Below are 524,210 nucleotides of genomic sequence, written 5' to 3' on the forward strand. Positions count from 1 at the left end.
GTGGGCATCCCAGTCTCAGACTTCCCAGCTTCCAGAATTGTAAGAAACAAATGTTTGTTGTTTAAGCCACCCTGTCTGTGGTATTCTTATTAAGGCACCCCAACTTTGACAAATAGCCACAATGTCAGTGGACATTGGCATGTGTTGCGGGGTAGAGAGGGACCTCAATATTCATGTTACTGAAAACCGCCTTAGCTTTGGGTTTTCTACCCTACACGTGCACACTCCCCCATCCATCCCTCATCCTCAGAGCCTGGAGAGTTCCAGCTCCAAAGGCAGAATGAGATGGGAAAGGTGGTATATTTACATTATCTTTTAGCACTGCAGAACTCTCTAGAGCAGAAAGGAACTCCCTTGAATAGTAATGAGTGTCCTGTCCCTGGAGGTATTCAAGCAGAGGTTGACTGACCAGTTGGTAAGGATCCGCACAGGGGATCCTTTTCATCTTTGCGATTCTCTGGATCCATAACTAGGTAAGTAATGTTCAGTGGTTAGGTAACAATCTCATAATGGATTCACATATTTAACTTGCCTTCCTTTTGTCCTCATCTGACTCTCCCCTCCCCAAATCTTTTTTTTCCACATGAGTTCCCCACAGCTGTTCCTCCCATGTGAGCTAGCAATAAAGACATCTGGAGATGTCCACATTCATAATGGTCTTGGAGAAGTTCTATATCTTTGTTTGGTTTTTAAATTAAAACAAGCACTGTGTTTTCTTTATGGAAAAAAACTATTTTAAATGGTGGTTAAGACCTCAAGTCTTATTAGCCCCAGACACATTGAAAGTTAACCCCAGTGTGTTGGCTGAACAGGGGACCTAAGAACAGTGCACTCGGGCATTTCTACGGGAAAATGTTTCCTAAGATCTGAACCTGTCTTGGATGGACTAAAGTGTAGGAAGGTAGGAATTGTCTTATATAGAGTTAGGCACAGATTTCAGGTCAAGGTCATGAGTTCTGGGCTGGAATGGCTCAGTTCACTTCCCTCTTCCCCAAAGTCATAGGAAGCACCTATTATTAGAGGTCTAATCTAGACCTCTAATCCAGAGTCTTCCCAAACTTGGGTGTTAGGTCCCAGTGGGGCCCATGTGGACCAGAGTGAGTGGTTTAGCTCATCCTATGTATCTGTGTTTTGTCCCACGCCAGCCTGGCTCACCTTATCTTACGTCTACAGAAACCACTGTGAGCACCATTTCTCCCAGGAGACACCTCGTCCCACTGACCAGTGTGAGCTGGACTCGCACTCACTCTTAAAGTCAAAGATCTGCTTGAATCTCCATCCCCTCTCCCCAGGGTGCTTGCAAGTGCTTTCTTGGTCCTGGTCTCCACTTGTCATCTCATAAGATTTCCTGTCGCTCTGCCCTGGCCTTGATCCCAACGTGGGACACTACCCTTTTCCCTGGAATCCTTAATAAACTACCATTCACTGGGTGACACAGATGTTTACAGTGTATTGAGGGTATGTCAAGAGGAAGCCTGAAGTTGACTTTGCTATTTTAAAGTTCTTCAGTCATTTCCATGAACTTGGGCTCTATCATCCTGCCCCCTTCGCGAAGGTGATTGGCCGCCCCCTTCTCCTCTGTGTTTCTGCTCATCTTTCGACTTTGTCCCCATCTATCCATCTCCTGCAGCTTCCACCCCAAAGTGGTCAATCCCAGGGTTTTCCTGATCGAGGGTAGCTCCTCCCTCCCTAAGAGCAGCTCTGGTACAAGCTGGTGAAACAAGTTGCTTCTCTCTCTACAATACCATCTTTGTCTGTGAAGAACAGTACATAGTAATCACACATTTATTGGTATCACTCTGGCTTCTGGGACAGCAGATAAAATTGGATCTCTGCCCCCCGCTGATTGGCCAAGTGCCCCCTGGAAACATGGTTCATTGCCATGCCAGCAACCACCGAGAAACCAAAGGACGCCCAGTGGTCCACGGTGCCCCTTTCATTAGTCCAGCCAAGAACAAATACCCTGAATGAGGGATTAGAATAGAAAATTCATTCCCTTGGGGTTGTGGCTGCAGTTTTCTGAGTATCGATTCCAGACACACAAATACCCAATTAAGATGCCACAGTAAAGGATATGGGGACTGATGAGTCATGTGATTTCCTTTCTTAGTAATCTAACAAGTTATTAGTTTCATCCCAATTAAGGAACCATGATTTCTTGAAACCCAAGTATGCAGCAAGTCTCAGCCAGTTCTCCCCAGTGACTGGCTGGGCTCTCTGTCCACCGTGTTACCTGTTCGTCCAGAGGCTCTGTGGGTCACCCACATGGCCGCCTTTTCCCCTGACCACATGGAGGCTTGTCTTTCATCATCAATCCCCAGTCTTCGCCCTCAGCGTCTGTGCCCAGGCCTGCTGTCTTCATCTGCCGTTTTCACCAATATCTCTTTCATCGTAGGAGGGCACCGGGAAGGGAAGAGGAATTAAACTGGTTTCCTCCAAACCAAGGCCATGAGTAGACAGCCACTATCCTATAGGTAATGGGGAACCAGTGGAAGCCATTTGATTTGTGTAGTAAGGGGATCCCATCGGTGGGGATGGAAAGGAGGGACTGGATTGGGACTATCACTAGAGATAGAAAGGCCCACAGATATATCATAGGATTAGAGTAAGCTGTAAAAAAAAACACAAATAAGGGGCGCCTGGGTGGCTCAGTGGGTTAAAGCCTCTGCCTTCGGCTCGGGTCGTGATCTCAGAGTCCTGGGATCGAGCCCGCGGGGAGCCTGCTTCCTCCTCTCTCTCTCTCTGCCTACTTATGCTCTCTGTCTGTCAAAAAGAAAAAAAAAATCTTAAAAAACAAAAGCCAAAATAATGGTAGTTGAACAAAACAGAATTCTATTTCCCTCTCATGTTCAAGCAGTATGGAGTGACTTGTGTGGTTTGTATGGCCCTCGTCGTGTCAGAGGCACACGCTCCTTCTATCTTGTTCTTCCAGAAGTGGCTTCCATTCCCATCACTTTCCAGGGTCCAAAATGGCTGCTGGAGTTCCAAGCATCGCATCTACATTCCAGTTAGGAAGAAGAAGGAGAGGGAAAAGGAAATACACGCTCTCCCTTTAAGGACAGCTCCTGAATGTTACATATGCCACTTTTTTTTTTTTTTAAGATTTTTTATTTATTTATTTGACAGAGAGAGAGATCACAAGTAGACAGAGAGGCAGGCAGAGAGAGAGAGAGGGAAGCAGGCTTGCCGCTGAGCAGAAAGCCCGATGTGGGGCTCGATCCCAGGACCCTGAGATCATGACCCGAGCCGAAGGCAGCGGCTTAACCCACTGAGCCACCCAGGCGCCCCACATATGCCACTTCTGCTTACATCCTTTTGGCTGGAAATTAGCCACCTGGATTTCACCTTGCCGGCTAGGAAATGTAGACTTCATTCAAGGCAGTCATCTGTCGGGCTAAACATCAAGGGTTCCGTGACTACGGCAGAAGGGAAGGGGAACAGACCTGGCCGCCCCTGGGAGTGGCTTCTTTGCATTCTGTCACCTTGACCAAAAGGCAGCCACAGGGACACATGACCTTCTCTCTCCACACACACAGGAGTCTGGAGAATCCTCTGTCGTCCCTTTGCGTGTTGGGTGCTGCAGGGGAGGCAAGAGAAGCCTAAGACCCTCGAGGGTTTCGCTTGTTCGCTCCTGGATCCCTTGCTCAATGTTTGCTTTCATTTCTAAGGACTCTTTTTTTTTTTTTTTTTTTTTTTTAAGAGCAATTTTAGGTTCACAGCAAAGTTAAGAGGAAGGTACGTTGAGTGCAACAAAACTTACTCTGGCAAACATCTTTCAAGAACACCCGTGGGAAAGATACTGGGAACATGGGATATTTTCTGGCGGCTGGAGAAGCTTAGGTTTCTCTGTCCTTTTCCCGCTGCATGGATGTCTTAGCCTCCTTGCCCGCCCAACCAAATGCCTGCTCATTCTCGAAGGTCCAACCTGAGCATCTCCTCCACTGTGACCCACTCATGGAGCTCCGACGACCCCCTCCGGGGTCCCCGAGGTGCCCAGTTATGGTGTGGGAGCACCTAAGCCCCCGAGTTGCTCCCGCGCATTGGACGGGGAGCTCACTGAGGCCGGGCCTGCAGCGCCTTCTTTCTGGCTGCCCAGGGTCTGGGACAGGGTCCGGCACACAGTAGGTGCTTTCGCTCACCCGTGGAAGTGATTTGTGCTCATCCTGGAATGAAGCCGCCTCACGGTTCCCCTTGTGTCTTTCTGGAGAGGGGCAGGGCTGAGGGGGTTCGTGGGGTGAGGGGATGGGGAGAGCCCCCCCCCCGGGGGCGGGCCTGGGGCCCGGAGCTGCAGACAGGTGTGTGGCAGGGGAGAGGGAGGGTGTGGGGGATGCAGGGTCTGTGCTCCTGCACCGCTGTCTGTGTGGAGGGAAGAGGTGTGTACGCCCTTCATTTGTGCGAGGGGGAGGGGTGTGGGGGGGGGGCAGAAGCAGCAGCAGCTGGGGAGAGCAGGAGAGATCAGAAAGAGGAGAGAGAATGCACGTGAGATTCAGAGTCTGGGCATCCCGCAGTGACTCAGGGCCTGCAGAGAGTGTAGGTGACTTTTCTTAAAGGGAAAACAGTTGGGTTTTGGGGGCGATGTGGGGCTGGCTGAGGACAGCCTCTTGGCTGTCTTGGAGGTAGATTCCAGACTCTTGTTAGGCTGTGTACAAAGGGCACTTTCCCTGCTGCCTCCTGGGCCTGGGAGCAGGGGCCTGCAGGGATGGCTGCAAGCAGGAGGGCTGGTTCCCCTCCAGGTCCCTCCCAGTCCCTCCAGGTCCCTACCAGTGCCTGGCTCAGCGAGCAGTATTCCGTGGGACACAGGCTCCCTCTCGTGGGCCGTTGGGCCAGTGGGAGCAGAGGCAGTGGCAGGGGTGTGGGGAACAGGGGCTCTCACCCCAGCCCTGCCCCAGGGTCCCCTCCAGCCCCTGGGGTGCGGGGTGTGTGTGCCCAGCAGAGTCTGAGGTTGCAATGCCTTGCAGAAGGCTCTTCCAAGCGCTCCCTTTGGAAAAGCAGCTCTCTGGCTGCCCTTTGACCCCTCGTCCCAGCCAGCCAGGAGAGGTCTGGAACTATCAGACCAGCAGTCTGGGTCAGCAACACCTGCGAGTTTCTTAGAAATGCGGAATCTCACCTCCGCCCCAGACCTCCTGAATCAGAACTTCTGGAGGCAGCAGGGGTCCAGCAGTTGGTTCAGTCAGCTTCCTGGGCAATTCTGGAGCAGGCTAAGGTTTGCAAAGCACTGTTCTAGATTGCCTAATGGAAGCACAGTTGCCTGAAGGAAATCGCCCATGATTTCACTCACACACTCATTCACTCACTAGAGGTTATATTGAGTGCCTAAGATCTGCCAGGCACTGGTCTAGGTCCTGGGGATACATCAGTGGATTAAAATCCCCACCCTTGGGGGCACCTGGGTGGCTCAGTGGGTTAAGCCTCTGCCTTCAGCTCAGGTCATGATCCCAGTGTCCTGGGATCGAGCCCCGCATCGGGCTCTCTGCTCGGCAGGGAGCCTGCTTCCCTTCCTCTCTCTCTCTCTCTCTCTCTCTCTGACTGCCTCTCTGCCTACTTGTGATCTCTGTCTGTCCAATAAATAAAAAGTTTTAAAAAAAATCTTAAAAAAAAACCCCACCCTCATGAGCTTATATTGAATAGCTCAATGTATAGAAACTTAGAGAGAAAGTGCTTAGTGAGCAAAAAGATGGAGCTAACGAGACTAAAGAGGGGAGATTCCAAGCATCCAGGCTGTAAGCAAAGTAAAGTAAAGACTCGAAGAAGTGAGAAGAAGCAGCATGCTAGGCAGGTGTTGGTGGGAAAGGAAGCAGTTGGAGCAAACGCCCTGGGGCAGGAATGTTGAGAGCTAGCATGGCTGGGAGGCATAAGAGGGAGATCGTGGAGGTGCAGGTGCAGACTTAGGACTGGCTCATATCTTCCCTTTGCCTGTGTCTTACTCAGATGCTGGGCTTGTATGCCTGGGAGCTGCCTGGCAGGGGTGGAGCCCTGATGTCACAAGGCCACCATGACCCAGAGAGAGATGGGAGCCACAGGAGGGCTCAGAGGAGAGGGGCAGAATGACCCAGGTGCACTGAGGTCCTCGAGCTGCAGGGCGGAGACCAGTCTGAAAAGGGACCAGGCTGAAGCAGGAGGCCACAGCAATAATTCAGGAAAGAGAACTCAGGGGCTCGGACCTGGGTGGCAGCCATCAAATGGGCAAGAATTCATCAGATTCTGGGTGTTTCTTTTCTCTTCTTTTTAAACTGTTAACTGTGGTAAAATACCCATAATGTGAAGTTCAACCTCTTACCCATGTTCAAGTGTACAGTTCAGTGGCATTAAGTACATTTGCTGGGCAGCACTCACCACCATCCATTCACAGAACCCTTGTCGTCTCGCAAAACTGAAAGTCTGCATCACGTCCTCAAGGTCCATCCCCGCGGTGGCAGGTGTCAGATGTCCTTCCTTTTCAGAGCTGAATTCCATCCGTTGCATGGTCGACCCCATGTCCATCCATCCCGCTGTCGACGGACACAGATGCTTTTTTTTTTTTAAAGATTTTATTTATTTATTTATTTGACAGATGGACAAACAGGCAGAGAGGCAGGCAGAGAGAGAGGAGGAAGCAGGCTCCCCGCTAAGCAGAGAGCCCGATGCAGAGCTTGATCCCAGGACCCTGAGATCATGACCTGAGCCAAAGGCAGAGGCTTTAACCCACTGAGCCACCCACGCGCCCCTGGACACAGATTCTGATGTATTTTGTAGAGTCGGACGATTGGGTTAGGGGAGGATGAGGATGGATGGGAGGAGAAAGAGAAGAGCTGAAAATGACACCAGAATTTTGGTCTCAGCGCTGGAAGGATGGCCTTGATGTGACCAAGGTGGGGGAGACCTAAGGGGAGTTGCTTTTGGTGGGGGGAGGTGGGAAATTCAGGTCCGGACGGCTCAATGGGGGATGTTCTCTAGCTCGTCTGCGGGGCGTGGGGGCCTGGCACTCAGGAGGGAGGTCCTTCACTGGGGGACACCTGTTTGGAGACGCCAGCATGTATATGGATGTGGTGTATAAATCCATGAGACTTGGGGAGCGGGGTCGCGAGGAACAAGTACAAAGAAGAAGGGTCTGAGAACTGAGCCGTGGGACGCTATGGTGTTTGGAGTTCTGGACACGAAGAAGAATCCACAAGGGAGCTGTAGACGGAGTGGCCAGGAAAGGTGTCCCCAAGGCCAGTTGACGACATCTCTGGAGGAGGAAGAAGTGATCAGCTCATCCGACGCAGATGGGCCCCTCGCGTCCTGGGTGCGGAGCACTGGGTTAGCAGCGTGGAAGCCCATCGGTGACCTTGGCAGGGACCGTGTGGGGATAGTGGCTCGGGGTCAAGTGTGATGGAGTGGAGCAGAGAGGGAACCAGAGGGAAGGGTGGGGAGGCAGCAAGTCACAGCTGGCGGTGGCCGGAGGAGGCTAAGGGGCCGGGAAAGTTTTGTGTCTTGTTTTGTTCTGTTTTGAAGCTTCGAGAGCCAGAGAGAGGGAGAGCGGCTGGAACCGTAGCCGTGAGTGGGGACCAGGATCTGTGGTGCAGGAAGGGGGACACTGGACAGGCCACCCACAGTGACACGAGGGACAGCAGCATGGGAGGGCACGGATGTAACAGAGGCGGGAAGGACAGCCGGCAGCTGGGCACTGGGGGCGAGGGAGGGGAAGTGTTAGGATTCGGGGCAAGAAGAGAAAAGCCTGAAATTGTCACCCAGAGGGGTGGAGACAGAAGGCTCGGGAATTCCTTCCAACAGAGGTGGGCCTGGGACCCCATGGAGGTTCCTGGCTATGAGTTCCCCAGGACTGGAGTTCCTCCAGGTGAGCGCTGAAGGGAGAGGCGGCAAGGAAGCCAAGTGTGGCCCAAAGAGAGGGGATCTGGGTATGGACCAGGCAAGGGTCAGGGCAGAGCTGAGAAGCCAGGGCTCTCTGCTCCCACCCCTGGGAATTATGGGGAACCAGGTTAAGCTGCATCTCTGTGGTTTGACACAGGAGACCCCATCCTCCACCCACAAGTGTCCAGGGAAAGACACGACCCACACCACAGTTTGGGTTCTCTCCTACTCCCTCTGGCTTGTGACAGGCTTGGTGCAAACATCCTGAATTCTGGGGCCTTGACATGTAGCCAGGGGATGCCGTGGGCGGTCCCATCTCCCACAAAGAGCTTGACCCACCGTGGCTGTGCAATTATGTAAGCGGTGTTTGTCGAATGAATAACAAACGCACTCATTTCTGGCCTTAACGTTTTCAGTGTACACCAGGGATTTTCCACCTGTTGTCTCTGTAGCAGTTCTGAATATGAAACTTTAGGTGGAATCCCTACTTGAAGGGATTAAGAATTTGTCTGAATCTCACTAGGTAAATGAGCAATATTTACAACATGGTCCCTAGCGCCATTGGGCTGTGTCTCAGGGTGTCACTGAAAGTCCTCACAAATTATGGCATCGTTCATTTTTGTCGCCCCCAGGGCTGTGAGAGACAGTTTTCCTTTTTCTCTCTCGCTCTGCAGAGTTAACCCTTTCTTCTGGGTCAGGTCCCAAAGTCACCATCTGAGGAGAAAATACAGTCTAATAAAAAATTACCTTTGGAAGTGGTTGACTGTGCCTAATAAGTATAAAATTCCTGTTTTTCTCACACAAACCTCAGTCCTGACACTGCTTGGTAACGTGTCATATACAATGACATCCTTTTATGCAAAAAGCACTTACAGTGTTTTTGATAGAATCAAAGGACAAAAAGTCAGGGTTTACTTAAATACTTAAATCAGCATATTTACAAGGCAAAATGCTCACCTTTCCTGCCAAAGTCAAAATTTCTCTCTCCCCGGCCTCAGGTCACATTTTGGCATGAGGTATGTAGCCCTCCCTGGCAGTGGGGCAGGACCCACTCCCCTCAATTATTGGTTCATTCAGGCGATAGGGGCAGGTGTGTGTGTGTGGGGGGGGGGGGGTGGAAATGGACACTGAGCCCCGGGTCACTGGGTGGAAACACTTTAGGTCCCGTGAATCCAAAGCAATTGCTTCATCTGGAATTTGGGAGCCACAAACCGAGAATTTAGAAAAGAGACTATTAAACGAAAATATTAACCAGGGGGCACCTGGGTGGCTCAGTGGGTTAAAGCCTCTGCCTTCGGCTCAGGTCATGATCCCAGGATCCTGGGATCGAGCCCCACATCGGGCTCTCTGCTCAGTGGGGAGCCTGCTTCCCTTCCTCTCTCTGCCTGCCTCTCTGTCTACTTGTCATCTCTGTTAAATAAATAAATAAAATCTTTAAAAAAAATAAATAAAATATTAGCCAGTACTGCAAATGGGGTACAGAGTCTCTGTCCCCCCCCAGGCCCCCTAGAGTGCAGGTGCTCTTTTCACACTGGCCTAAAGCAGAGGTTCCCAAGTGCCTGATCGCAGACCCCGGCGGGACGGCAACTGACTGTCAGGGTCTCAAAGTCCACGTGGAAAAGCAGCTCTGGCTGCAGAGTAAACACCTTGCCTCCTGCGTAGACGGAGACTGATCTACTGCGTAGATGGCTGTTGTTTGAAACTGTATATACATAGATATTGTTGTGATGAATCGGCCACAGATTTATCCCAAAGCCTTGTGGACTTCACTGTAACTTTCCGTGGGTTTTGTACCTTCTCAGTCAGCATATCCCAGCCATGCACCTGCTCTGGGCAAATGAGGCCAGCACCTTCCAAACCCAGGAAGCCCCGGTCTGAAAGCTGCAAAAAAAGTGAGTTCTCCCAAGGCCTCCTCTGCTCTCCTCTTCCATCAGAAAGTCGAAGCCCTTGGTCTTTTTAGATTCTGAATTTTTGGAACGGGGTTTGTCGGACCGGAGAGCGGATGGAGGCAGGGCGATGTGGCAAGCTTGCTGTCTGGGCTGGAAAATGCTGACTTCGGTTGTCTCCCATGCTGGGGATGCAGGAGGGGTGGGAAAGAGTCCCTCTCATTCTTGCTGTGTCCCCACACTCAGAAAAGCCTTGCGGTGGTGGATGTACAATCCTCTTCCTTCAGCCTTTAGAACCTCAGCTTTGGCGGGTTCTGCTCTTCCTGCTCTTACTCCCAGTCCCATTTCTATAAGCACGTCCTTCGCTTCTGGAAACGTAGCATCTGGGCCAGGAATGGGAACTGGCAGGTGACTGGCGAGGGGCATCTGACAGGGGCAGCATGTCGGTACCCGAGGAACAGAAAGATACCTATTTCCGTAGACGAATCAGGAACAAGGCTGTGAAGGGGATTTTGAGGAACTGTTGCACCAAACAACATTTTTGCAAACTTTACTTTGAAGTTTATATTTAAACCTAGAATTGCCCCCCAAAAATAGTCTATGAATTTTTAAAAATTGAAAATTTAAAAAATGCAAAAAACTGGTATCGAGAGAATAATTTCTTTTATTTTCCCCTTGGCTGCTAAATCCTAATGCAGGAATTTACTAGAAAGTACTGGAAGAATCGTAGGTATCAGTCAAATTTGGCTTCAAGCGGCTTCCAGTGATTGAAACAGTTGTATCGAAGAGGATTTGGTCATACCCCATGGATCCCGAGAAAGCACACTGGAGCGTCGGTCAGGAGACCGAGGCTGAACCAGGCTTGTCTCACCTTGTGCGATCTTGCTCAGGTCCGTGAGCCGCCCAGAGCCTGGGCAGGGACAGGAGGTTGGTTTAGAGCCATTGGAAACATTTCCAGGTTTCCTTATGAAGATTCCGTTCTTGGGCAAGTAAAGACACACAGCCATGGGGTTTTGGAGTCCCTTGGGCAGTGCACCCAGAATTTTATGTGGAGCAAGAGCAGAACTTTATTTTTTTTTTAAGATTTTATTTATTTATTTGACAGAGACAGAGAGAGAATGAGCACAGCAGGGGGAGTGGGAGAGAGGGAAGCAGGCTTCCCACTGAGCAGGGAACCCTATGTGAGGCTCGATCCCAGGACCCTGAGATCATGACTTGAGCCAAAGGCAGATGCTTAAGGACTGAGCCACCCAGGCGCCCCCTCCATGGGTTTATCTTGATGGCCATTTCCTACTTCTGTGCACGATATTGGATTTCCATTTATTCTGTGAGGTTGGCAAAGATCTTTCTTTTAAGTGAAACGTATTTAAGTGAACAAGTGAGTTGGTTTATAGGGGAAAAAATGTTAATATTAATGCTACAAGTGGAACCTAGACGTGGCAAAAAAAAAAAAAATTGGCATGTGCCCACAAACACAGGTATACGTGAGGTTTGGAGATTTTTGTTTACGTATTTAGGGGATTACTATTTATTTTTTTGTTTATTATTAGTTACTTGTTTGTTTCCTTATTTAGGGCTTAAGAATACCCATTGTCCTGTCTCTGAATCGCAGGGCAGTTTTAAAGGATTGGGTCTCTCCCACCTGTGAATGTCAAAGTCACTTGAGTTCTGGGCGTCTCTCTGGCTCAATCCCTTCAGTTGCTGCCTCTGGCCACTAGATGGGGCTTCTCCCTCGGTGTCTGGTTAATGGATGCTTTTTCTCTCTCTGAAAGGCCACCATTTTCTGAGCTTAATCCAATCCTTCTGGATTAATAGAGTCCACACATGTTCCCTTCCATTCAGGCCTCACGTCTACTGTCCCCTCCTCAGGGAGCCCTCCCGCTCCCCTCCACCTGAGCCTGTGTTATCACTGACATTGTACTTGAACCTGAGTTTTAGGTATGTGCTAAGTGGTTCTGTGGTGTTCCCTCCCCAGACCTGCCCACTGGAAGGTGAATTCCTTGAGGACAGGGGCTCAGGCCAGCACAGCCCCTGGCATGTAGTAGGCATTCGGCGCCTATGGTTCAACGGCTGAGCGAGGGACCCTCCCGGGGAACTCAGCCAAGGTGGCAGGTGACCATGAAGGATGACCGGTGTTAAGAGTCAGGCGAACTTGAGTTCAAATGTCAGGCTCTTCGCCCGCGGGTGGGTGGTTTGGGGCAAGTAATTTGGATTCTCCAAGGCTCCACCTTCCCGTGTGTGCAGTGGGGAAGAATGGGTCACGTTCACTGGGTCATTCTGAGGGCTGAGTGGGAGGTCATGTCCATCAAGTGGCCGACCCGGCACCCGGCACGAGGTGAGAAGTGCACAGATCTGGGTGGTTTCCCTCTCCCGGGCAGAAGTTTTGACTTGACTTTCTGTTTTCATGGAAAGTGATCCTGTAAAATGCTTCTCCCCACCCTTCCAAAAATACCAGCTGATGCGCACCTCATAATCTGGACCCTCATCCCAACCCTAACCTCCATCCCTTATGCCCCTCCAGCCTCCTGCCTATCGTCTTGGGCTCCTCTCAGCTTCTGTAACTCACCTCAGAGCCTTTCTACCTGCTGGTCCCCCAGCCTGAAAACATCTGCCTGAGGCCTTTCCCTGGGGAACTCTCACTCATTCTTCAGGGCTGGATTTAAACGCCACCTCCCCCAGGAAGCCCTCCCTGATCACACACTCCACTGGGTCAGCCACCCCGCTAAGTCTCCGCTGTTCAAACTTGCGTTTACTTCCCCAATGTCTAGCTTTCCCATTATTTGTTGACTTACAACTTGTTCGTGGACAATACCTGAAAGTTGAAGTGGTTTGGTTTTTGACTACAGGTAGAGAATCTGTGGCAGCAAGAGGACAGCCTCAGAGCAGTGGGGCTGACAAGCTCTGCCCAGAATATGCCAGATCCTGCAGGAGCCTGCATCTGTGCACTGGGCCTGGGTGAGGAGCTCTTGCTTCCCTAAACCGCCCCCAGGTGAATTACGGATGTGGCTCTATTAAGGCAAGAAACTTATTTGAAAGTTACGGTTTGTGAATTCGTAGAACGGGATCTCTGCGGCTGAGAGATCCATTCCCAAGGACAGAAAGGCAGTCGGAAGTGGGTAGTGCGTTCCCAGATCCCAGCTGGGAGCCGTAACATGTGGAACCCTGCCGCATTTTCCCCGACTCCCAGCCTCCCTCTTCCCTGCCTCAGATGCGTGGGCTCCAGCCCTGCTGTCCGGGGCTGCTCTCTCCCTGCCCCTCCTTCTGTCTCAGCCCTTCCCTGCCCTCTTCCCCTATCCCAGAGTCCATAGGCGGTGAAAGCTTTTGGAGGTAATTGCTAGATTCTGCACACATTTTTTTTTCTTCTTGGCGAGAGACGGTGGGATTTCAGAGCAATCTGCCATGTTCTCTGGCCAAGGAAGTGTCTCTGCTACGTGTTTGCAGCTTAATTATCAGCCTCCTGATTGCAGCGTCCTCCCAGCGGGACACACCTGTTCTGCCTTTGGAAGCTTGGCGTTTGGAGTGTATGCGCCTGTGTGTGTGTGTGTGTGTGTGTGTGTGTGTGTGTTTTGCAGGGTTGTTCCCCCCCCCCCCCTTGAAAAAAAAAATTCTGTTTGTCCAGGTAAATGTGTTTCACCTATGATGGACTTTTGGTGGTTCTTCTTTTGAAGAAACTAATTTTATTTGTCTTTGCACTGCTTTCCCAAAGGACGTCTCCTTCTCTCATCAAGAATGTGTGCCGGGGGGCGCCTGGGTGGCTCAGTGGGTTAAGCCTCTGCCTTCGGCTCAGGTCATGATCTCAGGGTCCTGGGATCGAGCCCCGCGTGGGGCTTTCTGCTCAGTGGGGAGCCTACTTTCTCCTGTCTCTCTGCCTGCCTCTCTGCCTACTTGTGATCTCTCTCTCTGTCAAATGAATGAATAAAATCTTAAAAAAAAAAAAAAAAGAATGTGTGCCGAGGGTTACAACGGAGAAGGGCTCTGGGAATGGCTTCCCTTTCTATCGTGACGTCTTCTCTGCACCGGGGCACATGAGCAGACAGACTGGATGGTGTCTTCTCCTCTCCCCAGGCTCCCCAGTGATACACCCTCTGAGTCTGAGCCCCAGGCCTCTCTCTGCCCCTTTGAGAACACTAGGAATCCATGGCAGGAGACTTCTGTGCTCCGATGCCCGATGCTGTCCCTTTCTCGTCCCACAGCACGTCTGTCCACCAACCTCTCAGACTCCGCCCACACCCTCTGTCCTGTCTGGGCCCCCCTACCCCACCCCTGGGCCACCCGCGGCCTCCCCTTAGTCTCCGCCTCCCGGCCCAGCCCCTGGAGTCAAAGCATCTGTTGACCACTCTGCTGGGATCTGGACACCAGCCTCATTTCTGGAGTCTTCCTCCCCCTTAATTCTTCATTCTGCAGCCTGGTGACTCCCTCAGCCCCTTCCGCATCTCCATCCCGAGTTCCTAGAGCCCAGCCCTTGCCTGAATCCACGTCCTAGTTCTTCAAAACATACTAGTTAAACAAACTGTTGCTCCCTAGGTTGGTCTATGATGAAAAGTGGCTCTTGCGTTGGCTACAGATCTTTCCAGAAGTAGGACGACCATCGCTAGCATGTACTGTACCTTACTCTGTGCGGATCCTGGCAGAGAGCCCTGTTCAGGTGTCTTCATTAGTCCCCATGGCAACCCACCAAGTGATTCCTGCTATCATTTTACTGTGTGAGGAGGGGAGGGCAGAGTGGAGCCTGGAAACAAACACAAGCCATCCAACTTCAGAGCTTCCAGAATTAACTAAGATGTTGTGCCCTGTCCTGAGAGCTGATCTCGAGGCTATTTCCGGCAGGTTCTCAAATTCGCCTTTAGCTGGGTCTGTTTTGAGATCCTTACGCGAAGTTTGTGTGGGGAGTGTCTTCTGTTGTGATTGGACAAGGTGGGGGACTGGGCTTCATCCTCAGGGTCAGCGTTGGGAAGAGGAGTCTGCAAGACCCACCCCCCCCCCATCTTCAGGGAGGCACCCCTCCATCCCTGCCAAACCCAGCCAGTCGGCTCCTTCTGGACCAGCGGACAACCTCCCTCCGGCTCCTCCTCACCCCCCTGAGCTGTGGCCCAGGAGGCTCTTGTCAAAAGTGAGTCTGGCATGCCTTACCCCACGGCTTCCAAAATGAAGTTCAAAATCCTTAGTCTGGAGTTCAGGGGCTAAGTCTCTGGCCCCAACCTATGTCTGCAGGCTCTGGCTCCGGCTCCAGGCTCCAGGGTCAGCGAACTCACCATTTGCAAACACACCAAGCTCCCCCACAGGTGTGCTACAGGACATAGAACGCCCCCCTTCTCATTCACCCTTCACCTTCACGAAAATTCCCATTAGCCCTCTTGGTCATTGCCTTCTTTGGTTCACTGTGACCTTCTAAACTGACGCCCCACAGTGGCACTTGGCCGGTAGAGATGCAACAACGTTAATTCCCAATGGCGACGATTGCCTTGGGCCGTGTAGGGCAATGCCCGCCTTTGCAGGAAATACACACTAAGAATTCAAGGTGATGGGCCATCAAGCCAGCGACTTACTGGTCTCAGGGCCATGGTTCCAACAGAGCCACTGTTCATCAACCCACATGTCTACCCCACCGGGGACCCGGCACAAGCGCAGAGCAAGGCACGTGCAGCTCCAGACAGGGCGATGAACAAGATTATAGAAACCTGGCTTCATAGAGGGAGCTACTGGCTACTTCTTTTGCCCTGAGAGCACCAGAAATCATGCCTGGAACCCCAAGGGTGCCGCTTACATGAAAGTTTGGGAACCGCTAGTTTAGAAATTTTTGTTGTTGTTATTGTTGTTGTTCGGATTTGCAAGTTTCTGTAAATTTCAGATTGTTTCAAAATATGAAGCACTGAGGTCTCGGTGGAGGCTTTTTGGGGACAGAAGTCTCTCCTGCCTCCCAGGGCAACAACACACTGTCACGCTTTGCAGAAAGCTGCCAAAAACCAGGACAGCGGCACATGGGGGTAGACAAGCCTCAGAAACTGTGGTCACCAGCCACATGGTGACAGGTTTTTCTGCATTTCTGCAGGCAGGCCTGCGTTATTCAGAAGAAGGCAACATCAAAACCATGAAGGGACTCAGCTTGTTCCATTCTATACCAAGGACGTCCATTAAAGAGGAAAATAATAAATTGGCCAGAAGAGGGCAGAGTTGTTAGCCGTTGTTAGCTTTTGTTTTGTTTTGTTTTGTTTTGTTTTTCCTTACAAAGCTGCAGAAACATTCAAAATTTGGGGAAAAAAAAACCCCACACTTCTTTACATGTGCGAATTCTCTGTTGAAGGGCTAAGCGCATAATTTGGTAAAGAGAGGAGGTACATGTAAGATACTGACTTTGGACTCCAAAAACCGATTTTCTGGGTGAAGCCTGGTAAAGACCAGTTTAAGGACTGCTGGCTTGGAAAAGCGCCTGAGGTTACAGATTTATGCCATTTTCTCAACGCGCAGACAGGTACGCAATGCCGACGTTGAGGAAAGTGGTGGTGTCTAGCATTTGGTGCTGGAGCTTTGAATCCGTTTGGGAAATCACATTTAAAAGAGACACTGCCGGGGTGCCTGGGTGGCTCAGTGGTTTAAGCCGCTGCCTTCGGCTCAGGTCATGATCTCAGGGTCCTGGGATCGAGTCTCACATCGGGCTCTCTGCTCGGCGGGGAGCCTGCTTCCCTCTCTCACTCTCTCTGCCTGCCTCTCTGCCTACTTGTGATCTCTCTCTGTCAAATAAATACATAAAATCTTTAAAAAAAAAAAAAAAGAGAGAGAGAGACACTGCCATCTAGAGGGTCTACAGAGGGCAGTGACCAGGAAGACAGAATGTTCCAGGATCCCAGCTCTTCCAGATTGGGACATAGTTCACCGGAAGAAGAGGTGACCAATCAGTGGGGACTTAGAACTGCTCTCAGCTGTGAAACTGCAAAGCATGGTTTCTTTGCTGTGGTTCCTGTGGGCAGAGCACAGCCAGGAGGTTCAAGGGGCTGGAGGCAGAGATTCCCTGTGCGGGAAAGAGCCTCACTGGTGGGGTTGGCCAGCCCTGGAGCCAGCTCTGCGGAGGAGAGTCAACACGATGCCAGGGGCATCACCTGAGATGACTGCACAGGGCAAGGGGGTGGGGGCATCTGCCCGGGTTGTGAAATGGGTGCAGAAGTGAGCTGCCTTCCCTGAAAGGAGGTGGGCACGGGTGCTCCCCACCGTAGCTCTTCCAGCATGAAGGTGCGTGATTGGCCCAGCTCAAGTCCTTGGCCAAAAGGGGAGTGGGTCCCTTGGGCAGAGGAAGGCATGAGATGCTCTCCACGACGAGTTCTTGCAGCTGTCTGTGAATCCGGTCAGCTAGCCTCACCTGGAGCAGCCCTGGGAGATTTTATCAGCGATTACATAATCAGCGATGTCCTGTTGCAGGTGCCTCGGGAAGCAGACCGGGAGAAAGAGCTGGCGAGGTGGCGATTGTCCTCCATCTGGCGCGGGACCGAGCAGAGGAGCGGCCCAGCTGCCACGTGGCCTCCCGCCCCTAGAAAGTGCTGGAGGCAGACCAGCTGAGTCGGCCCTGGGGGGAGCCAGTCCCAAATGGAGCGGCGGTGGGAGGTCATCAGCCAAGGCCACAAGCTGAGGGTCTGCCCACAGTCCTGCTGGTTGTAGGGATGACAAGTCCTTCCCCGAAGGCGGGTCTGAGTTTAATAGCTGTCATTGTCATCAGCAGCAGCAGCAGCATCTGCTCACCTGTGAGCTCCTCGAGAACAAAGGGACAAGATCCCTTTGACCCCTGCTGTCTTCATCCCCAGGTCCAATGCAGAGCGTGGCTCTTGGGAAGGCGCTCAGTGGCCACGGGCTCCCCTTCTCTACATAGTCTTTGTACACACGTGATGTTTATAACGTGGGACGTAGAGGCAGCTGTCAGTGCTTTCAGTGAAGGTTCTGAGAGGTAAAGCCATCTGTCTGACGTGGACCAGGCTACCACCGTGAGGACCAGCCCCGCAGGCTGCCGTGCACCTGCTCCCTCCCTTGCTGCAGCCACCTTCGAGGGACAAGTTGGCCTGATGACCGGCGCTGGGCTTGGGCCCCACTCTCTGAGCCTCTGGCCTCCCCGCCATGACCTCGTGTCCTCGTGCCAACTTGCCAGGAAGGCAGCCTCTGCCTGGGCCCCAGCTATCCCCCTCTGCTCTCCTGCACGGGACCCTGGCTCAAGCCTCGTCCCGGGGCTGACCCAGTGCAGTGGACAGGCCACGAGCAAGGCCACCTGCAGCTCACTTGGAACAGAGCCAACTCGAAAGCCATGGTGCTGCGGGCAGGTGCTCTGATGGGAGGCGTCCGTAGAGAGGTGGAGGAGGAGGTTGGGGAGATGTGGGTCAGAGGAACAGCGGAGCAGCAAGGGCAAGGGTGAAGGTTCCGGGGTTGGTCAATCCTGGACTCTCATATCTACAAGCCAGTGGCCTTTAGGGAAGTGACATGACCTCTCTCGGACTGTTTGCAAATCTGTCTGATGGGAGTTCCTTCCTTTAGACTGTTCTGAGGATTAAGTGGTTTTCCACGTGTAAAGGGCACAGAGCAGGTGCTGAGGAAACCTTCCTCCCACCCCTCTCTTCTTTCCCAGGGAAACAAAGAGGCTCTGGAAGCTTGTGGGGGCGGGGCCTCTTTCCTCTGTGAAGTCTTGGAGAGGGGGAAGGAGGAAGAACCAGAGGAGCAGGAGTAACGACAGCCCTGTGTTTAGGGGGGCCCAGAAACGCACCGAAAGCTCCAAATGGAGCTACTGTATGGGGATAATTATGGCTGCTATTTCTGTGCATTGGTTTAATAACGTTAATTTGGCGACAGTCTGATATTATAACACCCTCTCCCACACAGAGGTGACTTTAGCTCCCTGTTCTCCAGAATCCATTAGCATTTTTCCGGTTGGGTTTGGGGCTTGGGAGCTGATGACTCCTAGTGGGAGGGGCCTCCAGGAAAGTCCCTTCTCCACAAGGGGGCAGGAGCTCCTGGCAGTGTCATCCGGTGATGACAGTGACAGACGAACCACCCACCCTCCCTGGAAATGGCCCTGCAGCCTTGCCCTGGGTCTCTCTGAAAGCTGACAAGGAAGTGGTCACTCTTGAGCCATTTAATCAGGTCAGACTTCTCAAGATTTTTAAAAAATTGGGCGCCTGGGTGGCTCAGATGGTTAAGCGTCTGCCTTCTGCTTAGGTCATGATCCCAGGATTCTGGGATCGAGCCCCTGGTGCCTGGTGGGTAGGGATTAGGAATGTAGGATAGTAAGTTTCCTACAATGCACACAACAAATCTTACCCAGGCCAAACTGTCAATGATGTTGAGGTTGAAGAATGCTGGGCTGTTTCAGTGGGGATGGGGATTTGGGGCATTCGTGTTTGCCTGTGGGACTATAAAGTGGGGCTTCCATTCTGAAAAGCAGGAAGGCAGGATTTGGTCAAATTAAGTGCCCACGTATCCTGGGATGCATACATTCCGCTCCTCGGTATTCCAAGGAAATGGTCACAGCGGTCTGTAAGGAGAGACGGTGACCATATTTTAGCAGTGCTGTTTGAGTGGTGGGAAGTTGGAGGCAACGTGACCCACACGAAGACTGGAGGATTTGGGGTCAGATCTGGGGGACAAGCTCTCCAGCACTCTAGGAACCCACGCCTATTTAATCTCATTTTCCCAGTGTCTGTCACTGGGATGGTCCCTGGGAGCTAGGGAAAAGGCAGTGATGGGAAGCCATGGAGTGCATGTTCATGGAGAAAAACAGAAGCATCATAAAAGCAGTGTTAATGGAAAAGCGAGAAAGAGAACAACATATGTAACGCAGAACCATTTATTCAAGTTCAAGTTAACATGCAAAAACCAACAATACACATCAAAGGAGCACATATAAACAAAAAGATACGAAACACATTTGAGTGGTTGCTCCTGGGACGAGAGAAGAAAAGGAAAAAATGCATGCATGAATGGAAAACCAAGAGCCAAGCCTTTGTGGGTCAGTGATGGCCATGCACCATGAACAGGAAAGTGTGTTTAACTCAACTCTGCTCTAGGATTTGGAATAAATACAAAAGAATGAAATCATGTAGGACAAACTGCCAAGGATAGAAGCTGGCTTATAGTAGTTACTAAATAAATGGTAACAATAGTCGAGATAACATGTTAGTACTAATTTAATTATTAATAGGCTAACAGGGTAAATTACTAAGAATGCTTTGGTCATCTCCTCATCTCTTTTTTTCCTCCCCCAACCCTGATAAGAGAATCCACCACTGTTTCTAAGGACCCACTGAGGGAGAATAGAGTGTCTTTTCAAGGGGATAGGTTGGAAGGAAGTCCTTGGAAGATGGTCGGAGAGAACGCCAACCCTGGGGACAGTCCCCGTCCTGGGAAGGAAGTGAGCCAGGAAGTGTAATGGGTGGGATCCTAGAGTGACTGGGACCAGAGACCCTCAGAGGGTCCAAGATGGGTGGTGGAGTGAGGACACTGGACACCAGGTGTGGATGTCCAACTATCCAATAACCTCCACCATGCCCTTCCCATTGGATTCCTGGGAAACCCTGGGAGACATGGAATTTCCCATCATCCAGTTGAATGGGGGCTCAACGTCAGACTTAATGTGATTGAGAAAAACAAGGGGATCTTTGTCACATTTAAGTGTGTTGAAGTAAAACTCATTTGTGCTACACTTTTTTCTTTGCACTCACGTAGCCAGCAGCATGGGAGTGCACGCATATGGTGTTTCAGGAAACATTTTGTTGAGCAAACGGAAATATTCCCTCCTCCTCTCCAGCTGGTGGACTTCAGACTGTCAAGGTCTCCCTTCCCATGCACTTATACTGGCTCTATGTTTCATAGTGTCCTGGGATTCAGCCTGGAAAAGGGGACCTGGAGGCTGGAGTCCACCCAAAACTTGTGTCCAGGATCTGAGCCTGACTCCCCAGCCCTTCATGGATCTGGTTGTTGGATGTGCCAGATGACCCTGGTCATACTCTCAAGGGTCAGACCAAGCACGCACTGTGAGCCCTCCTCCAGGAGCTGGCAAGCAGGGAGAGTGCAGTGAGGGGTTAGTATGCAGGAGAATCTGGAGTTGTGCAACCATTTCCAACATGGGTCATGTGAAATAGTAGAAAAATCCACATGTTGGTCCCTGCTCTGGTTCCTGGAACAGAGCTCCTAAATCCTTTGGAATTTCAGTGGTGATGAGAGACTCTTTTGTTCTCAAGAGGCAACTCTGGGTGGGCTCCTGGATAGCTTCAAGAGGAGGGCTGGTCACCAGGAAGATCGAGGTATGATTAGATCGAACTCGCAGCCCTACCCCCTATCCTTCAGGAAGGGGAAAGGGGCTGGAAATTGGGCTAATGATTGATCATGCCTACATGATGAAGACTCCATAAAAATCCATGTTGGTGAACACACACATGTGCCCAGAGGAGGGTCATACTCCCATTCCACAGGGATAGAGAAGTTCCTGCCTTCAGGACACTTTCGGACCTCACCCCCTGTACCTCTTCATCTGGCTCATCTGTATCCTTATCATAAACTTTATTATATAATAAACTGGTAAGTGTGTTTCCCTGACCTCTGTGAGCTGCTCTAGCAAGTGATGGGATCCAAGAAGGGAAGTTGTAAGAACCTCCAATTTGAGCCGAGTTGGACAGAAGCTGCAGGTAACCCGGAGACCATCCTGTGGTTAGCACTGGAAGAGGGGGTCGGTCTCATGGGATTAAGTCCTTAACCTGTGGGGCTGTGCTAACTCTGGTGAGTTTCAGTGTTGAACTGAACTGTAGGACACACAGCGTGGTGTGAGGAAGAATTGCCTGGTGTGGGGAAACCACACACACCCGGTGTCATCAGTGGTGTGAGGGTAAAGGAAGACGTGGTGAGATTTTCCTGCATGGGTGGGCATCATGAGTAGAGATGGGATTAGCAAACAGAGAGCCTTCAGGAGAACGACACCTCACCATTCTTTCCCACTTACTGAGACTCTTTCTTCTCATCCATCTTTGAATGGGACGGTGGACTTTTATCTGATTAAGGAGGTGGGTGCTGCGGCCATGCTGGGCATAAAAACTGCAGACACCAACCGTTTGAAAACCTCACTTGCAGAGCATGGCCCTTATTATGATCTTGTGGTTGTGAGCCTACCCCTGACCCTCTATAAGGCCCTGTGTTCTTCCACGTACAAGATCAAGAGGACCAAGTGAAGTAATGTTCTCAAAAACACCTAGGACGTGCCAGGCACTCCGGATGCTTCACCGTTGATGGTGATGTCTGGGGATGACATAGTCATCCTCGGTGGAAGTCATAGTGTCTTGGACTGCTATTCACAAGAAACACACTGTGTCATAATTCAAGATGGTGAATCCACTTTCCCCAAACCTGCGATGGACCTTGTAGGACCCCATCCAGCCTTGATCATCTAGGGCACCGAGACCAGCTTTGGATTTAATATGGGGTACTCACCTGGAGCCTCTTGTAGGCTTCCTTTCACTTAGTCTCTTTGTCATGTTGTTAAGAAAAATCATCTGAGGAGGACTTTACATTTTAAATACATAGCTGTTGTCTTTTTAAAAATAGACTCCTTGGTATTTTTGCAGGAATTCCATTGTATCTGGTATGGGTGGAGGAGGAGGTGGATGTGTGGGTGTGGATGGGTTTAATACAACAATTGACCTAAGTCCGTTCTGCTGAGAAGACTGTGATACATGGTCTCTTCACTGCCTGATCAGAAACCTCCAAAGCCCTCAGGCCTTGCTCTTTTTATGATTGCTCAGTGTAAAATGAATTATTCAAAAGCCAGTGATGAAGATTAGTTTAAACTCTGCATTGGAGCCCTGAGACTTTAAGGTCATTTCTGAGCATCTATCAGGCATACTCAGGGCCAGAAGTCCATCCCTTGGCCCTGAGAGTGGGGCAGAGAGCACACTGGCTCCAGAATGCTGAGTGCTGTTGTTCTTTTTCTCAAGGGCAGGCCCTTCCTGCATCCCAATGAATACCAGCTCAACGGAGAAAGGGCCCAGGGGCAGAGAGGCTGGGCATGAGCCCATGGACTTGACATCTTGCCCACGGTACAGCCTTATTTAAAGAGGCAGGGCCTCTTGGTTTGGGAGGGAACAAGGATGATGCCTGGGCCCTGCTTGGTTGCCCACCGAGGACCATCTCTTCTTCTTTTCCTGTATTTTGTTTGGGAAGCAGTACTCCCCGACCAGATTCAAGAGAAGGGCTTTATCCTCAGTTTGAAGGGAAAATCCTGGTAGATCCAACCAGTGGTTATCAACCCTGCTTTCACTCTAGAACTACCTAGGGAGTTTTAATAAGTTCATGTGCCCGGAAGTCAGTACCGAGAGCCCGAAGCATGGCACAGTTTTGACATCACCTGGAAACTGTCAGAGAAACAGAGTCTCAGTGCCCAGCTCAGAACAAAATCAGGATCTCTGTTCTGGGAGAACAACAGTCAGAGACAATCGTGGTATCACAGATTGTGTTTTCCAAAGATGGTTGCCCCAACAGATCTCTTGCTCATGACCCTATCTTCACAATGGGACTTTGACACTCTTCCCATCTCAGACTGGCAGGATCTATGTTCTTTGTCCTTTCATGATCTGGTGATTATGATGGAAGTGATACCAGGTGACAGCTGAGGCTACTTCAAAGAAAGGTAAGACTGCTTGTGTCTTGGGATGTTCAATCTTAGCTCCCAGCTCTAAGGAAGACCTGTTGTTATGAAGAGACTGTATGGAGGTGTCCAGCCAATGGCTTGGCTGAGGTCCCAAGTGGACCTGATTGCCAGACAAGTGAGCAAAGAAGCCTTGGAGATGATAGTCACAGACTCCAACCCCTGGGAGATCCTGAGTGAGGATCATCTCGTTGAGCCCACTCAAACCCCCAAATTATCAGACGTAATAATGATGTCATTGTGACTAAGATATTCAGGTTTGGGCTGATTTGTGATATATCAACAGATGACTGGAGCATGTGGGCACCCCTTCCCCTTGCCAGGTGGTGGTTCAGGACTGGGCACGTGATCCCAGAGGTAGATTCTTAGGGGTCTTTTTTCCTAAGAAAGCCACAGAAGAAGAGATAGTCCTTCTCTTCCTTCTGATATTGTTGCATCTTGATATGACCCTTGGGACTGCTGCCACCATCTTGATACTGACCTGAGGATAAAGTCAACCCCGAAGACAGCAAAACCAAGAGATGGAAAGAACTTGGGTTCTTGATGGCATCATTGAGCCCTGAATTAGCCAGTCCTTGAACCCGCACCCACTCCAGTCCTTCCCTGATGGGAAGATAAGAAATATTTCTATTGTTTAAAGAAGTTTGAATCTGATTGTTACTAGTTGTTGAAATGTCTTATTTGTTGCGCTGCATAAGCCAGGATCCAATCTCCACCAGCTTTGAAAAGGGGGGTCTCAAGGCCAAAGTCAGTGAGCAATGGGAGTTTTCAGATATGCTTCCCCAAACTGCTTCTTGCTGGTGAGGAGAGAGCAAGAGAGGTGGGAAGAAAGCCCTAGCCCTAGGCTAAGTGCATGGTGAGGGACTGGAGAGGGGCAGGGCTGGGGTGACATGACAATTAGCTCAGCTTGGGGCCATAGAGATGTTGCTTCTGAGGCTCAGCCCCCGAGCCAGCACATCTGCTCCGCTGGGCACCACCAGGACTCTCATCTGTATTCTCACTCAGGCTCACTCCTTTCCAGAGAATAGAGACTGAGGGGGCTGTCCATCTTGTGGGTGGAGAAACTGAGGCCCGAAATGTGCCACTGGCTTGCCCAGAGGGAGTAGCTGGAGGCTCGAAGTTCAGCTTCGAGATCCTTCTTCTGGCCTTTGGAAGGATGGCTTGGGACTCAACAAAGGAAGCTACATGTCCTATCCCTGAACCCTCAGCCCACTGGGGTAACCAGCCACCACCTCGTCTGCTAATCAAGGCCACAGCTGAACTTCTGACACCATTTCTAGGATGAGATCTTCCAGGGAACTGTCAGTTCCCTTCCCTCACCCAACTCCCACCTGGAAACTTTCATCTCTTGATAGACACAATTACATTTTGGGTGTCTTTCACCTGGGAAGGGTCTTTCTTGCTTTTCCTTTTGCATGAAAGTCGTGCCCCTTGACCTTGAACTTGCTCTTGAACCCCTGGAGTTGGCTCAATAGGGCCTCACCTCCCAAAGTGCTGTCCAGGGGGAGCAGACATTGGTTTGAGAAGGTCCCCTGCCTCTTGTCCCCTACAGCTAAGAGGAAGGAAGGGAGCAGCCGAGTTCTGTCTCTGAAATCTCTGTCCCCTCCTCCTTCTGCTACTCTGGGTCCTGCCATGTGCACTACATTACACACAATCTTGTTCTTCTTTAGGGTTCCCCCAAAATCCACTCTCTAATATAAATTCTGCACTCCTTGGGGTGTCATCTAGGTGTCCCCAGCAGAAGGCAGAGGCCAGGGGATTCCATCATTTGAGCTCGGTTGGGTTTTGCCTATAAAACTTAGTCTTTTGGGGAGCCTGGGTGGCTCAGTCATTAAGCGTCTGCCTTTGGCTCAGATCATGATCCCAGGATCCTGGGATCAAGTCTCACATCTGGCTCCCTGCTCAGCAGGGAGTCCACTTCTCTCTCTCCCATTCCCCCTGCTTGTGTTCCCTCTCTCCCTCTCTCTTGCTCTCTGTCAAATAAATAAATAAAATCTTAAAAAATATATTTTAAAAAATCTTACAGCCTTTTGAGCTGGAGACAGAGCCTGCAGACAGAGCCTGAAATGATTTTACACCCTCTCCCCACCATTATATGAATGAAAAACACACGTTCCCATGCTGCTGACCAGGCACAGAAGGTGGAGCAGTGCCCGGCAGGGTACTCAGTCCCACTGCCTCCCTGGAACCAGCAGAACAGAGGCCTCTGTGTGTGCAGATACCCAAGGACATGCTCCCCCAGCAGAAAACTTTCGCTCAGAAGTGGACAGCGAGATTAGACTTTAGTACACACCAGAAAGTCAAGGCAGGCCCTGGGAGGGTGAGACCTGTCCAAGGTCCTAGAACAGAGGTCTAGGATCCCAGCGCTGTTGTAGGTGGGAATCCAGAGACCAGAGTTCTGCGCCGGTCCTAGGTCCTGAGGGGCTATGGCCCAACTACGGCTCACGACCCTCCCCCGCCTGTGGGAAGTGTTAGGACGGCCCACGGCAGCCACCAAGGCTTGCTGTCATGGCCGAGCTCACACCTGCGGTGCCTGCTGGGGCCTGGCATGTCTGGCACATTCAGTGGAATCCTTTTACCTGGACCCACTCAGAAGCTGGAGCATTCGTGTTCCAGAGGCTAATCAACCTCTCCTGAGCTGTATTCGCATGCAGGCACGTATTCACGGAGTGTGGGATACCGGTCAAGACTGGGGGGACTGCCAACCAGCTCTGTGCACTCGTCAGAAAGATGGGCTCAGCTGGAGGGGCCGCCTGCCAAGGGAAAGAGCCGGGGCCTGGCTGGGCTGACTCCCTCCACCCCCACATCCCCCAACCTGCCTTGCAGTTCTTAAGATGCAATGCCATTTCCCCTGCTCTCCTCTGCCCTTTATCCACTTGGGATGGTTAATTCACTGTGTCAGCTCAGCTGGGCCATGGGGCCCAGATATTATTCTGGCAGTTTCTGTGAAGGTGGGCTTTGGATGAGATTGACATTGAACGAGTGGACTTTGAGTAATGCAGATCACTCTTTAGAACATGCTGGGCCTCGTCCAATCAGTTGAAGTCTTAACTAGAAAAAAGACGGACCCATCCTGAGCAAGAAGAAGCAAGAACACACCACCAGACTGCCTTCAGACTCACACTGCAACTCCCACCTGAGTCTGCGGGCTGCTGGCCTCCTCCATCTGACTTTGCATTTGCTCAGCCTCCACCACCATGGACACCAATTCTTTAAAATAAACCTCCCCATGTATATCCCATTGGTTCCATTTCTCTGGAGAACTCTACTCTATGGCTTTTGTTCAGGAAAGGAGAGTTACCCAAACATGAAGGAGGGGGCTGAGAAGCCCGTGACATTTATGGATTTGTCCCCAGTGCCTTCCCATCGACTCCGTCCACAGCCCTGGTAACAGACCATTCCTCTGAAGGTCATCTGGTGGGGCAGACAGAAGGAGGCTGGGGAGTTCCACGGGGCAGGGAACTGGCAGTTTCGGAATTGTTCCTGCATGACCACTGGTTGAGCGCTTTTATTCCAGAATATATCAGACTTCAGTGTGTTACCCTCCCTCTCCAAGTTTTTGAAGGTGAGAAAAAAATCTCAGTGTGTTTTCTTCAAGTGCTTGAGGAAATCAGCAAGTGCATTGGGAAAGGGCCCTAATTATAATTTCCGAGTTTATACACTTTAATATTTGATTAAAGCCTTTGATTGTGGAGAGATGCTGCAAATAGGCCCCCCGGTTCTGAGACCAACAAAGAGACGGAAAGGAAACTGTAATAGTTGTGCTATGATTCATCTATCCCCCATCCCTTGTGAGGGAGTACAATGACCCAGAACCTGACCCTAAGATAAGCATCAACTACACCTTCCCGAGGCACGAGGTGCTTGACTTAGCAGCGCAGGCTCCAGGCCAATCAAGGCTCATCCTAATGACATCATAGTCAACAATCAGCTCATGTTCTCGAGTGGGTTCTATTTTTTCCATGTGCACACACAAGCCTGGCACAGTGACAGAGAAAGGGAGCCTAAGGGACAGAAAAGTACATTTTAGGAGGGTAGTTACATTGACCAAAATGGGAGAAAAGCACATCTAAACAACCGTCCAGTTTGGAAATGCTGCCCACTGGTCTGCACGTACACTACCTGATTCTTTTCCTGCAGAGGAGAACGCAGTTTCCGTCTGGGTTTACGGTCGCTCTCAGTTTCCAGGCAAGGCTCGAAAAGTCACATTGGATGGCAATCTGGAGCTTTCTACGCAAACTGGATCACTGGAGTTGGGGGCAGGTGTGTAGAAGAGGGTGGTTGGGGTTCATTTGGACCAAGCCCCTCAGAGCAGACCGGGTTGCCCAAGGATCCATGTTCAGATGGTGGCTGAACGGGGACCGCAATTGTCTTCTCGAATCTTCCCCTCTACTGTGCTGTGAGCAAGTGGAACAGTCCAACTACAAAGTGACCTGCCTATACCTGCTAGTTGCATGCCTGTCCCCCCACCCCCAAGTTCTATGTTGAGCCCCTCTTCTCCAGAACTTGGGAATGTGACCATGTTTGGAGACAGGGCCTTTAAACAGGGGATGAAGGTCAAATGAGTCTCTGAGGACAGGCTCTAATTCAATCTCACTGGTGTCCTGCTGAGAGGGAATGTGGACACCAGGGGTGGGCACACAAGCACAGAAAAGACCGGGAAGACATGTTGAGAAGACAGCCGCCATCTGCAAGCCAAGGAGAGGTATCAGAAGAGAGCCAATCTGCTGCCATCCTGATCTTGGACTTCTGGTCTCCCACACTGTGAAAGTCCGACCTTGTTTTGCTACTCACAACCTCAACACCAGAAATGCACACACTGAGAGGATGCCTGGAGAACTGGGGCGGGGTGAGGGGGTTCCCTGGGCCTTCCACTGATCCCTCCACCCCTGGCCCCTGTGGACTTCATGCAAGGTGCTTGGTACCTCCCAGCTCAAGTTTGCTACTAGGAAAATGGGCATCACTCTGCCTCACCTTCTGGAAGGATGTGGCTGCCTCCATATGTCCCCAGTCCGGGAAGCGGATAGTGCCCTGTGTTAGGATTAAATGACAACCCCCATATATTCATGGGCACCACAGGAGAGCAGCTGGATCTTTCCAAGGCTGGCTTTTTTTGACTCAAAATGCACCAAGTGTCGGCAAATCTAGCTCCAAATCCCAGGCAGCCTCTTTAAAAGCTGCCTTCTACTTACGTGGTATAGATGTGTATCCACATGGTCAGAGTTTAGGGCCTTGGACCGGAAATACTGCCCATGTGAGCAGGGACAGTATCCCTAGGGGCTCATAATACTAACAGTGCCTGATAATACTAACAGGGACCAGCCATAGTCTGACGTTCTCCCATAGTTTGACGTTCTCCTTGTCAGAGTCACTTCTCGGGTTAAGGCATTAAGGACCCCTGTTAAGTATGTTATAGGGGCCATACATATTAAGACATCATCAGCCATTAACACCTCTTTGTGACTTGTCAGAGTGGCCTCAGACCCACTCTTAGGCCCTTAGGGACCAAGGCCCCAGGCAGCTGAGTCCTGGTGGAAAGAAAGGAGGGAAGATTCAGAGCCTATCGGGCAGAGGAGGAGATGGAGAGCACAGAAAGGTGTGCTGTGAGGACTGGGGTGGGTAACGAAAAAAGATAAAGGATTTCACAAGGAACGCTGCTTGGCAATTCTGAACCAGCTGGACCTGAGTCCCCTTTTGGCCTGATGGCCCAGATCATGAACAGGAAGGCCAGGCTAGTTGGTAGGCATACAAGTCCCGCTGGGTGTGTGTAGGGAACTTGGCCTGCGGCCATGAAGTTGGGCGCTTAGGGACAATTACACAGCTGGAACGGCCGCCTCTCCCGGGACAGGAGAGAGCAGTGGGAGTGATTGGCACTCAGGAGGCGGGGCTACACCCACGCTCTCGGCCAATCAGCTTGCCCGCTGGCTCCGGACTCCGACACCCAGCCTGGGTCAGTTGGAGCTACTCTGGGGGGAAGATGTGGAGACAACGTGGGTCGTGACAACAGCGAAGCGTGGGGGCAGCCTGGGCCTGTCAGCCAAGGCCCCGGGGCTGCCAGGCCATCAGGGGAGCACGGCAAGGGCTCTCTGGCTGTCCACGGTCCAGGGAGGGAGGCGGCGAGGCTCAGCAGGGGGACGAGGACATCTGGTCGTAGTCGGGGCACTTGAGCAGGGCTGGGTAGCTGCTGTTCATCTGCAGGGAGGCGTCGCTGGAGATGTCAGAGGGGCTGCGGCCGCGGACCCAGGCGTCCGGGTGTAGGAACTGGCCTGAGTAATCGGAGCAGTTGCTCAGACGAGGCCGGTAGAAGCCGGGGTGCGGCCGGTACATGTCCTCGGCGGTGTACCGCTTCATGAACAGGTACACGGACATCACTCCGGCGCTCTGCCGGGAGGAGGGGGCAGAGCGCTCACTGCTGGGGGCCTGGCCTTGCTCTCCGGCTGGGGCTGGGGTCTGCATGGGTGGGGGGGGGCACCAGAGCCGCTGGAGCGGGGTGGGGACGTGGACAGGGGTGGGGGGACAGAGTAGGGGTGCCCGGGAGGAGTCCCCCTCCTACCACCCCCTCCCCACCCTGGGAAGGTGGGAGAGTGACACCTTGTGGGGAGGAAAAAGGGCAGCAGCGGGGGGTACGGGCCCGGGGTGCTTCTCCGGACCCTGCTCCCCCTGGGCAGTGCCCTGCCGCCACCGCGCCTGTGGGGAGGTTTACCTCGGTCAAAAGGAAAGAGATGGCTGCAAAGGCAAACGACCAGCCATACTTGTAGTTGAAATAGGTCTCTGCATCCTTGGTCCTGTTGAGCATCTCATCGTTGATGCTGGAGATGTAGAGCACCAGGCCCACCACCAGAGAGAGGCCTGTGACAAGGCAAAGGGGTGCTTGGTGAGCATGCCCCCCGGGGTTTGCTGATGGAGCACCCACCTCCCCTTGGGGTTCAGGCAATAAGGCTCTCATTTGGGGCTTGAAGGAGAGCAGGTACTGTCCTCCTAAAGACCTTGTTTGGACCATTACTCCCTGAAAGCAGAGAGCTGCGGGGAAGAAAGCCCCCTGTCCGGCCACCTTCTGAGCCACGGAAGTCCACGGCTCTCACCTCATCTGCCCACGGGAATCCCCTGTCTGATATACTTGCCTGAGCCCCACGCCGGACCTTCTGGGTCACTTGGCCTGGGCGGGGGCCCTGACACTACCATCCTCAAAGCTCCCAGCTGATGCTAAGGGGCGCTAAGGATGCATCCACTGAGCCAGCAAGTGGCTTTTGCTAAACTGAGGAATAAGACAGGCTCCCCTGACAGAGGCAGCCAGGGTCTCCAATCGCTAGCTCCCTAACATCCTTGTGGAGACTCAGTGGCCCATGATCTTCACAGCCCTGCCAATGCCGGCAGTGACACAATGAGATCCTGAGGCAGGAGGGGTAAAAAGCGAGTTTGTCCAGATCTTGGCAAGCGATAAATCAAGAGGCCAGTGGGGAACAAACTTCTGCTCCATTGTGCAAGGGACCGCCTCAGGCACCGGACCCTCGGTTAGTTACTGTCACGGAATCAGGACATAATTAATTACTCTGTTTTGAGCTTCTCAGGCTTAATTCCACTCACATGATTAAACTAGGGCATCTTGAAGGAGGAACATTAAAGGAAAGGAGATGTGATTCGGGCCTTCCTTGGCCCTTAACTCAGGCTGGAATCACTGCTGGCTCAAGGGAACCTTCTCTGTTGTTATTAAAACAACTTCCCATGACCCCATTCATTCAGAGACTTCTGAGCGTGTTGCCCTCTGCTGGAAAAGCCTCAGGGGTCTCAAAGCTACTATAGGGCCTTGACTCTTGTGAAGCTCATAGAAAGATAAAGGAAAAGTTTAACCCCTGGGTCTGTATGTCTTGGACTAGGTGAAAATATCACCATGCAGAAGAGAGGTTGAGGACCCTGCAGGTGCCCAATAAATATTTGTTGGACTGATGGACGGAAGGGGGATGAGCGGATTAATAGATGGAAGAGAGGGGGGAAGAGGGGTGGGTCGGTTGAAAAAAAGATGGACAGGATGAAGGGAAGAAAGGATGGAGAAAGAAGTTAAGAAAGGGAAAAAAGAAAGAAGGGAAGGAAAGAACGGAGGAAGGGAAGGGAAGGGAAGGGAGGGGAAAGGAGGAAGGAAGGAGGGAAGGAGGAGGCTATACTGATAAGAAAATGTTGAGAAAAGGAACCTGAACTGTCTTGGGAGTCAGACGGCAATCAGAATACCTGGTGACAAGAGCTCTTTTACTCCCTTCCCTCCCTCGCTTTCTTTCTTCCTCTATCCATCCACCCACTCACCATCCATCCATCCATCCATCCATCCGTCTACTCATCCATCCATCCATCCACCCAAATATCCCTCCACCACCCATCCATCCACCCACCCAACCATCCCTCCACCATCCATCCATCCATCCAACCATCCATCCACCCACCCAACCATCCCTCCACCATCCATCCATCCATCCACCCATCCATTCACCCACCCAACCACCCATCCACCATCCATCCATCCATCCACCCAACCACCCATCCATCCATCCATCCATCCGTCTACCCACCCATCCATCCACTCCCCCAACCATCCATCCATCTACCCATCCATCCATCTATTATTCAAGCCATCCACCTACCCATCTTCCATCTGAACATCTACTCCTGAGGCCCTCCCTTGTCTGAAGTACTATCTCCAAAAGGTCCTCGTGAAAATGTACAGGTCACCTTAAAGGAGAGAAAGAGCCTACCTTTCTTTCCCACATCCTCTTGCCTTCTCACTTGGAGGACTCCCTGTGAGTAACCACATCCTTACCCATGGTTCCCTCTCCTACTCCCCAAGTGGTTAGCTCCTAATCTCTATTTTGGGTTCAGGCCCCTTCCATGAACCTCTGACCCCTAGCAGCCTTTGGGACTCCTCCTCCTAGATGTTACATGGACACCTAAAACCCAGCATTTCCCACACTAAACTCATGAACTTGGCCCAAATTTGCTGCATCTCCTGTGCTCTCTAGATCAAGCATGGATATGCCATCCACCCACTGCCCAAGCAAGAACTTGGCACCATCCTTGGCTCTTCTAGTGAAAGCCTAGTCCTTGTCCCATTGAGTTGATTTCCAAATGTCACCCTGAATCCTGTCATTTCTCTCTCCTGTCATCCCCATAATGCTGGCCATCATCCCCTCTTTCCTGTGCATTGAAATAGCTCCACACCTGCTCTCCCTGCCCCTGTCTTGCTCCCATCCTTCCCTCCATTCCCCAGAGTGGTCATTCTAAAATCCCCAAATATGACCATATTGTCATCCCTCAACTCAAAATGCTTCTGAGCTTTCTCACAATGTCCAAAATCCATAAGGCATCATTAGATGTCTTCCCGTCTCCCCTCCTGCTACATTCCACCTTCCACTCCCGCCATAATGAGCAATGAACTCCCCAATGCTTTAGCCCCCTTTCTTCCAGGATCCCCTTCCAAATGCACCCACAACCTCATTCCTTTACCTATTTCTTAGTCATCCTTCAGCTCCCCTTCTGGTGGTCATCCCTGAACAACCCTTGATCTGAGTTTCAGTCACTGCTCTCAGCCCCCATAGCAGTCCTGGCTTGTCCTGCTGTGTTCATATTTCTGTCTACTTGTTTATATCTCTCACTCTGCTGACCTTTTGTGGGCAGTGATGCCAGCAATCAGAATAAGAAGCCCTGGTAGAAAGAAAGAAAAAAGAAAGAGGAAAGAGGAGAAAGAAAGAAAGAAAAGGGGGGAAAGAAAAGAAAAGAGAAAAGAAAAAACAAGACAAGACAGACAAGCTGGTGTCTCTCCAGGAAGAGAGATCCGTGTTTAAGGGACCTGGGTATGGACATTGACTGGAAAGTGAAAGTGGATAGTACGAGTCTCCTGATGACAGCTGAGGTCTGGGAGTGAAGGGGCCATGATTCCAAAGGCAGATTGTACCTACCTTTCCTGCAAAATCAGGAAGAAATAGCCCCTTCAAAAATAAGAATGCTCATTATTGGTGGAACTAAGAAGTCAGAGGTGGCAACTATGGGCAGTGAGGAGAGAGCCCCAGGTTGAAATCGCAGCTCTGCCCCAGGTGAGCCTGGCAGGTCTCTCCTCCTCCAGGGGTCATGGATGGGCTTGAGGTCATCAGAGGTCCCCCTCACTGACCCAGTTCTGCCCGAGGCTCTGACTCAGCCACCCTGGTGCCAGGGTCTGAGCCACAGCTGTGATCACACTTCCCAGAGCAGAGCCACGGGGGAGTCAAACGTCGGGAGTTGTGAGTGCACGGAAGAAAACAGTACGACTTACCTGAGAGGATGAAAAAGATGCCGGAGACAAAGGCGAGTATTGTCCTGTGGGGACGGATGTGTCCGATGTTGCTCAGGATAAACCCAATGAACATGAAGAAGAGGCTGACCAGGGGGAACGGTGTGGCCGAGCGAATCATTTCTGATTAAGGGGACAAGAGGACACCGTTGGCCTCCCATGGCCTTACCTACTTACCTCCCCTCCCAGGTGTTCCTGACAGTGTCTGCTATCTGGTCCCCCAATCTCCCTGGCCAGCATGAGTTCTCTGGGTTCCCTCCCCTTCTTGAGTGGCCCAGGGATCTCTCAGTACTGGCAGGGCTTGTGTCCCTGAGGCAGGGCTGGGAGGTCTGACTTCAAGGGCCAACATGCTTCTGTCTTCTCTTCCAGTGCAAAATGCTCCCTCCAGGGCATCCAATATGGCAGCCGTAGAAGGGCTGGTCACGTGTCTCACTTCCTCTCTTGGGGGCATGAACCCTTGCCATGCACACAGGCCTCTCTCTCTGAGGGTCATAAGAGACAGTTCCTGGCCTCTGTTGTCTTCAACTTATAATTACTTGGGGAACGGTCTGCATAATTGTATCTTGTCTTTGTCCTCCCTGCAGTTTCCCAAGTGAGAAGAGTGTCCTCGATATTCATGGTGGGCCCCTCGACTACACCAGAGATTTTTCCAATCAACTGACTCAGGACGGGGCCTGGAAAGACCAACCATGTGATGAGAAGGTGGGGTTTCAAGCCATGTGATCCAGGCCTGACTCTGGGAAGAGGATGGGATCTGGAGACTGTGTTTGGTCATGGGCTCACTCGATCACGCCTCCGTAATGAAACCCAGTTAAAAACTCGGCAGCAAAGCCTGGCTGGGGTTCCTGGTTAATGAACACATCCATGTGTCAGGGTGGCGACCGTCCTGATTCCATGGGGAGAAGACATGGAGGCTCAACCCTCAGGGCCCTCCCAGATCTGGCCCTATGTGCCTCTTCATCTGAGCTCTTGCTAGTAAAACTGTGATGAGAAGTATAGTGTTTTTCTGAGTTCTGTGACTTATTCTAGCCATGTTTTGAACCTGAGGGCAATCACAGGAACCTTGCTTCTTCCCTCTGACCCGCTCTGCTCTGTCTAGCCAGGGAGCCAGGTCAGAAAGTCTGAGACACCTACTTAGAACATTGACGGTAGACTCCGACGTCAGCTGGGAGTTCATGGGCATCACGTATTCTATGGTGAAGCAGCGTCCCCGCTCTTCCCCTGGGAAGACAAGCATCATTTCCATTTCCACATGATTCTTGAATGTGGATTTTAAGTTAATACGTTCAAATGGTATTCCCAAATGCTCCGAGGAATCTCTGCCCGACTGGGTTTGCACCTGGGCTGGATCTAAACCCAGGGGACCCCATCCCTGGCTAGTGACCTTCAGTAGGGGTAGGGGCGCCTCCTGACTTCACATCTTTCCTAGAGGAGCACCCCCATGAAAGTGGACCCAAGCACCAAGAGTCACACGAAACGCAGTCTGCGCTGCAAACTTGAGGTTGAGGGACACATCTGACGGCCATCTTGTTGCTCTGGGGCAGACTCAGCTGATGACGGCGCATGACGGGCTTTGATGGACCAGACCCCCCCAAAGCCTTGTCAATCATTTCGGAAGTCAGTTCCTAGTGACTTCAAATTCTCCTTCAGACTTAAGTGGAGACTGGTGCCACATAGTTTAGGGCCATGGGAGGTGAGGTCAAGGTCAGATGTCATTTCCAACATAGACCAACGAGTCACCAGGAGGTCAGGCCTTGAGGTGTGCTCCCTGCCCAATACCGCTAGGCACCAATCCCCATCCTCATTCTCCAAAGCCCCACTATAAAGCTGGGAGGATCACAGGTTCCCTCTGCCCTGTGTGCATGGAAGGTGACAGGGCCTTTCTAGAAAGGCTCAGTGATCACCCTGGCGGGGGGGGGGGGGGGGTTCCAGCCAGCTGAGGCTGGCAACTAGTCCTTCAGGGTATGGAGATGTTCGTCTTGTACAGGCTGGTTCTGGGCCATGATAAAGGGATAAAGACAAAGTGTTTAGAATAGTGCAACTCAAGGGTTCTAGAGAAGTCCTCGAGAGCTGGAGGGAGGCCCAGATAGGCGGGAGCAAAACCCGAACCAGCTGTGGATTTGGAAGGACCTGCATCTGGGTTTTCTCCTCATTTCACGGACTTGGAACAGGGAAACTGTCCGGCATTTCCCATTCTGTAAACCAGTGGACCTGTGACGTCAAGTCAGGGAGACTTGCTGGGTCTTCATTTATTTGTGAAGTAGAAATAAGTTCTGCCTTAGAGTTTTGTGGGGAAGCACTGGGATCGATAATTCCACGAGCTGAGGCACGCCAAGGGCAGTCCCAGACCTGTGGGAGGCCAGGCCCGTTCAGCCTGGGAGGCAGAGTGTGGGGGAGGGTGGGGAAGACGTGGCTACATTCATCTCTCAGGTCAGGCGCTGGGGACGCAGGTCCCAGGGGATGACAGGACCTGTTCCAGTGGACACTGTGACTCAGGGCTTGAGTTTGGAAAGGACCCTGGTCACTGCAGGGAGCCCCACCCGGAATTCACGAAGTCCGTACCTGGGGAACTTCCCTCTCCCAGTGGGCATCTCTTCCCAGCGGTGGGAGGAGTGGGGGCCAGGGGGGGGCTCTTGGGCAGGTTTTCCTGGGGCGGAGGCAGGGGCTGCTCCTCTCTCTGGGGCACGGCCGTCCCACTCTGGGGTGCCCTTACCTGCAAGGAAGCAGACACGCCACAGGCCCGAGTGCAGGGACATCTTGATCTCCATGCTCTGGTTCTGGGGCAGGACCACGCCCTCCTCTAGGTAAAGCCAGTAGTCGGTGCTGACGGCGATGCCCAGGAGCCCCAGGCCACAGACGGCAAAGACGCTGCTCAGCAGGGTCAGGGCCTTCCTCCCGCAGCCACTCATCTTCCCAGAGGTTGCCGGGCGGCCTGCGGCCAAGGAAGCGGGCTCTGGAAGCAGGAGAGACGGGGAGCTGACCGTAGCAGCCACAGCTTTGAGGAGGTCAAGATGTGGGGGAGGAAACTCAAGTCAACCCTGTCTGGGTAACCGGACGAACAAAGACCCACAGGCCACTAAGGGGTGCTTCCTCTCTCCCCCTCAGGAATTCACAGCTTCCTGCGCAGGCTACTTCAGGGGTCTCCCTTTCCTCTCTGGGAGCGCTCGTTCACCTGCAGCAACGTGCTCCATCCACACGGAAGACAAGAGAAGCAACACTCTCCTTGCCCTCGAAGGGTTCCCATTAGAAGAACAAGGTACCGCCGGCACAACTGAAAAATGCAGTTGAGATCTCCCCGAGAGCCTGAGGAGAAACGGGGGCATGAACTCTGCTGGGGCAGTCTTCTCTGTGTTAAGAAGGACTCTGAGGTTCAAACGCACCTCGACAGAGAGCATCAGGATCCAGAAGGGGAGGCAGCGGCAGCCTGAAGCAAAGAGAGAGGGGCAGAGAAGGCCCCTTGGAAAGGTGTCTCCCTCACAGACTCCAATCAGTTCTGGGTCAGCCCCAGCCAAGAAGCCACACCACAGTCCAAACCCACGGGGCCTCTAGAACCATCAGACTTGGCCGGCTCGGCTGAGGGATTCTGGGGCAGCTGGCCTCCCGGGGTGGGGGGGGCGGGCGGTAGGGGTAGCCTGCAGGTGCTCTCCGTGCGGCCCACCTGGAGAACGACTGATCTTCGCTCCTCCAAGTGTGACCCATGGACTGGTGGCATCGGCCTCACCCCAGAGCTTGTCAGAAAGGCAGAATCCAGGACCTTCTGCCTTTCTAAACCAGAACCTGCGTTTTAACAACATCCAGGTGAGCTGCGGATCTGCGGAAGTCTGCGAGGCTCCGTGCCAAGCCAAGAAGCAGCACGCTACAGTGCAGTAAGGGTCACGATGGGGGAAAGCTGGGATGTGACGGGCGCCCCGGAGAGGGTCACCTAGGGAGCTGCAGGGGGCAGGCAGAGCCATTTCTAGAAAGGAAGGTGGGCGGGCACGGCCAGTCATGCCTGCAAACTGCCAGGCCACCATCATCTCTGATGGACCCTTTTGCCGTCCTCCAAAGTCAGAAATTCTGCCATGTTAATGGTCAGGAAAGAGTCAAGTCCCACAGCGCCTGTGAGCGGATGTGGGGTCACCAACCTCCGGGCCCTGTCTGAAGCCTTCAGTCCTAGCCCAGCTGAGATGCAGGGACCTCCCCGGCTGAGCCCGCTGAAAGGGGACAGAAGCCGCGCTCAGGTCAGGAGGCTTGACTTGTCCAGGGAAGTCTGCGCCCGCTGTGGGAGCAGGGCGAAGGAAGAAGGGGTGGAGAATGGGTGCTCTTGGCCCCAAGGGGGGATGAACTGAGCCCAGCTCCTTAGCCCCGGCCCTGCCCTAGCAGCTGACTGTGGGGGAGTTGACCCGGCTACGGAATGAGCCCCACGCTGCTTTCCTGGAGGCCTGGGTGAGAACCTGGGAGCAGGGCTCCCGTCCCTGAGGCTGGAGAGCATCGTCCTTCCTAAATCGACTTTGACAAAGGAGGGAAGAATAAAATGCCAAACAACCAGCCCCACCAGCAAGCCAAGTTGTTGTCCGCGCCGTGGGGTGGGGGACGGAGCAGGACGGCTCGGCTCCTGACTGGGTTACAGGCGCCTAATAAAGCACCTGTTCTGTGTAGGAGGCCCTGTGTTTCTGTGCTCGGTGCTGCGGACAAGACAGAGGAAACAGGGACTGTGGCTTGCAGAGTTTATGAGCTGGAAAAGGAGGAAACAGCAGCGTCATGACTAGGACCCCAGGGAAGGGGCTGGGCAGGACTGCCGGGATGGGTGGTGACAAGGTAATACACTTTGTGGTCCTTGCACTCACTTTGGAGGCTCATAAAACCCCATCTGCCGGAGGGAAGGGAATTAGAAGCCGGGGTGGTTGGGGGGTAAGGGAAGGAGAGGAGAACAAAGGGATTCGATCCCCAATGAGAACAAGAGCTCTGTGCATTGCGAGGAGCCTTGAAGTGAGAGGTGGGCTGCCTGGTGACTAACTAGCCGTGTCGTGCTGAAACAGTAACCTTTCAGAGGGCCATTTTTTCCCTCTAAGAGAATAACAATAAAAGCCAAAGTGTACTGACTGTTCTTCATTGTTAGGTACTCTGCTAAGCACTTGACTCTCTCTTTTAATCCTTATAGCTGTGTTACCGTCCCCATTTTATAGGTGAGCAAACTGAGGATCAGAGAGGTTAAGAAACTTGCCTGAGATCGCTCAGCTAGCAAGTGGTGGTGCCTGCCTTTACACTTCACCTTGCCTCATTCCCGAGACCTTTCCTGTGCCACTGCTAGGAGTGTTTTCCAAAGTGGGTTCCGTGGAGCATTATTCCAGTAAAAAAGACTCCAGTGGGGAAAATAGCGTGGGAAGCACCGCACCTAGGTCTGGAAGAATCACGCTGCCTGTTAATGTTACAGGACTGAAAAGCTTGTGCCATTTTGCTCATTGTGGTGTTTTCCAAACTCCTGTGTCCACAAAATGGCATCTGTTTCCATGGCACCCACTTTGGGAACACTGCTGCCCCCCGTGAAGAACGCTAAGTTCTCACCCCATCACTCCACGAAATTGCTGGGGGATTAAACTCAGCACAGACGCGGTGTGCTTTGCAAGGAATTAGCATCACACGGCAGTGGGGTAACCAGCCCCCATCCTTGCAGGGGGCACAGATCAGGGCTTCAGAAACATGATAGCCAGCGCCTTGCTGGGGCTGAATGGCCAATTTTAACAGTAAGCTTGGCAGAGAGACAAAAAAAGATTCAGATCTGAGAGATCTAGGAAGCGGAGGGTAGAGAGGAGGTTGGAGCTGAAGCCCTTCATGCAGGAGAGAAAGGAAGAGGCAGAGGCTGACCCACCCGCCGCACTGCAGGAGCAGATCGCAAAGCCCGGGGTGAGCTTGGGCAAAGGGACAAGACCCTTCGAGAGTGTGTAGCAAATCCACGCAACGTGGCACAGAGCAAGAAACAGTCCTCTCATCACACAGTTGTATTTGCGCTTCTGTTACGAGATCATATTTATGTACAAATAAATACCATGGGCTAAGGACTGAAAAGCCCTTTGTGTATAGTACTTCATTGGGACCTCATGACAACCCCATGAGTAGTAGGTGGCATATGCCCCCATTTCATGGATGGGGAAACTAAGGCTCAGACATGTAATGCAGTCTACAGGACTTCACAGGTGGGTGACACCTGTGACCTGAGATTGATTTAAATTTAGGTCTAATTCCCAAGTCTAGGCTCTGGCTACATCATCTCCCTGCTGCAGGAATAAACAGGTTCAAGAAACTTGGGGTGTGGGCGCCTGGATGGCTCAGTGGGTTAAGCCTCTGCTTTCGGCTAGGGTCATCATCTCAGGGTCCTGGGATCCAGCCCCACATCGGGCTCTCTGCTCAGCAGGGAACCTGCTTCCTCCTCTCTCCCTACTTGTAATCTCTCTCTCTCTGTCAAATAAGTAAATAAAATCTTAAAAAAATAAAAAAGAAACTTGGGGTGAAGATCTAGAAATCTAGAAATGCACACGCCACAGTGTCTCGGAAGTTTGTCTTTGGAAATAGCCAAACGTTACATGAAGGCTGACACTCCTGGGTGTCCTTTGGGGGAGTCAGCGGGCATATCTGCTCATACTGAGAGGCGAACTCTCACCCAGCATTTCTGATTCCCAAAAGCCTTTCAGGGCGGGAAGACTAACGCTTCCCTCAAAGCACGCTTAAGAAAACCAGGGTCCAGAGGAGACATTTACCTGAGACCGCACGGCCCGTTCCGTGGAGGGACAAGAGTGTGAACTGGAAATCTGAGTGCTGATGCAGTGCTTTTCTCTCCGTGCTGTACGGGTCGGACTCGTGCACTCGCCCGTTCTGCAAGCACCAGCTGCGATCGGTCCCGTCTCAGTTCCGAGCTGGTCTCGCGTGCGACTGCGCGTGCGCACAACTTCCAGCCAGGGTCTTCAGTGGGCGGGGCAGCGGTCCCCCCACGACTCTCCGGTCCGGAATGAATTCCCGGTTCCCGCACGATCTTTGCTTTTCTGCGGCTGTTTCTCCTTCTCACGAATCCTCTCCCTCGGCTGCAACATCCAGTTGATTTTTCTCCTGGTGGGGGGGGGGGCAGACCTTTTTTTTGGTAAGTTGCTACCACCAGACAAGACATTTATGTTATGATATTAAATGAATAAAGCTGGAGGCGAAACCCCGCGTTTGCCAGGAGATCAACTCTGAAACAAATTCATAGGCTGGGAAGGAATAAACCAAAACGTTGATGGTGGATATTTCCAGGTCCCAAGGTTATGTGTATTGGATTTTCTTTATGCTGTTCTGTGCTTGACAAAGCTTCTAAAAAACCAAAAAGACAAAACAAAACAAAACAAAAAAACCACTCATATATTCAGAGAAGAAAACTAAAGATCCGTCATCAATGGTCTGATCACTGCCCTTGTAAACAGCAATGGAAGCACCCCAGTTAATTTCTGGGCTACAGATGCCAAAATGCAGTGTCTTCCCTTGGAGCGCGGGGCCCAGAAGCACAGCAGCTTCGAGTCTTTTAAGATGATTGTCCTGGTGCCATTACCTCTAAGAATTAGCTTGTTAATTATCAGGAATTAACAGTCGCTAATTATCATCTGTGACTAGCAATTAGGGAGAAATGTCTCGTGGAGATTAAATCAGTAGTAGCACATCTCTCTGCCCAAGCCGATAGCGAAGTGCTCAGGTGCTCAGAGACAGGTGAGCTTACCGGCACGAGTGAGAGCCCAGCTGGAGAACTGGGAGTGTGTCCGGCAGGGTGGACAGGGGAGGAGAAAAAACGGGGAAGGAGACTCCAATGCAGACATCCTGATCTCAGTTTCCCACGAATGCAAAGAAAACCCAGTAGTGCTTGATGAAGGGTTGGGGGTGTGGGGGTTCTGGACAGGGCTTCCGGGCAGTTACAGCAGCTGCTCCTGTGGGTGGGGCTGGGTGGCTCAGCGTCAGCTTGGCCCACACCCAGCAGAATGAGCTGGTGACCCGGGGACAGCCCCCAGTGGCCCTGTGGCTCTGCTTTCTTCCCCTCGTACTGATCCCCATTACATTCTATGGTGGCGAAAAAGCGACCACAAATTCTTTGACACTTCTCCCACTGGGAGGTGGGACACATAGCCCTGTCCTCCCCTCAAGTCTAGGCAGGTCTGTGATGACTTGGGCCGACAGAGTCCATGGAATTGACGTCATAAGGCTGGGTCACAGGAGGAGATGCAGTTTCTGCCCGGTTCTCTGGGGAGCCCATGCAGGGGGAAGCCAGTCCCCAGGTGAGAAGTCTGAGTCCCCCAAGATTGCCAGGCTTTGGAGCAGAGTTTCTCAACCTTGGCCCTGTTGACATTTTGGGTTGGATGCATCCTTGTGGTAGGGAGCTGGGATGTGCACGGCACGGTGGTCAGCAGCATCCTTGGCCGCCACCCGCCAGAGGCTACTGCACCTGTTGTACTAGACAGAGATGCCCCTGGGTGGCACAGTCACCCCTGGCTGAGAACCACTGCCTTGGAGACCCTGAAGAGGCGTTCTGATTGGCAGCCTGAGCTGAGCTCCCAGCCACGGGATTGGGCCACAGTGGATGCCCCGCCCAGTTGAGCTTTCAGATCACTGCAGCCCCCGCCCAGCCTGACAGCATCTGCCGGACAGACTCCAAACAAGAACAGCCTAGCTGAGCACTTCTCAAATTCCTGACCCACAAAATCATGAGCAAAATATGGTCGTTGTTTTTTGTTTTGTTTTGTTTTGTTTTTCAGGGGCCTGAACTCACAACCCTGAGACCAAGATCCAAGCTGAGATCAAGAGTCAGATGCTTAACCTACTGAGCCACCCAGGAGCCCCTGGTACTGCTGTCTTATACAATTGCATCCTGAGGTAATATGTTCTACGGCAGAAGTTACTAAAATAACTATTACTCATTTAATTAGCATCTCCTTCTCACTGCCTAAGTAAGACAGAAATCTCAGGTGACCTGAGGGTCATAGTTTAATCCTAGAATTTACAGCTATGTTGGGGAGTGAATGGCACATGGACTTTGGGATCTGACAGGTCTGAGCTGGAATGCCAGTTCTCCCATGTCACGTCCCGGGTAAATCACATGACCACTCTGAACCTCGGTATCTTCATCTGTAAAACAGGGAAAGCTTCAGAAGGATTGTTGTGAGGATTTACACAAGTGTAACCAAATAAGGCTCGGCCACCTCAGGCCATCTCTGTACAATGCTGCAGTCAGGAAGTCCCACCGCCTGACTCCCAAAGAGCAGTGTGCAACAAGGCAGAATTAATAAGGTACATCTGTCCCTGAAAAGGGTCAAAGTGTCCCAGACTTTTTCATCTCCATCCAGTTCTCCAATTTCCCTCTTATCATGACAATTGCTGCCTGCAGAATTGCCTTCATTTCTATCTCTGCCAAATACCAACCCTATCTTACCTCCCTATCATCTAAGGCATTTGGATGGGAGAGATTTTAGGATCTTCACACTCAAAGAGCTAAAGTGCTCTGAATGGTCATGTAAAGGGTGTTTTCCTGGTGGGCACCATGGTGTTTCTGTAGACACAGATAATACATATAACATTAGCAAATGTGTATGGAATATTTAAGGGTCAAGCACATTAGAGGCTCAGCATCAGAAGGAAGTGGGTCAAGTGAAGACTTGAGACATCTAGGCATTGAAATAAACAGGTAGACACGTAATAACATATAAAAACCAATAGCTATAATACAGTTGGAAAATATAACGCTGTCTATGTAGCAACAAAATGGTAAACTCTAGGGGAATAAACTTAAGTTATGTGTTAGTGCTGTATAAAGAAAACCTCCAAGCTATCAATAAACATAAAAGACAACTCATAAATAAAATAATATATCATGTTTTTAGGTAGGGAGACAATGTCATAAAAATGTCAACTCTCTCTAAATTAATTGATGAATTCAATGCAATGAGTTCTCTTTAGAAAAATGACATATGGGTCTGGGGTTAGAATTATAAAAAGCACTGGAGAGGAGACTTAGAGCTTTTTTGTTCTGTTTTGATATTTTTTTTTGTTTGTTTTTTGTTTAGAGAAGGAGAGAAGGAGAGAGTGAGTGGGGAGAGAGAAAGAGAATCGTAAGAGGCTCCATGTCCCACACAGAGCCTAATTAAGTGCTCGATCTCAGAACCCTGAGATCATGACCTGTGCCAAAATCAAGAGGCAGATTTTTTTAAATATTTTATTTATTTATTTGACAGACAGAGATCACAAGTAGGCAGAGAGGCAGGCAGAGAGAGAGGGGGGAGCAGGCTCCCCGCTGAGCAGAGAGCCCGATGTGGGGCTTGATCCCAGGACCCTGGGATCATGACCTGAGCCAAAGGCAGAGGCTTTAACCCACTGAGCCACCCAGGCGCCCCAAGAGGCAGATGTTTAACTGACTGAGCCATACAGGCCCTCCTGAAAAATCCTTTTACAAATAAAGATAGGGGCGCCTCGGTGGCTCAGTGGGTTAAAGCCTCTGCCTTCAGCTCAGGTCATGATCTCAGGGTCCTGGGATTAAACTCCACATTGGGCTCTCTGTTCAGCGGGGAGCCTGCTTCCCCCCCATCTCTGTCTGCCTCTCTGCCTACTTGTGATCTCTCTCTGTCAAATAAATAAATAAATAATCTTTAAAAAAAAATGAAAAAATAAAAATAAAGATAGGGGTGCGTGGGTGGCTCATTGGGTTGGGCCTCTGCATTCGGCTTGGGTCATGGTCTTAGGGTCCTGGGATCAAGTCCCACATTGGGCTCTCTGCTCAGCAGGGAGCCTGCTTCCCCTCTCTCTCTTTGCCTGCTTCTCTGCCTGCTTGTGATCTCTCTCTGTCAAATAAATAAATAAAATCTTTAAAAAAAAATAAAGATAGATGAATGGGATCTGCCAGATATTTATGCTTGCTGTGTAGCTACAATAATTAAAACAGACTGCTATCGATGAAAAAATAAAATAAAACAAATCATTAAATGAGAGTAAAAAGAGATTTTTAGACTTCCAATTCTGGCTATGATGAACTAGCTTGTATTAGACCAAACTTCCTGTGAAAATAACTAGAACAGCTTTGTAAAATGAAAAATATCTATTTGAACACATTGTAGAGGAATCAGAGAAACCAAGATTTTAGAGGTTGAGACCTGAAGATAAAGGAAATGCATTGACATAAGCCCAACATGTTGCACAACTTTTCCACTTGAAGCATGTGTCAGTTCATACAGAATATGGGTCTGAGAGGCTGAGAAAAAGGCTATGAGGATCTTACAGCAGACACGTGATGCTACAAGAGTCAATAATCAGTGTTCAGGCATCACCAAGTAGGGCAGACCTGATAAATAGCCCAATCTTTCAAACAGAGGACCTGGGACAGCTTACACTGCAGGTGAACAAGAGATCAGCTTCCACAAGACTGAAGCTTATTTCAAATCAGCTCAATTCATGATTGGATGTAGGCAATCTTCTCTGATTTAACAGACTGCTAAAAAAAAAAAAAAGTAAATCCTATTTGGGGGATGATAACACTCTTAAGAACTTCTAGAATTTTCCATTAAAATGTGTTGTGTTCAATCAAAAATTACAAGACACATCAAGAGGCAAGACTTTGACAAAACAAAAGAGACATTAGAAATAGCAATGATGCGATGTTATATCACTATATATAGTGATATATATAGTGATATAACATGATGACACTTTTAAAAGTGCTTTAAGAAAGCAGTTGTCAACCTAGAATTTCATACCCAGCAGAAATATCTTTCAAGGTGAAATAAAAAATTTTTTTTCAGAAAAATAAAAACCAAGGAAATCTGTCATCAGCAAATTTGCATCAAAATAAATACTTGGGGCACCTGGGTGGCTGGTGGATTAAGCATTTGTCTTTGGCTCAGGTTGTAATCTCAGGGTCCTGGGATTGAGCCCCATGTTGGGCTGCTCAGTGGGGAGTCTGCTTCCTCTCTCCCTCTGCCCTTTCCCCTACTCATTTTCTCTCTCTCTCTCTCCCTCTCTCAAATAAATAAATACATCTTTAAAAAGTACTCAAGAGATTCTTCAAGCAGAATGATCTGGTATCAAAGCACAGAAATGAGGAAAGGAGAAAGAATGAAAAGGGTAATTATGTGTGTAAATCTAAATAAAATAGTGTAAAAAGGAAAAATAAACTATCTTGTGGATTTAAAAATGTATGTAGAATTACTCTGATACTAATGTGCCTTTCTTTTCCCTCTAATTTTAAGATTTTCTCTTTGTTGAACTGAAAAATGATGAAAATATGACATCAAAATTTGTGGCACAAAGCAAAGTTAGGCTAGATGGAAAATTACAGCCTTAAGAGCATGTATTAGAAAAAAAAAGAAAAACGGGGGCACCTGGGTGGCTCAGTGGGTTGGGTGTCTACCTTTAGCTCAGGTCATGAGCTCAGGGTCCTGGGATTGAGCCCTGCATTGGGCTCTCTGCTCAGCAGGGAGCCTGCTTCCCCCTCTCTCTCTGCCTGCCTCTCTGCCTACTTGTGATCTCTCTTTCTCTGTCAAATAAATAAATAAATAATCTTAAAAAAAAAAGAAAAAGAAAAACTGAAAGTAAATGATTTAGTTATCTATCTCAAGAAGATAGAAAAAAATGCAAATACATCTCCACTCCAAATAGGACGAAGAAAACAATAAGAAATTAATGAAAAGAAAACAAGCCTCTAATAAAAAAAAAAATCCACTAGTGTAATTGGCAAACTCCCAGCAAGACAGAGAGATAGAGACAGAGATGAAGAGAAAGGATGAATGAATGGATGAATGAATGAATATCCAGGTCTAGCAAGGTTGTGAGACACACACATATGCACTTGGTGAAGGTGAATCTATTTGAGGACGCAGATCTATTTGAGGACACACATGAAGATTAAAAAATATAATTACTGCATGATTTAATAATTCTGCCAGGAATGTACTCTATGGATATATTCACAACACTATACAAAGTTGTATGTGCAAGGATATCTCTGCAGTGCTCAACGTTCAACAAGCAACTTAAATGACCAATGTGGGAGCTGGTTAAATAAATTAGGATTCAGCCCTGTAAGAGAATGAATCCTCTGTAGCCATTAAGTATAAGGCAGCTCTGTATGTTCAACAAGGAGAGCTCTCCAAGATTAATTATTAAGTGATAAATGCAAAAAAATGCTAGGACATTGTGTATAGTATAATACTCTTGGGTAAAAAAATAATCGTATGTACTATGTAAATATTTTATATATATATAAATATCTTTTATATTTTACTATATTTATATATACATATTTATATAGTATATATGTATATTTCGGTATATCTATGAATTACATGTATATATGGAGAGAAAGAGTCAGAAAAAGAGAGAGAGAGTGCACGAAATCCCCAAGATAGTAGGTACTGTATTTCCAAACTGTGAGCAGGGCACCCTAGACTTAGAGCAGTGGGGTGATGAGGCACTGACTCTTAAAGTTCTCACCCACACTGACAGTGAAACCGTTGGCTGAGTTGAAGATATGAGAGATTTGGGAAGAAGAATGGGTGAAAGGGTTACAGAAGTGCCTCTCATTGTTAACCATACCTTATCCCAGAGAAAGCAGGAGGATGGGAAATCCCTGCCCCAAACCTCAGGTTTAGTGAGAGGATTCAGTATATGCTGGGAGTCCAGTGGCCTGGTGGGTGAATCTGACCTAGAAAATATCAAAGGAGAGAGATGTTGGCTACTTGTCGTGGTGGTAGGAGGGAAGGAGAGGTCACTGCTGCTCTGTCCTTGGTTTGTGCTGCCTGAGTTTGTGGGAGCAAGTGGTGTAGAAGCATTTCCATAGACTAGTGGGCCAAGCCCGAGAGCACAGCAGTAGCACGGAAGGGACTAGGGTCCCGCTCAAGATGGCTGTCATCCAAGATGGCTGCCAGGACGCGGGAAGCAGCTTCAGCAGAGAGAAGCTGGGGTGGGGAGGGGGAACTTCTGCATTCCCAAGAGTTTGAGGAAGGAACCATGAGAGACGTAAAACCCACAAAAGGAGAACTACAAATTAGAAGGCACTGGGGATGGGAGGGTGTGTGTGTGTCTCTGAAGAACCCAAGGAAAGGACAGTGGTCAAAAACTCAGGCTTGAACATTCGCAAACCCAGAGAGTCTATGCCATGTCATGACTACCCGTCAGGTAAGACTCCTACCTCTCCTGCCTCCTCTTCCTGTCCACCATCTCACCCCCTGAGCCTGCAGCATGAGGGAGGGGTGCCGCAAAGAAGAAAAGAGGCCAGCTGTACCCTTCTGCAGGGCTTTGAAAGGCTTCCCACCATGGCATAGCTGAGCTGAGGGTGGGCATTTGCTGTCATTTTGCCTCAGGTTGGAAGGTTTGGCTGTATTTGGGATGGAACAGTTGAGTTACTGGCTGGGGGGGGGCGGGGGCTGCACATTCCTGAGAGACCAGAAGAGCCATGCAGGTTGCCTCAGTGTTCACCCCGAGCCAAGGGAAGAACCTGAGTCAGTGTAAACAAGGGAGGAGGGCTGCCTTGTTGCTAAATCCCACAGGTACATGGGCAGTGGCTTTAGGTTAAAAACCAGCAACTCCCACTTAAGGCAATGTTTTGAGGAGGAAGAGAACGAGGTCAGTGCCCTTTCCTCTTCCTCCACTTGGTCAGGTCCCACCCCCACCCCCACCACCAACCCATGTTGATCCACCGCCCAATGGGGCAGAAATGAAAACATGACAATGGTTTGTCATGGAGTGTGAGTCGTCTGGAGGCTGGGGTCCCACCTTCGTCTGGAGGCTGGGGTCCCACCGTCCGGCCAGCTTGAAGAGTAGAGGAGCAGGACTGAGCCATTGGGAGGCGACGTCATGCCTGCATCGGCAAAGGGTCCAGCAGAGGTGCAGGGACATAGGGGTGGGCTGTGACTCTCCTCTAAGTCGGTGATGCCACTCCCTCTTGGTGGCTCTCCACCTCTGCCCATTTGCTGAGCCCCCCCCCTCCCCACGGGGACCTGGGTGGGACAAGAGCTCCATTTCCTCTATCCCCTTTTGCTAGCCCTCCACCCCTTCTGTGGCTCAATGAATCCGAGTTTCAGATCCAGTTCCTGGCTGGAGAGAGACCCACTGGTGGTAGGCTGCCTGAGGGTTTCTCTGAATGATTCCCATAAAGACTTACTCGGATGGCTTCCCTGCCTGTAGAAGGGGATTATGATACTGCTTCCTTGCAGGGGGGCTTGGGGGACTAGTAAACCGACACGGGCTAAGGCATTCACAATGCGAGCTCAGTAAAGGGCGTGTAGGGCACGCATCACCGTGGCGGATTACTAGGTAAAGGAGACGATTATTTTCATTCCACATGCCCGCATTACGAGTGCTTGCCAGACCCATGGAATGTGAGAGCATCAGAACGGGACAAACAAGGACGACGATGACGAAGCGGTGATGACAGTTTGCCACTGATGGGGCGCGTTCATCTACTGAGCCTCCATAATCTCGCCCTGAGATCTACCCTGCCAAGTTGCATTATTATTCGTTCTTTACATAGATGAACTTGAAGTTGAAGACATAGGGTCACTGAGCTTGTTAAGTACAGAGACTAGATTCAAACTTTGGTGTGTCTGGCCCCTAAGCCCAGGGTCTGGGCAGTTCTCCCCCATGCGGTGATGGGGACCAGCCTCTTTCCATTTAACCCATGATGTAAAGAACTTACTGTCTTCAACCACACAGAGGTGGGTTCTTGAGTGAATGTGTGGGTACCTCGGAGCTCTCAGTCCTGCCACTACCATGAGCCACAGACACACCCTCCCCTCTGTCCTGCCCAGTCACACCCTCACTGGGTGACCCATGGGGGACCCGGGCAGCGGAGGAGACGTACCAGCCCTCCAGCGGACGTCCCGGCCAGCCTTCACACTACCCCCACGTGGAAATGCCACCCCCCTAACTCCCACCCCAACAGAAATGGATTCATGTTTTGCAGGATTTGTGGAAGCTCAAATCCCCTTTAGAAAAGACAGGAAAGAGAGGGTTGCATACTTCCTTCTTTTAGATTCCACTTAAACAGGCGATGCGGGCTGCAAATGACACCATTCAGTGGCACGAAGTCTTCACTGTTGACAATTAGAAGCCTACTCGTGGGGCCACCCCCTCACCATTCACACCGCCCTCAGTGCCAGCCGAGCCGTAACGACCCTGCCCCCACAGCCATCGGGTGCAATAAAAGTCATGAAGAAATGAAAAACAACTCCGTACCCCGTGTCTTAATATGTGTAGACAGGAAAAATGTTCAGGCTTGATCTAATTTTGGCGACACTGGCCATCTATCAGACCCAGTCTGCAAAAGCTTGCAGGGAGAGCTGGGCCCGGAGTTTTCTCCTGTCCTCAGCTTCCCTGATTTGGGGTCTGCTGGCTTCTCTCACCTGTGCATGCTTCTGCCTCCCCGATTCCGGCAGGCTGACCCAGACACGGCTCTAGGCAATTTACACGGGTTAATTCATTTCACCCTGGCAACAACCCCCTTGCGATAGGCACGGTTATTAAAATAAGGATAATACTAGTAGAACCTTCTTCATAGGCTAATGAGGATTAAATGAGCTCCTTTAAATGCATCTAGTTTAAAATAAGAATAGTGGCTGGGCGCCTAGTAAGTGCACACAGCTCAGCTTAACCCTGGTCTTTAGCCCCACTTGATAGCTGGGAGGTTGGTGGTTAAGGCATCTGCCTGAAGTCACCAGCCAGATAGCAGAGGAGTTGGGACTTGACCTGAGCTCCCTGGCCTCATCCTCTGCTATGCCGGACTGCCTCCTGTTTGTCCCTACGGACGGGTTCTCAGAGAGAGGCCCTGCTGAGTTTCCCACAGAGCACTTAGCTCACCACCTTGGAAACTCGATTCCAGAAAGCGGAGGAGATTCCTGGCTGACTGTCAAGTGCAAACTTGGTTCTGATTTTTCTCAACATGACCAGCCTCTTGCTGAAGATGAAAAGAGCTGAAGGTTTCGAGCCCTTCGGTCTCTGGTCTTTGCATCACTCAGGCGGATGGCCAAGCCAGCGGTTTTCCTTATAAAAAGCCGTGATACAGGTCGTGATCACGGAGGAGCAGAAAGAGAGGCGGAAGCGCAGAAAAAAGCCATGGAGTGTTTCCTGCTGGACACTCGGAGCTATTCTTGGCCACGTCCAGCCCCCTCCGTGCTTGGAGTAGTCTCTGAGAGCGGCTTCTGCTGCTGCCGAGTCTTTTTTCTGGGAGAAGGGAAGGGGGAGGACAGCCCAGGGAAGAAAACCCACTCTGGCTTTGGAGAAGCTGCCTGGACAGCACTGGGGCCCAGAGGCCGGCTGGGAGCCTGGCAAAGGGCATGCCTCCTCCCGAGGTCCACACTGCTTCTCGAGGCCTCTCGCAAGACAGTCGACGGGGCCTGGCCAGGTTCCAAAGCCCCCCCACCACTCCGGTGCACGCAGGGCTATAAATACCTCCCACCAAGCACTGGTTCCTAGCCCCCCACACCGCATGTTTTCCCATAACTCAGGATTCTTCGAGTATGTGGCATGCAGTGTCGCGTCTCGCCTCGCTCCACTGTCCCATCTCCTGCCGCTGTCCACGCGCCCGGCCCTGCCCCACTGAGTCCCAAGCCCGAGGTCACACAGAGAGCCAGCCAGGTTGCTGTGGACCCAGGAACGACAGCCCCAAGCCCGGATTTCCAGCACTCCTGAACCTTAGCGCCGACAGGAAGACCAAGTACCAGCCGTGGCAGGGCGACAGGCTGGAACGAGACGGGCAAGGAGAGAAAAGTGTAGAAGGGGGTGACGTGTTTCTCTGAGGTGTCAGTTCTCAGCGGGAGGCTTTCTGCTCCCCTCCCCGTGACTTGAGACGAAACAATGCCAGGGCCAACCTAAGGTCTCCGGATGGCCTGGTTGGGAGCGTGGCCCTCCCTGTGAGTCAGGAGGCCCATAGCCCCATGTGGGACGTGGAATGAAGTCCGTGGGCTCTCTCCATCCTGGGAGGTGGGCCAGTGGTCCCTGGAAGGTCCTTGGGAGTCTCTGCCTCAGCAGATGCCTCATGACCTTCGACAGATGAAGTCAAAGTGCTTCCAGAGTTTTTAAACAGATTTTAATATTTCCGGACTGGATGATGAAGTAAAAACCTGGGGAGGGAACTGAGGGCCAACAGGAGTCGGGGGGGGGGTGCTCTCACCTTTCCCTGGGCCTGGGATGGTTAGCAATAAGGTGGGGAGGCAAGGGCTGCTTTCCCTCCTTCTCAGCCAGTGACCTCCCTCACACACCCGAGAGCCATCAGCGGTGGAGGAGCCCTGGTCTGAAAAAAGAGGGACAAGGCAGGACGGGCCTGAACCTCAGCCTGGTTCCGGCTGCTCGCTTTATCATGCCGGGGGCCCATTAGTTCGAGGCTGGCCCAGAAGCGCAGTGCGGGCCCTGGGGCCTTGGGCAACTCGCGGAGCCTCTCTGAGTCTCATGAATAATACAGGAATGATCACTTCTTTATAGAGTGGCTGCGAGGATTCCGTGACATAAAGTAGGTCATGGGCTCTCCATTAGGGTTCATCTTTATTCCCTGATCCCGAAAAAGGAAGCAAGACTGGCCACCAAGGAGGCTGATCCCAGTGGGGAAAACACTCAAGGTAACAAGATGGCGCCAGTGGGCTGGGAGCAATGGGTGAGGAAGCGTGTGCGCATCTCCCGGGAAAACTAGCCTCGGTAACGGTCTCCAGCTGAATAAGGCAGAGACCGGGGTGCGTCTGTGCGGGCTGGGAGGCACAGAAACCTTCAGGAACTGCTTCTGAGGGAAGCACCAGCTCTCTAAGAAGTCAGGTCAGGTACTGAGACAAGAAAAGAGAATGGCATCCTCAGGGCCAGACAGGATTGGACCGGATATAACCTCAAGCCCTTATACCAGTCGATCTTAATTCCTGCTACCTGTTAGTGTCACTTGGGGAGTTTAAAAGAAATCCCACTGCTGGGTTGTTTCCAAGGCCAATTATATCTGACTCTCTGGTTGGGTGGGGGTGGGGTGAGGCATCAAGACTAAAAAAATTCCAGATGGCTCCAAGGTTCGGCCAAGGTTGGGAGGCCCCCTTGTGGGGACCCTCACAAGCCTGGGGATGTACAGACCCCACGCTCATGGTTTTTGGTTTCATCTGGACTAAAGCAGAGCTATTCAATATGGCAGCCACTAGCCACAGGTGGCTCTTGATCACTTGGAAAAAAAATATATTTTATTTATTTATTTTGAAAGAGAGAGTGAGAGAGAGCACGAGCAGAGGGAGGGGCAGCGGGAGAGGGAGAAGCAGACACCCCGCTGATCAGGGAACCCCATGCAGGACTCGATCCCAAGACCCTGGGATCATGACCTGAGCTGAAGGCAGACGCTTAACCCACTGAGCCACCCAGGTGCCCTCCGCAATGCTTTGGAAAGTGGCCAGTCCAAACTGGGATGTGCCATCAGCAGAGAACACGCATGTGTTTTCTAAGACTTACTACAGAGACAGAATGTAAAAAATCTCATTGGTGGTTTTTAGAACATCGATTACACGTTGAGATGGCATATTGAGCTACATAAAATATATTAATTTTACTCTATCTTTATACTCTTTTAATGAGGCTGTAGAAAATTTTAAACGACATCACATGGCTCACGTTCTATTTCTGCAGGACAGTGCTGGCCTGGAGAGTAGCCGATTCAAAACTGTTTTGTTTAGGTCTCCTGTTTGTAATCTCGTCTCATCTGTTCTTTGACAATAACTCTCTCTAAAACTTTGCCTCGTGATTCCACTTACGTAAGATTCTTTTTTTTTTTTAAAGATTTTATTTATTTATTTGACAGAGAGAGAGATCACAAGTAGGCAGAGAGGCAGGCAGAGAGAGAGGAGGAAGCAGGCTCCCCGCTGAGCAGAGGGCCCCACGCGGGGCTCAATCCCAGGACCCTGGGATCATGACCTGAGCCGAAGGCAAGAGGCTTTTAACCCACTGAGCCACCCACGCACCCCTACGTAAGATTCTTGACATGACAAAAATGAAGACATGGAGAACAGATCGGTGGTTGCTGGGATCAGAGCCCAGAGTGAGGGGGGGAAGGCCGGGGCAACAGGGGGGGCCCCTGTGGTGTGGAAATGTGCTGCATCTCGACTGCATTCATGTCAAGATTCTGGTTGTGGTGCTTTGGGATGTGATGTTGGGGACGTTACCATTAGGGGAAACCAGGTAAAAGGTACATGGGATCTCTCTGTGTGATTTCTTACCATTGCATGCGATTCTACAGTGATTTCAAAAGAAAAAGCTCTGGGCGCCTGGGTGGCTCAGTGGGTTAAAGCCTCTGCCTTCGGCTCGGGTCATGATCTCAGGGTCCTGGGATCGAGCCCCGCCTTGGGCTCTCTGCTCAGCAGGGAGCCTGCTTCCTCCTCTCTCTCTGCCTGCCTCTCTGCCTACTTGTGATCTCTGTCAAATAAATAAATGAAATCTTTAAAAAAAAAAAAAGAAACAACAACTTCCCCTCTGAAACCATAACTCTCACACTCCGCTGGGGACTGAGTGAAGTGGGGTTTCCCCCTCTGGAAAGCCACTGGGCAACATGCTTCCAGCCTTACATATGTTCACTACCTTTGGTCCCCAAAATTCAACTTCTGGGAATGACTGATACAGAAATGGACACAGATAGAAGCACGAAAATACAAAGGTGTTTACTCATTATTGCTTATAGGAGCGAAATGCTCGGAACCACCAACATGCCTTTCTGAAAGGGAAGGGTTAGATAAACTACGGCTTTATCCTCTCAGGGGACAATTCCTGGACAGTCCCTGTCCTCGGTGACCATGTTGTCATTGAAGGAAATGCTGGTAAGACAATGTTAAAAAAAAAAAAAAGTGGGATGCAAAATAGCGATAATTTGCCAATTTGTAGATCAAGAATCTGGAATGACAAATAGAACAATGTTAAAAGAGAGCTGTTTTGAGAGCAAGATGATGAATATGTTTATTCTTCCTACTTGACTATTTTCCCCATTTTTGTTTAATAAATATGCACCGCATTTTTTTTAAAGATGTTATTTATTTATTTGACAGACAGAGACCACAGTAGGCAGAGAGGCAGGCAGAGAGAGAGGAGGAAGCAGGCTCCCTGCTGAGTAGAGAGCCTGATGCGGGACTCAATCCCAGGACCCTGGGATCATGACCCGAGCCGAAGGCAGAGGCTTTAACCCACTGAGCCACCCAGGCTCCCCTATGCACCGCATTTTTAAAGTAACATAATGATCTTTTCCCCCCTTTTTAGAATTGGTTGTCTTCCTGGAACTAAGACTAGTTAAGAAGGCTGGTGGCTGACTTACCCCCTGCTGGCTGATTGTGGTGGTGCAGCCTGAGCCCAAGGCTCCCCCCCCCCACACCTTTCTTTCCTGGGTATCCGAGATCTCTAACACCCCAACCCAGAAACATGGAGTCGGGGAGAGGAGGGAAGACTAGCTCTCTCTACTTTTCTGATTTTCCCAACGTGCTATAGAAGAAGCACGTATTTTCTCCGCTTGGGACGCATGCGTGTATATGTATATATGAACGATAAGTTAAAAATTAACAAAAGAGTGCTCGCTTCGGCAGCACATATACTAAAAAAAAAAAAAAATTAACAAAAGATGACCTATATAAAAAGAAAAATCTGTATTTTAAACCAGAGCAGCTTCGTGGCAGAGGGAGGCTGACAGTGAATTCCCTTCCCTCTCCCTGGAATGGCCTTCTCTGCTTCTTCCTGGGGCATAAGCCAGCCTGCCCCAGGCTCTTGCAATGTTCTATTTTTATTTTCATTATTTAACTGTGTCCCATATATAACTGCTAAGTGGAGTGTTCAGTTCCATAGCTTAATGGACGAGTGACCTCCGTCTGCAATGCCCAAGTCACATGGAACTCCGCAGGCCATTAATGAGGTCCTCAGTCCCCCTCCCCCTGTCAATTTCAGTCCCTGGCTGAGAGCGCAGGCATGGGGTTACCACAGGGAAGGAGGGGGCAAACAAGGAGGGAATGAAGGAGCCCACACCAGCAGGGGAGTGCTGGGGAGCTGTGCAGACCCGTGGATGGTATTTGCTCGCGGCCTGTTCTCAGGAGCTCAGCAGCTCACGGGGTTGGAGACAGGATGACTACTGACTTGCCTTCTCACCTCCACTGGCTTCTGATGATTGACTGAGCTCAGCCCCTGGCCACCTCCTAGAGAAAGAAGGGGTTTTAGTTCCTCTGCTTCCTCATCTTTCTCGGCTATTGAATTCTACCCCTTTGCAGTGCTCTAAACCTTGTTGTCCGGCTCATCCCACAATGCTATACACTCAGGGACCGGGGGTCAGTCATCAGGCAAACAGAGAGAAACCACATGGCACAGAAGGGTTTGTGGATCTACTGCATTGACCTTGACCCTCAGCATCAATGATGTTTTATGAAATACTTTCATACCGGTTTGTGACCTCCCTGGATCCTCCCATCACGTCTAGGAAGATGGTGCTATGGATGGCATGACTCACTCTGCAGGCAAGAAATCCAAGGTTGAGAGAGGTGTTCCACCCAGGGAGGACGTGAAGTTGCATCCTCTGGGCTGCAGTCCTCTGCCTGTGTTCACCCCGTTCTCCCCACAAAGAGGTGGGGTGCTTTCCCAGGTAGACCCCAGGACAGAGCCCAGGAAGTGCAACCCCCAGAACTTGGGCATCAGGAGTCTCCTGGACGGACCCTTGCTGGATCTTCCCCTCCCCAGGGCAGGAACTGGGCCCAGTGGGCGGCTCCTGCTTCCCTCCCTTGGCTAACTTCTCTCCCCTCCACAGCCTCTCCTGCCCCGTGCAGTGACTCTGCGCCCCGCACATGCTGAGTCCTCCTCATCCTTCCCACAACAACACATTCATCAGGAGGGAGACAGATGATTTGCTCCGGAGGGAAGGAGGAAGGAGTGGAAGAAATCAATAGCGTAGAATGATGTCTCTATATTGTGCCTCCCAAGTTTTATTTCCCTTCACAGAAGCGCGGTGGAAAACAAATGTCGGCTCTGGTTTTGATATGAATTGATCTTGAAGCCGGGTGAGCCCAGGAGTGCTCCCTTAATGGCTGGCCATCGCCTGCCGGCACTTGGGTTGATGAGTTCTCAGTCAATGCACAAGGGCCACCTACTTATCTGATTTGGATGTCCTGGCTCGTCTCTGCTCGCAGCACTGGGGACTGTCAGCAGGGCCTGAAATTGGTCACCAGCTGGGTGGGGTGATAAGGGAGAAGCTGAAAGGAAGGAAGTGGGGCCTCTACCATAGCCCCAAACCCATCTCTCTTGCAGAGAAAAATTCCTACCTGCCTTGGGCTCAAATGCCTTCAAGTGAGTTGAAATCCAACTGGCGCAAATAGCATCATCAGCCAGTAACACTTTAGTTTGAATTTGCAGAGCCTTGTTCTTAACGGAGGCGGTCACAACACATGTCTTAGGGCATAGTGAGTAGTGCCTTAAATGACTCACACCCAGGGCCCAGCCCACGGTCATCAACCAAACTCTGGCCGTGAACCCCCCACCCCCAACTTGGGTGGCATACTGTGTGTTCTCATCTGGACATTTTGGTCAACCTGTTAGGCCCTCCATCTTCTCAACTAGGAATGTACGATAATGCTTCCTTGTACAAGTACTAAGAGGATGAAATACAGTAGGGTATGTGGGGCTGGGCACAGCTCCTGGCACTCGGCAGCTGCTCCCCCCTCAAGCTTCTAGAAATTTCTTGTGGGAGTAGGATGAAAGAAAGGCATGGGGGGTGCTGCCTGGAAATCTGGAGCAATGTCCCACTGAAGATTTCAGAGAGGGACAGCTCGTGGCAGCCAAGGACACAGAGGGCCAAGTGGGGGCTCCCACCTTGGAACCCTTTCTGTTGTGTCAAGGGGCAACTGGTGCCCCCAGAGCAAAGGGAGCATGAGAGGTGGAAGGACCTACCCACTGCCAAGTTCATACCTGGGGCTGTATCCCAAGAAGTTACGAAGGTCAAGAGTCCTTCATTCAAATTTGCTCTGGGTTCAAATCCCCGCTGCCTCACTTATCAGCTCTGTGGCCCTGGGCTGGTGGCCCCCCTCTCCATACCTCAGCTTCCGCATCTGTGTAGGGAAGGAGAACACGGAATCCCTGGGATGACAGTTACATCGAGGTTCTCCCGACAGGCACCATTATTGTGGCTCGGGCTGGGCACAGGAGCTCCCCATACGGACTTCCGCATCTGAAGGGGGGTTGGGATTCCCACCACAAATGCTCTAGGCTGTTGAAGTCCAGAAGCACTCTGGCCACCCCACCCATCACTTCTATAGCTGACAAGGACTCCCCTGGGAACTAGGGCCTCAGGAAGCTAGTGTTTGTGAATTCCTGCCTCGATCAGGCAGCGTTCCAGCTGTTTCTCTACACAGCGATCCTCACCCAGTCCCCGTGATGACTCTAGGAGTGCCACATGGACGTTGCCCATTCACGTAGGAACTGAGATGACCCTCCACTGACCTGAGGTCACCCAGACACTGAGAAGTAGGCATGGGCTCTGCGCCTGGCTTCTGAGACCACAGAACCCTAGTGGCCCAATAGTACCAAACAGGAGTCATATGCTGGTGGGGGGCGGGGGGATAGTCAGGCTGCAGGGTCCAGGCTGTCAGGGTTAAGATCCAGGAGTAAGGCCAAGACGACTGCTATGGGGCCGTAGGTGGTCTCACGGTAGGGCTGGAGTTGAAGGTGGGTGGGGAGAGTGATCAGGCTATCCTGATAGGGAAAGTTTAAAAAAAAAAAAAAAAAGGGCATTTTCTATGCACAGAGCAAATCCTGTCTACCTTCTCCAGAAGACAGCTTCCTCTCCAGGAAATAGCGGCGGCCCTCCTGACCCATCACTCACAGCCCACCCTCTGTACTCCGTCACGGAGATGCCTCGCGTCTGGAAGCATGGAGCCGGCCTTGGCCCCAGGCATTTACGAGCCCCTGAGCTCCTTCGGAAGAGCAAGGAGAGGGTGACCAAGGTATCTCAGGTCTCCAGGATGGAGAGGTGTAAGCCAAGGTCACCCGCCAGGGAACAGTCTCCTATTTTGAGACCAAGTGAGATTTACGCAGGGAGTCGCCTGCCTCCTAAGGCGATGGCCGGGGGTGGGTGGTGTCTGAATGTGTTATCCATGGGGGAAGGCGCTGCTTCCTGGATGCCAACGCTTCCTGTTCTTGGCTGCCAGGGTGATGCTCCCAGCACCGCATTCGGTGGGACCTCTTTGGAGGGCAAGCTGTGCTAGGCGGGGGAAGGCCAAGTGCAGAGGCAGGAGCCAGGAACAGAGTGAAATTCCTATGGACCTCCCGCCTAGGACCCCGGCCTTGTGGGAGTCCTGGAACAGAAGAGGTTGACGATCAAGAGTGCAGAGTACCTGAGCTCCAGTTCAGGCTCTGCCAGCAGATGGCTGTGTGGCCTTGGACAACTTACTGAACTGGTCTGAGCTCCCACATGCTTAGAAAATAGGGGTAACCATACTTTAAAAGATTTTCAGGGAAACAACAAGTTTCAGTGAGGATGGGGGGCACCTGGAACCCTCAAAGATTTGCTGGTAGAAACATAAAATGGTGAGGGGCCCTTGGGTGGCTCAGTGGGTTAAGCGTCCGACTCTTGATTTTGGCTGAGGTCATGATCTCAGGGTCGTGAGATCGAGCCCCAAGTTGGGCTCTGGGCTGGGTGTGGAGTCTGCTTAAGATTGTCTCGTCTCCCTCTGCCCCTCTCCCCTGCTCCATGCATGTTCCCTCTCTAAAAGAAAGAAAGAAAAGAAAAGAAAAACGAAACATACGGTACAATCATGTAGAAAACAGCTTGGTGATGCCTAAAAAAATTGAACACAGAATTACCATCTGACCCAGGAATTACCCTCCTGGGGATGTATGCAAAAGAGCTGAAAACAGGTGTTCAGACACATATTTGTACATGAATATTCAGAACAGCATTATTCCTGATAGCCAAAGGGTAGACAGATGCCTATCAGTGAATCAATGGAGGCACAAAATGTAGTCTATTCACACAGCGGAATATTATTCAGTTGTAAAAAGGGATGAGGCATTGACATAGCACGGATGGACCTGGGAAACACGGTACTGAGTGAAAGAAGCCAGACCCAAAAGGTCCCATGTTGTGTAATTCCATTTATGTGAAATGTCCAAAATAGGTAAATGCATGGGGACAGAAGGCAGATCAGTGGTTGCTGGGACTTGGCAGAGGCAGGCATGGGGAATGACTGCGTAGTGGGTGGGTGGGTTTCCCTTGGGGGTGACAAAAATGTTCCAGAATTAGAAGGTGGTGATGGTTATACAATGCTTGAAAGTGCTAAGTGCCACTGAATTGTACACGTTAAGATGGTTAAAATGGTAGATTTCAGGTTATGTGTATTTTACCACCGTCAACCCCCCTAAAGATTGCATCTGTTTATGCCAAAGCACACGATTCAGCACAATTAAAGGAGAGTATACTGGAAAGGTCCATACAAGCACTTGTCTGCGGGGGGGGGGGGGGGGGAGGAGGTCCACTGAGTGGATTAGAGGAGGACCAGGCACGACGCGCTGGGCACAGAACCTGCACAAGTACCAGCTCAGGGAAGCCCAGCCTCCCTCCTGGTTCTCCCTCCCGTGTAAGAGAACTCAGCCTCTGTCGGCCACACCTTTCACACACCACTTGGCCCTCCCCCTGAGGGGCAGGTAGGACATGTTTTCTTTTTCTTTTTTAAGATTTTATTCATTGAAAGAGAGGGAGACAGAGAGAGAGAGCACAAGCCAGGGGAGGGGCAGAGGGAGAGGGAGAAGCAGATTCCCTTCTGAGCAGGGAGCCCGACACTAGACTAGATCCCAGGACCCCAGGATCATGACCTGAGCCAAAGGCAGACGCCCAACCCACTGAGCCACCCAACATGTTTTTAAGATCTTGTTGCGGCACGTCAAGATCCAGGAGCTCCACTGCCTCCAGGAGCAGCCAGAGACCTCATGCCCTGTACTCTAGAGACAGAAGTCTTGAACTTGCCTTTAACACCCGGAAACTGACACCTGGGAGATGTCATGATTACGACTGGTGAACACGAGCTTTGCGAGCGGAGGGCAGAACTACAAAGGGCAAAAGAAACACTGGGGACTGATTTCTGTAACCAGAGAGAGTGAATGTCATTAAGCAAGCAGGTAGCAGGCACCCCTTGGCAAGGCCCTGGCCCAGTGGGCAGGGGGGGAAGGAGCGGATACTGGCAGTGCTGGGGGCAAGTGGGTTGACGGAGGTGTGCCGGGGATGCTGCAGAAGCACAAAGATGGGCCCGTAACTAAGGAGCATCTGGGAAGGCTTCCGGGAAGAGGAGACTTCTAAGCTGAGTCCTTTGTTCCTGTCTGGTGAGGAGTTTTTGCTTTACATGAAGGACGGAGAAGAGGATTTTGGAAGAGTCAGACCCTGCGCCCAGCAACTTGGTTACATTTTCCTTTTTACAGATTCCGAGGGTCTCAGAAAGGCCACTGGGATCCTTGGGTTTAAATTCTGACTCTACCACTTATGATCTGGCTGACTTTGGGCAAGTTACTTGAACTCTCTGTGCCTTAGTTTCTTCACCTATAAAATATGGTTAATGATGATGACCTCAAAGCATTGCCTGACAGTTAGATAAGCTGGGGAGACCCAGATTAGGGGATAGGTATGGGAGTAATCATCATTTTTTTAAAAAGATTTTTATTTATTTATTTGACAGACAGAGATCACAAGTAGGCAGAGAGGCAGGCAGAGAGAGAGGAAGGGAAGCAGGCATCCCTCTGAGCAGAGAGCCCGATGCGGGGCTCGATCCCAGGACCCTGGGATCATGACCTGAGCTGAAGGCAGAGGCTTAAACCCACTGAGCCACCCAGGTGCCCCGGGAGTAATCATCATTCTAATCACTGCCTTTGCACTTGACCATGGCTTTGGGGCCAGGGTCCCTGACAAAGTGTCTATAAGGATCCACTGGCCTCAGAATTCAGTAGAACCTCTTTGGGACATCATGGAGAGGGGGACAGACTCCATGTCCACAGAGCCAGGAAGACAAAGCAAGTAGCTCCCACATATCCAGCATATTTTGTTGTTTGATGTCTGATGTCTGTCGTCTCCCTTTTGATTTGATCATCACCCCACTCCTGGGTGGTAATGCCTTCCCCCTTCACTTCACAACTCAGGAAACTCGGACGCAAAGAGGCAAGAACGTGGAATGGTGGAACTCCATCCATTCCCTGTCCAGTCGGGAGACTCCTGATTGGGAGCCTATCTTTTGGGTAGGATTTGGGAGCCAACGCTTCCCAGCCAAGCCTGATTCCTGGTCTGCAAAATGGACACGACAATAAGGTATGTCTCCTAAGGACTGGCCAGCAGGAAGCTTACACGAGACTTGACGCATGAGAAGCACCCAGGAGATGCTAGCTTCTACTCCTCTGTCGTCCCTGCTGTCTCCTCTTAGTGGGAGGACTACACAGGGACCCATGCTCCCAAGGGATGGACAGCACAGATCTGCTGGGGCTCATCCTCTCAGGTCCCCAGAATGTGTGGATGTCCCCCTCCCCGACCCAGGCTCTCCCACTTGAGCCAGGATCATCCTTCCCACCCAGCCACGACCCCCATGCCCAGCTGCTAGTGCAGCTGCTGCGTTTTGCTCAAGAATCCCCACTGGGAGGGCACCCGCCAATAAGCCAGGAATACTGGCTTACTCTAGGGGTTCTGGCCTCCCTCACCCAGGGCCAGCGGGCAGCTGGCTGCTTTCCAGGATTCCAGGCAAGTGCATCCTCCCCTATCCAACCCCTACCAGCCTGGGCCAGCTGCCTCAGTTTCTGCCTTGGGCGAGTGTCTGAGCCGATGGCATGCTGTCTCCCTCCAGGAAGGGCTCATGCATGTCCAGACTCCTGGAGCAGGAATGCTTCCTGCACCTTCCTTGCTGGGAAGAGGGCCCGGCAACGTGGCCTTGAACTCTGGGGAGGTGAGGAACCCCACACTGGACAGCAATGCCAAGGGCACAGAAGTTTGCCTGAGGCTTCACCAAGGCAACTCCTGGCAACTTCTTTTTCACGCCAATCCAGATTCTACTGTCTGGAATTACACGCAATGAGTCTCCTTTCCCAATTGTTTTGCCGTAACAGGAATTACTTCAATCCCAAGAAAATAGAGACGGTCAACGAGGAGGCTCATCAAAACTCAATGACCTCCTTCCAAAATGTAGCTCTTGAAATGTCCCGTCCCTCCTTCCCCTCCTAGACTTCTCTCTCCCCGCGTCACACCTGCACCTCCGTGGCTGGGGGCTGAGAGAGGCACGGCAAATTCTCGCCCCCTAGAGCACTGAGTAGACCTGCATGCCATCCCGGCTTTGCCACTTACCAGCCTTGTGATTTTAGGCTGGTGACTTTATGTCTCGGGTTCCTGCTCCTCAGCCCTTGGAGAGGGAGGGGGAGAGCGAGCGGGAGGGTTTAACTTCCCTTGACCTCAGGAGATACTGGCCTCGACCTCACCAGATGGCCTTGCTGCAGCTCAGTGAGTAGAGGCAACTGTCCAGAACAAGGGCCCAGGGAGAGGGGAGGCGCTGCCTGGCTTCTGGCTTCCTGCTGGCGCGCGGGCACAGAGAGCGGGGGAGCCCGGGAGCTGGCCCGGGCCGTGTGCTGGGGTTGGGGATGAAGGACAATGTACGCGTCCCTGCAAAAGCCGGGGATGACAGACATTCTGGGACTAGTCCAAGGCCACACACAGCTACCAAGCGACTAAGCTGGGATCTGAACTCACCCCTGCGTGGCCCCGAAGCCGAGTTTCAGTGTCAGATAGTAGAACACGAACAGCTCCAGTTTGTGTCCCAAACTGTACCACCCACATTCTGGGCCTTGAAACATGAGGCAAGGATATCACACGCGCCAGTGTGAATCGGTGTGAGAGAACACTTGGGATGGGGTTGGCACCCGGCAGACAGTGGGCATGCAGCTCTCCTTTACCCTGGAGAGAAGGCAGAAATCCTCAAGGCTCCCTCATGACCCCAACAGGATCGGGCCCCCTTGGGGAGCCCGGCCCACTGCTGCCTGCCCAGCCACCTGTGTCCCTCTCGCTCCCTCACTTTCTCTTCCTGCTGCTTGCAAGGCAAGATCTCTTGCCCAGATCTCTGCTTCACTCGCTCCTTCCCTTCCTCCCGGCCCCTGGTCACGCGGCAGGTGCCCCCTTTGAAAATGACACCCCCACCCCCGAAGCCGCTAGCCCTGCCTTGTCTTTCTCTCAAGCATTCTCCCAGACAGCCTCCTCTACAGTCTCCCTCATGAGCGTATCTGCTGCTCGTCTCCCTCTTTAGAAAGCTTGCTCCTAAGGGAACGGGATTGAATTTTGTCTGTTCTGTTCATAGCTGTATCCCCAGTGGTTCTCAGCAGCGGGTGAGTCTGTGCCCCAGGGGACATTTGGCGATGTCTGGAGATGTTTGCAGTTGTCACGGTGGGAGGAGGGGAGCTACGGGCTGGTGGGAGGTTTAGTGGGTGGGAGGTCAGGGACACCGCCGAACATCGTGCAACACACAGGACACCCCCTCCCCCCTCCACAAAAGAATAATCTGACCCCAAATGCCAACAGTGCCACAGCTGTAGCCCCATCACAGAACAGTTGCCAGCATGTATACAGCAGGCGCTCAATAAAGGATGATGGAGAAGAAGGAAGAGGTGCTTCATTCATCATCATTATTTGAGAACGGATTTCATTGTAAACAATCTTCAAGGATGCTCCTGGCATTAGATAATGTTAAATGTCAATGACATCTCCATTTTTAAGAAGTGGTTGTCATTTGGGAGTTCACGGCCAGAAGCTCATCCGGTGACCAGTAACTTCTGTCTGGAGCCCTGCTCTCAGCTGTGTCCAGATGGGCTGCCGACGGCTTGCTGCCACCCCGTCCTGAGCCGAGACCAGAACATATTTCAGGCTCTGTGAGAGGGCCTGGGTAACGCTGGGCTGCCTCTCCCCGAATCCATGGGCCCATGGACCCCCCTCTGAGAGTTCCCCCCAGGAACTCTCAGTTCTCAGCCCTGCGTCTCCTAAAACTTGCCCCCACACTCACCACGTGTCTGCCTGGGCAAGGAACCACCTCCAGGCGAGCCGGCGCTCCCAGGCCTCTCGCAGCCCAGGAGACTAGTGGGTCTGAGCGAATTATGTGGTTTTTGGTCTTTCTGGGGAAGGACGTGGGATGTTCAGGGAATCATGGGAGTTGAAAACTCCCCCTGGCCCCGCTCAGTCCAGGCCTTTTGCAGACCTAACAAATCACCACTGACAGCTTTAAACAGGTGGTGTGATGATCCCAGGTTCTCCAAAATGCAGAGAACACCACCCAAGAATATATTAACTGCCACGTGGCCATGGGCTAAGGAGAAGATGGAGCAGCAGAAAAGGAAGGATGCTTTTGTCTTGGGCCTAGTTGCCCTCCAGATACCTTTTCCCTCCCCTGCGATTCCCGCCTTCTCTTTTCTTCTCTCTTCCTCTGCTTTCTCCCTCTCTCCTTGCACAAAGGTCCTGAAAGCTTTTTTCCTTTTAAAAACATTGTATTTATTTATTTCAGAGAAAACACAGGCGCTCATGAGCACAAGCAGGGGGAGGGACCAGGGAGCCCGACACGGGGCTCAGTCTTAGGACCAGGGGATCATGACCTGAGCCGAAGGCAGATGCTTAACTGACTGAGCCACCCAGGTGCCCCACAAAAGCTTTTAAATAAAGTTTCGTGGCTGACAAATGGGTACAAGGCATGAGCCAAAGGAACTAGTCTCTAATGGTGGAATATTAGACAGCAGGCAGCTAGGTCTGTGGAACCAGGGTATTTGGTAGGCAGGGGTTTCCTTGGTGCCTCTGAAGTCACATGTAGCTGGCCCCAATTCTGCCAGGGAGGAAGGCTGACCCCAATCCAGAAATGGAATGAAAGACCAGGCACATGCCCAGTGACCACCTAGGAATGAGCCTGCAGGCTCCGTGGGGCAGGCTAGGACACTGATGGCTGGAAGCCTGAGGCAAAAGCATTAGCTCCCCCTGGAGGCAGGGCTTGGTGGAGCCTGGCTTCCAACTCTTGCCTGCTTGCTTTCCGGGGCTCAGAGTTCAATCTCTGAGCTACCCTGATACAAAAACTCACACCACTTGCCCGGCGCTGAGGATGGCATGAGGGGTCCTAGCAGCATGGTCCCCTCCCTCAAGGCCAATGGCTGAGAGTCAGATGGGGCCTGGAAGAAGCAGAGACAAGCAGCCCCGAACACCTCCAGTGAGCCCGACGCTGACATCTGGGACCTTGCTTTACACAACAGCCCTTGGCCCCAACCCACAGAAGGGGAAACTGAGCCTCCAAGTGGTTCTGTGACTTGGCCAATGTCACAGAGTCAGTGACCCAGCTGGAGCCCATGTATTCCACAACTACACAGGGCCTGTGTCCTCCAGCCAAGTGGGAACAATTCAATCAACCTCCCCTCTGTACTCCCCTCTCCCACCCCAAGTCCTGGAAGCCCCATAGCCTGAGAATGGTTGAGCTCTCACAGGCCTGCTGCCAGGATGCCCGGCATCTCACCAATTGGATGAGTGTGGACAGGGCAGCCCTGGCTCTGCCCCTCAGGGTGTCCACGGCCTTGCACACGTAAAATGGAGGTCAAAGTCCTGGATAGGGACATCCGAGGCTCAGTTACAAACTGTATCTTTTGTAGCCGCGCTGGGGACCTGGCCCCAGGTGGAATGCCCCCAGCCATCTCCAGCGGCCACATTAGCAGAGAAGTGGAGAGGGAGGGCTTCTCAGGCAGGCAGAAGACGCTGGGGGCCTGGCTGGGGTGTCAGCAGAGAGGCATGACCAGTCACCAGGATGCCTCTGGTCCTGAGATGTCCTGAAGCCAGAACAGCAGATCGAAGCCAAAGTCCCCACACCCTCCCTGTCCAACCTGGGCTGTGAATTCGTCAAGCCCTGGGCTTTAATGAGATGAGGGAATGGCATGAGGTGGCCAGGAAGCAAGTCTCATCTTTTGTTCTTGGTGGCTTGGAGTAGGAGCCAGCAAGGTGACAGCTGGACTGTGATGTCTGTCTCCCACCTGGGGACCCAGTCCTGGGTCCTGCGCTTGTCGAGTCACTGATAATCCCACAAAGGGGGTGAATCCCTTCCCTTCCTAGAACAAGAGCTTCGTCAACCCTAAAAGGGGACAGGGAGGTAGATGGCAAGTTCTAGGGGGCAGGTGAGAGCCCAAGGCTGCAGGAGCGCCCCCAGGAGCCCACACCCAGGCCAGCACTGGAGGGGCTCACAACAGGATCCTCCTCTTTCCTCCCCAGCCAGGTTCCAGGAATTACCTCTTTAAAGCCCTTTCAGTCCCAAGAAGTGATAAATTGACTTCACTTTGAAAATTTTAACGAACTGCATCTTCACGGGTTGCCCAATTAGGATGAGGGCAAAGACAGCTCACCTAATTAAAATGGGGAGGAGGGAGGCTTTGGAGGGATGGAGGAAATTGGCTGGTGTGGGCCTGGTGGGTGGGAATCTCACCCTCAGCCTAGGCCCGCGGCTCCCCCTCCCCGCCCACCCTCTTCTCTCCCCTGCCTGTCCAGCTCGGCTCCCCCGCATCTGGCGGCGACCCTTCCTCCTCCCAGACGGACCTGGGCATCCTCGCTGCCCCCGCGGTCAGGAGGGAGAGGCGGGGAATTCGAGGCATGGGCGGACAGCCCCGCTCAACAGGTGGCGGTGGGCTTTCGCTCCGCGTTATCCGGATAATTTCTGCCAGCCCCACTCAAGCCCGTCGTGGGAGTGTGGCCCCAGCTTTGGGGTGGGCAACCAGAGCTGCCCAGCAGCGCCGGCAAAGAGGGGGCGGCGGCTCCATCCCCGCACATTCCCGACACGCACAGGCGCGCACACACACGGACACACGCGCACACACGGGCGTGTACACGCGCACCCCCCACCACGCTGCCCCTTCCTTCCCCGCGCCGGGCCGGGACGCGCGCCCGCGGTGGCCCCTGCCCCTGGCTCCGCGGTGACCCGAGGCAGCCCCGCGCCGCGGCCAAGGCGCCGGCGGGAGATCGTCCCCCCGCGCCCCCCGGATGGGAGAGCCGGTCTCCCCGCCGGCTTCCCGGCTCCTACCTCACCGGAGCGGCCGCGGCCCCTGACCCCGGTCCGAGGTCCCTCAGTGGCTCGGCGCGCCGGGCGGGAGGTTCGGCGCCAGGTTCTCGGGCGCTCGCCCCGTCGCGTCCGGCCGAACCGCTCAGCGCTGGAGACGGAGCCGCAGCCGCAGCGGCCGCCGGAGCCGCGAACTCGGAGAGGGAGGAGCAGGCCGGGGGCGGGGCCGGAGCCGGGGCGGGGCCGGGGCGGGGCTTCCTTGCCCCTGTGCGACGGGCTGTGGGACCCTGCGGGCGCTGGGCTCCACGGCTGCGGGGGAGCTCGTGGGCGGGAAGCACCTTCGTGGGGTCTGCGGGTGGAAAGTAGGGGCCTGGGGTGGGGGAGGAGAAGCTTCCGGGGCCGCTTAGGGGTTGCCCGAGACCCCCTGACTTTGGTCAGACTTCCTTTCAAATGCCAACTTGATCGCTTCCTGCGGGCCATGGACTGTTCTGAGCTTCTGAGCGCTTTGTCTGCATGAAGTTATTTAAAGCCTTCCCAACAACCCCATTTTACGGCGGAGAAAACTGAGGCACAGAGACTTGAAGTGAAGTGCCCGAGGACACACGGCTGAAATATGAGAGAGCCAGGATTGCAGCCCAGCTCTGTCCGGCTCCAGGACCCGTGCTCTCAAAGCCTCGCTCCGCTTGCTTTCTGTAGCATCAAGCAAATTGCGTGCCTCTTTGGCAAATGGCAATGGAAATGGATGTACAATAAACAGTAGTAACCAACATTTTTAAATTTCTTCCTTCTTCAGCCTCTATGTCTCCTGTATTCTCTGGGCCCGTGACACTCAGTAGGAGCTCAATAATTATTGGTTCATTGATGACTAATTTGAAAGCTGCAGCTGGGAGCCAGGGTGGCCCTGTTCGGTCACATTGGAGGTTGGCACTGAAGGGTCACCCTTTCTGGCTTGAATACTTGCCCATTCCTCTGTAATGGCAACCTGGCCTGACCAATAGCCTTGTCCAACGTGTGTGTGTGCGCGTGCGCACGCGTGTGGCTTGCTCACAGACCGTTAGCTTCAGCCCTCTGCTCTAAGCACAAGGCGCCTCCCTGCAAAGAAGGGTCTCCAAGATATAAGCTTGGCCAGTCAGGGAATAGGGAGGTTCTGCTAGACGGTCAATAAAATTCCTGTAGACCATGAAATGGAAGAAGACATGGAGTATATATTTATATGTTTGGGGACAAAAGCAGGTTAACAGTAACAAGACATCGGCAATCTACATATTTGTGAAAGACTGTAAGGCAGGGGCTCCAAGAGAAGCCCTTTTGGGGCTGAGATCTGACCTGGGCATCATAGGAAAACATTGTCACATGGGAGTGGGGCCCTGTGGAGTTAGGACAACTGGAAGTTTTTAGGAAGGGTGCCCTAAGTTTCCATTTGTGGCATTTTGGCCCCAAAAATGCCCCAGCTTTTTCTGTCTTCTCCTACTTCTCTAAGAGTGCTCCTTGCCACCCCCTTGAATTCCCTAAGGAGGAGAGGCCTCTCACCCCTTGGACAGGTGGGCACGTCTCTCAAACCCTCCATGCCCACAAGCTCCAAACTTTCACATGTGCTCATCCCTTCTGCCTTACTTGCCCTCTCCTCCACTTGGAAAACTCCTACAAATCCTCCAAGGCCTTACTCAGTTTGCTCTTTCTGACCCAATAATTAATTTCTCCTTCCCGCATCTGGGTCCAGGAGCCTCTCCTCCAGCTCTCACCAGTTTAGCAATGGTGAGTTTACTATCAGTTTCCCCAGCTGTGCTTGTGACCTCCTCGAAGGCGCAAGTCCCGGCATACAGTAGGTGCTGAATGAATGCATATCGGTAAGAAGGATTTCCCCAGGACTCAAGCTGTTAAGAGGAAAATCACCTAAGAAAACCACTGGTGGAGCTGGGTCCGTGCTGTGAAAAGATGAAAAATGGAAAATGTACCTTTCTCAAGGTCTGCATCTAGTATTCCCAGCAAAGGCCAGAGACGCTGCCCTGGGAATCCGAGTTTTATAGGTTCACCTCTGCTGGGCAGCAGCCATGTCCTCAGGCAACCGAAGAGGGAAAGTTATGAGGATATGAGGGTGGGTATGGCAGGGGGGATGGACTCCTTTGTGGGTCAGTTGAAGATTACAAAAATGCCATCGCTTCCCAGATCAGTTGCCTCTTCGATCCATGTGAGGCTTTTCCCCAGATCATCTTGATACGCCCATGATGAAGGAACAGACCCCTTGTCTGCAGAAGGCACCCTTTAAAAGGAAAACCAGGAGGCTCACAGACTCCTCCCCCACCGTTCTGCCTGAGGCAAGTGAGGATAGCTCAGGAGGTGGGTGGCTGAGGGAAAAGGGATTTAGATTAGATGGAACGAGGTCTTCAGCCTCCTTCTGCCCCTAACTAGCTCTGTGACCTTGGACGTGTTACTTGACTTCTCTGGGCTTTGGTTTACTTCTCAATAACCAGGGCTGATTCCTTGGCCTTGCAATGTGTGCAGTCATGCAGACCCTGCTCACTCTTTGAAATGCTCTGTGCCTGGTTTTGAGATCTGCTTTTATCATCTCAGAATTTCGGTTGGGAACAAGGGGCTGCATTTTCATTTTGCAGTGGACCCCACAAATTATGTAGCTGGTGCTAGTGTTAACACCCACCTTCCTGGGTGGTTGTGACACCTCACTGAGTTAGTGTTGCCACCAACGTCTAACACATGGGCTCGCAACAGAAGTTAGTCGTCCTTCCTCTGATTTGGTCTTAAAGATGAATAGAAAGAAGTTCACCTGGTAGCCAAAGGCACAGGAAGGCAGTTTCAGACAGAGGGGCTGACATAGGCAAAGGTATGAGAATACGGAATTACATTCAGGGCAAGGTGAACGGTCTGGGGTCGGGAAGGGGAAGCAAATGGAGGGAGAGAAACCCGGAGAGACACACTGAGGTCAGAGTGGAAGCCTGCTTCTTTTAAGGACTTGGATCTCAGGCCTGGAGGCCTGTGATCAGAAAGCCCCAGGAAGAGAGGGTAGATGGGTTGTACATATCAACAATCCTAGCCCACAGTTCAGTGGCGGACTGGCTCAGATCATGAGACAGGCAGTGGAGGGCGTGGGTGGGAACCCTGCTTGGAGCCTGCCAATATGGCATATTTGAAACGCTCACTGTTGACATAATGGGAAAATGCTGTAGGTGTCAAAGCCAGCAGTGGCGCTCCGGGACCTGGGGACTCTGGGCCTGATGAATAATGGAGCAGCCCTTCCTCCCTGGTCTTTTATTTCCAGCCTTTCAATAATTCATGCATTCTCCATTGGTTGAGGAGTTTCATAAAACCTCAGCTTTTTCTGAATCCTGGGGCAATCTGAGCATATCTGGTGGCTTCATCCTTTAGGTCTTAATTAGAAACATACACACACAGAACTGCATTCAGTTTTGCAAAATGTGCCTTGTATTCACGTCAGGGAAAATGCCCAATGATGTCTCAGGGGAGGAAACATCCAGCCAGGTCCCTTGGAAGTGGAGATGGGAGCTGGGTGCCCTGGGAGGGCTGGACAGGTTGGGAGGGGACCCACATGGTGTGCATTCTCCAGTAGGAGGCTATATATTTTGGTGTTCGGTGTCCCATCCCCCCCACCCCCCGCCCCATGAATAGAGTTTCCTTCGTTGTCCTTTTGAAGTCATACTTGGAGAGAGGGCCTGTTTTGGCCAATGAAATATGAGCAGAAGTGACATGTGTCATTTCAGGTGGAAGCCTCAGGAGCCCCTGAGTGCTTTGCCATCCTATTTTCCCTGCCTTTGGGATTGTGGAGACATAGTCAAGATGAAGCTGCTGTCACTCGAAATGTCACTCTGAAGTGATCACAAGAACTTCCTCGCTCATCTCAGCTAGACACTGCACAAGCAAGGGCGCGGGGAGAAAAGGGTTGTTTGAAGCCACTGGATTTGGAGAGTTATTTGTTACTACTACAGAATGCAGCCTAACCTGATTCATCTCTCCTTCCCTCCTTCCCTTTCTTACACCTTCTGGTACCTACGCCTGACTCATTCATGCAGAACCATATGGGCTATACTTTGGCATAATGGGGAGATGGGTTGGGGACTCCAAGCCTAAGTGGCCATCAATAAGGATGGGGGCTGAGCAGTAAGAGAGATGAAGGTACCTTCGATAGTGTTGGGATGGAGAAGATCTGAGTTTCTCAGCAGATCCAGATCGAGTTTGAAATGGGCATGACCTCAAGACATGTGGGGGTGTGTATTTGGGTGTGTCAACCGGGTGGAGGGGAGGGAAGAGGACCCAGTGAAGAAGTCAGGGTTGTGGGAGGCAGAACTGGGTAAAACCAGGGCAAGAATTGAGGCTGATATAGAGTTGCCCTTATCGAAGCTTGGCTAATAATATTAGTACCTATTACAACTAATATCAATTACATGCCACACTCGGCTAAGTGCTTTCTATGTGCTAACACATTTGGTTCTTAGAACAATCCGATGAGCTAGGACATTACTATCCCTTATTTCCAGATGAAGAAATAGAGGCTTAAAGAAGTAATTTGCCCTAGAAGTGGCCAAATTATAGTGCTCAAAGGAGAATGGCTTGTTCAGGCTCTATCTGTGTCAGCATCACCCAAGCCGCGAGCGGGCACAGCAGCCATAATCTCGAGGCCAGCTGTCAGGGCCCAGGCCTGCAGGATCTGCTCTTGGTAGGGGAACCCAGGAGCTGTTTTGGGGCCACGTATTCTGGGTGCCTGGGCAAATGGGGATGGCTAGGATGACAGGCCCACTGGCCCTGAGAATATTCAGGGCTCAAGAACTACTGGACTTTAAGAAACAAGAGACTGGTTCCTTGTTCTTCCTCAAGAGAGAGGCTGGGTCAGGAAATGATGCTTCCTGACAAGCTGATTGGTGGGGAACCTGGAAGGCGGGGTTGTGCTAAACCTCCAGGTGAGATTGTTTTCTCACGGGCTCTTCCTTGTTCACAGACTCATTCCTAAGTTACCTGCTTTTCCTCCTGTAGTTGACTTTGTTGGTGGAGGAGGTGCCTATGGGGACATTGCCACTACGGCACCCTTCCCCCATTCGGACCCCACCACACACCTCCTTCTGTTGTCTCTGAGCAGTTTTCCATGACCCCAGGGAACGCCCCTCTCCTCTCCACAACCCACTAAAGTGCCTGGTCAGGCCCCCCAGCATGGCCTGCTGAAAACGGATTTCTTTTCTTCCGTTAGAATGTGCTTTCTCCCCCTCTTGATGCAGCAGAGTGCGAAACCTGGGAGTGCTCACGCAGCCGCTCATGTCTCTGCCGGGTGACCGAGCAAGCCGCTCGTATTCCCTCTGGCCCTTCTCCAAGCTGCTTTCCCTGTACCCCAAGACCAGCTGTTCAGCCTCTGCTCTCGTAACTTGTCCCCTTGGCAACTAGATTGTTGCTTATAAAACAGTTCCAAGGGCAGGGAACCCATCATCAAAATGAAGACTCCTCTCCATTTTGACCACTGAAAAAGTTGCAGGCTGTTAAAGGAAGTGACACCAGAATGGAGGCCATAGATGGGGCTGAATGCTGCAGGGCAGGGAAGAGAAAGACCCAGGCGGTCAGGGGGAGGTCTGCAGGTGGCCCTGAAGACGGCGCTCAAACAGGTCAGCACCTGGACAGCTCCCCGCAGGGTTGAGAAACCAGCTCGTTGGGGAAGGATCTTTGTAGAAGCTGCTTGTAGCCTTGCAGTCCTAGAGTCCTAGACTTTTTCTGGTTTTCTGCTAAATTCTATAAAAACTCTCTGCCCTGACTCATGCCCTTGGGCCTCAGGGAGACACTGATTTCATCTGATAAGCGAATCCGTGTCTCCGACAGCACGCATTCTCGTGAGCTAGGGTGTTGCATAGGTCAGGTGACTTAAGCACAGTTCAAGAACCTCCAGAGGTTGGTGCCTGAGAAGAAGAGAGACGGCAGTGGTTGGAAGCCCAGCAAACTTGTTGACAAAGTGATGTGTGTGTGTGTGTGTGTGTGTGTGTGTGTGTGTGTGTGTGTAGGGGGAAGGGGGAAAGGTAGCTCGGCTCACCTCTGATGCAGTCTGGTGACTAGCTGCCTCCCTGGGGCAAACAAACTTCAGGGTAGAAATCAGTGGCCTGGGAGGGATGGGCACCCAGAACAAAGGGCCCAAACCCCTGGAGGGTGAGAGGAGAAAGGGAGGCCAGGAAATGAGAACACTGTATTTCAGAACAAAGAAAGCAGGGGCAGGCTCCAGCCACCTCCTCCATTACCTGGCTCCTGCGAGGACAGAAAATAGCATCTTTAGTAAGCTTTTCCCAGCTTTGAAGTTAACAACTGCAGCAAAAAGCTTTGAAAGCTATGAGTGAGAGTGGTTTTCTAAGCGGGCAGTGTCTGGGAAGGAAACCGTATGTGCCACCGAGGAGCTGGGCAGCCCGTGCGGGGGGGGGGGGGGCAGGTGTGCAGTGTGGAGCAGACCCACAGAAACCTTGAAACTGACTGTATCATTTAGGATTGTTTTGGTTACAAATGAGAGAAAACTAGGAGAGGGAATTAATTGAATCATGTAACTAGCATCTGGACTGAGAGAGTGTGGGGGAAACAGGTGCTCAGAGTTAAAACTAGAACAGATACTGGGAGAAGAGATTGTTTGCCAAATCATCGGATGCTTTGGCACATAGAGTTTAAGGAAGAAGACTCTTATAATGCATCAGCCTGGTTTCCGTCTCCAGGCTGGTATAAGCATGACACTAATTTTTTTTTAATTAAGAGTTCTTTTTTAATTGAAGTGAAATTCACGCAAGATAAAATTAACCATTTTAGAGTGAACAGTCCAGTAGCATTTAGTACATTCACAACATTGTGCAACTGCCGCCTCTATCTAGTTCCAAAACACGTTCATTTCCCTAAAAGGAAACCTTATACCCATAAGCAACTGCTTGCCATTCTCCTTCTCTCCGACCCCTGGGTACTACCTGTTTGCTTTCTGTGTCTATGCAATTTCTTATTCTGCATATTTCATACTAATGGAATCCTCCAATATATAACCTTTGTGTCTGGCTTGTTACACTTAACACGATGTTTTCAAGGCTACATTGTAGCATGTGCGATGCTATTATGTAGCATCGTAGCACACATCAGTACTTTATTGCTTTTTATGACAAATATTCCATGATATGTATTCCACAATTTATTCATTCATTTATCTGCTGATGGATGTTTGAGCCGTTCCACCTTTTAGTTACTGGGAATAGCGCTATTATGAACATGTGCCCTTGTATTTTCTTGAACACTCATTTTCAGTTCTATTGGGTATATATCTCGGAGTGGAATTGCTAGATCATATGGTAAGGCTATATTTAATTTTTTGAGGAACTGACAGACTGTTTTCCATGGCAGCTGAGCAGCATTACATCCCCACCAGCAAGTTCCAATTTCTCCATGTCCTTGCCAGCACTTGTTGTTTTCCATTTTTTAATCAGCCCTCCCAGTGGGTGCGAAGTGTACGACACTGATTTAGCAGGGCAAGGAGTCTGAGGAGATGGTTACTAACAGTGAGAGTCGGGGTGGGGCATCTGCAGAGCTGGTCCCCCGAATCAGAGCAATGTTGCTTTCCCTATGGCTCTGGCTCCTCTTTCAGAGCAAGCAAAGCATCATCTGGGCTTGGTTCCTGGAAGTGGGACCTCCCCATCAGCACAAGTTGGCCTCTTGAAAAAACAGACCACCTAAAGTTTTCTGGAAGCTTCTGGAAATTTTGATTAAGAACGACACATCTCAGGGGCACCTGGGTGGCTCAGTCATTGAGCGTCTACCTTCAGCTCAGGTCATGATCCCGGGATCCTGGGATCGAGTCCCACATCAGGCTCCCTGCTCAGCGGGGAGCCTGCTTCTCCCACTCATACTCCCCCTGCTTGTGTCCCCCGCCCCCCCCCCCACTCTGTCAAATAAATAAAATCTTTTAAAAAATGACACATTTCCTACCATTAGCTTGTTAAGGTCATGGATTCTGTTCCCACAAGGGGATAGAAAAGATCTTCCTATTTCCCTTGATCATTGCCATCTATTGGTAAATGTCTAAAATTTCCTGATGGACCTCCTATCCATTTATAGGAAAAAGTTTGGCTCAGACTCTTTCCCACCCATCTCCAAAACCATGATAATTGCAGGTGGCCCACTGGGGTAAGGGGACCCGTCTTCTTGCAGCTGGGGGTGACAGACTCAGGGACTCCAGTGGCTCCAGAGGGCGTATCCCCCATACCGACCCCCATACAGGTCATCTATGAGCATGCCCTCTGCGGGAAGTTGTGTCTGAGGTCGGATCTATCTCTGCCACTGACCAGCTAAGTGATTCGGGTCAATTACTTGATCCCTCCAAGTTTTGGTTTCATCATTTGAAAAGTGGGTAGAATGCCCATAACACAACCTGGAGGTTTTGTTGGGAGAATAAAGGAGACGATGTATTCAAAATGTGTCACACAGGGGTCTGGCAAACAGTAGCAAATGTAACTGTCATTATTTAGGTTTTCGTGTTCAATTATAAATCCCTATGGGAGGGTAGTGTTTCTAGAAGGTTCTCAGTCCTCGGCCAAACAGCGCCAGGCACTTTCTGGGAGCAGGTGTTGGCAGCATGAGAGCACAGGAGAGGCAGGGAGGGAATCAAAGGTGGGACTGTCTTCTGGGCACCGTTGGTGTCCCTGGCAGTGAGTAATCTGTCTGGGCCAGGACCCCCGCTAAGAGAATGGGTGGTGGGAAAGTAGGGGCTACTCTGCCTGGAAGGGAAGACTGGGGATACTACCTAGGATTGAGCTACTCTCTCTCCTGCTTGGGTGTCTTCTGTGTCTGTTGACGTCCCTCAGTGCCAGCCACCTGTGGCCATAGTCAGAAAGATCCTGACTCAGGTCAGGACCATCTGGTCCTTTTGTCAACCTCATAAATGCTGGTCTGTGTTGGGGTGGGTGGTTAAGCAATTTTCCCACTGATAGGTCAGGACAACCTCAGAGGACAGAGATACAATCTCTAACACTTCCTTTATTCTTATGTGCTCTGGGGAGGGCAGAGACTCCCAGCCTTCCCCAGGAGAAGACAACCCCGAGTTCCCCAGAACGTAGGAGAAACCTGGTGCCTTGGGCTTATGAGGGTTCCTGAACCTTGGCACTGTTCATATGTGGTTGGTGGGGGCAGGAGCTGCCCTGTGCATTGTGGGTTATTGAGCAGCATCTCTGGCCTCTATACCACTAGATGCCTATAGCCGTACACCTCCATTTGTGATAGAATAAACTAGAGGGTCTCAGCTCATCGGGCACCACCACACCACTATAAGGCATGTAGATGTTCTTTATTATTTAAATGAGCAAGTGAAGGCTCAGAAGGACTAAATGCTCTCATCCATGCTCACTCGGTAAGTTTAAGATGGAACTGGGGTTCATTCATTCATTCAATATGGCTGGCCCTCCCTGATGGGATGTGGGTGGTCTGGCTGCAAAGCTGCCCATTGTGGGAGCAACAGGTTTCTGGTCAACGGACTGTCCTTGACTGGCTCTCCAGAGGCACGGGCGCCATTTTGGTTGGGAGACTCAGATAATCTTCCACCCAGATCCCAGCTCCTGTATGTCATAGAAGTTTCCCAAACAGGAGTGGAAAGGAAGGAGCATATTTCTCCTTCTCTCTGGGGTGTCCTTCATGTGCCTTGCTGCGCCCACCCCAGTAACGGCTGCTTGCCCCGTCCAGTGACTCACACTCTTTAGGCCCTGATATTATTTTTTACTTTTTTAGAGAGAAGGGGAGGGGAAGGGCAGAGGAAGAGGGAGAGAGAGAGAATCCCAAGCAATGCCCCAATATTTTTTTTTCTTTTGCTGTTTTTTTCTTAACTTAAATTTTAGGTACTTATCATACAGTGCAATATTGGTTTCTGGAGTAGAATTCAGTGATTCCTCATTTTCCTACAACACCCAGTGCTCCTCACACCAAGTGCCCTCCTTAATGCCCATCCCCTTCGAGCCCATCCCCCAACCACCTCCCTCCAACGGTCCTCAGTTTGTTCTCTGTCATTAAGAGTCTCTTACGGCTTATTTCCCTCCTTCCCCCCCTCCTTTCCATATGTTCATCTCTTTCATTTCTTAAATTCCACATATGAGTGAAATCATATGGTATTTGTCTTTCTCTGACTTATTCCACTCAGCACAATGCACTCTAGCCCCATCCATGTCATTGCAAATGTCAAGATTTCAACTTTTTTGATAGCTGAGCAATATTTCATCACACACACACGCATCTTCTTTATCCATTTATCAGTCAGTGGACATTTGGAAGGCCCTGATACTATAAGACTTGTTAACTGTAGATAAACTTAAACCCTTAAGCACACCCTGGCCCTGAAGTCCTTCCTCAAAACAGTGAATAGATGTGCCTAGAACAGCGACTGTTCACTGGGACAGTTTTGTTCCTCAGAGAACACTTGACAATGTCCGGAGACATTTTTGGTTGTCACAACTTGAGGAGGGGGTAGTTATAGGCACAGGTAGAGGCCAGGGATGTAAGACAGGACAGTCCCCCGCAAGAAGAAATAATGAGCCCCAAAATGTCATCGTGCCAAGCATGAGAAATCCTGAAATAAGTAAACGGTCAGATTCACGTGCAGCGACCAAAAGGTGAGGTAGGGCGGGGTGGCGGGGAGCTGGTGGCAGCTCTCACCAGAATCGGGCAGATCGCTGGGTGACCCTCCAGCCCAGGTAGCTTTGGATGGTCTGGTTTATGTCTGCAGCCCCAGCAGAATGAACAGATCTCTGTTTTACTCTCAGGCATGTCCTGGCTTGGACAAGGAGCTGCATAGTTACTCAATTAATGCGCACAAACCACAGTCACACCCTATGAAGGCAAAAGCCCCCAGACAAGGGCACAGAATTCTGCTTCTTTTGAATCCCAGCAAAGCCCACAGACGGTGGCCGGTGGGGGGACTGGAACCTTCACAGAGACACGGAAATCGCTCTGGGCCTTTGGAACAAAATGACCTTCCTAACTCACAAAACGATTACTGTGTTTTCAAGCTAATAAAATTTCTTGGCATCTCCTCTCTGGCCTTTAATCTTTTCTTCAGAGTTAGTTTCTTGGGTTTTGCTCTGTTTTGTTCTGTTATGGACCGTTCTTGCCGCAGCAAGTGGTTGAGGGCCAGGGAATCCTGGTTAAAGGGCTTTTGGAAGAACCACTGAGAAAGATGCTCTTTCCTACGTGAGAGTTCTTTGATGATGAGTTCTTCTCTCCTGAGCCTGCCCCCAGTCGGGTGATTCTCACGGCCTTCTGGAGGCTCTCCGAGATGCTTCATGGGAAGAGGCCTCACTCAGGTCTCACTGTGTCCCATGCTCTTGCCTGAACCAACCATTGCCAAGGAGAATGGGATTTCCGGTATTGGCTTGTGCCAATAAGCATCCAACCTCTGGAGCCTCTAAGGACCCAGGGAGAACGCGTTCACCCCAAGTTGGTCCCAAAGTGGAGTCCATTAGCAAGGTGGAACACAGCGCTGGCCATCAGGTGGGCCACAGACACTTAGGCTTGTTTCCATGGAATTGTGAGGGAGATACGCCAGTTAAAGCCCCTGCATGCTTCTCAGAGAGAACCCTTTGCTTGTCTCTTTGATGCTGGGCTGGGCCGAGGTGGCCATCTTTCATGTCAGCTGGCCACTTCCCTGGGCCACAGATGACTGGACTAGAAATGGGAACTTGACACCCCGACAGCCAATCCATGGGCTTGTCAGTGAACAACAACGAGGGCTGATGTGGGCTGACTCTGTGACCCCCCCCCAGTCCCTCCCCCCCCAGGGGGAAATACCACAGAGAACCCCTTAGGCTGTGGAGGGACCAGGGTCAGGGTCAATCGAAGTTTTGCGAAAAGCTGAGGAAGCAGAGGTGCACCCAGAGGGTTCTATCACGTGGGCTTCCATTCATATCACACTCTTGAAATGACAGAATTACAGCCGTGGAGGAAGATCAGAGGTTGCTCCGGGCCCTGCAGGGGGAGGCGTGACTATCAAGGAACAGCAGGAGTGAGAGTCTTTCTGGATAAAACACTCCTTGATCTGAATATGGTGGCGGTTCGGTGACTATATGCATGTGGTAAGGTCATAGGGCTACGTGCACGCGCACGCACGCAGCATTCAAAACCTGTTGAGCTCTGAATACGGTCTGCAGTTCAGTGAGTAGTATTTTACTAGATCCCAGTCTCGGATTTGATAATGTACTGGTTATGTAATGTATTGTCATTGAGAAAAGCTGGATGATGGATCCGTGGCAACTCTCTCCATTATTTTGCAAATTCTTTCGAGCCTTAAATTATTTCAAAGTGAAAAGTCTTAAAAAGAAAAAAAAAAAAAAAGAAGCTGACATGCTAACATGAGTGACAGAAAAAGTTCCAGCTCTCAGAGCTGCCCCAGATGGAGACATTTCTAGCCCCTGGGTGGGTCGGCCCATCTGTGTTTATTACAAAGCAAGAAGCCTGAGCAGAAGATGCTCCTTGTACATAAGTCTTTGTATGCATATTTTGTTATTTCCTTAGGGGGAAAAAAGTCCCTTGCAGCAGAATTGCTGTGTATAAGCACATTTTTAAGACTTTTGTTACTTCATGCCAAATTGCCCTCCAGAAAAATCTTAATGGATATTCCCACCCACAGTGTATGAGAGGGCTGGCTTCCCCATCTCTTGCCAAAATTGGGTTTTAATCTTTAAAGATAGCATCATCTTGGCCAAGTTGATAGATAAAACATTGTATCTTATTGTTCTCTTCCAGGAATTCTAAATTATTTTCTTGGGCCAAGCTGGACCAAAAAATTGACTACTTACCTGGAGGCTTGGGTTTTGCTTTTCACTTGGTCACTTTCATGAAGTTGCGTTTTAACTTTATGCCTGTGACTTGATAAAGATTAGTACAGAAGGGTCATGTGAAATTTGCTACTGCACTGACTGTTTTCAAAAACCCCAGATGTTGTTGAGGACCTCACATCTTATATTGCTCGGTCTCTCTTTGATGTAATAAAATCAGACCCAAGAAATTTCCTTTAGAATTCAGTGCTAGGAAAGGCTTTCATCCCCAGAGGAACACACAAGCTACCTCTTTTCCAGCTATGAGAACCCTAGAGCTGTCACGGTCCTCACTTTTTTTTTCCTGCGAGGAAACACAGAACCAAGTTTAAGAATCAATGACAGCAGTTTTGTTAACTCTTGTGGGAAATATATTTATGTTTTTATTGCCTTTAGTGCTGACCTTCAATGTTTATTTTATTATTCACTTAACGTGTTTTAGTTGCAAGCCATTCCAAATCTCGTGAAAAGAGGCAAAAGCCAAAATTTCTCAATTAGGAGCTCTGGTAATCATTGCATCCCTGGTACGTTGCCCAGTTCTGGGATATAACTTAGCGCTCACATAAATATTTGTCGAATGAATGAATGAACAAATGAATGAAAACCTTTGACAACAAACCAAGAACAGCACTGACGATGACTGAAGAGGAATACTAGTTCCTAGTTGATCCAAATGTAAGAAAATGTTATCATGGAAAGCAGGGCTTCCAGAAGCTTGGCAGGAAAAAAAGTACCAATCGTCTCAAAAATGCTCATTCATATTTCTGGGAACACAGCTGAGAAAATGATCCTAAATTCTTCAAAATTTTAGGAACAAAGATGTTCATCACTGAGTTGTTCAAAATCATTAAAAAAAAAAAACCAACTAGAAACAACCTCAAAGTCCAATCACAAGGGAATTAATAAGAAAATCATGGTGATCTGTGTAATCGAAATTGATAGTTCTTTCACATACTCAGCGCAAAGCGTTCTTTATGACTTAAAGAAAAATAAGAGCAGAACATGGAATTATATAATCCTTAACTTCTCCACAGTGTAAGGAAATGCACATAGAAGAGAAGAAATAAATGAAAAATGTCATCAGTGGTTGTCTCCAGCTTGCGTGACAATGGATAGATTTCATTATTTTATCTTGACTTTTCTGTAGTTTCCAAGTTTTCAACAATAAGCATGCATTTTATAAGAGAATAGGCTTCCTTAAAAATAGAAAAGAAAAAAAAAGATACAACGCAAGTAAGCCTCATTGAAATGCATTTTGGGACCAAAAAAATTTTTTTTTCTTCTCTTTCTGACAACAGTCAGTCCCCTGGAAGGCTCACCTACCTATGGTATGGGGTTTTTTAAAATATATTCCCAAATTCAAGGTTGAGTTCGGTGCCTCTCCCCTTGAGTCACTAAGGAGTGACCTCCTTCCTATAGAAGCTGGTGGTCGTGCTGCCTTCCATAAGTAGATTGCAAAAGGCATCGCTTCTTCCTTGCTATCTCTTGGATCATTTCCTTTGTGGGGGAGCCGGCTGCCATGTTGTGAGGATATCTCTGCAAAGATGGCCCAGTGGGGAGGAACTGAGGCCTCATGGCAAATGACTATGAGAATGAGCCTTCTTTGAAGCAGGTGCTCCAGACCCAGTCAACCCTCCGGCTGAAGACAACTCTGGTGACCCTTTCACTACAGCCTCATGAGAGATCCCGTGTCAGCCCACCCGGATGAGCCACTGCCGAATTCCTGATCCACAGTGAGATAATCATTTGTTTTGAGTTGCTAAGTTTGGGAGTAATTTGATACACAGTAACTGATAACTAATACACAAGGCAACTGTTAGCTCTGCGGCAAGGGTACATATGTGTGTGCATATAAAACTTGTGACTCGGTTAAAAATTAGCAGTCACTGTTTCTTCTTTCTTTATTTTTTTAAAGATTTTTAATTAATTAATTTATTTATCAGAGAGAGCACAAGTCCAAGCAAGGGGAAAGGCAGGCAGGTAAAGGGAGAAGCAGGCACCCCACCGAGCAAGGAGCCCGATGAGGGACTCGATCTCAGGATCCTGGGATCATGACCTGAGCTGAATGCAGATGCTCAACCAACAGAACCACCCAGGCGTCCCTGTTTCTTCTGTTTCTGAGTGCATTTTGACAATGTGTATCAAAAGCCCTAAAATGGTTTATAGCCGCTGGCCAAGAGTCCTACATTTTGGAATTTATTCTAAGGGCATGAAAAGCTCCTGTAAGGACGCAATTCACAAGAGCAGGGAATTTTGTTGGCTTTACTTACTGCTGTATCCCCAACACCTAGGACAGTACACGATACCTAGTAGGGGCTCAGAACATACATTTTTTTGAATGAATGAATGAATGAATGAAATAACTGGTCAAGTGTGCGAAGACATAAAGATCAGAATATCATAGTGTCGTTTATGATAGTAAAAAAAATTGAGAACCACTTAAATGTTAGGACATGCAAACCAAAAATAAAAGATGATTTAGGATGAATTATAACCTGTACAAAATGGAATACTATGCAGCTATTAAGAATATTTGGAAAGACCTATATTTTGCAGTGGAATCTGTCTTAGTTGATGTTCACTGAATGACCTATTAGATTAACCAACATTTTTTCCTCTTCAAAAAACTAATTTAAAATTTTTTCTTAAAAATTAAAAAAAAACTAATTAAGTCCCATCACATGCTGAATATTTTCTTTTCCCCCAATTCCTATTTTCTCAAATTTCTGTGCAGTTTTTTTCCCACTGTGACTTGCCATGAGTCAATTTATTCTCCCAACTTTTGATGTCTGCCCTATTGTTTCGTGGTTAATTTAAACAAACCACACATAAGCTGATAAAACACAAGTGCAACTAATAGAATTATTTTAATAAACAAAATAGAATGTTTAAGAAAGATAATAGACATGAGTTTTTAAAAAATGGCTCTCAAGCTACTCGTGGACAAGGTAACGCCTCAAGACTGGAAAATATTGCAAAAATCGAGGACTTCGCAGTCGGGTGGCTTGGTGACTATTTTGCTTTTCTTTAAATAAACTCAAATTGGAAATTTTAAGTCAAGCATATGGGTGTAGTTTATGCAAGAAAGAAACCCCACACTTAGAAGTCATCTTTTCTGAATGGCTGTGCATTTATAAGCTTTAAGTTACAATAGCATTTGTAAAGGGCGTGCATGTCAGCATCTGCGATTCCGGCTCTGGATGGCGGGCTTTGAGTTCCAGTGCAGTCTGAGAAGAGGGCTTCGCTGTCCTTCCATGAAAAGGCAACGCAGTCAGTAATATTAATGGAATGAAGTGAGCAAGTTAGCAAGCCTTTAAGTATGACAGTGGTTATCATAGGATAGTGGGGGGTTCTTTTCCTATCTGTATTAGCTACAAGAATTAGGGGTTATTTTTATAAATTTTCTAAAAAGTAAAGGCATTCCTATGGCATTCTGCCCAACTGAGCCTTCCCTCCCCAGGCTGCCCACTGCCGATGAAATCAGCTGTGACTTTGACACATTCGCTAGCTAGCTTTTAACTCTGCCCAGACTCCCTGGGATTCCCCTGCACTCAGAGTTCCAACTGTTTTTGCCCCCCAGGGAGGGGAGTCTTCACGCCAGGGCTGTCCCGAGGTGGGTGGGTGAGCCCCCCAGGCCAGCCAGCCCTCCCCCCAGCTTGCTTCCTCTTCCGGGGCCTCTCCAGGCGAGTTAGCCAGGTGGGGGCGGCTGCGAAGGTACCTGCCAGGTTCTGAGAATGGCAGTGCTATTTTCCTCTCTCCACCCACACCCAGGCAGCTCAGAGAGAAAAAAAAAAAGGAAGAAAAAAAGTTAGGGGAAGAGGGGAAAGTGGGAGAGAGGCTTCTAGAAACAGCTACGGAAGGGCATCTAGTCTCCTAGGCACCAGAGTAAGCCGAGAGATAGACACTCCCCCTTGATGATGGGATGGGCTTTGAAGAAAGCCATTGGGGGCAGACGGGCCCAGGAAGGCTCTGTACTCCCCACCCAGGCTGCCTCTTTGGGGGCCTGAGCACGACAAGGCCAGAGACCTTGTGCCCAGCCTCTCGGCACCGCTCAGGGCCTCAGTTTTCCCATCTGTAAGATGGGAACAATGACTTCTCTGCAGAGGTGCCACAAGGATTGCATGACATGATTCTGCTGACGTTGCTCAGAGGGTTTCCGGTAGGAGTTAGCCCTTCCCTTCCACCTGTTCGCTGGTTTCTGTGTGCTTGGGATCTCCCCTTTCCTTCTCAACCTCTGTCACTGCCCTCCTCCTCCAGGAAGGCCCTGGCACTGCTCCTGTCTCCCATCTGGCAGTCGGCTCTGTTTGTCTGGTGTTGCTCACCCTGGAGACTGTTCTTTAACCTCTCTGGACTTCCCTTCCTTTCTGTAAAATGGGCACAGCACATTTGTGGTCCCTGTGGTCCCTGGCTTTAAAGAAATGCATGTGCAGTGGGGCGCCTGGGTGGCTTAGTTGGTTAGGGAACTGCCTTCAGCTCAGGTCATGATCTCGGAGTCCTTGGATCGAGTCCCACATCAGGCTCCCAGCTCCATGGGGAGTCTGCTTCTTCCTCTGACTTTCTCCCCTCATGCTCTCTCACTCTGTCTCTCTCTCAAATAAATAAAATTAAAAAAAAAAAAAAAAAAAAAAAAGGAAACGCACGTACGGTAGTAACAGGAACAGTGCCTGGCGTCCGTGTGATGCCGGCTCGGTGCGCGCGAGGGCGTACGTGCGTGCGCGTGCTTGGCCTGTGTGCGCATGCGTGTTTCCAATCTGCATTGTTTTTTTTTTGTTTTGTTTCGTTTTGCCATTTTCACCTGTTTCTGTTGAGGCCTGGAGCCCACTGCCAGCTCTTTCATTTCTTCAGATCCATATTGTAACTTTCCCCTCTTATGCCTAGAATAGGCCTCTCTGCAATATATTTACTGAATTAGCTTTTTACAAAAAGAATCTGGGAGAGACATCCAGTTCTGCTTTCTTGGAGCCAGAAACGCTTCTTGCACATTCCCTGCAGGCACCGCCTTGCTCCCTGCGATGCGCACTCTCAGGGGACAGAGGGTGAAAACAGATGGCCTTTGCTTTGCCCATGTGCACTAGCATTTTAGCTGAACTGTAATTCACCACCCCCCACCCCCCACCCCCACAGGGTGCTCAGGCGGTGGGAGAAAAAGCCCAGGGCTTGGACCACTCACTCCAGTGTCTCTGTCGGTAGCCTTTGCCTCCAGCTGCCAGGCCGATGGACAGACTCCGAACATGGGTTTCCTGGGCGTGAGCTCGTGAGAAGTTTTGGAAAGTAATTTAAGTAATACGCGCACGTGTGCGCACGTGTGTGTGTGTACATCTCATCTCCTTAATTAGTTGCTGGATACCACAGCCAAACACAGCAATGGTTTGCTAGACCCGGAGCAGTCTTGGGTCCATTCATTCATTCACTCCTTCAGTGCACACTGTTCCCAGCCCCCACTCTGTGCCAAGCTGCACCCTCAGTGCTGGGATCCAGCAGCGGACACGGTGGATACGCCTGTCCCTCTCACAGAGTTTACATTCTGTTGGGCTGGGACCCACACACAGCCCGATACACAGGCCGGCCCTTTTCGGAGCTCGCCTCCCAAGCACCCAGCCGGTGTGCCTCGATCCAGATGGCGTGAGGCTGCTAGGCCATGGGAATGTTGGGGTTTTGTGTTAAGGGTGATGGGAAGCCATCGGAGGGCTTGAACCAGGAAAGGTATTTGCTGGGACCAGGTCACCCCAAGGGCTGTGCAGAGAGGGTCATGGGGGATCGAGGGTGAGCTCAAGGAGACCGCGGAGAGAACAGAGCATGTGGAGAGTATGTTCTAGAACAGGGCTTTCCATAGCAGCGCCACTAACACTTGGGGCCGATCTCTCTGGGGGCGGGGGGCACTGTCTCATGCATCACCGCATTCCTGGCCTTTGAGCTTTACCTTCTACATGCCAATAGCTCTTCCCTCCAGCTGTGACAACCAGGAATGCCTTCGGATATTGCAAAACTGCCCTCTTCCCGTGGAGAACCATGGCTGTCCAGGAGACCCTCCAAGACTTGCTGATGGGTTGAAGAGAAGTGGGCAGGTATAGACATGGGATGGTGAGGCCAGTCCAGATGGAGGACTGGTTTTGACCATCCCACTCTGGGCTATAAACTGTATTACTCCCCAGAAGGGCAAATGCAAGCACAGCCCAGCCTGACACCTGATTTCAAAAAGGAAGCTGGTAAGGCCAGCAATCAAATATTCCCACAAAGAAGTAGAAAATGGCAGCATGATAAGTACAACAAAGAAGGGATGTAGGTGCTAAGCAAGTGTAGGAGGGTTTGGGAGGAGAATAGACCAGCCTGGGAGGAAAGAGAAGGCTTCTGCAAGAATGAATAATTCAGGGTAAGGTGGCATTAACTGGGCTCAGAGAAGGATGTTTCAGGCAGAGGGCACAGCAGGTGCAAAGGCCCTGTGGTTGGAAACATCACAGCTAATTTGAGGAATTGAAGGAAAGCCAGAGAGTCAAGAGAATGTGGGGCCGGATGGGGGCAGATGATGCCAGCATGGGGAGAGTTTGCACAGGGCTTCACAGCTGTGTTAGGGGGCTTGGTCTTTCTCAAGGGCAATGGGATGTCCTTGGGGTGTTTGATGTGGCAACATAGGGTTTCATTCTGCCTGCAGGGAGGAGGCAGACAGGAGAGGCTGAGTGAAGCTGTAGACAGGAGACTCCTGCTGGAGTCAGGGTGAGCCCTAGGCAGGGACTTGGACCCAACAGGTTGGGTGTCACTGTGTGGTGCATGGGGGAGGCATAGGCGCAGAAAGATGGACATGAGCAAGTCTGGCTGAAGCTGGGATCCTACGGCTGAAGTGCCTATTCCAGGCCTGACCCCGCGTTCCCTACACTGTATCCTAGCCACGGGCCTGCCCCTCGGGGAGCTCCCACTCAACACCCACACCAGGGGGCGCTGCCCAGAGTTTCTGGGCGGGGACAAGGAGGTAGGAGTCTGCCGGTTGGGGGACCCAGGCTTGAATTCCTCCATGTGTTAGACGTGGACTCCCCTTCCTTCAACAGACGCTCAGTGCACAGCTGCCTGGAGCCAGGTGTGGAGCTCCCGGGCCACTGCCGCGCCGCCTGGGGCTGTCCCCGTAGCTCATCACTCTCCAGGGGCCTTCTCGCTGCCCCCAAAACAGCCGGGGGGCGGGGGAGGTGGCTTGGCCGCAGCCAGGGAGCACAGTTGTCCCCGTGGGGGCCACAAGCTGAGCCCTGGCAGCGCTCCCCCATCTCCCTCCTCCGCAGTTCAGCTGCTCCTCTCCCTGAATACTGGGTTCCCGTTTACAGAGCAGCAGCCCTTCAGGCCTGCCAGGTGGGAGGTGCCCACACGCCTGCAGGCAGCCCTGGCCCTGGACTCTCTTCCAACCGGAATCCCCTAATCAGCTGATTCATGGCCCCTTTCTCAGAAAGGACTAAAAGAAAGAAAACCCTCGGGGCGCCTGGATGGCTCAGTGGGTTAAACCCTCTGCCGTCAGCTCAGGTCATGATCCCAGGGTCCTGGGATTGAGCCCCCCCTCCCCCCCCCCCATTGCATCGGGCTCTCTGCTGGGCGGGGAGCCTGCTTCCTCCTCTCTCCCTGCCTGCCTCTCTGCCTACGTGTGGTCTCTGTCTGTCAAATAAATAAATAAATAACATCTTTAAAAAGGAAGAAAGAAAGAAAGAAAGAAAGAAAGAAAGAAAAAGAAAGAAAGAACGAAAGAAAGAAAGAAAACCCTCAAGGCCATTCTCCTGCCCTTGGATCACCCCAGGCTCAGTGGACCACCCCAGGCTCAGTCTCAGCAAAACCCAGGGCTGTGGCTTCCCTCCCACAGCTCCTACTTCCTTCATGGGACACTCTTAATGCTTCCCTGGGACTCACTCTTACCCCTGTGGCCCACTGGGGCAGGTGCCATCCTCATTTCCTTATACAGATGGGGAAACCGAGGCATGGGGAGGTCCAGATCACTCGCCCTTCTCGAAGGGGGGAAGGGGGATGGCAGGCAGCGGCTGCCGACTTTGCCCCCAGTGGCCACTTAGGCTGCCCCTCTAGAGTCGGATGCAAAAGGGGGAGAGGCAGGGGTCCGGGGTCAGCAGATGCAAATAGGGTCTGACACACGGAGGCGGCCAGGATCTGGGCACGGGGAGAAGGTTGTAAGGGCAGGAACCACGTCGGGCTGAATGAGCCTCCGAGCTGACTTGCTGACCAGCTGCCCGCCCAGCCGGAGGCTCCCTGGTGTCCCTAGTACCAGGTGCGGGGAGTGGGGTGAGGCGGGGTGAGGGGTGATCCTCAAGGACGGGTTCTGCTGTCCTGCCAGGTCCCCCTGCTGCTCGCTCAGGCCGTCCCGGGCTCCATGGGGCTGGGGGGGGGGGGCGGCCTCGATCCTGGGGGGCCGCTGGGATCACCCTGCACGGGTACCTCATGGTGGGCTGCTTGGGCCCTGTGGGTCACTGGCTGCTGCCGAGGACGCCGCTCATCGCATGGTGACCCAGGGCACACCCCTCTGCGTTGCGGTCAAGGGAATGCAAGACAACACTGTGCTGAACCAGATGCACGGACGCTAAGGCAGCCACCCGGGGGGAAGCTGAAGGCATCCTCTCTGCCCGCCGCCATCCTGCGAGGCAGTGTGAGCACGAGGCAGGAGCTGCATGGATGTGTAAAAGTGACCAGCCCAGAGTGAAGTTCAAGACCAGCCCAGGGGCCAGCCACCGCACACTCACTGCCCCGAGGGCCCCTCGTTCTCCCTCAGTAATGGTCCCACCCGTGCTCCCATTGGCAGCCAAAGCCACTTAACTTTGGGAGGTCCAGGTGAGAGCAGGGGCAGGCCGGGGCGGGGACCTTAAACCCAGAGGACAGGAGCGCTCGGGACCCCACTCAGTGGGCTGGGAGTGAGGTCTGGAGGAAAGAGAACCAGGACAACAAGTGTGGATACGCTGGGAGGGGACATGTGGGCAGCTGCGGGACAAAGCAAGCCCTGAGCCAGCGGGAAGAGCAGCCCCTCCAGAAGGAGGCGGGGAAGCGAGAAAGGCGAACTTTGCCAAGGCTGATCCTCACCTTTTAGATGTAGGGTTATGGTGGCTCTCTTTTTTTTTTTTCCTCTTTTTTTAAAAGATCAATTTATTTTATTTTTCAACTAACATCTTTTTTGTTTTGCTTTTAAAATCAATTAATTAACATATAGTGATGTAAGGGCCTATAGCCAGAGCAGCTCCATCCTGGCCCTGCCCCCGCCCCCACCAGCCAGGAATTACTTAAAAACAAGTCCCGGAAACCAGTTCCAGGTAACAAAGCCCAAACACAAGGGCGGGGCAGGCCAGGTGGAGGTATTCAATCGGTGGGTGAGCATACTGTCTCCCTAGCTGCTAAGGAGTGTGCGCCCCACCCTTTGGGCACCAATTCTGACCAAGGTGATAGGCCAGTTCGAATGTCTACTATAGGGTAAATTGTAATTCAATTGGTCACTTATGTGTGACCTAGCAGGACTGTGCAGCTTTCTCTGTGTTATAATCTCATTGGTCACCTGTGTGTGGCCAGGCCCAACCGCATGGCCTTTGCCCTTAAAACCTAGTCTGTAAGGCAGAGAGTCGTCGCCTCTTTGCGAGAGATGGCCCTGGCCGGTCAGTTTGATTCTTGATGCTTGGCATGAAATAAAGCTTTGCTTGACCTTCGCTTTGTATCAGTCTCGTTCGGTTGACCATGGACCCAACAGTATATTAGTTTCCGAGGTAGAGGTCAGTGATTCGTCAGTCGCATATAACGCCCAGTGCTCCCTCCATCACGTGGCCTCCTTAATGCCCGTCAACTGGTTACCTGGTCCCCCCCACCCACTTCCCCTCCAGCACGCCCCCAATTTGTTTCCTGTGATTGAGAGTCTCTGATGGTTTGCCTCACTCTCTGATTTTGCCTTATTTTTCCTTCCCTCCCCCTGTGTTCATCTGTTTTGTTTCTTAAATTCCACATCTGAGTGAAATTTGTTTGTCTCTCTGACTTGTTTCACTCAACATAATACCCTCTGGTTTCATCCACGTTGTTGCAAATGGCAAGGTTTCATTCTTTTTAGTGGCTGCGTAATATTCCATTGTGAGTGTGTATACACAGACACGCACACACACCCCCCACCTCTTCTTTATCCAGCTGATGGGACTTCTGGGTTCTTTCCATATTTTGGCTATTGTGGATATTTCTTTTAAAGGGTGGGGAGAGCATGGGGAGGGGCAGAGGGAAAGGGTGAGAATCTCAAGCAGATTTCCTGCTGAGCACAGAGCCCGATGTGGGGCTTGATCTCATGACCAGGCGATCATGACCTGAGCTGAGATCAAGAGCTCGATGCTCAACCAGCAGAGCCACCCGGGTGCCCCATCTTGTATTCTCTTTTGAGGCTTAGAGTGCTGAGTGTTGAGACTCTGGATGTTTTGGGATATTCCCTACCTATTTCACATTCAAAAATTACTCCCTGTTTTTCACCTATGAATAAAATAAATCCAGAATGAAGGTTGTTGATGCCAAGAGCAGTGGCCGTCCCGAAGCCAGGTGCACAGCGTGGCCAACGGGATGGACAACGCCCTTGTCAGTTGCTGTGTGTCCCCCACCATTTGGGAGTGAAGAGCGGAAGCTCCCAGCGGGCAGGCCCCCAACACCCCCCACCCTGCCGGTGTCCTGCTCCCCTCTCCAGCACATTCCTGGCACCTGTGCCCACCTCCCAACTCCCAGCAGGCGCTCTGCCAAGGGCTGATACGTGAATGAGGGAGTGACCCGCTGCTCCTTCATCCCAGTGACTGCTGGGGTCTCAAGTCAAAGCACAAAGCATTTTAAGAAAATCCAGCATGAACTTAAACAGAGAGGCCTGCATGGACAGGAGAAGGCCCAGGGTGGAATTCTGGCTGCACACGGACTGAACCATAACTGTGATGCCACAAAGGGACCAGGCAAATGAGACCGAGGACGCTGAGGAATGGTCATTATATTTATTCGTACACACTTGCTTCCAAACTACAATGAATGTATCTAACAAAGCATATCATGCAAACAAAGATCAGAGGTTATACAAATTGAGGAAAGCAGCAGGAGTAACTTACACATCCATCTTGCCTGCTTTAAACCAAATGTTGCTGGACAGTTGAATGGCCTCTACATTTTGTCAGAAGGTGATTATACAGAAGCAAAAAACCTCAACCTCCAGTCTCTTCGTCTTCCTCCTCCGTACAGATTTGGGGTCTTATACGATGTTTCCCAATGAATGATTTGAACATGACATGTCCTTCACACACACACACACACACACACACACACATTCCCTCTCTCTCTCTCTCATGGGGCAAAAGCAATGATTTCAAGTGTCTCTGACCATCTATAAAAGATATTCTGAAAGACCCTGCTGGAAGGGATAGGAGGTGAATTTTCAGACCATTTACACTCAAAAGTGTAACTGCTTCACGGATGATTTTGAATCGTTCACTAATCCCCTTAAGGATTCCATTCTTCCAGGAAGAATATCAACAAAAATCTATGAACAATCACAAGAATAAATACTCCTAAAGTTAAGCAGAGGAGACAAAGACACAGTTATTTAACCGGAAAATGCAAAGCCACCTTTTGTCTTATTTTAGAAAAAAAAAAAAAGGTTCCTCTAAAGTAGACTGGAGAGTTTCTGAAAAGTAGGGTTCTGTCTACTCACATAGGAGAGAATTCGGAGACAGAGGCCCTTGGGAGTGTTTGCTGCCGCCTCTTCTTTCTCGGGGATATTGAAGTATATATGAATTGCTCACTGGACAAAATCCTTCCAGGGCACCTCTGAATTTTCACTGAGTGTGAGCCTTGCAGACTCGTGGGGACTAGAGACAGAGCCGAGGACGCGCCCAGTCCCCAAACCAAAAGGTGGTCACAGACCCTCACAGAGCAAAGAAAGAGATCTCAGGGACCCCAGGGGAATGTTATCCTAGGGCTGCATCTGGAAGGGGGCAATAAAACCATCATTCCTATGGTCCAAAGGTTTCCAGACCTCAGGTGGCTGTCCTCAGTGTGCATCAAAAACATGGAGGGCATCAGTCTGCCAACACATTCCACCTGAATTTCCAGCCATCCTGATGTGGACATCATACGCCACTGGCGTGGGAAAAATCCTGCAGTGGGAGTGCAGGTCAGGGGTGCTCTAGCTGACCCCAGCTGAGTCCTCCTCCAGGCCCCATAGGATTGGAATCTTATCAAATTGTCAGTAGTTTTATTTTAAAAACTTATTTTAAAAGAAGAATTGAGTTATTAAAGTTCTCTATAAAAAAGTACAAATAGCCCAGTATACTGTTGTTCTATTAGAATTAACTAATTTCTTCCTTCAGGTTTAAAAAAAAGTCTTTGGAACTTGTGGGCCTTAGTGTAGGGTCCTTGTAAGGCTGTTTGATGACTGATTTGACCTACACAATTATCACCTGACTCCTGATCACAGATCAGAGGCATGGGGTCCTAGTCACACGTGATTTTAACCCTCCCAAAGAGTCCCTGACGTTAGAAAATTAACAGGATTGTGGCTGACACCATTTCTAGATGCCTTCACTCACTGTAGCTCAGGTAACCTTTTCCAAGTTTCTGCATCTTCCTCAGCAGAAATATAAAATATACAGCATTCCCTAGATGTTGTCTCATCGACCTCAATGGGAAATGACAGACATGTTTAGAGTCTGGTGTATTCCACGAGATGTAATCCAAGCAACTCAAGGAAATGGTTTCCAAAAATAGTTTCCCACCTGTCCCATTAGCGTGTGGCCACTAAGAACCAGAGTGCCCTTTCCCATCACTGGAATGAACCGTCCTGGCACCGTCGCTCCTGTAACTCTTAACGACCGACCATCACCATCGTCCTTTGGTCCCCAGCCGCCTCCTTCCTGCTGATGACAAGTGTGCTAGTCACAGGGGTGTAGGGGGGATTAGGCACTCCCGCCCCGATGGGCTTAAAGAGATAGGAAATGGTGTGATATGCACACACAAGAAACAGGTGACTTTGTAGAGTGAGAAAGTGACTGTCAGTTGGTGTTGCCTTTCAGAGGCATTTAAAAATATCAGACTCTCACTTTCCCCCCCTCTTCAATCCTGAGAACATGAATCCCAGCAGAAAGTGAGATTTCTCCCGCTAAGGGCAATCACATGGGGACGGGAGTGTTCCTTCGTGTTGCCCCTTCTCCCTCCGTCCCCGGTCCTTCAGGATGCTGCAGCGGAAGTAAGCTGGGTGGGGACCCCCTGTCTCCCAGGGCGAGCCGAATGGTGTGGCCCTGCCCAGAGAACCGTGAGCCACCTCGAGGCAGGCAGGGGCAGCAGCTTCCCATGGCTGCTGCGGACACGACCGGCATTCAGGGGATGCTTTCTGAGGACCAGACTGCGTTCCTGGCAACGAACCTGTGCTCGGGGACCGGCAGGGGGTAGCTATCGAATGCACCAACAACCCACAACACAAAGCCACTGGAAATGGCAGCAGCTTCCTTCCCAAGATGGCCTCTCCTTGCACAGCCTCCTGCCTTCCTCCTCTCACAAGCATCCTTCGGATACACTCAGTCCCTGCTGTTCTCTAAATGCCTTATGGACCTCAGCCTCCACTGACCTCCCCCCTCTCTGCACGTCAGCGGTGGCAGCGGTGGGTCCATGCCTTGCTCTGCTGAGGACGGCAGCTCAGAGAGGCGTCCCCACCGTCCTTGGCTGGTTGTGTCAGCTGTGGTCTTTCATCACCCTGCAACCGGCCACATCAGGTCAAGTTTCTGAAGTGCCCTAAATGCTCCAATTTTCTGCCAGAATTCCTGATAACAGAGCCTGACACATCTCCTACGACCAGACGGACAGGGATTCTGCCTTCGCTGGCACCAGCTCACGGGGATCAAAGAGAAGCAGAGGGGCTGGAGAGCAGCCACTGCCTTTTGAATGAATGAACTGCCTTTAGGGAGCCTCCCATTCACGTCCGAGGGCTACACCTGGCCTCACACTCCAGAAACTTCCATCGAAACCAAGCATCTAGCGTCTTTAGACAAGGTGCCAAGACACAGGGGCTGCTGGCCCACTGGCCTGCAGCCTCAGAACCCAGATCTGCTGCTGAGTCAGACACCGTCCAAGGGAGAAGGCAAGGCGATGCGAATGGCCCCTCAGAGTCATGGGCCGAGGGGTCTGGCGGGGAAGCCGACTGTGCTAGGTTCTGCCCAGGGTCCTGGACTTCCACAGGCCCCATGATACAGGCAACGCTCAGGTCCTGAACTCCAAGAGTTCAAGTGCTCTCCTCATTCCAGCTGCCAGCTTCCCTGCATTTTCACATGATGCCACCACATGGGACAACACCATAGAACCACAGAGATCGCTGCTTTTATGAGCTGGTCTGACGGCTGGTCTCAGTCACTCACAAGGTTTCTTCCTTCAGAAATCACGGTCTGGGGCTGCTCAGACCCTTAACATATTAGCCTTTATCTGGATTCGGTACCAAGCCATGCACCAGTCAGGGCACATCACGGTGACCCATCGGTAGGCCCTGAGGTTTATGGTCTCCCCTCAAGTTTGGCCTCCAGCCTCCTGTCCCCATGCGGGGGGGGGTGGGGCCGCCAGATTTTCTTTTAAAACTCTGCCACACATTCTGAAAGAATATAAGCCAGCTGAGATGCTGAATACATTTCCTGGAGAATTATGAATAATTTGGAAACATGCTGGCTCGGTGAGGGAAAGCCCGAGACTGTTGTGGGCTCAGAAACAAGCAGGTGCCATGGGGCTCGGGAGCCAGCGCCCCCGAATCCCTCATGGGTTCCTTTCTGAAACCTTCCTCACTGCCTGGGGCTTGGCTGGGAGCCCGTCCCACTGCTGCTCCATCCTGAGGCAGGGTGACCGGCTGTTTTGTCTCTAAGGCTCATTCTATACACTGCCCCTTTCCTACCCAACCGAAGGAGGTGTGCCCGGCGAGGCAGTGTCCCCCAGATGTGCACTGACCAGCAGGACTGCAGCTCTGGGTGCGCTCGGGCCTTTTCTGGGTTCTGCCGTCTACAGCCCATAGAAGATGACAGAGGAAGCGGCTCCTTCCGGGGCTGACGCACTGTCTGCCCTACCTCTTCCTCCAATCAAGGGTTCCCAGGATGGACCAGATCGTCCCGTGGTCGTGTGTCACATGAATTTCAGGGAAACAGCCAGAGATGCGTTTGGGGGTCAACGGGAAAGAGAGCGGCGCCGTAAGACCTGATAACTGCTTTCCGTGTTGGATGTTCTTTCTGTCGCAGGAGGCTGGCTTCTCCGAGGGCCTCGCGTCAGCGCAGTGTCTCACCGCAGAGGCGCTCATCACAAGACCGGGAAGGCTGGTTCCAGCAACAGGTGAAGAAAATATGCAGCTTCTGAAGAATCTGCGGATAGTGCCAGGGGGTGGCTGTGCCCAGGGGGGCTGCTGGACTGGACAGTCGTCTCATGAAGCGTGGATGCACTGGAGCAAAGGGCAGATCGTTCCGGGGGCAGCAGGATGGACAGCGCGCTTCTGGTGTGTCCACTCACGCACCCAGCAGGAAGGCCATCTTCCTGCCCCTCCCACCCCGAGTCGCTAACAGTAACAAGGCTGAAAAGGAAAAACCAAACAGTCCAGCCGGGGACTGAGACAACATCACGCCTACGCAGACATACTAGGTAGACTGGAGTCAAACGCTTCCTGATGTCCCCAAGAGGAAGAGCGGCACAGGAGTGGCAAATGGCGCTGGGGAGCGAGGAGAGAATGTCATCTCGGAAATAATCCCCGAAAACAAAAACTTTTGTTTGCAGGTAGAATCAAATATTTATATATATATTTATATAATATATATATATGTATATAAGCCTAATTGATCATGTAAAATAGCCATTCATTTCAAAATTAGATCTACGATAAAAAATTATTATATCCGATACAGGGCCAGTGTGCAGGGTACGCGAGGAGTGGGGGCCGGGGGAAAGGAAGCACGCAGCTAAGAATTAAGCGAAAACTTAATCATAAAAGCAGATTAGAAACAAGAGCCTTCACAAATATAGCACAATTGTGTCTTATAAAATTATTATAATACTCTCTTTATACTTGATACGATTATATCAATAATATAGATTCACTTGTTATTAGGGTTTCTTAGAAACATGCAAAATTCATTGCATGATGCATCTGCAAAACATATGAAAATCCTTCTAGCAATAAGACATCTTCGAGCTGATATGCACCCAGGTTTTCCTGACTCTACAGCTTCGGGTGTGTCATTCAACATGACCTGGACGTGGGGGCCCAGACTGTATTGGTTTTCATCCCTTAGCGGATGTCAAGGGCTGGAGATGGGAGGGAGATCGATCAATGGAGACTTATGCTCTAGTCGACACTCTGTTAAGTTACTGTACACCGTACTCTCGTGGACGACACTGCAGCCTAGTAAATAAATAAGTACAAAAGGGGTTTGGGGGCGTACGTATCAGCTTCTGAGGACGTAGGTAGCAAAATACTGGTTGGAGGTTGGGGGTTGGCTAACAACACTCGCGAGTAGTGGCATGATTGCTGATGGCACCCTGGATCAGAGTAATCTCCCAGAGATTAAAATGAACACACACACACACACAGACACACTGGTTTGTCCTTGATCTGAAATGATTTCACATGCTCTTTTAGCAAAGTCTTTAGAAGATTTGGCCTCTTAAAAAGAAATGCAAGTATCAAGATAATTTATCAACCAAACAGGGGGGCTGACAGGTTCACCCGACGCTCATCTGAGGTTCGCTCGCTCTCTCTCCTTTTGAAGACCAGTAACCACTAGACCGTGATTGGGTTAAGACTGTCAACCCCTGGTAACAGTGAGCTTGCAAATGACTCACCGGCGGGGACATGATTCATCTCGGTCTCTCGAATTCTAGGGACTGTTTCCACTGAGGCAGAGAAAAGAAGCAGCGGGTATTCCAAAGCCTTCCCCAGCCCCCAATCCCACCTGGCTCACATTCTGGGCTCCCCCATTCTTTCGTTCCAAAGACGTCTCAGGTGGATAGTCACTGGCCCGGGGACAGGTTCATTTTAACATCTCTGGTTGGGGGGATCCCAATGGTGGAAATTGACAGAGGGGCAAGGAAAATATATCAAATCGTACCAAAAAAGCGGGGGGGAGAGCTTGTTTGCTTTCTAGGAAGGGTTAACCTACAGCCAGACAGGACTTTGACATAATTCAACTGGACACTGTACATTATACCATCTTTCACTAAGATAATGTTCTTGGTTGTTAGAGAGAGACCCTGAACAGTTACTCACATTTGGACTAATAACCCTAAAATTTTCAGGCCCCCCCCCACCAATCTGGAACAAGAGAAAAGGCCATGGCCTTAAAATTTTAGGGTTAAGGATCATTTCCCACTGTGGGGGGCCTGGGGGCTGGGGAGGCGTTGGTTCTCGGCGGCGGGTTTCATACTGCGCTCTGTAAGATGGGGTGCACAAACTGGGGGTTGACATACGAGAACCCCTCGAAATCAGACTGGTCTATGTTAGCAATGACCAGCTGATCGGGTGGTGTCAAGACAGGCTGCCCTCGCGTGAAGAACTTGTCAAAGTTTTCTGCGCCTTTGCCACACTGCGAAGAGAGAAAAAGAAGGAAAGGTCAGTCATTATTGCAAAACACAGGGGGTGGCTCTCTGAGAGGCCTCTGCAGGGACGACCGTGGCCAGGGGGCATTGGGACTGGATGAGGCAGTTAGAATTCTGGAGAACCTGCGCACCTACTGGGTTCCAAAGTCAGCCACAGCAAGCAACAACGCAGAGTCACTGGGCTGTAAACCTTCAATTACCCTTGGAACTGAACCCCTCCAGGGAAAGGCACTGCTGATTGTAAAGGCAGCAGCAAGGACACGGCCCGTGTTTTCACCTCCATTTGATAGAGCCAAGTGGGCTATGAGCATGATGCGACACGCATGGGGCCACGAGTCACAGTCCACGCTGAAAGGCCAGGATTTCGGGTGGGAATGCAGATAGCGACCTCTGAGCCAAGACGCTGAGATTTCGGTCCCACACGTGGTTCTTTGCAACCACAATTGTAATAAAGTAAGAGCTGTGTTATTCATGCAACCCCAGTCCCCAGTCTTCAAGTGGCACTGAGGTATACTTCAATTGGGGCCCAGCTGGGCTTCAGCGTATCTAGATCTATCGGGTCAACTGCAGGTCGATACGGAGTTCCTTCATGGGTGGTCTTGGGTTGGAGGGGTTTTGCTTGGGTGCCCTGAGCAGGGGGAGCAGAGTCTCCTCTCTGTCTTGGCTATTCCTCCCCTCCAGGGTCCACTGGGGCACCCAACCCAGACAGGGTTGCAGGCACTGCCTGCAAATCGGACCCCAAATCAGGGGAAGAGATGTCTTCACTCTCTCAGCTGCTCAGGAGGGTTGTGGCACGTTGAAGTCCCCAGGACCCCAGAATGACTCTGAGACACGGGTGATACAAATCATGGCATTGCCTATGCTGCAAATGACCACCCTCCCACCTGCTGGTACCATGGGGTGACAGGAATCATTGCTGAGTTAGCACAGTTTTGCACAGAGGACAGCTCTAGTTACACTGTGAAGGGGGGAGCCGGGAGGGGGAGACATCCCACTCCGGCCAGCCTAGAGCGGCCAGAAGAGCCACGCCCCCCTCCCTGGGCTGCCATGGAGGTTAAGGGCACAGTGTTTCGCAAGGACCCCAGCATGCGGTGAGAGCACAAGGGTTGCTGTTATTTTTGTAAGGCTGGTTTAGTCTCGCAGACCGAATTCCCACTTCCTCTTCTACATCTTCCCCATCTTCTAGAAGGTTTCCTTGAGAATCTAGCTTCATTAGGCTTTGTCCACCCCGCTCCTGAGGCACGTTATGAGTTCAAGTGAGGTCTTTCACAACGGACGGTTTTCCTTTCGGAGGGTGTTTTCGTGTTCACGAGCGACCACCCATTCCCAACCGGGGAGAGTCTATACCAGGGGACTGTATGGGGTGCTGGTGGCCTCCCCGTGGAGGCCGTGCTGTTGGGCCTGCTCATCCCGCGGGCCCTGCCCCCCGCACGAGAGATGGTACTGTGCTAGAGGAGGATGCCCTTTGGGAACTTGGTTAATCGACACCCAGTACTGTAGATGCTCCCAGCGGCTGGGACTCGTGCTCCCTTAAAGACATCATTCGCATTTCTTTTGCTAGTCACTAACCACACAAAAATGCCAAGAAGGAACTTCTAGGAAAAGTGAGAGGTGAAGTCTCTAAAAGGAAGAGGAAGGCGAGCCAAGGCAAAACCTGTCTCCAGCCATCCAAGCTGGGATTTGCTGATCTGTTCTGTGAAAAGACGGCACAGGTCTGACCTTTCCTTTGGGTACCATCATTAGGGTGTTCACAGGTCATCTTCTAATGGGAGGTTCCAAAAGCCATGGCTTAACTGCCAAATAATTCAACAAAAAACTAGAAGAAGAGTCCCCAAGGTCTAAAAAGATGACCATGTATACATTAGCACCGAGAAGCCCGGGGATGGGGACGGATGCTTAAGGACGTGAGATTCTAGAACTGCTGTCCTGGGGATGGTCACTCCTAAGGGCTGCCACAGCTCGTGAAGTGAAGTGTGGTAACACACGGGACAGAAACACTTGCTGCTTCAGGCCTCGTGCTTTGTGGGCTGCTGGGCCACAGCTAAGGCGGCTTGCAGAGACCAGGCCAGCCCAATCCCAGCTCGGTGATCACACTGCATGGGAGGAGGACCGATGGTCTCAGAACTGCTCACCACCAGACGCCTCTTCCTTTTCCTTCCCACTCTAACCTGCTCTGGAATGTTTCCTGGTCCTAAGAGAGAAATCACACTCCAGCAAAGGAAAGTCTTGCTTAAAACCTATTCACTGAGCTGAAAGGACAGGCTGAAGGCAAAGAATAAAAACTCAGCTTGAGTGAGTGGATCTCAGCAAGCCACGGGCAGGAAAGCCCTGGAAACGCTGCAGGCTGCATCTGAGGGTCAGATGAGACCCAAAACTCAGGTAGACCTCTTGTTCCAAGGGAGTTCCCACCAGATGGATGCCGCTTTCCCCCCTCTCAAAGAGCAGAGATTTTAATCACAGGTTTGGTACTATGAGAAATAGTACCAAATAGTACCAAATAGTACTTATTTTTCCACCACGGAGGGTCTCTTAATGCGTTAAAAAATGAGCCCTCCATAACTCAGTGAAATTAGCCCAGAGACAGACAATCTTCTTTAGGCCAAACAAGAGAAGATCTTGACCTGCTCATTTTTCAAGATGTTTATGTAGGAAACTGTGACTACCCTCCCATCTCTACCACCAATGACTAGAAAGGATAATGAAAATCAGTACACTTTGCATCTTCAGGGAAAAGATAAAGCCTTCAACAAGCTGTTGTATTTTAAACACCGAAGATTCCTCCTGCCGTCTATGGGCCAACCCTACTCATAACCATCGTCTTGTGAGCAGCAGGACTCAGGCGCCATCTTGGATGTGGGAGGGATCAAGAAGATGCCCAGAGAATGGAGGGTTCAGGGGCGCTGGGTGATACCTGGGAAAGACTGAGTGAGCGACAGTGGGGGTGAAGAATGAGGCTGGTCAGACTACAGACATCCTCTCAACCTTCCTCAGAGATGGTGCAAGAAGGTTATTACCATGGCCACCGGAAGAGCAGCCTCTGCTACAGTGTGTGACAACAGGCAGGCTGGGGTTGGCCATGGCCTCAGAGCTCGAGGCCACCCGCAGCTGTACGCAGGATTTGCTACCTGGGAGCAAAATCCCCTGGCGGGATGTTTATTTCCTTCACCTCCAAAGGCCACCCACACCTGTCACCAGTGGAGGATTTTGCCATCTGGGATGCAAAGCCCCACACAACTGGTGTGGGACAAAGATGGAGGAGAGGAGGGCAGCAGAAGGCAGCCCAAACGTGGCTGGGCCAGTGTGTGAGCCCAGACAGTTCCTCTGTTTCTCCCCAAGAGCAGAGATGGTGTTTGACACCCGAAAATGGGAGGTACAGTGGGGAGAAGGACCCACAAGAGGTCAAAAGCCCATGGTACAGCTTTTGGAAACTCACCCCACTTCTTTGTAAAGATAAAAGGGGGATGTGAGGGGCGCCTGGGTGGCTCAGTGGTTTAAGCCGCTGCCTTCGGCTCAGGTCATGATCTCAGGGTCCTGGGATCGAGTTCCGCATCAGGCTCTCTGCTTGGCAGGGAGCCTGCTTCCCTCTCACTCTCTCTGCCTGCCTCTCTCTGCCTACTTGTGATCTCTCTCTGTCAAATAAATACATAAAATCTTTAAAAAAAAGGGGGGGGGATGTGAACGTCCACCTTCCAAGGATATTGTGGGGATCAAAGGACCGAGAATGTGTGCAATCCCTTCTCACCATCAGGCATGCTAAGATTTAAGGCACAGCACATACCCAGCATGTAAAAGGCATGGGGTTCATACGTGAGGGATGAAGGAACACCATTAATAATCTACCCGCCTTACTTAGCTCTGGACTCGGGACATATCTCCTTTGTTGTTCTGACATTCCTGCCTATTTGGTGAACTCATCAGTTAATAAAATGAACCCAGGAGAAATCAGGCACAGTAAAGATGGGACAAAGCATGGGAAGATGCTGACTCCAGGCGAACTTTGGGATCACAGCGCTCCCCATCCACGGCCCTGGGCGGCGCATGGTCCACTCACCACCTGGCGCACCCTGGCGCCGCGGGGAGAGAGAGCCTGCCACGCGCAAGTCGGCTTCTCATGATTCTTACCTGGGAGAGGCCACCGAGAATGCACAATACATGTGTTGGTCTCATTCCTGTCCTTTACCTTGGTGTCTCAGTCATGTAGATTATAACCCCACGGTCACTGGTATGGGAATTAGGGTGAGTATGAGTAGCTCGAAAACACTGCCATTACAAAGCAAAACCAAACCAAACCCAGAGGAGCAGGCAGAGCGCGGAACCAAGCGAGAGGAAAGGCGTGTTGCGAGAGGAAGGAGAAAGGAAACTTATCGAGGTGGGGAATGTCTCTGGCTATTGCCAGATGTAGCAGGGTCTGCTTCATTTTAGGGGATCCCGTGTTTCAGTTCCACTGTGTGGTGGTCCTTGTGCAGCGTTAGTAGGAACCCTGCTGACGTCTGTGCATGGCTTTCTGACTCGCGGTTGTGAGCGGACTTCATTTAGTTACATAACCGACAGCAGACATGAACGGGAACATTCTGCTTTGAGCCTCCCGGGAGGTCATGTCCACACCATGGGACCATCCCGTGGGGGGGCCTGAGGCCCCAGGCAGCAGCCCTTTCTAAGATCAGCATGCTCAGGGAACGGTCTTCCGTGCATGACCCAACACAAGCAGGAGCACACGCTTGGGGTTAAAAAGTGGGGTTAGTTTCTCATTTAGTCACTCAAGGATCTGGAAACGTGCTCACCGAAGGCCTGGATGCCCACTGCAGCCAGTGCATTTTGGTACAGAAAGTCTGGAGAATAAGAACGGACAGAGGAGAGTATTTGGAACAAAGAGTCAGTGCCTGGCCCGTGTAAAGGACAACACAGACCCACATGCACTCACGCGTGAACATCTCCCAGATATATCACTGGGTGAAAGGTCCAAGGTGAACAACAGAACACGTGGTACAACCTTGCCGTGGGTATGATCACACACGCTCACAGCTTTCCAGAAGCTTATGGAAGAGATAGTCATTAGTGGGACCTGCATTTGGGGTGGGGGAGATAGCGTCTTGTCATTTTGTATCCGTCTTTACTTGCTTACCTATCTTGCCACAGTGAGCTAATGTTTGAATAACGATTTCTTAGAAAGGGATTAGGACCTCCTTCACCTCCTGCCAATACCACCTGTGGTGACAGACCCAAGGTTTTCGTTTCTCAGACGAAATCAAATGGTGCTCAGTCATCTGTTGCCTCGGAGCACATGTCAGGAATCCGCGAGTCGTCCTCGGGCAGGGGCCAGGCTAAATCTTCTCTGGAGCGTTCCAACTGTAACACACGTGCTGCCCAGGCGAGCACTAGAGCGCACCTCCGGAAGGGCCAGCGCTGGGCCAGGGCGAGCCGGCTCTTTCGGTGGGTTTGTTGACAGACTCGGGCTATAAGCCACACATGAGCTGAGCGGATTCTTGTAGGTTGTCAGAGCCACGCGTCTGTGAGGGGACAGTCCTGGTTCCTCCCGGGCCGTATTCTGTGGAACAGGAATGCACACTCCATTCGGCCTGGCTTTATGCCGGCGGCCAGCTTGGGAGGATTCAAGGCTCCTTTCCCAAAACAGGTTGTGGGGATGACCGTCGGGGTCGGAGACTGTCACTTCAGACAACGGGAGGCCGTCCGTTCACACGCCATGAGACGCACGGGCTGTGCAAGGACCCTGTCCCTCACCACCGAAGCTCCCCGAGGCTGGTGACAGAGAGACCTGCGTATCTGGATTGTTACTTTAAACGTCTCACAGCTCCCCATTTCTCTTCTGAGCAGAAGAGCACTCGGGGGCGCATGGGCGGCTCAGTCAACTAAGCCTCTGCCTTCGGCTCAGGTCATGATCCCAGGGTCCTGGGATCAAGTCCTGTGTCGGGCTCCCTGCTCAGCAGGGAGCCTGCTTCTCCCTCTCCCTCTGTCCCTCCTCCCTGCTCGTGCACACATGCTCTCTCTCGCAAATAAATAAACAAAATCTTTTTTTTTTTTTTTTTTTTAAAAAAGAGCACTGGGGAGGGTAGTTATCAAAGAATAGGCAGACTCCTTGCCTCTCATCAGCCCAATGGAAGCTGGCTTAGGCTGGTCTAAGGCACAAATCTCACCGAGGGCACCATGAGGCAGCAAACTCCCGTCTCAGGAGGCTGGTTAGGGTTCACGTATTGGTGGAGCTCCCAAAGTCTTGAGAATCTCTCACTTTTCCAGGGCATCACAGTTCCCGGCGCCACTGTACGGTAGGAGAATGCACCTACCTACTACCCAGGAGGACGAATGCACACAGCCCAAGGCTGCCTACGGCACTGCGCGCTCGGACCAGCGCTCCAGGTCCCTCCTTCTGCTGCGATGGCTGCCACTCTGCAGAATGACCTTTTCCGAGGGATCCTTAAGAAGAGCGGTACCACCACATGGCCTTGGTTTGAGGCAAGACACGTGGAACACGTAGATGTAAGGAGGCATCACATTTGCAACTTACTCTCAAATGGTTCAAAAAAAAACCCAACCAAAACAAACCCGCCCATGTGTGTGTCTGCACACACGCACACTCAGCGACGTAGGGAAAGAATGATTAAACAAATGTGCTAAAATGTTAACATTTAGGGAATCTGGGTGAAGCCAGTGGACCAGTTCTGTGCGCTATTTTTACAACTCTTCTGCAACACTGAAATGAGATGCTACTTCAACATTAATTATTTTCAAAAATTAAAAAGGAAAAAAAAATTAAAAAGGCACACTGCACTGACTCTGAGAATTAAACCGGCATCAAACTTTCCAGACAAGCTAATGGCACCATGAAACGCCTTGTTTCACTGCACTCCACAGACCCTGTGTTTTTGGTAAATCGGAAGTCTGTGGCAGTCTGGGATCCAGCAAGGCTACTGGCACGACTGTTTCCAATTGCATTTGCTCACTTCTTGTCTCTAGGCCACATTTTGGTAATTCTCAGAATATTTCAAACATCTTCGTTATTATATTTGTTATGGGGATCTGTGATCAGTGACAGACCTCTCTAAAAGCTCTGGTGATGGTTAGCACTCTTTAGCAACAAAGTATTTTTAAATGAAGATACATGCGTTGTTTTCTCTTCTTAAGATACAATGCTATAGTGCACACTTGTGGACCAAAGGATGGTGTCAACCTAACTTTTAGATGCACCAGGAAACCCCCAAATTCATTGCCTCGCTTTACTGTGTCAGGTGCTTCATCACATCGTGGCCATCTGGAACCAAACCCACGGGCACCCCAAGATACACCTGTAAAGGATTTCGGGGTGACTGGGAAAATGAACTTGACTGTGCAATCTCACCACCACGGCCCCCACATTTGTACCCACTGTTCCTATTCTCTCTGGCTCTTGCCGCAAGGATGACAGCGTCCTGAAAAGTTATATTTTTCCCCCCTTTTTTTTTTTTTTTTTTGGATAAAATAAGGACAGTAATCTCCCCAGAAAGGCTCTCCATGACAGACAAGACTATTTCCAAAGGGCTCTGCTCATCTATCAACTCAGGAATATATTTCGCGGTGTTAACTTTATAGATTAATCTCTCTTTCTCTAATCACCACTTAAGTATCGTGAAGGCTTTTGGCTCGCCTGTGAACTAGCTATTCTGCTCCTAGGTGCCAATGGATAGAATTCAAAAAAGGAAAAAAAAAATCAATTAACTTTCCGATTCTGATATTTGTATAAACTGTTATTTATCACGGGCAGGATGAATGGGAACTTGAAGGCTGTTCTCGGGCATTTTATTCACATGAATAACAAATCAGGGTGAAAGCCTACAAAATTCCAAGAGACACTGGGTCAGAGTCTTGGGCTCATGTGTGCCTCGAAGGGCACATGCTCAGCCTTTGATTTTTCAAACAAAGCAGAAAGGATGCGCTCTCCTTCCCTCCACGGGTTCTCAGGATGCGGCGCCAAGTGGGCTTGGCTGTGGCATCTTTTCCCCTGGAAACCTCCTCTCGCATCTGATGTCATGGGAGGCAGCCTGATCCCTCGCTTTTCTCCCTCAGCAACTGAACATTGACCTTTTCAGGAGTGACATCTTCTTGGAACTTAAAAATTAAAAAAAAAAAATACTTTCTTACGTGGACTCTTCTGAACATTAATAAGCCTCTATGAGGACTCAGGCTTGTTCAGAACATCAGCCAAGTGCTGAGCGGATGGACCTTGATCTGTGGATCGGAGGCTCTTCCGCTGTTGTGTTTTCTTTCAGAGAAAAAGAAAACCGGTTCGCTGTGTGCTTTTTTCCCATAAAGAAGGAGCGTTATGGGGCGCCTGGGTGGCTCAGTGGGTTAAGCCTCTGCCTTCAGCTCAGGTCATGATCTCAGGGTCCTGGGATCGAGCCCCACATCGGGCTCTCTGCTCAGCGGGGAGTCTGCTTCCCTCTCTCTCTCTGTCTGCCTCTCTGCCTCCTTGTGATCTCTGTCAAGTAAATAAATAAAATCTTAAAAAAAAAGAAAAGGAGTTATGAGAGAGAGATAGTACGCTCACCTCTAGGAGAGTGTAACACCCTGTTTTTCTTTTTGCTTTTGTTTGACATAATCAACCAGTACATAAGGGATGGCCGCATCTTCTAGAAAACTGTCTTCATCTTCACAGCTGCACACAGCAGGATTTGGGGACGTGGCTCTACCAGACTGGACTCCCCTCCCCCGCACCGGCTTCCCCGGGGGCAGGCTGTTCCATGGCTCTGCCGCTTGTGTGCCTGGGATATGCAGCTCTGAGCCCCCAGCCTTGCCGCCGTCCAGGGCGATGGCCACAGTCCCACACACCTGACGCCGGCCAGGTTCCTCTTTCTGCTTTGAACGTGAGTGACTTCAAACCGAATCCAGAACACGGCTGCACGGTAGGGACTGACCTCCCCGTCCCCGCGAGGTGGGAAGTTCTGTGCAGAGCGTCCTGATGGATTTATGCATCACAAAGGCTTGATTTCGTGGGAGCCAGGAGGGACTGGCCCCTTAACCCCCTAAATCTCAGGGAAATTGGTTCACGGCCACTGCTGAACAAGCAAAAGCATCAAGCAAACTTCATGAAGGCAGACCAACTTCGCCCGCTGGGGCTCTTGACTCCGCTTGGAGGGGAGATGCTCCCCAGGAGGGGTTCGGCACACATAAGGTCCAAGTGTCAGTCACCTGGCAGCAGGGGACGGCGAGGATGTCTTGCTCCGTCTCCCTTTGAAAGGACAAAACTGCCCATTGGAGAATACTGGGCTCAAGAGTTGATCTGTCTCCTCTTGGCTTTTTCATTAGCCCTGGGTCAGGGAGCTACATTTTTCACCGAGGACGCGGGGACACATCACGGAGCCCCTTGAATGTGCCAGTAGCTCTCCTCGGAGGCTGTGACCCCAGCATGCCGTGTGCGGCCTCTGCTTTTGCACTGTTAGAAATGTCCTTTCCCACCGCCCAGACCGTCCTTGGCGTGTGCTGTCTCCACTCCAGCGTGGCACCTTGGGAACAGAATGACGTCCCGGAGGCGGCGGAGATGCCCCTTGGGATTAGGGGCCAAACTCTGCTGCTGTGCATGTGGTGTGGTGGAGGCGCTGGGAGCTCTCCCGGGAGCCCCAACTTTCTGGTCGACCTCTGTGTCCTTGACACTCTTCGACCCCGGTATAGAAAGTCTGCCGCTCACTCCCCCCGCGGCTTGCTCCTGACCCCGGCACGATTTGCGTTCCCTGCTGCCCCCTCCCCTGCCCGTGAGTACGTTTTCCAGCATCTTCCTTTCCTGTGTACAGTTCTCCAGCCAGACACAGGCTCTGGCCTGGGAAAGCTCCCTGTGAGCAGGGGCCGTCCCTCCTTCTGCTCTGACCAGAGCCCTCAGCAAGCAGGTCTTTGGCACGTGGTTTTGGCTTCTGTATTGGAGTTCAAGGGCTGCTGTGAAGGAGGCCCTCTCTTCTTTCCTTTTATGTTAGCTAGTGTTCAGCTAAAAACACAAACAGCAGTACTCCAGGAATAAACACACACACACACTCTACTGCTCGTGGCTCAATTGCCCACAGCGGTTGGGACTCTGCTTCTGGTGATTTCCATGGCCCGCGGGGAACAGCGCAGTCAGATTCTGGGCTCCTGGACCCGAGTCACCCTCTTGTCCCCCAATATCTGAATTTAAGGCCCCAGTGTCCACAGAAAGCAGGCGACCATGCAAACAGACAACGTCTTCTGAGGCTGAGGTGGGGATACATAGAAGGAGATGTGTCTTACGGTTGACTTTGCTCCCTGTTGTCCCTTTCTGGAAAGGGACTGACAAATGGCTGTATTTTGCTTTACACCTACAGCAGGGTGAGTGTGTTCTCTCCGCTGTTCCTATACAGAAACTGAGCTATGTGTATGAGGCTACTGTGTGCCTTTCATATTTTAAGGAGGCTAAACAAATACGAAGGGAAAAGAAGAAAATCCCTATCGGAATGTTCTGAGACCGTGGGCAGCATTCCTTATCGCGCCTTCACACCCCAGCCCCCACTAAGCCAGGCTTTGTACACTGAGGGGAAGGGCCCCTGAAAACCCCCTGGGACCCGCTAAGAGAAGGTGGGGAGCAGACCTGCTGGACACGATGATTCAGGAGGGAGTCAACTGACCTGACTCATTTTAGTTTTGCTTTAGTTGGTGCTAAGAATATCTTGGAAAAGTAGAAGTGGGCTCCCCACCAGCAGTTTTATTCTTAGAGGACACACAAGCATACTTGACGGGAGGTCGCTGCTCTAAGAACAAAGCCTGTGCCGACCAGCCAGTCACTCAGCCACCCCAGGAGGGTCCCTTTTCCCTGCTCATGAGCACCTGCTGGGGGAGACAGGTGTGGGAGCTTCTCAAGCAGACCGTGGGCCAGACCTGCTCTCACTGCAGCCTCGGGGGCAGGGGCAGCACGGGGATGCCCCAGAGATGGCGGCCGAGCTGGAAGACACTGTCCATTGGTCCCCAGAGATGGGATGTGGGGGAAAGCAGAGTCCCTGGGAAGCACCGTGAAGTGGCAGGTGGCGTGAGTTGGGAGCCTGATGTCTTAAAGACCCCAAGGTTACTGCCAGAGAGAGAAACGTCAAGAAAGGCCATGGCTGGTTGCCACCGACAGTCATTAGATGGGCAGACGGCTGTCCCTGAGATGGCGCGATGGTGTCATGGGGTAGGGACACAGATCCCAGGGCCAGAACACCACCTATCAGCTGTGTGTCTTCAGGCAAGTTACTCAGCCTCTCTGTGCCTTGATTTACCCACGGAGCAGGGTTGTTGAGAGGGTTATTGGGCCAATTTGTAGAGAACAGGGCCTGATGCATAGTGTTTGCAGAGTAAATGGGAAAAATGGGGGTCCCATGGGAGGAGTGTCAATGAAGGCGGCAAAGCCAGAATGGGGGTGACTTGCACTCCTGGCAGCAGGGGCCCCGGCCAGCATGGGAAGTGCAGCCGGGGCCTGCGGAAGAGCTGGCTGGGACGAGTCATGCTTTAGTAGCAAAGCAAACCCTGGAGAGCGGGACGCAGGTGAAATGTCCTATCACCGTCCCAGAGCAGAGATCACATCCTGCTGGGCGTGTGAATCCGTGCAGCCCGATTGCCAAAGCTGAGGTGCCCCAGCTCCCTCTCAGTTCTTGGGGGGACACTCTGCAGCCCCCTGACTGGTGGGCACAGGCTCCCATCCCTGCGTGGTCTATGCTGACTCAGAGCCCAGATAGAAGTTGAGGCTGTGTCTGTGTTCTCACCCCGCAGAGGCCAGGAGCCACCAGCCTCCTCTCTCCAGAGAAAGGGTGGGTGGAACCCCTCTGGGACTCAGGAACAAGGGGCTCAGGGGCAGGCCACGTCCTCTACTCACCACTTTGGGCTTGAAGGGTGGCTGGATCTCCCTGTTCTCGAGTTTCTCCCAGTCGATCCTCCGGAAGAAGGCATGCTCCCGCACGTCCCTCTCCCCCTCTGGCCCGCAACCCAGCCGCTTGCCTGGGTGTTTGGTCATCAGCTAGAAAATAGCAGAGAGAGGGCACGATGCGTGGCGTGGTGACGAGAGGTGGTGACACAGTACTGTGTAGCCGAGATACGCTGGGAGAGAAGAACTTCAGTATTCTCTCCCCAAAAGACAAGAAGGTAATTGTGTGAGGTGATGGGTGTGACTTCTTGATTGCGGAAAATCTCCCCCAGTGCACATGCGTGTCGAACCACCATGGGACATGTTTTCAACACGCTGCAATTTTATTTGTCAGTTACACCTCAATAACGCTGGAAGAGAGAGAAAAAGACCCTCCCTCCCCCGCCACACACACTGAAATTAGGAGAAAAAGAGAAGGCTGCACGATAGCACTTTCCCTTTGCCAGCTCTGCTACGAGCCTGACGGCGTGGACGCCCAGGGAGCACCCCGAGAAATCGGTGGCTTGCACAGAGTGACCCCAACTCACAAATACGGTATTGACAGTATGAGTCTTTCTATAGCGATTTTTTAGGATAAAGGACACCGGGAAGTGATGTGGCCCCAGAGCCAAGCATAAGAATTTAATCAGGTGTCTTCGTACACTACCTGCATGAGCGCTGCCATTCTGTAGGTCTCTAAAAAATATGTATGCGCAAAGGGAGGCAATCACTAAAAACCGTGTGTGTGCTGATAACAGGCATCATATACCTGCTTACTGCCTGGACCAAAGTGTGTTAATCAAAGACTCATGGGCTGGGAAAAATAAATGCTATGACCGGCAGGTGTTAATTCCCACGCATCTGCTGCGGAAGACAGAGGCGAACACGGGTTATAAGCTCTGGGGCACGGCCCGGCTCTCCCTGTTCAGACACATTAACAGTGCCCTGCCCTTGGAAGACGCCTGATAACTACGTCCTATGTGATCCCGATCAAACGCTCCAGAAAATGTTAGGAGTGTGTTACGTTCTATTCCAAAAATGTTAGGAGTGTGTTACGTTCTATTCCACCAAGTCTGATGATAATTTTGTGGTGTAAAGCCTTTCAGTGAAAAACTAACCAGGTCAGGACCCGGTAATTCTATTCTCGGTCTCTCCTCTGCAGAAAGGAGCTCCTAGGCTCCCCAAAACACAAAACCTAGAAGTTTCAGGGCAGTTCTATTTGTAGCAGCCCCAAACCAAAGTGGAAACAACCCAAACCCGTGCCCCTCCCCGCTGCTGTAGCATGAATAAGTAAACTGTGGTGTGACCACACAATGGAATGTTCCGTGGGTGGATGGAAGACGGAAGACGGCGTCCACGCGGGGATCTGGAGAAATGCCGCAATCACCATGTGGGGTGAAAGACGCCAGACCTGGGGAGCGTCTGCCGTAGGAGTGCATTTGTGCCAAGTTCAAAACAGACAAGGCTAATCCCTGCAGGGTCGAGCAGGGACGCTGCTTATCTGGAGGGGTGGTGAGTCACTGCAGGACAGGAAGGGAGGGGTGTCTAGGGTGTCAGAAACCTTCCCTTTCCTGACCTGTGTGCAGTCACCTGGGTGTGTTTGTTTTGTGAAAATTCACTGATTTGCACACCCACGACTCGGGCCCATTTACACATGCATGTTCGATCTCAAAAAAGAATCGAATGAAGAACTGACCCAAGGCACACCAGGTCAGGCAAGGGAAGAGACCGAACATTTTCTGAGGACCCGAGGTTATTTCTGGTAACTCATGGCACACTTCCATGAGGTGGATGAGAAACTAAAGCCCAATGTGATTAGCTGCCGGGGCCAGAGCTCCAGGCAAACTGGGGATCAGAACCTCCTTTCCAGGCCGCCATGTTTCTCACGGCTTCCTGCAGGTCACCAAGCGGTGGCCCATGGTGGGGGAAGCAGGGGCATGGGTTTGTGGGCTCTCTGCCGCCTCTCTCAGAAGCAGAACTACAGGAAAGAGATCTCCCCCATTCATCCTCTCGGTCCGTGACTATGAAAGGAATGCAGGTCTACTTACTCCTTTGCAGATGGAAACGGCCTCCTTGGATAAGGATTTGGGATAAGAGACGTTATGCTCCATTATGGACTGAAATAGCTCGTCTTCGTCTTCACCGTCAAAGGGAGGCTGTTCCGGAAAACAGGGGAAAACAGGCAGGATGATTCAGTAGCGTGGTGCCTGGAGAGTCCCGTCGGTGCCAAGACACACACCGGGCTGCTGGGCACCCCACTGGCTGTAGACTTCGCTCAGCGAAGTTGCTGGTTTATTTGGGTTATCTTTCATTAGGCTGGTGGTTGTGTGTTTTTCACTCTTTTCCCTCTCTTTAGTTATCCTGCCTTGGGCAACCCAAAACAATCTTTAGGGAAAACGTTCTTGAGTCATGCTTTTAATGCTTTGCAAATAAATTGTAATTAATCCATTAATCTTGCAATTTTGTGTTAAAAATTTAATTATGATCAAGTTAGGTTACAGATGGCTCTGTGTGTGGAGTGGGGGCGGGGGAAAATGATGGTGTCTTTGGCTTCTAAGCGTGAGGTGTTGGGGCCATCAGGACATGGGCTGAAAGGGCTTCCCCAGGTCCAGAGATTCACCCCAGGGCCCTTCTGACCCAACAGGGAGCTGCTTTGTAGAGAGCCTCGCACCTGCGTGGTAGCAGTGACGGAAGTCAGTGTCCACTAGACACTCCCCTCTCCTCCTCTGCTGCGTTTACCCTCCCCACAGGGCGAGCAGGAGGCATGGCGTGCTGTGGGCGCTCATGGCGTGTCCAGAGGCAAGCGACCTCCCTAAGATAGAGTTTTCCAGTTTGTATAATGGGGTTCCCTGGTGAGTCTGCAAAACCCTCCATAGTCTGTCCCATGCCCAGCAGGTGCCTGCTGCAGGGTGCCTAGTGGTACTGGTGTTTTATTGAAGAGGATGGACTGTCTTAGAACGGGCTGCTAGAATCCTCGGGAGAGCTCAAGGCGTCCTTCCAACTTTCTCCTCCAGCACGTCTTTAATCCTGAGAGGTCCGGCAAATTACCTGTCACTCTGGAGGGACAGCGCATGGGATAAGTGGGTTTATGGGGAATTTCTTAATGTTCCCTTTAGGCTTAGCTAATCTTGGGTTTAGCGAAAGAAAGGCAGACCAGGGGGCAGCTGTCATAGCCAAGACAATACCCGCATGTTTCATTTCGTCGCATCATCCTTCTCACAGAAAAGAGGTGTCTCTGTCACTCTGACGGACATGGTTAGGGCTCTGCTAATGCCCAGAGTCCAGCTTAAATGTCAATGCCCTCACGGAACAAAACAGCTGTGCCGTCATCAGCGGGACAGCCCTTCTTACCAAACGTCTCCCTCCCAGTGAGAGAGAGCAATGGGCCCAAGCAGACCGCTCCCCCGGAAAACACCCCTTGTGTCATTCCAACCTGCTCATCTGACCCCCAACCTTAGTCTCTGCCCCCAGGCCTGGAAAGGAGTTGGGTGTGGGGTCAGCCCGCGGGAGTCATACCTACTCAAGGGAAAGATGCTAAGTCTATGAGGAACCCTACCTTGGGACCAGGTCAGGGAGAATGGGGGGTTGGGATGGGTGCCACTGTGTTGCTGGGTATTATTATTACTATTGCTGTTGTTATTATTATTTAGTCTAGAAATATAAATAAATAGGGCTCTTTTTTGGTCATAAGTCCTGGTGTAAAGGATGTTTAATTTGGTCAATGCATGCAGGTGGGTGAGGAGAACTAAAAATCAGCCGCTTGGGGCCCCTGGGGGGCTCAGTCGGTTAAGCATCCGACTCTTGCTTTCGGCTCAGGTCCTGATCTCGGTGTTGTGAGATCGAGCCCCGCGTCAGACTCTATGCTCAGCGTGGAGTTGGCTTGAGATTCTCTCCCTCTCCCTCTGTCCCTCCTGCTCATGCTCTTTCTCTAAAATAAATAAATAAATCTTAAAAAAAAATCACCTTGTCCGTGAATGACTCCAAGCAGAGCCGTAATGGGCCAGCACAGTGAGTTTCCCTGGGCAGAAGTACCATGGTGCCTGGGAGGCCCAGGGGAAAGGATGCTGGGCGCGAACACGCCCCAGCGAGTGCAGGTGGTCACCCGGGGCAGCCGGGAGGGCTGCTACTTCCATCTAGGGACACGGAGCAGGACAGCCCAAGGCTGGCCAAGAGCTACTGTGGAGGCCAGTCCTGCGGACCATCCCACCACCTCTCCTCTGCCTGACATCACGCAACCTACTTCTTCTGGACCCTGTGGTAGGACACCCACAAAAATCCCCTTTTCCCTAATAAGGGATCCATACATGTGGCTGAGTTGGGGCCACGAGATCTTTATAACTGAAGCCGACATGGCAGGGTTTCTGATCAGGGCTGTGAACCGCACACCTCCAGGGGCCCCCACTCTCTCTGAATTTACTCTGTGTTCGTACTCTACAATGTCACAGTGCTCAGCTTGTGAGCAGGGCATGGGTACTGCTCCTGGTGACCCATCGACACCCCTCCATGTGTCCCTTAGGGCCACTGGTCAGGAGAAACGATGTCACTATAGAGCATTAAATCCGCTGCAAAGGGCCCCTGGAGCTTGGGCCCTGCGGTGACAGAGGCAGTAGGGAGACCCCACTGGCCCCTCCGGTGCGGCTCAAGCAACAGCCACAAGCATACTATGGGGGTTGAGGCACGGACCATCCTAGCCAAAGACTTAAGAACATTTTTTCTCCAAAGAGAAACTCAGACAAATCATCCCAGGAATCCTTGTCAGGGGAGGCGGCAAGAACCTCTGCATTTGAAGACAGGTCAATGCAGATCCCCCCCACCCCCTGGCCCAGCCCCAGGCTGATGTGGAAGACGGAATTTGGCAGGGGGAGCCTTCTGCGCAGGTCACTGGCCTATTGCACCTGCTTCATTGTCTCCTGGTATGGGAACCACCTCGGCCCAGGTGAGCTGTGCCTACTACTGCTCCGGAAGCAGCTGACCATGAAGTCCCCTCTGTGTTCCCTCTGAGAGCAGGACACCTGGCTCCTGACACACCCCAGAGAGCATTCCTTAGAACTACAGGGTATGAATCCTACAGGATACTCCTGGGTCAGAGTTTGCACCCTTTCCCCACTTTCTGGAGATCTGCGGTGACATTTACATTTTAAAGGGTCTAAGAAGTCCTGCGGTTAAGAGAGCTGTTTAATCCAAGGTGAATCATCCAGGCGGGGGATGGCAGGAATCTCCAAGGCCCCTTAGGCTCCGCTGTTGTGATAAGATTCCTAAGCTATGGGCACCTGGGTGGCTCAGTGGGTTAAGCCGCTGCCTTCGGCTCAGGTCATGATCTCAGGGTCCTGGGATTGAGTCCCGCATCGGGCTCTCTGCTCAGCAGGGAGCCTGCTTCCCTCTCTCTCTCTCTCTTCTGCCTGCCTCTCCATCTACTTGTGATCTCTCTCTGTCAAATAAATAAATAAAATCTTAAAAAAAAAAAAAAAAGATTCCTAAGCTATGACAAAGGCCGCAGGACCAGGTGTCCTTGAGGCAGAGCCCTGGGCTTTCACCCCGTGTACCATCCCCACGTGGCCCTGCCTCTACCCCCGACATTTTATCACCCTCCGGAGTCTACACTGCCTGACGAAGGATGGCCACTGTTTGGGAGTGAACAGCGGTAAGGATGGTGGCAGTAACAAGCGCTTTTCAGGCTCTGTCTACGCGGTGGGCACCGTGTGGACTGCTTCTCTAGGTGTTGCTCCCTCAGTGTTCAAAACCACCATATGATGGACGTACACACTAGTGATCTCACTTTACAGTTGAGCTCATTGAGGTCCCATTATGAAGTGCTTTGACTGGACATACAGAGCTGGATGTGGAAGAACCGGGATTCAAACCCAGCAAAAATGAACTGTTGGGACTTCATCAAGATCAAAAGCTTTTGCACAGCAAAGGAAACAGTCAACAAAACCAAGAGACAACTGACAGAATGGGAGAAGATATTTGCAAATGACATATCAGATAAAGGGCTAGTATCCAAAATCCATAAAGAACTTATCAAACTCAACACCCAAAGAACAAATAATCCAATCAAGAAATGGGCAGAGGACATGAACAGACATTTCTGCAAAGAAGACATCCAGATGGCCAACAGACACATGAAAAAGTGCTCCAGATCACTCGGCATCAGGGAAATACAAATCAAAACCACAATGAGATATCACCTCACACCAGCCAGAATGGCTAAAATTAACAAGTCAGGAAATGACAGATGCTGGCAGGGATATGGAGAAAGGGGAACCCTCCTAAGCTGTTGGTGGGAATGCAAGCTGGTGCAGCCACTCTGGAACACAGCATGGAGGTTCCTCAAAAGGTTGAAAATAGAGCCACCCTACGACCCAGGATTCGCACTACTGGGTATTTACCCTAAAGATACAAATGTAGTGATCCGAAGGGGCATATGCACCTGAATGTTTATAGAACCAATGTCCACAATAGTCAAACTATGGAAAGAACCTAGATGTCCATCAACAGATGAATGGATAAAGAACATATGGTATATATATATATACAATGGAATACTATACAGCCATAAAACTGAAATCCTGCCATTTGCAATGATGTGGATGGAACTAGAGGGTATTATGTTGAGTCAATCAGAGAAAGACAATTATCATATGATCTCCCTGATATGAAGAAGTTGAGAGGGAGGGCAGGGGGTTGTGGGGGTAGGGAGGGAAAAAATGAAACAAGATGGGACTGGGGAGGGAGACAAACCATAACAAAGTCTTAATATCAGGAAACAAACCAAGGGTTGCTGGAGAGGGGGAGGGGGAAGGATAGGGTGGCTGGATTAGGGACACTGGGGAGGGTATGTGCTATGGTGAGTGCTGTGAATTGTGTAAGACTGATGATTCACAGACCTGTACCCTGAAGCAAATGACACATTATATGTTTAAAAAAAAAAAAAAAAGACTCGGGGCACCTGGGTGGCTCAGTGGATTAAGCCGCTGCCTTCAGCTCAGGTCATGATCTCAGAGTCCTGAGATCGAGCCCCATATTGGGCTCTCTGCTCCTCAGGGAGCCTGCTTCCTCCTCTCTCTCTGCCTGCCTCTCTGCCTACTTGTGATCTCTCTCCTGTCAAATAAATAAATAAAATCTTAAAAAAAAAAAAAAATAAGACTCAAGCCCAGACATCTAACTGCAGAGCTTGGGCTCTGGGCCATTCTGGGTACTGCCAATCCCTCACACTTGCTCTGGCAGGTAGATGGGGAGGGATGGTTCCCCGGCGCTGCTGCTGGCAGGGTTGGGTGGGAGGTGCTCAGCTGCTGGTCCACCCACACCTAAAGAGAGCTCGACTGGGGCAGGCACGTGGGGAGGCCATTTTGGTATCCGGCACGATGAATACTGGGGTCTAGAAAGACCGAGGGGCAGTTACTATGGCCAGAGACATTTCAAGTCACTGTGTAGAGGGACTGTCTCTAGATTAGAGACCTGGCGTGACTTCCCAGCCCTGACTTTGTTTGCTTATCTCTTGCTTATGCCACACGTCCACTGTCAGTGAGCAGAGGCCACCAAGGACTGAAACTGATGGTGCAGCCGCCATCTTGGTCTTGCTGCAGGGGACCAGGGACAGGCGCTCTGGGGTGTCCGCCCTGGAGCACGTCCCCTCAGATCTCACGGTTCAGAATGAGCCATACGCTCTACCCCACCACAAGCGAGCTTGGAGGTACAATCCCACCACGTGCCAGAAGGGAGGAGAACCCCAGCTACCTGGTAGGCAGCGATAATGATCACCAGACAGGGGAAAGCTCCCCGGGGACTGCTATTAAATTAAGATCACGTGTTCTTCGGGGGAGTGGGGTCCAGGAAGGCACATCCACATTCCTCTCACCTCACCACAAAAAACTGCTCTTACTGTATTGTGAACTCTTAGGCTTATTGTATTATTTTCAAACAAGGATGCATAATTTGGAGTTTCTTATTTTTCCCTGACTTTTGCAAACATCTCTCTGTGGCTACCAGTATTCTCAGGCAGACGAACCCTGTGGGGCAGATCCCTCATCCATCTGAGATGGGCTCATTGGTCCGTGGGCATGTTCAGAATTGCTGCCGAGGCTTCCTTCTGATAACTAAAGCTATCAGAAACGTCTCTGTGCATGTCATTTTTCTCTTCACCGAATTACTTCCTAAGAAAAATGTCCCAGGTGTGGGCTTATGCCGTCGAAGGATGGGAGCATTTTTATGGCTCTTGTTAAGTCTCTCCAGATCACCCCGGGCGCATTCGTACAGGTAATTGCTGCTCAGGCCTTGCTGCTGAAGGCAGGTCAAGAGTGAAATTATAATTATATTCAGTCTTCTTCCCAGTCAGCTACTGAGCCTGGGGAGGACAGGAGGGGAATGTGTTGCTGAGGAGTAAGTGCGTGACCATTTTGGATTTGCTTCTCTCCCCTCTTTCCCACATTCCCATGATTATTTTTAAATTTCTACAGATCGGGGCTTAGTGTCTCTAGCTAAGCTGCATGTCAGATACGGTTCTCCGCTGGGTGTGAAAATGTTCCAAGCCAGAGGTGTTCTCCTTAGCAATATGCAATTTGTGAATTTTAGACAGAGGAAGGGTGATGGTTCACTCTTCCTAAAATGATTTCTAAGTCACCTCCTGGTTCCTGGATGCTGGGGCCCTGCCATGGTTGTCTGTAGATCACGGATGACCAGCGGAGGTGGGGGGTGGCGCATACCCAAAGACATTTCAGGTGAAAGTGCTGGGGGAAAGCACCCATTACCGATGCATCAGGAAAGAAGATGAAGCGTAGACTGCCCTGGCAAAAGGGGACATAAAGAGGAGAGCACTGGTCCCTTTATGATGGAGACCCGTGAGCGCTTAGAACCACAACACGCTTATTACAGTGCTGGGTAAATACTGTTTACGCCCCAAAGTAATCATACTTGTCAAGCAGTCCAGGAACTGAAGAAAGACTCAGGCTGTTTCTACTTAACTGTCCCCTTGGCTGCTGACAATAAATATACCAAATGAGAAGAAAATTGCAATAAACTCTCTTTTCTGTTCATCGTCAGCCCTCTGTGATTAAAGAGGATAAATTTAGACCATAACCCCATCAACAGCTTTATAATTAATCTTACTTTTCAATAACTGCGTCTCTTCCCTCTGCTGGGTCTGGAGGCTGCTGCAGCTTCTGGGGGGCTGTGGGTAAAGTCTCAGAGCCTTCATTATCCTTTCTGGGCTGACTCACGGCCCAGAAATACACTGAAATTTGCATTGAGTCACAGGGAAGACGAAGAAGTGGGTACCGAAATGAAAACACTGTGTTGGATTTAGACGAGTAATGGCTGAGTCCACCACGGTGCCCAAATGTGGGCCGCCTTTAAGATGTCACATCTAAAGAGCATCACCATTGTCCACAGGGATCATGGAAACTGGAAGGGGTCCTATCGGGCAGGCTAACAGGAGTCTGAGAAGCAGGATGGGAAAGGGAAATGTGCCAGAATGTTTACGGAAGCACTGCGCGTGCGGCGGGCGTCTGCAGATGGGGGCCTCAGGGATAATGGGCAAGAGAGGCAGGATTTTTAAGATGCACCCGAAGGGGACTTCCCTTGCAGGAGGGCAGCATTGTCTGAGCTTTCCTCTAGGGAAGGAAGTCCCCGGGCTTGGGGAGGAAGGAAGATGGGGGTAGGAGTGTGGCGTGGGGGGCGGGGCACAGGACTTCTGAAGTCCTAGTCTCCTGCTCACCAATGAAGAGTCAGCTCATCTGATCTCTTGGAAAGTGCCCTTGGAAGTGACACAGATCCTGTTTCCGCCCAACCAATTTCTTGTTGGCATATGCAAATGGGACTCAGTGAAAGCAGTGTTTGTTTCTGGACTCAAGAGTCAGAACATGCAAGTGGGACCAAGAAGGGGAACTCAGTTTTCTGTGCCTTCGTGAACAGCCTGGCTCTCAAGGGGCCCATAATTCAGTCAAATTTTATGGTCAAAATTCTAAAGACAGGAAATCCCCTCAAGGGACAGGCAGCCACTCTTGGCTCACTGATTGTGGTTCTGATGACCTGCCTTTCCATGCTTACAAATGGGGGTATTTGGCCTGAGATGAACATTTTATTGGGGTTAAAAACCTAAATGAATCATCACCAACCATTTTACTATCAATCAAGTCATAACATCACTTCTCAGTTAACAACCCAATGTAGGCTGGTACCCTGTGTCTTTGAATCTCTAAGAGACTACTTTAGTATCTAAAAGATGTAAGACAATGAAAGACCCATAAAGGAGAGCTCACCAATGGCCTCCCACCCCAGAGAGAAAGCCAAGGGTCTGTGATGACTTCCATGCTCACAAGACCTAGGGCTCCCCTTCCCCCTCTGACCTCAGGCCTCTCACTCACTCTCTAATCCACTCTGCTCTGGCCAGACTGGTGGCTTCCTATCCCTTTCTTAAACACGGCCATACATTTCTACCCCAGGGCCTTTGCACTTGCTGTTTCCCCTGCCCAGAATGCTTTCATCCCACATATGTACTTGGCATTCTCTTTTTGCTGGTCTTTACTTCAGCTCTCCGTGAGTCCCTCCCTGCCCATCCTTGCTCCAATTTCGGCCTTCCTCCCGCACTACATTTTCTTTCTGCTTTATTACTTTTTCTCTTAGCTTATTGCTCTTCTCTCTATCTCTCTCTACCTTATAAGCCTCAAGAAGGTGAGGGTGTTTGTTTTGTTTCTGGTGGTCACCTTGCAGAGAGTAAACCATCAACTGGTATATGCTGAATGGATAAATGAAGGAGTTGCTGAATGTCGTATGTCAGAAAGGGTGACTCTTCTCCCCCTCCAGGGACAAAGATCCAAAGATTTCCTTGGGGGTGGCTGTTCAACATGCGTATTTCTTTCCACTTTCTCTTACTAAACTTTTGGCTATGGAGGGTCCAACTCCTTGACACCAGTGCTCAACTGCTGGGAATTTTAAAAAGCTGCCCACAACAGACTTGTTTTTAGGTAAAATGGCAGAGATCGGGTAGATGTTCACCCAACCTTCCAGGGCTCACAGGTGCACTATATCTCCCCCTCCCCCACTGCCCCTTCATGTCCCAGTGGGACCATGTGGCCAGTGGGCTTAGGAAGGAGTGACGTATGCCACCTCTAGGCTTCTCCCCCACCCCCCGCCAGGCGGTGCCAAGAATATCAAATAAAGTCGTGTGCCGTGTTAAACCACTGAGGTTTTGGGGGGTTGCTTGTTACAGCAGTACGTGTGACTTGCCCCAACCCTACAGATATTAAGGCCACATATTAAGAAAATGTCAGCTTCGTCATTGTTCCCCGCTTATCTGATACACACTGCATTCCTCTGAGAAACCTAATCTGTCCTTTTATAACTGGAGGTTCAGCCTCATTGGATTTTTGTGAAAATTGCAACAAACTGCCAATGGTGAGATAAGGAGAAATGGGAATAAGCTACGAAGGCATTTCTTCAAGTTCCACTGTCTTCTTCCTCTGCTAATCATTCCAACTCTACACTTGGGCAGCAGCTGGGGGGAGTCTGTGCAGACAAGCTTACAAGGAACCATAACCCAACCCCAGTTCTGAGATTCTGAAAACCTACAGAGGTTGTCCTCAACGTGCAGGGACTTCTGTGTTTAATAGGAAAGCGACGCTGTTGATGCTCTGGGTCTCAGCTCTCAGTTTGGGGTTTTTATGACCAGAGATCATTGCTGTGCCTACTGAAGAGAATCCACTTTTAAGGGCAGGGGGTGGATTTCTCCCTCTTTTCACCTGGGTCAGGGAAGTCGGGGCAGCACCGGCTGCTGGGTCCCACTGTCCTGGCCTGAGCAGAGCCGAAAGCATTCACTTTATCCAACAACAAACAAGTATAGAAACGTACGTTACCTGCCCGGCTAGCATTTCATATAATAGGACGCCGTAGGCCCACCAGTCCACGGATTTTCCATACGGCTGATACGCGATTATCTGTGTGGAAACACATACAGCTTACAGTTAGTAAGGCAAATCAAAGAGCCTGTGTTTGAACAGACAAGTCAAACATGTAGGCCTTTCTGCACCGAGGGGAGAGGGAACCTCAAATCCCACTCCCCAGGAACCACCTTCCCAGGACTAGATGTCTGAAATCTGCATGGGGGCTGTTCTTCAGTCCACCCAGAGACACCACGGTGTAGATTTCATTATCCTTTTTTTTTTTTTTTTTTGAAAAAGCCAGAGGTCCTTCAGACCACAGGTCTGAGAAATAAGATAACCAAACTATGTAACAGAATTTGGCTGAAAGTAAGGAAGACGGAGGTGGGGAAGAGGAATCTGCTGAGATTTCAGAACAGTTTGAAAGAGACGTGATTTTACCAAATGTTGCATTTGAACCCTATCTGAATCTTGATCCAAACCAAAGCTACTATAAAACAGAAATCAGGAGCAACTAAAATGTCTTGATAGGAGATGATATGAAGAGGTTACCCTTAATTTTGTGTGGCAGGAAGACGGTACGGTGCTTTGTTGAAAAGTATGATGAGTGTATTAACGGGTGAAATGCACAAGAGATGACGTATTTACAGGTGAAGTGACGCAACAGCTCAGATTTGCTTTAAATATGTGAGCAAACTAGGAAGGGGGTCGGAACACGTGAAATGAGTTGGCAGAATGCAGGGAGCTGGTGAAGCTGGGTGATGGTCCCCGGAGACCCCGACTGCCCCCTCTAATACCCCTGTGGCTCCCAGAAGTACTGGAATAATTCTAGGACCTGCCCTTGCGGAAGAGGGTAAAACTGACTTGAATTGTTAAGCATGACATGGGTTATTAAAACACTGGTGTTTTGTCAAGGACACAATCCCCCAACCCATGGATCAGGCCCCAGGATTCAAGGTGAAGACATCCGGACAGGTTCTGCATGACCATTCTGCCATTCTGCATACACACATGTGACTCTGAAATGTGCTGGGGTATTTTTTTTTTTAATGGCCCACGATGTCTAATGGAATGTCCTGGGACATAAACAAACCAGCATGTCCCTTCTTCTCCATTTCTTTAATGTATTACTAATATTTCTCCTTGCAGAATGAGAAATACAGCTCCTGTGGCTTGCCTCAATGTGGTACACGTTGGGATTGGACAGCTCTAGAGCTCATTTTCTTGTCAAGGATGTGATAACCAGAGGAAGTTACAAGGAGGCCTTCCTTTCTTTTTAAAGGAAGAACAAACTGCATTTGTTCTTTTTTTGAAAACTTGGAAGGTACACACAAAGAACAAAAAACCCTACCATAATGAGCCTCTGTGTGTTACCTGATGGTGTGAAATGAGGCTTGCCATTCTGATTCCAAGACAGGAAATGACTGAGTCAAAGTCTGTCTTGACCAAGTAGAACAACAGGAATTCTCTTGGGGAGAGAAAGAAAGTGCACTTGCTAAGCACCTACTATATATACAACGTGCTGAGCACATTCTGTAGAATCCTGTGAGGCAGGAATAATTGCTCTCCCATTTTACAGGTGGGAAAGCTGACGTAGCAAGAAGTTTCAGAGACCCGCCTGGGGGCCAAGCAGCTCATAAGTGGTGCTCTGGATAGTGACACTTTTCTTTTAAAAACACAGGTTAGGACGGCCAAATATATGTAATCACTCACACCGAGATTAATGAAATATTAATCAAAGGACTTTGAAGATGAAAGAGGTTTAAAACCACCATTTCAGTTGTCGTAGTTGTATTTCAGAAGCCCTTGAATAAAATTTGTTCTTTTAACGATATTAAAACCAGTCCTGGCAATCTATTTTCATTAGTCAGTGTTTTAGTTACTCCGTTGTTAACACAGGCAGAGCTGGGGCGCCGTGTTGCTGCGGGAATTATCAGGCTGTGGCGCGGAGGGCGCTGAACGAGGGAAGTCCCACTGTATTCCGTATCCTTTATTCTGCAAGCGTCTGAGCAGTCTTACCAATCAGACTCCTCTACTCGGGCAGTTGGAAAGATCGGAAAGCTGTCAGAGGTCAAGGGTAAGGAATTGTCTGTCTCTGGTCAGAATGATTCACAAATCCTAAAAGCCAGGGCCACCTGAAGATTGTTTTTTTTTTTTTTTTCTTGACTCTTTATCAACTTTGGTCCAACTTGGTTTTTATTTCCTACTTGTACAGCATCAAACTCTCATGACTCCTGGTGATAACACCCTCTCCTTCCTCCAAGGCTTTACCAAAGTAGAATGCCAAGTGACAACATCTCGTTTTTCTTGGCGACAGCATTTGGCGATCCCTCCAGCCCGCCAGCCCAGCTCCTGGGCCGAGATGACAAAGTCGTGTGGAACACTGCTGTGTTCTCAACGGTCACAACCGGATGGGATTTGGAGTTCAGCTGGGGCATCTCTTCTTGGAGAAGCTCACGACGTGTCGCCCCTGGCTTACGCGCCAGATGAAACGGGAAGTTCCGAAGATCCAAGTTACAAGGTCTAGGGATGCAAGCTTACCATTGCAAATTCACTGTTAGCACGAAGCATGCTTTCCCCTCAATGATGAGCTGCTACTAATACATATTTTGATAAAAAATTCAAAAATCTCATTGCAGAAGGGCAAGTGTGTTAGAGAGCCCCATTTGAAGGGAAACATTTAGATACACATGATTTAGGATGTGGGTTGCGCTGTCCCTTGTGAGCTGTCCAGACCCGCCTGTCCAGTACGAAGCCACCAGCCACGTGTGGCTACCGATCACTGGAAAAGTGGCTGGTATGAACTGATGGGCTCTAGGTGGGAAAGACACATCAGATTCTGGAGACCCAGTTCCCCAACCACAAAATATCTCATTCATATTTTCGATCTATTGGGTTAAATAAAATACCATTAGGCTTAATTTCACCTGTTTTTTTAACTTTTAAAAAAATGTGGTTGCTGGGGGGGGGGGCGACTGGCGCTCAGTCAGTAGGGCATGTGACTCTTGATCTTGGGGTGGTGAGTTCGAGTCCCATGTCGGGTGTAGAGATTCCTTAAATCAGTCAGTCAGACAGTCAATCTTCAGGAAAAACCCCCACACATACACAAAACTGGGGCTGCGAGATGCCCTTTGGCCTGTATTTTGTTTCTACTCGATGGTGCTGGTCCATACCCTCTCACAGGCTCCTACAACTCACTCTGGTTCCTGGGTTCCTGTTGGCCTGGGGAGCTAGCTTTGGGCTGAGGACCAGGCTTAGAGGCCCCAGAACGGATGGTGAGTTTCTCTTGTTTCTGTTCCCACTGGGGACAGAAGCAGGTGTCTTTGGGACTCGCGGGCCAACGGTGGCGTGCAGCCAAGCCTGGGGGGCTGCAACGGCAATTTGGTCTCCCCCAGCCAGGACCTCACAAAAGAGAGGCAGACTTGGCAAGAAGGGCTCCAGTTGGCGGACCTTCCTGCCGCACATGGGGGTTGAACTTCAGCTTCAAAGACAGACCCCCAACAGGGCCACTGTCATTCAGCTTTCCTGCTATTTGTCATTATGATCATTATGATTATATTCACATGAGCCAACGGCTTGGGGGAGATGTCAGGATGTTTCAAATGGCTGCCTGTCTTGTCAAAGTAAGATATGAATGAGCTTTCTCCCAGCCTGGGCACAGGACCAGGAATGAAAGGGGCCGGAGGGCAGCTTCTCATCTCCTGGCAGGCCAGTGGCCACAGTGGCTGGAAGGACACCGCTCTGAAACTACCCACCTTTCCACCCTCTGCCAGGGCTACATACTCAAAGGCCTCCCAAAGAGGGCGGGGCTCCAGAAGCTTTCCGGGGGGCGGCGCAGTAAGGTTTTAGATGCTACTGGCAATAGCCCAAATGACTATAAGCTACGTCACCATTGCAACACTCACTATGCCCCAGGCTCCTTAGTTCCGCTAGCTCGCTTAGCCCTCGTGAGACTTTTATGAGTAGGAGTGCCCCATTTCCAAGATGAAGAAATGAGACACAGAAAGGTTAGGTAGCTTGCCCGAGGTCACACAGCGAGTAAGTAGCAATACTGGGATTTGAACCCTGGTCACCTGGACTTGGCGTCCACACTTCTGACCATTTTCCTAAACTGAAGATTCATCGGCTATGGTGGGAACCGGCCCCAAAAGGGGCTCAAATGCTTACCAGGATCAAAGCTACCAAGGTAGCCACTTTGCTCGGAAACTTGGGCCCTGGAGACTTTGTCTTAAGGGGACACGTGTGTGTCCCACGGGAACGCAACATCTGTGCGAGGAGACCCGCTCGCGCATTCCTGGCTGTACCTTAACTAGTTTCCACTCTTCACTTTCACGTGACGTTTACTCGCTACCTGCCCTCCCGGAACCCACCCGAATAAATGGCCCGACCACAGAAGGACCTTCCCAGGCTGCTATTACAGACAAACACTGGCCTTTATGCATAAAACATGCCCCAGTCCTTTTGCTGTCTTAAGGAAACAAAAATTGCCCTTCCTTTGATCAAAAAATAGAACTATTTTACTTTAATGAAAAAATCACGGTTGTTTTGAAAAACATCCTAAGTTTCCAGCAATAGAGCACGGGCCACAAGGCCTTCTTTATGTGCCTGGTTAAGAACCCTGACACGTCAAAATGGTACCATTCAGGAAAAAAGAGGGAGAGCTGCAGAGTCGTCTGGGTATTCCGTCCTGGCAGCGGGGACCGTGAGCTCATGAACTGTCTCCTCCATTCTTTCTTCTGGGGCCGACAGACCTTGGCCTCCTCGCAGCTCCTACGACCTTTGTCGCATCACACTGAGACTGCTTATCTGCCCTCACGTGACTCCAGACTCCTCCCCAGCGGGGCCGGGACAGCCCCCTGCACCCCCAGCACCGGAACCACGCCCCAGCAGCTGGTGCGGGAGAGTCATGCGGGAGTGGATCTCGCCAAGCCCCAGTGGTGGGCACCACCACCTCTTAAGTCCAATGTCAACTTGCTGGATTGCTGAGGCTGGAGGGTGGCCCTTACAGGTGCTTTACAAAGTGTCCTCAGGATTCTGGAAAGGAACCTAAAGTTCAGAGGAGCTAAGTGCATTGCTTGAAGGTCACTGGGCTGGTTCACGACAAGGTCTCCTGTGCCCCCTTTCCTGCAGCACCAGGCTTGGACCAAAGTTCGAGCAACAGGAAAGCTTCATGGTGGGTAAGGGTGAGGCACCTCACCTCTCAGCCCAAGAGGCTTCCCAGTCAAAAACGCTTTGGGTGGTGAATCCAAGCCCAGAACACCAGTAGCCACCACGCGGGAGGCACCCTGCGATGGGAATGCTCTGAACCTGACTTCTGGGGACCGGCTCTGCCATGGGAGAGCTGTGTGACCTTGAGCAAGTTGCTGAGCCTCTCTGAGTCTCCATTTCCTCATCTGGGATGCAGAATTCCAGCACCCACCTGGTAGGAACACGGCAGGGGCTAGAACAGCATTTCATATAATAAAATGTATTTATTGCAGCTGAGTTGAATATACGATACGACTCTGTACTTCCTAACACCAGAAGTAAGAACCGGCCCCCGGGCACGGCAGGCAGGCGAAAATGAGTCCAGGCAGTGAAGGTACAGGTGGCTCACAGGAGGACAAAGAAGACACTCTGCTTGGAGACACTACATGCGCAATACGTACTAAACACCCTGACGTGACAGTTGGCACCTGGCAACTCTCATCAATGCTGAACTTTCCATTCATTCTTTCAGCAAGTATTAGCTTCCTACATGCTGGACACCGCTCTAGGCGGGGGGTATGCAAAGTCATAAAACAGATTTTTAAAATCCCCCTCTTGTGCAATTATATGAATTTTTACCCAAGCAGCAAAACTTCAGGGTTTCCTTTTTTCATCGACACGCCCTCCCCATTTCCTCCTTTCCTCACCTCCACTGTTTATGGCTAACTGCATGCGTCTTCGGGCTGGGCCCTCTGTGAGGCACAGGGATTGTGACTCTAACTAAGGAGACAGACAGGAAAATGGATAAATAAAACGGAAATGTAATGCCCTACATCAGGGATCTTCGTACACTACATGAGAAAACTCTGCAGTATTTGAAGTCTTTGGACAAAAGGCAGGATAGAAGTATAAAGAAAACTGCCACAAGGTGAAAATGGAAAGTCTGGAGTCCAGAGTATATATTTTCTGTTTAGACAGATATTGTGGCTCTATCCAGGACTGGAGAGAACAGGAAATGACTGCTCTAATGGCAATAAAAGTGCTTTACAATCTCTTCATACTACCTACCTCTTCTACTCCCTGGTTGTTCCTTGTACTCCAGGAGCACAGAAAGCAAACAGCAGAATAACCTAAGTCCTGCTCCCCCAAAACGTCAGGAGAGGAACGGCGAGTACAAGAATAGTTTGTAATGATTAACATTGGCTTTACAGACAAAGGGAAAAAAAGAAGAAAGGAAGGAAAGAGGGAGGGACGGAGACAGAAGCAAAGCTCAGAGTCTGGTGATTACAGACCCCATTCCCAGTGCCATCCCAGATTTTCATGTAGCACAGAAAGGGCCAGAGGCTGTATATGTACATGTATATATATATTTTTTTTTATTTAAAGATTTTTATTTATTTGACAGACAGAGATCACAAGTAGGCAGAGAGGCAGGCAAAGAGAGAGTGGGGGAAGCAGGCTCCCTGCTGAGCAGAGAGCCCGATGCGGGGCTTGATCCCAGGACCCTGAGACCATGACCTGAGTCACCCAGGTGCCCCATGTATATATATTTTTGAGTGAGAGAGACAGAGTGAGCAAGAGTGAGAGAGCACAGGGGTGGGGAGAGGCAGAGGAGAGGGAGAATCCCAAGCAGGCTCCAAACCCAGCATGGAGCCAGACACGGGGCTCGATCTCACGACCCTGAGATCATGACTCTCTGAGCTGAAATCAAGAGTTGGGACATTTAACCAACTGAGCCACTCAGGTGACCCTATATGTTTTTTAATAAAGTTTTTTAAAGAGAAGTTTTAGGTTCACAGCACAACTGAGTGGAACGTGCAGAGCTCCCGTGTGCCCTGTCCCCACCAGTACAATCTCCCCTGCTACGTACATCCCTCACCAGACGGGGATGTTGGTCACAAGTGATGAACTACGTTGTTACACCATTATTACCTTGGTGCTTTACAGTCTGTGGGGTTTTTTTTTTTTAAGATTTTATTTATTTAATTGACAGACAGAGATCACAAGTAGGCAGAGAAGCAGGCAGAGAGAGGAGGAAGCAGGCTTCCCTGCTGAGCAGAAAGCCTGATGTGGGACTCGATCCCAGAACCCTGAGACCATGACCTGAGCCGAAGGCAGAGGCTTTAACCCACTGAGCCACCCAGGTGCCCACAGTCTGTGGGTTTTTGCAAATATATCATGACATGTCTCGACCACAGTGGTGCGGTACAGAGCTTCACTGCCCTCAGCGTCCTCTGTTCTGCCTAGCTTCCCCTCCCTCTGCACTGCTCCGTGGCGGCTACTAATCTTTTTTATTGTCTCCCCTCGTTCTGCCTTTCCCGTGACGCTGCGGGCAGAAGCATGCGGCACTCAGCCCTTCCTGGTTGCCTTCTGTCATGTAGCATTATGGACTTACGGTGCCTCCGGGTCTTTTCGTGGCTTGGCAGTTCGTTTCTGTTCAGTGCAGAATAATGCTCCATCGTGCGGCTGTATCACGGCGGATGCAGTCATTCACCTGCTCAAGGACACCTTGGTTGCTCCTGAGTTTGGGCAAATTATGAACAAAGCTGCTATAGACATCCGTGTGCAGGTATTTTTTTTTTTTTTTTTTTTTTGTGCAAACGTAAGTTTTCCAATTCAGTTAGGGGCACGGCTACTGGGTCGCACAGCGAAGACTATGTTTAGCTTCGTAAGAAACCGCCAAACTGTCTTCTAAAGTGGCAGTGCGACTTCTGAGGGAGCTGTGAGTGAAGTTCAGAAAGCCGCACCTGCCTTTCCAGGCTGCGGAGAGCCACCCCTGCGCCCGGCGCTCCTCGAACTCCGGGCTGTGCGCTGCGGAGTCGTGGGACGTGGTCTTCGGTGGCCCTCGGAGCAGGCATTAGCACCGAGGTCCACGTGGGGAAGTGTTCCTGTTTCAAGTCCTTGTGGTTCTCCCAAGGAGGCGCTAATCTCCTGCTTGGGCTCATCTCTCTCCAGCTCCTGGGTAACATGTGCTGATCGCGGAAGAAATCAGGGCGGTGACCATGAGACGGGGCTGGGAGAACGTCCTCCTAATGGACTTACCACTACCACGTCACCCGACCTCTTCAGCACGACTTCGGTGATCCCCCATTACGCGGAAGAAACCAAACACCTCTTTAGACGCTCTCCTCCCAACCTGAGGTTTTCGAGAACCTCCGCCATGGGGAGATACACTGGGATACCAGCAGGAACAGAGGTCACATTTGCCTCTGAGCTACCGCTGAGTGCAGTTTCTGGGCTGCACTGTGCTGGGCACCACTTCTGGTGACCACTGGGGAAGTCAAGGCACAAGCAAGCGCCCGTGCAGTCATGCGCAGCAGGAGCACAGCAGAGCCAGGGCTCAACCTGGCCCTTGTCTTCCCGCCCTCCCAGTGCCCACTCTGCAAGCAGGAGCTGGGGCTGGAACCAGGGCCTCGGAGAGATCGCCTCTTGCCTCTGACCTTGAGACTCATTTACCGCTCCTTCCTGTTCCGCGTGATGAGAGACGATGGTGTTGACCGTGAAAATGTCTTGGTTTACAACATAATTTGCACCTAGCCTAAATGTGGAGTCTGTCCTGGTCTAGGACAGGTCCATCTCTAACATTTGGGGGGGTGTGTGTGTGACAGGGGACATTGGAACAAGAGTGACCGAGGCCCACATACCAGATGTCTGAACACACATTACTGATCGAGCTAACCAACTGTTAAATGTTCTCTTCCACCACCGTGACCAATATACCCTCCTGTATGAGTCAGCTCACGTGGCCAGAACAGAGTACCACAGACTGAGCGGCTTAAACTGTATTCATTCATGTTCTCAGGGGCCTGGAGGCCGGGAGCCAAGATCAAGGTACCCACTGGCAGGGCTGGTTTCTGACAGGCTTCTCTTCTGGGCTACAGAGGCTCCTTCCCCATGGGACTCTCCCACCTTTCTTCTGTGAGGGGCCCTCGGGCTATCTCCTGGCCCTCTTGTAAGGACACCAGTCCTACCGGATCAGGGCCCCATCTAATGACCTCATTTGACCTTCTACACTTCCCTAATGGCCCTATAGCTCTACATACAGTCATATGGAGGGTTAGGGAGTGACATGAATTTGGAGGGGACATAAAGTCAGTCCATAATACTTCTCAACAACCTGGAGGGGGAGGTTGACTATAGAATTCATGGACCCCTCAGATTCCACTCTAGTACTGGGATACCTGGCCCACTCCCCATTCCTTCTCAGTCCTTCCTCACATTTATGAAGACCCTGTGTGCTCCGGCCTGTGCATCCAAACTCTATCCTGCTGTGCCCTGCGAACAGCCACCCTTGGCCTCTCCATCAGACATGCAGTCAGGGTGGTGTCCCTAGCAAGGATGGATCGTAGGAAGAGGCCCACGTGGGTCATGGAAGGGAATTCTCCGGCCCCAAAGGGTGTGTTGCTCCAGCCCTAGAAGGCGGGCTAAGCCTGGCAGAGGGCCAGGGGGAAATAGTCTAAAGTTGGGGACGGCCTGCAGGCCAAGTTCCACCCGCCTCCCATTTGTGTACGAGCTGCTTGAGAGCACACGTACAATGAAAACAACGTGAAAAAGACTATCAGCCTTTTGGCAGGAACAGTTGCTCAATTTTGCCTCTTGGTAAAATCTAAAATTTAGATTAGCACAAAGTCTCAAATATTTACTCTCCAGCCCTTAGCAGAAGGGGTCTGCTGATCCTAGCTCCAAAACACAGGGCGGGGGCCCCTCTCGCCTGGGTCCTCAGCAACTTAGAGATCTGCCCTCTCTGGGCCTATGGGTTGAGAAGCCTCCCATGGGCCAGCACAGAGCTCAAAACAAGCTGCCCCCAAAACTGGGCCCAGTGACCCCTCCTATCCCGTATGTCCTCCTGCGTGGTGACCAGGCCACTCCCCCCAGCACACCCCACCCCCATCTCTGCAAACATAATTTCTATAGCCTCCCTTGGAGTTGGGCTGGCTCTGGGACCTGCTCTGACTCACGTAATGTGGTCCAAGTGACACAGTGAAGTTCCAGGTGTGGCTCACGGGGGCCTGTGGCTTCCGTTCTTGCCCTCTTGGGAGCCAACCACTGGGCTGAGAAGCTCTGGGTAGACTACAGAGTGGGGACAGACCTCATGGAGACAGACCACACAGAGGTGGACCCATGGGGCCTCAGCCGATAGCCAACAGCCAGAGGCCATCTTGGATCCCCCAACACAGCAGGGCCCCAGCAGCCAACACCCCCACCAGCCGTCAGGGGTCAGCGCCGCCGCGTCCCGGGAGAAGTTCTGCCGCACAGAATCAGAGCTGTAACGTGGTTGTTGTTTTAAGCCATGAAGCTTGGCGGCCATTACGCAGCAGCAAACTGAAGCAATGGTCAAGCCACGGACGGAAGTGGGCGGACGGAGCGCTTCCTCTGAGGTGGCCGCGGGGACGCTCACCTCACCTTCAAAGCCGTGCTTTGAGGATGGTCCTGTGAGTGTCCCCATCTTACAGATGTCACCCCAGGTTCTTAAAAGAGCAGAACTACAGCCGCAGTTCTCTATACAGTGATGAAGAAAAAGCCACCTGAAGTCAGGCGGGAAGTTTCCCTTCAGGGGTGGGGCCTCTGGTCTGCCTGGGACCAGCACAGGGTCAGACGGGGGCAGTGCAGAAGCAGACGTACTGTCGTAGCCCGCTAGTCCCCCTTCCAGTGGCTCTCGAACTCCGCCACCGCCCCCTCGTTACTGGTCTCTCACAGGGTGGCGGGTGGGGGTGGTTGGTGCCAGGGGAGGGGAAAAGAGCCACAGCATGGTTGGGGGCGCCTGGGTGGCTCAGTGGGCTAAAGCCTCTGCCTTCGGCTCAGGTCATGATCCCAGGGTCCTGGGATCGAGCCCCGCATCAGGCTCTCTGCTCAGCAGGGAGCCTGCTTCCCTTCCTCTCTCTGCCTGCCTCTCTACTTGTGATCTCTGTCTGTCAAATAAATATAATCTAAAAAAAAAAAATAAAAAAAAAAATAGCCACAGCGTGGTGCCCGCCAGAGACCCTCCTCACCTCAGGCCTCCAGACGTTCACTGTGCAGCTGAACAAGGCAACTGCTTGTGCAGTAAAGCAATGAGCCAGGAGTGAGGAATAAATCTTGCGCCTGTGGGAGCTCGGTCCGCTGGAACAAAAGATCTTCCAGAATCTGGGGCCTCATAGCCCGGTGGTCTTTCCAGATGTGTTTGGTAAAGGGCTGTAAGTGATAGCCTGAGGCGGGGGGGGGGGGGGCCTGGCCTCTGGCGACATGAGGGCCACAGACCTGCACTTTGGAGCCCGGGTCCCTGCCCTGTCACTTGCTGTCCATGAGCCTCAGACAGGGCGCCTGTCCTCTCCATGTCTCCTTTTCCTTGCCTGTAAAACTCACCTCAGAGGACTATCGGCGGGTTTCCACGAGACGGACAGATGCAGGCGCGTGATGTGGGCTAGGAAACGAGTAAGTGCTGTCATTGCTCGCCCCTCCCCCCCAACGGCAGAGTAAAAGGTGAAATAAGATTTCAGAAATCTCTGACCCATTTTTACAGGATTTAAACAAATCCCCAAACAAAAGGCCGGTGAATGCAGCCCCAGCACACCGGGAGAAAGCTCAGGGCATTCGCGGGGCTCTGCAAACAAGAGAGGGAGCCAGGAGGATAGCGGGAGCGAGGCCCACTCAGGGTACCCCTGGCCTGACACCTGCAGTCCCCTCCCTCCTCCGCCGCGAGAAGCAGACGGGCCCTGGGTTCAAGGCCCAGCTCTGTCCTGAACCGGGGCTGTGGGAAAAATGACTCTCTTTGCACCTTGGGTTTGCCCTTTGGAAAACAGAGTGTTGGACACCAGCTTTGCGGAGCTGCTCTGATAAGTAAAGTAAACCAAGTCAGCGAGGCCTCCGCCCCGGGTCCCACTCGCCCACCAGGAGCCACTATCTCTGGAGGAAGAACGGGAAGGAAGTCAGGAAAAAGGACGGGGTCACAGATGCCTCATGACCTCAACGTCCCAGAGGGGGCACAGGAGCTCCGGAGAACAGGGCGACGCGGACAAACCAGGGCCAGCTGGGCTGGGAGCTGCGGGCAGACCCTAGCAGAGATGAGTAGAACCAACGTAATTCCTAGAAAAGATCTGAGGAGAGTTACACAATTTAAGGAAGAACCCAAGGGAAAGCCTGGCCTTGGCTCTTTAAATATTTCTTGGAGGGAAGACAGTGGCTTTGTTTTCTCTTGTGAAGCCGGAGGCATCAGACGGTGACCTCACACAGAGGGAAACTGGCCTCTGAAAGCAAGCAAGCCACCTTCGGCATATCATTCTCCGTCTTTAATCAAGGGCTTTCTTAGCTCCACTGGCGCTTCAGAAGCGCTGATCCCGGGGGAGCCCCGGCTGCTCTCCCTCTCATCTCCCCCTTTCTTCTCAGCTGTGCAAGTGCTAATTTACTGCCTGGCTGCGTGCATCTCGAGTGTTCTTTTCTCATTTAACTTTCAGATCTCTTTTATTCTCCATCCTTCTCTACACCCTCTTCCCCAAAGGCCAGGAACCGTCTCTGGGGGGGGGGGGGCGTCCATGTGCTGGCACTTTGGGGTCTTTGGAGGACCCAGGCTGATGCCCCACGCCTTCAGACACTCCGGACCCCCAGCGTGCACACCAGCTCTTGTGGGTCACTGGCGTGAGGCACGGGGCAGTCCCCTGACGGTGGCAGCCTTGGGGATCATCAGTCCAATCCCTGCCCGAGTTCCTGACCCCTCAATTCCCCAGCCTTCTGCTCTGTTCAGTTGCCAGCCCTCTCCTCCATCCGGCACCTGATTGTCCCAGACCCACCCTGCCTGCTGGGCCCTGCTCCAGAGCCTGGGCGAGGGGCTCTGTAGGAAACCAAAGACAAAGGCCCTGCCGTGGGGGGCCGAGTGGGCTAGAGAGACACACACGTGAGAGCACGATGACGTGTTCTGTCAGAGGGTGATGAGCGCCGTGGAAGGAGAGTGGGGCGGGGACACAGGGCTGCAGGTTTGAACAGAGTCACCAGGAAAGATGGCCTCCTTGAGGGGGCATCCAAGCTGAGATGCAGGAGGAACCCCCGCTGCTGGGGAAGGATGTCCCAGGTGGAGGGGAGGGGAAGAGCAAAGGCCCTGGGGATGGGAGAGTCTGGCAAATTTGGGGAACGGTAAGGAAGTCGGTGCAGGGGTGGGTTTGGAGAGACAGAGGTGAGGGGTGGGGGGCGAGCGGAGAGATGAGGTTAGGGAGGAGAAGAGGGGGGCAGACAGTAAAGGGTCCCGAGCTTCTCCAAGATGCTTAATTCAGAAACGAACTCCCTCCTCAGCTCTTGTGGCAATGTACTGCCCTTCTGGCCCTGTCCTCCCCCACCCCTTCTCCCCTCCCCGCACTGAACCTAGTCTCAATATTCTTTAGGATTCACCTGTTCTGACAGACACTCAGCCCCGCTCTCCCCTTGCTCCCTGGCTCCCACTCCCTGCTCAGGCACTTCCAGGAGCCTCGTGCCTGTCGCCCCCTGTGGACATGGAGCACCCTCCCACCCCCGGGCCCCCGCTCCACACGTCTTGGCCTTGCCCTTGGCAAAGGCCAGACAGCCAGTATGATTTCAGCTTTCTTCCTTCCTCCTGCTTCCCTATCCCGTTCCCTCCTGGCCTGTGCTATTCCCTCTCCCTCTCTGTATCTTCTCTTTCCCCCTCTCTGAGCGTTTTCCCATGGGCCTAGAGATAAGCCAAGGTCTTCCCAGCCTTGTTGATGCTCCCTTCATCTTGCTTCCCTAGGAGTGACCATGCCCCTTGCCCTGTCCATCTACCATCCCTCCCCCCAAGACATGGTCCCCGCCGGGCTGCTGGCGCTCACAATCAGCTCCTGCCACGACGGTACCGCCTGCTCTTCGGGATGGCTGGTTCCCTGTGGCCGGATTCCCTCCCCCTCCCCACTCCCAGCTCCTTGACCTGCACAGTCCCCAGCCATCTCTGAGTTCACGAGCACTCACCGTCCTTGGTATCCAAGACTATTGCTCCCTAGTTCTCCCACCTCTCTAGACACCCCCTGGTCTCCCTTTTTCCTCCCATTCCTAAAATGTGGTTCCCTCCAGCCGTGACCCCTGACCCCCTCCAGAAAAGGTCACAGTTGGTGGCCCACTGGCTGAATCTTACCGACATACATTTCTCTTACTCTGAACAAGTAGGCAAGTTTTATGTACAAATGCAATCTTCTGGAGGCGATCAGAGGCAAGACTGGGCTGCCCCTCCAATAGGGATGGAAGGAGAAGCCACAGCCCCCTAGGGCAGGCCTCCAGCTCTCTGAAGCCATCCAGCTCCCAGAACCTCCCAGGAGCCTGTCCATCTGCGCACGGCCAGCTGGCTGTGGGAACAGCATGCGTGCCCACAGACCATTCCCTCAGCCGTGTTGGGGCACCATCTGTTCCTGCCAAGGGGAATCATCCCCGTCTCTGTCTGCGGCTCTCCTGGGCAGCAGTGGCCCATTCTGAACCGCCTCCAGCCTCAGGCCCCCTCGCAGGTCCCCGCTGGGCTCTGTCCTCCTGCTGGGCATGCCAGGCCCTTGGCAGGTGCAATGAGTATCTGGCTGATTGCTGCCTCGTGTGGGAGAGCTTTGCTGTTGGTGGTCGGCCGTGACTTCTAAGGGTCCCACCCAGTAGTACCAGCAGGGATCCAGGCCCGCGTCGTGGACTGCGGTGAAGACGTCTGTGACTCAGGTCCCTGACTCCAGGTGAGCTGGATGAGATCCTGGAAGACGTCGCCCGTGTTGTACAATATCTCAGTGCTCGTTCGCTTGCACAGTTTTCTCTTCTCTCTGGAGTTGGGGCAGTAAGTGGCCAGAATGTACGTTTGGAAGCTGGGGCCGGAACGTCTCAGGTCCAAATCCCACCGCTGCCTGTTACCAGCCATGTGACTTTGAGCGAGTCACTTAAACTCCGTGCGCAGATGCAACGTGACAAGCCAGATGTGCTTGGCGGGCTTGGTACAGAGTGGACAGTCCCCACGTCATGGTTGTGATCTACCGTGCCCCGCCCCCGCCCCACCACCGCAAAGACTCCACACGGCACATTTTCCAAAGGCTTTGCTCCCACCATGCCAGGAGGGACTCAGAGCGAGCCCATCCCTGCTGCGTCTCCCCTTCTCCCAGGAACAAGGGGGCCACACTGGGATTTGGAGCCTGGTGCTCGGCTGCCGGGAGGGACCTGATCCGCACACTCCCCACATTGCTTTTGGATGGGGGAGTAACCCCAAGGAAGTTTCTGTGTGTCCTTCTCAGGGACTTGCACTGACCCCCAAGAATTCTCTCTGTGTGAAAGCACGGCGTAGGTCATAGGCTGTGAGGTCGGGTCCGGGAATTAAATTCTGACGAGCGCCCCCTTTGCAGGTGTCCAGACAATTCCAGAATCCCGTCTCTTAGCAACGCTTTCTGCCTTAGCGCCTCTCCCTGGTTAAGGAGATGCCACAATATTAATCCGTTTCAAGGCTTTTAAACAAACAGTCATAAATATTTAAGCCTCTGCTTTGCCTATTAGGGAAAATACCAGCTAAGATAATTATTTTTGCCTCTGCCTGACAGAAAGATTTACACAGAGGACAGGATTATGTTAACCTCTGAGCAAATTCGGAAGCTCGGAACCGGGATGGTCTTCTTCACCTCAATTATTCCTGCGGCCACACAGGCCACATTCCCGGATCTGTACGGGGAAAACGCAGGCAGAAGGTAAAAAGAGCCTGAGTCACTGACCGAGTTCCCAAAGTGGTGCAGCTTGCCATGAAAGTCAACCGAAACCGAAACGCGGATTCGGGCTTCTGCTCACCTGAGTGTTAGGTTGTCCGCACTGTGAAGTGTGTCGGGGGCCGGGTCCTGGTGGAGACTGTCCCAGCGGCACCCTATCGGGCACAGTGAGTCTCGGGACGCACGAGTCACTTAGGAGCAGAGCAGGGGTTTTGTGGGGCGGGCAGTCCCCATGTCTGCTGGGGGCCTGAGTCTAGCAGGGAAACCTGGTTGTGGGTTTCTCAGGAACGTGGTCTTGGGCCATTCCTCACTGCCTTGGGTACCTCTTCCATGTCGTGCTGTGGGGACCATGAGGGGGGCTGCAGCAGAAGACCGCAAGAGACCCCCACACTGTGCGGCAAACGGGTCAAGATAGAACAACACCCACGGCAGAGCCACCTTGCCTAGGGCTCGGCGATACTCCAAGTCACAGAGAGCAACCTTATGGGGTAGACGTTATCATCCCCACTTTACAGGGGAGGAAACTGAGGCACGGGATGTTTAAGTAAGTCCACCACCTGCCCAGGGGGTGGACGTGCACTCCCATAGGATGACTAGAAAGTTCTAGAAAGTGCTCAGACGAGAAAGCCAATCTCGAAGGGTTAGGTACCATATGACTCCATTGTACGCCATTCTTGAAACGACAAAGTTATAGAACAGAAAATAGGTGAGTGGTTGCTGGGGGCCAGGGATGGGGACAGGAGGGAGTCTGGGGGAGGTAGGTGTGGCTCTAAAAGGCCAAGAGAAGGGATGGAACCGTACTGTTTCTTGACGGTGGCGTTGGGAGACGCGAATCTACACTTGTGGTTGAAGTGCACAGAACTCAACAAACATACACACAAATGAGTACAATTTAAAAAAAAGGCCCAAAGTTACCCAGATATGTTAGAAGTGTGTCTAGGTGTCCTTGGAGGAGGGGGCTGGGAGGGTATCAAATATGGTCACGTGGGACACCATTATGAGTGTGACAGGATGGGCCGTGGCCCTTTCCCCAAAGATGTGTGTGCCCTAGTCAGGGAATCTGTGCCTGTGGTAATTTTATCTGGTAAAAAGGACTTGGTAGGTGTGACTAAGGATCCTGGGACAGAGCGACCAGCCCGGGTTATCTGGGTGGGTCCCATGTAATCACGATGGTTCTATGAGAGGGAGGCTGTGCAGGTGGGATCATAAAAGTCAGAAATGGCAACATGTTATGCCACGAACGGTAGCCACACGGAGGCCGGAAAAGGCAAGGTGATGGGACTCCCCCAGAGCTCCTGGAGGGGGCCCAGCCCTGCCGATAGCGTGACTTCGACCCAGTGTGATGGATTTTGGACGTCGAAACCCCAGAGCTGTAAGATAATAAATTTGTATTTTTTTAGTCCCCAAACTGTATGGTTACTTGTTGTAGCAATAGGAAACTGATACAATGAAGAACATAAGGGGAAAAAAAAAGACAAGAGACGTCCATTATTTGGAACAATTTCGTCTATGTGGGATGCCCTTGTCCCTGGTGACGTCACATGGCTGGAGTGTTACTGAACCCAGGAAGCTGTCTGTTTGATCTCGGAGACCGGTCTTACTGGAGAGAAGTTAAACCTTTATTCCTAAAAACGCTGCCTTCCCTGTCACCACACATTTATAGCATCTGGTGGGTGTTACACGGAGAAGACGAAGCTCATAATCGCAGTCGGCTTAATGCATGTCAGCCGGCAGAGGCGTCAGAATAAATCCTGCATCAGGAAGCTGTATTTTTACTGTACGCTCTCCCCATTCTTCATGTCTGAGAACTACTTCAGCTCACGTTATGCCTGGAGACAGTGATATGTGAGTTCTCTGGGGGGACAAAACCCCCCAAAGGTATAGATCAAGATACCATGTCACCTTTGGCCACATCATTGAGAATTTAAGTTTCTAAGTAAATATTCAAAGTCCGTGTTTCCACACTGTCTGGGCAGATAAGAAACAAAACAAGGAACCTCTTAACAATGGGAAAAAATATTAAACTTCCCTTGTGGACCACTGGCTACCATGGAGGGTAGCACTAGGTGCAAAACACTGGATTTGGCATTTCTGTCCTCTGAGCAATTCTACAAGCCTCCGTGTATCATCTCGAACTTGCCATTGTGGATGTGGGAGCTGAGAGGCTAAGTCACTTGCCTGAGTTCCCACAGCCTGTGAAGAAAAGTCAGAGCTAAAGGACACGTTGGTCTGACTCCTAAGCTCATGTCATACCTACTGCCTCTAAGACAAACGCGTGGGGCAACAGGTTAAAAATACGCGGCATGAGCTGCCAACTGCAAACACAAGAGCTGTCCAAAGAGGGAAGGTTGGGGTAACTTTGTATCTGTTAGCTTGGACCATGCTGGAGCTCAGCTGGGAAGACCCTGTTTCATCCACCCGGCTGTGTGTGCATGGAAAGTTGGCTACACGGTGACCCAGGGTTATAACCCACCCAGTCACCGGCATGTAGGTAGGCTCGCAATAGGATGAAAATCACTCAAACTGTGTCATAACAGGGGTGCCCGGGTGGCTCAGTCGGTTACCTGCCTGACTCTTGATTTCGGCTCAGGTCATGATCTCGGGGTTGTGGGATCGAGCCCCAGGTCGGGCTCCATCTCTCCTTTCCCTCTGCCCTTCCCCCGCTAGCTCACTTGTGCTCTCTCTCTCAAATAAACAAATAAGTCTTCAAAAACAAAAAGATTGTAACCAAGACGAAGCAATATGGCCACTGCTGTGATCACACATCTTGAAACCACTCCCCTTACAACCACACTGGAATATTCTTCCTAGATCAAACACCCTGATCAATTCCAGTGGGTCATTTAGGGCACTGATCACTCTGCTTTTCCAAAAAAGCCACCATCAGACCCACCTTTTGACGCAGTTTTCCCAAGCAGAGCATTTTTACAAGCAGTATCCCCCCATCTCTGCCCCACAGTGTAGCTTAAATTGTCTTGATGATGACCATGTAAGAGACACAATCTACCATACACCCAGCTTACAAAGCAAAGTCCCACAGAATGAGACATTCCCTTATCATGCACTGAGCTCTCACACTTGTTTCTTATTTTGCTCTATTTAGTTTAGCCTATTTTGTGGTCACTGTCTTGCTGCTCTGCTTGGGGATTCCCCTAGGAAGGGGACTGTATTTGTGATGTGAAAGGTCTGGTTTGGAAACCAAGGAAAATCAGGGTCCCTACCTCTGGGGCGATGTAATCTGGCGTTCCGCAGAAGGTCCTGGTGGTGACCCCATCCATCATGTGTTCCTTGCACATCCCAAAATCGGCAATCTTGATATGCCCTTCCGAATCCAGCATGACATTATCTAACTTCAAATCCCTGCAAGGAAGCAGGAGAGCATCAGCGTCCTTCCCGCAACATCGCACGGTTGGTTCCAGAGCTAGCGAGACACAAGGATCTTTGACTAGTTGCCACCTCAACGGTGTATTAACTACGAGTCCTAGGAGAGCTGGGACCAGAAAGGACTGGGTTTTGTTTTTTAGTTTCTGAAATCTCCAGAGCCTACCGTTGTGCCTGGAACACAGTAGGTACATAATAAATGCACACCAAATAAATGACTACATGGTTGGACTAGTGATCCCCAACCTTGGCCGAGCATGTGAATCACCACATTCTAATATAGCAGGTCTGGGGCAGCTCCCAGCCATTTGATTTACTAGGATCCCAGACTCGGCGGGGTGCGGGGGCTGGTACCCAACCGGGTTTGCCAAATCCCAGGTTCAGGACAACCTTGCTGGGTCACATATGTGTGTCCCTTGCATTCTGGCTGGTTCCATAGATCCTTTTACTCTTCAGTTAAACCTGGAAGACGTTCTCCTTTCTTCCGCATCAGACTTTGACTGTTGCCAATTCTACTTGAAGAATTTAACTCAGTTGTTCCCCCGCCCCGCCCCCCCCCCCCCCCGCCTCTCCCCAGCTCCCTGGTGTTCTTCTCCTGCGCAGCCTCTATAACAGAAATTCAGTTTCTGCTGCTCCCTGACCTCCATTCCAAAAAAAAAAAAAAAAAAAAAAAAGGCAGAGGAAGGAGCTGTCGGTAAAGAGAAAAGCATGTTTTCTTGGGGGAAGCAGAAATGAGATACCAAATCTTTTGAGGCCCAGAGATCAGAGAGTCAGAGAGTGGCTCTGATTTGCCTTCAGGCTGCAGACAAAGGTGGGTGCTGGCAGGTCTTTGTCACCTCGAGGGTCCTCAACAACATGCCTTAAGTCCCTGCCAACAGAATCACACGCACGCGGGGGTCCAGAGGTCCGGGAGAACTCCCGGGTGCCCTGCTGGCAACGGACCTTCAACACGCACCTGTATATGATTCCTCTTTTATGAAGAAAGAACAATCCAATGGAAATCTCTGCCGCATAAAATCTGCAAAAGAAAATGTTCATCAAGCCTGCCGGCTAGCTCTCCAGATTCCTGAATATTCTGTTCCCTCCAGTTCAGCCATCAAAGAAGCAAAAGAATGTAGGACCCCGGGACGGTTCAGAAATCAGCATCAGCCTATGGATGACAAACCCTTAGCCCTTCCTTTGGCTATTTTATCATTCCCACCTCCCCGAGGAACTTCGCAGTTAATAAGTCAGAGAGACAGGTTTATTACCTGTCTAGAAACAAGCGCTTCTTGTCTGAGGCCTGTGGACAGTTAATTTACTGCTTACAAGAATTCTCCAATACAATCTCTTAAAGACTGGCCGCTAGACTATTCTGTGTCAGGACTGGGGAAGAGTGGAGAAAAGGTCCCTTTTCCTATTCCTGGACAGAATGCATTAATGTTTGAAAGGGCGGCGATCCCCTGGGAGGGGGAGAAGCACACAATGTGCTCGCAATGTGCTCCATATAGCAGGTGTCCTCACCACCCCCCCACCCCCCGTCCCCATCCCAAGCGCTCGGATAAATGGGACACATGCCATGATTCATGCTCAAGTTTACCCTTTTAAATCATTCATAATAAACTCAGAGTAAATGCTAAAAGAGGTTTTCAAATGTGCATAGGATTTAGGAATCTTTGAAGTCTGAGAATTCACAATGTTGTCTGTGCCAACATCACACCTGGGAGGCTTGAAATCCGTGCAACATCTACACGGGCAGAGAACAACCTCTAGTGATGCGGATCAAACTCTGATGGGGAGGGGTGAGGGGGCACCCCTGAGGGCCAGCAGGGGAGGGACAGGATGTCATCAAGCTTTACTTTACAACCCGAGCATTTTGATGCTTTCTAACTAACAGAGTTAAGACATGGGATAAAGATAGGCATTCCTGAAAACTGAGAAGTAAAAATCTAAATAGAAAAAAAAAAATCCCCCTTCGACAATAACAAAAATCTGATAGGCATTCATGTGTTTGATGAATAAGGGAATCTGAGAATGAAGAAAAAAAAAGAAAAAAAAATCCCCTTTTGCATTTTTTTTTCAACTTGCTACCAAAACATGCCACCTTCTGGCTTCAGTCAATCTTCCCTAAGATGGGTCAAGCCACCCAGCCCGAAAGTTATTTAGCTTTGTCTTTCACAATGAACATCAGCCAGGATCCAATTAACGTTTGCTGACTTGATTAATCCGGGTCATGCCCAATGAGGCATACTCCCCAAGGGAAATGAAATAGCTGTTCCCCCCACAAAAGATTTTTTATTTATCCATCTGAGGGAGCTAGAGAGCACAAGTAGGAGAGCGGCAGGAGGGAGAGAGAGAAGCTTTCCGCCAACCAGCCTCCATGCAGGGCTCCATCCCCAGACCCAAAGACAGCCGCTTAACTGACTAAGCCACCCAGGTCCGCCAACCAGCCCCCATGCAGGGCTCCATCCCCAGACCCAAAGACAGTCGCTTAACTGACTAAGCCACCCAGGCGGCCCCGAAATAGCTGTTTGTATATGTCTGCCTCTGCTGTGTGTCCTGTGACCTCATGGCCCCTGGAAAACAGGGTGACTTTTCAGGTACGGAGGTCCTCCCTTCGAAGGGCTGTGTCTCTCCCCTCTGCTGCTGACTCCTGCATCCCCATGGAACTCTCCACACCAAGCTCAGGATTCTCCTCCATATCGTCTCCTCCTTGGCGGCTGCCCCCTCCCAAACCTAAAATGAGGTGTCACCGGAAGAAGTTTCTCTGTTCTACACTGAGTTCTGCTTTTCTTCCTCTAGAACATTTCTCAAAGACCCTTCCTCTTCTTTGGCTCCAAGGTCAAGACCTGACGAAGGTTCCATTGTTTCTCGTCTATATAGACTTTCACCCACCCCGCTGCACCAGTCCCTACTTTTCCTTCCCCTCTCAGTCATGGGGCTCTGTGAAAACTGAGCCCGACGCTGTGAGGCCCCCTGAAGCCCTCCCCAGCCTTCCGTGGGCCTCAGCCAGGTCCTCCATCAGGCTCAACACCCAGAGCCACCGCACCCCCAATCCCAAACCACCTTCCTCCTTTGTTGACTCGGGCATTTCCCAAGGAGGTTCTCCCCCGACTCCCCTCTTCTCCAGGGCTCGCGTGCTACCCCTAACATTACGGGTACACGGTACGACTGGCGTGTGGCTTCTCCTACCCCAGGTCAGGTGCTGAGCTCCCGGAGGGCAGAGCCTTTCCCACCCCCAGCGCCCGGGGTGTCGTGACTGTGCAGTAATCACTTTTTTAATAACGAGTGGCCGAGTCCGTCAGTGAGGGGGGAATGGGTGACAGAATGGGTGACGGGATACACCAGCGTCTCCAACCAACCGGATGTAGAATGAACCTCCCTTCGGAAGTGGTGACGGACCCAAACCAAGAAGTCTGTCCCCTGGGAGGAGATGGTGCTCGGCCCCGAGGTGGGCAAACCCCACTCCCGTATTTCACCCAGCAGCGGTCCCCATGGCCTGTCTAAATTAAGGGACTTTAAAAAAAATACTCACACTGCTTGTGGTTCCTTAAATTTTCCCACTTGCTGAATGTGGTACATGAGGTCCCCGCCATTGACGTATTCCATGACGAAATACAGCCGGTCCTGAAGACGAAGGTTCAACACGTGAGGCAGGCTTGGCCACTGGCCAAGAAGCTTCCCTCACTCTTTCTAGACTGTGTTTTGCTTTCTCATTAGCTAGTCAACCGTGGGCCATGCTGGCAGGTCTGCTCGGTGGAGCCCTGCAAAATTTTTCTTCCTGGATAAGACCCAAGTAATAAACCCTATTGCAAGAGGGTCCTGGGATGTATAAAATCATTAACGCAACAGTGAAATAATGGCTTTCTGTCCACATGGCGATCCCCTTCCGGTTCCGGGCGTGGTGTGAAGAACCCAAATGGGCCAATTATTTACTTTTTTTTTTTTTTTAAAGATTTTATTTACTTATTTGACACAGAGAGATCACAAGTAGGCAGAGAGACAGGCAGAGAGAGAGGAGGAAGCAAGCTCCCTGCTGAGCAGAGAGCCCGATGCGGGACTTGATCCCAGGACCCTGAGATCATGACCTGAGCCGAAGGCAGAGGCTTTAACCCACTGAGCCACCCAGGTGCCCTACTTTTAACGAGTGTTGCTGGTTTGCAACACTCAGTGGTGTAGTAGTCATGTGTTTCCACTGGAAGCTTCTGGAAACAAGTATCGTGAGTCAGGCTGGGCTCCTAAATTATAAACCCTTGATGGTATTTACTGTGGGGGAGGGGACTATACAGAGAGAGGCTAATGCAATGTGCTTCTGCATAATAGGCCCAAATGTTGTTTTTTTTATTTTCTCCGTCACTGGTGTGCTCAATGCTGGCCCCACGGAGGGCGTTGCTCATGGACCCCAATAAAGCTGCCTATTTATGAGGACATTGCAGTGGGGTAGATGGGGAACGATGGGGTTGAAGAGCCAAGCGGCTCACAGCACAGCACACCCAGGTGAAAGCCGATCTCTGCTCGCTTCTAGGCAACGTCACCATTTCGCGGAAGTTATTAAACATGAAAGTGTCGCACGGGGAGGGAAACAAAAATGATGAGGCTGTTGCTAGCATCCAGGAAACAGCTCCCGGAGCTTCCATCACCAGCGTTCCTGCGATGAATTTTAATTCCATCTTTATTTCTGTGTTTTGCTGCTTCCCGGAGCTTCATCAGTGTAGCCGGGGGATGGGCTCTGGGCTGGGATTCGCAGACACGGCTCCCTGCCTGGATACTGCGCTTCCCTCCCGGGCGCTACTTAGGCGCTACTGGGAGAAGGGGCTGGCGGTGCCATCCGCACCTGGATGACACGCAGTGGCCCACGCCTTGCTCTGCAGACCATCATCCGCCCCCGACACCGTGCGGTTCCACGGTCAGGGTCATGCGGAGATTCTAAAATCCAAGCGCACTGAGGGGGGCCTCCCAGGAGATTTTTAAAGAGAGATGGAAAACAGAAAGTCATTTTCTGGCCAGCAGAAAGTTGAAAATAATTATAATCGTAACAGTAATAATTATAGCTACTGAATATTGAGTCTCATCCTAAAAAGGGGAGCTGCCGAGGGGTGGAGGGCCTGTCCTTGGGCATGCCTGACAATGGTACCCTTGAAATGTTTATATTTCTCGTGGGCCACCAGCAAGCTCCATGCCAGGGCCCTGGCCCACAAAGGGGCTGATCAGTGCTTTGGAACTCTCTTGTCCTCTTTTCCATTATACTGTAAGACGGGACTCGGCAGACTTTCTGTGAAGGGCTAGACAGTAAATACTTTAGGCTTTGGGTGTGTCTTGCCGCGATTCAACTCTGCCTGCGCAACAGGAGAGCCACTCTGGATGACAGGAAAATGAAGGAGCCTGGCCGTGTTCTAAGAAAATGATTCACGGACCCTGAAAAGTCAATTTCATCTAATTTACATGTCACAAAATATCATTCTTTTTTTTTTTTTCCTTCTCTAAACTTTCTTAGAGCTCATGGGCTGTACAAAACAGGCCAGGCTGCCAAGCCTGCTGTGTGCAGTGCATAAGGACATACTCTTTTAGGAGATCAAGTTTCCCTGGGTTCTAAGGCAATGCTTGGCAACGGGATCCATGGTCTTCAAAAGCCAGGACTCTGGGTTCTTTTATTGGTGGTGTAACCTCAAGTCTTAGCACATGGCCCGGTAGATGGAAAACCTCTGGTACACGTTTGCTGAATTACATAGAATTAGTGCCAAGCCTCTAAGTAGGGCACATCCCAGAGAGAGGACTCCCTAAGTTTACCAATGGCATAAGAGTGAGAGGCTTTCTGGAGCCTTCTCCACCAGAAGAAGGTTGATTCAGATGCTTACAACGCTGGCTCAGGGGTGACCCCTGAGAGCACGCCGTGTGCTGAGCCACGGAGACGGTGCAGCCCCGGGGACTCACCACGGTCTGGAAGCAGGAGTGTAGCTGTGTCAGGAACGGGGGCTTGTCCAGCAGAGCTAGGACTCGCTTCTCCACCATGGTGCACTCCACGTCGTCATCTTGAATCACCACATCCTTCTTCAGGATTTTGATGGCATACAGTTCCTCTGTGCCCTTCCGGTCAGCGAGCATCACCTGGGGGCAGATGAAAGGCAACCTGAAAGCTTCGAAGCAGACCTCTGGAAGCTGGGGGTGTGGTGGGGGGACCTGGTCAGGCGGCCATTCGGTTGGTGCACATTTGTAAACACGGGCTATGCACATATTCATCAAGTTCCGCTTCGTGGGCCAATTCTGAAATCTCTCATGGCAGCGCACAGAAAATGCCACCCCCACTGGACAGACAGTTCAGAAGCTGTCCGGGTCTGTGCGCTGCACAGGCTCTGGCCACATGGTGGCGCTATGGCGGCTGCGGGAAGGAATAGGCGTGGTCCTCAGCATTGGCCTGAGTAGGCATGTTTTTCAGGAGCATCCTCTGGGCAAAAATGTGACTTTTTTTTTTTTTTTTTTTTTAAGATTTATTTGTCAGAGAGAGAGAGGGAGAACACAAGCAGGCAGAGTGGCAGGCAGAGGCAGAGAGAGAGAAGCAGGCTCCCTGCTGAGCAAGGAGTCCCATGCGGGACTCAATTCCAGGACCCTGGGATCATGACCTAAGCCCAAGGCAACAGTTTAACCGACTGAGCCACCAAGGCGTCCCGTGACTGACTTTTATAAGCTGCTCAAGACAAAGAGACAGGATTGGAAATCACTTCCTGGATCTATCGTGAGATTTGGGGCCAGAGAAGCCAAATGCAGACAAATAGGTTCGTGACTGAAGAAACTCTGTTCAGCATCTCTCAGCTATTATATTCGCTCACAACGAATCGACTTTTAATTTTTTTACTTTTTAGATTTTTAAAATTTATTTGTTTTGATTAAGAGAAGCGAGAGAGAGCATGAGTGGGGGAAGGGAGAGGGAGAAACAGACTCCCCAATGGGTAGCTTGATGTGGGGCTCGATCCCGGAACCCTGGAATCACGACCTGAGCCGAAAGCAGATGCTTAACTGACTGAGCCATCCAGGCGCTCCACAAATTAACTTCTAATATTTAGTTGTGAAAATTATTGATTCAAATGATCGATTCAACCTACATTTCAGAGCACATGCTCTGTTCTCAACATGGAAATAGGGGCACACAGTGAACCCTCTGTAGCTTTCTGGGTACAGTTGTTTTTAATGAAATGAAGTGGTGGGTAGGGCATCTGAGAAAAGAGTACAGAGAATGGGGAAACCCCAAGGACAGCTCTGGAAACCTCAGGGAGCACAGACCTGATCCCATTTTCTGCAAATCCCCCCTGCCCCTCCCCTCACCCCTTCCTCCGCCCCCAAACAACAATCCACTTACCTTTCCGAAACTCCCCTTCCCCAGCACCATGAGGAAATTGAAGTCGGTGAGTTTCACTCTGTCCAGGTTGTTGGAAGTTTGTCTCCTGTCTTCTGAAGGACTGATTACTTTGTTACCAGCAGGGCCAAGCTTGGCTTTCTAAACAAAAAGCACACACAGGAAATCGATGGGTCATTTTTCCCAGGAAAAACAGTGATAGAAAGCATTTAACTAAGCTTGAAGGCAGCTGGGAGGTGGGAGGTAGGATGGGGGCAAGAAAAGAAATCACAGGGCAATGAAATACTTATTCAAAAGTCAGTGGTTATATATACCCTAGGGGTAACATTTGCAAAGTAGCAGAAAAAAAAAAATTGCCCTTACCTATCAAGAGACAACCCTTTACATTGTTTACCAAGTCATGGGACTCTGTCAAAGGCAGGCTGATTCTCATTCTGGGACTTAGAAGTTAACTTCCAGGGGAAGACGGTGCTTCACGATGGTTAGCATAATAAAAGAAATAAACTGTGCACTGATGCTCTTCTAATTTGTAGATTTTTCCACTTTAAGATTCATTTGCATAAAGGAGAGTTGTATCCTAGCAAAAAGGGGTTTCCTGGAGAGGAACCTCTTAACCGGCAAGCTGTGGAAATGATTTATTGCTACTTTAAAAGGCACAGTAAGAACATAGGGTTTGTTGTGGTTATTGTTGTTTTAAGTCAAGAGTTGAACTAGGGAAAGTGGTGACGGGCAGGAGAACCTGCATTCACACCAAACTCCCAGCACCCTCTGAACCTGAAGCATCCTTGATCAGTGACCCGTCAGTTACCAAAAGGCGTTTTTTTTTATAAGCCAGGTTCCTGCTACACACAGGTGCTGGAGAAACTACACCTTCATTGTTTTGGTTGAAGAGTTAGAGTCTCGGATTAAAGGTCAAGGAGAGCAAGAAGGTTCAGCCAAAAAGGAAAGGCTAATGGCATCACTTGGGCAGGTCTCAACGCTCAGCAAAGGAGCCCACAGAGAATCTCCTCCCAACTCTGCCTGGAGAACATCTGCTTGATGGTGAGGGCACGAGCTGCGGGACATGTCAGCTGCTAAAAAGGCCAGGTCCTGAGGCGTGGCTCAACTGTCACTGCCCTGGGCCCGAGGGCATAGACTGTGATTTTTGGATACATTCTAAATGTTCTAAATGATAGGGTAATGCCTGCACCCCCCACACACCCCCACAGCAGACCTAAGTGTGGCTTTGAGTTTCCGAGCAGGGACCAGGACATCACTCAAGTCTGCGTGGTTATGAAAAAGAACGTACACGATATAAAGAAGGCATTCTGGGCTTTGCTTTGTGACCAGAGCTCTCTCTTGTGGGAAGACGGGAGATCTGACATGTTTTCCTTAACAGCAGAGGCGGCTTTTGAGGAATCACCCATATTCCCTCAGAGCAGCATCGGCCCGTCATCCCTGAGTTCCTGTGCAGGCACCTTGTACCAGGCTCTGGGGAAGAGGCTTTGCATTAGCGGGTCGGGCCATCTCCGGATCCCCAGGCCTCACACAGGGCTCGGCACAGGGCGTGCGCTCTACTTTCCGGCTGAATGAGGAAATGAAGCTTGAGTGTGTTTGTCAGAGGCTGTGCTGTTAGGGGATGCTTTCCTGTGATAAAAGCAACACGTTTGTGTAAAGATCAAACCTCACGGCTGGACGCATGCTTGAACTGAGCACACCCATGTGTGCAGAGACATTAAGACACGGGGGAAAGATGGCCCCCACTTTTTTTTGCAGAGACCTTAAGACGCGGGGGAAAGATGGCCCAAACATTTTTGCTTCGGGTCTGAAAGCATTTATACAGCTGTGCTAGATTCCTCTGCCCGCAGTGCCTGGAGGGACACACGCGCGCACCTGGGCATCGTTGGAAACACTGACACTCTTTGAAGACAAAGAACTGAACTATACTAATACGTAAATGGGCCTCCCCTTGGACAGAGGATGGAAGGAAGGTCTAGACAGACTTGTGAGAAAGAGCTAAGACATAACCACTAGTGTTACATCAGGACCCCCCTCAACCGCGGGACCAGCTCCGTCCCCTGGAAGCCAGGAAGCAGGAATGCAGGAGCACCTGGCTCCGGGGGTCCCAGACAGACCAGGTTCGACCACTTGCCACTGACAAAGTCCAAAGGCAAACAAAAGGAGGGCTGGTGAACTGAGAAAGTAATTTATTTCAGGGAGGCCGGCAGCTTGAAGACAGTGGACTAGTGTCTCAGAGACTGTCTCCAAAGTGCTGAAAGCACCCCCAGGACTATGTAAGGGAAATGCGGGGCAGAGACCGGTGGGTGCATGCATGCAGCTGGGCAGTGAAGGTCAAGTTGATCACTGTCTTGGGAGTCAATCACACGGGGGTCTTGCTGGCACAGGGTACTCCTCATTGCAGGAGAGGGTAGTTTCGGCCCCCATCACGGGATGCTTTGCCCAGATGGTCTCATGCCTGTTTAGAGAGAAGCTGGAAAGGAGAACTCAATCATTTAGAAGGCAGAGACCGGGATCAAAACGGAGGTGGTGGATAGCGGAATTCCTCTTTCACTCCAAACATCTGCTGCAGGAATGATTCCAAGTTGATAAACTTTCTGGTGTGCGTCGTCGACACTGCAGTGAACAATCAGGAAGTTCAAGTGTGAGATGAGAAAAATCAACGATGCCACTCAATTCTGTTCTTTTGATTTTTAAAAAGAAACGTTATCCAAAAGAGGCATGAGGAGATTCATTTTGTTTTGTCAGGAACTTCGCAGTAAATTCTGAAAAGGCCCCCACATGACGGACTCAGTGCTCGGAGGTGCTTGAAACAGTCGAAGAGCGTCTTCACCTGGGTGAGGTTGTGATGTGCCTGGCTGTGCAGGGACACCCAGCTTCCATCTGAAGCGCGGGGTTCCTCACCAGAGGTTTCACTCCTGTGAATTCCTAGAGTCCCCGCTCCTTCCTCCTTTGACACTTCAGCACCACAGACAGCGAAAGAGGGATGGTGGGCCGCTGTAATGACGGACCTCCGCAGCAGACACTGCCCTCACTATGGGCCATAACCCAGCAAAGGAGGTTTGCGCTGTGACCTTAGTCCAGTTACAGGGAAAAGATTTTCCCCAAAGGGATGTAAATGCAAGGAAAGCATTTTTGCATTTGAGTATTTCTGAATATGACTGCAGCAGGATCTTAGATTCCGCTCTGAAATCAATCCGTATGTTTGGGGAGGAATGTAGACGAAGGAGTCTCCTGCTCCTGGGAGGGAAAGCTGGAGGGAGGAAGGACACTGGCTTCTTCCCCTGCTCTGGGCAGATTTCATTTTCGTGTTTCTGCAGCTAGAAGCAGAGCTGGGTTCCACGTGGCTGGCAGAGAAGGGGGATGGTTTGGGAGGAGGCGGGCCTGGCTGCCACACTGGGTGCATTCTCCAGCAGGGGGGCAGGCTAGAAAGTGACCTGGCCCAGAGGACCAGACGGATTTCTACCCAGCTCCTGGCAGCCCTGAGATAAGAAAAGTTAAGGGGGCTTCGTGCAGAGAGACATGGCTTCCACACTTCCCTACTGAAGCTTCTTCTGGAGTCATTTCCATGCTGCCACGGGCAGGTCTGGCTGCAGGACGGCACGGAGCCTTTGCCCACGCGGAGTTTGCAAAAGCAACTCTTCTGAGGCAGTCAATTCTATGAGACCAAAACTGTAGTGGTCTGGGCCTGACTTCGGCAAGTCCCTCGCTCAACCTGGGTCTAATCACTGGCACAGCAGGAGGAGACAGCCAGGGGCTACGCTAGCAGAGGCGCAGCTGGGACCTGGTGGGGAGCAGACGACCCCCAGGAGGGTGCTCCACACAGCCTCCACCTCCGGTCTACATTCAGGTAGTCTCTGGCCAAGCACCCCCCTCGCTGCCTCTCCCCCCTGCCTCTCCTCACCCTCCGCCGCCCCATGCTGTGGGTGTGCAGTCCCCCACCCCTTCCCAGGCTGACTTCTCCCCACCTGCGGGCTCTAGCGTGACTGTAATCTCTTCAGAGGATCCCTCCCCAAAGACCGGTTGCCATTGTCCCTCCCGCAGCCCTGCTCTCAACAGTGCAGAGGGCGACTCGGGAATATTCATGGTGTCTTTGTTTGACGCCTCTTCCAATCACACTGTACAGCTCATCTATTAGCAGGTTGTGCCAAATCAACTAGCAGATTAGGTCCAGAATCTGGCCTCTTCTCAGGGCCTCCTTCACCACCTCTCCATCAAGGCGGCCTGGCCTCTAGGGTCCCCCCTTTTAGTATATTCCCCGGAGGGACCCTGTATTGCTTCCCTGGCTTCTCATCTGCTGGACAAAAAAAGGCCGAGTTGTCACAAAGGATGAGGAAAAGCCCCTTGGCTGTCAGCTCTGTCTCTGACCTCGGTCCCACGACCCTCTGGCCCCTTTGTTCCAGCCTCCAGTCTTGGTCGCTCTTCCCGCAAGGGCCTGGCTATCTTGCTCATCCACCAAACCCAGCTCACGCACCAACTCTCTGTCTTCTTGATGCCTCCTTCCTCCTGGGATTTCCCACCTGGGGAGACATGGCCTATGACCAGCCCACATCCCCGGAGCTTTCGGCTCTGCACCCCCGTGCACATCAGAGGCTGTCTGCGGGTTCTGTTGGGGCCACACCTGCAGGGCAGCCTGAAATACCCACGCTGGCACCCCAGGAAGTCACGGCCTCGACTGGTGCACAAGGAAGTGGGTCCCATGCCGTCTCCCTTGCTCCCCAGCAATACTGGGCTCCAGCCTGTCCCCCATGTTATGACCCGGATAACTACCATGCCCTTACCTTAGCTGGCTTCCTCCCTTCCCTGGATCCTATCCCTGCTCTTCCTGCCCCCCCCCCCCGCCCCAGGTCTCTTGGGATCACTTCCCAAATGAACTCCTTGCTCTTAAAACCCTGTGGCAGAGCTGACCCATCGGGGGAACCTAAACAAACAGATGAAACTTTTCTGAGGATTTGCTGATCTTTCTCATCAGACTGTGAGGTCCCGGAAGACACGGACCATCTTACTCATCTATGTGTCTTTAGGCCAGGCACTGTGCTGGGCACAAAACTGCACATTCGCTGACTATCTCACTGATTGGTTGGTTGATTGATTGATTCATTCAAAATCATACATCTTCACTGAGTCCTACAACAGAATTTGAAGAGGCCAAGTCATTGGCTGGTAGCCAACACTGGGCAGCCATCCGCCAGACGTTCATACGGGAAAGCAGGTCTTACCGGGTTCGTCACTTCATAAGGTGGCCCCTGGACACTGCATTTAGATGTTCAAGTACAATGGGGACTCCTTCCCTCAAGCGGTCACCACTCATGCTGGCACAGCCACAGACAAAAGGCTGTGAGGGCACCTCTGCCTTTAGGGAGGTCGGCCACCCGGTGATGCTCCCCAAAGGCCACACAAGACACGTTAGCTGGGCCAGCAAGCCAAAACCATGCCCTCGGAAGCTTCTCTGAAGGGACATTCCTCCAGTGACAAGTGCTGATGGCCCTGGAGTTCGCTGGGATCCGAGGGAAGACCAACACTGAGCCTCTGGGCTGACGGTTCCTTTCTTTGAGCTTTCGAGTGGGTTGTCTGGCGACTAGTCTCCCGGCAGGACAGAGACCGCTGCTTCTCAGCTTGTGTACTGTCGGCATAACCCGTTGTCATGAATGTAATTCAGACTTCACCAGGAGTGCAAATAAAATCACTGTATGTCCAGGGATAAAGCTGAAGCCGATGGCCTAAGTGCAGAGATTTCAGCAGACCCAGGGAGGCCTCAGAATAAGCGGGCCAACATCCTTTCCTGCAGCAGCGCAAACACACCCTGCATGGCCAAACGCCCTGCTGGGCTGTGTGTGCAAACGGGGATTCACACCCCAAAAGGAGAGGCAGAATGTCTCCTGAAGCCCGGCATCCAGAGGAGGGGCAGGGCATCGACTGGGGCTGAGATGGGAAGCACCCGTGAGCCCACTGATCATGCTCCTTGCTGATCAATTCCAAATCCCGAGTTCCTGCCCAGGAAACATTTTGATTCAATTCATGGGTCCTTGTTGGTGAACTGAGAACATTCCACTATTTATTCCACAAGTATCTGTGTGTCTGTCATGCCCCAGACAGGGGGCCAGATGCTAGGGAAATCAGAGCAGTATGATGTAGACTTTCCTCCAGGGAACCTGCAGTGCAAAGGTACTGTGGCTAGCTCCCCGTTACTCAACGTGCGGTCTGTAGATCAGCGATGCCAGCGCTGCCGGAAGGCTGGTCGGGAAAGCAGATGCCTGGGCCCCACCCCAGACCCACAGAATCGGAACATGCAGGTTTGACAAGACCCTCAAGTGAGTCCTCTGCACGTGTCAGATGTGCTCGTCTAAGACAGTCAGAATGTTTCTCCCAGTTTGAAGTCCCTTCAGAATCCCTGGGACCCTTTCTACCTGCAACAATCTTCAGTTATCATATAAAATCAATGGCTAAATTCTGGAAAGAGCCCCGGACTTCGATTCCAAAGTTCAGATCGCATCCTGACTTTACCTGTTTGGGCTGTGTGACTCTGTGCAGATGGTACGGCCTCTCTGGGTGCCAGACTGCTCAGCTGTCATACAGTTGTGCTAAGACCTCTGTATCCCTGGGCTATGCTGAAGCTGAAATTAAGAATCCTTTGCAAAAGCACACAACGCAGAGCCTCCCATCACATCCCTCACCGCGGTCCTCTTTCCTTTGCCCTGGGAAGGAGAAGCTGCATTTCCCTCGGGCTCCCCGCTTCCACCTGTGTCCTGCCTGTGAGCAGAGGCAAGTGACCAGGGACAGGGTTCTGCTGGGCTGACTCATGGCCCAGACACCCTGTGATTACGGGTATGTGTCAAGGCTGCAGACAGTCTCAGGAGGAGCTCAGGACCTGTCGGGAGGCCGTGGCAGGTTCCTGTGGGCTTCTCTGCTTCTGTGCCCCCCGCCCCCCGCTGGGGTAGGAGAGGAACTGGGTCTCACCCCCAGCTGCTCTCCGCTTTCGGGAGCATCTTCTATAGCTCCCTCAGAGGCTACAACCATGCAGGAAGAGACCGTGACTTAGCGTGCTCTCCTCCTTGGACAATTTCCTAATAATCGACACGCATCTCGTTTTATGCACCAGATACATTCACCGAGAGTCCTAACAGCCTGCAGTCATCGAAAGTGTTCACAGATCTCAAGGACCCCTACGGTGAGTTTCTGTAAAGCACATCCTACAAAGTGAAACTGACCACCGCAAATCCAAATTCTCCCAGGCTGGGGTTGAAGTGTGGATGCGTGTGAAACCCCTTTGTCTGAAGAGCTGTCTGTGTGTGTGGTCAGGGGCTCTCCATATGCAGCTTGTTGGGGGGGGCGGTTTAAGTGAAAGTTGGGAGCTGGATCTGCGGAACTGCGGCACCGGGAGTCTACGAGAGACAGGAATGCACTCAACGTCAACTCTGTTAGGCTGGACCATGTACCACCGCGGAACTGGGACGGTCTGACCTAGGGGACTGCCAATTCCAATCGGTTTAACATAATACCACAGACAGTCTGCAATTTGTGAATTCTGTATAATGACGATGCACTAGCTTTGCTATGTGGGAAAACAGACAGACAAAAGAGTCACGGGGACGTGTACAGTCCTAAACTGCCAGCCCCCAAGTATGATCACACCCAGACTACCAGTCCTTCCGGGAGGTGCTAACTTATCCTCAGTAGGAAGCCAAGCCCAAAGCCAAGAGTTAACCCTAATTCTGAGTCTCCTGGTGGGTTTATTCTAGAATTGTGGAGCCTCTGGGTAACCCTCTGAGGCACACCATCATGCTTTTACCACATTCTGTTGTAAATGTGTCCATTTGTACCTATTTTGTGAATGCGTCTTCAATAACTTTATATGTCCTGGCAGAAAGAAAAATGTGGCTTTGATGAATATATTTACCAAAGATGCTTTCCAAAGTGTAGAGACAGGAATGTGACAATAGAAGGTTCTACTTCTAAGATTCCAAGGGCAGACAGACCAACAATGACCAACTATAGGGACAAATGAATAACTGGGTTTCTTCCGTAATCTTCTCCCTAAACGAATATGCCCTGTATTCAGAGCTTACCCGAACAATTCTGACAATGTAAGACTGATGGCATTTTGGTGCTGCTCCAAAAACACGTGTCTCTGCCATATAGAACCAAGGACCTCAGCATCGCGTCTCAGCCCTAAGGTGACATATTCATCTGCACCCATTGCAACATTTGTTAAATTAAGTGGTTACAGAAGAAGAAAACCACAAGGGGACCGAAGGCTTTTTCAATGATACTGTTAACGGAATATGGCCGGGGTATTTCTAAGAGCCATGAGTCACATCTACTACTCCCTACACTGTCACCAGGCAACGGGTTAGGATGAGGGTACCTCATGGGCACTACAGCCTTCTGGGTAACACGGCATCACTAAAATGCCCTCTGTTCTCCAGATGAATTATTTTTCCTCTTCTGGAACATGCCAAGCATGCTTGCCGCCTGAGGACCTTTGCACTCTCTGCTCCCTCTGACCCAGACAGCAACAAGACCGCCTCCCCTCTCTGCTCGCGAGATGCTCCAACAATGAAGCTTCGGTAGGACACCCCACCTTCTCCTTCCCGTGGCGTGGATTCTATCTATTGTCCCTTTCCCTTTCTCCTTCCCCTGCAAGGACTGTTCTGCTCACTGATGTATCTCCAGGGCCCAGGAGAGAGTCTGGGACATGGTGCTCCTTGAATCCTTTTACAACGTATGGATGCACGTGTGTACTGGGAAAGATGATCACTTCTCAGGCAAGCTTTTTTTTTTAAAGGCAGAGTTACTGCCTTTAAAGAATTTCTAAAACAGTGCTGCTTCTCGTGAGCATAGTAGTGCTGGTTCGTTTAAGAACATTTCGCAGGCATGGATAAAGAAAGAAAGAAAGAAGATAACCTAAACTAGCCATAGTTTTATCACCCAGAGAGAATCATTGTTGCCATTTTGATGTATATCCTTCTAAATCTTTCCATGCTTTCTTCTTTGACATAAACAGAATTATATCATTTGCAACCTGCTTTTGTACGGTGTGAACTTTTTCTTTGGCAGCATTCTTTTGCACCGGATTTTATTTTATTTTATTTATTTATTTTTTAAAGATTTTATTTATTTATTTGACAGAGAGAGATCACAAGTAGGCAGAGAGGCAGGCAGAGAGAGTGAGAGGGAAGCAGGCTCCCTGCAGAGCAGAGAGCCCGATGTGGGACTCGATCCCAGGACCCTGAGATCATGACCTGAGCCGAAGGCAGCGGCTCAAACCACTGAGCCACCCAGGCGCCCCTTGCACCGGATTTTAGTGACTGCATCACACCAGCTGTGTGGCTCTACCAGTATCCCCTATTGCTGGACAGCTACATTGTTTCCAATAACACACAGATGAACAATTTTGTATTTTAAATCTCCGTGCACATCCCCAGTCTCTGTAGGCTGGATTCCTGACGTGGAACTGGCCAGGTCCAGAGGACACGGCAAAGGCCGGTGCCCAAGGCCAGGCACTTTAATCTGACCATGAAATGTCGTACAGAAAAGCAGGAATCCAAAGAGACAAGGCAACTTGATTCCTCCTCTTGGTTTCTTTTGGGTCTTGTGTCTAATTTCATCTAATCGTCCTTTTCGAACTCCCTTTTAGATCTGGTAATCCAACAACAACTGTAAGCTGCTGGCATGCGTCCCTGTGTTCCTCCCGTACAAGCACGCCAACACCCGCTGGCTGGAATCTTCTCCTGGCGCTGGGGATCACAGGTGGCCGGCAAATCACAGGTGGGCATCATTCATTCATCTCAGGCCCATTCATTCTCAGGCCCAGGGACGGTCAGTCGCAGAAGGGTCCCTGAAAGGTCTGCCCTGCCTTTGGGCAGGTGCAGACACTGGGGTGTAGAGAGCTAACTCCACTCCCCAGGGCTACGGAGCCCTTGAGGCAGTACTGGGGGCAGGGGCCGGTGGGGGAGAAACAAGGATGTTTCCTTCCTCTATACCGGTCCTTGAAACCGGATCCCCAGGGGATCATTCCCCCGAGATGTAATGTTGGACCAACGGCATAAGGGTGACAGAACTTTTAGAATTTGGAAGGAAGCTGGAGATACGCTAACCCCCGTCACCCACGTTACAGACGTGGCGACGGGCTAAGTAATGAGGCTCACTTTGTCTTCGTCTCCCGGCTCCGAATCCAGACCTCTGAGCTTTGAATTCAGTGCTCGTCCTCCCATAGCAAGGGTAGGCTGAGGTCTTCCGTGAAGGGGACATTATTGTGGTAATGAAAACATGTGGCTCCGTCAGCCAAAGACCGTCTCTGTTTCAACAACCCAGTCCTGCCATTGTCGTGTGAGAGCCACACGAGTGAGGGGTCCGCGAACACCCGCACAGGCCACATTTTGGCCCGTGGGCTGCCGTTGACCTACCCTTGCCCTGTATCACTGCCGTTAGACGGAGACAGCACGCCCGTGTCTCCTTGTTAACCCAGCACAGCCGCCACGGTGAAGACCTCTTACTGGAACTACCCGCTCGCTCTTCTGCGGCGCCCGATGTGCTGACCTCCCCGGGGTGGGACCGCGCCGCGTGCAGCCACCCCATGTGCAGAGAGAAGGGCTGAGTCAGTAGGGCAGAAACAGAAGGAAACCACATTAAGTCATTTTCTTAATAAGAAATATTTTTGTGGACACATCCACTTAGGCTGTCGCCACTGCTGAACAAATTCACAGGGAGCCGGTGGGCCTGTTGTCACGGCAACCAAGCCACAGTCTCCAGAGAAACATGGGGACCCGCCCCCCGGACACACCTGCGCCCTGCCCAACGTGGACAACGCAAAGTGCTTGGTTCTCTCTGTCCTGAGCGTCACACACCTCTAGTAGCTTCCTGTGCTGTTCCCTGCGCAGCCAACCTCCTTCTCCAGCATTTCCCAGCTCTGTCCCTTCACTGTCCTCTGGGCTGGCTGCCCCCCGGGGGCATCAGGCTATAGGACTGGTCATCCTGATAAACCAATCCTGGGAAGGCTGTTGCCCTCAGCCCTCCCCCGCTGCTGAGACTCCAGACCTGGGTCAGGATCCGAGGGCCAAAAACTCGCCCTCAGTTTTTCCCTTTGCAATAAGATGGGGTCTCTGGCCCGGTGCGGAGAGGGGGTGCACATTCCAGAAGGTGCCGTGTGAGGGCATGTGGTCGAGGCACAGTTCTGTCAGAGCACGTCTGGTACTCAGTACTTCTGGGAAACCTCTAACCCTTCTGCTGCCAGGAACATTCCCCTTTGGGGTTAACGATGCTCGGATTTCCGAGTCTGCTGTGGCAGGGTCCGGAGCCCGGGAACTCCTGGAAGTTATCAGGGTCAACGGTTCAGACAGGACAGACATTCAGCACTGCTGCTTCCGGACGGTCAGCAACTCTGCTGCTGAGAAAGCAGACTGGATGTGACCGGGTTAGGGCCCAGGCAGGCCAGGCCAGGCCACGGGAGTCCCTCAGACCTACAGAAAGCCTGGACTTCCTGCCTTCGCGGCACCTTGTCTTACCATAAAATCGAGGAACAACTGGGAGCATAACGTGGTGATCCCAGCTTCAGGTCCGACAAAAAAGTAAAGAGCTAGAGTCATGAATTCCTAGGGATCTTAGGTGTGCAACTTTTCCTGGGATCTTCTGTTTGCAAGTCTTGACTGCCCTCTTGTGGTGTTTTCCTTTCTGGAGCCCTTGCGCTGGGGCTGGGATCTTAGTAGAAATGTGCCTAAAGTTCTCGGGCTGCCCTGCAGAGGTAAAACTCCTACAAATGCTCAAAGGAGACACAGATTGTATCTTTCCAGCTCTACCTTTACAGAAGATGGTTCTAAATCTCAAACGTGCAAACCAGGCCTCTGAGAAATGCCCACGGTCCGGGCCGGAAGTGTGTTTTAGTCTCTTCATGCTTCCGGTCTTGAAAACAACATCTCTATGGTTCTAGACCTAGGATTCCTGAATCTCCCCTCCACCCCAACCCCAGCCCTTCAACTGAGCTCAGACTTTGCAAGAAGCAGGGAAAAGGGGGCAGGGAGGGCTGTGAGGGAACAGGAGTGGCCCGGGGGAGCCTCTGTGTTTATCTGAAAGGTAGAAGCACAGAATAATCTGGGAAATTCAATGAAAAAGCCCACGGGGGAAATGCAACAGAAGCTAAATGATACAGAATAGCAGCTCCTGAAATCAACTGAAAACCAAAATAAAAAACCCTCAACACCAATAAGCCTACAGCCCTGGGGAAAGTTCCAGACGCTGCCTTCCACCCGTGTCCAGCTGCTGCTGGAGAGGTGAGCAGGCGTGGTCCCCTAGCAGAGGAGGCCTGACCCAGCATCCTCACAGAAGTCAACATAAACAAATAAACAAAAGGATCCTTCCCCCCCAATACTAGATATGTTTGCTCAATTACTCAATTTTTTTTTTATTATTATAAAACATCTCTGACAGCCGCAAACATTTTGAAAGTGGGGTCGAATGCAATTTAATTCAGCACACAATTTCCACCAACCATTGATTTCACCCTATCTTCACTGGGCGTTTAAAAACCACACCAGTTTCTGGCTCAGGTCATGATCTCAGGGTCCTGGGATCTAGTCCCACATCCGGCTCTCTGCTCTGCAGGGTGTCTGCTTCCCCCTCTCTCTCTGTCTGTCTCTCTGCCTGCTTGTGATCTCTGTCTGTCAAATAAATGAATAAAATATTTAAAAAAATAAAAAATAAGAACCACACCAGTTTTTGGGGAACCTGGGTGGTTCAGTGGGTTAAAGCCTCTGTCTTCGGCTCGGGTCATGATCTCAGGGCCCTGGGATCGAGCCCCGCATCGGGCTCTCTGCTCAGTGGGGAGCCTGTTTCCCCTTCTCTCTCTCTGCCTGCCTATCTGCCTGCTTGTGATCTCTGTCAAATAAATAAATAAAATCTTAAAAAAAAACCAACCCACACCAGTTTTTAAAACCGGAGAGACTTAATTATAACTCAGTGGGACACAGCTGCTTCCCAGGCTGGCAGCCACTGCACTGCTCTGGGCTGCTGTGGTCTCCCCTGCCCCCCAACCGCCCCAGGGCAACCGGCTGACAGGGAAGCAAATGGCAAGGAGCATGTCCACCAGATGTGGACTGGAATGCCCGTTATGGCTGTTGATTTCTCCGAGGCCTCAGCTGCTTCATCTGTAAAATGGACCAACACTGCCTCCCTCCTGCTGAGTGGGGAGACCTCCCTTCCTATAGGGACGGTGGCATCACAAGAGCTCAGGAGCTGCGGCCACACCAGAAGAGAGATTCTTCCAACAGGAGGCAAGCAGAGAGGGGCAGAGATGAAACAAAGGGACATACATGAGATGGGAGAGGGGTCCCCACGGCCCTTGGGGGCCATGGCCAAGCAGTCCATGTGTGTTTGCTGTAAGGGCTGGTCTCCAGGGCAGGAGGGGCCCTCGGAGGAGGAGCTTTGGGGAGGGTGTGTATGGCTCAGGTGGGGCTCAGACGCCTGGAGGTAGATGGTGGTGGTGGTGGGGTCTTGTGTCAATAAGCCGGGAAAGGCCAGTAAAGTTTAAATTCTTTCCATTGCTGTGATCCCACTGGTAGCTACAGGCTGCTGGGGCTCGGGGTCAATGTGGGTTACACAAGGATGAGCCCATGGCGGCAGCTCCAGCCACCATCTGTGCAGACGCGGCTGCCCACCCACAGCCACTAGCCAGAGTCACGGACTGTCCTGCCTGCCTGCCTCCTCCCAACGTGTCAACACAGAGAAACAGCCCCCGGGGGAAATCCACGGACTGAGGACTGACAGGTCTATTTTCAGAAAAAGCCACAAGGTGAGGATTAGTTCCTGAGCAAGCAAGCGAGGCTACTCTGGAAAGAGGTGTGAGCGACGGCGTTCCGTTATCACTGCCTGGGCCGGGGCGGATTTCCCACAGACAGGTGACATTTTCAGGGAGCACCATCTGTGCTTCTTGTCCTGGGACCCGTGACAGAAGACCAGGAAACAAGAAGTGTGCACCAACGCGAAGACAAGAGGCTTCACTGACATCTCCCGACCCTTCTCGTCAATGACCTTCATTGCTGGAAGGGGGAGGGGGTTGCTAAGCCTCCAATGCACAACTGGGTCTCCCAACCCTGGGGCGCAAGAGGAGGGGGCGGGGGGGGGGGGCGCTCAGAAAACATGACAAAGCATTCGTTTTAACTTGGCGATGGCTTCTCAGGCAACAGCCATGTTTCTTCTCTCCATGGGGAAGACGCCTGGTTCGTAAGAGCTGGGGGAGGGCAGGGGGAGGATGTGGACTGTGACAGCAGCAGCAACGCCAGCCGACAACCCAGCGCTCTCCTGGCCACTGTCATACTGCCTCGTTCAGTCCTCCCAGCAATCTAGGAGGCTGGTGATTTTATTGCCCCCATTTTAGAGATGGAGAAACTGAGGTACGAGAGGTGAGCTAAGTGGCCCACGGCCTTACAGACAGGAGGCTGAGCTGGGACTTGAACCCAGGCAGCCTGGAGCTTAACCCGGCCACTGGGCTGCTTCCCTGCAGGGACAAGAAGGGAGCCTTGCTGCCCAGTGGGCGGGAGGGACGGCAGGCCTTAAGAGGGGACAGCTGATCACTGCAGCAGGGAGGGGCCGGAGTTTACCTGCCAGGAGGGGACCCGGGAGGTGAAGGCTTCCTCCCAGCTTTTTCTTCTTCTTTTCTCTTGCCCTTCATTTCCCTTTCCAGCCACATCTGAGCTCTGCGGCTGTGCCCCAGCCCTTCCTATACGTGGTGAAATAGAGCCCGCTACACGGATTATTTCTCCCCGGGATGACAGACTTGCCAGCCTCATCACAAAGACGGAAATACACCACATGGGCAAGGGACATCTGGGCTCCAGGAAGGACCCGAATCCCCAGGTGTGAACCCATTTCATCAGAGTAGAGCTGTCCTCTGAGATAATGGGGCAGGACAGGTGATTCATTTGCTTTTACAAAGGAACCATCTCCACATCCTGGAATGATCGGGAGAGGCTGGTCACTCTGACAGGGGACATCGCCAGGTGGCTCAGTGTGTCGGGCGCGGCCAGCTTCTGAAGAGGTTTCTCCAAAGTGGACACACAGCATCACGTGACAGCGTTTCAAAAGACAAACAACGGGAGGGCGGCGACGAGAGAAATGGTGACAGATGCATGTTTTCACACACTCTGTAAGACTTGTGAAACCTCAGAGAATGTATTTTTTTTTTCTTCCCCATTTCCCATAACTCTGGGTCACTAATTTCTGGTGGCCTGAGGGCACATACCTGTAGTACCAGATACAAGTTCTACAGAAAGAAACTTGAAAAACATTATTTACTAGATGTTTTCCTTAGTTCGGTGTTTTAAAAAGTCTTTCCTAAGTTGATTCTAGCTTAGGCTCGGGGGCGGGATTTCCCCCTTGCAAATTCTTCACCCAAGTCTTTGAATGTTTAGATATCTCAGATGGTTCCAGTATGAATATGGTGTAATGATCCAGAGTGGATTTCAATTATTAACAAAGGCAAGACATTGAAAACACAGCTGGTACACGGCTCTAACCAGCTTCCCGGAAGAGACTGGTGTTGTCAGAAAAGATTATAGATAAGATTTTTGAAATAATTTACATGCACATTGCAAAGTTCCATTTGACAGTGTGGGTGGGGCGGGTAGAATGGTTGATTAGGTTATGAACAATTCATTTGGGGAAACAAATGAAAAAAAATGGAAAAAGGAATGAAATACAGTGAGAAGCATTAAGCCAGGCATTAAGAACATCAGAAAAATCTGATGATTTCAGCCCATGATATATTACACTACGCCTTCTGCAGAAAGGCCCACATGTAGTGTAAGTACACCATATTGTTTGCATGCTCATGTAGATGTCTACATAAAATTGAAAATGAGTCTTAGTATGTGGTTGGGGATATATACTGGCAGGAGGAGAGGAAAATGTGTGCTGTCGATTTAAAGATGCACTCTTTCTGTTCATTCGATGTGTTAAAAACAGACTGGAACTTATCTTGAATCACTGATCGGAGATTTCAATTATTTCCTAGTTCATATAATCTTAAACGGACTTGATCTGGAGATGGGGAGGACAGGTATGCTCTCTGGGTGACACGTAAGGAGCGTTTTCTCCCTCACTGGAGGGTCGTGGCCATTTGGAGGGGAGCGCACCGACGGGGACACCAGTAGGCGGAAGGTTCGAGCCACCAGAACACACAGTGCATCCTTAAGAGCGGAGAGCACGGCTGGGGGATACTCAGGCTTGGCAGCCACAAAAACGTTTTTGTGGCAGGGAAGGTGGAAGAGGACAGAGTGGAGGAAGAACTACCTTTAAGAAGCGGACATGACATCCCTGTAAGAGACAGGAGAAAGGGGAAAACTGTGAGGTTAGTAGGGAGGACGCGACAGACACTGGAAAACAATCAGCACCAAGAGAAAAAGGAAACTCGAGTACAACACAGCAGAGGTTTCATTTCCAGGGCAGACAGAAGGCACGGGGAGGGGCAGCCCAGGAGGCAGTGCGAGGCTCCAGCAGAGAAGGGGGGCACTGCCCGGAGGCTCGAGAGAGGCAGGTCTGACTTGGTCCTCGGAGGGGTGGGAATGGACCCTTTCTTGTTGTTTGCATAACGAGCAGACTCGTGTCAGACCACACAGAGCCACGGCCCTTCTCGTTCTTTCTCATGGCTCTGATGTGGCCACGCGTGACATCCCATCACACAGCCCCATGACGATCATGATGCTTCCTTTGCTTAGGGCCGATCCAGATGGTGGAGTAATGGTTCCCCTGATTCGTCAGCTGTCTCAGGTAGCCCACAGCTAGTTACCCGTGAGCTTTACACACAGAGGCCGCCGCTCCTCAGTAAGTCAGAAGAGAACCAAACCCACTTACCATGAAAACTACCCGTAACAAGATTAATTTTTCCCTTGATAATTCAGAAGACTCTTTGGAATCTTGAAGAGCCAAAGACCACTGGTAAAACATAGGCGGGACAGCTCGTTAACCGCATTCTGGTTGCCTGAACACTAGGGTGACCAGGTTTGGCTCCCCAGGCTTATTTCTTTTGATGTTTCAACTTCTGTCTAAAACAAAACAAAAAACCCCACAAAAAAAAAAAAAACAAAAAACAAAAAAAACAACCCTCCTGACTGGGTAACTTTACTTTCGAAAGAGCTAACGTGAGAAGAATAAATTGAAACCATCTTAACAGAGAACTTTGTACAAGGAGTCATGAGACGAATCCTGCGAGTTCATACAGAGTATGAGTGTGGGGGAGAAAATTTGAGAAGGAGGCTGGTTTTCCAAACCCAAAATTCCACAGCCTGAAAAGGTCACCGTATCCCCGAGCCTGAACGGAGAGGAGATGAGAGACAAACAGATTATATTTTGTGCTTGGAAGGTTTTGTCTACTAAAATAGGAAGCTGGTCAAATAATGAATTTTACATCTCTTTGAACAGGTACGGAGAGATTAGCCTTGGTTACATCTTCTAATTATGGTCCTTTAAATCTGTAATCATGAATCTATTTATAATTGTTCTCAAAATAGGCCATTTTATTCTAATCCCCAAAGGTCTATTTTAGGCCAGAGATCTTAATCCACATCAAGATTAAAGGCAACTAACAATAGCAACAAAAACATCCTTATTGAAATGTTGGTGCTGTTTCCAAGAACCTTAGAGGAAATTTAGTTGACATTTCTCCTGCACCTTTCGGACAGAGCTGCCCAATCTTTGCCTTAATACCTCTAGGGAGAGAGGACTTGAGGTGGGCTGAGATGCCCTGAAACGTACATGGGATGGCTTCAGAAGGTCCTACCTCCCACTTCCATCTGCAATAGGTCACCTTCTGCAGAGCCTACAAAATCCTCCAACGGACACTTCCATATGGGCAGTTTCCCAGCCTTCCCCCAACCGCTGGGCTCTCGGACTCGACTGGACCTAGAAAGACCCCTAAGCCATTTCATGCTTGGACATGGCAAACGAACCCAAATCTTTTTTTGGAAAAATAAAAAGTCAGGGGTGCCTGGGTGACTCAGTTTGGTTAAGCATCTGCCTTTGGCTCAGGTCATGATCACAGGGTCCTGGGATTGAGCCCTGTGTCGGGCTCCCTGCTCAGTGGGAAGACTGTTTCTCCCTCTCCCTCTGCCCCTCCCCACCGCTTGTGCTCTCTCTCTGTCTCTCGAATAAATAAAATCTTTAAAAAAAAAAAATCAAGGAAAGGTTAATGGAGGGAATCAGCCAGACTCCCGCAGACCCTCTCCTTCCACACATCCGTGAGCACTCTGAGGGAACACAGGTTGACCCCACACTTCGACGTCGGCTGGGAGATGAGGAAGTAGTTCCTCTGTGCAGAGGCAAGATAGCAAATGTCTAAGAGCTGCCTCAGTGTTAACTACCTCGTTTTCCATAATGGACATGAGAGACACGGAACTCATCGGGGTCCTGGGCATGGCTGGCTGGTTGGCTTGATGAGGCAGGGAGAGCTACAATGCTTCGCACACTAGGGCAATGGTCTTAAAGGCCAGAGACCTGATCCATGAAAACAAAATCCATCAATAAAACCAAAATAAAACATCCACGAACACCCCAGCCAGCTCCTGGGCCTCTTGCATCGGGAGCTGCCATTTTGAGTTCCTGAGGTCACTGCGGTCTCACGTTAATGCCACATCACGTCACATCACGAGAGCCACCGTCTTCTCAGCAGTGAGGCTCGACTGGAGTCTCAAGAACTGGAGATACGGGTACTTGGACAAAGAACTGACCTGTGGCCCGAGTCAGACACCTGCTCATTCTGTTTACTGGGTTCAGGCTGGAAAGAAAGTCCAGCCGCTCCTTTACTGTGAGGGTCAGGAATATTACACATAGAGCGGAGCAAAGTAAAACTTGTCACATCCCCTGTTCCTACTCAGTAATGTTCTTAAGACATGCCATTCACCAGTCGGAAATTTCCCAAACTACTTATTTCTGGAACCACACGAAGTATGGGAAAGAAGCAGGTCCGTCTCTGGGCGTGACCATATTCCCTGCACCCGTGGTGTTGCCCGAGGCTAAAGGGATTTAGGTGTGAAGGAGGGAGACTCTCTGGGCTGCAGAACGGCCTCTCCCCGGAAGGCCTCCATCAGCTTCCTAGACACACAGGCTCAGACACCCTCCCCCAGGCTGTCGAGGAAAGCTGAACAGGGCCTGATGTTTAAGATCCGAGGCCTCCAGGGCAGGGCTGGCCATTCGCACTGTGGACACATGAAGGTGCAAATTCAACAGGTGTGTCCCACAGGTGAGCCGTCCTCCTCTGCACAAGGAAATCTCAGACCAGTTTAAAAGGCTTGAGAAGCATGTCAGAATGGGTAGGCTTTGGAAAGCTAGACACAGAGGGGAAGGGAGGGTCTTTGCAAGGGAATGCCAAGTACTAAGGTATGAACCACAGCATGGTGTGTGTGTAAGGGGCATGTCCCAGGGAGGATGACCGAGAAGAGACAGGAGGTCTGGCTCCTGCTACAAACCAGCTCAAGGAAGCCCCTTCTGTGCTTTTGTTTTCTCTCCATGGCGGTAATTTTGCACGTCGCCCCCCCTTTCTGATATGCTACTACTGCATTATAAACTTCCCCTGGGAGGACCAGACAGCACATATTTTGGGCTTTGGAGGCCACAGAGCCTCTATTCCAGGGACGCAGCTCTTGTGGCTGGAAAGCAGCCACTGACAATAAACGGACAAGCGTGGTCGTATTAGTAAAGTCTTTGGATGCTGAAGTATGAAGTTCATCTAATTTTCAAGTGTCGCGAACACTATCCTTAAAAAAAATCACTGAAAATATTCAAACCATTCTTTGCTCAGGAGCTGCATGGGAGCAGGTGGCTGGGGGTCCATCCCTGTGCCACTGGATTTGGATACTGAGTGTAATGGGAGTCAGTCATCACCTCCACAACCACGGAGGACACAAGTTTGTTCGCCCATTATTCGACAGGTCACACCCTCCCCATCAGCGTTTCTCAAACTTTAAAGGAGACAGGAACCCCCTGGGCATCTTGTGAAAATGCAGATTCTGACTCAGGATAAGTCTAGGATGGGATCTGAGAATCTGCATTTTATAAGTAGGCTCCATGTCCGGTGTGGAGTCCAAAGTTGGGCTTGGGCTCACGACCCTGAGATCAAAACCTAAGCTGAGATCAAAAGTCAAGTGCTTAGCCGACGAGCCACCTAGGTGTGCCCTGCATTTCTGATAAGCTCCCAGATGATGCTCTGGCTGCTGGTCCATGTGTCATACCCGGAGTTGCAAGGATCGGAAGCACAAGTGGTCACTTTTTTTTTTTTTTCCAGGCTACTCAGGGAGTTCAGAATCCTTGGGAATGACCTCCCTAGATCCCGAATTCTAATTCGGGATCAGCAGCAAACAGAATTATGGTGGGGGGTGGGGTGTTACACTTATTCTAGGCTTTTCTGTTTTAAGGGATTTTGACTTCTTTTTTTGGTGCGTGGGCTAGAACCATAGGGACCGGTATCAGTGCTTAGGTACCATATCTCTGTTCATGCCAAGGGACACTGGTTCTTCCTTCCTTCCAGTTCCTGACCTGCTAACTCCCTGTGGTGCCAGGCCCTGGGTGCACAAGGATGGCTGCTTTTAACATTTACTGTAGGCTTGCCCTGTTTATTGAACCAGCAACATCCACCCATAAGGCCCTCCCACCCTCCCGGGCTCCACCCACAGCTCCAAACACAAGGCTGTTTATGTCAATTCAGGAGTCCATTAGGATGGAACAGATAACTGGAATGTACAATCTTTTTCTGGTTTCCCACCAAAGTCATTTCCATAAGAGAAATTAAGCTGAAAGCATGTTGCCAATGCTAGGCTATAAATGCATTTACCCTCCCTTACGGACTGATCAGAAATGCTGTGCAGTTGCTTTTGGAAGCTTTCTTTGAGCCTGCTCAATTGAGTGGTGGTGCTAACCTCTGCTGACAAGGATCTAATGAAAGTGTGACAATGATTTCAAACATTGAACTTTGTCCTGTTTCAGCTTAAGAGTTTGCTTCTAAGACAGAGCTGAAATACAAAGAATAAAATATCTTTCAGCTGATGTGCATTTTATAGACTTTCCCCCCCTTAATAGCACACAGTTCAGAAAGTAATTAATTAAGCTATTTAGGGACCAGAATGAATAAATTAAAAAAAAAAAAGGCAGAATCTATATTGGGGCACACAGATTTTGTGTTTTGGGTCCAAAAGGTCACTGGAAAGTACTCAGGTTTCCATAGTAACAGTAGCAGGCCTCATCAGATCAACAAATAGCTACAATTTATCTGAGGGTCTCCAGTGAACTATTTTCTTTTTTCTCATCCAGAGAAGAACACTCTGAATTAGATAAAGTCTTCAAAGACAATGGAGGGCTTCTGGAAAATCCAATTTCGGCAACAGTAAACAGGAAAATGTTTGCCAGTTCTTTCCTCACATAACCTAGCAACAGAGTCTCATCAATGTTGACTTAAATACTTTAATAGTAAGTGGATCACATTAATTTGTTAATCAGTAATAGGGATAATCTCAAAATGCTTCCCCGGAATAAATAAAAGTAGATACATGTGTGTTCTTCAGGAAATCTGCAGTCTCCAGGGTGCTGCTTCTTTCTAGCAGTTTCTGGACCTCTATCATGAGCCCCACAAAGCAGCTCGTTCTCATGGAACACGCATCAATTTCATTTTGGCTTCTTTCGCTTTAGACCCTGCTATGATTCTGAATGGCCAAAAAGGCAAAAACTGGGAGGACACAGACCTCATGGAAGCCACGGCTAATCCTGCCTCAGGGTCTGACCAAGGGACATTCTGTAGAATCTTTCCAAAAAAGTCTTTCAAATCAAACATCTGAGCCATGGAAAGTTAGCGTCCCTTTGTTTCCAAAATATCTGATAAAACGAATGTAGCTCATGAGTGCACAGCCCTTAGGTAAATACATTTAGTATAGTCCCCGAGGTAAAGCAACTTTGTTTCTAAAATGGAGGGCTGGGTGAGAGCTCTGACCCTCTGCTCACAGCTTTCCAAATAACCAGACATTCTCAATACATTTCAGTGGGACTTTTGGGACGACTTTGAGAATTTTGTATTATTAAATTATTAAGTAACTCAAATATTGTCCCAGCTTTGTTACATCCTTCTAATAGTTACTTGGTCACGCCAAACACACACACACACACAGACACACACACACACACATCTGGGTCCAGCAACATGCCCAGAATCCTGAGAGAGGCCACTTCCTGAAATCCAGTTCTCTTGGATACAGATGATGTATAAGCCCAGGAAAAATATATTAGAAAGTCACTGGTTTTGCATTTCTGTCACCACCCCATGACAAACTATTTCTCTTGGGAGGAAATGTTTAGCCCTGTCTGATAGAAATACCGTGTGAGTTCCATATATAAATTTAAATTTCCTACCAACCTCATTAAAAATATAACCGACAGGTGAAACTGATTTCATAATATCTAATACTGACATATAAAAGTGTATAACAGATTTGTTAAATGTAGTGTTAACCCAATGTATCCAAATATTATTTTAATATAGAATCTGTATACAGATGATTATTAATAAGGTATTTTACACTTTTAAAAATTTTTGCTGAGTCTTTGAAATCCTGTGTGTATTTCATACTGAGAGTGCATCTCAATTCAGACTGGCCACATTTTTAAGTGCTTGGCGGACTCCTATGCCTGATGGCTACTGAATCAAACCGTACCACCCTAGAGGATTTTCAAGGTAAGGGAAAATGCAGCTATTCACTCTGGAATTTAGGATTATGTGATTATGTAGCTGATGATACATTCAAACCACTAACGATGAACAGGCTTGGCTCCTATGGGCTGACCCTACCCAATGGGTCAAACAATCTCTGGTGTTCCTCGACCATCTGAAGATAAAGGCTGGGCATGAAGTCAGTTGGAGAGGGTGATGATGGTCTGTAAGTGGGGAGAATGAGAATTATTGTGAGGGCATCAATTGAGGTCCTGGGGCTGAGCACAGATGACCCACGGGTAGGGGTTGGGCTGATTGTAGCACCAGCAAAGCTGCCCATTGGGTAAACATTCAAGTTCAAACTACCCTGAAATGTTGCCTGTATAGGAAACTGAGCCAAAGCAGAGCCGGGTCAGGCAGCCTGCCGCTGAATGTATGAGAGAGAATTGGAGTTTTAACTTCAGGCTCTAGAACGTGGTGAGTGTTGGGACAATCAAGCTCCTGGTCTGTTCTCAGGAATGATTCCCTGACCGAACTTCTCCAAGCAGCGTTCTCAGATGCTCATGCCTCTCTGTAGCACCTCTTTGCACATCCAGGTGTAGGGTCAGAGTTTCTAAGTTTTCATAAACGTCAGTCTAAACCAAATCTGAGTAAGTCCATATTATATAATCAGCTATGATGAAAGCAACAAACAAACAAAAAAACCAAAACCCCCCAAACCCAAAAAAAAAACCCCAAAACCCCAACAGTCCTGGCTAAGCTTTATTGAGCACCTACTATATGCCAGGTAAGGCTAGGCAACTTACACAAATGGGCTCCTTTAACCCCCACAGCACTGCTCTGCAGTAGACACTACCATTATCCCCAATTCACAAAGAAAGGCCAAATGAAAGATGAGAGAATTTAAGCATCTTATGGAAGGTTACTGCTAGTAAGTGGGATAGTCAGGATGTGAAACCATGACTATTTCCACTTGTGTCCTCTTTCTAGACTACCATGTTGGAACATGGAGTAATGTGCCCAAGTTCGTGCACTTGGAATGTGGACAAGCCAGGGTCTGAGCCCCAGCGGCAGGACCCCTGGGCTGGGGTTCGTGCCAGGATGCAGAACCACCCCTCAAATGCGAGTCAGAGTGCTCAGCACAGAAACTGCCTGGAGCTTACTGGTCCCTCACTGTGCTCCCTGCTCTCCTCCTCTTCGTCCCCCTCCGCTCCCGAGAAGGGGTGGGATGGGAGGTCAAACCGTTGCCGCAAGAGCGACTGCCACCCTTCACACTCGATCATAAGCTTCTCTCTTTAGAGACCTCTGCAAGGAGGTTTCTGTAGAGAGCTCACAAGCAACACCACCATTGAAAAGCGTTCGTCTTGTTCTCTTGCATCCTGACACTCCGTAGAGCTGTCTAGGGTGAGTCGCCTGCCAGCTCTCTAATGGGACATTGCTTTCCATGACTTTCTGACAACAGAAATATTCCATGCGGACAAAGCCCAAAGCGCACTGCCTCTTAGTGATCTTAATTCTGCTATAAATGTGTCTGTTTTGCATTTAACTTTTTTTTTTTTGATGTTAGATGTTAATTTACCCAGGAGTAGAGCAGCCGTGGAAGGCAAGGACAGAAAAAGACTCGGGTGCTTTCAGCTTCTTACTCTGCTCTACTTTGATTCTCTAAAACAGATGATGAAGACAACGAAAAGTCTCGACCCTCGGGCAGAAGACCATGGTGTGGCCTCTTTTAAGGAGAGCTGCTTGGCTTTTTTTTTTTTTTTTAAAGAATTTATTTATTTATTTGACAGAGAGAGAGATCACAAGTAGGCAGAGAGGCAGGCAGAGAGAGGGGAAGCAGGCTCCCCGCTGAGCAGAGAGCCCGATGCGGGGCTCCATTCCAGGACCCTGAGATCATGACCTGAGCCGAAGGCAGAGGCTTAAACCACTGAGCCACCCAGGCGTCCCGTGCTTGGCTTTCTTTTTTTTTTACAGCAGCATGTCCAGTGACGGCAAACAACATGTGGGGGAGATCAGCAACCCCAGTGGCAGGGAGGAGTTCATGTAAACTCCATTTGTAGCTAAAAGTCATCACGACACAAATCGGAGACAGTGTCTGGGATACGGGAGCACAGGGAGAGAGTTCGGGTTCGACTGTTGGAAACACTGACATGAGACATGTGAAGAGGGGGTGGGGTTTCCGGGACTCCTGCGCCTGTACTCGGGTGCGGTGAGCCCGAGGAACCTGGTCTGGGGCTCGGGTCATCAGCCCTAGGGCTCCATTTCTCCATGGGGAGGATTGGGGAAGAAGGTCTTGGTTAGAAAGAAATCACTCCAAGGGAGAGCGGCCAAGCCTTAGGAGAAAGGCACTGCCTCTGAGAGGAAGGGGAGGGGAGTGAGGGGGTGTGTGAGCGGGTGGGGGTTGGGGGGAATAGGTCCCTGGCAGGAAGTGGCTGGCTCCAAAGGAAGGGCCGGATCGTGGTCTCACAATGGGCCTCTCCTTTTCTTCTCCCCTAAACCTCCTCCCTTGTTCTTATTTATTTTAAAAAGAATTTTATTTATGTGACAGAGAGAGTGAGCACAAGCAGAGGGAGAGGAAGAAGCAGACTCCCCGCTGAGCAGGGAGCCCGATGTGGGGTTTGATCCCAGTGAAGAAGGAAAGGGTTACGGTATAGACAGGGAGAGATGGGGGGCCCCTGGCTGGGCTCTGGGACTACTCCCCGGAGGCAGAAGCCCTAAGCCAGAGTGAACCAGAGATAAGGGCACAGACACCTGGATCTCAATGCTGGGGACCAATTTTCTTCGGTGGCTACAGTGTATCATGGAAAATGACCAGACCTCAAAGAAGTAAGTCATTAAGGGTGTTATCAGTAGTCTGTGCTCCAACCAAGTCGGCACATGAATCTCAAGGCCACAAGATTCCCAGGGAGTTCTCCATAAGAGACAGCCCCGAGAAGCCCTCCGGGCAACCCATTTGGGACCCCTCTCACCCCAGGGAGCCGCTTCCGTCCTTTCTGCTCTCACCTTCACTGAATAAACTTTCACTTCACTTTCCCTTTTGTGTCTGTGAGATTCACCTTTAACTCTGTGAGACAAGAACCCCAGGATCCTGTAACACCAGGACCCCGGGATCCTGACCCCGCTTTGCCGACTGAGCCACCCAGGCGCCCCTCCTTTGTTCTTGATTCTAGAACATTCCCAGCTCTGGGGGTAGACGTGGCCCAAGTCGCTCAGGGGAAGAATCAACCAGACCGATGAAACAACACAGAGATGCTCAAGCTCACGAATAACCATGGAGATGGATAATGACCAGAAGATTTTCTGAAACGGTTGTGAATGAGGAAAAGATGTGCTCAGAAGATGCTTTTCTTCTAACTGGCCAGTTGAATGCGAGGCATAACTCCCTGGGCAGAGCTCAAGAGGGGAAGGATTCAAATCCCAGATTGGTGAAAGATCAGAGGGTGTCAAGACACCGACAGAAATGCCGGAGTTTCCAGGGAGCGCCATCGCCGGCAAACCAACAGCGCCATTCCTGGGGTGAATGGGACGTACCAGAAGCTGCTGCTACACTTAGGGTCCTACGTGGGATTGTTCTCGGTGTGGTTCATGGACAGGCTCACTTTCAAGTCTTTGCTCAGGACCTTCTGCCAAACGACCGGGTTGAGAAACATCAGTGCGGACAGTCTCCTCAGGCTGAGACTCCTTTGTCCCCCTGGAACTTTGCTTCACCCAGAGATGGCCTGACCCACTGCCAGTTACACCAAGTTCCCAATCCACCGACACGCTGTGTTCCAGAAACCCATCTAAATGTATGTGAAGATCTATTTCCCCATAAAAACGATGTTATAAATGGTGATTGGGTTTCATCAATACCCTTCTATTTTACTGTATGGCTGGACCACAAGACACAGAACATACCCACCATTAAGAACATGATTTCAACATTAAAAAAAATTTTTTTCCCCAGAAAGCTCCAGAAGTTTAAAAAAAAAAAAGTGCTCTCTTGAACCCAGTCTCTGCAATGAACCATATTGAGGAAGATGATAAAATACTCGTATGAAAGTCTGCTTTTAGGAAATTTCTAATGACAACCTAATTTCCTCTTTAAAACAACACCATTAAGGGGCACGGGGGTGGCTCAGTGGGTTAAGCCTCTGCATTTGGCTCAGGTCATGATCTCAGGGTCCTGGGATTGAGCCCTGCATTGGGCTCTCTGCTCAGCAGGGAGCCCGCTTCCTCCTCTCTCTCTCTGCCTGCCTCTCTGCCTACTTGTGATCTCTCTCTCTCTGTCAAATAAATAAATAGTCTTAAAAAAACCCCACAACACCATTAAGTAAATACTATTATTATTCCTATTTACAGTGAAGGACATGACCCGGGAAGGCACGTGGTTGATACGTGGCAGAGCCAGGATCCGACGCTGCATATAGTCCGTGGGTTGAACCAGGGGTTAAACCATGGCTCACACGCCAAATCTGGTCTGTCACTTGTTTTTATAAATACTGTTTTATTAGCACACAACTGTGCCCCTTTGCTTACACCTTGTCTGTGGCTGCTTTGGTGGCACAAAGGCATAGCTGAGTGGTTGTGACAGGAACCTAGAGGCCTGCAAAGCCTAAACTATTTATTACGTGACGCTTTACAGAAAGTGTGCGGGGCAAGGGCAAACCAACCATTCTCTGGGCCATGTGTCTCTCCAGCGCTGGCCATGAGCCTCATCGCAAGGGACAGGGGCCCAGAAGCAGGAGAAAGGAACAGGAATCCAGAATCTTCTCAATTGTGAGGGGACATCCTGGGGAAATCACTGACCAGCACAGGGGGTTATAAAAAGCTTCTTTCTCAAGAAGCTTCCTGCCTTGTTCCCAAAAAGATCTGAAGCAAGGTCCAAAGGTACAGACAGGAGCTCCATGGACAGGAGGAAGCTGTTTGCTCTATTCATTGCCGGAGCCTTAGTACTGGACAAATGAACAAATACATAAGCTGTGTTTGTGCATCAGGAACTACGTGTGCTTTCCTTGAAGATGAATGGGGAACAGACGCACTGTCCACGAACACTGCGCTCATGGTTCTGATTTGTTTTGTCTTTTAGGCAGATAAACTGCTCAAGGCGGACAGTGCATTAGGGAGTCAGGTCATTTCCAACCATCTTGCGATTTCCTTGCCTCTTAAGAGCTTTACTCACTGATCATTCTGTTTGCCGGGCTCTAGAATCAAATGATAAATTTGAACCCCCCCCCCCCATGTTATCAAGACAAATGCTAATGCAGAGGTATAGCTGTCAATGCTCACTTGTTTGGATTTTTCTTCCGTCGGATTGAGTGACTTTCGATTTCTGGAAGAAGATTTGAAAACCACAACCTGGCTATTAACTCTTTCTAGAAACCAGAGCTGGACACAGAATAATCCTGTAGACTTCAGCTGGCGTACAACACCCTGAGTAATGCCCGTTCCTAAAAGGACTAGTCAGAATGCTGTATTTCATCCAGACATGAGTCACCACGGCCCTTTAAATTAAAAATGTCAGCGGAATCATACTGTTACCAGAGGGCGGTAAAGTCCTTCTGGAAGAGCAGGTGGGGGAGAGAAGGACTCGGATGACGGAAGGTAAGTCAGGATGACAAGTATACGGAGAGATGTGGACAGAGAGGCGAGTCTGCAGACTCGGGGAAGCAGTCATACCGTGGCTGGGGACGGAGAGGGAGGAAACGGGGCGGATGTTGGAGAAACTTCTCCAAAGTGCACCCTGGTGCCAGGCGGCACCCTGTTTGGGAAGGCTGGCTATGACCCAGAACTGCTCAAACGTGGACACAGCCTTTGTGCCCAGGCACGCTGCTTCTCGACACTGGGACGCTGGGGAAAAACGACAAGTTTCACGTTTACAGACCTCAACAGAACACTGCTCCATGGTTAAGTCCTGCCTGAAATCAGATCTGAATGTTCCCTTTCAAATACACCACGACAGCTGTGGGAAAATTCTCAGCATCTCCTTGACCCCGCCATCAAGGGGCTTTCGGCCTGGTCTCCTGCAATGTTAAGGAAAGGAACCACTGCAATTCCAGTAAAATCGAAGGATCTGCACGAGGTTTAAACCAAAAGCCGGGATGTAGTTCAGGCAGGTGTTCTGAGCACAGAAACCGGAAGCCGGACAGCAGAGGCTCATGGGCCTCGCTGCACTTGCCCCTGGGCCGGTAGAACTCCATCCAAAGCACATGGCCAGGAGGGAGCACCACCCACGAGGCCTCTAAGGAGCCTCTAGAGAGAAATGCAATTCTGGCCTCAAGCCCTCTGACCTAGGGCTATGCACCTATGCACCGCCCGCCCCCCTTTTTTTGAATTTGGAGCTCTGACCTTTACAAAAGCTAGACTCACTGCCCAGAAAAACAGGAAGGTTACTCACCAGGAAGCCATGGAAATGAGGCACAAAAAGTGGGTCAATATTTCGCCATCAGCAAAGCAAAGTCTCAGACGTTTCCAGGAGTGGCCTCCATTGTGATGCCCCAGTGCAGACCCTCCCTCGACTGGGTTCTATACCAGCAGTTCCTGACCCGCTGGTTTTTGCTAATGGCCTACAACTACGGCAGGAAATTCAGCGAGGCTCTGTTTAACTTCTAGGCAATCTCTCCTGCCTGGGACATGGGAGTAGTGCTGGAACTTGGGGTCCCAGAACGCTCTGGAAAGGGTCATCCTTCACAGAAGTGGTGTGACGACAGGGTGGGGCTCCCGTCCTGAGCTCTGAGGGGGAGGTGGGCATAGACAAGGGAGGAAGTGAAGGAAAAAATAAGGAGAGAAACAGCCTTGCCGGATGCCGGATGTCGACACTGGAAGGTACCCCAGACCGTAACACATCTTTGCCCTTCAATGCCCTAAATCCTAGCAGGCCCCTTTGGAAAGAACTTCACTTTATACATAAATGCATTTTTTCCTCCTATATTTTTTTTAGGAACAGAGATTGCCAGCTGATTTCTACTGGCTGAAATTTACCTGTGTCTACAGCAACAGAGTGCTTGTCCTATACCAAGCTCTGAGTTTTAACTAGCTGCCAATATTAAAGGGAGTCAGAAGATGTCAGATTTAAATTTTTTTTTTTTTTTTTAATTTGACAGAGAGAGATCGCAAGTAGACAGAGAGGCAGGCAGAGAGAGAGAGGGAAGCAGGCTCGCCGCCGAGCAGAGAGCCCGATGCGGGACTCGATCCCAGGACCCTGAGATCATGACCTGAGCCAAAGGCAGCGGCTTAACCCACTGAGCCACCCAGGCGCCCCAGAAGATGTCAGATTTAAAAAAAAAATTGGCTTTTGGCTTCTTTTGAAGAACCAGGAGATCTGGCGGCACAGGACCCTCCTCTGGGCACGGCAATAACCAACTGGCACCAAGGAGCAGTGGCGGCCCCTGGCCCCCACCCCGCTGTCACCAGTCCTGAGGCCTGCTGCTCGCTGCCATTTACTTACATGATCTGTGACTCATTTATGCTCCCTGGGGCACCCAGGCTCATAGCCCTGACCTTAAGCGTTTGCCATCAACATCCACTTCCACCAAGTATCAGCCTGCCAAAAGGCACTTTGAACGTTTTTATGTTTTACAGCCTTAAGAATTCATTCCACCTTGATATGTTCTATATGTTTCTTTGGGACAAACCTTCATTTCGGAGAGGGAAACAACAGAGAGAGGAAAAACAAAGCCACGGGAATCTCATTAGTGTCGACATTTCAGCCACAGTTCAGTATCTCTGTGCACAGGCGTGTGTGTGCACGTGCGTGTGTGTGTGTGGACCTATTTCTTTAGGGGATGGGAATTCCCGCGAATCCTAATTCGCCCAAGGAACAGAAAGATTCCAAAAGGACTAACCGGTTACACAGACTGTGATGGCTACCGTATGACTCCCTCGAGCCGCCAAAATGCAGGTGGTTAGAGAAACAGAAAAGAAATGAAAAACGGTGGCCTGGAGCATAAGGCAAGTGCTTGGAGAAAAGAGTCTGGTGAGCGGAGACAAGCGTGGATAGAGCAAAGACAACGAGGGAGGTAGGGAGGGCAGAGGCGGAGGGAGAAAGAAGACAGAGGAACCTGGGACGGAAGGCAAACACCGACACTCGACGGGAAGGAGACAGAGTGCTGGCCTTTTCTCCAGATCTGGAGCAGAAATGAAGATGCCGGCCCGAGAGCTTAATTACACCCAAACCACCTCCTGAGTTAATGCCAAAATGTCCTCCTGCCATTTGGAGAAGCGCAGCTCTTCTTTCTAATGAGAATCCCGCACTTGGAACCTGGCCTGTCTCCCCGCTGACGTGCCAGCCAATTTCTTATGCAGAAACCAACCAGGCTTATTTCTGGGATGGCTCTAGTCCCTGTTTGCACCACGATCATAGGCCTAGCATGTCAACGCAGCTTGCAAAGGGAGGGGATTGTGCAGCGCTTCTGTTTTTAAATAAAGAGGAAAGTGAACACTTAAATTCTGTCCTCCAGCACGTGTGACCACAAGACTCGGGCCCAGCCTGAGGCCAAGCTTCCCAAAGGAAAGGCGGTTCCGTAATTTCGCGGACGTTCTCACCTCGAACTTCTGCCTGAGCTCCACGTTGCCTTCTTCATCCCCTTCTGGAATGGGCACATTGTAGTACTCACCTTCCTCTTGGTTAAGCAGCTTGTACCTTTGGGGGACACGGAGGGGGAGGAGAGTTAGGAACGCTGGGATTGTACCACAGATACAGCAACTCACACCTTTAACCTCTGGACTGGCTGTTTCTGAAATGGGTCTGGAGGGGACATTATAGCCAGATAACCTCACAGTCAATGGTCATTTTGGATGGAAGCCGGTTTGTCTGCTGAATCACCAAGGGCTCTAACGTTTTTGAGAATATCAACCTTTGGTTGACACGTACATACTCAACTTTGGGCAGCCTTACCATCCGCTGGCCGGCATCTTCATCAGCTCCGAGACTCCAAAGGAAAGGGAGCCCATGAAATCATTCCTTGTTGTTCGATCCCAGTCCCAGATTTCTACGGACAGCCGTCGGTCTTTATCCGAAGGTTTTAATTTGCTACAAAAGAGAAAGAGTGTGCGGGCGCACACACACGTGGTTATGTAGACCATGGTTTCTTGGGAGCCAAACCCCAAGGTCATGATAGCAGTCCGAGATGAAAAAAACCAATAGTATATTCAATTCACTTCCTGGGGCTCCCCACTGCTGACACAGTACCAGCCCCCAGGAGCCAAAGCTCTAGACTAGCGGTTGGCAAACCAACACCCACAGGCCAAATCTGGCCTGCCGCTTGTTTTTGTAAATAAAGTTTCACAGGAACACAGCCCTGGGATCTTGTTTATGTACGGTCTATGACTGCTTTGATTCCAGAACGGCACAGTTGTGTGGCTGCAGCACAGACTGTATGACCCAGAAAGTCCAAAGTATTTACTAACCGGCCCTCTTCTAAACTTGCCTATGTCTGTTCTCTGCAAAAGAACTACGTTGCTGGTCATCCACGGAGAAACCACTTCCCGTGTTCTCGTCTGCAAGGAGGACCACTGGCTTGTGCTCAGTCACAGGCAGTCCCTTCTTACCCCCTGGGGGTTTTCTGCCACTCCCTCCCCTCTCATGGCCTCCTTCCTGCTGTCTCTTCTACCCTCTCTGCCTCTGAAATCCTGGCACTCCTTTAACCCCCATTTTAAATGCCACCTCCTCCAGGAAGTCCTCCCTGCTTAAAGGTGAGGATGATTGTCCCATTTCGGGGGCAACATCATGTGACTGCTGTATTCCTTGTTTTACAAATTATTATTCACATTTTTACCTTCCTTCTCCTAGAACGCTCAAAAGAACTCAAGTCCACCAAGAAGTGGGACACGCTTTATACATTTTGACATCATCTTCAACATAAATGCCATTTTTGGTACACAGCAGGTATTGATAATAACTTGGGGCCTGCACTGGGTACTTGGTCACCATCCACCGAAGCACGTGACAACAGCGGGGAGCCTTAGCAGTGGTCTGGAGAAGTCTGAGGAATGAAGTGATGTTTAAAGACACTTCCAACAGGCCTGCCTCATTATCTCTCCGGGGGAGGTGGGCAGGTTTGTGATGTGTGGGGGAGGGAATTCGACCGGGAAGAGAAGACAAAACTTACAACGTAAAAGACTCATTCCACTGGGGGTTTAATGTGGAGCGGATAGTTTTGGTTTTCTGTTTGCTTTCATTCTTGGGATCAGGAATAAGTTTCAGCTTCACATAAGGATCTGAAAGCCCGTTTGGATCCATAGGAATTAGATTTTTTGCATCGCGTACTGTGAAGAGAAAAGGAAAGAAGATCAAGTGTTATAAAGAGAGAACTGACCTGGGTTGTCAAGTGGCCTGTGTCAAGACCAAGCTGGATGACAGAGACGTCAAGATGGTGTTTAAAGGGAGAGGAGGTGACGACCCAAAGCCTCTGATCTTCGATAGGAGAAAAGCTGCCTGCTGTCATTGCTGCCCAGATAACGGGCCCCATGCGGGCCCTGGGGTCAAGCCTTGAGACACTGTGTTGGCCTGGACACCTCAGATTAGAAATGCCAAAGCCTGGGTCCCTCCCCAAAGCTGCCACAACAGAATCTGGAAACAAGAACCCCGGGTGCTGCTTGCAGCCCTTCTCCAGAACTGGTCGTGTGCCTCCCGCCCTCCCCCACCCTCCCAGCAACCAGCCAGCCTAGTCCAAGGCACTGCATCACCGGGGCTTCTGAAAGGATCCATCTCTTTTCTTTGCGAGGGCCAGTGACTTCCAGTCTGGATGTACACTGGAGTCTCTCGGGAGGGGGTTTAAAAATCCCAGCGCTGGGACGCCTGGGTGGCTCAGTTGGTTAAGTGTCCACTTTCAGCTCAGGTCATGGTCCCAGGGTCCTGGGATTGAGTCCCACATCAGGCTCCTTACTCAGTGGGGAGCCTGCTTCTCCCTCCCCCTGCTTGTGTGCATGCTCTCTCTCTCTCTCTCTCTCTCAGACGAATAAGTAAAATCTTAAAAAAAAAAATCCTAGTGCTCATGGGGCACCTGGGTGATGCAGTTAGTTAAGTGTCCAACTCTTGGTTTTGCCTCAGGTTGCAAACTCAAGGAGATAGAACTCCAAATGGGGATCTGCTCTCGGCGGGGAGCCTGCTTGTGACTCTCTCTCCCTCTGCCCCTCCCCCTGGTCTCCCTCTCTCAAATGAATCAATAAATCTAAAAAAAAAAAATGTGCAGGGCCCACAACTGATTGAGAACCCCTGAGGGGTGTGGCCCACGTCCTTAAAAGCTCCCCAGGTGGGCGCCTGGGTGCCTCAGTGGGTTAAGCTGCTGCCTTCGGCTCAGGTCATGATCTTGGGGTCTTGGGATCGAGTCCCGCATAGGGCTCTCTGCTGAGCAGAGCCTGCTTCCCTCTCTCTCTCTCTGCGGCCTCTCTATCTACTTGTGATCTCTCTCTGTCAAATAAATAAATAAAATCTTTAAAAAAAAAAAAAAAAGCTCCCCAGGTGACCCCATGGGCCGCAGGAGCCATCAGCACATACAGCTGTAACCCAGAATATATCCCACCGCTGGGCTAGGCCCTGTTCTACGACGTGCACACGTGTCCCCAGACCAGCGGCACCTGGGACATCAGCTCTGCACTCATCAACGTGGGGAATCACAGGCCCCACCCCAAAATTACAAACTCAGCATTCTCATTTTAACCAGACCCCCAGATGATTCCAACGCACACCCTAGACCGAGACGCACTCAGACAGGAATCCAAAATGAGGAGGATTCAACCCGCTTCAACAACAGAGGGTGGCGTGCTCAGAGATGCAGCCAACAGGGTCTTGTTGCCTCCGTGGGAGCGGGTGACGCCACTGCACGGAAATGAGATAAGTCATTCTCTATCACCCGGATAAGAAGGGACAAAAGCCTGAGTCTGCCTACCCCAAATGTCTTCCTCACCATCTTCCGATGGCATCTTCCCCAACATGGCTGACGCTTCCCATCACCCGGGTCCCTAATTAGCCAGACGCCATGAGTACGCATCTAAGGGTTCTCCCCGTATAGCCCCTGGACCAGCAGCGCCGGCACCACACTGACTGGGTCCGAACTCTAAGGGCAGCCGCCATGGTCTGTGTTACCAAGCCTGACTCTGATGCATGGGGGTGGAGTTGGGGACACACTCCTCAAGCCTCTCAGTAGAGATCATCAGTTTAGGGTGATTGTGAGATGACGTCCTTAGAAGGTGCTGGGGTTGGCAGTGGGCAGAGACAGAGGAGGGGATGGAAGGATGTGAAAGAGACTGGGTCCCTGGACATTGCCCTAAGAGAAGTCACAGACCAGCACTACCCATTACATCCTGGGGACACATGGAGTGTCCACACTTGCTGGCGAATGGCCTTACACCCTCCTTGTCTGGAAGCCTTAGCGCAGGCAGGTGACAGAGAGGACCGTATCCAAATGGTCTGAGTGGGGACTGGGCTGGCTCACATCAACTAGCCATGGAGAAGCCACGGCTCTGTTCCTCATAGTCACTTACGCTTTCCAAGGACTTTTCCCCCCGATAATATCTAACCTCATCCAACTGGGAAAGGGTAGAACACAAGCAAGCATGCTGGGTTTTGCAGGTCAGCACACCTGCTTTCAAATCCTGCCCCCCTCACGTACTCCCAAGCAATGGGAAATGTAAGTTCCCGAGCCTCTGTTTCTTCCCTTAGAAAAGGGAAGAGGGGCCCATTCCCAGCTACAGGATTGCTGGGGTAAGCAAATGAAATAATTCTGCAGAACGTGCTTTAGACAGTGAGTGGACTGGAAAACGGAGGGGGAAAGGATGCCATGACGTGAGTGCTTACTCTGCAGAGTCCCCCACTGCCCACAATGTCAAAATCTTTGCAGGGAGTTGAAAGTCTCCCAGGGACCTGGCTGCCTGAGAATTCCTTCAAGCTCATGCAGAAGGTTTCCCAGTACAATGCAGAAGATCCAGTCTCCTAAAACAGCAACCCAAGTACCGCAAAAGATGAAAAGTTTGAGCATAAAAATAGAGGGCTCCCACGAGGAATGGGAAGGGGCCAGAGGTCTCTTTCCAATTAAGCCCTGGAATGAGAATCAGATCCTTTGTCAAAGGCAGAAAAAGCCTGGAATGTCTACCAGGGAGGCCACAGCCCAGATAAACTAATGGGGAAGCAGACAGGGCCGTGAAGAGTGTTGCCAGTTACAGCATGATTGTGGGTGCTGGCTTTTTCATCCTCAATTTCTGGTCCTGACAGCCGGCACACACAACATCATTTAAGGCTGATCTCTTCTGAATGGTGATGAGTTACAGTCTTGATGGGACTTAAAGCTGTGGGCTTCCTACGGAGCGATAATGATTGAAGTGGAAAATAAAAAGAGTTATCAATTCCAAATGTCACTGAAGTAGACAGTGGGTCCAAATTGCAATTTCCCAGTGCAGCCGAGAACAGCCTGCCCGATGAGTGACGGACTCATCACATGCCAGGGCGCGGCGGACTTGGGGGCCCCAATCAGCTCAGATCGTGGGCTCTGGGGCCAGACTGCCTGTGCCTGAATTCCGGCTCTGTCACTCCGTGGTGCCAAAACCCTGGTGCAAGAACCGTAACGGCCCGGTGCCTCGGTTTCTGCCTCTGAGAAATGGTACCTCCCTGGGAGGATTCTGTATGTTCATTCGTGTAAAGTGAGAGGACAGGGGAGGCACACACGGAGAGCCCAGTAATGGTTATTCTCACTGTCGTTGCTACAGGTCGCTGGCACAGAGCACAACCGTGCAGGCTGAGATGCTCAGAAACTGGACTGACAGTCGGCAAGCAAATTTCACAAAGAACACCATGACGTGGAAATTTTCTAACATGGTTGTAGCTGCGTGGGACTGGCGGGGTCATTAACCTGAGCCGCAGTCCTGGAGGGCGTCACTAACAGGGGGAGTGCGGGGAAGCTCAGGCAGAGAAAAGAAGAGCCAGACACGTGTGGTGGTGGATGGGAAGGGTGAGAGGCAGGAGAGGGGAGAGAATGCAATGGGACGGAGGGTCGGCGGGCGGGGTGGTGGTGATGGCCACTGGGTCCACTGGGGAAACTGTGCATGAGCAGCGGTCCAGGACGGAAGTCTGTAGCCCCACGGGGTCTGATGTCATCGGTCCAGGTGGAGGCCCAGGCACGAGCATCTTCGAAGCCTCTCAGGTGAGCAGTACAGGACCCCTGCCATCCAGTGCACCTGGCCATCGTTCTCGAAGTGTGGTCCTTCCCCCTGCCTCACTGGCATCTCTTAAGGACTCAGGACATTAGTCACCCCCCGCCAAATTCACCCACTTTTTAACACTCAACATTTATGTGGGTTTTTAAAAATTTCTTTGAGAGAGAGAGAGAAAGGGCAGAGGGAGAGAGCCCCAAGCAGACCCTGCACCCAGCATCAGCCCGATGTGGGGCTCCATCCCACGACCCTGAGATCAAGACTGGAGCTGAGGGGCGCCTGGGTGGCTCAGTGGATTAAGCCGCTGCCTTCGGCTCGGGTCATGATCTCAGGGTCCTGGGATCGAGCCCCGCATCGGGCTCTCTGCTCCGCAGGGAGCCTGCTTCCTCCTCTCTCTCTGCCTGCCTCTCTGCCTACTTGTGATCCCTCTCTCTGTCAAATAAATAAATAAAATCTTTAAAAAAAAAAAAAAAAAAAAAAAAAAAAAAAAAAAAAAAAAGACTGGAGCTGAAATCTATCAGACGCTCAACTGACTGAGCCACCCAGGCACCCCTGACACTCAACATTTAAAAAGGAAATGTTGGGTGCCTGGGTGGCTCAGTGGGTTAAAGCCTCTGCCTTTGGCTCAGGTCAGGATCCCAGGGTCCTGGGATCAAGCCCCGCATCAGGCTCTCTGCTCAGCGGGGAGCCTACTTCCTCCTCTCTCTCTCTGCCTGCCTCTCTGCCTACTTGTGATCTCTGTCAAATAAATAAATGAAATCTTTAAAAAAATAAATAAAAATAATGTGAGAAAATAAGTCAAGCAGAGAGAGTCAATTATCATGTGGTTTCACTTATTTGTGGAGCATAAGAAATAATACGGAGGACATGGGGAGATGGAGAGGAGAAGGGAGTTGAGGGAAATCGGAGGGGGAGATGAACCATGAGAGACTATGGACTCTGAAAAACAACCTGAGGGTTTTGAAGGGGCAGAGGGTGGATGGGAGGTTGGGTGAGCCTGGTGGTGGGTATTTTGGAGGGCACGGATTGCATGGAGCACTGGGTGTGGTGCATAAACAATGAATTCTGGTATACTGAGAAGTAATTTAAAAAATAAAAAATTAAAAAAAAATAAAAGAAATAAAAAGGAGATGTGTCCCTCTGATAAATGGAAAACAAGACTGTCTGCTCTAAGGAGAAAGGAACCATAAAAATAGAGACGGTGAGCATCTAACAGGTCCTTCCTTCCAGCGGACACTCTTGCCTGAGGCCGGCTCTTCTCCACCACAAAGGGGAGACGAAAGCAGGCCGAGTGTTAAGGACATTCTGGCCCCCCGTGGAGTCCCTCTCTCCACTACAACCAATGAAGGAAAACTGGGAAGGGAGTATCTTTCTCACCACGTCATGGAACGCTTTCTAACGTCAGCTCAGGACCCGCAGGAAGCCTTGGAGCAGGAGTGGGGTCCTCGCCGTCATCTCCTGCCCCTCGTGGGAAGCCTGGGCCGAGTCGGAGGCACAGAGGAAGGTGACCATTGCATCGCGGGTCTGAGAACAGACCTGGGACCTGGCACGGGTCCCACGGCTCACCGCTTCCCATCTTCTGCGAGAGCCGCATGCTTGGACCCACAGACTCAAGACAGGAGAAACCTCGGCTGCTGTGCAACCTCTTGAGGATGGGACTCCTTTGGGGAAAAGCCCTATGATGTGGGCTGGAGATCGGAGAGGCCGATGGTCTCTAAACACAGCGGGGGCAGCGGGGGAGCACCACCGAGTCCCTGCCCACTCCACTGCCCGGCACGAAGCCCCACGGGCGAGCTGACTCCCCCGGAGCCCGGAGGCGGCCTTACCCAGCCCAGGAGTCCACAGCAGGGACGCCTTCTGGTGGACGGCACAGCCAACAGAGGCCTGAACCAGGGATTTTGCCCCAGGACTGCTGGATGGGGAAGGGTAGCGGTGATCGCCATGCCTTCTCAGGGAGAGGCGAGCCATCCCCACAAAGACTGTCCAGTGACGGTCTGGTGTGTGTCTGAGGACACACAGTGACAGTCAGGCTCACTCCACTTGGACAGAAGCTGCAGATGGCGGCCAACGTCTTCTCAAGGGGCCAGTCTAACAACGGCTGACAGCGTGGGCCGCTGGGTTCGGATCCTTGTTCTACCACTTTTCAGCTGTGTGACCTCAGACAAGTTAGCCCACTCGTCAGTCTGTTGATCTGTAAGATGGGAACAACACGAGGGCCTATCTCGCAGGGCTGTGGTGAAGATGAAGTGAGTCAGTATTTGTAAAGGTTTTCGAAGGTGATCTGGAACGAACGGAGTGTTACGGAAGCATTTGCCGCCATTACTAATGATCACATTAATATGTGTTTGCTGTCTTTATCATCCTCATCCAGGCCTCCTGTCTGGTCTGGGGGAGAGGGGCAAGGCACTTTCCTCAGGGTAAAGAAATCTGGTATGTTAAAAGGCTAGTTCGTATAGTACTGGAATTTCCAGACCTCAGGGTTAGGCCAGAGTTCAATAGTCAGTTCCTAATTGTTCCAAAATAGCTTGGGATTTAAAAAAAAAAAAAAGAAAAGAAAAAGAAAAAAAAAAATCAGTGCAATCCTTGATCCATGCAGAGAATGGTCTCCTGATCCAGGGGATGTATGTGGCATAAGTTATGTTGTATAATAATAAACACCCAGAGCTCGCCACCTAACATAAACGCTAGATCAGGGCCCACAGAGCTGAAGTCATCCACTGTATCCTCCCCACCAACTCCCCGCCTCCCTGTAGATCCTCAGCCTCACTCTGAGGCCGCCTTAGGGCACTCTGGCGAGGCCCCGAGCTTGCAGAGGCTCTGAAGGATTCATGCACGACACACACGAAAAGCTTCGTTGCGGACCCCGCTGTAAGCCCTCTGCCCGCAGACTGGACTTGTCTTTGCTGACCCGTAGTAACCCTGCCCGTCAGAGTTCAAATCTGTATGGGAACATTGTTCAACGGTGCACACAAAAGTCGAGTGCCTCCGCATTCAAGGACAACATGGCCCTTCAAATAACGTGTTCTGCTTTAGAAAATAATTCTCTATTTTTAGTGCCCTTCCCCGCTCTCTGCAAGCATCCTTGTTCATGGCTTCTGCTTCACAGGCCAACAACAAGGACAGAGGCTCCAAACAAAGGCTCGCTGTAAAAGCCAGGATTGTTCAGCATGTGCCGACCCTGTGGCCCTCCCCACCACCTCCACCCTGCCTCTACGGCAGAAACAAGAATAAACAAAATTCTCTAATCCCACCCCACCCCATATCATGCAGGAGCAAAAAAATTACATTTTCTGACACTACAGTAAAACAAAACCATACAGACTCTTCTTTGTGTGAAGTTACCAATAGCAAAAGAAATGGGAGTGCAAAAATGCTGGAGGACAGGCGAGTGCAGACAATGAGCGGGGGGGCGAGGGGGTAGGGCCTGGGGTCCGAGGAAGCTGGTGTCATTTAGTATCAGGCAAACAGAGTGACAGGAGTTCCCCAAATCCACGAGTGGTATCTTCAAGCAAACCCGGAGAATTCTGATGTATTATTAGACAGCCATAGCACCGTCCTCCAGAGAATTGAAGACTCACAACTTCTTAGAAAGATATGATCACCTGTGGATAGAAAGATCTCCTCCTCCTCCTCCTCCATTCATTCATTCAGAATCGTCTCCCCATCTCAGGATTCTGTGCTATGTCACATCTACAAAGGCCCTTTTCCCCAAAGAAGCTCATGTGTAGAGACAACTTGGTTGGGACCTGATGTCTTTGCATGGTCACTATCCAGCCCAGCATAGATAGGTACCATTTAGGAGCTTTTGCTGGGATGATGACAACGATCTAGAATTAGTGGGGATGTTTGCACAATCCTGTAAAGATGCTGAAAACCTCTAAATCGGATACTTTAAAACGGTGAACTTTACAGCATGTGAATTATATCTCAATGAAAATAGGTTTATTGACAGATTTCCATGTGCCTTACAACACCTGCTCACGTAAGCTTTACAACACCCCTGTGAAATAATGACTCAGATGCCCATTTTCCCAATGAGGAAACTGAGGCACTGGGTTGTTAAATAACTTGCTCAAGGTCAGGCATTTAGTGAATGAGGGAGGCAAGAGTGCAAAGAGGGGTGTCTGGGTGGTGCAGTCAGTTAGACGTCCGACTCTTGGATTTGGCTCAGGTCATGATCTCAGGGTCCTGGGATCAAGTCTCACATCAGGTCATGATCTCAGGATCCAGGATTTCAGGATCTCAGGATCAGGGCATGCTCTCAGGGTCCTGGGATCAAGGCTTCCTGCTCAGCACAGAGTCTGGTTAAGACTCTCTCTCTGTCCCTCTCCCTCTGTCCCTCCCCACTGCTCTCTCTCTCTCTCTCAAATAAATGAATAAATCTTAAAAAAAAAAAAAAAAGAAAGAAAGAAAAAGAAAGAGTGCAAAGGAGTCCTGACTCTGGGGCCTGAGCATTGCCCTCCACTCGGTCCTCCCCGGGCAGCTTCTGCATTCAGGTGCAGCGGTCAGTGCAGAGCAGGGGAACAAACATTTGTAAAGGCACAGATCGTAAATACTCAGGGCTCTGCAGGCCACAAAGCCTCCATCCCCACTACCGTAGCCTGAGGGTACAGAGCAAAAGGAGCCAGAGACAACAGGTAGACTAATGATCACCGTGTGTTCCAATAAAACTTGATTTAAAAACCGCAGGCTGAGGGCCACTTCTGGTCCTCGAGCCATAATTTACTGATCCCTGATGCAGAGTCGACAGACCGTCTCACCACTTCTACAACAGGCTGGGGAGAATGTGACATGGAAAAGGAGCCTCTACTTCCCAGTGAAGGCTGTGCTTCCTTCTGGTTCCTTCTGCTTTAATCTGAGCCTCTTCAGCTTGGATTTTGTCCTACAGCTTGGGTGGGGGCCTGGACTGGAGCAGAGGAGCGGGTGTGTCATCTACAGGAACTAGACCTGCCACTGTCCACGGCTCTGCAGAACCTCTGGGAGCCATCATCTCTTAGGCGGACTTGCTTTCTTTTCCCCCAGGCACATGAAGCTTTTCTAGCGCAGTCGTCTGCCCTCCTACACAAACCTGACTCGCAGCCTCCCGCCGGGAGCCTCTGATCTGACCATGTCCGGCAGTAAATGGCCAGCTCCACCTTGTTCATGCCCCTCCAGCCTGTTCCACACCCCGGCTCCTCCCCAGGACCAAGTGCAAACAGGGAGCACAATAAAACATCAGGGGGGCCATTCTTTATGCAACAGCTGCTGGGAAATTGGAATTTTAGAGGAATGTGGGACTGCAGAGAGGCTTGTCTGTTTAAGGACAGCCTGGCACGGGAGAGACCCCTCTCCTTGGTCAACCCAGCTGTAGCTAAGGGCCTGTCCCAATGAGTCACCCCCCTGACAACAGCCTCGGTGCTCAGTTCAGGAGCACTTTAAGGGCCAGACGGGCTGGATCGGGTAGAAAAAGGGGGACAAACCCTCATCCCACCAGCTCAGAACGATGTTCCACATCACCAAGTCCTGAGGTTTCCTCTAGATTACACTTCCCTGGTCACATTACCAGGAAGAACACCCTGTTCTCATGGCTTGTTTTCGCCTTCACTTGGGGCCTCTTCTGACGACGTGACAAGGAGAAAACCGTGTCGGAGAGGCTGCCAGTCTCCTCACGTCGCTACAAGCCAGTTCTGCACCAGCAGCCAGAACGGCTTGGCAAATCTTGAAGGGAAGCTGGTGGGGTGACAGCTTGCTTCCGGAACAGGACTTGCAGAGTGCCCCTCCCGCGAGATGTTTTGGGGATGGCCAAGCTGTCTAGCAGTAGGCAAGGTTCTGAGCTCAGGGGACCGGAGTTGGAGCCTCTGAGAGAGGCGGTGGCACAGGTGTGGCGTGTCCCAGGTGACAGTGGGCAGGCCAGCACGGGTCCCGTCAGGCCGGCCAAGAAGGATCACCACAGAGCAAGGGACCAAGGTGGCCTCGGAGGGGAGCGTCTTCCAAGTCACGTTCCTGCTGTGCACGACTTTTCGCTGAGTGACAGACGGGTCCAACCTAACACTTGGGCTAGACAACCTTTATTCTCTTGAAGCCATAAACCCCGCTGGCCTGCCATGACAGCTTTTATGACGAGCGTAGGGCATCCACGGGCCTGGGTGGGGGACCTCTGCATGCCTTAAGGGCTTTGTTCTGCAAGGACTGAGGGATCTCCCTCCTGTCTCCACACTCTTCCAGAACTTGTGTGCACGGGACAGGCAGCATTTCTCTCCGTGGATTCCTGCACTGGCCGGGGATTTGGAAGAGGTCTGGGAACTGGGAGAGGTGCTGGCAATGGGGATGAAAACTGGCTGGAAGCTACTCTTAGAGGGGAGTGTAGGTCAGGTGGTCCGTCCAAGGTCATGGCAGCTACGGCTGCCACACGCTTCTCCACCGGCCGGAACGTGCGTGCGGAATCCTGGGTGCCCACTGGCTGTCGAGCTCAGTCTGGTGGGAGGAGCAAACTTTAAAGTCAGCAGCCAAGATCGGATAGGCTCGATGGGAGCTGATCATGGCGGGCAGGCCCTAGTGTCACCACTCAGACTGAGTCAACAGAATCGCTGAGATGGGAGAGATAAAACGTCCCATTTTTCTACCGACAAAATGGAGCTGAGAGATATTCAATTGTGTGATGTTGAATTTTTGAAGCTCCCAATACAGAGAACAAGGCTGATAGCCTGTATTCTCTGTAATTTCTTTTAACATTTCTATCCAAATTTTAGAGACGCTCTATACTCTGACGCTTATCCCCTTTGTGCCTGGTGGTAGGACTCAGGAGCTAGTTATCTGTTCTGACCAGTTAACTAACCCACCCACCCGATCACATCTAGTACTTGTATAACCCAAAAGACCCATTCCACACCAGTGAGGCCATTGACTTCGCTCCTAGTCATTTTAACCCTCTCCTGCCTTGCCTAGCACCTGGTCTGCACTCGGTAAGTATTCGCTAAGTACACGAACCTCCACGCAACCCTTCCCCCATGCTTCTGGGCTCCTGCTGCCCCATCCTTGGGCCCCCGGAGCACACACCTCCATCCACACCGGGGCTACGGGCCCCTATCTTGGCACAAGACTCATCTTCTGGGAACTTCTACTCTGCAGCCAGCCCAGGCCACTGAGTTTCATCTTTATAGACCGAGAGCAACTTGCAGGCAGGGGTGGATCTTACCCTACTGGGTGTCTCCCCTCACCCTCCTCCACCCCTGCCCCAGGGTCAGCAGAGGGCAAGGCAACACCTACCAGGGCCCAGTGGGTTCTTGTTCTTTGGCTGAAAAGCTAAAGCAAGATAGGAATGCTCGCACGTATTTTCTGGTTGCAGTACAGAAAGTGTCCATTTGGAGGGACTCTCAGACAAGGAAAAACCCAGCAGGCTCGAAGGAGTCACGCACTTTTAAACAAAAATGTTAGATGCTCTCAAGAAAGCGTCATCAAGCATTTAAAGGGCATGTAAAGCAGCTCCAACTTCCCGGGATAACATACCTGAAAGGGCTGTTTATGCTTGGGGAAAAGGGACCACGCAGAACCTCTCAAGATTTCAGAAATGAAACGCAAATGTGTCACCAACAACAGGGAACGACTGAACAACGATGGACTGCGATTCTGTGGACAAAATGGGAGTCTTGGAGCTGCTCAGCAGGGATCCCTTTGTACTAATTATGCCATGTCCAGTCTCCTTATGCCCTCTGTGCTGAATCCCACCAAATCTTGAATTTGATCTCTTCCATGTTAAGAAGATAGGACCCAGGGCACCTGGGTGGCTCAGTGGGTTAAATCCTCTGCCTTCCGCTCAGGTCATGATCCCAGGGTCCAGGCATCATGCCCCTCATCGGGCTCTCTGCTCAGCGGGGATCCTGTTCTCCCCCCCCATCCCCCGCCTGCCTCTCTGCTTACTTTTGATCACTGTCTGTCAAATAAATAAATAATATCTTTAAAGAAGAAGAAGAAGAAGATAGGACCCGTTCATTTTGTATTACTTGTTCCTTTGCTGACAAAGACAAAAAGGAAAGAGATGCACCAAAAGTACACCTGCTCAGTACCCCTGTCCTACTTCCCAGAGCCCATACAGAAACCTGGATTTGGGGACATAAGTCAGCTCCCATTTTAGGACCCGTTTCCTGAATGTTCTGTTTCGTTGCTGAGACTCACTGTGTGGTGATAAGGATGTAATTTCTGTCCCTGTAAAGCCAGTGGCCATTTATACCCATGTGTCAGCAACTTTTCAAAGTGCCCCTGGGAAAAAACTTAGCAGAGAGAATCTGGAGGCTTATGGTCTGAGATGAGGAAGCAACATCTGGTCCTTGGAAAAAGACCATAAATATTTCACTATTTTTTCTCTTGTAGTTAGTGGACAATAAATACTTCTGTTAAAGTTCTATAACCTTGATGTTCTGAAAGGAAATGGGATGTGGTTGTGAGAAAAATAGTATTTTCCAAGTAATGGGAGACTGAAATGATTCTGATAAACACAGTAAGATTTTAAGAAATACTAATTTTTCCCCCATGTGAGTAATAGATACACTCATCACACAAAAATTTAAATACATAAAAGTATAAAGAGGAAAATTTAAATAATCTGTACTTCTCTTGTAAGAGGGAAGCACTGTTGGTAATATTGGTCTATTTACTGCCAGGCCCTTTGCTCTGTGTGGAGCTCTACTGAAATATTTATTTGTATAGAATTCATATCTGTGAATCCAGTTCTAGATCCTGTCTTTATAAAATAACAAGGCATGCCTTGAAAACATTTTAAAGGCCCAACGTCCTGCTTTATATCATAATTTCTTCAACAAATCCCTTGCTTGGGGCTGTCTGTGTAGTGTAAAATTTTTCACCTCCATAAGTAACATAGCAACTGATTACCTTCCTGCACAAACATTCGTCTGCATTTCTGATTTTTTTTTCCCCCTGTGGACACACTCTTAGAAGTGAATCAAAGAATGCAAGATCATTCAAGACTCTCGACATATGTTGCCTAATTATTCCCTCCAAAGTCCTACCCAAGTCTTGCCAAGGGTGTGATTGAAAAATGCAAAAAATAACATTGTAATTCTGTCTGGCTTGTTTTTCAGGTCGAACTTCTTGTTTTCCCGTACGGTTATTTTGGTCATTGGTATTTCTTTTTCTTTGACTTTAGCTCCTTGTTCAAGTTTCCTATGAGGTGCCAAAGAATTTTCTTACCAGGTCAGAGGAGCTCCTTAGACGTCAATGACTGGTAAATAGCCCTTGTCCTATTTGCCGCAAACTGCATTTAGATCTCATTCACAATGCTTCTAGAAACACACAAGTTCAACTTTTAAACAGTTCCATCTGTCAGACCTTTCCTTTATGTTTTCCATTTCTTTTATGTTGAGAAAATTCTTACCCTGACATTAGCTAAATATTCACTTATGTTTTCTTTTATTATTTCGTTCTTTTTGATGGGTAACTTTTAAATTCATTTGAAGTTTATTTTGGTATGCCGTGTGAGGCACGGTCTAATTAATATTTTTTCTTCCGAGTCTTTACGCAACTTTCCCAGTGACATTGGTGGAAGGAGGCCTGTCTTCTCCACGGGATCACGTGGCTTCGGCTGGTTTGTATTAGGCCGTTTTCTTCATCATATTAGACTTTGGGTTTTTTTTTTTAATTTTTTTAAGATTTTATTTATTTGACAGACAGCAATCACAAGTAGGCAGAGAGGCAGGCAGAGAGAGAGAGGAGGAAGTAGGCTCCCTGCTGAGCAGAGAGCCCGATGCGGGGCTCTGATCCCAGGACACTGGGATCGTGACCTGAGCTGAAGGCAGAGGCTTTAGAGCACTGAGCCACCAGGCGCCCCTAAATGTGTATATATTTTTTCTTGTTAATCTATCTTTTGTTAATAGAGCCCCAGCTAAGAACCTGGAAAGGTAGAAAAATATTTTTTTCTTCTCCTACAAAGTATACATCTTTTTAATATAGCTGAAGTTTTATTAAAAAAACAAAAAACAAAACAAAACAAAACAAAAAAAACCAAACCAAAACAAAACAAAAAACCCAACAACCCAATCTGAAACCTACGGACAGTTTAAAGCTGTTACTTGATCCCCAATATTTGTAAGCACAGGTATGTGCCTGAGGAAATGCCTAGAACTTTGAACACATTAACTAATCCCTATAATAACCCAACTTGGTATCCAGTTTATCGATGGGGAAGCTGAGGTTTGGAGGGGTGAAGGGGTACCTACCACAAGGTGACCCAGCTTCGGGGGAGGGGCCAGAACACAGGTAGCCAGATTCTAGTATTTATTTATTTATTTATTTAAAAGTAGGTTCCACGCCCAACCCGGGGCCTGAACTCATGACCCCAAGATTAAGAGTCACACACTCTACTGACTGAGCCAGGCAGGTGCCCAAGCTTCCAGGATATTCCTAACCTCCACGCTGAAATGCTGGCTTGTCATTTGCTTTCAGTCTTTTGTTACATTGTGTTTTGTTTGCATTCCTCTTTTTCTTTTTTTTTTTTTTTTTAAGATTTTATTTATTTGACAGACAGAGATCACAAGTAGACAGAGAGGCAGGCAGAGAGAGAGAGAGAGAGAAGGAAGCAGGCTCCCTGCTGAGCAGAGAGCCCGATGCGGGACTCGATCCCAGGACCCTGGGATCATGACCTGAGCCGAAGGCAGATTGTAGTGTATGACGGACAGTTGTCAAACATTATTTTCGACAATTGTATGCTCAATGGATTTTAATCTTTACTACTTGTCCCCATGTTATTAGGACTATCCCATTCCTGAACTTTTAATTTTATGTTATCTTGCAGTCCTCTTTAGCTTGCCTTTAAATGACTTTCCAGAAAGGCACGCGGGGGACGTATGTTTTGAGACCTTACATATCTGAGAATGGGCTGTGTGAATGGCAGTTTGGCTGGGTTAGAAATTCTAGGACAACAAACTTTGTTTCTCCAAGCTTTATAAAGTGATGCTTCCTTTCCTCTTCAAATTTTGTTCTGCATACAATAAGAAGTCTAATGGCAACCTGATTATTGTTTTCTTAATACGTAACCTATACATCCTGAAGGAAAGGTGTTTGTTTGCTTTGTGATAAGAATGTTCTAGAATGAGGGGTGCCTGGGTGGCTCAGTGGGTTAAAGCCTCTGCCTTTGGCTTGGGTCATAATCCCAGAGTCCTGGGATCGAGCCCCTCGTTGGGCTCCCTGCTCAGTGGGGAGCCTGCTTCCCCTTCTCTCTCTGCCTACTTGTGATCTCTTTCTGGCAAATAAACAAATAAATAAAATCTTAAAAAAAAATGTTCTAGAATGAAAAAAAAAAAAGAATTTTCTAGAGTGGATGAATCACTAAATTCTACACCTGAAACTAATATTACACTCTATGTTCACTAACTGGAATGTAAATAAAAACTTGAAGGGGAAAAAAAGGAATGTTCCAGAACATTCCTTCTTTCCATTAATTATTCTGGGATAGGGTAGTTTGAATGCTCCATAAATTTGTTCCTATTGTATGGAATTACTGCTTCCCGTTTCAATTTTTCTTCTTTCATCCCTGGGACAACACTATGATTCTCCAATCGTCTGTTCTGTCTTCCATTTTATTATCCCATCTCTCATTCATTTCGTTCTTTTGCTTGCATTCTGGAAGAGCTCCTCAGGATTCTTTCACAGTACTGATTTGATTTTCTACAATGCCACCTCTGCTCTTGACTCTTCCATGATTATTTTAATCATGTTAGTACAATTTAAGTTTGTTTGCGGGCATTTCTTACTTGCCCACTTCCCTTCATCTTATCTAGCTCTTTGTATATATCCCCGCCATTGAAAAAAAAAAAGTCTCATCTTCCTTGCGTCTCAACCTATTTGTCCGAATGGCTTCCCGTTCTTGTTTTCTGGAGATGCTGTACTGCGTTTGACAGAAGGTTCTACACAGCTTTCTGAAATGCTTTGTAGTCCTTGTCCCCTCAGCAATTACCTTTATTTATTTACTTATTTATTTATTTAGCAATTTACCTTTAAATATGTTCTCCATAATACTCCCTTTTCTTTATTCCTCAATATATATTTTATTAAATTAAAAAAAAAATTTTAAGTGATCTCTACACCCAGTGTGGGGCTCAAACTCACAACCCTGAGATCAAGAGTCATACGCTCCACCGACGGAGCCAGCCGGGTGCCCCCTCAATATACAGTTTGCATGGGTTACATGTTATGTGTATGTTTTCTTTCCTTACTCACTTTCAGTGGTTGAAGCTATATTCAGAGGGATCTATGAAGAAAGCTATATCCGGACCTGGTGTTTGCCAACAGACACTATGTTTGGATCCCCATCGGTTCTGCCCACTGTCTACTTGGATACTGGTGAGCTCTCTTCCGTCCAAACCAACCCAGCACTCAGACAGATGTGGCCTGGCTCCCAACCCGTGTCATTGTGTCTGTGCTGGGCCCAGGGGACGTCACGTCCCTTTCACAGTGCGTGGTACTCACTCATGCACTGAGGCGATGGCGTCCATTTAAAGTGAAAATCCCACGGACGCTGGGGTTCTTCATACTTGCCCACCCAAACGCTAGGCCTCACACACGGGGCTCAGGAGCCTCGTGACAGAATCCAGCAAGATCAGTCCCTTCCTACGGCCAACCCTCTCTTCTTTTGGAAGCTACCCTATGTGGGATGATGAGAGAGAACCGGATTTTGGCTCCTTGAAATCAAAGGGCTGCCTCCCAGGTTTTTTTTTTTTTTTTTTTTTTGGGCTGTTGAAGACCCTGCTTCTCTGAGCAAAGGGAAACATAAAGAATCTGCCTGTTTTCCTTCAGGTGCATGGGGCTTTGCTGTATATCGTGCACCAAGTATGGCCAGACCATTAATAGTTTTTTTGTTTTGTTTTGTTTTTTGGTTTTTTTTTTTTTGAATGCAGACCCATCAGGCTAATAGTCCATAGAAACTTCTCTAAGACTGAAGCAGTTTGTCAGTCTCAGCTGTGGGTTTCTGTCTTTTCCTAGGCCTTCCTAATGTTCCAGAGGGACACAAAAGAGACTGCGTTTCAGCAGGGCACCTTAACGCACGGGAGAAATCTACTGATTCCTTTAAGCAGATCCTGCAATGTCACTGTTCCTAGAAAGCCTGGTTAATGGCAAGAGGGGTAAATTCCTCTGGGCTTCTCTGGGTTTGAATCTAAGCTGCTCACCATCCTTTCTCCTGGCAAACACTCTACTCCAGCTTCCATGCTGTCCCCTGTCGCTCCGTGGGGAGCTTTTCCATGGGCTTGCCCCACTGGGGTCTGTCCTTTGCACGCCGCGGTTGGAGCTGTTGAACTCAGTTCTACATCATCTTCTTGGCCATTTCACCTCCAGCTCTGATGTTAACTAAACCTTTAGATGCTCCAGCAGAACCTGAAGGACAGCGGAGGCCGGGGTCGGAGGAGCACAGGGGAAAAAGAGCCCGTCTCCAGCCTGCTCTGCCCACAGCTCACTTTCCTGGGCAGTCTCCAGTGGAGCATGTAATCTGTCTGGAAAGCGATGGGATTGGTTGGCCTAGGAAATCTTGAAGATTCCTTCCACCTCAAACGTCAGCTGCCTGCAAACCGATTTTTCATAGCACATATTTATATGCCTTTGTTTTCCTGGTATCACTTTTGTCCCAAGTTCTAGGTTCCTGGCCTGGATATGGCACAGGGAGTGAAAGGTCCTGCGTACTGCCCTTCATCCTAGAATTCCTAAATACGGGGGATCTCAGGACGTGTTGGAGATGATGGCTGTGGCCTCCCTCCCTCCCAGTAGATAGATACAAAATTCTGCCTGTGATCCCCCTCCAGAGCTGGTGTGGGGCTGGGGAGCAGCCACACACTGGAGGCTAAGAACCTGCTCTAAGATAAACGCGGCTCCTGTGCTGGGGTTACTTCGGACAGATCATCTGAAAGGGAATCAGATCCCAGGGAAGGCATTTTTGTAAAGGATGAAGGTAAAGGGACTTGTTAAAATGTGGAGCCATAATGAAGGGATTCCCCTCCCTCGGGGACAAAGCCATGAGGGAAGCAAGAGTCTTCTCTGGTAATGAACCAACACCGGGCCCTTAACACTGGCTCCCGGCAGGGCTTGGGACATCTGCTCAAGGAGACGGAGGATTCCTAGACTGATGAGACCAGCCTGTATCCCGCAGGACTAAATTCAAGTAAGAGAGCGGGAGCAGAGGCACCAAGGCGGCCCTCAGGAGTGTCTGTGAGACCGGTCCAGGGACCAGCGTCTGGGTGTTGAACCTCCAGCACTTCTGGCCCCAGAAGCACAGCTGCCTCTGTCTTGAGAGACATGTGAAATCTCAGCCTGGTGACTTGAAACATTTATCTAACTCCATTATGATTCTATGTTCACTGGGCAGAGTTCTGGGTCCCCTGAGGACTGTTTACGGGGAAAGGGGGCGTTCCCCCAGTGGATTTCTGCCAAGTGTGGTCTACGGGACAGTATTTCACATGCAGAATCTACAGAACGGGTTCATTGTGATTTGCCTTCATGGGGGTCTTAACCGGACCATAGGGGCTGCTCTGATCAAGCCAACAGATGCAAGGACAGTTTTATTTCTCCCTATAAATTAACAAGCTGATGTCTTGGTGCCCTGTAGTGAGAAGCCTGCATTGGATCTGGTCTCTGGGGGGTCTGGCTGCCTCTGACTGGTACCACGAGGGAATCTTGGGGCTTTCAGAATGGAAGGCCAGAATTAGCTGCCTCCTCTCCCCTGCCCCGAGATGCTACCCCATTTCCACATGCACATCTCTTTCGGGTAATGCGGTGCTCTGGTTTTGATGACTTATCCCCAACGCCATTCCAAACATACAGATACTGGTTTTGGTTTTTAAGTAAATCTAACCTCCTACAAGATTAGAACTTGAAATACCCACAGCTGTAGTTCTCAAAAGTTACGATGCATGCGAATCACCTGGGAAAAGTCATTCACAACAGAGATTTGCAGGTTTCACAGCTGGAGAATTGGGTTCAGGAGGCCTGCGGTGGGAGCAGTAATCCGTGGACGGAAAAGCGTCATGCTTGGAGAAAACTGGCAAGGGGAAGCACTTATGGGCCCACTGGGCTGACTTCAATGAGTCACGGAGGGTACCTGGCTCACCAGAGACACCCCCTTCCCCACCTCTTGCCATTCCTACTATACCCAACCCCAAACCAGGCAATGCTAACTCTCAGGGCATCTCCACTCTGCAAGCCATGGATGGCAGGATCCAAACCAACCTTCCCACTAGGGATCCATCAGTCATCACCCGAATCTTTCGGTCCTGTTCTCATGGAAACTCCCAGGACACAGAATGGAAATACTCCCGGGACTCAAGTTCCAGCTCTACCTTGTCACCGGCCAAGTCCCCGAACCCCCTAAGCCATTTCCTCATCCATAAACTCGAGAGAAGGAGAATGGCGCTCCCTAGGAACTGTAATATTGATTGGGCTTGTGCAGGTAAAGCTATTGGCATGAGGCTTGGCACAAAATAAGGAGTAACTGAATTCTTGTCTATCACCAGCGTCATCCGGGATAAAACCCACCATCCTGTGGACGCTCACTGAGACTTACTATGTGCCAGGCACCCTTGCAAGTGTAGGGATTCTGCAAGGTAAATCAATTAAACACATAAATGAGTGAACATAAAGGCCTTGGGGGCTTGGGAGCAACACTGCGGTGGGGAGAGAAATTTCCATCTCCAGGGATAGCACATAAAACTGGGCTAGGTCTCTCTTGCTCTCGGATCACTGCTGGTACCAAACCAGAGGCACACCTTCAGGGCCCCCCTGGGGCAGGGATGATGGGGTGGCCTTGGGGAGGCGGCTCCTGGGCTCATGGCTGGCACGCAAGCTCGAGGTCTTGACACATCTGGTTCGGGGTCTCGCTGAGGGGGAGCTTTTGGCTACTGTACTGACCTTTAGAAAACCGCCCATCTGGGAGACCCCAGACTCCTGCCTCCCCAACTCCCAAACCCAGGGCATCAAAGCGCCCTAGAGAGGAAGAGCTGTAAGGGCACCATGACAGTTGCGGTTTGCTCAGAGGAGTAGGGGCGGGCCAGGGGAAGGTGCCACTACTCGCTTCTCTCCTGACGCTAGACAAGACGGCTTCATCTGTGCTTCTGGTTGCATAATTATCACCGCCCCCTGGCCCTGCCCCAGCCAAGTTGATGCTTTCTCTGAGGAACAAGGCAACACCAGAGATGAAGAGGGTAAGAATGAGAAGTTGGTCGGGCTGACTGTCTCCACCACGCCATTTCTCTCCAGCGGGGTTAAGCTTGAGTAAGTAGGGAGGGGAACGGAAGGTACCCCCTGCCCCTCCCTCCTCCGCCCCCTCCGTCTGATTACTTCCCCTTCATCCGTGCTTAAAATAGACTGAGCTGAACTGAAAATAACCTAGGAGATTAAATTAAATTAAATCAGGCCTGGCTCCAAGGCAGCTGCTAATAAAATCATAAGCATTCACATCAGTGTGGCGGATGTACCCCCAAAGTAGCTGCCTCTTCAAGAGACAAAACCAAGTGAAATCAGCCTTCTATCCCCTTTACACAAGGAGCTGGGTGCAGAAACCTTTGAGGCTGGGGACGCGCAGGAATTTGTTCCTGCTAGAAGCCTGAGAGAGCCCCATCTCCTGGAGGCCTTTGCCGGCCTGCCCTGCCAGGAATGCGTGGGCTCAGCATCGCGCAGGACATCTGGGCAGCCGGCAACAGCCCGACTTCTTCCATCAGCCACTTGGAAGGGAACGGACAGTCCCATCCCAGGGCTCTTCCCACCCCGCTGCAGGAGCAATGATCCTCCCAGACATTCGTGATCACCAAGAAAGGGGTCAGAGCTGATTCTGAGGGATGTATTTCCAGGGAGCTCTCGGGGGTTCATGGAGACAACAGTCCATTAGCCTTTGCCTCTGGAGGCTTTGGAGAGGGAGCTAAAATATACTAAACCACTGCCCCCCTGCCCCCGGTCTACTCGCTGTATCACTGCAGTCTTTAATCTGAAAATACAAAGCTGCACACAAACGTTAATTAAACTTGTGATGTCAGGGCTAAGAGTTTTTCACCTGGAAAAGCTAGACGTTCTTATTACCACGGGGATCTCTCTGACCGGGTCCATCTGTCCAGGGTGACCACCCCAATGTCACCATATGTATCAAACCTAGCAAGGGACTAAATTATTTCTGAAAAAGACTGGGGCTGAGTCTGTCGGGTGTTAGGCTTTTCATCCAGTAAAATAACCAAGCGGCCTGTGTAACTGGAGAGCCACGGGGTTACGGCAGCCACGGAGCAGGAAAGACCGCCAGCGGGAGATTCAGCAGGAAGGCAGTCAGCATTGTGGGGCTCCTGGGTCAAAGACGAGCCACGGGATGAAGATGCCAGGAGGGCCTCAAGAGGTGGGCGTTTGAGATCCAAGAGCTTTGGGGAGGACAGAGTAGAGGGGGGACCTGTCATTCTGAGCATAATCACTACAGCCGAAAAACCACGCAGGAGACACACCAATCTGCCAACCGTGGGAGAGATGAATGGCAGTGATTCATGGATAAAATGTACCTTGCTTTGTCTCTCCCCTGCTGAATGGAAGGTAACCTGGCTTCCCCCACCGGGAGAGGCTGAGAATCCAGAGGCATTGTTAGCATACTGCCAACTAGTTCGTTCTCACAGTTGGAAATGCTCCTGAAAGCAAGGCCCTGGGGGTGGCAGGCCCAGAGCCCCCGGGACTAAGCACGCCGCGCAGCCTGCAGAAAAGCTGCCCCGGGGGGGAGTCATTCCGGGCCACATGGTTCACGGTGCAGGCTGGAGAGTTTTGTCCAGGTCCCAGGCCCTCATCAACTGTCCCCACCTTCCTGGCACCTGTTTCTGCCTCCTAACGGGGGCCACGTTCAAAGAACGCTGCTTCCTGGGGGTGCCATCCCGAGGCCTCTCCCCCAGCAGCGCCACTCGCACGGGGCACTGGACGGCTGTTTCACGGCTTCCGCGTGAAAGGGGTGATTCAGGGGCTGGGCGGCTGGACCCGACCAACCGAGCCAAATCCACTTTTCCTTTCTCCTTGGCTGTTTCTGGAAACCGGCCAGGTCAGGAATCCGTTCTGTTCAAAAGGGACTTGTGAGTCACACCCAACATTTGTACAGACGTGGAGACACCGAGGTAGCTCTTCAGTCTTCCGTCACCCGTGGCCGAGCAGCGTGGCTGAAGGGAAGAGGGAACGACGCGGAAGGCGGGAGCCTGGCCCCTGTTCCTACTCCCAGACAACTTTCTGCATGACCCTGGCGGCCCCCGTATGGTCTTACTGCGTCGCCTGTCACCCTCTCTGCTCCGTACCGCCTCCTGGTCCAGCTAACTGCCCTTCCCCCACTGCGGTCCACCCCTATCTGTGACCCTGTGCTGCAGCCACGGTCTAGATATGAGCACACGACCCGCAGTGAGCCGACGGATCCCTTCCCTGGGACTTAGGGTTGTGCCTGACGTGGTAGGAGACACGAAGCCGTAAGAGGGAAAGCTGGAGGACCGTCCGGGGCCATGTCTTCTGCAATTCGGGGAGAGCCCAGCTGGCCATGAATGGGATGAAAGACAGTAGTTCACAGATAGAAGAGGGGATACAAGCAAGCTCATCTCTCCTGCTCGTTGCTTCCGGGGTCTCACAGCCTTCCCACCCTTGAGTTCTAGCGGATAGCCCAGACTTTTCAGTGACAATTCCTTCTCCATGAGTGGGCTGAAGTTTGGTTTGGTCCCTTCCAATCCCGCACAGCCTACACCCCGCAGTCATGTTCCCTTGTTTTTTTTTCACCTCTAGAACGAAGAGCTTGGGCCACACTGGTGGTTTGGAAACTGCCCCCCATTCTCCTCGTGGGCTGAGGAGGAGGAGGGACGTGGGGGACACATCTGCTTTCCCTTTACCCAGAGGAGCTCTGTTGAATGGGACTATCACTGCCAGTAAGAGGTCCCTGGAAGGCGCCTGCATTCCGACTTGTCTGAGAGTCACCACGCCCAACGCTTCGCAATCCTCATCCAGTTGCAGACTTGCTGGAGCCCCCAGTTCGGTCAGTTCCTCAAGAGGGAACACACTGGTTGGCCTCAGCAATCAGCTCTTTCTCTATGAAACGGAGCTGAAACGGAGCAGAAACGCAGCAGAACGCCAGCGCTGCGGGGGCCCTCGGAGTTGGTACAATGAAGTGCCTTCGTATGAATCTGCATACGGGGAAAACAAACCTGAGCGAGCTGAGCACAAGGTGTTAGAATCTTTAGGGTTAATATTCTCAGCTTCACATACAACCGTTCCCTTCCCAGAGCTCTTTCCATTCTCAGAGCACAGGTTCCAGGGCATTCCTGGGTCCTGCTTGGTAGGCAAAGTAAAGGAAAGGCAAATGACAGGTAGGGTTAGGTTTTCCTGGCTGCGACCGGAGTCCTCCAGTGGTTCTAGTTACATCACGAACAAGTCCCTACAGAAAGAGTTAATGTGTCAATAAATGACGTACGCTGGTTCATCACACTGTGTAACTTCAGTGTGGCCACAACAAAAGTCTTCCCAGAGAAACAATCCCTAAGGTTTACGGAGCATTAGCGGCGGAGCTGGGAGTTGGTCCCAATCGATGTGACCATAAAGCCAAGAGCACAGTGTCCTCTAAAAACCTTTCCTTATCTTCTGAATGCAGGCCCCCTGGTACTCCTTCTTCATGGAGAGAGGGTCATTGAATGGGTGCTGAGATTTTTTTCAAAATTATAACGGGCATCCTTCAGAACTTCAAGGTTTTAAGGATATTGGAGTTCCTGCTCTCACGGGGGACTGAAATGGGCTTCAGGGTCATCCAGAGTAGTGGGGAATTAGACCGATGAGGCTGCGCTACACTGGTTAGAAAGTGTGGTGCACACGCGTTCCGCCCTCGAGGGGAGATGCCCACCCACAGAGTCTTCCGTGGGTGCTCACCCACGCAGCCCATGGACCGAGACTGGCAATACACAGTAAGAACCAGGTCCTGCCCACCCTTCGTTCTGGCCATGGCTGGCTGCAGGCAGCGCGACTTAAGGGGAAGGAGATGTCAGTGTGGTATTTTCCAGAACAAGAGTCCTCCTCCCGCCACCTTCCCGCGGGGTGTTCGGCGAAGCAGACATTGCTTTTGATTACGTCCCCTGCCTCCAGTGGGTGGAAGCTGGTGAGGCGAGCAACACTTTCTGCAATGCGACGTCCCCCAAGTTCAGCACCCCCACCTGGAACGCTTTTGTAGGAAGTTTGCCGCGCATCTGTTCCTGCTTCATTATTCCAGGAAAAAAGGCTTGACTTGGTTTTAAAAGGGACCCTGACTGTCTTTAATTAACCACAAAACTTGCATTAATTACCAAGGAAAATGGGTGGTAACGTACAGCTACTGTTCTGCTCAGTAAAGAGGGTCCCCGTAGGGAGACACTCTGGAGCAGGATTCCACAGGTGGCCATTCTGCCATTCCCTAACTTATTCAAACAGGATATTTTAGAAAAACCCCCAGGAGCTAACTTAACTCCTGTTTTCTCAGGAAATTTGCATTTTTCCCAAATGGAAATGCCTAGAAGCTGAGATGAACATAGTCTGCTGTTTCTCAGCACCATTTTGGTGCTAATAACCAGAGCAAGGGTATACGTGAACTGGAGATTCAAGATATTTGAAAAAGAACGTTTGTGGGACATTGGAGCAGCTGTGTTGGAAGGAACCAAAAGGCAGCATCTGCCTTTTCTAGCTGTTCAGTGAACCACTCTTATCCGCCCGTGAAGAGGAAATGGATCAAAGGAGGAAAAATCTCTGCATTTATTTTGGGACATTTCTACTGGTGAACCAAATGAACACTGAACATTCACATTTTCCAAACTTTTGGTGGGGTGGGGTGGGGGGAGGAATCCAAAGGGGGCATTTATCTGCTCTCCTCTGATTCCCTTAACATCTCCTCTCCCCTGAAAGAGTTAAGAAATAGTTTCCGTGATGTGATTAAAAAGACATCATTTGCAAGCTTCTGATTCTTCACTTGGCGAACACATTTACTTTCTAGAAGAAGATCAAGTTCCTTGCAATAATTTCATGGCAATTAATCTTGTGCTTAAATGATAATCCTATAATTAGAAGCAATTAAAATCCTGCACAAGAATGACCCGCTCAGTCAAGGTCAATGTCCCTGTATGCTAATGGCGTCATCTTGAAAGAGGCCCCAGAAATGTTTCTCTCCCCTCCGTCTCCCCTTTCCAGGAATGCAGGCGTTCAAAGCCCAGCTTTAAGAATGCACTTTCACGGCAGGAACCACGGATGCCAAAGTGGTTGGATGACTGAGGGCCCTGTCCAGGATCCAGGGGCTTAAGATCATCTTAAGCAGGAGACACAGAAGCCGTGTCACTTTGAGCTTGATACCAGGGTATTTTAAGACAAAGGCACACACCTCATTAAGAAAATGCCACATGGGTTTTGCCCTTTGTCCCAGTCTTGCACCACCCACAGACATCCAGTGACTAAGCAGCCAGCGGGGAAAGCTGTGTCTGAGTCGCTGCGCAGAGAACTGGGCAAGAGAGCTGGGCGCTAGTTAGTACACACTTGACATTGAGCTCGGCCACAGATGGGCCAGGAGGAGCTACCCCCGTCAGGATGTAAATAATGACATGTTTCCTTGGAGAGGATGAACCTCCTTCTTGGCTGATACGTGTTTCTCTGAAGGATCTCAGAAGTCACGTGGCTTCACGAATTGGGCTAAAACAGCATTATTTTAACTTGATCCAGATATGTGGCCAAAATGGGAAGAGTTGCTTGGATTGGATACAAGAATACACAGTATAAAACCAAGTGAGTTTCTAAATTCTGTGCCTCCTGGAGACGTCTATCATTGTCATCTGCTCAACAAACACATCAGGGCACAAATGGGAGGCTCTGGGCTGGGTATGAGACGTAAGACACCATCCCTGTCCTGGAAGGGCTAACGGTCTGTGAGAGGGAGATTAACGTGCAGATAAACACAAGTGAAATCACAGTATAGACGTCACAAAGGGTACGGGAGAAGAGTGGTCAATTTTACACAAGCTATAAGACAAGAGGAGAGGCTTTGACAAGGTACCCAGAGCGGAGTGTTAAAAGGGTGTTCCCGAGGGAGTGGGGGATGCGGCATCAACATGGGGGTGGAGGTGGGAAAGAGCCTGCCCACTGGGAAAACAGCGCAGCCTTCTTTAGAGTTGGAACACAGAGTGTCGGGGCACAGGAGGCATCAGGAATAAGGACTAAGCCAGGCAGGGTACTGTCTGCTGAAGGGGAGACACGCAGACACGGGGCATCTGATGTTTAGAAGTATACCATCAAGAAAGGAGACAGAGTAGATAAATCCCTTGAAAACATGCCAAGAAGCCATCGCCTAGACACCACCCACCACTGAAATGGGGCAGCCGGTGGGCACTCTTCCTTACAAGCTACTACTCCTCGTCAGCTCAGAGATCGTGCCTGTTGTCTTTTGCAAACTCATCTGCAAACGTTCAGCACCAGCAAACAGAAGGCTCGTGACTGCCGGAGACGGGTTCTTCCAAGACTGTGGGAATGGGAGAGCAAGGACGGGTCTGCAACGGGAAAGAACCAGGGCCAGGAGGGAAATGCCAGGGATGGCAGGGTGAGAAAGGGCGGGGCGGGACCCATGTCTGGCCGACTTGTGCACCATCAGGACACATCCCGAGTGGGTGTCCGTTTCCACCCTTCTTTGCCCATGTTAATTCTTTCTCAGCCAGCTTCCCTGCTGCCATTGTCTAAGCCCTGGGGGATGGACGCTGTGGGAAAGGATGACAGACCCTCCCTCGCAAGGGTGCCCATGGCCCCATAGTAATGACAGCATAGAGCAGTCTCACCTGGGAACTGCAGGATGGAAACAGGAAGTTGCAAACACGTGGGCACCAGAAAGGGCCACATCTCCGCTAGCACACAGTCTTCCCTCAGCAGGGCCAGGGGCCGGCTGTGAGGAGGGAGTGGGAGGCACATGCCTGGAAGCTGGGGTGGGGTGTTCTCCACTTAGCAGCTGTGTGACCTTGGGCAGGCCCGGGAGTTCGACCCGCCTGCTTCCTGTTACAAAATGACCATAATGATCGCCCTTTTCTCAAAGCGTTGCTGTGATGAATACACACATACATTCCTCACAACATTAATGCATAGAAAGGCTTCCAGTCAGGGCCTGGGATGTGGAAGGTACTTAAATGGATGTTGGTTTCTCTTCTCACAGGACCCAGGCACTCAAGAAAGACCAGCGGCTTCTCTGGCTTGCTCTCATGTCTCCTTTTCCACATTTGCTGCTTGTGTTCTGACTGGCTGGCAGTCCAATAGCATCCCCATCGGGAGCTCTGATGTGGGCTCACCTGTGGGCTTCCTTCCGGCCGAGAGCGATCTCTATAGGCAGCAACGAAAAGTTCCAACTTATCATTGCCTGACATTCTGGAGGTTTGGTGTGAACAATTTCAAACCACCAGTGGAGTTTAAAGAACAGCACATCGAACACCTTATATACCCTTCACCTAAATTCTCTGTCTCTCCGTCCGTTTATCCATCTCTCTCTCCGTCCATCTGTCTATCAAGCCATCCAACTATTTTAGATTCGTTAATTAGGATTTCGACACAGCTTTCTGCACATACATACCTACACATATTTCCAGCTTTTTGTGTTTTTTTTTTTTTTCTGTTTGTTTGTTTTTACCAAACCATCCATTTGCAGGCAATTGGCAGACATCAGCACTACCCTTCCTAACCGCATCACCACTATCATCCAGAAATTTCACACTGGATTATCTAAAACATTATCTAAAACACTGTTCAAGTTCACATTCTCCCGCTCCCCACCACTGTTATCCAAAGCCCTTTATAGCTGTTTTCTTAGGTCCAAGATCCAATCCTGTGTCACCCAGGTTTCATCTGGTTACCACGTCTCCACATTCCTTAACTCAAGAACCATCCCTGACTCTTTTTGTTTCTTGGGACGGTGGCACTTCTGAAAAGTTGAGAGTGGTTAATGCACACAGAATTTCCCAATACCTGGATTTCTCTGCTCCCCTCTCCTCCACTCTCATGATTAGATTCAGGTTATAAGATTTTGGCAAAAATACTTGATAGGCAATCCCCTGTTCCTTCTGTTACATCACGTGAGGAGGTCCAGCCTTTTAGCCTGTCGTACGGGGGAAGTCGAGTTTGGTCACTCAGTTACAGTGGCAAATGTCAAATGGGGACCAGAACGGCACAGGAAAACCTCCAATCTGTGTGACGGTATTTTGACTAGTTAGCCTTAGTGGGATATCACCTAAGGATTTATAAAACCTGCAATAAAATCGTGGACTTTATGGAGCAGATTTATTCTCAGAGTTCATGGTATCTGAATTCTGAAATTCTGCTGCGTGTAATGTGGGGCAGAGAAAATAAGTAAACTCCCTGATGGCATCAGGACCCAGAGATCCAGAGGGCGGGGGAGGAATGAACGAGGACTGGGGAAGGGAAAGGAAGAGCCCCAAGCTATGACCAGAACAGGAAGCACAAGTGTGGAGTCATTACTTCTGTCTGCTGCATGAGCGGAGACAGAGTGACACCCCAGAAGCCGTGAGCACCCAAGCACCCAGAACTTGGGTTCTTATTTCTCAGTTAAAAAAAAATGCCCAGGGGTACCTGGAGATATTAAGTGCAAGGTGGGCTCTTCCATTCCAGAAAGAAAGGAAGTACTAAATCAATCAATCAATCAATCAATCAATCATAAAACAAACCTGCCAGGTTATGTCAAAAGGACACAGAGTGAGTTTGAAGGAGCACCCAGTGGCTATATATTGAACAATCTGAACATAAAAAGTGAGTGGTTTGAAAGAACTCATGAGCCCAAATTGCTATTTTAAAAAATGCAGGGGAGGGGCGTCTAGGTGGTTCAGTCAGGTAAGCATCCAACTTTTTGATTTCAGCTTAGGTCTTGAAGTCAGGATCGTGAGTTCGAGCCCTACTGGGCTCCACACTCCACACATTTAAAAAAATGTAGTCAAGGGCGCCTGGGTGGCTCAGTGGATTAAAGCCTCTGCCTTTGGCTAAGGTCATGATCTCAGGGTCCTGGGATTAAGCCCCCATTGGGCTCTCTGCTCCGCGGGGAGCCTGCTTCCCTTCCTCTCTCTCTGCCTGCCTCTCTGCCTACTTGTGATCTCTGTCTGTCAAATAAGTAAATAAAATCTTTTTTAAAAATGAAGGGGAGAGTTAAAGGAAACGCTTTTCTTTCAGGTGAGTGCAATGATCGTAGAAGGAACTACAGATCTGGACCATCACCATTGTGCAACCATCAGTGTGATAATTAGTTCCAGATCACCCACGGATGCTAAAGCCACTGGGTGGCAGGTTGCTGGTCTCCAAGTATGACACCCAGATTCCTTATTATTCATAAACGGAAAAGGGTACCTTTGTAGTGGGGGCCTCTGAAGAAAATACCTGAACTAGGTGGTCAAGTGAGGTATCACCAGTAACAGGCTGTCTAGAGATACTCGAGGGTAAGCAGCTTCTTGCTGACCTCCTCTTTCTATCCCAGCCCACAGACCAGCTCCACCAGCTGCATCACTTCCCATGTGCCTGAGAGCTGGGTCCAAATCCCACAGCCAACATTTTATTTCATAGGAATTACCTCTGAGTAATACCTTTCCTTTTAAGCAAGCAGCTCGGTCCAGCTCCTTGCTGGCAGCCCCACGCAGCCTGTTTGCCACTGGGAAAAAGCATCCCTATAAAGCTTTTAGGTAACCAGTGGGCTACCCACTCTGCCCCCTTTCCCAGCACTGACAAAGAAAAGTCAAGGCTCACTGTGAACCTCAGGGTGAGGTCTGGGTTTCAGGCTAAAGACGGATGCCCTATCTTTGCAAACACAGCCACCTGGAACTGAAAATCCCTGTTTGAAAAAGAAATATTTAACTTAGAGCCCATATGACATGACCCCTAAGAATCGTACAACCTGTAAACTGGGAGGACTGTAGCCTTGATCCCTTGAAAATGGAAAGGAATTTCCCTCCAGCTCTCTCCACCTCACGCTCCAAATTCCCCAAGTCCTGGACTGTGTGTTTTCCGAACACAGCAGTGCCCTCCCACGGCTCTGCATCTTTATCTGAAATGTCCTCCCAGCATCCCGGTCCCTGGCTGAGCGGAGGTCTCAGCAGCTTCCCCGCGTGGCAGGTGAGGCTCTGCTCTCCCCAATGCCCGCCGCACTTAAAGGCACCTGGCATGCCGCCCGGTGGTCCCTTTTTTATGTCTTAATCCATCCCCTCCCCCGCCCCCCTTCAAAGACCACACATTCCACGATAAGGGCCATGTCTTAATTATCTTTGCTTCCTTGGCACCTTGAAAGAGTTGAACACATGCTCAATAAATGTATAATGAAGGGGTGATCAAAAAAATCAATGATCGTGACCCAAAGCTGAGTCTCACTGCCGTGACTCTGTAGGCTCTACGAGATGGAACCAGGACACACAGAGGCACTATTACCGCATCATCGCAATGCCATGATGAACGACAAGTGTCGATGGCTGGGGAGGTAAGACACAGGCACCGAGGGGCAAACTGCCCTAGAAGGCAGACCCACTGAGGAGGATGTGACCCGTCTGCTGCAAGGAGCCTCAGATCCTGCCCCAAGCCCTCCCCTCCCCCACAGGACCCGCTGGAGAACTTCGAGCTCTGCGCTAAATAAACCACCCAGAGTATTTGAGAAAAATGAGACTCTTCTGCAGAATAATCTATTTGTGGGAGACATGTGCTCCTGGAGCAGCTGTAAACCACGATATTTTTTCCATTTACTTACAACATTAAATTGAAAATTTGTTCCCATGAGGGAATTTTTTTTACCACTCCTCCAAAAACCAAATAAAAAGCACACAAGAATGTAGAAAACCTATTAAAATCGCATATTGAGAGAAATAAAAATGACACTGTTCAGATAACATCAGCACCACTGCCCAGAGGCGAAAAATAAAAATATACTGCGAAAGCGGAGGCCTTTCCCACAAATACCACGTCAATCTAGAAAGGAAATTCATCTCTGATTTCAAAAGGCTGATTTCTGTCCCAAAGCAGGAGTCTGTTGGGAGTTTGATTTTACTTTGGGAATTATGGTCCGTGGGAGCGATTCTGCACAGGTAAAATGAAGCTGAGCTAACCTAACCATCAACACAGCCGTGCAGGGGTAAGACGCATTCTCCAAGGTACCACTTGCATTTGGACATAAGCTTGGCTAACCATGGCTCATTCTTTATACCTGCACCCTCATTAAAGCCAGGCTGCTTCTGCCATTCCATCTGGGCTCTTCACGGCAACACTCCTCCCCCTGCCTCTCAGATCTCTGTGGTTCTCAGCCCCCTTCTCCATGACGCATCGTGCAGCACGCACATAATCGAACGTTTAACTTCACATGCACTTGGCTTGTCCATTAATTCCTTCATGAGTTACTTTTTTGCTCCCTTGGTTTTAATCTCACATTGGGACTTTCTGGACCCCCAGAGAACCTGTGGAGTGCCGAACAGGGGTTTGGTGACTATTTATGGGTTTGCTATTATTCGAAAGGAGAGTCTTTAATTAATACGAGAGAGCTGGGGGGGTTCACAGCCTTGGGGCTGAAAGCCAGGGGTTGGGAGACGGACATGGACTCAAGCTCCAGCACTGTTGTTTTCTACCTTATAACTCAGAACAATTTCTTCCTTTCTCTCAGCTCATTTGCACGTCTCAAAATTGAGGATAATAATAGCACTTTAGGGTACTATTGGAGGGGTCAGTGAAACAAGGAATAGAAAGCACTTCGCACAAAGAAAGGTCCCGTCTCATGAGGCAGTAAGTACACACCAAGTACTCAGTGCATGTTAGCTATTGTTGTTGAAAACACGTGTCAAGACAAATTTGTGCCGAACTGTTGGGTTAGGAGGCTGGGCAGGGCATGCAGGAGGTGGGGGCCGTCACCAGCAGCTTCTGCTCCAAAGGGACTTGGCTTTGTATCCCTGATAGTCTTTTCATACTGGAATAAGAGAAGTCTGATGTCTTCTCTTTGGCTCTTTAAAGTAATTTCTAGTAACTGTAAGTACATAGGTACCTATATTTTTGGTTTTTTTTACAAATTTAAAATGTATCTACTTTGAGGGGCGCCTGCGTGGCTCAGTTGGTTAAGCATCTGCCGTCAGCTCAGGTCAGGATCCTGGGATCTAGCCCTGCATCAGGGCTGTGGGGAGTCTGCCCCTTTTCTTAACTCATGTTCTCTCTCTCTCTCTACTCCAAAAACTTTAAAAAAGAAAATAAGAAATAAAAATGTATCTACTTTGATACTTACCCTATGGTTATTGAGGAATATTAATTCTGGGAGGCAGGAGGACTAGGTGAAGGGGACCCTGTACTACTTCTGAAATTTTTTTTTTAAAGATTTTATTTATTTATTTGAAAGAGAAAGCGAGAGAGCACAAGCAGGCAGAGCAGCAGTGGGAGAGGGAGAAGCAGGCTCTCCACTGAGCAGGGAGCCCGATGCGGGGCTCGATCCCAGGACTCTGGGATCATGACCTGAGCCGAAGGCAGACACTTAATGACTGAGCCACCCAGGTGCCCCATGAAATTTTTTTAAAAATTTGGACCATGAGCTCCATCTGTTATGGCTTATTATTTATATTTGTGTTCTCACTACATCAAAGTTAATTCTGATTTTGATAACCTACAATTACTCTTAATTAAAAGTTTTAGACAAATCATTACCTATTAGTTACTTCCTTGAGCTTGGGTTTCCATACTTAGGATTAGACTTCCTTCGCACAAATTACAACCATATTTTAAACATAGATTTGCTATGGACTGAATTATGTGTCCTCCCAGAATTAATATGTTGAACCCCTAACCCTTAACCTTTAGTGGGAATCCTGGGCCCCTTGAATATGGGGCCTTTGGGAAATAATTATGTCCCAACAGTGGGACCCTCTTGATGGGATCAGTGTTCTTACAAGAAGACACACCAAAGCGCTTGCCTCCTCTCTCTTTCCATCCCCAAGTGAGGACACAGCTAGACAATCATCTACGAACCAGAAAGGACAGTCCTCACCGGAAACCAAATTAGCAGCTCCTTGATCTTGGACTTTCCAGCTTCCACAACTGTGACCAATGAATGTTTGTGTTTAAGCCACCCGGTCCATGGTATTTATGACAACAGCCAGAATAAAGACAATGTTACAGTTCTTATTGATACTATCATTGAAATATATTATCTCTGCTTGTAGCAATTAAATATCCAAGTATTAAATGTACCACCTGCTTGACTTTGGGCCAGTCATGTAAGTTCTTGATGCCTCCATCTCTAAAGTCAGGATAACCAAGTAAACGACCACTTAGGTTTACAGAAGTTAACTACATGTCCTGCTCAGAAAGTGCCCCTTTTGTGGGGACCACTTGTGTTGGCTGGTGTTGCTGCTGTTATTAACATCTTGCTGGATTCACATTCATAGTGCAGAGCTCGATCTATGCAAAGCATTTTAGACAGATTCTCAAGACCCTTGACCTAGACTGCTGCTCTAAGTTAGACTCGTTGGCTTTTGAGTGTGGAAAACCTATGTCTAACTCAGTGAAGGGTGCTGTCTCCTAAGATGATCCTGCAGAATCATGAACAAAGTTCAGCTCTTGGCCACGACGGGATAATGAGGACCATACTCGCTGTGCCTGTGTGATGGGACCTGTCCTTCCTCTTCTGTGTACCATGTGCCCCCGCTCCAGCTGGGGCATCTGGGACAGCTGAGCTTCTGGAGGTTCAGAGAAGACCATGGAAAGCTCAAAGCAACAAAGCAGCCCCATACGGCTGCTGCTTTTATTACAGGAGAAGGCACGGGGCCGGTCCAGCGTGCGGCGTGCTCTGCTGTGTTCAGAAACAACACACATGAGGGCTGACTGTTCAGACATTCTTGCCAGGGCATTCTTGCCTCTCAGTGGGCTCTGCCCCTCACCGTGAAGCTCTGACTGGTCCCCCGCGAAGTCTATTGTACTGCCCACAGCAGTGGCTTTATAAAGTGTTGGAAAAACAGGGAAACGTTTAGCCAACAGGCATCTAACTTTCTGCTTCCAAATCCCTTGGCACATACTGCTTTCTGGTCATTTTCTCTTAAGCTGTGTTTTCCGCATGACCCCCCCAGCCCCACCCCGGACTCTGACAAGGTGGGAGCCTCCGCAGAGAACGAGTGTCAGGCTGGGGCACTGGTGGCCCCAAGAGGGGCCCTGGCTGCCAGCCTGGAGGACAGAGCGGTCCCCACCGACAGCATGGCAGGGGTGCAGGAGCGGAGGTCTGAGGAAATGAACTTCCCTGACATTCTCTACTGTGACATGCTTCAGCCCCGAGCCGAACACGGGGGAAGCATAACCAGAGAACCTGACGGCGGTTTATCATTGGTGTTACCCTCAGCTTGGGCTGAGCAGGTGGCCGCAGCCCAATGCCATGACACGCCTGGGCTACCCGTCTGTCTCCCCCCTGCTTCCCTGTCCCCCCTGGCACCAGGGGACAACACACTGACCAGGTGTCAGAGTTCCCCAACCCAAACGGCAGTTAGGACTCAGGATGGCCCCTGAGTAGCTGGGTGGGCAAGGCGGATGGCGTGGTCTCCAGGGGACGTGTTCGTGGGAAATCCGGGGCTCTGCATCTGACCATCTCTGAGGCAATGGCGCACCCGACCTTGACCCAAACGCCCGCAGAGGAGATGCGAGCCCCACCCCTCGGCGGGCACATCTTACCGGTGACGTGGAGCTTCTCGTCGGTGACCTCGGCCTTCAGGTAGATGCGGCCCCGCTTCTCCGTGTGGTCCATCCCGCAGAGGCTGGGCACGTTGATCACGCACTGCTTGTGCACGTTCATGTCACAGGCTGCGAATCGGGACAGCGGAGGGTGAGGCTGGCAGATGGGCTCACGTCAGTGTTGTGGTGTGCGAGCGCAAGTGCTGGGGAACTACCCTCTAACTCGAGACTTTGCTATAATGTTTTCGGTGACACGGAGAACTGTTAGCAGATGTCCCTTACAACACAGGCTTCATGTGAATAACAATATCCTTAAAATACCCGTGCCGTATTTGTCCAGTCTTAACCGAAGCAAAATCCCCTGGCCTGCTCGTCCATGCTTCAAATATTTAACACCAGGCAAAATTCACACAGGTAAATGCATACAAAGCCCAGGCCAATTAATATTGCATGTATGCAGAGGTGAATTATATGCAAATTTTACACAGAGGATATTTGTTGCCAAAGAATATATTCCGCCCATCTGAGCTTACCGTTCGGGAAGGGTAAGACTCTGTGGAGCGAGTACAGGAAAGTCATAAAATTTCTTTCCTTAGTTAACTCTGTATTTTCAAGAAGGCTTAAGTACCTTGCTTTTTTTTTTTTTTTTAAGAACTTGTATTTGAGATTTTAAACCTGTCTGCAAATATTTAAATATTATTCTAAGTAAAACAAATACACGTCTGGCATGATAAGCCATTCCCTACCAGCTGACATTACGTGGGTGAGCCAGGGAGGAATGAAAAGATCAGTCCCTGCACAGTGAACCAAGGAAACCTCGAAAAGAATCCTGTGTATCGTCCCTGTTCCTCCAGGCTTCCCAGAAGAGTCAGGGCCACTGGAATCCTCACACGCCCTCAACAGGGCAGGACAAGGTTCTTCCGTAACCTTCAAGGTGGAGCCTGCATGCTCGTTTCCTTTTCAGTGTTTAACGTGGTGAAGCAGATTGCCAAAAGCATCGCAAATAATGCATATTTGCTAGGATTCGATATGGGAAGCAGGATAACGCACACAACGAGGAAAGAACCATCCTTGTCTTCACCAGTGTGGATCCTGCTTACGTTTCTATTCCCAAACTGTGCCCCACCTCCTCGCTGCCGATAGAAAGGGACATCTGCTGTGCTGTAAGGGACATCTGCTTCTTGACAAGGTGGGCTATTGACGGGACCTGTGTTCACCAACTCCTAGCTTCAAGTGCCGGGGCAGAATGGCAACAAAAGAAATTAATGCCAGCCTCTCCGAGAGGGAGAAGCGCCTCGGGGAGGGGAGCCGGGGAGGTGGGAGCGCCCTGGGTTGCATTCTTGTCTTGGCTCCACCGTGAGTGGCTTTTCGATCTTGGGAAGTCCAAGTGCTCATTTTGATCCTGTTACCTGCCCTGCAAACTAAGAGGCTGGTATGAACAAGGGGTAGCTCCTGTTTTTGCCCTGCTAAGCAGAGTTGTATATGGCATTCTGACCCTGCAACGTGTGAAGGCAGAGGGAACGGTTTCTTGTCTGCAGAAGTGAAGGGAGGGGCTGGGCTCCTGGTACCCATCTGCTTCTCGGCCTCCCTTGAGGAAGGAGCACAGGCAGCAGCCCCAGAGGCCCTATGACTCCAAGGACAAGAGTTTAAAACCAAAGAGGACAAAACAAAAAACACTGGTCCAGGTCAGTGGTTTTCAACATTTTTTTTTTTTTAGTAATGGAACCCATTTTTCAAATAAAATCTTAAGCAGAGTCCTAACACATAAACCAGATCAGTGTTAACTTCATCAGCAAAAAGTCAGTAGATCAATGCAAATGATACATTTATTACAAAGACACTCATCGATCACCAATAAAGCCCTCGGATCCAAACAGAATTTTAAAACCAGCGGTCTCAGCCCTGCATTCACTTCTGCTCTCTCTCAGCGCTGTCCAGCTCCGTAGCAGGAGAGTACCCAGAAAGGCTAAACACTGCCCAGCAACGTGCAGGCTGGTGGACTCCCCGGGGAAGTGGGCATGGTGGGAGAAAATGGTTACACATTCTGCTCGACCAGTGAAGCTGGCAACAGTGTTTCCACCGTCTCCTCCAACTAGTCAAGCTCCAGTGGGTCACACATTCAAGAATTCACTTGTGTCCCGTGGTTTTAAAAGAGTTAAAAGTAGATTTACAAATGCACTTAGGATTCGCACTCGCAGAACCCCTGAAAACCACGTCTTTGGAGCACGAGGGCTTCTCAAATCACAGAAAACGACTGGCCTGGATCATCACAAAGGTTTTATTTAGGCTGTAAAATCTGAGAGCTTTCTAAGGTAAAGGACCCCTGTGTGCTGAGAAACTATTCATCTGCTTTATAATGTTCCTTTAATCTTGATTTTTATATACACGCTGTCTTTGCCCCATGTAGCATATGCCTAGAAAGCTTTGGCCATAATAGAAGGAATTAATGAACGGTAACATATTGATATTTCCATAACACTTCCCTGTCGACTAGAAATGCAGGTTCAGTAATTACTTATTTTCGTCCTGAAAGTATACATTTTTATTTAAACACGTAAACGGCCTGGGGAATCTTGTAAGAATTATCAAAGTGCAGAGTTTCCAGGGTTGCCTTCCTTTTTACCTGGTGCTTGAGGATGATACATACAGAACAGAAAGGGAGGAACGGAGAGGCTGATGCCGTCCTTGTCCGTGGCCTTCGGTGGTTCCCTCTCTGACTGGACGGATAGAAATCTGGTCTGTCCGCGAACGTGCAGGAGGGCGAGTGAAATTCGGAGGTCTGGTTTTCATTTTCATCGTAGTTTCCGTTTTAAGGAGAGCCTACTGGATTTTTCCACAGTCCACCCACTAATTAGAGGCACAGGAATATAATGACTATGGTTGCTGAGCTTATTTTGAAGCCGAACCAAATGTGGAATCTGGAGGTGGGGATTCTTCTTTCAACACATGGCATTTGCTTTGGGGTTTGACTCTCCTGCATTTTACAGTGACTGAAGATTTCTACCACAAAAAATCCCCGCGACAGCACTAACTTCGTTTATAAATCGGGTGGGCCTTTTTTTTGTTGTTGTTGTTTGTTTGTTTGTTCGTTTGTTTTTGGTTTTGGTTCACAATTAGGCAAGTAAGGATTTTAATAGATGAGTGTTTTGACGGTGGAGGGGTCCTACAATTTTTTTTGGTGTGGTACATATTTGAACGAGTTCTTTGACTGATGAGTGGACGTGGAAAATGTCCGGAGGCTGAGGTGCTCTGAAAACCCTGGGTATCAGCTGCAGAGCCTCCGTATCTGCGGAAAAGAAAACTTACTTACTGTCACATTTCATCCCTTGATGGATAAGTCCATACAGCAAGGAGCCACAGTGATCGCAGAAGGTGGGGCTTCCATAGGTGTGGATTTTGAACTTGTGCTTGCTCCTGGGGTCCTGGTGGGGGGAGAAGAAGCACACTGTTTATTCCATCATCAAAGAAACACGTTTTTGGACAAAGCCAAGGTCAGGTCCCACCATTTCCTCCTTGTCCCATGTCCAAGGTTCAGTATGAGACTGGATGCTCTTCTCTGGGACAAAAGAGTGGGAGGTGGGACAGGGGAGACTTCGCCACATCATGTTTTAATAGGCTGCCCATTTTGGACCATAGAGTAAATACCCGTGTTTCCTTTCTTTACAGGGTGTAAGTGCACACACCAGGGTTTCCAGCGCTGTTGCCGCTGTGGGACCTAAAGTCGTAAAAGTGCCTGCGGGCAGGCAGGGGGTTTTAGATGTCGTGGTAGCGTGGTATCTGGTGCCCAGCACGGGCTGCAGCACACGGTGGACACAAAGATCAGGGTGTATTTGTGAACTGAGTGACCCTGGATCCGCTCAGTGGTGCTGGGGTGATCTCCTTTTGGGCAAGTTTTCTCGAAATACAGCATTAAGACCAGATATGCAGCCAAACCAACAGAGACCTCTTCCTGCTTCTGCACGATTTCCAAAGCATTATACGCATTTGCATGGGCAAACTCCAGGAAAATGAGGTGAAAATTGGAAACTGCACTGAAAGCACACTTTCTCCTAGCCCCCTGCTGCAATTTCATTACCTTCCCTAGCATGGCATACAAATTACTGAAGGTACGAGACAGCTTTCTCTCAAGTAGCCTTTTTGTTCCTCAGTTCGCAGACAGAGTACAGATAAAGAAATCAACATTATACACAGCTGAGTGTCGTAACCAAAGAGCACGGACTCTGCAGTCAGACTGCCTGGGTTCCATCCCATGGCTACTACCTCCCAGAAGCACGACCTTGGACAAACAACTTATCCTTTCTGCCTCATCTGTAGACTGGGAAATTAACAGCGCTTATCTTACGGGGCTGTTACGAGGACAAAATAAGTCAGTCTTATTAAACGCAAAGATGGGTCCATCTATTTTGATCGGTGCCTCTACACGTCTTGGACCTCCGTGGACTGACATGCAGAAGCGGAGGGTTGAGCCAAAAGGTCTTTAGGTCCTGCCTGAAATATAAAACAATTTCATCCTCAAGTCCATATCAGGATACTTCCTTACTAAATTCCTCCTCCTGAATCATTCTTTGCGGCCCAATCGGCAGCAAATATAGAGTGGCCATTAACTGAATTTTAAGGAAGACAACAGAGGAGAAGGGTTTGGGGGAAGGGCAGGCTCCTCTGCAGACCCGGTGAGCCCGACTTCTCCTTCATGTGCCAAGATACACAAAGAAAGCTGCTCCAAGCTTCCCACCTTCTAAGAGCCTAGGTGCTGGTGGTTTGAGAGTGTTTCAAAGGGGATTTTGATTTTGTAAGGTGATTCGTCTTTTGGTTGACTTTGAAATCTAAAATCCAAGCCACATATGCCAATGAATTATACAGCTGACCCCTGAACAATGTGGGGGTTAAAGGCATCAACACCCACTCCCACAGTTGAAAATCCATGTATCACTTTGACTCCCTCCCCAACTTGTTGGCTGGAAGCCTGACCAAGAACATGAAACAGTCGATTCACACATATTTTGTATGCCATATGTAGTATATGCTGTAGTCTTACAATGAAGTAAGCGAGAGAAAAAATATTAAGAAAAACATAAAATACATCTAAAGTACTATAGAAAATCCGTGTGTGTGTGTATCCATGCAGTTCAAATCTATGTTGTTCAAGGGTCAACTGTAATTACTTTTTAAAAGTCATGAGTTTGAAAATCCTGGAATATTTCAATCATGCACGATAGTATAAAGAACATTAAATGAAACATGTTAAGTATCACTCAGACCTGAGAAATTGTATGATTATCTTCTTCTCTACAGAGACATTAGTGACCTTCAAAGTCACGTGGGCAGTGAATAATAGAGCTAGGATTTGACCAATGTTTGCATCTTTAACACTGATTCTCATCCAAGAGCTCAAAAAAAAAAAAAAAAAATCCACGCAGAATGAAGATTTGGCTCTTAACACTTTTTTTTAAAACAAAGTTTTAGATTTTCAACACAACATTTCAAAAAGATTTTATTTATTTACTTGAGAGACAGAGAGTTTGCGAGAGAGAGAGCATAAGCGAGTGGGAGGGGCAGAGGGAGAGGGAGAAGCAAACTCCCCTCTGAGCATGGACACCACCCCCCGGGAGGCTCCATCTCAGGACCCCAGGATCATGACCTGAGCCAAAGGCAGACAACCTACTGAGTCACCCAGGTGCCCAAATATAACATTTTTTAAAACAAGTCTACCACCTGTTTTATAAATGAAGTTTTACTGGAACGCATCTATGCTCATTCATTTATATATTTTCTGTGGCTACAAGGCACAGTTGAGAAGTAATGACAGAGCCCACAAAGCCTAAAATATGGCTGCAAAGCCTAAAATTATTAGCAATCTGGCCCTTACAGAAAACTCCACCAATCTCCTCTGGACCATGGTTTTCTCTACATGGCACCAGCATGACCCGAAACGTGTCTGAAGTTATTTAGCTCCTCCCCAGACCAACTGGATCAGAAACCCTGTGCAGCCTCAAGCTTCATGTTTCAACAAGCCCTTCGGGTGATCCTAATACTGGCAGGTACGCTAAGGACTGAGAGCCATTGCTGGAGGTGGTTACTTGACAAATATCTAGTAAGTGCCTCCTGGACGCCAGGCGCAGACGTGTGTGGGTGATTGGCAATACTGAGTCAGGTCATCAGTTTCCTTCCTAAATGTCCCTTAGGGTGTGAAAAATCAACGCCATCCTTGGGAGATTATCGTCCTTATCAAGGAGTAGCTGTGAGCATGGTCTCAAGCCTGGGTTGAGCCTCCGTGAGAGCATTGCACCAATTTCCAGACGTTCGGCAGAATGTTGAGGGCACAGAACGGTGTCAGTATCCATTAACAGTCCTTATGTTGACAGCAAAGGTTACATCCTACCACGTGGAGTGCAAAGAGGATGCTGGGGAAAGGAAGCAGCCAGCTTTCCCTGCAGAAGCAAGGCACCGACAACAGGCCCTAGGTAAAGAACACGCGGTGGCTCGCGCTCAGCCCTCTGGAGCCTGCGCGTGCCAGGCGGCTCCGGGGCGGCTGTCCTGCCAGTGGGCTGTCACACAGATCTCTACTGATGTGGCACACAGGCGACTTGCTTCACTTTTCAGGAAAATCTAAGTCTTACTCCTCCGATCCCCAGATGGCATCTTCAGGCCCCAACCGTGTGGAGGTGTAGGAAGAGAGGAAACCACCGCTTCCACCTCCTGAGGAAGTCTGGAGAATGACCAAGTCCTGGAGTCCTCACGCTCCAAAATCATGAGCGGCCAAGGATCATGCCTATGCTAATGAGAATAATAGTAACACAATAATAGGAACACCTGTTTGCTGATCTTCTCGGGTGTGCAGGTGCTTTAAAATGGACAGGACCTCTCCTACAAAAAGAGCTTCTACCGGGATTCTGGAGGCCTGGGGTTGGACTCTAGTCCTGATACAAACTCAGCAATTTTGGACAAGTCACGTCACTTATTCACAAAGCAGAAATATACCTATGTCATAGCCTGGGGGTGGGGCCCATCTTTGGGAACGTGTGAAACAGGGCTTTGCAATCCCTAAATCCCTAAGTAAATATAAGATTATTACAATTACATTATCCTTGGAAGTAAAGTCCAAGATGCTCAAGGTTTTCCAACAATACTTTAGGGACTTGGATCAGAACAGGAAGCAAGAGGAAAAATGATCAACTTTGGGGCCCACGGTGGCTGGAGCAGAGGCCCAGTTGGCAAGGAGGCAGGGGACTTCCTCTGGGGTCCTGAGTTCCCGTTCTCTGCCCTGGAGTGGCCTTCCCAGGCGAGTGCCCTCCGCTGGGTGGTGACCTGTGAACACAGAGCCTGTCGAGCCAACCCGCCTGTGTACTGCTCCCACCATCAGGACAGCTCATCTCTGTCTCCGCGGAAATGGAATGCAGGAGCGCAGACACTCATTTCCAGTTGAATTAATCTCACCTTGTCTGACAAAAGAAACCACCGTGTTAGCTAAAAGAGCTAGGACTTATGATGATTTACAGAAGCAACTGTCCTGAAAAGCTCCAGGCTCTTCCTGTTCCTATCCATAGCTGCTGGCTAGTGGCACGCTTTACTTCTCCGGGCCCTGATTTCCTCATCGGGAATCCAAAGGGACTGGGTCAGCACTTTCAAAGGGGCAGAGTTCCCAGGGCCCACCAGCTGTCAGGAGTGCCCATGGGCTGCTGGGGGCATGGGAGGGAGGCCAGTGCTAAAATACCAGCGTGCAAACAACCAGATGAGACGATCCCTTTGATTCTTGCTTTGAAGACGAAGACAAACTTTTAATTTTTATCCCGCTGTATTTTAAGACTCCCAGCAGTTTGTAAAAATAGTACGGACTGTTCCTATATATGCTCCAGCCGGCCTTCCCCAGGGATAACATCTCACATCACCACAGCACATCGGCAAAACCAGGACCTGACACCGCGACAAAGCCATTAACCACCCACTTCGGGTTTCACCAGATCCCGCACATGTAATTCCCACGCGTGTATTCTTACCGGACAGCTCACAAACCACATAAACTCTTTACCAAACAGGGAATACGCTAATATTTGCTGGCTAAACACTACGAATTCTAGCAGACCACCCAAGGAATGTATTTATCAAATACACAATCCACTGACCAGTTTTTCAAAACCAAATGATTTCAGGGCACAGGCTGGGCGAGGGCTCACCCAAGTGACGGTGCCAGCCAGGGGGTGTGGCCATCAAAGGTGTGTAAGTCACACGTTTCCAATGGTTGCTGGTAACCCAGGCTTCTCTCGTGTGGCTCTGGCCCTTCCCTCCACCTGGCCCAAACATCTTACGCCAAGAGCCCAAGTGCGGAAACACCGAACACGGTACTAACAAAGCTGCTTCCTCCTCCCAGAAGCCTCTCCAGACTCTCCAGCACCAGCCACAATTTTCCTCTTTCGTCTGGCCTTCCAAGACACGTGGCTTCTGCCTCTCCTACGCCACCTCCACATCCTACTACTTAGAAGGTTATTACCGTCTACCTCCTCTTTCCGGTTTGCCTGCTTGACCACACACTCGTGCGCGTCACAGACACACACCTACAGGCCACGCCCCGGAGGCAAAGGGATGGTCCTAAAGCTCCCGCTGAGTTTGCAGCTGGACCAGAACCAAGGCTAGAATGAAGGGTAGGTAGTAACCGTCTCTCCAAGCTTCCTGGAAACTGGAGCAAAAAGGGAAAAGAAACACACCGGAGTCGTCTAGGACTGCAAAGCCACCTGGATGCCACAGACAAGCATCTGTCTTGTTTTCCTCTAAAACCATTTGTCTCCCACATGGTGAGCCTTCAGTGAACGTGTACGAAGTCTTCAACAAAGCCTATTTTTACCACTGTTCACCTGAGGATTCTAGGTAAAGTGATCCCACATCTTAGCTATGGTAAGTCTGGCCTCACTTCAGTGCCACACACACACACACACACGCACACACACACACACACACACACACACACACGGCTGGTCTACCCCAAGCCTTCAGTATTACCAAGTTAGCAACACCTCCCCATTTCATGCAATACATGTAAATCTGACTTTTTTCTTTTTTTTTTAAGAACGTCCCTAGACACTGGCAGCCTCTCATTAAGTGGAGTATGAAACCTACTGTCACAAGTCACAAGCCTGACATATTACAATGAAAGGGGGAGCCACTCAGCTCCGATGTTTCTGTCATAGATGCGGTTGGGGGGCGTAAAAGAAGTTTCTGACTCAACCGATTTTCATAGGCACGAACGAAGCCTAACCCACAAATCTAAATCTAGACCTCTCAGAGGAAAGGAACAAATGAAAATTTCAAGTTCTACCGAAAGCATCTGCCGGTCTGTTTCTCGTATCTTAGTTTTAGACTACGGCAACTTAATTAGCTTTCCTTGGAGACACTGCTCTACATTTCCACCAGGACTTGTCAGTCTTTTGTCAAAATCATCCCAGCCACCATCATTATGCGATGTGTTAAAAATAAACCCATGGGTCTATGCTGCACAAAATTTTGGTACTTTAAATGGCCTAGATGCCTTCTTGTCATGTTATCTATAACTATCTGGAAGGTGTTCTCCAGGTACAATTTCAATGGTGGCCTTCAAGGTTGGCGTCCACCAATACCTGATGTGAAATCTCCAGAGGGTTAAACTCCCCACACACCCAAAGGCTGGCAATCAGTGGTGCCTTTTGATGTTTACATTTGAACAGACATCATTTCAAATGCCCTTTTCATCTGATGAGTAAAATAATGGCAGGCTTTGGGCTGGAGGTCAGCCTGTGTTGAATTTCCCACCCGTATCTGAATGCCTCTGAAATGCCCCCACAGGTTTCTCACAGAGCACCGAAATGGCTGTCACTAAGGGCCAGAGTCCAGGCTTTAAGATGTTCTGGAAAAGACTCTGTTTTTCACTGAGGGAAGCCTGCAGGGTGGCTGCCTTCATTGCCCAGAGCAGTGTGGTTCCTTCAAGCTGCTCCTTCTAAACACCAAAGAAAATTCTCCACTTTCACCATCTGGTGTGTTCTCATGAATCATTCTTGAAAGCCAAGCCCGGGTCTAAATGTCACCCGCATGCTGATTAACAAGCAACACCAAAAACATTGCTCCAAGGGTGAATCTGGCATCGTTTCTGAGATCTTGAATTTCTTGGGAAGCAGCGTTGTTGTTGTTTTTTTCTTTTTTCAATAATTTTTAAAATTCCTATTTAAATTCTTTTATGTTACCATGAGAGAGTACTACCAAAAACCAGATCACACGAGCAGGGAGATTTTATGTAACTTGAATATCATTCATAATTATTACATCAGACACCATGTACTGAGCAAGCCCTCCACATCCCTTCTCCGGCTGCGGTATCAGCCTGGTCAACTGTATTTGGGTGTAGGGAATGCACCTGGCCTTTGATTACACTGGTCTTGTTGAATGTTGCCTGTCTTAAGGAAGAACCAAGGAACTTCCATTTCTGGTGAATTTTTGATCTTAATGTAGCCTACATTATTCTGATAAATAACATTCATCTTTACAGTCGAACTAACTTGCCAAGCCAGGATTTGCTAGTAGAAGGGTTCCTATGGGCCCTTCGCCCAGTTGTGCAACATGCTGTAATCATCAAATACCAAGTGGCAAACTCTTTAAAAAAGATGCTACATAAATCTCTACCTGCAAGACAATGGCTAAATAAACCATAATATATTTATACTGTGGGATACTATGTAGCAGTTAAACCAAAGGAGCTAGATCTTTCGGTAACAATGTGGACAGATCTCCACGGAAGATTGTCTAGTGCAAAGAGCGAGCTGTGGAATGGAACATAAAAAAAGACATTTATGTAGAAGGCAGAATGAAAGACAACCCCAGATATAGAACAATAATACAGCTTTTCTCTAGATAGATATATAAATAAAATGCCTCTGGGAAAGAGTGGTGACAGACTAGATTCAGAAACAACGGTGAGAGGAGACCTTATGCTACCTGAAAAGATTTAAGTTGAAAAGAATGAATTCATCCATTATCTATGCAAGCCAAATTACCCTGAATCCCAGCTGAATGTATTTGGTTATATTTCCACTGGATCATGAGATGCCATTAGAGGGACGGCCCGGACATGTCGAAGAAACTGGGGCTTGACTGCTCTAACTGGTGATGAACGGACTGTATTTGTGGCTTTCCCAGCATTCTGCTGAGAAGGTGGCTGAACGAACTCACTCTGCAGATATCCGGCACCACTAGCCTTCGATAAAATGGAAATCTTAATTAAAAACTATAACATAACCATCTTCTCCCTCCGTAATCAATTCTATACGTTGCCATCATCTCAGGACAAAAACTTGACATAGAGTCATGTCCTGTCACTTATGGCTTTCTACTTCCGAAAGAATCTTTGATGGTTTAGTATGAAAGTCTGGCATTAAAATCAGATGTTGAAAATGTGCAAATATTCAAACCACGAAGCTTAACTATTCTTCATTTAGAAATGTGGGCTCTCCTACTCAGCTTTCAATTTCTTCATGTCACCTAAGAAATTATGTACCGGACACGTGATGGTGTACCACATGGTACAACCACGGTGGCAAAGATTCTGGGTGTGGCTCAGATCCCGTCTTGTTTGGGAGAGGCAGAGTTACACTGCATTAACAAATCACGAACTTTCTAACAAATTGCTCCTAATTTTCAAGTGGCTCAATACAACAAGCATTTATTTCTCACTCTTTCCCCTGGACCCAAGCTAGAGGGCGGCCCCCAACTGGGACGTGGCCAGTCTAATGGCAAAGGACAAATGTCAGTACCACTCAACGGCTCTTAAATCTCCAACTTGGCAATGATGCCATCATTTCTGCTCACATTTCATCAGCCAGAGCAAGACACGCGGCCGCGATGGGAATCAGCAGGGTAAGTGTATGTAATCCTTCCCAGGAAGGGGCAGCAAGCATTCTGAGTAATAACATAATCCACAAAGACCCAGAGAAGGCTCAAAGTCTACTGGCATTTTACATTATTGGAGGAAGGACAAAAGAATGGATTAGAACTTCAAACTTTGAAAAAGCTTGTAGGTTTTAAGGTCAACTAAATATAGTTTTAAGTTGGAGCATCAAATAAGCCATCTAGCTTTTAGATGTTATATTAACTTAGCAGCAAAGAACACCCCCCCCCCCCATCTTATTGGCTTAGCACCGCATACATTTCTTTCTCTCTCAGGTTATAAGTCAGGGCTGCAGAGTGGGAGCACTGCCTGCTCATTTTAGGACCAAGGGATGAAGGGACAGCCACTGTCTGGGATACACCATCATCAGGGAAAGAGAAGCAAGAGGTAGAACCCAACAAGGAAATCTGTTAACGCTTCTTGCAAGTGGGCTACTTCCCACCTCTTCCTCCCTCCCTCGCTCACCACCCATCAAAGCAAGGCACAGGGGCAAACTTGACCCTGGGTGGAAATGCTCTGGTCCAGGAGGGAGCTGCAAGCCACATGGCACGGTGGCATCCATCCTGCTTTTACAGGTGGTGGAGCAAACAGTGGGGGACAGTCCAACCTTGCACAGATGCTTCTCAGTGTCTCTATCTACACACCACGTACTTAGGAACTGGTGGACATGTTTATTTCCTGGATAGATTATTTTTCCCTTTCCTGCAGTCATACTGACTCTTCTAAGGGAAACCGTTCAAATATTTTGTTTCTTTGCCCACTCAATGAGGCACGGTGATTGCTTTAATTAGCTTTAGGATAACCTTTCGAATGGTGATCTGTTCGCAAGAATCTCACATTTAAAAAAATATTTTTTTTTCTGCTTTAAGTTTTTATTTTGACATCGCTTTTAAACTCACAAGTTGTAAGAAGAGTGGAGTTCCCTGGTACCCTTCAGCCAGCTTCCCCCCCCACCCCCGCCCCCATGATAACCACTTACAAAGCCAGAGTGGATGATTAGAATCTAGAAACGGACATTGGTACAGGACCCTATGGATGCCACCAGTTTTTACATGCACTCATTGTGTGGATGCGTACAGCCCCATGCAAATTTGATCGTATTTACGGTCACGATGAGAAAAGCTCCATCACCACAAAGAAGCCTCCTTGCACTAATCCATTTACAGTCACATGCTACCCCCTCCGTCCCTAACCTCTGGCAAGCACTGAGCTGTTCTCTGTGAGATAAATTTTTATAGCATTTCTTTAAAGCACCCAATAATGTGTGTGATAATTAAAGATCTGGTTAGCTCCAAAGCCATAGTTTGAAAGGAAAATAAAATAGGAACATAAGAAGCATCTTAATTATGTGAACCCTTGCCAGCCCTGAACAAAGTGATTTGTTCCCTAAAAAAAAAAAAAAAAAAAAAAAAAAAAAAAATTCGTGGCCAAGTTTATAGGACTATCTGAGAACACATCAGAGATAAAAGGAAACACATTTATTCAAGAGTCTCCAAGAGCCCATCTTCTCTGTTTAATTTAGGAAAGACAGAATTGGGTTGTCGGTCGTGTGAGGAATGCTGACATTCTAAGACATGTGGGGCAAAGTCTGAACCTAGCATTTCATGGTAGGGAGATGCTGCCCTTCTCTTTGTCATGGGCTTGGAAAAGTATGTTATTTGCAAGAAGGCGGATTTTCACGGCTCCCTATAATGCTGGAAGATTCCCCAGCAGCTGGTGTTTGTTCAACTGATTAAACACAACAGAGCAGGCAGAAGGTGTATCCCTTTCTCTCTCCTGACTGCAAAGTTCAGAGAGGGCAGGATTCTTTCTTTCTTTAGGTATGTCTGATTCCTTCTCCAGCTCACGCAGTACTCCTAATAAATACTTCCCAAATAGCAAGCCCTCCTAGCTCCAGCTCCAGCACCCTAGCACTTGGGTGGCCCACTTGATTAAGCATCTGACTCTTGATTTTGGCTCAGGTCATGATCCTGGGATTGAGTCCCACATCAGGCTCTGAGCTGGGCGTGGAGCCTGCTTAAGATTCTCTCTCTCCTCCCCTCAGTCCCTTCCCTCCTTCGCAAGCACTCTTAAAAAGAGAGAGAGAGAGAGAGAGAGAAGGTGAGAGAGAGAGACTTACTACCTGAGGGCCAATGATCTTTTTAGTTCTGCCCTAATGTGTATTTTCTTTAATGTGCAGCTTATAGCCAAATTTTGTAGTCACTTGTTAGTGTTCAATTATTGATTTGTCCATTCATTTCTGCAGATAAAATCATATTCAGAAGAAAATTAGAAAGTATGGTTAAGTAGAAAGGAAATTATATACATATATGTTAATATTTTGACACGTTCATCCAAGAAAGATGAGCGTGTGTGTTTTCTTGGGAATCATACTAAATAGAGTGATGGTCTGGGGAGGTCTTTATTTTTAAACAACTCATCCTAAACATCTCTTCATATCATTAAACACAAGGCAGTATCACACTTTACTATATATTTCATCATGTGGAAGTACCATCGCTGATTTACTCAATCTCCAAGCCCTGGACGTTGGTTTACTATTCTCTTTTGTAAACAACACTACCGTATGTGTCTGTGAGCACACACCGTGTAAACGTTTTAGCTCCTAGAAACCTTGGGCCAATGGAATGAACATAAAATATGAAATTTAAAAGCTACCTAACTGTTATAAGCCAGGGGTTTGATTTTGATGAAAGCCACTCGGGCTGTGCTGGATGGTTGCTGAGCCCTTTGGCAAGCTTACCAGAAACTAGTTTCCAATCTTGGCTAAAAAGTGATACGTGGGGGCGCCCGGGTGGCTCAGTGAGTTAAAGCCTCTGCCTTCGGCTTGGGTCATGATCCCGGGGTCCTGGGATCGAGCCCTGTGTCGGGCTCCCTGCTCAGCAGGGAGCCTGCTTAAACATAAATAAATAAAAATACAAAAATAAAAAAAATAAAAAGGCTTCTCCTTGATTTTTGTCAGGTGGAGACATTTGTCCCTGCGTTAGGATACCCCTGGTCGCTCTCTGACTGCTGAGAGCTGCCACAAAATGGTGGCTGCATTTTTTTTTTTTTCCCCTCTCTGAGGCTGCTCTCTTCTCAAGGATTTACAGCTCTTTCTACCCATATCTTTTTGTTCTTCAATTCCTTTTTTTTTTTTTTTTTGGATAGTAAATCTCCAACCATTTGTCACTTAAGGATGACTGGTCTAAAGCCATAAAATGGCAGAACATCTTACAAATTAAAAAAAAAAAAAAATCTCTATTTCTGGCATTAGCTTCGCATGGGTGCGCTGGGTTTGGCTCTGCAGCTGCGCCTGGGTGAGACCTTTCCATCTCAGCCTTCCCGCGTGAGAGGCGCCTTCTCAGGGACAGCTGTGTTGTCCCTCGTCATCTGCCGCTGCTCCCTGCCCATCTCCGTCCACGCATCTCCCGGCTGGGAGACTGTGTGCTGGTGGCCCGAGGGCCTGCATGCCTTAAATAGAGGAATTCTTCTCTTCCTCTGCCCCCCCCCTTTTTTTTTAAACAATGGGAGGTAACAGGAATGCACTGTCCTCCAACTGTGACTTTAAATGCATCCCAAGCAATAAATGCCTCCCGGAACTCGGTCTGAAGAATGCTGGCCAGGACAGCACCTGCTCAGACCTCCCCTAGAAGGACGAGGGTGACATCAGAGACCTCCAGTCCGACGTCTCCAGCTGCTGGCGTGACGGGCACAGCTCTTCGAGAAATCTGAAGTCTGCCCTTGGGATGGCAGAAACCTACTACGCACGTCTCAACTGTGTTCTTCTGGCTTTTGTTACATAAAACAAACACCAAGCAAACATGTCACTGGGAACAGGCTGTTGTTGCTCCTCGCGAAGGGCTAAATTAAGGCAGAAATTCAGGTTGTTGGTCCCCCGAGGGGTTAGCCTCAGTGCCTGCTTCTCCCCTCCTGCAGGGGGAGGCTGGGAGAAGGTGTCTGGAAAGAGGGGGGCGAGGGAGGCATGTGGCATGGAAATATCTTTACACGAACACCTCTAACTGATGTTCTTTTTATTTGAAGAGACAGAAATACCATGATAGCTAGTATTCTAAAAAAAAATTTCTTTTTCCCTCCTTGTTAACTGGCTTAAACTGAGGGGGTGAAAATCAACATTTAAAGCAAAAGAGGAAACATAACAAAACCGAATGGCAGCCGGTGGTCCACTATGACCAGTCCGAAGGCTGCCCTAGACCCCCCGTTGGTCCAGCTGTATAGAGACGACGCAGAAACATATTTCCAGTGTGTCTGTTTATCCATTCTTCCTAAGAGGATGCTGCGGTGGGAGGATGAGGTGTGAACACTTAGGTCTCAGAGGACTTGCATTATTTCCTTTCCCCTTGTGACATGGCCATGGAGGGTTCCAGGAAGGACAAGAAACTGAAGCTCAGGACTGAAGAAAGATCCATGGCTACGGAGAAGTAAAATCAAGATTTCAACCCAGGCCTTTGACTCAATTGATGGGTCCGACCCTGTCCTAGATGTTGAACCCAAGGCAGATGCAGGCATCGATTGGGCATGAAGGCTCCTTCAGGCATCGAAATGAATCTGGTAATAGTGTAGATGCCCAAACCTATGTTTTCCAGGTAACACAAATGGACATATAGCAGAACAGTTTTCCCCTGAGAACAGAAAAATACCCAACAAAATGTAAAGTGGCAGCTAATAATGTATCATAAAATGCAAACAAATGTTAACAGAAGTTTCATTCTTAATATCTATAGATTCCCATTTCTTTTAAAGATTTTATTTATTTATTTGACAAAGCAAGAGACAGACCAGAAGTACGCAAAGAGGCAGACAGAGAGAGAGGGAGAAGCAGGTTCCCCGCCGAGCACAGAGCCCGATGTGGGGCTCGATCCCAGGACCCTGAGATCATGACCTGAACCGAAGGCAGAGGCTTAACCCACTGAGCCACCCAGGTGCCCCATGGATTCCCATTTCTACGAATGCATACATGTCCAGGCTGGAGGAGAAAGCCGGATACCCTTTAATTCCACTAGAGGGGAATAGAATGACAGCAAGAGATGCAAGTCAAGAAGTTTTAAAGATTGTCACCAAGGGTCCTGATGAACTTGTGTTTCAGAGCACACGTGGCCCTCTCCTTGACAGCCATCTCCTCCAGAGAAGTGAAATCAGGCTGCAGTTGTCTTCAACCTCCACGATCACATGCAATTCAAACATTCTGTTCTTTCTAGGAAGTGATTTTGCTATTCTTCTGAATCAAGCCCATAGCACTGGACAGCCACACCAATGTACTTTCACAAAGACTCTAACTGGTATGTGGAAGCGCGTATATCCCGCACACATAGAAGTTTCAACAGGGAGGGTAGCCTGGAACCAAAAAAAAATGCCATGGGAGACCTTCTCATGATCTATGGAGAGATGAGAGATTTGTTCATCAGGCAAACGAGGGGTCTGGCTCAGCGCTGTCCAACAGAACCTTCTGGCAGTGCAGGAACGCTTCACAGCTGCCCTGTCCAGCACAGTCACCAGCAGCTCCGTGCTGAGCTCTTGGAATGTGGGGGTTCTACTGAGCAGCTGGATTTTAAAATTCTCGTTTACTCATGATTCATTCCAACTTAAATAGCCACAGGTGGCTAGTGGTCACAGTGCTGGATGACACAGATTTAGCACCCCCTTCCAGAGACACCCTGTGTGTTCAAGTCTATGCTCCTTTCTTCCTCCTCCTCGTCAGAGGTCCCAAGACGGCAGACACACACTGGGAGGGAGGCGCAGATGCTCTGTAGGTAACCAGACAGGCGGGACCATGAGTCAGTGGCTGGGCGGCTCCCCTGAGTCGGCCTTTCATGTGAACCCCGCTTTGCTGTCCTGAGCCAGGACTTAGAGCCACACATCTAGTGTCCTGATGGCTGCAGGCCCCACTCCACGAGTCCAACCTGACCACAGTCCTTTATACCATCCGCTGCCTGGCACACACCATTTCCTGGCTCAAAAACCTCCAGTGGCTCCCCACTGCTTTGGTCCCACCAAAATCCAGTTGCCTAGCCTCCGTTCTCCCCACAGGACTGCCTGTCAGCTGTCCATCCCACAAGCTAGCCTTGGTGTCTGCTCACAGGCCTCCCTCCCCTGCGAGGAAAAGCCCTCTCCTCACCTCTGCCTCTTCTCAGCATGGCTTCTACACATGCCTCAAGGCCATTGGTAGTTTGCCTCCTCCTGGTGGCCTCCTCTGATTGCCTCTGCTATGGTTTCCTTCTTTTGTTTCAGAGTCGGCTCACACCCTAACTACCAATTTCTAAAAGTTTATAAAGAATTTTTGTGATTTATCTGCTCTCTACATACATCCTTTCTTTGTCCTCACCTCAGAGCCTTTGCACTTGCTGTCCCTGTGCCCGGAATCAGGAACCCTAGCTCTTCACATGGATGCCTCCTTGTCATCCAGGGCTCAGCTCAGTTTCCCCCCTCCTCCTGCTCAGAGAGGTCCTCCTTGATTCTCCATCCAAAGGACTCCTCCACGCAGTTAAGATGAGCACTGAGTAATGTACAGAATTGCTGAGTCACTACACAGTACGCCAGAACCCCTATAACACTGTATGTTAGCTATACTGGTATTTAATGTTTTTTATAAGGAGCCCTCCAGATACTCTGTATTCAATTATCTTCATTTATTTCTTCACTTAATCTGAAATTATTTTTCTTATTTCGTTTTTACTTGTTTAAATCCCGCTTTTTCTTTAAAATGTAAATTCCTTGAGTAGAGGGGACCTTGTGTCTGCCTTGTTCATGGCTGAATCTCCAGTATCCAGAACAGGTCGTGGCATAAAGCAGGCTCTTCATGAACTTCTAGGGGAAGGACCAGATCCTGGATTGCCTCCCTATGGCCAAGAAACTCAAGAGATCAGAGACCGTATCTCACATCTCCGGGGAACTCCATACATGTCTGCGGAAGATCGTGACAACTAAAATTCTGCTTATGAACGTATCTGTTTGTAACTGGCTTCCCTCTGTGACTGCTAATCTCATTGTGCAGATTACAGATGGAGATGGCCATTGTCTGCATGTGATTAACTATGAACTCAGCATTCACGAGAAGTCTGCAGGCTGCAGATGTACCATGATGGTTATTCCACACACTTTTTTTTTCCCTTTTTATTAATTTTTTCAGCGTAACAGTATTCATTCTTTTTGCACAACACCCAGTGCTCCATGCAAAACGTGCCCTCCCCATCACCCACCACCTGTTCCCCCAACCTCCCACCCCTGACCCTTCAAAACCCTCAGGTTGTTTTTCAGAGTCCATAGTCTCTTATGGTTCGCCTCCCCTCCCCAATGTCCATAGCCCGCTCCCCCTCTCCCAATCCCACCTCCCCCCAGCAACCCCCAGTTTGTTTTGTGAGATTAAGAGTCATTTATGGTTTGTCTCCCTCCCAATCCCATCTTGTTTCATTTATTCTTCTCCTATCCCCCGACCCCCCCATGTTGCTTCTCCATGTCCTCATATCAGGGAGATCATATGATAGTTGTCTTTCTCCGATTGACTTATTTCACTAAGCATGATACGCTCTAGTTCCATCCACGTCGTCGCAAATGGCAAGATTTCATTTCTTTTGATGGCTGCATAGTATTCCATTGTGTATTCCACACACTTTTAAAGACCCTTTTTTTTTTTAACGTGGACTCTCTGAACTTAGTTGCCAGTCTTTGCTAAGGTTTAACACAGCAAACACGTCAGAGGATTGGGAGTTATTTTGACACAACTGAATACACTGCCACCGGTGTGATTTTCCTGGTCACATCCAGAACCTATATGCAGCCAGAGAAGGTACTAGACTAGCTCTTAACCCTTGCCATTCTCGGACATTTCTGTGACATTTCCCAAGAAAATACATCAACATGAACACCAAGTCAGTTACCAGCATCTGTCTTCAAAAGTGCACCCTGTTCATCAATGGAGCATTCAGGCTTAATGTTTTCACACAACTCTCATTCTAAGAGCCACGATTTCATAAAGAAATCTGCTTCTGATGAAGATCTAAAGAAATTTCTACTGTGTAAATGGAGCAAATGATCCTCTTGCTTGATAGACCAAGTGGTATGTCAGAGGTGATAAAATTTAATTGCTTATACCAGGTTTTACAATAGCAAATTTAGAGCAAAGTAGGTCCTTAAAAAAAAAAAAGATTTATTTTTATGGGGGAGGGAGGGCAGAGGTAAAGGGAGAGAGAATCTGATCGGCTGATCGCAGAGCTCAACCTCACAATCCTGAGATCGTGACCTGAGCTGAAATCAAGAGTTGGCTACTTCACCAACAGCCACCCAGGCTCCCTGCAAAGTAGGTCTTTAGGCAGGAAGGATAGTAGGACAAAGGGGCTTTTGGGACGGGGAGGTCTTCCATGGATAGAATACCTCAATGGGTAGAACCATGACTTTGATGAACCTTAAAGAAAAACAGACACACCTGAACTGCAAAATTATCACCAAGAAAAGGCCATTTCATTTCATGCAACTCAAACACTCGGTCATTCTCTTGGGTTGGCCCTCATAGGTCTCTGCAGCCCAGTGCCCCGAGGTTTCACTGACTAGGAAAGCTCCATCCAAAATGACAGGAACAGAAGGAAGACTCCTTACTTGACAAACATGAAGATCAACCCGAGTCTTCTCCATGGAACCTGGGGCTCCTCCCCCGTTAGGCTCTCAGGGGTTAACAGGTGCTGGAAGGAGATGCACAGGCCTGAACTAAGTCCTTAAAAAAGAGCCCAGTGAACTTGTGGTGATGAATGGATGTAGATTTATTTTGCCTCTGTCGCCAGAGGACAACTTCATCATGGAACTTCAGAGCAGAATTATTTTCAGATGCTCCGAGATAAAATGGATTTCAAGCCTCAAGGCTATTTTGTTAGCTGCAAGACAGATCTATTTCCCCCTAGAGAAAACAGAGAATAATTGAGAGGGGGTTCAGGAGAAATTGGGACTTTCCAGGTAGAGTAAATGTCTCCAGTTCCTGTGGACTGATGGAGAGGCATCTGGACAGGACAAGACTGGCTCACAGTGTCCGTGTGCTATTTGAAAACACGCTCACTTTGACCTCTTGGAATCACTCAGCATCCTTGTACTGGGACACGAATTTCCTCCCAGCCGCAGACACTCCTAGGTTCTCAACCCAAATCCATTCTTCTTTTTCCTTCCCCTTATAGATTTCTGGGTTTTGTTGGAAAGACACGTCTAGCTGACAAAATGCCCTTTCTAGCCTCTCTTGCAGCTACAGATGTAGCCTTGTGCTCCGGCTGATCAGATGCAAACACAAGTCTGCAGGTCATTTCCCCACAACTGTTGCTTCCCCTTTCCAGCTTCTTAGCTGGAGATGGAACAGCCCTTTATGACCAGATATGATCCTATGCCCTCTTGGGAAATGGAGATTTGGGGCAACTCTCATTAAAAAAAAAGAAGCTGGAGTTTTCATAATCTCAGGAAAATAGGCTAACTAGGCTGCCCAAGGGGTGGCTGAGTGGTTTTGTCTTTTTTATCCCATCTCATCAAATTTTTCCAGAGCTGGAAGGAGGAGAAAGCACGGCTTCTGCTTCTTTCTCTTGTTACCGTTCACTTGACAGGGGGACAGAGCTCATCAAGGGAGCACTGCTGTTTGAAAGCCGCACCATCTGTTCTGTTTGGGACCCCTGTTGATGGATCTGTGCTCTCAATGACCCCATGGTGGCCACTTAAGGGAACATGTGACAGTGTGGTTGACCTGATTTTTTTTTCTTAATTGCCCCAAAATGCCTGTTTTCTTAGATGTTTTGGGTTGTTTCTAAGCAATAACTGCCCACACTCGAGTTAGCCCCCTTATTACTGTATAACGTCATAATGGCATTAGGAAAGCAAAGAAAGGGGGGGGGAAGGCTTCTGGATATTCTACAGACAGCTTGCCTTCTCTCCTTTGCTCCTTTTCAGCAGTTGAAAAGGGACTATCATAAACTTCTTAAAACATCTACGTAATGAGGTTTTTGTCTTGAGACACTGAGTCGGAGAGAGAAGAGAGGACGGGTTTCAACACCGTTGAGCTTGGCCAAGACCCGCGGCTTGGAGAAATCTGCTCAGCCTTGCCAACCCTCAGAGCCTTTATTTCATGGATGAAGATAATGATATTCATTTGAGGGGCATATTAGGCCCTTCTGTGGCATATACAAACCAGCCTTAATGGATATTTTTAAAAATTTCCCACGGGGAAAATAGGCCATGTGGAAGTGCCAGGCATTCAACTGTCACTTCCTCCCAGGGAAAAAAAAAAAAAAGAAAAAACAAAACAAAACCACCCAAAACCAATACCCGCAGCAGCCCCACTTAGATCCAACGAGCTATTGCGCTCACTGTTCAAAAGCTCTTAACGCTTCTTCCTCCACATTTGGCTTTAAGGGTTTCCTCAGACCCACCTGCCAGGGTCATACACTAAGTTAGAATACTTTACACAGAGGAGAGGGAAGAGGGTAGGAGACGAGAGACCCCAATTTGCTTCCTTTTGCAACCAGCTCTGACTTCCATAATCCAGTATTCAACGAGACAGACTATACTGCAGCCGTGTCAGCAACGGCGCACGGCGTGTGCCGTCGTGCCATGTTATTTCCTGACTTTTGGTCCTTCAGCTGCCTTAGAATACCACACGAAACTGCCAAGGCTGACGTATCCTTTCGGTCTAGAAGCCTTAACTTTCTCAGCTCTTGTGGGGAGGGTACGTGATATTTGGGGCTAATCATGCTCGGTGGGATCAATTTCACTCCTATGGGCTCCCCCTCCTTACCTACTTGCCGGGGAGAGTCTAGAGATGCTAGAAATTAGTAAAAGAGAGCACAGATGATCAACGATGGATGAGTAAATGAAGAGAGGGCGGGAGGGAGGAGAAATTCACGTGGGAAGAAGGGGGACACATTCTCTAGTTAAAACTCTTTAGATGTTCAGCCAAGATCTATGCCCCTAGCCCCTAGCAAAGATCTAGGTCCCTGGAGAACGCCGACACAGAGTACACATGTAGTACATTCCCCAGAATATGAGATGCCTGAGTCAGACTCTTATTAAAATGCATGAGTACAGTCTCTGTAATCCCTTGTTACTTGATGTCCGCTACTTATTTTTGACAATCCAGGAGCTGTTCAATGCCCAGAATGTTCTCAAAACAGTACATGGAATGAAAGTTTTTATCATGCTTTTAAAAAAAAAAAGTCTTAATAGGTCTAGGGATAGTTCATCTGTTTTATAAATGAAATACTTGCAACATGCATCAACAGTGGCCAGTGACTAGCAAAGATGATGCAGGCTCACCTGGGGAGGAAGTAATGAATGAGAAGGTAGACAAGAATGAAGGCAAGAACAAGCTAAGCTTAACGGAGACAATCCCGACAGCTCCAGACCAGACTCCTTCAACAGTGTACTGAAAGAATAAAGTCACCCTTGACCTGAAAACTCTTGCAGCATTTCTTCTGACCCTACTCCAAGGTGACCCTGCGGGACTAACTGAACTTTCAGGACACAGTAAGTTTCTGGCACCAGCAAGGTCTTAAGACCTTGAGCCTGATAAAAATCTCAATATTAGTTCAAAACAACATTAGTGTAGCTCTCACCGGAACACAAATTCCCACTAAACCAAAGGGTCATCAAGGTGCTTCATTTCCAAAAGTCCTCTAGGTTCTTTACAAGAACGTGACAAAGGCAGGCCTGGCGGTCATCAGATGGTTGAATGACCCGATTTCAGCAGGGTTTTTAGGAAGGGAGGGGAAACGCCGTGCCCATCTGTGGCCACGGTTGGGAAGGTGCCCGGTGGTTCCTTCCCTGTTTGGATTTGGGTTTTGGGAGCTGGAGGCAGGTCTGCCTAGACTGGCCGGTCCCTGCCAGTTCATGCATAATTCACCCAAATGGATGGAACAGGCCCATTAAGGTCAAACCCTGGCCTGTTTCCCCTGGTTCGTCATCAAATCTGTTCTCTTTTGATCTCACATCCTCTCCTTTGATATCGACGGAGCTGGTGTAAGTCAGACAGCGACAGGAGATGGCTGGTAGCAGATGGACTGGGGGCCACCTAGAGAACAAAGTTAGGCTTCCAACCCAGCCAAGGAGCCGGAGGTGGGGGGAGTCGGGGAGGGGTAGCGGATAGTCCAAGAACCAGATTACAAACGTGCAGAGAAACAGCCCATCCCTAGTCAGGTTGAAAGACATGAAACAGACCAGATATTCCACATTTAAAACCCGGTCCATCCTCCTGTCCCCATCAGGCCTGGAGATGAAACAGCGCCTGAACATCCGTGTCCTTTGATCTCAGGCTCCTCGCATTTTTCATTAGGAAGAGACGAGGATGACACGTTGTAACGCGTTCTGTGTCACTTTTTCAGAGAATGTCGTTTATAAATGTTCTGTGTTAATCAGAATTATAAATGAGGAGCGATTTCTTTCTTCCCTTTTTTTTTTTTTAAATATTGTGAGCTCTCCAGGTCTGTGTCCTTGCCTTACTCGACCTCCCCCCACCTCACCCTCCAGCCACAGGGAATCTGGCCCCCCAGTTCCCCTCCAGAAGCTGACCAGGGCCCCACCCTCTAAGCCCTCCCATAGCTCCGACAGCCTGTGAGAACTCCTCTCCTCTCCAGCTCCCGCCCCCTCTCCTGCCTCGCCTTCCAGCCATTCTGCTCTTTCCCTTCTGCTTGGGTCCCTCTGGCACAGATGCTTAAGGCGCTCACTGCAATTACAACTCATTAATGTGACGATGGCTCAGAGCACGTGGGTCTCTCGGAAGCACAGGTCCCACCTGGTGGTTTCCGCCATCCTGGGGACAGAGGCGCCTACACACGTAGCTCCAAGCCCCTCTGTGTAAATCACAGAGGTGGACGGAAACGGCCATTGTGCGAGTCCCCGCTTTGCAGCCCCAGTGCCTAGCACGGGGCTGGGGCTCAGCAGACCCCGAGAAGACGTCCGAGGCGTGCACTGAATAAGCCAGCAAACGGATCCCAGCGCCGCGGAGTTCCGTCCTCACCACACCTCCCTCATTTCACACGTGAGCAGAGATGTGTTGGTAGACACTTGGCTCTCCGGCACCGGGGCAGGATTAGAACCCTCGTCTTAGGGTTGAAGGTGTAATGTTCTTCCCATCATCATTACCGGGGTGAGGAGACAGCCACTTCAATGTGCTAAATTCTACCTAATGTGTGGATTTCTGCCTCATTTTGATTTTTATTTCATTCTTCCCAGAACTAAAATTCACAGACACTCAGCAGGCAATGATCTGCTCGACCCTAGCCAGAGACCCACGGACTGAGCCCTCAGGAAGGGCTGTGCATTACAAAGAGACTTGTCTATTTTTCTTGCCTTCTGAAGCCAGGATTCAGAACAGTGATGAATGTCTTGCTGCCTAAAACCTCACTCAGCAAAATGGCTGACCCGAGCATGGAGCACTTTTTCTTGGATCTGGATCTAGAAGTAAAATGCTGCATGTCCTAATGCTGGTCACAGGGGCTCTGGAGCTCCATCCCCTATCCCCTCACACAGGGGGAAGCCAGCATGGCCTGAGGCAAGGGCTGTGGTTCTAAACCATGATTTTTTAGCCCAGACACAGGGCTCTGTCTATGGTTCACTTTTCAGATCGGGCCTTTCATCCCCCAAATGCTAATCTTCAGAGCCTTATGGGATATAATCCCATTACAGTAGGGAATGCTGGTTATCTACCCCGTCTACTCTCTCCCTCTCTCCTTTGTAACAGAATCCCCATTTTGGCTGGGCACACTGAGATTCATAGTAATAGAAAACATTGCTCTAGCAGTGACGTGTGGCCATGTGACAAATGAGATATGTGTCAGAAAGGACTCGGGCGCCTGGATGGCTCAGCTGGCTGAACACTGACTCCTGATTTCAGCTCAGGTCATGATCTTGGGGTCCTAGGGTGGAGTCCTACAATGGGTTCCGTGCTCAGCAGGGAGTGTGCTTCAGGATTATCTTTTTACCTCTGCCCTTTCCCTTGCTTGTTGTCTAAAACAAATAAATAAATCTTAAAAAAAAAATAAGTGTAAGGACTTCCTGAAAAGCTGCTTAAGAGGAGGTCATTTAGCTGGAAGAGGTACCTTTTTTTTTTTTTTTTGGGCATACTGTGGTAGGCACCCCAGATGTGAGGGCTGGAGCTTCAGCAGCCCTTTTTGGCTGTGCTCAGGAGCCATGAGCTCAGACTGCATGGTGGAGACAGAGCCAGACAACAGGAGAGCTGCTCCATAAATCCTGGTCTGCTCCCCTACACACTCCTCTCACACGAGAGGGAAGAGAATGCTCTTAGTTCATCTGCCATCATCTGGAATTTTTCTATTGTAATCAGATGCGTGCAAGTCTTAACTGATAGGCCCATGATTAATAACCAGGTCTTGACGCAAAATTGGGATGTCTGTAATACATCTGTTCCTAAATGTATTCTGGCCGTAAAGACAAAAATGCATGCTCAGCTTAAAGAGCCAGGAAAAAGTTATAGGACTTGACATTTGTAGAATACTATATATTTGACAAACATGGTATTTTGTAGCCACAATGTTGTATAAGGTACAAACAGTCCCCCCACTTTCACAGATAAGGAAACGGAGGTTCATGTAGCTTAAAGAATCGGTTCCATATCAGCTCTCAAGTGGCTAAGAGTCACATATTTGGATGAGACGGACCTATAAAAGAAGGTAACTCCACAGAATTAGAAGAGGTAACGTATACAAAGGTGCCTATCGTATGGTATGTACTCTAAGGCATCGGTTCCCTTCCGGATTTTGAAAAGCCACAAACATCCACCTCCCAAATTTTTGAGGGGGATTTTGTTAGATTATTCCATTTGGGAGCTGACTTCCATGGAAACCTACAATCATTTAAAAAGTCGTACCTGAGAAATAAAGTGGCTGGGTTTGCGACCTGGGTTGAACAGCAGGCAAGCACCTGCCACTCCATATGCCCCTCCCCCAAGATTCCTGTCTACCTGGGACCTCAGAATGAGACCTTATTTGCAACCAGGGTCTTTGCATAGGCAGTTGGTAAATTAGGATGAGGCCCTCCTGGGTTGAGAGGGCCCTAACTCCAATGGCTGGTGTCCCTATAAGAAGAGGAGAGAGAGGGGCTCCTGGATGGCTCAGTGAGTTAAGCATCTGACTTCGGCTTGGGTCCTGATTCCAGGGTCCTGGAATCCAGCCCCATGTCGGGCTCCCTGTTCAGCAGGGAGCCTACTTCTCCCTCTCATTCTGTGTGCCCCACCACCGTTCTGGGGCTTGTGCACTCAATCTCTCTCTCTTGCAAAAATAAATAAAAATCTTTAAAGAAGACAAAATAGATTAAAAAAAAAAGAAAAAGAGGAGCGAACACACCGAGACCCAAGAGAGAAAAAGACCACGTGATGCAGCCACAAGCCAAAGTGTGCCAAGAGTTGCCAGGGAACAAAGCAAGGAAGGATGACTCTCTAGAGTCTTCAGAGGGAGCATGGCCCCGCTAGCTCCTTGATGCTGAACTTCTAGCCTCAGGAACTTGAGGGAAAACTTCTCTGCTGTTTTGAGCTACCAGTCTGCGGCAATTTGCTCCAGCATCCCTAAGAAACTGGAAACATGAGAGTATAACAGAGCCTGGAAACATGTAGAGTATCACAGAGCACCGACCAATGAAGGTATTTATTATACTGAGATCCATTTCTGTGTATCTGATAAATAACTCTGAAGGCTGCTGTGCAATTTGACCCCCCTGTTTTTGTTCCTCACAACCACTGCTGTGCTGTCCTTGACTCAACTCCTAGGAGCCTGCACCAGGCTCTGGGATTCTGGCTGAGGACTCTAATTAAGGGTCAGTGTCCTACCCCACCTACTGGTGGTGTCCTCGTTACAGACGTGGGAAAAGTCAGCTGTGGTGGGTCGGATACACCAATAAACAGCTGCTAATTAGATTTGGAGATCAGATGTGACTTTATCATGGAAATAGAAACAATCTTTGTACACAGTTGCAACTTGTGTATATTTGCCTAATTCTAAATGTAATGTTCTATTCTTCTGAAATTAACGGAATCAAGTTTAGTGTACTTATGTTCGGAATATCAAATGAATAAACATGACTTTATACATACCCCATCGTTTTACAAGTCTGTGACAGAGAAACCCAATTACGATAATTTAAAGACAGAAACGATAATTTCCTTCAACTGTCTGCAAGAAAAAAAGGTTTTCTTCTCCTGGAGAACTTCACAATACGACAAATGAGATACTTATCTCTTGAGTTTCCATACAACTTGGCTAAAGACAAAAAACCTCCAACGGAAACAGTCTCAATGGCATATTTGAGTTTCGAATTTATATACCATGAAAGATCCATAAATATTAAAATGCTCTCAATGGAGAACAGCTATCTCCACTAGCTTAGTAGTCCCCTCTGTAGGTCTAGCACCTAGCCCAGCAGGCTATGAAAGGATTCGCAATTCTATATATGTGTTGTATTTACTATATTTATATTATCAAGTTCAGATTTCTCCAATAGCCAGAATGACCCCTAAAAGTAGGTTACACAGAACTATAGCACAAGTCAGTCAAGCTGCTTAGAATGTCTCTTCGGTGTTTAAAATATTTTCCATTTGGTTTTCTATTCACACAACGAGACATGCTTAAAATAAAAAAAGTACTCTTATAATTGCAACGATGAACAGATAAACAACCCAATTATAAAATGGGCCAAGGATTTGAATAGACATTTCTCTACAAGAGACATATAATGACCAATGAACACATGAAAAGAAGCTCCACATCATTAGCCATTAGGGAAATGAAAATCAAAACCACAATGAAATGCCACTTGATACCCGCCAGGAAAACCAGAATCAGGAAGATCAGCAACGGTCAGTGTGGGCATGGACATGGAGTGGCTGGAGATCTCATACGCCATTGGTTGGATTGGAAAACGGTGCAGCTGCTTTAGAACGTGGTTTGTGGGCATCTCAAAATGTTGAACACAAAGTTACCATACGACCCAGCAATCTACTTTCTGGTGTATCATCCAGAAAACTGAAAAGGTGTGTTCCCACAAAACCTGTATGGTTATGTCCACAGCAGTATTAGTCACAAAAAGTGGACACTGGGACACCTGGGTGGCTCTGTCAGTTAAACATCCGACTCTTGATTTTAGCTTAGGTCATGATCTCAGGGTTGTGAGATTAAGCCCTGCATTGGACTCTGCATTGGGAATGGAGCCTGCTTAAGATAATCTCTCTCTCCATATGCCCCTCCCCACTCCCAAAGGATAAAAAGTGGACACGGCCCCAATGTCCCTCAATGGATGAATGGATAAACAAAATGTGGTATGCCACACAGTGGGTATTATTTGGTCACTGTGGGGGATAAAGAATTTCTCTCCCCTTCAAGAGTTCTTCTAGCTGGACTGAGAACTGACATGAGACAGCTTAAGAGGAGGAGATGAAATATAATAGGTGTATGTATGAGGCATCCACACAGACATGGACATTGCAGAGATAGGCAGAATGCGGTCTATATGTCGAGAAGTGGGTAGGGGTTTGGGATTTCTGAGGAGAGGAATGCACTTCACAGGGTGATAAAAAGAGCACATTTTGGCAATTAGATGTTTGCCCTGCCATACAGATGGGTCACGGGCATAAAATAGGTCTCTACTAATAACCCTTATTCTGGGAAAGACTCCCAATTTAGATGCTTCTGTGTAGTTAAGGGAGGACAAAATTTTCTCTTGAGCCCACAGGGTTTGTTTGCACAACTCTGTGGATGTACTCTGTAGATATAAAAATCACTGAACTGTACATTTTCCGTGGGTGAAATTTATGTTATGTGAATATCTCCATAAATCAGAAAAATGTGGACAACGGTATTTTTAAAACAAACATTTATAACAAAAATGTAAAGCAATGCTTATTTTCATTCACAATTGAAGAAAAAAAAAACACCTCTTTGCCAAAGCAAAACAAAAATCAAGGTGGCCCCTTTGAGGATTCCTTCCAACTCAGTCATATGGGGTTCCCCCTTCTCCCTCCTTCTCTTTCTCAGCCATTCCCTGCATCTCTTGGGGCTTCGGTCGAATCATTCAGACAGTGTGACACATTTTGAATTGAGCTGGACAGCTGCTTGGGGAAATCGGCAACATCTTTCTAGATGACAGACAAGTTAACGGTTTTGTTGGCCAAACTGGAGGCTCCGACCCATGACTGGGCGCAGGCAAGGTCTAGTCCTGCTCCTCTCACTTTCCAGTCTCTGGCTGCTCTCTCCCATTTCTGCGTGCATCCCGCTGTGCTGTTCACCGGATGCTGCTTACGACTGGCAGATACCGCTGCCCCGTGCAGCCACTCGACCCTCATCAGCCCCTCCTTCCTGTATCCCTGGACTCGGTTGATCATGGGACTTAGTGGCAAAGGGGAAGCACCACAGTCTGTGTTTGAAAAGCCAGTGGTTCTCTCACAAACCCATGGAATGATTCTAAGTGCATCCCGAAGAGAAAAATTTGTGAAGGAAGAAACAAATCTTGCAAAATTCCTGTGTTTTTTTTTTTTTATCTTATTTGTATTGTTTTTAGAGAGAGCGTGTGTCAGCAGGGGGGTGGGGAGAGCGAGAAGGAGAGGAGGAGAGAGAATCTTATACATGCTCCACGCTCACAACCCAGAGATCGTGACCTGAGCCAAAACCAAGAGATGGACGTTTGTTTAACTAAGCCACCCAGGCACCCCTCCCTTGTGTTAGAAAAAAAAAAAAAAAAAAGATTAAAAAAAAGAGAGAAAAAAAGAAAAAGAAAAGGTTGAATCATACATATTAGGCTTCTTAAGGCTCTTTTAAATTCCAAGAAGACCAGTCAAATGAATAGTTTACAAAAGCAACTGAATTGAAAGCTCAGACCTGTGATGCAGAAACAGGAGTTCTAGATCCCACAAATGAACTGGATGGTCCCTGCTGCTTCTCATCCCTTAGGTAGGAGGAGTAGATTGTGCCCCCCAAGCCTGGCTGATTATCAGGATCACCTGGGAACCTCTCTCTCTCTCTCTTTTTTTTTTATAATAAGTCTTTTCATAATGGAAACTTTCAAATACATGCAAAGAATAAAAGCATAGAGAGAACATTTAATCCTGAGTACCCATTTCCAGCTTAAACAATGATCTACTGGCCTGTTCCCTATTCTCTGGGGCTCTGGGGCAGGGAACTTTTTCCTCCTCCTTCCACTCCTCCTGCAGAGCTTTTCAAGAACACAGACTCCTGGACCACACTCTGTGGGCTTCGTTCTGATGGATCAGGTCCATAATGGGACCAGAGAATTGTTTTTGTTTCTCGTAAAGATTCAGTTTGGAAACTAGTGCCCTGGAAAGCCCTTGAATTTCTCTCTAGCAACAAAAATTCTATCAGCTTAAGATGTACAAAGCAACCAATGCCACAGGTCAAGTTTATAAAAAAATAAAAATGTATTTTATGTACAGTAGATGTTCTTCATCATCCCTTGAGCCTGTGATGAAGAAGTTGAAAGTCCTTGTTTCAATCTGTACGTGGACCTGAAACCTCAAGAAAGAATAATCTTCATTGCAGGGTGTGGAGAAGCTCCCAGTGTTCCAGATCATTCTAACTACTTTCTTGGAACCAGACTGAAGTCCACCACCACCAAAGTGAGAATTTAGGTGTGCCAGAAATATTGCACAGCACATAAATTTCAAAATTAAACCAACTGGTTTAGTACGCTGAGATCAGCTGATAGGAATCAGCACCAAAGCGTGGAAACAGTAGTAGACGCCATCAAAACTGTACCCTATTGCCTTCAGGGGCTTCGCAGTTGGCCAATATTTTCATCTCTGACAATTGTATCTGTAACATAATTCCCTAGGACCATCCTAGCTTTCAAATTAATCCAACTTTCTGACAATGCCTTGTCCAGAACAAACATCCAGATCTATAAAGGTAGCTGCATTAAAAAACCAATTTTTCAGCCTTCCAGCTAGAATACAAAAAGCCTTATTAGCAAGGAACTTGATGCTGCCTTCTTGCTAAAATCCTAAACATGGAAGAGACTTCAGGAACCATGCAGCTACTCAGACTGATAATGATTTTTTTCATTTAAAAATATCACCTTTAATTTCTTTTAACTGGTGTCCATGTATACTCAAAATGACAATGTCCACTGAAATAGATATAAAGCCAGAAAAGTGAGACCAACTGATCCTCTGGGCATCCCAAACAGCCTCTGTACTTGAAGATCAGACTTCATGTGTCCACAAAAACCAGGCTACCAGTGAGCGGTTAGCTGGACGTGGAACCTAGAAATAGCAACTAAAGCTTTGTGTGCATCCACTTAGTAAATACCCTGAGCTGGCCAAGGAACTAAATGTTGCTACAAGACAAACTAACTTTTGTAGCTTGATATATGTTCCCTGGGATCAACATACAAGAGGAGAAAATGACATGGTGTTTTCTAAACTAGACCTCAACAATTACCCTAAAATGTTAAAGCAAGCTGTGCTTAACCTTTATGTGAGATTCAGATTTTGATGCATTTTTCACAGAGGGGTTGGTAGAAGCAATCCATGCCTTCCTCCCCCAAAGAGGATAAGTTTTTAAAACATAATTCATAGCTTGCTTACAACAAAGTCTCCACTTCACTGATTATATATCTGAATTTTTTCCAAAAAACTATGCAAATTAGAAAAGCCAGAGAATCATTTAACCCTAGAGTAGTTTGCCAAAAGTACAACTTAATCCGTGGTGTCTTAAGCACATTTTTCTCATTAAGATAAAACTGCCTAATTAATATTTCAATTTGAAAGCCAGTCAAGTAAGCCTGCATCGTTTGGGTTTTATTGATTGGAATAATAAGCATAAAATTAATAAATACTCCAGGGAACAGAATTCTTTTTTTATTTTAAAGATTTAATTTATTTATTTGACACACAGAGAGAGCACGCATGCACAAGCAGGGGGAGCAGCAGGCAGAGGGAGAGGGAGAAGCAAGCTCCCTGCTGAGCAGGGAGCCTGACTTGGGGCTCAATCCCAGGACCCTGTGATCATGACCTGAGCCAAAGGCAGATACTTAACCCGAATGAGCCACCCAGGCACCCCTAAGGACAGAACTCTTAAAAATAAAGTCTATTTATAAAAATGTTTTATAAATTTTTTTGGTAAAGATTTTATTTATTTATTTGACAGACAGAGATCACAAGTAGGGAGAGAGGCAGCCAGAGAGAGAGGGAAGCAGGCTCCCTGTGAGCAGAGAGCCTGATGTGGGGCTCGATGCGGGGCTCAATCCCAGGACCCTGAGATCATGACCTGAGCCGAAGGCAGAGACTTTAACCCATGAAGCCACCCAGGCGCCCCTATAAAAATGTTTTAAATCTTAAAAGTAACTGCATTACAAACAAGAAAACAAAAAATTTCCCAGAATCTCACCAAACTCAATCATGGAATCATTCTAGTATACTTCCTTTTGGTAATTATAAACAAGTTTCTTTTGGTAAAGGTATACTTAGAGTTACTGTAACTTTAAAAATCTTACTTTTCATTAACTATTAGGTAAATTTAGTCATGTTGCCATGACTTTAGAATAATTTTCAAATGAATGGATAAATGAGTCATAATCTGTATCATTAACTTCATTAAAGTTAATATCACAGTGGACATATTCATGTATAAAACTTTTTATATATTCGTATTCTTTTCTTACAAGAGAGTACTAGAATACCCACAAATATTTTAGAGCTCTGGATATACATATTGCCAGGTAGCTTTCCAAGAGTAGTACCAGTTTCTAATGCAAACTGACTCATGGAAAAATATGTGATATACTCTCCACCAGCCATGCATATTGGGTGTTTAGAAAAAAAAATTTTTTTTTTGCTAATTAAATATGTGAGAAGCGATCCTTCATTTTTCTAATTTTAGTATTTCTGCCAGAGTGCCAGAATAATTTCTATTTGCTTGTTAATTATGTTCCCTCTATTGTGAGCTCTCTATTATGGGTCAATTCATCTACTGGAGACCTTATAAATTCATATGAGCTCTTTACTAGACTTAATAATCCTATTACCTCCTTGTTATTGTTATTGTTGTTTGGTTTAATTTTGTTAAAATTGATAAAAAGAAGGGCACCTGGGTGGCTCAGTGGGTTAAGCCTCTGCCTTCAGCTCAAGTCATGATCCCAGGGTTCTGGGATTGAGTCCCACATCGGGCTCTCTGCTTGGCAGGGAGCCTGTTTCCTCCTCTCTCTCTCTGCCTGCCTCTCTGCCTACTTGTGATCTCTCTCTCTCTGTCAAATAAATAAATAAAATCTTTAAAATAAAAAAAATGATAAAAAGAAGCCCCCACCGAAATGAAGTTGGGAGGTTCAGGAGGAGGAGCTCTCGGGCTCCATCACTCCTCGTCAACAGCAGACCCAATTGGAAGAGATGGACCTAGCAGGTGGCTATCATTTAACTACTTGGCAGGGGAAGGAAAGCCTTTCATCCTGCCCTGGCAACAGCCCAGCCAATGAGAGACACTCACAACTCAGCCAAAGAGAAGCTACCATACTTTCAACTCTGACTTTACTCCAACGGACTTTTTGTTTATAATAGCTTTCCCAGGGAGGCCTGGGTGGCTCAGTCGGTTATGAGTCTGCCTTGGGCTCAAGTCATGATCCCAGGGTCCCGGGATGGAGTCCTGTATCAGGCTCCTTGCTCAAAGGCGAGCCTGCTTCTCCTTCTGCCCCTCCCCCTGCTTGTGCTCACTCTCCCTCTCTGACAAATAAATAAAATCTTAAAAAAAAAATAGCCTTCCCAACCTCCTCTTTTCCTCTATAAAATGAGTGTATCTCTCCTTTGTTGTCTGGACTTGATGGTGGTTTTGCCATACCTTGTTTGTCCCAGATTGCAATTCTCTCCTATTCCTGAATAAACTCATCTTTTGCTAATAAAATGGCAGGTTTTTATTATTTTTTAAGAGACAGCGAGCATGCGCGTGCTCACGTGTGCAAGCGTGCAAGTGAATGGGGGTGGGGGTAGGGGCAGAGGGAGAGAGAGAATCTTAAGGAGACTCCCCACCCAGTGCGAAGTCCAATACAGGGCTTAAACTCACCACCCTGAGTTCATGACCTGAGCCAAAATCAAGAGTCTGATACTTAACTGACTGGGCCATCCAGGTGTCCCACTGTCAGTTTCATTTTCAAGGTAACAACTTTATTATATTTAACCCCTTTAAACTCTCAAGTTTATTTTTATGCATGGTATGTAATGTCTCTAAATATAGGATTACCTCCAATTACTGACGACTTTACTCCAAATATCTTTTACGGAATAATCTTTTACTTCCCGTGGAGAAGTAATTATAAATTGATAAGTAAATTGATAAGTAGTAAACAACTCAATTCAGAAACATCACCCCCCTCCCCCACTAAGGTGAATACATGCTTGGAAAAATCTAGGTGACATAGAAATTAGAGACCAGAATGCCATCGTTACTCATTTACCTTACACACTGATGACTATGCTTATATATTTATGTGTGTGTACATATACATACAATGACATATTGTTATCTCACTGTGGTTTTGATGACTAATTCCTCCATGAGACATCTGGTGTTTTCCCACCCACAGGGAAGCCATGTTCTGATAGGAAAGGCACTAAGCTTCGAAGTCCCACAGACCTCTTGACCTCTTGTCCCCACCGGGGAGCTGGGTGAACAGGCGGAGATCTAAACTCCTGGGCCACAGTTCCTTAGCTGTACAGTGGTGACAGTCATGCCTTTCTCAGGCTGTGAAGTTGCTAGGACTGGGCCTAGAATGCAGTAGGCATCTAATAAGTGGTCGTCGTCAACCACTGCCCCCATATTGGCCCTGTACTTGGAATAAAATAATGGGGAATCTGGTGCCCCCTATAAACACAAGGTCTAGTTTGCAAACCCTGTGTGTACATGATCCCAGGATCACGATGCGGTAAGTACTCTGATGAGCTAATCACAAGGAACCAGAGGAGCACGGGAGAGAAGGTGTCCCCATCTAGGGGGAGAGGCGGGGACCACTTCCCAGAGGAGTCAACCCAGACAAAAGGTCACTCTTTACCATCCTATTTCACGATAAGCGTGCTTCTGCCAAAACGACTTAGCAGGCCATTATAGGCAACGTAGTGGGTCTTGGTGGTTAATGGTTTACAAAATCCTAACATTGAAATAAACATTGAAATTATTTTATGTTCTTTTTCAAATTTGATGTTGTAAGTGGATCCCAGATAGTTACTTCTTCAGAGAACACAGACCAGTTTGGACTTCGGAGCGGGCTGGGGATTTGGCTAAATCAAGGCATACACTCAAAATCAGAGACTTTATCTTCTGAGAAGCAGATGCTCTCGGCATGCCTTAAGAGAACCCTAATTAAGACGTGTGCTAGAAGGCTTGTACTCTGTCCTGAGCATATGCTACTGAGAGGAATTCCACAAGCGATGTCTTCACTCGGCAGCTAGGCCGACTGAGTTCCATCCAGGACTCAGGTACAACCAGCGAAGGGACAGAGAAGACCCCCTCAGCTAGGGCAAGCATCCTGTTCCATGGCCTTTCTCTCATACAGAAGAGCAACACGTGGTACAACAAAATCCTGTGCGTGGCCTTCAAAACCCACATTTTCCTCTAGAAAGTAATTCTCACAGTATTTAGTACTCTGAGATTTGCCTATGGCTTTAGGAAGTGCCTTATCCTGCCAGGAAGCCTTGCTGGCTCCTGGGCCACCTTCTTTTCCTCACAGCTGTTGCCAGAACTTGCCTGAAGCAGGTTTTTTATTTGGAACTAATATCTGTCTCTCCCCCTCCCCCCCCCCTTTTTTAACCGACCCTGTTAAATCTTGTTTGCAGAAAGGGTTTAGGACAGCAAGATTCGGTTCTTGACGCAGAAGAGAAGCAGGCAGCTGAAGGCGGAAATGGATGGAAAGGACGGCCTCGGAGAGACGAGGAGGAAGGCAGAAACTCTAGTGTCCTTGGATGGATGAGAGAGATCATGCGGTCTGCGCACGCAGTGGGATAGGAAACAGCCTCAGAAAAGAAGTTTAGACATAGACTATAACACAGATGAACTTGGAGGATAGGCTAAGTGAAAAAGCCCATCCCAAGAGGACAAATCTTATGTGATTCTGCCGATAGGAGGTCCTTACAATAGTTAAAAGCAGAGACAGAAAGTAGAGGGATGGTTGTCAGGGGCTGGGAGTGGGGGGATGGGGTACTGGTGTTTAATGGGTCAGTGTTTCAGCTTGGGAAGACAAAAATGTCTGGAGAACATTCCGATGGTTACACAACAAGGTGATTGTACTTAATGCCACAGAAATGTACACTAAGAATGGTTAAAATGAGAAATTATATGTTATATATATTTTACCAAAATTAAAAAAAAAAAAAAGAAAAAAGGAATAGACAGACAAACTCGGACTACCCAGGCCCAGGCCCACTTGGAAGCGTCTCAAGCACTGCGCTCATTTTAAGATTGACGGGATTCTACTTTAGTGCTTGTGTATAGAAGAGCTTAGACCTAAAGTGCATTCCTTCTCGGCAACCAAAGAAAACACAAGTGACATTTTCAAGGTCACTGTCCTTCTTTGTCCTACCTTTAAAAAAATAAAAAGGTCATGTGAGGCCTTTGGGACAGTGGTTCTCTCTCGTTCCTTGTCCTCAGAGAGAGGATAAGCTCAGGAAAGGTCCGAAGGCTGCACAAAGCAGCTGGCCCTGGCCTTCCATTGACCCCTTCACAGAAAACACCTTCTGGAGACCGTCTCCAGTTGGACTTAAAGAATCCCAGGTGGGAAGGGGGACTCTGGATGGCACCCCAAGAGCCAGATTCAGAACGGGAATTGCTAAGGTCCACACTTCAAACCCCACCCCCTGCTTCAGGTTCAAACCCAGGGACTTTTTCTCATCCTTATAGCAGCTAAACTACACCTTTATAATTTTTTTAAAGATTTTATTTATTTATTTGACAGACAGAGATCACAAGTAGGCAAAGAGGCAGACAGAGAGAGAGGGGGAGAGAGGCTCCCCGCTGAGCAGAGAGCCTGATGTGGGGCTCGATCCCAGGACCTGGGATCATCATCTGAGCCGAAGGCAGAGGCTTAACCCACTGAGCCACCCAGGTGCCCCCATCCTTTATAGTTTAAAAAAAAAAAAAGGGATTTTTTTAAGTTGAATATGTCTTCAATTTCCTGCAAAGGTCCTGAATGTCTGAAAGAAAGGACAATCTTCCTCTTTCCATGAGGCACCTAGGAAGACACTGATTCCCCCAGAAAGGACGGGAACATGTGGGCACAAGGTGGACCAGAGCCTGGCTCTGAGCAGTGACACAGCGAAGGAAGGAGGGCAAAGGGAAAAAAAAAAACAACACATCCAATTAAACCTTCCGCGACTAAATTACAGGTCTGACTTCTCCTGCCTTGTGCTCGCTTGCTTTTTTTTTATCTTGTTTTTATGGGGCTCAGATAAACCACAACAAACAGCAAAGGTACCAGGTGGAAAACAGGCCAGGAGGTGCCCATCAAGAAGTAAAATAACACTTATCAAGCCCTGGGAGATGAATGATAGGAGCTGCACCCACCGAATAATTACAGAGCCTGGGAAAGGAGAGCATGCAAAGGAACTATCCCTGACAACGTGCGAGCCGGCTGCTTCACAGGCAGCTGTGCAAACGGGGTTGCCTGTGAACCTGGGCAGGCCCCAAGGCAATGTAGCGCCCATCTCTGCAGGACGAGCCAGCTTGCTTTGGGGCACTTCTGATTCTCCAGATGGGAAAAATTGTGCCTGTTGCATTTCCAAGGCTCTAGGCCGTCTCCCTTTACAGTCGACAAAACAAGGGGGTTTGGCGCTTGGTGGCAGTAGATTTAAACTCTGTGAATGCACGTTTGCTATGACAGTGTAATGCGTCGAACTGTGTGGCTCAAAGAGATGTGCCCAAGTTCTAACCCCGGGTCCCCGTGAACGTGACCTTATTTGGAAGCAGGCTGTTTGCAGATATGATTAAGTTGAGGCTCTTGAGATGAAATCGTCTAGAATTTAGGCTGGGCCCTGACTCTGAACCCAATGACTGATCTCCTTACAAGAAGGAGAGGGAGATTAGAGACGGAGACACTGGGAAGAGGCCCCCTGCAGACAGGGCAGACTCCGCCGATCGCATCTACAGATCAAGGGCTGCCAGTCGGCACCAGAAGCCGTGAGAGCCCGAGAGCCTGGAAAACACCTTGCTGACAGCCTGATTTTGGAATTCTGGCCTCCAGGACCGGGAGAGAATAAACTGCTATTGTTCTCAGCCACTGAGTTGTGCTCATTTGTCAGGGCAGTCCCAGGTCGTTAACCCAGATGTTCGTTCCCTCTGTAAGAGACTTTACAATGTTTCTATCTTGGTCCTTCATCTAGGAATGTGGATGAGCAAACCACCCACAGCTCAGCGGCCCCACTTGAACAATGCAATTTGTAGCCGTGTATGAGATACTGTCTGAGGCTCCCTGCAGCAGAAAGGAGCAGAGTTCCATGGTAATTTGTAGCTTGATTATTTTCCCCTGGAAGTGGGAGATTGGCTTTTTGGACCGGGGGAATTTAACTGTCTGTGCACCAAAGGAAAAAAATGCACAAGTTGTAAACACAGTTTTTGACCATTTCCTTGTACGTGTCAGGCAATAACATTCTCACAAATATAATGTGAAGGGCCCGAGTTTGCCCTTTATTAAAGTGATTCAGACCACAGTGATGACAGAAGAGAGTCCAGAAATTTCTTACCAAATTAAAAATAAGGAAGCCATCTGGAAGCATGATCTACAGCTTTGTCCTGCAGAGCATCATTGAGCAGGAGCCCAGGGTTGGTAAAGAGAAGCCTAAAACCCACTGTCATTGGACCATCCCACCCGACCACCCCGTGCCAGGACGAGATGGCACTGTGAATGCCGGGTGATGTCATCGGGCTTGGAAACTCAAGGCTTTCTTCAAACAGTGTCCTTGGATCTCCCAGTGAAATATTCTAATAGGAGAAGAGGGCCAAGACTGCCAATCCTCCTGCACGACAGACCTTTGGAGGTGCGAGCTGACACGGGACGGACTCCCTCTCACACCAACCGTGCCTTCTGGGGCCACGTGCCTTCCAAGGTGTGGGGAGTGTCTGCTGAGGCCAACTGCAGAGTGCCACAATGGAAGCAGCAGGAATTTCCTTCCCCCATTTTGTTAGAGAGCAAAAGGACCAGAATCAAAAGCACCTTCACATCTGGGACCCAGATTGCTTTTACGTCCTCCGGCAGCTATTCCTCTCTTCTCTGGGATGGAAACTTCTTCGCTCCTGCTGTCTGTCCCACTCTCAAGTTTCAGTCTGGTGTCTGTCGGCTGCTTGGCGAGGACTGCATGCGCCAGAGCCCGTGTGACTCTCCAGGGTCTTGACTACAAGTCACTGAGCTTTAAGCCCCTCCCCCTCCCCCCACTTCTATGCAAACCAGCTTCAATGATGCAAATAAGGAAAGCATCCCTGAAAAGGAATGGAGCACCAAGATGAAAGAAACCAGGGTCCCCAAGGGACCAGAGGGAGCATGGCGGCCCCACCAATCTCAGGACTGCTACATCAGAAGACAAAGAAACTTCTAACCTTCGCCACTGTAATTTAGTATCTCTTTTTGGAGCTCAGCCTTCACCCTGACTAATCCTCCCGATTGGGCATTTAAGCACTAAATAAATGCTTCTTTATGTAATGAACTGGTGTTCTTTGGCTGTGAACATTCAGAAAACAAATCGCAAAATCCAACGGCATCGCGGTTTCCTTCCGTACAAGGCTTGGAGTCAATTTAAGTAACTCAGTGAAGCAGCAAGCTAGGAGGTTCAAAGGAGCGTCAGGAGGACCCCAGGCCAGTCCTGCCTGAGTATCGTTTGCCGTGTGACTCTGAGTAAGTCATTTTATCTCTTTTTTATGTGGACGAGATCTGTGATTCCTCAGACGCACAAGAGAAAAAGCAGAACAAAGGAGGAAGTTTTTCATGAAATTATGTAATGCAATCTTTGGAAACATACTGAGCTTATGTTCTCTCTTCCTCCCTCCCTCCCTTCTTTGTGCTCCTTTGAGGGAAGAGGGGGGCTGAAAAGGGCTTTCTTTGATAAAATGGTGGTTTGGTCAAGAGACAGAGCTTCTACTCATTTTCTGCAGCAGCAAAGCAGCTCTTTCAAGTCTTATTCAGAAAAAAAGCAAATCCTCATGGCCCATAATTAAATCCCCAGAGCAGGGCACTTTCACTAGGAAAGAGCTATTTAGGAAGTTCCAGAATGATGAATGAAAACTCAATCTTAAAAACCAGAATCTGATTTGGGGGGCTCTTCAGCTGCTGGGGGGATGCTTTTGTCTGCTGCGGCAGTTTCCTCCCAACGATCACCAAGCTGCAGATAACAGGAACAGCCACAGAGCTTCCCCGTATTAAGCATTTCCCACCATCAGGTCCTGATTGAAGGACCTGATATGCCTCCTTTTGTCTGGTTCTCAGGAGGGCGCGACGGTCATCCAGATTTTGCAGATGCAGAAACTCCAGCACAGGGAGGTTGAGTCACATGCCTAGCGTCACAGAGCTGGGATCTGAACCCAGACGGGGTGAGAGCAGAGCCGTGTCCTCAGGATGATTCCAAGCCCCCACGGCAGGTTCTCGGGGCTGCCGCGCTTCCTTTCTGTAGGGCAGGATCATGCCAGCACCAGCATCCTCCTAACGTCCCCTGGGAGCTGTTCCTCATCTGATGTCCTTGTGTGCACACCCGAGGACAACATTAGTGATGCTGTTTATACGACATTTATACAGAACCTGACAGTCAGCAAACCACTTTTCCGTCCGTTCTGCGATAGGAATCTCACATCTGCGATGCAGATAAGGCTGGTGTCGTCGTTACCCCTGACCGAGGTGGCGGAGACCACAGAAGCTGAGGTTACATGACTCACCTCAAACCCAGGTGAGGCTCTGCTTCTGGTCAAGGTAAGCGATTTGTATCATTTGGAGAGAAAGCCCACATGTGGCAAGGGCTGCCCAATGTATCATCCCAAGACCATTTTGGTCCTCCTCCCTTAACTAGAGATCAGCCTCCTTCCTCCCGGGGACAGCCTCCCGTGCCCAGAGCCCGTCACCTCTCTGTTCAGCTCTTCTGCTGAGCCCTGACACCCACGACTGGGGTCATCTCAACATTTCCATGCCAACCCACAGAAAGTGGCTAGCACGTGACAGGTGATCAAGAAGTGTTCCAGGAATGAGTGACCCAGAGGATGAGCCCTCCCCCACCACACTAAACAATCTGGGCTATGTACCAAAGTCTTAGAAATGAGCATGGCTTTAGCCGGGTCTTGGATCTTTTTTTTTCCCCCACAAGGAAGTAAAGATATTCATAAATATCCATGTTCCCTTCAAGGCTGCTTCTTACAGTTAAAAAAGAAAAAAGAAGGAAACCCTGAACATAATCAATATTAAAGATTCTTTTATAATCTTCAAGGTGCAAGGGAGAGCTGTGCAGCCATTAAATTTGACACCATAGAAACACATCCATTAGCCTAGAGATTTCCAGTGTTTCAGGAAAAGGCATACAATCTAAAATAAGTATTTTATGTACTTTTGTTATCATACATTATTTGCACAGTCATATACATATTAGAAACACTTTATAGAAGTTTTCAAAGTATTAGTTTTGCTTCATGATGAGTGTAGAATTATGCTTCTTGACAGGGTTTGTAATAAACATGAATGCTTCTGTATTAAGAAAAATGTGTCTCCACTTTAGGAGGATGGCGGCTAACCAACTACGTGCTGGTGGGGGTAGGCAGGCTACTCTAACCTTTCCAGAAGTCGCAGGAACTGAAGGCTCCATGTGCTAGAGGCAGGCAGACTGCATTTGCCATCCATTGCCGAAGTCCCAAACAAGTGAGTGTGGAGAACCACCAAGAACAAAGGCATTTTCCTAAAAGCAATACTTTTAAAAAACAATGAACACTGTTACGCTGAAAATAAACAAATTTAAAAAAAAAAAAGGCAAAGGAAATCAAAGCCTCAGAAAGAAAATAATAATATGAAAGCCTTGTCCTAACGACACATCAATAAACAGGAAATACAACAATCCATGCCCTTAGCATGTCACCAACTAGTTTCAGAAGCAGAATTAACAGACCCTTTTATAGATGCTCCTCTTCAAGGCTGGACTGCTTATCCCTTTTCTCATTTTCCTTTCATAAAGATTTTGGTGAAAATGTCACAGACCCAGGGAAGATACCTGCAAATCATATTGCCAGAAAAATCAGCACCCAGAATATGTCAGGAGGTTCTACCGATCAGTGAGAAAAGAACCATCTCTTCCTGGTCCACATTTCCAAAACTAGAGGAAAAATATGACAAGGATATAAACACACAACTAGAAGTGGCAGCTTGACAGGCTGGTAAACATTCGAAAAGGTGTTTAACCCTCCTAGCAATTATGGAGAGCCAAATGCCTATTTCACACCCTGTCAGGTTGAAAAATTTTGGTGAATCTTATAAAAAGCCCTCATCAGTTGGGATTTAGGGAAACAACCCTCTAATCCAGCTGGCGGGATGTACATTGGCTCAGGTGCTTTGGAAAGCGAAACTGCCAAAGCCAGTAAAGGTACGCCCACCTTATGACCAGGAGTTCCCCTTCCAAGAGTGCCCTGACCGACAGAGAGCAAGGAGAGCCCAAGAAGGTGTGCACGGCAGCTCTGTTGAAAAGAGCACACACGCAGAAGCAACCTAGCTGTCCACCTGTGGGGAATGGACAAATTATTGTCACTATGTAGCAAACTGAATGAACTGGACCTATGTGAATCGACAACAGAGAAATCTCAAATCCACAGAAGAAAAAGAAAATAAGTTACGAAAGAATTTGTATTGTGTAATACAGGTAACATTTAAAACAGACAAAATGGGGGTATCTGGGTGACCCAGTCAGTTGAACGTCCGACTCTTGGTTTTGGCTCAGGTCATGGCCTCAGAGTCATGAGATTGACCCTACACTGGGCTCCATGTGGAGTCTGCTTGAGGGTCTCCTCCTCTCCCTCTGCCCCTCCCCTCCCCCTGCTCGTACAGACTCTAAAATACATAAAATCTTTAAAAAATAATAAAACACACAAAACCATGCCAGATAATTAGCCAGATATTTATTCACGTGTTGAAAAAGTCTACGGTAGTGATGCCCACCCCCTTCAGGATGTGGTTATCCCGGTCGGGAGGGGGAAGAAAAAGTGATGTGGGGTGAGAAGATGAACTAAAATCTGACCCAAGAAAATGTTATTAGAAAGACACCTGCAAAGGGCTGTGGGCCCATGGCAAGAGATGAGACCTCAGCGGTGCCAAGAGATGGATGGTCGTGTTCAGCTTCCACGACTCCAGTTCAGGATTTTGCTCATTTTCTATTCCAGGAAGATGGACATCTCCAGGTTTTTGAGTAGACACAACCCACTGGCCAGACTGAGAGACCCTACACAATGGCAGGATATAAGCAACATGGCGGCACTAGGGTAGAAATGGCCCTTCAGGACTACCGCTGCCTTGTACCCCCCCCTCTGTCTCTGTATCCTCGACTGGGAACCACGTCAGTCTACGGTGCCAGTAGCCCTAACGCGCAAAGCTGCAGAATGAGGACCATGTCTCCATGTCCCACCCGGGCCTGGCACACTGTGGATATGGATACTTAGTCAACAGTAACTCATAACAGCTGATGGTCACAGGGAGACTCTAGAGTCTTCCAGGGAGTGAGCTGCTGAAGGAACATAGTAAAAGTCCCTCTGCAGGGAAAGCAGGATTCTGTTATTTGGTATGGATAGAGAAACAGTCTTCCGTCTAGGGCAAAGGTATGGATGGCTTCTTTCCTTTTCCTTTTTTTTTTTTTTTAGATTTTATTTATTTATTTGACAGAGAGAGATCACAAGTAGGCAGAGAGGCAGGCAGAGAGAGAGAGGAGGAAGCAGGCTCCCCACTGAGCAGAGAGCCCGATGCGGGACTCGATCCCAGGATCCTGAGATCATGACCTAAGCCAAAGGCAGAGGTTTTAACCCACTGAGCCACCCAGGCACCCCTGGACGGCTTCTTTTAAAACAACTCATAAGGGACCAGTTACTTACTGGCCCAAGGTCAAAAAGGTGAAGCCCTTTCTTCTGATTAAAGTACAGACAATTTCTGTCCTCTGTGTCTTCTTCAATGACCGCTGACCACCAGACTCTCATCAGGCCCATTAAGGATATGACTGGGAGAAATGCTACTAATTCTGCCTATTACCTGAACACCTAGAATACTTTTTTAAGTCAAGAGTAATTTTTGAGGCTCAATTCGGTACTGAGTCCTAAGCTGAAGGATATAAAAAGCTGGTAAAGGCCAAGTGCGTGGCCATTCTTCACCAGCTGCCTTGGGGTGGGTTTACGGTTGCCCCATTTGCGATTTCCAGTCGCCTCCTAGGGGCCCGTTCTCTGCTGACTCAGATCAACAGGGTCAGGAAGCTGTAGCGACCACAGCAAGGACAACCACGAACAGATGGCCAGATTCTGCCCAAACTCTCCACATCGATTCACTGAGTCCTGTCGACACCCTGCAGTGACACAGAGAGTTCAGCTCCATGCCCACCACTTTTCTGGACTCACCCAACAGATCTGTCGTCGGACATAATCCATCTCAGGGCACGGAAGTTAATGTTAAGGTCAACGGGTGACAGATTTCAGACTCGAAGACTTGTATTACATTCCTGCATCGTGTTGGCTGCTTCCACATGTTCTCCGATATACTCATCAGGACGCAGACAGCTACATATCATCGCCTTCACTTTACCGACGAGAAGAGCCAATGCTGGGGGACATTTGATAACACCTTTGAAGCCACACATGAGTGAGTGGGGAGCCAGCTTCCAAATTTCAGCTGCCAGCCTCCCACCGCGACAGCTGCCTTACTTCCATTCCAGATGGCCAGTGTTCTGGGGGGAGGGGTTCACTGCATGGGCAGCCCTGCTCGGTGGCCAGCTAAAACGCTGGTGAAGCCAACAACAGCACGGCCGATAGTGGCCCCCCAAAAGGAGAAGTCCAAGTCCTAACCCCCAGTATTTGGGAATGTGATCTTCTTTCGAAATAAGGTGTCTACAGATGTAATTACGGATCTTGTAATCTCTTTAGATGGCCGTAAATCTAGTGAGTAGTGTTCTTAGATAGAAGAGGGAGAGGGATGCAGGGGAGAGACCATGGGGAGGCAGAGCCTTGAGTGATGCTGCCATAGGACAAGAAATACCCAGAGCTGGAAGAGGTGAGGAAAGACCCTCCCTCAGAGGCTCTGGAGAGAGTGTGGCTCTGCTGACACTTTGATTTTGGACTTCTGGCCTCCAGACCGGAGAGAGAATAAACTTTGGTTTTTTAAAGCCACCCAATTTGCGGCAATTCGTGACATCAGTCCCGCGAAACTATCCCCAGCCTTTACCTCGCAGATCTGCCTGCAGCCAAGGCACAACACAGATGCAGAAAGAATGCAGAGGAGAGACAGGACAAAGGACAGCGGACTCCTGTCCAGTCGGGTCTCCTTTCCAGGCCACCCGACAGGGTTCTGCTTTGAACGTGAATCAAAGCCGACCAGAGAAAAAGACAAGCACGCTTAGAATACATATCGCCAGCTTCTTAAAATACGCTTACCTACTTAAGGCTTTAGGCTGTGGGTCTTAATTTTATGACACACACCTCTGCAATCTTAGAGTTGCAATGAAGATATTTTATCTTGGAGAAAGAACATAATAGCTCCAGGCTTTTTTTCTCCCCCTTGCCTTTTTAAAAGGCAAATCCATCTTAAAAAAAAAAAAAGTACTCATCACCCATAATCCTATCATCGTGACAGATTTCACATTTTCAAAAATTAACTCTCGATTAAAATATTTTTCTTTGTTCTTTACCAAAGTTATTATATAAATATATATATACATATGTGTGTGTATATACATACATACATATATATGTATATATATATATAAATGATATATATATCCCTCATTTAACTGAACATGGACCCAGGAGTTGTTTGATTTCCATGAAAGATACGTGAGACCAGCACTGTAATTCTTAAGAATGTTTCCCCTAAAGAAACGAACCATTAACTGTGACTTCCTCCTGTTACTTCAAAGCCTCCTAGGAATAAATCCATTTTGCACAGTATTTAAGGCTTTATCACCCATTCTTAACCCCTGCATTTTACTGTGTCTCTGAGTCTCCAGACAGATAAAGACCAGTTCAGGAGTAGACGTCTAGAGCTCTTAATAAGACAAGGAGATAGACAGAAATTCAACAAACCATAAACCAATACCCCATGAGATTTTTTTCCCCCAGAAGATCTGTCATTTCATAAGTGACTTCTCTTACCTCGTGGTCACATATCCAGGAGCCCTGACTATCTTTACCAGGCATCAGAACCAAACCATAATGTATTTACTGAGTGAAAATGAAAAAAAGAATCACAGCAAACACAGAGTGCTTACTCTGTGCCTGGACGGTCTGAAAAGTCCTAACAATTAGTCATTTGCTCAATCCTCATACTAACACAAGGCAGTAGATGGGATTTTCCTGCACTTTACAGAGAAGGAAACAGAGCAGACGGGGTGAGTGACAGCCTCCCAGGACACACATCTCCTAAATGGGAAGCCGGAATCCCGCCGGGCTCTCTGGCCCTGAAGTCTGCCTTGCTTTTGACCCTATGTTACATAGAGTTCACATTCGTAAGAGCCTAGCTGAGGGTCGGACACCGTTTCCTTCCTCCACTTTAGATCATTTTAAGGCTCCTACTGAGGAAAAGCGACGTAGATTTGATGGCAGAGAAGGTAGGCCAGGTGAAGCTACGGCTCACGTCCTGTGGCCACCAGGGGAATAGGAAACTATGCAGTCTAGACAAGGTAACGAAGTCCTAGAGGTAAGAGAGTTTGGTATGGAAGCAAAGTACGCCTCTTAGCCATGAACACCTACAGTCCCTTAAGTAGGGAAGGAGGAAGAGCAAAGATCAGGTTCCAGGCAAATGCTGGGCATGGTAGCTAGTGTCTGTAGACAGGACGTTATCATCCAGGGCGGTATCCAAAATATGGAAGACCTTGCACGGCCCTGGTCCTGGAGCTCTGGTCAGTGAGACCGGATCCTTCTAAGGGCTAGCTAGCACAGCCAAGCTGGTGAGACCAGCTGAATCCTTGTCCTGAAAGCCTCCCGTCGCACAGACGAGGAAACTGGTCCAGGGACATAACTCACCCACGGAGACACAGCAAAAGGGCCGGGCCGGGCGTTCTACACTGCAGTGCCCGAATTTACTGAGAAAATATCATCAGCTCAAGCTGAGGACATAGAGAAGTTTGAAATTTTTAAAGAGACTCTCCTCAAATATGGTTAAAGTTTCAAAAAAAAAAAAAAAAAAAGGACTAGTCCTTTGTAAGGGAACAGCATAGGAACAGCACATCTTGGCATCCGTAAGTCATGTTTTCCCGCAAGGAACCCTGTCACTTGGCCGTGGCTTGTCTGGGGCTGCTTCTGCACCACGGCCACGGAGCTGAGCGGCTTCCACGGAGACCGCGTGGACCACAAAGCCGAAAATATTTACTAGCTGACCCTTTCCAGGAAAAGCTTGCCCGTCGCTGGTCTAGAAATTTGGGATCCTTTCTTTCTCAAAATGGTAAAAAATAAACAAGGCAGTAATGTATTAATAAAACAATTTACAAATAACAGTCATTATAATCACTACACTGTAAATTCTAAAGGGTGGCTTTGCGCCAAGTGTGTCTGATCCTTGACTGACAGCCTCCCTCCGATGAGACCGCCGTTCCACTCATCTGATTTCGATTCCTAGGAACAGGGATAAGTTGAAGATCGGGGAAACAAAAAAAAAATTTTTTTTAAATCCCAAATGTCATCTTCAATATACATCCTCCCACAACACTGTATGATTCCAGGAGTAAAAACTTCAACGACAGGCTGTCAGCGGTGAAGGCAGCCCTTCCCTTCGTGGGGAGGGCAGTGAGTGGAAGGGGCATGCGGGAAATACTGCAGGCTCTGCGGTTCCACGCCTGGAGCTGGGTACAGGTTACCCGGCTGTGTCCAGGTGCCGGAAATCCACCAGCACACACGGGAGAGTGCACTTTTAGGAAGCATATTTTAGTGTAAAAATGGGCAGGCTAATACTTAGCTATGTGCAAAGTCATGTACCTGGTGTTTGTTCTCAGATCCCAGACATGCTGCGAAGACACAGAACTCTGAACCCAAACCCTGCTCCGTGATCTGACGTTGGACAACAGAGGCTCCAATGTCTGTAAGGGAGCCCAGGAAGGCGGGGGGCGGGGGGTTGGCCAGCCTGTTCCCATCCCAGCCGGCCCTCCACCTCCAAGTCCTGCTGGCTTCCAAGCACTGTGAAGTGTCTGGGGCTTGGAGAGCCGAGCAGGGATGTGGCTACACCAGAAGGCAGAGCAAGGACTGGACGGCCATCAAGGAATCTTTCGACTCCTTAAAAATGTCAAGTTGGAGGGGGGCACCTGGGTGGCTCAGTGGGTTAAAGCCTCTGCCCTAGGCTCAGGTCATGATCTCAGGGTCTTGGGATCGAGCCCCACGTCAGGCTCTCTGTTCAGCGGGGAGCCTGCTTCCCCCTCTCTCTCTCTCTGCCTGACTCTCTACCTACTTGAGATCTCGCTCTCTCTGTCAAATAAATAAATAAAATCTTTAAAAAAAAATGTCAAGTTAAAAAAAAAATGTCAAGTTGGAGCGAGCCTGGCCACTCGTGCTATGAAGGGAATGGAAATTTTAGCTTTAGCGACACACCATGGTATCCCACCAGGAATCCACTTTACTTAGGGTATAAGTTTAAAGAAAACATGACACATGACACTTGTCAAAGAACGATAAGGTGGACAGGAATGACCACACGGGGTTCTTCCACGGGGAAAGAACGTACCACAGGGGAAAAGTGCAAACGTACCACAGGGGAGCAGGTGGGGGTCAGGGGCTGGAGAGTTACTAACAGGAAGCATCGGTGTGAGAAAGGATTCGTGCAGGCAGCCCAGGGCAGCCAGACGTCTCCCGGGGGAGGGCAGTGGGTGAGGAACTGCAGCAACACACAGAGCGTGACTGGATTTCGCAGCTGGGGCTTCTGGATAAACGGATCTCCCGAGATTCTTGCTACAACCGGACAACCCAGACAGACACACAAAACCCCAAAGTCAGGACTGGTTGAGAAGGGCATTCCGAAGAGAGAACCTGAGTTTGGACCAGGAGAAACTCTGTCCAAGCCCCAGCAACTTAACAGAGTGAAGGTCGCATCAGAGTGGAGATTAACAACAAAATGACTAAGACACCTGACTTCTGACTCTGTAAATTCATTCCTGCCTCTGTTTTTTCACGTGCTTGTTGAGCGCCCACATGTGTGGGGTATCCTGAGGTGCTGGACTCACTGGGAGGATCCTGAGCCCTAGAAGGTGGAGGACAGGTCCGCATGCAGACAGAGACACCGGCGCCAGACTTTGAAGGACAAGAAGGAAAGGACCCGGTGAAGGAAGGAGGGAAATCCAATCACTCCCATTTCCCCCTTCTCCTTGCTTCCTCCCCAAGCCTCCCCTTCCATCCAGGGTCTTCACAAGCTGAGTAGACTGACCCCTGAGAAGTGCAAAGGAGGTCCTGTCACTCCCTAAACTGCTGCCAGGGCTTCCCTAGCCCCGTCTCTCCTTTTGGCCTCACCTCGCTGGACCCAGCTACAGCCCCAAAGGCCTCTTTTCAAGGTCTCGCCAGGCCCAAGCAAGGGAACGTAGGATTACAGCATGCACTTGGGGTCCAGACTAGTCAGGGTCAAATCCTACCACCCTATGAGCCTCTCTGTGCCTCAGTTTCCATATCTATAAAATAGGGACAACAAAAGCACCCAGGGTGTAGGGTTCTGGGACTCAATACAGGCCAAGACCTTCAGCCGGTGCATGGCACGGAGCAAACCGTAGCAAGCATGTGCTTCGGTGACCACCGTGATTCTCAGTCCTCTCCTCCCTCAGGGCCTTTGCCCACCCTGGTCCCTAGTCCTACAAAAGTCTTGTGTCAAGCTCCCACACCTCCCTAAAGCTATTTCCCACCTTGAATTCAGCTTAAATGACACACCCCTGACTCCTGGTCTGGCCTCTTTCCTATCACTGTCCTGGCTCTGGTCACCACACTGACTCACGTGATTACTGCGTGAGCAGCTGAAGTCTGTCTTCCCCACCAGTCTGTACGGTCACGCGGGGCAGAGCCGCTGATGCCTACTCAGTGCTGCGCCCCCAGCACCACCACGGGGGCCGCTGTGGAACACATGCGTGGACGTACTCCAGGGAAGGCAGCAGCCCATGCCTGAAATATAGCCCCTTGTAAGGGAGGCAGAAGGGAGAAGCGAGGCACAGAGCTAGACGGGATGGTTGGGTGAGGTTATAAAGGCCGGCCAAGGCAGCCACTGAACGAGCTGGAACAGAAGCATGGGCATCGGGGGTATGATTCACAGCACAGAGGGCACCAGGGCCAGATTGGAGACGTGTGGTCCGCTGGGGGATTACCATGGCAGTCACGGATCTGGAGGCGGGCATGAGCCACCAGGCTGAGACATTGGATTTGAAGTCCTGTAGGAGGGCCGGAACTGGCTGGCCTATGGACAGAGCTACTTTTTTAGGATGACTAGGAATCCATGTCCCTTATTTTCTTCCTTTTTATTTACCTCTAGGAGGAAGGAACAGTTTGTGCAAACCAAACCAACCCCTCAAAAGTTTATGGCCTCATCTCTGTTTCATTCTTGTTGACCAGATGGCTGGATGGCTCGCTGAGCTCACCTCATCTACGACGGGCATTTCCTGCACCGTCACTCTAAGGAAATGAATATAAACAGAGGGGCTCCTCTGTGATGGATTCCTCCGCCACGTCCTCCTTCTCCAAGGATCTGAGACCCGTTGAGCCTGGAGGGTTTCTCGAAGACAAACCCGTGCGGCTGTGACCTGCAGGAGCCCCAGCCGACCCGCCTGTGGGCTCTTCCTGCCACAGGTGCAGCCCCCCTGACTTGGGGGCTGGGGGCGCCCTGACAGTGGGACAAGACGAAAAGCAAATTATCAACGGACGACAATGGACGTCAGGGTGTGTGTGTGTGTTTTAAATTCAGCCTCTTCTTCCCTCACAAATGAAAAGCAAACCAGTGTATGCATCTGGCATTCGGAAGGAGGCTGGGGGAGATGGATGGAGACGGCGAAGAGCGGGGGCAGCACGGGCAGCATGAGCCGCGTCTCCTGCGCTCCAGGCCAGTCCGCTCCGGCTGCGGAGGGAAGGGGGCTATTTGCAGTTCGGTCGCTCGTGGGAGGGAGGCAGGGGGAGAGGATCTGAAGCAAAGCACACGGGATGGACAACAATGACTCACAAGGCATCAGGGACAGGCGAGGAGCAGCGCTCCCCCCCCCCGTCACCCCTCCCCCTCACCTCAGTGTCATTCTCTGCTCTGAGGATAAATGTGACAGGGACTTCGGGTTAAGATGCTGCTGTACGCTCAAGCTTTGGATGCAGCCTCCTTCAGCTCTAAAGACACAGACGCATGTACACACACACACAGAGAAATACGAAGATGCCGTCCCCCTCCCCCATACAAGACAGGCATCTCCATGGGGCAGAGATGGAGTGGAAACCCGAGGCCGTAACCAGAGCTGAAGCGGCAGGCCGACAGGGCTCCAGGTCTGAAGCAGCCAAGGGGATGGACGGTGGCAGTTCCTGCAAGAGACACAGACACTAGAAGTGGCTGGACAAGGAGTGGGGAGTGGGTTCGGTCACAATAAGGCTGGGGCTGAGACCCACTCCCCCACCCGCCAGAAGATGCCCGTGCCCGGGCCACATCCCAGAAGGTGCTGAAATTCAGAGTCCTCATTTGCTTTTAGTCTACTCCAAGGGGGGAGGGTGCAGGGAGGGGGAGCTTGCTGCAGGAACAGGGCAGCAGAAACACAGGTCTTGACGACTGGAGCAAGATCCAAAAGCCCACCTGTGGATGCCCACCTGCGGATGCCCACCTGCGGATCCCCACCTGTGGATCCCTGACGAGGGAAGGCCCCTGCGTCCCGCCACCTATGGCTGACCGAGGCAGTTCACCTCAGCATCTCTCAACCCCTCTGGCTAAAGACTGCTCCCATCACAAGGGCATTGCTGTTCTCCGGAGAAACAACTTGAGGGTCTGAGAAGGGACAAATGAAAGAGCACGAAAGTCCTCCCTGAACACTTTGCAAGCGACACAAAGAGCAGAGGGCCCCTCGCTGGGGAGACAGGAGCGGAGCCCAGCTGCTGGCCCTGGGCGGGGTCCCCACTGAAGGACAGCTCCTCTGACTTAACGGGGACCAGTTGAGCCATCACACAAAATGAAATTTCAAGGGTAGTCAAGAAGTACATGGATATCAAAGGTCTCTTGTTCCGTGGAAAGCAGAACCGAAATTTCGGGATGGAGAGCGTCTTCAAGCACTTTGCAAAAATCAATCAATAGGAAGCAAATCCTATGCCCAGGTAAAGAGCGCTGGGCTTCCGCACTTCAAAAGGCACTTATTCCAAATGACAGATTGGTCCGGAATTCAAGTTCTTCCTCCATCTTAATGACCTCTGGAGTGGGGGACTTAAGTCTCTGTCATGCTTCCAGTCAATTTCATGGGGGTCAGAACCCAAGCTTCACACATTGCCAGTCAGCACGGAAGCTGGTGCTAGAACGGAAATGAATTTCTCTTGGTTCGCCTGCCTCCGGTATGTCCTCTGCACAGGAGCAATAGTGCCCATCAAACGGCTGTCCTTAAGAAGGACACTGTTGTAACGGGTTTGCTGTGGAGTGACATCGTCTTCTCAAGCTAACATCTGGAACCACTATAATTTATAATTAAATTCTCAGTTACTGAATGATTAGGTGCTTCTAATTTTAAGTACTAATATTAACACGCACACGGAGTGCTGTTTATCGAGACGCTGCCCCTAAGTGCTAACTTCATTTAACACAACAGAACACGAGGTGGTAACAGGCAATGTTTCTGGAGTGTTTTCTCTGGGCCAGCCCAGGTTCTGAGGGCTCTGCATGCTAAAATCTCATTTTCACCCTCACGAAGACATTCTGAGGCAGGGGTTGCTGTCATCCCCTTTTGAAGATGTGGAAGCTGAGGTTAAGTTGGAGGTTAGGCAATCTGCCTGAGGCACAGAGCTGGTAGTCCTCCGTCTGGCGTCAAGTTGAACGGAGACGCAGCCCACCCTCCGTAGTCTGTCACCGTGCTGCGCGTTTCAACACACACGGCTTTCTAAGTGTGCATTCACACTTCAATAAACGTATACGTGGAATGGCCAGGTCAAGGTTCAACAGTAGTCCCCTTCATGCCTGGGGGATACGTTCCAAGACCCTCAGTGGATGCCTGAGGCCAACGAGAGGACCAGACCCTACACTGTTTTCTCCTACACACATAGACCTATGATAACGTTTAATTCCTAAATTAGGCACGGTAGAGTTTAATAACTTAGTAAAAAGAACCATACGTCACATGAGTGTGGGCTCTCAAAATATCTTCCTGTGCTGTGCTCACGCTTCTTGTGTTGACAGGCGATGCGATGCCTACAGGACGGGATGAGGTGAGGTGACTGAGGCAGGCATCATGACGCAGGGCTAGGCTGCCACAGGACTCTGACACCGTACATTAGAAGGATCATTGTCTGTTTCCAGACTATGGTGGGCAGTGGGGAACTAAAGCCACAAATAAATGGGGGAGGACCGCGAACGGTCAAGTGTATTGATACAAACTGCCAAATTCATTTTCAAAAAGGCCACAGACAAGTTACCAAGTTCACCTCCATTACCAACCGGGGGATGGCGATTTCATGATAACAAGTAGGATCTTGCTTCACATTGTTTTATTACCCTTGAGGCCATTTTACTAGATGCTATTTACAAGTGGTATTTCTTTGGAGAAGGTGGAATGTTTTTATGAGCTGGATGCATATTCTGGTGGGTGGATATGGCCCTTCAAACTGAAAGGCAAGATTTAGGAGGTGAGATCTAGCTCGCTAAAAACAGCAGCAAAGCATAAGGTCAAGGAATAATGTTATGTTTTGTTTTAAGTGCTTGTCAATATTTTTATAACAAATCATCCCTTGAATTTTGGGTGATTTATTTATTCTTTGTACTTTTGGAGTACTGTTAGAATTTTCTGTAAAGAGCATAATCAGAAAGAAACTGACATTTTCAAAGGGAGGTCTGGCAGGGAAAGGTGACTATAGTTAGGTAGTGCCTTCCGCTTTCTAGACGAATAGATTAATCACCTAAGTGTCCTTGCTTTCAGTGGAGTAAGAAGAGATCAAGAGTTCTTGGGGATGTATTATCGTCTTAGAGATTTTTTTTTAAGGGGGGGAGGGGAAGAGGGAAAGAGAAGATATTAAGCAGGCTCTACGCCCAGCATGGAGCCCAGCGCAGGGCTCAATCTCACAACCCTGAGATCACGACCTGAGCCGAAATCAAGAGTTGGACGCTTCACGGACAGAGCCACTGAGGCGCCCTCCTTACCACCCCCCTCCCCGCCCCGTCTTAAAGATTGATAATGTAAGTACATTCCAGAAGTGAGGGCTTACCTGCTGATAGCAGGACTCTTATATCAACTGACTACTGTCAAACTCATCTTGCAAGAAGGGTTGCTGTTTTTGTGGTTTTTCTGCATTTTAGTAATTTTCACATTCCCCATGGTTATCCCATTGGTTCAACCTAGAGACAAGTGCTTCTACATAAAATGTCATGAGAGATTCATAAAAAGGTTCCTCTGGAGACAGAATGCAGCTCCTTCAAATTCATAAAAACAAATGTATACTCTTCTAAATTTCCGGGCCAGCAGCTTTCGATCTTCTCAGAAATGAGAGAGACACTTAGGGTCTGAGAGAAGATCTCGCCAAACACCCATTAAACGGAACTACCGACAGCTGTATTTTTCACTGAAAATTGCCCTACAGGGGATAGTTCGTCATCCATCACATGTTAGCAAAAGGTGGTGTGAAAACAACAACAACAAAAAATTACATAACTTCTTAATATTTTAGTCAAAAAACTTCAGAGGAAAGGTTCAGTGGTTAAGAAGTTAAACACAGACAATTCGATGAACACACACTTCTGGAAAGCCAGCTCATCCTGGATGTTTTGTCAGAGTAGTTACTGATAATATTTTTTTAAGAGCATCTCAAAGTACCACATTCATTTGGGAAGCTGTATAAATTCAAGAGAGGCACCAGAGATTTAATTTATTTTGTTGAGGGTCTCAGCATCACAGACCAGAGCCAATGCATTCTGTTTCAATCAATGCGCTGAATGAAGAACACCCCAGGTATGGGGCGGACATTGTGAGGCAGAACACCATCGTAACACGATAAGACGCATGGAAAGTTCCCTACACCCTAACGTGGACTAACAATGTCTGTGTCCCATAATCTTTCAAACTACAGTAATAAAACACATCAACACTCCCCGCTTCAAACAGAGGGACCTCCCTCTCAACTGGGCTGAGGTTCAGTGGAAGGTTTTATTTGTAGAACTATACATCTGTCACTAAGCAAAAGTCTTCAAACCAAAGGCTTAGATCAATAGTCTGTTTTCTGAGAAGAACCACTTCCGAAGAATCCACTTAGGAGGGTTGTTCAAATAAACAGAGGTTGATTAAAAACATGGGTTTTTACTCCTCCTCACATGTATTTCTTCTGACCAATTCATTTGATGAGAGGCTCTGAATTAGCTTTTTCTTCTGCCAAGGAGAACATTCCAAATATCAGTGATGAAAGCTCAAGCAATCAAGTGGTCTTTTGCAAGGGAAAAAAAAAATCAACAAAAAGGCAATGCGAGAAGATATTTGCAAATCATACATCTCATAAGAGGTTAATATCCAAATTATATAAAGAACTTACACAACTAAAATTAAAAAAAAAAAAAAAAAAAAACAGGCAGAGGACCTGAACAGACATTTTTCCTAAGAAGACATACAGATGGCCAATGGGCACATGAAAAGATGCTCAACATCCCTAATTAGGGAAATGCAAATCAAAACTACAATGAGATATGATCTCAGACCTGTCAGAGCAGCTATCATTCAAAAAGACACAAATAGGGGTGCCTGGGTGGCTCAGTGGGTTAAAGCCTCTGCCTTCGGCTCAGGCCATGATCTCAGGGTACTGGGATCGAGCCCCGCATCGGGCTTTCTGCTCAGCGGAGAACCTGCTTCCTCCCCTCTCTCTCTCTATCTGCCTGCCTCTCTGCCTATTGGTGATCTCTGTCAAATAAATAAATAAAAATCTTAAAAAAAAAACCCAAAAAGACAAAAATAACAAGTGTTGGCAAAGATGTAAAAAAAAGGGAATCCTTGTACACTGTTGATGATGAAAACTGATGCAGTCACTACTACGGAAGACAGGATAGTGTTGCCCCCCAAAATTAAAATCAGAACTACCATAGAGTTCTGTAATTCCACTTCTGGGTATCTATCCATCCCCCCAAAAATGAAACCCCTAAAGAAATACATGAACCCCTATGTTCACTGCAGCACTATTTGTAAGAGCCAAGATAATGAAGCAACCCAAGTATCTGTCCATAGATGAATGGATAAAGATGTGGTATGTATACACACACACACACACACACACAGAGGCACAGTGGACTATTCAGCCATTAAAAAAAAGATCTTGCGATTTGCAACACCACCGCTGGACACAGAGGGTATTGATGCTAAGTTGAAGTAAATCAGAGAAATACAAATACCAATAATATTGTAATAACTTTGGACAGTGACAAATAACTAGACTTATCATGGGGATCATTTCATAATGAACAGAAATATCAAATCCTATGATACAGATATGAAATAGGATACTATATGTCAAACTTCAATAAAAAATGACTAAGTAGTGTCAAACTCATTTTCAACTTAAAATATTATTTGTTAACAGGCAAATAATTGAGTTGAAACAAATCTGTAAAAAATTGCTTTGGAAATACAGGTACAAAGACCAGTAATTTCCTGAACCTGCTCCTTGCCTATATATTCAACCAGGTCAAGTAATAACCTGAAAATGGAGAAATAAGTATGTACGATTCTGCAATAGAATAGTATTTAGGAATAAGACAATTTTATAGGTTAAGATTTCCCCCAAATTCCTCCATTGTGGTGACTTTAAAAAAAAAAAAAACAAAGCAAAACAAGATGAAACTGGAGAGGGAGACAAACCATAAGAGATTCCTAATCTCAGGGGACAAACTGAGGGTTGCTGGAGGTGGGGGAGGGGGAGAGAAGGGGTGGCTGGGTGATGGACCCTGGGGAGGGTATGTGCTATGGTGAGTGCTGTGACTTGTGTAAGACTGATGATTCACAGACCCGTGCCCCTGAAACAAATGATATATTCTATGTTAATAAACAAACAAAACCGCGCTTTTGTTTTCATACTTCACGTGTCTACAGACACTAGGAAATTTAAGCAGCATATGTCAACATGATTAGAACCTCCCTGGAAGGTATGGTTCATACGAGCAGATTACTGTATCATCACAACTTGCAAACTGTTCTCACATATTACCCCACTGGATCTTCAGAGCAATCTTCGAGACGGGGCCACGATGTCCATATGTACCGCCAGTGTTATTTTACCAGTAGGGGAGATACCGATAGACAACGGCCGAAAGACTTGACCCGCCTCAGGACTGGACGCTGAACCTAGAACCCAGGGCTCCTGGCTTCCAGCCCAGAGTCCATCCCACTGGATTATGCTGTCAATCTGCTAATGAACATTCCATTCCCAGAATTCAGGTTGAGAAGCGTGTAGCTATTTAAATACTCAACTCCAGACAAGCGCAGTTATATCAAGACGTTACATACAATCTTAATAGGAAAACTGCCAAAACTAGCAAAGAATGGCAGGGAAGCCCGAAAAAAGAGCTAAAGCAGAGTCTTTCACACCCCGAGCAAGTGATTTAGCAATATCACAATCTCACTTTCTACTCATTGGCATCCTTCCTCCGCCTGCCAGTGCCTCAGAGGCACCATGCAGACACCACCACCAAATGGCACAGTAGCCTGGGTGTTTGAAAACATTTCTAACTTGAACTTTTCTTTCATCAGGTATAACGATACTTTTATGTACACGGAATACACATCCCGATGCATAAGCCCCTGAACCTCTCCATGTATCCACCACCCAATCAATAGTCACAATGGAACCAGAACCCCAGACCCCTCCCCACCCCACTCTGCTTCTTCGAGTCACCATCCTCTCCCACAGGGTAAGGATGACCTTGAGGCTTGGTACCATCAGTACATTTTGCCTCTTTTTGAACTTGAGACATATGGAATCATAAAAATACAGTTTGGACCTCGATTCTGCAGCTCGACATGATGTCTGAGTCACATTTTTGTTACATAGTATTCCATTGTAAGATTATACCAAAAAATCCATGCTACCTGGGTGGGCCACTTGGGGTTGTTTCCAGGTCAAGGCAATTATGACTAGGGCTATGAATGTTTTGTGTACGTGACTCTCGCTACGCCCAGGAACATATTCCTTTTGGGTCTGCACTTGAGGAGTGGAAGTGTATCAGGGGGTTACGTTCCGCTTCCATCAATATGGACCATTTCCCAAAGCGGTTTTAAAAACATACAACCCCTCCCGCCCCCCGTGGGTCTCTCTCAGCAGTTAGTATTGTGGGGTTTTATTTTATTCTTTACGAGGGGTTGTGGGTTCTCACTAGCTTGTCTGCACTCCCCTGATGACCAAGGAGGTGCAGGACCTTCTCACATATTTATGGTTCATGTGTACACCCCTCTTCATGAAAGGTACGCAAATCCATTGCGTGTTTTTCTACTGGATGATCTTATTGCTCTGTAGGAATTTTTAGTCTGGACTCAAGCTTTTTACTAGTTGTAAATGTAGCAAACCTCTTTCCTCCCCCCATGCCAGCTTACCTTGCATTCTTTCAATGGATCAGTGAACACATTCTCTTAATTTCATTGTAGGCTAATATATGAACCTTCACGGTCAGTGCTTTATGTTCTGTTTAAACACAATTTTCTATAATTCCGTTTTCTAGAAACATTACTATCTTACCATTACAATTAGATCTATCTGTCTGGAATTGGTTTTTGTATAGGATGTGACTTGATGGAGGTTTTGTTTTTTTTTTTGAACATGGACACTCACTCACCATCATTTCCCCGCTCCTGAGTAGTTGAAGGCACAACTTTAACATGAAAATGTTGACTTAGGGGCGCCTGGGTGGCTCTGTGGGTTAAAGCCTCTGTCTTCGGCTCAGGTCATGATCCCAGGGTCTTGGGATCAAGCCCCGCATCGGGCTCTCTGCTTGGCGGGGAGCCTGCTTCCTCCTCTCTCTCTCTCTCTCTGCCTGCCTCTCTGCCTACTTGTGATCTCTGTCAAATAAATAAATAAATTTTTTTAAAAAAATGTTGACTTAAACGTATACAGAAAAAAATGTCCAAAGACCTCACGTTTCAGTCTTCCATTATCTTAAGCATCCTCGCCTAATTCCCATAGGAAAAGGGAGGCGTAAGTCCAAAGATGCAAGCCTTTGTTCCCAATTTCACCACTTTGACAAGTCACACAAAGTGACTCTTCTTCTGGACGGGTGAGCTTTAGACAACAGAGCACGAGGAAATGATTTTTAAATTGTCTCAAAATGAAATGATTACAATGTCATTTTATACCATGAGGAACTCCTTATGTACTTCTCAAAGCCCATTTCTTAAATTTCATTTCAAAAACATCCACACTTCATTAACTCCACAGCAGCTGTCTAAAGAGCTGTCCCAGGGAGCAGCAGTTGGCAGACAGAGTTCAAGAGAATCGATTTCTGCAATGCAAGTCTTCCTGGTCTTTGGTGCCCTGATGTCCAGTGGGCCTGAGTGAACACCCAGACTCCCCACCCTGGAGCCACGCAGTCCCTCTCACCCGCAGAAGCCAACAGCACCTCCTAGAACAAGCGCAAGGACCCCGTGGGGAAAAATGCCAGCCTCTACAGAAATGGAAATTCTCACTCCCTCTTTTTTAATGTAACCCAATATGTTAACCTTTTATGTTTAATGCTTTTTATGTTTTGTGAAGAACAGTTTCCCAGAGAACACGTGCAAATACCCTGTGGCCTCCCTCTTCTTTTTTTCCCACCCACCGGCTAAGATTTTGGTCCTATCAGTCATGGCATGAACTCAGGTTTTCGGACATCTTCCTATCTGATTTTCATTTCTAAGATATATTTTCTTTTTTTTTTTTTTTAAGATTTTATTTATTCATTTGAGAGAGAAAGAGACAGAGAAAACACAATCAGGGGAGTGGCAGAAGGAGAGGGACGAGCAGACTCCCCTTTGAATTGGAAGCCCGAGGTGGGGTCCAATCCCAGGAGTGCATGGAGCTGAGGAAGACCTTTACCTGCTTGGGAACCAGCACCCTGCTTCCTTAACATCTGTAATTTGGTAGCAATCAACCAGCAGCGATCAGCCTCACTCACCATAGGCAGCCAGGTGGCCCTCTCTAGCCACATGGCCATACTCTGGAATGCTCTGAGAGTGATCCAGTGACAGTACATAACACACTGCCCAATCCGGCTTCTTATCCAGGCACCTCGGCACCCCATTTCCTATTTGCAAAAGAATGCACGTGAATACCTAAGAGACACTCATCGCTTACATTCATACTGAATTCTGCAAACTGAGCTAAACAAACGCTTACAGGAAGTTCCCTGTATCATGTGTGCAGCCTCCCTTCCCCTTGATATCCACGTGCCACTGCAGAAAGCCTTGCCTCTTCTGCATTTTACACACCAGGTGTACAATGGTTACAGGTTGTAGTCCTCAAGTGCAGTAGAAAATGCTTGAACACCATAAACATATAATGTGACAAGTATTGATATTTCCATTTAGGCTTCAAATTACGTGGTCAATTTTTTTTTTTCTTTCTGAATTACAAAACATCCTTTCACGAAGCCTCTTCCCCCAGACAGTTTGACCATATCCTCTCTGGTCAGATCCTGGCTCTGATGCTCATTGCCAGCTGTACGCCTTGGACACTGTCCTCTTTGTACTCCTCTGGTCGCCTCTACAGTGGGGAAAATAGAGCCTCTGAAGGCAGTCGTTCTATTTAAAGCATTTCTCGCAGGTCTGGAAATATGGTATTTTTCTTAGTGTTAGTTATGGCTATGATTACATACACTAGAGTATCTGAGAACGCCAGCTGAAGGCTCACGGAACCTGGAAAAACGCCGGGCAACCCATCCTGGGATGGGATGGAAAGGGACGAAATGGACCACTTGGGTGGCTCTCCTTCAGTTTGTCCTCATCACACTGTGTTCCTCCCAGGTCTCCTACCCAGGCTGCCCCAACCATATCTCAGTAATTGCTCTCTTCCTTTCCCAGTTTTCAGCAAGAAAAAAGTACCGTGGTTGTTGCCATGACGGCCGAATGACTGTAGGGTTCGCCATTTCTCACAGTAGAACCTTCTGAATTTGGGTAGAGAGGCCTCCAGATATGCTTCTGTTGTTTGACTTACAATTTTTTTTATTGTAATAAAATATAAAGGATTGCCTGGGTGACTCAGTGGGTTAAGCGTTCAGCTCTTGATTTCAGCTCAGGTCCTGATCTCAGGGTCCTTCCTGGAATTGAACTTTTCGTCGGGCTCCACACTTAGCAGGGAATCTGCTTGGGATCCTCTCTCCCTCTTCCTCTCTCCCCCCCTCTAAAAAAAACCAAAAAATTCATATATATATGAATTCATATATATATTCATATATATATAAACTCATATATATGTACACGTGTGTGTGTGTATATATGTGTGTGTGTGTGTGTGTGTGTATATATATATGACAAAATTTACCATTTTAGCCATTTTTGAAGGTGTAACTCAGTGGTGTTCAGTACATTTATGCCCTTCCACAACCATCAGCACTATCCATCCCCTGACCTTTTTCATGTTCCCACACTGAAACTCTATATATCCCATGCTGACACCTCATTCTGCAACCCCCCAGGCCCTGGTGATCACCGTTCTACACGGTCTCCATGAATTTGACTATTCCAGGTACCACACACAAGTGGGATCATACAACACAATGGTCTTTTTATGACCGGCCCTTAAGGTTCATCCATGTTATAACGGGTGTCAAAATTTCCTTCACTTTTAAGGCAAATGATATCTTATTATATGGACAGACCATATTTTAATCAATTCATGCATTGACAGAGACTTGAGCGACTTCCACCCTTTGGCCACTGTGACTAATGCTGCCACGTACATGGGTGTACAGAGCTCTGAGACCTGCTTTCACTTCTTTCCAGTAGGTACCCAGAGACAGAATTGCTGGGTCGTAGACCTCGTTTTTAAGGAAGGCATCATCCCCGGCTGTGGAAATGACACACACTGATGATACAAAGTTTAAAGGACTCATTGTCTTCAGTTTTCTAGAAAACATTCTCAGTGGTAGGACTAAAGCTAGCTCAACTCCAAGGCTAAAACGTGGCTTCTTTCTGCCTGTTTGCGTGGGATGAATTCAAAGCAGTATCGAGCTGTGCTCCAACTCGGTTTCACACACTGACAAGGAAGTCGGATTTTCTTCATTAAAACAGACTAATGAGTTCCGTACTCAAAAATTTTAAACTGTAGCTCCGTTGGTAAACAGAGCTCTTTGACTAATCTTGACGGAATTAAAAAGCCTGTGAAAATGATCCTTTCTACATGTCTATCCCACTACCACCTGATCAGATGAAGCTTATCAGTCTAATTTAACAGGCTTCGGAATCATTTTAAATGATAGGTTTTGAGGAAAACAGCAGCTCTTGTTCTCCACAGGTCCACCTTTCCAGATGGCTCATGTGTTAGTACTTCAAACCCCAGCAGGCTTTGGCTGAATCAGTATTTGGATGGGAACATTTCCACGGAAGCGTGATGGGAGGTGGCGCAAAGAAGACAGTCGACAATCTCCCTGGACCTATGGCTGACTCCTGGAAGGCCCCCCCCCTCCCAACTCCTCCGAGAGCTTCCTGTCAGGCCTGAGGCTCTCCGCCAGGCTTGCCCGGAATTACCTCAGGTGCTTTTAATTCAGACCAAGGGGAAGAAAAATGCCAGCGGTGGGGCTGACAAGATTAAGTTCTTCAAGTGATTCAAATGTATGGCCAGAACTTAAAAAGCACAAAGCTGGGAGGAAGTAGACTTTGAATGGGGTTACACAGCTTACAAACTGTTTCGTACATTATCTCTGATCCTTGCACCAATTCAGTGTGATCAGATGGGCTCCTGCCAGGGCTCCTACTTTACAAATGGGGAAGTACGGTTCTGAGAGGTCAGGGGACTTGCCTAGAGCCCCAAAGCTGACTTGGGGGTTGCCATGTCCCAACCCAGTTTTCTTCCCACTACCAATCTGCTCGGCAAGCACGGTGGGAAAACTTCCTGGCAAAGTTTGGAACCCCCTCGGCACAAAGAATACACTGATGATGGGTTTGAAATACAGAGAACCTTTTGTATTTTCCGAAGCCTGACTAGCAATGTGTATGGAACATTCTTCATTTTTCATAGAACCGGCTTCAATTTCAGTTCACATTTTACATTTTCGATGGTACTGTTTGCTCATCTTCTTGATTTCCTTTGGGCCCGGCCGAGGCCCTCCCTGACAATTTCTTTACATTCTTCATCTTTATGATTTAACCATCTTATGACGCCCAGCATCAGAGATGCAGCTGTGAGTCTCTGAAGGGAGAATTAACCTTGGCCAAGCACACTCCCCTTTCTCAGCTCTCCAGTCTGCAAAAGACTGATCTGCCTTTTATTTGGGAGAGCACTTCCTCACTCCTGGGGAAGTGCCAACATCCTAAATTAAACCCTCAACTCCAAATCTGAACCAGGAAACATTCAGCTGTGAGCTCCCCCCGTCCTTCATCTATATGCTCCAAGCCTCCACGGGCCATCTTTCAGCTAAGCGCTTATTAAAAGAGAAGGGGAAAGTGACACTTAAAAACACTATAAATAGTGAATCCACAATCTATCTGCCCCAGTGGCCAGGACTCATTAGATCTGAAACAGTTTGGCTTCTCACGCAGGAGACTGGAGCCCAATTATGACAGTCCACACACAAAAGAAATGATCTTGGTAACATTAAGATTCCACTTTTAAGCTGTTTACTTGAAACAGTCCTGGGGTTTTAACTGGCTTAATCCTTATATAAATTCTGAAAGGATTTTTTTAAAATTAGACCCTAGAAGGATTTAAATGAAGATTTCCAAAAGCATCACTCAAAATGCTCAGTCAAAGAAAGCAAGTTGGTATCGGCTGACAGTTTCTCTCTGGCTCTGCCCCTAACTGCGTATCTTTGGATGAATAACCCCATCACCTCCCTGAGCCTCCGTTTCTTAAACTGTACGAGGAGGGTGCTGGAGGGCTTCTGAGGCTCGTCTACTCAGTCTGGTTCCAGGACTCCTTGGCTCAAACCTTCCAGGGCAATGGCTAGGATGGATCCAAATGTGGGTGGGTGGGGGGGGGGGGTCCCTCAGCTGTAACCCTTGAGCCCAGAGGGATGCCATGCTCATTCAGACATGAAATCACAGCAAGAGAGAGACCCCTGAGCACCAAGTTCCTGGTGCTCCCAATTCTCACCAGCACGGTTTCCTTTGTAGGGACCATCCGTTTGCCTCTAGTAAGACAACCGGGAAGTCAGCCATAAAGCACTCCCAGTGCGAGGTGGGCTCAGAGCTGCATAGGATCTGCCCAGAGCAAGCTGATCCATAAGCGAACCTTCTCCCAGCCGTCACTTCCCACCACCTTCACCACCGCCCCCAGTGGAGGGTCTGGCCATCTTCTACCTGACCACTGCATTTACCCACGGCTCACCTCACCTTCTCTCTTGCTCATTTTTTCCTTTTTTCCAGGCAGGAACCAGGGTCGTCTTTCTGACCATCTCACTCCCAGCTGAAGACCACAGCACTCCCCTTTGCTGCAAATGGAACGGAATCCCTAACCACAGCCAACAGGCCCAGGACCTCCTTCTGTTTCTGTCTGCCTCACCTGTGCCTTGTTCCCCTTTGTCCCGGGAGCTTCTGGCCCACCGCCAGGCTCCGCTCTACCTGGAACGCACTTTGCTCTTACCCACACTGATTCGACCCATTCTCAGGGTCTCGGCATGGAGGTCCAATCCTAGCAAAGCCGTGCCCCAGCCTCCCACAGAAGAAAGCACATCTCTAGTGTTTCCTATCAGTGCAGCTGTTCTGGGCTAGGCAGCACCCGGTGTGACTTGCAGTAACACATTGGTCTGCGTACACGTTCATGGTCAGTTAGACCATAAGCTCCAGAAGGGGAAAGGTCCACACAGGCTTCAGTGTCTGCACAATGCCTGGCACATACTTGCTATTAAATAAGTATCTGGGACATCAGCCATCGACCAAACCAATAGTCATCAGACTGGGCCTTGCACCCAGCAATGAGGGGCTTCACCAGGTTGCATGGGAATTCCCGAGTGCACAGCTGTCCCCTTGCTGGCTATGTCTATTAAGTCCTTAAATACAGCAGAATTTGGCAGCAGTGGGCTATATCCCGAGGCGGGGGGTACATTTCAGGCTCCCCAGATGCCACCACATGACAACACTTGCTGGTGGGCATCTGGGCTGTGCGGGCTGGCGTCCTCTGCCTCTGTCTGGGAGACGGGACCATGGGCTCCGAACTGGCATCTCACATCTACTCTGCACACTGTTCTCTGGCTACCTCCCCCTCACGGGCCTGCAGAAAATCCACCATGGTGGTTCTCCTGCTCTTCTAGGAAAACACAGAACTTCAGCAGTTGGAAAGTATGGAAGGAAAACCCATGGTGTCCGCGGAAGCAGTAGAGGAGGGACCAGCCTGTTGCTGAAATCATTCCGATTTCCCCACATAAGACACAAACCCAATTTTGGTACCTCTTACATGAGAGCTGCTCCACCTATGATTTTACTGAATAGATCCATTTGAAAATCCTCACGAGTAATCTACCCCCCCACCCCAAATTTTGAAGGCCGGAATTATCTGCTAGACGGTGAGTATCATTTTTAGCACTGGATCCTGCACCCATTCAAAGAGTCCCTGTGGGATTTTGAGTGATATGTCTGAGAAATGTCAAGCAGGAAATCTGCTATTGTAAGTAGAGTGCATGAATAAAATATATTACTAACAATTTTAGAATCGTAATTTGTATCAAGTTGTCTGCCTTTGTGCAACTTGCTTCACAGAGAGGAGTCTCTGAATAATTCATTACGTCCTTAACCAAGTCCCTTAAAAAAAAAATCAGAGACATGGCAGATAATATTCTATCCCTTAAAATGACTCCTACCCATCCCATTTCCTACCAGTACCTACCAGTGCTTCCGACAGCACAGAGGGATGGGAATCGTTGGGTCCCTGAATGGCGCTGGAGACCAGGGGCTCACGACTTGTGAAATTGTCTAGTTTGCTGCCACATTGCAGGCAGGTTTGTTCTGATCTTGCTCCAAACTAGCCTGCTTGTTCCCTGCCCTGGTCCTACGTGGTCCTTCCCTGGGCAGCATCAGGGAGCGTGCCCTCCTTCACACCCAACTGCCTTTCCTGGGTCTCAAGACAGCTTTGAGGTCTTCACACTTTCTCTTCCTTCAGTTAAATGGTTTCCAGTTCTTAGGCTCCAAGAGTCAACACTTCAATAGTGTCTTTAAATAATATATCATGGACAAAAATGGAATTGGATAGCTTTTGTCACCCAAGGCCCATGAAAACTCTTGTCTTAGGTTTAAAAACAAGGGAAAATTCTCCTCAGAGCACATGGGTTAACTCACGGGCAGATGGCTCCAGGGGCAGGGGATATTTAATAGATGTTTTCGGGTCATAAAAACTCTATCTTGAATTTTTAAAGCACCTTTCAGAGAAAGACCCAAATGTGTTTAAAATGGAAAGCTTCCAGGCGGTAAACAGAAACTCGATACCCAAAGGTGTTCTCATGAGCTGGAAGAGGACTCTCGTCTCAGGGATGGCTTGCCCAAGCTGAGCTGAGCTGAGCTACAATGAAGCCTTCCTTTTCACCGAGCACTCTTCTTGAGAGAAAGTGGTAGGAAATTGAAAATTCATTTGGCAAAATAAATGAGAAGGCTACGTATCTAATGGTAAGAACAACAACAACAAAAAATTAGTAGCATTCATTGCCAAGGTATAACAAATGAAATGCTTTGCAGATTCTTCAGGGATTCCACACATTTTTAATAACATCTTCAACAGCATCTGGAGGGGAAACTCTTCACCTAAGGATGATCTAAAATTACTACAGAAACTAAGTTTGTCAGCTGTGGTATTTCATAATAGAAGTGCCTGTCATCATAATTTTGTTTAAACCCTGAAGACCTTCTGTTCTTGTAACTCAAATAAGTCTGGGAGGACTAGCCCTCCAGTACTGGTAAATGGTTCTTAAAGGGTCAACTAGGCTACGAGCCACCACGTTACCTTACAAATTTCTCAGATGAAGTTTAAGGAAACCAGGCTTCTTACAAGATAAACTTATAAGGAGGCAAGCTGTCTGAGACACTTGCCGAGAGGACCTACCACATTGGGTGAGGAAGCAGCAAAGACGGCCGAGTGACACAGGGGAACATGTCATAATAAGGAAAGTCAAGGAAGAGTGGGCATTCCTCCAGAGGATTCTGCCTTGGGCTAGAAAAGCGTGATCTTGGTGGGGACGGTCTTCGGGTGCCAGTTTCCATAAAGAAGGCCACGTGTGGGCCGCCACCAAGAAGTCTGGCCATGCAAAAGGGTGACAACATTCTACATGGCTGTCTCCCCTCCATTTCTACCAACTTGGAAAGAAAGAACAACAGCCCTGAAGCTCCTGTTACGTTTACAACATGGTGCTAGCTGTTCAGTAAAACACCATTCCTGAGTCAAAGAGTTCACAATCTACTTTAGGAGAGAAACGTATGATCTTAAGTATTATGGGATGGTATCAGCACAATATTGTGAGTGTTCAGGGGCAACAGATAGTCCCATCTGGTTGTCCATTCCTGTGGTAAGGAGAGGCCTCCCTTTGGAGAGATTACAGAGCTTGGATGATTAAGGAACTTAGGAAAAGATTTCAAAATCACAGTAGGGAAGCCCAGGAGACATGGGGGAAGAAAGGGTCTCAGGGGGTGACAGGTGAGGCAACTAAACTGTCTTCATAGCCACATAATTATTAGGGACACGAATCCTCGGATCCTACCACACTTGAGGATAGAAGAATCATAACTTGAAAACCACTTATTTTTGAGAAAATTTCCCCTTAAGTCTATATGGATTTAGATGAGCCCTGACAGACACACCTGGGATCAGAGAACTGATGGGCCCTTAAAATAGTGGCGCACGTGCTTTACTGTGTGTTGCAGTAGGCAGCTACGGACCCGGCTGCCGGGGACTTCCCACCTCCTGGTTTTCACACCCTCTGTGGGCTCCTCTCCTTGAGTGTGGGCTGGACCTACTGACTTGTTTCTAACGGGATATAGCAAAAGCACTGGGCTGTCACCTCTGTGATTAGGTTCTAAGACCATGAATCTCACTAGCACTTCTCTTGAGGTTACTAGCTTCAGGGATGCAAGCAGGAAGCCCGGAAGTTAAGGATCTGAGGGTGGTTCGGTTTCTAGTCAATGACAGCAAAGCACTGCCTCAGTCCAACGGCCATGAGAAACAGTCCTGCCAACAATCACGTGAGCAAACTCTGAAGCAGATCCTTGCCCAGTCGAGCCCTGAGATAAGTACACCCCAAGCTTACAATGGAACTGCTGCCTCTGAGACCCCAAGTCACAGGTACCCAGCTAAGCTCTGCTCAGAAACTATAAGATTGTAAATGCTGCTGCTTTAGGCCACCAAATTTTGGGGTGGTTGGTTATGCGATGAGAGATACTACATTGTTTAATATAGATCTACAGCATTTGGCATTAAAAAAAAAAATCTCATGGTCCAGGCTTTTAGAAGAAAAATCATATTTTTCAGAACTCACCCTACTCTAAAGATCTATGTATTTTATAACATGTAAACTATACTTCAATAAGGGAAGGACTGATTCCTCTTACCTCCTGCAGAAATTGGGATTTTTCATAAAAGAGTTTTGCTTAAAGTGATACCTGTACCCGTAGGACTTTCCCAGGGCTCTGGTAAACAAATGATCCCAATCCCAAACCTGGCAGCTCAGAACCACAGAAATGTATTCGCTTATATTTCTGGAGGCCAGAGTCTGAAATCGGTACAACTGGGCCAAAACCAAGACACCAGTAGGGTCGTTAGTATGTGTGCTAAACTTCGCTCACAGTAGATCTCCCCACCAGCATAAACCATTTCCTGGAGAGGAGGACAGGAAACAGTCCTGCCAAGGGGCAAAGAGTATCGAGGACAAACACTGTCATCTGTACCAGCTGAATCATCCCCATGAGCTCAGTGGGAGCCTGTCCTTCATCTCGGTACACTTTCTGTTAGTTTCATGACTAATGAGAAATGTAAGTAGCCATAGTTTTTGCTTCATAATACTCTCACAATAACCTCAAGGGAGTGTCTCTCTGTTCTAAAGCAACCAACAAGTTCGCTCAGGCTGTAGACCCACTGTTACAGCTAGAATTGGTTTGGTTTCTCTAATCAGGAACAACCCTTTGGAACGTTCTCATGCTTGAACAGTGACTTGGGATTTGTGGACAGGCCTAAGAAAAAGAGCAGAGTGACATGTTTCACTAAATTCCAACAGCTACAAATCATCATTAATGTCTCTCAATGTGATTAGTCAGAATTACCTAAAAGATGTTTGCATAATTTTCCCACGTTAAGTGCTTTGATGCATTGGAATAAATTAATTTCTCTGCTTAAGAAAAATCACGTGCCAATGGAAATATTCAAGTCAAATTTGTGGTATTAGAGGTTCACAGTTTCCAACACCAGTGTGGAAATCATATTTGTTATGCATCTGGAAAATATGCCCATGTTTTACACTCTTTGAAACCATCAAAATGACTCAAAACTGAATGGACAAAACTTAGGGTGGACAGAAGTAATCACAACACCTGCCAAGCATAAATTTAGTTGTTTGCACATAATTTTCAATGAGGGGGAGGAAAGAGTGAAATCAGCCATCAATTCCCAATTTCCAATGCACACTTACTGAGAAAGGATTAGGAGGTCTAGTGCTGTCTTAGGTGCTAAGAAACAGAGGAATCTTACAAGGTCTATCCCCTCGTGGGAAGGGGGCAACAAACTAGGCAGTGGAAAGGAGCAGGCACTAGGACTGGGGTGTGCGTCATCCACAAAAGGCCACACTGGCTCCACCAGATGGTTCAGAGAAGGAAGGGCTTATGTAGGTTTTGAAAAGGAAATAACTGCTTGACAGGTAGATATAAGGTGGGCAGGAAGGCATTCAAGGCTCAGTGTGAGCAAAGGTACAGAGATGTGACACATCCTGTCATGTCTGGAGAAAAACAGTAAGTGAGAAATGAATGCGAGAGGTAAGGACAGGCAAGATCTCAGAACATTATGGTAAACTGATAAAACAAGACTCCTGAAGACCCGGGACAAGAAATAACAATAGGTTTACCTTAGTAGTAGTAAGAATATAGTTAGGACAGATATGGGAGAGATGCTATAGGTTTTTTTTTTTTTACATTTTCGATTTTAATTCTAGTGTAGATCGCATACAGTGTTATTAGTGTCAGGCATATAATACAGTGATTCAACAACTCTATACATTATTCCATGCTCATCATGATATGTGTACTCTTAATCCCCATCACCTATAGAATTTTAAGCACAGCACTCAATGCTTGACTAGAAATGAGGGGAAAGGAAGCAAACCGTTGTAAGGGGCTTACACTATATATGCTATATATGTGATATATTATTGGAAGGTAGAGGGACTGCCTAAGGATAGATATCATAAACCTTAAGCAACTACTAACAAACAGAATCAAAGAGGTATAGCTAAGGTTGTGGGTTGAACTATATCCCTCAAAAAACATACATCAAAGTCTTAACCCTAAGTACATGTGAATGTGACCTTTTATAGAAATAGGGTTTTGAAGATATAATCAAGTTAAGATGAAGACATACTGAATTAGGGTGGGCCCGAAATCCAATGACTAGTGTCTTTATAGGGAGAGACAGATTTGGAGACCGATGTGTACATATGGGGGATGACTATGTGAAGACAGAGGCAGAAAATGGAGTGATACAGTGATAAGCCAAGAAATACCATGGATTGCCAGCAACTAACAAATGAGGAAGAGGCAAATGAAGAATTCTTCCCTAAAGTCTTCAGATGGAGCATGAACTCACCAACACCTATTTTTGGACTCTGAAGTTTAAAAACTGTGAGAAAAATAAATTTAAGACCCTCAGTTTTTGGTAGTTTATATGGCAGCCCTAGGAAACTAATACAACTAATAAACCCATCATGAAGTCAATTAGAATAATTTAAAAGTACTCTATCATATCAAACAAATATTGGAAAGAAGGAAAATGAACAGAATGTACCATCACAGAAAGATGATAGTGACTAAATGTAAATTAATGTTACCTCTTATTAAATGTAAATGATATAAAAACTCTAATTAAAAGGCAGAGCTTGAGGTAGCTCAGTGGGTTAAGGCCTCTGCCTTCCACTCGGGTCATGATCCCAGGGTCCTGAGATCAAGCCCTGCATCGGGCTCTCTGTTCAGCAGGGAGCCTGCTTCCCTTCCTTTCTCTCTCTGCCTCTGCCTACTTGTGATCTCTGACAAATAAATAAATAAAATCTTTTTTTTTTTTTTTAAAGGCAGAGTTTGTCACAATGCATAAAAAGATACCACCAGGGGCACCTGGAAGGCTCAGCTGGTTGACAACTCAGTTTCGGCTTGGGTTATGATCGGGGTGATGGGATCAGGTCCCACGATGGGTTCCACACTCAGTGGGGAGTTGTAGCCTGCTTGAGATTCTCTCTCCCCCTCTCCTCTGCCTCCCCACTTGCTTGTGTGCTTGCTCTTTAAAATACATCCATCTAGAAACAAAAGCTAACACTAAACTATATGCTGTTGACATGAAACATATGTTGAATTAAAAAAAATAGATATGTTAAAAGGATAGAAAGTGACAGAGCACGTTAACAAAAGAAAACCAGAGTGGCTGTATCAACAACAGGCAAAGTAGATTTCGGAGAAAAATTAACACATCTAAATAAGGTACTATACAAAATACAATTTAAGGTAAGAGTGAATATGGTACATTTTTTCCCGGTGATAGTATACTGATTACTTCATATTTTCCACTGGAATCTGTTGAATATTAGAATTCCTCAGGACACCTTCCGTACTGAGTGTGATTCCTAGAATGATCAGATTTTAAATTGCTCTCCTCTTCGTTGTATATGTTATTACAAAGTTTTGCTCCACTGGTTTTCCCTTAAACATAGCTAGCAACACCAAGCAAACTGACATTAATAGAGCCTGGGATGTTTAAACCATTTTTTAAAAAAGATTTATTTATTTATTTGACAGAGAGAGAGCACAAGCAGAGGGAGAAGCAGGCTTCCCCCCAAGCAGGGAGCCCTAACATGGGGCTCGATCCTGGACACTGAGCTCATGACCTGAGTTGAAGGCAGATGTTTAACTGACTGAGCCACCCAGGTGCCCCAAACCATTTTTTAAAAAATTAATTCCTATATTTTAGCTCTGGCGATCTCTAGCTAGAGATGTAAAACCGGAGGAACTTGCACAAAGCATAAGAGACTGTAAAATAAAAGTCTCAATACATGGATATGAATATTTTTTCTTGAAGACATACAGTGTTGTAGATAAATTCTTTATATTTAACTCTGGGAGCACTGACAAATAGAAGCAACATTTTTGAAAGCAAAACAGGAAAATCTTTCATTTGCTTAAGCCTAAACAAATGTTTGGCAACTAATTATTGAAAAACTCAAATCCTGTAACCTTGAGCAAAATGGTTAACCACTTTCACCTGTAAAATGGAGACTGAAACAGTAACCTGTGTAGGGCAGTTGTGATAATTTAAACAAATTATACTGGAAATTATTTTCTTGAATAAAGAAGACCTAAAGTACTATATAATACAGTAATTCTTGTAAGAGAATGTCCACAGTTTCTGGATAATTAAATATTTTTAGGTACCAAGGTTTTTTTTTTTTTTCTTTTTTTAAGTCAATGCATGAACAAATATTTCTGAAATGTATTTTAAGTACCCTGATTTCTATAAATCAATATAATTGAACAATTCCCCAGTCACTGTAATGACGACCCTGAACCAGTATTCTGGTCTGCAGCAGTGGGGCAGTGAGCTAGGAATAGAGCAGTCTTGTTTGGGCATAATTACTGGGCCTGCCGAAATGGAGTCCTGTTCTCGATGAGTCTACCATTTCTCCGCCCCTCATTTTCTGCTTCTGATATTCAACACAGAAAACCGGAGGATGGGCTCGTTTGGGTTAATGGACTTCGAGCGCTGGCATTTCCTGCAGAGTAGGGGCTCCCAGACGGTACTAACGATTGCCAGCATTCAATGCTGTCCCAGTTTGACTTCTACATCACGCACGCCACGTTGTCTCGTGTTAACCCTAGCGGACGAGCTGGAACGTACGGACTCCTTGGTCTCAAGTAAGAGTTGATATCATGAAAAGCCTAATCTCACAGTAACTTCTACATTTTCGTGTCTTACAGTTTCTTATTCTACAAATAGGACAAATGAGCTGCATTTTGGTGAGAAGAGCAACAAAGAAGAGGCACGTGGTATTTAAGGAATGCCAGGAAGCGAAGAAACTCTGGCGTTCTTTTGAATGTTCAATTAGGACACCTGAACTGTTTTAAGGAAACTCCTCCCAAACTGTATTTCATATAAATATTTTCAGCTCCATTCACTGCCCAGAAACATGTTATCTTAGGTAAGAAACCAGCAGATGACCATGGAGGAGGCAGAGTTTGTAATAGGTCATGTGCTAAATCAAGCACATTTTAATACTGATTATAAAACAAGAATAGAAATTATGGAAGTGTATAGCTTTGGAAATTGTGTGAGAACAGTAGCATAATTCAACTTTAATTGGATGAAACAATAATTGACTTCAGCTGTAACTCCAGGGTTTTTTTTTTTTTAAATAACATAGAATGTATTATTTGTTTCAGGGGTACAGGTCTGTGGTTCACCAGTCTTATGTAATTCACAGAGCTCACCATAGTGTACCCTCCCCAAAGTGCATCACCCAGTATAACTCCAAGGTATTTTAGAACCATTACATTTTCCGAGTAATTTATTTGAAAAGACCTCATTGACCCATCAAATTCTATCTTTAAAAGGATATCCCCATTCTGAGAAAATTACCTGCACATATTAGAATAAATGATCTGCCCAACAATGTAATTTTAACTCAATGAAACAAAAAAGTACAATTTATACTGTATCATTTGATAGGGTGATGGTATTTCCCAAGGGAAACAATGCTTAGTACAGAGTGGCCCATGATTGTCAAGTCCCAATCGGCCTCCACCTAATTTTCCATCCCTCACTGCATACCACAGGGCTCTGCTGTGGAATCCTGCCCAACTACTGGTTTCTGAAGAGCACGGTGCCTCAGGTCAAAATGTTCTGCCCTCCCCCTTGGCACCACTGTACCCCCTCATCCAAGTCTTATGGCACCACTGTCCCAGACCCTTCATACCTGTCCTCTTTGCTAAGAAGTCCTCTTTAGACAGAAACCATCCCTCCCCGCCTCATCTCCGTGATACTCAGTACTTCTCACGTGGGACCTTCTGGGTGCTGGCTTGCTTACAGCAAGCTTATGGTCAACCAGCTGCCCGTCTCCCATTCACACACAGGAAGCTTTTCAGACTAAGTACCACCCCAGTTTGACCATGGAAACTAGCATGAAGCTTTGGTACAAACTCATGCAAATAAATGTGACCTGAGTGAATTCATCACAAACTGTATCATGGAAAACATAGGCATAACCGAAAGGGAAAAAAGAAAAAACATTCTATTTTTAACGCAGATACAGAACTGTTTCTTATAACCCCTCCATAATCATTTTAAGGTTAGGAAAAAAAAATGTTTGGCTTGGTCTACTCCGTATAAACTCTTTAAACATGGACTAGTAAGTTTATAAAAGCATGAAATGACTTTTTCCCCCTGTGGCTTTATACAGAGCCATAATAATTGCAATCCGAACTCACGGTCACTATAAACGCCTGATACTAACCTCCCACGACGGGATTCCACATGGTGGCTTATTATCAGCCTAGCAGAGAACAAATGTGGTCAAACTATCTCTAAAATCTGCTGTGGGACTCAAAAATGTTTCAGGGGCTCATACAGGCTTTGGGCTTTGATATTTAATTGATAGCTGAAAAGCACACACTGATGGAAAATCTTATACGACTCAAGAGTTTTAAACATAAATATGCATTTTTATAGGGCATTTTCTGAAACCGCCAGAATAAGTATGTAAGTGTGGTAAAAAGTGGCAATATTTTTCCTTAATTTTCAACATAATTAGCTGCCTCCCTTTGTGGCTTTTGCATTCGGCAGGCGGACAGAGGTTCCAAAGTGCAAGGAGCTGCGGATTGGAAGGCAGCTCCGCTTTGCACATGTGATTCCTCCTCTCAGAACTGCAGCTGTCACCTGCTGCCTCTAGATTTGCCTCTCTTTGGAGGGTAGGAGTTTTTCCTCCACGTCAGCTCTGGAAGGGTAAACGAGCTCTGAATCCCAGTTACCTGCTTGTCGTCTGTGCAGACAGACATTAACTTAAGCCACAGAGGAAAAAAACAGAAGACAAGGGGAGCTAAGCCTCCAAAATCTTTTGGTGTCCCTCAGCTCTGCACAAGTTTGTCGGTCCCCTTTAAGAACAGGAGCGACAGGAGCCCAAGTTGGGGGGTGGGAAGAGGCAGCAGAAGCACGTCCTACAAGACTTTCTTACAAAATTCCCATCTGCGACTCTTATCTCTGCAATGCTGAAACAGCGCGCAGCAGGTTAAAATCTAGTTGTTGTTTTCTTTTTTTAAATACCCTCACTGTTACATCTTTATTCATCAAGCCTTCTTACAAGAGGTATTACAAAGAATAAAATCCAGACTCCACTCCAAACCTCTGTGTTCCCCTACAGCTCGAGTGCTCCCTCACCAGCATTGTGATGACCAGAGGACACACGTGGGGGGCATGACCAAGAGCCACTCCCTACCTCTGAGGAGTGTTTCTGACCTGCACGTGCCTCGCCTTCTCCGGCGCTTCCCCACAGTGGGGTGGGATGGGGCTGGGAAGACGAGGCTCTGAGGGTTGGGAGGGAAATGCACAAAGCATCCCATCCAGTGATGGACAAGCGTGCATTAATAATGACTGTTGACGATACACATGTCCTACACCATCACGATCAACCTTCACGAGGGAGGTTGGCCATATTCTTTTTTTTTAACAGCTCGGGACAAATACAAATGCAGAGAAGGGGAAAAGGGGAAGAAGGGGCGGGGGGAAGCAGAGCTGGGGATCTGCTGTGGGTCTCACGCTCCGTCTCAGACTCTAAGCTGTCAGCAAAAATCCAGATGTTCTAGCTGAGCTCGCCCTTCCTGACTCCCCGAGGGCCACTGTGGCCTTTGCCAAGTACTGGGGTGCCCGGGGCTTGTAGGATGCCCCCCTGAGACACCCCTCTGTGGGCTTCTGCGAACGGCTGTCCCCCTGCCCCCCACATGCAACAGCTCCCCAACCGACTGCTCTTGGGTTATTTATGAGACAGTCCCCGGGCTCAGAAGACGTCCGTCTGCAGATAATTCATTCCCCCTCCATGAGGCAAAAACCCAGCACACACCGTCCTTTGCCTTCAGGCACCCGGCCCCATCAGGGTTGTGCAGTCAGCTGCCTCCCTCACCGCCCCCTCACCGCCAACAGTCAGGGCTCCTGACTTGGGCTGAGCCGGCTGGGTGCTGAATGTTCCCCTTTGTCTCCAAAGCCCCGGGTTGGCGCTGAGGGCCGGACAGCCTGCACAACAGTGATGAATCAGAGTATTTATTTTTGAGGTTTTCTCCAAGCTGCCTCTTCATCAGCTCTTAAATAGCAGCATTCAAGCTGCCACAGACACTTCCAGAAGTTTTCTGGCCTGGGGTTCCCAGTGGGGGAGAACTATGCCTTCCTGGCTCCACCACGCCGAGTCTGGAGGAGCGGAACAAACTAAGAAAAGCTGCGTGGCCTACATGTTTAAATTGATTTTTAAAATTGTTTGCAAATCCCTCAGGTTGCGCGAACAATGGCGGATTCCTATTTCTAAGTGTGGCTGACCTTTTCTAGAACTGTTTTACGCTCTTCACTCTTCTTTAACTGGTACCGCTTAAGACCACGCGTTGTACTCATTTGGCGCATCCGAGCGAGCTGCTGAATCCAGGACGCGCGAAGCTAGGCCTTGAAATCTGAATTCTAAGAATCCTCCGTGGGCACAACCATCGTTTCTGATGTAAAAACCTCATGCAAAAGCAAACGGTTCTTCAGATGAAACGATCGGGCTTGAAGAAACGTTAAGAATAATTCACAAGTCAGAGATTTGTTCTTTCTTGCTGTGTTTGACTATTAATAACAAAGATATTCTCCACCGAAAGCATTTATTTATACACACACACCCCCCGCACTCAGCTTGATGCCGTGAAGAGTGCAGGGGAGTTCTTGTACAGGAAGGCAGAGGCAGAGGTGGGGGGGGCGGGGGAGACCAAAAAACCAACCGTGAAAATCAGAGAATGCTACCCAGAAATACGATGTCATCAAAATACAAAACCGCCTCCGAGAAAAGTTACTTTAGGGAAACTTCTGCATTTTTGTACAACAAAGATGGAGAGGGCATGAGGAGATTAAGTCTCCCTTCTGTCAGAACTGTATCTCATGACTTTTCCAGGGTGACCTGAAGACCACAGGGCATTTGATCACACACAAAACCCGACAACACAAAATCTTCCAAGGAATGTTAATTTTTAAGGGGTGCCCACATAGGCAATTACAGACTCATCACAGAACAGAACCCCAATTACAGACCCCATCAAATCACAAAAATCACAAAGACCATTTAGGGCTTAATGATTTCATTGTGATTCCTACCACACCTGCTCAATCCCACCCTTGGGGCACCAGAGCAACAAAAGCTGAGAGTCTGGTTCAAAACTTCTACTTTCTCAATGATTATTATCTGCAAGCTTATGCTAACCCGTGGCTCAGAGTCATTTGCACCATAAATTACAATAATAATTTACTTTGATTGAGGGGGGCTTTGGTGAAGTACTGTTCTTTGAAGCCAAAAAAAAAAAAAAAAGAGAGAGAGAGAGAGAGAATATTGAAGGTTTCTGCCACTTCTAATCTTGGGTAGGCAAGAGTTCTCAACATTTATATGCATTTTTTAAATTATGATGAATAACGGGGGGTTGCTTCTTGAGAGCAGAGCTTAGAAAAAAGAGCTGGAGCCCAGAGAATGAGTCACTGAAACCCCTAGAACAGATTCTGATCAAGAACTGGGGTGAGCTGCAGAAGGAATTCCAGGTTCGTGGGTTAGCTACAGCGGAGGGATTTTTAGAGGCGGGCTCCTGGGAGACAGGTCCAAGTCCTTCAAGTCTATCCAGCACAGACTGCAGGGAATAGCTCCAAGGAGTCAGTCTAACGAGTGCTGGGAGATGGGAACCAACTGGTGACTGGGCAGCCATCTTGTCTCCCTGAACCTGCCCCCGCTATCGACAGGAGTTTTCCACATGAGCCACTGGAGCAAACTGATTTCTGTGGGGGAAGAGCAGTTGGAGCCTGTCTTGTTGGCCCTTCCTACTCATGACAATGATAGATGGACACTGGATATGCACCAGGCATTGTTCTAAGTATCCACCGCCCTTTGCTATGACAGAGCACTATTATCCACATTCTACAGAAGAGTGAGGATCACAGTTTAATTTCCCAAGATCAAAGAGCTAGCAAGGAGCAAAATAGGGATTTGCACTCAGAGCCGAAATATCAATCATTAGACTACACTGCCTCGAGCATCACACTTCTCAGGGAGTGGATGTTGAATGAACAAAATCTCAGCGAAGCTGCTTGGATATTCTGATCCTGTTTGAGTTTTTAATTTGAGTGGATGCTTTTTCATTCGGATGCTCTCTGAGCCCTGGTTATTGCCTCTCCCTCCTGTAATTTCTGAACCTGTCACTGTTCATTTCTGATTTCGTGGCTACAGCAAGTGAAGGGGGGGGAGGTGAACGTGTTCAATTAGCGGTCTACCTCCCAGGAGCTCCTCACAGGTTCTGTCGGGTGGGAGGCTAGAACTAAGAACTGAAAGAACAGCCACCACTTCCAATTAGGTATGCCTGCAATGCCCCCTTGGAGAAGCTTTTTGGAGCTGCCACTCTTTGGATTCTGAAGTTCATTGTTACAAGAGCTGAGCTGCTCTAAGTATAGAGAATGCATTCTCTTGCTTACCAACACCATAAAAATCTGATGTCACAGAATCACAGAGAAAGAGAAACGGGACTCAAGTTTGCCAAAGGTCTCCAAACAGGTGGTTGGCAAGCTATGAAATTAGTGTCCAGAATCTTTCTCAATAATCCAGGTCAATGCTTAATGTACAGCAGGTACTGTTGGGGCTACATAATCTTATTTTGGTTTTATTTTGGCTTATTTTGTCTTGCTGTCAATTTAAATACCCAAAGTCAACAATGTGGGTTTTTTTTTTTTTTATTTTCCTGTATGGACATATGTTAACATATTAAGTACACCTGTGTGGAAATTATGTAACTTTTCTTGGTAACAGCTTTGAGACATATTTTATCTACCCTACAATTCACCCGTTTAAAGTACACAAGTCAAGGAGTTTTAGTGTATTAGCACGTTGTGCAAGCCTCACTACAATTTTAAGAACATAGTTATCCCCAAATCAGACCCCATACCAATTGGCAGTAATCAGTCCCTCCTCCTGACCAGCACTGCCGGCAACCATTCATCTACTTTCTGTCTCCATGGATTTGCCCACTTTGGACATTTCATATAAACGGGACCATCCAACATGTGGTCTTCTCGGACTTCTTCCACTTCAAACATTTTCATCCACATTAAGCAGCAGGAATCAGTACTTCATTCCTTTTTACAGGTTAGCAAAGGTTCAGGTGGCAAATTTAGATTATGAATTTAACGATCATTTGTCAAGTGTAAGTTTACTTACCCCTAAAGATAAATAATCCACATTCCTAGATTATAAACTTAAGGAAACAACCCCAAATCCTATTCAACCTGTGCCTCAGAGAGCGTATGGCTCAATAAAATTTGACCTGAACTCAGTTTAATTTGCCAGAAACAAAATTGGTTTTTTTCAAGTGCCAAATTCTACTGATTCTGCAGCACCCCCAACACCGCTGAGGGGGTAGATACACACGTCCTCCCAATTCTTCTCAACTCATTGCCGAGGGAATTAGAATTCGACTCAGTTCTCAATCTGTAAGGTGATGATGCGGGGGTGGGGAGGCACTCTTGCCATAGTCCCAAGGAAACAGGAAGATAGGAAACTAGGCACCATGCTCAGATCTGAAATGGACAGACCAGCAGCCACATTCTTCACTCTGTGACTACCCACAAGCAAAAGGAGAAATTCTGGCTAAAAGATTATTTCTATTTGCAAAAAGAACAATGCCAACAGGAGAGAATCTCAGATTTCTTCTCTACCTGGGAGTGTACCTTATTTGCATAAATATGGTTTCACTGATAGAAAAGTAAAACCTCCCTAATCCTGGTAAAGGAGGTAGTCTTCTCTATAGAATTTCTAGGAAGCTTAAGACACGTTGCTTCCGAGTCACCAAAACTCTTTTGGACCCCGTTTGGTGGAGTTTCTCCTGAAAGGTATTAGATGTTTCCCTGCCTACTTGAAGGGGGATGGGGAGGGAATGGGACCCGAAGTCCAGACCTGCCCTGAGCTAGACTCTGAGCAAGACACTCACGAGTGCCTTGGGCCTTCTCAGCCCCACGACAAACCTCTGCAGGAACACAACTTAAACGTCTTCTTCGCAACCCATGGGGTTCTTGCAGCGGCTGCTGATGGAGACACACAGTGAACAGCAGCATCTCCTTCTCACAGCTCGAAGCAGCAGGAGCCCAAGGTTACAGGCCCAGGAAGTGGAGAAGCCACTTCAAACCCAAGCTTTCTGACTCTGAAGTTAACCATGTTAAACGCTGTTCTAATAACATTCCGGATATTTTGATTTCCATTACCCTTCTTTCCCCAGACTGCATAATCTAATCTAAGTTGTAACTTCATAAGGCATTTCCTTCTGGGGTTTTTCTCCCCCAAGTCTTGGGCATTTCTCCCTGGCTCTTGTGTGAATGAACCTCCCTTGATCAACAGAGGATCTATCCAGAATCACAGGAAGACCCTGGCCACTAGACAAACCGTCCACATTTTGTAGACACGTTTCCTAGCAGAGCATGTCAATACCACAATCACACACAGTGTGGGTACCCAGGGCTGGGATCAGCAACAGGCTGACAGTACTGCAAGGAATAAACGCCAGGATTAGAAAAGTAGGGCACATGGAAGAATTTAAAAATAATGAATTTTTCTAAAAACAATGAGTCAAAAACCAGGTAAGAAACAGAAATCGTGAGTGGGTAAATACCAAAGGGCAGAAGCCAGGGTCTAGGCAAATAGTCAGGACCTGCAGAGGGGTGAGGAGGGAAAGAAAGTTACCAATGCTGACCTCTCCATACAGTCCAGGCATGGTGCTATTTTTAGTATGTCTTCGCTTTGACTTCAAAGATAGGCATTTGAGTACAAAAGAGAATGACTCTGAAATCGGGAGACCTGGCCTCAATGACAACTGTCCAACGGCACAGGCCCCTCCTTAAAATGAGGAGTCTGGACTAGAAGACTCTGGTCTCATGGTGCATGAGATCCTTTTTCTTGTTGCGAGAACAAAGAGAAGATAGTGGAGCAGCACTTATGGGGGCTCAAAGGAACTGGGAAGGGATGGACAGAGCAGATAGGGACCAGGCAGCAGACACAGACACACACACACACAGACACACACACACACACACACAGAGTCTCTGCAGGTCAGGTGGTTTGCAGAACCCCCTAAGGGCTACATTATGTGTCTCCTACCCTGGCCACAGCAGCGACCCTGAGGAAGCTGGGCCAGCACTGGGCTGGTGGGGACACCTGCCATCTGGTAGAGGTCTCTGGGCAGCAGGAGTGAGAGGATTTGGGTCCAAGATAGGACAGGTTAAAGATGCAACTTGCTGCTATTTATTTTTCATTAACTAACCCTCAAGACCTCAATAAATATCTTTTCCTGCCATGTGTTGGCTTGAAGTAAGAGCTCCTGGCCTGAAGACGGGGAGATCAACAGATGGCCTATTTATACTCAAGAACATTTTAGTAGGCCTCATCCTTGAAGAGTTTTTCTCCATCTGGCAAAATTCAAATGACGTGTCAGGAGCCGTATAGATGCACGGCAAAGAGGGGCTCCAAAGCCAATTCACAGACCAGACTGCAGATGTTCAAATCCCAGTTACCAGGAAACCTTGAGTGAACTACTAACCCTCTCTAAGCCACCGGGGCTTTAGGTGAAAAACCAAGATGATAACAGCGGGGTTTGGGGATGACTCAAGGAACCAGTTCATTTCAAGCACTGAGGATGGACAGTACCTGGTACTTCACAGGTGTGGTAATGCAAACTTCTGTTACTTACGATGGTGTTACTGTGCATAAATGAGGACAGGAAAGCACTCGCTACACTCTCGTCTCATACACACTGAAATATATTCGAATTATCCTCTGGCTCCGTAAAACCAGCATATGCCATAAGAAAGCCAAAGTCCCAAGCGATCCTCCTTTATTTTGTTGTAACAATGATGCAGGTATGAGTCAAATTGTCATAAATCTTGAACTCTTTGTCCATTTCCCTCATGCTAGAAGTTGATTATTCAAACACCTTTGGCCCAGAAGTTTGGAAAGATCAACCTGTGACTTTCAACATGCAGAATATAAAACCCAAGAGGAAATCAGACATTTAGGAATAAAATGCAATGATTGTCCTATTTCCCAAGAATCGAGAGAAGGACCATGATATCGTGCTCGTGCTCCAGAGACCCCGATGATGCCCTTTAGGAAGAAAAACTGCCCGGCTGCTTGGCTCTCATCTGATGGGAATATGCAAATATGAGTCTTTGACACAAAAACCCCTTCAGCTCCCCTAGAGAAGAAAAACAATCACGGTGAATGTAATCAAAACTAATCATTTTCATGCGGTGGGAGATGAGCTCTGAAAATGTAAGGATCTTCAACTTGCCTTTAAGTGACAGGAAAACTTAGGCTGGAAGTCAAAAGCTTCACCTCCTACCTCTCAAGAAAGAAAATGCTCAATACATACTTCTGCCTTAACGAACAAAAGGATTGGCTTCTGCCCCACCAAGTCCGACAGCCTCAGACAACTCGTTTAAATGCGGGGGAAGTAGGGCTGCCCTTTCCAACGGCCTCGGCAGAGGCAGAAATAAGCCTCAGCCATCACAAGCAGCTCTCCGAAGTCGACAAAGGCCTTTTGGTAGGAATCTTGAAGAGGAAAAGATGCTACAGGCCACAGAAAAAAACCACCTTTGGATCTTTCCTGGTTGCTCCTGACTGACCCTCAAGGTATCCAATTAAAGCCTCTGATGGGAAAAACTGATGGGCAAGCCAGGTCTGTAATTCTAGAGGCAGCAGTAGAAGGCTGACCCTTAAAACAATCCTTCTCTGGCCAACTAAATTAAGAATTATAAACCAAGCAGCACCTGGGTGCCTCGGTTGTTAAGTGTCTGCCTTCGGCTCAGGTCATGATCCCAGGGTCCTGGGATTGAGCCCCGCATCGGGCTCCCTGCTCAGCGGGAAGCCTGTTTCTCCCACTCCCACTCCCCCTGCTTGTGTTACCTCTCTCGCTGTCTCCTCTCTCTGTCAAATAAATAAATAAAATCTTTAAAAAAAGGAATTATAAACCAAACGGCTAATGTACAGATGCCCAGTCTCGGATGGGATTTGTTTCAAGACACACAGCCTAATAACTAGCATGAAGCCTTCTTGAGGATAAAGACGTGTCTTGTCTGAAGGCAAAATGTGAGTAGAAGAAATGCTTTTTCTCTCCGGCAAACCAAATGCAATTGCATCGGTTCAGAGACAGTGTTGGGGAAGAAAAACAGCTCATTTCAGTAAGACAGAGCCTATCACTTTTCTGTACATTTCTGGGCATCCCTTCAAAGGCATCATTCGGTGAGGGGAGAGGAAGGACAGGAATCAAAAGGTTGTTATCTAAGAGACACGTTACAAAAAAAAGCTCTCCTGTTTGAAGTCTCTCACACCTTAAAATTCATTTTCAGATGGCTGAGGTGTTGCTGACTACCTAAGGTTAGAACTCCAAGTGTTTTCCAGCTGAGCCTCTCCCGTTCACTGAAAGCAGGAAAGCAAACGTGCCTGCTTTGTGCTGAAGAAACGCCGCTCCCACCCATGCTGGGCTGTGTGTACAAACCAGTTCCACCCAGGGCGGCCAGCCAGCCGTATCCCTTCTGGGGAGGAGCTGAACCTCAGACCCTCTCCAGGGAGGGTGTCACGTGCTGCTGCTCGGGAGGCAGAATGAGGACTTGTCCATGGTCATCGATGGGCGAGCCACGTCATCCACAGGTGGGGGACAGCATGAGTCCAAGCTAGTCCTCAGGGTCTGATCGCCCCGCGAAGAGGGAAAGACACTGGGGTTGTAATTAAATTAGAAGATGGACAGAGACTTACGGGGGGAAAATCAATGGTACCAGAAAAGAAGACAAGAACAGAATCAGGTGGAAGCCGCCCGGGAGAAAGTTAGCGAGTTATCATGTGCCCGTGTGAGAGCCCCCGATGGCTCCGAAACTCCTTCTGTGCAAAGGTGCTTGCGAGAGACAGGAGGGACTCCCACTGCAGCTCGGTCTTTAGCACAAGTGAATCCCTCGGGGAGGAAAAAGCCCCTCCGGAAGGCAAAGCCATCTGCAGATTTCCCTCTCGGAAATTCACCCGGATCTGCTGAGAAGCAGAATACGGTGCTCTGGTGGTGAAGGAGCTAAATAATGCAAGAGCCAGCCCGAGGAAGGTTCTGGAGCCGCTGCACACCGGGCGCTCCCCTCAGAGCCCGGCCCGGGAGCAATGGGCCTCCTCTCCAGGGACGTCAGCCGCCACCCCTGGAAATGTGGGCCCCAGACCCTGAAGGTTTGGGAAGCGAAGCATTAAGATGGCTGGAAGAAGGGGCACCTGGGTGGCTCAGTTGGTTAAGCCTCTGCCTTCAGCTCAGGTCAGCAGGGAGCCTGCTTCCCCCTTTCCTTCTGCCTGCTTCTCTGCCTACTTGTGATCTCTCTTTCTGTCAAATAAATAACTAAAAAAAAAAAAAAAAGATGGCTGGAAGAAGCCAATCCGCTTTTGGAGCCGGACAGCGAGATGGGGCCGGGCAGACATCAACCCCAGGCCCATCGCCCGTGTGGTGCTCCAGGGTGGCAAAGAGGTGGGCATGAGAAACAGCCTTGGGGACAGAAGCCTGGAACCACGCATGCCGCTGCTCCACTTAAAGGGGGACAGCGAGGACAGGAGGCTGCTGAAAGGTGGATTGTGGACACGGGGCCAGGTCACTTCACCTGGAATAGTCAACGCTATAAAAACCAGGGCAGACCCAGGGAGCCAAGAGCCCAGCCTCCCCACACCAGCCACCGGCAGTCCCCCCTCCCCAAGCCAAGCAGGGAAGCCGGCTGGGCTTCTGGAGGCACCTCTGCCCTAGCTTCCCGCTGAGGTCGTCTGGGGAGCTCAGCTAAGACACTGGGGCCACCGACTGCCCCCTCAGGTGGGGATGGATGTGACCTGGAGAACGGTCAGGCCCCAGCCCCTCCAGGAAGAGCTCCTCCTCGGACACCAAAGGTGCATTCAAGGTGCCAAGGTGCCTGGTCTAGGGAGCTCCAAGAAGAGGCTTCCAGGCTGCCCACCCTGTTTGTGTCAGTCACCCTGCCTCTCAGCCCGTCTCCCACACAACAGACGGACGCTGGTGTGGCTTGCACGTGGGGTGTGTCCCCGGCTCACCAGATCACAGGCTTCCTTGGAGCCCCTCACTCACGTGTTTGCTGAGTGAACAGGAGAGGCAATGAGTCCTACTGAAAAGACCCTAGTTGTCAGCAAAAATCTAGGTAATCAATTAAACAAATGGAAATTTTTTTTTAAGATTTTATTTATTTATTTGAAAGAGAGAGAGATCACAAGTAGGCAGAGAGCCAGAAAGAGAGTGAGGGGGAAGCAGGCTCCCTGCTGAACAGAGAGCCCAATGCGGGGCTTGATTCCAGGACCCTGAGATCATGACCTGAGCTGAAGGCAGAGGCTTAACCCACTGAGCCACCCAGGTGCCCCAACAAATGGAAGTATTGTCAGGAGAACGTGAGAGGGCCCAAGGGAGAGAGAGAGAGAGACATGAGAGAGAGAGAGACACGAGAGAGAGAGAGAGAGAGAGAGATGAGAGAGAGAGAGAGAGCATGCGTGGACACACACACACACACACACACACACACACACCTGGCTCCCTAGCTGCTTACGCCACAGGCAGGACAAACTGGGAGCAAAAAGATGATTTTTCTAGACCTCCGCCATTTACCCCAATATCACCACCTCTGAAAGACAGGAGAGGAGGGGAGGAATGCTAGCCCTTCGCGCCGTGTAGCTGTGCAGGATTGCCGCAGAATCTTGAGAAAGGCATTCCCAGACTCGCTCTCTCCTCGTTGAGGGAGTGCCTTGAAGTAGGCCAGGGAGCCCCCTCCTCCCTGGAGCCCCTCCCTGGAGCTCCCAGCACAGGCGGTTTCCCGGTTTTCCCGTCTCACAAATAAGCTACAGAAGGGTTGGGAGGCGCCACCTCGCCCACTTCCCCAGAGCAGAGGATGCTGGGAAAACATCCATTTTATCCTGAGTGGAAACCATCCAGCTGAGATTTGTGAAAGATCTCAAAGGTCCTGGTTCTGCTTTTTACATCGAATCCTATCTGCCGCTGGAAAAAAAATGTATCGTAGTATTTTCTTTCTGCCCAAACGTTTTCAGTTTCCTGGGGTTTGGGGATGCGGGTAGAGGAGGAGATGGGCCTGGTGAGAGAACCTTGCTGTTGGGCGTACTCTCTCCCCTCCTCATCTGCGTCTCTCAGTAAGATTTTATGTCACGGGGGCGCCTGGGTGGCACAGTGGGTTAAAGCCTCTGCCTTCCGCTCAGGTCATGATCTCAGGGTCCTGGGATCGAGCCCCACATCGGGCTCTCTGCTCAGCGGGGAGCCTGCCTCTCTCCCCCCGCCCCCGCCTACATGTGATCTCTGTCAAATAAATAAATTTAAAAAAAAATTTTATGCCGCCATCTCCGGCTCAGTTGAGTATATTCGTGCATTTGTCCCTCTTTCCCTGTCTCAAGTCACAGTGCAGCCGCAACTGGAACAGACGCGCTCCGCCTGCATCTCCACTCAGTTCAAGGTAGGTGATGAAATTCAAGACAATCAGGACCCGAAAGAAGGGATTCTAGCCAGGATGCATTACGCAGCAGCCATCGGAGGGAACGGAGCTGGGGTGGGAGCCAAAGTAACGTCACTGACTTTCCAAGAACGTCTAAGGGTGCATCATTCTATATTAACGGATGAAAGCCGACAGGGCGTGATTCATGATTTGGTTCACAGTGACAGGAAAAGTTCTGTCTCCCCCGTCCCCCGACTCAGTTTTCCTTCCTGCACACCGCAGATCCGGGAGGACTGAGAAGGGGCAGAGGGAAGTATCGGGAATGAGTCAGCTGAAACATCAAGTCCATTTGATTAGCCTGCACACCATCAGGCAGGGTAATCAGCAGCTTATTTGGAAGCTTAAGAAGACAGTTGGACTCTGATTTATCCGGCTAAGCTGCGGACCACAGTATTCAAGGCCTTCACATGAGGACTCACAAAAACAAGCCAGAATCCTAGAGGACGTTCCTAAGGACGTTTTCAAAGCAATCTTCGTTCTGTTGCTCCAAATACGTCACATTTGCCTTGGGACAAATAAAAAGAAATGAAAACTTTCCAAGTCTCCTTTTGTCTGTGAAGAAAACTGCCAAGACCAGGAGAATCTGGAGTCCCACCCGTGGACCGCTCCTCCTGCAAAAAAGTACTCAAGGGCTCGGGACCCCATCAGCAGGGGCACGGCCATTACCAACAGCTCCACGAGGCAAACCCTTTTACCAGTGAGCCCACCAAGATAAGCCAAGAGAGCCTCTCCGCCTCGAGATTCTTAACCACATCTGCAAAGCACTTTCTGCCAAGAAAGGTAACACGTTCTCAGGTTCTGGGTATCAGGACATGAATCTCTTTCCAGGGACATCATTCTGTCTACTCCCCCATCCCCCCACCAGTGCACACCCATTACACAGCTGTACCAGGGACCTGCAGCAATCCTGCATTGTTTTTTATCGAACACCATATTATAAACATTTTCCATACCTTCCCACATACACCAAGATTACAGATTTAAATATAATGTTCCATCTAGTTAAAACCGCTGTAAATACATGCTCAGGGGGTATATGTATAATATAATAGAAACTTTCTTTTAAATATTGTCATATTTTTACTAAAAAAGTACTTTTCTTTTTTTTTTTTTTTTTTTTTAAGATTTTATTTATTTGACAGACAGATCACAAGTAGGCAGAGAGGCAGGCAGAGAGAGAGAGAGGAGGAAGCAGGCTCCCGGCTGAGCAGAGAGCCCAAGGCGGGGCTCGATCCCAGGACCCTGAGATCATGACCTGAGCCAAAGGCAGAGGCTTTAACCCACTGAGCCACCCAGGTGCCCCAAAAAAGTACTTTTCTTTTCTTAATTAAAAAAATTGCTGCCGGAAAATCCGCTGACCCCGGAAGCCTGGGCCTCCCACCACAACGCCAAAAGCTGACAGAAGCGCATTGGAGACAAAGGTCTGCAGCCTTTCTCTTGGGAGGAGAGGTGAGCAGGTTTGCACTTCATTCCACCCAAAGCACAATCAGACTGTCTTTCAGCAGGACAGAAACAATCACCCTATTGTCTAACAGCATGAATGACCTACAGAGGCACAAAGCATTAACAGTAAAGGCAAAAGTAGCACGGGCTCCCTCCTTTGTGTGTTCTACAGACTGCAATTTGTTGGCCTGTCAACTTTGGTTTAAGGATTATAGCGTGTGGATGCAGATGGGATTGGCTTTCCCCGCCAAAACTCCAGCGCCAGGATCATTTTATCTCCCTGTTTTACCTATTTTATAGAAACACACAAGAAAAAGAATGCAAGGTACACTGGAAAAACCCTCAGATGGGGCTGCAAGGGGAGGGGCGATGGGGGGCGGAGGGGGGTCCACAACTGAATTTGCTTCACATAAACTATTCAGTCCCGTAATATGAAACTGGGGTCAGCAAGCCTTTTCTGTAAAGGGCCAGTGACTATCTTCAGCTTTGTGGGCCAGGCTCCATCATAAGGATGCACATTCAACTCTTGCTACAGGCCCAAAGCAGCCATACCCAACGCATATCCTGAAGAAATGGCCATGGCTACACTCCAGCGGGTCATTTACAGAAACGAGTGTTGGATTGCATGTGGCCCGACAGGCTGTAGTTTCCGATCCTTGGTATAGAAGGCAGGTGTCTTTGTTATACAAAGACCAAACTATACCTAAAGTGTTTATACACCATCTGTCATTTACCCTCGTGCTTTTTTTTTTTAGCAAGTCTTGGCTCTTAAGAGCCATGAAGAGAAAGTGGTATGTTTTTCATTCCTGGCCCCCATTCCTCACCCCTTCCTGTATCTATGCCCTTTTTTACATGACTCTGGACTTCCTCCTGTAAAAGTCAAGTATATTTCATGCCCCCCCTCCACGCGACTTTGGGCTCAGCCATGTGACTAGCTTTAGCCCAGAGAATGAGGCAGAAATGCCATGTGCCTGTTCCAGCCGAGGAAGCACCTCCTGGCATTTCAGCTTGCCCTCGGGGGCTTCTGCCAGCCATGGAGGGACACGCCCAGGCTACTCCCCAGTCAGAGGGGATGAGAGACCTGAAGAGCAGAGTGGATCCCCAGTCCTACAATGAGAAGGCAAGGAGCCCAGTGGAGCCCAGGTTAAGTCAGTCAAATCTCTTAAGACCTGTAGATGATGTCAATGATGAGACCATTGCTGTCCTAAAGCCACTCATTTTTTCAAAGCCCCACGACTTCTTGGGGGGAAAGAGGGAAAAGTGCGTGGAGCGACCCCACCAAGTTTCTGTTTAATTCATGGAGACCGATGTCCATTTTCTACTTCGGACTGAAACTACTGAGTCATGATGCTCAGTAACACTTCTGGTTGAGAGACAAGGCTCAGTTCAATGAAAACATTCATCCAAATTCTGGGTAGGGTCATCTTAGACCCATGCATTTCCAAGTACATCCCAACTACCCACAACCATGAGAAGTGGGTCCGTGTGCCCCCCAGAAAACCTCTACCATCCAACAGCTACAATATCACACTCGCTAGCGGCTCATATCTCCCCAGAGCACAGACAGCTAGCCACCAAACTCTGGGTGATTCTCCGGCCCGAAAGCTGGTCTCTAAGGGGATCATGTAAAAATGGGAATGGCAGGGCACCTGGGATGCTCAGTCAGTTAAGTGTCTGACTCTTGATTTAGGCTCAGGTCATATCTCAGGGTTGTGAGATGGAGCCCTGTGTTAGGCTCCTGGGGAGTCTGCTTGAGATCCTCTCCCCCTTATGCCCCCCAACTCTCTCTAAAATAAATAAATCTTTAAAAAATGTGGGAAGGCATTTCTCAAAGCCAACCTTCTGAAGTCTACATAATTAATTACAGACAGGAATTAATACATACACAGAATATTTACAACCTCGATTATTAATAACAAAAGCCATTTGCATTGATGTTGATGACGAGCACCTTGAGATTTTAAGCTGGTGAACCACCACCCACCCCACCCCCCCGGCCGCGCTGCATCCATCTGCCAGCTGACTGGCACTAGATGGTCTGTAATGGCCTCATTCCCAGGCATGGGGGATGGTGCCGGCTTGGTCTAGGAATCCTCAGCCACAAAGCTAATTCCTGCTTCACATGGCCTTTGAACTCTCAAGGAGGGCGGTGAGTGCTCTACCTGGGAAGCTGCAGGGCTTTGCAATGCTGTGGCTCAGAACCTTCCATGACGCCACTCTCACTGCATTCTACTGGTCAAAGGATCTTACGGAAGCCCGTCTAAACCCATAGGCGTGGACAAACGGACTTTACCTTCTGACCAAAGTTGTGGCAAAGTCATTTACAAGGGAGCATGCAACAAGGATGGGAAGATCTGTGGCCTTTCTTTTTTTTTTTCCCGCAATATATTACATATGCCTGGCAATCATATTCTATTGTTTCTATACAAAAGTGCATTGTAGTTTCCATGACTTAGTCTTCCTGCATAGTCACTGGGCAGATTGTGGAGGGAGAGGCTGGAGGTGATCTTGGATAAAGGAAGACAACCATTGACATGGGTCCGATTACTTCTCACCTGGGGCAACACAGTGGGTACATTTCCAGGCTAATGGGACTGGAACACACACTCTGTGAGCACAGGGCATTTTGCTTAGCTCCCCAATGGATCTCCAGAGCCCAGAGGAGTGCCTGATCCACGGCAGACGAGCGATGAAGGTCTGCGAAACAAGAGCAAATGCCTCCTACCTCCTCGGTTATCGGAAGTCAACGGTCTGACTACTGGTACTTAGAGCAGAGCGAGGATGTGCTGAGATGTTCCCACATTAGTCTTCCAAAATGACATTAACAGCTTCTTGAGACTAGAAGTCGAACAAAAGCATAATGAAGGAGACCTTCTATTTAATTCCAACAGAACAAAAATGCTTTCATAAATGGAAATTTCTGTCTTTGTAAACTTCACGGGAATGTGAATCGTAACAAATCAGCAAAACACAGCCTTCCACTTCACAATAGATCTTACACTGGAACGAAACTCAAAGACGCACCAAAAATGCTCTGGAAAGGAAGTGCAGTAAATGTTTTTGTTGAATGTTGCATGATTAATGGCGGAGACAGAAGACCCCTGGCCGTTGTCTGGTCCCCTCCCCCGACAATGAGGAAGCCGAGACCTCAGGGCCCAGCGGCTTATGGAAGGTCACTTGGCTGGTTAGGGCAGAGAAGGGAGAAGAATTCAAGAGTTCAAACTGAGCTCTGAACTCCGTCCACCACACACACCCAGCTGACAGTTTTCAGTGGTATAAACAAGCTTTTGAATATAAGCAACTATAAATAGCAATTAGTCAGAGTCTTGTATTAGATGTGTTGACATCATCAGCAGGCAATTCTGTTACAAGACTGCTCTGACGCTCACTCCGAAACCTCTCCAGTCACAGCCTCCTTCGCTTCCACCAGCACCGGGCTGGACCACCCTCTGGTCCAGACTGTATTCCTCTTCCGGCAGCTTCCAGCAATCCAAGTTTCATCACAACATTACCTGTGCACCTGCTTTTCCCATCTACCTAAATCATGTATTTGCAAAGATGGGGGGTGATTTTTCTAATTCTTTGGCACATTCCCACCATACTGCTGTTTTGCTTAAGCATAATAACCATTCAATAAATATTAGCTATGTGACAGGCAATGAGCTAAGCATTTTACATGCATGATTTAACTCATTCCCCAAACTCTAGGTATTATTTGCCCTATACCCATAGAAAAAGATGCTGTGGTTTGGAGAGGTGAACTGACCTACTCAAGGTCACACAACTGGGAAGGGTATTTGGTAATGAGATTCAACCTGAGAATTATCAGCCTCTGAAGTTTATGCTAATTCCTGTCCTTCCCAAAAAGACCTGCTTGAGTTTGGAATGGGCCCAGGAAATGCACTGTGGGAAGTGTCCCCAGTGATTCCAACGTGCGGCCAGGTTTGGGGGTCACTACCCCATCCTCCGCAATCCTACAGTAATAGACAAGTTGACCCTTCCCATCTCTCATCAGGTCACATGCACCACGCAGAGTTGGTTTCTCTCCTACGCTCAGTCCCTTCCACTGGAAGCCTCCACAGCCATTTCTGGACACAGCCAGAAACCTGGGGGCACCAGAAAGTTCTTCCAGGAGCAGTAACAGGATTCCCTGAGGAAGCAGCCCCAAATGCCCAAGCCCTGACAGCACCGCTCGGGAAAGGGCAGAGTTCCTGGCCCCATCAGTTTCGCGGGGCCTCCCAATGAATAATGCTCTATGCTCTCTTCTTCGGGCCCTTTCCTTCTAAGGAGAGTCATCCGCACGCGCCATGCATCAGCCAGGGATCCAGCTACACATTCCCACGCCATATTGCCCAACTTCAGAAAGGGCACTACAGTTTTTACTGCTATGCCTCTAACCCAGGCAGCAAAAAACACCCCAAAACATTCTTTAAGTTTGCTTTGAGCCGCTGGTCCGTTCTTCCACTATGAAGGACCTCGTGGGGCTCCGCACAACTACCTGTGAGGGAATTACTCGACCCTGTTTTGTAACAATACCAAGCAAGCACATGACCAAGGTTTTCCAAGAGACCGCCAGCAGGGCTTCCAATGAGCCCCCTGGACTTTCTCCTTGCTCAGGGACTCTCCCCCACATCGCCCCCTCCCCCTGGTTCGGCTAATAGCCAGGAACGCCTTTCTGCCTAGCGGAGCTGAGATGGACTCAAAGATATTACTAAATACTAAGCATTGATATACACAGAAATTACAGGGTGCTAAATAGAATGGGGGGGTGCTTTATAAAGTAGAAGTGTTCTCTCCTGCCCTAGCCGGCTTCAACGGCTTTGCCTCTGGTCATACCCAGTCCTGGGATGTCCATCAGCCCTTCTCCAAGCAAACCGCCTGCGCTGCGGCCTCCTGGCTCCCAGACCACCTCCACCAGGGGGGTGCCCATCTCAGGATCCCAGCAGCTCCCTGACATCTTGTGGAACCCATGGTCCAGACCCAGAAAAAGGCCCCCATCCCTGTCATACAGAATGGGAACTGAACTATGGCTGAAAGGAGGAGGAGAGACTGGATAATGGCTTAGGGGCCAGGGGTTGGAGGAAGGGCTCTTCCCAAACTAGTTCAGGTCACACACATGGGGTGGTCTTTCCTTGTGCACATCGTGTCTTCCCCTGGAATCCCCCACAGCCACTTGTTATTTCAAAGAACCTTCCATATTTTGAAAATCGATCAAAAGTAGAAACCAAGTCTCCCTATTTCCTAAGCTAGTGTTCTCGTCTTTTGGCATAAGAGAAACAATTCCTGACCCTATTTTCTCTGCTTACACACATGGTATGAATCTGTGCAGTTAAGGGGAGTTCATTCTCTACAACAATCTGAATTTGTCTCAGACTGGCCTTCTTTACATCATACATTCTTCTGTCTTAGGACTCCTTAAAGAATACAGACGGGGCCAGACCAGACTCATCACTGCATAACTGGATGTTTACTTTTAGTTGTTCTAATTAGCCCAAGAAAAGAGAAATCACGTTTTAATTTTCCTTAGGAAAGAGTCGAACCTCTTTTCATCCTTTGTTCCACTCTTCTGGGATCCTATAGACAGTACTTATTAGAAAAAGGATGGGGGAGAGGGAGGTTCTCTGTGGTCACGTCCTACCCCTATCCTTACAGAGGAGTTTACATTTGGATGACACTGCAAACAGGTTTAAAAAATTATAAAAACAAGAAACGGGACTTTGACGGTCCTTATGTCCCACGGACCCTAGTGGTCCCGACGCGCCATTAGGGCTGTATTTGTACTCTTGTGCTATCTAAAAACATGAGCTAGCAATTGCCAGATTCTTCTAAAGTCTGTGAATACAGTTGCTAGAGAAACTGCAGACTGTTGCAGAAAGCCTGTAAATGTCAAACATTTTTAGTACTTTTCTTTTTAAGGAGGCAATTTCCAAATCAAAATTAGTTGAAGCTACAATTTGGTTTGTATCGAGTGGGCAGGTCCCCAAAGAGTCCTGGCAATGCCACATGTCACAAACTGTTGGAGGCGTCTCATACATTTGGAGCCCTTGCCTCCTAACATACCGATGATAGCTTGAGACTTTTAAATCCCTGCCGTTTTTTTGTTTTTTTTTTTTAATACTCTATAGCAGGTGTTTGAGAGGCCCTGGAAGAATTTTATTGTATCTAAAATAGCAGGGACAAGTGATACTGGAATCACTCTCCTTTTCCTGGTAAGTCTGTGGGCGAAATCTGCTCGATTTGGAAAGCCCAGAAAGCCACTATCGATTAGGAGGTAAGAACGCAGGATCCCAGAGTCCGAAAAGCACGTGCTTAATTATTTCCTTAGCCTGAACAAGATACACAATTATAAATAAATCCGGACACCCGACATTCAGGAGAGAAATAGTTGCTAACGGCATGAACGTCGACAAGCTGAATTTGGCCTATTTTTTTGATAGCAAAATACAAAGAGACTTTTGCCATTCAATATTATCTCGTTCTCCCAACGGCTCAGAAATCCAGAGCCGCCGGATTCACGACCCTCCGTCAGCAGTGGAGCGGGGAAGCTGTGGGAGACCATGAACCTCCCATAGCAACAAGAACTGTCAACAAAGGCAAACAAACCCACCCCCAGAAATATGTCCGAGGAGGGCTGTTCTCGGTGTGCGTCACCTGGATTGCTCACTGGACAGCTTGTGGGGCCCGGCCCCAGAGCTGCCAACCCCATACACCTGTGGCACTGGGGTATTTGCTTTTCTAACACAGTCCCAGGTGATCGTCAAGCTTCAGGTGTGGAATCCGAGCTCGAGAAGCGCCTGCCAGGGGAATACGCTGTCGGGGGTGAGGAAGCAGCACGTCCCAAGCACTGGCATGACGAGTTCCTTTACCATCATTCCCCCATGTAACCCGCCGCCCAACCGACAGGCCTATCACCGATGGAACAGGAAGGAAATGCAGATCCAGGGAGGTTACAGTATTGCCTGGGAAGTGAGAAGGCAAGAGACCATCTGAGGGCAGCAAGAGTCTGCCTCGCATTCCAAGTACTTCTGCCCACCTTCAACCCCAAACAACAATATCACATCCGCTGTAAGAAAAACAAACAAACAAACAAAACAAAACAACCCTGCGTCAGGAGGTGACCGCACTGCCTTACAACTTGCAAACTTGTTAATAAAACTTGCTAACTTGAGGTCTCAGAGCAATTCAGCCACCAACATGCACAGCCACGTCTCAGATCAGGGGCCAGTTTCCACCTGTAAACAGTTGCTGGGCATTTTAAACAATCCCCCAACTTTAGGTTCGCTCATTTCCTGCACTACTCAACCAACTTCCCAAATCCTCCTTTCTTGGAAAGTCAACCCTAACTGGGCACATAAGAATGACCTGTCCGGACCCAGGATGTGCCACCCCACCTGAAATAAGGCTGCGTGTGCCGCTGCCTGGACTTTAAGGCTCCTGTGGCCGAGGACCCTGATTTGTATTTATGGGTGTCAATAGGACGTCTCTAATGTAAGCTCCAAACACAGAGTTCCACCCGAGCTCTGTAGAATATGCATCGTAGCGCAACACTGAATAAAGGCTCCGTGTTGACGATGACCTACAGTAACTCCATATCAGGGAGTCCCTTACACTGGGTAACAAAGCAACTCCGAGATCTGTTTCTATGACAACAGCAGCATCACGCAGGAAAGACTACAGAAAGGCTCTTTAGAAATTGCTACCCAAAATGCATACACACTTGACGAGACTAAAAACAATGTTCTGGGCACTAGATTTGGGGTTAAAAATCATTTCTTTCCTCAATGTGCTCTCTAATGATGTGACTATTTTTAAACATCTAATAGGAACTGATTCAGAACGCTATAAATACCATCCATCTGCTGAATTTCAAGAGGTCTAAAATTAGGTTACCAGGTTCATCAATTTCCCTTAGAAGATTCTAGTAGAAATAGACCAAACCTTTCCGGTGGCAGTAACAGCGAAATGCTCATAAGTTCAAATGCTATGGTTAATAAGTCGCCTTCATTTAAAACCTAATTAGTAAGAAACTCCAAAAGCCATTTTTTCCCCTGAATAAAATTAAAGTGGGAAACACCTTAGGAGGCAGGAGTTTCTTAGAAGGCCCTTACAACAATTTGCCACATACTGAAAATAACTCACAGCAGTATGTGTTAGAACTAAATCATACGTTACAAACAACCAAGAGAAGAAAACATTACATTTTCCTTTTCTTCTATGCTCATGACGGGCCTCTGCAAATGCCTGCTTTTCTCTTATTAATGGAGGGGAAACAAAATGAAACACCCAACACTAGAATAGCCATATATATATGTATATACTTACACATATATATTTCTCTATATATAACATATATTATATATTATAACATATTAAATTAAAAAAAAAACAAAAAAACACCCCATATATATATGGGGTGTTTCTTTGGTTTATATATATATATATATGGTGTGTGGTGTTTTTTTTTTTGCCATGATTTTTCCCTCATGGACCATCTAAGAAGAAGGGGCCCTCTTTCTAAAAATATCCTAGAACATCAGCCGGAATTGGGACCCATTTTTTCTCAGCCGCTGGGAGGTAAGGTTATTTCACCTACATGTGTACCAAGTTATTTTTACAACTTGCCTTGTTCTGCTCTGGTAAAGGAACCCAGGGGCCTGGCCTGCTGCCTTCACATGCACTGTGAGCACACCGGCAGATCCGGCGTCCACAGCAGGAGCGCCAAGAGACGCAGAAGGAAACTTTCTCCGTGGAGCCGGAAGGCACAGCGTGCTTCGCCAACAGTTGGACAGGAGGTTTTCAACTTTGTCAGCAGCACGGGAGTCAGACACCTCGACTGGACGGCTCTTGTGCCAGGTAACTGTGGCTACTCGTGCTTCTCAGTGACCGTCCGTCCATCCTGCCAAGAGGCCACAGCTGGCTCAGACAACCTGTGAGGGCAGTGCTGGTGTCCGTGTACAGTCAAAACAAAAATCCACGTAACACGGCAAGGTTGGCTCAGGCAGTCTCCCCACCTCTGGTCAGCTACTTGCGAAGTCAGGAAGGATGCCCTCAGCCAGCTACACACCAGACTGTGGACAAGCGCAGAGGACAGGGAGATGACAGGTGGGCTTTGCCCTTCCCAGGCTGCAGCATATGGGCAGAGACGGAGAGGCCATTACAGCACAGCATTAGAAATGTCTTCAGAAGGATGTCTGGGTGGCTCAGTGGGTTAAGCATCATGATCCTGAGGTCCTGGGATCGAGTCCTACGCCAGGCTCCCTGCTCAGCAGAGTCTGCTTCTCCCTCTCTCTGCCTCTGCCCCTGCTTGTGCTCTCTCTCTCAAATGAATAAATAAAATCTTTAAAAAAAAAATTTAAAAGAAATGTTCTCAGAGAGGCGCCCATGGAAAGAACGGAAGAGGCGGTGTCTGGCTGGCTCTGTCAGGTAGGCGTCTGACTCTGGATTTCGGCTCAGGTCTCGATCTCAGGGTGGAGAGGTGGACCCCCGTGCAGGAGTGCTCAGTGAGGAGTCTGCTTGGGATTCTCTGCCTCCTCTCCCTTTGTCCCTCCCCCTGCTCATGCTCTAGCTTCTAAAATAAACCTCTAAAAGGGGGGAAAAAAAGAATGAACTGAGAAGGAGCAAGTGAAGGGGGGGGATGGGGCAAGGGAAGGGGTGAAGTGGAAAGAGACCCACTGGGATAGAAGAAAGGGGAAGAATTGGTAAGATAGAGATCTGATAGGGGTTAATATTCAAAATATATAAAGAACTCCTACAACTCAATAGCCAAAGGGAAAAAAAAAGCCCCCCAAAATTTAAATGGGAAGGTCTGAAATAGACATGTGTCCAAAGATGACATAAACATGCCCAACAAGCATATGGAAAGATATTCAACATTAACACCTGGGTGGCTCAGGTAAGTGTCTAACTCTTGATTTTGGCTCAGGTCATGATCTCAGGGTCATGAGGTGGAGCCCTGCACCAGCATTCACCCTCAGCGGGGAGTCTGCCTCAGGGGGCTCCCTCTCCCTCTCCCTAAAATAAATGAAATCTTAAGAAAAAAAAACACACAATGAACAATCCCTTCATACTTGTTAGGCTGGCTATTGTCAAAAAGACAAGAAGTAACTGTTGGTAAGGATGCGGGCAAAAGGGAACGCTCGTGCATTGCTGGTGGGAATGCAAGTTGGTGCAGCCATGGTGGAAACAGTATGGAGGTTCCTCAAAAAATTAAAAAAAAAAAAAAAAAGCACCCACAATCATATAGTCCAGCAATTCCATTTCCAGTGTTTATCCGAAGACAAAACACTAATTGAAAAGACATACACACCCCCAAGTTCACTGTGGCATTATCTGCAAGAGCCACGATCTGGAAACAGTCTATCAGCGGATGAATGGGTAGAGAAAATGTAGCACCCGCATATGGAACATTATTCAGCCATAAAAAGTGAAACCTTGCCATTTGGATGGATCCAGAGAGCATCATGCTAAGTGAAATAAAACAAATACTATATGATATCTCTTGGAATATTAAAGAATAAGAAATGAGTGCATAGTAACAACAGATTGGTAGTTGCTGGAAGTGAAAAAAATGGCTAACGGAAGTCAAAGGGAACAATTTCTACTTATAAAATAAGGGGATGTCATGTACAGTGTGGTGATTTGTTAATACTGTACTACATTTTGAAAGCTGCCAAAAAGAGTTTGTCTTTTTTTTTTTTTTTTGCCAAGAGAGAACTTCAAGGTTTGCATTACAAGAAAAAAAATTTTTAAACTATATGGGGTAACAGATGTTAACTAGACTTATTGGGGTGGTCCTTTTGCAATATATACAAATGCCAAATCATTACCGTGTAGAGCCAAAACCAATAATGTTCTATGTTAATTATACCTCAATTGAAAAAAATGGCCAGGTGGCAGGGGAGAAGGGCATTCGAGAGAGAAAATTCAGCACTCTTTTGAGCCTCACCTCAAACCTGAAGTGTGGCAGAACCATCTCTGTTCCTTCTGAGTAAAGCAGGACTGGCATCCCTTGTCCTACTTCTTGGAACTCCCTGTTCTGGAGTCCCTCTTCTATTATTAGAAGCATCTACTCTTTGGAAGTTCTTTTTGGAATTTATGCTAAACTCTGCCTTCTTATAATGCTTAGTCATTGGGTCTGGGTCTAAACTCTGGTGTTGCAAAGTTAAGTCCACCCTTCCTCCTAGGATGAAAGGCAGTGCTCACTGATTCCTACAACTTCTTTTCTTCACAGTAAACATTCCTAACTCATTTTCTGGATCTCTATCCTACCCATCTCCCAAAACCTCCTTAAAATCTGCTGCCCACACTGCACTTTGGAGTCCAGAAGAGGACTTGCACTCATGGAGAAATATTGCTTCTCACGCAACTTGGGGGATGCTCTGCTGAAGACAAAGCTGCTTTAATAAAATGTGTTACTAATACATTGTTTTGTTTCAGTCAACCCTTATTTACTATCAGGAACTACTAAGTAATAAGAATATTGTGACTGGATAAACAATTATTGAACTCAAGATATTTCATTATGAAAACCACAATGCTTCTTAGAAAAGAACCTTCACCAAAGAATTAAAAGTGTTTAATGGAAAGAAAAAAAAAGAGAGTCTTATCAAAACTGATCACAAGACTTCTTCATTCCGGTCTCTTTTTTCTGTCTACAGATTAAGAAACTTAGTTTGATTGTATCTGAAAACCCCTCATGACATGTGAGTAAGAGAATCCTTCCTGTGCTGAGATGAAGTCACAGCAACAGAAAGGGACACAAATACAACATGTGAAGACATTTATGTCTAAAAGGCGGTGCTCCATCCCAACATTGGATCCAAAGTTAGTTGCCTACCCAATATTAATTCTCTTCTTATTGCTGAACTACCTTGATTTTGTTCTGGGTAGAAATATACCCAGTTTAAAACAAAACAAACTCCAGGGGCACCTGGCAATGTAGTTATGTAGTATCTGAATAGCTCAGTCACTGCAGCATCTGCCTCTTGATTTCAGCTCAAGTCTTTATCTCAGGGTCATGAGTTCAAGCCCTGCATTGGGCTCCACAATGGGTGTGGAGCTTACCTAAAAGAATAAGCAAACAAAACACAACACCTCCGAACTCTATGTTTTCTAAGCAGGAGAGGCTATGTGACAGAGTTCTGGCCAACATGGAAGTTGCCAGATTGGGTTTCTGGTGGAGTTCTTTAAAAGGGAGTAGACTCAACAGGCACCTTTGCTCTGATTTCACCCTTCTCTTTCCTCCTGCTTGGAACATAGATGGGATGGTAATGGAACAGCCACCCCACAATGAAGGCAGCAAAGGGGAGAATGAAATCTGCAGGATAAGATGGCTGAACTGAAAGGAAGAATGAGGCTTGATCCATCAGGGAACCATGAAGATGCCACATGAACCCCGGACTTCCAGTTCCACACATTTTGTTACAGGAGGAACATGATGTCCCTTATTCAGGTCCAGCCACTGTGTGGTCAGGTTTTCCAGTCTTCCGGCTTGAACACAAACCTAAGCTGATACAACAGCATGAAGCTGTAGAGACACCTATGACAACTGCTTTCTTGTCACACAGTTGAACAAAGAACTCTCAGATGTGTGGCTGTCTTCCATTTGTATGATGCTCTGGGAGACCACAGGACTTTGTCATATCCCAAAAGTACAGGATGACTTCTCAAAAACTGCATGGTTCTCACAAGATGAAATCTCGAAAGAAGCTCTCCAAGTTCAATCATCTCAAAAGTCAGTCATCCAATGACTTCAGTTTCGTAGGTTCCCTTCTAGATCCTGCCCCAACACAAATTCTGTCCGAGCTGTAGTCATAGCAATGCCTTTATAGTAAGTGCCTGGCACCCAGCATCAAAGAAGCATTTTCCATACCTTTAGAGTCATCATTCTCAATGGTTGCACATAATCTATCACACTGATGTATCCCAATTTATTTAACTCCCTACTGTTCAAGGATGTTAGGAAAAACCAATGGCTGCAGAGGGAAATCTAAGAACAAAGATGCTGCTACCAACCGAGTGTGCAGCCAGGCCATAACTTTCCATGGGAAGATCCTATTAGATATAAATTATTCTCAAGGTCTGAAATTCAACACTAATCCCACTTACCCAGAATGGCTGACATTCAGAATCGGGTGGTTAATTAGGTAAGTGAAATAAGATTGATCGGATACATTTTATTTTGAATTTTATAGACCACATATTAACAGCAGGATTATGAAAAACATGTTTTTTGGAAGACACATTTAATCACATGGTAGGTCTCAGGCTTAATGGACACGGCCCAGTTTATTATACTAGATGGCACAGCATCACAGAAGAGAAAACGATCTCCACTGATCCTAGGATATTTCCTTTTAGTTATATTGTTGGGAGGAAACAAAACTTTAAGATTTGTTTTCCCCCTTGTAAGAGTAATAGGCATTTGGCCAGCCAAAAATATTGAGCACTCAACGTGCCAGTCACTAAGTTGAATAGAAGCCTAAAACAGCATACCTACCACTCATGGTGTTTCATGCTGGTCAGAGAGATGAAAAAGTAACCAAGTAAACATTACAGATTCAAGTGTAGGGTTACGAAATACACACAGTAGGACAGACTACTTTTAGAAAGAGAGGGGAGAGTGGGATCTTGAGAGGCCTCTCCAAGGAGGGGTCATCTGAGCAGAGGCCTTAAGGGTGTGAATGAGCTTCACTGCAGAGGAAGCCCTGAGAGCAAAAGACCTGAGGCTCAAATGAGCTTGGCATTATCACCGAGATAAACGAGAACAAGATCACCATCTGCATAAGCCTTTTGGACCTAGGTAAGCAGTTTGTGTTTGATTCTAATGATCAGAGGCAGCCATGGAAGGATTGAGACAGAGCAAGGCAATGATCTGATTTGCCTGATCTATGCAAAATCTCATTCCAGCTGCAGGAGAGAGGATAAAGTGCAGGACACAAAAGCAGAAGCGAGGAGCTCAGCCGGAGCGGTTTTGCTGGACTCCCCCAGTTCCGCTCCCAGATGAAGAGAAGTTCACTAAGTGAGAATACGATCGAACTTAGGCACACAACTCCCAAGCTGACAGGTGCACGTACTTGTAGAGAAGGTCTGTTTCACTTCTGTGATTCATTTTTAAGTTTTCAACTTACCACCCCTCCCATTCTTGTTCTGTACATCACTTACTCTAAATCACCAATTCGTAATGAGAAAAACGTAATTAAAATGAATTACCTTAATCTTGGTGCATCATTCAAATGTAGCAAATGCAAAAGAGAGCAGACCTGCCTTTCTAATTTTAAGAGCCTGCTGTGTGATCTCTTCTTTTTCAAGCTTCCCTGGTCTTTTGTGATTAATTTTAGTAACAGGAGAACGACCTGTTTAAGAACAAATGAGTCATGATACAGCTTAGTATCTAGAAACCTAAAATCACCCTCCTCCACAGAAAATATCAAGTATGAAATCCTCATGTTTTAAACATTTCTACCCTATGTTAACTCTACAAAGCTTCTGGCCTTGAAAGAGGGATGGGGAGGGACAGGCTAGGAACTCAAAATTGTAGAAAGCAAGCAACATGCAAATTGCCTTCTGAAAGGTGCTTAAGTGTGTTTTATGTCTTGGGGGAAAAAAAAACCCTCACTTGTAAAAGTTTATAATCTGTGTATTTCAAAATATAATCTTTCATTTAGCAGTTTCCTACCTATCTAAATTGCTCACGAGCTTGAAGCGCTACCTCTGAGTTAGTATGAAATTGTCTATCCTGGCACAGTTAGGCATATAATGTACATGGACCTTAGAAAAGCAGTGGTCAGGGGTGCCTGAGTGGCTCAGTCAGTTAAGCGTCTGCCTTCTGCTCAGGTCATGATCCCAGGGTCCTGGGATGGAGCCCCATGTTGGGCTCGCTGCTCAGCAGGGAGCCTGCTTCTCCCTCTCCCTGCCATTCTCTGTCACATAAACAAAATCTTTAAAAAAAAAAAAGAAAGAAAGAAAAGAAAAGAAAAGAAAAGAAAAGAAAAGAAAAGCAGTGGTCAAATTGGAAAGAAATCAGACTACTGCTTCCAAAGGTAGTGTCCTTGGTTGTATCATTTTCCTTATTGAACTGTGGTTATAACCCTTCTCCAGATTAACCGCACAGTTAGCAATCACCTTAATGAATATAAATTCAAAATATGTGGTTGACAAAACAAGCATTTCCTTTTAAAAGGTCGTTTTCCCATCAACATTTAACAGAAAAAATATTCAACAAGTTAAAAAAAAAAAAGTCTGGTCACGCAGTTAGCACAGTTTCACAGACATTTTGCATAATTTTGTTAGGCTTAAACTTTGGGTACTAACAAAAATTAAATTGTTAAAATTGATATTTTGAAATACTTCACTTTCCAAAAGCAATAACTAAAGATCAACGGCTGTATCAATGCCAGAAATGGCTGGTATGGATTCTGAGACAATCTTCCGCAACATTTTACAGATATCTTATGCAAACCAAGGAAATTATTTTCATTCTATTTTGAGATCAGGAACTTGATTTTTTTTTCTTCTATTCTCTCAACAAATATTAATGATCGCCTAATTATGAGTCAGAAATCATAATAAGTATTGGGGATACAAAGATGAATAAGATTTAGGGGAAAGAAAATAGTAAAATAGGATCAAAGTAAGTCTTCCTGTGGTCAGCCGTTCTGTTAATGACTGCAGTGCCCCCCACCCCCAGGATCCACACTGTGTATGTCCCCCTCTGTGATGCTTAAGTCTGCATGTCAACTTGACTGGGCCACGGGGTGCCTAGATATTTGGCCAAATAATGGTGTTTCTGTGAGGGAGTTTTTGGGTGAGATTAACATTTTTTTTAAGATTTTATTTATTTATTTGACAAAGAGAGAGATCACAAGTAGGCAGAGAAGCAGGCAGAGAGAGAGGGAGAAGCAGGCTCCCCGCTGAGCAGAGAGCCTGATGCGGGGCTGGATCCCAGGACCCTGGGATCATGACCCAAGCTGAAGGCAGAGGCTTAACCCACTGAGCCACCAAGGTGTCCCTGGATGAGATTAACATTTAAATTGGCAGATAAGTAAAGTAGATTGCCTTCTCTAATGAAAGCCTCAACCGAACAAAAACACTGACAATCCCCCAGACCCTAAACAAGAGAGTTCTTTCTGTCCGATGACCATGAACTAGCACATGGGCTCTTTCCCCATCTTCAGACCCCAGAAACACCCAGGCCCTTCCTGCATCTGGAGCCTGCTGGCCTTGGGATTGAAGCTTCACTGTTGGCTCTCTGTCTCTAGCTTGCCTGTGGCTCTTGGCACTTGCCAGTTACATAAGCCAATTTCGTATAAGTCTGTGTGATAAACATACGCACATCCAATTAGTTCTGTTTTTCTGGAGAATCCTGACTAACCTACCTTCACAGTGACTCTGGGCTTCACCATGTGACCTGCCTTGGCGAATGGGACATCAGGAGACGTGATGCTAGCCGCAGCTTAAGCATGCACACATTCAGGTTTGCCCTCTTCAAAAACTAGCCGCACCATGTTAGAAGACAATGTTGCCCTCCTGGAAAGGCCACATGGAAAACCAAAGCCTGGCCAACAGTCCCAGCGAACAGCCAGTGGAGTCATCATGTATGACCCTGCAGAAGCCTTTGGAAAATGTTGACATGTGCTACACACACACACAGACACACACACGACTGTATTACCACCAGCTGGCCATACAAAGGATGGATGACGGGAGAAACCGCAGTCCAGAGCCAATAAGACCAACTCATAGAACACGATGAGATCTTTGTGAAGATGGTGGCTATGAATCTGGAGAGGAGAGGCAGAGCCCATAGAACTTGGGAGACCACTTAGATGTGAGAGACAAAGAAGATGGAGACAAGCCAGATGATATCAAGGCTTCTGGCTTGGGAGACTGTGCACAGATGATCACCTGGTATTGTTCCAACACAGATTAGCAGAACAGGAATGAGCCCCAGCTCAGGCAGGGAGAGTAGGCAGCAGGAAAGAACACAAGGGTCGTATTGTACAGCTTGAGTGTCATATTCTCAACATAAGGAACCTGAGAATTCTCTCCACACCAGGGAAATAATCTGGGGGAATGCGATCAAGACTATTTAATGCCTGATGGCAATGGGACACTCACTGGGACAAGGACATTCTTCTTAGAACCCAGCTTTTCCCCCTCAGTATAAACTCAAATGTGTTTTGAGAATCTCTTAGAGGATGAAAATTGAAATGTGAAATGAGCAATGATTAGAACGGACCTTCCCACCGTCCATCGCACCTCCTGCTAATACTAGCCACCATGACTGTTCGCTCACAGCTTCTGGTACAACATGATAGAAACAGCTGCCAGAGGGGCTACTCCCCCACTTGTCTCATTGGTCGCGGCCACTATCAAAGGCATATACAGAATTCCTAGCAAGTGAGCTCCTTTGATTTGGTTTTTGGCCCTTGGTCTCACTGTAAATAAACAGATGCGGCAATGATAACAAGGCAAGCTAGAAAATCCTCTACAAATCTTCCTCTCCTGGCCAGGGAAATGCACTTCTCTTTTTGTCCACAGGAGACAGAGTCTCCTGCGAGAAATTCATTAAGCAGAAAACAGCCAAGGTGAGGAAGGTATCAGCTAATTGAATGGGACTCCTACTTCAGCTTGTGGAAGGAGTGACTCACTAAAATCCAGGAACAAACCTCAGGCATGAGCCAAAAAGCTCTCTGGGCTGGCTTTCAGCTTAGAGTAAAGCCACTTAGAACCAATCTTTCCAGAAACCTAGGGTCCTGGAAAGTACTACCTTCTGCCTTCTTGAGGAGAACCCAAACAATCTCCAAACTGCTCTAGGCTCTCATGGCATCCAGTCAGCTTCCGCCATGCTGGGTCTCCACTAGCTCACCTTATTGGTCTCACTCGTGAGTGCGTTTACTGTTATACTATCAGAGGAACTTATTTCAAATTTCTCTTACCATTTTAAGATTTCTCAGTCACTCTGACTCCAGATTCTAGTCACAAAGAAAGAGAATTTTTCCCTGGCAGAAAACCTGCCCTTTGGGGTGCCTGGGTGGCTCAGTGGGTTAAGCCTCTGCCTTCCGCTCAGGTCATGATCTCAGGGTCCTGGGATAGAGCCCCACATGGGGAATCTCTGCTCAGCAGGGAGCCTGCTTCCTCCTCTCTCTCTGCCTGCCACTCTGCCTACTTGTGATCTCTGTCAAATAAATAAATCAATCCCCCCCCCAAAAAAAGAAGAAGAAGAAAAAAAAAAAAGAACACCTGCCCGTCAAGTGGCTTTGCTGTTTAGCCCACTTGATTTTGAGGAAAGAGAACAGATTTGGAAACAGAGGCTTGGCCCAAAGCTTAATAACTATTTTCTACTGGATTAACCAATGCTGAGCCTTGACTTTCACACTTAGACAATGGGATTCATGTATGCCTAGTGTATTTATGTATGCTATCCATTGACGTAATCACCTGAATAATGCTTATTCATGTGCATGGCTTTCCATTAAGAATAAGCTATTTGAAGACAAGGACTGTCTTTTAACCTTTGCACCCCACAGTACGTGGCAATAATAAATATCCAAGCAGCATTTAATGACGGCATACAGCGAATACATACCAAGGGCCAGACATACGAGGTACTAAATATACGTCAGGAGATATCATGAAGACACCATTACTCATATAGCAGAATTTCTAGCTCTGGGCTTCCAATGATTTCAGTAGTAGGCTCCTTAGACATAATTGCCAACCACAGTTCTCAGGAACAGGTTAATTTGGTTGTTTGTAAATCATGAACTGTCTGATAGTACTAAGTCCTTGTACGGGTCAAGAAAAATAAATATGGAAGCCACCACACCAGTCTGTATCCTAAGCAGTCAAAAGCTCTACGGCTCAGGTCCACCATTTCTCAAACTCACAATAGTTAAGACAATGATCTGCAATGGTTTGTGAGAAGCAGGAAAGTCCATCGAGTATGTTTCTTCTGTCCCCCTCCCATGCTGCCCTAATAATGCAGATGAAATACCCATTCCTACGTCTTGGAACAGTCCATGTGTAGCTAAAGCCGAGTAATTCCACCCCAGATATGTACAACTAATGGTTCAATTAGGTTATTGGACCTTCTCCCACTTATTCTGGTTCAAGAGATCTCTTTCAAGTACCCATTCTGTGTCAGGCTCTGCACGGAACCCTTGTTTTCCAAGGGAAAAGACACAGGATCTCTCCACGAAGGATCCGCTGTGTGGGCATGATCAGGAAGCAGGGCGACGATTTCTTCTTCTTTTTTTTTTTAAACAACCATGGGTGTTAGGTAGAAGTGTCACTAAAAGGCTACACGGTGGTTCCTATATGCTTCACGCACACGTGGGTCCTTCAAACCTGAGATCTAGAAACAGACTGTTAATTCTCCAAGAAAATACTCTTTTAACCTTATCAGCTTACCTTTTTGGACCCAAAACTGGACCATCCACCTGACCTACTTCCCCTTGTGCAGACCTGGCTCCATGGAACTTGGCCGCGTCCCCAACCAATGTCCCCACAACACTCTCAAAGGCTGACAATTTGCCCAGAGAGGAGATTTTGAGAAGAATGTGCTACTGGCATTCCAAGAGTGGAGTTCCAAAGATGTTTGAGCAGAGGCCACTGAAATCTCTGGATTAAGCTGAAAAGCCTCCCAAGGGGCTCCTCTGAACCAGGCATAACCGCGACCCGATGAAATGTGAGGCACTACCACCCCCCTCTCCGCAGGGGCCAAACCTGGGCGGCCCCAGACAGTGGATGCACCACCGCCCAGCTGTCTCCTTTAGTGCGTCCGAACTGCCGGTGCAGGGTTGTGAGGCTATTTTTAATTCCCGGCTAAATTAATTTGGCGCAAAAGTAGCAGGAGTCCCTTCCCTTGGAGGAAATACTTCTGTTACTGTGAATCTGGTACATAAAATAATCCACCCACTGAAGAGCAGAATTAGCATGGGAGCTTTTTGTTGGGTTTGTTTCCCTGAAATAACTTCTTTTTAAGGTTCCCTGTGGCATCACGGCACGTGAAGAATGGCACCGGTGGGGGAGGGCAGAGTGGTTCGGGACCCCCGCAAAGGCTCCCTCCCAGCTTTATCCAGAGCGGATGCCACCAGGCCACACACAACACTGCAGGTCTCCCTCGCCAGAGTCCTTTTTACAGGTCCTCTTCCAAAAGCGTGTCACCTGGGTTTATGTGCCACTGGAGAGCAGCCTTCGGCAAGACAGAGAACTCCCCGAAACCAGCAAGAGAAATGCGAGAATACTGGTCTTCCTAGTCTGTAAAAGACTGGAAAGGAAATAAATCTTCAAAATCTTTAAAAACCTCTCCAGGAAGCCTGCCTCCATCTTCTATGAGGCACTTTCTCTCTCCCGCACTTAAAAACTCAACAAGCATTTCAGGTCTTCCCCATTTAGGGCAGTGACCCTACGCAGTCTTACAGTATCATTCTTGGCATGCTCAGCTCATCTTTTTGATTAAGGAGGATGCACCAGGACAGCAAGAATTGCCTCCACCTCCGTATCTTCCCAGCATGAAGCCCTGGGTAAGTATTCAGAGAGGGAATGCCACGGAGGGCTGCAAACAGCTTTAAAGACCATCAAGTTCAACTTCCATGTTGATAAATAGAAAATCCAGGATTTTCAGTGACTTGACAGGGCAGGATTCCCCCACTCCCACCCCAGAAGTCTTCTGACCTCGCTGGGCTGAATTTTAAATGCAACTTCTTAAGCTCTTGTACCTTTTAACAAATCTCCCTCTGTCAGGTCGGGAATAGAAAAGTGTTTCGGGTGTAACGGGGTTTGCTCACAAAATCGCTGTATTTCCATATTAAATATAAAAGCACACTTTGAGAAAAGAGATTGGCTAATTAAATTTCTAGGTTTACTTTAAATGTTTTGAGTCTGCTTACAGATGAAGCTCTGAGATGTCACGTTTTAAGATTTTTTTTTTATTTAATTGACAGACAGAGATCACAAGTATGCAGAGAGGCAGGCAGAGAGAGAGGAGGAAGCAGGCTTCCTGCTGAGCAGAGAGCCTGACTTGGGACTCGATCGCAGGACCCTGAGACCATGATCTGAGTCAAAAGCAGAGGCTTAACCCACTGAGCCACCCAGGCGCCCCGAGATGTTGCGTTTTAAACAATTCGGCAGCTGTTTCATTTGCTCTGTTTCTAAGACACCGGAAAGAGCTCAAGGTCGCCATCATCAAGAGTGAGTCATTTTGTACCTGGACCTCCACACCCCCCAATCCCACTCCAGGGTCCAGCCCTGCACCAGGTATCACTTTTGGCTTTGTGGCCATTTGCGTAACTGTTTCCAGGTCCACTCTAGCGATCTACAGAGCGTCCTCCAATGTCTCAGTTTCCCCATCTTTGCAGACCTGAAGATGTACTCAGATCGGAAGCCGGACCCCCTGTCCTTCAGCAAGTTGATCTCTTCATTTACGCCCTTCCAAACATTCTGGAAGGCACCCGCTAATTCATGATGCTGTCTGCGTGGATGCTGGTCCTCTCCCAGGTGAGGTACACTAATGTCCCAGGTCGTTGTTTCTAAATCACCCGAATGCTGTCGGATTGTATGGCTCAGACCGAAAAAGCACCGGGTATCCCAGGTACAGTTTCTCTCCCAGACAGGCAGGGGCACTGGTGAAAAGGCTCAAGGCAAATAAAGACAAAGCAAAGGAACCCAAAAGCAAGGGAGGGGAACTACCTGAGGGGGGAGGGGCGTGGAAGCCTTGGAACAGGTCAGTCCCTTCCCCTCTTCGTCAACGCTCACTGATGCCGTGCACAGAGCAAATATTCGGAAGATTGTGTTTAAAGTGTTGCCTAGTGTTTATGTGGTCTCAGACCTGTCCCGTAAAGACTCTCAGGGTGTGTGGGTTCTTCGTTGGGGGAGTGCAGGGAAGGACTGAGATTGGGAGGAATGTCTGAAAGGGGTCCTTCGGTGTTTTCTCTCCCTATGGCACACACAGAAAACACTAAGTACTGAAGAAAAATGAACGCACACCCACATGCACCCAGGAAGCCCCGAGCACCCCGGGGCCCTCCAGCAGGGCGGGCGGCCGGGACAGATGGCATTTGAGCCGAGCTGGTTCGAACAAGCAGGAAGTGTTCCAGACTGAAGGACAAAGCCGCTGGGCAGCTGAAATTTTAGAAGGTAAAGGGCAGGAGTCTGAAGAAGTCCGCCCTCTAGGACCCAGCCCACCCCCGCAGGCCTCACCCCACCGTGGCCAGAGCAATGAAGAGAAAAAACTCAGCTCAGGATCAGTGGTGGCTGATGAGGCAAAAGCATGGTCGTTTCTTTCCAAGAGCAGAAATCACCCCCCACCCCCAAAGGCAAGGTTTGTCCATGTCCTAGTTCATGCCTTAATGGGGGACCAAGGGTGTGGCAGGAGGAGGTTCGTGGTTTCTCAACATGGGCCGTTTTGTTTTATCTCTTTGTGGTCTTACAAGATCTTAGACCCGGGGCTGAGGTGCTGGGCAGACCGCCAAGGTGCTTTCGGAGGCCGCACAAATCCTGCCCTGACTCCAACCAAGTGCCTTTCCGACACCGACTCTCCCCTTTTCCTCGCCTCTCTCCTTGCTGAGCACGGGGTTGCACTTGAAGTCTTGGAAATGCCTGGCTTTCATCTCCAGATCTGCTGGTAGGGAGGGTCTGGCAATCCTGGTTTGGCCTTGGTGCGGAGGTGGGTGTTGCTGGGAGAGGGGTCCTTCCCGGCCTCTGTGGAACCCAGACACCCCTTCTCCTCCCCAAGACTCCCGACATGTCTGCATCCTTTCAACGAGCCTACTCCTTGAGTCTTGAAGATGATCTCTGTTCAAAAGAATCGTCAACCATTTCTCTCTGGTTCCTGGAATCTGGGCAGTGCTAAGGTTACACATTACAGTGCCTGTCCTCTCATCCTGAAGATGCAATACGGTATCTGTGCACCCCCCAGGGTCTGCCCCTGCTTGGTCCCCGTGTGCGGAGGCCCCGGAGTCCGTGGGGCCGGCCTCGTTAAGCAGCACGTGAACTTTGTGCCTTGTAAGCACTTGCCGTGTAGGAAACAAATCTTCATTGAGAAACTTTAAGATTTTCGGGGAAAAAAATGCTTACGGTGTTTTTTTTCTCTTAAGCTGTATTTTGTGCTTCCTGGTCCTTCCATTCCATTAAGTGGCCTTTCCCATGCCCTTTAGCACTTTTGTAAATGTCAGGACGGAACTTTGAAGGATTACACCAAGGTAGTAGCTAGCAACGTCTCCACTGACAGCCCGACCCGGCCACGGCACCCCCTCTTTCCTCCCATGGCCTTGAGTCAACCACAAGCCTCTTGGACCCTCAAGGGCCAAGTCACTGTGCCGCCGGACCATTTACACCTTTCTTCGACGGGCTTCAGTCTCCTTACCCATAAAGTAAAGCTAACCTACAGAATTCTTTAACACCCTTTTCAACTCTCTAATTCTAGGACCTTAAGACGTATTCAAGAAAAGATAAAATAAGGAAATCCTACCATCTCATCTCAGCACTGTGTCCTGACACCTTTGTGCTTTTCCGGCTATCCCCCTGCCACAGTTGAGTCTGGGCAGCTTGGGAATTTGTGCAATAAATAAATCACCTCCCCCTCACACAGCCCTGGAAGCACGAAGCCCTAATCATCAGACTGTCGATGCCAACTACCAAGACGCAAATTTTCTCCTTGGAAGAGAACGCACAGACTGCTCAAGTACTTTTCTCCCCTTCGCATTTAAAAAAAAAAAAAAATCATCTCTTATCTTCACTTCTGCAGATATTAAAATGAAAGACTGAGCATTTCCGGCAGATCAACACAACATGGGGCGGGGACAGAGCTCAGATGAGCGTATCAGATCACAGGTGTGTGTCCCGTTTATCGTATGACCGACAGACCAGCACTAAGGCTCCGTGCCTGGCTTGGGGATCTAGGAGTACAGTGACCTCCTAATGATCATCAAAGCAGGGTAAGAACTTAACAGACATTAGCTAATCTGTAGCAGGCACAAACCAAGACTCCCCGGGTAAACAAGACAGTCCTGCGCAAACCGGGATGTATATTAACTCTGCATAGTAACCAAAGCTTTCAGAATTCATGACATAAGCAGAGAGCTGGCCTCCAGCCCTTCTAGGAAATTGCTAAAACAGCATCACTCTGTCTTCCTCCTACTTCTCTGCCTGCTCCTCCTTGGTCTCCCTCCTTCCCTGCCTTCCCTCTTCTAGCCAATCTACTAGAGTTCTCTCCTGGGTCCTAATCTCTTTTCTTCTCATTCCATCTACCCCCATCTCTGGGCAAGATGATCTCCACGCCCAAAGCTTAAAACTAACAAAGAACAGAGGAATCTGCAACCTCAGAAGGATGTCCTATACTTCCCACCTCCACACCTGCATTCACAAACAACTGTTTTCTTAGTGTGCGACTTCTCAAACTGCACATGTCTGAAGGGAAACCCTTGATCTGTCCTATCCCACACCCCCAAATACAGCCTCCCGCCACAGTCTTGATGGCCTCCATCCATTCATAGGTTTTGGACTGAAGCCCGAGAGTTTTTTCCTCAACTTCTCCATCTCCCTGATCCCCCACCAATGGCTGAGAGCTGCTGATTCAGCTCCTAAATGTATCTCAAACGAGTTCACTCTGACCATCCCCATTGCCGCCACCTCCCCCAAGCCCCCGTCACCTTGCTCTTGGGACTGATTCTTCATCGTTTGGTTGGTACTGCCCATCTTCCCCATCCATGAGGCTCACTTCCTAACCTGGTCCATTTCCCATAAGGAAACCAGAGAAGCCCTGATACCATGCAAACAGTTTCAACATTTTTCCTAATTTAAAGCCCTTCTCTGGATCCTTATTGTTCTTAAGACTGTGTTCAAAATCCTCAACTGTCTGAGGACCAGCTTCTTCTTTTTCTCTCCCACACTGAATTTCCCATTTCAGTGCTTTCTCACTCGCTTTCCCCTTTGCCTAAAACAGTCTTTCACAGGGCTCCTCATGCCCCACTGCACACGTGCACACACACACACGCACGCATCCCCCTTGCGCATGCCTATCTCCTACCTGTTCCCACAGCTTGGTTTAATGCCATTTCCTTGGGGAAGCCTCTGACCACCTAGAGTAGGTCCCTTGGGTAAACACACTCAGAGAACCTCTACCCTATTTTAATTAGTGATATCTTCCATGTCTATCTTCCCCCATATTAAGTACTTAATAATGAGTACTTGGGGTGCATGGGTGGCTCAGTTAAGTGTCCAACTCATAATTTTGGATCAAGTCATGACCTTGGGGTCATGAGATCAAGCCGTGCATCAGGTCCGCACTCAGTGGCGAATCTGCTTGAGATTCTCTCCTCCCCCTCTCTGCCTCCACTCTCACTTCCCAGGGCCTGTGTGCGGGTGCTCTCTCATTGTCAAATAAATGAATCTTTAAAATGAATAGATAGATAGCACTTAACCAAAAGAAAGAAGAAGTGGAAGGAGGGAGAGGGGTCGGGCAATAGTTACGCTCCTAACCGCCTCCTGCCCCACCCCATTCCTGCTGGAGCCAAAATGGGAGAATAGAAGAATGAGTTTCGGAAAATGAGCAAAATGGCCAGAGAAACACCATGCGATGCTTGAGGCCAACTTTCAGGAAAGCCGGTACTCTTCATCTGCATCTATTTTTACCTCTCAGATGCCCCAAATGGAGACAATAATCCAGAAAGAAGGGGAGCGTGCAAGGGTCAGAGGGAGTATACTACTGTTTTGTATGCAGGTGGGTCGTTCATCGACATGGGATTTCTGGTCCATGAAGACAGAAAACAGGATGATCTCTGAGGCTCTGGGGCTCTGGCTCTGTGGGCCGGGGATGGCTCTGAGCGCAAGGCTCCCTCTCTGTGTGGCTTGCACCAGTATCTTAACCAAAATGCAGCATGTTTCCACGTGCTCAGGGTGCACTGGTCCATTCCTTCATTCCATGTGCTAAAAACCACACACATCTGAGCCCCTCAGAGCTCACCATGAGTACGCCCTCTTCAGAAAAGGGAAGAATTCAGCCCTGCCTGCCCAGACAGAGTCGCTTTGAAATCTGTGTTTCCTGATGGGAACAAGAACCAAAGGTAGGAACCACACTCGGAGCACATAATTTAAGTATTAGTGACTGAAGTGATCCAGCAAAAGCAACTCAGAATAGAAAGGTCTCCTCTTCCAGTCCTCCTCTGCAAAAATTTTTTTTTCACGCTGTTAAAATGTTTTCCACGTAACAACCCAATTTTCCGCTCAATATATTTTAGATATTGGGATTTCCCATGCCTGACTCCCACTCTCCTTTGCTGATCCCACTTTTCAGTAAACAAGAGATGTAAGAGAGATGCTCGCTAGAGACAGGCAGAATTAGGGCACAAATAAAATTATGTGTTCACACATGGGCAGCTTCAGAGATCAGTTGTTCAGTGGAACAGATGCTAAATTATTTAAATCAACAGCAGCATTTGTAACACATAAGGAAAAGGCAGCAAGGCTCTCACGGAAGTGAACGAGGAGGACGTAGTTACATTGGCCCAAAGTCCACAGACCGTTAGGGTGGACAGCAAAGGGTGATTTACGTTTGTTGTGAAATTGTCAACATCTCCGGAAAAGAACCACACCCTGTTTGTGAGAGCTCCTGCTGGAAAGCTGGTGGGGTTAGGCCCCACACGGTTGCCCACAGTGGAAGGGTAAAAGCTAAGGAATTCTTCTCCTGCCGGGGCTCCAAAGGACAAGAGACCTGTTCATCAGTACGAACTAGAGCTATGCCGGGCTCACTGACAAGTCTTCCCATCGCGAGTGTGTGCCCAAACGGCGGGGCCGGCGTTCAAATCGGTGAAGTCAGAGATCGACATTAACACCCAGGAACAGTGTCCAGACTACTTACATCGGTGTCAGGTCCCTTATCCGCACCCGGACAAGAAAAAGTGACAAACTCATGGCACCTCTTGTGAACCACGAAACAGCAAACTGGTGGAGAGAAAAGAAAACTAAAATTAGTGATTTAATACCCAGGCTGCGTTTTTCCAAAACGAGGCTCTGTGTCCCTCTAGAATTCAGTTTGATTTCACTATAGACAGAGTCTCGAACAGCAGTCAGAAGACATTTTATTCGAGACTCGGCAACATTTGGTATTAAATGGACTTAGAGATAATAGAACCATAAAATGTCACGTCTGACAGGGCCCAAGGAGACCTAAACCCTAGTTCCAATTCTCTAAAGTTGAGGGGGTCGGACAGTGATCGTTACGACACTTTCCCAAGATAAACACCAGAAATCAAAACTTAAACTACTTTGCACGGTCCTATGCCAATACACACGCATGCATATAAAGGGGGAAAAGAAAAAAATAACAGATCATACCTACAGTGACATACATGTGTGCTACTGAACTTCCTCAGCAGAATTCTGAATTCAAAGAACTCATTAAGACACAAACGCAGAGGACGCCTGGGTGGCACAGTCCGTGAAGCCTCTGCCTTCGGCTCAGGTCATGATCCCACGGTCCTGGGACTGAGCCCCGCATCAGGCTCCCTGCTCAGCAGGGAGTCTGCTTCCCCTCCCCCTCTGCCCTTCCCCCTGCTCGCGCTCTCTCTCCCCCTTGTCTGCTCTCGTTCTATCTCAAATAAATAAAATCTTAAAAAAGGACACAAACCCAATCTACAGAAAACAGCCCTTTGAAAAGAAAAAGAAAAAAAAAAGGCAAACACAGTCACACGCTCCTGCATGTGCACGCTTGCCATAGAGACTATCACCAGTTGAGGACGGCCCCACAGATCTACCACAGAGCAAATATTTCCCAAGTTCAATGCGGTTTTGATAAATATTCAGGATGGGTCAATAAAAGAATTGTTATAGAAATGAATAAGTAATCCCCTAAGAGGTTCTATGGTTAATGTGGAGGATCCAAAAAAAGATAAATGACCTGGTTATTCCTTCCTCAAGAGCTTGGAGTCTCAAAGGGTGTGACCAACTACTCCATTGTTCTCTGTTGAACAACATGCTAAAAGATATCCCGCCATGAACAGTGGGTAAGCCCTAAGTCGTTGCCGCAGAAGGAATAGAGCTCCCCAGAATCGGGGCTCTTTTCTTCCCCCCATTGAGACCACAACTCCCAGCACATGTGGCCATAGACAAGCCAACTGAAGACGGTCAGTTGTTCCAGGGGAGAAGGTGGCAGGTTTGTGGCAATCCCAGGAGGAGAACAAGTCCCAAGCCTCATGCAAGGAAACCAGGCAGAGGGCCTGAGTGGCCACGAAGACATTCGGGATGTTTTTGATGAGCGTTGGCAGCCACCGAAGATTTGAACAAGAGTAACGTGGACAAAAACGGTGCTTTAGAAGGGCAAATGGTGGCAATGGGAAGAACTGAATGGACTAGATCTGGACCAGGAGGCCCAATTAGAAGCCTCTTGCCTGGTCTACAAATGAAAGTAATTGCCCATCATTATTTGGTCTGCTAAGAAATGAAACTAACAGATGCCAGAGAAAATGCAGAAGAACAGACCTGACTTTTCAAGGGACCAAAGATACTGCCGAGTGTCTTATTATGTGTCGTTTGGATGGGTCCCTTCACAGTCCGTACCTGAGTCTTCATGACGCAATGTAATATGCGAAAACACCTAAATTGTATCAAACACAAAACATCGTTTCCCCTTTCCTTGCACTGTGTCCTAAGCCACTGACAGGAGGGAAAAAAGATGTAAGAGGCAATGCCAAGATTTTATACTTGGGGGACAGGAAAATGAATACCTGAAAGGAATTACATATATATTTAAAATATACATATTACGTGTATGTGTTTTAGATAGATAAAATAACCAGAGGATGAAGACGTGGGCGTGCCCGTCAGGGTAGTGGATAACAGACAGTTGTTTTCTTATAAAATAGTTTTTTTTTTTAAAGGTGGTCATAATACAATATCAGTATAAAATTACTTCTGTTAAAAAAAAATATGTGAGGGGCGCCTGGGTGGCTCAGTGGGTTAAAAAAAATATGTGAGGGGCGCCTGGGTGGCTCAGTGGATTAAGCCGCTGCCTTCGGCTCGGGTCATGATCTCAGGGTCCGGGATCGAGCCCCGCATCGGGCTCGCTGCTCAGCAGGGAGCCTGCTTCCTCCTCTCTCTCTGCCTGCTTGTGATCTCTCTCTCTGTCAAAGAAATAAATAAAATCTTTAAAAAAAAAAAAAAGTGAGGGGCGCCTGGGTGGCTCAGTGGGTTAAGCCTCTGCCTTCGACTCAGGTCATGATCTCAGGGTCCTGGGATCGAGCCCTGCATCCGGCTCTCTGCTCAGCAGGGTGGCTGCTTCCCCCTCTCTCTCTGCCTGCCTCTCTGCCTACTTCTGAACTCTTGTCTGTCAAAGTAATAAATAAAATGTTAAAAAAAAATATGTGGGTCTGGAATGAGCAGGCAGCGTTGGACATAGGAGGGGACCATACACAGGAAGCTGCCAACAGAAGAGATCTTGAAAAGCAACCTTTTGGGAGCAGAGGCACCTGAGGGAAGGGTTCTCTGCGCCTGCCTGCCCGTCCCACCACAACTGCCCGCCAGGAGGGCAGGAGAGGACAGCAAAGCCAGGGATAGCCAGCTCCCAGGCTGCCCCAGCAGGCCCAAGACTCTGCAAAGGGCAGCACTTGGCTCCTCCAAGCCCTCAGAACAGCTTTTTCCACAATGTTTCTGCTAAAATCATCCGCAGGGCAACCCTCCTAAGGATGGGCGGATGGTGAAGCGGAACCTGCATGGCACAAACTCAACTCATCAGCTCACTCTCCCCAGGCACGAAGTCACCACTCATTCATTGGAATCAAAAAGCGAAATTATGCACAGAAAAGGGTCACAGGAGCTTTATTTCTCCATCACAGTTGATCATGGATATGGGGTTTGGAAGGGAAAACGAGCATTCGGATTCCCTTACCTAATCGTTCAGCATACAGGGTTTTTTGGAGGCTTAGTTCAGGTGAACATTTATGAAAACCTGTATTTATCAAATCCATTTGGATGGCTTTTTTGTATCGGTCCTTTCTATTCCCGTCTACCGGTCCATGCTATTATAAATCTCAACCCACCAAATATTTCTACTGTATGCCTCAAAAAAAAAAAAAAGTTTTATATCTAATTTTATCCCAAGAGGCCCTCACTGTATAATTTGCAGGTGCAATTAAAAAAGTCTCATCTACCCCCAAAATTACTTCCTCCTAGCCTACCTTAGCTGCCTCTCCTCCCTCCTGCCTTACACATGAAAGTTCCATCTAGAAAGGTCTAGATTCACCCAACAGCAGGTGGAGAAATGGATCCTCTGAGAGCTGGTCATGCACGTGAGCTACCTGGAAGATAAAGGCCCTGTAAGGCTTGCTTAGAGACTTAAGATTCAGAATGGACGACCTTCAGAGGAAGAAGAAACAGCCCATACCTAGTGAGTAATAAGCAAGGAGAGAAAGGCCAGTTACCCCCTCCTCCTATCCCACCCCCACCCCAGGGGCAAGGAAGAGGAGCCCTGTGGTGGCAAACTCGGGCTGTACACAGCGTTGGTCTGGGAAAGGCCACCCCGGAAAGATGAGCAAAGTTCAGAGATTCTAAAGTGACGGCTGGTGGGCCTTGACCTTGGGTTTCAAGTTCCTAACTAAACTGGGTAATGCACATTTTGTAAGATAATATAATGCAAACATTTGAGAAGTCTTGCTAGGGTAGCCGAAGAATGAGGAACAGATTGAATGTATCGGGTTTACCTGGAGATGGTCAGCATAGAATTTCCCCAGGCTAAAAATTAGGAGCAGTTTTTATTGACTAATTCTAAAGGTCTTCATCTCACCATGCTGTATGGAGCCAGGGGAGCTGGGGAGAGCTGGAGACAAGGCAGCTCTGTTACACCGTGTGGATCTCATACATATTTGTCTGACCTTGGCAGGCAGGAAATGGAGACATGCATCACGGAAGGTTCCTCCCGCTCCATTGTGTGTCCTGGAGCTGGACCCTCGGTGATTAAACAAGAATTTGCTTAAGCAAGCACAGGCTGGCCAAACAGAGATGAGGCCCCATTTTCCAAGACTTTGGGGGCATGTCTGCTTATATAACCAAATGATAGGTTTTTTTTTTTAAATATGAAGCTATCCTGTAGCTTAGCGTCACCAAGTAAATCTTCATTCAATTATTTTCTAAGCACAAAATCGCTTTCCTCTAATCCTCTATGTGATATGCTTATGCCGCCCAACAAGTGATGGAGGACACATGAAATGCACAAAGCACATAAGCGAATGACATGGGAAGACCAAAAAAAAAAAACAAAAGAAGAAGAAGAAGATTGGAGGCTTGGTCAAAGAAGGAGTCTTCACATTACCTGGCTTTAAAATGGAGGGGGTTTCATCGGCTGATCCGTATCACACGCTCATCTTACTTACGGAAGGAAACTAAATGGAAATTAAGGAGAGTGTTCACCATCTGTCAGAAATAGATTTCCAAGATAGAATAAGAGTCACCTATGTTTGGCTCAAGAATTCGTAATGATTTCTGAAACACAGAGGCTGCGTGGGGATGCCGCCGTGTGCATGGACGTTAGCAGCGGTTTTCAGGTGTGCTTGTTAAAGGGAACAGAGCCCGACAAAGAATAATCTGAAAGTCAAACGCTCTGTGTGAGAGAAACGCTCCCTTCTGACACTGTACCCCCATGAATTTGATCAGAATTAACTATAATGGTCTTGACTCATTACACACCCCTGGAGGAACAGGAGAGGGCTTGCTTTCGGCGCCAAATGTCATCACGCAGACGGATGACTTGGGGCTCTTGATACTAGACAGTGTTCTCCAGAGTGAGCTCGGGCAAGTGGCAAGCCCAGAGACATTTTCTGTGTTTCATTTAAACAGAGCTTTACCAAAAAAAAGAGCACGGTGAACTGACTCTCCGTGTGAAGGAATGAGCTTCAGCTACCTGCTTCCTGCTACCTGCTTCCTGCTCGTCGAGGCAAACTGCTCCTTACCAATGCCCCCGACACGAATCACACGCAAATCGAGGAGGTGCAGCAACTGCTCTGACAAGAGAGAAAATTCTGACTGAAGGTCATAGTCACCACCTCATACCCACTAGGAAGACTATTAGGAAAACAAAACAAACCAAGACAAAGAGGATGAGGAGAAACTGGAGCCCCGTCCATCCCTGGGGCGACCAGAAGACAGTATGAAAAGTAAACACAGAACTGCCCTTTGATCGGACAATCCCACTGCTGGGCCTCAAACAGATCCTTGCGCACCCACGTTCACAGCAGCAGCATCGATGATAACTAAAGGTGGAAACAACTTAAATGTCCATCAAGGGATGAACAGATAAACAAAATGCGATATATCCATCCGATGGGTTATGTGGCCTTAAAAGGGAAAAATTCGGACACATGCTACAACATGGACCCTGAGAACCTTATGCTAACAGAAAGCAGCCAATACCAAAGGACAGATGCTGTCTGGTTCCGCTTACATGAGGTACCCAGGAGAGTCAGACCCAGACACAGAAGGTAGAACAGAGGCTGAGGGGCCGGGAGGAGCGGCGCATCGGCACGGAAAGGGTAGAGTTCTGTTTGGGAAGACAGAGAGTTCTGGAGATGGGAGGTGATGACGGTTGCATAAGGTGCCCCGAGATGGTCAAAACGGTAAGTTTCAGGGTACGAAGACTTTACAGTAAAGTTTCGTTCATCAACCTGGAATGATATTCATGAAATTATAAATGAGACACAGCCTTGTAGTCCTGTTTCTGAGAATTTTCTGTGGTTATTGTTGTTCACAGTTGAGTTATGAAACCAAGAAAGACATACTTGCTTCCATCACACAAAATTCTTAATAAAGGTAGTGACCAGATAGAGAGGGGGCATGGTCCTTTGAACAGAGGAGGACCTCCTGACTACTGAGGACCAGACAGGTGTCCCATCAACACTCCCATCTTACTCACCGACGGTCAAATTCAATAATGCCGATAGAGACCAGCCCTTTAGACCGAAGGCCTGGATCTTTTGCCAGATCCCTGTGGCAGTGATGCTCCTCCATCGATGTATGAAACGGGACCACCCTATTTACACTGGACATGGACTGCCACGTTCACAGAAGAAAAAATATATATACTACAGGTATCACTTTCCAACTCTCTTCAAGAAATCTTTACCTTTCCTTTTCACCCTGTCTGTATCATTTCCAATTCAGGTCAGAATCACGTAAAATGGAACATATGCATAAAAACTCCCTGCTACCCAAAATTAATGGGAGAGGGTACACAGTATGTAACGAATCCCAAATTCAAGGAAAAAACCTACCATAGTTAGGAGTCTGACATTGTTTAGAACTGAAGACTGGTAGCTAGCTGAGTTTCCTCGAGTTCCTTTTTTTTAAATACATGAATGGTTGCCATCATGTGAGGTGGTTTTAATTAAATTTTGCTTAGCTGGAAGGGATTAATGAAAGGTAGAGTCACATCAGGATACGATGAAATGAAAATCTCTAAGGCAAGTGAACCACTTTTAGCTTTGTGGGGAAAGTCATGAAAATTTGAGCTTATGTTATATTTGCATGCTCAAAGAAAATTATTGGTTTCAGATTTGTAACAATGAAAACAGTCTTCTCGTGGGATACATGTTCAAGTTGTATGAAAACAAATCAAGTAAATGTGCTTTATCACACATTACTAGAAGGGATGACATTCTTCAAGCAGCACAGACCCTGCCTCTAAGAGTCTGGAGTCTCTGCACATGCTCCCAGGAAACTCTCCAAACCCACAGTATCCACATCTCTGATCAGGGACCCCCCCCCCACTTCCCCTCCCCCAGGAGAATCACCTTTAACCTTTTCCTCTTTTCTAATGTCACCAAGTCCTACTGAGGGCTTTTTCCTTTCTTTTCTTTTCTTTTTTTCTTTTTTTTGCACATTCCTTCCTGATTGGATTTGAGATGCATTTTGGAGAAAGCTCAAAGACTGTAAAAGAAAGGCGTCCCCTGGTCACCGGTCAGAGAAACCACTCAAACGCTGTCGCCATCTTGCAACCAAGAATAGAGTCTTAGTGTGAAACGGCCGGTAACACTAAGGAGAAAGAAATTAGCTCTCCGTGTTGGCATGGCATGCTCCTCTAGACTCTGCAGCTACGCAAGCCATCAAAGACCCTTTCAGATCACCATTTTCTTCATATAAACTTACACCTCTACGCATACCGTACAAGATCCCTGAATATGTCAGATCATATCACACATGCATTTCTGGTTCATGCCATTGTACGCAGACTTCTCTGTACTTGCAAGCAAGAGATACCTGAAACAATAAAGGGAGACCTAGCAGATTGTGGGAAATGAACAAAGGGGCCCGAGAGGTAAGAATGAACTAGAACATGGAAACTCAGGGGCTCAACTCAACTGCTCACGGGAATTACACAGGCTGGAGGAGGAGGCATGACTGTGTGTTTAGTTTTGGACAAAGGGAGTACCCCCAGGCTGCTAGGACACCCAAATCCATGTGTCAGGCAGGCAAACGGGACTTCAAGCTTAGAGGCCAAAAGGCAGCTGTGGGGCCTGCAGACCCGATTCAGAGAACCAAACCAGTCAGCAGAGAACCAAAGGGAGAATGGCCGATGAACTCCAAGGAGTAGGGAAGAGCCTTGGCAATGCCCACATCTATGGCTGAAGGTGAGAAGGAGGTGGTGGTGTGGAAAGTGAGAGGACAGAGTCCAGATCTGGGGCCTGAGGGCAGTTGAGGGAAGAAGAATTTCAAGAACAGTTGGGCAATCACCAGTATAAAGGATTCTTCCAGAGCCAAGGAGAAAAGCTGAGATTGGGCCCCTCATGGACCAAAAGCCACACACTTGGAAGAACACAGATAATGACAGCGACACAAATGCCAACAGGTCCTTGGTACACAGCCTCTCTTCTCCCTTATCTCCGTATTCTTCCACCCAGAACTGAAACGGGGTGGAGTTTTCTGAGAGCATCAATATACAGCAGTAAAATCATCTTAATTCCTCAAGTAACTCTCGTATAAAGGCCCAGCTGTTCCATAGCACAAACAAAAATCCCTCAAAGTATATGACAAATCAGGCAACAGTGCTTGAAGGGGAACCCTAAGGCTTGATTTTTAAGCTCAGAGCTGGCCGGGTGTTTGTGATTTTGAAATCATCTGAAGAACCCAACTTCCCTTTCAGGTCCATAAGGGCATATCGAACCTTCATTACTGGAAGCTATGACTCCCGATCTGAACGCTGACCATCCAACATGCACGCTGGGGTTCTGCTTTTTTTTTTAACTTTTATATTTTATTTTATTCTTTCTTTATTTGACAGACAGAGATCACAAGTAGGCAGAGAGGCAGGCAAAGAGAGAGGAGGAAGCAGGCTCCCTGCTGAGCAGAGAGCCGGATGTGGGGCTTGATCCCAGGACCCTGGGATCATGACCTGAGCCGAAGGTAGAGGCTTTAACCCACTGAGCCACCCAGGTGCCCCTGGGGTTCTGCTTTTTGACCCTAAAAAGAAACTGCATCCATTCTACACAAGCCTACCACGCCTGTAACACCAGACTTTTCTCGGCAATATTTTTTTTTTCTAAAGATCTTTTTAAGTGGTTAGGTTCACAGCAGAATTGAGTGGAAGGTAAAGAGATTCCCCGTAGGTTCCCTGTCCCCACACTGGCACAACCTCCCTCGCTGTCAACACCCCTGCCAGAGAGCTACGTTTGTGAGGACGGATGAGCCCCACGGACACATCATTATCTCCCCACATCCATGGTTTATATGAGGGTTCACTCTAATATTTTCAAGTCTTTTATTTTTTCGGTCTCCAAGGACTCAAACTGGGGTCTGAGACTTGGAGTTAAGAAGTCGAGTTGGGCTCTCGAATCCTTTGGCTTCCCTTGAATTGCTTTGGCTTCCCTCTCTCCCCCTGCTAGTCTAAAACCTCCTTATTCTAGTGGAACATGACCAGCTTCCTTTGCTCAGAAGTAACTTGAGTCTAAGAGCGTGGATCTGACTTGGAGGGAACCCAAAACTGTACTCTCGGCAGAATGCGTACCACTTAACAGGACCTCAAACCTTTCCCAGAATGACAAGAGAAGGAAACCTCAACTCCAGAACTCTGGGAAAACAGAAGGTGGTAAAAACACAATTTTAATGAAGAATGAACTCCTACAGCGTAGATGAAACCTCTGAATTTATAACTTAATCCCATCCCGCCTGGGGTGGGCGCTCAGCGGGGATACATCTGTTTCTTACTAGGGTTATAAAAAAGCTACATTGTGACACAGTGTTGCAAGAAATATTCTGGAGACTACAAGAGGCAATGAAATGGAAGGAATCTCTTCCTCTCTAAATGTGTTTTTCTGAGCATGTCTATGTATGTTTCTGGGCAAGCCTTTGGGGAACGTCACTCATCCTCTATTCATTCAATGATTCAGTGAATATTTATTGAACACCTACTACAAACCGATACTCTTTAAGACAGGAATGCCAAGGGGTGGCCAAACTAGTTTCTGCTCATAGGGAAGCGCAGGATGTAGTTAAAAAGAAAAGCACATAAAGGAGTAGGCATCTCATATCCTCTCTTCCCTACTCCTCTGCCTCTCCATTCTCGTTATCTTCTACTGTTTTCCCTCTAATTGGCTATAATGCAAAATCCAGGGTTTATTTTGCAATATTTATCACTGAATAGCTTCACCTTTCTCCATTTTAATATTGCAAAATAGAACATCTACGATTTAAAAATTCAGACAAATGGAAATACAAAATGTCTGTAACTTGCTTTAACAGACAAGAATTAAAAAAAAAATGATGAAACAGGATTGGTAAAAAGTCAACAATTACTGGTCTATTCTCACTACCCTTTGCAGGTATTTGGAAATGTACATCACAAAAGGCAAAGAGAATGAATAGTTAGATGGGATTTTACCCCTGTGGTTAAACTCTTCTCCAGCCACTCCCCCTACCCGCCAATTAGTCAAAGGTCATTGAGAAATCATCATAACAATATTGACAAAAAGCTGCTTAGAAAAAACCAGAGCAGACTTCAAAAATAAGTCACTTGTACACCTCCTATGTCAAGAACAATCTCACGGTTCTTTCACAGGACAGACTTTATGATCCTCTAACAGTGGTCTTTCTAGCTAGTCTCTAAAGCACACTTAGGGTAATTTATCATTTCCACTCATCTCTCCTATGCAGAATCGCCAGATAAACATGCCATCGGGTCGTTTCAGGCATTAACCATCCTGTTATGGGGTGACTTGTGTCCTTCCACCCCCAAATTCCTATGTGGAAGTTCTAATCTCCAGACTCTCAGAATGTGAATTTATTTGGAAATATGGTTGTTGTAATTCATTAGGATGAGGTCATACTGGCAGGGGGCAGGCCCTAATCTAGTGGAACTGGTACCTTATAAAAAGGGGAAACTCAGACACAGGAATGCCAAGTGAAGATGTAGGCAGAAATCAGGCTGATGCTTCCACAAGCCAAGGAATTCCAATGACTGCCATCAAACCACCAGACATGGGGAGGGCCATTTTCCTTCACTGTCTTCAGAAGAAAGCAGACCTGCTGAGAACCGTCATCTCCGATTTCTCGCCTCCAAAACTGAGACAAACGTGGTTAGGCCACCCAGTTTGTAGTACTTTGTTAAAACAGCTTCAGAAAACTAATATATAAGGGTGCCTGGGTGGCTCCGTTGGTTAAGCATCCAAAAGACTCTTGGTTGCAGGTCACGTCATGACCTCAGGATTGTGGGATCAAGCTCTGCATCGGGCTCTACACTCAGAGTGGAGTCTGCTCGTCCCTCTCCCTCTGTTCCTCCCCCTCTGTTCCTCCCCTAGCTCACGATCATTTGCTATCTCTAAAAGAAATCTTTAAAAATATATATGTAAACCAAGGCAATTTCTAGAAAGGGTTCAATAAATGAAATTTTAATCAGTGCTGTGTGTCCTCAAGAAAACCGTAACACCCCACTTCTCAAATCGAACCCAAGTTATTAAATCTATCAAGCGTCCAGGGAAAGGATGCATAAGTAAATCAACTTCAGATTTCAATTAAGTGATGTGAACAAGCAGTAAGGCTTCAAGTCACTCTTCCCGGACACTCTGTGTGATACCATACTGTACCCGTGAAATTCACCTGTGTCACCGATGGAGACCGGGGATACCCTAGAATCCAAAGCAGCAACGAACAGCTCAAGGAAGTAATTAAGAGTTCTGTTCACACTTCCATCAGGAAAAATAAGGGCGCATGAAGATGATGGGTGATTATAAGCAAAAATGTTTTTTTTTTAAACCTGAATCGCTGATAGGAAATACAAACTCTGACATTCAAAAAAAACCAAACAAACCCTGGGGCACTGGTATAGCTTCATTTGCTCATGATTATAAAGACATTTAATAAAGTCAGAACTCTTAAAAGGTCCCATATAGAAGTATCACCAGAGGCTCAAAATTAAAATCCTTGACTCTGTGCGTGTTTGTCCTACTTAATATACTAGCTGTTACCTGCATTTGAGATAACAAGGACAATCAGGATAATGAGGTTTGTACACTACTGGGTTATACATAAAGGACTGCTCATCTTTGGTGGTGAAATGACCATTTTCTGGGTGGAGGTAGGGGAACCTACCACTTAGAATCCTCAGGGGACCAAGACCCCAGGGAAGTCACATTTAGCATTAACCTTCACGAGGATGTTACTAATTTAAACATCACGAGGATGTTACTAATTTAAACATCACGGTGTCTGAGGACAGCAGAAGCAGGAGACTTGAGAAAGAAGCTGCCTTTTAGGGGGATTGAGTGGGTGGGTAATAAGGTCTTGATTCCTCTCGGCCTCTAGTCAGCTCCTGTTTAATTTCAGGCTACAGTTTTATTCTTAAGTCAAAGTTTTGCCAGTCGCCTGAAGAGTCAACATCCTTAACACATTCAGCAAACAAGCCATTCGGTTGCACACTGAAGGCCAACAGCCAGGCTTTTCTGGTATTTGTAATTTTATAGCTTATTTTGAAAATGGACCAGATGTGGGGCACCTGGGTGGCTCAGTGGGTTAAGCCTCTGCCTTCAGCTCAGGTCACGGTCCCAGAGTCTTGGGATCGAGCCCCACATCGGGCTCTCTGCTCAGCAGGGAGCCTGCTTCCCACCTCTCTCTGCCTGCCTCTCTGCCTACTTGCGATCTCTCTGTCAAATAAATAAAATTAAAAAAAAGAGAAAGAAAATGGACCAGCTGTAAAATTCCATGTTTTTTTAATGAGCAACAGCTACATCCCAGACATGGGCTAGACCCCGGTGTCTACAAAGATTAGAAAGGCCCAGGTACTCTGAACAGCTTCAAGTCCAGTCTGGTGAACAGTCACAAACTGATCATTTCAAGATCATGAAAAGACCTTCTCAGTCAAGACTTCCCGGTACCGGCTGCGAGCACCGAGGGAGAAGTCTCTTCTCCCAGCCTCAAGTTTCCGGAAGATGTGTGGCGGACATGATTCTGTTGCCGAGGCTGAAAAAAGGACACAAGGTCGAGGGACTTTTTCTTAGCGCGACGGGCAGTCACCTGACAGAGTCTGCGGCGACACCTATGTAAAAATATGAAAACAGGCACGGACCACCTCATGCAAACTACAGAGACAGGTAGGCGGTCAGAGAAATCAAGCACTGCTGGAAAGGAATGTGATTCATATCAGCCAAGAAAATATTACTCTTGGTCATGATTCATAGAAGGAAATTATGAAGTTGTTCCAAATATTTTAGTCAACACTCCTTTCAGAATCCGGTGCTTGCTTCCCCCCCCTCCCCCGCCCCTTTTGGTCACATAATTACAAAGCTCCCATGGGTAAGTTAGGGGAAAGCGCTTCAAATTTAATGTTCTGGTTTGGCTTTGATTTCAGTCAATATTGGAATAGGGGTGGGAACGGTCTCAGAATTGAAAAGACACTGATGTTTAGTTAGAAATGGAGGCTTATAAAAGCAAACACGAAAAAAGAGAAAAAGAAAAAAGAAAAGCAAACGCGGTGCCGCGTTACTTCTGAAATCTGAGGGGCCTAACCCGGCAGTCATTTTTAATTCTTAGAGATAAATACATGCAGAAGTGTTCCATAAATAAAATGCTTTCATATTCTTGAGATTACATTGAGTTTATGGGACAAAAATCTGTTTGCATTATTATGTAATTTTCTACCCATGTAGCATTTCCCCCAGCTTATCTGCGAGGACAATTCAAAAGAAGCCATAATACACTAATTACCTCCCTGTTATCGAATATGTCGGGAACTAATAAAGCATCAGGGATGTGGAATGCCACATAATTACAAAGCAATAAGGCTACAAGTTTCCACAAAGGAAATTAGAAAGTGTCCAGGGGATTCCAGTGCCCACAGGTAACAATGGTGAGCACATGGGGAAAGACGGAGACGAAGCACAAAGTTTTCATATAAATAGGGATAGTAGGGGCGCCTGGGTGGCTCAGTGGGTTAAGCCTCTGCCTTCAGCTCAGGTCATGATCTCAGGGTCCTGGGATCGAGCCCCGTATCGGGCTCTCTGCTTGGCAGGGAGCCTGCTTCCTCCCCTCTCTGGCTGCTGCTCTGCCTACTTGTAATCTCTCTCTCTCTCTCTCTCTCTGTAAAAAAAGAAAAAAAAAATTTAAATAGGGATAGTAGGCATAGACAGAGAAGAAATAAAATTTAAAAGACAAATCAACCTTACAAAATGAGTAGGTTACATTGATGAATTGCATGCTAGAAAACAAGGCAAAGGAAATTAATGACTCGTCATCAAGAATTTTAAGATCAAAGGGCTTTTAAAATCTATACTTAGACACGATGCCTCAAAAAACTTACATTTGAGGGGTGCCTGAGTGGCTCAGTGGGTTAAGCCTCTGCCTTAGGCTCAAGTCATGATCCCAGGGTCCTGGGATCAAGCCCTGCATCGGGCTATCTGCTCAGCGGGGAGTCTGCTTCCCCCTCTTTCTCTGCCTGCCTCTCTGCCTGCTTGTTATCGCTGACTGTCAAATAAATAAATAAAGTTAAAAAAAAAACCTTACATTTGACAATAATCACAATATAGAGCTATTTACTGGTTTTTTAAATGTACATGTTTTCACATGGGGAAGAGTCTGCAAGGATATGGGCCACAGTGGTAAGGATATGGATCCCCTGTGTCTGGGATTGTGTTTGGGAAGATTTATTTTTACTTTTTTGTTCATCTGCATTTTTTGATTTATTCAACCATTAAGGTATTAACTAAAAATATAACTTTAAAGATGTTTATAGCACCAAGTGGTAAGATTGGAAGGTTTTGACTCTTTTTTAAAAAATTCCTTAGTGCATATTTAGAATTACGTGTGTTATATCGTGTATCAATCAGGTATTTGTTGAATACAATTGCATGACTCATGCTGCCTGGTGCTCAGCCTTGGGGTATGCACAGAGATTAGAAAACAACTCAGAAATACGCCTGAGGACAGTGACTGAGACGAGCACAAAAACCAAAAAACAACACAAAACAAAACCAAAAACCAAAAACCCCAAAGCAAAGCATGAAACTGTTCACATCTACTCTTCGTCTGCTTGAAAACCTTTTGTTCTCCCATAAGAAAGGATGAGATCTTGCCATTTTCGACATGAACAGACCTAGACAATACAAAGGGAAGGAAGTCAGAAGAACAACTGCCGTATGATTTTGCTTATATGTGAAATCTAAAAGACGACGAACAAAGAGCAGACTCAGACCTATAAATACACAGAGCCAAACTGATGCCTGGGGTGGGGGGGGGGGAGAGGTGGGCCAAACGGGTGCAGGGGAGTGGGAGAGGCAGGCTTCCGTCTACATAATTTTTAAAACAACGAGAGACGGGCACAAAGACGTGTGGTACAGGTGCTTTGAACCACGTGTGACGGAATATCAGAAATTGGAAAGAAGCTAGGAGTCCAACAGAGGAAACATGGGTTGGCGGGTGTCCATTTGAGATTTGTAATTACTCCACAGCCGTAACAACTGGGTGGTAAGAGAATATTTGCCAAATGAAGCAGGTAAGCATCTAGAATGGTTACTAAATAAAAGAAAAGCCGGCTACAGTATAAAACAGCATAAAATGGTAAAAATCTTAAAATGCACGCACTATTCAACTCATTCTTGAGGGAGCCAGGAAGTTGGTAAAGCTCATTCTCACAAGAATTTGAGGTCACCCGGTAAGGCATTCTGGGAAAAGTTTGCTGTGCCTGAGAACGGAAGTGGCTGCTCACAGGATAAGGAGAAGGTTCTAGAACAGACTCTGCTGGTAACTGCACAATTCCATGAATATTAGAAACCACTGAATTGCTCCCTTTAAGAGTGGACGATACATAATGTGAATTCTAGCTCAAGGTTTTCTTTTGCTATTGAAAAGTCACATTTATGGGGCACCTGGGTGGCTCACCAGGTTAGAGCCTCTGCCTTTCGCTCAGGTCATGATCTCAGGGTCCTGGGATCGAGCCCCACGTCGGGCTCTCTGTCAGTGGGGGAGCCTGCTTCCCCCTCTCTCCCCGCCTGCTGCTCTGCCCACTTGTGATCTCTGCCTGTCAAATAAATAAATAAAATCTTCAAAAAAGAAAGAAAAGTCACATTTTTCTTTCAGATAATGGACATATAGCACTGTGTAATTTTAAGGTCTACAGTAGGACTTACTTACACAGCAAAATGACTACCACAATAAGTTAACACACATCATCTCATGCTGACACCAAAGAAAGTTTTTCCTTGTGATGAGAAATTTTCGTTGTTTTTGAAATGCTAAAAATCAAACAAAAGCAGGTAGAACACTCTCGGTCCTTGGGTGCTCTTGGCAAGCAATGTCCCTGTAGAACACTGAAAGGACAGGCCCTTCACGTTATGCCTCATTTCTAAATTGTAAATCATTTTCATAGCATTGAAATGGTATCTTTATGACTTTTGAGATGGTCTTTGGAACTACTGGCAAGACTAAGAAAAAGAGAATATTTTGAAATGAAGGAAACCTAAGGAAAGACAGAATCTGGCTAAGAGAAAAATTGAGAGCCCCAAGAAACAAGGCAAGGCTGGGCCCCTGTCATCCACTGAGGGGCCAAGCCCTTCTGCTCTATTTCCTATGAAGAGAGAACACACACCAGACAATTTGAATGGCTGCCACTTCCAGAAAGCGGTAACAGGACTAGAACCAGCCAATACCTCCCCACCTCCTTCCAAACCCCCTCCCTCCACACAGAGGCCAGGCACGGACAGAGCTTCCGCCCAGCTGATCTAGACCCGGCGTGCACTGGCTGATGTTCTCTCCTGGCTTTGCAAAGTCTCCCTCTGTGCCCAGGGCCTCCCCTGGATCAGGCATGTCAGGAAGCCTGGCTAGGACAAGGGGAAGGCGGTGCCACGGTACACAGAGGCACAGGCCTCGAGGGACAAGTCAGCAGAACTTGGTCTCACCACCCTCTCAACCCCAACAGCTGAAGACCCCCAAAGTGTGTTAAGTCCCAGGAGAATCAACTACCAAGAAAGGGAGTCAGAAACCACAGCCTCTTCCGTCCAGATGCGGTAGAGAACGAGCTAAGATTATAAAAAGGCCACCACAAGTGGGGAGGAGGGTTCCTCAGTGATATGCATTCCTTCAAACCTTCACCCATAGCAATCAAAACCCTCAATCCACAGCTGTGTGGTTGCACCTCACTCGGGGGATAGTCATCCATACCTACAATGTTCAAATACCTGTATCTGTGAAAGATACTTTCTGACAAGCAAACAAGATAAAATGTATCCACTTTGGATGTGAGTGAGAGGGAAGGTTAACTTCTGTGAACCCATGGAAGGCAAGTTTCCCAAAAGGTGGGGGGAGAGAAGGGAAAAGGGGAAAGATAGTATATACCCCAACTGACCAAATTAGAAACCCAAATTAAAAATTCATAGCTAGACCAGGCTGATTCCACAAACTAGACACTATCAAGAGAACATCAAGTAGTAAGGATAATGCAAATTTCCAAATCTAGCTTTAGTACTATAGAAATACAGAGATCAACAACATGGATACCAAAAAGCAAGAAGAGGCTGCATTAACAGATGTATATAATCTAGAATGGAGGAGGTTAAAGTTCCATACAAGCTTTCATTCCTCCAGAGACATGATTCAGGGTTCAAAAAGTTCCCTCATCATTGTGCTTGTGGTCTCTTTGGTTTAGGGGAGACTTAGTTAGAACCACATCCTAAAAAGAATGGAGTTCCACCTGAAAGGGAAGTCTTAGCCCACAATGTAGTTCTCTGCAAATACCTGAAGGTCTGGTATTTGCAGGAAGGATTAAGCTTGTTCTGTCTGTCCCTAAAGGATGGAAACCCTATAGGACCCAAGAATGAAAGTTACAGGGGACCAGATTTCAGCTTAGAGTGGATGACCTCAGGGCTGGCTGAAAATGAAGGCGGCCTGTGGAAGTACTAGGGATTACCAGAGCTGTGAATACTTGGGGAGGCTCTCAGATACTCTGCCTGACCCAGACGACACATAAATTTTACAGTTGGTATATGCACCTTAGAATCCCAAAGCAATTACATTCTACCAAAGCAACTAACTGCAATAATCCCATTTTATTTTTTAAAGATTGTTTTTATTTGACAGAGAGAGAGAGATCACAGGTAGGCAGAAAGGCATGCAGAGAGAGAGGGGAAGCAGGCTCCCTGCTGAGCAGAGAGCCTGATGTGGGGCTTGATCCCAGGGCCCTGAGATCATGACCTGAGCTAAAGGCAGAGACTTAACCCACTGAGCCACCCAGGCATCCCAATAATCCTATTTATAAAAAATTTTAGTTCCTCCTAACCATTTAAGTTCCAAGAAATGAACTTCTAGCACAAAACAAAACAAAAACAAAAACCATATCTAAAAGCAGACTCTTCAGAAAAAAAGAGCTTTATTTCCAGGGCTGGGATGGTCTCAGCAGCATGTTTTAAAGCTCATGGTGGGAATGTGTATCTGGAAACTGCAAACTCGATCCTTTTCCATCTGACTCATCACAGCTACAAAACGCACGCGCGCTGCAGCCTCAGGACATGGCTACCCTCAGCCATTTCTCAAGAGTGTAGCTAAAGAGATGGCACTTTTGCATAGTGACAAAAGCCTTTCAACTGGACTGACTCCTCGGCTGAGCAGACGTATTCTGAGACAACATTCGCCAGGCACCAGGCAGGAAAGCTGCGCTGCTAGGAGTCCAGGCTCCCCGTCCATTGTTAAGGTCCTCGCGTGTGCACGCACACCTACACGAGACGTGGACACCAGAGATCCTGGAGAATGTCAACAGCACCACTGGTGTTGTGTCTTCCTGATCGGGCCACCCTGCTGAAGGGTCGCCATGTTAAACTGTATAGGGCTGGGTTCCCTGAACAGGGTTGATGACATGAGAAAAATCAAGACTGTGAATACCGGTCTTCATGACACTCTTCCTGAATGAAGGAAGGATGAGGCAGCCATGCCAGAGAGAAATAAACTGCAGGCACACCGTTCACACGCAAGCAGTCAGAGTTCCAACCCTGCCCGTCTGGCATGAGGGCTCAGGCTCCTACCACACGCTGCTTGGCACACAGTAAGCCCCCCACAATCACAGCCTCTCGGGTTACTAGGTGGTGGTGCTCAGATCATTAACACGCTTGAAGCTCCCCCACCGTTACACCTGGATCTCAACAACGGGACGGGAAAGGTCTGGCTAGACAGAGGGACTCCACGGTGACTGAGGGTCAGGGCACCCAGCTGTTCCTTTTCTGAAGGTCAAGTGTCACAGGGAAAGTGCCAGAGCCCAGGTATGAAGACAGAGTCCTGAGAAGGGCAGGGCAGCTCCAGTGGAGAGGGAGAGACGGGCAGCAATGCTCTGTGTGAGCAAACTGGGACAAGTCCATGCGGTCAGCACGGGTGGGACGGAGCAAGGTAACTGGGAAGCTCAAAATTGGAGGCCGATCCCAGGAAAATCCTGGGCCAGGGCAGACAGAGCAGGTGCAGACGGGATGCCCGGGTGGGAGGACCGGGCAGTAGGGGGAGGTGGCCCACCAGTATTTGATGCTGGAGCAGGAGAGAATGGAGGACGGGTGACATGTCACAGGCCCCCTCCCAGCTCTGGGCAACAGCCTCCCCAGTGAGGAAGAGGAGAGGAAAAGCATCCCTAAAGGCTTGGACTTCAGCCTGGCTGAGAACCAAGCTGCCCCTTTGCTACCAATCAGGCAAATCTGGGTTCAAGCCCTTCAGATGGTGCAGGAGAAGCTACTGCCTCTTCAAGAGGCACCATTTCTCTCAAGACGGAAAAGCGACCTGCAGTCCCTGTGTACCCTACCCAGTTTCTCCTGCTACTTTACATCCGGGAACCACTTGGGAGTCTGAGAGAGCGTGGGACCTGTTTTCCAAAACCCTTTTCTGCGGAGAAGTGCCTGGTGCGGGGGTTTGCAGGCTGAGAGCACTACCAAATCTGGAGTCTTGCTCGTTGGAAGACACCCACTCCAGGCAGCCCGCCTTCCACTCTGCGGACTCGTTACTTCCTTTCTGGCAACCGAGCACTCAACCCGGGTGAGGTCAATTTTGTGGAAACACCTGATAATGGATTTCTGTTGCCTTGACAAAAAAAGAGGAGAAAATTGGAGAAATGCTAACAGGATTCATGGGGTATAAGTAATGACTTCGACTATTTTCACGCTGCCACCCTCCGTGAGCAAACACAGGATGTGTGCCCGCGTGTGGCTGCGAGCCGTGAGCAGGAGCGGCTCCTTCCCCTGCCGGCCGCAGCCCCTGGAACCCGCAAGGCAAAGCTTGGACCTTCCAGTAGCTACCAACCCCCGCCCCACACACACATCCTGGGCTCGCTGGAGGTTGCCTTGTTGGTTGTGAACCGAATGTTAAGCCTTACTGATCGCACGGATTGATCCACTTCTGATTCTTCTGCTTCCTCATCTTTCCCCTCAAAATCCTGTGGAGGAGGGATGCCTGGGTGGCTCGGTTGGTTGGACGACTGCCTTTGCCTCAGGTCATGATCCCGGAGTGCTGGGATCGAGTCCCGCATCGGGCTCCCAGCTCCACAGGGAGTCTGCTTCTCCCTCTGACCTTCTCCTCTCTCATGCTCTCACTGTCTCTCTCAAATAAATAATAAAATAAAATTTAAAAAAAATCCTTTGGAGGAGCTGAATCTGTTCACCCTGAGCTGAACCGGGGTTCTGGGCAGCATGGTAAGCCATTTCTTCACCAGTGGTCAGGGGCCGACTTTACCACACCTTTCATGAAACCAAACGGGGACAGGATGGACACAACACCAGGAAAGACAGGTTTCCCTCTGTGCCTTTCAGAAATCAGGATTAATTTCTACCTTTTCATTTTGTTTTAAAGATTTTATTTATTTATTTGACAGAGAGCACAAGTAGGCAGAGAGGCAGGCAGGGGATGGGGGGGAAGCAGGCTCCCTGCTGAGCAGAGAGCCCAATGTGGGGCTCGATCCCAGGACCCTGAGACCATGACCTGAGCCGAAGGCAGAGGCTTTAACCCACTGAGCCACCCAGGCACCCATCTGCATTTTCATTTTTAAAAAGTAACTTTCAGTGTTGCTTTCTAGTCCTGATACAGAAAACTCAGGAAAACAGCCCATTTGTTTGCCAACTCATTCAGACCCCCCAGTATGCCAATGTTTTATATTTGCTCTACCTAAAACCCCAGAGGGACAAAAATCATTGCTCTGCCCTGAGGGGACAATATTTTCCTGTGATCATCCCGTAACACATTGTTGCAAGTCCATTTCATTCAGTACACCTTCACTAGGTATCTGGTACGTGCCAGACCCTGGCCCTGCAGGAAATGAATAACCCGAGGGAGTTCGCGAGCTAATTAGCGAGCACCTGCTCTGCAATGACAAACACTCTGGGCGGTTCGGGTTACCAGCAGTGGCTCTGATCTGTTGTGTGCCCTGAGAACAGAGCGCAGAACACGTGTGATACAGAGCACCCGTTCTTTCTTTGGTTGTATCACTGATTGCCTCCAACACAAAATAAACTGCTCTGATAAATGCTACTCATGGGAACGAAAAAATTAAGGAGATGAATTATTAGGTCAGCAAATGCAAGAAGTCCATCTGAAGTTTCAGAAATGAGAGGGTATGCCCAAAATAGGGCCAAAGTTCATGAATTCAATATAGCTCACGCTCTAGAACTCATGGGACACTTTGTGTAAACATAATAAACTGAAAATACAGGTACCAGATGCCAGCCAGACCTAAGGAAAGCTTTAGAAAAGGCGTTCCCCCTCTCATTTGAAAGCTAGCCTTGGTTACAGATTAATTCCTAATTAATATGTTCATTCCTAATTAATTCCTAATTAAACAGATACTTAGTTGGAGCGGCTACTTACCGCAGGAGCCTAAGAGGGGGGAGCCAATCAGAAGACTGCTTTTGCAGCCTTTGATTTACTCTGTTCCCTCACCTACTCAAGAAGGCAACACTGCGTTCAGGGTCCCACTGTATTACCTCTGCTGGTCTTCCTCAAAATTAAATTCTAGAATAGCAAGTCTTTCAAAAGGGGACGTCTTGGTATTGAAAGGAAGGGCTCACAGGACCCATTAGGTCTGAACCGTGTGACACATGGGGAATTCCCAGGTCTGCACAGATCCGGTCCCGAAGGCCAGCTGGGGCCAGGGAGCTCCAACTGTGTTTCAGTCTCTGCCCCGTAAAAATGCAAACAGGTTCAGGTCCATTAAGCATCAGCTTTGAAATATGTCAGGGGAATTTCTTGGCATGGGATCCTGAGGATTTCATTCCTCTGGCCTCTTCCTGGGACAGGCAGCCAAAATTTGTTCTTTCCTCTTCCACAAAAAAGTCATTTCCAAAACAAAACAAAACAAAACAGAAAAAAACCCCAAAACCCCACCAGACAGGCAGCACGCACCAACAGGTAGATACTATGGGTCACTGCCAAAAAGAGCATGAGCTTTCCAAATCATCTTTAACCTCCCTGATAAAAAGCTACACCATGTGTTCCTTTGTAGGCCTCTAAGGTCACGGACATGCACATGGATCCTGAGGTCTTTACTTCCTCTGAGCCTTGCCCACTGGGCTTTGCCACTTTCCCTCCGACCCAGCTTCCCAAAGTTTGACATTCCTAGAAACCACGAATGCTTGTACTTAGGGGCTTGTACTTAGGTACTTAAATCTTAGGAGATTTAACCCAAATGATCACGGGTGTCTATGTCAGGAACAGAGTCAGGGCTACTGAGTGCAAGCTTATATATTTGCAGACAACTTATCCCACTTCCAAACGCTGCCTCAATAACCGGACAGAATTAGGCAGCTTGGCGGACGACTGGCGAATGTTCTTTAAAAGGCTTCACAACCAAATGAGTCTCCACTTTACAAAATCACATGATGTGTAGGAGCCCATGAAGGAAACATAGGACAGATGAATTGTTCAACAGCTAGATCAATGGTTTTAAGAAAAAAAGAAAAAGAAAAAGAAATCAAGACCACCTGTACTAAGGTGCTTTAGCCTGTGGTTATTACTTGGTAGAGGAATTGCATTTGTTCTCAGTTTCATTCATTTCATCTTTTATCCAGTGACCGTGTGAGACTCGAAACAGAAAGCAGAGCTCCCGTTACTTAGCCCGACACGTCATCGCACTGGCTACGGAGCACCCAGAGTGGGAGAACTGGGCTCCGAGCAAGCCCTTGTGCAGTGACAGGCCACCCCAGCTGCAGCAAATCCACGGATCCCAGCAGAGCACCTGGAAGCTGGTAGAGAAAGGCAGAGGTGCTTCCCCGGCCAGCTATGACCAGGGCATGCTCCCTAGCAGTCTTGAGGTGACAGGTGACTGGATGTGGCCCCCACAGGACAAAGAGGGGGAAACTACAAGCAGGGACTCCCTTGCCTTTGGAGACGAAGCATCTGCAGGGGAAGTGGGAAAGGGGGGCCTGATGGAGACTCAAACGCTGTCCTCACATCCTTCTTGGTGCTGAGTAGCCAGAAAGTGTAAGTGGAAAGTGATGATCCCAGAAGGGAATGGAGTGGAGTTACTTCCTTTCATCATTTCTGTTAGGAAAGGAGGCACAAAAGCAGAGAACTGCCAGATAGATAGGGATGGTCATAGAGGGAGGGAAGAGGAACCGGTAAGTGGGAATCTGGGCTTTTCTTGCTGCCAACAGCCAGGGTTCTCTCTACCCAGTCTTCCCTTCCCTTCTCTCCCTCCTTCCTGCATGGTTCACTTCGGGGCTCTTGCTGAATGATGCCATGGCTGCTGGGTTTCAGACAGCAGCCCCCACTTGGAGAACTTGGAGCAACTCTGGGCATTTCTTCCAGGTAGCTTCCCGCTGAAAAGCGCACCCACAGGTCAGAACACAGTACAGCGGGACATTGGCTTCCTAGCTCGTCACTCTGTCACTTGCAATAGTGTCAGACCTTGGGAAAAATGTGAATTATAACTTTCTAGGGAAAAAAATTAATCTGCAGGAAGGAGTCAGCCAACTGCTCACCAGGTGCTGCCCTGGAGAAACACCTGGGAGGTGAAGGCAGCCGGAGCCCAGACCGGCCACACGGATGGGCACGCGGAGTCCCTCAGCACAGAGACGCAGGGTGACGTGGCCACAAGGGCATCTGCCGGGATCCATGGCCACAGAAAGTCATTTGTTTTCTTCCAGATCATGTAAAGAAAAAAAAAAGGGGGGGGGGAGGCAACATGCTGCATATTTTTTTTTAAAACATTTTATTTATTTATTAGAAAGAGAGAGAGCAAGAGAGGGGATACAAGAAGGGGGAGCAGGAGAGGGAGAAGCAGACTCCTGGCTGAGTAGGGAGCCCGAAGCGGGGCTCGATTCTAGGACCCAGTGATCATGACCTGAGCCAGAGGCAGGGGCTTAATGTGCATATTTCTTTTCTAATAGGGTAACAAGGCAGTATAAACCCAGGGAGGAACAAAGCCAATCTACAGCTTTCCTTTCTGGAAGCCTAAAATACCAAACAGACAATCTGTACTTCATGTGAAAAATGCTCATTTCAGCAGTCTAGCCTCACCGTGGGCTGTAGTTGATTAGAAAGAAAATGAAGTGTCCGGCGGAGCCCATACAGTTCCTGGAAGCCGCTAATGAGAAGCCACTGGATGGAGAACCCCTTCTGCCCCACACGTTCGCAGGGAAACGCAGTCACCCGCAGGGACACGTGACTCAGACATGACCGTCACATCAACACTCCTCAGAGTGAAGAAAGGTTATTAAATAGTGAAACCACAAATAAATTAATTCAAAGGGGCACCAGACGCAGCTACGATTCACTGCAGGGGTCTTTTCCTGCAGAACAACACGCTCACCCAGCTAGCATAAACCATTCAAGTGTTTTGCTCACAAGGAAATTTAATGCATCAAGTCAAAAACCCTCATTTACAGAGGAAACGGACTCCGTCAGTTACATCACGGGAGTGTTTAACTCTAGATTAGCCCCACGACATCTGCTTATCTTACAAGAAACACAAGTACCGTGAGCATCACCCGTTCAACACGTTGGTCTTCAGTGCTCAACGTAATGGGGTCGGCGGCAGGCTGTGGCCTAAATCCAAGTTGATAAGCCACTGTATGCCCAGAAAGAACTCCCCACATCTCCTGTGGGCCAGGGCAAGATGTGGAGTCATGACTCTCTGCAAGGATTTACTAAACAGAGCGCCAGGCCCATTATGCATGTTTTCGGGGAAGTGAAGCGGCCAGCAAAACAACGCCATTGCAGGTTCCCCTTGACTGCTGGTATAGTTTTGCTATTTAAGAAATTTCTTGCTACAATGAAAAATGAATCCTCTCATGGTATCCAGTGCGACTCTCAAATTTAAACCCAAGACGGGAGTCATTTTGATTTTTCTCTACGAAGTAAGAGGTCACAATTCAAATTCCCATACCGACTTCCCTTTTCTTTATGACTGAGGGGTGAAGTGCCTACTTGGGGTATCCTGTATGGACCCTGAAAAGGAAGTGGATTTTCTTTATTTAAAAAACCAAAGTTTCTCCCCACTGAGCAAGGAGCCCGATGTGGGGCTCGATCCCAGGACACCAGGATCATGACCAGGATCAAGTCACTTCACTGACTGAGCCACCCGGGTGCCCCCAAACTTTGTGTTTTTTACTGTTGGATTTTACACAATATGGAAGTATACAGAAACAGCTCCAGAAGAGTTGTAACGCTACTGGCGTCTACAACGGGTTTCCTTGAGCCGTGACTACCACCACAGAATAGGGACAAGCCCCCATGGAATCCCAGCGATCTTTGTCCGTGGTCAACACAGCCTCTTCTCTCTACACATCCCTACGGTTAGAGACCCAAGACACTGGTTGCCAAACTTTCTGATATACTCTCAGGATAAGCCAGATAGAAGAATTACCCAACAATAATGACTTCTTGGGGCAGCACGGAAGTGTGTTCTCTTTATAGCAAAACAAATCTTGTTGCAAAACAGCTCAGGACTAAGATTCTGGATATTAAAATGTCGAGGATTAGTCCTCTGCGTTCTGTAAATACTAAGTCATTGTGGGTGTATCTGCCCAGGCGTCCGCTAGTCATTCATTCACACATGAAGTTACTGGTTACGTTCTTGAAGTGACAAACTGTGTGTCCGCCAAAAAAGGACTTTTTACTAGATTTTACTAGATTTACTAGATTTTACTAGAACTAAAACACAAAATCCCATCATTCTTGAAAATAGAAAAATCTAGAGGACCTGGGGTTTGACAATGACTTCAGATAGAGCACCTTGAAAGAAGTAAATGGATAAGCTGGCTTCAGTAAAATTAAAAAGTCCCAGAGGCACCTGGGTGGCTCGAGATTCCTGGGATCCAGCCCCACGTCTGGCTCCTTGCTCAGCAGGGAGTCTGCTTCTCCCTCTCCCTCTGTCCCTCCTTATTTTATTTAAAAAATAAATATATAAGAAGTCCTGTGCCTAAAGTCATGAGAGAGAGAGAGAGAGAAAGTCAAGCCACAGGCTGGGAGGAAGTATTTGAAAAAGACATTCATGATGAAGGACTTCCCTAAAATATACAAAGAATTCTTTAAGCTCAACAATAATTAATCCAAATAAAAAAGGGGCCAAAGACCTTAACATGCCTCATCAAGAAGATACACAGGCGGCAAATAAGCAGATGAGAAGATAACTCTGCGTCATATGTCAGAAAAATGCAAATTAAACGACAAGTCATTAGGAGAACCAAAGTCCAGAACACCGGAAACACAAAATGCCAGTGAGCGTGTGAAGCAGCAGGCATGTGCTCATTCATTGCTGGTGGAAATACAAAATGGTACGTTTCGGAAGACAGACAAATTCAGATAAAACTAAGCATTTTTACCATATGATCCAAGCTAGGACACTGCTTGATCTTTGCCCAAATGAACTGAAAACTTATATATTCACAAAAACCTCTACATGGATGTTTAGGGAAGCCTTATTCAAAAATTGCAAAACCTTTACGTCATCAAAATACCCTGCAGTTTGTGAGTGCATAAACAGTGATAAAACCAACAGTCCATTCTTTGGCACTAACATGATATGAGCTCTCAGGACATGAAAAGACACAAAGGAGGAAACACACGTGTATTACTCGGTGAAGGACGCCAATCTGGAAAGGATGTGCACTGTACGGTTTCCCCTGTAAGACCTTCCAGAAAAGGCAAAACTAGGGAGCCAATAAAAGCAAGAGTAAATAATATTTGTAACAGTATTATATAAATAAAAGCAGGAAAGGGATGAACAGGTATAGCAGAGAGGAATTTTAGGACAGTGAAAGTATTCTGTTTAACACTATGATGAGGGATACATGTCAGGATACTTATCTAGAAATCCAAAGAGGGGCACCTGGCTGGCTCAGCCGATAGGGCATGCTACCCATAATCTCAGGGTCATGAGTTCAAGTCCCACATTGGGCATGGAGCCTACTTCAAATAAAAATTTTAAAAGGGGAGGGGCACACCTGGGTGGCTCAGTCGGTTGAGCTGCCTTCGAGCATTTGCCTCCGGCTCAGGTCAGGATCCCAGGACCCAGGGATGGAGCCCCACCTCTGGATCCATGTTCAGCGGGGAACCTGCTTCTCCTTCTCCCTATGCTGCTCCTCCCACTTACGCTCTCTTGCTGTCAAATAAAATATTTTTTTTAAAGATTTTATTTACTTATTTGACAGACAGAGATCACAAGCAGGCAGAGAGATAGGCAGAGAGAGGAAGGGAAGCAAGCAGGCTCCCTGCTGAGCAGAGAGCCTGATATGGGGCTTGATCCCAGGACCCTGGGATCATGACCTGAGCCGAAGGCAGAGGCTTTAACCCACTGAGCCACCCAGGTGCCCCTCAAATAAAATCTTTAAAAAAAGTATATGTGTGCTCGTATGCCTCTGTATTTACAAACGTATGAACGTATGTATGTGTAATTCTCCCTTCACACTTTAGCCGCTATTTCATAGGTTGTACCAACAATATGTCTCTGGGCTTTTTTTTTTTTTTTTTGCCCCCGAAAGATGGCCTTTTATGCCTCTAAGCATAGAAACAACCTTTTTATAGAAAGCAAACACTGTAGGTGGTACGTAGGGGGTATTTATGTTTTTGTACATTGCCTCTAAGGAAGTTGCCGTCATTGGTGATGATGACCTTTATCTTGGCTTAGAAAAGAAGTATCCAAAAAAGGACGAGTACCATTTATGTGCTTAAGTAAACTGAGAGGCCACTGAAGGCAGTCTTATCTATTTTGAGAAGGAAACCAACTGACAGAGGGAAACTGTTTACAGATCCTACAGGTAAGGTTGTAAAAACTGAAAATACCTTGGGGTAGGGCTGTATAACCAGATATCCAAGTATTAGAAAAACAGAATTTCCATACGGATACAAACTATCATCTTATGGAGAACCTAGCTGCCAGGTGCCTTTTCTGTGTCCCCTCCTCCCCCAGCACTATCTGCACTGAATCAAGGACCTGCCAGTTGCTGCTTGGAATGAAGAGCCTGGTGCTTCTCTCCCAGCTGACACTTCCTCCTCTGCATCCCGCCAGACCGACATGGTTTAGGAACAAAGAGGAAGAAATATTGACAAACCAGGCTTGGTCTTACGTGCTCTTCCCAAAACTGCTAAGCACCATTCAGCCTGCATCCCCCCTGAGGAATGCACCCGGCAACCTGGCTTCAGAGGGGAGCAGATCTGAGGGCATGAGTCGCAGAATTGGCTCCATACCCCTGCCCCACAACCAAGGTTTCACATCAACAGGAATGGAAATACAGATTTGAAAAAGAGAAACCCTCAAACAGCTCGTGGAGGCTGGAAACACCTCAGTGAGGTCTCACGGAACCCGCCCAGGAGTCGGGAACTCTGGTGCGTGCCCCTCATTGTCGGGAGCCCAGTTAATTCTTGAGTTACCGTGAAGCCCACAAAATGCTTCTGCATCAACCAGGTGCTGAGGTCAATGCTCCTTCATATCCACCATCAATATACCCGAGGGCGCAGGGAACACTGTCTCCTGTTAAGAATGTATCTTTGAATACCTTCTCCTAGAAAAGTGTCTATGCTTTGGGCCCCTGGCTGCCTAGGATCAGAGCTGTCCAGCCCTCAATGGCCGCATCCCAAAATGGGCATAAGCAGCAATGAGGGCAATTATTACACTGAAATCTGGGGTCATGCTCTCATTTTGAGTATCAGAAAATGAAGGGTATCTGAAACTACTCCACGTTCATGCTACACCCGTGTTCCGCTGTAGAACCTTTGACTGTCGCTAGACAATTACCTACCTATGCTTGAATGTGCGAGATAACACAAGCTGGTTGGAACTGATCAAAGCTAGTGTGGAGGGACTTTGGTTGAAATAATTTTTTTTTTTTTTAACATACAGACTGGTGGCGACCTTCAAAATATTTGGATATGCTTTTTTACAGAACAAACCTATCAAGACAGAGTCTCAGGGAAGGCTATATAGATTTATTTCATTAACCCGTTTCTGTGATAAACCCTGGGTAGGACCTGTGACACAAAGCCTTTAGCCACTGCTTTGCTGATTGGAAGCATCTTCCACGAGTCAAATCCTGAAAACGCTGTTCTATGGGAGCCTGGTAGCTCGCCCCGCCGGCTGCGGACTGGCACAGTGTCTAGCTGTAACAGTCGAGGATGCAACCCGGCTGGCTCTCCAAAGCCTTAGCAGAATGACTCCCTGGGAAGGACAAGACAAACCAAGTTCTTGTACTGAAGCTCAGTAAGCACCAGAGCCCAAGTAGAGAGTGATTTTAGGACTCCCCCCTCTCTGCACAGCTGAAATGCAGAAACCACAGAAAGGCACAAAACGTCCGAAGAATAGTGTGACACGGGGGTGAAGGAGGAGGCAGGTGGGCTTGCAAAGGGTGTTAATGCCTTAGCTTCCCAACCCTGTAGGTGTTTTGTTTTGTTTTTTCTCTTCCTCTTCCACACAAACCCTTCCATACACTGAATGTTTAGACTGGACAAAATTTCAAGGCAGTAAATTTTTTTTTTTAAAGACCTACATAGTAGTAAGAACCATGACTTCAGTGACATGGCTTAGAAATACATACAAGCGCAGCCCGCACACCAGCTTCAACTCTGCTGGGCATTTCCAAATCCATAGTCAACAATCTTCATAGACTTCATTCACAGGACTCATCCCATCACACGGTCCTGGAAGCCAGCAACGCCTATTCCTTGGGACTTAATCAGAAAAGCAAAATAACACCCTGTGGACTGCAAATTTCAAAAACCGTGTTGGAAACAGGCAGAAAGCAAAGGTTAATTAAAAAAAAAAAAAAGTCAACTTTGCAAAAAAAGCTTGCATCCAGTGAGGATGGAAAACCTGCCTTCATGAATGATTCATCCCCAGAGACGGAGGATGGATTACTCAAGGCTTTGCTGACGTGATCCTTCCTGCACAGGCAGGAGCCAGCCGGCCAGACAATGCAGGCTGCAAGCTCACTCACCTGGTAGCATTGTGGGGGGAAAAAGTCAGGAAACCAGCTGAGAGCAATACTTTCACATGGGGAAAAAAAAAACCCAAAAAACAGCAATGTCCCAAATAATTATGTGCTTCTAAAGCACTCCCAAAGAAATCAGATCAATACAGTAAAAATTAGCAGAAACACTGTCCAGCTACGACCATGCTTCTCCTTCTTTGCTCTTGATGTCAACAAGGAAGACCTGGACAGAGATCGCATTATAGCCAAAACAAGACACTGCAAAGTCTAGTTTATCTAGCTCCGTTAGAAGACAGGTATTTCAGAGGAATTTTTCAAGTGTCCTGCACCTACCAAAAATTGAAAAGAAAAAAAACAAACAAACAAACCTCAGGGCAGCTGGGTGGTTTGGTCGGTTAAACATGTCTGACTCTTGATTTGAGCTCAGGTCATGATCTGAGTCATGGGACGGAGCCCTTGTCAGGCTGTGCAGACAAGCAAACCTGGGTTCAAATCCAACTCCCCTGCTTTGTAGCTGGGTGAACTTCCAAGTTGCCTTAGCTCTCTTGAGTCTCTACATCCCCATATGAAATGGAAATCATATATCCCCGTCAAGTGCCTAAAGCACAGTCGGCATTTATCCTGGGCTATTTCCCTCTTCCCCTTTTTGCTTGCTCTAATCAGATGTAAACTGGGAAAGACAGCAAACTTGTAAAAGGATATAAAATTCTCTTCATCATTTTGTGAATATTTTAATATCAAAGGTCCTATCATAAAATTCTAAGTATTTATCATTACTCTCAAATATAATGAAGACATGTGCAGAAGGTTCTGAAACTTTCCTTAAAAAGCCGTGCAGAAGGGACTCCAGCCAGGTACAGCATACCATTGGGGGTTTTGTAATCACTCTTTCGAGTACTCAGTTTTCGTTTAATTCTGGAGTCTAGGCTCCATTCCAGAAAGTTGTAGATTTCTTTGAGCCTTAAATCAATGTTTCATATATAACCGTTCAATGGCCTAAATAGAAAGCAGATTCATTCACACAAAGAGCCCAACAAAAGAAGGGACACGTCATTGCAGGATTCTGCAAGATAGGTTTTCAGTAGCATCTCACATTTTAGAGGTTAAAATCCATATACCACCCGCCGCTGCTTCCCCTCCATCAACTAAGCAGTCTGGAGCTCTCGTCTTGGGCTTCCTTCATTTTTGGAAATCACCGCCTTCACAATAGGACCTTGTGAAAGTTCTAATGTTGATGTCCGGCGCTTCTCCAAACCAACTTGGTGGATGAAAGAGGACGGGTTCTTGCACTCAGTAAGAACCCATGAGGGCATCAAGGCTCACTCCTTCATTCGGTAAAGAATAGAGGTCTGGAAGAGTTCAGCAGGTGATCCAGCAGCTAACTCCGTTGTGATAAAGACTAACCTTTGCAGAGAGCTAAGTCTCCAGACTGCTCTGCAGGGGCTGTCCCAGCCACACTCCTCCCCTCCACTAAGCAAGCCCGTACATCTCTTCAACCCAAACCCAGAAGAGGGCACTACCCTCAGTAGAGGCACAAGTGTGTGTTCTCCTGATCCACACAGTCTCAAAACCAAGGCTTAAGAACTCCTCTTTTCGGGACGCCTGGGTGGCTCAGTCGGTTAGGCAGCTGCCTTCGGCTCGGGTCATGATCCCAGGGCCCAGGGATCGAGTCCCACATTGGGCTCCCTGCTCAGCAGGGAGCCTGTTTCTCTCTCTGCCTCTGCCTGCCACTCTGCCTGCTTATGCTCTCACTCTCTGACAAATAAATAAATAAAATCTTAAAAAAAAAAAAGACCTCCTCTTTTCTGCAACAAATACCTAAAATAGCAGCGATGTTACAGAACAAGGAAAAGATTCCAAGACGACTCTATCCCTTAAATTCTTATTGAAATATTCAATTACCGTCATGATCACTCTGGGCAAAAACAAGTCTTCTACCCTATCCCACCAGGCACCGTCCCATCGGCCACACTGGTGGAAGCCACTGGCACTCAAGGCACACCTAGAATCCCAAAGCCAGCCTAAACCACTGGAATTTCTCCCTGTCAGCTCTTACTCACCACTGTTTCCTTTCAGCCCAGAAAACCGTGACTCTAAGGCTCTGTGTGCCTCTCAGTGGGAGAGTCACAGGCAAGAGGGCAATTGAGGATGCCCTGGCCTGGGAAGTCAAGTCAGGGGGGCAAGGGGATGAGGGAATTTTGCTGCAGGCTTTTGTCTTTCCTCTGACACCTACACTTAGCTCTAAATTAGACCCCAAATCATCTCACACAGTCGAGCAGTGAACTTGAAGCAAGCACAGAAGCGGGGGCTGGAAGCCGGCCAGCGGACAACTTTTGAGTCTAGATGCTCAAGGATCCACTCCAATCTGCTGCTGAGAAAGACGGTATCACCCCTGGGCAGGGTCTGACTATTCCAAACCCCGGCTTCCTACAGAGCTGTGGACAGAAGGGAAAGGAAAGGAAGGTCAGCAGAGACCGTTCAGAGCACTTCAATGGGGGCAGGATAAGGGGAGACGACAATGAATGGCAGTGTGCACCCTCCAGTGAGTGAGTGATGGAGACACAGGCGTCCAGTGGCGGAGGGGAGGTTACCACAGGGTCCTGGGGCCTGCCATAACCACACACCACACACCAGGGGCTTTAATGTAGCGCGAATGAGTTCTCTTACAATCGTGGAGGCTAGAAGTCCAAAAGCAAGGTGATGGCAGGGCTGGTTCCTTCTAGAAGCAGAGGGAGAACCTGCCCCACGCAGCTCTCCTAGTTCCTGGGGGGATCCCAGAAACTCCTGGTCTGCTTTGGCTTGGCAACACACGGCCGTATTGTTTACCTCGCCACATGGCCTTCTTCCTGGGCCTCCGTGTCTTTACGTGGCTTTCTTGGGAGGACACCAGCACTGGGTTTCGGGTCCACGCTGACCTACTGTGAGGTCTTAATCACACCTGCAAAGTCCCCGTTTCCAAAGAGGTCACATTGTTGAGATTCCAAGCTGTCGTGAATTTTGAGGGGCTGCTGGTCACACCCCAGTACAGGGAGAACGAGGACCAGGGGCACACCCTAAGAGGTTTCTATGACCTTCCCACTCTCTTGCTCACTCACAGATGAAGAATGAAGGCAGGCACTTCAGGCTCTCCGTAGCCCTGAGTTCTTAAACCCTAAGTGGAAGGAAAAATCACGCTCGGATACGACCCCAGTTCAACAAGATGCCACAAGCACGGCCCTTCCTCTGAGCGTGTTCCGATGGACTCGCAGGCTTGGCACCCTGTCACTTTTAAAGGTTGATGAAGAGAATTTTCAGGAATGTGGGCATGAGAGTCTGGGTACTTGTGCAGGCTTGGCAATTCACATCCTTTTCCCGGAAGCCCCGGCTCAGAATGCTTCGGGGGACCCCTTCTCCTCATGGCATCAACATAAGTGGGTGGTCCTTTCTATCTGAAAACCCAGCATTCCTGGCAATTTTAGGAAGTCTAGGTGGCAAGAAGAGGCACTTCATTTTTTCAGGCACATTTGTGAGATGTGTGGGGAGCCAACTAAAATTAATGAACTTTTCTTGCCAAAAAGAACTCGGCTCTAAATTCGGTCACGTACTGCCAAAGTGTGTGAATGAAGTCAATTTGTGAGGAAAATAAGAACATTCCAAAGGAAAAAATCAAATACAGGCAGTCCCAGACGCATTTGTGCTGATCTAAAGATATTCCTCTTCTGAGAAAAAAAGGAGTCCATTCCTGTAGCTGAGCTGACCACAGACACTCAACCACCCCATTATCACTCAGCATGTCTCTGCCATCTGCCTCCACTTTCCTCTACAAATCTCACCTGCCCCCACTTCCTGTCCCCTGGTCAGGCACCTCCCCTTGCCTGGCCCAGCCCTGGGTCAATGGTAGCGTGGCTGACAGGGTGAAGGAAAGGGAACCCTCCCCCTAACCCTTCAAAAATGCTCTTTGATTTTGGGATTGGCTACTTTGAAAACCTTAAACTTGCCCAGATCTACCTCTTCTAACCCCAAATTTGGGTTTTCTTCCAGAAAGTATGCTTTACCTCCTTGATCTTTACGGTTACCTGGCATTTAAGACCCATGTCCAGCTTGTACTTGCCTGCCACTGACGCAATGCCCACCTGAGCTGGTCCGCTCCACTGTCCGTCCCCTCGGAAGGTGACACACTGACTGAGGGGCCCCCAGGACCTCAGACCGCCAGAGCTACCGTGTGCCAGCCACTGCCCCAGAGAGGAGGGCGGGCCTGGCTCAGCCAACCAACTGTAATTTGAAGCTGAATACAATTAATTTTATAATTGTGAGCCATTCCAGATTAATTCTGCTAAAATCAAATCATGAAACTAGGGCAGAAAGAAGAATGGTTTCAAGAAACCAGATGTGAAGTCTCCGTAAGTACTTGGTTCACATCTAATGCTGACGGCTCACCGCCCTATCAGCTGGGGTTATTAAGGGAAAAAACCGGACTTAGCTCAAAGACACAGAGACCCTATCCTGCAATCTTAAAAACCTGCTTGGCCCTGCTATGGGTCTGGAGGAAAAAAAAAGAAAAACTAAGGTATTTTGACTCCTATTTAAGCTAAATAGTCCTACTGAAAACCTAGAAAGATATGTACTTCCATCAAGGAGAGAGGAGAAAATAGACCAGATTTAGATCCAAGCAGAAAAGAAACTCAGAAGTGTGGCAGGAAGCTCTAATCTGAGCTCCTTCCCAGTGTTGTTCTGCTCTCAATCCGGTTCAATCCAAGATCTGACGGGCTCGGAAAAGGCACCAAGTGGATCCATCCCTGAGATCACAAGGGGCAGAGGCAAGGATGGTGCAGATTCACGTGCTGCCAGGTAGGTGCTGGTCCCCGGTCTCCGGCTGGGACTCCCTGAAGTCTCATGCTCCTGCCAGTCCCAGAGCGTCTGCCCCAGGCCATGAGGCCCACCCTCCGTAGTTTCACACTGCGGGTATTTCCACTTCCACAACCACGGAGCCAACAGGAAGTGAGGAGGATCATTTCCTGCTCCATTTCCCAGGCCACTATAGGGCCCTCCAGACAAGACCCCCAAATGCCTCTCTTCACCCCCCATGAGTCATCGGGTCGGTACCACTGCTCACTCCCTCCCACACAGTGGGGGTCAAAGCCACCCTGTGGGGCGGGACCCCAGCCATGCCAAGTCCCATCACCTCCGAGAAATGACAGTGTCTGGGATCCAGACAGTCGCTGCAGACACGGGGTCTGGAGCACATCTGGGGGTTTCCTGGACATTGTTTTAGCTGCAGACACACAGGCCCCTTTCCTGCAGGCCCAGGCACAACACAAACAAGCCAGGTGTGTGCCTATCGAGCGAGGAAAATGGAGGTTCCTGGGGGCACACGAGGTCTCCCAGGGAAGGACAACCTTAAAGGCAGAACCATGAGCTATTCTTCATTCCGCTTGAGGCTACAGTGCTCCTCCCCACGGGACCGCGGGGTTCGGTCGCCCCGTGAAACTGCACAGGAACGCCTGTCCCTCTCTGTAGGGCCCAAGTTCAGGGCTCCCCTCGGCAACAACTGCACTGCACCTGGACCCTGGGGTCCTTCTCCCGGTCCTGTCTGGGGCCTGTCTCCCCAGTGAGTATGACGCTGGCTGTGAGGAAGAGCGTCAGCCTTCTAGGAGGGCGTGTGATGCACCCAAACACAGAGGAGACCACAGACTGGAGACACTTCCCTTAGATACAATGAAGCCAGTTCTCATGTTTTCAGTAAATCAAATGATTTAGGCTCTGTGGATCATAAATTCCCCGCGAAGCCCCATTCCCTGGGGGGGTCAGTCTTGGAAACATCCCTGCTGCATGGAGAGGCCAAAATCGACTTCCCAGAAATGAAGGAAGTGGGCTGCCAGGTGATTGTCTGCTGAGGGCTGCGCCACAGAAAGCCCTCATCGGACTGATCTCAGCAATGCCCTGCTTTCCATCAACCTTCTGGGCTGCTAGACTGGGACAGAATCAGAAAGGTATTTGCCTGCAGGAAAAAAAAAAAAAAATTTCTGTCCCCTGGCCTTCATTACAGATCATGCTCGAGTTAGCCAAATGGTACAGAAAAACAAGCTTTGTGAAAACTTGGCTTCGAAGCCTTTAAGTGATGAACAGTGGCTGCTGGGAGTGTTGTGAAGAAACAGCGTAGGAACCTTCTCTCCTCCCGCCGCACACCCCTGCCCTGCCTGCTCCCAGAGGTTTCGATGTCCAGGCGTCACTGTGAATGCAAGAGCAAACACAGGTATGATCAGAGCACCACGACTCCCCCCAAAACACTTGTTCCGCTCTCTCGTGTCAGAACATGACAATGAAAATTACTCTAATCCTGTGGACCATTTTAATTAGGAAAAAAAAAAAAAGAACATTAGGTCCTTCTAGGAGGGAAATGTAGACGGCACATGGCCCGCACGTTATCAAAAACAGAAGCATCCTTCACTCAGCTCGTCCCAGGAGAAAAGTATTTCTGATTCTGTACTTAAGATTTTGAAACTAAAGACCCCTCCTTGACACTAACTTCAATTATAGTCTAGCCTTCAACTCTGCACTTACAGACCACACGTGGAAGAAACCAAACGCACAGCTTAAGGGTGAGGGGGATTCTGGGTGTCGCCTGACCAGACCCGCACTCACGTCTCTCATTCACTTGTAAAGATGAGCACCCATGTCTACTCTTCTCGGGCTCATTTTTAACCAATACACCATCTGGTTCATGAAATGAAGCATCAAAGAGAGAAAAACAGACACCCAGAGACTCTATTCACTTTGTGGTTTCTTCTGAATCATGTGAAACACATGAACTCTTCCTTTTTCTTCCCAACACGCCCCACCCCTTTCTTTTTTAAAGGGAGGGAGGGTGAGAGCCACGGAGTGGGGTCATTGTACTCTCACCCAGCAGGAAACTGCCATGTGGCAGTTCCAAACCATACCACTTTCTTCCAAAGTTAAAATGAAAAAAAAAAAAAAAAAAATCAGGTTTTACCGGGTGCATGAATCAGTGATTTTCAGAATCTACGGGGCACAATTTACAATATACTATGGTGTAGGAACCCATAACTGGGCAACCAAAATATCCCAGTGTCAGCCTGTGCACTCATCACTGTGCATGAAGGGGGATGCCCAGAACGTACAGAGTCAAGAGTAGTAAGTGTGTGGGTGAAAGTCACAGGAGAAACCACCACCTGCTCTGGGCCCTTTCCTCGATTCCAGCTCTCCATTTCCTCTAATGCCTCCGCTTTCCTGCAACGTGTCTGCTCCCCTCCACCTAGCTTGTCCCTGTAGACTGAGTCACCCTCCTTCCACGAACTTGATGCTGGTCTTCCAGAGGTATGGTGTCAGGAACCAGCGCTCGCTCAGCAGACCGTGTGGCAGGCCTTTTTACCTTTGCCCTATTTTAATTTTTTTTAATTGGACACATAAGCACTAACCCACTGAGGTACTGTTATCTCTACAGAAGGAGGAATTAAGACAAAGAGGAAAGCCCCTCCCGATCCTTGCAGACAGGGTGGGATACCTCGACCCTGTGGTCCCACGAACCTTCCATAGCTGTCCCTTACCTTCATCTCTACGACATGAGGTCTCTGAGGGCCTGGCCCGGCCCGGCCCAGGGACTTGACAAGCACATTGCTTAGGGATGATTGTGGGGATTAATTATGCTGTCAAGGGTCACTCAGTTAATAAGGGCCAAAGACCTAATTCCCAAGCCTCTGTTCTTCCTATCCATCCAATGAAATTCTGACAAAGCTGTCAATGATACTTTAAAGACAGAAACAGAAGCATCCCCCAATCCCTAAAGGAGGCCTCCTTGAAGATGAAAACCAGAATAAACAAGAAATCACTTCTTAAAAGTAATCGATACAGGAGTTCGATCCACAGAGCCTCTACACGCAGGCTTCTGGCAACAAAACACACACATGCCCGCATCTGAGGACCACCGGGGAGCATTCACCAATGAGAGGTTTGACTCCTTCTGCCTTCTCCCACGGTCCAGGTCTCCACTCTACCACGGCAGTGGTCACACAGTGTGCTGGAGGGACACACACTAACAACAACAAAAGCAACACAACGCCAAGTCTAGGCACAAGTCCCTAGTCTTGGTCTACTTATACCTCGTCCCTCTCACTTGGCACCTGCCGTTCTGCTTACAAAGGTAACAGCTCTGGGCAGAACCACCCAGCAGACAGCCGGCTTCTGCATTTAGCACAGAGCCAGGGACACGGAAGCCGAGGTCTGGTGGGAGCAAAGAGGGCTGAGGTTGTACTATTGGACGGGCAAAGATGTTTGATTTAGGAACGTGAACAGCCAGGTTCGATTTGCTGCTTTGCCTATGTTTTTCCGAGGCAGGAGGACTAAGGAATGACAAGGAAAAAATACCTCCATTTCCCCAAGTATTTGTTCTCTTGAAAGCACATATATGCAGGTTTAAGTTGTGTTTTCTCAAAGGTAGGCTCTCTTCAAAGTATTATAAACCATGTGGAGAAAAAAAAAAAAAAAACTGAACAAAACAGCCAGATACAATAAATTTAAAATGTTACTAGATTTGTTTTGCCAAAATCTTTTTTTTCTGGTGTGTCCACACAGGTGTTACAGGAGAATAGATTCACCTCACTTCTCAAAATCACCTTTTCATTTGGGGGTGGGGGGGGTAGAGTCATACGCATATTTTCACTGCTTGTCTGGTTCAGTGTGGGGCAAGTCAAAGAGCCAGGGAAATCACAGTGAGTTCTTTTGAAAGTACAGACTTGTTACAACCTGACAAATCTGCTCATGTGTTTGATCACTAAATTTGGATTTTTGTGCAACTAATTTTCAAAATAAAGACACAGCACCGATACAGAGACTTTCTAAAGGTTGAAAGCATTGATGAGGATACCAGTTTCTTCCCAATCTGCCTCCCTCATTATACCTCACGGTTTTAAGAGCGCAGAGCATTAATGGGTCTTCGAGAGCATCACAGGCTGAAACGACAGGTGCTCTCCGTCAGGCACCTTCAGTTTCCACACCAGCCTTCAGCTCCCCTGAGCTCCGAAGCAGCAACACTCAGCCTTCTTTTTAACCAGATCTTGTTTCTGCCATACCACGTTGATGAGAACACACTGCATTAGGTCAAAAAGGTCTTGGGATCTGCATTCCCTTTAAGTTCAGAAGCATGTACTCAGATACCAACAAAACAAAATAAAAGCCGGACGTCGGCTTGTTAGAAAAAAGAGGGGGACAAAATGGAACACAAAGGTCTCCTTTTACCAAGATTGCCTTCTGAAAAAGCGAAGGTTCACTGTGCAATCCCAGGGTTTAATTCAATCTGATCCATTCGCTTACTGTGTTCTCCAAGCTATGCACAGAGCTGAACTACAGACACAAAAATGAATCTGCTATCCTCACCCTGTAGATGCTTTCTGCCCAGCAGAGGCAATAAACAAACAACCAAATACCCCATGCACGCTGCAGGGCACAGACACAATGCTTTGGGGGAGCAGGCACGGTAGTGAGGAGTTCCGTCTAGGACTTCGGAAGATGCCAAGTGCACAGGAGAACCCGCTGAACAAGGGGATAAAAATCTTCACTCTCCTCCTCTGAGCTCACCTGGCTGTGCACAGCCAGAGCTACACAGAGGGGGCTGACGGAGGAGCTTCCAGAGGAAACTGAACCGGCTTGGCAAAAACACACATTAATTGTTCTCTTCTTTCAGTTCGCTCCCGAATTACCCCTGATGCCTCTCCTCTGTCTCTATTCCATATACATCTTAAGGGGGGGACACTTCCCTTGCTGTCCATGCATTGCTAATAGTTAAGGTTCCTGCCAAATACAGGACTTGCCCTGGTGGATTTCTTGGCCTGTCTTGTGTTGGCTTCATAGTGAAGCAATTCTGGAACTTAAGGCTGTGGTAAACTACGTTTTACATTTAAAGAATCATCTACTGAGTGAAATAAGAGAAACATTTTATGATCTCTCCTAAATTTAATCTAAATTTTTTAAAAAAGATTTTATTTATTTACTTGAAAGACAGAGATCACAAGTAGGTAGAGAGGCAGGCAGAGGGGGGTGGGAAACAGGTTCCCCGCTGAGCAGAGAGCCGGATGCGGGGCTCGATCCCAGGACCCTGAGATCACCACCTGAGCTGAAGGCAGAAGCTTTAACGCCCTGAGCAACCCAGGCACCCCCTAAATTCTAAATTTAATCTAAATACAAACATACACAGATATATACACCACGCTCACAGATACAGGAAAATTGGTGGTTGCCAGAGGCAGCAGGTCAGGGGTGGGAGAGATGGGTGATGTTTTAAAAATAGTCTCTTCGGGGTGCCTGGGTGGCTCAGTGGGTTAAAGCCTCTGCCTTCGGCTCAGGGTATGATCTCAGGGTCCTGGAATCAAGTCCCGCAAGGGGCTCTCTGCTCAGCAGGGAGCCTCCTTCTCCCTCTCTCTCTGCCTGTCCCTCTGCCTACTTGTGATCTCTCTCTCTCTCTCTCTGTCAAATAAATAAAATCTTTAAAAAAAAGTCTTTTCAATGAACGGTGTTGGGGCGACCGGATACCACATGCACAAGGACGAAGTTGGGTTCTCTACTTCACACTGCGCACAGAGCGCATCATTTGCCGATATCAAAGCTACAACTACACAACTCTGACGAGAAAACGTAGGAGTCAATCTTCACAACCTTTGAATAGGGGATGGTTTTATATATAATGTCAGACGTTTAATCCACAAAAGAAAAAATAAATTGGACAAAGTTTAAAACTTCGTACTTCGGGGCGCCTGGGTGGCTCAGTGGGTTAAAGCCTCTGCCTTCGGCTCAGGGCATGATCTCAGGGTCCTGGGATCGAGCCCCGCATCAGGCTCTCTGCTCCACAGGGAGCCTGCTTCCTCCTCTCTCTCTGCCTGCCTCTCTGCCTGCTTGTGATTTCTCTCTGTCAAATAAATAAAAAAAATATTAAAAACAAAAAACAAAAAACTTTGTACTTCAAAGGATATCATCAAGAAAGTGAAAACAGGGGCATCTGGGTGGGTCAGTGGGTTAAAGCCTCTGCCTTTGGCTCAGGTCATGATCTCAGGGTCCTGAGATCGAGCCCCACATCGAGCTGTCTGCTCGGCAGGGAACATGCTCCCCCCAACCCTGCCGCCTGCCTCTCTGCCCACTTGTGATCTCTGTCAAAATAAATAAATAAAAACTTTAAAAAGGAAAAAAAAAGAAAGTGAAAACAACGCAATGAATGGGGCAAAATATTTGCAGACAACAGCTCATATAAAGGACTTATATTCAGAATATATAAGGATCGGGGCGCCTGGGTGGCTCAGTGGTTTAAGCCTCTGCCTTCGGCTCAGGTCATGATCTCAGGGTCCTGGGATCGAGCCCTGCATTGGGCTCTCTGCTCAGCGGGGAGCCTATTTCTCCCTCTCTCTCTGCCTCCCTCTCTGCCTACTTGTGATCTCTCTCTGTCAAATAAATAAAATATTAAAAAAAAAGTTAAAAAAAAAGAACATATAAGGATCACTTACAGCTCAATAAAAAGACCAACCAATTAAAAAAATGGGCAAAGGATTTGCACATTTCCTCCAAAAGATAGGCAAACATGCAAAAAGAATTATGGAAATATGATCAGCATTATTAGTCATTATGGAAATGTGAATTAAAATCATAATGAGATATTACTTCACACCAAGTAGGAGGACTATAATTAAGGACAACCCATAACAGTGTTGGCAAGGATGTGGAAGAAATGGAAATACGGTCCATTGCTGGTGAAACCGTAAAATGGTGTGGGTGCTTTGGGAAATAATTTGGCAAGACTTCAAAAAGGGAAACATTGTTGCCATATGATTCAGCAATTCCACTCCAAGGGATATACTCAAGAGCCTAGAATACAAGCCCGTGCAAGGCTGAGGGCACACTCTCCACTGCTCACAGCAACATGGCTCGCCACCTCCTGACCTTACCTCGCTCCAGCCTGCTGCTGCCTGGGTCTGGAGAACAGCAGGCTAGGCGCCAATTTAATGAGAAAACAACCACCTCCACCAATTCTGTTAATTTAAGAATTTAATAAATGTCTGGATCATATATATGCATTAAAACTCTCACTAAAGAAATAAAAGGGAGTTAAGAGTCCATTTCTTCAAATGTTGAAAAGGATTTGCATTCATTTCTTAGAAACAGCTGTGTGATAAAAAGCAAAGCAAGCTGGAAGTTTCACCCTCTGAGCTCAGTACTGGAGGATGGCCATTCCCCCTCCCCCAACACACCCTGACCAAATCCTCCAGGCAGCTAAGCTGCCTTTGTCTGCAGATCTGGGGGATCATTAGGGCCTTTAGACAGGCCTTCGTTTCAGCCCCACGAGTGCACCTTGGTTCTCAAGGCGACCGGGGCCTCACTTCCTGGGGGTGAGTCACAGGAGAAGCTGAACCAGGGGCTGCTGCCTCCAGGGCATCGGAGTGGGTGAGCCCCTGTGCTCTCGGACTTGAACACCAACATCGCAGGCAGCAAGGAGTCACCGACGTGTTCAAAGCTCAGTGCCTGCGGGAGCCAGCCCTCTGCAGCCCCTCACTAGAATCCAGACAAGGGTCTAGAACTCAGCCATGTCAAAGACACAGCTGCTCATGATAAACCAAATCCCAGTCTTCATTTTTTTTTTCCAGTCTTTATTTTTTAAAGCATCATTAGAACTGTCTCTGTCTGGGTCCAGTTGAGAGAAACTGAAAATGTCTGGCATCTTTCTTGAGCAGGAGTGACTAGAAAGGACAGGGCTTATTTCCGTCTTGGAGAAGACGGATCAGGATGTCATTTTGATACTCGGGCCAGCGATGGGGATGGCGGCGGTCTCCAACACAGGCCCCTCAGGCTTCTGGAAGGAGGGGGAGAACAGGTGAAGGGAGGAGAGCCTATCATCAATAAAATTAGGAATCAGTACCTTTGCCAGAGCCAGAACCCGCTGGCTTCACAGAGAAAAACCAGGGCTCCCAAGTCCACTTCATCTCCTGACGTAAAGGGGAGCCCAGCCCTAAACAGGCAGGTTAAAAGCACCACCGAGGGCTAGACCGCACGCCATCCTTCCATCACGGTCATGGGGGACACGGGGATGGGCCGGGGTGTCTGCACCACTTCCTGCCCAGCACGCTCAGCAGAGCACTGAGCTCTGGCCTGGCGGATGTGCCTGAGCATCGTCTCAGGTCCCTCGCACGGGCAAGGTCACAGAGTGAGTCCGTCTACACATGTAACTTCAGGTCCTCTGAGGGGTCGGGCTCAATTAGCTCTCCTCCTCCCAGGATGGCTTTCATCAGGCCTATGCCCCAATTACCAGGGATTCCTCCGTGTCACTCGGTCAGAAGCCTTCTATTCAGGGATGGCTGTTTCTGAATGACCCCCTATAGCCTTGCGCTCCCCAGATCCACTGCCCCCAGCCAGCCCAGAAATGCACATGCTAGAGGCACTTCTGGAACGGAGCCCAGTCCCCACTCCGGCTTGCTTTCAGCCTTCCCCGGTTTCAGGCCTGAAAGCATCCCCAAGCACCAGCACCCAGGTGGAGACGGAAACGGTAGGGACTTCGCTGCCAAGGGAGCCGGAGAAACAGGGATGGGGGCTTGTTCAGGGGTCCCACTCTGGCCACGGTCACAGATGGGACACTGAGAAGCGAGTTCAGGTTGTAAATTCAGGGTCAGGTACGTGTCCGGACAAATGCCAGTGCTTGCTGAGCTCTCATTAGGCCAATTCGTGTGCCTACGTGTGCCCACGGGTGCACGTCCAGGTATGTGTGGTGGGCGTGGGCGTGGCGTGGCGGAGGGGAAAAGCATTCCACATAGTAGAGAAAAGTGCTCAAGGACTCCAGAGACTCAGTCGGATTTTCTAACAACACTAAGAAAAGAAACAAGCGGGGAAGGAAATTATATTTTGTGCTCTAAAGCTTTATTCTCTCCACCAGGTGCAAACAAGGGCGTCGGAGGTGGGAGTACCTTTCAACAAATAATTCACAATCCCAAGTGCTAAAATTAAACTCCACACAGGCAGACAACAAGGGAGGAATTTTCCCTGAAATTCACTGCCAACATGCTTCTTCCCGATGAATCCACTGAACCCCGACCTCAACGAGAAGCCCCCGCTGACACCCTCCCCCCAACCTCACCAGCCCCTCACTGAAACTGCAATCTTAACTCGGTTACGCTCCAGAGAAATGGGTGTTCCCTGCAGGTGGTGAGGAGGGTGGTTCTGTGTCCTCACCCAGCAGGGAACCAGTCTCTGAAAATCTTCCCAGAGAATCCTCTGGCTACGGGTCTCAGGGAATCCCAGATGCCATCCACGGTGAGACGCACCTCTAAGACACTAAAGAAAGGTGCCCACCAAACCAGGACATGTCGTTGACTGTAAGACACCCCAGATTCCAGAACACCTACATGGGAACGCACAGGTGTCTTCGATTTGCTGAGAGAGAAGCCAAGCCTATCTATGGTTACCCTATTGGAAGTTCATGGACCAGAACCCGCCGAGCGGCAGAGGCACCTGGAAGCCCACAGCAAACACGCCCACGACGACCTATGACCCCCACACCCCACCCGTGCTAGGACCAGTACTAGGAATTTCACATACGTGGGGACCCCGAGTCATGCAATTCCCCTGGGAGGCATCCTCACCGCACCCCCTTTCACAGAATGAGGCACAGAGTCCTGAAGGATAACTTGCTGAGGCTGGTGAGAAGCGGGGCAGCAATTCCCCACTCAGGTCTGTCTGGGTTCAAAGCCCATGACTTCCTACCCCAGCCTGCATCTCAGAGAAGTCTGTCTAAGGGGGGGAGCAGCTCTCTGCCCATGTGCTCACCCCCTCCTCCCTTGGCAGCTTGCCAGCAGCTGGCAAGAGGGGAGTATGTCCTCATTAGGTTGTGGGTGGTCAGGAATTTCTTATTAGCTAAACCTCTCTCTGCCCTTTCTTCCATCCACCGCATTTTTATTCCTCCCATGAAATGAGCCGCACCTGCCAATGCCGAGATCCTCCCCCCCCCCAACCCCCGCCAGCCCATCTAGCAGGGAGCCTGCTCCCGAGGACCAGTTCTCGAATCCCAGGGGTGCTGCCCAGCCAGCCTTGCACTGACCGCACGGCACACGGCCCACCCTGCCGGCAATCTGTCACTCATCGTAACTAAGACATCTACGTGCAGCTGAAGGAAAACATGTAACCCGTTTAGTGAGTTGCTTATTAAGTTCCTCTTCCCACAAACTCTCGTGAGCATTCTCTGCGGCCGGAGCAAACAAGCCTTCAGTTTCATGCATGGTGACATCCAAGAGGTCCAACTTAGTCCGTCAGTCTCCAGGAGCAAGGCTAGATTTCTCAGAGTAACAGACGCCGACCCCTCCACCCATTTTTCCCCCAAGTCGCTGCTCCCTGTTACCCAGGAGCCCCGCGTCAGCACCGTTTGCCAGGAATGGGCGTACTGTCATTACCAAGTTCAACAGGCCGGCACGGAACACGTCAGGAAGGGCAGCTCATGCCCCAAACCAGAACGTCTTGCTTCTCTATCCTTACCCACCACTTGCAGCAACGGGGCAATCACCAACCTTATCTGAGCTCAGCCGTCTGCCCGACAAAGTTCCGAACGACCGGTGGGAATTTTGTGAGATCTGAGACTGTGTGTGTGGAACCGCCCCGGGAGAGCAGCCCCCTGACGGGAGGTGAGCCCCCAAAAGTGACGGGGGTGGAGAACTGTGAGCACAGTCAGCAAATGCAACTTTGTAGGCTTCCCCGAAATGAGAAAATGACGAGATCTCAGACAGGAATTCAGGAACTGCTCATAGCCACGCCATTCTGTTAAGTTACCCCCCCCAAAATTATAGGCGAGTCTATGAGAGAAAAAGCAGAAATGCGCATTTAAAATCCACAGCTGAAAAATACTGAAGAGTTATATGTGCTAAGTGTGGGGGTGCAAAGGTAAATCCAAGGCAAGATAAGTAACATCGGGCCTCCCTGAGCTTTCAGTCTGATGGGACAGACTCGTGGGAATGACATGGTTTTAAGACGCATCACATGATTCCTAGGACCGATGTGATGAAGAAAATGTGTGAGTGATATGAAAGCAAGTCAGAAAGGGACCAGAGATGATCTGGGGTCCAAAGGAAAGTCTTCAGAGATAAATAATGTTCTAACGGGAAGTGAAGGGCAAGAGGAGGAGATAACTGGGTGAGCAGGGGCAGAAGGGCATACAAGGTCAACGGCATAGCTCGGGAAAGGTCTGGGGCAGAAATGAGGCACACTCGTGCCTTTGGAGATAGAGATGTCCGAGAACAGACAGGATCAAAGGACACATGGCCTGGTAGTCCACTCAGAATTCTGGATTTTATCCCAAAAAAAGCACTGGAAAGCTTCTCAGTGATGATAAGCAGGAAGCATGGAGTGGGACTGAGAGTTTGAATCCCTCGGAGCAGTGGAAACAGAGTCGGGGAGAAGGGTCCAGGGACGATGCAGGAGACTGGCTAAGGGGCTAGACCCACAAGAGACGCCATGGGAAATAACACGCCGGCATGTAAGACATTGGCCGAACTGGGACCACCAGGCTAAACTGGTTGGAACGTCGGGGTACAGTCCTGGGCAACATTTCTGTCCTCCGACCATCAACTCAGCATTGCCCAAAGGCACCTGAAGTGTGGTGGGGTGGCGCAAAGAAAACCACAGGCAGCTGACAGTCGGCTGCATTCATTTGAAGGAAACCATGACCCAGAGATCACACCACTGGCATCGCTACGGTACAGACAGACACCTGCCTTAGCTACCGAGGCTCACGGTGTGAACGAAGCACTCTGTCTTCACCTGAACTGAATTCAGGCAAAAGGGAAACGGGCTACCTGTGAAAAAAGCAAGCCCAGTGGCTCAGTGTGCCTCTTCAGAAGGCTGCTCGCGGACGCTTTACTTCCATTTTCGGGGGGAAGGTCTACAGATCCCCAGGGTGCTCGCTAAGCCACCTGAATAGGAGAAGCATCCTCTCGAAGATGAGGAGAGTCACATGGAGCTGTATTAAAAATAACAAACATTTCAAGGGTTTAAAAAAAAAATCAGCAAACAGATGGGGCTCCAGTCCATTTTTAGATACAGAAACAGACTTTGAAGAGAAAGGGGAAGTAGGTTCCACCCTGAGGGAACAGTGTTCTGCCTCTGCTAGGGAAAGGGGAGTCGGCCCGAGCTGTGAACTTAGGAACATCCTGATCTTCCAAGTGTTGGCTGGGATTCCATAAAACCAGGCCTCCAAAAAGCCCCCTTTGACCACCTGTCCACTTGAGGTCATCTGCACGTTCAGCGCCTCGTGATTCTCATGGTCTCTCTCGGTGGGCAGGATTCTCTAAGCACTGGGGCTTATAGGTCAAGCTCTAGCCCCCTGCTAAGCTCTCAGTCCTAGAGAGGGCAGAGTAGCTGCTCCCCCCGAAGGACATACAGAATGGGAACTTGCTGAGTATTTGTTGACTTCTTGCATAACCGAATTGGTCAAGAGTAGCTAAGTTGATAAAAAAAAATTTGAAGAATAAAAAACAGCCTTATGCCCCAGTGGGTCACCACCCTCTTCAGCTGCAGAGGACTGGAAGTCTTTTCTGTCCCAGGCACAAAAACGCTTACAACTGCGGTGCCTGCGCTTACTTTTAGCTCATATTCCCCTCTGCAGAAACCTCAGCTTCCGAACTCCGTGTAGTTGCAATCACCTAGAAACCAATGTCTTGTAATATTTCAGGAGTCTGTGTTTCTGGGATTTCGTGGGAAACGAACGTTCTGGGAGAGGGGGGAAAGCAAGACCCTTATTTAGAAGAGCCACACATACCACCCAAGTTCTTTCTGGGAGTGATTTAAAAAATCCATCAGCAGAAGAAGGCTGTTGGGCTAATTATGGGACTTCCAGGGTGTGTGGGAGGGATGGCAAAGAAAAACAAAACAAAACAACAACAACAACAAAAAAAACCCAACCCAACAAAAACCAAAAACAAAACCACCAACCCCTTCTTTCACGTTTTAAAACATGGCAATGCTGATTCCCTTTTCCTGCCTCTGCTAATCAGGCCCTTCAGGTCAAACACAGAAGGGCTTTCTTGTCAAGTGATGAAATACAGTGCTTTTTGCCAAAAAGAACATCAGCAAAAGACTGTGTGCACCAAGGCTTATCACACCCTCTGACCGAGAATGCAGCTCGTCAGGAAGCCCGGCGCTCAGGTCTTCCAAGTGCAGGCTCCCACAGACCTCAGCCACGAAGAACCTCAAACCTTGAAGCACAACCATGAAAGGACAATGAATGCCCCCATTAGAACTACTTCGCTGCCTAAGAGAATGCGTCTGGAAACCTGATAGCATGAAGCCAGCCAGGGCCACGAGTCTGCAGGACAGGAGCGACACAATGTTTTCACCTATCAAGCTGGGGGTATAGTAGTATCTAATTTATTACAAGTTGATGCAAGGGCTGAATGGTACCAAAGGAGACACAAAGTACAGGTGCTTAGCATAGGGCTTCATGCAGGTCCTCGTCACATGCCAGCTACTCCCCACAAGCCCAATGGTGGTGATTAGCATCATTATTAATTAAAAGGGGATGTTTACTTCTCTGTTCTCCCCTGAATCTTCTCTTCTGGATCTGGTCTCACTGAAGTACCTGGTTCTAGAAGAATGACTTCCCACATAGGAGCAGAGTTCAGACAACTTGTTTCCTCCCTCAAGTGCTTCCTTTTTTGAGCTTTTGGCTGCCAGGAAATGGTTCAGTTGGCTGTTTATAGATTTGGGATCACTGTACAAGTACATATGTCCAGGCAGCATCCACTGGGAATACCGGAGCTACTGGCGGCCAGAAGCTTCGGGACGCTTGAATTTGCTTTATGCCTACAGAGCTGCACCTCGGCGGGGGGAGGGGGTGGTGGCGGGTAGCCAGACAGAATGAAATGCCTCAGGATCCTGGTTGCCATCTGAGCACAGGATCCTGAGGTCACCACGCCCTCTGAAGCCCTGGGCTTTGGGCTCAACCCCCATCGCACTGAGACGAGGACACCCCTTGGTTCTGCTGGCACCTCAGCCCCGTTGGAAACCCTGCTCTCTGTCGTCTCTGGGGGTCTGGGCATTTGCTTTCTCCTCCCCTTCCCCACACCCAGCAGCCCATATAAACGGCATAGTAGCTCCTCATCTAGAAGCCTGCTGTGCAGTCTAAGATTGCTTCACTGATTCAGTCACGGTGTCCAAGTACGAGGAGAACCTGCTAGAGCCTATTTATAGACATGAGCCAGTTCTTTGAAAGGACTGAGAAATGTAGGGTTTTCCACAAACGAAGCAGAAGCAGACAGGGAGGCAAGCTCGCGAGGTGGCTCTGGGCTGGCTACGGCATTACCACACTTCTATATGAAGCGGCAAAAAGAAACCTTAAGAGGTCTGCCCGCTTCTGGGATTCACAGCATCCCGACCTGAGCTACCCCTCGGGTAGCCTAATCCTCACTGCACCTGCTCCGGGGATGGCCGAGCAAGCGGGGCCTCCAGCCACGGGACACTGTTGCAGCTGACAGGCGAGGCACCTGCCAGTATGAACAGAGGAGGAACCCCTCCGTTTTGGTTTCCGAACTTACGTTTCCTAGTAGAAATGACCTCTAAAATAAAAGCTGTTAGAACTGGGGCGCCTGGGTGGCTCAGTGGATTAAGCCGCTGCCTTCGGCTCGGGTCATGATCTCAGGGTCTTGGGATCGAGCCCCGCATCGGGCTCTCTGCTCCGCAGGGAGCCTGCTTCCTCCTCTCTCTCTGCCTGCCTCTCTGCCTACTTGTGATCTCTCTCTCTGTCAAATAAATAAATAAAATATTTAAAAAAAAAAAAGCTGTTACAACTCCCCAAGTTACTTCTTCCCCAGCGCCTAGAATTATGAATAAGCAAATAAGCTTATAAATGATTACGAATAAACATCATGAATAAGAAACTATCTTTTGCAAAGAAAGGAAAGAACTGGAGGTTTAAGGTTCAAGCCACACATCATTCACACAAGGTCAGTGTTGCATTTATTCCCCATGGAGAAAACCTTTTTACAGGCCTGTGTCTCCCCACATCCCTCCACACCTGCACTCCCTTCCCACATTTTAGACAAGAGCGTGCTTTTCACCTGCTCAAGATTTCTTTCTGCGTGTGTGTGCGCACGCGCATGCGTGCGAGCACGCGCCATGCTGCCAAATCCCTCCCCGGGGACTTGCATTTACTCCCTCCTACACTTGCATTTCTGATGTCTTGCCTCCTACAAGTGGCTTTCCATTGGTCTTTCAAAATACTCCACTATCTCATGGAGAAGCAGAGGGAGGGCTGCATTTGCTCCTCTGACTCCTCTATACACCACTCGTCGTCATTTTCCCCATCCTCTCACACCCTGCTTCTTAGATCCCTTGAACCTGGCTTCTAAATGATCTCAGAACTGAACTGCCTTAGCACCTTTAACAATATCTACATGCTTTCCCCTTCAATTTACACTCAATTCTCAATGACTCTGATTTGGATGACATCTTAACAAACACACACACACACACACACACACACACACACACAGTCCTTCCTTGGTTTCCATGACAACAGTCTCTTGATTTGCCCAACTCTCCAGTTACTCATGGTCCATCTTGGATTCCATGTTACCCTCCCACTAATCCACAGGTGTCTTCTCCAAGGCACCATGCTCATCTCCACTTGCCCTGGTCCTCCATGTATCAATCTATGCGCTCACTCCACCGAGAAGATCCTTTCTTCCCAGAGTTCCGTCATCTGCATCTCCCAGCTCTAGCCGCCGTCTCGTCCTCAGCCCTCCATCTGGCCCCACACCTGCAGTCTGATTGCCCGTGCGACGGGTACGAACAGTAACCCAGCACTGACATTCACTGAGTGCTCAAATCGTGCCAAGCACGGTTCTACACACCCCAGATGTGCTCGCTCGTGTAAGCCCTCACAGCCGCCTCCTGGGGTAGCGGCTATTATCATCCCCATGTTAGAAACGAGGAAAGTAAACCAGGACGATGGGGCCAAAATTGCAAAGCTAGTCACTAGGTAGCACTGGGAGTTGAACCCAGGCAGGTGGAGTCCGGAGTCCAAACTCAACCGCGATGCAGACCCCCTCACAGCTCTTTTGAGGTCCGGGAAGGATTTCCCACTGCAAAGTTCTTTCCAGTTTTCACATGATCTTCATTCAAAATCGATGCCATTCACGCCAGCCCTCGGGCTCTGGGGACTTGAAATTTTTCTTCCCTCGTTTCTTTACTCTTCAGTGTTTCCCCCTGCCAGCAGCCCAGCCAGCATCCGGTCCCTCCAGCACTGCCCAGAGCAGCTTCCCGCTCATTCCCGTCTGGTGTCTGGTGGGAACATGCCAGCGCATGCTGCCTCGATCCGCATCGCAGCTCTCCCTCAAGGAGCTGCAAGGATTTCCCTGCCCCTGAGACAGCAAACCCTCACGCCTCCTCACTCAGCCATCCCGTTTGCCTCCCCATAGGCTTAGAGCAGGGGTTCTGCGGGGCGGTCATGCCAAACCTTCATTCTCAACACATGTCACTTTCTCTCTGGAAAGCTCTCCATTTTTTCCTTAAGAGCCAGCTCAGAATCCCGCCACTCCTCCGTGGAAGAGGCCTCCATCCCTGCTCGGTGAGATCCATTCCCTGGGCTTTGTCCTTCACATGTACTGGTTGAAACGCATCTTTTCACATTCCCCTCTTCTACTCCCTGATCTTTCCCCCATTTAACATTTTCCCCCACCGAGCCTGTAGACTGCTCTTTTGTACTTCACCTTCCCTCCCAAGAGCCTGGCCCAGTGCTAACAGTCTAGGTGTTTTTTTGTTTTTGTTTTTGTTTTTGTTTTAATAGGACAGTTACTCTCTGGCCAGGAGCACCTACAACTGCTGGTAAAGATATGGCGCACGTGTACCATCCCACCAAGATGACACGTTGCCAGTCGGAAGGAATACCAAGCCTTATCATCACAACATCTGGGGCCTTTTGACAACATACACTGCACTCGAAAAGGTAGAAGAAAAACCACGTGTGTTAGGAAGTCCATCCAGTGAGGCAGGACCTTAAGGAAGAAAGTGGAGCACGAAGGGGAAGGGGGGGCCTGAGAAGCAGCGGCCGGAAGGGCCCCCATCCCTGGACCAGCTTCGAGCTGAACGTCTTCAGCGGGAAGCAGCAGAATGAGCTCGTGCAGAGGCCCTGCTGGCGAGTCCGGGGCACAGCCCCCCAGGAAGACCAGCCTAAAGAGGAGGCGGATGAACGGCAGAGGTGGTACAACTCCCAGTTTGACCCCCAGTGAGCCCGGCGTTCCGCCAGCAAGACCCAAGTGCTCACTGACTCCTGGGGGGAGAGGAGAGGCTGTAGCTGCCAGCCGTCATATAAAACTATTTATTCATTAAAAAAAAAAAAAAAGCATGTAGATACTGTTAAAGGACTGAGAAGGGACACACACTTAGGCAAGAGTCCTGGGACAGGAGATCAGGACATGTGCTCAGACCAAAAGCTACGGCAATACCAGCCCATCTGCACCCTTCTGCTCAGGAAAACCTTGTCATTCTGAATTCAAGCACTCTGGACTCCATGACAAAAAGCTAGCATTTCTATTTATTTTAATTTCACCCACACATGATGTGAATACAAACAATACACACAACAAAACACAAATGAATTTGAAATTGGCATCAGGAAAAATATGGATCAAACCAAAAAGTGAAGATTGGGAGGCAGAAATAATGCAAAGATTTGAGGTTGAGTTTCTTGGTGGTGGCGGTTTTGCTAATACTAAATGAACAATTACTGTGTTCCAAGAAGGCTCTAAGCTCTTGACATTACTGCACCTTAATCCCACCAACTTCATGAGGTAGGCAGCACCCTTATAACTCAGGGATTTTTAGAACAGCTGGGTGCCATGATTTTACCGAGGCACAGAGAAGGTAAGCCGCCTGTCCAGGTCCACACAGCTAACCAACTAGAAAGCGGAAGCTTGGACCATCTGATTCCAAAACTATCCTCAGGGGCCTCCTTGGGAGCAGAGCAGCCTCTACAAATCTGGTTCTGCACCACACAGTCACAAAGGGTGACTTTTGTATTTGTGACCACAAAGTCACAATGCCAGGGCCCAGTACAGAAAGGGGGAGCTTATTCAGCAGCGGCACCTGCAATGAAGCGAGCCCTCCTGCTTCTCCCCTGCCCCTGCTCAACCGTGGGCAAGGTCTACAAGATCGACATATCATCCGCCTTTCAAAAATTATTTTAAAGCCAATGATTTCCTTTTATTCAGCACTCCGAGGCCCACGATGTCTGACCAAGGCCTACACAAACCACATTTGATAAACACATTATGAAATCCAGTACCACGGGGCTGGCTTCCATAGACACTGCCAGCCAGCCCCAGCCCCCTCAACGGGCAGCCCCCATCAAGGGATGAAGATTGGGACAACACAGCCATTGTCCCTGGGGACAAAGCAAAGCTGTTGTACAGATTAAGGAACAGCGAGGATCTTGTCTCCCAGTCACAGCTCCAAGGCTCAAGCTGAAACGGACTCATTTGTCCCCTACCCCCACAGGTCTCTAATGAGCCCAGGATGGCTGCAGGAGCCCCTGAGAAGTTTGGTTAGGAGACCAAGAGCCAGCGCCCAGAAGCCAGGTTCCCCCAGCTCTGCCGCCGTGTGCACCCCGCTCTCTCCTTCCACCCGTCAACAGAGCTGGACTAGAACAGAGCCCGTTCGTGAGGGTACCACGTCCTCGGGAAAGTGCTGCACAGACAGCTCAGCGTGCCCAGCCTCACCACGGGAGGTCCCGAGTCAGAGGCTTTGAGAACATTCCCCAGGTGTCTCGGATGTGAGAGTCTGGTTGAACCGCCAGGCCAGGAGAACTCACGGCCCATCTTTATTCTCCTTCAGCTGCTGTGTGTTTGGAACAAGAAAGCTCAGTTGGTGGCTCAGAGAAGAGATGGGAGGAAGAAGAGGCTCACCAGAACTCAGCAGGGAGGGGGCTGCTCTTGACTATGTTTATAGGGAATTTCTGCACAGGTAATTTCAGGATGATATGCCTCTAGGGCCCGGAGTGAGGGCTGAGGGGAAGCTCTGGGTTCCGGGGTTTCCTCTAGGCATATACTACTGGAAACACACACACTGATTTACTCACAGCCTCCTGAAAACATCCCGCTTATTGGAACGTGTAATCTCTAAGCTCCCTTTGCTTAAAAAAAAAAAAGGTAGTAAGGATCTCTCCAAAACTGGGAGGAATTCTTCCTTCTAGATGCCCGCCTTCCTCCACGGTGATTACGTACCCCAGAGCCTTGCTTTGGGCATCCCAACTGCATTTCCTTACACCTTACAACCTGCTTGGCCCATCAAGCGGTCCTCTCAGCTACAGCAAGGTACAGAACATGCCGACTGTAACGTGCGTCAGCAGCGACCGGTCCCGGGCTCGCAGAAGGCACAACTGACCCACTCACGGGCACCGGCAAACTCACTTTATTAATTCAACAAACATCTATTGCCCCCTACGGTGCGAGAACCACTGCAGAGAACATAAGATTAGGGCACAGTCCCTGACATCGGGACGCTGACGCTCTCAAGAACTGAACAAGGACTGCCTTCTCCTGTTGACCAGCTATGGGAACCTGGGAAAGCCACACGCCCCCCCCTAAGCCTTAGCGCTCTTATCCAGTGCAATGAGAAGTCAGACCCCTGCCAAAGAAATCTCAGAAAGAAGGATAACTACAGGGAAGACTTCCCAGGAGGGTCTCTCCTACAGCTTTGTCTGAGAAAGCATTAAAAGTGGGGAGGAGGCGGGGGAAAAACCTGATCTGTAGTCATGGCAACAAGAAATCACCGGTTTAACTGATCCCTGACAGCTTAGCACTGGTGCACACCACTCCTGACATCGCCATGTTCTTGTCAGAAGGCCAAGAGCAAGCTCACCCACATGAACTTGACAGCTAATGTCCACGACACTCCCACCTCCCAAGGCCTGCCCAGTCCCATATTTCATGCTTCCCAAAACTTTCTATCGGATCAGCTCCCAGTGGGTCTCAGCAGGTGTCTACATGGCAGAGCTCTCCTTACATGAATAAATCCACCTTTTAGTGCTTCTGCTATTGGGTAGAGGTTGCTTGAAAATGAATCCTAAAAATGTATTCACCTGCCTTTCGGGGCCCATCTCGGTCTAAGGATGGTACGAGGGAGTGACTTGGAAGGGATTTGGAAATGCTGAATTTCTCCACAAAGGAGAAAGCAGGAGGATGTGGGGGAGACCATCATTGCTGTGCCACAAGACGGTCCTTGGCTTGATCAGTGCGATGCAGCTTTGTTCTGGGTTTACTTCTGATCCGCCGTGCTCACCAAGGATGAAAGCAGTAAATGCTCTGCAGCAGACGGAAGAGGCTGGCGACCAGGCGAGATTCACGAGGCCTCCGAAGACTGAACCCCGCACCCCTCTCACTCGGGAAGCAATAAACTGAAACACCCATGGAGTCCTGGATTCTGTTTCAGAAGGAACTCCAGGGTGATCCAAGAGGGAGAAGGGAGTCATTACAGAAAACGTGAAGGTGCTGGTGCTCTCGGGGGTAAACCACAGCTACCCGGAGCAAAGTTTTCTCTGCAGGCTTCCAAAGCAGAGACCAAGCTCACTAAACTATTTCTGATGTAATCAGTTTTGTTCTGACCGGTGAGGGTCAGGACCCATAAGGGACAACAAAACTCAAACCGTTTCCCTGCAGGCAAAGAAAAACACGAGTCACTATTCCTGAAGACCCTGGTCTGTTCCATCAAGAAAAATAGGAAAAGATCTCAAGTATCAAAGGGGGAAAAAAAAAATCAAAATGAATTCATTTCCATGACTATTGTCCAGCACAGCTGTACTGAACTCATTTACATATGCTATTAAATGGCCCGAATAAATATGAATATTGCACCACATAAAGCATTTAAGAGGTCCATGTCTGAAATATCTAAAAGTATCAAAAACAATAAACCCAGTCGCCCAAAAAGCAATGGTGACTTCAAATACATTATCATTGCCCCCCCCCCCGCCAGCATGAAGATGACAAATTAGTGGACAAGAAACTCAGCATTCTGAAAACCAGTTATTAGTGGTACATAAACAGGAATATGTTTTCCAGGGCGAACAATGAGGGCCGGCTGTGATTTCATTCCGAACCCGAGGCTCAGACCCTGTTCCACAAAGCAGGTTCACCCTGTGAAGCAAATTAATGTTCCACTACTCGTGGGGTCCTGTGACTTCCTTGGAAAGCCCTGTACCAGCCAGTAAGCTGGTCCTTTCCTCTCTGCCTGGAAGGTAAAACGTTCATGAAAAAGAACAGACGCACAACAGTGATCAAGCGAAGTAGCCGTCTTCGACACTAGTCTCAATCACTTGGTGGCTGCCTTGTGCCCCCAGAAAGTCTCTGAAGCCATCTTCACTTCCGTGTGGGCAAAAGTCAAAGGGTAATGGTAGGGAGGTATAAGTTAACTTTGTTTCTGCAAGTGCTCCAGACCACAGAGGAGAACCAAGCTCTACTGGAGGTAAATCTGGAATCCGCTCCAATCTGGAACCCTTCTTGAGATCGGTGCACCCTCCCCCAACAAACACCCAAAGACCCACTCTGTCCCAGATTCCGGCTTCATCCCCTACAGGAGAAGATAGGGACAGGGCAGATGCCTGTCATTTGGCTCATCATGAGTCTAAACATGGTTTGCCCACACCTGGAAGATGCTGGCTCTTCTGCAGCCCAATTTCCTGGTACCTGAGGCATGGTGGGGGGTCTCTGTGCAGGCTGCTGGGAGGCTGGTGCTGCTGGACCGGATATTACAGTCTGTCCCCGTATTTGATGCTGCCCCCAAAGGCTAGAAGCTCAAGGGACTTGTCATAAGGAAGGCAGATTTTCTCTCTGCATGAATTTCACCCAAAGCCTAAATCAGAAACCATGACAGCAAGAGGAGGATGAGGGCTGGCTAGCTCCCAACAGAATTCAGAGACTGTGCAAAAGAATGTGGGTATGTACGTCTGTATGTTTATCTTTACGTAAAGCGTAGCTCATGGGTCCTTGAAGGATGCAGAGAAAGAACACTGTATCCAACAGCCCAAAGGAATGCTGGCCACAAACATTAAGAATAGAATTATATCCACGGTCCCCAAATCTGTTAAGTTTCACTTTAGAAAATGATCTTGAAAGCAAGCGGGAAACCAGATACGACCTCCCCACCAACATGCCCGTAGTTCTCTCCCATCTGTGACACATCACTTCTGCTAGCCAACATGTACTCATGAGGACGGACTCTGCTCTACTTTTGCCTACACTTTGCGGGGAGCCACGGGACTGAGGTGAAGGCAGGGGAGACGGGTACTTGGCTCCAGTAAGGAGAGAAGGGAGGAGGGTAGATGACAGCTTCCTTCCATAAAAATGATCAGTAGCCAGACGTTGGGTGGGAAAGTTAACATTCTCTCCTCATCGGGAAAGCGAATGGACCGAGGCAGCCATCCCTGAGATCTCATCCCAGCCCCGCCTACGCCATGTACCTGCAAGCTCTCATTTACTGCTCACCGGTTCTTAAATAGCCACAAATCAAATCACACTAAGAAATTCCTCATCTCCTAGAGTCATAAGGATGGAAATTCAAGTTCTGTTTCTGGAAACCCATTTCATACATTCAATATCCCCAAACAGATTATGAAAAAGAAATGGAAAGATGGTAAGATCCAATGGACACATTCAACACACTTATCAGCTTCATGAAACCGAAGAGCGTCAAAGCGAGGCTGTGAACTTTCATTCTGGAAGATGTTACTACTACATGCAGCTAGACTGGGGCATCTTAAAATAGAAGTCTGGTACCACCAGGAGTATAGCCTTTTCCCCAGTAGTTATGGACGGAGCCCCACCATGTGCCAACAGCCAGGCCGGTGTTGTTTGACCAAAATCAGAAACATTCCCTACTCTCAAGGAGTCTGGGCCTGGGAGAAGAGCCAGAAACAAACTCCCCAAATCTCCCAGAGCAAAAAGGCTTTCTTTATCTTCCCCCCAAAACCTTCAAACTACATCGTTTTAAACAAGACAGTTTGATATAAAACTTCCAGATACTAACTCAAAGTGCACGAATGGCTCCCAAGTCTTTAGAAGGTGCAAGCTTCAGCAAAAGCCTAACTTCACCATCACATCTTCAATGATCCCCTACTCCCAGTCTCATCAAAATTAAACACCTATTGCTAATGGAAGCCTTCCTCCTGGAAGTACTCAACTTTAATGGAATACGTTCTTTTTTGAAATGTCTTGTGCGGTTTCCCCCGAATGCTGATGTGATACCGAACTCAACCTTCCCCTCAGCCTCCACCAAAGTAATCAAGTCAGTCACCCTTGGCTTGGGCTGTCTTCCTGTGACATCTCATCTCAACCGTTCATTAGCATTTTGAAGACAGCTCAACGCCTTTGCTAAAAATCACTACTTCGTGCAATGGCCTAATGGATTCACCTTCTGATCACACATCCCTGACATCAAATCTATCAGGCTTCTCTACCCCTGTTCACTCCAGCACCTCAGTGCCAATGGGCTCACGATGGCATCAGCCAGACAGGGGAATCTGTCAAAGCCAATAATGAGCTGGGCCAGGACCACAGGGAGATGGTCTTAGTCATGGAAAGGAAAGATCATACAAGAGTCACCAGTCAGTCATAAACTGAAGGTCTCATGTATTCATTAGCTCTTTGCCCAGTACCACAGAGTCCAAGGACAGGAGCAGGAACCAGAGGCTATAGAAATGGCTTTTTCCCTGTCTAGGACCAGCAGATTAAACATTAATTTTCATATCTAAGACCATCAAAATCAGTCTTACTTCGACAGTTGAAATGTCTGGATCTTTTAACTTATAACAATAAACTAATCTACCTTCGGGCCTTCTATTCCTATCAACTCCTTTCAATCTGAAACTTGACCTTAATGACTAATCATCCTTAGAAACCCTTTCCTACTTGGTTTCTATGATGTGCTGAGTCCCAAATGCCTATCTTCAGTCCTGACCACACATTTGACCTACAAAGCCCCGGCCTGCACAACGATTTCCAGTTAATATGTAGAAAATAAGGCCCGCATCTTTACAGGAGGAGGCTTGGCTGCAAATAAAAAGCCTAACTCAAAATGCTTTAAACCAGGGGGTCAACACCCTTTTCTCTGAAGGGCCAGATAGCATGTATTTTAGAACATATATTCTCTTCAACAACTACCCAACTCTGATGTTATGATGCAAAAGCAGCCCAGACAATATGTGAACTAATGGGTACTGCTATATTCCAACCAAATTAGTTACAAAATAAATAAAAGAAACAAAACAAACAACAAAACAGGTGGTGGTGGCTCATGGACCATCGTTTGCCAACCCCTACTATAAGCAATAATGATTATTTATCTTACAAAACAAGGAAGGCTTGAGGTAGAGAGATCCCAGGGTTGGTTAAGTCAGCCACTCAACCATGTACAAGGTCCTATTTCCCTCCAACTTCTGCTTTGCCGTTTAACAAAACTGGCCCTCCTCGTGGTCACGAGATGGCCGCCACAACGCCGAGAGACACATGGATGGATACATGGCGTCACCCCACAGAAGGAGAAATGGCTTCTTTGTGTCCCTTTTTAGGCTAAGGCAACCGTCAAAAGCCAACCTGTCTGACAGGAATCACATCCTCAACCCTTACTGGGATTCCCATGATGGTCCTAGGATTTAGTAGGGTTACGTGGCAAGGGTTGGGCTCCACCTCCCACCCACGCCTGGGCTCTGTCAGCACAGACACAGGGGAAGGTGACTGGGTTGAGCGCCAACACACGGTGCCTATGATCATCTTCCCCCCACCCCCCACCCCCAGTTTTCTAACCAGTCAGACCTTCTATCTCTTCATTCACTCGTACCTGTTTGCTCGGCCACCTCTCAAGTCTGCACCTTCACTGCATAGCTGGTCCGTGGACACTACCTGAAACCTTGCTCCTGTCTAGTTTACTTGACATGATGTGCCCTGACTGACCTGTATGACAGAACAGGCCTTGCAGTTGTCCTGGTGTCCCTCCTCAAATGCCTACCAAGGCTCTGTCAGCCGATGAAGACCAACTCCTCCATCTACACTTGGGTCTGACCTTCTGCCAGCCTTTCCTTCCCCAACCCTCTACCCTCTACCCTCTCTACAGTAGGAAACATCCACCCACCGTCGTCTCACGTCCTGGCTCGTGTTCCCTTCTTCTTTACTTGTACTCTTGCTGCCGTCCCAGCCTGAAATGTCCTCCCTCATCTCCAAGTAACTGCATCTTCTCTTCCCAAGGCTGACACACACAGAGAACATGAACAACCCCGGGAGATCCAGGTTTGACTCCCTCCTAGCCCACACGGGCTGCGTAGTGCCTGAGCCACACTGACATTCCTCATCCACACAGTGAGGGCCGTGAGTCCCTCAGAGTCCCCGTACGGACCAAAATGGGCATGAGGAACACCAGGAATGGTGCACAGAAGCTCCCTTCCTCCTCCTGAATCACACCACCTCTGAGAATCCTTCAGACCATTCTCATTCCTGCAAACTTACATCCTTTATGTTAGGATTAACCTACTGCGGATACCTTAGAGCTTTCAAAAGCTTACATTACATGCAACCAAATATTTACATTTTTATGTATTTTCTAGTAGACTCCACACCCAATTCAAGGCTTGAACTCACAACCCCAAGATCAAGAGTCACATGGCCTACCAACAGAGCCAGCCAGATGCCCCACAAATACCTTAGTTGAAAAGAGGATACAAACCCCTTTTTTCCTGAGCACGCCGCAATCACTTTCCATGCAGAACTGCTTAGTTTTGGGATCGGGTTAATAGGCAACGGAAACTTTACATTTCTCATCCTAGAAAGGTCTTAGGAATTTGCCTTCAACCGATTTTTCAGGGGAATGGCCAACCGTAGCACAAGGAAAACAAAAGGCCTCGAACCATAGGTTGATGGGAAGTGGACACATTTCCTTCATGGAATAAGCAGCAAACAGCAACACTCCTCAGAGCACGTGTTCCTGCTGCTCCTATAGGACCCAGTGGGCAGGACGGAGAAACCACCACGGCAGGTGAGCACAGCACACCTGGGGTATCACACCAGCAGGAGGGAGGGCTCACTGGTTACGGCTTTGATGCCAGATGCACGTGAACGCGGACAGGGGTGGGACAGAGACGCAGCTCACGGGGGTGCCACTCCCCTGATTTAACCGGGGAAGGGAGGCTTGCTCGTGTTCAGTGATTCAGCAAGGCACTGGCTAAGTTAATGCAAGAACAGGGCAGTTACAAGCCGTGGGACCAACCACCACCTGCTCAGTCATGGGAGACTGGGCCTTTTACCAGATTCTTCCACATCCAAAGGGCATAGAAACAAATCACCCTGGCCTTCACGTGGCACACAGGGGCGATGAGACAAAATCCATTTACGGATCTTCTGCCAATGACCCAGATGCAGACGACGTGTCATTAGTTCTTATTTCACGCGATGCTTGAGGAACATGTGAATTTCTAGGAGAAGGGGAGTTAATATTACATAAGCACAACATCGTGGCTGATTTCCAGGATACTCGCTGTTCCTTCTCGCCAGAAAGATATCTACTCAACGTGTGCCGAGCAAGCTGACAGACGGCTCTTGACTCAGGAAAGGAGTGATGCTTCCCCCGGAAGACCTCCAACAGGAGAGAACGATCCTCCTCTCCACCAGCCACCCCCCTCCCCGCCCCCAGGAGCTCACAGCTCTCCTGCGAGGACAAGCGTTGTCCTCATGCTACAAAGTGCCAAAGAGAATGGTTTTAATAAATGGGGTTTCTATGCTCTTAAAAAACTTGAACACATGTCCTTGATTCTATGAGCAAAAGTGCACTGCGGCTAACAGAGGGTTCGCGGTGCAATGGAGTGGCACGCGGCTGTTTGAAAAACTGACATCACCAGCCCTTGGCAGATTGAATTCTTAAACACATTCAGCTCCGGAGAAGCGCTCCCAGTCTAATTAGAGCCATCCATGTAAGATTCGGGAATTGGAAGTAGGCTGTAAATTTTTTTTACTGCATAATATGATGGTGTGTCTCAACGGGGGGCAGGCCATTCGAGTAAACCATAATTATGACTGCAGATTATTACCCAGGAAGAAAAACCAGGATGCATTAAAAGCCTCAAAAACAGCCTGCTTTTATTTTATTATTTTTTTTCTTATTAACATGTAATGTATTATTTGCCCCAGGGGTACAGGTCTGTGAATCATCAGAAAACAGTCTGCTTTAGAGTATGCAAGGCGGCCAGACCTGGCAGGCGGCATCCCTGAGGGGACTGTCCCTGAGTCGGGTTAACAATTACTGCATCGTTGAACCTGCATCAGAAACTACAGGTTGGCTAACGGAACATTAAAAAAAAAAAAAATTACGGTATGTAAATGATGCTTCTCTAAAGATATATGGAAGAAATCTATCTTAGCCTTATCATTCCATATTAGTTAATACTTTAAATGGGATGTACTAATCTCTGAATTATCAATATCACGAACCTATAAAATCCACATAGTCCAAAATTTCTAAACACGGAACCACAAGAACATCAGACCTAACTATTTACTCTGTGCAAAAATGGTTGCATCAGGCAGGAATCTGTGCAAAAAAAACAAAAAACAAAAAACAAAAACAAAAAAACCTCTCTACTCTCTGGACAAATGCCATTATCTCAGTACGATGAGTAGGATGAAAATCCATGTACATCCCTAGTGCTTTCTAGATTCATAGATTTACGTCTTTCTGGGAGTATCAACTTTAATAATCAAACGAGGTAAGAGCTCAATCTTACCTGTATTTGAATAAACTTAAAGATTGTTATGAAAAGGTGAATCTAGATACCTTTTTAAGAATACAATATCGTGGGGGCGCCTGGGTGGCTCAGTGGGCTCAGGTCATGATCTCAGGGTCCTGGGATCGAGTCCTGCATCGGGCTCTCTGCTCAGCAGGGAGCCTGCTTCCCTCTCTCTCTCTGCCTGCCTCTCTACTTGTGATCTCTCTCTGTCAAGTAAATAAATAAAATATTTAAAAAAAAAAAGAATACAATATCGTGGCACAGGAGACGTGGAGTCTCCTGTCCCTTATTTGATGATTATGCTGTAAAGAAAGGTAAGAAGTGGGGTGGCTGGGTGGCTCGGTGGGTTAAAGCCTCTGCCTTTGGCTCAGGTCATGATACCAGGGTCCTGGGATCAAGCCCCACGTCAGGCTCTCTGCTCAGCAGGGGGCCTGCTTCTCCCTCTCTCTCTGCCTGCCTCTCTGCCTACTTGTGATCTCTGTAAAATAAATAAATAAAATCTTAAAAAAAAAAAAAAAAGAATGGTGAGAAGTCTGTCCTGCGGCCTTCAGCACAGGCTTCTCTAACCTTAGGGTTACCGCAGAGGACCCTAACACTGATGGAAGCCATCGCTCCCTTGGAGTCCTTTAAGCATGTGAAATTAACTTGTCTCTACACCATTCAAACTGTCCATGTATTTGACATGCATTTATGCAAGCACATTCAGTATTTGAGGATTTATTCTAAGTACTCGGAGGGTGGGGGGCATGTCATTTAGCGCCTTGGTTAAATTTTGACACATTTGTACATACTGAGAAGGGAGGTGATGGGTCAGAGAGAAAGGGGACTGCCCCTTCCTTCCAGACAGATGAAACCTGAAACTGGCCCCCAAAGCAACTCTCCCTTCTGTTCAAAGAGCCTGGGAACTTCTGTGACAAATTCCCCCAAATGCCAACGATTCTTTTTATTTATTTCCTCCTAAGTTACTCAACCAAAACTTTTTGGTTTCACTTCTCTTCCTCTTGAGTAAAAGCAGGACAAAATGATTTGCAGGTGGACGAAGAGCAGAGTAGTAGTAAAACAAGCTCTTTTGGATCTTGGGGCAAAATTCATTGTGTAATAAGGTTTTGACTGAGACCACTCATCTACTCATTGAGAACCTAAGAATATTTCCATTTTGGTATAAAATTAATACATTCTGATTCTGAATGAATACATTCTGAAATTCTGACCTTTTCTTTTCCCCCAGGGTTAATTTTTCCCTGTAAAGATGATTTTGGAAACTCCAGAAGAGCGATGAATGCAGGGCTCAATCGTATGGCTGAATTCCAGGATTTCAGCTGAAGAGAGACCATTTCCTGGAGCAACTTCTTGATCTAAAACTGGACTCATTACAAAGACTTTGTCAAAAACAGCCCATCAAGGGACTCCTGGGTGGCTCAGTGGGTTAAGCCTCTGCCATCAGCTCAGGTCATGATCTCAGGGTCCTGGGATCGGGTCCCACATCGGGCTCTCTCCTCAGCAGGGAGCCTGCTTCCTCCTCTCTCTCTACCTGCCTCTCTGCCTACTTGTGATCTCTGTCTTAATCTTAAAATCTTAAAAATCTTAAAAAAAAATCTTAAAAAAAATAGCCCATCAAAATTCCTCGAAATGCCTTCTCTTCCCCCCTTACTGTTAACTAGCTCTTACTAAGGCAGTGTTTTCCATTCTTTAGGAACAAGGAGTCTCCGAGCCAGGTCAGCGTCTTCCCTCATTCAGCACACCCCCAGGACTGGCTTGGTTTACTGCATAGCTCCAGAGCTAAGCATGGAGCCGGGGGGGGGGGGGGGGGGGGGGGGATGGGGACAATAACACAAAGCACATGGACGGACACGGGCTTTGAAGACTATCTCCATCAACTCCCACAATTTCTACCCTTCAGTCTCCAAAACATCACAAAACTAGGCTCACTTGCAAGTATGCATCTTCCTCTCCTGGATTTTTTTTTTTTTTTTTAATTTTAAGAACTTAACCCAGTCTGTAAGCTATCCCCATCCTCTGACAAGTCATGACCTTTCTGAGCTCCCTTCCAAATGGGGAGACTATTGCTTTCATACACAGTCAAACATGCTCCTAGGAAGTGTACAGAACAGTGGGCTGAGCTGTCTGCACAGTCCAGGAGGACGACCGTGCTCAAATGATGCTGGCGTGGGGACCAAAAAGTGTTCAGCAGCTAAGATGGCTGCGTAGCCCCATGCAGTGTGGATGCCTAGCATGGGAATATGGGAATTACTATGGAAATAAAAGTAGGTTTAAAAAAAATCCCAGCCACATGCATCCTGGGGGACTTTAGAAAGGCCCATGCTCTGGTTTTTTTTGTTTGTTTGTGCTGTTGTTGTTTTTTTTTTAATTTTTAATTTTTTTAAATTCTTTTCAATGTACCAGAATTCATTGTTTATGCACCACACCCAGTGCTCCATGCATTACATGCCCTCCCTAATACCCACCACCAGGCTAACCCAACTTCCCACCCCCCATCCCTTCAAAACCTTCAGATTATTTTTCAGAGTCCACAGTCTGTCATGGTTCATCTCCCCTTCCAATTTCCCTCAACTCCCTTCTCCTCTCCATCTCCCCATGTACTCCGTGTTATTCCTTATGCTCCACAGGTAAGTGAAACCATATGATAACTGACTCTCTCTGCTTGACTTATTTCACTCAGCATAATCTCCTCCAGTCCTGTCCATGTTGATGCAAAAGTTGGGTATTCATCCTTTCTGATGGAGGCATAATATTCCATTGTACATATGGACCACATCTTCCTTATTCATTCGTCCACTGAAGGGCATCTTGGTTCTTCCCACAGTTTGGGGACCATGGCCATTGCTGCTATGAACATTGGGGTACAGATGGCCCTTCTTTTCACTACATCTGTATCTTTGGGGTAAATACCCAGCAGTGCAATTGCAGGGTCATGGGGAAGCTCTATTATTGCATCACAAAGAGAACAATTTCTAGATGGGAATCCAGTAGAGGAATATATATTTCTATGAGGACAAGTCAGGTCTTTCCCTTTGCAGTGTGAGACCCAGCCAAGCAAGGGACCAAGACACATGCCTGGCTGATGAATAAATAAGTAGCCATCACAGTGAGAACTGAAGGCAGGGGGGCCCTCCTCGCCATGGGTGGTGTGCAGTTAAGGAAAGATCACCGGGGTTCTCTGCCAGCCCACTTAATGAGCACTTACTTAAAACGTCAGCTCAGAGCCATTACAGAGACACTGTAAAATCTCCCCAAATGTGGAGAGGCCACAGAGGGGATCACTGGGCAATACAGGACAGAAACCACGAATGAATATGCTCCCGGCAAGGACAAATCCTTCTGCACGGATTCCATCAGTTCTTTCCGGGTGGAGATCAGCTTGCACTCTATCTAACCAGATTGTTGTGTGGTACTGGGGGCAGCTGCGTATGGGTAATTATACGTAATACTATGGTATAGCACAGATTGATGACCTTCAAATGCTCTTTTCGTTGTCTTTGTAAAAACATCATCATTCCAGAACCTCTCCAGGTTCTGTGACATGTGGACACAGGGGGTCTCAAATGTGGACAAACAACAGTGCAGAATCTGGCACCTAAATGCCAGCCCATGCAAGCAGTCAAGCTTGCCCCATGGAAGGAAAGCAGGAAGCCGAGTGAGCCTGAGAGTCTGACTGCTGAGGATCAAATCCCAGTGCTGCCTCTTTCCCGTAGTATGGTTTAACCTTGTCACCTGCTTCTTCATCTGTGAAAAGTACCCACTCGAGGTTGTTGAGTGAACTGAATGCATTTGTCTATAATGTGCCTGACACATGATAAGCATTCATCAGCTGCTGAAATAATTATGGTCCGTCGTCAAAAAGGCTTAAAGAGGTGTAGGCAGGCCACTCAGGGTGGGGTGAAGGCCTGGCATATCTGGCCCTGGGTGGCAGCCCTCACTGGCACTATCCACACTCCCTCGGCTGTCTCTCCCTGTGCGAGCTTCTGGTCACCTTCCTGGTTCCTCCTTCCCTTTCCCTGTTCTGGGACCATCAGGCACCAAGAAGGGCTGCTCTGATGCCATTTTGCCCCATCTTCTGCCCAGCCCATGCCCTTCCCCTTTCCTAGGTGTCCACTTTCAGCCAGCAGGACAGAGGTCGCCCATCCTGCAGGGGTCCACGCAGGCTGCCTGTGTGGTGGTCTCCTCAAGCAGTCCAGTCTCAGCAGCCAACTTCAGCAAGAGCCAGTAACAATGGTGCAGGCATTTTCTTAATGTATTATTATTATTTTTTTAAGATTTTATTTATTTATTTGACAGAGATGACAAGCAGGCAAAGAGGCAGGCGGGGGGGGGGGGGGGGAAGCAGGCTCCCTGCTGAGCAGAGAGCCCGACGCGGAGGCTCGATCCCAGGACCCTGGGATCATGACCTGAGCTGAAGGTAGAGGCCCTAACCCACGGAGCCACCCAGGCGCCCCGGTGCAGGCGTTTTCTTGATGGGAGACTTGGAATTAATGATAGGTGATTAAGAGAAACTAGCAAGAGAGGCTCATTCATCACACATTCATTCATTCATTCACCAACGTTTAAGGAACGCTCACTGTGCGCCCGGCACGTGTCTAAAATTCCCAAGGAGCCACTCAGGACATGGGAATCTGAGAAAGCAGGTGGCTTGGCATTTACTGCAACCAGGCAAAGTCCAGGTCACTCAGCCTACCCAGGAACCACCAGATTCCAGGGCGTTTAGAGGGGAGGCGGGGCCAGAAATCTCATCATGCTGTTCTCTTTGAAGAAAAACTTTTTCTCTAACTTCAATTTAAGGAAATCTTAGATCTTTATGGCAACAAAGAAAAATGCTTTAAGAATGCTCTTAAGGAATCTGACAATTTGGTTCTAAAACCTCCGGCTTCTGACAAACATGTTCCTGCATAAATAGCTTAGGACAGTCAGGACTACCTTTGGGCCAAAAGTTACTAATTTACAGCTGAGCAAGTGTAGGGAAACTGCCACTTTCTAGCAAGCTCCTGAGCCCTTGCTGATCACTATGAAAATTACAAAGGGCATGCTCTTCCAGTATAATCTAACTCAGAATCAATCTTGTGCTAATTTAATGTGCTGCTCTTTGAAGAAGGCAGTCCATGGGTGGTTCTGCCCTACTTGGCTATTTTTTAAATGAAAATAACAGCAAAATTTAAATTCAATGACAGTATCTCTCTCAGTCGTGGTAAAAGATATAACGTCGCTGAAATTCAAGTCAGCAGAGATGACACAGACTTCGCTATGAATACAGACAAGTTGGTCTAAAAAAGTTTATTTATCAATTATAAGAGGAATCCAAGCTCATTTTAGAAGTTTGGGAAAATGTAAAATTATGAAAGAATATATATACTTGCACCCAAAGATAAAGGTTATCACATTGGTATGCTTCCTTCTGGTCTTTTTTTCCTGAGTATGTATAAATATATTTCCATCCTGGTCTATTTATAGACATTTGTACCTGGCCATCATTTTCATTTTCAGGGGCTTCATACTATATATCACAATGTATTAAACCAACCTGCCACATTTTTCTATTTCCTTTAGTACAGTGCCTGGTGTTGAACTAGAACATCTGCTTCAGTCACGTTGTCAGCCATAAAATAGAAAGCAAGCAGAACTGGAAGCAAAGGTCTAAAAGACTAGAACACCTGGCCAAGCTGGTCATGCTACTTGGGAAATGAAAAGCATCCCTGGTTTCTGAAGCAGGGGAAGAGAGGGGTGGTCTGTTTTCATGAAGTTATTAACACAAACACAGCGACACAGCCACCTTGCACTCAAGTAAGGGGTACTGGCAAGTTCACACAGTAAGGATACCAGAAAGCTGACCAGACAGGGCTCAGCAAGGCTCCCTAGAGAAGCTTATCAAACTATCAGGGCCCTAGTGTGGAGATCCCCAACTTCCCTAGGCAACCGTGCTCCCATTTTCTGGGCTCAGCACAATACTATCCAGTTATCATCTCTGAAGTGACTGCTAACTTCATTTTAAAGAAAATGTCTGGCAAATGCCCAAGTCTGAAGAGCTACGATTTATCCATTACTTTCCAGTAGAAATGGGGGGGGGGGGGGAGGTTCATGAGAAAAGCAGCTAGGTCAGCTAATATCAAAAATCCCACACACTGGGGCACCTGGGTGGCTCAGTTGGTTAAGCATTCAACTCTTGATTTTGGTTCAGGTTGTGATAACAGGGTCATAGGATCGAGCCCCATACTGGGCTCCATGCTGAGTATGGAGCCTGCTTAAGATCTTCTCCCCCACTCAACTCAGGCGCTCTCAGAAAGAGAGAGAGAGAGAGAGAGAGAAAGGAAGGAAGGATGGAAAAAAAGAAAAAGAAAAATTGCACACACGTTTGTTTAAAGTAAGCTCTGTGCCCAGCATGGGGCTTGAACTCACCAGCCCTCCATCAAGAGTCACATGGCCAATGGGCTGAGCCAGCCAGGCGCCCTGCACACATCTTTCTTAAAACAGCCACACATCAGTACGCAGAGGTGCTTTATCTGTACTTCCCGTTTTGTTACAAAGAATATCCAACATGTAACTCAGGAGTCCAGGTTTAATAAAATTAATCATTTGATCACTTCATCAAAGACATTCGCGAGTGTGGACATCTTTTCATCCCGGTGAGTGGAGGAGGGGACAACTGTCAGCACAGTGAGCCACTGCCTCGACTCCGGCCGAGGAACCACCAGCTTTTCCACCATCAGGGCAGATGTCAACATTGTGAAAACACCACACACACACACACACACACACACACACACACACACACACAATCGTAGTGTCCTGAAAATAAATTTGACCTTGAAGACCTTGTGAAAGGCTCTTCTAGAACCCCAGGGATCCACAGGCAGGCTTTGAGGACCAGTGGCCCCAAGACCAGGAGAACTAAAAGGCCTCCAGAATAGTTATACACATTTTTACCAGAAGTACCCAAGTAATCTTCAGTTGTTTAAGCATGTCTAAAAAGAACACAGCTTGTTCTTTAAGAATTCTCAAATACACACAGAACATCCTAATGCTAGGCAAAGATCAGCTCACTTAGAGCCGCTCTAAAGCAAAGAACAAAACCCTAGTTTGGTGTAAAGCATATGTCTAAGGAAGTCCTTCACTGGTCAAGTTCAAGAGTTCAACTACTTCAGAATGTCAAGGAATTGGAATGAAATGTATACAACTGCTCTCAGAAACCAAGAACAACAATGTCACTTTTTTTTTTTTTTAAGGCCAAGAGGCCACTCTATTAGGGTACTTCCTTAGCAATTTTAGCAGCTGTAAACTGTCCTGCAAATCAGGAAAATGAGTAACTTAGTAACAGACTAGCCATGTCTGAGTCACCATCTGAATTCACTTATGAGTTGTTAGATTATGCTGGGAGGTCTTTTTGGAACACTCACACAATACGCATGATCTACAAATATTCCTCATGTAAAGAGAAAGCATCTTCAGATGGAGAGGTGTTTGGTCATCAGTCATTAAACATTCTTACCTTGATAACCCCTAAAAAATTAAAGAGCCTCCCAAGGCAGAAGTCCATTAACACGTATGCCATGGACTTTAGAGGAAGGGACTGGGGAGATGGTGACCAGTGGTCACATTCCCTGCAGCCTGATGCGGCAACAGGCACATAGGCAGGCACCCCGTTAGTCCCGCTGGTCCTCGTTGGTCAAAAGAATGGGTCGACAAATGAATGCACGAATATGGTAGACAGTGGTGGAGAGAGGGATCTGCTAACAGCTCTGGTTTCTGTCTGGAACTCTCCACATGCGGAGGACGTCCTACTGCCTTCATCTTTTTCAAAGGGACTAGAGAGCACCGATCTGTCCATACAAACCCATTTGGAAATATGTAGGTTTCTGAGATGCAAATAATTTCTAATAGTCCCGATACACCAGAGAGAGTGACGGGAAACATGGTTTAGGGCTACTGGACTCACTAAAGCAAAGACCCAGCACCTGCTTTCCCGGGTTCCTTTCCTAGAAAGTGAATAGTATTTATCATAAATTAGAATTCATCAGTGGAATGGACACTGTACACAGGACGACAAAGTAATGACCGCATCGTTTGCCTGGTGTCCAAGAGACATGACATAAACGTGCATGGTACCTCCCACTCCAAGACCTAGAGAAAGCAACCAAGATTTTCTGACAAGCAAAGGAGAAATAGCAACCAACTTTTCTTTTTTTTTTTAAACAGAGCCTCCTACCACCGACCCTATTCCTTATTACATGAGTGTCCCGTATTTCAAGAGTGGACCTCAATACTTTCTAAAATTCCTCCAGCTGTCACTTGTAAGTGGAAACCAAACACTTGCAAAAAAATTAAAATTTTCTGGTAACTGCCAGATACTCTATCAAAAGCACTCGACTTCCCACATATCAGACCAAGTAATGAGCAGCAAGTGTATTGGTCTATATTTGTGTACTGGTCTATATTTGGCCTTCCCCTTCTCTGCTCTAACTGCCGGAGGTAAAATGAAATGAATATTTGCACTGAAAATGGAGGGAGTAAGACTAAAACTGATTTTTTTTAAACAACCAGATAATTCAAAAATGCCAAGTTAGGTAACAAATTATAGGTCTGGACACTCCCACTTGGGGAGGCACACTCAAACACATACAGTGCTTTTAACACCCAAGCTGATTTTTAAAGCCTTGATTCAAATGATTGGTTGACACAGACTTAATGTATCCTCTGATTTTTACAGACTAGTTTTCAAGGCACATATTATAACACTAAGATGTTTGACAACCTTCAGACTAAAATGCTGCCCTAATGTATAGTGATTTGAATAAGTCATACCGTTACAAAGATACTAATTGACAATCAATGACATATAGTCAATACAATCTCGTAGCTAGAAGGTCTTTTTAAACACTGAATAATCAATGAAATTTTCCTTCCAAATATTTTTCTTTTCACATAATCATGGGCCTTTAGCTGCCTTTGACAGTCTATTTTGATTAGAGCACATTTTCCAGTAAATTTTATGGTGTAGATCATCCCCTCTACCCAAAAGAGGTACGGAAAGTGAATTAATGTCAATGCCAATTTTTATAATAGGTAACTGAGCGTAACCTTCTTGGAGTCATGGGTGGTTCTAACAACAAATTACATAAATGCTCAAAATCTTAGCCAGCTCATTTCAAAATGATGAATTTCCAGTTTTAAAAGTACCAATGTTCTTTAACTGCTTATCCATTACCTATTTCTAAGAAATACACATAAAATCACGTTCAAGACAGATTTCAAATGCTGCTTGCAATGTTTAAGAATGAATGCTGTAAGCCTTGGCAAATTAGGAAAAAAGTAAAATTCTGTTAGTGTACCATAAAACACAGCACTTTTGTTAACATGCCAATTTAGCTGTAAAGGAAGAGGAAAGAAATGTTTTAAACAAGAAATGTTAAACATTCTTTATATTAGCAGAATCGCACAAACTTCAAATGTATATATGCACATAATCATGAATCAGTCTAACAATTTCTGGGAGGCATTTGGATTCAAATAAATTGATAAACAAATATGAAGATCACTTCATAAATTTAACTCCTACTTCAGCAGGAGGCCCACTGGACAAATATAAAATTAATTTCACGGAATCTACATAACAGTGTAAAAACATTAATACCCGGGCTTTAGTTTTCAAAGCAAGCGAGACTGTCTAGAGGTCACATAAGACTTTCAGAAATGCAATCGTTTTCCTGAAATTAGATTTCCTAGAAATGAAGTCCTCTATAGATAAAGAAGTTGCCAAGAATTGAGTCCGTTAGAAGCCGGCTTGAGGGCTCTCTGCTGCGGGCGGGGGGTGGGGTAAAACCCTGCCCTCAGTCCCTGTCTCTCAGCACAGGGGCCAGGGACATGAAGGGAGGGGAAACAATGAAGGCAGATGGGCTTTATTTTGACCTCCTTGGGATCAGAATCCAACCAACTACAGAAACCGGTCCAAATGATCAAATGTATTTTTTTTTTAAACCAGATTCCTAAATTCACAACAATGCATATCCAGCAACATCTTTTCTATGATGCTGAAAAACCCAGCAAAGCTCAACACAGCTTCATGAAGCTGCCTGGACATTTTCTGCTCTGCGTCGATTCCTGGCAAGATAATCTGCCTATTTTCCAGTCATGATAGAGAAAATGGTCATTAGCCACCTGGGAACCGGTTGTATTTAGGATTCCAGTCATACCCGTAGCTGACCCAGAACACTGTCTTTTGTTTATGGAGTGTCAGGAGCACAGGTACAATGGGGATACCTTTATAAAGTCACATATCTGAGCATATCCAGTGAAACTTTCTTTTTAGGACAAGTTATCCTGGTAAAAGAGACTAAACTTATACAGAAATCACACTTTTCATTCAAAGCTGCCTTTCTTTTCTTAATGAGAGACCGGTAATCAAAAATGCACAAGAAATCAGGGTGCTGAAACCCAAAGGCAAATTCTCGGTTATCAGTTTCCTCAGACATCCATACCAAGTTCTTTGGCTGTGTTTGGCACTTTGCACTCACTCTGATGGGTTCCTGCCAGCTCATCACTCAGCCCACGGACTCCGTATATGACAGAGCAAACTGGGGCAGCTATTCAAATCTGACAGCTGGCTGGAGAGAAGGGAAGGAAGCCACCTATTTTTCCCCCCTTCGCTAAGAGGTGAGACTAATGTATTCCATCTTCCCCCATACCAACCATAGTAATTGGCCACAGGAAGCCCCTGAAACCCACTAGTAGGAACACAGCCACAGAAAACCTGGCAGAGCCCAGCAGGGCATATTCTACCAAAATGGCTGACTTCAAGTTAAAAAGTTGCTAATGAAGAGCACAGGTAGCCATCTGCCAAGAATTTTCAACTCTCCCTTTCAGGCATTAGTAGCTATTGGGAAGGGTTAGTTTTACACACAAAGGAACAGGAGATGACTCATTGGATTATGAACCCTTACAGAAATATGCTTTGCCTACCAGAACTTCTACATCTACATTTTAAAGCCAACTAAATCTTTCAATGTCTAATTCTAACTGTGAAATTCAAATAGCAATTACACAGAGGGGTAGGTCTCTCCCTCCCCCATTATTAATGGACAGGCAGGAACAGAACCCTGATGCTGAAAGATCCAGTGATGGTGTTCAATGTAGGTAGAGGTTTTCCATATGAAAGGACAGATGGACCCGACCCAGAAAGCATCACAGGAGGAGTGGATGATCCCTGGGTAAATCCACAGAAAACAGCAGCATAGCTCATTTCTGGATCTATGGGCCATTACAGGAAAATCAGCAGTGAGCCACAAAACCAGGGAATGGACGGTGGGGTCCCCAGAGAGGAGACCCTCCATGACCTGCACGCAGCTCTTCCTTCTCACCCCTGCCTCACACAAGTCTCTATGAAGTGCGTGTCTTCTGCCCTCTTGGCAAAGTGAACAAAGACCATCCTATGGGTGATCGGAGAGGAATAAATGGGCTGAAATGGGTTTTAAGTGAGATCAAGAAGGGCTTTCCAGCTCCTGTAGTATTGGGGTAGTAATAACATGACAAGTAGGTTTCAGCGACTCTTGAATGCCAGTGCTGAGGGCAAGCTTAGAGCTACCCTCCAGCTTGTTAATGGGGACCCACCCAGAATAAATGGAAGACAAGCATCTAAGACACAGATACGGAGAAGACTGCACATTCAGCATTTAATGCTGCAAGCAAGCACTATCAAAGTTTTCTGGTTTGTTTTTTTTTTCCTCCCTGGAGCAGTCAAGAATAGGAAGTAGTTACCTTGCCAGGACTATTTGATCGATGATGTTACGTTCTACAGCTGGAGAGATTTTCTGTGGAAGCTTTTCCAGCAGGACAAAATAGAAACTAGCAACACATATTTCCCACACGTCTCTTAGCACAAGGTGCATGCTGGACATGGGGAATGAGTAAATGACTTTCCAGTACTTTCCTTCCAGGCACCCAGCACATGATGCACGGAACAGAGACAGGGAGCCAAGGGTTAAGAATTCCATGTGAATGAGACTTGTGCTTGCCTGCTGTCTTTCTTCTTAAGATATAAAAGAAACAGCTGTTGACTTTTGAACCCTTTCACTCCTCCAGCATTATAAGGTCTAGGTGGTTCTGGGAAAGCCACAGTGGTCCTTAAACCACAAACAAAAGGCACTACCTTGGAACACATGTCTTTTTCCGTTTGAGTAACCCAAATCCAACCACATGAAAGTAGACAAAATAAGAATATCTACTGGATCCCCCGAAAATTAATACTTGTGCACGTTTGTAATGGCCCCATTTCCCCATGCATTCCCTTTAAACCTCGGATTTCTTTTAACAACACTATCAAAGGCTGGCATTGTGCTGTAAAGCTCTATTACTTGAATTGTTCATAAACGGATTTACACTGCCGAGTTCTCTGAAAGACGGCTGTGTGCACTCTGCCTCTCAAGAACATTGGGAAAGATAGTCCTCCATCCCCACTCACCCTCCTACAGAGAATGGGGTATTGGTACCCAGAAAATGTTCACTTAAATTGCTTTAATGGGTTCTAAGTAAAACATTACTCCCAGTGATTCATTTTTCCGTTTGATTGGCTGAGGATCTGAATTAAAGCTAGCATTTTATTCCGAAGCTGTACACAACAGGGGGTCAGAATTCTATTCATCCATTCCTGAAACATGGCATTGTTGAGTCGTGCAGGTATGGATGCTGTAGTAAGTCGCCATCAAATTAGGGTCAGGGATAACTTCTCTGTAGGCTAGGCTGGAATGCAGATAGGTTTCAGGGAGTACAATAAACCTCTTGATATTAAAACATGTTGCGGGGCGCCTGGGTGGCTCAGTGGGTTAAAGCCTCTGCCTTTGGCTCAGGTCATGATCCCAGGGTCCTGGGATCAAGCCCCACATCGGGCTCTCTGCTCAGCAGGGAGCCTGCTTCCCCCTCTCTCTCTGCCTGCCTCTCTGCCTAGTTGTGATTTCTCTATGTCAAATAAATATTTAAACAAACAAACAAACAAACAAAAAACATGTTGCAATGATTTCAATATGCCCCCGGAAGATTACTCAGCACGGGTCACTGATAAAAACAGAAGGCATGCGGGATGCCTGGGTGGCTCAGTCGGTTAAGCGGCTACCTTCAGCTCAGGTCATGATCCCAGGGTCCTGGGATTGAGTCCCACATCGGGCTCCTTGCTCAGCAGGGAGACTGTTTCTCTGCCTCTGCCTGCCACTCTGCCTACTTATGCACTCTCTCTTTCTCTCTCTCTAATAAATAAATAAATAAAATCTTAAAAAAAAAAAGACTCTTAAAAATAGACTCTTAAAACCCAGTAGGTTCTTGATACAACCCTGTTAAAAATAACACAGTGCCATGTACTTACTGGCAACTCAAATCTTGAGTAATCCATCAGTCCATAAATCTGAAGCAAAGGATCATTACAAAACCATTGTGCCTGCAGAGGACGAGCCAGGATAGGCAGAAGGGCAGGGGGTTGGTTTCAGGCTGAAGGAGCCAGTGATGACACAGATGAAAAATGAAGTCCTGAGGCTCATCACAAAATTATTCCTCAAGCATGTCCAGTACCAATTCCATCGACATTTCAGAGTTTTTCCTCTATCCAATTTCATCCATTACCCCTAAATATCTTACCCATATTTAAAAAAAATACTGACTTTACAAAGATTTCAGCCCACCCTTTCCAGTGCCTTTTAGAACCTGGTTCTATATTTTTTAAAAGATTTTATTATTTGACAGAGAGAGAGAGAGCGCGAGCGCACACCAGTAGGCAGAACGGCAGACAGAGGGAGAAGCAGGCTCCCCATGAGCAGGGAGCCTGATGCGGGGCTCCATCCCAGGACCCTGAGATCATGACCTGAGCCGAAGGCAACCACTTAACCAACTGAGCCATCCAGGCGCCCCTACATTATACTTTACCTTAAATCTTCAACTTCTCCCTCAAAACCAGGAAACCATTTTCATGGCGTGGTTAAGAGAGATCCATGCAGATTCCAAGAGGTGGTGCTCTCTTGCTACCTGGGTCCCATGGAGCTACCTCATCTTGTGCCTCAGTTCTCCTCGGGGAACTGGGCATCATTCCCATCACTGACTCTGAACTGCTTTGAAGGAGTTCATCCACCCAGCTGCTGAATGCCACGTGCAGGGGAAGCCCTGTGTAACGTTAGCTGCTTTAATTACAACTGACCTCTTCTCTTCCACTACAATATGCTCGAGTCTCTCCCATCCTTAATAAAGAAGAAAGCTTCCCTTGACGCACCTGTTTTTCACTCTTCCCACTTCCGCATCCACCTGAACTTCTGCAAAGAGTACAGTCAAGCTCTCTACCCCCTTGCTGAACATGTTGCTGAGATCAGCTTCCCACAACCACTGGGTTACACAAACGGCTTGGGCAAAGGTCCAGATGACTCAGCTGGTGTATCTGAGGTAACGATCACTCATTATGAACACTCCTATATTCGTAGCCCCAGTGACCCAAATCCCTGTTAGTCCGCTCCAGATCCATCAACATAGTGCTTGGTCAGAGGTCTCTGTTCCTTCTGCCCCATGTCCAGTTTGGGGCCTTCCTAGTCCATGGTCATGGTTTTAACCACAATCTATATTTAATGAATCGCAAGAGTGTGTCTCCATCCCTGACCTCTCCGGCAAGTTGGGCTCAAACCTAAGGCAAAGTGGACATCATCGCCATGTACAGGTCTTACAACAGATGCCCCAACCTCAACCCGTCCAAAATGGAATAATGTGTGCCCCAGCATCTCGCGTGTACCCTCGGAGAGGAGATCGTGGAGCCCCTACCAGAAATCTGGGACCTGTCTTCAAGTTTCCCCCGTCTTCACCACCCATGGATATAATCAGTCAACAAAATGGCTGCTGATTTTTCTAAATATTTTGCAAGTCCCCCACCTTCCTTGGACCTACCACCACTGTCCTTAGTCAGGCCTGGTCTCACCTGAAATTTCATGAAACCAAGAACCGAACCTCTGCCTCCCCTTCACACGGCCAGAGTCACGCGAGAGCATTGCTTTGATGCTGTACTGCCTTCCCAGCTTTGATAGGGAAAAACCCAAGCTCTTGGATGTACATCAAGCCAACTTCTTGGGCCTCACTTCCCTTGAATATCACGTCTACACAGCACCATGCTGCCCAGAGCTTCCCCGCACAGGCCTTCCCCTTGCTCTGGTGGGTCTGAATACAGGGACTTCACTCCCATCCCGAAGTCAGTGGATGAAACTCTACTTATTTTCCAAGGTTCAATCTAACTGGACCAGCAAGAAGCCTTATGCTCTCAACTGGCATGCTGTAGGACTCTGTATTTCCAGAAATGAATGTTTGTACTGAGTACAGCAGAACTCCTCTACATAGGAGAGCGGTCAACAGATACATCTCAGATCACAATACTTTAGTATTTGTTTTTGAGGAAAGGTAGGCTATAATAGGTAATAGATTGGTCTTGGCCATTATGACACTTATTAAACAATAACAACAACAAAAACAAGGGTTGGTGAGGACATAGAGACGTTAAAATCCTTGTACACTGTTGGTGAGACAAGAGTGGCACAATTACTCTGGAGAACAGAATGGAGAGTTCTCAAAAAATTAAAAAATAAAACTACCATATCATCTAGTAGTCCCACTTCTGAGCATAGATCTAGAAGAATTGAAAGCAGGGTCTCGAAGTGATATTTACACACCTACATTCAGAGAAGCACTACTCATAATAGCCAAGAGTTGGAAGCAATCCAATTGTCTAGCCAGCAATGAATGGATAAAACAATATGGAATGGGTGTGTTTGTGTATATACACATACATATACACACGTAGTCACATGAATATATTGTATTATATATACACATATACATACACACACAATGGACTATTATTGAACCTTAAAAAGGAAATTCTCATATACCTGACAACATGAATAACCCTTAAGGACATCCTGGGAAGTCACACAAACCAACAACAAAAAGACAAAGACTATATATCACCCTACTTATGAGGTATCTCAAGGAATCAGACTCACAGAAACAAAGTAGCATGGTGGTTACCAGGGTCTGTGGGGACAGGAATGGAGTTCTTCTTTAATGGATACAGAGTTTCAGTTCTGGAGATCTGTTTCACAACAAATAGCAATATGCTTAATGGTCCTGAACTGTCTACTTAAAAAGGGTTAAAATGTCAAGCTTTAGGTTCTATGTTTTTGCCCCAGTAAAAAAATACCATAGATTGAAGTTCTGAAAAATTCAAAGGGGAAAATAAAAACTTAAGATTTAAAGAAATCTGTCTTGGTTGGTAATAAACCTATTTTCTTACTACATTAATATCAGGAAAATTTCACATGACCATATGAAAATGTTATCCAACGAGTGATTCCTCTTGCCCACAATGTCGTTCCTCTGGGCTTTCCAGAGCCAAACTGCTGGTGTTATTTCATCTCTTAACTAGATCTGAATCTACACGAGAAACTGCAGAACCAGTACACGCAAAAATTGAGCATTAAATAAAATTAAGTCCATGAATAGAGCACAAGTCTGATTTTTTTTTTTTAAGTAAATATAACCACTCTGCCTGGTACGTGGAAATCTCTGCAAGCTTTTAACAGGCAGCAGGACCCTAATTGCATAACCTTGTTTTAAATGAGTAGATGCAATTATGCTATAATTTTACATATTAAAAGAACATACAAGTAGCATAACACCACCCACCTCCCCATCATCCATCTGCCTTTCCCGCTCATTATTACATATGCTGATGATTCTCCCTGTCTGATTGCTCTGAAGACTAACACACATCCTCCAAATTAGGTAACATTCCTTCTCTGTCTTGCTTCCTAATTGTCTGATTAAATCTAATTGTCTGATTAGACCATGCTACTTCTAGCTTCCCGTCCCCAGGATTCCTACAGTTACTCCCGGAACATTCTCTGTCTTCACTCACATGCCTGCCTCCCTTCAGCCATCTCCCTTCTTTACCCACATATCATAACCTTCCAAATTAGTCCAGCAGCAACTTTGATTTTTCTCCTAAAACCTCTCAAAACCATCCTGAGCCACTATTCACTTGAAAACTGTGATCAGGTTACAAGACGACCAAATGACCATCTCGTTTGTCTCCTCAGTTTCTCTCCGTTGGTATAAATTGTGTCTGCATGCGACCTGTAGAATGCCTGGGTGGGAATCCCAATGGTTTTGAGTGTTTCTTCCATTTTAATCTTTGCTTCATTTCCTTCTACCTGTCAAGGATGTTGAGCCTGGACTGTGTACGTGGGCTGTGGAGCCCATTCCCAGCTCTGCATATTTCCGGCTGTGTAATTCCGTGAAAGTTATCTGAGCATCAACTGTATCAACAGAATGAAGACAACGGGACTTGCCATAAATGTTGTAAGGATTAACCATGGAAACAAAGTGCTGAGGTTCAGTGCCTGGTACATAGGAACTGAAAAAATGTCAGTGATAGTAGATACCAGCATCCTTGGGGAAGGAAACACAACAGCTATAATCCTTTGGAGTTTGGACAATATCACAGAGCCCTGTCCTGCAGAGACCATGGAAAATGATTCAAAACACAGAAGTCAGCACATAGTGGTATCTTCTGGGTGCAGCTTCACCACTGCAGATGGAGAACAGTACTTACCAATAATACCTCTTGAGTGGGTCCGATTCTCCTTATGACCTATTATTGACGACACGTGTTAACATTATCACAAAGCTCTAGACTACCTTGACACACTCAAGTCTTCAGCATCAGGAATTACCATACTCATGAACAGAGCTTAGAGAAAAAAAGATGAAAAACCACCTGTGACCCATGCACCCACCATCCCTCCATTATGCCTCAGAAGGACATTTGCTCCTTATCAGTCAAGGACAAGGGCTCCAAAAGACTAAGAAGAAAAACAGAGAAAGTGTCTTTGTATTATCTTATTTTAAACTTTTACGTCAAAGGGACATCCTTATCCATCCAATTTCCTTGAAGTTATCGATCCCTGCATGGGCTGAACTGTAGGAATAAGGCACACATGGCATAGGGAAGAATGTAAACTTGTGCTATGTTTTGAAAGGTAATTTGGCAGCAGGTATCAAAAGCCTTAAAAACCGTCTATACTGTTTGAGCCAATAATTTTGCTTTTAGTGATTCCTACTGCAATATATTTTCCATATAAATGATTACAATTACTTAGAATAAAAAATAGAGAGCTAAGAGTTAAATCAATGACAAAACATAAATAAGGTAGATTGCACAGCTCTATTACATTCTTGACAAATATTTAAGAACATGAGAAAATCTCATGATACATCAAGTGTAAAAAAGATAAAAACTATGTAAGATTGCATTGTAAAATAGAAGCCTAGCAGTATTAAAAGAAAACAAAAAAGTCAGAAAAGATACAGGATAATAGCTTATTCTTTTATCTTTTTCAAATTGGCACCAAAGAACTTATTACTCATAACATAGGAAAGTAGGAAGAGGCTATGTAAACCTGTTTGCAAGCAGCTTCTACCACAGCCTTCTTTCCACACCCCTAATTCCCCAGTTCCTACGAACACCCCACCCCCACCAAGGGTTTGCAAGACCTCCTTCACAAACGGACGCTGAACCAATTCCATGATTTGCAGCCGAACTAGAAAAACTCAGATGAGAATTATTTTACGTACGTGACAGAATTACACTTCGTAACCATATCCTTGCTTAAGTTTAAAATTAATAGCTACAATATTCAACAAAATAGCAGTTTACGCCTACACTAAAATAATGTTAAAAATACTCCTGCTGCCTGAGCCAGGGACTTTACCCAGTGGGAGACTTTTCAGGTTAAACATGAACACTGGTGGAATTCCATCCCATCATTAGGGAAAGCAAGGGAAAATAATCAATCTACAACACTGCCTTCCCTGTCCACAAAATGCAGTCCTGGACAAAACACGGCCCCTGGGAGGCCCAACGCTCCCAAGAATTAACTGCTCTCTCTCCGCTGTCACCGTATATAATATTGAGGGATCTCTTATTGCCTGTCCTCAGGGGATCCCATCCAACAGTGCTCAGAGCAAAATTGGCCAAAAAGGTCAGCTGTTTTAATCAACTAAAATAAAAGTGGGTTACCATGATGCGCGGGCATAGCAGCAAGCAAACAAAAAGTAGGTCAGTCTTAAGAACTATTCCTTATCCTTTGTGGACGGGACACTGCTTAAAAGATCACCCAGTCCAAAGTGGACCTGCATCACTGCCCCAGAACTCCAAGCCTGCTCTGTTCAAAGCCATTAGCCAAATTGCGCTCACTGAATACGGGAAATGCGTCCAAGTCCAAACGGCAATGTGCTCTAAGTGTAAAATACCAAATTTAGGAAACTCGATACCAAAGACCAAAATTACCAATAATTTATTATACACTTTGATTATACACTAACATATGGCATTAAATAAAATATTGGAATTAGTTTTGCTTGTTTCTTGTGCTTTTAATGGGGCTACTGGAAAATGGATAGTTGTATGTGGCCTGCATTAAAATTCTACTCAACAGGGGCGCCTGGGTGGCCCAGTGGTTTAAGCCGCTGCCTTCGGCTCAGGTCATGATCTCAGGGTCCTGGGATTGAGTCCCGCATTGGGCTCTCTGCTCGGCAGGGAACCTGCTTCCCTCTCACTCTCTCTGCCTGCCTCTCTGCCTACGTGTGATCTCTCTCTGTCAAATAAATAAATAAAATCTTTAAAAAAAAAAATTCTACTCAACAGAACTGTTGTCAGCCATCAGGTTGTATACCTTTTTTTTTTTTTTTTAAGATTTCATTTATTTATTTGACAGAGATCACAAGTAGGCAGAGAGCCAGGCAGACAGAGAGAGGAGGAAGCAGCCTCCCTGCCGAGCAGAGAGCCTGATGCGGGGCTCGATCCCAGGACTCTGGGATCATGACCTGAGCTGAAGGCAGAGGCTCTAACCCACTGAGCCACCCAGGCGCCCCTGTCTACCATTCTTTAAAGTGTGCACCAACCACCAGAAATAGCCATGTTCGCTTCTTAGGGGCACCCCACCCACAGAACAGCAGTCCCATGAGAACAGGACTCACGGCTATACCCGCAGCATCTGGAATCTAGGCTATGCACCCCGCACCTGAAGTTGGGAATGGTGAACGTAAGAATGTGAATGAAGCCTGGCATTCATCGGTCCCCCATGGGCAGGGCTGTTCCTCTAACTTAAGACTTGGGGTGTGAGTCTTTCCTGGCAAAAGCATCCCTTCTCCCTACCTGCCCCCACCTCCCCACGCAGGCCCCACCCACGGACACACTCACATGGGTTGAGCCCCCAGTCCTAAGCCTGACCTAGCTCAGTCATGTCGCTGTCTGCGGGCCTCTGCTTTCAGGAAAACATTTTGTTTGTGGTAAAGTGCGAAAGCAAGATTCTCCCGCCCCCTCGAAATGGCTCCTGTCCCCCATGGTGCCGAACGTGCCCCCTACTCCTCTGCCTTCCTAGATTTCGGTCTGAAAAGCCCATGAAGGTGTCAGGCCCACATGCACCTCCAGGGAGGCCCCCCACTCAAAACCTGGATGAGACCCCTCAGCAGCTCTGACCTAGGAGCAGCACAGCGGACGTAGAGAATGGAGGCCCCGGGGGCACAGCAGGCCGCTGGTCCCCCACCAGCGCTCCGCACAGACCCGGGCTCTGGAGCCTCCAGGTCCGGTCAGTCAGTGGCAGGAAACGGTGGGCCCCTTCCTGTCCATCCACACTCCTCTCACATAGATAGAGGCTGAGTTGCCTTCTGTGGTCCTCTGCTGCCCTAAGACGTCTGCGAGCTGCGTTTGGGTGACAAAGCGGATTATGTGTGTCAGAAGAAACAACTCCGTCAAGGAACGACAGCCAGTGCCTGAAGCCCCCAGGGGGGCTGGACACCAGGCGGCCAAGGAACTAACCAGAAGTCAAGGTTGTACTAAGACACGCTCTGCCACCATCCCACCTTCTCCCCAAACTCTAGACCTTCTACGTATCTTCCCCCCACCTCCTCGCAAAAAAATCACCTAGTAGAATGCTGAGCAAAACCGGACCGCAGTTAATCTTACTTAGAAATTATAACTTACTTCATAAAGTCAAAATCAAGACCAGGTTTGCTAAGGGGGACTTCTATCCCTTCTCAGGGTGCCCTGTGTTCTAGAAGCCTGCTGGTCTGGGTCTGAAATTACCTCCATTTCACACAAGCAATCATGGTTTCCACTCCAACCCAATATGGAATATTTTTCCATCATTTCCCTTCTAGCGAGCCAACAAAATGCCTAAGAACTCTGAACGGGCCTCTCACGGGCCCAGGGTGGGAGCTGTTTGCTCACATGGATGCCTCTAGTTAATATAAAGCATACGGAGTGCCCCCCAAACGGCTTCAGAGGGGGCCTTTCAAGGACACGTTTTTAAGTTTAGCAAAACCTCCTTTTTATGGTAGAAATAGGTGAAGTTCTGCTATTCGGAACAGCCTACATTTCATTTATGGACATATAAAATTCTTAAGTGTTATTACAAAATTAAGCCACACTTATTAAAGAACAAAAATTGGATTTGTTTGTTGCTAGAAGTCACGGAGCACTCACTGGCATTTCGCACAGCAAGGAGAACCCGGCTGACTAAGCGCTTTGCTGGTCCACACAGCCCTCTCCCGTACAGTCATAAACCTACTAGTAAATGCAAGCAAAATTAAAGGCACTTTTTCAATGACAGCCCCTGGAAGGCGAAGGAAAGAATCAGTGTGGTTATTACAAAATCACAGCAGAATTGTAAAAGCCAGAGCTCCAAATATGGTAAAGCTGAAGGAGTTTTTCAAGAAAATACTAGATTTGTGTAAGATGGAAACTCTTCCCTGTTCAAAGGCTAGACGTGGCTATGGTAAGCTTTGCCAGCTTGGGTCTGTGCACCTGGTTCAGCTCACATGTTACCTTTTCAATGAGACTGTTTCTAATTATTGCCATTTAGAAGGTAATTTTCCCTGCTCTATACTCTCAAAGCATCACATTCCTCCATAAGATTTCATAAGGACCTCTTGTTCCTTTCATAAAGCCCAAGGAATCAGGGAGACAGGGCCATCAGGTCCGCAGCTTACTTTCAGAGCACATGATAACCGTGTTCGTGTGCACGTGCAGGTGTGCGTATGTGTGTGTGTGTAGACGGGTGATGGAGCAGGCGTACCATAGACATTTTCCATCCCGTGAGCATCAGAACACCCACCGCCAGGCACCGTGGCATATGCAGGGGATGGAACCACTCACCAGCCTCTGCCCAGACCCCAGGGACCATCTGTCCACCGGAAGAAGCCGCTGACCACAACGAATAATGCCCAGGCCCTCCGAAAGGGGCAAGGAGGAGGTTCTACGTGAGGGAGGAGGCACGCATCTGCTCTTGGACAGAGAAGGGGGCACTCAAGTAGCATATCGGGAGCGGTCACATGCTTGCGGAATGAACAAGCGAATGAATGACACGGTACGTGAAGGTTGAATGGTGCCTTGAAGCATCCCGCAGAAGTTGTCTCGGGGCGGGGGTGCAGGGAGAACACCCCTGACACCGCCACACAAGTCAAGACAGAAGGGATAGATGGCGTTCTCCCCACTGCTCTGAAAGCTCCACTCCAGTACCCTGGCACTCAGGGGACAGGTCTAGAGCAATGGACAGCCAAGGCTTGTGGCCAGCGGGGTGGAGAGTGGAAAATGCCTGAAGGACCGTGTTAGTACTTTTAATTCTCTACTGAGAGGCTGGCTAAAGGCGTCTAGCAGATCCCTCGCCTGGGCAATCCCTTCCCACCCCAGGCACCACCAGAAGTCTGCAGGAGGATCGGATTTCATCTCTGAAACACTGGGAGGTTGCCAGGAGTCCCCTCTGCCTTGCAGATTTGGTTCCTTGGCTTCACAGGCTAATGGCTCCTGGAATGGGTTCCCTGGTCCTATCTGACTGATCTTTGGTGTAGAGAGAGAGGAGACCAGCCTCTCATTCCAGGGCTGAGGTCGGGTAGCTCCCCACACCCTCCTTCCTGCTTGGAAGCTCCTGGCTGATCACCGCCCCCCACCCCCCACCCCCAGTCTAAGCTTCTGAAAGCTTTGCTGGCCATGAGTAAAGTTTCAAATAATGGAACTCTTGGTTTCAGCTCAGGTCGTGATCCCACAGTCTTGGGATCGAGCCCCGTGTTGGCCTCTGCGCTCAGCATGGAGTCTGTTTCAGGTTCTCGCACTCTCTCTCTCTCTCAAATAAATGATCTTTAAAAAGAAAGTTCTAAACAATGGAGAAGCCCACAGAAGCTCCTGTGAAACTCCTTTTGAAAATCCCCAAACAGGTCACCCGAATAAGCAGCAGCTAAGGAAGGACAGCTATGGGAACAGAGATGGGATTTCTTCTCGGGGATGTCAGTGGGGTAATCACTGGGAAGTTCCGAGATCAGAGTTTGCAGCATTTCCCCTCTATCCCCCCACAAAATCACTGCCCGCCCGTTGACAACTCAGAAACACATCTGTGGAAACAGTTTGGCTTTTTTTTTTTTTTTTTTAAGATTAAAAAGCAGGGTTCCTTAAACAAAAAGCTGAGTGGGAGTTGGCTGATTTCAGTTGTTGGCTCAGGGACAGCTCTTGAAAATTATTTCACATAACCCAGTTTCAGCTATTGTAGCCCAAGGAGACCAAGAATGCTAAGCTATTAACATGACCGTTTATATCACAATTTCCCCAGTATTCTGGGATTCTGACTTACAAAAATACTCTGTCCTCCATGATCTTACATTGTTCCAAGCAACTTTTTTTCACTTGGGTTATTTACAAAGGGAGGAGCCATTATTCCTCTGCACTCCCCATCAATAAACTTGTACTACGCTTTCTACAAAAGAATGTTAAGACCGTACAGAAAAATGAAATTCCGGGGTTGACCCAGGTGTCAAACAGACAGATCATTTTTTTTAAATATTTTATTTATTTGACAGAGAGAAATCACAACTAGGCAGAGAGGCAGGCAGAGAGAGAGAGGAGGAAGCAGGCTCCCGGAGGAGCAGAGAGCCCGATGTGGGGCTCGATCCCAGAACCCTGGGATCATGACCTGAGCTGAAGGCAGAGGCTTTAACCCACTGAGCCACCCAGGTGCCCCCAGATGGATCATTTTTTAAACTGACTAGCTGACCAGCCTGATCACAAAAGGTGGGGATGCCATACAAGCTTTGCTCCTTGGCCAAAATCTGCCAAGTGGCAGTGATACGCTTCTAACGCGACCAGAGCACCACAAAGCACACAGCTGTGCCGGGCCCACCACTCACCATCCACCATCTTGGCTCTGGACACCGACAGTTATGACGACAGAAGACGGTGCCGGCCTCTCTCTCCCGAGGATCTGGTCAGTACTATCCTACTTTTCATATACTTTCTCTCCAGTCCTCACAACCATATAGGGGTGCCCATCTACGGGGGGACATTGAGGGGAAGGTCATGCAAGTCACAGGGCTAGAGAGCCCACTCACCCCGACCAGGTCGAACCAAGGTCAGCTGTGCCCCTCACACGTGCCATGCTGCCGAAAGAGGGGCTGGCGGGCCTTTCCCTAGGGAGACACAGGCCCACGGGAAGCCATAGGCCTCTCTTCCTCTCCACTCCCAGCCCAGCCCTTTTATGGAAGTGGAATTCAATTCTACAGACATTTACCTAAGCACCTTCAGGGGCTAAGGCTTTCCAGTGATATCCCAGGGAGGATATGAGCAAAAGAAAAGCAGACTTGGGGGCGCATGGGTGGCTCAGTCGGTTAGGGTCCAACTGGATTTTGGCTCAGGTCACCATCTCAGGGTCTCAGGGTCGTGGGGTGGAGCCCTGTGCTCAGCAGGGAATCTTCAATGGGATTCCCTCATGCTCTTTCTCCCTCTGCTCCGCCCTCCCACTCTCTCAAATCTTGGAACAAAAAAAAAAGGGGGGCATTTTTTTTTACCTCAGGTTGACCGCATAGTTGTGAGCCGAGAGAGAGGGCGCCACACTGAGACTATCACAGGACATGATGTTCCTTCTTAAATAAAATCCCGATGGTTCTATCAATGGCTTAAATGAGTCTTTCACCAGGAATCCCCATGAACTATTTCCCACACTTTTTCTCTCTCCCACATTTATGTGTTTCTTAGTAATATCCATTAGTCCTCTGGCTATTCTCCTCAGGTTTTAAAAAATGCGGTCGCTGTCCCCACGGAGGCAAATGGCAGAGTAGAAAAGGCAAGACAGGGCTCTGAAGACTGAGGAGTCGTGCCACATTACGTCTAACTGTGTGACCCTGGGCAGGTCACTGGTCCTTCATGGAGATGAAGCAGTGACCCAAGGTGCAGGGACTGACAAACCCTGGACGCCAGCGAACCCCCTTCACGTGCATGCACTGTGGTGTGGGTACATGGTGTGCTTTTTTCTAGGGAAAGGGTCCTAATTTTTCCAAGATTGGCAACAGAACTGTGACGGGATCTCTAAGTGTCTAACCTGCCTCCAAAAGTGTTGGGCTCTGTTAGAAGTGACTCGAATCTCTAAGTGACTCGAATCTCTAAGGTCTAACCTGCCTTGAAAAGTCTTGGGCTCTGTACAAAACAAAGTCTGATTCCACAGAAAGTTAAAACCTTATCCCTTCTCCACTCTTCTTCCTCCTCCTCCCCCTCCCCAACTTGGGGCCTTTCCTCAGATCCGGGGACCTCAGGGTCATTGTGCCCCATCCCTGCTCCATGGTCACCTCCTGCTTTCTCAAGCACAGAAGTTTTCTGCTCCATTCTTTTAAAGCTGAGATGCCTATACCAAGAGGAGGCAGAGAACGGGGGCGCCTGGGTGGCTCAGTGGGTTAAAGTCTCTGCCTTCGGCTCAGGTCATGATCCCAGGGTCCTGGGATCGAGCCCCGCGTCGGGCTCTCTGCTCAGCAGGGAGCCTGCTCCCCCCCCCACCCCGCCTCTCTGCCTACTTGTGATCTGTCTGTCCAATAAATAAATAAAATCTTAAAAAAAAAAAAAAAGGAAGGGTAGAGAACAATGAAGGAACAAGGGTCTGGAACCCCTAGAGCAGGACCAGTCATGTTAAGGAGCCAGGGGCAACACAGTGGAGTCAGGGCTGTGTTCCTGGCCAAGGTGAAGTGGGGAGCCCTCTGGGAGCTGCAGAGCAGGCCCGCAGCACTCTCCTCGCTGTCCCGAGGCCTGCTCTGACTTCCTGCCCACCTCCCCCCTGCTCCCTGGGGCTCCCACCTGGAGGGTGGGCAGGACCCCAGCAGCTTAGAGGGAAACAAGGGCACTAGCTAAGCCAGGGACAGCCAGACCTACAACCTCACTGCTCTCAGTGAGTGCTTCCCTCTTAGTCCTGCAGGAAGGCCAAAATGAGGAGCGCCTTTACCTGGAGCATCAGGAAATCTCCAGGGACAGGAGAGGGGCGGCGCAGAGAACAGGTGCACTCCCAGCACGCCAGGCGCCTCCCTCAGCTCGGCTGGTTCCCCTCTCTCGCTGCCCCCACCCCTGTGGCGGGGATGGCCAGCTATTAGACATGGTCCGACCCTGTTCTAGCTATTAGACTCGGTCTGACAAGGCCTGCCTCACCATGCTGCTAGCGGAAAACTCAGCTCCTCGCAGGGCCCTGCTCTCGTGCCCATGCCCGGGACTGCGCCTTGAACTCCAGCCAGCACCACCACCACACTTGCCCTCCAGCCCCACCCGACGACCAAGAAAACTCCTCCCCGGTTTTCCTGGTTCACAACCAGCTGATGTCAGTCATCCAACTGGGTCTCCACATTGCTCATCAAACCGGATGTTCCTGCTCAGATGCAAATGTCAAGCAGCACAGAAGATAACCTTTACTCTTGTTCACGCGCGTTGTGTTGAAACCGCCAGGGAGAAAATTTCAACTGCAGGTCCAAAGACCACAGAGGTTCTTCACATTCCCTCGAGTTCCTCGACAGGAGAGTTATAAAGTGCACTGGGCACACCAGCCTCTCCTAGTGTGTGTCATTAGGCAGTCAAAACCAGAGAGAAGTAGGACGTAATGAAGGAACTTGCTTTTAAGCCTTACACTATTTTAGTATATGTGCTGCCGAAGCGAGCACTAAGCCTTACACTAAAAAAGAAAAGAAACTATGCCTTTCAAAGAACCAAAGTTTACTAACTAGTTGAGACTCACTTAGGGCAACATTAGCAGAGGACAACTGGGAATCCCTATCGAAATCTGAACTGCAGATTTTTTTTTTAGATTTTTTTTATTTATTTATTTGACAGATAGAGATCACAAGTAGGGAGAGAGTCAGGCAGAGAGAGAGAGAGGAGGAAGCAGGCTCCCCGCCAAGCAGAGAGCTCGATGCGGGGCTCGATCCCAGTACCCTGAGATCATGACCTGAGCGAAAGGCAGAGGCTTTAACCCACTGAGCCACCTAGGCGCCCTAGTGCATTTTAAAAACACACAGTCCAGGGCACCTGGGTGGCTCAGTGGGTTAAAGCCTCTGCCTTCGGCTCGAGTCATATCTCAGGGTCCTGGGATCAAGCCCAGCATCAGGCTCTCTGCTCAGCGGGGAGCCTGCTTCCCCCCTCCCAATGTCTGCCTCTGCCAACCTGTGATCTGTCAAATAAATAAATAAAATCTTTAAAAAAAAACACACATAATCTAAGTCTTTTAGGAATATATACGTGTGTGTGTGTGTGTGTGTGTATATACATATATAATTTTTTTTAAAGATTTTAATTTTGGGGAGAGGGAGAGAAAAAGAGGGAGTGCACACAGGGGAAGGGGAGATGGAGAGAGAGAGTTTCTGGAGAATCTGGAGCAGGCTCCAAGCTGAGCACAGAGCCCGACACAGGGCTCCATCCCACAGCCTGAGAGCACGACCTGAGCCAAAATCAGGAGTCAGACGCTTAACCGATGGAGCCACCCAGGCACCCCAGGAATATATTCTTAAGTGTGCAAAGGTGGACGCCGGGGCTTACCTGTCAGTTACCGAGCAAGCACCGTGTCCTGGTCATGTTCTAAGTGCATCATACACATGAGCGATTTTACTACTCATAAAACCCTCGAAGGTAGGGTTTACCATTCCCATTTACGGAGGAGAAACCAGAGACCAACAGCATTAGAACCACTGGTTCAACATCCAAGGGGCAGCAATGGGAAGAGACAGGAATTCAAACCCAGGCAGTCCAAGCATGTCACCGAAGCTCTGTTTAATAAAAGTCACAGCACAGCAGGTGACTTCAATGTTCATCAGCAGGAAACTGCTCAGTAAATCAGGGCACATCCGCATAATGGAACCCTGCCGACTATTGCCAAGTTCTCTCTCTCCGTGCTGAGGGGGAAGGAGGGCCAATCTACACTGTCAGTGAAAAAGCAAGTTGCAGATCTGTGGGACCCAGTGCGGGTTACAAACAAAAAGATAGTCACAGTCGAAAGCAAAATTCTGAAAAACTACACAAGAGAACTCAACAGTGTTTACATCTGTGAAATGGGCCTGTGGCCAGAGAGGCTTGTTTTTCTTTGTTTTGTTTTGTTTTTTTATCTTGTAACCTTCCATCTGTTTTTGTAAACCCGGAGTATGTATTCAATTTTAGGTTTTAAGCATGTTTTTATAAAAATAAAACTTAAAAATTTATCAGTGATACCACATGGTGAGGAAAAGGGCAGAACCTCATAAAGCATGATCAAAATCCCACGTGTGTGTGTCTGATTCTGAAGTGGCTAATTTAAGTACCTGATTCAATGCTCTTCCCTATTTTTTTTTTTTTAAAGATTTTATGCAACCTCTACACCGAACGTAGGGCTCAAACTCACAACCCCAAGTTCAAGAGTCACAAGCCAGCCAGGTGCCCCGGCTCTTTCTTATTTTAAACTCTAGGTGGACATGTAGAGTACAAAGTACCCAAAGAGTCCGTGAACACAGAACAATTAATAACCCGCGCTGTGTTTGCCCAGGACAGTCCTGCCCTACACCTGCTGTCCCCACTGGACAATAATCACATGGCCACATGACCTAGGTGTGCCCCCCAAAAACAAAGGAAACAAAACTGCTTCATATCTCAGCAAGATACTATATGAGAAATGAGGTTTACAAGTCAGAGAAAGAAGGCGGATTCAAGAAATCCTGGTTCAGACGTTTATTTGCACAACCTAGCACTAAGATAAAGTAATTTAGAACGCCGGGGAGAACTGAAAAAGCAAGGTCAGTTTCAAACTTTTTTTTTTTTTTAAATTCTACTTATTTGAGGGAGAGTGAAAGAGAGTGTATGTGCACACACAAGAGGGGAGGAGAAGCAGCCTCCCCCACTGAGCAGGGAGCCTGACACAGGACTCGATCCCAGGACTTGGGGATCGTGACCTGAGCCCAATGCAGACGCTTAACCAACAACGCCACTGAAGTTCCCAGTTTCAAATTTTAAAGAACCTACTTGGAACAGTTCCCTTCTCCCTGCCACATAGGAAAACTGAAACATTATGAAAGTAGGAATAGAACACCCTTCCCTCCCCCAAAAGAACTAAATTTTATTTAAATAAGAGATCATTTTTCATTGTTATCCTATTTGTAACTCCATCAGAAAACACAAGAAAATGCCTACTTTGACAACGGGTTTCTGAAGCCCTAAGACAAACCGCTATTCCAGAAAACGGGTTTACCACTGACAAAGTGAGGTAACTGGCGGTTTTATTCCTAGCCACTGCTTCCGTGTCAAGTAATTCATAACCGAGACCAACGGCCCATCAAAAGGTCAACTATAACCTTCCAATCATTTCAGTACAAAATTATACTCTGAGCCATACAGTGTGGGTATAATGTATTCACTCATGTTTAATATGTAGTTATTGACCATTCTGTGTGCCCAGCAAATACACTCTGAGAAGTGCCAGAGAGTGCTAAGTGTTCCATAAAATGGACAAATATAGGGTTAAGTGCGATGGAGCCCTAAATTATACCTAAATGTATTTTGACTTTAATCATTTCATCAAGAACTATTTTACTTCCTTAGAATTTGACAAAATCTTCCGTGATGCTTCAAATGACTCTGGTTCTTCAAAAAGTCCTGAAAGTTGAAACTATGATATTTTCTTAATAAATTTCCTTGTAGTCAGCACAGGCATTATTCCACTGATTTAGAATTTGTCGTCATAACCTGAGTAGACATAGACGGCTGTAAAATAGCGTCCAAAGCCCATGAGGATAGATAGTGACGCTCTCATGGGCTTTGGGAGAAACAAGATTTCTCACCAAAAAGCACACCGTAAAGGACTAATGAAAGAAATACCACTTTTTGCCTACTGAATTAGCAAAAAATTTTTAAAAGGTTCTTTTCTCCCCTACACATAGACGCTTTATGCTGGCAAGAACACAAGCAAACAGGAAGTCCATTCACTGCTGATCACACCCTGAAATTAATACCATGCCTTTGGAGAGCAATTTGGAAGTACTTGCCAAGAACCATTTAAAAGTCCACCCCTTAGAAAAATACCAACACTTGTCAATCTTACCTTCAAGAAATAATTGGCAATTCAGAAAAAGCCAAATGCACAAAACTGTGCATTATAGGTCATTCACCAGAGCAGTAAATTAGATTATTTGTAGTAAAGAAACAGATGACGCAAAGTCTGGAAGACACATAGCGACCCTGAGGTTACTAGGCATTCCTGTCATTAGGATATAGTGTTTGTTCTACAAAACCACGGACACTACTATGTATAGGTACACATCAAACGAAAAAGATACCGAAAGAAAGCAAACTGTGTGGGATGACTGTAGGATTTGTTCCCCTCGGCACTACTGGCATTTGGGCCTGGGTGGTTCTTGGCTGTGGGGGGTCTGCCCTGTGCAGGTCAGAGGCTGGACAGCCCCAGCCTCTACCCACTAGGTGCCAGCAGGATACCCCACCCTCAGCTGCGACGATCAAAATGGTCTCCAGATGGGGCGCCTGGGTGGCTCAGTGGGATAAGCCTCTGCCTTCAGCTCAGGTCATGATCTCAGGGTCCTGGGATCAAGCCCCGCATGGGTCTCTCTGCTCAGCGGGGAACCTGCTTCCCCCTTCCCCCCGCCCCCCCGCCTGCCTCTCTGCCTACTTGTGATCTCTGCCTGTTAATAAATAAATAAATAACATTTAAAAAAAAAATGGTCTCCAGACATTGTCAGATGTGCCCTGGGAGGCAAAATCACCCTTGGTTGAGAACCGCTAGGCTTAAACTTTTTCTTCCCTCTACTTTCTAGTTTTGCTTTAAAATAAGAATGGTAAGAGCAGAAGCCAGCATCTAATGACCTGCCCTCTACTCAAAGCTGAAAGCCATTCCCTCCAGCACAAGTAAAACTAGGTGGGTCTCTAACCACCCTCCAGCTGGCTGCTTTCCCCACAAACGTGGCACGCCCATCCCTCTGGCCATGCTGGAGGCCAAGGCTTGGGGAGGCATCAAATTGTTTCTCCACCAAAGCAGCTCCCCCAGCCTGGCCCTTGCTTGCTTTGCACATTCCCTACTACAAAATTAACCCACGTCTAAAAGTTTTCTGTTTGGAGATTCCCAGAGCAAGAGTCAGAACGTCACCATCTCTCCCATCATTCCGGGTCTTGCTGTTACGCAGTGCATTACTCACTCCTTACTGCCCAAGAAACCTGGACAGACCTAATCATGTCACCAGCACGCACTTCAAAAGGAGCTTCAAGTCCTTTCCTGGTTACTACAGAACTCTCCAAACAAGAAGAAAATAGTATTCTGACTGGTCACATGTTTTTGAGACAACGGGTCAGAGAAGTTACAGAACAACTTAAGAATGGCGACAAAATAACAACTTGTTCTATTTCTTAAAAATCCAGCAAGTGGAGTGGTAAGATTTAAAAACCACGACAGTGGGCTGGGACACCTGGGGGGCCCCGTGGTTGAGTGTCTGACTCTTATTTAGGCTCAGGTCATGATCTCAGGGTCGTGAGATCCAGCCCAGAGTTGGACTCTGTGCTAGGTGCTGAGTCTGCTTAAGATTCTCTCCCCTCCTCTGCCCCCTCTCCCCCCTCAGCACTGGTTCATGCTCCCTTGTTCTCCAAAATAAACAAATCTTTAAAAACTAGAACAGTGGGGATGTTGCATTTCAACTTCACGTACTAGCAAATCCATATCCATTTTTCTGCTCCACACTAAACAGATCTTAGAGTAAATCTTCTTTGACAGCTCGTACAATGAATTCCAGACTGGCCTCACGCTACCTCTGCAGCTGACTTTCCAATCCTTTCCCTCCCTTCAAATTCAAACTCCGGGGTCCCTCCTTCTCATGCTGCTTCACAGGGATCAGGGAAGGCTCAGAGAGGCTGAAAGATGCCCATGGGCTCAGCTCTACCTAAAACCTTCCACCAGCCAGCCACCCGGCCACCTGCTTCCCTAAGCTGGAAACTCCCTGAGGACAGACATGGTGCCCCAGGCTACCGATGTGAACTTGTAACTGACCTTAAGCCATCCCTGAACAGCTCTATGAGCTTCTCGCACATTCCCAACTTCCGTCATGTTTGGGCTGGAATAGGAAAAAAAAAACAAAAAAAAAAAAAACAAAAAAAACCCACCTCGGTAGAGAATTCTTTCCCGAGGATTCTTTATAAGGAACAAATGCAAGTTCCATATCAGGCGGCCTTTCTCACCAGTGTGGTTTTGCTTTTAACCATCCCCGGTGTGAATTCATTCATGGAAGCCCTAGCAACATTTCACTTGTTGAATGGCTACAAGGACAAGTGATTGACAAACTGATTCCTTCTGCTACCTGGTTCTGCAACTGCCTTTGTGAATGTAGGTTACTATAAGGAAAAATATATTATAAAACAATAAACATTAATATTAGGCTTATATCATTAAGTCATCCATAACAATGGTTTATTATTCCTTTACTGTGGGCAAAAATAATGAACATGTATTTATACAACTTAAGATTATCATAGCAGTGTTTAACATTCAAGGGAGACGTGCTGATTATGCTGATGACTCAGCGGGATATTAGAAATATTAAGAGACGGGGCACCTCAGTTAAGCATCCGACTCCGTTTCGGTTCGTGTCATGATCTCAGGGTCCTGAGATCAAGGCCCGTGCTGGGCTCTGCGCTCAGCAGGGAGTCTGCCTGGGATTCTCCCTCCCTCTCTGCCCCTCCCCCCACTCACACACTCTCTCTAATCTTTAAATATTAAGTGGAATATTTATTTTTTTTTAAAGATTTTGTTTATTTGACAGACAGAGATCGCAAGTAGCCAGAGAGGCAGGTAGAGAGAGAGGAGGAGGAAGCAGGCTCCCTGCTGAGTGGAGAGCCTGATGCGGGGCTTGATTCCAGGACCCTGGGATCATGACCTGAGCCGAAGGCAGAGGCTTTAACCCACTGAGCCACCCAGGCACCCCTAAGTGGAATATTTAATAAGCACTTAGCCAGTATTTATTAAGAATCAGGCTCTATTCTAAGCCTTTTAACCTATCAACTCAAATAACCCTCACAAACACCCTGGGAGGTATGTATTGTTAACTGCGTTTTCACAGAGGCAATCATGAGGAACCCGAGCAGATGCCCAGCCTCCTAACATAAACTCTACGAAGTGTATTTACATAGCTAAATAGAAGTACATGCGTATAAGGGTCGGTGGACAACCGAGTCCTTCCCATAAAGTCAAACAGTTTTTCGTTCCCTATGAAGCAGCCTGCATGAAGCTTTCCATTCTTATTTCTGTTGCGTGTGCTTCTCCAATGGCCCACTGGGAGCCGTGTCAAAACACTTCCCAAACTGGACCGTGTCTTAGCAGTCAGGCTTGATTTTAGAATAAAATGAGACGGGGCATTTATTTCTTCAAAAAACTAAAGCTAGGGGCGCCTGGGTGGCTCAGTGGGTTAGGCCGCTGCCTTCAGCTCAGGTCATGATCTCAGGGTCCCGGGATTGAGTCCCGCGTCGGGCTCTCTGCTCAGCGGAGAGCCTGCTTCCCTCTCTCTCTGCCTGCCTCTCTGCCTACTTGTGATCTCTCTCTGTCAAGTAAATAAATAAAATCTTTAAAAAAAAAAAAACTAAAGCTATAGTTTTGTGGAAATTTTAATTTAAAAAATGCTTTTAATCAGTCTGGTTGACACGCAATTCGCTTCCAGCATGCAACATGGGGATTCATGAGCTCCACACCTCCCTCTCAACACAAATGTAGCTATTACAACATTACGGTACCACTGACGACATTCGGCGTCATATGTCAAAGGTACGTATGTTGCACCTTTGGTTCACATGGCTTGTTCCATAACCGAAAGCCTCTGTCTCCCACGCCCCTTCATCCATGTCGAGGTATCACGCCACGGAAAGACATAGAGGAGACTTACATGCACGATACTAAGTCCAAGAAACCAAACCGAAGAGGCCACATGTGGTTGGATTCCAATTACATGACTTTTTGCGGGGGAGAAAAGACACTCTAGAGACCATCAAAGCTCAATCGTTTCCAGTACGGGGAGATGAACAAGCCGAGAATCTTTAGGGCAGTGAAAATATTCTACATGATACTCTAATGACGGACCCACGTCATTACGTTTGTCCGAACCCACAGAACGGACACCACCAAGCGTGAACTGTAATGTTAACTGCAGACTTTGGGTGACAGGATGGGTCAGTGTAGGCGCGTCAGTTGTAACAAATGCACGACCCCGGCAGGGGATGTGGGCGGAAGAGGGCTATGTGCTTGGGTGGGTGGGGGGGGGACTGGGAAATTTCCACTTTCTCAACTTTTCTGTGAACCTAAAACTGCTCAAAAAAAAAAAAAAAAAAAAAAAAAGTCTTGTGCCGGTGGCGGGGGGAGGCAGGGGGTTGGTGGGGAGCACAACCCTTTACAGGAGATCGAACTCCAGCTCTAGACTGGCTTGGTGTACTTCCAGCATCTTCCCTGTCCCAGTTAGGCAAGGCTTCTCTGCCTCCCTGTGCCAAGCGAAACCAGGAGAGGGGAGGCCTGACTTACCTTCCCAGGGGGTCTTCACGATGCCAGGCTGCTCTCCTCACACACAGAGATGCTAAGTAGCTGCCACAACCCAAGGGAAGGGTTCACAGGCAGATGTCCTACCTACTCTCTCTCTGCCCCCGTCCAGGATCGTTCCTCAGACCTGCATCTATGTCTTACACCAGCGACCGGAAGCCAGAGCCCCTCAGCCAACAGACCACCTGCTCCCTGCACCGCTGCCTTCTGCCACCTCACCACTGTCCTCACGCACAGTCCTCGGCTTACCATCCTTCCTGTCATGCCAAGGCTTCTTGTCAAACGTGCACATCTCGGTACCAGCAAGAGGACTTTGCTACAACAGCTTGCTGGGCCCCAGACACTCTGATGTAGTGGGTTCCAGCGGGGCCCACGGGCCGACACTTACATCAGACTGAGGCTGCCAGCCCGGGACGGTGCCCCGATGACAGCTGGTGCACACAGCCCTGCGCCCCACATACAGAACTCAGGACATGTGCACGGAATACACAAGGGCATCTCTGCGCAGATCACGCATCACGCCTTACAAGCGCCCTCGGCCCTCAGTAGCCGTGGCCTCACTGGACCTTCAGAGCATCCGCCCCCCTTTACAGTGGAAGCTTAGGCATCATGCTGGGTCCACATGTTTCCAACAAGCCGGGTGAGCCTGAGAAGCCGGTAATGGTGAGACTTGCCAGACCGACTCCGAGCTTCGGCAGCTCTTCCCTTCCAACTTAGCATTTCCCTGGCAGATGACCCGGAGGATAAAAGAAGCCCGGAGGGAACAGGAGGAAACAGAGACACGCACATGCAGGAACGGCTCCGAAAGCTCTAACAGCACAACCTGTCGAAGGAACATGTGGCTTACCCCCAACATTTGGAATGCAGGAGGTAAGAGATGCTTTTCCCAGAGATGGAAACGGCCTTCACCAAGAAGTCATCAGCTAAGAGGGCAAAACGCAGACAAGCAGGGAGACCGGCTGGAAGCACCACCGGCTCCATTTCGAAGGCGGCAGTGCAGAGCGACACCAGCCCTCCATCACTGCACTGCCCCCGGGCTATCATCTGTCTTCAGCCAGCCAGTCAGACGGAAAGGCTGCCTGTTGTAAAATGCCAGCGCTCTTGAAGGCTTTGGAGATTCAGGTGTTTCCAGGTGAGCGGGCAGGAAATATTCGGGAACCAGATCTGGGCACTTCCTTTTACAGGAAGGCTTTCAGCGAGGCCTAGGAACGACCACACGCTGCTCCCGCTCCTCTCCACGCCCCAGTCCTCCCAGAACCTCCGCTCAGAAGTGCCCCGCAGAGCGCGCCGCTAAGACGAACGCCTCCATTCCACGGTAACACCTCCGTGAAGCTGTACTCGCCTCGAGGCCATATCTGTGAAGACGCCACAGCAGGAACCTACCTGGCAAGTGCCAGCACTTGGCACACACCCAGTAAAACGGCGATTATGATGTCACTGAAGATGTAATCACTTCCCGGACAACCAGGACCACAGACCAGGAATCCCCACGGGCCCGGGAATCCAGCCCCTTTTTTGTCATCAACCTAGACTTCTTTGCTCAATTCCGGGGGCCGAGGGGCAGGGGCACTGGAGGACGGGGCGGGGAATCAGGCGGCGGCGGCGGGTCCTCTAGGCTGGCCTGGTGCCGTGGTAACGAGCAACGGGCCTGTGGGGAGCAGAGGTGAGAGGTGACATCCGCATGACCTTGAGAACAACAGATCCCAGAGAAGCAGGCCTGTGGCCCCTTACATAAAGACCTCAGCACGCCTCCACCGGGGACGCTAACGCCGCACACAGAACAGCAGGCGGCGGGCGGACCGCGGGGCGAGGATGCTGGATCAGGTGCGGTGAGCGGGAGGTGAGAGGAAGGACCGGTTGGGAAGGCTCAGGAGGAAGCACAGTGAGCTGGTACTCCAGCCTCCCCCGAGGGAGCACAGAGCTGCCTCCTCCAGCAGAGACAGACCTGCAGCACCAGCGAGGGGAGCACTGTCCCCAGGAAGCTCAAGGACAGGCACCCAGAACAGGGGGGGAGAGGCGAGGGAGGGGCTGGCCTCCCCAGTGCAGCAGCCTGGCCCCGGCCCCCAGCCCTGGAAAGGACGCCGCTAACCCATGACACACGGGTCTCCTGGTGAACCCCGAGGGATGCTTAAGGGCTGGGGTCAGCCGATTAATCGGTCCTCAGGGTTTTAGCATCGAATCTACGTCCAAGTCTGGAGTGCTGGATCGGTTACCAACTTCAAGATGACCTAATCCATCGCAGCGCGGAAACGGTCCATGACCGCGGGAGGCTGGATGTCCGTGGCACCCACGGCAGCTAACTGGTCTGGCTGCTCCGGGATGGCTGTCCAGTGACTCCCTCAAAGACAAGACCAATACCAACAGCCAAGGTGACCCTTTCAGAGAGCCGTCAGGAGCCACCCTGGTTACTGCTAATTCCTCCCTGTGACAGGGGACAGTGAGGACAGCATCTTGGCTCACCCACCCACTTCTTAGTCATTTTCTCTGCGGAGCTCCCCTAAGAATAGACAGCCGACCCTTGAACAGCATGGGTCTGAACCCATATGGGTCCACTTCTACGTGATTTTGGTTTTTTATGAATACAGTACTGTAGATGGACCTTAAGTTTTTTTAATTATCACTTTCTTTTCTATTACTTTATGCAAGAATATAGCATACGATACACACAAGAAACAAGTTAACATACATATTAAATGACTTATCAGGGAGGCGTCCAGCAACAGGCTATTAAGATTCTGAGGAGTCAAAAGTTAGACTTGGATTTTTCAACTGTGCAGGGGTCAGCATCCCAATTCCTGCCTTGTTCAAGGGTCACTGTAGTTATGTGGGCTCTAGCTTAAAAAAAAAAAAAGAAAAAAAGAGAAAGGATTTCCGGGTATGTTAAGAATGCATCTAACAAAAAGAAGTGACGAAGATTCAGTTAGAAGTTTAAGAGTGTGACAGAATGTCACCTCATGGGAAACTGTAAATATGTCCCTGCTTACGTTTGAAACAATGAGTGATTCACCAGTACCACCCAAACAGCTATGACTTTGGCTGCAAAATGGTCTCTTAAATAAGCAGACTTAGGGGGTTCGCTTGGGTGGCTCCATGGGTTAAAGCCTCTGCCTTCGGCTCAGGTCATGATCCCAGGGTCCTGGGATCGATCCCAAGTTGGGCTCTCTGCACAGCAGGAAGCCTGCTTCCCTTCCTCTCTCTCTGCCTGCCTCTCTGCCTATTTGTGATCTCTGTCAAATAAATAAATAAAATCTTTTAAAAAAAAAAAAAAAGCAGACTCAGCATTTAGATAAGCAATACATGCGCGCGCACACACACGCATCTCTGAGGTGGTTTCGGGTAGAGGTCGAATTTTGTAATTGCCAAGGAGTTGCCCGTGCACATGCATCGAGACTGCGGACTTACAACCCAGCTTCCTCCACAGCTGATCCACGGACCCTGGGTCAGTGCAGATCCCTGGGTCTCAACCAGACACACGGTCAGCATCTCAGATGCTGGAGATGCGTTTGTAGACGAGGCTCCCAGCAGATTCGCGCACACAGTAAGGCGCAGCGGGTAGCTCTCTCCACTGATGGTTACTGAAGTCTCACACACCCGGCCTCTAGCCACATTTCAGATCCAACCAGCGTCAGCCTCTGCATATGGCTTTTTCCTCTCCGACATCTGTTCAGAGACGAAGGACTTTAAAGTTCTCGGCGGAATTTAACAACAAAGTTTTAGGCATTTGTTATGTGCCAGGTCTTGCCGGGACTTTCAAGACATCGTCCTGCACCCGAAGAGCCACTTTTCACCAAAAAATCTGCCCTCTGGTTTGTGGGCCGTATGCGCACATTCAAGGGAGGACATCGAGGTCCCTAAATTTATTTGTCATTTATCCAACCTCCAATCTCATCAACATCTTGCTTCTAAGTCAGCCTCAGGGAATTACCTTTAATAATGGGGAGAGGGATAAAAGAAAAGTTTCAGTTCTACTCATGGGTCTTTCCTCCCCACGAATACCTCTTCTGCTGTTTTAGGAGGGAATCTTGGAACCATAGAACAATGTTCACAAGATCCTCCCGTGTAAGTACAAAGCTCAGACCTCATTAGAGGAACCCCAGCACTTACCATGCTTACCCTAGCCTTCCCTTGGGCCGATTTCTAGTCAACAGAAGCTGAATGATAAAATATCGGAGTTACAGGTAACACACAGCTCTGACCGAAGCCCATCGGCACCTCCCACCAGCTCTGAGGAGAAAGGTGCCAGTCAAGGATCAATGGGATAGACCAGACTGATATATTTGACAAGGACAGGGAGCCAGCTAGCCAAAGTCTCTCAATTTATTTGTAGATTAGGAAACTAAAACTGAGAGATGGGGACTTTCTCTGGGTCAGATGATCTGGGCCAGACCAGACAGCAAGCCCCAGACTTCTAGCTGCTAAACCAACAAACCACGAGGCTCAATATGAGTATTTTCTACTTGTATGCAACTCAGTATTTTTGAAAGGCATGTTTACATGGATCTTCTCTTAAAGAAACACCTTCCCTTCTAGAAGGCAGTGCTCCATATACTAAGAATGAAAACCAGAAATAAACATGCCTAGGGATTTGCCACAAGTCAGGAATCATCAGAATTGAGGATAATCGAGCCTAGATTTTCAAAATGCCCAATCAGCTACAGCATTTAAACCAAATGCATAGAATTCCATAGAAGAAACCAAGGGGTGTCTGGGTGGCTCAGTGGGTTAAGCCTCTGCCTTCGGCTCAGGTCATGATCTCAGGGTCCTGGGATCGAGCTCTGCATCGGGCTCTCTGCTCAGCGGGAAGTCTGCTTCCCCCTCTCTCTCTGCCTGCCTCTCCGCCTAATTGTGATCTCTGTCAAATAAATAAAATATTAAAAAAAAAGAAGAAACACCCAAATTATATGAACCTCATTTTTTTAAACACTTATTCTGACAGAAACGCCATCGAGTGGCTAGCTGGGACATCCCAGAGTGCTGAGTTCATGATACTGACCGATCTGGACAGTTTGCGGATTATCTCCATATGTCAATTACTCCCTGTGAAGGAGAATGGCACCTGTACAGTGTTCTGGAGATACAGGGAATTTGTCCCGTGGGATACCTCTCAAGGGCATATGCAAGGTTATTATGCAGTAAATTCAGCTCCTCTGAACAAGAACTTTCCACAAGGCATTTCAAATGACCCCTGCATGTTTGTGAGCACAGACTGTGTGTGTGTAACAAATCGGTAGTGTCTCCATTGTTCCCCCAAGACAATGGTGAACACTGAGAACTTGGGGGCATAGCTCAGATTCAAACCTGGCTTTAGGAGACCCACAACTAGATGTTCTGACCACAAGAGGACTCCTTTTATTTAAGCCAAATGGTTCTTTAACCAGGAGAGAAAAAAAAAAACCTTATGAAGTTCTACCGATTTGCAGTCAAAACTAGGACTTAGCATCACAACAAGCTTAACAGATTCTGAAAGAGCTGAGCAAAGAGCTTACAATGGGTACAGAAAGAACAAAGCCCCAAATTTCTGAAACTTTGGAATTTAAATTTTAACTATTATTTTAAGTACGGCCATCGCTTTTACTGGATGTGTTTGTCACCTCTGTTTGTTACCCGTCAGCCTCTGGCTTCCAGACCGTAATTTTTCACCTGCCTCCACACACTTCCATCAAGTCTTTTATCCACCACGGTGACCACGGGCTTTTTCTTAGCTCAGGTTCCAAGTGGAGAATTCTTGGCCAATGGCCCAGGCGCTTCTGCTCAACTCAACAGGTTTCCTTTTACTTCCCAACATCGACTTCCACAAAGAACTCTAGGATCCACGTGGTTTCCCTTAGAGAAATCACATCTGGGGTGGGTGTGTGTGTGTGTGTGTGTGTGTGTGTGTGTGCGCGCGCGCGCGTGTGCGTTTTAATTCAACAGAGAATGTTAAAAGCTTAAAATTCCAAATTGTTTGCAAATTGAGGCCAGTTAAACATGCTTTACTTCTGGCACCCCGAAAACAATGTTTTCAAGAGATTTTAGCCTTGCCCTGACAAAATTATCCACAAACAGGCAGGGGCAGGGAAGAAGGCAAGCGGAGAGATCATGGACCAGACAATTATTGCTCTATAAAGGACAGCACGGAAGGAAAGGTCCCCAACGTGCTCCTCAGATCATTGAATATTTAGACAATGGTTTAATTAAAAATTCTGCTCACCATGAAGTGTTTTTTAAGCCCGACTTTTGGATCATGCATATCTTTTGTTTTGATCATCGGGCATACGGAACCAAGGGTAATTTCTTCAGGCGAGGAGAAATGCATATGAGTTTACTGGCTGAGGGTGTCCCCAACTGCCCTCTCCAAGAAAATGGGCCAAAGAGGACGGGCTCCTCAGGTTCACCTCCCCCAAAGTATAGCTTGCCCACCACTCCTTTAACATCCTTTCCTTTCTCCCTCAGTTCCTGCTAGCTCAGGCCTTCAAACTCAATGGCTCTTGTTAGACCTTGACAAGCTCCCTACAATGAATTCACATGCTCAATTCAGTTAATGGATCAATTAAGGTCTCCCCGAAATCCACTATTTGCCTCCGCCCCGTAGAAGAGAACTGCCCCCATCCACTTCCAACCTCCGTTCCAGGCCCTGAAACAAGAACACAAAGGCAATTTATTTTTAATAAGGTAGGCAGGTGCGTATCTGTATGAAAAGTGGAACTGCGAAAGTCACTGGGAAACAGTTCTGTTTCAAAGCACCTTTTCCATCAACGGCAATCAAGGTTTTATTTAGAAAACTTTGGGCTTCAGAAGGATTTTTCTTCTTTGGAAGTAGTGCAGTTGCATCATGAATAAAATACATAAAAAGATCACCTGTGTGGGTCTCTAAAACGCCGGTTCTGTGTTATCTTTAACACGAAAAATAAAAAAAAATATAGAAATAGTTTTATAATTGGGGAGATAAGGCAATCTGTGGAGATGGGTTCAGGGACAGCTTTACAGCTACCATGATCTTAATTATAAAGCCAAGTCAGAAAGTACAGGAGTATCCCCCAGCCATGATACGGACACATAACTAACATAAAAGGTCTCTCTGTATTTCTGACTGTTCAGAAAAGAGAATGGGTACCTATTTCAGAGGCTTTCTGTATATAAGCAAAAAGAACAGAAATACTGTATTACTGTCAACACTCAATTCATAATGAAGAAAAACCGTGGCTCGGAGAATGTTAAATGGTGCATAATAAATCATTTATGGTCGGTTTTGGCATGGGTCTTATACTTCTGCTTAGTAAGTGTATGATAATCAAGGGGTATTAAACATTCATAAGTCTGCTTTCTCCGTAGATATACACTGAATAAAATCAATTTTCTGTCAAGGCGAATCCTCTTCAGGAACTATTTACTGAACGTGTAAGATGACGCGAGACTTACTCTAGGTACCACGAGGTACATGAAGAGTTGATCTGCTGGAAAGGCAAATAAGACAGTAACTGCAGGATGGGGGCAGAGTAAAATCAGAGAAGAGGTTAGTGGTGCAGAGCATGAACTTTCTGGGCAAATATATCTAAGACGGGCCATTTCCTCTGGTGAAATGAGGTGACGGGGGTCATCAAGTGCTTTGTCTGGGGCTTGGGTCATCTCACACCCTCTCTTCCTTTTATCCTCTTCCTGTGTTAGGCTTTAGGTCGCCAGCAAAACTGGGAAACCTTTCTCCATCCTTCCTCATGCTCTTGCACGATGATGCGTGTTATACCGAGACTAATTATCCACTGTCTTGCTCAATACATACCACAGATCCAACACGATGTTGAATTTGGGCACTTTCCCAAAAGTCTGCCCTCCTAATTCCAGTAGGTCCTCTCCTCCGAAAAGCTGCAACTGTGCTATAAAGTCAAGAACACATTGTAGGAACATCAAGATAAGATAAACACTGCTACTAAAAGGAGACTCCTTTTCTTTTCTCCTAATGTCTGGGATATAGTTGTTTCTTCTAGAGGAGGCTTTGCAGATGGACCTGTGGGGTGTCATGAACGCATATGCCGAAAGCCGCCACGTTTGCAAACATGTGATGTGATGAGATCTTACGTTCTTTGGTTCTGAGATAGTCTGCAAGTGGGAAATTACTTCTGTAAAGGGTTCACTGAGTCACCCGTACAAAAGAAAAATCACATCGATTGGCCTAAAATTAGAAGATTCGCAGAAGACCACGATGGGATGGAAAGCGTCAGAGAAAAATCATTGCATGAATACATTAACGCATGCCCAAGGAGCAAGGAGCACCCGTGGAGCAGTGGAAAGCCCTAGATCAGGGGAAAACCCTCCCTCATCAGGTCATGTTCAGGGGGAAGGCATCAAGCCCTCCCTTCTTCCCCCCGACATTCCTTACACTTCAGCTACATTGACCTCCTTCACTATTCTAGATCTTCCAATCTCTATGCCTCTGCTCTTGGCTCACATAGTTCCCTCTCTCCTGCAATGCCCTTCTCCTTACAGGGCCACTTGTACGAAATGCATCCATTCTTTAAGACCAAATTCAAATATTACCTCCTCAGTTCCTGTTCTGTGGCTCCAAACTACTTCGGTTTGACCTCTCTGGTGACATTGATCATGGTTTCCCTTCTTGATTAAAGGTTGTTCCCTTGTCTGTTACTGCCATGAAATCAAAAGCCCGTCCTTAGCTTGTGCATTTCAGTCGCTCTCCCTGTGGCCAGCACAGTGCAGAGCACAAATACTTTGAGAAATTAAATGGGCTTTATTGGAAAAGTACTTCTTCTTAATGAATTTACTTGTAACAAACACTATGCTTTCACTAAATAGACAATATGCCTCATTAAGTCATGACTTATTACTTATGGAATGTAAGGAGATCTCTTTGCATCCAGAAAGCTGGTTGTGTGGTTATTTACCAGGCATGAAAAACAATTCCAAAAGGGGCAAGCCATGGCTTCCTTTGTTCTGGGTTTGCACTATTATTACTCAGTCACGATGCTTCTAAGATCCACTCCATGCCACTGCAATGGCAACAGATTGCCCTGTGTGAAACACAAAGGTTGAGCAAAACAAAACACACCAAGGTAGTCATGCAGGGGTTTTTTTTTGCATGCCCTGGGCTAGCTGGTCCTAGGTTTTGTAAGGTCTTTTACTCACAATGAGCATATCTACGGAAGCAAAATGAGTTTCTGCATGAGTGAAAGGACACAGTTGATGGAATCATTGGGCATGTTTAGACGGTCTCCAGTGTGTCCGATCTCTAGAATCTCTAAGATCCCTAGGACGCTACCTTAAAACAAGACATGTCTGAAGAACCCACAAAACCTGCAAGGTACCACACTAGTTGGTGGGGATAGAAAAATACATATCCCCCTCAAGTAACAGTCTGACCTTACCTATTTTACCCTGTGTACGAGACTCAGGAGGTAAGACTTGTTCTCTACCCTAAGAGCCAGAGGACTGAGTGAAGGCATCAAATCCTGGGCAGTTGTAACAGATATGTATAGCAGGAACACTGGAAAGTTCAGGACAAAAGGGCAAAGGGACAGGAGAAAACGCCCAGGCTGAACAGCCAAGAGGCGCTAGCCAGACTGAGAGCGGGGGGGGGGGGGCGTTCCATGCAGGAAGCAGCGGCAGAAGCCAGAGCTCTCAACTCCTTCTAGAACATGGAAGTGGCTGACAGGAGAGGAGGTGAAGACTCAGAATGCAAAGCCTCTGAAGCAAGGCTGTGGGAAAGCAGACCTCACGCCTCTCCTGGGAACCAGATGCCACTGGGCTGTTGAATCGAGGACAGCACAGAGCCCTGCCTGACGCAGAGCACACGCTCGGCAAATACCAGCGACCGCCGTTCCCCGGACGACGATGGTAAGGGAGCTGGATCTGCAGACTCGCTTTCTTTCTTTTTTTTTTTTTTTAATATTTTATTTAATTGACAGAGAGAAATCACAAGTAGGCAGAGAGGCAGGCAGAGAGAGAGGAGGAAGCAGGCTCCCCGCGGAGCAGAGAGCCCGATGCGGGACTCGATCCCAGGACCCTGGGATCATGCCCTGAGCCGAAGGCAGAGGCTTTAACCCACTCAGCCACCCAGGCGCCCCGCGGACTCGCTTTCTTAACGGAAAGCAAAGTCTACACATCTGTAAACACTCCAAAAGCAGTGACCACCTTCGGTGAGAATGAACTGTTTGAAAAGCAGAACAGGGCTGGGTAGTATCCATGCTCTTAGCTAAAAGAAGCTAAGAGCATGGATACTACCCAGCCCTGTTCTGCATAATTCACACACACGTGCAATAGGTATTCTACTAAGTAAAACCACCAAGTCTTCCTTTCAGAGGACAATGAACTCATGTTGTTAAAGCCCTCTAGAATTTCAGATCCACACAGCCGGGCTGGGATTCTTCTATAAATGAGATGAGGACTTAATCCTGTCAACTTTACAGCTCCTGAGAGGTTTAGGCCATTACATGGTGTGACAGATTCCTAAGGAAGAGGGGAAACCAGTTTTCTGTGAATCAAATCCAGTTCTGAATACTGCTAAGAAACCATGATAATGTTTTAGAATCTGCAAGTTTTTGAAATTAATGAGTTTACCATTTCTGATGAACGAGCATAGGTTTTCAAAGAATAAAGTCAGGAACGTTCAGGGCTGTTAGCGATGAAAGCTGGTGCCACTCAGGTGGGAGAAACTCCTTATTGAGGACCATTCGCGGGCTTCAGAACCTCTAAATTCATATTCTGAAATTCACTTGGCTCTTTCTCAATGCGTTTTGGGAAGGGGAAGTCTGTAGAAAAATTTTATACTAGATTTCCAGACAACAGCAGTTGTTTTTTTGTAATTTTTATATATTTTTTATAAACATATAATGTATTTTTATCCCCAGGGGTACAGGTCTGTGAATCGCCAGGTTTACATACTTCACAGCACTCATCACAGCACATACCCTCCCCAGTGTCCATAACCCCACCACCCTCTCCCCACACCCCTCCCCCCTCCTCAGCATCCCTCAGTTTGTTTTATGAGATTAAGAGTCTCTTATGGTTGGGGCGCCTGTGTGGCTCAGTGGGTTAAAGCCTCTGCCTTCGGCTCAGGTCATGATCCCAGGGTCCTGGGATCGAGCCCCGCATCAGGCTCTCTGCTCAGCGGGGAGCCTGCTTCCTCCTCTCTCTCTGCCTGCTTCTCTGCCTACTTGTGATCTCTGTCAGATAAATAAATAAAATCTTTAAAAAAAAAGAGTCTCTTATGGTTTGTCTCCCTCCCGATCCCATCTTGTTCCATTTATTCTTTTCCTACCCCCCAAACCCCCCATGTTGCATCTCTACTTCCTCATATCAGGGAGATCATATGATAGTCAGACAACATTAGTTTTAAGGTGAGCTTGACTAAGATAAAAAGGCCACCAACCTAAAAAGCATCAGGATAATGAAAAGTGTTTTGAAAATCATAATGAACTCACAGGGACTTTGAGGCTCATTTCATTGGTCAGAGGGGAAACACTTCCTTAACAGAACTTCAGGACCACTCTCATCCTAGTACCCTGGTTCAACTGATGTCCGGTTTCTCACAATACATGCAACGATGGAAATCAAGCAGAAGATCAGGATTATTAATGTGAAAATATGAGGCTCTTTGTGGGAGTGGAGCTGTTTGGAATATCTTCACTAAATGAGTCAGCCATGAGATCTTGAATTAATTCAAACAGAGCGAATGTGCCGTCATCACTCAGCACAAGAAGAAATAAAATTGAAACCAGTAAAAAGGTGCTGGGACAGGTTTTGTATGCTGACGAATGAAGGAAGGAAAACACCGTCATCTCCACAAATCACTCAGCTTGCTCTCACACTGTAAGGAGCACAGGAGTTGCTTCCGTTTCTCAGCATGAGGTTAGCTTTAGGCTTGGATCTTTCAGCGAGGAATCGGACTAATGGTTCACCATCCATTCATTACTACGTGCAAAAAAGATCTGGAGTATTGCAAGGCCATACTTATTTAAAAAAAGATAGATCGATCTCTCTATACTGGATAATTCATTACACAATAGGTGAAGTTTCATTACACAAATGGTGTCTTGCGCAATTCTTCTTCAAAGGAACCACAAAAAAATTCGAGAAAATGAAGAAAAAAGTCATCGCCTGCTCATCGTGTGTCACTGTCACCTTACAGGTTTACCCCCAGATTTTGTTGATATTCACGCTGTCACCGGTGACTGAAAATTTTAAGTGGCAGGGTCTATTTTTAGGAGCACTTTCCCCATCATTCTAAGCGGGGACTTGAAAATTTATCAACGACTTGTATAAACAGCCTGAATGACTGAGTCATTTCCCCCCCAGAACTGGACATAAAGGAGGTTCGCACTTTGCTATTGTAAGTAAACCAGCAGTGGGCAAGCGTATTGTCCAAAACTCTTCCATACTTAAGATTTCCCAAGGCTGGACTCTCAGAAGCTGAATCAGGCAATGAAAGGACTCGAAATGATCAGCATGGCCATGGAAATGGCAACGGCATCATTTCAGACAACCAAGCTCAGAGACGGCTATCCTCAACAGCCAGGAACCCACCACCAGACTCCAACTTAATGGCAGGAAGTCAAGAACCGGCAGGAGAAGGTATATGGGCAACTCCATCCCCACCAGACAGGAAGCTGCCAATCCTTACCTCAAAAAATCCCAGAATCGTACTGGTTCAGCAGGCAGCATTTCACCACCTCTCCCTTCATTAGTACCTGCTGCAGGGTTTGAAAGGCTCTGGGTTGGCTGCCTGCTTATGATTGAAGTAGCGTGATCTCAGTTTTAATGAAGCCCTCCCTGCGTGTAAACTGAAGACACGGGGGGGGGGGGGCAGGGGGGGACAGAAGTTTTCAATGAGAAAATTCAACCTCTAAGGAATTAAAAGACATTGTGGTTGGGCAAGTATCATGATATGTGATTATGTCCAATTAATCAATCTTTCAGAAAATACCCCATGCCAAAAAAAGACTATTCTAATTTTCACTGTTTTCTCTCCCTCTGGCAACGAGGGTTCATAATGGGTTGGTAAAATGTAAGCTCGTATGAGAAAGCAAGCCTCCCGTTGCTACGATGCTGAAAAGTGGAGATATGTAATCAGCAAGGACAATAAAAATTATGTTTCTCCCCTGACTACACTAGAAGATAAAGTATCACGAAAAAGCAAAAGGATAAATGAAGCTTTTTGTTTAGTCATCCTTTTGCAGGAGAAAATAAGTACTTAATGTGCAAGGCAGTATCTTTTAATAGCTATGGGACATGTTACTAGTATCCTACAGCTTCTCAGCTGGAGAAATAGGATTAGTGACCTAAGAGAGCTTAAACTGATTAGTCCAGTGGGCAGTCCTAGGGCAAATAAGCAGGTAAAAGGAATAGCCCAGTCTTCTGGGTCCTGCAGAGGAATAAAAAAAAAATGGTGTGCTCCAAGGAGGCTAAGACTTCGGGTTGCAACTTACTCCAAGAGGGGTTTTAACCTTCACTTTCAAAATAGGCTGCAAAGGACAGAGGTCCGACTCAGTTGGGCTAGAACACAATTTGTATCAGAGCAAAGCAGTTTCAGAATGGCCACTATGTGTCAATGAATACTTACTCAACTCAGACTGTCTGTGAAGCAACTATCCCCAGGCACGGGGTATGCAGTGAGGGACAGAGAACCCAGGGTCTGCACACAGGAAAGAGAGCGAACTCTTCTGCCTAATAAGAACTCTAAATGGGGAAAGAAAAAAAAAAAAAAGATTGTTTCTCAAATCTGAGTCTGGGTTTGATGGGTTGGAAGTCATCTTCTAGATCAGTTTAGATGAACTTCATTTGGAGGAAAGCAGGACAAAAAAACCACTATGAAACCCAGAGTTGTGTGCTAACTCAAGGGCACAAATTTTAGCAAGAGGCAGTGTTAAGGCTTTCAATCACAGCCAAGAGCTCTTCCCATGAAACAGATGAGATACATTTTAAAGAACCTGACACTTAACACATGAAAAAATTTCAAAATGGAATAGAGGACATGTTCATTGGTAATCCCAGCAAAGTAGCACAGAACCTATCTCTATTTGATGTTCTAACTCATGACAATGGGAAAGCAGCGCATCAAAAAAAAAAAAAAAAAAAACAGGAAAGAAAGAAAAAAAGAAAGAAGAAGAAAAGAAAGAAAGAAAGAAAGAGTCCCAGCAACCAAGGATGCCACAGGCCTAATGGGAGATCCTAGCTAGGACCTTGGTTCAAGATTCCAGAAGCAGTCCACCAGGGCAGCCACAAAACTCAGAACAAGCCACAGGAACCAGACATAACTTCAAATCTCCTTTATTTCCCAGTATTTTCCACACAGTTTCTACAGGGGAATTCCTCGGTGCTTTCAGAACAGAAGTTAGAAGGGAAACTAAACTCCCTTTCTGCACTGAATGATCCAATTACACTCGTTGCGTAAAGGACAGGACAGTAGTCATGAAATTCAGCAGGCAGCCCAAGCAGGAGGTTACCAGGAGCAATTATAAAAATTAAAATAAAGATTATGATCACAGTGAGCCATCAGAAATGGTTAAGCTTCACCAAAACGTGCAGAAAGACCCGCTTGTGCTGGACTTAATGGAAAGGATTTCAAATGTTAAACCCAGGACTTATCCCTTTAACCAGGGGGCCTTATTAGTTTAATGCAATCCTATCTACCCAGATGTCTGATAGATTTCTCGAGGGCAGGGCCTAAAAACAAAACTATCTTCACTGCAACCAGGTAAAGAAAAAAACTGACTGACAATGAACAATAATCTTTTTTTTTTAAAGATTTTATTTATTTATTTATTTGAGAGAGAGAGTGAGAGACACAAGCAGGCAGAGCAGCAGAGGGAGAGGGAGAACAGGCTCCCCACCGAGCAGAGAGCCTGATGTAGGGCTCCATCCCAGGACCCTGGGATCACGACCCGAGCCAAAGGCACTCACTTAACCAACTGAGCCACTCAGGCGCCCCTGAACAATAATCTTTGACAAACTGAAATGTCCCGCATATTAAAAACAGATTATTGGAGGAGCCTAAGAATTTTTTTCTAAGAGCATGCAGTGGGAGAGGAGCCCAGGGGGAGAGAGAATCCTCAAGCTGACTCTCCACTGAGTGCAGAGTCTGAGATCACGACCTGAGCCAAAATCAAGAGTCTGATGCTTAATGCACCGAGCCACCCAGGTGCCCCCCTGGAACTATTTCTGAAGTATCAAGTATTATGTATATAAATATGTATATAATACATATATATTGTATATATGCATATGTGTATACAATATGAATATAATATGTATATACAATACAACTATTTTATCTCAGAAAATTTAAGAACGTCCCTCATGTACTTTTCTCTACCACTTCCTTCCTCCCCAAACCCCACAGCTTAAAAAAACACTTCCAAACCCTCTTCTCTTTCCTGATATTCTCTCCGTTCCATTTTCTCTCAAGTTGTGCATGGATAGCCCACCACTCTGGCAGAATCACTACTTCCACAAGCCTGGGGCGGAGATGCCTGGGCTGTCTGCCTGACTCTGGTCCAGCTCCGAGAATTCCATCTCATGAACAAGCACAGGCCTCAGGAAGGTGCCGAGTTCCCCCAGAAGAAACCATGGGAGGTAACTGGTAATAAAGGAGGGGAGGTGTTGTCAGTCCCCTAGCTTGTTAGCTTGCTCTGAGTTTCGTAGCCCTGGGTAAGGCACTTTCCAGAATCTTGAGACAGCTCCCAGAAGCTGGTGTCCCTTCGGGCCTCTAAGCTAGGTTGGTTCCCTAGGCTCCTTCTGAGTGGAATCCAGAATTTGCTGGATTTGGCTGGCTCAAGGTCCCTCGGGCATTTCATCTGAAACCTGTGTCCGTCAGCATTTGGACTTGGGTGCATGTACACTCAAGACCTGATGTGGCCTTCTGAGAGCCTGTAGTAGGGAAGTGGAGGTGGTCCCGTCGCTACCCTACAGAATGCAGCCAGTCCGGGGAGGGAGTGGAAGGCAGCCCGAGCAGGTGGAGGCCTCAGGGGCTCCTGGTTCTGAGACCCTCCCAGCCCCGCAGCACTGGCTCTCCTCGCCCCTGTGCGCTGCCCCGGGGAAAACCTGCTTTGGGATGTAAGCTGGCGTGAAGAGGCATTTTTTTTTTTTATTTGTAACCAAGAAGACAGTCATGTTTAACTACTTAAAAACATCTAATAATTTATAACCCCAGAATAGCTTAGAAGACGACTTCTTTAGCCGCATATAGTAAGACATGATGGTTTCCGATTACAAAACATTTTATAGTTCCCCCAGCCCTTTCTAAAGCAAACACACAGAACAGGACATTCAAGTATTAATAGAGTCACTCTCGTAAGTGATGAGCCATTAAAATCTGAGGATCCTCAGCATGCGGTTTTCCTTTCAAACCTTCAAATTCAGAAGGTCTCAGACTTACGATCCGTGCCAAAGGAACGGATACCGCGAGGGCAAAGCTCCTCCAGGCCCCAAAGCAGGGGGCACTGACCTGGGCTGGAACCGAGCTCCCGGCCACCCCCGCCTCTGCCTGTCCGCTGGCAAGCATCCCTCCCCAGCCTGAGGGGGACATGAAAGAGAACTGTGCGGACACTCCATGGTTTATCGTGGCCAGTAAACCTGGCCATTCAGCAGTCCCTGCCTCTCTACCCCCACGCCACGTTCCAGGCTCAGTACTACATAGGGCCGAGGACAGGGGTGATCGGGACAGACTGTCCACTCCGCTCCTTCCCAGCATTTACACTTGAGTGAGAGAGCAAACGGACACACAATTACAGTGTGCTCCCATCTCTGATCGGGTGAGCAGACAAAAGCATGGTCTGCTGTAGGAAGCAGTCAGCTCCCCACACTGGGCAGGAGGGAAGAAAACCGAACAGGCCTCGGCACTGTCCACACTTCCTCAAGGGATGCTCACGTCACTGCAGGGACTCTCCAGGAACTGGGCCCCGACACAAACGTCCAGGCTTCTAACCATAGAAAACAACAATTTTAAATATTTTTACTTCATTTTCTTTTTCTGTGGTAGGAAGTAGGGAAAGAAATGGCCATTCCTGCAATCCGTCCCTCCCTGCCTCAGTGGTTCACGGACATGCGCCTGCAGGAGCCCAGACGGGCGGGGCCGACCATTCCGGGGGCCGCCCCTCCCGAGCCCACCCTTTCAGAAAGGCTTTTTCCCCCCAGGACCACAGACAACTGGTGAGAAGCCTGTTCTTTCTGAAGGGGCACAGGGGCAGACGGCCGTCACCCCGAGTTCGTCCCCTCCTCTGTAACCGGGCTGAGCTGTAAGCAGACTCCTGCAGGGCCACAGGGCTGAGGACAGTGGCCAGAGCTTTAGTTACAATATCTCTTTTCACTGCCCATCACGTGCTCATCCTCTCCCTCTCCTTCCCCGACAGCCATTTACCAGCTCCTAGGGCAGATTCTGTTTTTTAACCTCTGTAACTAAAGAACCCGATAGGGCCATGTGATAAAGGACCGGTGGCCTAAAAACCCCTAAGTTTCCAGTTCCAGCAGCCGTGGCTCCCTTTTCATGTTTCACACACAGAAAGACGTGAACAAAGGCCCTAAAAATAAGAGGCACGGAAAGCAGCCAACGAACTACCGAACACTCAGTCAGAGCCTAACACTCAATCGTTAGCAGTTTGGGGGAGCAGGGCCAAGTGATTTTCTGCCGGAGGAATAATTTCGTGTTGGTGCGCAGTCAGCAGCTTGCAGAAGGGACGAGAACACAGGAGCTGGGCAAGCAGGAGGCCCCGGAAAACCCTCTCTCTGCCCTGCCAACGTCCACCACACGGTTGTAAACCCTTCATCGTCCAGTTGTGGGCAAGGGAGGATTCATTGCTTCTACCCATCAGGCTGGGAGAGAAAGTAAAAGCAGAAGACGACAACCCAAAGGATGGGGCAAGTTACCTGCAAACCTCTGTAGAGCCCTCTAGTCCTACACAGGTTTTGGGGGCAGAGTTTCACGTGGCTACTGCTTTTCTACCCACCCACCCCCCCCCCACCCCAAGGAGTCTGCCAGCAAATACTGCTGCATATTCGGGCTCAAGGGAGAGCAGCAGGAACGCAGACACTGCAGGGATTTTCACTTGTTAAAAATAAAAGTCTCAAGAGAAAAACTGTACGGTAAAACCTTTAAACAGGAGGCAAAAATAAGATATTTGTTCGAAACCTGCTACCAGAGGCAGGCTGTAACTTAGCGGAGGACTGGCCGCTAGGAGGGACAGGCGACTCTCAAATTACACACAAGAAGAGGGTCAGCTCCCGCCTGCTCTACGGATGCTCCTTAGGGAAACCAACTGCAGCTTTTCCCATTTTGTGTGTTGCCTGGTATCATTTGAACAACTCCACGAGGAACTTACTGAAGCTCCGAAAGTCACATTACCAAGGAGAAAGGCTTTATGAAAATGCTCAACCCAACCCCAGATACATTCTCAGTTAAATGCTACATTAAAAACCTATTTTGGAGACCTGTAATTTTTAACTGAACAGTTTCACTGCCTTTCAACTAAGCTGCTGACTAAACCGGAGAGTAATTTTACAACTCCATTATCCACATGTGGATGATTCATTTGTTGGATTACCCTAACTTCAGGCCGCCTACCCTCTGTGCTCTGTGGTCCAACCTGCCCCCGGATCATGGGCCAACTGCCTGCTGCTTGAGGCTCAAAGCATGCAAATGGATTTTCATGTAAGTAGTAGCAAAACAGGACCGTGACGTTGAATGCCTTGAATGCATCTCTGCAAGAGAAACATAAATGGTTTTAGACAACTGGTACCACAACTTTAAGTATGAACTTGAATGTGGTCTTCCCAGACTCTTAGAAATGGGCTTCAAAGTATGATCCAGGACTTCCACGGGTCAAGCAGCATGTACTAAATCATTTGCCTTCCTCACGGTGTTGAAGTCTACCCTGATGGTGCAGAAGCAAGAGTGGGAGGACCACCCGGGCCTCAGCATGATTCAGGGGGGCAGCACCATATTGTGCTAACAGGTACTATGTTCATCCCACATGAAATCCCAGGAGATACATATATTTTTAACGCCAGTTTCATGTTTAAGAATGTCTCGAAGCTTTAAAAATTCTACATTGATATTCTAATTTGACCTATAAAGCACCAGGGCTCTACTCAGGAGGACAGTTGACATGTTCACGCTTAACATGGGACGCCATCTTTACTTGAAAGAGCAGCCTCTGAACTGTGCTTATTCAAGACTTGGGTATTTGGCAGAGACTTTCTTGAAAATGAAGTGAACCTGTCACTTCATGGAAAATAACTGAGTATTTATTGGCAATGATAAAAGTCAAGTTTCAAGTGAAAAAAAAAAAGGATCTTAGAAAACGTGCATCTTCCATGAGCTTGACAGCTTCCTGATAAAGGTGTTTATGAGATTGATGATCTTAGTTCTTTTTTGATGTTTCATAAGGAAATGCGTGAACACTTAGAAGACCTGCAGGACTAAATAAAATAGTATTTTTCAAACAACCGAAGAATAAGGTCATGCAAGACTTTACAAGAGCAATTCAGTATTTGAGACAGACCAATGGGCACAGATAAGGTCTCATCATCTTTTGTACTAACCTTTAAGAAACCCCCTTGCCAAAAATCACTATTGAAAAAATGTCTCCAACTATTTGAAGAGCATATTAAAATACTCTTCCTTTTTCCAATTTCATATATTAGACCTAGAATTTGGCCAAACCAACATCAACATCTCGTAACAGATTGAAAGCAGAGCACAGGAGTCCAATGGCATTTCATCAAGTCAGATATTATAGAAATTTCCAATACAGGAAATATCACTTTTCTGATTTGGAAAATATAACCCCTTTTCATAGAATTATGTGACTGGTGTTAACATGCAGTGAGTGTGTTATTTTAATTTTTCATCTTTGACATTTTTAATTTCTAATATGGTAGATAGTGGTAGATAAAAATCCATATAAACAAAAGGTCTTTGGTGTCCCCAAGTTTTTCTAGTAGCAAGGGGCCTTGGGACCTTAAAGTTTTAAGAACCACATGGCCCCACATATACACGATGAATCACTAAAATTCTACACCTGCAACTATATTACACTCTTATCTGGAATTTCAAAACTGGGGGAAAAGAAAAACCCACACAGCCCCTTGTACAGTAATCGCATCTAGATAGCACTACTGAGGGCACCTGGGAGGGAGGGGCTCTGTCGGTTAAGTGGCTGCCTTTGGTTCAGGTCATGATCCCAGGGTCCTGGGATCAAGCCCCACATCAGGCTCCCTGCTCAGCGGAGAGCCTGTTTCTCCCTCTACCTGCCTATTTGTGTTCTGTGAAATAAAAAAATTTTTTTTAAAAATCTAAAAATAAACTAGCAACAGAAACAAAAAAACACTGAACTATATATTTAAAAATTGTTAATGCTATGTGTTTCTAACTACAATACAAAGCATCTTTTAATATTTAATTAAAAGAACCACAGGCTTAATATAATTTATATTTAAAAATTCAAAATGTTCTTTACTTACTATTTCCAAATAAAAGTGACTTCTGGTGGTGTAGGACACATATCTATTTCTAATAATCTTGGCTTTGCCAATATACTTCGATGTTATCTCTTAGAGTCTGTAGTTAATACTAAAACCAATCCAACATCTTTTACTGGCATTTAATTATCAACTCACAATTCTGTCACTGAGTACCTTCTAGATGATGCTAGAAGTACAGGGACTGAGGCAGCTGACCTCATGGAGTTCATATCCCAGTGGCATTTATCCACCTACCTACTTCCGCATTCATTCAATAAAACTAAAAAACCATCTGTTATATACTTGGCCACTGCCTCAGAATCACAATATTAATCTACCAAATTGTACTTATCAGGGCTATGAATTCCTTTCTCCAGCATTCCCTATTTTTGCTCATTTCCAAATTCCTTTGAATTGAGAGCTTTCTTCATCCTACAATTGAAGGCTATTGCTATGTTCATTTTTCCTGTTCACAATTTCATGAAAAAAATAAATTTCATGGTAAGAGATTTGTCAATAATCAGAAGGACTATGGTATACTCATCACCACTCTAACACTTTCTTTTTTGTTTTTTCTGTGAGAAAGAAGTGGTCCCCTGCCCAGGAGTTCAGGGAATGCCAACCTCTAATACGGAAGGGGGGCACCTAGAGTCTACTTCTTAGGGCTAAAAAAATGGAGGCTGCCATTGACAGGATGATCCCAAACTGTCTGGATTTCCTTATAAAACCAACCAGGCAAGTGAAGGCATATAGAAACACAACTCTGAAAGTCATTAAAGCAAGATTCCAGAGGAAACTGAAAGATAATTGTCCATTAGTTACACGGGCTGCACATAAATGACTGCTTTAGAAAGTCAACTTCCTAACAAGGGTTTTTAATTCAATCACAACTGAAAAAAAAAAAAAAATCAGCAGCACCATGTACAATAAAAACTGGCTAGGGGCGCCTGGATGGCTCAGTGGTTTAAGCCACTGCCTTCGGCTCAGGTCATGATCTCGGGGTCCTGGGATCGAGTCCCGCATCGGGCTCTCTGCTCGGCAGGGAGCCTGCTTCCCTCTCACTCTCTCTGCCTGCCTCTCTGCCTACTTGTGATCTCTCTCTGTCAAATAAATAAATAAATAATCTTTAAAAAAAATATAAAAAAAAAAAACTGGCTAGAAACTGGCATGGGAGGAAAGAAAGGCCATGCAGAAATAAATCTCAAGTCTGAATCTGAGTAATTTTGCTACTGCCAGAGCAAGATAGGGTTTTAAAACTTCAGAGTTTTAAGTTTAAAGTCTTAAGTTTAAGTTTAAAGTTTTAAGTTTAAAGTTTAAGTTAAAAGTTTAAGTAAAAGTTAAGTTTAAGTTTAAAGTTTTAAGTTTCAAGATAGGGTTTAAAACTTCAGTTTTATAACTCTGAAGAAAATCCGGCTGTAGAGGATAAAAATGGGGATTTTGTTTACCAGACACAGGAAGCAAATTTGAAGGTGGTAGTAATCTTTTCTTCTGGGTATTACGTAAAAGACTTGATTAGACATCATTCATTCATTCCTTCGGTAAAGCTTGGACTACAAAGCACCAGGTAAGGTACGAAGACCAAGCATCACTTTCGTTAACCAACAGGACGTGTTGATGCAGTGGACAACAGTGCGACTCAAAAGTCAACCAGACTGGATTCAAACCCAAGTTGTGCCACTTGCTTGATGCAATTCAATTCCATTTCCTTAGTTTTCAAAGTCTCAGTTTCCTTATCTGTAACATAGGAATCTCAACTTTCATCTCACAGGGATAATTATGAAAGTTACAGAGCGTAAGGCTAAGCTAAATGATTGCTGTTTTGTTTTTGTTTTGTTTTTTTTATTCCAGAAGGCCAAGCAGTATACTCAAATAAGGCAATAAATAACACAAGCATAGTAATTGCGAAAGGAATGGAGATCACTTTGGTCTTAGGTGGTCAGGGAAGAAGTCCAAAAAAAAAAAAAAGGGTAGGGGGTCTTAGGAGCAGTTCAAATTCCCCGCTAATGAAGCTGAGCAGATTTCCATTCATCGATAACGTTCTTGTGCTTCATGAGTCCGCTGCAAGTGTTTGCTAAACAGTTACTGTAATTAAACATATTCAGTGGTTCTTAACCTTTGAGTCACAGTTCTCTCTGAGGGTCTCATGAAAGACATGGATGGACCCGCTCACCAGAAATCGTTGTTGGCTTTTTTTTAAGGAGCAATGAGCCCCAAGAAGCCCACTCACATGGGCTCTGGCGAAAGACATACAATGCTAGACATCATGATACTATTGATTTTGAAATGAAGCCCAAGGTCACCCAGTTCAGCCTCATGAATCAGACAAACACCAGTTTCCTCTTCCATCACATCTTATCTCGGCGAATGGCACCACCGTCAGCCCCTGTTGTGCAAGCTCAGAATCCACCAAGACACTCCTTCCCCTTCACTCCCCTTCTACGAAGTTGCCCATTTCTCAAGTAGGGCCTCTTATTTCCACCTTCCTCTGCCCTAATCCCTGTCATTCCTCAGCAGGATTGCTTCAGCAGCATTGTAAGTGGTCAGCTCACATTCGATTCTGCTCTCCCTCCAACCTGGTTTATACACAACAGGTTGAGTGATCTTCTAAAAATGATCGTCTCATAACCACCTTCCCCGACCCCACCCCACCCCCAGCTCTTAATAGCTTTCCATGAAAACAACGGAAACTTTCATCAGAAGGAAGCTATACCATTCTGTGACTAACAAGGAACAGCAGGACCCCAGAATGCATAAGCGGAGAGAAGCAAAGTGATGTGGAAGAAATTAAGCATGGCAAAGAGAAGAGAAGGAATATCAAAAATATCAAGAGCCCCATGTATATTCTTAGTTTCTTAGGAAACTCCAGTCTATATGCATAATACAACCAGTGTTCGGTATGGTAAACGGTCCCTCTCACCCCTCCTCTAGTTTTAGAAATTAAGAGTACAAAGAAAAACCATTCATATCCCTAACACCCAAAATTATCTACTTTTAACATCTAGGCATATTTGCATCCTTTTTTTCAAATGAAGTATTTTAAAGATTTTATGCAAAGCAGAATAGAAAGACAAATACAAAAATAAATCAACACAGACATCTACAAAAATATCAGCATCAGCAAGAAGTCATTCTAAGCATCTTTGTACGTATGTGGATGACTGGACTGATGCAGGCAATCACATGCTAACACTTCCTCTCATTTTCCTGCTCTCTGCTTGGAGATTTTTCTTCAGTTACATTATTTTCTACAGGATCTAGGCTAGTAAGTTTCACATTCTGCCCTGCTCCCATAATTCCCTGAAGTCGTTTGGCATTAGTTCTACCTACACTTTAAGTAGTTCATATGCTCACCCTGCATCCCACATTGTCTCCATTTCTGAGAGAGTTTTGATTCAGCTTTTAATGGATGGATCTCAGCACTTTTTAAAAATAGGACCACATCTGATTTGGTCACTGGTGCACCCTTCGTGTCTGTGTATAGTAGTTGCTGCGGAAACATTCACTGACTGGTGGAATTTAACTGCAGAACAGGATGAAAAACGGTTTAATCTCTTAAACTACATATACTGTATGTGCAGCCCACAGAAGGTAATCCAACATGTTGAGTTCCTTGTAACTCAAGAGCTGTAAGAAAGTAATTCACTGGAAGTCACAATCTTACAAGATGTCTTGTTTGAGACTTTTCTTAGTCAACTGTAATAACCTGCAAGGCAGCTTAAGAATATATAAATGCTTAGGGCAAAATGCCAAAATTATGCTTATTCACATAAAGGGCAAACCAACTTTATTCAGGTCAAGTTCAATTTCAGATTCCAGGTTGCTATCACACTGTGCTAGGATCATACTGGCACGGTCAATATCTAGCTAATTATTTGCGACTGGTTACCATTTATAACTCATCTCATCAGAACAGTTCCTAACTTGCCTACTTTTCATAAATTCAAAACTCTAGATTGTTTATAAAGTGCTTTTACCCTTCAACAAATTTTTCAAGGTGAGACTTTCAGAATTAGCAAGTCTTCACAGTCCAAGAATCACAACGAACAAAATGCCTCAATTTGTACCTTTAATAGGAGAGGTCCTATCAAAGATTTTAGGTATTTTCAGTTTACTTACCACTCAGTAGAATCTGCACCTTAGAGATTAAGTGCAAATTTTTTAAATGTGACCATGAGGTGCTAGAATGAAATGAAATTTGAAGGGCTTACTTAATATTTACAATCTGCTGCCAGTAGGTAGTACTAAAAGTGAAAGAAATGGCAAGGCTTGTCCTATCCCAGAACTTCTGTATCAAAGAGCAGGAAGCCAGCAGCCTTCTACACAGAGGTCTGGGACCAGCAAAAAAAAAAAAAAAAGAAAGAAAGAAAGAAAAGAGAGAGAGAGAAGAAAAAAAGATTCGGCAGGGCATTACGAGGGCTTTAAGGCTTCCCAACGAAAGTAAGGAATTACAAAAAATCTATGCAAGTGATTTTTCAGATCTCTAACAGCATATCTATCCTTCCTACTGGCATAAAGGTATAAGAACTCAACTGCCCTACCCTCCTCATTCCCACATAACCAGCCTGGGACTCCCCTGACTTCTGACACTGGCCCTTTAAGCAGGAACTCACTGTTGACAGGGCCCCAGAGGGTTGCAACTAGGCTCTCCTACCTTCTCAATTGCCCAAGAAGTTTAGAATGATTGGTTCTGGCCTAACCGTGCCAACAGTTGCTCTCCCAATGGTTAACACAAATGACTTCTAAATGAAAGATTTGAGATACTCAAATTCAGATCGGCTTTGCTTGCTCAAAACAGACAGCAGCACCCAATTAGGACATTTTTCTTTGTTCTCCACTGAATGTTTTAAATATCCTAATGTTTATGCTCTGATTTCCCCATCCCCCCGGACATAGTTTATACTCCCTCATCTTAAAGAAACTAAGAAGCCATGGTTACACTCAGGCCAAATTCATATTTTGGAACAATATCCGTGTTTGCATAGCAAGAGCACCAAGCCTCTGCTGACCTATTCCAGAGCTTCTGGAACATTCACAACCTAAGCCCAACCATGGCCTTGTTCTGACAAACTACATCTGGCAGCACTGATACCAGGATTCCCCAGTCCCCTACCGAAGGCCAATTCACCCACCCCAAAGCAGTTTCCCCAAGGCCGTGGTAATTGTTTTCCATTACTGAGATTACCTTCAAGCAAAAATCCATTACTTTTGCCTGAGCAACTGTCTGGCAAACATTTTATGGCGGATAGCTTGTTTGTAAGGCTTAAAGGTTTTTTATCTGTTCCCAAAGAGTTTAATGCAATACATAAACAAGATGAAGGTATGTTTAACACAGAACTAATCCACACTATTTTGACCCCAAAGCGGTCCTTAGAGTTAAGCCTGGAATCAATAAAGGGCACAAATGTTAAGGCTTACACTTTTAGCTCATGGAATAAGAGTTATAATTCAGACCTTTCCCTTTCACCTCTATTATATAATTTTATATAAAAAGCATTTGAAAATCTGATCAAGCATGCATATCCTAATTGGCAGATTCCAAGATGAGCTCTAAGTATTAGGTTACTTTGTTGCGGGGGGGGGGGGGGCAGGGACTAGTTTGAGGACCTAAGTTGACATCAGACTATTTCCATAAAACATTTTTGTCCTTTTTGGTGGCCTTCAGAGGCAAGCAGCCACTCTTTGCTTGGCAACTGGAAGAAATCAGATAGGGTTTGGGGTTAATGCAGCAAAAGGAAACGGCTTCTATTTAAAGGTCTTTGGGGGAGGGGGGTATAAAGAGTCAAGGAAAAACAAGATTCTGGAGTTTACAGTTCTTTAAATGTACTCCAGAACAGCTGTTCTATTTCTAAGTTCCCCTCAAGTAGTAATGACAAAACAATATTAGGTAGCTAAAATGAAGAGAATAGAAATAGAACTTCCTTTACAAGAATGGTTTTTCAGTAACTCTAGGAAAACGGTAGAAGTCATAAAGACTTTCTTAGCATAAGCTAAAATTAAGTTAGCTTCAAAGTGCGTTAAAAAAAAAAAAAAAGTCATCCTTGAGTTAATGAGAGGGATCTTAGGCCAAGTGGAAGCTTAAGAAATTCGGGTTTTCCAAGAGAATCCTCATTCCTCTTGAGCCTCTGTTCTCAGAAGGCTTACATTTTAAAAGAATGGTTTAAATACTAGGACAAACAAGCAGTGCGACTACATTGAGGCAGTGATGTAGGAAGTACATACTGGAAACTTTGTAATTCCAGATAAAGTGTTGCAAGTCAGCTTCAAAATCCAGCCAAGTCCTATCCCTCTGTTCATACTGTAACAGTAACTGTTTAATGTGTGTATCTAGTCCATTCCTTTTAGCACAGACTCAATGATCTACCCCACAACCTACCTCATTCCCCTCCAACAGCTCCCCCACACACAAACACACTTTTCAGTAAATATGTAAGGAATGCCAAGAAGATTGATCAAAGCTTCTTTAGCTCTGCAGCAGTTAGCATTTTATAAAGATAAAACTAAAACAGCACAAGGGAGCCTAGGATGGTGGCGATAAGCACTGTCCTCCTATTACCTTGAGGTCAGGCAACATTTCCACATGGAGTAATACACCCGCTGGGAGAATTTTATTGCTATCTACAACAAACTACTTATCGCGAATAGATTTTGTCAGTGTCTGAGAATCAGCTGTATGAAACCTCTGCCAAGAAGAGCCAATTAAAATTGCAAAAACATCTTATTTGTTGGTTAGAGTCCATTCCACAAAGTGTCCCCCCGCCCCTTTCTTCCTTCTGTAACCTCCCACAATGCTGTCAAAGCCTGGATACAGCTGCAGAATCTTTGTTCATTTATATTTTAAAAATTTCGTCTATTACCACAGCTTTGAATAACCCCCAAACCCCAAATGTTTCAAATGAGCATACGGGGCGGGAGGGGATGGGGGGGGGTGACAGGGAATGTTATGTGGTCCTCGGCATACCTAATTTGCTTAGTGAGCAGTTGCATAATGAAAATAATCCTAGAAGTCAGGAAAAACCAATACAAGGAAAATCTACAGCCCTAGCAGATGTTCCCAGTGCCAGTCTTTGCTCATCATCTCCTCTCCACAATTTAGTAAAGCAACATTAGGTGCTTATGCTAATATGCAGTGCGTGGTTCGCAGCCAAAGTGGGGTTTTTGCACAGTAAGTCAAAACAGCCCATTGTGAAAATTGGACTGAAGTCTTCCATTTAGTGCCAGGCAGAAATGCAAAGGGACAAGTTTGGTCAGGGACCAGAGAAAGCCAGTGCTTTCTGGTGATTGCAACAGAGCCTCAGCAGCCTCACGGAGCGTGCCAACGCTGAAAGCTCCCTGAACAGAAGAAAAGGAGTGTGAGGCCAGGTTAAAAACAATACCCAAGGGGATCTGGGATTTTCTGCATGCCTGAGGAAGAACTGGACCTTCTGGGTAGAGGAATTTGAGTGAATACAACCTAAGAACAAGTCATGTACCAAAATTAGGAATTCAAGAAAAAAAAAAAATTCTCAGGTCAAAAAAAAAAAAAAAACCAAAACAAATACCCATGCTGATTATGTGTTTCAGAAGAATTAAACTCACTTCTGGGTTCATGGAAAGGCACAAGAATGATCCATCATGGGCTAAAGCTTCAGCATTTAGGATATCTTCAAGAATTCCACCAGATGAAGCTCTTAACACTCAGAAGTCAAAAGACCAAGGCCGGCTTTTCTGGTCCTCCCTTAAAAAGCACAGAGGCCTGTTAGAAAAAATTGGGTTTCATTACCTATTACCTATTTCATTACCAGTCCATCCAGGTTTATAGTTTAAGTCTGCCAAGCAACACTGCTCTCCGCACTTGGGCAAGTTAATACCTCATAGAGACTTAGTTTCCTAGCTGGGAAAGTGGAGGAAAATCTGAGTATTTTTGAGTCTAGAGAAAGTGAATTTAGCTTTAGCGATCAGCTGACCGTTCCTACGCCTTTCTCCATCCTCTCCACAGCTCAACACCCTCTCTATGCCCTCAGATAACTCCGGGTCCCCTTTGGGCCTTCCTAGTCACCCTTCCCCAGGATTTTCTGGTTTAACTCTGTAAAGGAAGCGGGAACACTACCTACAGTCTTACGAGGAAAGCAGAGTCAATCCTAGAAAGGCACAAAGTGCTGAAAGCTCTGGTTTCGTACAAGGATCCAGCTGGGATCTCACATTTTCCCAGAACAGGCAACAAAGCACAGATCCGAGCTTGGACAGTGGGACTACAGACAACTCTGACTTGAGAGCTGAGCCGGTGCTCAGACACACAGCCTCCTCCGCAGGAACGGGAAATGCATGATGGAGATCATGCGGACCTGAGACCTGGCCTGCCTCAGGACGGAGGCCACCCCACACAGCAGGCTCCACTTCCAGGGCCAGGGGAGGTCAGTAGAGCTGTCCCCTCAACTCCCGGGGGTGCAGGGTCCTTCCTACTGCAGACGGCAGGGGGTGTGTTGGTGGGAAACAATCGGAAAGTTACTCAGGAAGAGGAGGAAAGGAGCAAATAAACCTGTAGAGGGTAAATAACTATAAGACAGAAATAGCAAAACGTTAATGTTAACTATATAAAGAATTCTTCAAAACTGGGGGCAAATAAGCCAATAAGAAAGGGGGTTTTAAAAAAAAAATCAGGATAATCAGTTGTCAAATCCTAAAAGAAGAAATACAAAAGGCCGATTTTGGTCTGCACTGTGGGGTTTTTCCTCTGGAAACGTTTCCTCTCCTCTGTGGTTCTGCTGCTTAGATGCGTTCTCCCCATCCTTAAGTCCTGGCTTAACCATGTCCCACAGAAGCCTCTGTCTCTTGCAGGCTGGGGCAGGCTTCTCATTTGATGGTGCAGATCCATTTGATCATAATTGGATAATGGGCCCTTCCCTGGGACCGTAAGCACGTGCATCCATCCTGCCTGCTACCTACGATGCCGTGTAAACCACAGAAGGGCCTGGCACGCAGACGCTCACATTCATTCAACAAATATCAAGCATTCCCTAGGTTTCAGGCATTATTAACGTAAGTGGGAAAACTTTAAAATCACCAGGAATAAGATGGATGCATTAAACAATGACACACACCATCGCGGGCCTTAACAGGCAATTTGTTTTTAATGATAATACAGGGTGTCTGCAAAGACAAGATGAAATGAGTGCTTGGTTGAAATGAGATTTAATAACGCTCTGAAGGTAATGGAAGGATATGGATCAAAAGCCTTGAAGTTTATACCATGTAGCCTAATCATCTCACTTCAAGGAGGGCCATCTTAATTCTCTATAAAGAAAAAACTGATCTAACGGATATTTGCTGCCTTGCCTGCATTAGTGAGAAGCAAAAATAATGTCACTGTCCAAAGAAAACAGTAGAAGTTATTCTACATAATGGATTATACACACTGTGTTTTCGAAGAATATTAATGACATGGGAAATCACTTTTTAAAGTTGTAGAAACACCCATAATCTACAATTCACCATAATCTACAATTCACCACATTAGCCATTTTTAAGTAGTTCTAGGGCATTAAATAAATTAAATAAATGTTGTTCATTTGTTCCACAGCCACCACTGCCAGCTACATCCAGGATACTTTCCTCTTCCCACACTGAAGCTACCCGTGCAACCCTAACTCATGATTCCTCCCTTCCCCCAGCTCCCAGAAACCAGACTCTACGTCCTGCTTCCACAAAGGCGACTACTCTAGCATCCCCCAAGCCTTTGGTTACTGGCTTGTTCACTCAGCGTCAGGTCTTCAAGATTCATCCATGTTGTAGCGTGTCTGAATTTCCTTTTAAAGGCTGAATATTCCACTGTGGATACCATTTTCGTTTATCCATTCATCTATTATTAACGGACAGTTGGGTGGCTTCAACCGGCTAGCTGTCATGAGTAACGCTGCTATACACATCGCTATGAATATCTGTTCAAGTCTCTGCCTTCAGTTATTTGGGATATATATTCCTAGGAATTGCTGGATTGGAGGGTACTTCTAAGGTGTAATCTTTTTGAGGAACTGCCATACTGTTTTCCACAGTTGGACGCACCACTTACAGTCCCACCAGTGATGCGTGAGTTCCGATTTCTCCGCATCCACACCAACACTTGTTTTCCTGTTTTCTGGATAACTGCCATCCTCATGGAAGTGCCATCTCCCTGTGGTCTTGTTTTACATGTCCCTAACGATCAGTGATGCTGACCATTTTTTCATGTGCTTAATGGCTGTTGCATCTTCTGTAGAGAAATATATACTCAAGGCCTTTGCTTACCTTTTAATTGGGCTGTCACAATGTCTTTTTAGTATTTATTTTAAAGAGCACACATGCAGGGGGTAGGAGTGTGGAGAGAAGCAGACTCCCTGCTGAGCAGGGAACCACAACTGAACTCTGGCCCTGATGACTGAACCGGAACCCATGAGATCACAACCTGAACCAAAACCAAGAATCGGCCACTTCAACAACTGAGCCACCCAGGCGCCTCTGTCAACATATTCTTAAGTGACAAAAGTATCACCTAAAGATGTATATAATTTTTAGCATACCAGGGGGAAAAAACCCATACATAAGAGGAAGGAAATTTAACAAAAGATGAACAAAGATGACTTCTTGATAGGAATATTGCAACTTAATTTCTTCTTTACACTTCAGTTGCAACAGGTCTAACAGAAACAACTGGAGGGAAGAAGAGGTTTAAAAATCCGAATCCAACCACAAAGTCAAAGTTTCAATTAAGAGCAGCACCTTAAAAAGTTTCTAAAAGTAGCCTCCAAGAGAAAGATCACCCCCTTCAGCTTGTCCTGCCGCAGCATGGGACAGGTTCACTTGAGGAGCCACATGTCCTCTGGGAGTTACAGCCAAGAATCACCGGCACTGGAGAGGACTTCGCCCCTTCATTCCCCCCATTTACATACTCCAGACTCCCCCTCAGCCTCCAAATAAGTACAATGCACAGAACTTGGAAAGTAGTTCAAAAAAGATGAACCTATCTACAGAATTACATAAAACTAGGGGCACCTGGGTGGCTCAGTGGGTTACACATCTGCCTTCAGCTCAGGTCATGATCCCAGGGTCCTGGGATCGAGCCCCACATCATCAGGCTCCCCACACAGCTGGGAGCCTGCTTCTCCCTCTCTGTCTCCCCCTGCTTGTGCGCTCTCACGGGAGCACGTGCACTCACTCTCGCTCTCATAAGTGAACACTTAACAAAAAAAAAAAAAATTATATAAAACTACATGGCCATACAAATAATCTGTCTTGAAACATTAACGTAGACCTTCTAATAGGGTCCCAATTATTCAGACTAGACCACATTGTCCTTGAACATCCATCAGAACAGCTTGATAATTCTTGCTAGAACAGCAACACAAGTAAAGACTAAGTGATTTGAGAAATACAAAGCTTTTCAGCATTTAGGGGAATACACTCCCACTAATAATCACTTGTATTTGTTACACTTTGTCAGACTCGTAGGCAAACTTATTTTCCCAATATTTGTAATACAGACTTCACTGATGTAGACTTCCGGCCTCCATGCTGATTTCTCTTGGAGAGCTATTTCCACGCACAGCACATGCTGGACAGGTAGGGCTGAAGGAAAATCTGATGTCTTCATTTTACCTAAACAAAGACTTAAGGGAAGAACGAGACTCTCCTATCACAAAAAGATCCCTTAAAAACGCCAGAACAGATTTTAGACCTCAGAAAATTGAAGCATGCATCTAGCTAAGTTGACAGTCCTTGATGCTGGTGTTCCCCTCCCCCCACCCAGTCTCCCGCTAACCCCCGCACAATGCCCACCACCACCACCACCAAACCCGAATCAGAAGCTAGGAAATTAATTAGATGCTGTGGGTGTTGCAAGAATTCCCGTGGTCTATTCCAAGAGGTTGTACATTTTTATATCCTGTTGTGAATGGGGCAAAAACGTTAAGTGTTTAACAAGGCAAACACTGTATTTTACATGGTCTTTAAGACCGTTTTCATTAAGGCTGTAGTGATGCATTTAACAACTAAGGTTATATTGTAACAATACAGTTGTCACCAGTTACCTTCACAGAAATAAAGGTAACACAGAACACTCAAATATTCCCACTCTTCTCAGTCACTTCCAATACTTCTGCCACCCTGACGGGGGGGTCACATTGCTCTGGCCAACAAGAACTGAGCAGGGTGTCCTTTGTGAGCTGAAATGCTAAGAGCCCGTGTGGGTGGATACTCTGGTCTCTCTTCCCTAGCTTCTGAAGGAGGCAGCCTCCAATTCTAGATGCTGACATCATACAAGACCATGTGGACAAGTGACCCCTCATGGACTCAGAGTGGACGTGTACAGCAAGGAGGAAGCAAACCTCTTGTGTTAAGCCACCACCGTGACGGGGGACGAATGTGTCACTAGGGCATGGAATGGCCAATCCCAACTAGCACGATGCAAGTGTAACAGTATTGAATACAGAACATGGTACCAACCACATAGGAGTCTCCAGAGATTAAGGGGGGGGGGCAATTCGAAGCAGTCCCATTTATACTTTGGGAAGACAGGAAGCTCGGAATATAGTCTTTCCACCTGAACTAGCAAGACCAGGTTCTCAGAGTACACAACAAAGACCGTCACATACACGACCCCTCGTTTCCGGATAACACGAGTCCAAGAACCAGGGAGCTAAGATCTTATATTATTTGACACTCCATTTCTACCAGTTTCTCCAGAAGCAACCACTGTGAATTATCTTCTGGGCAGTCTTCATCAGCAGCATCTTGGACATGTCCCCTTGTTCATTTATGGAAATGCTCCAGGGTTAAAAATATGGAGAACAGACAAAATTCTTAGGAAGAGAGAATAAACAGTCTAGGAGTAGACAGAGTGAAAACATGTGCCTTCTTCATTCCTACCAGGATTCCGAGTCTGAACCCATAAATCCTACCACCACCAGCCTCATCCACACCGACAGGAGTCCAAAATCCTTTTTTTGGTTACGTTTTTAAAATCCAGATTATGAATTCTGTAATCTAGTTCATTCTTGAGCACATGACTCTCCAGAACTCTTCCTGAAATCATGCTGAGGCCCTCTTAATGAAATACTTAAAAATGAAGTCTCTAATAGAATATCGTAGCTTACAATCTCTCTAACACTGACAAATGCTTGCCTACCGACCCACTTTATCTCTGCCGATAGGATGGCTATTACAGATGCACCACTAAAAAAAGGAAAAAAGTCCTTTTACGGATATGTACACATGTCCTAGCTGAGTAAAGGCAGAGGGGCAATGACTGGGGTATGTACCTCCCTTGATTAGCTGAGAACAAGCTTATTCCAGCTGTTTCCTTCTGCATTAATACCCAAGAGAGAAGCAGAGAGGAGGAGTCGAGACCAGCTGAGTGCTGAATGCATCAAAATATTTAAAGAATTCCATTTTCTGAAGGTTCTTTCTCAAGAATGAAAGGATAACATTTTCAAACTGGTTGGTTGAAAGACAGGGACCTTCCCAGGGAGCCATACCCTCAAAGACGATTCATGGAAAGACAGAACTACTCTGGGTAAACAGGATGTGTTTAACTGAATAATCCTCAGTAACTACCAGGGAATCACTGCTCAGTTGTCTTCTCCACATCCTTTACTCTTTGCCCCATGACAATAAAGCTCCACCCCCAACATCCCATCAACACAGCTACCATCTGTAAATCCCATCCTGCCTGTACCAACAGATCCTGTCTTCCCTTGGGTTTCCTGTACCAGAACTCCTGGGTTTTCTTCCTGCCTCACTGACCGCCCCCCTTCCCCTCTCTGGCTTGCTCATTCTCATCTACAGAGCCAATGGAGGTGAGGGTTCTGCTATGCTGACTGGACTGGCCCTCTCCCCCAGGCACACTGATCCTTGTAAAACTCCAGTAATGGAGGGCTGCTTTGGGTTCCCAGAGCACAGTGCTCCCTTCATTACAGGAGGTCTGTACATGCTGGTTGCTTTGCCCAGAAAGCCTTTTCCTTTTTCTTCACTTAACTCCTTTTCATCCTTAAGAGCTCATTCAAATGTGGTTTCCTTTGGTGAGATTTTCCTGACCCCCGGCCCAAGTTAGGCCCCCTTTTTATCCACTAGCAGAGTTCTTACGCCTTTATAATTCCACAAGCCGTCTATAGTAATTTGTCCACGTGACTACTGGATTAGTGGCTGGGTCCATTACTAGGGGGATTACAGCAGAGATGGTCTCAATTTGGCTTATTTGTATCTCCAGCATTAGACACTGTGCTTGGTAGACAAAGCAATTTAGTGGAGATATCCATATCTACATATCTATCTATCTCCATTAGGTTATGACTAGATCATAGACTAAAATTTTTTAACCTTATTTTGTGAAATTCTCCTGCAAACCTGTATTAATGTTCAAATAAAGCTAACTTCATAAAATAAGACCTGAGGATATAGCAGAAAGGAATCAAAAGAATTAAGACCTATGGATGAAGGACAGATGTTTACAGAGCTCATTTCAAATGTCTGGAAGTTATGGAAGTAGAAAAGGATAAAAAATACAGGAGTATTTTTAAATAAGCTGATTATCAAAAGTAAGATGAAAGTATCACATCGCTTTCAGCAAATCTCTCCTTTATCAAATTTTAGAATACCAAGAATTCACAGATGCTGATAAACTAAGCCCTATCAAATAGAAACTCGAAATAGGACATCTGGTGACTACATCAACAACAGCAACAAAAAAAAGCATACACCGCCGATTCTAAGAGAAGCCAAGTTTGTGGTGACCAGATCGCATCCGACTCTGGGTAAGTTCAACATAATTGAGCTCAGCAGTTCAAAAAGATGGGCAGAGCAGGCCTACAGCAAACCTAATTAGAAAGTTTCCCTACCTCGGATAAGGACAGAACTCCTAGAAAGTAACATGGTAGGATTGAATTAATCTTTTATCAAATATAAACTCATTCCATGTATCTTTGAAACCTCAATTTAATGTTTGCCAGGCTTGACTGCTCTTGTTTTATATCCTCCTCTCCCACCCGAATGTAGGACAGGAAATTAAAGAGCATAGTCTTACAAATAGATTTTCTACATTTTAATGTGAGTGATGGTGGGGGGGAGGGCAAGGGGAGACAACATCTGGATCCAAGTTGTTAAACAAAAAAAAAAAAAATGGGTAATGTTTTTAAAATAATGTCAATCCATGAAGAATTTACCTTTCCAAAGCCACTTTTTTGGACAAAAGATCACAAAAATCCATTTTTGATTTAAAAAAAAAGGAATCCATAATCACAACCTATATTCAAATACTAACCTAACCTAGTCACTTAGTTGTAGAATTCAGGCAACACAACCTCTGCCTCTCATCCATAAAATAACCGATCTTCATTTTTTTTAAAATTTATTTATTTTTTTTTATTTGACAGAGAGAGATCACAAGTAGACAGAGAGGCAGGCAGAGAGAGAGAGAGGAAAGCAGGCTCGCCGCCGAGCAGAGAGCCCGATGCGGGACTCGATCCCAGGACCCTGAGATCATGACCTGAGCCTAAGGCAGCGGCTTAACCCACTAAGCCACCCAGGCGCCCCCGATCTTCATTTCTTTACAAAGATTAAATAAGATAGCTGCGTGAAGTGCTTAACACCCAGATATTTGCAAAGGCCATACGCAATAGATTTTAGTTACTGTTACTCCCAGCAGTTAGCACAGTGCCTGGTAGAGAACATGCACGAGAATATATTAGATTTATAGTAGCCAACCACAGATGGAAGTCTTCAGGCCTCAACATCGACCATAAAACTGAACACTTAAGGCCAATTTTTTTTTAAAAGGAGGCAAGGAGAGGTTTAAGGAGACAGTAATGGAGATTATTTTAAAGGTCAAATTTGCACAAATAGGATCTGTGCCTGCAAAAGCATGCAGTCTTATAAACTCAAAGTAATCCTAGGGTTCTGCTGAGCTCAAAGGATTGTAAGCAAGCTTTCCAAAAAAAAAAAAAAAAATCACAACTATCCACCCATCCACCCATAGGGCTTTTCTCCTCTCCCTTAACTCTGTTCAGTTTCAGGAACATTGCTTCCTGATTTACTGCTTCCAGCTTGCTTTCTTCTCTGATGCATTTCTCAACAGAATTTTGTATGCCCACTATCGCCAACCACTGCTCAGGTTAGGATACCATTACTTCAGCCTTCATCATGCGTCCCACAAAGTCAAAAACAAAGGTGTGCTCCTAGAATTTCCTCTACAAATTAGGAGAAAGGGGGGCTCCAGAGTGATTACTTGAGCCAAAGAACTCTGCAAAGGCCACAAAAAATCAAACAATACAAATGCCAGATTTCAACTCTTAAGAAGTTCACATACATTGAACAGTAAAAATCGTTGGCTTATCCCTGTCAGAAGTCAGAAAACCCTAACATTTTACATGCTAATCAAAACAGCATCAAAGAATGAACAGGGCTTTTTTATTTCCCTCCATCCTAAACCAACCAACTCCATTCCTGCTTAAGGCTAATTCCCAGCAACCAAGGATTTGTTTTGCAAGAAACTTTCAATATTTCAGTGCTATTTTTTAAGTTCAGTACCATAGCATTATTTTTCACAGATGCGGTCTTCATATGAAAGAAGTGAAAGGCAGAGATACAACCCTGAGCGGCGAGGTGATCAAGCCCTCCCATCTTCCTCATCCTCAAGAGATCAATAGCTTGGGAGGGCACCAGGAGAACAGCCAGCCTAGGGATGACAAGTAAGTTTGCTGGTCTTCCACATCAATTTCAATCAACTGATGTTCAAGGCTACTTGGGGTACAGAGTTGAGGATTCTGAAACTGAAAGAGGATCATGATTACTGTTCTCTGCCACAACACCTGGCACGAAGGTCCCATACGCGATACCCCTCTTAGAGAGGCCAACTCCCTCACTATGAAGAGGACAGGGGCCGAAACTAGATTCAAACCAAGATTACCTAGTTTCTAGCCTAGTATTTCCTATGTGATTTTTTTTGTACTTATGTGTTTTTTATAGAAGTATCCTTCAGATCTCTATGCATCTAAGTCACGCTTACCTAGTTAAATTTTATTTTTATTTCTTTTTAAAGATTTTATTTGAGATGCAGCAAGCACATGATAGGGGGAGAAGGAGAGGGAGAGGGACAACTAGACTCCTCGCTGAGCAGGGAGTCCCACACGGGGCTCGATCCCAGGACTCTGAGATCGTGACCTGAGCTGAAGTCAGATGCTTAACAGACTGAGTCACCCAAGTGCCCCTCTCCTAGTCAAATTTTAAATTCCTGAGTGAACAGAACCTCTAATTCTTATGAAAACCCTCCTCTTCCACATCAGCAGCTAGTGCACGCTTCTGTACGCAGCAAGCCCCGCAGAAGATGACCAGTTGCTTCTTCAGATAGGAACACACCACCCTCCCCTCTCATGTGCTTATTCTCTTTGTCCCTCAATGGTCCAGTGCACAAAAATAATTTGGAAGAGTCAATATTGATCTTGTGTTGGAAATTAAGACCAAGAACTAGTAGAACAAGGACCATGGGTGAGGTTCAGATAGGTAAATACCTACTTAACAATTAGCAATTCTTTCCACCGCCACCAAGAGACACCCACACGCGCACATACCTCTCACCCACGGCACTTGGTGAGCACCGAAATCTGCACAGAGGTATAATGAACACCATACATTTGGAAAGACCTGATTGCCTAGTTTCCCACATGCAGCATGCAGGTGTTTCCATGTGTATGCTGTATACCGCAAAATGCAACAAGCCGATTTTGTCTACATGAACAGTCCCCAATGTGGGAGACTTTGATAGGAAAATACACTGGTGTTCCTTCCACATTAATATACGTGTGACCAACATGCCCCTGGTTATAATGGCATCTTAAACCATGACCCAGAGTGAACCTGAGTCCAACCAAACCTCTGTACCCAGGTGCCATTTTGCTGAAAACAGAGGGACGTGGTACGCTGCACAACAAGCATCAGAATCAGTGAAAATTCGGACCACGGGAAGCTCCACAGGTCCAAAGGCCCAGGTGCTCCCAGATTCAGCATAAGGGAAATATCTGCAAAATATTAACACTGAGACAAGCCTGTGAGATCTACGGAAACCCCCTGTATCATTTTTCACCTTTCCTAGGTCTAAAAGAAGTTCAGAATAACCGTTTGAAGGGAGGGAAAAACAAAACAAAACAAAACACCACCAATTTCTTCCAAAGGTTTAAAAAGGAGCTTGATGAGAAAGAACCCCAGTTAGAGCCAGGGGCATTTTAATCACTCACAGAGAAGATGTAGGTGGTGTCTAAGGAACAAGTCCCCAGTCACTGCCCCACCCTAGATTCAAAGTTTTTTCCCAGAAAACTGAGCAGTATTTGAAAAGGCAGCCTATAATCCAGAGCAGGCAGTAACCTCCTTAAAGCAGGAATAAAGGAGCAGTCACGAAGGGGGCACAGAAGCTTCCTACCCTTAACACTTAAGTCCTACCAAAGTTTTTCAAAATTATTCATACATATCAAGTCAGCAGTGGTATTTTTTCCACTTAGAATTTCTTAATTTTGAACACAGCTCAAAGACTCAGCAATAAAGATGTCCAAGAATATTGCAGGGAAATTCACCAAGGGGAGGGGGGGAGAGAGCCATCACTCTGGGCTCATTTTTAAAGGAACTTAGAAATCTAGGACATGAAGAAAAATTTTCCAAGGAAAGATTACAAGACTTATGTCATTTGGATTTAGATAGAAAATAAAATTTGAGAAAGGTATGCATAAGCAAACTTATCATCTGATCTTTCATTTTGTATATTTTGAGTTTCTATTACCGTCTCTGCATTTCCAAGGTCAAAACCTCAAATCAACACGACTAAAACTATGAAATAAAGGTATGACTTCTGTATTTGGCTGTTCTCCTGCCCTGAAATAAATTCTAAGGGTGGAATGTTTGGGGTTTTTTTTTTCATAATTAACATTTTTTCAAGATTTTATTTGACAGGAGGAGAGTATGTGTGTATACAAGGGGAGTGGCAGGCAGAGGGAGAAGCAGGCTCCCCACGAAGCAGGAAGCCCAGCATGGGGCTCAATCCCAGGACTCTGGGATCATGACGAGCCTAAGGCAGACCCTTAACCAGTTGAGTCACCCACTCACCCAGGGTGGAGTTACTTTTACTACAGAAGGCAAAACCAAGTAAACTCAATGGTTACATTTAGTCACTCTTCACATCTTGTTTCGGGGCCTCCTAGAAAGATGTGCATTTGCCAATTAACCAGATACTAACTGATTTGTGCATATATATAATCAGGTAGTATATATATATAAAATGCAAAAATCAGCTCTGGTGTAATATTTCAGCACAAGATTAACAGTAGACTAAGGAACATAGGAATGTAGCCTGTTCCCAAAGAATCAAGCGTTAAAATTGGAAAGACAAAAGTCAAAGAAAAATATGTAATTTCAAGTCATTGTCTCCCTTGCTCACGGATTCCCATCCAGCACAAATTCAAGGTCTTTTTCCCAGACTGGCCATCTACACCATAAAGATAAACATATGATCCTTAACAAAACTCCCAGACTTTATAGCAAGATGCATATTCATGTCTAGAAGGCACAGCCATTTTTCAAATAAAAGGAATCTAGTGCCTACCTCGTGGATTCCTGTTGTTGCTGTTGTTGTTGTTTTAATACAGATTATTAGGGGTGCCTGGGTGGTTCAGTGGGTTAAAACCTCTGCCTTCGGCTCAGGTCATGATCCCACGGTCTTGAGATTGAGTCCCGCATTGGGCTCTCTGCTCTGCAGGGAGCCTGCTTCCTCCTCTTTCTCTCTCTGCCTGCCTCTCTGCCTGCTTGTGATCTCTGTCTGTCAAATAAATAAATAAAATCTTTAAAAATACATACATACATACATACATACATACATACAGATTATTGGATGAGCACCTATACTTACTGGCAAGAGCACTTAAGAGTCAAGGATGCAGAGTACAAAGGTTTATGAGCTACTGAGCAGCAGGAAGGTAAGTAACACTGGATGGAAGCTGGGGCTAGAGATTTAGGTGGTCACAAAAGTGCAGTTACATCAAGTCACTTACATTCTGCTGGCCAACTCCACAGCTATAAATTCAAGGACCTCAACTACATAGTCTCCATAGTCCTTTCTTGCTTTAGAATTCTAAAAACATGGGGCACCTGGCCGGCTCAGTCTGTAGAGCATGCAAATCTTGATCTCGGGGTTGTAAGTTCAAATCCCATGTTGGGTGTAGAAATTACAAAATAAAACTCCAAGAACGTGGCTCTTCCTGATCCTATGACTATAAAACTCACCAAGGAGGACAATGAAGGGGCAGATTTAGATGTACAGTAATTCAGATTATTAACCTACATTTAAACACAAGCATGTTTTTATCAGTTAACGTGTAACTTAAGCAATATCAAATCCAATGCTTTCTTAATTCTTTTTTTTTTAAGATTTATTTATTTGACAGAGATAGAGATCACAAGTAGGCAGAGAGGCAGAGAGCAGGAGAAGCAGGCTCCCTGCTGAGCAGAGAGCCCGATGTGGGACTCGATCCCAGGACCCTGAGATCATGACCTGAGCAGAAGGCAGAGGTTTTAACCCACTGAGCCACCCAGGCGCCCTGCTTTCTTAATTCTAAGACTAAAATTTTGCCCATCTCACACGAACATGTTCTACCATTTAAGTTAAATATCCCAAGAAAGTCTCCATATAGTTGCAGGCTGTTAGGACAAAACACGCAAAATACTGAATTTAGCATAAAAGGGACACACAGGAAATGCAAACAAGGACCAAAAAGGTAACAATGCATTTCAAATTTTTGAGATAAAGTGTGAGCCTTCATTAGTTCTGGACCACCGAGAGTCAGCCAAAAGCACCCTGTTCTCAGTCTTATCCAAGTTATCACAAATGTTTTATTTTTCCCTGAGTTTGTGCTTTAAGTCATTGAAAGCATTAATATAATGAGAGGTAGAACAGAAAGTCTAATAAACCGGAGCCTCACGGAACAAGTTACCCCTGACCCATCCCCTCACCGTTCATCTTAATTATTCTTCTACCACGCTGTACGAGATTCACTTTGGACTACTGCGGTGAGTCTTAATCAGACGAACTACATTGGCTCCCGCCCGATAATTAATCTTCATAAAATACAATTTTGCAAGTTAATTTGCATCACACGAGCCCAGACTCCCCTCGATACCAGCAGGTGTTATGGTGCTTGATGGTACAATTAAGCAAAATGAGAAAATAAAGAACAGGCATCTCAACTTTTATCCCTAAACCTGCATTTAGACCTAAATCAAAATCAGTCCTGCATGTTTCTGAACTGCTTAATTACCTGGATTTTTTAAAGGCACACATATGGTAGAGAGAAATTTTAAGAAGAATGAAGTTTTCCATCTTAATGAGTCATTCAGATTGAAAAAAGTAATGTGAAACTAAACAGAAGTCAACTTCATGATCAAACTCAGCATGTGGAAAAGTTAGATTTATTAATATTTCAAAATCAGGCAAATGACTCAGAACATGATCATTGTTTCGTGATCCACCTATCAGATGTTAAACACCCGTGCATGGCTTATGGTTACTAAGGGCACCCAAGAAAACACTTTATAGTAAGATCAAACTAGATTTTGAACTATTCGCTACACTGTAAGTAGTTAAAGACCAAGTTGCACTAAGATTTTTTGTGTAATCTCCCATTTCCATGTTTGAAGAATTATACTTGAGTGCACTAACTCAAAAGGAAAGCACATTAAGCTCATTTACTGCCTCTTAATTTCAAGACCAATCCAAACGGAAGCTAACAAAAGCCTTTACAAGCACATGCCTAGCTTTCTTGAATCAATGAGAGTTTTACTCCAACTACAACAAATGGCAACAAAAATCATACTTGTTAGCTAATTTAGGCTAAGGAAGAACTAATGAAAGAGAGAACAGGGACTGGCTACTTATCAGTACAGCTTCAGACAGTAAACAACGACTGCCCACGAAATACAGATGTTTACTAAATCCGCCTGGTCTGGAGGGACCAGAGCATGGACCAGCGACCTGATTTCCCTCGGCCCCCGCGTCTGCTCCTACAGAGCAGGAAGGGCAATGCCAGCTCCCCGCCGGGCGGGAGCGTCTTGTAAGCACAGATCAGCACAGGGGCAGTAGTACATGAGCTTTTCTCTTCCAGGTCTGAACCCACATGAAAAGCCATCTTCTGTTCCAAACCGCAGTGCTCTGCAGCACCCTTCTGCCTTCCTTCACAAAGGTTTCTGATCAGGTTTAGGACAATCGCCGGAGTTTAGCACCATGGAGAAGGAATAACCACGACGACAAGCCAGAACTTCTGACAATACGCAGTTGTTGGTTTTTTTTTTAAATTAATTGATTATTTATTTAATATGCAGTTTTTAAAACCGATTTTAAATACACTAGTTCTTATTCCCCTTGTTAATGTGTATGAACAAATCTAGTCTCCGTGTCTCACATATGGTCATATTAATTCCCATGCTGTCACACCTGACCTCCAACAGGATGCGGTCATCAGTGGAACCAGCTTCGTAAGAGAGAGACCCTTGGAATGGTGTCAAAGCTGCGCACCTTCTCAAGTTACTTTCTAAGGTCCAATACAATTTTTCACGCAGGGGACACAATGCTTTACTCTCCTGTACTGGCCCCTTCTTCTACAAACTAAGAACCACATAAAAAGAGACAAAATCCTATGCTGGCCCAGAAGCAGTCGGTGGGGGAAAGCATGTAGTTCTACACAAATTTGCGGAATCTGTTTTTCTGCTGGGGATCGGCACTGGCAACATCCCGAATAGTATGCCCCCCGACCACCCACTCCCACAGTCCATCCTGGCCTACACTCCTCCCTGAACATGAGTCCCTTTCATTCCCTCCTCTCCTCTTTCCTCAGTTATTTCCTTCCCATTAGAAAACCTTCCCCAGGGGCACCTCGGTGGCTCAGTGGATCAAGCCTCTGCTTTCGACTCAGATCATGGTCTCAGGGTCCTGGGATCCAGTCCCAAGTCAGGCTCTCTGACTACTTGTAATCTCTATCAAATAAATAAAATCTTAAAAAAAAAAAAACCTTCCCCACCTCTTCAAAGGAAATTCTCTGTATCCTCCAAGCCCAAATGGAAAGCTACTTCCTAATGAGCCCAGAAAACCTCTCCCGGCCCCCACATGCTTCAACAACCCCTATTTCATTTGGACTTCTATTTCAAGGTTTTTTTCATCCAGTGTTTCCCTCTGCTCTGATGCCAGGGGCTCTGACCCATGCCCAGCAGTGTCTGGCATGATATACAGAGGTCCACACATCTGGCATTATCTCCCACGATGAGCAGTAGGCACAGTGTCAGAGTTGAACAAAGCTTCATCCTTCCGCACCTCCATCGTCAAGTTGTGGCACAAACCTAACAAACAGTAGGAACTATGAAGCAAAACACTTGGGTTCACAGCATAGAGTCTGGACCCATACCACCTGGGTTCGAAGCTCCGCTCCAACATTTTGTGACCTTGGACAAGTTCTATGCTTCTATGCCTCAGTGTTTGTTTACCGGTCTGTAAAAGGGAGGCAACACTGCTCACCTCTTCAAAATTGTGATGATCAAAGGCATTAATGAAAAGTGCTCAGAACGGTGTCTAAGAGCAAGCACTCCATGGGTGACCATTTCAAATGCAGGAAAGTCCACATCCTGGGCTACTGTGCATGAACTTCTGTATATACCAGAAAAGTCAGAGGGCCGATTATTCTGTTGCTGAAACCATGGGAGTCCAATCATCCCCAGGAAATAATTTCACTCTGCTTAGCTGTTAAATACTCCTCTCTTACCCCATTTCACTTACAAGTTTGCCCAAGTCGTATCTAAAATTTACAAACAAGGGGCGCCTGGGTGGCTCAGTGGGTTAAAGCCTCTGCCTTTCGCTCAGGTCATGATCCCAGCGTCCTGGGATCGAGCCCCGCGTCGAGCTCTCTGCTTGGCAGGGAGCCTGCTTCCTCCTCTCTCTCTCTCTCTGCCTGCCTCTCTCCCTACTTGTGATCTCTATCTGTCAAATAAATAAATAAAATCTTTAAAAAAAAAATTTACAAACAATTTCATGTCCCTATATTTCCACCCTTGTGTCATAACTACCTTTTGGAGTTAGCTTAGATAATACAGGTGGACCCTGTATTTCCTCAAATGCCAAAACTAAAGAGGTATAGCGGTTGGAGGGTGGGGAACCACAGCCAAGTGAAGGCATTCGAGATGAACTCCCCTCCTGCTCGTCTTACTTTGTGAACCTGCTCTTAATTCTGATCTTGTGCTGACAATTAATCAAATCATTCCCCTCCATTACATTTTTGATAGAAATCTATTTCCAGAAGCCATTTTGCCCTTTGTATAATTTAATAGAGGGCTTTAATGTAGCCACAGTAATGTCATCTAGATTTGACTGAATGCCATACCAATCCTGAAGTGTACCCCCCACCCCAGCCTGAAAAGTCTAACCTAAGGTTTCACAGTTTAGTAGAAAACAAGATCTGAAATAAAGGGTTTGTCATGGAAATTCTGACAGGAGGACAGCGAAGCCTTAATTCTGTCACCAAGAAATGTTTCCATGTTTCCCTTCGTGGCATCATTCTTTCCTCTAATACAAATCCAGGCTTTGTAAGTACCGCAAAAGTTTCCATTTGGCTCTGAAAAATGTTTTCTGCAGAACCGTTTGAATGGGGAGCCCTGCTCCACCCTGCCGGGCTGGTAGTTCAGCACACTCACTTCGGAGAAGGGGAGAGGAGCCTGGGCTTCATAGGATGCTCCGGGGATGAACGCGTGCAAAAAGTCAGCGCTCCTACACGTCCGGCATCTTGCAGCATTTACCGTTCATCGTCCCTCTCTGTAGAGGGAGATTTTTTTTTAAGAATGTATTTATTTATTTGACACACAGAGATCACAAGTAGGCCGAGAGGCAGGCAGAGAAGAGAGGGGGAAGCAGGCTCCCCGCTGAGCAGAGAGCCCTGAGCCGAAGGCAGAGGCTTTAACCCACTGAGCCACCCAGGCGCCCCCATAGAGGGAGATTTTAAAGTGATTAAGTCAGTTCTAGCAGTTCTGCTTGGGTGTTTCTATTGCCATGCTCATGTGGTCCTTCTCACATCAAGACACAGAAACCTTTTGGGTACATGAAGTTTAAAAATACCAGGATCAATAAAGCTGAGCTACTACTCCCTCTGGAGCACGGTCGTCTGCTTTCGGCGGTTAGCCATCTCGAAGCAAAACAGAACATTTAAAGGACTGTACCGAGTACGTGTGGTGGAGCTGGATTTAATTTTTCACTCTGTACCCAAGACCTTTCCCCGCTCAGGCTATGGTCCATAATAGGTTCTTGTCCATTTGTGGCGATAAGCTTCATTATGGATGCCTGGATACATCTCTAAAGACAGGAGGCACACTGAGTGCTTTATCCCTCTTAGGTTTAGCGTTGTCCAGAACTGAGAGATACAAATTAGCATTTTCTGTTCTTTATTTTGAATAGAGATGCTTAGCCTCAGAAAATACTTTTCCTTAAGTCACTAAAGATCTATCCTAGTTGACAGAACTGTGAACTATAAACTAGATTTAAAAAAATGGTATGCAGGCAGAAGTCACTGGGATCCTTCTGGCTATGGACATTCATATCATATCTCTCCTTTTATATAATCACACACCCAACAAATATTTATACAGTCTCTAACAAGTGCCAGGCACTGCGTCAAACCCGGGAGATGGAAATAAGACTCACTCCTTGTTCTCAAGGATAGCAGAGACGACAGACAATACGGGGTGAAGGGTCCTGGGAGAAGCAGAGCATCCAGAATAGCAAGGAGGATGGAAAAGGTCAGAACTAAACTTTAGGCTAAGACTTACAGGTGAAATAGGTGGTAGCAGGTAAATATATATATATATATATATATATATATATATATATATATATATTGGATTTGAACAAGCCACTTTCTGGGAAACTGCAATTTATTTGCAATGATGGCTGGAAAGCAGGAAAGCATCCTTAGATAAGTCTGAAAAAGCAAAACAGACTTGAAATGTCCTGGTCGGGAGCTGGACTTCATTCTGATGGGGAAACTCTGCAATGAATGCTATTTTGAAAACAATCCTTTGATGGAAAACAAGTGAGCAAGTTAAGGGTTCATGGACCTAAAAACTTGGGTCTGAGTAACATTACTTAGGAGAGTGGACACTCAGAGCGTAGTAAAATCATTTCATCATAAAATTACAGCAGAAACTCCCATTAGATTAGAACAGATTCACCCACAAAGGTATTAGGATCCTACTGCTTAGAAAGAGGAACCATCCCTCCATAGGCTACAGCATCCGATTCTGGCAGGGGGTGTGTGAGGAAAACAGAATGCTTGCACTTAATGCACTAAGTGAAAGTAACAATTCGGAAAGCCATGAATGAGAAATTGTTTCCGAACAAGGATGGAGTTGTACCAAACGTGAATCCCAGGCAGTTCTGGCCGTAGGTCCCCACTTTTACCAAGTATTTGCGTGTTTTTGCGAAGGCAGAAAGTGTTGTAAGCAAAAGCAGTTCCAAATGCCCACCTCTACCATGCTTCTGTTTTAGGTATTCCTGAACAATTTCATCTCTGGAGCGGAAATAATACTTTGATCGGACCTCAGCGCAAAACCGCCAGAATTTCAAATTACACCTTTCCGTGGATTGGTGTTTCCGGAATTGCACTGATGACCCCGGGCACTCACTTATCGTTTACATAGCTTCCAGTCTGAGGAGTAACCAGCGAGAAATGGGGTGCTGAGATGCTAACCCCAGGTCTGAAGATGGAAACTCCTGGTGTCAACTGTAAAAATCAGTGGATTGTTGCTAGTTTAGGAGGGCTGATCCAGGACATAAGGACAAGTCTGTTAAAGGCATTCTATTTAGCCCCTCTTCTATCTCCTGGCACTTGGTGTCCATTCTGCTTGGTTCCCAGCATCATGTAAGCATCCCATAAGCTGTGATAACTAGACAACCTTTTGTGAAAAGCTGCCAAACGCCATCCCCTCTGTTAAAGGTCATCCTCCCTTAAATCAGCCTGGTTTTCTGGAATTCCTTTGCTTACACAGCCATGAGGGGGAGGGCAGAGGAACGTCTTTTCACCCCTCAAACATCAACTTTCATTTTCTAAAAAGATTTTATTTATTTATTTGACAGACAGAGATCACAAGCAGGCAGAGGCAGGCAGAGAGAGAGAAGGAAGCAAGCTCCCTGCCAAGCAGAGAGCCCGATGTGGGGCTCGATCCCAGGACCCTGAGATCATGACCTGAGCTGAAGGCAGAGGCTTTAACCCACTGAGCCACCCAGGCGCCCCAATCAACTTTCATTCTTATAGAAGGGATAAGAACGCCATCCCATTCAGGTGAGCTCATAGAAAGATCTACCCTGAAACATAACTTCAGAATGGACTGTCAAAGGCTGAGGGAAACTGTTTAAACCCTAACTGCTGGAAAACAGCTTCGGCTGGAGTCACAGGTTAAATATAATGTTTGGGGTGTGCTTAGAGAAAAGGCTCCGGGTTCAGAACGGATTCAGAGCAGCATCCTGAAGTCACAAATATGCATTTGATTCCCTGCAGACCCCCCAAATATCCAGTGTTGATTATTCTGAGCCACAGTCCTCCCTTAATCATGGCCATTGGTGGGGATGGATTCTGATGTGGTCTCTAGGGTATCCTAAAGATCCTAGCTTGGTTGTTCATTTTGATTTGTGACATTAAAGAATAAAGGAAAAACATGCTAAGATGAACCAGATTTATCAGGCTAGGTAAGTTACTTGGCACATCAAATAAGCAGGGCACATTTGGAGGCTGTTCTATCACTGAAATTTGAGAAGTGCGCCAGTCCTGTGAGGGGTGGATCAGGTTGGCTCTTTCCCTTTTCCAGTGGTGAAAGTACTAGATAAGACCATTGTGGCTTCACTGCCCCAGAGCAGCGTGGCAGGTGGCTGTGCTTCCCAGGACAAGAGCTTTTGGAAGCCCCCGCCACACAAGACTACCGACAGGAGACAGACCTTCCAGGCTGGAATCTCAACCTCATCAATGACCAGATCAGACAAACCTTTCTCCCTCTCCAGGTGGGAGGAGGGGGGAATAGGCTGTGGGCGGGGCCCTGCTCTCTGCTAGACTCCCAGGAGGAAATTAGCTCTGAGTAGATCAAGCAAACCAGGAGAACACAAAGCCAAACAAAAATCAAAAGGCAAATTCTGTCCTCGGGGGTATTTCAGATCTACAAAGGGACAAGCTCTTCTGCATCTCTAAGAATCTTAAGAGAATTATTCCATGGCTTCTGGATCTGCTCTGCACTCCGCTTTGCTCTCCCCAGTGCTTATGGCCCCTGATTTCAGTATTTGGGGCAGCAAATGTTCACAGTGGGACCTTCCTGGGTGACCTTCCCAGGTAACACCCACTTTTTGAGGGCTGTCCACCCAGACTGCAGTCTAAAGGACACAGTGTCCATGAAGTATAATCCAAGAGATCTTCAGAAAAGTCTCCCTGCTTCCACTCAGACTGCATCTCGGGGAAGGGAAGAAGCAGGGCGGGAAAATCTTTATGGGCTTATAAAAGGCTGTCTACATAGCACAGATCAGAAACCCAGTTCTGAAGGATGACACCTCACATCTTGAGTCAATGTTAAGAACTGGAAGACTCCATGAAGTAACGACTATTTTAAAGATTTTTTTTTTTTTTATTTACTTGACAGAGAGCACAAGAAGGCAGAGAGGCAGGCAGAGAGAGAGGGAAGCAGATTCCCCGCTGAGCAGAGAGCCCGATGCGGGGCCCGATCCCAGGACCCTGAGACCATGACCTGAGCTGAAGGCAGAGGTTTAACCCACTGAGCCACCCGGGCGCCCCGGTAATGACTATTTTCAAAGCCAGCTTCCATGAGGTGGTGACTCATTTGGGGCACACGCGTCTCTCTAAAGCATACGCAGCTGCAGATACCGCGTCTGACCACAGGGACATACTACACACCGGGAGCTAGAAGTTGCTGCCTCCATCCGGTGAGAAAACAGATAAGGAGTAAGAGAGTCCCCCCCCCAGCCACCATCTCCAGAGGGCATGTTGCCAAAAGCACAGGATGAGAAGGAGATACTCCCTTGAAGAATGGGACTATCAAAGAGAGCAGGAAAGATTTTAAGTTGGAGAACATTAAGAGAAAACAAGTATATTCTAACTTAAATGTAATCTAAAATGGTCAGATGTTAGGGGCACCTCGTGGCCCAGTAGGTCAAGGGCCCAACTCTCGGTCTCAGCCAGGTCTTGACCTCAGGGTTGTGAGTTCAAGCCCCACGTTGGGCTCCCTGCTGGGCATGGGGCCAACTTCAAAACGGCCAGATGTTAGTACTTTGGAGAATGCTAAAATGGAAGTGTTAGGTAACTGTATATTTGTGCAGTTAGAAAGCACTGTCCTGAGCTAACATCCAGAAGTTGTAAGATAATCAGCATGTGCCTACTCGAAGTCAAATACAGAGGACACATGCTAAACAAAATGTGGCAAGCAGAGAGCAGGATACAAAGAGGTTGTATATGGAACAGTTTATGATTTAAGACTTGTAGATGCAGTACAGAAACTCATGTAAGGAGACCTCTGGTTTACTTCTTCAAACAACAGTACATAAAGTACATTGTCACGGCTCTATTTGTTTAGTTTACAAAAACTAAATTTCAAGAATTAAAGGCAATTCAGGGAAGGATAGCCACCATATATTGGGGGGGGGGGGGGACCAAATGGCAGGATTTAAAATTTTGATCTCTTAAAGCTATGAGTGAATGGATATCTTAAAAAGAACTTACCCCAAGGGAGAAAGAAGGGAATAGAATTTCACTTTTTACTTTATGGGAGTTATGCCAACATAAGACTATTGATCTGTTAAGCCACTCAAAAAAGTCCATACAGTCTTGGGGGGGGGGATCATGTAGGCCCCCCCTTGTGCCCCTAATATAGTCACTCTGATTTCACCAAAACAAAGGACTCCAACGAGCAGGACTAAAAGATACCAAGTCTCAGTACGTAAGAAATGGTACAGTTTAACACGCCCCCTCTCTCCCCTAACAAGAATTCTTATATTTCCATAGGTCCCCACCCAAATATTACAACAAACAATAGACGCAAATCACAGTTGCCCAGAACCACACTTTCCCCGTTTAAGCTTCTTTTTAAAAAAATCACATTTCAAGCCAAGAGCCAAACATTGCCTAATGTAAGTTCAAGTCCACAGCTAAGACATGTGAAGAGCTCCACCTTCCTTCCATCTCTTATAAAGAGAGATGCAACACGCTGTTCTCTTCATTCTTTAAAGGAATAGCTCTTGATCTCCCAATGCTACTGATTTTTATTCAATAGGGGTTTGAAGCACCTGGTGAAGGTAGAATATTACACCATAAAATACCTGCTTTGAAAACAGATTTAGATATTATAAGAAACAAATTCATCAATTTGAAGAACTTTAGAAGTTAAACCAACTTGCACAATTATTGAGTTATAAGTACACAGTGTCTCCCTAATGTGCTTACCATTAAACAGCATTGGATAATATTTTCCACGTTGAAAAATACACTTCCCACTTGCCCTAATAAACCGACGCCCAGATGGGAAATGTAACCAGAACTAAACAAACATAATATAGTGAGGAGAGCTAAAAGGTGCACTAAGACCCTGGGATGCCTTCGCAAGGCACAAAGTATTAAGTTTAAACAAATAGAGGGAGAGTATAAGAAATGAGATACCTGATGTGTGTAAAAAAGGACTACTGATCTAAGGTGGAAATAAATCGATTTCTTTTCAGATGCAATCGGTAGTATGTATACCCATTAAAGCAAAAACATTTTCCTAAAGGAAAAAACATGCCTCCTAGCACAGCAACCCATTATAATCTAGGTAACTTTAAAATGTGTTAACTTTGTTCAACTGAACAATAATCAGTAATTAAAAACACAAAATCACTACAGTGATGTATGGCCTAAGATTAGTTACAATGAGTCCAGCCCGATACAGAGGTTAGAGATAAAGAACAAAAAAGGAGCAAGAACAAGAAAAGCCACATGAATACAAAGTGATTCCATTTCTTTTCCTCAACACCCACACAAAGACAGCAGTTTCTGACAAGAATGTTCTTGGCCAAAAATAAAGTTACAGGAAGGTTTTTTTTTTTCAATGAGAAAAAGAGAGCTCCATATACAGATTACTAGGCGATACGGTTTTTTTTTTTAACGGCCCAAATTTACAGACCTCATTTTGAAAATATCTAAGTTTTTTTGTTTTTGTTTTGTTTTTTTTTTTTTTTGGATCACAAAGAAAAGATGACTAGAAATACTGTTCCTGTTTGGAATGCTCGTGTTGTACTTGAAAATAAAATCCAACGTGGCAGCTTACCTTGGCACTGGAAGCCTTGTTTCCCAAACCCCCTGAAAAACAGAAACAACAAAGTATCTTAACATATTTTGTGCTGTGTACCATATTTTAAGCCAATTATGAGACAAAGTATTCAATAGAATTAAGGGTTTGTACATGAAAAGCAATGATTCCATAGCAAAAACATGCCTAGATAGAGTACTGAATAAATTCAACTTGGGGGGGGGGGGACTATGTATAGCCTTCAAAGCCTCATTAAATTATTTCAGTGTATCAAGGTTCTTTCCAGTTCACACTTTATTAATGGTACTTAAGTTTCCAGACAAGAACATGTCTATGATATTCAGAGTTGGTATAATATTGGACAAATAAAGACTTTACGGTTGAAGAAAGTGCTTTAATTTTGTCCCTAAAGACAAAATGAAAACCCTTTTCCTCCCTAAACACAACTAAAAAGCGGCTTCATTTGTTATGAAGGTACTTCAAATAGGTGTCTAGAAACCGCCAATCGGTACTGCCTCACATTAAATTTTGGTTTAAAAGGAACCAGATTTCACAAAATATCATTTTTATTGGTTGTATCTGAAGTTAACGATCTAATTTCTTTTAGAGCATAATAACATTCAAAGCAAATACAGAAGCTATTTTGTTCTGGTAAATTACTTTAGAAGACTTATTGTCTGAGCAGAGAGCCCTAGCAGGGACATAAAATTGTAAACACTGTTTCAACTATGATGAACCCCATTACAATTCTTAGTCATGATCTCTTGCTTTACATAGCATTTTAAGTTGACAAAGCACTTCATATTTCTTTATAACTTAGTCATTCCCCCAAACATACGTAAGCCCAAACACTTATAGTTTTAAAGTATCAGTATTTTGATAATTAGAACAAACTTGTAAATTAAGGACCTACAGGCACAATGAAAGACAACTGAAGTTAAAACCACTGCTAGGCGATCCTGGTATTTTTCTCGGAACTTTCAAGTAGTTTCTTGTTAGGTAGAGAAGCGTTACAGGAATTACTCAGGGAGGAAGCTGACAGGGAGACCTTTATTTTCCACTTCACATTACACCTGACCCGAAGTGCCAGAGCAGGTCACCAGGGGCTCAATCCTTTAGAGCAATTGATAGTGGAAAGACCTTGGCTAGCCTGGTTACGTATGTTGCAAGTCCCTTTCCTAATTCATCTACTTTCCTCCCGAAGTAGTCCAAAGTCTCAGTGTTCCCTTTTTATGGGATCTCCCAACTGGCACGGGAGGCTGAAGACATCCCATTAACTAGATGCAGTAATCTCTTGCCCTGATGCTCCAAGAACTTTTCGCTAGCCTTATCTACAGCTACTTTGAGCACAACTGCTTCATATGCTGACTACAGTGAAACTCATTCCCAGAGGTGGCTGTGCTTTTTGTGAAAACACTTCTGAGATTTCTGAAAAGGAAAGGAAAATGCACCTCGTTTAGCATTGTCTGTGGGGGACTCTCCCTTACAGATACTTTCCCCAGGTACCGAATAGCTATCCATAAAGGAAAAGTTAAGCATCATAGCACCTTTGTGGGACCCTTAGAAGCGATTTCCTCCAGATGTGATGGATTCAGATAATGCCACCCATAAAGGAAAAAAATTAAGCTCCTTATGAGCACATCGGCGGGCCTCATGATTTCCCCCAGGTGTGGTGAACTCGGATGCCATCCATGAAGGAAAAGTTAAGCATCTTACTAGCATCATTTCTGGACTTTACCCTTGGAGCTGTTTCCTCCCGGGTTGGTGGGGGGCAAGGGGGTGATGGATTCACACAGCCATCCATAAGTTCTGCCTAGGGCCCCAACAAGATACATGCCACCAGGAGGGTTAGCGGCACTGTCCCTGCCGTCGCCATAGCTCTGACTTGGAGTTTCCTACCTACATTCAGGAAGAGGAGATAGAAAAAACCCAGGTATCTGCCAACCTGAGGGGGAAAAAAAACTGCTTACTGCTCAAACTAGAGCACCTGGGATTCCCTGAGGTTCAGCTTTCTAAACTTTCGGGATATTTTTCGGGGCGGGGGGGGGTGTCACCGATGTTTTGAGAGTAAGAGCCATTAGCTCTCACCAGAAAAGGGTATATACAGTTCTGCCTAGTTTCGCAGGGTTCAAAGACCCCCGAAGGCCATCCCTTTATCAGCTCCCCCCCCCCCAAAACCCCTGGACTCACAATGCCGGCATTCACTGTAAACTCTGTACCTGAACTCCGACACCTTACAGTAGTTTTTCTTAACTAGGGCCTCTGTCCTCATCTACCGGGCGGCAGGTCTAATCTCGTGTTGACAGGGTCTATTTTAAATGACTCCCTCTGCCCTTCTGCCATTTGCCTGCTCGGTTTTAATTCCCCCTCCCCCACGGCAAGCTTTCAACAGTTTGCTGCCTCTCCGCTCTCCCTGGGCTCACCCAGACGAGTCCGGTCCCCCGTGCCCGGCAGATACAAGCTACAGGAGGCAAGGACCCAAGGTTCCAGAGGAGTCCAAGCCCGCTGGGAAACAACACCCCCCGCCCCCCTCCCTCCCCACGAAGGCGCCCAGCCCGGCGCGTCTCTAACTCGGACCGCGCGGCGCAATCGCCGCCGCTCCCCCGTTACTCCGGGCGTCTCTCCGGGAAACTCTGCCCTTTGGATTCTCTTTCTCGCTCTTCCCTGCGCTCACACCCAGCGAGCGGCGCTCCCCTGTCCGTGCCGAAGGGCGGTGCGCCGGGGAGACGGAGGGGACCCGCGGAGGCGATCCGTGTCGCTGCGGCGCGGGGCCAGCCTCCCCCCTGCGGCAGGGGGTGTGTGACCCGGCGCCGACTTCCCCGGGAGTCCTGCCCGCCAGCGTCCCCGGCGCGCGCGCGGCGTTCCGGGCGAGAGTTCGGACTCGGCCGGCTCTCCCAAGTTCCCCGAGTTGGGCGCGCCCGAGCGAGGGTCCGCGGGACGCCGGGACCCGGACTGAGAGGGACCGGTCCCCAGCCCCGGGCGCCGCGGGTGGGGGGCGGTGCGGAGGAGGGGGTCCGCGCGGCCGCCGTGCGCCCCGGCCCGCGCGCACCTACCAGATGAAGTCGGTGCAGTGGCTGCAGAAGGTGGGCTGCTTGAAGAAGCGGGCGATGAATTTGTGGTCCTTCACCTCGTGCACGTTCTTCTGCCTCAGCGCCCCTTTGCGGGCGAAGCGGTTGGCCACGTCCTGAGACGCCGTGGAGTCGTTGGCCGGGAAAACGTCAGCCATGGTCCCCCCAACCACCTCTCGCCTCCGCCGGGGAGCGGCAGCAGCCGGGGAGGACCGGGGGGGCGGGGGCGGGCGGGGGAGGGGCGGCGGGCGACCCCGGGCGGGGGGCGGGGGGCGCGGGCCGGCGGCCGAGGTCGCGGTCGCGGCGGCGGCGGCGGCCGGGGAGAGTCGGGCCGGAGCGGGCGCGGGAGCCGGAGCCGCTCGCGGGCTGGCTGGCTGGTGGCCCCACGCTCACTGACAGCCCGGCGCCCGGCGCTCGCGCTTCCTACTCTCGGCGGCAGAGGCGGCCCGGAGCGGCGCCGCCCACCGCGCATGCCCGGAGCACGGGAGCCGCGGGGGCGCGCGCGGGGCCGGGGGCGCGCGCGGGGCGGACGCGGGCGCCCGGGGAGTCTGCGCCTCCGCGTTTTGCGCGCAGCCCCGGGAGGGGAGGCGGCGGGCTGGGCCGGGCCCGCCCGATTTGGGGAGCGGAGGAGGACGCTGGGAGGGGCGGGCCGCTCTCCGCCGCCTTTTTCTTTTCCTCCTCTCCCTCCCTCTCCTCCCCGCCCTGCGCTCGCTCTCCTCCCTCTCGCCCTCCTCCTCTTTTTCTTCCGCTTCTCGGGCTCTGCCCGCTGCTCTCCCCGCGGCCTCCTCCCACGCCCCTGCTCAGCCTCCCCCTCCGGGCGCCCGCCTCCCGGCCGCCCCCGCTCCGGCGAGAAGTCCGGCTCCCTGCGCGGGGCCCCGCGCCGCCTCTCGGTCCGACCTGCTCCGAAGCTCGCCCTTCCCCACCTTCCAGGACCCGCCGGTGCTCCCGGCCGCGACGCTCAGGTTTTGCGCCCCTCCAGCTGGCCGTGCCCTGAACTGCCCGAAGGCTCAGCCCCCACCCGGCGCTGCTTACACGGGACAGGAGCAAGGGCGTGTTTGTAAATCTTCGCTCACGGACCCTACCACCTGCCTCTCCACTTGCATCTTGTGTGGCTCTCTAGTGTGCACGTGGGGTGCTTAAAGGACTTGTCCTAGTTATTTATCCCGTTACTCGCGGGCTACTAGAGTGAAGACGTTGATTGTCAGCCTTTCTTGATTTTACAAGTCCAGAGCCTTAATTTAGAAATCATTTTGCATCCCCAACTAATGGCCGCAATACTGGCAGGTGCAGAGTCCAGCCAGAGCACTTGTACTACTGAGTAAAACTGCTTGTGAAAGGGTAGCTGTTACGCACCTGCAAAGACCCACGCGGGGATGTACCAGCTAATCATTTGCTGAATATTTATTAGTTCTGCCTCCAGGACGCTAAATGCGTAAGGGAAACAACCATCCCCCAGCATTTCACTATGTTTTACCTCATTGCCTGGTTCACTAAGTTCACAAAACAACTACACTGAGCTGAAGAACATCAAGAAGAAGAACACGTTGTTTAATCCTTCAAGAAGTTTAGGGCGGGAAAGAAAAGGAAAAAATCTTAGAGGGTACATGTCCTCTTAGAGCGTACCACAAAGATCACACAGGCTACCATGTTTTAAGATTGCCTAATTGAATGCTTGATTCTAGAAATGTCCTTTATATTTTAGCAAGTGTAAGCTATACTTTGCTGGCCTACGTACAATCTCTTGAGCCAATGTTTTTAGTGTTTATAGAGATTGCACCTGCTTCATACACTGGTCAGAAATTTCACCAGTGGTGACAGCTCCTTCAGGCCAAGAGGCAAAAAAAAAAAAGGCAGAGGCAAGGGATGGAATGAGAAGCAGGCATGTTGGGGAAATTGATCAAATTTTTCACAAAACCCTGGAAGCATCCTTCCCAAGCCATGGTTGTTTATTATTCAATGATCATAAACTCAATAGAGCACAGAAGAATGAAACCTTCTTTCCTCATAACTCTTAATTTAAGAGTGGTCCTCACATATGCTATGAAGACAAGATTCTATTTCCCTGAAGCTTTGATGTAATGGTAGAAGAAAAACATGGCAGAAGTGGAGGGTGGGGTTGCTGATACTGGAATCCCTGAGCAAAGTAAGAGGGAAGATGAGTTAAGAACCAAATGGGCTATGGCAGCGCCTGGTCACCTCCCAGATGTGGCATAGAGTGAGCGCAGCAGTGGGTAGATCAGATGGAGACAGTAGGTCTCTTTGCTTTCAGGTTGTGGCTTTGCTTTCTTGCCTCAGTTATGACTGTGGTTCTTTGTGGGTCTAGAGAGAACCAACTAGAAGTTTGTTGACTGATAACCGGGCTAAACTTCAGCACACAGTTGCCCTCAGCTTAGCACAATTGTGGGGGCAAGGGGACAGAGACATACCTGGAGTAGGGTTCCCAAGCAGTGGGAAGGACTGATGGCAATGTGGGCCACAGTTTGGCCCTACGGCCACCGGCGAAGTATCCTCGGTAGCCCTGAAGTAGAGGGGCTTATGGAAAGGAGGAGAGGGAGTGGTCAATTAGTCCTGGGCATTAGTAATTATTTTAGAGTCAGCTGTTTCCTGGAGAAGGTGCAAGAAAGAACAGGGAATGGTAGACTAGATATACAGTTAGAACCCTCATCTGTGAACCCTGCCCTTGCAAAGTAAGTTTCAGACTCTTTGGAGAGGTGTTGCTTGGACCAGCAGGACCCAGAGGCTGGGGGCTGGGATCAAAGTCAGGCCACAGAAGTGGTGATTCCAAACCAGAGTGGTTTCCTTAAAACCAATAGCCTTTATGATACAACCTAAAACTTGTTGCTCTATGCGGATCACTAGTCTGTTTTCAAACAGATCGGGCCATTATCAAATTCAGCAATACAAATTGCTCACAGTATAAAAAGCTTGATTCTGAGATTTTAATAGCTGAGATAATTTAAAGACTCGTGTTTTGCTCTGTGCACTTAATCCAAGGTTTAGGAGAGCGGAGACAACTGGTGGAATATATGATTACTTAGGCAGTGTTTAGAGTTGGGCTGAATGGCCGGTCTCATGAAATGGGTAGAGGCAAGGCCTGGCTTGGGAGAGGCTGTTGCTGGTTAAGTTAGGGAGGAGGAAAATATTTCATAGGGGTTGGTGGGTCAGAAGCCCCAGTCAGAGGTTAATTCCAGGGCTGTCTGGTATGGTTGTACAAGGGGAAGGATAGGGGGACCTGGGTAGCTCAGGTGGTTAAGCATCTGCCTTTGGCTCAGGTCATGGAGGACCCTCCCCCTGCTCGTGCTCACTCTCTCAGTCCGCACTCTCTCTGTCAAATAAATAAAGTCTTTTAAGAGGTGGGGTTGGATGGAGGAAGAGTTGCCTTTCACTGTGTCCGCTCTTGTACTTCAGAAAATTTCTTCCTAGTTTAAGAAAAAAAGGTAACTTTGGAAAGGCCTGGAAACAAAACACCACAGATTTCTAATAAGATATATTATATTAAAAGAAGTCCATCGTTTGCTCGTAAGTAGAAGAAGCAGGATATTAAACGGTATTCAAAGTAAGATTCCATTTTTTATTTTTTAAAGATTTTATTATTTATTTATTTGAGAGAGAAAGATTTGGGAGTGGGGGAGGGGAGCAGAGGGAGAAGGAGAGAATCCTAAGCAGACCCTGCACAGACACAGAGCCGGAAGCGGGGTTCGTCCTCACGACCCTGCTCTCATGACCTGAGCCGAAATCAAGAATCAGACACTCAATGGACTGAGCCAACCAGGTGCCCCAAGATTCCATTTTTAAAAATTATTTATTTATTTATTTGATAGAGACACAGAGAGAGAGATCACAAGTAGGCAGAGGCGGGCATGGTGGGGGGTGGGGGGGAAGCAGACTCCCTGCTGAGCAGAGAGTCCGATGTGGGGCTCGATCCCAGGACCCTGGGATCATGACCTGAGCCGGAGGCAGAGGCTTAACCCACTGAGCCACCCAGGCGCCCCCCAAAATCCCATTTTTAAAAAAAAATCTGTATGTGTACATCTATATGAATATGAAGATGCTTATGAGTGCGCACACACAGGCATATATAAAGACACATGGAGCAAAATGTTCGTCTAAGTGACTTTCTTTGGATGGTGGGAATAGAGATACTTTTTTGCACTAGAAGAGAAGCCTTTGGCCTAGGACTCACATTTTGAAAGGACATTACAAGCCATAATTTGTTCATGTTTTCCTCTAATCACAAAAGAGGCATTTATTATTTTAAACACAGGAGGTTTGATTGCCCAAATTCTGTGGTTGTTACATGGAGTAGAAACCATACCAATTTGAATGTCAAATATCTGAGAAAGTCTGTTTTAAACCACGGACCCTCGCCTCTTCCTTAGCCCTAATCCACAACAGGAGTCGGTCCTGAGTGGGCTGCCTAAGGAAGCTTCTTGGTGTCCCGTGTTTGACCTCCCCCCGCAAAGTGTTTTTCCTCCACTTTCTTCTGGTTTTCTATAGTAACCGTGACACAAATGAGATGTGGGTTCAAGTATTAGTTCTAGTACTTAACTGGTTTGTGTAACTTGAACAAATTAAATTCTCCAAGTCTCTATTTCCCCTTCTAACAATGGAGATATTCTTAACCTAGGATTTCCTTAAGCATCTAACCAGGTAATGTGTATAAGTGTTTAATCAATCCTAAAGTTTCGTGCAAATGCAGGGTAGGATGGTCCTTCTTAGCTCTACCAAGTCTGCACGTTGGAGAAAGAGAGCTGAGAGCTCCCCTCTCTGGAGCTAGTTCTTCCTCCAAAACTGACAAATGTGTTTCCCTCCACTCCCAGTGACTATGGGATGATTCATGGAAGGAAGTATAATGTGTATTAGAGTTAACATTGCAAACATACACCATCGCCCCCAATCCTCACCTTTAAATTGTTTTCCACTGAAGGTCATAGTGCCTGGATTCTCTGAAAATGCTGGTTGAAAGACAACCCACGGGGCGCCTGGGTGGCTCAGTGGGTTAAACCTCTGCCTTCGGCTCAGGTCATGATCTTGGGGTCCTGGGATCGAGCCCTGCATCAGGCTCTCTGCTCAGCAGGCAGGGGGCCTTCTTCCCCCCTCTCTATGCCTGACTCTCTGCCTACTTGTGATCTCTCCCTCTCTCTCTCTGTCAAATGAATAAATAAAATATTTTAAAAAAAAAAGACAACCCAAGCAACTCCCATAACTTCCCATTCACTACTAATCGAAATTGTGGTGGGCACTTAAGAGTTATCTCACTTTCCCACAGCTGGGGAAAAGTTTCTGCCCACCTAAGTGTGAAAGTGAACTCCATGTACCTATCACCCAGGTTTAACAATATCATCAGTTCATGACAAATTCTGTTTCACCTATCCCCTACCTCATCTCTTTATCTCTAGGTAATTAAAACCTTGAAACAAAGTAAAACATGCCAAAACATCAACACCAGGAGGAAACTTTTGGGGTGATGAATACGTTCATGATTTGTTGGTTCCCCACGATGTTCACATATCAAAACTCACCAAATTAAATACTTTAAATTTGTGTGCAGTTTATTGTAAATTAATTATGCCTTAACAAAACTCTTAAATTTTTAAAAGCTAAATAGCTAAGAACACTAAAACAAATCAACAAACCAGAAGAAGACCAGTAGAAAAACCAGTTGGCCCTTCCACATGGCATTCAGCTGTCCTTCCCCAGGGCACTAACACAAGGCCACTCTGTCCGGCAGGGGACAGGCTACTTTTTTTTCCATTCTAGTACACACTGAGCTACAGTCCTAGGGCAGGCAGTTTGCTACACCCAGGAATACAAAAAAAAAGAAGGTATGTTCCCTGCCTTCAGGGAACTCAGAGTCCTTCAACTATAGCCCAAATGGAGAGCACTTCAGCCCTGGAATGGCGTATCATTTAAAGACATACAGTCCAACTAGCAAAAAGAAATAAAGTTAAGGGGTGCCTCGGTGGCTCAGTCTTTGGGCATCTTCTTTTGGCTCAGGTCATGATCCCAGGGTCCTGGGATAGGGTCCTGTGTCGGGCTCCCTGCTCAGCAGGAAGCCTGCTTCTCCTTCTCCCACTTCCCCTGCTTATGTTCCCCGCCATCAAATAAATAAGTAAAAAATAAGTAAATAAGTAAATAAATAAGCAATAAGTAAACAAGTAAGTAAATAAGTTAAAAAATTTTTAAAAAAGAAAGTTAAAAATTTTAAAATGTCATTTATTTTTCAAGTGCCTCAAAGGGAATCAAACAAAACCCGATTCATAACTAACCCCCAACCAGACTTTTCAACCCCCTTTTCCCCTCTTTCTTCCTTGCCACACTCATGGTGACTTCTCACATTCTCAATAGCTTCTCATAAACCCCCTCATCCCCCAGAAATAGTCCTTTCCCTACCTACAGCTCTATAAGCTTTTACTCTCTCTCCTCACCTTTGTTATTTTTTATACCCATTATTATATATTGTTTTGGGCAAAGCCTATCTCCACCTCTCCCTTCCGGGCAGGGCCCTCTTCTGTACCTTTTCTGATTTTGCATCACCAAAAGTCTAGGATGGGTTTCAAACAGGGTAGGTTAGCAGGGGAGTGAGTTTCAAGGCAGCTGAGCCAAGGGTGAGCAGGCAATGACCAGCTCTAGGGCCATTTGCATGACAATGAAGGCTAGGTCCTGAACTATTAATATAGTGTCCTGTACGATTGCTGTATGTTGCTGCCCTGGTGAGGCCAGCAGATACAGTCTCTGTCTCCGTGTAACTTACATTCTCTTTGTGCTTTGAGTGGGAGAGGGAAGTCTGGGCACACTTCCACCTGGCAAAATTGAACTCCCATATGCTCATTTCCATGTTTGATGACAGTCCTCTTTTAATGCACGTGCATAACTACCTTCAAAACTTTGATCTCGTTTTAGTTTGGATGGTTCATGTTGCATGCAGTAATGGAGGACAAACAGCACCACGTCCGCCAACTGGCAGAGGCCAAGATTCAAACAGACCTTGGAGAAGCAGCTCAGAAGGTATGTCCAACAGAGTTTACACAGGTGGATCAGGAAGCAGCATAGAATGCCAGCCTCCTCTGGGGTGGCACTGTTTCGCAAGGTTCAGTGCAGCGGTGAAAGCTCGGTTTCTTGAATGCACACTTACTACATTTTTTTTTATATATATATGGACTCTGCGATCTGCGATTGGGTGTGCGTTTGGCATGGCCTTGGAACTAGAATTCAAGGCCTTGGATTCCCAAAGCCTTGGAGTCCTTTCAAATATTGCTCCAATTTCTGTACAAAGTATGGCTGGCTCTAACATATAGGAAGAATAAGGGAAATATTAAAAAAACAAAAAAAACAAAAACACGATTTATTTCAAAAATACTGATGGAGCACGGATGGCCTGTGTGGTCACTGTTACAGATATTGGGGATGAAGAGTGGACAGAATTGACAGTTTCAGTGGGTACGTGGGGAGCATCAAAGCTTGTTTGGAGGGGGTTTCAGAGAGAAGGGAAGAAGAGAAATTGAAGTGAGAGATTATTGAACGCTATTGCAAACCAGAGCAAAAGAAGTGGAGAAGGGCAGCTATGTCCCCAGCAGCCAAACTATGGAAAGAGTCCAGATGTCCATCAACAGATGAATGGATAAAGAAGATGTGGTATATATATACAATGGAATATTACTCAGCCATCAGAAAAATGAAATCTTGCCATTTGCAATGACATGGATGGAACTAGAGGGTGTTTGGTGACAAGTCAGTCAGAGAAAGACAATTATTGTCTGATCTCACTCATGTATGGAATTTAAGAAACAAAACAGAGGAGCATAGGGGAAGGGAGGAAAAAATAAAACAAGACAAAATGAGAGAGGGAGACAAACCATCAGAGACTCTTTTTTTTTAAATTAAGATTTTATTTATTTATTTATTTGACAGAGAGAGAGATCACAAATAGGCAGAGAGGCAGGTAGAGAGGGGGAAGCAGGCTCCCTGCTGAGCAGAGAGCCCAATGCAGGCCTCGATCCCAGGACCCTGAGATCATGACCTGAGCCAAAGGCAGAGACTTAAGCCACTGAAGCCACCCAGGTGCCCCCAGAGACTCTTAATCATAGGAAGCAAACTGAGGGTTGCTGGAGGGGATGGGGGGTGGGATACCTGGGTGACGGACATTAAGGAGGGCACATGATGTAATGAGTGCTGGGTACTATATAAGACTGATGAATCACTGAACTCTACTTGTGAAACTAATAATATGTTAATTAATTTAATTTAAATTTTAAAAAAGTAGAGGAGGGAGGTCACTGAGCTCTATATACGTCTTTTATGGGCAAATAACATTACATTGTTGTGATGATGGGAACCACCCTGGAGAGGAAACAGTAAATAGATATGTCAAGTAGGTATATTGACTAAGTATGCTTCACAGGTGTTGGGGAAGAAAAAAATTTCTCTGCCCACTTAGGTTCAGTGTTTGGAGCATGTGAATTAGACTGACAAAAGTCAGATTCACAGGAGAAAAGACCAAGGTTTATTCACATACCTATGCAGAGGCACACAGAAAAATGTCACTCAAAGTGGTGGTTAGAATTTGGGACTTATCTGACATCTTTTTTTTTTTTAATTTTTAAAATTTTTTTTATTTCTTTAAAGATTTTATTTATTTGACAGAGATCACAAGTAGGCAGAGAGAGAGAGAGAGAGAGAGAGAGGAAGCTGGCTCCCTGCCTAGCAGAGAGCCCGATGCAGGACTGGATCCCAGGACCCTGAGATCATCACCTGAGCTGAAGGCAGAGGCTTAACCCACTGAGCCACCCAGGTGCCCCTTATCTGACATCTTAATAGAGATAGAGAGGAGAGAAAAAGGACACATACTCAAAAAACAAACGACTTGTAGGGAGGATAAATGGGCCTTTAGGAGAATAGATGGGAAGTGTGGTATTTTGTGACAGTATCTGTTTAGGTAACTTCTTATCCCAGTGACTTCATCTCCAATGGTAAAAGTTATGAAACTCCCAAGGAGGGGGTCTATGACAATTGAGTTCTTTTGGAACGGTCTGTTTTTAGGCAGATAAGGAGAATGGAGTTTGTGGCAGAGCAACTCTAAAAAAGGTTCAAGTCCACAGGCAGTCCCAAGAAAAGTCACCCTTGCGGTCGAAGTTGTAGATTTCATTCTCTTTTGTAATGTCTGGCAATTGCCTCAAGTGAGTGAGAAGGCAATCTCAAATGGCAGGTACAGTATGAATGTCTTCTGTTCAGTGGGCGAACATTCTTCATCCCAAGGGGATCTAGACCCACCTGTATGGATGATAAAATACATTAAACCTGCAGCGTTTTGGGGCACCTGGGTGGCTCAGTCAGTTAAGCTTCTGACTTTTGTTTACAGCTCAGGTCATGATCTCAGGATCATGAGATTGAGCCCCACCCCCTACCCCCTATAGGCTCTGAGCTTGGCAGGGAGTCTGCTTAAGGATTCTCTCTCTCTCCCTCTCCCTCTGCCCCTCATCCTGTTGGCTCTCTCTCTCTCTCAAACAAATACAAAAATATTAAAACAACAACAACAACAACAACTGTGGTATTTGTATGATTGAGTTGATCTTAAAAATAAACTGAATATTTGTATTCGAGAGAACTGGACATAGGAGGGCTTTCAACAGGTTTACTTTTTGATTCTAATTTAAAATGTGCAACCAAGTAATGGATTTAGACAGTGATCTTAAGTTGAAGTCATACTGCCTTTATAGGCAGAAGTAAAACACTTCAGAGAATTTGAGGATTCATCAGTTTTACAAATTTTAATCCCTTCGTTTTTTAAAACTTAAGTAGTAAGTCTTAATGGGGGACCTGTGTTTGCCGGACGATTGGTACTTCACCATGATTTGTTAGGGTTTCCTTTAAGCATCTCTGAAGTGATTTGTAAATAAAAGAGTAAGATTTTGTAAATTGAACTTAAAAGCTTAAGGAAGAACTTTATTTTTAAAACTGCAACGTTAGTAAATTTAAACATGAAGGTTAACAATATGCTCTGAGTGGTTTTCTGGGCAAAATAAAAGAAGGACAAAAGTGGCCCTCGGGGACATAAAAACTCACATTGACAGTGTTAAATAACAACATTGAACCAAGTCAGTTTGAAGATCTAATCGGCTTTATTCAACAATTCATGAATCGGGCCTCCCATCTGCCTAGTTGAGGCAGATTCCATTCATGAAGCCTCCCATCTGCCTAGTTGAGGTGTTCCCAAGCAGGGCAAAATGGAAGCTGTCATAGAAGAAGCGAGGGCAAGAAAGTTATCAGCAAAAGAAAAGAATTATTCCAGGTGAGGCTGCTTTCTAGCAGGAAAGGTGTCTTATCACACAGATTACCTTCTCTTTCTTTGGGGAGCCATGGAGAGGACCCTGGTGGTAGACACACTGCCACCTGAGAGCCTAGGAGTCAGGAAGCAAAAAGTGGTTTGAGCTAAAGCTATAGGTACATAAAAATAGGTACGTATGGGGCACCTGGGTGGCTCAGTGGGTTAAGCCTCTGCCTTTCGCTCAGGTCATGATGCCAGCGTCCTGGGATCGAGCCCCGCATCGGGCTCTCTGCTTGGCAGGGAGCCTGCTTCCTCCTCTCTCTATGCCTGCCTCTCTCCCTACTTGTGATCTCTATCTGTCAAATAAATAAATAAAATCTTTAAAAAAAAAATAGGTACGTATGTGTAGAAAAGAAGGTCTAACGTGAAAAAGAATCTGGGGCTACAAATGGCTCCATAGCTTTATAAAACAATGTGAGTGGAATTTCAAAGGAGTGAATTAATCGAACGCAGAAAACATCCCCTGATGCCAGCTGTTCTCACACAGAAACAATGACATCCAGGGTAGTCTGCCCAGGCACAAACAATGATATTCTTTGCCCATTTGGACCAATGAAATATAAATGATAAATTTATAAACACCATCTCTAAAAATACCTGTAATAGACACCAGATCATTTAGCCCTCTATAGCTAACCTAAACAGACTTGATAACTTACACAATTTAACGGGAGAGAATGACAATAAAAAAGCACTTAACATTTCTCGGGGACTTAATGATGTCCCAGGAACTATTTTAGGCTTTTTAAAAAAGATCTTATTTATTTATTGGAGAGAGAGCAAGCACAAGCTGGGGGTAGGGGCAGAGGGAGAGGGAGAAGCAGACTCCCCTGCTGAGTGGGGCGCTGGGATCATGACCTGAGCCCAAGGCAGACATTTAACCCACTGAGCCACCCAGGCACCCCTATTTTAAGCTTTTTAGAGGCACGTGTTAACTTATTCAACCTCACATCATAGGAGTTGGTGTTAATATTATCCCCCACGGGGGCACGTGGGTGGCTCAGTGGGTTAAGCCGCTGCCTTTGGCTCAGGTCATAATCTCAGGGTCCTGGGATTGAGTCCCACATCGGGCTCTGTGCTCAGCAGGGAGCCTGCTTCCCTCTCTCTCTCTCTCTCTCTCTCTGCCTGCCTCTCTGTCTACTTGTGATCTCTCTCTCTGTCAAATAAATAAATAAAATCTTTAGAAAAAAATATATTATCCCCCACGAAAGCTACAAGGAGCAAAGGGGTATGGAGAGACGAAGAGGTAAAGTTACATAGGCATGATCACACAACTAGGAATTAGCAGCGCTGAGAGATTTGAACCCTGGCAGCCTGACCTGCAGCCCATGTCCTAAACCCGTCCACTCACTGGTCGGCCATGTGCAATGATGGGCCTGGTGGCATCAGCAGGTGCCTGTCAACTCTACATCTTGACAAAAGGAATTCTCCTAAGTTGGTTCTCTCTGCGGTAGTATGGGATTTTTTCTTTTTTTCTTTTTTTTCCAGTTTAGGAAATCTTTTGATGAGGAACTAAAGCTTCGGCTGACAGAATGTAAATATTGAAAGAGTCGGAGAGAAGCCAGTCTTCCATCTAGTGGTGTGAGAATGATTTGTAGTAGTTGAATGCCGAGCTCCCTTAATGGAGCTCAAAGTAGGAACAAACCGGCAAAACAAATATTTCCACACCTCTATCCGAGTCACTACCTCTTTTGTTAGGCTTTTCTCCTTCGACAAAGTGTATCATTCACCTAGGTGCTCCCGGATTCAGCAAAGAGCAAAGATGTTGCAAAGGAACACAAACTCCAATGCTTGATACATTGTTCTTCCGCAACTATGTCAGTCTTAACCTAAGCCCACGAGAATCATTAATGAAGAATCATCTGGTTTTGTAAGCTAAGAACTAAAAAAAGGCAGGCACAGTGGTTGGGAGCTATCCTGTGTTTGTCACAGCCTGTCCTTCCCTTGTGTGCCCGGGAGAATTCTGCTTTTCTTTGCAATCATTTAACACAGGGATAGAATACGGTAAAGAAAGGTCATATTATGGAGACTATCAAAGTGGGATAGCAACAGACGGTGAATGGTTTATGGTTCTTATTGCTTTTCCAGGGCAGTTTCTTAACCACATACTAGCAAAGTCACTGAAACTACACTTGATTTTAGCCAAAAGGCTAAGAAGCGATAAAGTCACCAAAACTGATAAAGATGTCTTAAACTCGGGGCACCTGGGTGGCTCAGTGGGTTAAAGCCTCTGCTTTCAGCTCAGGTCATGATCTCAGGGTCCTGGGATCGAGCCCCACATTGGGCTCTCTCCTCAGCAGAGAGCCTGCTTCCCCCTCTCTCTCTGCCTGCTTCTCTGCCTACTTGTGATCTCTGTCTGTTGTATAAATAAATAAAATCTTTAAAAAAAAAAAAGGTGTCTTAAACTCATCAGAATCTCCAGTATAGGGGCACCTGGGTGGCTCAGTGGGTTAAAAGCGGGTTAAAAGTTAAAAGTGGGTTAAAAGATCAGGTTATGATCCCAGGGTCCTGGGATCAAGCCCCACATTGGGTTCTCTGCTCAGCAGGGAGCCTGCTTCCCCCCCCCCCGCCCCCCCCGCTGCCTGCCTCTCTGCCTACTTGTGATTTCTGTCTGTCAAAGAAATAAATTTTAAAAATCTTTGAAAAAAAGAATCTCTGGTATATAAATGACGCTGTAGACAGACTCCAGCCACATACACCCAGTTTTATACCATAGATGTGAGTAAAGTGTTGCAAATGAACTCTGCTACAGCTCCTTCTAAGGGGTTAGCTCTCTGACCGTCAAGACAAAAATACCTCGGCAAAGACTTTCTGCTGGACTTTGCGTCAATAAGGAGAACCAGGCAGCCCTTGGGCATGTCACTGGTGCGGTCAAGTTTGTCTCCGTTTACCTCTTTCCCAACTCAGTAGTGTTAGAGCCTCCCTTTACCTATCAAGTATTCCTGTCTTTCTGTGCCCTGTCTTTTTTCTCTTTGCTCCCCCAGCACCCCCCCCCCCAAGCTTATCCCTTGCAAACTCTGGGACAATTATCTTTTCCTATTTAGTCTCCCCAAGAGCAAGCTTTATAAAATCCTTTCTTTGTACCTTCCCACTTTTTGGCACAACATCTAGCACATTCCGGCTCCATGCATTCCACATCCAATAAATATTCCTAGAGTGCCCGCTGTGTACAAGCAGTTACTAAAATAAAGTCCTTCTTGTGGTAGAGTTTCCAAATCAGTGGGCTAGGCTGAACTGAACCATCAGAACCTCAAAGGGAATCTGGCCCCAGCCCTTCTCACATTGACCCAAGCTTTCTGTTGCTTGTTAACTCCCTCAGTTGATCTTACTTGCATTTTTAAATCCTTTCTGTCTCTCTGCGGGTTGTCTTTCTGGCTTTTGAGATAAACCTTCATGATCAGGGAAATGGGAGAGACTTGAGAGGACAGGTGGCCTTCTTGACATTCTCATTCCAGCTTTAACAGGGCCATGGAACCACAGCCCACTTTTGGTGCCTGTGAAATGGGAGATCATCAGAAGGGGAGGTTAATCAACCTCTTCCCTCTTCCTCCAATCCTTTATTCCCCATCCCTGCCAGGAGGCTGGTTCTCGGGGAGCACCTGGTTTCTGGGGGATGTTGCCCAATCTCTCCCTTTTTGTGCCCAAGGATGCAGACTCTAGAACCTGTCCTGTCTATTAGAGCCACGCTTGCCCTGTCCTGTTCTCTCCCTGAGCCCTCACTGCTCTTCCTCCATCCTGATGTCCCCATACCCTCATGCCCCTGAAATCTCAGTTGCCCCAGGGATGGCCCTCCTGTGACCTATCCTCTCAAGCACGGCACGGTAGGCAGAGTGCACGGCCCGTGGCTTCTGATGCTACTCAGACATACTGCTGGATCCTCGGAATCAGAAATGAAAGCTAAGCTTCCCATCTTCAAGGAGCTCAGGGCCAACTTGTTTTATCTAATGACTGATTATCTTTGGATGATGCTCTGACTTCACTTACGACTAGATCATAACCATAATAGCGACCTTTCACTCTTTAGTTTAAGTTCTTCTGATTCCCAATTCAAGCCATGAATCATCTTTAAAACATACTAGGATAAATTTGAAAAGCTCTTATCTGAAGAAGTTCTTTATGGAATTAAAAAAAAGAAGGACTTAATAAGAAAACTATTCACAATACTTCTAATTTATCCTTTCATAAAATTCCGTTTTCAGACATAGGGTCTCCTACAAAAGTATAAGCACACCCATTTCTACCCACTGTAGTGTCTAGAAAATGTTGGATTATTGGACTGACCTATCAAACACCAACCTTTTTTTCTCAAAGAGTCCTGGGGATGGGGTGCCTCCGTGGCTCAATGGGTTAAGCCTCTGCCTTCAGCTCAGGTCGTGATCTCAGGGTCCTGGGATCGAGCCTCACATCGGACTCTCTGCTTAGCAGGGAGCCTGCTTCTTCCCACCCCGCCTGCTTCTCTGCCTACTTGTGATCTCGTTCTCTCCCTGTCAAATAAATAAATAAAATCTTAGGGGGAAAAAAAAGAGTCCTGGGGAGGTCTGGGTGGCTCAGTTGGTTAAGTATCTGACTCTTGATTTCAGCTCAGGTCATGATCTCACAATTGTGAGATTGAGCCCTATGATGGGCTCCGTGCCCAGCGCAGAGTCTACTGGACATTCTCCCTCTCCCTCTGCCCCTCCCCTTGCTCTCTCTCTCTCCCTCAAATAAATAAGATCTTTGAAAAAATAAAAAATAAAAAGAGTCTTTTGGTAACATAAAGTAGCCTAAGACTCACCAACTTGCCCCCTGCTGCTTCATGTGAGAGATAAATAAGTATGTGTATTTTAAGGAAGGGTGTGCAGGATGTGGAGCGATCCTCTCTTGTTACTGTTTCTTGATGCTGCAGTTGCATGTCCCCAAGGCATAAGCAAAGTGGATTCCTGTTTATTGGAAAAGATTCCATGTGGGTTTCAGCTGCAGCTGCCCGAGGCGCTGGACCTGTTTGCATCCAGGGAGAACCAGGCAGGGGCCCCAAATTAATGAATCTGAAAGAGAGAAAGAAAAAAGGAAAAAAGAAAGAAAGGAAGGAAGGAAGGAAGGAAGGAAGGAAGGAAGGAAGAAAGGAAGGAAGGAAGGAAGGAAGAAAGAAAGAGAAAGAAAGAAAAGAAAAAAGAAAGGAAGGAAGAGAGGAAACACCACTTACAAATGGGGATGCTGGAGCTGGAGGTTCTTGAACAAAACAAAGCGGAGAGCTAAAGGCAATCTGAGTGTTCCTGAAACATCCAGAGAATTAGAGCCAAAAAAAGTTTCCCCCCAAATGTTCAGGAAAATGTCTCATCTTTCCCCTTCCCCCTTCATTGGGTGCATGGGACAATGAGAACCAGCCAGAACAAATCAGAGGTTGGGATCAAAACCCAAAACCCTTCCATCCATATTTCTCCCTTTTAGTGCTCTTAGCAACTGAGATTCTTTGTAATTTACAACAGGCATGTCAGCTTGAAAGCAATAGCAATGATATGTTTCTAGTGAATCTTTACAGAGAGGGTGAGTTTCTCAAAAACAACCCTTACTTGTGCCCCTCTTTTGTGGGGGTGTTCTTTTCTCATCTGAACTAGTGTTTGTTTAGCTTCTTTTTTTTAAAGGCTCAGAGAGGCACATGGTAAAAATACAAATATTAGAGAAATGTTTTTCTCCGCACTGCCTCCTCCCTTCCCAGCCCCCAGAGGTAATCTCTCTATATACTTGCCTTTTAAAGAAAAATATTCATGTTGCACAACACAGTGTCTTGATCCAAGTTTTTTAAAAAGTGAAAGACAAAATGCTTCAGATAGCCTCCATCACTACCATGCCCAACCTAAGTATCAGCAAAGTCGTTCCACCAGACATTTGGAATTAAAAGGTTAACGGGCCCCACAGGTTAGGATATCGTTTTCTAACTACATCCAATAATTTCTGTGCATGTTTACTCAGCTTTAGAAGAAATCAGTAAATGTTCGTTGGCCAAATAGGTTGTTTTGGGTTCACTAAAGGGCCTTTTAACGAGACAATTATAAACAAACACATGATCACCACGTTTTGCCTCTTTTAGCACATAAAAGAGGTTCTAAGGCAGGTTTCCACAGATAAAAGAGCCTCAGTGAATGATCGGAAATGTAACCTGGCCTGGAGAGAGGGAGGAAGGGAGGGAGGGAGGGAGACACACACACACACACACACACACACACACACACACACACACACACGGTCTTGGAAAGGCCTCTAGTGGATTTAGTCCAGATGTTTTATTGCTGCTGATCATCCAAGCGGGGGCCAAAACCCTCTTGGACTTTTTGTGAGAAGGACTGGAACAGTAACCATAGAAAAAGTCTGTTTATTAAAAACTCTGTCAATGTCAAGTTGTTATGAAAGTTGATACTCTTTTGTCCCTTGTCTGAGAGATCCTGTAAGCCGAGGCTTGCCGCCCCTGGTTCCCACTCACCATCGCTTTGCTCCCAGGTCAGATGCCCCTGGAGGAGGCTGGGTGAGCAGCCGGGGGCTTACTGCCTGTCTAGGCTCACAGAAAACCCAGACAGACAGCCACAGCTTGGATTCCTCAAGATCAACCTTCTGAGGATTTCTAGTAGCAGACCAGTGGTTCTTGATAGCAAGAGGATCAGAACTTTAGAAAAAACAAAGCAACAAAGAAACAGGGATTCCATGTCTGTTTTGTGAATTTATACTCAAATAAGTAATTACGTTTCTGCAACTACCTGATAGTACTTCATGGATCATCCCGAAAGTGATGGAGAGAATGAGGGTTTTAGAGACAAATAGATCTAGATGTAATTCCCAGGGGCAATCTATTTAGTTGTGTGACCTTGATAGATTATTTGACCTCAGTGAATCCTAATTTCCTGTTCTGTAAAATGGAGATAATACCAGACACACAGCAACCCCCACCAGCCAAGACACTACTGGGAAAACTTCTTGGAATAATGGACATGAGGCTCCAAGCTCAGTATCTGGCACATAGTAGGTGCTCAGTAAATGTAAGTTCCCTACCTAAGACATATAGTAGGGGTGGAAGAAAGAAAGGATCTTTAAGGAAGAACAAAAAGCAGAAAAGGAAGGGGACATCAAGGGCCAGCAGGAGTAAGACTAAGAAGGTAACAGAAAGCTTTTTGTGATGGAGAAAATCCTCCATGCTGCGAGCACTGGGCTGGTACCTCTTCCAAGGCCTCCCTCCTTCCTCCTGCAGTTCAGCCTTTGGCCATTTCATTGCTCATTAGCACCTGCCCTGGGAAGAAGAAGAGACAGTAGCTGAAATCCAAATCAATTTCGCTGTTAGCAAGTCTTGTCAAGATTGAGTCGGGAGCAGAAAAGATGCAGGCAAAATAAAGGTGAGAGCTTGTGTATATTTCTGTTCTCTCTCTCCTCTTTATTCCATTCTCTCTGTAGAGATGTGTGGGTCCTACAGCTTTTCTTCCTCAGCCTTCGCTCATTGTCTAACCCTTGTCGTGTGTCTTCTACCACACCCTACTCCCAACCCAACACTCTACCCACCCAGCCCACCCTTTCAAAGGTCTTTAGTGACTTCTTGGTTGCCTTAGCCTCCATGGTTGTATGGTTTCCTTAGCCTCCATGGTATTACCATGACTGACCTTAAAACTCACTATTTCTGTAGCCAACTCTGCCCCTGGTGTCTGAGAATACTAGTTGTCTACCCAATGCCTTTTGCCCCTTGTTTCTTGTTTCTAGCTTATTCTGGAGGTGTTGTGCTCAGCTAAAAATACCATGGGCTCCTTTGCAGCTAGAATGTCCAGAGAGATGTAAGCAGGATTATGTACAGGAAGGACAGCCTGAAAGGTCATCCCCCAAGTCTTCTAGTGGCTTGAACAGGAACTTGACTATAACCTACTTTTTCACCCAGCCTTGGGAGACCAGAGATCATTAAGGAAACATCTCACTAGGATCTACAAGAATTCAACTCTTCTCTCCTGTGAGTGTGGAATAAGTATTGCTGGTGGTGGTGGTGGTGGGGGGGTGGCCTGCTACACCTTTAGGGCCCCTAACACGGAAAATGGAAAACCCATTTGGGAGAGGAGGGTTTCTTTCTTTCTTTCTTTTCTTTCTTTCTTTCTTTCTTTCTTTCTTTCTTTCTTTCTTTCTTTCTTTCTTCCTTCCTTTCTTTCTTTCTTTTTAAGATTGTATTTATTTATTTGACAGACAGAGATCATAAGTAGACAGAAAGGTAGGCGACGGGGGTGGGGGGGGAAGCAGGCTCCCCGCTGAGCAGAGAGCCCGATGCGGGGCTCGATCCCAGGACCCTGAGATCATGACCTGGGCCGAAGGCAGAGGCTTAACCCACTGAGCCACCCAGGGGTCCCGAGAGGAGAGTTTCTATGTGAAGTGTTGGGGAGGAGTCTTGGATGTCCTTACTGGTGGTGGGTTGACATGTCCCGAGCTTGTAGCGTTGCGGTGAGTAAGAAAGAGAGAGCCCGAAGTAGAGGCGCCCCACCCTCAGTACAAGGAAACATCAGTCTGGAAAAGAGGACCTTTCAGTGAAAGCAGAATGGAAATGCCCAGGTTCTTGCTTATGCCCAGAGAGTCCAAAGAGGGCGCGGAGAGCAGGGTGTTCTGTAGAGGCCCCTGGAAGGTCAGTTGGCCTGAAATCTTGGCCAGGGATAGAACCCTGTCTCCAATGGATTGGGGGGGGGGGGGTTGACACAGGGTGGGGAGCGGGCATCGTGGGAATGATGGTGCGCTGGGCCGAAGAACCATTCAGAAAAGGATCAGTAAGATGTGGAAAGGTCACAGGAGGGTGCGCGTAATCGAGTGGGGGCCCTGAGCCCCAGTGAGTCACCGAGGCATAATACGTACTCCTTGCTGGTCTTGTTTTCTTAGTGACATATCTTGCTGATACACGGCGGTCACTCTACTGGCTAGTCTGGAAATTTGTGCCAGCCTACTTAGTCATCGCCTGGAAAGTCTGCCTTAGGCATTTAATATCTCTAAAGGATAACCCGCGATGTAGGAGGGAAGTATCTAGGAGTCAGATGAAGCCCTGTGACTTTGGACAAATCCTTTTTCTCCCTTGACTCTTAATTTTCTCCACTGTAAGTTGGGAATAATAATAACGCATACCTATCGATGTTGTTGGCAGCAGTAACTGAGGTCACATATTGAAAGCTCTGGGTCTCCCATTTCAGCCAGCCGAAGAATGTTAATCATGTCAAATTTTTATTAATTTAAGAAATTTTTAATTCATTAATGAAATATTTTCAATCTCATTAAAATGGGCCCTACCTCCGAGTTTCTGAATTTATAGGTCCAGGTACAGCCTCAGAATTTGCATTTTAAGTAAGTTCCTGTGTGATGCTTCTACCGCCGATCCCAGTCCCACACTTTGAGAACCGCTGTTTTTAAATTATTTGGGCTCAGGGTGGCTGGGTGGCTCGGTCAGTTGAGCATCTGACTCTTGATTTGGGCTCAGGTCATGACCTCAGGGTCGTGAGATCGAGCCCCACGTTGATCTCTGTGCACAAGACAGAATCTGCTGGACATTCTTTCCCTCCTCTCTCTTTCCCTCTCTCTCAAATAAATAAATAAATATTTAAAAACAATAAAGTATTTGGGCTCTTTCTGAAACTTAGACATGGATTTAACAGGTTCCTTTTCCTCCTCCTGTCCATGCCGTGGGCATCTCTAAAACAAGACTTAGGCTTTTGAGTCATTTCTTTGTACAGATACCATTAATTAATGTTATTAATGCTATTAATGTTATTAAAAAATAACAAATACATAGTATGGTCCTTCTGAGGAGAACAGTAACAAAGCTACATTTGTATAGACCCTTCACAAATATAATTTAATCTGATCGTTACCAAAGCCTCATTTTATAGATGAGGACATGGAGGTTGAGAGAGGTAATGGGACTAGGTCAAACTCACACAACTGGCAAGTTCAGAGCCTGGCCTCATTCTCAGCTCTTCTGATCCTTAAGCTGCCATTCTTTCCATCAAATGCTGCTGATACCATTTTTGCTGTTGCCATCGTTGTTATAACCTAGTAGGAAGGTGGGCTTCCCCCCCTCCCCGCCCCCGCTGACCCTGATGAGGCACATGATCACTGTAGAGTCCGTAGGCTGAATGACTCTATCACCTACAGCCCCCAGCAGCAGCCACAAATGGTCGTAGGTGTGAGTGGTTTTCTCATGTTGGTTCATGAGACATCCTCGTTTTTAACCAAGAAGCAACTAAAGCTGGTCGTTACAGGAGAAGTGCTGCCGCGTCTCGGACATGCCCTTCAACAGGGATGCCCCCTGCCCCGTAGCACCACCCTGGCTATGTGTTGTAGGGAACAAGAATCCTTGTCCCCTTGAAGGTCCTTCTAGCCAGACTAAGAATCAAATCGTCATGAGGCATATTAGCAGCAGAAAATAAAATTTGATGGTGTTCATACAGGAAACCTACAGACACGGGAATTCCAAAGACGGGCAAAACGAAGTGTGATTGTCATTCCGAACTAAGGAGCGGGGCTAGGGGCCTGGGTCTTCAAAGGGAAGGAATACAAACTTCAGGAAGAGGGAAAAGAGAGAATGTTCGGTAGACAAATGTTGGCTGGGCAAGTCAGACGAAATGAGACCAGAGGACTTTGATCCAAACAGCCTCGCTAGGTTCCTCTCTGTCTGCCATACCTAGTTCATACCTATGGTCATATGATTCATATCATATCTATGGTGATAACTCTCTTCCTGGAGCGGGTTTTCCATGTAAATTCTTTTGAGGCAGTCGAGCACAACGTAAGGAGCTTCTCCTGAATCTGTTGGGTTTGAGTTGCTTTTTCAACTCAAAAGCGTCTTCATGCCAAAGGGGCGCAACGTAAGGAGCTTCTCCTGAATCTGTTGGATTTGAATTGCCTTTTCAACTCAAAAGCATCTTCATGCCAAAGGGGCCCCTTTGGGGGCTGCCGGCCCTTCCTTGGCCCCCCTGGTGTTGAGGACGGAAAAAGTTCAGAACCGGATTCAGCCCATAAAATTGCTGAAAAGCAAATGGAAATTACACTCTATCCAGGGAAACGGAGAGCGGAGCACCTCCCAGTGATGGGAAGTTCCTAAGGCTGGTAAAGCAGCATCTGGCGTCATTTGCAGGGGGATACGGCGCCAAAAAGTCACTCTCACTTCGATGCAATTAGGGAATTACAGTTTTGCTGTGAGGAGCACTGTAGGAATGGCTGATGATGGGAAAGAAGACAGAGGCTAGAACCAGACGAATCTGGCTGCCGGGCTGGGCCCTCCCCTTCCTGGACAGCGCTGAGCAAATTCCCAGCCTCTCTGACAACACCTACCTGCTGCTGTGGGAACTCAGTGGGTCCCTGTTAGTGTAGTGTGTGCCAAACCTGCGGGTTCTCTTCCTCTACACCCTGGAATCCCCTTATAGGGGACATCTGGTGGGGTTTTTCTTGGTTTTTGTTTTGTTTTTTTGTGTTTTTGTTTTTGGGGGATTTTGGAGGTTTTTTTGGGTGATGGAGATATTTTATTTTCTTACCTTACACCAGCACATGTTTCTTATTTGGGGATGAGTCTTGGGGCCACAGGCCCTGTCTCCCTTTATGGAAGGTGAAAGAGCCTCACTCTCCTTTCTCCTGACCCTGGAAGACCAAGTGTGTCAATGGATTTCACCAACGGTGAGCTTTCATATCTTAGCTGGAGTTGCCTAAAAGCAGAGCCAGAGACAAGGACTCAGGTTTGGGGAGCTTATGTTGGAGATAATCCCCTGGAGCAAGCCTGCAGGAGCAGGGAACGTGCAATGGGGGAAAAGGGAGCAATGTAGAATGAATCTCAGAGTTGTCTTTAAAAAAGGAAAAACTAGAGGGGCGCCTGGGTGGCTCAGATGATTAAGCCTCTGACTCTGCTTTTGGCTCTGTTTGTCATCTCAGGGTCTTGGGATCGAGCCCTGCTTCAGGCTCTGCACTCAGTGGGAAGTCTGCCTGAGGATCCTCTCTCTCTCTCTCGCTCTCTCTCTGTCTCCCTCTGCCACTGCCCCTGCTCGTGTGCTTTCTCTCTCAAAAAAATTTTTTAAAAAAGAAAAGCTAGAGCAATTCCACTCCTACTTGTATACCCAAGAGAAATAAAAACATATGTTCCCCACAAAAACTTGATCCCAGATGTTTACGACAGGACTGTTCAGAATAGGCACGAGTGAGAAACAACCCAGAGGTCCGTCAGCTGATGAAGGAATAAACATAGTCTGTCCACACGCTGGAATATCGTTCGGCCACAAAAAGGAATGAAGTATGGACACAAGCTACAACATGGATGAACCTTGAAAACAGGACACTATGTGAGAGATCCCAGACACAGGAGACCACATGTGATGTGATTCCATTCATGTGAAGTGCCCAGAACAGGAAAATCTGTGGAGATGGGAAGCCTAGGGTTGAGCGGGTTGAGGCACAGGGTGAAAGCTAGAGGTGTAGGAACTAAGAGGGGATTTTTCATAATACAACCCAGTAATTCACTTTTAGTTATATCCCCAACGAACTGAAAGCAGGGTCTGGAAGGGCTCTTTGTATATCGGGGTTCATAACCACATTATCCGCCATGGGAAGGAAGCCAAGCCTCCATCAACAGAGGAATGGATATAAAATATGTAGGATATACACACAGTATCATTCAGCCTTAAAAAGTGAAAATATCCGGCTACCTGCTCCAACATGGATGAAACTTAAGGACGTGATGGTAAATGAAATAAAGTCACAGAATGACAAGGACCGTAGGATGCCACTTATCTGAGGTAGCCAGAGTGCCCAAACTTATAGGGACCGGAAATAGAAAAGTAGCTTCTAGGGGCTTGGGGGAGGGGACAATGGGAAGTCATTTCATGGGGACCGAGTTTCAGTTTGGGAAGATGAAACAGTTGCACAGATGGATGATGGTGACGGGGCCATGGCGGCGAGAACGGGTGGCGTGCCACCGACCTGTGCACTTGCTGGGAGTGTAAATGAGTGCACAAAAAGAAAAAGAAAAAGAAATAGAAATACCACATGATCTAGTAATTACCACCCTGTGTATTTACCCAAAGGAAACAAAGATACTGGGACACCTGAGTGGCTTCGGGGGTGAAGCGTCCGACTCTTGATCTCAGCTCGGGTCTTGATCGGAGGGTCGTGAGTTCAAGCCCTACACTGGGCTCCAAACTGGGTGTGGAGCTTGCTTAAAAATAAATTTAAAAATTAATCCATCAATATTAATTAATTAATATTAAATTATTAATATTAAAAAGTTGAGATGATGTTTTTAAATGTTTATGGCTTACTATACAAGTGGGTTTTTTAAAAAAAGATTTTATTTATTTATTTATTTATTTATTTATTTATTAATCTACAAGGGGCAGAGCAAGAGGGAGAGAGAGAGAATCTCCAGCCAGCTCTGCACTGAGCACTGGGAGCCTGACTTGGGCTCAATCCCAGGACCCCGAGATCGTGAGCTGAGCCGAAATTAAGAGTCTGATGCTTAACCGACTGATCCAGCCAGGGGCCCCTGTAGAGATATTTTTTAAAAGTACTGGAGGGGAGAGATTATTCACGGCAGTCATGTTTCAAGTCCTGTGATCTCTGGTCCTGTCTGCCCAGCGCCACAGCTGGGCTTCCTGCCGCCTCTCCTCCCTCGGTCCTGCCTTTTCCAAGCCTTGTTCTCCAGCCTTCCGGCAGAACCCGCAGATGCCCTGATATCCTTCTAGTGTCCTGATATCCTATGGTTGCTAGAGTTACTTGCTGTCACTCACGGCTCAGAACCCTGACCCACAGACATCTGGGATAGAATGAACAGAACAGAAGTTTCAGGACATTTTCTACTGCAGCCATTTATGAAGGTAAATCTTAGGGCCAGACTTAACATCAAGGACGTGACTGTTATTCAGCAAGATTTAGGCTTTCTTGGCAGCAACATTAAGCAGGTCCAGCTGGCGATTCAGGAGAAGTGGGCTTTGGGAAATGCCCATTCCTGGTGTGGGTGGGAGCAGGGTGGGAGACACTTCCCATCGGCCTTCTAGAAAATGTAATTGCTATGACCATGGGGCTGCCACAGATATCCCTGGTTGACCAATGTGTTTGTTCCTCAAAGATGCTGAGGGCAATGACAAGAGCAGGGAGCCAACCATGGACGCCATGGCAGTACCAGGGAGAATTACTGAGGAACAAAATAGGTCTTTAACTGGGGTCCTTCTCTCCATTCCCCACTGGTTCCCCTTCCTAAGAAGGAGGGGCCAGCATGGCATGTCCGATAGCACATTGTGGGTGGATCTGCAGAAACAAGCAAATGAGAGCTGCTAGAAGGCAACACGGGAGGCAGAAATGAGCAGAGAGGAGGTGGCCCTTCCCTCTGAGTGTGCACAAGCCTGCCTTTTGTATGCAGTACCTTCAGGGCACTGAAGGGGACCTCAGAGCAATTTGGAAGGGCAATGTTTCTGAGACCACAGAGCAACAACGTCTGAGACTCTGAGACCATGACTTGGTGGGACCCAAGCTGATCTGTAGCATTTTGGAGGCCAAAGAACAGCTTGAAAGATGATGGTGAGGAGGAACCAAGGCCTCGGCCCAAGCTTCTGCCCCACTTTGCTAATGCCCCTGAAGCCAGAGAACTCCATGGCCAAGCGAGGCTGGTGGAACCCTCCAGACTCTCTTGGGGTTGACTTTTCTGCTAGTCATTGGGTAGGAGCCCAAAGCAATTGGAAGCTGATTTTGATACATAAAGTAATGGGATTTTTGTTGGGTCTGAATTCACACTCAGCACATAACTTTCTCACTTTTCAATTTCCAGCCTCCCCTGTTGAAGGTGCTCAGGGCGGTCCCCCCAGAATGGGCCAGTTTGGCATGTGGATTATAGTGAGCCAAAGGCTCTTGAGATCCTGCAGGCTCCAGAGGAAATTTTGTCCTCCTTTACCCACACAGAAGAATCTAAATTGGGGTCTTTCCCAGAACAAGGTTATTAAAAGAGATCATTTTATTTTTTTTGAGTGCCCCATCTATTTGGCAGGACAACTATCTCGTTACCAAACCTCAACTCTCCTTAACCATCCATGAAATGCATTTCTGTCCTCTGAAGCCCTCTGAAGACTTTTCCCCTTTGCCTCAGTTCAGAATGTTATACAGACCAACTTTTGCCCATGTTTGGAATTTCCATGTCTATGAGGATTCCCCTTCCCTACACCTATTAAATCAGGTTTCCCCTGTTAATCCATATCATGTCCATTTTATTCTTCGTCCAGCTAGGAGGACCTTTGAGAGGACAAGAATTCTTGCCGTAGTCTATGACTATACAAACAAGCCAGTTGCATTCATTTTGTTATAGAAGCAATGTCTATATGCAAGCTTCCCATCTTGGGTGAGGGCTCTCTTCTCTTTCTTGGCTCTTCAGGGGCCTTCTGGGACCTCAGGGTCTTATCCCAGCCCCTCTCCTCACCTAGCCGCTTGAACTTGTTGAACTACAGCAGTCCCCAGCCCAGTGGCCCTCAAACTTGTCAGTGCATTGCAATCACTTGGAGGAACCCAGAGAATCCATCCAAGTCCTGAACTGAGGTCCCATTGAATGAAAGGCTCCAGGAATGGGGCCAGGCCTCCAGATATTCAACAGCTTTCCCTTGCCATTCTAAAGCACTGCTTGGTTTGAGAACCATCCTCTTGGCCAGAGCTCCTGGAACTGCCCACTTCCTAACCGCAGAGGAGAATCAGCAGGGAGCCCCTGGGAGGAATCTGGGCCCATAGATCACCTGCCTGTTAAAAGCCACAGTGCCTTGGAAAGCTGCTCTTTTGTCTTCAAACTCATTCAGGTCCAGATCTCTTAACGGGTCAGCTCTGCCCTGATTGCTAGTCTTGATTTGCTCTCAGTGTTCGTTATCACCAGCAATGACAAGCCCAAACTTCCCATCACTCCTCACATAGAAACACCCTGAAAAGACGAATGCAGTCCTGGGGGCTTTATGTAATTAGTGCGATCAGACCCTTACAACACCATGCATGGAGGAGAATATTGTACCCATTCCACAGATGGAGGAAGCTGCAGCTCAGACACACGACACGAGCCAGTAAATGACAGAACCGCAGCTTTTCTCATTGTTCGTTTTCCATTGTGGTAAAAGGCGCATGGCACGAAATTTACTTTTTTGTCCATTTTTAAGTGTAAAATTCAGTAACATTAAGTAGCTTTACAATGTTGTGTGACCATCATCACCATCCATTTCCAGAATAATTTCATTCCAGACAGAATTCCTACCTGTAAAACAGTAACTCCCCATTTTCCCGCCCACGGTCCCTGCTAACCACCGTTCTGCTTTCTCTAGGAACTGGCCTATTCTAGGTGCTGTGGGATCATAGGACATCTGTCCTTCTATACCTGCTTTATTTTGTCGAGCATAATGTCATCAAAGGGCAAGATTCCTCCCTGTTGGAGCAGGTGTCAGAGCTCCCTGTTCAAACCCAGTTCTAACAGATTCCTAAATCCATGCTCTTTCCACTTCCCATTTTGCCTGTAAGAGGGTAGAAGAGGAATCAACCAGATGTTTTTGCTCATAGAGCATAGAAACGATATCATCGGTGGAAGTTTCGGAGAGGCCAATTCCAAAAGGTTGAAATCATTTTGTCATTAGAACTGACTCAACATATGGGGCATTTGGGCGGCTCAGTCGGTTAAGTGTCTACCTTTGGCTCTGGTCATGATCCTAGAGTCCTGGGATCGAGTCCTGTATCAGACTCCCTGCTCAGTGGGGAGTCTGCTTCTCCCTCTCCCTCTGCCTCTCCCCCTGCTTGTGCTCGCCCTGTCAAATAAACAAATAACATCTTAAAAAAAAGAGAACAGACTCAAAACAAAATGCGGCCATCCCATTAGGTAGTGAGTTACTAGTCACTGGAGGTGACCAAACATAGGCTGTACCACCAAGTACTAAAGCTGCTGATTTCTCCTGGCCCATGGGATTTTGTTTGGGAGAGGGCAGGGATTGGGAAAGAAATAGCTGTTTTCAATTGCTACTCCTGAGATTATACCAGAATCACCTGGAAAGCTTTTTAAAACCAGGATTCCTAGGTCTCCCTGCAGATTCTGACTTATTGAATCTGGAGTGGACTCTAGGGTATGTTTTGGAAGAGCTTTTGGAGACTCGGATTACATGGATACCCCCACCCCAACAAGATCTTTGAGTCTAGGCTGGGTAGTCATTGTCAGCCAGAGAATTTAAGTTCCAGCTCATTTATTAAAGGGACAAGGTCTGCGCTGAGACAGACTCTAAAGACTGTTAAGAGTCTCTAAGAGACAGAGGTCAGGGGTAGGCGGCCGCAGGCACCAAGGGAAGTATTAGAACGGCAGAGTGCTCAAGCCCATTAGCATCATGAAACATTGCCAGACTCGGGGAAATAGCAGTAAAAGTCGTCTTCGTGTCTTTGGAAGTAACGAGATCTCCCTCAGCACCCCCTTTGGAACTTACTGCTTGTGGTATGCCAGCCTTGTCCTCTAGCTGACAGTCTGCCCCATCCCTCCCTCCAGCATGGCTGGGGCCCCACCTGTCCCCCGGGATATGCAGGTGGACCGGGAGTAGATGGGGAGGGGAGGCACAGCTGTCCGGAGCAGGCTGGTCCCTGGATGGAGTAAGCACACGCTTCACCCGGGAATCTTGTTAAAATGCAGACTCTCATTCAGTTGGGGGCATGGCAGGAGGGACCAGAAATTCTCCTTTGCATTTTTACCAAGCTCCCGAGCGATACTGATATTCTTCGTTGTCATATTCCTGTTCTGGGAACCACACTTGACTAGCAAGGGTGATGGGTTCAGGGGGCGGGTTCTGGACTCAGAATGTCTGAGTCCGAATCCCAGCCCTGCATCGTAACAGCTGCGTTAGCCTGGGTAAGAGACTTGAGCTTACCGAGAGCCCCAGTGTCTGCATCTGGGAAAGGGGGACATAATCGTACTTATGTCACAGAATCGTGAGGATTCTTTCAGATAAAGGAAGACGAGCCCTTCCACAGAGCCTGGCCCGTGGCTGGAACTGTGCTCCAGCATTAATACATGGACGGAAGGAAAGGAGTTGCTCCTGGGGCCAGAGCTGGTGGGGAGGCAGCGTGGACAAGGCGCTGAGCTGGGCTCTGGGTGTGGCCACCTCTTCTGCTGGTTTCCCATCCCATCCCGAGCGTTAATGCCCGACCCTGCGTGAGAGCTGCTGGACATTGTTGCTGCTTTGTCATCTGCGTTTTTTATGAAGCTTGTCCCGATGGTGCCAGTTGAAACCCACATCGCTGGTGGGAGCCGCTTAAGGAGTGCCCTTGAATTTGGAGCTGTGCCTTGATGTGCTTTGGATCAGCCCTCCCTAAACTGCTATCCTGTTGCTTGAGCCCGACGATAGAGAAGCCGGTAATGAGTCCAGCCTAATGAGCGATTCAGGTAGGAACATTTTTTTTTTCTTTCCCCGGTGAGACTTCATTGACTATCCCGGCAAGACCCAGCTGGAGCTCTGAATTATCATCATCTTGTTAGCAGCAATGGCTTACCATTGGCTGGGTCCTTGCAGAGTGTGGCAGAACATGCTGGGGAGGGGGGAGGGAGTGGGCAAACCCTCAAGCAGGCCCACTGACCTGTTCTTTTTTGCCAATTTCCTGGATTCTCGGTACACCTCTTTGTCCTATTTCTGCTGGACATTTAAGACTCTGATATGTGGTCTATGAGCTCATCTTTTATTTGCAACTATCAAAGCCTAGTGTTACTCAGTGGGCCAAAAAGAAAAAAATCTTGCTTAGGAACATTGGGGGAAAAAAAACAACAAAACAACTCTGGGTCAGTGACCATAGTAGCAAGAAGCTGTCTGAAGTCCCTTCTAGAGCAGCCTCATGGGGCCTTAATTAATTAATTAATTAATAGCATCCCTGGGTGGGCTTGAACTCATGATTTCTCTCTGTTTATTCAGAAGGATGAAGGAACGGGTCAGCTCCTCTGGGCTTCTCGTCTGTTATTTCAGGAGCATTCATAAGTTAAAGTCAAACTCCTGGTCTTTCCCATGGATTGTGTCGTCTCTCCAGGCTGAGGGCTACAGCAGGGTACAGCATGGAACCCTTTAACAGTAGAAGTGAGATGGAAGGAAAGGCAGGGTCAGGAGTCTGAGGCCAGCTTGATCAGAGGCACAAGCGGCCTTGAGGAATGGCCAGTTCTGTGTGGAAGATGTGTTCTGGGGAATTACACCTTGAACCTCAAGAGCCAAAGCATTTCTCACTGTAATCACTTCTTACACAGATCTTTCTAAAATGCACGTCGCACATCATTCTATGGAAAACTCACCCTGTTTTCAGTGGCTCGCCCATCACCAGGATATCCATTATTTCGGTGACACGTTCCAGAAGACGAGGTGTCGTTGACCCTTGCACAATATGGTGCCGGGTCTCCAACTTTTTATAACTAACCTTTATTGGTTTTTCCGATTATAGAGTGAGAGTCTTAACATTTTATTTATTTATTTAATTTATTATTTTTTTTAATAAACATATAATGTATTTTTATCCCCAGGGGTACAGGTCTATGAATCTCCAGGTTTACACACTTCACAGCACTCACCATAGCACATACCCTCCCCAATGTCCATAGAGTCTTAACATTTTTTAAAAAATTATTCCTTTTGTAATAGCTTTCAGACTATTTAGCTATCTACTTGCTCCATTTGGCTCCCTTTAGTGCATTCTAGCACTATCCCTCTCTTTGGTTAGGTTTGATCTAGATTTAGGCTGGGAAGCCAGGCAATCAAGCCAGCTACAATTGTGTGTGAAGAGTGCCCTCAGCATAGACAAACAGCTGGTTAATATCTCTGTTAGGATAGAACTTTCTAGTGCATTGGGAAAGAAGCTTAGGTTATGGAATCAGAGAGGTTCAAGTATGAATTGCTTTTCTTTTTCTTTTCTTTTCTTTTTTCCCTAGTGGCTTAAAACAAGTATTTTATTATATCTCACTGGTTTGTTGATCATAAATGGAAGATTCTGGTGATTTGTCTTGTGAATTGCTTTTCTAACTCTTACTGGCATTGGGAGCATCTGCGAATGAACTTACCACCCTCAGCTTCTGTTTCCTCAATGTTAAATCAAAATAATGACACCGAACTTACATGGTTATCATAAGGATTAAAAGATGGGACACAACCATCAAGGTGTTTGGCTCTCTGTGAGCACTTGTTCTCTCTCCCTCTGCCTTGCTCCCATGTGTCACGATGGTGTAGAAGCAGAATGCCTCTAGAACAGTGATTCTCAAACTTGAACTTGTGTCAAAATCTCCCAAAGGGCTTATTAAAATACAGATTGTTGGGGGCGCCTAGGTCGCTCAGTTGGTTGAGCGTCTGTCTCTTGATCTTGGCTCAGGTCATGATCTCAGTGTTGTGAAATTGAGCCCCATCGGGCTCCACTCTGGGTGTGGAGTCTGCTTAAGATTTTTTCTCTCTCGGGGCGCCTGGGTGGCTCAGTGGGTTAAGCCGCTGCCTTCAGCTCAGGTCATGATCTCAGGATCCTGGGGTCGAGTCCTGCATCGGGCTCTCTGCTCGGTGGAGAGCCTGCTTCCATTCCTCTCTCTTGCCTGTCTCTCTTGTGATTTCTCTCTGTCAAATAAATAAATAAAATCGTTAAAGAAAAAAAAAAGATTTTTTCTCTCTCTCTCCCTCTGCCCCTCCACCTCCCATTCTCCTCTCTAAAAAAATAAAATAAAATAAAAACCAGCTGCTGGGCCCTACCTCAAGGGTTTCTGACTCAGAAGGAATAGGTTGGGGCCTGAGAATTTGCATTTTGAAGAAATGTCCAGGTATGCTGGTAAGGCTTATGTTACTGGCCCAGGGGGCCGCACACTGAGAACCTAGAACTGGTCTGGGAGATGGGTTTTTGTCTACATACTGATGGCTACTCAGTAATTGTGTTAATTAATGCATGTCATTTAGCTTCTTTGAGCCATGGTTTCCTCATCTAAAATGTTAAGTATAACTTCTGTCTCGTGAAGTTATATAGACATTAAATGAGATGGCAGCTGGAGAAGATCTATCAGTTAACAGGTCTTCATAAATCTTAATTTTTCCCTCTTTGAGGCAGGATACCTTTGTGTTCGGCTTAAGGATTTTTTAGTGTCCAAAGGAACTATAGCAGCCCAATGATTTTTGCCCCTAAAATTACATACTTCTTGTCTTCGGATACACCACAAATGAGTCATCTGTTACACACCCAGGAAAAGCAATGACAGATTCTGTAATATGTAGTGAATATTGATCCCATACAGGTAGCTCAGCAGATCAATTTCATTAACTTCCTACCTATTTACCTTGTTAGAGCAGTGATGGATTGATTTAAAATATTCCCCCCTGCAGACTAGGAAGTATTTCACAGGTGGGTACATACAAGTCAACAAATGCTATCTCCAGTTGTAGAGATGGATGGGTGAATGTGGACTGTGGACTGTGGGCTGTGGGTTGGCGCAGCTATTTAAACTCAGATCGAAAAGTATACTCCAGGGGCGCCTGCGTGGCTCAGTGGATTAAAGCCTCTGCCTTTGGTTCAGGTCATGATCTCAGGGTCCTGGAACTGAGCCCCACATCAGGCTCTCTCCCCCTCTCTGCCTACTTGTGACCTCTGTCTGTCAAATAAATAAATAAAATCTTAAAATATATATATATACTCCTAAGTTGCAAAGCAGGTGCAACTCTGATCATATTTATTCTGTTCCAATGACACACTCTCCAGGAAGAAGAAAAAAAAAATAATTTTTCTGCTGTGAAATTGGTTTGCTGGGGTACTGCCAAAAGGAAGCCTTATCATAGTAAATACATCAACTTTCATTATTCATTTCTATTTGCTCGAAGAAATATTCTTATGTGACATACATATGTTCATACATTTTCTTGTTGCAGCAACATGAACTAAATAAGTTACTTTCACACATAAAATGCAACTCCAAGACTTATTATCGCTAACTTGTGTTCTCTATACCGTTCACACATTTTCCATTCAGCTGGAGCAAAGGTAGTGTTTGGATGATGGGGGAGAATCACGGAGCAAAAGATGAAGATCTTTTTAGCATTCTTTCAAGTAAAGGGGGAAAAAACACAGGCTACCATCTGCTATTGCTGATGAATTGAAACATCTCGATCTATAGGGATTCATTAATGTACAACTGGTTCGCCAAGTTCCTCTACTCAACCTACAGAACCAAAATGAGGCGTGCACGTTGGGGTCTGTTTCGCCACCTGGTGTCCATTGAAGGAAACGTCCGCTGAGACCTGAATTAAACAACCAGCGTTTCTTGTACATTACGGCTGTTGTGAAATTGTTGCAATCTCAGTGAAAGACAATTCCAGAACTTCGGCCAAATTCCAATAGAAGACAGCGGTTTTTTTAGAAGCATTAGTTTGGAAGCAGTTAAGATATACTGTTCAATTGCAGTTGGGATCTTTTTTTTTTTTTTGTAAGATTTTATTTATTTGTCAGAGACAGAGAAAGACAGAGCCCAAGCAGGGGGAACAGCAGGCAGAGGGAGAAGCAGGCTCCCCGCTGAGCAAGGAGCCCAATATGGGACTTGATCCCAGGACCCTGAGATCATGACTGGAGCTGAAGACAGATGCTTAACCAATTAAGCCACCCAGTCGCCCGTGGGATCTTTTAACTCATGCTCAGCGCACAGCTTCCATGGATGTTACAGAAGATAAAATTGCCCTGGTCCCTCGCTGTTCTGTGTCTTTCCCATTTCTAACCTCCTCTCTCTGCTTGGACCAGTCACACACTGATTGCTTTGTTCTATCTGTCACCAGGACTACCTACCTCTTTCAAGACTCTCTTCCATTTCAACCAAAATGCTTCTTTCTTGAATGCTGCCATATCTAATATCTATGCATTTATCATATATTTATAATATATATTTGTTATATTTATAACCCGATCAAACCAATTTTTGTTATGATATGGATGAGACTTAACTTTTCCAAGAAGCACTTGTACTTTCCAAAGAAGTTTCTTAGCAGAAGCAAATCGGAGGTTGGTGAGTGTTGCTGGAGAAGTGGCTTTGAACAACCCTGTCGCCTGATTCCTTTCTTCTCCCATCAGTCAGCTGATAACTGTTTATGTTGTATTGACGTGTGTGCTGTGCCCTGTTCTAGGTGCTGAGGATGCAACGGGTGAAGATGCATGAGTCCTCGAGGGGTCTGCACTCCAGGTGGAAAAGTAGACGGTAAATACACAAGCAGATTAATAAAGGTAATTCCAGGTGCTGGTATGTGTGATGAGGCGGTAATGCAAGGTAGCGTGGGTCTGAGTGAGTGGGGGGTCAGGGTGATGTTTTAACCAGGTTGGTAGAAGGCAGGAGCCCCCAGTGATGAGAGGGAGGGCAACCCAAATATCTGGGAGAAGGATTTTCCAAGCAGAGTGCCATAGTATTAAGACTTTGGCATGTTTCAGGGAAAGAAATGAGACTGGATTTAAATACCATCAATAAACTCCCAGAGTCATCTCTCCAGCCTAGACTTATCTCTTCAATTCCAGATTCTTATATCCAACTTGACTTTAGTAGGTGTCCCAAATCTATTGGGTAAAAAACTGCACTTCTGGTTGCATGAGCCAACCTCAAAGTCAACCTCTTCCTGGTCTCCTTATCTCCATAAATGGCATCTCTATTTCTCCAACCACTGAAACTTACAACTTGGGTCATTCCTGACCGGCTCTTCTTCTGGAATCTCATATCCCATCCACCAGCCAATCACAATGACTGTTTCTTCCAAATGAGTTTGATCACTGCTCATGACTTGGTGCAAGCATGAACAATGGCTATTGCTTCCACAGGAGTTAGGGTGTTGGGTAACATGCTGGACCAGAAATACCACCCTAGCTAAGATGCAGAATTAAGATACGGTGGTTCAAATAAGGTAGCTGCTTATTTTTCTCTGGCCAAGAGGTAGAGGGCTTTTTGCTGTCAGGTCATTCAGGTCATCTATCCCGTGTCTCCAGGATTCCTTAAGTTATTGTTCTTCCGTTCATGGTTGGAACAGGCTCAACGCCACATCTTCTTTTCCAGCCCACAGCCAGGGGAGAGAAAGAGAGTGAGGATGTGTGAGTGTGTGTGTTGGAGAGAGGGGGCTGGCTTCCCTTTTAAGGATGCAACCTTGTAGTTGAACATATCACTTCCTCTCACATCCCATTGGTCAGGAAGTGGTCCCATACCCATGCTTAGCTGCAAGGGAATTTTAGGAAATGCGGTATCCAGTGGGACAGCCCTTGGCCCTGATAAAACTTGGGGATGTTCTTAGATAGAAGTGCATAAAAGAGAAACTCCTACAGTTTCTGCATCTACCCTTGTGGTAGTCACACAGAGGTACAACCAGAATCTTCCATCAGGGAAGATTGCTGCCCACCTATAGGAAGTGTGGCCAGCACAGAGCCCCCCACTGTCCTCTCCTTTGATGAAGACCTCTGGTCCTTTCCCGATGTCATGCCTGTCCTGGGCAATGTGCATCCTGTACCTGGGTCAGAAGGGGACATAAAAGCCCAGCTGATTTAGGACACCGACAGGCAATACTTGCCCCAGAGCTCCCTACTGGGTTGTGCAAGGCTTGCTGGCTTTACATTTCAGTTCCACTTCTTTCTCTGCCAACTAGCTTCTTCTCCTTTTTTCATTAAGTGTTGGTTCCTATTCCCAATAAACCTCCAGTCCCCCAAACTGTGTCAGCGACTATTAGAGAGCCCAACTTCTAGGTCCCCCTCCTCCTACCTGTGTTCACCTCGAGCATACTCCCCACATAGCCACGAGAGGGATCCTTTCCCCATGAGCTCTGCTACCCTCCCTTCCCTGTTCCGTCCCTCCTCCGTCTCAGAAATGACTCGCTCCTTGCTCACTCCCCTCCAGCCTTGCTGATCTCTTCCTGGGACAGGCCCATCACCTTCCTGACCTGGAGCTGTGTCCCTGATGCATTCTCAGGGATCCCTGGGGCTCAGGTGTCCGGTCTTCCTTTCCTTCAGGTCTCCGCTCTAAGTCACCTCTTCAGAGAAACCTGCCCTGATTGCCCTATTTCAAATAGGATTTCCTTCTTTCATTTGCTATTCTTTTTCCCATATTTATTTTTCCTCATAGCACTTAACACTTGACACTTCATTTATTTGTTTATTTTTATTATCTTCTTGTCTTTCTTCTTCCACTAGAATCTTAGTAACTTCAGAACAGAGATTTTTGCTGGCTTTGTTCACAGCTGGCTTGGCACATAGTCATCCTCAAAGAATAGTCACAAAATAAATAAATAAATAGACAAAGAGCAGAAAAGGAGAGAGAGAGAGCTGGAAATACAGGTCAGCAGGGCCAGACTATGGAATGTGCTGCAGACCACAGTGAGGGATCTGCATTTTGTTCTGATTTCAGTGGAGAGCCATGGAGGGTCTAAGGTTGATTTCAATGGAGAGCCATGGAGGGTCTAAGCAGGAGAGTGGGCTGACCTGTTCTTGGGATGATCACTCCTTGAACTCAAAGGACCCAGAATCTTGATGTTACCAGGGACAGGACACTCACCATTTCTTGAAGAAACCAATGTTATTGTTGAAAATCTTTCATTATTAAACATTTGTTTCATATATTGAATCCTTCTTCCCTACCAATGCTGCTCATTCATCCAAATTCTGCCCTTAGGAACAATTCAAAATGGATCTTGAAAGATTTGGAGACAGCTTTCTAAGTCTTCCCCCTCTCTAGGGTAAACATCCGTGATCCTTTGAATTATTATCCCTTTACATGACTTGGAGACTATTCATTGTCTCTCAGAGAGTTCTGACTTCTCAATATGCTTCTTAAGAACTGCCAAACTTTGGTCTGACCAGCACAAGACAAAAAAGCAATTGTGTCTGAGACTGGATTTGTCTATGTCTTTGAACACAGCCTACATCGATTACCTTTCAGCCCCAACCTAGGAGTCAAGCTAAACTTGTGGTTAGCAGAAGGATCTGGAAATTCTTCAAGCAAGAACTGCCCCATCCCCTACTCAATCAACCTACATGCTGTGATTTACATCACTCTTGTGAAATTTGCCCTGTGGTTTCTGGCTGATGTTGCCTTTTTCTGTGATCAATTCTACATTCTCTGGGCTTGGGCAACATCTGAAAACCCATAGGAGCGTTTTTTCAGACTTTATCTGATTGTTGAAAATATTAAACAGAATAGGACCTGGGACAGAATTCTCTAGTTTTCTTCTTGCAAGTTTTTCTACATTATCAGCTTTTTGTGTAAGACTGAGTAAGGAGAGGAGTGTAACCCTATGCACACAGCGCAAAGATCCTTAGCTCTAGGATATGGATAGATCAAAGGAAATGTTAGGAGCAGGGTGAGGACATGAAGGTGGGTATGCTGGTTGAAGAAGCTGACATGAGAACACACAGAAACAAAGGGGAAGTCATGAATGCCCTTGACAGGTCAAATGGTCAGGAGACAAGCAAAGTCATCTGTAAAGGTCCTTGACAGATTTGTGCAAGTTCATATAATTAGATGCTTTAGGAATGTTTCTTAAAATCCATGATCTTTGGGGCACCTGAGTGGCTCAGTGGGTTAAAGCCTCTGCCTTTGGCTCAGGTCATGATCCCAGGGTCCTGGGATTGAGCTCCACATTGGGCTCTCTGCTCAGCGGGGAGCCTGCTTCCGCCTCTCTCTCTCTTCCTGCCTCTCTGCCTACTTGTGATCTTGGTCTGTCAAATAAATAAAATCTTTTTTAAAAAATCCATGACCTTCTTGAAAGTTCACATAAATCAACATTGTTGGGTGTCTACACCCACTTTAAATGTAAAGATTAAATTTTTTAGTATATGTGCTGCTGAAATGAGCACATTTTTAAAAAAAGCCATAGATCATATTCGTGGGAGAGATTTATGTCTCCAACTGTCTTAAAATAGCGAACCATTCTCAAGACCTCCCTTGCTTTCACATAGTCCAAGGCTATTGGAGTTACTAACCCCCAGTGGGGGTTTGGTTGTCTTGTTGGAGCTACTGTGCAGACCTTTTCACATACAGTGTGTACAAATACTTGCTAAGTCAACTCGTAATATGTTGGTCTGATCCACACTTCAATTTTTTAAAAGTTTTATTTATTTAATTAGAGAGAGAGTGTGCGCAAGCAGGAAAAGGGGCAGAGGTAGAGAGAGAATCCTGAGGCAGACTCCCTACTGAGCATGGAGCCTGAGGTGGGGCTCGATCCCAGGAACTCAAGATCATGACCTGAGCTGAAATCAAGAGTCAGCCACTTCATCATTTGAACCATCCAGGCACCCTTTTTCTTAAGTTTTAAAATTTATTTAAGTATTCTCTACACCCAGCATGAGGCTTGAACTTATGGTCAAGAGTCACATGCTCTCCCAACTGAGCCAGGCAGGTGTCCCAGTCCAATCCACTCTTCAACAGCCCCTCCCAGGGATTCTATCAGAAGGGAAGTCATCAAAGACTTTGCTAAAATGGAGACTCACACTATAGCTGGAGTATTTCCCTGCGTCCATTAACCTAAGAACTGTGTCAAAATCAGACTCAGTCTAAACTTGTCATAGCCTCTTGGAAGAGAACCCATGTGGGTTTTTGGTGATCATCTCACCTTCATTCAAGTGCACACAATAACTCATACCACCGGGCTGTGTCAAACTGTATGTCAAATGTACTGATCTCCGTTTTCACAATCTATGCCTTTTCCTCCTCTATCTTCAAGAATCTCTCTTCTTTATCATTTTTAAAAATTCATTTTTTTCTCCCACCACATAGTCTTACAAACTCATTGCATAAACTTTGGAAATGGAGAAAAGAAAAGAAAATCTCTCCTCCTACCTGAAATACTCTGAACATTTTGGTGCCTTAACTTCTAGCATTTTTTCTATGTATATTCTTTACAACACCACAGTGTTGCACATGTATGTTTTTAAATCAAATATTCATGTTATTAGATGGTCTTCCTTACCATCCTATATTTTAAAGATTAATGGCAGTGATGTTGAGGTCATAGCTACAAGCTCTTGCAACCTGGGATACCTTTTGGGGTTAATAGCCCTGAAATACATTTTTTTAAAGACTTTATTTATTTATTTGACAGGCAGAGATCACAAGTAGGCAGAGAAGCAGGCAGAGAGAGAGGAAGAAGCAGGCTCCCTGCGGAGCAGAGAGCCCGATGCGGGGCTCGATCCCAGGACCCTGAGATCATGACCTGAGCCGAAGGCAGCAGCTTAATCCACTGAGCCACCCAGGCGCCCCCATTTTTTTTTTAAATAAAAAGATTTTATTTTTAAATAGGATCCCAATGTGGGACTTGAAGTTACAACCCCAAGATCAAGAGTCTGATTTATATCTGATGAGCTCAGATAGAGAAAGAGAAGACATGCAAGAAAGAAAGAAAAAAAGGAAGGAAAGAAGGAAGGAAGAAAGGAAGGAAGGGAGGAAGGGAACGAGGAAGGAAGGAAGGAGTGTTCCACTGACTGAGCCAGCCAGGTGCCCCCCTCTGAAATGCATTTTGGACAACTAGTTGCTCATAGTATTTTCTAGCTAGTTTTTGATTCATCTTCACAATGTCTACCTTAACTTGTTTTGTGTGACTATAATCATCTTTGCTAAATAAGCCAGAAGAAAACTAAAAATTAAATAACTGAGCTCTCTCTTTGCCCTATGTTTAAATCCTTCAAGCACTGGAGGGTGGGAATGTAAATTGGGCTAATCTTTCTGGAAGACAACCATGTAACATGTATCAAGATATCCTTTAAAAATGTTTTGCTCTTTGGTTCAAATCCTTCCGCTTCTAGAAATAAGATCCTAAGAAAATAATGTATTCAAAGATTTTGTAAAAGGATCTTAACTGTGGCGTTAGTCACAGTGGTAAAAGATACCATTGAAATGTCCAAAAGTCAGGAGATGATTAAACTCTACTTGATGAAAGATAATACGGTCACTTTAAAAAAGCCTGTCGTTAAAGTGTAAGTAATGATCTGGGCCAG

General features: G+C 47.8%; 2 protein-coding genes and 1 non-coding gene across 4 annotated transcripts; all 3 read right to left on the reverse strand.

The window, feature by feature from the left end:
* Positions 1 to 27,313: 27,313 nt before the first annotated feature.
* Positions 27,314 to 67,867, reverse strand: CACNG5 (calcium voltage-gated channel auxiliary subunit gamma 5). Of its 2 annotated transcripts, XM_045983882.1 has the most exons (8): positions 67,714 to 67,867; positions 47,255 to 47,363; positions 40,420 to 40,765; positions 36,399 to 36,638; positions 34,820 to 34,906; positions 33,668 to 33,808; positions 30,080 to 30,225; positions 27,314 to 29,757 (listed from the first exon to the last, which is right to left on the reverse strand). In XM_045983882.1, the coding sequence occupies exons 4-8, from the start codon at positions 36,592 to 36,594 to the stop codon at positions 29,500 to 29,502; spliced, it is 828 nt and encodes a 275-aa protein (XP_045839838.1). In that variant the 5' UTR covers positions 36,595 to 36,638; positions 40,420 to 40,765; positions 47,255 to 47,363; positions 67,714 to 67,867; the 3' UTR covers positions 27,314 to 29,499. The 2 variants fall into 2 exon arrangements, with proteins under 2 accessions (XP_045839838.1, XP_045839839.1); XM_045983883.1 differs by lacking the exon at positions 47,255 to 47,363.
* A 23,571-nt stretch (positions 67,868 to 91,438) lies between these two features.
* PRKCA (protein kinase C alpha) lies at positions 91,439 to 485,246 on the reverse strand. The gene is made up of 17 exons (XM_045986064.1): positions 484,940 to 485,246; positions 481,905 to 481,936; positions 332,468 to 332,550; positions 219,131 to 219,242; positions 215,821 to 215,949; positions 181,128 to 181,284; positions 179,915 to 180,049; positions 179,563 to 179,659; positions 148,371 to 148,508; positions 146,951 to 147,124; positions 144,555 to 144,646; positions 141,996 to 142,058; positions 140,881 to 141,019; positions 121,782 to 121,862; positions 111,981 to 112,088; positions 109,906 to 110,046; positions 91,439 to 98,056 (listed from the first exon to the last, which is right to left on the reverse strand). Exons 1-17 carry the CDS (start codon positions 485,110 to 485,112, stop codon positions 97,892 to 97,894), a joined length of 2,019 nt encoding a protein of 672 aa, XP_045842020.1. The 5' UTR covers positions 485,113 to 485,246; the 3' UTR covers positions 91,439 to 97,891.
* Positions 103,338 to 103,445, reverse strand: LOC123930346. Its single transcript, XR_006816062.1, has one exon. It is a non-coding gene; the product is annotated as a U6 spliceosomal RNA (small nuclear RNA).
* Positions 485,247 to 524,210: the final 38,964 nt, after the last annotated feature.

The sequence above is a fragment of the Meles meles genome, chromosome 18 (assembly GCF_922984935.1).
Source record: "Meles meles chromosome 18, mMelMel3.1 paternal haplotype, whole genome shotgun sequence".
Lineage (NCBI taxonomy): Eukaryota > Metazoa > Chordata > Mammalia > Carnivora > Mustelidae > Meles > Meles meles.

What these genes read in the sequence shown, in the direction of transcription:
- CACNG5 (XM_045983883.1), bottom strand. Translation starts at nt 36,594, where the DNA reads ATGAGTGGCTGCGGGAGGAAGGCCCTGACCCTGCTGAGCAGCGTCTTT. An exon ending in GCGTGTCTGCTTCCTTGCAG is followed by an intron (nt 34,907 to 36,398) that starts GTAAGGGCACCC and finishes TTGTCTTCCCAG; the next exon opens with GGGAAGAGCGGGGACGCTGC. An exon ending in GTCTACCGTCAATGTTCTAA is followed by an intron (nt 33,809 to 34,819) that starts GTAGGTGTCTCA and finishes CCCCTTAATCAG; the next exon opens with AAATGATTCGCTCGGCCACA.
- PRKCA (XM_045986064.1), bottom strand. Translation starts at nt 485,112, where the DNA reads ATGGCTGACGTTTTCCCGGCCAACGACTCCACGGCGTCTCAGGACGTG. An exon ending in CACTGCACCGACTTCATCTG is followed by an intron (nt 481,937 to 484,939) that starts GTAGGTGCGCGC and finishes TCTGTTTTTCAG; the next exon opens with GGGGTTTGGGAAACAAGGCT. An exon ending in TCAAGGGATGAAATGTGACA is followed by an intron (nt 215,950 to 219,130) that starts GTAAGTAAGTTT and finishes CCCGATTCGCAG; the next exon opens with CCTGTGACATGAACGTGCAC.